Source organism: Pelophylax lessonae (assembly GCF_965119305.1).
Source record: "Pelophylax lessonae genome assembly, chromosome: 5".
NCBI classification, from domain to species: Eukaryota; Metazoa; Chordata; class Amphibia; order Anura; family Ranidae; genus Pelophylax; species Pelophylax lessonae.
In genome coordinates, this window is record NC_138772.1 from 253275604 (window position 1) to 253852319 (window position 576716).

Below are 576716 nucleotides of genomic sequence, written 5' to 3' on the forward strand. Positions count from 1 at the left end.
AAGCTGTCTCAGTCCTAACGAGAAAGACTATACATACTACTCTGCACCACATAAGTTGTACACAAGGATTGATATGTTTGTGACGGATTTACAATTGCTGACTAAGGTGTCGGAAACAAAGATTCACTCCATTCGATGGTCGGATCACGCTCCAACCACAATAACTATTGAGGAAAAATACCCATCAAGACCCACCTATATGTGGCGGAACAATGTTGCTCTCTTCTCAATGTTGCTCTCTTCTATGTGCCATTAAAGTCCATATTTACACAAAACTTCCCAGACTCTTCAAAACGGACGAGGCACGTTCTACTCAGTATTGATGTCCCTGGTACTGCTCCGTGTGACATTAGCATTTTTGCTTATACTAACACAACCTAATATATAATCCTAAAATGCATCCTTCTGCCATCCAACCATCTGAATCCTTAATTTCATCCTTCTTAAACAAAGTGTCTCTTCCTTTAGTCTTTCAGAGGAAACACTAAGAGCCGGTTCACACTATTACAACTTGCCAGACGACTTGGTCAGCCTGGCAAGTCGCGCACCGTCGGGTCCATTGAGTAGTACAGGACCCGTTCTAATAGGAGCGACACAAGTCGCTCCGACTTAGTAAAAGGGTCCTGTACTACTCCGGGGCGACCTGGAGACAACTTGCATTGACTTCAATTATATGAAGTCCGTGCAAGTCGCGCCAAAGTCGCGGTGCACGCGACTTCACAGGTCGCCCCCGAAGTTGGAGCGACCTAATGTGAACGGGGTATAAAGGAGCTTAACGCCCCTATAACACATGCTGAGATTGAAGCTGCTATCTAATCTATGCCTAACAATAAATCTCCTGGAGCTGATGGCTTTCCAGCCGAATACTATAAAACTCACACCACAACTGGCTATATTATTATTATTAATATTTATTATTTCAGGTACTTGTATAGCGCTGTCAATTTACGCAGCAGTTTACATATACATTACACATTCACATCAGTCCCTGCCCTCTAGGAGCCAAACACCTTTTGATGTGCCTGGCAGGGCCTCATCCACTTCTGGAGCTCTTCTTCGACTTCGCCAAGGAAACATGACTGTTGGTCAATAATATGCAGTTCAGTTTCGCACCTTGGCTTCAGAACTGGCATGGAACAATGAGGCTCTTACTGAAACCTTTTGGCAAGGTCTTGCAGATCATATAAAGGATGAACTTGCTGGCAGAACTATACCCACCACCTTGGATGTCCGCTTCCAGGAGCGATATGTAGAAAGGACTGCGCCACGTCACCCCCCAGTGGGTCGCTTCGCTCCTGTTGTCCAGAACATTCTTGAACAACCCATCTCTTCTCCTGTGTTGGCTTCCAAAGAACCCATGCAATTAGGCCAGAGACTCCTTACTCTACAGGAGAGGTCACGTCGCCTGAGAATCGGCCTGTGTCTTTACTCGATTTGTCATACCAGTCTCTATTTATATGAGGACTCTGGAGCAGCCGGGTATTTCATTGAGCAGTCCTTGGCCACTGAATTGGGCATTCCTCTAGTTCCCTTGGCTATGCCTCTATCTGTATCGGCAGTGGATGGCTCAACCTTGGCCTTCGGACCTCTACGGTTTAGAACAACCTTGCATGCATGTTGGTGTCCTTCATCATGAGGAAGTCTCCTTCTGATACTTCCCAAGTCTTCTAGTCCCATCATTCTTGGACTTCCATGGTTGAAGAAACACTCACCCTATCTGGATTGGAACTCTGGCCCAGTGTTATCTGGGGGGTCGCAATGCCATCAGACTTGTCTCCCTAAGGTATCTCCACCTCTCCATGTACCTGTGGCTGAGGTCACTACCTCTCCAATGCTCCCCCGACATTATCTGGCTTTCCAAGATGCTTTTATTGCAAAAAAGCTGCTGACAGTTTGCCTCCTCATTGACCCTACGACTGCGATTGACCTCCAACCCAAGACTTCACCACTCCCAGGTCAAGTTTACCCTCTCTCCATCCCTGAGACTCAAGCCATGTCCAAGTACATCCAGCTAAATCTGCAGAAAGGATTTATATGTAAATCCATTTCTCCTGCTAGGGCTGGTTTCTTCTTTGTGGAGAAAAACAATGGTACACTCCGGCCCTGCATTAATTATAGAGGTCTCAATGCCGTTACCATTAAGAATCAATACCCATTACCCTTGTTTTTGGAACTTTTTGTTAGACTACGAAATGCTCAAATTTTCACAAAGTTGGATCTCCGTGGAGCATACAATTTGATTAGGATTCGAGAGGGAGATGAATGGAAAACTGCTTTTAACACCAGAGACTGACACTATGAATATCTTGTAATGCCCTTTGGCTTGTGTAACGCCCCAGTTGTCTTCCAGAATTTTTTGTTAATGACATTTTCTCTGATCTCCTATATGTTTGTGTCATTGTGTATCTGGATGACCTACTCATCTTTTCTCCAGATTTGAACACTCATCGCCAGCATGTTTATACGGTTCTTCTATGTCTTCGGGACCACTGCTTTTATGCAAAGTTGGAGAAGTGCCTCTTCGAACAAACTCAAGTTCCTTTCCTAAGGTTACATAGTCACAGAAAAAGGGCTGCTTATGGATCCTGCCAAACTTCAGGCCATCACCAACTGGGCTCTTCCTTCTGGTCTAAAAGCTACACAACGGTCCTTGGGGTTCACCAATTTCTATCGCCAGATCCTCCCTGATTACTCCTCTCTGGTGGCGCCCATTACCTCTTTAATTTGGAAAGGCGCTAATGCCCGAACCTGGCCTCCTGAAGCTGTTGAGGCTTTCCACAAGCTCAAAACGGCCTTCCTGTCTGCATCTGTTCTCAAACGTCCTGACATTCTTCAGTCTTTCTTCTTGCTTCGTCTTTGGGAGTGGGGGCCACCCTTCTCCAAATGCATGACAGTAAGCTCCGCCCCTGTGCCTTCTTCTCTAAGAAGTTTTCTGATGCGGAAAAAAAAATTACACCATCGGGGATTGGGAGCTTCTGGCTATCAAACATGCACTACAAGAATGGCGACATCTCCTGGAGGGGTCTCCTCATCGTAGCCTGATCTATACCGATCATAAGAGCCTCCAGTATCTACAGTCCACTCGACGTTTGAATCCCAGGCAAACACGATGGGCTCTCTTCTTTGCCAGGTTCAATTTGACATCACCTTCCGGCCCGGTTCCAAGATTGCTCGAGCTGATGCCTTGTCCAGATCATTTGAAGTTTCTGACTCCCGAGTGTCATATTGAACCTGAACCTATAATTCTGCCAATTGTTTCTTGGCCTCCACTCATCTTCAGTCTCCTCGTATCCCTCCAGGTAAGACCTTTGTGGTGCCCTCCCTTTGCCCCAAGCTTCTCAATTGGGCACATGACTCTAAACTCTCTGGACATCCTGGTGAGCAACGCACCTGTGCCTTCCTGCAGCGTTACTACTGGCGGCCCTCACTCCAGATGGTTGTTGAAGAATATGTCCAGGCTTGCTCCATTTGTGTCCAGTCTAAGTCCTCTACGTCTGCTCCAGCAGGTCTCCTTTTACCTCTAAATGTTCCTCTGCATCTCTATGGATTTTATCTCTGAACTACCCCCCTCAGCAGGCTCCACCGTTATGTGGGTGGTGGTGGATAGGTTTTCTAAAATAATGTGATAAAATGACTCTATATCCAGAGTCCACCCTGCGCTAAGAAACAAATTAGTGAATTAATATAAATAAATAGTAATAATAGTAATACTGCCACTGCTGCTCATCACTTAGTGAAAAACATATGTGCAACAAAAACACAGCACTAAAGACAGTGTATAGCCTTAAACTAAGTGACAAATAATCCATACAACGTGTCTTAATTCACGTAAGTGAAAATTTTAAATCAAGCCCCAGTGGCAAAAAAATTAAAAAATTATTATGGAATTTTAAAATTGGTCATTTTGGCAATAAGATTACCCCTTTTTTGTGCATTCTCTGCATGGCTATATAAAGTTCATTTTTTAGCTACAATATATACATTAGATATATTTTATATTTGTCATTTAGGGCTGCGATAAACAATTTATGCACTTTATTATTTATTTTGTTATGTACTTTGAATATCGAAAGGTTAAGCTTGTTAAACAGGAAGTGAGAGGCTAGAGTGTACTTGAAAGGAATATAAACGTGCTGTGAAGCCAGTTTATGTCTGTGAAAACATTCACTGGGAGGGGCGAAACGCATTGACGTAATTCCGGTTCACACAGCAACGTACTACGTCACTTCCGGAAGCGGTGGAACGCGGAAGTGCGCTGGAACGCACGCCACTTGGTACTGCGGGGATAGAGTGACCAGCACGGTACAGTCGTTTCACTAATCTCTGGGAGCATAATTGATGTATTATAGATGAGCCCATGAACATTTGTTTTATTGTAAGTGTACATCTGGAAGTTTTATTTCTTTAATAAACTTGTCAAACATACTACACTATCTGGGATCTTTTCTGCTTATCTTCCTATATCGAGGAGAGGACATCCTAAAGGGGGCCCCATCCATACTTGCCAGAATCAAGCCATTTAGACCCCTATACCATATGGTCTAGGGGTCCACGCCTTCTGGTAAGTGGATTCACTTTGGGGGGGAGTGAACACAGGAATCACCGTTCACAAGAATCCACTTGGATGTTTATATTTTGTAACACCGGTCACGTTTATTCACTGGATTTTTTCACTGAACACTTGCTTATATAAATTGTATTTTTTATTTTATTATTTTTTTGCCACTGGGACTTGATTTAAAATTTTCCCTTACTCACGTGGCCTAAGACACGTTGTATGGACTATTTGTATATACATATGGACACAATTTCTTTTGTCACTTAAGTTAAGGGTATACACTGTCTTAAGCGCTGTGTTTTTGTTACACATAGGTTTTTTAAAATGTGTCACTTAACTCCACTTCCAGGACTACCCCCTGCTGTCACTTTGGCTTCCATCTTCATTAGGGAAATCTTTTGTCTCCATGGTATGTCCTCACACGTTGTCTCTGATTGAGGAGTTCAGTTTACGGCCCGCTTCTGGAGAGCCCTGGCCACATCATTTGGAATCAAGTTGGACTTCTCCTCAGCTTTTCATCCGCAGTAAAAATGGACTAATGGAAAGGGTTAACCAGAATGTGGAACAGTATCTTCGTGCCTTCATTTCTGCCCATCAGGATGATTGGGTAGACCTTTTACCCTGGGCAGAATTTGCCCTTGATATCCACGCTAATGCCAGCACTGGTAAATCTGCATTTTTCACGGTATTTGGCTGCCATCCTTCAGTACCATTTCCTGTTCCGATCTCTGCTGAGGTGCCAGCGGCTGCAGAGATGCAACAATCTCTCAATTCTATGTGGGCAGATGTTTCCAAGAATTTACATCTAGCAACTTCAAGGTACAAAGTAGCGGCAGATCGTCATCGCCGTGTGAGCCCCAAAATTCTTCCTGGTGATAAGGTTTGGCTCTCTACCAAGAATATCCGTCTCCGAGTACCTTCTATGAAATTTGCTCCCTGTTTCATTGGTCCCTTTATAATTCTTTGCCAGGTTAACCCTGTATCTTTTAAGCTCCGTTTCCTATCACATCTAAAAATCCCCAATGTTTTCTGTGTTTCTGTCCTTAGAGCATAAATCATCAATAAGTTTTCTTGTCCTATTCGTCATCCTTCTCCAACAGCCAGTACTTTGGAGCAGTATGAAATCAAGCAAATCTTGGATTTCAAATTCTCCAGGGGGAGGCTCTTGTATCTAGTTGACTGGAAGGGATATGGTCCTGAGAAGAGATGTTGGATTCCTACTACTGATGTTTCTGCCCCTCGTTTGGTGACACTTTTTCATCAGAAGTTTCCCCTCAAGCCTGGCCCCAAACGAGTGGGTAGACCCCATAAGAGGGGGGTACTGTCACAAGTTAGCCTGTAGTTTTGTTTGTATACTCTTATCTCCTTGCTGCAGTGCTTCAGTCTTGCTTCCTTTCACATTTGGTGTTTGGCTTCTCTGTTCACCTATGGGCGTCGCCTGCTCCACTGTGGGTTATATCCTTTTCCTGTCTATTACTTCCTGGGTCACCTTCCTGTTTGCTTCCCTATTTACACACATGCTCAGTGCACTTGCTTGAGCTCCCATCTGAATACCCCTAGAGTCTAGACCATGGGTGTCCAACCTTTCGGTTTCTCTGGGCCACATTGAGTGTAGAGAAATTTTCTCGGGCCGCATATAAAATATATTCTATAGTTAAGGTATACAAGTAATAAAATGCCGCCGCGCCCTTCCTGCGCGGCCGCGCCCCCTTCCTGCGCGGCCGCGCCCCCCGCACTAATTTAACACAACTAGAGGATGATCAAATGAAATGGAATCAGTATATGGAGGTTTACTTCTTCTGAGAGATATTAAAGGAACACTCTAACCACCATGGCCAGTTCAGTGATTTGAAGTGGTCATGGTGGTAGGAGTCAGAAACACTGCACATGCTCACATCCCCCCCCTCCCATTCGAGGCAACTTCTGCCTATGTTAGTTGGAAGCCGCTATGGCCATGCCCCCGACCCGACTTCGTTCCTCCCCAGCAAAAAAAAAAATTGTCAGGGGGCAGTGGGCCTCATTGCCTGGGGTTCCGGGCCGCATGTGGCCCCCGGGCCGCAGGTTGGACATGCCTGGTCTAGACTATTATATCTGATTTCCTGTGTACCGACCCGGCTTAGTTTCTCCGTCTATGTTCGTTTGCTGCCTGTCCTGACCTCGGCTTGTCTCTTGGATATCAGTAAAGTTTGCTGCTTACTCTGCACACGCCAGCGGTCTCCACATCTTCCGCTGGGCCTACCTGGGGGCCACGACCTGGTTCCAGGCTGGGGCTTAGACTCTGCTCCCTTGGGAATCCTGAGCTGGGGATTTTATAAGGGCTCACTACCACAGACCCGTTGACAATAAAGTTGGCTTGTTTGCGGATGATGTTGTCCTGACTCTTACCAATCCTGCGTCTTCCTTGCCTGCAATTCAGGAGATAATCAGATGCTTCGTAAATGCATCTTACTATAAACTGAATATATCTAAATCCTCTGCTCTTCCGGTGAACATTCCAAGGGCACTGTTAATGTTCCATAAGGAAAACTTTTCTTTTAAATGGGGAAAAAACCAAGGTAACTTATCTGGGTATAACTGGGTGCGTCCCCACCAAGGATATTTATGAGGTTAATCCCCCCCCCCCCCCCCAATAGCCACAATTAAACAAGAATTTGTTAATATTGCGAACGTTTGAACTCAACTGGATGGGACGCATTGCAGTATTTAAAATGCTGATTTTTCCAAAAATTCTTTATTACTTTAGAGCCATCCAGATCATGCTCCTACCTAAGTTTTTTCCACCTCAGGAACTCCCTGATAAGATGTTTTATCTGGCAGGGGAAAATGCCCAAAATACCCTTCTCTACTCTCCTCAAACCTAAAAACCAAGTAGGAGCTAACCTTCCCGTTCTGGAACTTTACCACAAGGCAGTTCTACTAGAAGATGCATGATTTGACACTTCCATAGAGCTCCTTTGGGTATCTATAGAAAGAGCTGCCATCAACAAAAGGGAACTAATATCAAGGTAAATAATAGAATAAAATCGGCGCTCAATCACCCCCAATATAGTAAAATAACAGGAATAAATAGTAATGACTCTAAAACCAAGCAAAGCAACTACAAAAAACAATGCACAATAGTAAAAATATATGTGATAGCAATAACTTGCAAAATATGCAATATATAGGTAAAATATATATATATATATATATATATATATATATATATATATATATATATATTGTGAGGGATTAGCTCGGTGGTAGGCGTGGATGACCCCTTTGGGGGTGCGTTTTCACAGAGAGATAGCCCAAAAGTGCTTGCAAACAACAGGTTTATTCTTCAAACAAGTGCATGCAGCAAAACATCCAAAATAAAATAAAACAAAATAAATCCTTGCCTCTGTGGGCGGCTACCTTCTCACAACTGGAACCTACCTAAGAAGTCTTTCCAACCTACTGTTGGGCCGACACTGCTGATCCTACAGCAGACACTCAAATGTCCATTTGTTTGCTTTTCACACAGCACAAACATTGTCCATTGAACATGTCCCTTTGTTTTCTTTCACACAGCACATGTCCATTTATAACAGGATCCTTTACTCTTCACACTCTTCACATGGAACACTTTGTCTTCTCACCTTTGAGACGTCTTCACTCGTGGTTACCCTCCTTAGCTTCACATCGCTGTAGGGGGTCTTCTCCCATGCTCACCAGCTTGTCGGGAGGCACACATCCGACTGTCCCCCTCTCCCAGCCTACACGGCGACAGGCGGCAGCAGTCCTTCTCCCATGCCCACCAGCTTCGGGAGGTACACGTATGTCTGTCCTCCTCTCCCAGCCTACACGGCGACAGGAGGCAGCACTCAATAGATTTTCTCTGGACAAATTATAGAGGCCTTGATCTCCTCATTCTGAACAGCTGAAGGCCTTTCAACTTCCTGCTGGCTAGCTCTGTAGCCAACACCCTAAATTAATTAATGGACTTTCTAAGTCAGCTGGAAATGTATCTCCTTCCTGTGACTACATTCCCAGATTTAGCTGACTTCCTGTTACATACCCCCCCCTCTTGTTTCAACCCTAGGGTTGGGACACAGATTTCCAGGCACGCATGTGTCAAGCACTGCTGACTCACTGATAAGCCTCCTATTATCCTCAAGCTTCCGGATGAAACTGTTTTGTCATCTTCATTGACGGATTTCTCATAAATGCCACACAGTTTGTCTCTCATCTCATATACACATTCTTCAACTGCATTTTTGGCATCATTTTGCTCCTTCTCGTTTCTGTCATCTTCATTGACAGCTTTCTCATAAATGTCAGACAGCTTGTCCCTCATAACCGTCTGTCCAATCCACCATGGAGGACCGTGATCCATAGGCAACTCAATTGGGCTAGTCTTAATGTCTTCAACATTCTTAAGACGCCTCTCTCTGCAATCCATAAATGTTTTCCACAAAACTTTGAGAACCTTTGCTTCACTAAGCTTTGTTCCAAGTAGGGACTCTTGACATCCCTCTGTGACTTGAGTTGCCTCTCCATACAGCTGTACACAATCATTGACTTTTTGTTGTAAAAGGGAATGATCTTCCTTCTTGAGCTTTGCTTGCTCTAAGATGCTGTGCAGAGGATTTTCCAATTGAGACAACAGGCTGTCACACATTTCTTCAAAGTGACCCCTGTTCCTTTTCCCAGAGATATCAATATCATTCACCAAACATTTCATATTCATAGGCAGATCTGAAGCATTTGCACTCATCAACTTCTTAAACTTTTCGCCCTCCTGAGCGAGTCGCAGTAAAGGCCTACTATTTGATTTGATATTCAGTTTATATTTCTTGCCAAACTCTTCACAGAAGAAGCCAACCAGAACATCATCAACTTTCCTTCCACCAACATAGGGGTCAAAGGCAACAACACAGTTGAACCCAGCGATCTGGGTGGTATCCATTATAGACCTCCTCTCTGCATCAGTGAAGAAGCATGGAACTGCAACACATTCTTTTACAGGTTTCTTCAATGCACTTTCTGCTGAACTATTTGACCGCTCAAGGTCACCTAGTTCTTTTTCTCTATCTGAATTCCACATGGAATGCATCTCAAGATCACGATCAAACTTCTGCCACCCGTCTTTTACCAGTTTCATTTTAGAAATATTCTCTGAAAGGCACTTGAAATTCATTTGCTTCACGTTTTCACCAACAGCCTTAGTTTTCTCCACTAGGTTTTCAGCCTGAACTGAGAAATCATCACATTTCTTACACAACTCCTTTATTTGCTGAAGTTCTAATGATACATTTTCCAATGCTTGAAGTTTTTGAAGGAACGGTTTATTCCAAAGGGGTGATTCAAGCCACGTGTCATCACATTTCTGAGGCTCACTCAGGACAGACCCCAAAACACTGATCCTTTTAAAAACTGCATCAGGCACACTATCCCCTCTTTGGGACAGATCCTCTGTTGCCTGGAATTCCTCTTCCAGTTCCTGCAACGGAATCTTCATCTCTTCTACTTGCTGTTCTAAGGCTCGTTTAGACTTTTCTAGCTCCTGAACGCTTTTCACAACATCATCCTTGGAGCTGACCAATTCTTCCATTTCTGTACGCAGCTGTTTGTTAACACTTTCTAGTTCAGCCTTACACTCTAGAACTTTCTCCAAAGAGCGAGCCAAGAACAGGGCTTTGCTCTCGTTATCACGCGCCTCCGTTTTTGCACGGTCGCGTTCTTCTGCATATTTTGCAGACACAGTCTTCTCTTCACCAAGCATCTGATCAAACTTCTTTTTCACATCTTCAACACACTGTAATGAACCAACGCTTTCTTCCATGCGTTTTTTCATATCCGCTATCTGAGCTTGCAATGTTGCGACTTGCTCTGATAGGTTTTTCTTTGCTTCCGCCTCCTCTTTTAATTGTTCCAGGAAGCCATTTTTCTCATCTTCCATTTGTTTGAGCTTTGTGCTAAAACTCAGCCTTTGACACCTCTCTTCCTGTAAGAGTTCCTGCGTGTCTTGCAGCTGCGATTCCAAGATAGAAAAATCTTCCGCAATTTCTCTAGATTTGCGGTCTGCTTGAGAAAGCCGATTTGTGACACTGTCCAACTCAACCTGCAATCGGTTTGCCTTCTCTGACAGCTTAGCACACAATCGGTCACCTTCTGACACCTTGACTTGCGATTCCAGAAGCCGTGCCTCTACTTTTTCCCTCTTATGTTCACAATCTCCTTTTCCCTGCATAAGAGCCTTCACCTCATTGGCTAGCATCTGGGAATAAGACTGTAATTCTGCCACACAGGCTTCTTTCTCCTTTAACTGCTGCTGGACACGTTGGGCTTCCCCTTTCCAACTTTCACAGTCCGCACGCCATTCATCTACCACATTGCTCAAAGTAGTGAGCTCATACACAGTACTCAGTAATTTAGCCTCTCTTTCACTTTTCTCTTTGTCGCTGAGAGACAATGTCGCTTTCAGAGCAACATTCTGTTCCTGCGACTCCTGCAGGTCTATTTTTGTAGCTCCCAAAGACTGAAGACTTTTTTCCAGCTGATTACGCAACTCCAACATATCAGCCATACTTTGCTTCTGCAAAGTCTGAATTTCAATTTCCTTTTCCATGAGGATGGTATCTTTCTCCTTTATAGTGTCTTGACATTTTTGCAACTCGACCAAAAGAAGAGCAGTGGATTCTTCCCACTGTAACACATGAGACTTGAGTAGTTCATTCATTTCCTGCAAGTTTCTATGCTCCATTTTAAGCAATTCCAAGGCTTGTTCCTTTTCTTCCATTTTCCGTTGCAAGGCATCCAACTTAGCCCTGCACACATACTCGGTTTCCTCCATACCGATGGCCTCCATTGGCTGCTGGCGTCTCTGTTTCCAGCCTGCCATGCTCTCTTGATGAGCCTTTTGTTGAGCTGCAAAGCTCTGCTGAAAATCCGCATTTGCCTGCTGTTGAGCTGTATTTGCTTGCTGTTGAGCTGCATTTGATATAATCAGATGTTTCAACATCTCCTCCATTTTGAGTTTACTTTTCATCTGAGCACACTGCGTCTCCATAGCGGTTTCATCAGTGTTGCTAGGGACAACAACCTTCCTCTTTAGTAGACTCTCTTTAGGCATGGATGGGGCTGGTTCAGACGGCAACATCCCCTCCATCCATAGAATCCGGTCTCTCATTTCATCTATCTTTGCATTCTTCAGGCGTTTGGACCGCCCCATCTTCAATAACTCCACAAACAAATTTTTCACAGTCCAGCAAACAATTTTCAGACCACTGTCTCTTCAACACATGTAGTTTTTCTCTCTCTTGCAGGATCTCTTTTCCTGCGCACACAGTTTGTGCAGTCACTTGCACCAGACACAACAAAGTTCATCAAAAAATTTTGAGACCCCTGTCTCTTTAAAACACTTTTTTTTTTTTTTTTTTTTCTGTCAGGATCTTCTCTCCTGCACACATAGATTGTGCAATCTCATGCACCAGACAAAGTTCATCAAACATTTGCACTTCCTTGCAGGGATCTTGCTGCTTCTGCCCACTGCATACCTCCACCATATGTGAGGGATTAGCTCGGTGGTAGGCGTGGATGACCCCTTTGGGGGTGCGTTTTCACAGAGAGATAGCCCAAAAGTGCTTGCAAACAACAGGTTTATTCTTCAAACAAGTGCATGCAGCAAAACATCCAAAATAAAATAAAACAAAATAAATCCTTGCCTCTGTGGGCGGCTACCTTCTCACAACTGGAACCTACCTAAGAAGTCTTTCCAACCTACTGTTGGGCCGACACTGCTGATCCTACAGCAGACACTCAAATGTCCATTTGTTTGCTTTTCACACAGCACAAACATTGTCCATTGAACATGTCCCTTTGTTTTCTTTCACACAGCACATGTCCATTTATAACAGGATCCTTTACTCTTCACACTCTTCACATGGAACACTTTGTCTTCTCACCTTTGAGACGTCTTCACTCGTGGTTACCCTCCTTAGCTTCACATCGCTGTAGGGGGTCTTCTCCCATGCTCACCAGCTTGTCGGGAGGCACACATCCGACTGTCCCCCTCTCCCAGCCTACACGGCGACAGGCGGCAGCAGTCCTTCTCCCATGCCCACCAGCTTCGGGAGGTACACGTATGTCTGTCCTCCTCTCCCAGCCTACACGGCGACAGGAGGCAGCACTCAATAGATTTTCTCTGGACAAATTATAGAGGCCTTGATCTCCTCATTCTGAACAGCTGAAGGCCTTTCAACTTCCTGCTGGCTAGCTCTGTAGCCAACACCCTAAATTAATTAATGGACTTTCTAAGTCAGCTGGAAATGTATCTCCTTCCTGTGACTACATTCCCAGATTTAGCTGACTTCCTGTTACAATATATATATATATATATATATATATGTATATATGTACATGTATATAGGAGTGCAATAATAACACAAAGTGATACAGTGCGTAGTGAAATATGTATAATTACACAAATTGGCGTGAAAGAAGGGTGAAAAGAGTTCACTGAAAAAACAGTGATGGAAATAAAAATATCAGTAAAAAAGTTGGCGAAGGCGCATAGCTCTTTCCAAAGATATTAAAACCTGCTGCCCCTTTAATTGTTTAAAACAATAAATAGGTATGAAAAATGGGTAAAAAGGCGCTGGTGATCTTTTGCTGGATGTAATTACTAGATTGTCATGTATTTAGTAAAAATTATATATAGAAAAATTACAAAATATAATATATATAAAACACGTGCATTAAGCCCCGGTTCACACTACTGCGTGTGCGGGGTTCGCATGTCATGTCGGAGCGCACTGCTCCGACATGACATGCGATCAGCTGTGCGGTGCGAGTTTAGCCATACAGTTTGTATGGCTAAATTCGCATCGCACCCGCAGCAAACACGCACAGGAGGCATTTTTGCTGCCGCATCAGGATCGGATCGCACAGCGGTTCACACTTGTGCGATCCGATCCTGTGCGAACTGCATGATCGCACTGCGATATGCAATCAAACTGGGGGTGTCGTTAAGATTACATTGACACCCCCAGCGGATCGCATATGGCAGTGTGAACTGCCGGGGGTGCGTGTGCGATGCGGGAACAGGCTGCGAATTCGCAGCCTTCCCGCATCGCATCAGTGTGAACCGAGCCTAAAAGATATGCTTATTAAGTATCAAGGTGCTTATATTTATGTCCCAAGTGTTATCGTTTACTAGTGTATAAATTATATAAATATAATATTATTACTTAGGTGTAACAGACAAAAAAGTGCTTATTGGTGCATATTGCCTAAATAGTGCATATAGTACATAAACTTAATTAAAGTGCAAATGCTGACCTTGATTTTCCCAAAAAAATTAATATGTATTATAGAGATGCTTAATAATATCTCCACCAATAAATTATATTCACATACAATATAATAAATAGAATAAAATAGTAGTGCTCAAAAAATGTGAAGAAAGTCTCTAAGATTCTGGGTAATTCATGCAGCCAAATTGTGCGTTTTGTGATCTTTGATTCTTTCTTTTAAAAGTGCTCCAAGTGCTGGGGTGTGTCACACGTGGCCTCTTACCAGCTTTCCACAGGTCACAAGGATCTCCAGCGCATGTGATCCCTTTAACTGGGTGGATCAGACCTGGGTGGATCAGGAAATAAAAATAAAAATATATATCAAGCACCGTGCTTCAAAGATCTGTCAAATCCAATATGGAGCAGAAAAAAATAATAATCAAACTACTCCCACTATAAAAGTGATATTGTGCACAATATAAAAGATCACAGTGGTGTAGAAGTGACAATAAATGGTCAAATTGTAAAAACAATCATAACACCCAAAAATGATAATTGGGTAAAAATGTGCAAAAATTAATAGGGGATGAAGTAGTGAGGAGACATGGCTGGGAGTGGCAGCAGAGGAGTGCCTCCTTTTTATCGTGGGTTTGAGCTCCAAACCTTACTTAGGATTTCACCCTTTGATGTTGATGCTGGCTTTCCAATAAGGACCAGAGGAGCCTGTTCTTAAAGGAACCATCATTGGACCCCTATTTCTACAGCGGATATCCTGTTACCTTTGGTACAAACGCTCATTTTGAGTGTTTTGGAGGTGAGCGGCCATTTCACTCATTTAAGGATTTTAGCTCACCACCACAGTGTAAATTGGTTTCCCGCACCATAAGGAGTTTCCCGCACTTCTGGATTTATTTCCTCACTAGCACTTTCTTTATGAACTTTGATTTTCTTTATGAACTGATGAACTTTTTTCTACAGTTTTTTACCTTTATTCATTTTAATAATTATATTAATATTAAATATTTAATAATATATTATAATTTATTTATTTATAATTTAATAATATATTTAATAATTTCATTATTATTCATTTCAATAGGGAGGCATGTTGGACAGTGGGAGGAAACCTGACAGTGTGTTTTCTAAAGTAAAATGCTGGAGAGTTGATGGAAAAAGAATGTGCTGTATTGTACAAAAGAACTGTGTCTGCTTCACAGTAATCGGTGCAAGTGTGCTTTCAAGTGTTGATGAAGGGAGCAGTGACCCGGAACGCAGGGATCAGTGCGTTAGGGATCATGTCTGTACATGTACTGTGAATAAAAGTGTTGGCCGTGCAGTTAATGACAGCGGGACATGTTTCACTGGCAGTACAGGAGATCGGTTGGCTTATAAAGGAAGAAGTGTGTGTTGGTGAACACAATCTGCAACGCAGTGCCATTCGTTCTGACTGGGCAGAGTTGTAGCAGCAACAAAGTGGTTACTGCACCACGCGGGAAAGTGCGCACTAAAGAGATCTGCCTTACAGGAGGAGCCACTGCCAGAGATTCAGCTAGTCTAAAGTCGTGGGCGGAGTCGCCACCCGCGAGCTGCCAAACCGAGTGGAGGAAGAGAACCAAGACATCACTTCCGCCATTAGGTGTAGCTGAGGAGACAGAGACTTCCCAGGTTCTCTCGATGCCAGCACCTGATCCAGAAGAAGGTGGCCCTGGAATATTGGTATGACTACCCCTACGCTCCTCTGGAGATTATGGAGGCGATAGAGGCCAAGAGAGAGGGATGGTGTGATGAAGCGGTTTGGGATTTCCTTTACATCCCCAAACCATATCGCAATTGGAAGAGGCCTGAGTTGTGGGACACCTTGTTATCTGTGAAGGCTAACTGGAACTTGGGGTGGTCCATTCACATTGACCATGTGGAAGTTCATCGCCCAAATGGAACAGGCTAATCTTGGACTGTTCGTGTTCAGGATTCTGCAGGCAAGACTGTTCGGATACCTCATCCTGACTATTACTGCTGAGGATGTAGAGTTCCCATCCCTGCTGGGGAGTTGTACCATTACGAGAATAAGTAGCTGGGATGTTCACCAAGTGATGTAAAGTTGCTAAAAAGAAAAGGGGCTAGAGAGCCCGAAGAGGTTTCATCAGTTGGAAAAAAAAAAAGAAAAGTTGTTGTTAGGGCCGGAAGCCCTATTTTCAAATTCCCTTTCCCTTCTATCCTTGCAAGAGGAATTGGGATCCAGCGAAACAACCACTACTGTGCAGTTTCATACGATAGAGGGCCAACCCTTTAGTCCACAACTTCCAGTTTAAAGAACTTTGGCTAGTACCGTAACTCTGTGCTACAGCTTGCTACAAGACGCTATGTCTACCGGACACCTTGCCAAGATCCCTTGGGCCAACGGGCCAGGATCACTAGCTGTTACTAGAGACAGTTTGCAAAGAGTTTGGGCCAACAGGCCAGGACGGTTGAAGTACAGAAGAAGAGGGCGCTTTACAAAGATCTTTTTGCTCAAAGGACACTTTGTGAAGATCCTGTAGGGCCAGTGGGCCAGTTAAGAGGAATTTGTGTGAGTTGATGCCTGGTAAAAAGGGGGTAGTGGCTCATTGATTCTTCAGAGAGGGAGGATGCCAGAGTGAAGGATCCCTCAAAGAGCTTTTCAGAGACTCACATGTTAGGCAAGTTTTCAGAGGCTCCAGCAAAATAGCTTGCCACCAGAAGAAGATGTGTTGCCTCGGTTTTACAGAAGGAAAGGACACTGTAAACACCAGTCGGGTGGACTCCACATTTCTTCATTCTGAACTTGTGGGTCTGACTATAATAGGAGAGCGAGTCAGTGCCCTGTTGTCTGAGAGGGACTCTGCCTATTATTTAGTCAAAAATATGATTTTCGGTAGGAATTAATGGTAAGGTGTTAGTTAGCTTGGCAGGATTTGTTTGTTGTCTATTAAACGTACACAACGGAATGTCGAGTCAAGCGTGCCCTTGGGGGGCCTGGAGTGATGAAGATCTCTGTGGGAATGTCACAGTTAGAGATAATGTTGGTGACAAGGTCATTTCTGAGGACAGGGCAGTCTCACTGAATAGGTAACAATGTACATTTTGTACTTAACTTTTGTTTCCTTTGTAGGCTTGCATGGGACCTCTGGGTCTAGATAGGCCCTCCACTGTAAAATGTAAATTTCTATACAATGTTGGTGTTGTGTCTAGTTATTTAGATAGGGTAATGCTTTTACCTGTCAAGCAGATTTTTGTTTGGCAGGGGTTGCATTGGTCTAAATGCACTTGGTAAGGGGAAAGGGAAGAGGAAAAGAAAGAAAAAGAAAAACAAGGGTCGCAGGGGGGTGCTCGGGAACAAAGGACAAGGACGAGAAATTGTCAATAGAAGAGCCTCAAATGAATAGTGACGAACTAAACCCCACCTCTAACACCTCGGCGCTACCCATTAGAACAGCGGAGATTGATGACCAAAAGGTTATCAACCTTTCTAAATTTCCCCTTGACGAAAATCATAATAAATTGCTCCAAAAGGGCCTCTCCTTCTCCCCTACGTCAGGTATGGACCATTTTGAGGTCTACAAGGACCTCTGCCTCTACTTAAGGAAGGTCTACTACAGACTTCTCCATGCTGAAGAGTCGGAACCATCCAATTCTGGCCATCTAACAGATGAAGACCAGGAAACCCTTGCCATCCTCCACTCCCTCCTGGAAGAAGCCGGTGAGATCTCAGAGGATGAGGAGCTCCCATATGGAACGGATGCCATTAGAAAAGGCACCATCAATATACGCTCTACGGCAATGCCGAAATTTCGTACAAACAAATGGCTCAATATGTTCCTCACTTTAGTTGAAAAAGACCCAAAACAAATTAACTGGAGCTCCCCATTCTCTGGAAATCTCTCACGAAAGGAAAGAAAAGCACTTTGAGAGTTACAAAAAGCTGAAGGCATAGTGATAAAGAAAAGCGACAAGGGGGGCAATGTAGTCTTAATGTCGGATGACAACTAAGAGAAAGAGGCCATTCGCCTCCTCTCCGACATGAAAACGTATAAAGAAAAAAGAAAACTTAATGAGAACCCCTTTCTGGGCCTTGTCGTCAAAATAAACGAAAAACTTAGTTTTGCCTGTGAAGCTTCTCTTATCTCGGCAAAAGAAAGGAAATATCTGCAGGTTAACGAGTACAACGTCCCCACATTCTACATTATTCCCAAGATCCATAAGAACCAGGTGGATCCCCCAGGGAGACCTATAGTCTCAGCAGTTGGTGGACCCCTGGAAAGGTTAGGAAAATACCTTTGATTCATTAAGAGCTTGTTTTAGACTTTCCCTCATATGTGAGAGATACGGGGGACGTCTTAAACAAAATCGAAGATTTGGAATTCTAACATAAAGTTTTACTTGTCGGTATAGACGTTGAGTCGCTCTATACCTCAATACCCCATGAATGGGGCATCCTGTCGGTGTACCACTTCCTGGATAAAAAATTCCCGCTGAAGGGAGCACAAAATGAGTTTCTTATTGAAATCCTTGAACTCGCACTCCACAATAATTTTTTCCAGTTTTTGGGAAACCATTATCAGCAGGTTAGGGGTACAGCGATGGGAGCCCCATGGGTACCCTCTTACGCGTGCCTACATTTGGGCCTCTGGGAGGAAGAGACGGTGTACACTTCATCTATGTACCTCAGCCACGCTCTGACCTGGCTGAGGTACATAGATGACATGCTCCTGGTTTGGGACGGTACACCACCTCAACTCGAAGAATTCATGATGGAGTTGAATCGAAATAGCAGGAATATACATCTCACTTTTACAATGGATGAAAAACAGATTTCCTTCTTGGACCTCAATATAGAATTAAAAGACGGTAAATTAATAACATCCACCTACAGGAAAAGCACGGCAGCCAACACGTTACTTAGAGCTGATAGCCATCATCCTAGTACCCTGAAAAAAGGTATTCCTGTAGGTCAATTTATCAGACTTAAACGTAATTGCACTAACTACAGAGATTACATAAAAGAGGCGAAAGATCTGTGTCAGAGGTTCAGAGAACGTGGATATTCTCACCGCACACTTAGGAGGGCGAAGCAGAGAGCAGGACGATTAAGTAGAGAAGATCCCCTGGTCACAAATAAAGCTAGTTGTCAAAGAGAATGTGTTGTCCCACCAAGACTGATCACAAAATTCGGGAGTCAGTGGCAAGAGGTTCAAAAAGTTTTAGAACAGCATTGGCATGTTTTTGTAAGATTCTGGTACCTCCGGTACCCTTAATCACCACTTTCTCTGTAATGCGTCCCACCTTTCTCTTCAGGTGGTACGCATATACCTTTAAGAACGATGATGTCACTGCTGAGCGCCACAGAGCGGCTATTTCAACCGCCGGCGGTCTCACTCACATTGTTCGTTCAACCTGCCTTGTTATCCACATGCTTTCAAGCCTGTCTCTCGATCGGAACCTCCAGCTATTCCCTTTACCTGGAGCAGACCGGAACCTCGCTACTGATCCCTGTATCTCGCTACCGGATCATTCCTTATCTACTGGACCTCTCTAAACTACTAACATTACAAGTGATAAGTACCCCGCAGGGGAACCCTCCATAACCTTATTGCACTATCTACCTATGCACATTAAGGACTGTTACTACCTATCCATACTATCCTATCATCTGCACTGTTACATAGATTGCTAGCTCTTCAGCCTACTACCATCTATCATCTGCACTGCTGCATAGATTGCTAGCTCTCCTGTCTACTACTATCTATCCTTGCACTGGGTTAGTCTATCCTGTATTTGTCATCTGCTGTCCTCACCACCTGTTAGCATACTCGATACTAACCTATCTGCATTCCTAAATACTATCTTGAACTCTCCTATACAAATCAAGTGATTACCATCCTTGTCACTGTTCACACCTGTCCCTTCAGCACATCACCTTCATACTATCATATACATCCTATCACTCCAGGAACATCTCATTGAGTGTGTATATATCTGTATGTTGAAGCTGACAGGCCCACGGTGATGAGTCCTGGAGAGTTGGATCTGGTATTCAACACATCTCTACATGACTACTGAGTGGAGATTTTGCAGCTGCAAATCCAGCCTATAATAAAAACGCAGGAGCGTTACAGTTTTACAAAAAACTGAGCCATTAAAAAAGATTGTAGACCCAAGACCTCTAATGGTGGCTAAGAGAGCAGCGAACCTAGGTGATCAACTAGTCCATTCAGAATTCACTAGGACCTCAAGGCGGAACTGGCTAACCGATCTCCCACGATTCAAGGGCATGTTCCCATGTGGGCATTGCAACATTTGTAACCTTGTGGAAAAAACGCAGGTATGCACAGACTCTAAAGGTGAAGCAGTCTATGGAATTAATTCCTTCATAAACTGCACCACCTCACGTCTTCTGTACCTGATCGAGTGTCCCTGTCATAAGTACTATGTGGGCAAGACAAAAAGGCAATTGAGGGTCAGAATCAACAAACACCTTAAAAACATACGCCTCAAAGAAGAAACCCCAATAGGCCTACATTTTGCCTAAAGACATAATGGTAACCCTAAGGGATTGAAAGTAAAGGGATTCTGGGCCTTAAATATTTCTGCCAGGAGAGGAGACTATGACAGGGTTCTGTTGAAGGAAGAAAAGGCTTGGATCTTCCGACTACAGACCCTAGTCCCTCAGGGACTAAACACGGAAATGAGTTTGAAGGTGTTCCTTGAACCCTGACCTACATATGATTGGCATTTACCACCTACTTCTAGTAAGATCTAATAGGATGAGACCTGTGACCATGCTGGGAACCCCTCCCAGCTCTCCCAACTCTACACGTCCCCCGTCTAGACTTTTGAGCGGGTGGTTCTTTATCTATGGGGGTCAGCTTCTTTTTGTGGGAGAATTCAAGGACAAAGGCCCACTGCTGAGTCTTTGTGATTGAATTGCAATACTGCACCTGTGTGACAGTGGCACTAACCACTGTTAGCATACTGGGAAATGCCTTATATCTCTAGAAATCACTGGACTAATGGACCTGATTCTTGTGACTACCCTCTTTCTACATATATAGTTGGTGTAAAGATCAATATCTGGTATATCCCCCACAAGTGAGTAGGTAGCGGTTCAGTATTATTAGGGTCCTCTGTACTCTCAGATCTTTACAGTACCGTCTAGTTCCGCCAATACAGTTAATTCCAGGGCGCGATCTTCTATCCACAGGACCCAACAGGTGTCTACTTTGGAGCAGCTAGGACTAGATCTAGTTTTCATTATTTACTTCATACATCTGTGGAAACTAAAATTCTTTCACCTGTCAGTATGCTGATACTTAGTCACTGTCCCCAATCTGGAAACCTTCTGATAATAGCCAGTATATGTGAGATCGGACCTGTGTAACTGTGCGTACTCCGCGTGGGACCAATAATTGAGCCCTGCTTTGCTTTTCTAATGATCCTCCTCTTTAGACCCAGCTATCTGTCGGTGTGTAGACTCCTCAGCATCATAATGTGTATGAATAGTTACTTCTTTCAAAAAATCCTTCCTTCATTATGCTTCCTTCATATGTACAGCGCCGATATATGTATGTCCAACTGTTATAGGAGGTAGAAAAAAAAAAAAAATTGTTATGAATTTACCTAAAGTACCTTATAAGTACTTATTTGTGGGTAAACCTTGTTTGCTTCTTTGCATTAGACATAACCAATATTATTCTGTTTTTAATATCATAAAAAATAACCACAAGATGGCGTGCCATTAGAAGTCCGCTGGGTTGTCTGTATTTCCTTCCCTCCTGTGAATGATTAGCAATCTTGACGCTCTATAAAAAGGGAACCCAGTGTACGCAATGACGTCCTGAAGGAGCGTGCGTCACGCACGCGAAACGCGTTGACGTCACGCGCCTCCACCCGCCCCTCACCAGGAGTGACTTCCATGCCAGGCTGCCGCAGCGACTGAGTGCCTCCAGCGGAAACGAGGAACCGGATTTCCGGTATTGACCGGGAGCTAGGTTGAGACGGTGGGAATGGATTAACCACTATTTGACATCGGATCAAGGAACCAAGGAACATAAAAGCTGCTGGGAGAAGAAGCCCTCGGTCCTGCAGGGGATGGAGAGCAAGCTACTGATCAAGGTATCCCGGTGCGGTTGAACTTACTAGAACTCATCAGAATGCGGTAAGAGTGTTCCTTACTTACCTGTTAGGATTTACTCACCATCATTGCCTGAATGTGTTTGGACACTTACTATAGAGGTCCACTTCTGTGAGCTCCCGCCAAGAAGCCATACATCTCTCCCCATTAGCAGTGTACTGGACCCCTAGGCGCAGCTTATTTCAAAGGTTCCTTCACCGCTGGGTCTCCCCTCACCCACCGCTCACTGTGGACAATCGAGCACCTTGCCTGACCCCATAGGAGAAATATCACTTCCACCTTGATCGGCTACTTTTGCCTTTAGGATCAGCAGGTAGCCCCACTACATCCTGCCACCATCCTACTGTATAGAAACCATACTGCCAAGTCTACGGTGTTATGCCTAAGTGACAAGCGGACGTTACACCTACGTATTACAGTGACCAGCTGAGTCCCATCATCCATCTATAGACTTCCTTCATGTACCTTATAAAGGGGAAGAAAGCTGCGCACAAAAAAGGTGAAGCTAAAGGCTGCTAGTACAAAGTATATCAAACCCAGAAAAATGTAAAGATGGTACAGCGCCACTAAATAGATAACTAGCTAATATGAAGGTGAACCAAAGTCCATAAGTCCATAGGAGGGAGATTTCAGATGTTGGGAATATGACCGTGAATCCCACATCAATCTTGCAAGTAGAGTTTCAGGCAGAGATCACATAAACAATAAGGATGTAACCTTACCGGACAGTTGGACCCCCTGTTACGGAAGGTCAAACAGGCATGCGATATTCACCACCAGGGACAAAACTGCAACAGAACTCCTCTCCTATCGACCACAGACACTCCGGGTAACCATAGACCATGGATCCAGCGAACCTCACTGGACCCCAGGTGCACACAGGGGATGACCTCCAATGAGACAAATGGGGGAGTTCTGTTGCAGTTGTGTCCCTGGTGGTGGATATCGCATGCCTGTTTGACCTTCTGCAGCATCCCACTCATGACACGTGGGAACTGCAAATGTATTATTTCTTTGTCATCGCTGTATTGCATGTCATTTTGCATTTGACATTTGTTAATCCCTGTTCATAGGCTGGTCAAGTGTGCTTCATACTTCCCACCACAAGATGGGGATAGCACCACTTTGGGATATCTATCCCAGCTCAGGTTTATCTGTGGTCAGTGTTCAGTTCAGGAAGTGAGTGTACAGAGAGAAGCTCCATGTAGAGGTTAGTGAAGGTCAGTCCAGAGAAGGGACAAATTGGAACTGCTCAAATCAAAGGGTAAAAGCCACCAAATGGCAGCAAGACCTTTGAGAATAAAGGTGAAGGATTTCCTTAGCCACTGGCAATCTCACCAAATTTCACTGGATTCTAAAGGGACCAGGAACAAGTAAGCATTATACTGAACCACAGCCTGAGACAAGACCTACCAAAACCTATTAACAGTGGATCAGCAAAATTCCTCTATTTACCCAGAGACTGTATTCTATCTGGATGTTTATGCTGCAATCAAAACCAGTCACAGTAAAAGTTGTGAGTTGTATCCTACCACTGTCTACCTCATTCTTCACTATTGCTATTACAACTGGTTGTACCACCATTAACGGTACTGGCGTCACGACAAATACCATCAAGGGACCCAGCCACCACATGCACTCTAAACACCCCTGTCATCACGGGCACCTCAACCACCATCTTGGCTGGCGTTTCCCTATCACAGAGCGTGCCCCGGAGGATTTCGTGCTGTCTTCCTCTTCACTGTGCGACCAGCCCAGGGAGGCTTTCTGCTAACCGTGAGTAAACCGATGAACTGTATTATTGCTGTCTCTCATCGGCCCACCGTGCATCTCACGTGTCGCCCCTGCGGTTCTGGCTCGTCGCATAAAAATTTGGCGTCACGAACAGGAAAAGCAAATGAAAATGCGGATGCATTATCCCGTCTGCCTACCCAAGAAGACCCTACTACACAGGAAGATGTTTGGGAAGAGGTAGAAATGCCAGCTTTTTACAAAAATTTTGCCCAACAAGACATTATCACCATCAAAGGAAGAAAAGTTCTTAACCTTCAACAACAAGTGGATCCAAGATCCCAAGTGGACAAAGAAAGGTGGATCAAGCTGCAAAATGAAAGCAGAGTGTTGGGAGAACTGCAAGATTTCTTCACCAGCGGAAGAACCCCTGAAAGAATTCGCAGAAGAAATGCTGATCCAGAATTGTCAAAACTTTGGAGACACAGAAAACATCTCTTCCTACAGAAGGGCCTACTATTAAGAAGAACTTTAGACCCAATTACCTGGGATCGTCTATACCAAATCTTAATACCACGCCGAGATGCAAGAATCATTCTTGAGATGTATCATGATCAATCGGGACACTTTGGTGTGCAGAAGACAGAAGCTACCATCCGTAGAAGATTCTACTGGATTGGGATGAGAGGAGACATTGAAAAGTGGTGTCGAGAATGTTCCACCTGTGCTGTTGGAAGAAATGAAAAACATGACCAAAAAGCACCCTTACATCCCATTGTAAGCAGAACACCGCTAGAAATAGTTGCAATTGACCATGTGAAGCTGGAACCAAGTCGCTCAGGTTACACATACGCCATGACCATCATTGATCACTATACCAAATTTGTTGTAGCCGTACCTGTCAAGGACTTGACCGCTAAGACAACTGCAGATGCTTTCTGGAAACATTTCCTATTGCCATATGGATGCCCAGAAAAAATCCTTACAGATCAGGGATCTGCCTTTGAGTCGCAACTCTTCAAAGAACTGTGTACACTTCACAATTGCCAGAAAATCAGGACCACAGCCTACCACCCCCAAGGGAATGGACTTTGTGAGAAAATGAACCAAACTTTAATTGAGATGTTAAGAGCAGTACCACCTGCTACAAGAAGTGATTGGCCTACTCTATTGCCTCAATTGATGTACACCTACAATAACACCATTCACTGTTCTACTGGGTATACACCTTACTATCTCATGTTTGGCCGACAAGGTAAACTACCTGCTGACCATACTTTGGGCGTACAAGTGCCTGATGCAATCAACCCTCTACCAAAGACTGATTGGGTGAGTGAACACCAAAGACGTTTAATTGATGCACAAGAAATTGTTCAACATCGCATGGAACATGCTCATGAAAAGCAACAAAAAGATTATAACCAATCTGCCAAAGCAGAACCTCTCAAAATAGATGACCATGTATGGTTAAAAAATGACCATCGCACCAGCAAGTTAGATAGCAAATGGGAGAGAGAACCCTACACCATTACAGCTATTCTCAATCCAGAGACTCATACTTATGAGATCACCAAAGAAAACAAATCACGTGTAGTACATCGCAATCGCCTTAAGTTATGTCTCAAGGAAAGTACTCAAGAAGAAACTCTTCAAGAAGAAACTGTCCAAGAGGAAACTCAATCCATGGAACCAGAGCCTACAAAATCATCTGATTCAGAGAATCCACTACAGTCTTTTGGAAAAGCATTATTAGACTCTGATCCTTTACAATGGTTCCTTACACCATGGCTCAATATCTTAGTGCCTGCCAAGACCAATACAACCGCACTTCAACCAGAGGAGCTATCTCAAGAAGTGTCTACTACAGCTCTAGAGACACCAAGTTCCCTTGAAACAAGGCCTGTAGAAACTCAGCCGCTACGAAGATCTGACAGGACTACAAGAGGACAACCACCTGTTCGTTATAAGGATTTCCTACACCAGCAGCGGAGAAGACAACTACCAGCCCTGCCATCTCATCGTTAAATGCATCCTTACATCGTTTGAAGTTCCAGAGTGAGAAGAAGACTTACTTGTGATATGTTCATTTCCTTTAAAGGACTTTTTAAAAGGACTACTTACCTACTGTTTTGCAACGTTCAAGCTTGCACCCGGAGATAGACTTTCACGTACCTGAGCCTCCGTGATATTCGTCTGTTGACATTTTCCTGTGCCCAGGGAACGGACTCATACCCTGTGAACCTCCTGAGATGTTATTTTTGTTTTGTTTTTCTTTTTCCATCTCATCGTGGACTATTCTGGTTTTGCCATACATCACCAGTCTTCAGAGGAAAAACTACACCCCTTTTTGTCACCTTTTTGACACATTTCGTTGTTGCCGGAGATATGTTTGCCTAACCCATTTTACTTTCAGATACAAGAAGTACAAGAATGGGGTTATGTTGTCATTTCCTATGCATGCATGCTTTTCCCTTTCTCTTATATCTTACAGGAAGACACAACATCGAGTCAAAAATGTGTCGAGGTCGACACACGTTTTACCATGGGGGTATGCAGCGTCCCACTCATGACACGTGGGAACTGCAAATGTATTATTTCTTTGTCATCGCTGTATTGCATGTCATTTTGCATTTGACATTTGTTAATCCCTGTTCATAGGCTGGTCAAGTGTGCTTCATACTTCCCACCACAAGATGGGGATAGCACCACTTTGGGATATCTATCCCAGCTCAGGTTTATCTGTGGTCAGTGTTCAGTTCAGGAAGTGAGTGTACAGAGAGAAGCTCCATGTAGAGGTTAGTGAAGGTCAGTCCAGAGAAGGGACAAATTGGAACTGCTCAAATCAAAGGGTAAAAGCCACCAAATGGCAGCAAGACCTTTGAGAATAAAGGTGAAGGATTTCCTTAGCCACTGGCAATCTCACCAAATTTCACTGGATTCTAAAGGGACCAGGAACAAGTAAGCATTATACTGAACCACAGCCTGAGACAAGACCTACCAAAACCTATTAACAGTGGATCAGCAAAATTCCTCTATTTACCCAGAGACTGTATTCTATCTGGATGTTTATGCTGCAATCAAAACCAGTCACAGTAAAAGTTGTGAGTTGTATCCTACCACTGTCTACCTCATTCTTCACTATTGCTATTACAACTGGTTGTACCACCATTAACGGTACTGGCGTCACGACAAATACCATCAAGGGACCCAGCCACCACATGCACTCTAAACACCCCTGTCATCACGGGCACCTCAACCACCATCTTGGCTGGCGTTTCCCTATCACAGAGCGTGCCCCGGAGGATTTCGTGCTGTCTTCCTCTTCACTGTGCGACCAGCCCAGGGAGGCTTTCTGCTAACCGTGAGTAAACCGATGAACTGTATTATTGCTGTCTCTCATCGGCCCACCGTGCATCTCACGTGTCGCCCCTGCGGTTCTGGCTCGTCGCACTTCCGTAACAGGGGGTCCAACTGTCCGGTAAGGTTACATCCTTATTGTTTATGTGATCTCTGCCTGAAACTCTACTTGCAAGATTGATGTGGGATTCACGGTCATATTCCCAACATCTGAAATCTCCCTCCTATGGACTTATGGACTTTGGTTTACATCCTTCATGTACCTGCCTATCACTTATAGGAACCATGCACCCAGCAATAACTAATACCAACACCTTGGCACCACTGCAATTGAAAGTATAATCACGACTACCTCAACATTACAGCATACTGTATTCCATTATCATTAGCATGGTACCTATGGTCATTTCCATACATCACGGCATGCCAACATGTACTCAGTGAGATTAGTAGTGTAAATGGTCTGCATGGGCTGAACACTGCTTCACACTGAGTTACATGTCAACTTGGTCCCTGTTTGACTAGTGGGACATGAGGCGCGTGTGTCTTTGTTTGTGCTTTGGTTTTATGCTGTCCTTGTCCCCAGTCTTCTATGTTTGGCTTCTCAGTGGTATCAATGCCCACAACTAGTGGTGGACAGTGTACTAGATGTTACTTTGTTACACTTTTTAAATAAAGCTTTTTTTATCTTCAAACAAATCAGATTTGAGCATCCCTCTTTTTTGCAACCCTGCTTGTTTTCTTGCTACAGGAAATTTTCGGTAGGAATTAATGGTAAGGTGTTAGTCAGCTTGGCAGGATCCGTTTGTTGTCTATTAAACGTACACAACAGAATGTCAAGCGTGCCCTTGGGGGGCCTAGAGTGATGAAGATCTCTGTGGGAATGTCACAGTTAGAGATAATGTTGGTGAGAAGGTCATCTCTGAGGAGAGGGCAGTCTCACTGTGAACAGGTAACAATGTACATTTTGTGCTTAACTCTTGTTTCCTTTGTAGGCTTGCATGGGTTTCCTGGGCCTAGATAGACCCTCCACTGTTCAATGTAAATTTCTATACAATGTTGGTGTTGTGTCTAGTTATTTAGACCTGTCAAGCAGATTTGTTTGGCAGGGGCTGCATTGGTCTAAATGCCCTTGGTATGTGTATATGTACATGTGTGAATATTTGTACAGCAGAGTCATATATTGTTCCACGTAACTTATTGTATTCACTGGCCACAAATGGGGTATGCCCCATGACCCTGTACATATTTTAATTCCCTTTCCCCTTTTCCAAGTTTGTGGGATACTCCGTAAAATTTTTGTACCAATAATTTTTGTAGGGGCGGCTGCCCAGAGCCAGTGAGGACATGCCTCATTTTGGCAGGGAGTGAGTGTAGCACCCTCTTAGGTAGGTGCTAGTGAGAGAGTATAGTTTTGAGCTCTGTCTGCTTACCAGAGGGGCTGCAGGTAAATCTATATTGTTCTCTGCTTACTAGAGAGCAGGATCTGTTAGTGAGGTCTGCTCATTGTGCTCAGTATGCCATTCATTCAGTCTAGAGAGTGTTTCACACTGGTCCAATAGGGAGGCCTGTTTCTGCAGTAGCTTTCCCATTGGCCCCAATGGAGGTCCTGTTTCTGAAGTAGCGTGAGGACAGGAACTTGTGTCATGGGGCCTGACCTGAGGGGAGCCACCCCTGCGCCTAAGATAGTCACTGGGCGGGTGTCAGCTGAAAGGGGATGCTAGTGAGAGTGTCCTGAAGATATGATAAGGTCCACCAAGTCGGCTTGTTAGAGAGCAAGAGACTTAACCCCATTCACGATTGTGGCAGTGTGGATTAACAGCCTGGCTGTTTCTGATCACTAAGGAAGTTCCAAAGATAGAAGTCCTCATCTATGTGAATAGTTCAATTAGAGTATCCCGCTATTCCCTTCTCCTATCCCAATTATCAATAAACAACAAAAAAACAACACCCCTAGTTTATTTCTGGGAAGAGTCAACAGGAGCAAGGAGGTATCCAGGATCTGTATCTGCTTTTATCCGTGAGTTGGTAACCAGGGGAGCCCGCAGAGGTATTATCGAGCATTTCCTGCGGGGGCAGTGCTACGTATATATTCCCTATTTAGTCTGTATTCATATCGATTGGTGTATGCTGTTAAAAAGAAATTAATTGATGAAAAGAACTTGTTCTAATTATAGTTCGGGAAATCATTCTCAAATGTATAACGCACAACAATGCACACGGTCCAGGCGGTGCTGTGCTCTGTAACCTGGACACCGTGAAGCAGAGGAGGGGCGGAGAGATGTGAGAACACGTCACAGTTACCACGACAACGTGTTTAGAGACGTGGCCTTCTTTTTCAAGTCATGCCCACACAGCGGCCACACACAGTCTGACCAACTCCACCCTCAGCCAAAACCTTACAGCGGTCATGCTCGGGTGTGGTGGTATGTGTATTACGGCAGTAACCCTCTCAGAACTTTATATGATATAAAAAATATAATATAAATTAAAATTAATAATGTTTCTAAGTACATGGTTATTGTTGCTAGCCCACTCCGCTATGCATGAATGGTCAAAATAGAGGTAAAATGGTGTTAATATCAAACAGGTTGACATTTAAAATGAATAAAAACAAAAAATTTAAATTAAACTAAAAATTGGTTCGACATTTTCTTCTTTTCACACTGATCGACCATATATACTGAATGGGTAAGTTCACCCTAGAATGATCCACACAACTGATCCATGAATCCATATGATTATTGCAATCCATAAATTAATAGAATATATATGCAGCTACATAAATAGATACACCCACACATTAATAGGTGCGCATGAGTGCATGCACCCACCCAGCCACAGACCTCAGCTACGACAAGGAAATAGTGAACAGTAGAAAAAACAACAGACCAAACAACAAACAAAATAAACCAAAACAATATACAGTGCCTTGCGAAAGTATTCGGCCCCCTTGAACTTTGCGACCTTTTGCCACATTTCAGGCTTCAAACATAAAGATATAAAATTGTAATTTGTTTTGAAGAAACAACAAGTGGGACAAAATCATGAAGTGGAAAAAAATTTATTGGATATTTCAAACTTTGTTAACAAATAAAAAACTGAAAAATTGGGCGTGCAAAATTATTCAGCCCCTTTACTTTCAGTGCAGCAAACTCTCTCCAGAAGTTCAATGAGGATCTCTGAATGATCCAATGTTGACCTAAATGACTAATGATGATAAATAGAATCCACCTGTGTGTAATCAAGTCTCCGTATAAATGCACCTGCACTGTGATAGTCTCAGAGGTCCGTTTAAAGCGCAGAGAGCATCATGAAGAATAAGGAACACACCAGGCAGGTCCGAGATACTGTTGTGGAGAAGTTTAAAGCCGGATTTGGATACAAAAAGATTTCCCAAGCTTTAAACATCCCAAGGAGCACTGTGCAAGCGATAATATTGAAATGGAAGGAGTATCAGACCACTGCAAATCTATGAAGACCTGGCCGTCCCTCTAAACTTTCAGCTCATACAAGGAGAAGACTGATCAGAGATGCAGCCAAGAGGCCCATGATCACTCTGGATGAACTGCAGAGATCTACAGCTGAGGTGGGAGACTCTGTCCATAGGACAACAATCAGTCGTATACTGCACATATCTGGCCTTTATGGAAGAGTGGCAAGAAGAAAGCCATTTCTTAAAGATATCCATAAAAAGTGTAGTTTAAAGTTTGGCACAAGCCACCTGGGAGACACACCAAACATGTGGAAGAAGGTGCTCTGGTCAGATGAAACCAAAATCAAACTTTTTGGCAACAATGCAAAACGTTATGTTTGGCGTAAATACAGCTCACCTGATGGAGTCTGCAAAAGACCTGAGACTGGGACGGAGATTTGTCTTCCAACAAGACAATGATCCAAAACATAAAGCAAAATCTACAATGGAATGGTTCACAAATAAACATATCCAGGTGTTAGAATGGCCAAGTCAAAGTCCAGACCTGAATCCAGTTGAGAATCTGTGGAAAGAACTGAAAACTGCTGTTCACAAATGCACTCCATCCAACCTCACTGAGCTCGAGCTGTTTTGCAAAGAGGAATGGGCAAAAATTTCAGTCTCTCGATGTGCAAAACTGATAGAGACATACCCCAAGCGACTTACAGCTGTAATCGCAGCAAAAGGTGGCGCTACAAAGTATTAACTTAAGGGGGCTGAATAATTTTTTCACACCCAATTTTTCCGTTTTTTATTTGTTAAAAAAGTTTGAAATATCCAATAAATTTCGTTTCACTTCATGATTGTGTCCCACCTGTTGTTAATTCTTCACAAAAAAATTACAGTTTTATATCTTTATGTTTGAAGCCTGAAATGTGGCAAAAGGTCAAAAAGTTCAAGGGGGGCCGAATACTTTCGCAACGCACTGTATATGCATACACTCACATATATACATAAAACCACCAATCTTTGCACCTGGCTGACCCAAGTGTCTTACATTACTTTTTTTCATAATAAAGGTTTAAATCCCAAGTCCAGGAGATAGAAAAAAATGTACCCTTGCAGTAGGGCCTCCCGTAGTGCATGGGTTAAATACTCATTAATGCCTAGTACACATGATGAGAATTGGAGGAAAACAAACACATCTGGAGCGATCCTCATACTCTGATCATTAGCGGACATTAAAGAATACATTATAATACAAAACAATATGCTTTCCTTAAGGGTGAATACTGCCGCACAAAATGTACCCAGGTTGCTTCCCTATAAGCCCTATGTCCTAAATCTAGGGAAGCAGCTGGCAACAATGCGTAGCATTGCCAACCTAAAAGCGAGTTTGGACCGTACCCATCAGGTGCTGGCCCTGAGGTTGTACAGATACGGGTGGAGATACAGGGGTGCAGGCACAAGAGCAGAGAAAATGGGTGACAAATAGGCAGGTTAGAGGGAAAAGCATTAGGGAGGCCAGTCTTGAGCAGGCATATCCCAATAAGTTCACCCTGTTGCATGGTGTTGGGGAAACCAGTCAAGGAGTGGCCGTGCTGGAGCAGAGCGACTCCCCTAGCTGCCAGGGTAACAACTCCTCCACTGAGGATGAGAGCAAGGGTAAGGATAGACAGATTCTGGTTGTATGGGATTCAGTTATTAGAAGGACAGATAGGGCAATCTGTCACAAAGACGGTGATCACTGAACGGTATGTTGTTTACCGGATGCTCAGGTGGGGGGGTTGGGTGGGGCTGGGGAGGACCCAGCTGCCATTGTACTCTTTAGTACCAATGATAAAGCTAGAGGAAGGTGGGGTGTCTTAAAAAATTAATTTTGGGACTTAGGAGCTATATTGAAGGGAAGGACCTCCAAGGTAGTATTCTCAGAAATACTGCCAGTATCTCGAGCCACACGAGAGAGGCAAAAGGATATTAGGGAAATTAACAAGTGGCTAGGGAACTGGTGTAGGAAGGAGGGGTTTGGTTTCCTGGAGACAGTGGCGGTTTCGGGCACGGGCAAACGGGGCAGCCGCCCGGGGCGGCATCACGTGGGGGGCGGCCCTCGCGGTGGTGGAGAAAAAGAAAATCATCTGATCTTTGCTGCGGGCGCCGGCGCCGCTGCCGCCCCTGCTGCTGAAGGAGCCGGGCCAGCGGCTGGAGTTTGCCTGGAGCCGCTCCAGTGGAGCGGGGATTGTGCAGCAGCGTAATGCAGCAGCAGCCGTGCTCAGAACTAGCGGCGCGGGGGGGGGGGAGGAGGAGCGGAGGAGCCGACTCAGCCGAGAGTACACTACACAGAGTGACACACACATCACAGCAGCGGCGGCAAGGCGAGGTCGGAGGAGGAGCCGAGGACTCGGAGTACGTACTGTACACACTACAGTACACACACAGGCACAGCAGCGGCGGCGCGGAAGGCGAGGAGGGTAGTGTACACACTGACTGTACTGAGTCTGTAGTAGTCGTCACTATCACTACACATACTTGCAGTTGCAGGTAAGTTGCTCTCCGCTGTGGGCGGCGCTCTGCATTGAAAGGGGGCAATGCTGCTGTGGCATCTCTACATTGAAAGGGGGCATTGCTGTGGCATCTCTACATTGAAAGGGGGCAATGCTGTGGCATGTATAAAATTAAATAAGTGCGCAGGATCAATAGTGTGAATAGCTGCAACCTTCGAACCAAATGGTGATAAAATTGTGTAGAAAAGAAATCAGGTGCGCTAAAATTCACTAGTGTCACAAATCAGGAAAAGGTGTGACACTATAATGAGTGTCCCCCATATACCTGTGATGTGTTTCCAAAATTGATGTGCACTTGAACGGGTGTACAGTAAATACTATGCACCCTGGTGCATATACTTGGGTGTGTTATGGTGAATAGGTGATGATAAATGGATAATGTGATACCAACATAAGCCAACAAAGTGCACAAGTAATTCAAAGAAAAAGTGTCCAATATTTCAATGGTTGCCACCTCAGTGTATAGTCCATATACATATAAAAGTGCATAAAGTCCCAATCGTCCCCTCACAGGCTAAAGTAAAATCCACTCTGTGGGTTCCTCTAGATCCGTGGGGTGCAGATGGGTTCCACCACCTTTGTGGGGATTAGCCCCTTACCATAGAGAAAAGAGGTTAAGGACGGATAATCAGCCCAGTAGTGTCTTGGGAATTCAGGGAGGTCACCGTGAAATAATCAGATAGTAAGTGTGGCCTCTTACCGGATCGCTCAAACCAAAAGGCGACTGTCTCACTGATCTTTCGGTGTCTCAACCCAATCCCGGTCCACTCTTGTTCTGGGTGTTACTCTCCGCACAGGTGAGGGCTTCCACGTGTATCTCACAGAAACAGAATCAGACCATAGCGCAGTACCTTTGACAATTTATTAAAACAAAAGTATCCAGTGCACTTACAGTTAGATGTTAACTAATGGACACAGGAAACCGATACCAATATTGGAGAGGCCGTGGCCGCCTGCAGTGCGGTCCTCGGCAACTTGCAATGACGATGCGGCGCTCCTCTGTGACGCGTTTCCACTAAACAGTCGTCTACGGAAATAGGAATGCTGTGGCATCTCTACATTGAAAGGGGGCATTGCTGTGGCGCTCTGCATTAAAGGGGGCATTGCTGTGGCGCTCTGCATTAAAGGGGGCATTGCTGTGGCGCTCTGAATTGAAAAGGGGCAATGCATTTATTGGGGGCAACAATGCTGTGGCACTCTGCATTTATTGGGGGCATTAAAGGGGGCATTGCTGTGGCGTTTTGCATTGAAAGGGGGCATTGCTGTGGCGCTCTGCATTAAAGGGGGCAATGCTGTGGCATCTCTACATTGAAAGGGGGCATTTCTGTGGCGCTCTGCATTGAAAGGGGGCATTGCTGTGGCGCTCTGCATTGAAAGGGGGCATTGCTGTGGCGCTCTGCATTAAAGGGGGCAATGCTGTGGCATGTCTACATTGAAAGGGGGCATTTCTGTGGCGCTCTGCATTGAAAGGGGGCATTGCTGTGGCGCTCTGCATTGAAAGGGGGCATTGCTGTGGCGCTCTGCATTAAAGGGGGCATTGCTGTGGCGCTCTGCATTAAAGGGGGCATTGCTGTGGCGCTCTGAATTGAAAAGGGGCAATGCGTTTATTGGGGGCAACAAAGCTGTGGCACTCTGCATTTATTGGGGGCAACAATGCTGTGGCACTCTGCATTTATTGGGGGCATTGCTGTGGCACTCTGCATTTATTGGGGTCATTGCTGTGGCACTCTGCATTTATTGGGGGCAATGCTGTGGCACTCTGCATTTATTGGGGACATTGCTGTGGCACTCTGCATTTATTGGGGGCATTGCTGTGGCACTCTGCTTTTATTGGGGGCAACAATGCTGTGGCACTCTGCATTTATTGGGGGCAACAATGCTGTGGCACTCTGCATTTATTGGGGGCATTGCTGTGGCACTCTGCATTTATTGGGGGCATTGCTGTGACACTCTGCATTTATTGGGAGCAATGCTGTGGCACTCTGCATTTATTGTTATGCTGTCATGTTATTTTTTTTTTGGGGGGGGGGGGGCGCCGGGAGGGAGTCTTGCCCGGGGAGCAATTTAATGTAGAATCGCCACTGCCTGGAGAACTGGACTGACTTCCCTCTTAGTAGGGATGGACTGCATCTTAACGGGGAGGGTGAAGCTCTGTTGGGGGACAAGAGGGCCAGAAAGTTAGAGGAGTTGGGTTGGGAACAAATGTACTGATAACCAGCAATGAGCAAGTTTCAGCGGGTAATATTGGGGGCAATAGTGGTAGGGTTACAAGAATACCTAAACACAAGGTAAGTAAGTTAGCAGATCCCAGTTGCAGCCTCATAACAACTAACAAGGAAATAGTATGTGGCCGGACAAATTTAAGAGGCATCTACACAAATGCTATAAGTCTAGCTAATAAAATGGGAGACCTGGAGCTGCTAATTTATGAAAGGGATTTAGATTTTGTGTGAATATCAGAAACTTGGTTTGATAGATCACATGACAATATTTCCTATATTGTAGTGACAGGGAGGGTAGTAAAGTAGGCCTGAAGAACAAGAATGATTTTCAAGTTAATGTTAGGGATGACATTACTTATGGAGCAAGGGAGAAGGCGGGAATCCTTGTGGTTGGAGCTCCTAAGGGAGGAAACGAATGGGAAAGAAATTGTGTCTGTATACTACAGACCCCGTAACCTGAAGGATGAGGTTACGAGGTCTGTCTGACCTCCTATCACAGTTAGGAATGGCGTCAAGGCAGGGCAATGCTATTATAATGGGGACTGCAATTATCCAGGTATCGACTGGACGGAAGGAACTGCTATTTCCTCTAAGACTCGCCATTTTCTAAATGTCTTGCAGGACAATTTCATGGGTCAGTTAGTGAATGCAACAACGAGAGATAATGCATTACTAGACCTACTGATGTGGAAATACGTGGCAGCTTAGGAAACAGTGATCACAAGGTAATTACATTCATTATAAAATTACAGGAAAAGAAAGCACAAGGGTAATACAAGTACATTAAATTTCAAAAGAGCCAACTTCCCTAAACTGTGCTGTTTGCTAGCTACATGCAATGGTGGAACTACCAGAGTCGCAAACATTGCATTGGCGACCAGGCCCATGCGTTCCACAACTGTAGGGGGGCTGCCCGCCGCTGCCTGTTCTAGGCAATGATCGGAACATTATGTCCCAATCATTGCCTAGAACCAGCGACCGGTGGTGGTGGGCGGCACCCCCTCAGTGTACTACTATATCCCAGACATATCAGTACACTGTGGGGGGCGGGGATCGCTGACACCTGACGCTCGCTAGTTCTAGTGAGAGGCAACGATCATGGGAGTCAGGACATAGTAGTACACTGTTACTGGCACAATGGTCCACCCATTTCTTCAAGCAGATCCATGTTGAGAGGAGGAATCTGGAGTGGAGGAGAAAGTCAGCTGATTAGCTGATGGGCCAGTAGAGTGAAAAGGGAGGAACTCTACCCTTTGTGGGGAGATGTGGAGACAGAGTCCCCATGTCGGGAAAGTAACACTACTGGAGGCACTGTGAAGCCAGACTGAGGGAGCACTGTCCAAGGAGGGGGAATCGACTGAACTAAGAGCAAGTAAGTGCTAGTGTCACCATCCAATCCCCCCCACCACCATTCCTCTGTCATTGACCCCACTACCACCCCTCTGCCACTGATCCTATTCACCGCCACTGATCCCACCCACCCCACCTCTACTGATCCGACCACCGCCACTTATCCCCCTACCCCCACCACTGCCACTGATCCCATCCCCTCACCACCATCCATCTGCCACTGATCCCATCCCCCGCCACCTCTACTGATTCCACCACTGCCACTGATCCCACTATTGCCACTGATCCTACCACCTCCACTGATCCAATTCCCCCACCACCACTGATCCCACCACTGCCACAGATCCCATCCCCCCACCAATACTACTGATCACATCCCTCCCACCACCACCACTGCTGCCACTGATCCCATCCCCCTCCCACCTCCACTGCCACTGATCTCACCCCCCCACCACCATTACTGCCACTGATCCCAAGGGGGCACTATGGAGGCATTAAGGGGGCACTCTGGAAGAAGATGTAAGGGGGCACTCTGGAGGTACTGTTTTAGTACCTCCAGAGTGCCCCCTTATATCTTCCAGAGTGCTCCTTCACATCATCCAAAATGCCCCCTAGTAATAGTAACTGCACGATATTAAATGAGATAAAATCCAAGGAACACTGAGGAAAATTCTAACACTACAAAGAATGCAATATAAAGTGTAAGAACGCAATCAGGGCGGATAAAATAGACCACAAAAGGAATGTAGCATAGAGGAGAAAAAAAATCCCAAGAAATGTTTTAAATATATTAACAGTAAGAAAGCGAGGTCAGAACATATTGGCCCCATAAGAGATGATGAAGGAAATTTGGTTACTAAAGACAAGGAGAAGGCAATGGTTTTAAATGCATTCTTCTCCTCCGTTTTTACAAAGAAAAAGGAGGGATATAGTAACCAAGACTGTAATGTTAATACCACATCACAGAATGTACAGAATACAGTTTCAAAAATAGACTGGAAAAACATAACATAAATAAATCATCAGGATCAGATGGCTTACACCCGAGAATCCTTAAGGAACTCAGTCAGGTTATGACTAGATCATTGTTCTTACTCTGCTGTTTATTAAAAAGGTGATACCATGCTTGAGATTTGAACCCATGTACTGAGTCTTTCAAGGTAAGAGTGCTACCCACTAAGCCATTGAAATTAGCACTATTATGCTTAAAATATACAGTAGTACCATGATTAATGAATGAACATAGATCAAGAAAATCTATATTCTCCTGTCTTGGGCCAGCCCTGGGTACACATATTACATTTTTTGTGGTAAAATTATGATCATTTGGAAATTCCAAACAACACACAAAATTGTTACTAATTAAAATTTGCATAAGCAACTGTATTGAGTGTGTGTGTGTATGTGTGTGTGTAGGTGTGTGTGGTTTGTGAAGACAGCTGTTGGAATGTTTAATTTAGATTTTTTTTTTTAATTCCAACATTTTTATTGTTTTTTCCACAAAATACAATTACAAACAAAACATACACTACATTCATGATATTCACAAAACTTATATCATCAGTGTCCTTTCTGTACAACATATAAATCCCTAATGGAGATTCTCCCCAGTTTTGAGGTCCCGAGAAAAAAAAAAAAAAAAAGGGGGAAAGGATTCTTCTATTTCCCTTTATCTTGGACGAGTCCCACCTCATAATTCCACATCCCCCCTCAACACTCGTGATTAACAGTTCTTTAACAGATTTAAATCACATTCCTATACCTCTCTTCCATGTGATTTAAATATTAACCCAAAATACTCGAGAAAAGGAAAAAAAAAAAAATCCTTTCTTTTTTTTTTTTTAATTTTAAGCCAAACCCCCCCCCCCCCCACAACTCCCCAAAACACTTCAATAATTAACAGTGTGCTCCATCCATATATCGACCCTCCTTGGAGGGATATAAAATCATGAAATTACGTGATTGTGTTATACATATTCAAAAAGTGATTCAAAAAACAAAAAAAAAAGTGTAAAAAAGAAACCTCTGTTCCTCTGGGGCCTTGTACTTTTGAATCTCCATAACCACCATATCTACTATTTCCCGGCTTGACATATCCCCTCCTGTCTGAGCGGCAAAAAAAAAAAAAAAAAAAAAATTTATCCCCCCCTCCTAAACCCCATCTCTTCCTTATTCTCCCTCCCCCTGCGTCCGCAGGTACTCTTCCGAAGATACATAAGTGGTCCAGGGCTGCCAGCAGACACTCTCTATCACTGCGTGCTGCTGTCAGTGTCTCCATCCGATATATTTCATTTACCTTAGAGATCCATGTTTGTAAGGATGGAGATATGGTTTGTCTCCATACCCCAGGAATACATGCTTTGGCCGCATTAAGCAGGTGAATCAAGAGGGAGTTCCTATATTTCTTAATTGATAACTTTGTCGAATGCAAAAGACATAAGGCCGGATCTTCTCCCACCTCAATTGCAGTGAGGTTTTTAATCACTTTCGCTATCTCTGACCAATAGCCTTTAATCCGGGGACAGGACCAGAAAATGTGAAACATCGATCCGCCCACTTCTCCACATCTCCAGCAAATATCAGGATTTTTTTTTTTGTCCATCTTATGTAATATTGCTGGGACTCTGTACCACCTCACCAAGATTTTGTAACTGATCTCCTGATATTTATTGGCTATTGAAGCCCTATGTGCCAGTGTTAGTATTTTTTTTGTTTGCTGTGAGTTAAAATTAATTCCTAATTCCCGTTCCCACTTACACAAAAAGGTCAATATTTGTTCATCCTGTTCTTTAGATAAGAGAGAGTAAAAGAACGACAGGGCGTGTGGAATTGTATTTCCACCTCTACATAGAGTTTCAAATGATGTCAAAGGCCGGGGGGCATATCCCTGTTTCTGTAAGTCTACCAAATAATGTCTAATTTGAAACACAGAGAATATGTCCAAGGTTTCCTCTGACCAGGCCATAATCTCTCTCACAGAGGGAGGGTTCCCTTGAGTCCATATATCTACCAAGCGTATTTTCCCTCCCTGTGCGAGGTTTCTTATGTTCCCCTTATTGTATCCCGGTAGAAACTCCATATTTCCCACTAATGGTAGCATAGGAGAGATTGGAGGTGAGATCTGTGTTTTTTTTTGTATACATCTACATACCTTCATTGTAGTTCCTATTGTCGGGTACAAATATATAGGGTCATCAAGAGGCAACGGCACCCAAGGGGCCACGGGGACTGGACCTTCTGTCAATGCGTTTTCCATATTCACCCACTGTTTAGCTTTCGCGTTACAATGCCAATCCAGTACCCGTGTAAGGTGTATTGCCCTATGATAATGCTTCAGATCTGGCAATCCAATCCCCCCTTGGCATTTGGACCGAGTAAGAATATTTATTCCTATTCATGGGGCTTTATTGGCCCACACGAATGTTCTCAACAAAGTTTTCATTTGCGTAAAAAAATATTCTGGTATTTCTATTGGCAGGGCTTGTAATAAATATAGCACTCGTGGGAGTATATTCATCTTCCAGGAGCTACTTCTTCCAAACCATGTCAGGGCCAGGGTCTGCCACCTCACAATATCTTTCTTAAGCGTTCTCAAAAAAGGGGGAAAGTTAGCCTCAAACAGATCTTCTAATCGGGGTGTAATATGCACTCCTAAGTATGTAAGTGACTTTATTGTCCATTGAAAGGAGAAGAGAGGTTGTAATACCCTCCAGTCTACAGCTGGTATTGTAATGTTCATTGCCACTGATTTTGCTAAATTTATTTTGAAGTTAGAGAGGTTCCCATAATTCTGAATTGCCCCTAAAATCAAAGGCAACTCTTGTGCCGGTTGTGTTATAAAAAAAAATTAGATCATCAGCGTAGGCTGCTAGTTTATGATGCGCTCCCCCCATATATAACCCTTTAATCTCTATATCTTTCAGAATTGTACATAAAAGAGGCTCTAATGTCAGAATGAAAATTAATGGGGACAGGGGGCATCCCTGACGTGTACCGTTTTTGATTTTGAAAAAGTCTGATCTCCATCCGTTTACATTTACTGCTGCTGTAGGTCCCGAATATAATGCCATAATGCTCGTTCTCATCCATTCCCCCAGCCCAATATGTGACAGGGTGGCCTCGATAAAACCCCAGGCCACCCTGTCAAAAGCCTTCTCTGCGTCTACAGAGAGAAGCATCAAGGGCCTTTGTAAACGCTGGGCGTGAGATATAAGATCAATTACTCTGGTTGTATTGTCCCTTGCTTCTCGAGAGGGAATAAATCCCACCTGGTCAAATTGTATCAGTTGCGGGATATATGTTATGATTCTATTTGCAATGATTTTAGCAAATAGTTTTGCGTCCAAGTTCAATAACGCAATAGGGCGACAAAGAAGACAAAGAAGGATCCTTACCTTCCTTATGTATTAGTGAGATATAAGCCCGTAGGCTGTCTATGGGTACCGAACTTCCTTTAGCGATATCATTAAAATGGGCTAATAATGGGACTTTTAACTGTGACCAAAGTTGTTTGTAATATGGCAAAGTTAGGCCGTCAGGGCCCGGGGCCTTATGAGGTTTATTTTGGTTCATGGCATATTCTAATTCTTCCTCCAAAATATTTCCTTCCATTGCCTCTATTTGTTCTTTCTTCAAAGAGGGCATCCCAGACGTTTTCACATATTTCCGTGCTTTTAAGACCAACCCTCTATCCTCATTATCTACTTCTCCCCCTGTATTTATGTTATAGAGGGATTGGTAAAAATTACTAAATTCCTTTACAATTTCCTCTGTCTCTACAACCTTCTCGCTCTTCTTTGATTGTATCTGAGCAATTACTGTCTTTTTCTGGGGTCCCCGTAACGCCCTGGCCAACATGGCCCCTGGTTTATTGGAAAATTCATATATTTGCCTCCTCATAAATGTTAAATTTTTAATTGTTTTTTGATATAGAAGTGTATTCAATTCTTCTCTAGTCTTAATAAGGACATGTAAATGTTCCTGCGCTAGTGATTTTTTATGTGTAGCACTCAGCTTTCCTACTTGTGTCGTCAATTCTTTTACTCTCTTTTCGTATTCTTTTTTATGACGAGATCCCAACATCATTAATGTCCCCCTTATAACACATTTGTGTGCTTCCCACACCATAGACGGTGAGGTCTGTGGTCCATTATTTTCTTTAAAATAATTCATCAAGGCTAGTTCTATTTCTGCTCTCAGTTCTGGAGACTGTAATAGGGCTTCATTCAATCTCCAAGTAGGAGGTTTTGGTGGTCCAGGTCCATCACAATATGAACTGGGGCATGATCTGACATAATGGGTGTTCCAATCGTGGTGGCTTTGACCCTTCCCAGTTCAACCTGGGGGATCAAAAATCTATCCAACCTTGAATACGTGTTATGGGATGCGGGGAAGTATGAAAAATCCTTCTCCCCTGCATGCATGATCCTCCACGGATCAATCAAGTCAAGAAGGGAAAGTTCCTTTCTAAGGCCATTAAGTTTTGCATAAGACAGATGGGAGGAGCCTCGTGATGTATCTAACAAGGGTTCTGCCACGTAATTCCAGTCACCTCCCATTATCAATGTTCCCTCCCGAAAATCCAAAATCAGCGGCACCAGCTGCTGTAAAAATGTTAAGTGATTCACATTTGGGAAATATACATTGACCATCGTTATTGTCTTTTGTCTTATTAAGCTCTTGATCATGAGGTATCTTCCTAGTGGGTCTATCTTTGATTCCCGATGCATCCAATCTACTTCTTTCGCTATGACCATACTGACCCCTTTTGATTTCGGGATTGGTGAGGGGGCATGATATGCCCATGGGTAGTTTCGATTATACAATTTGGGTATGCTATCAGGTTTAAAATACGTTTCCTGAAAGAAAGCCACCTGTGTGTGGCCCTTTCTTATATCATTCAATACCCGCATGCGTTTTTCGGGGGTAGTTAGTCCCCTTACATTTAACGAGGTCAACTTCAAACCTATTCTAACCGCCCTGGCCATATTACCCTACTTTCCTCAATCCCCTCTATGTACTATTCCTACTCCCTCAATATGGGGGGATGGGGGAGGCAGGGAGACGGAGAAGAGGAAGAGACAAAAAAAAAAAAAAACAGGGAAACTTTTCCCCCTTTTTATGTCGCTCTCTAGGGGGGGATATGTCACCGCCTGATCCTCTCTGTTGATCCCCTCTATTCCCTATTCGTCAAACCTTGACCAAAGTGCAGCTACGCACTTATCTTTTTCAGGGGCGTGTGGGAAGGTCGCTCCATAAGACATTTATTAATTATGCAAAGAAAGAGAGAAGGAGAAAAGAAAAAAAAGAAAGACAAAGCAATAATTTTCTCCCTTCAAAACTTCAAGCATTGCTCCTTGGGGGCTGGCGAGGCACCGCTCTGACTTTATTTTTTATGAGGAGCGGGGCAGCACTATAGGTTCTTATATTAATTAGGGGAAAAATTTTAAGCCCATTACATCTAATCCTTTCTGCGGAAACGTTTTACTTTTATATCCCATAATTTAGTCTAACTAACCACAATCTGTCCACCCCTTTTTTAATCATTGTAGATTTACATCTTGTGGCCTCTTCGTGCTATCCCCGGTCCCCATACCATATTAACAATTCCCTCTTGAGAAAAAGGAATAAAAGACAAAAAGAAAAAAGAAGAGGAAAAACAGCATTATCATTTAGGGCCCCCAATTTGGGAGGTGTCCCCCCCCCCAGGTGTGTACCACACTTCCACAACCTGAGGTGGGACACCTCCCCCTTCGGGGGACATCCCCTCTCTATGGGCCCCTCCCGGCCATGTGGGGCCCCAGGGAATCCCTATACCCCTGCAACCCCAACCAGTCTGGAACCATCACAGGGGGGGCTTTAAGAAATATAAAAAGTCCTGGCAACTGCTCCGGCCACCTCAAGGTATATGAACCATCTTTTTTAACCACAATTAAATGAAAGGGTGCCCCCAATAATAATTGGCCCCAACATTCTGTATGACTTCAATACTGGTTTTAAGACTGCTCTCATCCTGAGTGTCTGTCTTGATAGATCTGGCAGTAACCGGATGGTTGAGCCTTCAAAATCAAATGGGCCTTTTTTCCATGCATTTTTCATTATTCTCTCCTTAATTGAAAAGAAATAGATCCTTATTAAGACATCCTGGGGGAAGTCTGTTCCCATGCTCCTGGGGGCTTTTAACCGATGTACACGGTCTATTTCTATCGCATCATTTTGAGAAGTTTCTAAAAGAGCATTTAGAATAGCCGTTACTTTAGATTTTAAGTCTGGGCCTTGAATTGCGTCTGTTAACCCCCGAAGGCGTATATTGTTCCTTCTACTTCGGTTCTCTCCATCATCTTGTTGGAGTTTCAAAGTTACTAATTGCTTGATAAACATCTTATGAGTGTCCTCCATATGATCCATTCTAGTACTCAAAGCATCTGTCTCTACTTCCACCGTTTCTATTTTTTTAGACATTGCATCCATCTGTCCTTTAAGAGAATTAATTTCTTGTGTCAAAGCCATAACAATTGAGGATGCCAGCTCTGACATATCCTGTTTTGTAGGGATAACCGCCAACATGTCCTTCAAGTCCGAATTAAAATTGAATTGTGTTTGGGAGCTTTGGGAAGGGAGCGAGTCTGATCTCTGTATATTTTTTTCTGTCCCTTGCTGGTATTGGGTCACTACAGGGATTTCAACGGTATCTCGTTGATTGCATCCAACTTTCTTTGAAGCATTTGTATTAGCCGACCCTGAGCGTGTCTGCGCCATTTTGGAATGAAACACACTTTCCTCTTGTGAGGGGGGAGTTCGGATGAAGTATTGTGTAATGTCTGAGTGTCTCACCGGCGTAATGACAGCCGCTCTCGCCCCCTCAGCACTCATAGACCAGAAATATACCAAAATAAAGCTTTTGTATTGGCTGTATACAACTTTGGATATATTTCCAGAAATCAGTTCCCCACTCTTAGCGGGGATTTGTTTAAGTGTCTCACCGGCGTGATGGCAGCCGCTCTCATCCCCTCAGCACTCCAAGACAAAAATTTACCAGAATATAGCTTTTGGCTGTATATAGTTTTGGCTATATTTTAAAAATCGGCTCCCCACTCTTAGCGGGGTATCTTTTTAAATCTTGCGGATATTGACTGACGGTTCCGAAGCTGCATCTGGGTACATTGATTACCGGTTCTCCTCCACCAATCCTCAGCTCCTTAGAGCCTCCAGGGATCGGTTTACCTCCGTGATTAAGATCCGAACAGTACGGTTCCCGGTCCACAGTGCGGTTCTCGGCGGTCTGCTCCCCGGTCTCCGGCCGGTCACCAAGCTCCAGCTCTCTCCCCTTACTCCTCTAGGACAAGCATTCGCCGTGTCTCGCAGGGAACGCCAACTTCCTCAAAGCGGTGACTCACCAGCGCCTCGATGTGAGCGGTCTCACGACGCCATGTCCACAACCACGCCCCCTACAGGGAGGATCGAGTGTAATGTCGAGCACCAGCACAGTTTAATTTAGATTTATGTGAGATGGAGAGCAACAAGTGCATTATCTACCATTTACAAACAGCTAAGTCTCTGAGCGTGCTCAGTGTGACCAGAGATATGGCTCAAATGGTAAAGTGGCTGAGCATGCTCAGTGTAACAAAATATATTTGACAAATGGCAAATTCCCTGGGCATACACAATGTACATAGCAGTATACACACTAATATATAATGCACATAGCAGTATACACACTAATATATATATAATGCACATAGCAGTATACACACTAATATATATACTGCATAGAATACATATAGAATTTCTGTCTATCTACCTATAGAGATAGAGAAGAATATACAGTAATCCCCCGCTACATCGCGGTTCAGTTTTTGCGGTCCCGGTAATTCGCGTTTTTTTTTGTAATGTTATTTTACTATATAAATCATTAAAAATGAAAGATTTTTGTGTTTTTCATAGCTCTTGCTCTGTCTCTAAGTATCTTTTATGTGTTTAAATGAGTTTCTATTGTTTTAAAAGCGTGTTTAAAGACCTTAAAATGCTTCTACACGTACAGTGACAGTAAAAAAATCATGCCTACAATGCATTTTAATAGGGTTTTTCTATTTCGCGGAATTTCACTTTTCGCGGCTGGGTCCGGAACGTAACCCCTGCAATGGAGGGGGGTTTACTGTATGTTCCAAAAACAGGAAAACATTACACATTACTAGCATTGTTTTAAAAAACAAAAAGGAATAAGAAGCAACATAAAAACCCAGCAAGGACAATTTATTTTAGAAATTAAAGAGTTCATCTCAAAATTGAAATGTGTGTTTTTGTGGAAGTAACAGTTATACAATGAGAATCAATGGTTGACACATGCATTTATAAATATATATATATATATATACACACCGTCAGGTCCATAAATATTGGAACATCGACACAATTCTAATGTTTTTGACTCTACGCACCACAATGGATTTGAAATGAAACAGACAAGATGTGCTTTAACCGCAGACTTTCAGCTTTAATTTGAGGAAATTTACATCCAAATCAGGTGAACGGTATAGGAATTACAACAGTTTGTATATGTGCCTCACACTTTTTAAGGGACCAAAAGTAATGGGACAGATTAACAATCATAAATAAAACTTTCACTTTTTAATACTTGGTTGCAAATCCTTTGCAGTCAATTACAGCCTGACGTCTAGAATGCATAGACATCACCAGACACTGGGTTTCATCCCTGGTGATGCTCCTTGTTCTTGGGGCATTTTCCATTCAGTTTTGTCTTCAGCAAGTGAAATGCATGCTCAATTGCATTCAGGTCAGGTGATTGACTTGGCCATTGCATAACATTCCACTTCTTTCCCTTAAAAAACTCTTTGGTTGCTTTTGCAGTATGCTTCGGGTCATTGTCCATCTGCACTGTGAAGCGCGTCCAATGAGTTCTGAAGCATTTGGCTGAATATGAGCAGATAATATTGCCCGAAACACTTCAGAATTCATCCTGTTGCTTTTGTCAGCAGTCACATCATCAATAAATACAAGAAAACCAGTTCCATTGGCAGCCATACATGCTCAAGCCATGACACTACCACCACCATGCTTCACTGATGAGGTGGTATGCTTTGGATCATGAGCAGTTCCCTTCCTTCTCCATACTCTTCTCTTCCCATCACTCTGGTACAAGTTGATCTTGGTCTCATCTGTCCATAGGATGTTGTTCCAGGAACTGTGAAGGCTTTTTTCGATGTTGTTTGGCAAACTCTAATCTGGCTTTCCTGTTTTTGAGGCTCACCAATGGTTTACATCTTGTGGTGAACCCTCTGTATTCATTCTGGTGAAGTCTTCTCTTGATTGTTGATTTTGACACACATACACCTACCTCCTGGAGAATGTTCTTGATCTGGCCAACTGTTGTGAAGGGTGTTTTCTTCACCAGGGAAAGAATTCTTCGGTCATCCACCACAGTTGTTTTCCGTGGTCTTCCAGGTCTTTTGGTGTTGCTGAACTCACCGGTGCGTTCTTTCTTTTTAAGGATGTTCCAAACAGTTGATTTGACCACACCTAATATTTTTCTCTGATGGGTTTGGTTTTTTTTTTCAGCCTAATGATGGCTTGCTTCACTGATTGTGACAGCTCTTTGGATCTCATATTGAGATTCCAAATGCAAATAGCACACTTGAAATTAACTCTGGACCTTTTATCTGCTCCTTGTAAATGGGATAATGAGGGAATAACACACATCTGACCATGGAATAGCTGAGCAGCCAATTGTCCCTATACTTTTGGTCCCTTAAAAAGTGGGAGGCACATATACAAACTTGTGTGAGAGGAAATGTGAGGTTGGCGCTACTCTATGAATGCTTAAATCTATTCCCTTTTCATCGAGTGTGCATGAAGTGCTAGGAGAAAAAGGAGTGTATTCCTGGTGTATAAGCTCAATATCAACCTAGTAAACAGTAGATGAATACTTGTGGTATGACCAATAAAAACGCCGCTCCTGATGACGTACTGACGAAACACGTAGGGTGGGACTCTCCAGCGTCATTGCATCACTTCCGCTATAGGTGGTTAAGGGCCGTGGAGTGCACGGACCCGGACATCCGCCGTTAAACTGCACTGCTACTGCTTAACTGTGAGTGGATATTTTACTTCAATGATAATAAATCTCTAAAATACTACACTATGGGCATATTTCACTACTTTTTCCATGTGTGAGCTGGGATAACATAGGAAGACATTAGGAAAGCTGGGAAGACCAGAGAGACCTCCTTACTGCAACTAAGGCTTCATACCCCTGCAGGGGTAAGGAATTGCGGTGAGTATATAACCATAAGGGGAACAGCACCTGCACGAGCCTTGATGCACTAAGGAAGAAGCAAGCACTGTCACTTTAGCCATTTGGTGTATACCTGCAGCCATAACAGGATCACAGGGAAGGATCCCCATTGACTATCAAATCAAACACTGCACTTAAGGAAGAAGGAAGCACAGTCACTTCAGCTATTTGGTGTATACCTGCAACTGTCACAAAACCACCTGGGAGGGATCCCCAGTGATATAAACACTGTATCTATGGATTGTGGACTACTATAAGCACTGTTACGGATTTTGGAACTAACACTTTTATTTTTAACTTGACAGGATTGTCCCAATCATTGGTCTAAGGTTTTTGTCATAATTGACATACTTAAGTTTGGTGCACTAATTATTCACAGCAAGTTGGAAACAGGGCACTCATCCTAAGCACTTTAAGTCAAATATTTATTTATGTACATAATGCACTATTGGCACTTTAATAAGATCACGTGCTAATAAGTTACCATCACTTAGAGAGTATCATAAATCAATTTTTATATTGTTCATTATATTTCATTTTGTTTGCACACCGCTCCCTCTAGTGGTGGTTAAGGAAATTGGACACTTGGACACTTTTATTGGTCGTACCACAAGTATTCATCTACTGTTTACTAGGTTGATATTGAGCTTATACACCAGGAATACACTGCTTTACTCCTTTTTCTCCTAGCACTTCATGCACACTCTCTGATAACGGAATAGATTTAAGCATTCATAGAGTAGCGCCAACCTCACATTTCCTCTCACACACGTTCAGATTTCCCAATTGGGAAATTCAGAGGTGGCAGGCTTCTTCTTCTTCTTCTATATATTGGTGTTAAAATATATTTCATACAATTTCCAGTGTGCAGGATAATAATTTTTACATACAGTATCTGACAAAAGTGAGTACACCCCTCACATTTTTGTAAATATTTTATTATATCTTTTCATGTGACAACACTGAAGAAATGACACTTTGCTACAATGTAAAGTAGTGACTGTACAGCTTGTATAACAGTGTAAATTTGCTGTCCCCTCAAAATAACTCAACACACAGATATTAATGTCTAAACCTCTGACAGCATAAGTGAGTACACCCCTAAGTGACAATGTCCAAATTGGGCCCAAAGTGTCAATATTTTGTGTGGCCACCATTATTTTCCAGCACTGCCTTAACCCTCTTGGGAATGGAGTTCCCCAGAGCTTCACAGGTTGCCACTGGAGTTCTCTTCCACTCCTCCATGACGATATCACAGAGCTGGTGGATGTTAGAGGCCTTTGCGCTCCTTCACCTTCCGTTTGAGGATGCCCCACAAAAGCTCAATAGGAATTAGGTCTAGAGACATGCCTGGCAGTCCATTACCTTTACCCTCAGCTTCTTTAATTTTCAATCATTTTTATTGATTTTTAGAAAAAGTACAACAGAGTGTAACGAGCCAAAATGGCCCAACCATAGACATTGAAAACAACATGGAGCACATGGTGCAGAAAGCATTAAATGTGTACAAGTAAATATTGTGGATAGCAGGAGTCGAGAAAAAAAAACAAATAATAATAACAATGGCAGTCAAACCAGTGTGAAGCAGGTACTGATCGCTCTCTTCAGTGCTTAAAGGAGCGGGCCGTCCAGGCCCCCCCCCCCCCCCGGGCGCCCCTTACGGGAACACACTGCGCCCCCAGGGGGAAGCGGAACCCGACCCCCACCCGCAGTCTCATGGACCTGACTACAAAATACGACATCCCGCCATCAATACACAACAAAAGAAAAGAGAAAGCAGAGAAAGGGAAAAGGAAAGAAAGGAAGGGAAGTCAAGGAGAGCGGCAGCGGCTGGTTAAGAAGGAAAAAAGTCGACATCCAGGTTCAGCACCCTCCCAGGGAACGAGTCCCCGGAGCGTGCGGTCCGGCAATAGTAAAGAGCCGGAAAAAATCCCCCTAAGAGGGGCCTGCCAAATAGCGAATCCACGGTTCCCAGGTCTTGTCAAATATTTTCATCTTATCATTCAATATGGCTACCATCCGTTCATTTATCATAATCCAAGACAGCTTGGCTTTGAGCAGCTCGAGCGGCACTACTGAGGTGCGCCAGGATCGTGCGATTGCAATCTTGGCCGCTATAAACACGAAAGCTATAAGGCGTTTGTTATGCTTAGAAATCCCCGCTATCGGTTTGCCCAGGAGAGCTTGCAGGGGATCCTTGGTCAAGTTGACTTGCGTCAATGAGTAAATGAAATTGTAAACACGAATCCAGAATCGGCGCACCTTAGAACAGGTCCACCAAATGTGGAGCACCGTGCCTGCCAGACCACATCCCCGAAAACAGTTGGGAGACGCAGTGTGGACCGCTGCAGCCAGCCTGACCGGGACCATGTACCATCTCAAAAGTACCTTGTAATTAGCTTCAATTAGAGAGGTGTTAAGGATGGATTTAGAACTACATTGAGCTAGAGCATTCCAATCAGCCCGGTCCAGGTCCTCACCCAGGTCCTCCTCCCAACGCTGCATATAAGACAGTTTAGTGTCATCGCTCTGCAATATATTATAAATCGTGGATATGTAACTCTTTTGTTTATCTAGCGTTCGGCAGAGGTTCTCCATCTGAGAGGAGGTGGTGATATCACTGGTACGTTTAAGGGAGGCAGCAAAATGGGATATCTGGGCATAGCGATAGCTCTCACCCTCAGGGAGGGAATGGGTTTCTAGTAATTGGGCCCTGGTGAGGAGGCCCCGATGGTCGCATAGATCCGCCAGCCTGAGGAACCCCTTGTTTGTCCACCATTCAAACGCTGAAGGGGTCAGGCCCGGTGGGAACAAGGGGTTGCCCAGCAGGGGCGCCAATGGGGCATGGGGGGACCGGAAGGCATGCCTGCCCGACAACCTATCCCAAAGACCCAGGGAGAGAGACAGGGCGGGACAAAGTATGCCCGGTCTGTCTCTGGCCCGCAGCCACATCGCATGATGAATGGGGACCCGCAGATGGGCCGCCTCCATTTGCATCCAGATGGGGAGAGGGTCCCGGGAATGGAAGCGAATCAGATGAGCCAATTGGGCTGCGTAATAGTACTTGCCCAAGTCCGGGACCCCCAGACCCCCTCTCAGCTTTGGGGTGAAGAGAGTGCGCCTATTGACTCTGGGCCTCTTGTCCCCCCAAATAAACCGGAGAACTATCCCCTGAAAGTCCCTAAGATCAGGCATATTAAGCATCACAGGTAAGGTACGAAATAAATACAACAGTCGAGGCAGAATATTCATTTTGACCGAATTCAACCTTCCAAACCATGACGGGGGATTGGCTGTCCAAGCAGCCAAGTCCTCCCTCATTTTTTTGTACAATGGCGGATAATTGTGTGTGTAGAGGGTGGCTATAGACGTAGTGAGGTGTATCCCTAAGTAAGGCAACGATCGTTCTTGCCAAGCAAACGCAAAATTGGCTTTAAGAGTAGCTAAAGTGGCCCCATCTAACGTTAGGTTTAGAGCCTGCGACTTGGAGGGGTTAACCTTAAGTCCCGAGATGGACGCAAACTTCTCCAGGTCTCGGAGCAGGTTGGGGATCGAGACAAGGGGGGACGAGATATACAGTAGGATATCGTCTGCAAATAGAGCACACTTATGTTCAATGCCCCCACATTGTATACCCCGGACATCCGGGTTGAGGCGTAACTTAATGGCCAACGGTTCCAAGGCTAAAATAAATAACAACGGGGATAGGGGACACCCCTGACGGGTACCCCTACGGACGTCCAAAAAGGGGGACCCATAACCCTTGATCGATAGCCTCGCAATGGGGTCGTCGTATAGCGTGCGAATGAGGGTAAGAAAATTACTCCCGAAACCGAAGCGCTCCAATGTCTGCAGAAGGTAGTCCCAGGACAGGGAGTCGAACGCCTTATGAAGGTCTAGGGACAGTAGCATACCCCTCCGGCTACCCAAGCCATCCCAGTTGGATTAAAGGGCCGATATGACATCTATCGCGCGTCTCGTTTGGTCCGGTGCCTGCCTACCGGGTACAAAACCAGCTTGGTCCGGATGTATGTAATCCGCCAAAAATGTGTTGAGTCTGTTTGCCAACACTTTCGCCATGATTTTAAGATCGACGTTTATAAGCGAGATCGGTCTATAATTAAGGCAGTTCCCATGGTCCTTGCCAGGTTTCGGAAGGACATGGATGAAAGCATTGTTCTCGTATTTCGGGATCGGGGTCCCTGCCCGAACGGAGTTGAAAAAAGAACAGAGATGTGATGCCAATACTTCATGAAATTTCTTATAGTAGTGGCCAGAGAACCCGTCAGGGCCGGGCGCTTTGTTAGGATTAATAGTTTTGATAGCTGCCAGTACCTCAGAGTCCGAGAATTCTCGGTCCATGATAGACGCATGCTGGGAGGAGAGTCGAGGAAGGGGAATATCGCGAAAAAATTCCTCGAAAGAGGCCTGTCTAAGCGGTTGCGGCTGGGAGTAAAGCTGCGAATAAAAGTGGTAAAATTCGTTCACTATCAGCTGCGGGTCCTGGGTCCGGAGGCCAGTCCGGAGCCGCAGCTTCGGAAGGGCCGGAGAATGGAGCCTCGGGGCCAACCTGCGGGCCAGAAGGGTGTGGGGTTTATCACCCAAGGTGTAATATCTATTTCTCGACCAACGGATGGATTTCTCAGCTTTGGTGGTCAGGCTGAAGTTGAGGGCTACACGTGCCGCATCAATCTTATGCCTGATGTCCACCCCAGGGGCCCTCCTCTGTTCCCGCAAGAGGTCTCTCAGCTCAGCATCCTGTCGCTGTATCTCCCCGTCGCGTTCCCTCTTTTTCCGAGAAGCGATTTGGATTAGCTTACCTCTTATCGTCGCTTTGTGCGCCGCCCATATTATAGCCGGGGAAGTATCAGTTGCTGGGTTATCAAGAAAGTATTGTTTCAAGCTGTCCAACACTTCCTGGAAGATGATCGGGTCATTCAACAAGGAGGCGTTAAGCCTCCAGGAGGAGGGCTTAGGCTTAGTCCATAGGTCCGAGATGGTCATAACCACAGGGGAGTGGTCAGACCATGGGGTAGAAATAATCTGTGCTTTCAGCACAAAGGGGAGGAGGGCCGACAGGGCAAACAGATGGTCTATACGAGCGTAGCTCTTGTGGGCGTGGGAATAGTGGGTGAAATCACGCGTCGTGGGGTGGTCGTTCCTCCACACATCCACCAAGTCGGTGGAGTGCAGAAGACGAGCCAACTTAACCCCCAGTCGCGGGGCGTGCTTCAATGAGGCGTGCAGGGAATCAGATTTGTCCATAACCTGGTCCAAGGGGACATTACTGTCACCCCCAAATATCACATGGCCTGTCGCGCGTGGCATCACCACCTTCAGCATTTCCAGGAAGAAGGGGAGCTGTCCCACATTAGGGGCATAATAGGAAACAAAAGTTACATCATGTTCATTTATTCTGCCTTGGACCATAACATATCTCCCCTCCTTGTCTCGGATTACCTCCCTAGGTGTAAACGGGACCTTCTTGGCTATGCAGATCGCCACCCCTTTTTTCTTGTCTACGCTGTTGGACATGTAACAAGTGGGGAATTTAGCGCTAAGGCGTTTAGGAGCCGAAGTGCGAGAGAAGTGCGTCTCCTGTAGGAGAAGGACGTCAATGCCCTGCTTGTGGTAAAAGTGAAATGCTTTCGCCCTTTTTACAGGGGCATTGAGGCCCTGCACGTTGTGTGTGAGAATTTTAAAATCACAGGTAGTAGGACGTGTCATGTTGGTTCGGAAGGTTGTACTCGCCTGTATGTTGTAGAGGTCGGTAGATGTCGTTCACCCCGTACTGTAGGATTCCAAAGACCCAGAGCCAAGCCAAAGGGATCCGGATGTCGAGCAGCCGCCGCCAGGGAAGGGAAGAGGAGAGAGGGGTTAGAGAAAAGTAAGACAACAAAGAGCACAAAGGGGGAAACAGGGGATCCCCCGCCCCCCCCAACCCCCGTAGAGGGGGAGGGGGGGGGGCGGTGGACACGCCAGAAAATCAAGCACAAAAAACATAGTAGGCTGGTTGTGGGGTCCAGCACCCCGTAATTTTGTGCGAGGTTGCTCACAGCCCATCGCCGAGAGCAAGGCCGCAGGAAGTGGCATGCGGAAACAACCCGCGTCGCTTCACTATTAGCCTGTAGAGCAGTTTGCATTACCAGGAAAGGGGCACCAGCCCCCAAGCCGAGCCCCCCCCAGGTAGGGGACCCCGGCCAGGAGGGAAGCACCCCCCCCCCGCATACCAAAGGCACAGGTGAACTATCGCAAAGGCACAGTATTAAATAGCATTAGCAACAGCAACAAATCGTAAATAACAGTAAACAACAGTAACCTTTCTGAGAGCCGGAGCTCCCCATAAGGGCCCAGTATAGAATAAAAAGGAAGAACAGCCCGGGCGGGCAAGCCCAACAGGATCCCCCTCTCAAGAGAACCGTCCAGGATTCCAGCGATAAGGGAATCAGTCGAACAATCAGGCCCCTCAGCCATGGCAACCCGGGCCTGCAACCCAGGGGCGTCCCCGAGACAAATATACCAGAAGACGCCCCCAGATCACAGAGCACCAGGACCCCGGGTCCAGCTCCCCACCAAAAAAAAAAAAGGGGGGAGAATGGGGGGCAATAACGGGGCGAGAGAGGGGGACTAAAAATGTATCATAAAGGGAAGGTAGAAGCCCAGTTGGACTAGTAGACAGTCAGACTATCACGGTGGGGTGCGTGGTTTGGCGTTCCCTCTCTTCGCAGGTTGCGACCACAAAGGTGACAAGGGCCTGGGGTCCTCCTCCGGAGAGCCCCGCGGGGATCTGGCTGGGGGAGCTTCCCTGGAGATGATGCCCAAGTCCAGGAGGATATCCTCTCCCTCATGGAAACTGGAAAAGGAGTGGGATTTACCCTTAAAGGAGAAGGACAGCTTGAATGGGTATGACCACCGATATTTGATTTGGCGGTTGATCAGATGGGTCAGCAGCGGCTTCAGGGACCGTCGCTTATGTATGGTCGTCTGGGAAATGTCCGCAAACAGCTGCACCGGGTGGTCGAGCAGAGTGACATCATTGCGAAAGCGGGCAGCCGCCATGATTTTTTCCTTTATTCTGTAAAAGTGCGGTTTTACAATAACGTCTCTGGGCAAGCCATCCGAGCGCGGGGCCGTCAGGGCCCGGTGAAAGCGGTCCAGTTCCAGGTGATGCTGTGAGATGTCAGGGACAAGGTCAGTCATAAGCCTGTGTATGGCCGGCTCCAGGTCAGTTATCGATTCAGGGAGCCCCCTGAGTCTAAAATTATACCTGCGAGACCTATTCTCAAGGTCCTCAATTTTGTCCTTAGCTTGATCCAGCTGATCCTGGAGTGAGACAATTAGCCTGTGGTTTTGGTTGACCTTCTTAACGGTGCCATCAACTTTGGATTCTATGGAATCAAGTCTGCCTCCTATTTCCTGAAAGTCCCCTTTTAAGTCTGACTTGATGGTGGCAGTAATGGTGGCGCAGGCCTTAGAAAGTTCCTGCTGTAATAGGGCCGAAAATCTGGCAATAAGAACCGAATCGCCCGAGTAGGTGGCCTGGAGAGGAGGGGGGGGGGGCCGCGGGGCTGCCCTGGCTCAAGGCCATCTCCGCTATATCAGCCATTTGTCTGTCTAAGGAAGACGCTGGGGATGAGGCCCCCTCCATGTCCCCATGCAGTGAGGCCCGGTAAGGGGAGAAGCTGCAGGACGTGGCCCCCTGGGATTGTGAAGAAAATGGATCCCCTACCTCCTCCATCCGAGGTGTCGCCGGTGAGGGGTGTCCAGCGCTGTGCGAGGGTGATGTAGTCGTCCTCTGTAAGGGTGACGCCGGAGGCTGAGTGGCCGGAGCAGGGCCGCCCCGCGAGGCCGCGCCGCGGGTCGCGGCCATCTTGGGATGCTGTGTAGAGCCTGTGGGGGACTGGCGTGGCTTGTAAGGTGGATGGGCCGCTGTAGCGGATTTTTTCTTGCCTGTGCCCGTTGCCCCCCGGCGCATCCTTGCTCTGCCTGTGTCCTGCGCCTAGTTGGGAGATCGAGTCTCCGGTCTAGCAGCCAATTTTTGCTGTAAAGCCGGCGGGTTGTGCGGAGCGCGGTCAATCCATGTCCTGACCCGGCGCCGCGCGCATACCCTCAGCTTCTTTAGCACAAAAGCTCAATAGGGATTAGGTCTAGAGACATGCCTGGCAGTCCATTACCTTTAACCTCAGCTTCTTTAGCAAGGCAGTGGTCGTCTTGGAGGTGTGTCTGGGCTCGTCATCATGTAGGAATACTGCCCTGCGACCCAGTCTCCAGAGGGAGGGGATCAGGCTCTGCTTCAGTATGTCACAGTACATGTTGGCATTCATGGTTCCCTCAATGAACTGTAGCTCCTCAGTACCTGCAGCACTCATGCAGCTCCAGGCCACACACGCTTGGACCAAATAAGTTTATCTTGGTCTCTTCAGATCACAGGACACGGTTCCACTAACCCATGTCCTTAGTCTGCTTGTCCTCAGCAAACTGTTTGTGGGCCTTCTAGTGCATCATCTTTAGAAGAAGCTTCCTTCTGGGAGGATAGCAATGTAGACCAATTTGATAAAGTGTGTGGCGTATGGTCTGAGCACTGACAAGCTTACCCCCCACCCCTTCAACCTCTGCAGCAATGCTGGCAGCACTCATACATACGCTGAGCATGTGAACTCAACTTCTTTGGTTGACCATGGTGAGGCTTGTTCTGAGTGGAACCTGTCCTGTTAAACCGCTTTATGGTCTTGGCCACCGTGCTGCAGCTCAGTTTCAGGGTCTTGGCAATCTTCTTATAGACTAGTCCATATTTATGTAGAGCAACAATTCTTTTTTTCAGATCCTCAGAGAGTTCTTTGCCATGAGGTGCCATGTTGAACTTCCAGTGGCCAGTATGAGAGAGTGAGAGCGATAACACCAAATTTAACACACCTGCTCCCCATTCACACCTGAGACCTTGTAACACTAATGAGTCACATGACACTGGGGTGGGAAAATGGCTAATTGGGCCAATGTGGACATTATTACTTAGGGGTGTACTCACTTTTGTTGCCAGTGGTTTAGACATTAATGGTTGTGTTTTATTTTGAGGGGACAGCAAATTTACACTGTTATACAAGCTGTACACTCACTACTTTACATTGAAGCAAAGTGTCATTTCTTCAGTGTTGTCACATGAAAAGATATAATAAAATATTTACAAAAATGTGAGGGGTGTACTCAGTTTTGTGAGATACTGTATACCCACGTATATAATTTTACCTTCAAACATTTTATATATTAGTTCTAGTGTACGGGATATTTCCTAGATATTTCCTTTACATATACAAACTGTTGTAATTCCTACACCTATCACCTGATTTGGATGTAAATACCCTCAAATTAAAGCTGAAAGTCTGCAGTTAAAGCACATCTTGTTTGTTTCATTTCAAATCCATTGTGGTGGTGTACAGAGCCAAAAATATTAGAATTGTGTCGATGTCCCAATATTTATGGACCCGACTGTGTATATATATATATATATATATATATATATATATATATAATATGTATATAGTACATAGTTTGCTGGCACTCACAAATTCACGGTCGTGAACGCTTGTTTGGCATTCATACATTTCAGAATTCTCTATAGCACCGAACTAAAACGAAATGAGGGTAGGCTTGTGACTAGATTTCAGTCTGGGCATGCTCAGTTGTGTCAGTACAGAGTTTTAAAAACCAGGGGGGGGGGGGGGGGGGCTAATTTCTCTCTTCTCAGACTTTCAAGCATATTTCTGCTTTCACAACAATATTTCATAAAATTGTAAAAGCAGATCATCTCTAAACAATATACCACATGTTTAAGAACCATCTAATTTATGAGATTAACCTCTAAAATATATTTCCACGTGCAATTCAACTGCTTCTACCATGACTACTGATTTAGACGGTCACTGATTTGTGTGACTTATAGTGAATTTGATTTTTCCACTATGTATTCACTGCGTGCTATAGTGAATACCTTTTCTGACTAGATTTAGTTGTTTTCTATGGATTTTCGTCGCTTGTGACCATTTGTTTACCCAGCTGCAGACTAGGTGCTACAGTAAATAAACCCCTACCTGACAATTTTCATACTTTGTGGTAACCAGAGACACTAATACAGTGATCAGTGCTAAACATGTGCACTATCACTGTACTAATGACACTGGCTGGGAAGGGGTTAAACACCTAGTGCAATAAAAGTGTTACATGTGTGCCTAACTATTGTTTTTGTGTGCTATCTGTGCTGTTTATACTAAGGGATGTGATGGATTTTCTTTCCCTGCATTGCACGGTCATGCTACACTGTCCCATATGAAATTTTTATCATTTTTTTCACACAAATAGAGCTTTCTTTTGGTGGTATTTAATCACCACTGGGTTTTTATTTGTTACAAAAAGAAAAGAAAAAAAGACAGAAAATTTTGAAAAAAAAAAGTTTCTTTTCATACATCATGGGACACAGAGCCATAATCATAACATATGGGTTATATAGGCCACCTATAGGTGAAGGACACTGGAAACAAATCAGAATTGATGACCCCCTATACAACTCCTCCCACACAGGAAGTACCTAAGTTTTTTTGCCAGTGTCTATGAGGTGAAGGTCGCTGTGGAGAGGTGCTCCACATGTTTGTTATGTTTCAAAGAAGAAGAAAGAAGATTATGCTATCATACCCCAATCAAAGATCATTGAATCTAAGTGGTTAGCTATTGGATCCATCTAAAACAGTCAATGGACTAAAAAAAATGGTATCCGAGCCTCGGGAAGCAGATACAAGGTTTTGCCTGTAACTCTGTCCTTTTTAAGAGCTGGACCCTGGGATCCGGTCCCTTGGAATACCAAACCCCAAAGGAGCTCTGTGCAGGGTGCTCTACAGGTCCAAGGCCATGGCCCCTCTTATATAGGGGACTCTTTTATTAAAGGTCTTTAAGACCATGCTCCCCATGAGGAGTGAAGATTGGAATCTTGCTTACAGCAGTTTCCTGCGGCAGGTCTGGTGAGTCCATTTTAAATATTTACACAGCAAACAAAAAACCTTAAAAGGTTAAAAATTGCAAAATTGTAAATATTTAATGCACGGTTACCTTTATTAAGATTACAGAGACTTGTGCCAAGTGTATTACTGTTTGTATTCACATTGTAGCAGATTATGCAAAGTATGTTTAAAGCATATTGTTTCTCTGTTTTCTTACCCTGTGCTGATTATCTGAAAAGCTTCAGCTGTGGCAAACAAGATTCAGCCTAAACTGCTCTCTCCCTATGTGTCTGTGTTAGCTCTTGCGCATAAGGGTCGCCTCTGCTGGATCGCGTGCCGCATGTCTATGGCGTTTGCCCATTCGCGCAAGCGGGAAAATCCGCATTTAAAATATAGGCGTTCGCCGCGTGGTGGGCGTGGTCTAACATTGTTTGGCATGCACATGGTTGCTGTGTACCACGCCGCACATGCATAAGGGGGCACGTTCTGCAAGGAACTGTTTCCAACACACTAGCCTCTGCCAGGCTGATAGGGGACACAGAGCTGGGTTGCGTGAGTCACTGTGGGTGTATGTTACTGGCACTAATAGGTCCTGTATCTTTGGTAAATCAGTGTTGTGTGCATTAGGCTGTATAAGCTTAACACAGACCTTCAGTACACTAAAGGTAGTACCTCAAGTTTGTCTTGCTATAAAGCAATGTCTGCCCGAAAAAATTGGAAAAGGCACTGTGATGCCACCGTCAGGCCCTGAAGGCCCTAGTCGTGCTTCCACTGTGTCTACTCCTCCTGATAAGCCAGAGGCAAATAGCCAATCTGAGCCATTACGGTTGTCTGGCATAGTAGCTACTCCGTGTACTTCTGCCACAGCCTATGTTACCAAGGATGATTTGGCATCGGCATTAGCCAGCCTAGAGGGTAGGATTGCTGACATGATTGCAGCACCACATGGAGGAAAGTAGCGGGTTAGATCCCCCTCTCCTGAGCCACCCCCTGAATTAGTTCAGGATTGGGCAGAGGATGTGGAAGATGTAGCTGACGATGACCCTATAGAAGGTCAAGCTGAAACTTCCACTTCTGGGGAGTCGGATGAATCTCTATCAGACTCTCAATCCCAGAGATTGTTTATCCAGTCTCTTGCTGAGATGGTCTGGGCTTAGTTTAAACTCCCGCCCCTTGAGTCAACTGAAAACTCTTTTTCCTCCCTTGGCTCACTGCGCCCTCCTCAGAGTCCTCGGTCATTTCCTATGCATCCACTCTTGGAACAAGAAGTGTATAATGACTGGGATCATCCAGATAGGATGTTTGTTCCTTCTAAAAGGTTTTCACTGTTATATCCTATGGAGGATAAGTTTTCTAAGAAATTGAAAATTCCCACTATGGATGGTTAACAAGAATTGAACCTGTCCTGTGGATAATGCCCAGGTTTTTAAAGATGTGGATAAGAAGTGCATAAAAAGTTGTAATCTTTAATTAAAGCCTCCTTTGTGGTTGTAAGTTCTGCAGTACAACCAGCAGTAGCAGCCATAGGAGTGTGTCAGTCTTTGAAAGACCACATAAAGCGAGTGTCCAAGACAGTTCCTTCTCAAGGAGAGTCTGTGGAAGATCTGTCAGATCTACCTCGCACTTTGTGTTTCACAGTAGATGCTCTTACGGGCTCCATACAGACTCCATAATGGCAAATGCCATGATTTGCGCTGATGACAGTGCATATGCGCAGAATCCTGTGGTTAAAGAGCTGGCCTGCGGAATTACCATGTAAAAAATTACTGGCTAGCTTCCTCTTTAAGGGAGAACGCCTTTTTGGTGATGATCTGGATAAGTATATCCAAAAGATCTCAGGGGCGGAAGAGTACATTGCTACCTGTAAAGAGGAAGAGCAGGCATCCTTCCTTTAAGATACCCAGCACACATAATACCAGTGCTTCCAGTTCCAGGCAGTGGCGATGGCCTCAACCGTCTGCATCCAGACCTAAGCCCTCGTGGTCAAGGTCAGAAAAAGCCCTGGGCCCAAAGAACAGCCAAGTCTTCCTCTAAGCCCTCTTAGTGAAGGGGCGCCCCCACTCACCTGGGTGAAGGAAAGGCTCCTGCGGTTCTCAGGGGCATGGGTGGAGATGATTCAAGACAACTGGGTTGTCTCCACCATTTCACAGGGATACAAGCTGGAATTCTGGGTGTTCCGCATCCTCAGTTTGTGAGGTCATGCATACCAACAGATCCCCTAAAATAAAGCTCTCACTTTCAGGCATTGGACCAGCTGAGGGCTCAGAGGGTGATAACCAAGGTTCCAAGGGGTTTTACTCAAACATATTCGTAATCCCCAAACCAAACGGGGACGTGAGACCTATTTTGGATCTCAAGGCGCTGAATCAGTTTCTGAACGTTTGTTCTTTCCGCATGAAATCAATTCGTTCAGCCATAACCTCCTTGCAGGGAGAGGGGTTCCTAGCATCCATAGACATCAAGGATGCATATCTTCATGTGCCTATATTTCAGACCCATCAAAGGTTCCTGCGTTTTGCGATTGGAAACCATCACTTTCAATTTGTGGCCCTGCCCTTCGGGTTGGCCACAGCACCAAGAGTGTTCACAAAGATCCTAGCTCCAGTATTGGCTGTTCTAAGGTCCAGAGGAATATCAATTATATGATATCTGGATGATCTATTACTAATATAACAATCGGCGTCAACTGTAAGCCAAAATATCATTCAGACTGTACATTTTTTGAAACGTCTGGGTTGGATACTGAACTTAGCAAAGTCAGCATTACAGCCAGTCCAGCATCTGGAATACCTGGGGCTTCTTGTCGACACGGTGCAGGCAAAGATATTCTTGCCAGCAAGAAGGGTCTCAGACCTAAGGATCAGGTTCGGTCTCTAGTAAGACAGAAAAACACGTCTATGCGTCTTTGCATGATGTTTTTTTTTTTTTTTTTAAAAGGTGTTTATTTAAGTTTTTGCAAAACAGTAACAAAGAAACACAAGGGCAGACATTGCCCATAAAACAATTGTAAGGCAAGCATGTAAAGTACACCATGGTATCAGAAGACATCTTAACCTAACAATGAAGGGGGGGGGGGAATAGAGAGGGGCCGTAGCGGCCCAAATCAAGGGGGGGGAAGGGGGAAAAAGGGGATGCGTACCACAGAAGACCAGGAGAACCAAGCAACTGCGAGGCTACGCACCCAACCGGTCACCACAGTAGAAACACCCTCTAGGTTAAACATAGGTGGGGGGGGGGGGCAGAAAAAGACACACCAACAAGGAACTTAAACACACAACAAAAGACTACACCATACACACCAACACATACTCATGCACACATCTTCCCCTACCTCCAGGTACCCACCCCCCAAAGGGGGGGGGGGGTATATAACATACATCTTATTCAGTAAAAATAAGCCGCATAACATCCGGGGCCACTCAGATTCAGTCAACGGATAAGCTGGAGGGCAGAGGGGCATCTGCCCAATACGAGTCTTCCACATCAAGCCAAGGTTGACAGACATTAGTGAACTTTTTAGGACCCCCTCTACTCTTATAAATTAGCTTATAAAGCGGTACATCACTGCGCACCAAAGCATAGAACTCCTGCATGGTAGGCGGTTCAGCTCTCTTCCAATGTAATAAAATACGTTTCCTGGCATAGAACAATAGGATGCGGAGCAGGATCCTAGGGCGTACACGGTGTATAATGTCATTCAACACACCCAGCAGGCCTACCTCAGGAGCAAGAGGGACCGATAGATGTAGCTTATCAGTAAAAAAGGCAAAAATAGATGTCCAGTAACCGCTAACATGGGGACAGGACCAGAACATGTGAAGCAAGTCCGCTGCGAGACAGCCACACCTAGGGCAAGCGGCTCCCGGGGCTACCCCCATACGGACCAACTTCTGAGGTGTATAATGCAGATGATGGATGAATTTAAACTGTATTAACCTATGGTTTGAGCTAATAAGATCCTGGAAGCAAACCTCCGTGGCCTCCTCCCATGTCTCCTCTGTCAGGTCAGGCATGAGTGCGACCCACCGGCCCATGGCCGTTTTAAACGGGTCAGCACCCGCCGCCTGCAGCCTCATATAAAACGTAGTGACCATTTTATTTACCCCTTGAATAGACAATAGCAGCTCCACCGGGGATTCCCCGAGCTCCAGGGTCAGCCCAGCAAACTGCGCACGGGCGGCGTGGCGTAATAACAAGTATTTAAAGAAAAAATGGTTGCTCACACCATGGTGGGCCTTCAGGTCATCAAAGGAGACAAAATGAGTCGACCGAAAGACATGAGTCACCCCAAGTCCAGACCACCAGCCCGAATCCGGATGACCATAGAGCTCGGGGAAGTTGAGATTATCCCACAACGGGGCATTGGGAGACACGGCAGGCGTCTCCACTAGCATCTTGTTACCAGCATGCCAGGCCAACCATCCCACCTCCATAGGAGAGGTACGAGAGCAGCGTCTAGGGACAGATCTGTGTAGAGCATCTGTAGCCTGTGCTTGCGAGCCATGCATGGCCAATACGAGAATGGTGGAGGAGTTACCAGGAGATTCGCCAAGGCCATCATACAAGTACGTAAGCTGGGACGCAATGAAGTACTTATAAAGGTCTGGACACGCCAGGCCCCCCTGAAATTTGGAGGCCCGGAGAGAGGACCTAGCTATGCGAGGGCGGGAGCCCTGCCAAAAAAAGGAAGTAAGGGCAGAATCAATTTTGTTGAACAACCGCCTAGGTAGAAAAACCGGGGAAGCCCGAAAAACATAAAGGAATTTTGGTAAGTAAATCATCTTAAAAATGTTAATCCTGCCAATGAGATTCAGTGGCAGCGAAGACCAGGTACGCAGCCGAACCTCCATGTGCACGATAATAGGCTGTACATTCAAAGAGCTATAAGCCTGGAGATCCGTATTTACCTGTATCCCCAAGTACTTAAATGTAGGAGAGAGGGGAACGCCAAAACGCTTCAAAAAACTATAATCCGCGGGCGGGCCAAGCGGAAAAGCCACCGATTTATCCCATCCCACTCTAAGGCCAGACACCCCGCCAAACTCCTCCACCACTCCCATCAAGGCCTCAAAAGAGGACTCAGAGCCATCCAGATATATAAGGGCATCATCCGCGTACAGCGAAATTTTCTCCTCCAGGCCACCACAAATGATACCACCCACTGTCACCGTCTGTCGCACCGCCAGAGCCAGGGGCTCAATGGCAAGGGCAAACAGTAACGGCGACAGAGGGCAGCCCTGCCTAGTACCACGGTGGAGGGAAAAGGTCGCAGATACATCCTTATTCGTACAGATTCTGGCTAACGGCCGCGAATAGAGCAGACGCACCCATTTGATAAACGGGAGGCCGAACCCCATCTTCGACATGACCTGCCAAAGGAAGTCCCATCTCACAGTATCAAAGGCCTTCCTAATATCAAGGGACAACACCAGGCCACTCCTCGCCTCCTTAGTTGCAGTATATTGATGCAGATGGAGCCGGCAGATATTATCATACACGCTCTTCCCAGGCATGAACCCATTCTGATCAGGATGGATAAGGGTAGTTATAGCCTTGGCGAGGCGGGTAGCTAAAAGTTTTGCAAGAATCTTCACATCACTGTTAAGCAGCGAAATAGGTCGATATGAGTCACACAGTAAGCCGTCCTTGTCCGGTTTGGGCAGGACCACTATGAGAGCCTCCCGCATAGATGCCGGGAGTTCACCCTCATCCAGGGCCGCCGCATAGAGGTCCCGTAGTCTACTGGCTAGGTCCCCGGGGTACTCTTGGTACCATTCCGCGGGCAAGCCATCAAGCCCAGGGGTCTTATTAGATGGCAGGGAGCCTATGGCAGTCTCAATCTCCTTAGCTGTCAGAGGGGCGTCCAGCATCAGCCTGTGGGCCTCGGACAACACCGGAAAGACCAACGAGTCCAAAAACCCAACAAGCTCGGCCTCGTCAACCGTCCCCTGCTCCGAATACAAATCAGAGTAAAAGGAGCGGAACGTCTCATTAATACGCAGTGGGTCCGCCAACACCGAGCCATCAGTCATCCTAATCCGGGCAATCGATCAGTCCACGTAATCTGCCCTGGAGAGAAATGCTAAAAGTTTACCATTCTTCCCACTATGTTCATGCAGTCTAGCGGCGAGATATAGTTGCTGTTTACGGGTCATGTCAATCAAGTGTAGCTTAAGGGCTGTATGAGCCCCAACCAGGGCATCTCGAAGCACCGGAGTAGGGTCAGCAGCGTAACGAGCACGCGCAGCGGCCAAGGAGTCCTCTAGCTCACGCAAAGCAGCCCGGCTGGAACAGCGATGGGCCGCGATGCGCGAGATGTAGGCCCCCCCCGAGTAGAAGCCTTAAAGGCATCCCAGCGAGACCCCGCGGTAGAGGAGTGAGCATTAAATTCCCAGTAGGTATTCATATCCTGGAGGACCAAGTCCCGCAGTTCAGGCGCAGAGACCCATAAAGGGCTGAGCCTCCACGTCCGAAAAGCTACCCTGTGGCCCAACATCAAGTCAACCGTAAGCATAGAATGGTCCGAAAGCGTCTGAGCAACATAGTCCACAGAGTGGACCAAAGGCGCCATGTCGGGTGAAGTCAGGGCATAATCAAGCCTGGAAAGAGCATTGTATTTCTAGATTGGCAAGAATAAACCCTCGCCACCGTGTGGCGCAGGCGCCAGACATCAACATAATTATACAAGGCACACCACTGACTGAACAGCCTAGACTCATGCTGGAGGGGCCTCAAGCGGTCCAGGACTGGGTCCAGAACCGAGTTAAAGTCCCCCAACAGGAGAGTAGGAACACAGGGAAACTCAGCCAACCCCACACTCAGGTCTGAGAAAAAGGCAGCCGTAACAGGAGGAGACACGTATACCACCACCAGGAGGAACTGTACCGCATGAATGTGGCAATGTAAAAATATGTAGCGGCCAAACGGGTCCGTGAGCACCCTGGAACACACAAAGGGCAACCCCTTACGGATCAATATGGAGACCCCCTAGCGTAATTAGAGTAAGTGGAGTGATAGGAACTAGAGACCCAATGTTTGTGTAGCGCACGGATGCGAGAGCCAGTCAGGTGCGTCTCCTGCAAACACAGGACATGCGGTTTGTGGCTCTTCAGAAAATCAAATAACATGGCCCTCTTAAATTTCAAATTTAGACCCCTCACGTTCCAGGAGACACACGTGACCCGTGACATAGATAAAACATCAAAAAATCAAGGAAGGGCTGTGAAACCCAACACACAATATCCCCTGATACAGCAGCATGACCCCGGAGGCAGAGGAAGGCAACAGAAAGCCAGTCACACACATACACATCACACACACAGACACACACCCGACCAGACAAGAAAGACATGAGACAATGGGGGGACAGGGCTCACAAAAAGAAAAATAGCCCCAGCCCCCCAGTACACAAACAACCAGGGAGAAAAAGGAGGGGGGGGGAAACAAAATAACCCATCGGAATCCCCTGCCCGGACGCCCAAAAGAAAGGAATAAAAAAGACCAAACTAGGCGCGGGCTTTATCCCAAAACTTGTACTGGAGGGGAGAGAACGTGGCCAGCCAGGGTCAGTCGGCTAAGACCAACCTGGGCAGTGTCCCCAGCATGCAACAAAAAGGAAAGTACTCAACTGTAGCGTCCAATATCCAACAAGTCAAGGGGAAAAATGATTGAGAACAAGGGGGAATCAAAACAAGGCAGCCCCTAGCTCAAGGAGGGGGAGCTCCCCTCACTAGCAGGGCTGTAAGGCACCCTAACACTCCCAAAAAAAAAAAGAAAGAGTCCAAGTGGTCCTGGACGGGAGACGGCCATCATGAAACTGAACCAAAACTGCAGCCGAGAAGATAGATCAGAGATCAGGTATCAGGGGCACGGTGTCCAGACGCGCGGTCTTGGTGAGGCAGGGACTCCAACCAGGAAACAACAGCAGCAGGAGACTGAAAGAAATGTGCTTTATCTTGATAGGTGACTCGGAGGGTAGCAGGAAACAACATGGAGTATAGCATAGCCCTTTCCCGGAGCATCTGCTTGGCTTGTTGATACTGAGCCCGCAGAGTGCGGACCACAGGAGAGTAGTCCGGGTAAAGAGAGACCACCGCATTGTTAATCTTCAGGCACCCTTTAAGTCTGGCAGAATGAAGGATAGAGTCTCTGTCCCTATAGTTCAGGAAACGAATGATCACTGTGCGGGGGGGGGGGGGCTGCCCACAGGGAGAGGCCTACCCGGAACCCTGTGAGCCCGCTCGATAACGAAGCATGAGGACAGGGAATTATGGCCAAACTCCTCCTGGAACCAGCTTTCCAGGAAGGACACAGGGTCAGTCCCCTCAACCCGCTCTGGCAGCCCCACCAGCCGCACATTATTACGGCGTAGACGGTTCTCCAAGTCGTCCATCTTGTCTTCCACACTTTTAAGCCTCTTCCCGCACTGTCTCAAATCAGGGACCAGGGGGTGTACAGTGTCCTCCAAGTCACTAATGCAGCATTCAGTCTCAGTAACCCGGTCCCGGACTTTACACATGTCTTGGCGCATGATGGTAATGTCCAACTTAAGCTTTGCTACCTTCCCCATTAGGTCGGAGTGATTTACCTTAAGGGCCTGCAGAACGTCCTTCAGGGTGGGTTCCTGCACCGGATCGTCCTCCATCCCATCCACGCTGGGGGACGTCTGGGAGAGAAGCTCCGGAGGAGCGGAGGCACCCGGTGAAGGCGGTGGAGAGGCTCCGGATGCCTCCCCAAACAGATCCGGAGTGGAGGCCGGGGAAGGCAGAGGCACGGTGGAGCGGCGGCCATCTTGGCAGGACCGGGTGGTAACGCTCATCCTGGCCGGAGGCTGATTTTTCCTCTTGCCCATCCACCGAAATAGCAACCGGAGGCTCCCAGAGTACTGTACCAAACTCCCTCAGCCGAAAGAACCGAAAAAGGAGCGTAGAATCCCAAGGATGGAGCAGGATTATAGCAAGGGGAGCTCAGAGCCGCCGAAAGCTTGTCCGCTTACATGTCCCGCTAGCCACGCCCCAGTCTTTGCATGATGTTACCGGGGAAGATGGTGTCCACATTCGAGGCAATTCCCTATGCTCAATTCCATGCCAGACCCTTGCCGAACAACATTCTGTCTGCATGGAACGGAAAGATTGAGTCATTGGACCGGCTCATATCTCTACTACCAAGAGTATGACAAAGTCTGAATTGGTGGTTGTTGACCAGAAATCTGGAGAAGGGGAAATCCTTTCTTGCAGTGACCTGGAAGGTGGTGACTATGGATGCCAGTCTCTCTGGCTGCGGAGCAGTTCTAGAGGAAGCCTCTGTCCAGGGGAAATGGTCTTGGGTAGAGAGTCATCTCCCCATCAACATTTCGGAAATTCCTGCAGTCAGTCGGGCGCTGAAGTTCTGGATGCCCAGACTTCGGGTTCACCCTGTCAGGGTGCAATCCGACAATGCCATGGCCGTGGCTTATGTCAACCATCAAGGAGGCACAAGGAGTCTATCAGCCCAGAAAGAGGTGGATATCATCCTGTCCTTGGCAGAGAAGTTTATGCCATGCCTGACAGCAGTGTTCATTCCAGGAATAGAGAACTGGCAGGCAGATTACTTGAGCCATCAACAGATGTTTCCAGGGAATGGTCCTTACATCCCGAGATTTTTCAGTTGATCTGCCTACGCTGGGGGGTCCCAGACATACTGTAGATCTGTTGGCATCCAGGTTCAACAACAAATTGGAGAGATTTGTGTCCAGGACCAGGGATCCACTCACAGTAGGAGTGGATGCTTTGGTGGCTCCTTGGGAGGAGTATTCCCTGATCAATGCCTTTCCTCCGGTACAGCTGCTATCACATCTGTTGCGAAGGATCCAGCTGGAGGGAAAACCAGTAATTCTGGTAGCTCCGGCTTGACCGAGGAGGATTTGGTATGCACAAATCCAGAGGTTGGCAGTGACGAGGCCCTGGGTCCTTCCACTGCGTCCGGACTTGCTCTCTTAAGGTCCGATATTCCACTCACCCTATTGAAGCCTTAATCTTGGAAGAGCAGGGTGTGTCTGGCCCAGCAGTTCATACACTGATAAGCGCCAGGAAGCCAGTCTCTAGAAATATTTATTACAGGGTCTGGAACTCCTACATTGCCTGGTGTGAAGCCAGGAAATGGCATCCCCGCACATATATCATCGGGAGAATTCTATCCTTCCTGTAAGCAGGGGTAGATATGAAATTAGCCTGAGCACAATTGAAGGGCAGATTTCAGCTTTATTGTTTTTTTTTCCAGGAGCCAATCGCTTACCATTTGTTGGTTCAAACCTTCGTCCATGGAATATTGCGTTTGCTTCCTCCAGTGAAGCAGCCGTTGTGTCCTTGGGACTTAAATTTGGTGTTGGCAGTTTTGCAAAAACAGCCTTTTGAACCTCTGGGGCAGGTTCCACTGGTTCTTTTGACCAAGAAACTGGTCTTTTTGATTGCGATAACTTTGGCTCGAAGAGTATCCGAACTAGCAGCTCTTTCTTGTAAAGAGCCATTCTTGATATTTTATCAAGATAGGGTGATTTTACGTCCTCACCCAGATTTTTTGCCCAAGGTAGTGTGCGCCTTTCATTTGAATCAGGACATTATACTACCTTCTTTTTTTCCAGATCCGCACTCAGAGGAGGTTATTGCATTCCCTTGATGTAATGCGTGCACTTAAATTTTATTTACAGGAAACAGCTCAGATTTGTAATACCGAGAGCTTGTTTGTGCTGCCAGAAGGCCCTAGGAAGGGGTTGGCAGCATCTAAATCTAAGATTTCCTGTTGGATTTGCCAGGTTATTACCCAGGCGTATGGTTTAGTAGGAAAGGTTCCACCTTTTCCTGTAAAGGCACATTCTACCAGAGGAGTAGGTGCCTCTTGGGCACATCCCCATCAAGCCTCTATGGCTCAGATTTGCAAGGCCGCGACCTGGTCGTTGGTGCATATGTTCACTCCTCTCTATAGAGTGGATGTTGGGACCCAGGAGGAGTCTGCTTTTGGCCACAGTGTACTGCAGGCGGTGACGTAATCCTTCTGTTAAGGGTCAGATGGCGGTATTTTTGAAAATAAGTAATTTTTCTCCTTCACTGATGTGCACTGATAGGCTTCACTGATGGGCACTGATGAGGTGGCACTTATGAGCACTGATGAGGTGGTACTGATGAGAAGGTACTAATATGCCGCACTGATGAGCACTGATAGGCAGCACTGATGAGCACTGATAGGCGGCACTGAAAGGGCACTGAGAGGTGGCACTGATAGGCGGCACTGACAGGAAACACTGATGGGCAGCACAGATGAGCAGGCACTGACTGGCAACATTTTGGGCACTGATGGTGTGCACTGTGGGCACTGATGGTGGGCACTGATGGTGGGCACTGATGTTGGGCACTGTTTTTGAGCTTTTTTGTAATCAGGGCACTGATGAACAGTGCTTTGATTACCTTTTCTAGGTTCCCCTTTGAGGAGGAGCCGCTGATCGGCTCTCCTTACCACACACTCCTGACAGTGTGAGGCGAGGAGAGCCGATAAATGGCACTTCCTGATTTACATGTGACCGGCTGTGATTGGACACAGCCGATCACATGGGTAAAGAGCCAAGTCATTGGCTCTTTACCAAGATTGGGGTCGCGCTGTGTCCTAGCAACACGGCGCGGCCACAATCGCCACACTGCGCACCAGAGAGGCTGTTCTGGTGCCGCTGTCATATTACAGCGTCCCAGAACAATAGTCGCACGGCTCCTCCCTCATTTGACGGTGGGCAGGCGGGAAGCTGTTCAAGTGGGTCTAAGGCAGAAGGTTTTTTAACCACTTCAGCCCAGGAAGATTTTACCCCCTTCCTAAACAGGCCCTATTTTGCGATTCGGCACTACGTTACTTTAACGGAAAATCACACGGTCGTGCGACGCTGTGCGCAAATGAAATTACGTCCTTTTTTTCCCACAAATAGAGCTTTCTTTTGGTGGTATTTGATCACCTGTGCGATTTTTATTTTTAGCGCTATAAACAAAAAAAGAGAGACAATTTTGAAAAAAAAAAAAAACAATATTTTTCACATTCTGCTATATGACATTCCCAAAAAAAATGTAAAAATCTAAATTTTTTAACATTTCAGGCTAGTAATGGCGGCGATCTGCGATTTTTTGCGGGACTGCGACATTGCAGCAGACAGATCGGACCCCTGACTGAAATTTTCGACACTTTTGGGGGTACCAGTGATATTACTACAGTAATCAGTGCTAAAAATATGCACTGTTACTGTAATAATGACACTGGCAAGGAAGGGGTTAACCGTATAGGTGATCAAGGGGTTAAATGTGACCCTAGGGGAGTGATTCTAACTGTGGGGGGGGGGGGGGGAGCGAGCGCCGTACATGTATGGCGATTTGCCCAGGAGCCGCTGCCAGTACTTTTGCGGCAGGCGGTTGTAAAGGAGTTAACCTTAACGCACCCCCCCATACTTACCTGAGCCCCCATCTCTATCCAGTGATGTGCACGAGAGCTTCGTCTCGCCAGGACTCCCCTTCCTGATTGGCTGAGATGACAAGGGGCGCCATTGGCTCCTGCTGCTGTCAATCAAAGTCAGTGAGCCAATGAGGAGAGCGAGGATGGGGCGGAACCGCAGCTCTGTGTCAAAATGGATAGACAGAGCAGTGACTCGGGAGCGAGCCTGCTTAGGTGCCCCCATAGCAAACTGCTTGCACTGGGAGCACTCAGCAGGAGGGAAGGGCCAGGAGTGCCAGCGGGGGATCCAAGAAGAGGAGGATCTGGGCTGCTCTGTGCAAAACCACTGCACAGCAGGTAAGAATAACATGTTTCTTGATTTAATAAATAAATAAAAAACATAGCCTTTAACCACTAGCCGACCGCTCACGTTGCTGCTACTGCAGCAGAGCGGCTCGGCTGGGTCCAGTGACGTAGACCTGCGTCGCTGGATTCCTCCCAGGGCCGGACTGGGTATGAAAACCAGCCCTGGAAAAAATTACATACCAGCCCCGGAAAAAATTACATACCAGCCCCATAGCATTGCGTCGTCATACCAGCACAACGTTGAGTTCTTGTTCATAAAAAGGTAAAATCATGCATTTTAAAGCACATTTAATGAGAGCATTATTTATAGATAAGACCGATATAAAAGCACACAAGGACTTGTATATAAAGAGCACAAAAAGTTGTGTGCCCCCCTTTCAAGGCACAGTGACCAGCGTGCCACCCTTTCAATGCAGAGAGACCAGCGTGCCACCCTTTCAATGCACAGCGACCAGCGTGCCCCCCTTTCAATGCACAGTGACCAGCGTGCCACCCTTTCAATGCAGAGAGACCAGCGTGCCACCCTTTCAATGCACAGTGACCAGCATGCCCCCCTTTCAATGCACAGTGACCAGCGTGCCCCCCTTTCAATGCAGAGAGACCAGCGTGCCACCCTTTCAATGCACAGTGACCAGCATGCCCCCCTTTCAATGCACAGTGACCAGCGTGCCCCCCTTTCAATGCACAGTGACCAGCACTGTGTGCCCCCCTTTCAAGGCACAGTGACCAGCGTGCCCCCCTTTCAATGCACAGTGACCAGCATGCCCCCCTTTTAATGCACAGTGACCACAGCATTGCCCCCATTCATTGCAGAGTGCCCACAGCATTGCCCCCAATCATTGCAGAGTGCCACAGCATTGCCCCCAATCATTGCAGAGTGCCACAGCATTGCCCCCAATCATTGCAGAGTGCCACAGGCTTGCCCCCAATGATCATTGCAGAGCGCCACAGCATTGCCCCCATTCATTGCAGAGCGCCACAGCATTGACCCCATTCATTGCAGAGCGCCACAGGCTTGCCCCCAATGATCATTGCCGAGCGCCACAGGCTTGCCCCCATTCATTGCAGAGCGCCACAGCATTGCCCCCATTCATTGCAGAGCGCCACAGCATTGCCCCCATTTATTGCAGAGCGCACAGCATTGCCCCCATTCATTGCAGAGTGCCACAGCATCGCCCCCATTCATTGCAGAGCGCACAGCATTGCCCCCATTCATTGCAGAGTGCCACAGCATTGCCCCCATTCATTGCAGAGCGACACAGCATTGCCCCCATTCATTGCAGAGCGCACAGCATTGCCCCCATTCATTGCAGAGCGCCACAGCATTGCCCCCATTCATTGCAGAGCGCCACAGCATTGCCCCCATTCATTGGCAGCATGATGATATACTTACCAGGCACGCAGGACACTCCACACACCACACACACTCGACAGTCTGCCAGCATGAAAACGGCCAAACCGGACTGGAGCTGACCTCTGACCTGCGATCACATGCTGGCTGCTGGCGTGCGTGCAGTGTGGGAGACTGGGAGGGGGAGGGATCGTCGGAGCCAGACGATGCACCAGCCAGAGCCAGCACCGCCGTCCACCGCGCAGGCGCAGCCGGCCAGCCGCCCCGCCGTGACGTCATGCCACTCACAGCGGGAGCGCAGAGGGGGCCGGGGCAGTGCACGCAGCCTGCACAGTGTCAGCGGCCGCCGGCCAATCAGCGGCAAACGCGAGCGGCCAATCAGCGGCAAGCGGCCCCAATCAATATGCAATCCTTAAAGCGGCACTGCGGGCGGCCGCCGGCCGGCAATATTTAAAGCGGCGCTCTGCGGGCGGCCCTATTAAAGCGGCCCCAGGGCCGCCGGCCTCCGGGAGATATCCCGGTATCCCGATAGGCCAGTCCGGCCCTGATTCCTCCCTCTCTCTGCGGTGCGCTCCCGCTGTATTCAGACACAGCGGGAGTCGGGCCAGGGGAGGAGAGGCGGTTATCACCGCTGCTCTTCCCCGATCGTCGGGGAAAGAGTGTGGAAATCTACCTGCTTGTGTAAACAAAGCGGGCGGATCTCCTCTGTGACAGGCAGGGACAGATCACAGGATTCAGCTTAGCTGAACCTGCGATCTGTGTCTGTGTCACACAATCCCCTCCCCCCACACACCAACAGTGTTAACCCCTTCATTGCCAGTGTCATTATTACAGTAACAGTGCATATTTATAGCACTGATTACTGTAGTAATGTCCCTGGTCCCCCAAAAAGTGTCAAAAATGTCAGTTAGGGGTCCGATCTGTCCGCCGTAATGTTGCAGTCCCGCAAACAAATCGCAGATCGCCGACATTACTAGTAAAAAAAAATGAACAATGAAAATGACAAATCTTTCCCGTGGTTTGTAAACGTGATAACGTGATAACTTTTGCGCAAACCAATCAAAATACGCTTATTGTGATTTTTTTTTTACCAAAAATATGTAGCAGAATACAAATTGGCCTAAAATGTTAAAAAATTTTGATTTGTAAATTTTTTTGGGGGAATGTTATATATCAGAATGTGAAAAATATTGTTTTTTTTTCGATATTGTCGCTCTTTTTTTCAAAAATTAAAAATCCCACAGGTAATCAAACACCACCAAAAGAAAGCTCTATTTGTGGGGGGAAAAAAAAGGACATAAATTTAGTTTGGGTACAGAGTCGCACGACTGCGCAATTGTCCATTAAAGTAACGCAGTGCCGAATCGCAAAATATGGCCTGGTAAGGAAGGGGGTAAAATCTTCCGGTCTTAAAGTGGTTAAAAATACACTCATTGAGAATTTTTTTGTCAAAGACATGTAGCTAAATACATTTTGGCCAAAATATATGACAAAAATGTAATATATTGGATATTTTTTAACTGTCAAAGTGGAAAATGTCAATTTTTTCGCAATATTTTCGCTCTTTTTTTATTATCGCAAAAAATTAAAAGCGTGGAGGTGATAAAATACCACCAAACGAAAGCTCTGTTTGTGAGAAAAAAGGACATACATTTAGTTTTGGTACAGGGTTGCATGACCGCGCAATTGTCAGTTAAAGTCGCGCAGTGCCAAGTTGAAAAAAGTGGCCTGGACGTTAAGCAGGAAAATCCTCCGGGGCTAAAGTGGGTAATGTCACTTTAAGCCTCGTACACACTATGAGAATAATGATTACTGAGAATTACTGATTAAATGAAAATCGGGTGTTCTTGAACTGTACGAGAACATTTTTCATGTTTTTCCCTTGAACGCAGCATTTTTCATCCGATTTTCTTATCGTGTGTACGCCCCCCAAGCGATTAAAAGTCAGCAGCTACAAATACCGTAGCTGCTGAGTTTTAATATAAGGACACTTAATTGCCTCTGAATCCAGTACTGTCCTCACCCAAGCTAATTCTTCAATCGACTTCTGGTCCAGGCCCTGGCATCTTGACTTGGCAGCAGTGAAGACTTGTGGCTTCAAAGCCGGATTCCTATTTAGTGGAAACGTGTGACCTTCTAGTGACAATTAAAAGAGATGTGTGTGGTTTTAAAATAATAAAAATAAATAAACATCGATACCCACCTATATGCTGCAGCATCTTTATGATGCTACAGCTGTCAAACGTCGGCTCTATGACCGAGAACTGAGTGATCACATACAGTACCTGCTGAGGTTCTCAGTCTGATCACTGTCAGTCACCACACTCCACACTTATCTTCTAGTACTCACTGGAGCTTCAGACTGGAGAGGGGATGGGCGCAGCTGGCTCTGGTTATCAGCCGTGGATTGTCTCTGTGTCTTGTGATTGCCAATCACAGAGACCGCAGATAAAAACAATGTAGTACTGTCAGTGGCGTAGCGTGGGTTGTCAGCGCCCGGGGCAAGGCAAGTAATTTGCGCCCCCTAACCTGCAGACTTTTAGCACTCCCTGAGTCCCTTCCTACAATAGTACTGACCAGCCTGATTCCTCTAATGACCTACCAGTCCACTACACTAACATACCTGATTCCTGTACTGGCCACTACACTGACCTACCTGTCCACGACACTGACCCTTACACTGACCTACCTGATTCCTACCTGCCCACTACACTACACTGTCCACTACACTACACTGCCCACTACACTGACCATTAAACTACACTAAACTGTCTACTACACTACGATGTTCACTACAGTGTCTACTACACTACCCACTACACTGACCATTACACTACACTGTCCACTACATTACACTTTCCAATACACTACACTGTCCACTATACTACCCACTACACTACACTGACCACTACACTGACCACTGCGCTGTCCACTACACTATACTGACCGCTACACTACACTGACCACTACACTGACCATTACATTGTCCACTACACTACACTAAACTACACTGTCCACTACACTACACTGACCACTACACTACACTACACTACACTGACCACTACACTACACTGTACACTACACTACCCTACACTACACTGTCCACTACACCACGCTAACCACTATATTGTCGACTAAACTACACTACCCTACACTGTCCACTACACTATACTACCCACTACACTGCCCACTACACTACACTACACTACCCACTACACTTCACTGTCCACTACACTACCCACTACACTACACTGTCTACTACACTACCCCCTACACTGTCCACTACACTACCCTACTACACTGTCCACTACCCACTAAACTACACTACACTGTCCACTACAATACACTGTCCACTACACTACACTGTCCACTACACTACACTACCCACTACACTACACTACCCACTACACTGTCCACTACACTAAACTTTCCGATACACTACACTGACCACTACACTGACCACTACACTACACTGTCCACTACACTACCTTAACCACTATATTGTTCACTAAACTACACTACCCTACACTGTCCATTACACTACACCACACTTTCCAATACTCTACACTGTCCACTATACTACCCACTACACTACATTGTCCACTACACTACCCACTACACTACACTGACCACTACACTGACCACTGCGCTGTCCACTACACTATACTGACCGCTACACTACACTGACCACTACACTGACCATTACATTGTCCACTACACTACACTAAACTACACTGTCCACTACACTACACTGACCACTACACTACACTACACTGACCACTACACTACACTGTACACTACACTACCCTACACTACACTGTCCACTACACCACGCTAACCACTATATTGTCGACTAAACTACACTACCCTACACTGTCCACTACACTATACTACCCACTACACTGCCCACTACACTACACTACACTACCCACTACACTTCACTGTCCACTACACTACCCACTACACTACACTGTCTACTACACTACCCCCTACACTGTCCACTACACTACCCTACTACACTGTCCACTACCCACTAAACTACACTACACTGTCCACTACAATACACTGTCCACTACACTACACTGTCCACTACACTACACTACCCACTACACTACACTACCCACTACACTGTCCACTACACTAAACTTTCCGATACACTACACTGACCACTACACTGACCACTACACTACACTGTCCACTACACTACCTTAACCACTATATTGTTCACTAAACTACACTACCCTACACTGTCCATTACACTACACCACACTTTCCAATACTCTACACTGTCCACTATACTACCCACTACACTACATTGTCCACTACACTACCCACTACACTACACTGTCCACTACACTACCCACTACACTACACTGTCCACTACACTACCCACTACACTACTGTAATGTTCCGGTACCTTTGGTACCCTAAATTACTCTTTTCACAAGTGTATGCGCCCCACCATTCTCTTTTGGAAAGGTGCGCATACACCTTTAAGACTGAAGCTGTCATCACTCAGCGCCGGACTAGATGGCTATTTAAATCGCCGGTTCTCACTCACATGTGTTCGTTCAAACACCCTTACCTGGATGCTAACTTGGCTTGAAGCTTTCGTGCTTGCAAGCATACCTCGCTGACGGAACCTCGCGGCGCTGATCCCTGCATCCCGCTTCCGGATCATCCGCTCCTCCTGAACCAACCTTCGGCTGTATTGCTATTAGTGCTAAGTACCCCGCAGGGGAACCCTCTATAAACTTATACTAAGCTTACACTATCTAGCTCTGCATAGTAAAGACTATTTATCACATCTGCATATCTAGATTGCTAGCTCTTAAGACTACTGCTACTTATTCCTGCACTGGGTTGATCACTCTTGTATGTCCACCTGCTACTCTGTCATCTGCTACCATACATGATTGCTAAACCTACCTGCATCCATCTGCTACTGTCTTACTTTCAAGTGTCTGTCACCTACCACCTCCACTCAACCTGTCTCTTAAATCTTCATCACTGTGTTACTACATACATAAAGTCACTCTAGGAACCAGCTTGTTGAGTGTGTGTATTTACTAGCTGAATTAAGACCTTCCACACATGATGAGTCATTGAGGTTGGGAATGGTATCTCAGCATCTCTCTTACATGACTACTGAAGTGGAATATTTCTGCAGCTGAAAATCCACACCATACATGAAACGCAGGAGCGTTACAGATTGAACGAACCTACAAATGGATTCAGCAGAAATAACCACTCAAGTGACACAATTAAAACAGCAAGTAACTGCGTTAATACACGCACTTGCTGAATTAAAAGAAGACAATCAGGCTCTGTCGCAGCAGGTAATTAGACTGACACAACTTTCCTCTGCTCAGTCCCCTGAACCCAAGATAAATCCCCCTTTGGTATTTACAGGCGATCGCAAAAAATTTCGCGAATTTAAAAAACGCATGTGAGTTACTTTTTTTGCTAAAACCTTGTACCTACCTTACTGATCACATTAAGGTTTGTACTATTATTTCTTACCTAACAGGCGATCCTCGAGCCTGGGCAGACTCTCTTTTTGAGAAAAACGACCAGCTTCTCAACTCCTATGCCTTGTTCCTAGCAGAACTCACTAGCCTATATGATGACCCCAATAGGCAGAGTACTGCCGATCTTCAATTAAGATCCTTGAAACAAGGAAGGAGACCTGTAGAAGACTTTGTCGCGGAATTCAAGAGATGGACCCTTGATTCAGAATGGAATGATGCATCTCTGAAAACCCAATTTAGGCTTGGCCTATCAGAAGCCGTTAAGGACGAACTCGCCCGAGCGGATCTACCAAAAACCCTGGATGCATTAATACAACTCAGTATTACCATAGATAGAAGACTACGAGAAAGAAAGGCTGAGAAAATGGGAATGCCATTATCCGTTTCCTCTCGGATTCCGGCCGTTAACCCCGTTCCTATGGAGGTAGGAACCATACGCCCACCGCTATCAACTATGGAAAAAGCCAAAAGACGATATGAAAATCTCTGCTTGTACTGTGCATCCCCGGATCACAAGATAAATGTCTGTCCCCTAGTCAACAAAAAGAAGGGTGAGTGTTCACATGTCCTCCTAGGGGGATTGACAACTTCATTCACTAACCCTTACATTTTTGTTTGTTTGACATTACAGTGGGACCAGAACAGGATTACTACTAAGGCCATGATTGACACAGGATCTTGTGGAAATTATATTGATATATGTTTTGCTGCTTCAAATAAAATTCCTATTATTTCTAAACTTAAACCTGTCTCAGTAAGTCTTATTACCGGTGTTCCGTTATCCTCTGGTCCAATCACCGATCAGACACAAGCACTTCTAGTCACAATTAACGAGTCTCATAGGGAGACTACTACCTTCGATTTAATACCTTCACCCCACTTTTGACTTCCCTGGTTCCACACACACCAACCAACCATAGATTGGAAGGAATGGTCCTTGGCCTTCCTCTCTTGCTATTGCGAGGATACGTGTAACCTCCCGTCTTCCGGGAAGATTCTGTCTATGGTGACAGATGAGATTGCACCACTATGTTATCAGGATCTTTCTGAGGTTTTTCTTGAGAAAAATGCTCAAGCATTACCTCCTCATCGAGACTATGATTGTAGCATTGATCTACTCCCAAATAGCAAATTGCCGTTCGGTCATGTTTATCCTCTTTCACAGGATGAACTTTCCCATCTCAAAACCTATTTGGATGAGAATTTGGAAAAAGGTTTTATTAGACCTTCCACTTCTTCCACAGCAGCAGGACTCTTTTTTGTTCGCAATAAGGACTCAAGTCTCAGACCTATCATCGACTACAGGAAATTGAATGCTATCACAATAAAAGATCGCTATCCTCTACCGCTTATCCCTGAGCTCATTGAGCAGGTGCGTGGAGCTACCTATTTTTCAAAATTGGACCTGAAAGGAGCATACAATCTCATTCGAATCCGTGATGGAGACGAGTGGAAGACTGCATTCAGAACCAGATACGGATTGTTCGAATATCTTGTGATGCCATTCGGGCTATGCAACGCCCCTGCAGTTTTCCAACGATTTATAAATGATATTTTTAAAGACTTACTAGATGTCTGTGTTGCGGTATATCTGGACGATATACTTATATATTCACGATCCCTGTCTGAACACATAAGACATGTAAGACTTGTACTATCGAGATTGCTTGCACATAACCTTTATGTGAAACTGAAGAAATGCTTGTTTCATAAAGACGAGGTACTCTTTCTAGGCTACATCATATCCAAAACAGGAATCGAGATGGACATGAGTAAAATATCCTGCATTCAGGATTGGCCTACACCAACCACACGCAAGGCGCTACAGCGATTCCTGGGATTTTCAAATTTCTACAGGAAGTTCATTAAAAACTTTTCTGCTATTGTGAGACCCCTCACACAGCTCACTAGCATAAAAAAACCATTCAAATGGTCAGAAGAAGCCAATAAAGCTTTTCACTTGTTAAAGACAAGGTTTTCTTCCGCTCCCATATTACGCCATCCAGACCCATCCCTCCAATACATTCTGGAGGTAGATGCGTCAAACATGGCAGTAGGAGCAATACTCTCCCAACGACCAACCCACACTTCACCACTTCATCCAGTCGCCTTTTTTTCTAAATCCCTAAGCAGTCCCGAGATAAATAACCCCGTGGGTGAAAAGGAACTGCTTGCTATAAAATTGGCTCTGGAGAATTGGCGACATTTACTCGAAGGCACCCAATTACCAATAATAATATACACGGACCATAAAAACCTCCAATATCTTCAGACTAGCAAAACTCTCTCGCACCGACAGGTACGATGGTCACTATTCTTTCTAAGGTTTAACTTCCTAGTGACTTACACACCTGCAGATAAGAACAAAAAGGCGGATGCACTATCACGACTAACTGAAGAAAACTACTTTGAAATCCCTTCCGTTCCTATAATACCTCACAAACGCATTATTGGAGTTGTCCGTTCCTTGAAGGAAGAGGTTTTGCATGGTATAAGTTTGGATTCACCCCCACCACAACTAAATACTGATGCAGAAGGCTTCCTCTACTACAACGACAAACTTTACATACCACCTACCCTACGCACCAAGATCTTGGAATTATCTCATGATGTGCCTATGGCAGGACATATGGGTATGACAAAGACTCTTAATTTGATTTCCCGGCAATTCTGGTGGCCTGACATGAAAACATCTATACAAAAATTCGTCTCTTCATGCAATGTCTGTGCCAGGTCCAAAATTGACACTACGAGACCATCCGGTCTACTATGCAGTCTACCAATACCCCAAACTCCATGGGAAGTTTTGTCCTTGGACTTCATCGTAGAATTGCCTCTTTCCAAAGGATTTAATACCATCTTGGTGTCAGTGGACCATCTGACAAAGATGGCACATTTCATTGCTATTCGCAGACTACCTTCGTCCAAACAAACGGCAGAACTCCTGATGAAACATGTCTTTAGATTACATGGTATCCCAAAAACTCTTCTGTCTGACTGTGGATCCCAATTTATTTCTAAGTTCTGGCAAGAACTATGTCACATACTACGGATCGAGCGGAAGCTCACTTCTCCTTACCATCCGCAGACCAACGGACAGACTACGCTGTCCACTACCCACTAAACTACACTACACTGTCCACTACACTACCCACTACACTACACTGTCCACTACACTACACTATCCACTACACTGTCCACTACACTACATTGTCCACTACACTACCCACTACAGTACACTACGCTGTCCACTACACTACACTACGCTGTCCACTACCCACTAAACTACACGACACTGTCCACTACACTACCCACTACACTACACTGTCCACTACACTACCCACTACACTGCCCACTACACTACACTACGCCTCCTCCCCAGGCTGTGTCTAGTCCTGCAGCCAGCAAAATGACTTACCTGTTTTCATGATCCATCCGCTCTGCCACATGGTGAAGACGAGCCCTTACAGGGGGCGGGTCGGGAAAGATTGTGAGAGCTTAGAGGAGGCGGGACGGAGGCACATGCAGAGCTGACTTAGAAGACAGCGAGGCGGGCTCCAGAAGCGAGGCGGGGCTCTGCCACTGGCCAGCCCCGCTGCCGCACATGACAATGTTGGCCCAATCACAGGGCGCCGTCCGGCCATCGTCTAGCCTGAAGATGGCGGCGGCTGGAGTGACACGCTAGGAAGAATTTTTAAAGTTTGCTAGAGTGACACTGGACACTGGTGCGGTAAGTGCCCCCCCCCCCCAAATGTTGCTCCCGGTGCGGCTGGCCCCTCCTGCACCCCCCACGCTATTCCACTGAGTACTGTTTACATTTAAGGCTCCATGTACACGGGACGTTGTAAATGGCCGTTTAGGATCAGTTGGGCGTTTTTTTCAGAAGCCCCTGAACCCACCTGCATGTTATCTTATCTGTCCATGTACACAGGGTCGTTTACAGTCATTTACAGGTAGTTGAGTTCATGGACGTTTTTTGGAACGCAATTATTTGCATTCGAACGTGTGTTTCCCGGCGTTTCAAACGCAAAAACGGGACTGAACGCGACTGAACGTGATGAAGTACGTTCAGCCACGTTATACGTTTTTTTTTCTTCCATTCAAAATCAATGGTTCCCTATGGGAGCCTATTGATTTGAATGGAAGTCGCACCGCAAGTCGGATCAGGATGATCCGACTTACGGCGCGACTTGCGCTGTGAGAATCTTGAGGGGGAACTCCACGCCAAAAATGGGAAAAAAACTGTGTGGGGGTCCCCCCCCCCAGGCCCTTCGGGTCTGGTATGGAATTTGATGGTAGCCCCACGCCGAGAAAACGGTGTGGGGTCCCCCCCAAAATTCATACCAGACCTTTATCCGAGCACGCAGCCCGGTAGGGCAGGAAGGGGGAGGGGACGAGCGAGCGGCCCCACCCCCCCTGGACCATACCAGACCACATGCCCTCAACATGGGGGGGTGTTGGTGCTTTGGGGCAGGGGGGGCTCTGCACCCCCACCTCAAAGCACCTTGCCCCCATTTAGATGGGGACAAGGGCCTCATCCCCACAACCCTGGCCGGTGGTTGTGGGGGTCTGCGGGCAGGGGGCTCATCAGAATCTGTAAGCCCCCTTTAACAAGGGTGGCCCCCCAGATCCCGGACCCCCTCCCTATGTGAATGGGTATGGGGTACACTGTACCCCTACCCATTCACCCCATAAAAGGCAGTGTATGTAAATAACGACAGGAGACGTTTTGGAAAGTTTATTAAAAATCTTCATCCGGACTTCTCCGCTCTGGTCTTCTCCCTCTCCGCTCTTCTTGTCTTCTGCTATTCTAGTCTTCTGCTCTTCTTGTCTTCTGCTCTTTTGCTGTCCAATCTTCTGCTCTTTTGCCCTCTGCTCTTCTTCTTCCTCTGGTCCTCCTCCGACGCTGTCCCCGGTGATTATGCCGGTCTTCGGCACGTCATCGGGAGGCCCCACCGCCTCATGTCACAGATGACGTCATCTCATCTCAAGTGATCTCATTCCTTGAGACAAGCCAGGAAAGTACAAATACCCCCCAAATGACCCCTATTTGGTAGGTATTTGTAAGTTGCAATTTCTTTCCCCACATTCTTTGCAAAATGAAGATTTTTTTTTTTCTTTTGTCATATTACCAAATAATTTCTCACACATTGTATAGGCATACTTGCAACTACACCCCAAAATGCATTCTGATGATACTCCTAAGTATGGCAATACCACATGTGTGAGACTTTTACATAGCCTGGACACATACAGAGGCCCAACATGCAAGTAGCACCTCCAGGCATTTTAGGAACATAAATTACACATATAATTTCCTGACACCCTATCACATTTTTGTAGGCCCTGGAGCACCAGGACAATGAACATGCCCACAAAATAACCCCATTTTGGAAAGCAAACACCCCAACACAAAATCTAGAAGGCATTGTGAGTCTTTTGAACATGTCGTTTTTTTCCACAAGTTTTTGGAAAATGTGGAAAAATTAAAACACATTTTTTAAAACAAAGTTGTGCATTTATAAGATATTTCTAACACAAAGCATGTACATAGCAAAAATTTCACCCCAAAATAAATTCTGCTACTCCTCCTGAGTATGGCGATCCCACATGGGTGAGACTTTGACACAGCCTAGCCACATGCAGAGGCCCAACATTTATTGAGCTCTAGGGACATACAATTACAAATGTAATTTAATGACTACCCATTACTCTTTTGTGAGGCACTGTAGGGCACTGATAAGCACTGTAGTAGTACGGCTGAGCACTGATGTAGCACAGATGAGCATGGATGTGGCACTGATGTGGAATGGATGTGGTACAGATGAGCACTGATGTGGCATGGATGAGACACAGATGAGTACTGATGTGGCACAGAAGAGCACTGGTGTGGCACGGATGAGCACTGATGTGGCATGGATGAGCACTGATGTGGCATGGATGTGGCACAGATGAGCACTGATATGGCATGGATGTGGCACAGATAAGCACTGATGTGGCATGGATGTGGCACAGATGAGCACTGATGTGGCACAGATGAGCACTGATGTGGCATGGATGTGGCACAGATGAGGACTGATGTGGCATGGATGTGGCACAGATAAGCACTGATGTGGCATGGATGAGCACTGATGTGGCATGGATGAACACTGATGTGGCATGGATGTGGCTTGGATGGGGCACAGATGAGCATGAATGAGGCACATATGGGCATGAATGAGGCACAGATGGGCATGAATGAGGCACAGATGGGCATGGATGGGCAAGAATGAGGCACATATGGGCATGAATGAGGCACAGATAGGCATGAATAAAGCACAGATGGGCATGAATGAGGCATTAATGAGTCACGGATGAGGCATGGGTGGGCACTGCGGCAGTCTCCCTCCTCTTCTCGCAATCTGTATCGATCAGTGTGTACACTGATCGCACTACAGTACACTATAGCAAAAATTACATCCCAAAATAAATTCTGCTACTGAGTATGGCGATCCCATATGTGTGAGACTTTTACACAGCCTAGACACATGCAGAGGCCCAACATTCAGGGAGTACTGTTAGGTCTTCTAGGGACATAAAATTACAAATGTAATTTCCTGACTACCCATTAAACTGGCATGGATAAGCTCTGATGTGGCACAGATAAGCACTGATGTGGCATGGATGAGGCACAGATGAGCACTGATTTAGATCTTAAATTTATTACTTATTAGAGTGGTTGATATATATATATTTTTATTGGTCATCTTCTACCCTCCATTCTTTCTTACACTCTGTTACGCATACTCAATATGTAGTATGCGATTCATAGCGAATCAGAGTTTTTTCATCAGTTAACCACTTTACCAACGGAGGATTTTGCTGTCTTACGTCTGGGCCACTTTTTGCGATTCGGCACTGTGCGACTTTAACTGACAATTGCGCTGTCATGCAACGCTGTACCCAAACAAAATGTACGTCCTTTTTTTCCCCACAGACAGAGCTTTCTTTTGGTGGTATTTGATCACCTGTGCGATTTTTACTTTTTGCGCTATAAACAAAAACAATATTTTTCACATTTTTTTATATGAAATTCCCCCCCTTCCCCCCAAAAAAATGTAAAAATCTAAATTTTTTATCAGTTTAGGCCAATTTGTTTTCTGCTACATATTTTTGGTAAAAAAAATCGCAATAAGCGTATTTTGATTGGTTTGCGCAAAAGTTATTGCGTTTACTAACTAAGGGAAAGATTTCTTATGTTTTTGGTGTTTTTTTTTTAACGAGTAATGGCGGCGATCTGCGATTTTTTTTGCGGAACTGCGAAATTGCGGCGGACAGATCGGACCCTTGACTGACATTTTTGACACTTTTGGGGGTACCAGTGACATTACTACAGTAATCAGTGCTATAAATATGCACTGTTACTGTAAAAATGACACTGGCAGGGAAGGGGTTAATTTTTATTGGGTTCAAGGGGTTATTCAAGGGGTTAATGTATGCCTGGTGCTTACTGACGTGTGTGGGGGGAGGGGACTATGTGACACAAGGACAGATCGCAGGTTCAGCTATGCTGAATCCTGCAATCTGACCCTGCCTGTCACTTAGGAGATCCGCCCGCTTGTGTTTACACAAGCAGGCGGATCTCCACACTCGATTCCCTGACGATCGGGGAAGAGCAGCGGCGATCGCCGCTGCTCCTCCCCTGGCCCGACTCCTGCTGTGACTGAATACAGCGGGAGCGAGCTTCTGGCGGCGCGCGCGCGCCGCCGAGAGAGGGGAATGTCTGGCGACGTAGGTCTACGTCGCCAGACGTTATCGAGCCACTTTGCCGCAGTAGAGCTCTAGTGAGCAGCGGCAAAGTGGTCAATACACATATTGTTAGTGATTTCTTCCTACTGAGAAAAACAGCGCCAATTTACTTTTACATTTACATTTAGATCAGCAATTTTTAGTGGGATTGCAACATTGCGCCTGACAGATTTGACCCCTAACTGATATTTTTTATATTTTTGGGGGGGGGGACCAGTGACATTACTACAGTATCAGTGCTAAAAATATGCACTGTTACTGTAATAATGACACTGGCAGGGAAGGGGTTAACAGTATAGGTGATCAAGGGGTTAAATGTGACCCTAGGGGAGTGATTTTAACTGTGGGGGGGGGGGGGGCATGGCTTCTGAGATGACCATAGAGACATGTGATCCTATATAGCAGAATCACATGGGCTCTGTGATCATCCAAGGGAGAAGGACGGTCGGCTGTGTTTACAACAGCTGACTGTAGTCCTCCTCTCTCAGTGAGGAACGATCGCGTGTGTCAGGCGGCAGCAATCGGGGGCACCAGCCCCCTAGACTCCTGAGAGCGACCGCCGTACATGTATGGCGATTCGCCCAGGAGCGGCTGCCAGTACATCGCAAAGGAGTTAACCTTAATGCAACCCCCCAATACTTACCTGAGCCCCCATCTCTATCCAGTGATGTGCACGAGAGCTTTGTCTCTACACACAGCAGACTATCTTTCTCTCTCCACGGGGAGTGATCGTGGGTGCCCGGGTGTATGGCGGTTCATGCAGCTGAGCCAGACTGCCGCAGTATATCTGCGGAGGGCGGTCGGCAAGTAGTTAACCACTTTACCACCGGAGGATTTTGCTGTCTTACGTCCAGGCCACTTTTTGCGATTCGGCACTGTGCGACTTTAACTGACAATTGCGCGGTCGTGCGACGCCGTACCCAAACAAAATTTACGTCCTTTTTTTCCCACAGACAGAGCCTTCTTTTGGTGGTATTTGATCACCTGTGCGATTTTTACTTTTTGCGCTATAAACAAAAAAAGAGCGACAATTTTGAAAAAATAACAATATTTTTCACATTTTTTTATATGAAATCCCCCCCCCAAAAAATGTAAATTTTTGGCCAATTTGTTTTCTGATACGTATGTTTGGTAAATAAAATCACAATAAGCGTATTTTGATTGGTTTGCGCAAAAGTTATTGCGTTTACTAACTAAGGGAAAGATTTCTGTCATTTTTGGTGTTTTTTTTTTTAATGAGTAATGGCGGCGATCTGCGATTTTTTTTGCGGGACTGCGACATTGCGGCGGACAGATCGGACCCTTGACTGACATTTGTGACACTTTTGGGGGTACCAGTGACATTACTACAGTAATCAGTGCTATATATATGCACTGTTACTGTAAAAACTACACTGGCAGGGAAGGGGTTAATTTTATTGGAGAGGGAGGGGTTAATGTATGCCTGGTGCTTACTAACGTGTGTGGGGGGAGGTGACTGAGTGACACAGGGACAGATCGCAGGTTCAGCTATGCTGAACCCTGCAATCTGTCACTGTCTGTCACTTAGGAGATCCGCCCGCTCTGTTTACACAAGCGGGCGGATCTCCAGACTCGATTCCCCGACGATCGGGGAAGAGCAGCGGCGATTGCCGCTGCTCCTCCCCTGGCCCGACTCCGGCTATGAATGAATACAGCGGGAGCGAGCCTCCGGCAGCGCGCGAGCGTCCCCCACAAGGGGAGGAGTCCAGCGACGTAGGTCTACGTCGCTGGACGATAACGAGCCACATTGCTGCAGTAGAGGCTGGTCGTAAACCCACAAGTTTTATTGTTACCACTACTATTCCTTTATATTGGCTTTTGAAATTTACAAATGCAGCAAGTTAGGATTTGGATAAAAGGTTCAGCACTGGAAAACACTTTTTGAAAGATAAATAGTACATTTTATATACAACTATATAGATCAGACCAAAATGAGGAGGAAAGAGTGACTGTTCCAAATCAGGGACAGTTCCTCGAAATCACAGACAATTGGGAGCTATGCATGTGAAGCATGGTGCCCTGGCTTCACCAAAGTTTCTGTTTTAAGTATTATTTTCTATCTCTTATATAATGCATATATGGCCTTTGTTTTAGATATAAACATTTCTTAGATGAAAAGAACGCTAACACAAGACTGCACAGCAGTGTCTGCCCTGTGGCTCCTTTCAGTTGGCCTTCTCCAGATCCAGTCCAGCTTTTACACAGCACAGTCTGCTGGCAGCCTTAGGAGGAAGGCCTTTTGCATGCACCCAGGTTAGAGAGCCTGAAATAGCAGGAAAATGATCTGCATATGGAAGGAAGGGCTGAGGTTATCCTTTGTTTCCAGAATGTCCAAATGATAAAATAACATTTAAAAGAGAAGGGGGAGAATGAATTAAAAGAAAAACAAAACAGGAAGTAATCTTAGTGGATGGATTATCTCAATGCTGAGCGCAGCTAAGGCTCTTTGTCCAGGCAGCTTTAAATTGACTGCAGCAGACTAGGTGCAAGCAAGCTCTCCTGGGACACGAAGAAAGGTCTCTGGGCTGCCCTGATGCTTGGTAGGAAAATATGTTAATAATCATGTGTACAGTTTTCTACTGAAATGTTTTTAGCCCTGTCACCTCCCTCCACCTTCCCTTGGGCATTCTCCTCCCACTCTCACCTATTTACTATATTATTGCACCCCTGCTTCCTTGTCATTCCCATCCCTAGCTATCGATTCATATGTATGTAAGTAGCTTCAAATGCATCATTTCATTAGGACATGCATTTGCAAAAGTCTGCATATATGTAGAAGTTTTAGACATTGAACTGTAGATTTGAATGTATGATACACATAAAATGCTATTGTGTCCATTATTTTTGTTGAATATGGAGGAATCCTTGTGCGCCCTATGGTAACCTTATATATTCTGTATAAACCCTTGATATTTTTATTCCATTTGGCTGAACATTTTTTTTCAATTGGAAAAACTGTATTATTGATGATGTTGATTGTTTTCCACTTTTTTTTGCTTATGTCTGCTTCAGTATGTGTTCCTTTGTGGCTTTTTCCCTAATTCCTAACTTTCCCTGCATTTATTATCTACATTTTAAAAGCACGTTTAGGTCCTATTCCCCCGTTGACATTTTAAATATGTATGCATTTGTATTTTTATTTTTTTTTAGGCACTTTCTGTCCTTTTGTCACATTTTACTAGAAGGTAGGCACATTGGTGGGTTTTTCCTGTAAAATGTTGCAACTGCTCTAGATTAAAGGTATATTCACACTTGACCATTTTTCTCACAGTAAAACACATGGATTTTACTGGACGGAAATGCATTTTATGTAGAAGCCCTATTTGTTTCTATCTAACAGCTATGCTTTGCAGGTAAATCTATATTTTAAAGGGAAACTATATGACTCTGTTCACACCTACACATGTGATATCGTGCAAGCTGTAATGCATGCACATACAGTAGGTTTTTCTTTTTCCTGAAAGGGAATTGTGCAGTCTCTCATTGCTTACTTGGCAGAGAAAAAAATAAATTATCCCCTTTTTTATGGTTTTATAGAAATTTAAACATAATGGGTTAGAGAGAGAAGGAGGGAAAGGAAGTGAAAAGGCAGATAGATAAAAAGTGAGCGAGAAAGGGTCTTTTTTTTCCTCCCATGCAACAATATATACAGTGAATGACTTATCCCTCCCCTGGAACCTATATATACTGTATATTAATCCCTCACTATCATATAGACATCACTTCACTCTTTCTAGCAGCCATAAACTTATTATGCCCAACCTTTTCCCTTACCTACATTGCCATTTGTAAAAATGATGGACTTGCAATTAAAGGGTACTCAACAATAACTAATAAAATGTAATACATATTAAAACCGCTTGTATCTCAAGCCAAAATAGCAATTAAAAACAATATATACATGATTCTGTGATGGATTTAGCTGCTGACTCACTAGCCACATTATTCATATAAATATGAATGCAGTTAAATGGTTCATCAAAATATATAGTTGTATGGTGAAGTCGTAAAACCTAAAGGGCCATACACACTATAAGATTTTCTGAAGACATTTCCTTCAGATTTACCTTTTCTATGTAGTGCAAGGGCCTGCCAGATTGCACACAAATTGAAAGTGTTTAGGTTTGACCTCATATTATCTGGTTTTGGTAAGTCTAAAGGAAAAAATCTTCAGAAAATCTTATAGTGTGTATGGCCCATTATGAGTGAATGCATTTCTCTTTATTAGCTTTCTCAGAACGCATTAGAATTCAGCAACAAGCACTAAATGTACAAAAAAATTCTAAAAACAGCAAAAATCACATATAATATATAAATACAATACACATATGTGATTTTTGCTGTTACAAGATTCAAGCTGTTTTATTATTACATTTGAGTGCCGGTTCACACTCTTGCGGCGATCGCATATAATATCGGAGCGCACTGCCCCTTCATTACATGCGATCGGTTGTGCGGTGCGAATTCAGCCATACACTTTGTATGGCTAAATTCGCACTGCACCCGCACAAAAGTTGCACATGACCCTTTTTTTCAGCCGCATCAGGATCGGATCGCACAGTGGTTCACACTTGTGCGATCCGATCCTGTGCGAACTGTAAAGATCGCACTGCGATATGTAATCAAACTGGGGGTGTTAACACTTCATTGACACCCCCAGCGTATTGCATATGGCAGTGTGAACTGCCAAGGGTGCGTTTGCGATGCGGGAACAGGCTGCAAATTCGCAGCCTTCCCGCATCGCATAAGTGTGACCCGGCACTTACTATCGTTGGGTTCCCTTTCATTGCCGGTAAATTCGATCATGTTTTTGTTTTTTTTTCTATGAATATACACTTTATATGGATTTGGCAATTGAGCGCTATAATATATACAAGAAAGCTTCTATTGCTTGTCCCTTATTGTGAGCTCACCCCTTCAGAGATACATAGCCTAGGCCAGCCTTTCCAACACAGAGGAACCCTTAAAATAACTTTCCTGTCTCAGGGAACTCCTGCTAAAAATTACGATATCTACAGCTCAAGATACATTAGTGTGATGGTGTAACGCTCCTGCGTTTCATGTATGGTGTGGATTTTCAGCTGCAGAAATATTCCACTTCAGTAGTCATGTAAGAGAGATGCTGAGATACCATTCCCAACCTCAATGACTCATCATGTGTGGAAGGTCTTAATTCAGCTAGTAAATACATACACTCAACAAGCTGGTTCCTAGAGTGACTTTATGTATGTAGTAACACAGTGATGAAGATTTAAGAGACAGGTTGAGTGGAGGTGGTAGGTGACAGACACTTGAAGGTAAGACAGTAGCAGATGGATGCAGGTAGGTTTAGCAATCATGTATGGTAGCAGATGACAGAGTAGCAGGTGGACATACAAGAGAGATCAACCCAGTACAGGAATAAGTAGCAGTAGTCTTAAGAGCTAGCAATCTAGATATGCAGATGTGATAAATAGTCTTTACTATGCAGAGCTAGATAGTGTAAGCTTAGTATAAGTTTATAGAGGGTTCCCCTGCGGGGTACTTAGCACTAATAGCAATACAGCCGAAGGTTGGTTCAGGAGGAGCGGATGATCCGGAAGCGGGATGCAGGGATCAGCGCAGCGAGGTTCTGTCAGCGAGGTATGCTTGCAAGCACGAAAGCTTCAAGCCAAGTTAGCATCCAGGTAAGGGTGTTTGAACGAACACATGTGAGTGAGAACCGGCGATTTAAATAGCCATCTAGTCCGGCGCTGAGTGATGACAGCTTCAGTCTTAAAGGTGTATGCGCACCTTTCCAAAAGAGAATGGTGGGGCGCATACACTTGTGAAAAGAGTAATTTAGGGTACCAAAGGTACCGGAACATTACAATACCCCCCCTTAAGGCCGGCTCCTGAAGGCCTCTGGAGCTGGTTTGTCTGGGTATCTCGCATGAAAATTGCGGATTAATCTAGGGGCATGTATTTCAGAGGTGTTTAGCCAGGTGTCGTCTTGGGGCCCATAGTTCTTCCATCTAACCAAGTACTGAAGTCTTCTTCTGTAGATACGAGAATCCAGAATCTCTTTTATCTCGTATTCTTCTCCACCTTCAACTTGTACAGGAGGCGGAGGTGGAATATTAGGCCTTATTCCTTGGTCCGGAACATGGGGCTTCAGTAGCGACACATGGAAAATGGGATGGATTTTTAGGTCTATTGGCAATGTAAGCTGTACTGCAGCTTTTCCAATAAGTTTTTTGATTGGGAAAGGTCCCAAGAACAAAGGTCCAAGCTTTTTGCTAGGGATCTTCAGTCTTAAATTTTTTGTTGAGAGCCAAACGAGGTCCCCGATAGTGTACTGTGGAGAAGGTCTTCTGCGAAGATCATAGTACTTCTTTTGTTGACTGTGAGCGTGTGCAATGGTAGTATTTAATAAACCCAGAGAATCCTTTATTTGGGTAAGATAGTCTGAGGCTACTGGGTTGTTTGAAGGAAGGATGCATGGTGGAAGAATAGAGGGATGAAACCCATAGTTCAAGTAGAACGGACTCTGCTTGGTTGTACTGTGGGTTGCGTTGTTGTAGGCAAATTCTGCCAGAGGGAGAAGATCCACCCAATCATCCTGTTGGTAAGAAGTGTAACAACGTAAATACTGCTCGATGCATTGGTTGACTCTTTCAGTCTGTCCGTTGGTCTGCGGATGGTAAGGAGAAGTGAGCTTCCGCTCGATCCGTAGTATGTGACATAGTTCTTGCCAGAACTTAGAAATAAATTGGGATCCACGGTCAGACAGAAGAGTTTTTGGGATACCATGTAATCTAAAGACATGTTTCATCAGGAGTTCTGCCGTTTGTTTGGACGAAGGTAGTCTGCGAATAGCAATGAAATGTGCCATCTTTGTCAGATGGTCCACTGACACCAAGATGGTATTAAATCCTTTGGAAAGAGGCAATTCTACGATGAAGTCCAAGGACAAAACTTCCCATGGAGTTTGGGGTATTGGTAGACTGCATAGTAGACCGGATGGTCTCGTAGTGTCAATTTTGGACCTGGCACAGACATTGCATGAAGAGACGAATTTTTGTATAGATGTTTTCATGTCAGGCCACCAGAATTGCCGGGAAATCAAATTAAGAGTCTTTGTCATACCCATATGTCCTGCCATAGGCACATCATGAGATAATTCCAAGATCTTGGTGCGTAGGGTAGGTGGTATGTAAAGTTTGTCGTTGTAGTAGAGGAAGCCTTCTGCATCAGTATTTAGTTGTGGTGGGGGTGAATCCAAACTTATACCATGCAAAACCTCTTCCTTCAAGGAACGGACAACTCCAATAATGCGTTTGTGAGGTATTATAGGAACGGGAGGGATTTCAAAGTAGTTTTCTTCAGTTAGTCGTGATAGTGCATCCGCCTTTTTATTCTTATCTGCAGGTGTGTAAGTCACTAGGAAGTTAAACCTTAGAAAGAATAGTGACCATCGTACCTGTTGGTGCGAGAGAGTTTTGCTAGTCTGAAGATATTGGAGGTTTTTATGGTCCGTGTATATAATTATTGGTAATTTGGTGCATTCGAGTAAATGTCGCCAATTCTCCAGAGCCAATTTTATAGCAAGCAGTTCCTTTTCACCCACGGGGTAATTTATCTCGGGACTGCTTAGGGATTTAGAAAAAAAGGCGACTGGATGAAGTGGTGAAGTGTGGGTTGGTCGTTGGGAGAGTATTGCTCCTACTGCCATGTTTGACGCATCTACCTCCAGAATGTATTGGAGGGATGGGTCTGGATGGCGTAATATGGGAGCGGAAGAAAACCTTGTCTTTAACAAGTGAAAAGCTTTATTGGCTTCTTCTGACCATTTGAATGGTTTTTTTATGCTAGTGAGCTGTGTGAGGGGTCTCACAATAGCAGAAAAGTTTTTAATGAACTTCCTGTAGAAATTTGAAAATCCCAGGAATCGCTGTAGCGCCTTGCGTGTGGTTGGTGTAGGCCAATCCTGAATGCAGGATATTTTACTCATGTCCATCTCGATTCCTGTTTTGGATATGATGTAGCCTAGAAAGAGTACCTCGTCTTTATGAAACAAGCATTTCTTCAGTTTCACATAAAGGTTATGTGCAAGCAATCTCGATAGTACAAGTCTTACATGTCTTATGTGTTCAGACAGGGATCGTGAATATATAAGTATATCGTCCAGATATACCACAACACAGACATCTAGTAAGTCTTTAAAAATATCGTTTATAAATCGTTGGAAAACTGCAGGGGCGTTGCATAGCCCGAATGGCATCACAAGATATTCGAACAATCCGTATCTGGTTCTGAATGCAGTATTCCACTCGTGTCCATCACGGATTCGAATGAGATTGTATGCTCCTTTCAGGTCCAATTTTGAAAAATAGGTAGCTCCACGCACCTGCTCAATGAGCTCAGGGATAAGCGGTAGAGGATAGCGATCTTTTATTGTGATAGCATTCAATTTCCTGTAGTCGATGATAGGTCTGAGACTTGAGTCCTTATTGCGAACAAAAAAGAGTCCTGCTGCTGTGGAAGAAGTGGAAGGTCTAATAAAACCTTTTTCCAAATTCTCATCCAAATAGGTTTTGAGATGGGAAAGTTCATCCTGTGAAAGAGGATAAACATGACCGAACGGCAATTTGCTATTTGGGAGTAGATCAATGCTACAATCATAGTCTCGATGAGGAGGTAATGCTTGAGCATTTTTCTCAAGAAAAACCTCAGAAAGATCCTGATAACATAGTGGTGCAATCTCATCTGTCACCATAGACAGAATCTTCCCGGAAGACGGGAGGTTACACGTATCCTCGCAATAGCAAGAGAGGAAGGCCAAGGACCGTTCCTTCCAATCTATGGTTGGTTGGTGTGTGTGTGTGTGTAACCAGGGAAGTCCCAACACAATGGGAAAGTGGGGTGAAGGTATTAAATCGAAGGTAGTAGTCTCCCTATGAGACTCGTTAATAGTGACTAGAAGTGCTTGTGTCTGATCGGTGATCGGACCAGAGGATAACGGAACACCGGTAATAAGACTTACTGAGACAGGTTTAAGTTTAGAAATAATAGGAATTTTATTTGAAGCAGCAAAACATATATCAATATAATTTCCACAAGATCCTGTGTCAATCATGGCCTTAGTAGTAATCCTGTTCTGGTCCCACTGTAATGTCAAACAAACAAAAATGTAAGGGTTAGTGAATGAAGTTGTCAATCCCCCTAGGAGGACATGTGAACACTCACCCTTCTTTTTGTTGACTAGGGGACAGACATTTATCTTGTGATCCGGGGATGCACAGTACAAGCAGAGATTTTCATATCGTCTTTTGGCTTTTTCCATAGTTGATAGCGGTGGGCTTATGGTTCCTACCTCCATAGGAACGAGGTTAACGGCCGGAATCCGAGAGGATTCGGATAATGGCATTCCCATTTTCTCAGCCTTTCTTTCTCGTAATCTTCTATCTATGGTAATACTGAGTTGTATTAATGCATCCAGGGTTTTTTGTAGATCCGCTCGGGCGAGCTCGTCCTTAACGGCTTCTGATAGGCCAAGCCTAAATTGGGTTTTCAGAGATGCATCATTCCATTCTGAATCAAGGGTCCATCTCTTGAATTCCGCAACAAAGTCTTCTACAGGTCTCCTTCCTTGTTTCAAGGATCTTAATTGAAGATCGGCAGTACTCTGCCTATTGGGGTCATCATATAGGCTAGTGAGTTCTGCTAGGAACAAGGCATAGGAGTTGAGAAGCTGGTCGTTTTTCTCAAAAAGAGAGTCTGCCCAGGCTCGAGGATCGCCTGTTAGGTAAGAAATAATAGTACAAACCTTAATGTGATCAGTAAGGTAGGTACGAGGTTTTAGCAAAAAAAGTAACTCACATGCGTTTTTAAATTAGCGAAATTTTTTGCGATCGCCTGTAAATACCAAAGGGGGATTTATCTTGGGTTCAGGGGACTGAGCAGAGGTAAGTTGTGTCAGTCTAATTACCTGCTGCGACAGAGTCTGATTGTCTTCTTTTAATTCAGCAAGTGCGTGTATTAACGCAGTTACTTGCTGTTTTAATTGTGTCACCTGAGTGGTTATTTCTGCTGAATCCATTTGTGGGTTCGTTCAATCTGTAACGCTCCTGCGTTTCATGTATGGTGTGAATTTTCAGCTGCAGAAATATTCCACTTCAGTAGTCATGTAAGAGAGATGCTGAGATACCATTCCCAACCTCAATGACTCATCATGTGTGGTAGGTCTTAATTCAGCTAGTAAATACACACACTCAACAAGCTGGTTCCTAGAGTGACTTTATGTATGTAGTAACACAGTGATGAAGATTTAAGAGACAGGTTGAGTGGAGGTGGTAGGTGACAGACACTTGAAGGTAAGACAGTAGCAGATGGATGCAGGTAGGTTTAGCAATCAAGTATGGTAGCAGATGACAGAGTAGCAGGTGGACATACAAGAGAGATCAACCCAGTGCAGGAATAAGTAGCAGTAGTCTTAAGAGCTAGCAATCTAGATATGCAGATGTGATAAATAGTCTTTACTATGCAGAGCTAGATAGTGTAAGCTTAGTATAAGTTTATAGAGGGTTCCCCTGCGGGGTACTTAGCACTAATAGCAATACAGCCGAAGGTTGGTTCAGGAGGAGCGGATGATCCGGAAGCGGGATGCAGGGATCAGCGCAGCGAGGTTCCGTCAGCGAGGTATGCTTGCAAGCACGAAAGCTTCAAGCCAAGTTAGCATCCAGGTAAGGGTGTTTGAACGAACACATGTGAGTGAGAACCGGCGATTTAAATAGCCATCTAGTCCGGCGCTGAGTGATGACAGCTTTAGTCTTAAAGGTGTATGCGCACCTTTCCAAAAGAGAATGGTGGGGCGCATACACTTGTGAAAAGAGTAATTTAGGGTACCAAAGGTACCGGAACATTACAGATGGTCAGTGGGAAAAGTGTTCCTTTACACTTTTGATCATTGGGGAGAATTATACACACACACACACACACACACACACACACACACACACACACACACACACACCTTAAAAGATCAATGGTGTGAGCCCCTGGCTCAAGGAGCCCCTATCAACCTGTGGAGGAACCCTAGAGTTCCATGGAACCCTGGTTGAGAAACCCTGGCCTAGGCCATGTTCTTTAGCTGCCAGCATTACCTTGTCTTTATAAATGTGGCAGCCATAATAAAAATCTTGGCAGATGTTAAATCAGTGTAAGTAGGGGTAAGTGGCCTCCACATAGTTCTCCGGGTGTGAGACCCCCTCCCCCCCTCATGAATTTCAATCCTGCCCGTTTGTAAACCTGCTAATGCTATCCAATTAACCTATCCAATTAACCTAACAATAAACAGCCCAGGTAATCGCTTAACCACTTGCCTACAGTGCACTTTCACCCCCTTCCTGCCCAGACCGATTTTCAGCTTTCAGCGCTCTCACACTTTGAATGACAATTACTCAGTCATGCAACACTGTACCCATAAAAAAATTGTGTCCTTTTTTTCACACAAATAGAGCTTTCTTTTGATGGTATTTAATTACTACTGGGTTTTTTATTTTTTGTGCTATAAATAAAAAAAGACTGAAAATATTGTGAAAAAACGCTTTTTTCTTTGTTTCTGTCATAAAATTTTGCAAATTAGTCATTTTTCTTCACAAATTTTGGCCAAAATTTATACTGCTACTTATTTTTGGTAAAAATAACCCAAATAAGTGTATATTATTTGGTCTTTGTGAAAGTTATAGAGTCCACAAGTTATGGTGCTAATCATTGAAAATTTACCTTACTTGATCACACCTGATGTACTGAAGGCCTATCTCATTTCTTGAGACACTAAAAAGTCAGGAAAGTACAAATACCCCCCAAATGACCCCTTTTTGGAAAGTAGACATTCCAAGGTATTTAATAAGGGGCATGGTGAGTTTTTTGAAGTTGTAATTTTTTCCCACAATTCTTTGCAAAATGAAGATTTTTTTTTTTTTTTTTTACAAATTGACGTATTAACAGGTTATTTCTCTCACACAGCATATATATACTTGCAACTACACCCCAAAACACATTCTACTACTCCTCCTGAGTATGGCGATACCACATGTGTGAGACTTTTTCACAGCCTGGCCACATACAGAGGTCTAACATCCAAGTAGCACCGTCCGGCATTCTAGGAGCATAAATTACACATATAATTTCCTGACAACCTATTGCACTTTTGAAGGCCCTGGAGCACCAGGACAATGGAAACCCCCATAAAATGACCCCATTTTGGAAAGCAAACGCCCCACGTATAATTTTTGAGGCATAATGAGTCTTTTGAACGTGTCATTTTTTTTCCAAAAGTTTTTGGAAACTGTGGAAAGAAAATTAAAATGCATTTTTTTTTTTTTTTACATAAAGTTGTCCATTTATGAAATATTTCCAACACATAGCATGTACATAGCAAAAATTGCACCCCAAAATACATTCTGCTATTCCTCCTGAGTATGGCGATACCACATGTGTAACACTTTTACACAGCCTAGCCACATACAGAGGCCTAACATCCAAGTAGCACTTTACACAAAGTTGTCCATTTATCCACTTTAAGACTGGGCCTATTTGTGACACTTGGTGTTTACAAGCTAAAATAATTTTTTTTGCTAGAAAACTACTTAGAACCCCCAAACATTATATATATTTTTTTTAGCAGAGACCCTAGAGAATAAAATGGAGATCGTTGCAATATTTTTTATCACACCATATCTGCGCAGCAGTCTTCCAAATGCAATTTTTTTGAAAAAAAAATCACTTTTTTTAATTAAAAAATAAGAAAACAGTAAATTTAGCCCAATTTTTTTCCATAATGTGAAAGATAATGTTATGCTGAGTAATTAGATAACCAACATGTCATGCTTCAAAATTGCGCACGCTCACAGAATGGTGCCAAACATTGGTACTTAAAAATCCCCATAGGCAACATTTTAAAAATTTCTACAGGTTACCAGCTTAGAGTTACAGAGGAGGTCTAGGGCTCAAATTATTGCTCTCGCTCTAACGATCGCGGCGATACCTCACATGTGTGGTTTGAACACCGTTTACATATGTGGGCGGGACTTGCGTATGCGTTCACTTCTGCGCGCGAGCTAACGGGTACAGGGCGCTTTAATTTTTTTTTTCCCTATTTATTTTATTTTTTTTTTTTATTTTTACACAGTTTTTAAAAAAAAATGTTTTGATCATTTTTATTCCTATTACATGGAATGTAAACATCCCTTGTAATATAAATAGGCATGACAGGTCCTCTTTATTGTGAGATCTGGGGTCAAAAAGACCTCAGACCTCACAACTACACTAAAAAAGGAAAAAAAATAAAAAAATTGTTTAAAAAAGGAAAAAAAAAAGCGGCCCTTTAAACCGGTTGCTAGGCAACGACTTTTGACGTAGCTCTGGTCCTCCAAGACCATAGAGTCGAGTGAGGGCCATCTTGGTCTCTGAGGATCCCGGACCGGATAGTTTTCCCCGCTGCCGGCGGGTCCGGTAAGCTGGGAAAACGTCTGGGACGCAGCGGGAGGGGGGGGGGCACCTCTTCCCCTGCACCGTAAGGGTAATTCCGCGGCGAATCTGCCACTGGGACCACCCTTATCTGAAAGCCGACCGCTTGCCGTTTAAAAAATACTGGGGTTATGGCAGCTATCTGCTGCCATAACCCCAGTATTTAGCTTTTAATGGCCGACGTATATAGTAGTTAGGCGGTCAGTAAGTTGTTGCATGTATATAGCAAAAATTGCACCCCAAAATACATTGTATAAAGGAAAGTGTACAGGAATAGTCCGAGTCCATCTCCGATCCGCTACTATTAGCGATTTCAAATTCCGAATCGGGGATCGGAATTGGATTCGGATACTGATGAGAGCTCCCCGGTGCTCTCATCAGTCATGGAGAGGACCTGAAGGGCCTCCTCGCTGCTGTACATCCTTTTTGACGTGCTGGCTGTGATGGGCTGTGTGACAGGTGACGGTTGACTGCGGATGATCACTGATGGGTGGCAGGTGACTGATAGGTGGCAGGTGACGGTCACTGATGGGGTGACAGATGACGATGACTGGCTTGACAGATGTTGATGAGTGGTGGGGTGACAGGTGACGATGACTGATGAGGTGACGATGACTGATGGGTTGACAGGTGACGATGACTGATGGGGTGACAGGTGACGATGATTGATGGGGTGACAGATGACGATCACTGATGGGGTGACAGCCAGGTGACGATGATTGATGGGATGACAGATGACTATCACTGATGGGGTGACAGGTGACGGTGATTGAAGGGGTGACGGGCGATGGTGCACGGCGGTACTGATGGCAGTCTCTGGTGACAGGTGCACTTTAGGCTACGTTCACATGTGGGCGTAGCGGATCAGGGCAGAATCACTGTGATTCTGCCCGCATTCCGGAAATCATTGCAAATCGCGGGGCGCCTGTGCGTTGCCCGTGATTTGCAATAGCACCCCAAACGCTGTGCGATGTTTCCGCCTGCCAAATCGAGGTAACATCACGCAAACAACGCATGACGCTCCAAAGAAGCTCTTGTACCTTTTTTGGGCGTCATGCGTTGTTTGTGCGATGTTACCGCGATTCGGCAGGCGGAAATCGCAGCAACATCGCACAGCGTTTGGGGTGCTATTGCAAATCACGGGCAACGCACAGGCGTCCTGTGATTTGCAATGATTTCCGGATCGCGGGCAGAATCGCGGTGATTCTGCCTGCGATCGCTACGCTCACATGTGAACGTTATGGGTGTCAATTTCTGGGCACTGATGAGGTGACTGTTGGGTGACAGGTGCAATTGGGGGGGGGGGGGGGCTGAGGACTGTGTGGGGACCTTTATTTCTGTGATTTTACATTGTGACAGGTATACAGAGCAATAACTCACTGTTTCTGGCTCTGCTCTCCTCACACTGGAAACTGTGTGAGGGGAGAAGAGCTAGTAACAGTGAGTTACTGCTCTGTGTTTACATTTTGTGATCGGCTGTGAATGGATTCACAGCCGATCACATAGTAAACGGTCACTGTCAGTGACTGTTTACTACTGCCGGTGACTAGCTGTGTTCCTAGGAAACACCGAGCCACCGACATGACACGCGCATGCGCGGTCTTCTTTCGGGCTCCTCTATTGTGATCGGCTGTGTCATTGGAACACAGCCGATCACGTGGGAAACAGCCACGCCTATTGGCTGTTTCCCCCCTGCCGGTGACGGGCTGTGTCCCGGGGATACGCCGTCACCAGCAGTGCAGGGCGGCGCGCACACGATCGCGCGCCTGCCCTGCTTGAATGGGCGGACGTCATATGACGTCCGCCCAGAACAATGGCCGCACCGTCCCGCCGTCATTTGACGGTGGGCGGGCGGCAAGTGGTTAATCAGTAACAACCAATACAGAGAGAATGTGTCAAGTCAAGGAGTTGCCTGTACCACACGGGGGCTGTCCAGAGTCTTGCATTCCTCACAGGGATGTCAATATCCTGCTGCTATTTATGCTTGCTTCCTAAGTGAAAGCTCTGAGATGGCTCCTCACAGCCTACCTCCTGTTGTAGCCTTGGTTCTCAATACCTCCCTTCAAGACCCTTCAGCTAAAGATACTTCTATTCTAGCCCCCTACCCAGGGTGCCCCATTGCAGGCAGGGCTGGCGTTAACTTGTCCCTCCTACCTTTCAATTGCATCTTACCTATGGGGACTTCTGGTGTCTTCTAGGCCTAGGGCACCTACACTGCCTATTCATCTATGTTGTCCTGGACCTATCCAATTTTTTAAATTCTGGCACCATCTTGTGGCCAGAAAGGGGAATTACACCAGGCACATCTGTGCCCTTACCCTACAGTACACTACACTCTGGGAAGATACAGTATGTCCCCGTGCTATAGTAAACTGTAAAAAATTATATACAAAAATGACTTAACCACTTCAATACCGGGCACTTTTACCCCCTTCCTGCCTAGGCCAATTTTCCTTGCCTAGGCCAATTTAACCAGGACACAGGAACCTTAACCAGATCACAGGAGCCCCGTCTGAAAAAAAAAGGTTTAAAGAAAAATACCTCTTAAGAGGGAACAGCCCCTCTTAAACAGCAGCCTGCAAAAACTTTGCAGCCAAAAGAAGCATCTGCAGATGCCAATGTATTTACCTTTTATAGAATTTTGTGAAGGTATGCACCAACGACCAAGTGGCTGCCTTGAGAGCTTGCAATATTGATGCCTGATGACGGAAGGTCCTAGAAATACTCAGCGCCCAAGTAGAATGCCCCGTGACAGGGGAAGGTGGAACCTGACCATTAATGGAATAGGCCCGAGTCACCGTCTGCCTGATCCATCTGGAGATGGTAGCCGAAGAAGTGGCCAGCCCTTTCCTTGGTCCATCCGTAACCACAAAAAGCAAGTCTGACCTCCAAAAAGAACTCCGTAGCTGCCAGATACACCTGAATTGCATGAATCACATCCAAGGTATGCAAAGCAAATTCCCTGGGATAAGCCAGCTTGGGGCACAAGGAAGGCAACACAATGTCCTCATTTAAATGGAGGTCAGAGACAACTTTGGGCATGAATGATGGACAGGGACGAAGAACCACTTTATCCCTATAAACCACTAAATAGGGACTGCGACAGGATAATGCCGCCAATTCTGATACCCTGTGGGCCTGAGGTAATAGCCACCAAGATTGGGATAACGTAGGCAAGGAAATCCTCTGAATATTCTCAAATGAAGGTTTCTGGACAACCAAAAGTTCTAAATTTAAATCCCATGGCGGCAAAAGAGAGCCACATGTCGAGCCCCCTGAATGAAGGTACAAACTAAAGAGTGCGTGGCTAGGGTTTGCTGAAAGAAGATTGCCAGGGCAGACACCTTGCCCTTACTCAAGGCCAACTTCTGATCAACATCCTGTTGAAGAAAGGTTAAGATCTGAGCCACAGAAAAGGATCGAGGATGAGTGCCAATCGACTCACACCAAGAAATGTTCGCTTTCCATGTACAATGGTATATCTTGCTGGAAGATGTCTTCCTCACCTTCACCATAGTAGGGATCACTGATCCAGACAGACCTCTGTCCATCAGTACCTGGCTTTCAATAGCTAAACCATTAAAACCAGCGATTGTAAAGCAGGATGGTAGATCAGCCCTTGGGACAACTGGTCTTCTCTGAGAGTAAGCCCCCAAGAGACGTTTATTGCCACCAGAAATTCAATGCTCAACATAATCTATCAGTTTAAAGAATGTAACCAGTACTTATTGGAAGATATGAATAGTGGTAAAACTGTCCAAAGAGGAGAGACCTGATATTGTCATATACCCAGGACAGCCCTTGGCCACTCTGTTTTATTGGTCAGGGGCATCTGTGAACACCCCTTTGATCCCAGAGAAAAAGGGAGACCCCCTAACCAGTGCAGATTTCTCATGGTACCATTAAAGCAGGAACATCTATCAAGCTTGAGAACCGATACCACCTGGCTCATCGACTGAACTCTTACACCCAGGACATTGACTGCAAGTAATAGTTATCATGCTACTGTTCCAGTGAATGAGACTTTACCTGCAAAGGACAATAGCAGCAGTATTTCAATCATACGGATCAAGCATACATGGAAGCTGCCAGCCATTAACCCTGGTAAAAGGGCAGATATTATTAAAACAATAAAAATTCCACATCACAAACATATCTCCGTCAGTGAAAACCGGGGCCCCGGCTGGCTGATATACATTTGTGCAGTGGAGTTCGCCTTGCACTGCCATAGATCCTGACTGAAGCCGCCGATAGGAATGATCAGGCTACAAGTAGCGTGCAGTCTCCTTTTTAATGGAAGGTTTCCACAATTACAGGTCTTTCCTCAAGGCCAGTTAAAGCAATATTCGCTGCGCATAGCGATTGCCAGTAAACTGACACTGGGAGACATAATGGCAATTTAACTAAAAACACATTCTAAAGAAATGTCCACATAAATATTAATAAATTCCACAACACATGCCATTCTATATCAGAATATAGATGATGAGCAAAATTTACCTGACTGCTGAGTGCGCATTAAGAGGAATTGATGTCAGTGGCAAAAATCGGGAAGGCACGATTCATGCCCTACAAGAGTATGATATTCGGGCAGACCAGAACCTGGAGGAACCTGAACCTGAAAGGGTTCCCGCTACTTCAGAGCCCAGTGGTTCAGAAACGGCCTTGCAGGATTGGCAAGCAGAGACTGAAACTGGAGTATCGCTTAATGTCACCTCCAGGCCGCAGCATGAGAAGGCCAGCCCCAAATTGCCTGCAACCAGCATAGACTCTCCTCAAATGCAGGAAACACTAAAACGCATCAGGGAAATGGAACCTATGGTGTACCTGCAGTTTCGGGAATGCCAGGCTGCGGCTGAGAGAGAGGCTGCAGGACGCCAGGCTGATAGAGAGGAGCGCAGGGCTGTGGTTGAGAGAGAGGAATGCCAGGCTGTGAGAGAGTCTGCCCAGAGGGAGGCTGATCACAGGCATGATTTGGAGATGGTTAGGCTCCAGCAGCAGCGACTGTGCTCTAGGAATCTCAGGTTCTGAGCCTGAGACGCCTCTCTGCCTGTGAACCAGGCAGCCAAATTTCCAGTTATGGAAAAGGACAGTGACATTGACGTCTACTGTCGTTTGAAAAAACTTGCCATCAGTACCATCTGTCCCAAGCACAATGGGCCCGTTACCTGACGTCCGGGTAGCGAGGCAAGGCCCTGGATGCTTATGTCGAATTACCAGCAGAGCAGGACGACGATTATGAGGCCATAAAGGCTGCGATCATTCTAAAGTGTCAGTTGACCCCGGAAGTGTCCCGGAAGCGATTTAGGTCCTTGCAAAAGGGACCTGGGGACTCGTATATATGGATGTGGTCAGTCGCTTACGCACCACATTCCGTTAGTGGACTAGATGCTTGAAAGACGGTTCTTTTGAGGCCCTGGAAGATCTTATGATTGAAGGTCAACTTTTGCACATCTGTCCTACAGACGTCAGACAGTTTGTGTCTGAACGGAAGTCAGCCTCTGCCAAAGCAGCAGCAGAACTGGCAGATACCTATATCCACACTTGGGTATCTGACCACCGCAAGGCTCCTCTGAATGGCTGGAAAGGAGGGAAATCACCCATGGCAACCCTTCCTCTGTCTGCAAACCAAGTTCCTCAGTGGCCGGCGCCTGCAGTTCCTGGTGCCAAGCCATTCCTGACTGACAACCGCAGATGTTAAACCTGTGGAAAACTTTCAGGATGCAGTGCCCTGAGCAGAAGGAGGCAACATCATCTGACCAACCGGCCAGCAACCCTTCCGCTGTGCTGTTCGTCAGTGGGAAATCTCAGGGAACCAACGCCAACTTGCAGCCAGTCATCATAGGCAACCGGACTGTAACTGGGTTTCGTGACACCGGAGCTGAAGTCACATTGGTCAGACCACAGGTGATACGCAAAACAGACATCATCCCAAAGAAGTTTCTTACTCTCACCTGAGTTGGGGGGCACCTGTTCCCATATACCCTGTGCCTATGTGTTCATTGATTGGGGTGCAGGAAGTAGGATGAGAGAGGTGGGAGTCTCTGAAGAAATACCCACTGCTGTGTTGTTGGGTGCTGATTTAGGGACCCTTGTCTCATTCTATGTCCCTGCTGAGGACACCCCCATGGAACCCTCTGGACTCCCCTAGATACTGTGTACATATGTGGGTTTAATATCTGGGAAAACTGGGGAGGGGGATGGTGGTGTGGAAATAAAGTCCTCCTTTTTTCAAGGAAGGAGAGGAGACCCCCTTGCCTGTGAAGTTAGCAGATGTATGTTGCAATAATGCTTACCACTGTAAATGGTAACTGTGATGATGATGACGGTATTGGTGGTAAATTGCAGTGCTGCAAAGGCACCTGAGATGCAGGCCCTGGTCACAGAACAGCAGGAGGAGGTCTCTGGGCCCTCTCCTTGTCCTGACCCAATGGACTCCACCTCTGTTGAGCCTCAGCAGCTGTCTTTGTTTGCCACAGGAATGCTGGCTTGGACTTGTTCTTCCACCTTTGAGACAGCACTGCAGACAGACCAAACACTAGAGCAGCTCAGGAATGTAGCTGATCGCCCCCCTGCAGAGAATGACATACAAAAGGTCCACTGAGACAAAGGAAAACTGTACAGAGAGGGTCTGCCTGCAGAGGGGAATGAGATTGACATAGGTAGGAGGCAGCTTGTTGTACCCAGTCAATTCAGGGGACAGTTGCTAAAAGTGGCTCATGAGATTCCCCTAGCAGAACACTTGGGGATACAAAGACCTGGGGGCAGTTGACACATAACTTTTATTGGCCTACCATGCTTCCTGCATTGAGTTGGCAAGGTAGCAGATGTACACCAGGCTCCACTACAACCTTTGCCTGTGATTGACAAACCTTTTAAGAGGGTGGCAGTGGATATCGTTGGGCCTCTAGCCATCCCTAGCAGTTCATGCAAACATTATATACTGACAGTTGTTGACTGTCACGTGTTTTCCAGAGGTTGTGGTTCTCTCCTTCCTCCAAGCATGCAAGGTCGCTGATGCTCTGCTGGGGATCTTTACTAGAGTGAGATTTCCAAACCGAAATCATCAGCGATCAAGGCCCCCAGTTTGTGTTTGACTTAATGCAAGCTCTCTCTCAGAAAATACAGATGACGCATATCATGGCCAGTCCTTATCATCCACAAACAATCGGATTATGCAAGGGTTTCAATGGTACCCTAAAACAAAAGTTGCGCACCTTTGTGGAGTCCCAGGGAGAGGACTGTGAACGATACCTGCCTCATCTGCTGTTTGTTTACAGAGAGGTGCCCCAGGAGTCCACAGGCTTTGCCGTTTGAACTTCTGTACGAACGGAGGGTAAGAGGGCCCCTGGACTTAATCCGTGAGACCTGGGAGGGCAAAATTGCTGACCCAGTGGTCTCTGTTGTGGATTACGACCTAAAATTCTGACAAAATGGAGACTCTGGTGGAAATTGTACGGGAAAACATGACACAGGCCCAGACCAGGCAGAAACGTTGGTATGACCATAATGCTAGGGATCGGACATATAACGTTGGCCAGCAGGTATATGTTCTGCTTCCCTTGCTTCCCCTGAAGCAGAACAAACTCAAATCAGCATGGGAAGGCTTGTACACCATCTCCCAGCGTCTGAATGTTGTTCAGTCATTAAAGGTCAGCCATGACAGTCTTGCAGAACAGTTAAACACACAGAAAGATTATTCCCCTCCCTCCTCCTTTATTTCATGGAATGAAGACATCAAAACGCAGCACTTAGGTCTGTGCAGAGCTGTAAACCACTAATTGAGTCCTGACAGGATGTCTGTTTCTTCAGTCCAGGCCTATCGTAAAACTTTGACCAAATCCAATAAAGAAAACCAGAACTAATGGGGATCGTAAAAGGCAGTCATAGCGCCCTGCCCAAATTAAAATTTAGCAAATACACACACGATTCATAAACTCAGACAGGAACATGACCCAATAAATATACAGTAGGTATATATGGAATTAGAGTGTTTGATATACAAAAATTTATAGCAAGGTACCAACATCCCAATTGAATAAACAATTATGGGTAGGAAGAAGGACCTACCAAAGGAATGGGTGGGGGCTCGAGGTGTCCGGGCCACTATCCAGAAAAAATGAAACAAACCCAGAATGGGCGAAAGGGAAAGTAAGGAAAAAGGACAGAGAAAGAGCTAAAAAAAAGGGGTAGGAAAGAAATGGGGGAAGGGGGGAGGGACAAAAGAAGAAAAACAAGGGGGGAGAAAGTAAGGATGGGGGAGGGGAGAAGAAAAGATAAGGACAGAAAGGTAAAGAGTGAAAGGGAGGGCTGGTGGGATTTTAAGGGTACCGTAGAAAAAACAATAGCAAAAATAGTAAGGGGCAATTGGTCAGGGGCATCTGTCAACACCCCTTTTATCCCAGAGAAAAAGGGAGACCCCCTAACCAGTGGAAAGTTCTCATGGTACCCAGAGGTGTATTTTGGTTTTGTGCTGCCCCAGGCAAGACTAAAATTGGGCGCCCTGCCCCCCCCCCCTCCTATGTAAATTTGCCCCACTCCTTTTTTAACAGATGTGACTCCCTCCAAAATTGAAGGACAAGTCCCAGCATGAACCCCTGAGATCTCACAAGAGGGGTGGGAGGGGGTGGGAGAGAGAGAAGGGTGAGGGGGGGAGAGAGAGAGGGGGGATGAGAGAGAGAGAGAGGAGGGGATGAAAGAGAGGGGGGTGAGAGAGCAGCTGAGAGTGACATTGTTACATAAGTGACAACGAGGTGTGAGATTGGCTGGTCCTTGGTCCCGAGTTAGTGAGAAGGGCAGGAATCTGATACCTGCGTCCGTCACTACCTCTACTTTAAAACGCAGCTGGTTGTCCCTACTGGGGAGCTTTTGTTACTCCTTGCCTTACTTGGTAACGTTGGGTTTGTCTATCTTCCCATCATTGCACTACATAGGCACACTGCGGGTTTGGCTCCTCTGTGTTCTGCCACTTTCCCTCAATTGGTTTATCCCCAGGAGTCGGGGCAGGTCCTTCCATAGGGTTGAGTTTGCGATCAGCTGTGGGCCAGATTTGCTCACACTAGCGATAGGTTTTGTTTTTGGGCAACAACAAATTTTCAATGTCATAACATCTCTGAACCTCCCAATCCCCCCCTTTTTATTTTTTGTCCTTTTTCTCTCCCTCACTTCCTTTACCCCTTTTTAATCCTATTTTTATTCCCACTCTGGCCTGCTAACCTTCCACTCCTTGAGCTCCCAGTGTTCTCCGTCTGGGACTATCAGAGGAGACCTATATCAGGGAATTTATCAGAGGAGACCTATATCAGGGAATTTAACGCTTTGTGCCCCCTTGCATGTCCTGTTGGATGGTACATAAAAGATGAGAAGATATCCCACGGTGCAGGCGTCATGATGTCCCTGCAAGGATTAAGCACGCCAGAGAGAAGTTGAATGGTCCTAACTGACCTGAAGAAAAGTAAGATACAGATCATGTTTTTCAATACACCCACTTTTGTGTTTACCGCATCCTAAAGATGAATGATAAACCTTTTCCAGTAGCATGTCATGCTGCCTCCTCAAATAAAAAAAATCCAGAGGAGTAAGCATTTTTTTCCCATAACACCCCATGGACTAACCAGACAGAGCATAAGGACAAGAATGGGTGATATCTTTTTGTGAAGGGTCTGTTGGGCGAGCACAAGATGATATTTGCTTCTGTATATTTACCTAACCAATCACAAATTCCTTTTCTTTAACATGGTTCTGGATTCCTTGCTAAGTTTCATTGGAATCACTTCACTTCTTTCCCAAGCAGCACTGTGGCGCATAAAAAAAAAAAAAAAAAAAAAAAAAAAAAAAAACTCCCTTCATCCACTCCAGCTAGTTGATATCTCCCTACCCAGATACGAGGGACTATTCGTTCCATTCAAGGGTGCATAATTCTTACTTACGCTATGGCCTCGGATACTGGCAATATAACGTACTCACACCTTGCTCTAGTGTTCTTAACTCTTCCGCTGGGGCCTTCTACCCCTCCTACTTGGCCGTGGAGACTGATTGAGTTCCTTTTTAAAAGACCCACAACAGTAACCAATATGTTTTAGGAATTGGTAGATTACTTTGCCTCCAATTCCGTAGCGAACTCCCTAGCGCCTTGTGTGTGGGAAGCTCACAAGTGGTTATCCTTGGCACACTGATTAAACATAGCTTTAGAATTTAAGGAGGGAACAGGTAGATCGAGGGCCAGCTCACAGAGGTAGAGATACTGAAAAGGATACACGAGGATAAATGGACTTCGGCAGATATAGGGACGTTGACAGCTTTGAGACACAGCCTCAAATCCATTCTCCTGGACAGCGCAAAGGTGGTTTTGGTCAGATTCTGGTCCTCCATAAATCAATAGGCTCTACAGTCTGCTTATCTTCTGTAATCACATTACAGTTTTGCCCCTAGTATCCTGATCTCTATGAAATGTTGAAAGGCAGGAACCCCATTCACTTAGCTAACTATAGAGTGGATCAGGGAATACCTCCAGTAATTGGCGACTCCGTCCCTCAAACCTGATTTGATTAAGGGCCTAGAGAAGGCGATCACCCCGGACGACTTTTTCCAAGCAATCAAATGGACAAAACCAGTTGGGGCCCCAGGGCCGAAAGGTTTTACCCTGGTGTAGAACACCAGGGTAAAACCATCCGGCCCTGGGGTTTCAGGACTTGCTGGTGATACATTTTGCTTCGTCTTTCAGCACCCTACTACATCCCTATCAGATGCACTCAGAATCTTTGGTGGCTTACATCTCAGGGGAAAGATGCCATGCATTGTCTCAACTACTGACTTATTTCCCTACTTAATGTGGACCTTAAATTGTTTGTTAAGATCTTGGCGGACTGACTGATCCCACACCTCCAATGGATTATATATTTAGACCAAGTAGGCTTTATGCCCTGTAGGGGGGGGCAAGGCACTGGACAATTCGGGCTATCAACGTGATCCATTCTGCCCTGTCAATGGCTGCCCCAATCTTTATTCTTTCTACCGATTCAGAGAAGGCCTTTTATATAATTCACGTTGGAGGCAATTGGATTGGGTCTACATATGAGGGGAGCGATTAGGTCCCTCTGTTCCTTCCCATGGTGCAGGTATGGGTCAATGGGGTGCTGTCGCCATCATTCTACATCAGGTACAGGATGTGGCAGGGTTGCCCCTTGTTGCCTCTCATATTTATCGTGACGCTAGAGCCATTCCTCCGACAGCTATGTGAAATCCGAACATTCGGGGCATCCAGGTTGGTAACCACTTTTACAGACTACCGTCTCTCTTTTTTTTTTTTTTTTGTCGGTCAGAGGTTACTCCTCCAAATTTTACTTGCCAAATTATGCTGCCATGGCGAACTATTGACTTTTCACATAAATGTATTAAAAATCAGAAGCTTTAAGCCTCAACCTGCCAGGGTCTATATTGCAGAGGCTCAAAGCCAACTTTCCCTTTAAATTGGCGTCCTAGCACAACAGTTGCATAGGAGTACAAATGGCTAATAACCCTGCAAATCTTTTTGCCCCTAACTTCCCACCCCTGCTTTCTTCCTTTTTGAAGAGAGAAAACCAGGAGGGTATTTGGCGTAGCCAGGGGAGGCTGATGTAGGTTGTGTCGGAACACTGATATTAAATGATCAAAAAGGTAAAAACAACCATGAAGTCCAATTGACTATCCTTAATAATCAAGGGGTGCTTTGCATAGTGGCTGTCAGCTCATGAAGAGCTAGAAGGAACTCTGGAGAACATGCAAAGACAAAAGAGCAGCGTCATTCAAGTTTAGCAGCTATTAACCATTTACTGTGCATAAAAATGGAGCAACTCCGAAGAAAAGAATATAGCACTTTGAATAAACAAGGTCCTCTGCTGTACCCCGGGATCGATATCACAGTCTGCGTGTGTTCAGCTGGTATGCTCGGCGGTGCTGGTAGCTTCCAGGGCTTCCGGTCAACTTAGGTTTAGAAAATCGGTCTCGGCGTAATAATATCAATTTTTCGTGGCATACCAGAGACAATCTCTTCATCCCAACTCCATGACTACCTCCACCAACTCCTTCAAGAACTCTGGCATCTAACACCAACCTCTTTATCGATCGAGCCCACTGCGTTCCTAAACCATCCTTTTCTCCCAGATAGCGTACCCCGTGATGCAATGGCGGCCTCCAGGAGGAACCCCACCCTATCTGAAATATTTGCAGGAATTGCACTATAGACCTTTCTGCAGCGACCATACAAGCACACCGGCAACTTATTACGATTACTTACGCGATTGTAAGATTCCCTATCAGTGGGGTCGCCCCACTAAGTTGCTTGTTACTTATAAGAGCAAAAAACGTGCAATCTATTCCATGGAGAAAGGAATCAAAATGTTGCAGTCCTGAAACCTAATCCCACCTGATACCCCCCCCCAACTTGAGGAACCCAGACGCAACAGGATCCCCATGGTCCTGAACTGTTGCTCTGTTTCATTGAATCTCTTAGTTATCCACCTTTCTCTATGAGTCTGATCACTCTTCCACCCCAGTGTGATAATCATGACCGCTCTGTTCGGACCCCACAGTGAACTCTTCTGTTCATCTCCCCCATGTTTTTGCAATATACGCCTTATATTGCTCAATGTTCTCAATTATATCTCCGAGAACCTTTTTAGGCACTTTTATGCCTTGTCTTTTTTTTTTTTTTTAACTGTTCTTTGTAGCTGGTACATGATGGCACATACATGCTGTTTTTATAATAGTATACTTTGGTTATCAATAGAGTTACTTACTCCATTTAAAGCCTATTGTCACATTCCTGATGTCAACGTAGATCACTGTCAAAAGAGGGCAACTATAAATTTCACTACAAAGCTTTACCTTAGCTCTTACCTATCTCGCCATGTACTTAAATTGCCTTCCCTTAACGTTAAAGGTCTTCATAGCCCCTATAAGCGGCGAGCCTTGCAGAAAGAGGTTCTCTCCCTAAAAAGTGAGGTCCTTTTTCTTCAGGAGACCCACTTCCATAAAGGAGATCCAATTAGTTTATCCCCTAAACATTTCTCTCAGATTTTTACTGCTACCTCAGATAAGAAGAAGGCTGGTGTGCTAATTGTGATAAAGTATTCAATATCTTTTCAACTTCATTCTTCCATAATTAATGATCTATCATTCTAATCTGCACTTTGAACAACATCCCTTGTACTCTGGTGAACCTGTATGCTCCCAAAACCAAACAGATCTCATTTCTGAAACCTAGTTACATAGTAGGTGAGGTTGAATAAAGACAATAGTCCATCCAGTTCAACCTGTAGGTGTGTGTGGCTGTAATCATCTCACATAGCCCTGAATGTTCTGATCCTTGAGATGTATGTCCAAGAGTCTTTTGAAAGCCACCATACTACCCGCAGAAACCACCTCTTGTGGTAGAGAATTCCACAATCTTGTAGCCCTAACAGTAAAGAACCCCCCACGTTGCCTGAGGTTAAAACGCTTCTCCTCTAATTGCATTGTATGCCCTTGAGTCCTCATGCAATCCCTTCGACTGAACAGCTTTTTTTTCTAAGCAAAGATCCCCATTGAGATATTTAAAAATTGCTATCATGTCCCCCCTCAGGCGTCTTTTCTCCAGGGAGAATAAATCAAGCGATTGCAGGCGCTCTTCATAATTAAGGTCCTCCAATCCCCTAATTAGTTTAGTTGCCCTTCTCTGGACTCTCTCCAGCTCCAACACATCCCTTCTGAGGACTGGCGACCAGAACTGGACAGAATACTCCAGATGCGGTCGGACCAGAGTTTTATAAAGTGGAAGGATTATAGACTTATCTCTGGAATACATACCTTTCTTTATGCATGCTAATATTCTGCCGGCTTTGGCAGCTGCCGCTTCACATTGCATGCTATTGCCTAGTCTATCATCAACCAAGACTCCCAGATCTTTCTCCATTTTTGATTCCCCCAAGGGTTCCCCTCCTAAGGTGTATTGTGCTTTTATGTTTCCAGTCCCCAAGTGCAAAACCTTACACTTCTCCACATTAAACCTCATTTGCCAAGTCGTTGCCCATTCCGTTATTTTGTCCAGGTCATCCTATAGGATATCTGCTTCATGCTGTGCAGTTATTGCCCTGCCTAATTTTGTGTCATCTGCAAAAACTGATATCGAACTACTGATCCCATCCTCAATGCTGTTTATGAATAAATTGAACAAGGTTGGTCCCAGGACTGAGCCTTGGGGCACCCCGCTTGCCACCTCAGACCAGTCTGAGTATGCGCTGTTTACTACCACCCTTTTAGCCAGTTCCGTATCCAAGAGCAAACCCTGCTGTTGATACCTGCAGACCTTATTTTATAAATTAAGCGCTTATGGGGAACTGTATCAAACGCCTTAGCGAAATCTAAGTACACCACATCCACTGGTCTGCCCCTATCTAGCTCACAGCTCACCTCCTTGTAGAATGTTAGGAGCTTGGTTTGACAAGAACGCCCATTTGTAAACCCGTGCTGGTTACTGCTGATGATGTTGTTGTCTTTAGCAAACTCTACGATATAGTCCCTTATCATCCCCTCCAGAAGTTTACATATTATTGATGTCAAACTGACAGGCCTATAATTTCCCGGTATATGCCTCTGACCCTTTTTGAATATCGGAATCCCGTTTGCTTTCCTCCACTCCCCTGGTACATCTCCTGTCCTAATACTGTCAGCAAAGATCAGGAACAAGGGTCTAGATATAACCTTACTGAGTTCCTTGAGTACTCTCGGATGTACGCCATCCGGGCCGGGTGATTTGTTTGTGTTAAGTTTATCCAGCCTTTCCCTGATTTCACCCTCTGTAAGCCATAGTGGCAAGTCCTGTGTATTACTACTAACCATACAGTCATGGTCAGTGTACCCCTCCGTTTCCTGTGTAAATACTGAAGAGAAAAAAGCATTCAGCACGGTTGCTTTTTCAGTGTTCTCTGTAACCATCCTCCCATCATCGTTGATTATGTGTGCAATATGCTCTGCCCTAGTTTTTTTGCTGTTGATATATTTAAAGAATTTTTTGGGTTTTTTTTTTTACTATCCTCCGCTATTTGTCTCTCAAAGTTTATTTTAGCCATCTTGATTTCGTGTTTACTTTTCTTATTTGCCTCCTTGTATTGGTCGAAAGCCGATACTGTGCCCTCTGATTTATACTTCCTGAAGGCCAATTATTTTCCCCTAATAAGTTTTTTTAACGCTATGGTTTAGCCAGCCAGGTTTGGCTTTATCTCTTCTAAATTTATTTCCCATAGGAATGCACTGCAAGATGCATTTGCTTAATATGTTCCTAAAGCATTCCCATTTTTCCTCTGTGGTCAGGGATCCCAGGGTTTGGTCCCAGTTTACCCTTTCCATCAAGGAGTATAATTTTGGAAAGTTTGCCCTTCTGAAGTTTAGGGTTCTTATGTTCCCCACGTGCCGTGTTGTTATATTGTTATTTACACTAAATGTGATCATCCTGTGATTGCTAGAGCCCAGGTTGTCCTGGACTCCTACCTCCGAGATTAGGTCTGGGTCATTAGTGATCAATAGATCCAGGACTGCGTTTTCTCTAGTTGGGGAATCCACCAACTGTGACATGTAATTATCCTGTAAGGTTTCCGTGAATAGACGGACCTTCTGTGAGTGTGCAGTCCCCTCTACCCAGTCAATGTCGGGATAATTGAAGTCACCCAATATGATGACTGATCCTAGTTTTGCCACTTTACCCAATAGTGCTAAAAGTTCCAGCTCTACCTCCTCCCCTTGTCTCGGTGGCCTATAGCAAACCCCCACAATTACTTTTCCCTTTTCTCCTTCCCTATGGAGTTCTACCCACACGGATTCTAACTCCATACTCATCCCTTCTGTAATGTCACTCCTCTCTATCACCTTTACATTGTTCTTGACATAGAGACATACCCCTCCCCCTCTTTTTCCTACCCTGTCCTTCCGGTACACCGAATACCCTTGGATATTGGCCAGCCAGTCATGTGAGGGGTCGAACCAAGTCTCCGTTATTCCCACAAGGTCTATGTCCTCCTCATGTACTAACATTTCCAACTCATCCATTTTATTAGCTAGGCTCCTGGCATTAGCATATACCCCTCTTAGTTTTACGGAAGTTAAACGTGATTGGTGGTTATGTTTATTCCTGTTTGGTCTGCGCTTTTCCCGCACAGACCTACCAATTGGCGTTATTACCCTACTATCGCTGCTGACTCTAATACTGCCTTCTGTCCCTTGCTCCCTCCTAAATGACTCTACTTCTGAGCCCCCCCCCCCGTCTCCTCCTAGTTTAAAAGCCCCTCCAACTTGGTGGCCATCTTTCTCCCCAAAAGAGCTGTACCGTCCCCATTTAGGTGCAGCCCATCCTTACTAAAGACTCCAGGAACTCAAACCCCTTCTTCCTACACTAATTCCTCAGCCACTTGTTAAGTTCCCTAATCTCCTTCTGCCTCTCTTGTGTGGCTCGAGGTACAGGCAGTATTTCAGAGAAAACCACCTTGGAGGTCCTATTCTTCAATCTATTCCCGAAGTCCCTGAAATCGTTCTTTAGGATCCTCCACCTTCCTTTTACTTTGTCATTAGTGCCCACATGCACCATGACCGCTGGGTCATCCCCAGCCCCGCACAACAATCTGTCAGCCAGATCTGCGATGCGCCGAACGCGGGCGCCCGGTAAACAACAAACTGTTCGGCTACCGAGATCTTTTTTACAGATTGCCCTCTCTGTCCTCTTGATAATTGAGTCCCCAACTACCACAACCTGTCTAACCTTTCCTGAGTCAAGGCCCCCCTTCTTCCTGGAGCTGCCCCTCCCCTGGTAGCCGGGGGGGGGGGGGGACGCCTGCTCCAGCCCTGCCACCCCTGAGCTGATATCCCCCTCAACTTGCTTCTCGGCAAAGTTGTTAGGGTATACCAACTCAGTGCTGGCCTCCCTGACACTCTTCCCACTACCCTTCCTAACGGTCACCCAGCTGCGTACCTCTGCTGCTTGCGTCTCCTCTACTCCATCCTCCTCTATGCTGGCCCCTGCCAGCGCCTGATGGGTAATGTCCAAGCTCCTTTCCAGGTTGTTGATGCTACGCAGTCTTGCCACTGTGTTCTCTAGATCCAGGATCTGGTCTTCCAGAGCAACAAGTCGCTCACATCTTGCACAGCAGTATTCGCCCTCGATTTGTTCATCAAGGAACGCATACATGCAGCAAGAAGTGCACTGAGTGGCATCCGCAATCCTGTCGGACATTATTACCCACTACTCTATGGGGATACTGTTAAACGACCTGCTCTTCCTTACCTACACTACCTCTAACTCCCCTGGTACTAAACCTGGGGTACTCACCAGTCGCTAATATACTTACCAGTCGCTAAGATACTTACCAGTCGCAAATATACTAACAGTCGCAAAGATCCTCACCAGTCGCGAAGATCCTCACCAGTCACAAGATACTCTCCAGTCGTAAAGATGCTCACTCACCAGTCGCAAAGATGCTCACTCACCAGTCGCAAAGATACTCACCAGTCGCAAGATACCCACCAGTCGCAAGATACACAGCCCGTCGGTCAGTCGCAGGGCACCGCTCAGTCAATAGTAGCCCCTTAGTAACCTGTATTGCTTGTAGTTTTTGTACTAGTAGGTCCCCCCTACCAGCAGATCAGTTGCTTCCTACTTACGTCCCTCAGTCACAAAAGATACTCACCAGTCGCAAAGATACTCACCAGTCGCAGATACTCACCAGTCGCAAAGATACTCACCAGTCGCAAGATACTCACCAGTTGCAAGATACTCAGCACCGTCGGTCAGTCGCAGAGCACCTCTCAGTCTATAGTCTTCCTACTTGCGTCCCTCGATCTCGGTCAGGTCCTGGTCCTGTCAGGTCCTTGTCTCCGCCGCTGCTGCTCTGTCCCCGCACTCTCTCTCCCTGGTCCGCTCTGTCCCCGCCGCTGCTCTGTCCCCGCACTATCTCCCTGGTCCGAGGCTCCTGCACCCGGCCCCCAGCTTCCTAGTGCAGCTTCCCCCGCACGTGCGGCACGTGGCTCCTCCTCCGCTCCTCCTCCCCACACACACACACACACTCACAGCTCCCCTCGCTGTGTGTGTGCTGTGCTAAGGATCACTCGCAGCTTCCGGCTTCCCGTTACAGTATGATGCCTGCGTACCGCCTATTTAAAAAAGGTAGACACATGGCGCAAAGGCCTACTGATTGTCTAGACACCTCCTCCTCTTACAGGAGGACTTCAACTTGTCTACAATCCTTTCTCTACATAAGAGATCTGTAGATCTCTTCTGATCTACAGATCATCAAGATGCTTTAATGCAGCAGAGCGAGATTATACATATTATTCCTGCTCACACCAATCATATTCCAGGATAGATTTGTTCATTTTAGACAAAAACTCCCTACCATATGCCTCGTCTATCTCCATAAGTACGATTACATGGTCAGACTATGCCGCTATCCCCCTTATGATTAACACACGACCCTTGCCTACATACTCACTGCTATGGAGACTGAATACATCCCTGCTATCAGACCCCAACCATGCCCACACTATGAAATATTGACATTAGGGAGGATAGTGGAGTTTAAAATGATTATACTGCCCGGAATATTATATGTATTCCGCACCATGCCCATAATTATACCCAAGCGTTCTTTCGATAAACTGCAATCTCTGCTAACTCAATATATCTGGAAAGGGAAAAAGCCTAGATGTGCCTTCTCCATATTGGAAAAGCATACTACAGTGGGAGGAACATCAGTCCCCAAGCTATATCATTGCTACATAGCATCACTATTAGATCAAGCTAAATTGTGATGGACCAATCGCCCCCCCCCCATAAGCATAAACAATGGTAACTAGAAGCGCTCACCCTACCAGGATATGATGCTAAAACCTTGCTCCTGGCCTCTGTCCTTGATCATCTCCCCACAAAACTCACCCACCCTATCCTACGCCAAACTAAGTAGTGCATCCCCCACCACCAAAATTCCTTTGCCACTCTACTACTTCCAAACTGCCATCCCCTCGATTAACCTTACTTGCTGGCACCAAACTGGAATCCAAACCATAGATGACATCTTTGAGAATAATACACTGGCCCCCTTTCCAAAAATCCATCTTAAATTCAACATCCCCTTGTCGGAATATTTCTGATATATTCAAATGTATCATCTCTGTAATAAAAGAAAAATACCATCCAATCTCCAACTCGACACTCCTTTTATACCAACATCTCATTTCTATCGCAACTCCAAAGAGAGGCATCTCTCTTTCATAAAAACTCAGCTCATCTGCATCATTCACTAAAGCAACAACCATGCTCCGCTGAGAGAAAGACCTATGTACTGGAATTCCTGAGACCTCCTGGAAACTAGCAGTAAAAACAACCTCTAGAGCAACTAGATGCGCACACCACTGGGAACTTTTCTAAAAGATACTACACAGATGGTATCTCACCCCTAACCGATTGTCTAGAATGCACCCATCTACCCCTCCTAACTGCTGGCGCTCTTGCGGCTCTATAGGTTCGCTAATACATATCCTCTGGTACTGTCCTTCATTGACATAATACTGGAACCAAATATTTAAACTTCTCTCAGTGCTCACACCAAACCCTATACCTCCCTTTGTGGAAATGGGCCTTCTCCATATCAATATGAACACTGTACCTATAGAATCCAGTACTTGCTCACTGGAACACACCTTAGCCAGCAAAAATGACACACTATCCCACTTTCATTCTAATTGGCAAGTATTGCTATCTCAGACTATACTCCAACTGTATACTGCATCTGTAAGTACCCCTTTGGGTGATACTATGACAATATGCTCTATATCCCTTGCAACATCCTGAATACTGGTTCCATACTGTATGTGCCACACCATGTGAACAGCTACCATTGGTTACTGTGTTGTTGTTAAGCAATATTAAATAGCAGCTGAATTTGTTGTCACCCTCCCCATGGCACAGTTTGTTCCCAGATGGGGTGCCGGGGCAGGACAGGCAACACTCCTACTATTAACCTATACCTCATGACTGCTGCTTTAAATTTACTATGCTACTAACAGCTAATGTACTCAGATACAAAACCTAATGTTACTTGTTGTCCAGTTAAACAGAAGACACTGTTTGTATTTGTACTTGTGAAAAAAAAAACAATACAAATTATTGCAACTAAAAATCTCCATAGGCGAGGCTTTAAAAAATTCTACAGGTTACCAGTTTAGAGTTACATAGGAGATCTAGGGCTAGAATTTTTGCACTCGCTCTCACAATCGCGGAGATACCTCACATGTGTGGTTTGAACACCCTTTACATATGTGGGCGCGACTTGCGTATGTGTTCGCTTCTGTGTGCGAGCTTGGAGGGACAGGGCGCTTTCCATTTTTTTTTTTTTTTTTCTTATTTATTTTACCTTTTATTTATTTTTACACTGTCCCTTTTAAAAACAACTTTTTTTATCACTTTTATTTCTATTACAAGGAATGTAAACATCCCCTGTAATAGAAATAAGCAGGACAGGTCCTCTTTAATGTGAGATCTAGGGCCAAAAAGATCTCAGATCTCACATCTACCCTCCAAAAGCAAAAAAAAAAATAGGCCCTTTTAATAAAGGCCGTTGGGCGGAAGCGATAAACGACGTCACTCCGGTCCTCCAAGGCCATAGAGTTGAGTGGGGGCCATCTTGCCCTCACTCAGCTTCCTGCCTGGGACCCCGAAGGAGCGGATCATTTTCCCCGCTACCGACGGCTCCGGTAAGAATGGAAAATGACCGTGAAGCAGCGGGAGGGGGGTGGGCACCTCTCCCACCACCCATAAAAGTGATCCCACGTCTAATCCTCTGCTAGTACCACTTTTTTTTGAAAGAGGACCGCCAGCCTCGTATTGAAATACCGGGGTTATGTCCGCTATCTGCTGCCATAACACCGGTATTTAACGTCAAAGTAGCAACATAAATACACGGTGGGCGGTCCAGAAGTGGTTAAATTTAGCGATCCACAATAAAATATTTCCTAAATTGTTTGGAAAATAGGTATGACCAGGTTGGTAGACAAAAGACTACCATGACCTGGAAAGTGGGGATTTAATTGTGCCTATGTATGTTAACCGCTTGCCGACCGCCGCACGACTATTTACTGACAAAAATCTTTCCCTTAGTTTGTAAACGCAATAACTTTTGCGCAAACCAATCAAAATACGCTTTTTGCGATTTTAATTTTATTTTTACCAAACATAGGTAGCATAAAACAAATTGGCCTAAAATGTTAAAAAATTTTGATTTTTTTTTTTACATTTTTTGGGGGGGAATTTCATATAAAAATGTGAAAAATATTGTTAATTTTGCAAAATCGACGATTTTTTTGTTTATAGCGTATGATCAAAAAATTGCACAGGTGATCAAATACCACCAAAAGAAAGCTCTGTTTGTGGGAAAAAAAGGAAGTCAAATTAGTTTAGGTACAGCGTCGCACGACCGTGCAATTGTCCGTTTAAAGTCACGCAGTGCCGAATCGCAAAATAGGCCCTGGTCAGGAAGGGGGTAAAATCTTCCGGGGCTTAAGTGGTTAACCAAAAAGCCATAAATTGATAAAGAAATACCATTTATTATATTACAAACAAATACAGTAAACACGTTTTTTTATTATTATAAAAATATACCGGGAATATAACAGTATATCTAAAATCCATAAACAAAATCTGCTGGTGGACCGATGCGTTTCGCTGCATTAGCTTCCTCAGAATCCACGCTATATAATATAGCAGACAGATTTGCAAATCATAAAATCTAAAATGAACAACAATACAAATCAATATATAATGCATGTTACATTTGAAATAGACATAAATACTATCAAATATAAATATATCAATACATCGTAAATATTTTTTTCTTAAAGCGGAGTTCCACCTAAAAAAAAAAAATGCATAAAAATACCCCCGGGACAGTCAGGGCTAGTGCATTCCACAATGGATAGCCTCTGAACTGTCCCGGGTTGCACTTACCTGCAAGAAGAAATAGTTACCTTGAAAATGTCTTCTCCAGCTCTGCCATCTCAGGTGTGGGCAGCTTGAAGCCAGGGTATATTTGGAAAATAGGTATGACCAGGTTGGTAGACAAGACTACCATGACCTGGAAAGTGGGGATTTAATTGTGTCTATGTATGTTAACCAAAAAGCCATAAATTGATAAAGAAATAGCATTTATTATATTACAAAAAAATACAGTATACACGTTTTTTTATTATTATAAAAATATACCGGGAATATAACAGTATATCTAAAATCCATAAACAAAATCTGCTGGTGGACCAACGCATTTCGCTGCATTAGCTTCCTCAGCATCCACGCTATATATATATATATATATATATATATATATATATATATATATATATATATATATATATATCAGACAGATTTGCAAATCATAAAATCTAAAATGAACAACAATACAAATCAATATACAATAGACCTATTTCCTAAATTATTTTGTACATATATCGTACCATTCCTATTTCACTTCTAAACTTGTCTAAATTATAAAACACACATACCAATCTTATTTAATTTCTGAGTTTGTCCTAATAGTAAAAAAACACATTTCTTATGATCATGATTACAATCACATCAAAACATGGCAAAATGATCTTATGATCTGATTTGTTGTGTATTTTAGTATTTATTTTAAATACACTCATTGGCCACTTTATTATTTACACCTATTCAATTGCTTGACACCAATTCCTAATCAGCCTATTACATGGCAGCAACCTAATGTATTTAGGCATCTAGACGTGGTGAAGTCGAATTGCTGAAATTCAAGCCAAGCATCAGAATGGGGAAGCAAGGGGATTTAAGTGACTTTGAATGGGGCATGGTTGTTTGTGTCAGACAAGCTGATTTGAACATTTCAAAAACTGCTGATTTACTGTCATTTTCAAGCACAACAATCTCTATGGTTTTATAGGGAATGGTCCGAAAAAGAGAAAATATCCAGTGAGCCGCAGTTGTGTGGATAAAATTGTTTTGTTGATATCCAAATTCAGAGTACAATGTGCAGACTTGTTCGAGATGCTAGAAAGGCAACAGTAACTCAAATAACCACTTGTTACAACCAAGCTATCCAGAATATCATGTCTGAATGCACAACACATAAAACCTTAAATCAGATGAGCTACAGCAGCAGAAGACCACACCAGATGCCATTTCTGTCAGCTAACCACATTTTACAACCAAGCTATCCAGAATACTATGTCTGAATGCACAACACATAAAACCTTGAAGCGGATGAGCTACAGCAGCAGAAGACCACACCGAATGCCACTCCTGTCAGCTAAGAACAGGAAACTGAAGCCACAATTCACACAGGCTCACCAAAATTGGACAGTAGAAGACTGGAAAAACGTTGCCTGGTCTGATGAGTTCTCGATTTCAGCTGTGACATTCAGATGGTAGGGTCAGAATTTGGCGTAAACAACATAAAAGCATGGCTCCACCCTGCCTTGTATCAACGATTCAGGCTGGTGGTGTAATGGTGTGGGGGATATTTATTCGGCACACTTTGGGCCCCTTAGTACCAATCGAACATTTTTAAAATGCCATGGCCTACCTGAGTATTGTTGCTGACCATGTCCATTCCTTTATGACTACAGTGTACCCATCTTCTAATAGCTACTTCCTGCAGTATAATGCACCATGTAACAAAGCTCAAATCAGCTTAAACTTAAATCTTAAACAACATTTTTGACACTTTTGGGGTTACCAGTGACATTACTACAGTAATCGGTGCTATACATGTGCACTTTTACTGTAAAAATGACACTGGCAGTGAAGGAGTTAACTGTATTGGATAGGGAGGGGTTAAGTGTGTCCTAGGGGCGTGTTTCTAACTGTGACTGGCTGTGGCTTGATGTGTAAGAACAGTGATCAACGGTCCTACATAGTAGAACCGTTTGATCACCATTCTTACACAGGGAGAACTGACAGGCGGCTTTGTTTACACTAGTCGCCTGCCTTTCTCCCGCTGTCACATCGGGTCCACCGGGCACACGCGCGGGGGGGGTCCGTGACCGAGCGGGAGCGCGCATCCGGCGGCGCGCTCGCTCCCAAAACCCTTACAGGCTAGCGACGTAGCCCTACGTCTGCCTGTGAGGGGCTGACTGCCGACGTAAATAGTCTTGCGGCAGTCGGCAAGCGGTTAATTTTGTGCCGCCAGTACCCGGAAGTGATTTCATGACATCACTTCGGGCTATGCGCCGGCACCAAATTCAAAGAGATGGAGACGCGGGTCAGACGGCGGTGGTGAAGGTAGGATTCCGGGGCTCCCGGTGGGACAGGAGACCCGGGCAAGCCACGGAAGGCAGCGGGAGGGGGGGGGCGTCCCCTCCCGCTCCTTGGAATGACAGCCGAGTTGGCTTCTTAGCCGCATCGGTTGTCATTACAAGACAGCCAACCGTCGGCTATGGACCGGTACAAGCACTTTCCCTGAAATATCGGCAATATCGGTAAATAAAAAGCAGATTCCGATATATCGGGGAAAGTCCATATCGGCCCTCGATATATCGGTCTATCTCTAAAATATATATATATATATATATATATATATATATATATATATATATATATATATATATAGCAGACGTTGAAATTTGAATATAACAGACAGAAGTTTGAATAGGTAAAAAAAAAACTTTATTTTACAAAAATATAAAACATAAGTTAAAAAAATAAAATCATTTTTAAAAAAACTCAAAGAGCAAGGGCTGGTCAGCAGCAGGACCAACCCTAATTTGCTGCTCCAAAACTTGGATGCAGTGGACCCACCGCAGCAGCACTGGGGAGAAAAAAAGAGACCATTAATTACCTGGAGGCAAAATGCATAAACAAAGGATTCACAAAACCACTACATCAAAAACTAGGCACTGTAGCATATTTGCTCTGTTTTACATACATTCTTGCTCAAACATGATAGATTGCTGGTCTACATAGTCAGATTCAAATGCGTAATCCAAAAAAATGTTTAGAGCATGTGTAAGGTGAATTCCTTGGTCAATAAAATGAAATTTTTACGTTCAACCTCTATGGATATATCTATGTTGGGAATGCTGTCCAATTCGATCCACACAGAGTCAGAGTTTGCTTTTGACCTAATGGTTTTATTAATTAGGTGTGGTGGAAGATAGGAGGTCCAGCTCCTAGGAATTTGAGGTGTGGTCTTTCATCTCTTAGCATTGAAGCCTGAAGATGGTAGAGATCCCAGTGGAGGAAGCACTTTGTTTGGCCTAACAGGTACTCACTAGATTCTCCAGTTTTTTGTACTATTCTCCCAAATGGGGATCAACTTTAATGGGCTATAAGCATAGACAATAGGCTGTCCAGAGAAAGTGTTCTACAGGTTCAACAAGATGACTGCAAAAACAGAAAAAGTTACCAGTCCATGCGCAGTCCCTGAACTTGAGTTTCCAGGCTGGGGATTCCTTTATGTAAAACTAACGGTGGTAGGTAAAATGGTGGGGCATGGCAGCTCTCCTGACTCTCAACTGGGTAATGGACAAAAACTGTATAGAAAAAAAACAAAGGCCTACCCAGCAGCAAACACAGTGGCACATACCCACCCCAGACGGGGGTCTGGGTGACAAGAGAACGATCATTGGACTTCCCCCAGATAAATAGCCTCCCCCAGCATGCTCCAGCTGCTATATAATTGGCTAGGAGATACATACATAACCTATTTGACTGTATTTATCACTCTAATGTCAAAGCCAACAGTGCCACCTACAGACAGAAGGTAGAACTACATCCAAACCCGGATTAGGAGGAAATCCAATTTACCACATACTATAATCAACCAGGCTAGCTATCACCCAGCAAACTAAATTTACCAGCAACCCTGCTTATGACAAGGGTGCTACACTCTCCCCCTGCCAAGAAGACGATGTCCTCGGAGTCTGCAAAAAAACATATGCTCTCAAGCCTGAGAGTGGATGTCCTGGCAAAATGTGGATGGGGAAGGGTAAGAGGAAAGAATAAACTTAAAAGTACAAATACGTGTGGCATTTCACACGAAAGCAAATAGAAAAGCAATACACAAGTTACATTATGTCCTAACTTTCTAACTAACTGATAACATATTCTATAATATTATAAGGCAATACCATTATACTCACCTAAGGCACTGTCTCTCCTCATCCGAGGAAGACACGGTGTGTATAGAGGATTAGCAACATACTATGGTAAAAACTACTATAACTATACTATATAGGTATATACATCTAAAATGTTGTCCATCCTCAGTCGAGGAAAGACAAGAGTATAATGGGCAAACACATATTATCACATCTTAATATACTTTACTCATTTACTCATGACTGTACACAAAAATATCAAATGTTATGAAAAAGGCCCCACTCCCTAGAGAGTGACATTTTTCTCAAAGCATTTCAACACATTTAACCACTTAAGCCCCGGAAGATTTTACCCCCTTCCTGACCAGGGCCTATTTTGCGATTCAGCACTGCGTGACTTTAACGGACAATTGCGCGGTCATGCGACACTGTACCCAAATGAAATTGACGTCCTTTTTTTTTTCCCACGGACAGAGCTTTTTTTGGTGGTCTTTGATCACCTGTGCGATTTTTTTGATCATAGTGTTGTGTGAAAAGTGCGCTGGATACAATGTGGTAAAGCTGCAACCTGAAAAAATAAATAGTGACAATGGGGGAAAAGAGGTGCGCTAAACTCTTATGGGGTATTCCCTAAAGGGATAAACCAAAATGTGATTTGCAATCATACAAGTGATAACGTATATTGAATAGTTAGATGTAACCAAACATAACGTGTCACAGTAAGGAAATTAGATAAACAAATGGTGCAACAAAGTGCAGTTCTGAAGACAAGTATAAAGTGAGGTAAATAAAGTCCAATCCAAACAAAAGTCCTTGTGTGTAGTGAATAAAATGAACTTCTGAGGTGACAAATCCACAGCAATTAGAGTGCAAGTGATCCCACCACTGTATCCGGATTGGCTCCTTACCAAAAGCAATAGGGTGTAAGGGCGTAAAGGTAACCCAAATCCAGATAAGAGATGACCACGATGGATTCCAGTAATAACCACACTCAAGGAGAGGATGTGCCTCTTACCGGAAAAATCCTGTATTGGGGCTAATCACACACTCTCCCGGAACTAGGTTGGTATCCTTCCCTTGGTCCCTAGGTCTGGGTGTATCTCCTCTGGTGCTACGGTTTGTCTCGCAGTATCCTAAATGCAGAGAAAAAAGCGTACAATAGTGCAGTACCTTCTATACCATTTATTGGCACAATAAAAGATACACTTACATATGACGACTTGTTCTCGGGCACAGCAATGGTACAAACAGCACGACAGCACGACACTGCGTGACTTTAACGGACAATTTGCGCGGTCATGCGACACTGTACCCAAATGAAATTGACGTCCTTTTTTTCCCACGAACATAGCTTTTTTTGGTGGTCTTTGATCACCTGTGCGATTTTTTTTTTTTTTTGATCATGCGCTATAAACAAAAAAAGAGCGACAATTTTGCAAAAATAACAATATTTTTCAAATTTTTTCACATTAAATTCCCCAAAAAAAATGTAAAATTTAAATTTTTTTAACATTTTAGGCCAATTTTTTTCTGCTACAAAGTTTTCTCCAGCGGAGAGGAATTATGATGTTGGGAATCAAGAACTACTTGCTATAAAACTTGCATAAACCGAATGGCGACATCTTCTGGAAGGGGCTTTAAAGCGTTTTTTCTATCCTGACCGACCATAAAAACCTGGTGGCAAGAGAACGATCATTGGACTTCCCCCAGATAAATAGCCTCTCCCAGCATGCTTCAGCTGAAATGTAATTCGCTAGGAGACACATACATATTCGTAACCTATTTGACTGTATTTATCACTCTAATGTCAAAGGCAACAGTGTCACCTACTGACAGAAGGGAGAACTACAGCCAAACCCGGATTAGGAGGAAATCCAGTCATGTGTCTGGGGGCCAGGAGAAGATGGATGGGCTCTCCTGCCATGAACCTTATAAAAAAAAAAAATTGAACTCAAATTTGTTTTATTCCAGGGGTTAAGCATTTAGAAGCTTAAAAAGAACACACACAATGTTAAAGCCAAGCCACCCCCATTTTTTAATTTTAAACACCAGGACAAGATGAGGTTAACAGGGCCAAAAATAAACTAGAGTTACAAAATACTCCATGTATACTTCAGGGAACCCAACCATAAATTATAAGAGGGTGGCCTCATGAAACCGACTAAAGCCTAAAATGTCCAGCAATGCTCCCCACAGCCCCACTGCCAGATTCAAATAGGGCAAAGTTAACCACTACCCTCTCCACACTGACTGTGTTAAAAAAAATAATCTTGCAATTAGTGGCCATTGGTAGGACATAAAAAAAATATCCTTACATTGGCCCTGATGGGATATTCTCTGTCCTTGAACTTCCCAATCATCCATGTCCAACACTTCAACCTTCCTGTCACATGTAGCTAAAATACAATGGATCTTCACCAAACTTACATTTGCACATATAAAACATCCCCTTAGTACACACATGAAATGTGTGAATCCCATTGAAATTACTTACAGTGAGCTTGAGGGAAGGCTGCCTCCTTTGGGGCCTGGCCATTGTCCTCCTCCTCCTACAGGGTGGAAAAATAGGATGATACTACAAACCCAAAGAAAAAAAAAAAACATTTAATTCCAGCAATTTGGAAAAGGGACACAAAGTATGCAAACCCATTGAAGGTACTTACAGTGGTCTCCAGCCAGAGGGGCATCCTCTGGGGAGGGCTGGCCTGCCTCCTTCTCCCTTCTGTTCACCGTGGCTGATGATTCATAAACAACAAAATATATGAAAACACCCAAAAAATTGCAATCCTCCAAGTTTGAACAAAGACACAGAACACAGACATTCACAGTCAAAGCACTTACAGTGTGCCCAAGGGGGAGTGGCCTCCTGCTGCCCTGGCTTATCATCCTCACTCGTTTCTACAGAAAAGGACAGCACAAATTACATTTTTAGTACACAAACATCCAGCTACTTATCCACATGCTAGCAATATTCTCAATGCCCCAACAATTTGGGTTCCAAAGATGGTAACGCATTAGAGAATGTCCAATTGGACATTTCCTTGGGGCAGGCAGTACACGCAGGAACAATGAGATTCATTGTGCATGTTTTGAACCAGGAGGTCACTGTACATCCACTATGGCGCACCCCCATCACCGTCCCCCACACTAAAGTATCTAGTGGCTCACACTTTCAGGTCACTTGAAGCAGCCTGAAGATCACGTGTTCACTATGCAGTCACATTAGTCCAAGCTGCACAAAGCTGTTCTGAAAGCAGGTTATTCAGAACAGTTTTTCCTAATTTCCCAGTGAGCTGTGTTTTGCGCCCAGCAAATGCTACCTGGCCCAATCACACCTCTTTTTACCATGCGATTTTAGGTTTAGGCAAGCCAAGATCACTGTCAAACACAGTTGCCAGGAATGTAGACCCATTCAGGGTAGTTTAAAACTTTGCGGGTACAATCATCCTCATTTTAAGAGCAATTCTGTTTTTTTTATAAGGGGAAATATCAGTTGCCCCCCCTCAAGAGTAGTCGACTTTTACGATGTTGCTCCCAAACTGTTCAGACAGAAGTGTTTTGAACCAAAAATAGCCAAATTTAAAAAAAAACATTATTTAGGCTCAACACTCACCCCAAAGGGCTTAAAATTTAGCGAGCACAAAATTCCCATGCTTCTGCTTGCCATCAACTTCTTGGACCTGCTGCAATGGCTCACTCCCTGGGGCCACAAACGTTAACAGCACAGTCCTCCTCCTCCTCCCCTTCTTCTTTACCAAGCAGACCACTGCTTGGCGGCCATCAGCTGTGTCTAGAACAAGACAAAGAGGATATAATTTCTCTATCATTCATAGACAGACGCAGCTCCTTATCTTCATTACTCATAGGGTTATGCTCCTTCTACGAATAGGCACTAGGCAGGAAAAAAACTTAACCACGCCTATGGGGGCTGTCCCTGCAAGCATAACCCCTCAGATTCAATCATCAAACAGTTTTGTTCTGCCTAGTGTTAGGAATAGGACCCAGCTCCCTGCTGGGACTTCGGTCTTAGCTGTATTAGGGAAAGTTTGTGATTTATTATTTTTTAACTAGTTAGTTCCTGAGGACCAAGATCCAGAGGAACTACAAGCAATAGCTGGCTACGGTTTGGCACTGGATAATCTAGATCCTTAAGGTCTCCCAGCCTGGCCAGCGAGCGTGAGCAGGTTATAGTCTAGAACTAGGCCTCGCCACGACAGTGCCCCGATTTATGGGGACGAGTCTGGGAGTGGACAGTCTCGCTAGGACTCATCGACCTGGAACGCCGAGTCGCAGCTTCCCCTTGGCTGACAGCACCCCCATCCTGGGTGGGAGGTGATTTGTTTCGGAGTGGCGCCCACCTGGTACCGTGGTATGGTGAGTAAAATTGTCCCCCCAAACATCCTTGGCAGTCGCGGGGGGGTGTGGGCCCCTCCCTGGAATGGTCGGACTTTAGGGGCTCCCTAAGTTATCTGGCATCCCGGAGGACTTATCTGGTGTACCCCTTGGCATTCCCCTACCCCTAGCAAGTTTTACCTGGGGGGGTTGGTAATAATGTGGCCGCTATGGCGCTTCTATGAGGGGGTTGGATTGTCCTGGGTGGGTCCCTGGCTAGGAACCTTTAGATGCCAATTGTTCTGGGACACCTTTGGGGGGTCCTGGAGACCGCATGGCACGCCGTGGGGGCAGCCGTTTTGCTGTGGTTCAGGATCTCTGTGTTCCCATTAGTTTGAATGTGCAGACAGTGTTAGTTTTGTTTTTTACACTGATCAGGCTGGATGCTTTTCTGTGGTCTGGGAACATTCCTGGGTTTCCCTGTAGGTTTTTTCCTCTTCTGCTCTGCTATTACATAATAATCAGGGATTGTGAATCCGCAGTTATAGCGGTGGGACCGCGTTTTTCGCGGTCTAAAAAGGACATTACACAAAAAAATATTTTTATTTGAGGAATGGAGTCCCAGGTTAAAAATTCACCTGCAGACCCCTTGGAAGCGACTGCGTGACCCTCTGGTTCACATTTGCAGCCAGACATTGCAGTTTTTTTGCAAAGCCTGATGTCAAAAGTGGATTTTGTCATTTCTGGTGCTGCCAGCTGCAAACGCCCTCCACCCTCACCTCCATCGGCATGGTCTCAGGATTCTGAGACAGATATGGTTGCCACGGACGCAGACCCCCTTCAGGGGTCGGTGTCTTCACATTATTATGGTGAAGAGGACCTGTCCTCCTAAGCCGCCGCACGGGAACGCGCATTGGTGGAAGCCCGGATAGTTTCTGTGCGGGGAAACCCTGAAATTGGCTGATGAACCTACCGTCAGATACGCAGGTGTCTTTTTGCCAGCGCAAATCCCACAAATCGGGCAATGTATTCCCTTGTCCAGATTTGTTTCATACTATTGTGGATGAACAATAGCGATGCATTAGGCACATGTTGGTGGTGCCTAAGCGTTTTTCACGCCGTTTTCCTTTTGCAGAGGCGGTGTCCAATAGGTGGACTGTACCACCAAAAGTGGATTCTCTGGTGGCCAGGTTAAATAACTAAGTGAAAGATTTTTGTCATTTTTATTTATTTTTTTTAACGAGTAATGGCAGCGATCTGCAATTTTTTTTGTGGGACTGCGACATTGGGGCGGACAGATCGGACTCTAGACTGACATTTTTGACACTTTTCGGGGTACCAGTGACATTACTACAGTAATCAGTGCTATACATATGCACTGTTACTGTAAAAATGACACTGGCAGGGAAGGGGTTAACTTTATTGGCGAAGGAGGGGTTAAGTGTGTCCCTAGGGGCGTGCTTCTAACTGTGCAGGGATGTGGCTGCTTGTGTAACTACAGAGATATACGATCCTGCATAGCAGGACCGTATGATCTCTGCACTTACACAGGGGAGAAGGACAGGCAGCTTTGTTTACATTAGCCGTCTGCCTTTCTCCTGCTGTAACCGACGATCGCGAGTGACCGGCGGACATCGGGTCCGCCGGTCACACGCACGGGGATCCCAGTGAGCGAGCGGGGGCGGGAGCGCGCCTCTGGCGGCGCGCGCTCGCCCCTGTTGGCTCGCAGGCAAGTGACGTACCCATACGTCACTTTGCCTGCACGGGGTTGACCGCTGCAGTATATGTACTTGCGGCGGTCGGCAAGTGGTTAAAGGTTAGATTTACTTGGCAAACCATAAGTGAAGTATAAAAGTTACTGCAACTCAGATTGGTACTCTCACGCCATCTAGTGGTAGAAAACAGAAACACATTGCATCAAACCTTTTGCAGTCCATAGATTTCAAAAATGCAGGTTAAAGACTTGCCTGTTTCCTACAGCACAGCCTACCCGACTAACTAACTAAATAGCGCATCGGCTCTGTAACCCAGAGTCCAGGGGACCCCGATTAAGTGAGAACATTCTTGTTGGCTCTGTCCCACCAAAGTCCAACAGGCACTTTTCCTTGAACTTGAAAAACACAAAACTCAAATGTGATAGGAACTAACATTTGAGCCGTATGTGTGGCTACTTTCATCAAGCAACACAGCCACACAAACATGCAAAGGACTGTAATGATGAACTCTTCTAATCCATCTTTCAGAGCAACAAAAGTCCCACTGCATGCGTAATCGCCTCTCAGCCTTTATGGCAGGACACACTGACAGTTAAAAGCAATGGGTCAGCACAGCATATCACTTTGCAGAGCACGTCCTGTAGCTGCTGGTATCAGGAGTACACTCCAGCAGTAGACAGCAAAACAGGAGTGTCCCCACAGCAAACTTTCTCAGATGAGGAACAACTTTCGGTGAGACTGATACAGCTTCAAAAACTGAACAACATAGCTGTATTCCATGCTGACTTAAGCATGGAACTTCAAAGACTTGATACATCACCAGTAATATCATGGATCAGGTAGTTGAATAGGCTTCCCAGAAGATCCAATAGTGGTGATGTAATGTCTCACATCAGCTTGATTGACCTTCTTATAATGACACAGTCGTGGTATATGTGGTGTCCATAGTCCCAGTTTTTCAGCAAGTTGGTGTACTTTTCTGCCTGTCTAGGCGACAACTTATTTATCTTACAGTCAATAGGAATTCTTAAGTATTCTCCTATAGCGGTATCAATCCATTGTGCCTGTCTGTCTTGGATTTCAGCCACCAGAGCCTCTGGCACATAGGGGTACAATTAGCCATACTCAGCCACCTTCTTCATCACAATTCTCTGTAATCTAGACAATTTCGACAGAATTTTAGGGTCTCCACAACCAGGCAGCACTGGCGTGTCTGGAGCACACTTGACAAGGTATCCTGCAACCTTATCTGGTTTTTAAGAAACACTTTCAGAACCAGACATATGGGGTGCAGGTATAGGCAGCTCAGGCCTAATACTGGAGGTAATGGTGGGTGAGAGGACATCCTCCTTTGTAGGCTCAACTTGCGGTTCAATATCACTATCAGACCATCTTTCACAAAAAGACACTGTGTCAGAAAACATCTCAGAAATTCTGTCAGACAGGATATCTGAGTCGGATTCTGTAGAAAATTCTTCAGCCAGGAGCAGGTTAGGCTGTGAAATTGCAGCAACAGTCTCTCCTGCCTCTGCTTCCAAGTAGCTACTGGTTTCACAGTCCCAGCAGGCACACCACCCTCACTCACATCAGGCTTACCCGATTCAGGTGGCTTTTCTTCAGATGATCCCATCAGTAAAGCAAGCAGACGACCTCGGCCGCGGCTGCGGGAGGTCACTGAGATGTCCGGCTTTGGAGTGGTCACTGTGTTTGAAGAAACAGCAGCAGCTTCAGCAGGTAGAGCAATGGTAGTAGTGACAACTGGAGCCGGACCGGAATCAGCGGTTGCAACACATTTGAGCCAGTCCACTTGCAGCACCCGGGGTGATAGGGCCAGCGAGACTACCTCCAGCAGCGATTCCCCGCAGCTTCCGCAGGTGATCCAAGGCCGAATATTAGTAGCCAGTCCTGAACACCTCACACATCAGCCCGATCGCTTCGTAGCCTCCTGCCGTGTACAGCACCAGGTTCATAGTTACATAGTTAGTCAGGTTGAAAAAAAGACACAAGTCCATCCGGTTCAACCCAAAAAAAAAAAAAACAGTATTGAAAACCAACCATACAATCTCATATACACAATCCTATACTCGCTGTTGATCCAGAGGAAGGCGAAACTAAACCCCAGCAAAGCATGATCCAATTTGCTACGGCAGGGGAAAAAAAATCCTTCCTGATCCCCCGAGAGGCAATTGGATATTCCCTGGATCAACTTTACCAAAAAAAAAATCTTAGTACCCATTTATATTATGTATACCTAGGAAATAATCCAGGCCTTTTTTAAAGCAATCTAGTGAGCTAGCCAGAACCACCTCTGGAGGGAGTCTATTCCACATTTTCACAGCTCTTACGGTGAAGAAACCTTTCCGTATTTGGAGACTAAATCTGTTTTCCTCTAGACGTAAAGAGTGCCCCCTTGTCCTCTGTGTTGACCTTATGTATTTATACATGTTGATCATATCCCCCCTTAATCTCCTCTTCTCAAGAGAGAATAAATTCAGTTCATCTAATCTTTTCTCATAGCGGAGGTCCTCCATGCCTCTTATCAGTTTGGTTGCCCTTCTCTGCACTTTCTCCAGTTCCCCGATATGCTTTTTTTTTAAGAACTGGTGCCAAAAACTGAACTGCATATTCCAGATGAGGTCTTACAAATGATTTGTACAGGGGCAAAATTATATGTCTCGCTCTGGAGTCAATGCCTCTGTTAATACAAGAAAGGACTTTATTTGCTTTGGAAACAGCAGCTTGGCATTGCATGCTACTATTAAGCTTATGATCTACCAGAACACCCAGATCCTTCTCCGCTATGGATTCCCCCAGTTCTACTCCATCTAGTATGTATGATGCATGCATATTCTTAGCCCCCAAGTGCATAACTTTACATTTATCAACATTAAACCTCATTTGCCACATAGTTGCCCAATGAAACAGTGCATTCAGGTCAGCTTGTAAGTTGGAGACATCCTGTAAGGAAGTTATTTCACTGCAAAGCTTGGTGTCATCTGCAAAGACTGAAATGCTACTTTTAATCCTAGACCCTATATCATTTATAAAGATATAAAAAAGTAAGGGTCCCAAAACTGAACCTTGGGGTGCACCACTGATAACTTTAGACCATTCAGAGTAAGAATCATTAACCACTACTCTCTGAATTCTATCTTTTAGCCAATTTTCTATCCAATTACAAACCGATCTTTCCAAGCCAGTAGACTTTACCTTACACATTAGCCATGTGTGAGGAACTGTGTCAAACGCTTTTAGTGTACCGCACCACGGTGTCAGTGATGACTTCTTTCAGCCCAGCTGGGCTGGAACCGATACCGGTACAAAAATTCTTAAGTCAGAAGTAGGAACTCCAAAATGCGCCATCTTCTCACTCTCTCAGCACATGTAGCAAGGATGACCGCGCACACAGCCGCGGTTTAATCTTCTCCGCGTAGGAGCAGTAACCCCTCCCCCTGCCAAGGGATTGGTCCGTCTGCTTGGCGGGAACTTCAGCGCCCGCCTCTTTCCTCTCGCAGCACGCCAAAAACTCTTCTGGAGTCTGCCTTAACCCCTTCAGATAAATAAAAGAGAGAACAGAGCAGCGCCACCTGAGTGTAGTATTAAAACAATCCTTTATTGGCATAAATGGTAATGCACTCACATGAGTGATAGGAAAGCAGGTTTTACTGCAAGTCATCCGATCCACTGCAGGGGAGGCAGGAGAGGTGTAGACAGCCCTGGGTCCTGAATATGTAAGTGGGGAGGGGGGGGGGGTGACCAGCGCTATGGAGTAATGAAAGCAAAGATGCAGGTATAGAAGCTGCCACCAACCAACTCCTAAAAATTAGGAGCCACGAATGTATAAGATGAAATAAAAAATTTTGGAAACGGCGCTACCTGGCATATAGATGTTCCAAAAAACTACAAAGGTGGTCTTAGTATATAAACCATATAGATGTAAAACAATATATAATAAATGATAAATAAATTAGTGCAAAAATAAAGTGCAGGTGCAAAGTGCAAACTGACAGAGACAATGTTTGGGCTAAATCGTATAAGCCCTGAAAAACGCAGTGCAGTGAAAGATAATAACATGGAGTGCAAAGAATTTATTTATTATTATAAAGTGCAACAATATATAAATCAATACAAAATAACCTGAGTGGTAATAAGATAAGAAATCAGTGACACTATATAATGTGGGGTGTGGTGGTGAAAAAAAAAGGGGGGAAGAAAAGAGACCCCTTATATACACCTGTGCTTAGGACTACTGTCCGTGATAGGTGAAGTACGAAAGGAGAGTATAGCAGAACACAGGTTCCTGTACCTGTAATGTCCACTAGATGGAGCACTCGCCATTTCTTTTCACCTGTGTAATAACAATAAATGCTATGAAAGTAGATGGGATTTCAAAGGGGTAAAATGGTATCCAAACTGTGCCTGTTGAGTCGGGTTCCAGAGAATCCTCACGGATAAGCAGGTCCCATCTAGGTGCTCAAACACAGAAAGAACCCCATGGTGCAGTATAGATGTAAAACAATATATAATAGAATAATAGAATAGACGTAGAATACCGCCCTACGTACGTTTCGTCATTCGACTGCTCCGGTAGAAGTCCAATGACGAAAAGTACGTAGGGCGGTATTCTACGTAACTTCCGGTCTGCAGTTTGCCAGCCATTGGAACGCGGAAGCATCCCGGCGCTGCAACACTGAATACTGAAGCAATCAGCGTGAATCAGGAGTCAATATTACTTGCCTTATATGTTTGACAGTATACACTGCACCATGGGGATCTTTGTGTTTGAGCACCTAGATGGGACCTGCTTATCCGTGAGGATTCTCTGGAACCCGACTCAACAGGCACAGTTTGGATACCATTTTACCCCTTTGGAATCCCATCTACTTTCATAGCATTTATTGTGATTACACAGGTGAAAAGAAAGGGTGAGTGCTCCATCTAGTGGACATTACAGGTACAGGAACCTGTGTTCTGCTATACTCTCCTTTCGCACATCACCTATCACGGACAGTAGTCCTAAGCACAGTTGTATATAAGGGGTCTCTTTTCTTCCCCCCTTTTTTTTTTACCACCACACTATTATAGTGTCACTGATCTCTTATCTTATTACCACTCAGGTTATTTTGTATTGATTTATATATTGTTGCACTTTATAATAAATTAATTCTTTGCACTCCGTGTTATTATCTTTCACTGCACTTTAAGCGTTTTTCAGGGCTTACACGATTTAGCCCAAACATTGTCTCGGTCAGTTTGCACTTTGCACCTGCACTTTATTTTTACACTAATTTATTTATCATTTATTATATATTGTTTTACATCTATATGGTTTATATACTAAGACCACCTTTGTAGTTTTTTGGAACATCTACAGTATATACCAGGTCGCGCCGTTTCCAACCTTTTTTATTTCCTCAGGCCTGACGAAGGGGCACGCATGCCTCGAACGCTAGCACCACCCTGCTTCCACTGGATGTGATAAGGGAGAAGCTGTGACGCTGACAGGACACCAGGAAGTGCCAGAAGCCACTGACACAGCCAGGACCCAGGGCTGTCTACACCTCTCCTGCCTCCCCTGCAGTGGATCGGATGACATGCAGTAAAACCTGCTTTCCTATCACTCATGTGAGTGCATTACCTTTTATGCCAAAAAAGGATTGTTTTAATACTACACTCAGGTGGCGCTGCTCTGTTCTCTCTCTTTTATTTATCTACCATGCACAGAGTCCCCTCCTAACTCTGATAGAGTCGGCGGCCACCCAGCCATCTATCTCTACATAGACTCTACTCCATGGACTTTGTATCTATATACACCTGAATCATTTATCATTATTGTGTTTTTTATCAATATTTTTTGATTCTCTATATCTGCTTTTATATCTATTGTTTACATACCTTTTTATAAATTTCCCCTAACACTGTGGGTTTAATAGCGCTGGTCCAGCATCTGTTCTACTTAACCCCTTCAGCACTGGCGTAAAGTGACAAAAGACCAGGCTGACACTCTCCCAAGAGCAAAAAGACAATTGGGTTCTTCCCCATGTGGTTGAAAAGGACAATAGCACAGTCTCTAAGGCACAAAAGATTTTACCCGCCGCTTCCCACGGAGCCAAACAAAATTTCTGTGTGGTTTCAGTCCGTTGCTAGGGGCGACCACCACAAAAATACCGTCGAGCCCCACGTTGGGCGCCAAAATGTAGCACACCCCACCACCATCCTAGGGTCTGATTGTGACCCCCAGAGGCAGAGAGGGCTGACATTCCTCCTCAGGGTGTAGATTGCTAGGCATGGTGGGTGATGAAAGAAGTAAAAATGATGGGCGCCAGTCACTTTTATGCTTAAAGAGGAAAATAATTTATTTCTTCTGAACCGCAACAAAAATATGGGAGAGAGGGGTAGGGCACAGGACACCCTTAGTGAACAATCAAATTGGCAGACTCCGTATACAAAAATGACATGCAATCAGACAGCGATACAGAAAACAGATCTTGAGGCTCAGACTGAACTGGGAGGCAACTCCTCTCCCCTGGATCCAATCTCTTTCAGCAATCTGTACTGGCTGGACAGCTGTCTTCTATATCAAAAAGGCAGGTCACTCACAAAAGGATGTAGGAGCTCTGTGGATACTCACTTTCAGGCAGTACCCAGGCTCTCCTCAGCAGAGTCTCAGGCATGTGGCAAGGCCCAAGGCTTAAGGCCCTGCTGTATCTTCAGACTGCTAAATGTTTGAATTCACGTCAAGCTCGATGGGCTCTGTTCTTTTCCTGTTTTAATTTTGTCCTTTCCTATGTCCCTGGTCATAAGAACAGGAAGGCCGATGCTCTTTCCAGACAGTTTGTTACTTCTGAAGAAGATCAACCTACCGAACAATATATTATTCCACCTCACAAGATTGTTGCACAGATCTCTGCAGTTCTTTCCCAACATTTACAGGAAACCCAGAATCATGTTCCTCAAGGGCTGAAGGTACCACCAGGTCACCTGTTTGTAGCCCCCAGCCTCAGGAGACCTGTACTCCTCTGGGCACATGATGGAGTGTTCTCTGGTCATCCAGGTATCCCAATCACTCTTAAGACCTTGCAGCGTCACGTTTGGTGGCCTGATATGAAAAGAGATGTTACAGACTATGTGGCTGCCTGTCCAACCTGTGCTGCTAATAAAGTACCTCGCACATTGCCTGCTGGGCTATTACAACCGCTTCCTGCACCTCGCCAGCCTTGGACCCATTTAACTATGGACTTCATTACAGAATTACCCAAATCTGATGGCATGACTACTATATGGGTTATAGTGGATCGCTTTTCAAAGATGTCTCATTTTGTACCACTCTCTGGATTACCTACAGCGGAAGCTCTGTCTACCTTTCTCATGTTGTGAAACATCATGGTATACCTACCAATATCATCTCAGACCGCGGATCTCAGTTCATTTCCCGATTCTGGAGAGCGTTTTGTAAGAAACTGGGAGTAACGCGCTCACTCTCTACCTCACATCACCCGCAAACAGATGGTCAAACCGAACGCATGAACCAGACCCTTGAAACCTATCTTCAGCATTACATCAACTCGCTACACTCCAATTGGTCTAAGTATTTGCCCTTGGCTGAATTCGCCATTAACTCTCGCTGGCACAGAGCCCTGCATACCACGCCATTCTACGCAGCATTGAGCTATCACCCTCAGACCTTTCAACTACTTCAGCCTTCATCTGGTGTACCAGCAGCAGATCAAAGGGTGAAGAATATCTTGCTACACTGGAAAAAGATTTGCTTATTGCTACGGAAGTCAGCAGACAGATATGAACGTTTCCCCAACAGACGATGACGCCATATACCTCCATATGCGGTGGGGGACAGAGTTTGGTTGTCTACCAAATCCATAAGACTGAAGCAACCCTCTACCAAATTGGGCCCTCGATTCATTGGTCCTTTTAGAGTAATTGCTAGAGTCGGACCAGTCTCCTATCGGTTGAAATTTCCCTCCTCACTCCGGATACACCCTGTGTTCCATGTTTCCCTCCTTAAAAGGGCAATCTTCAATCGTTACTCCAGAACTCAATAACTACCTCCTCTTGTTCTTGTTGATGGACAACATGAGTTTGAAGTCTCTAAGATTCTGGATTCTAGAAGGCGGGGTTGTGGCCTACAATATCTGGTTCATTGGAAAGGATACCCCATCACAGACCGTTCCTGGGTTCCAGCTAAAGATTTGCATGCCTCTGCTCTCGTCCGAGACTTTCATGCCTCTTTTCCTGCTAAGCCTCGCTAGGCCCCCGGAGGGGTCCATTGGAGAGGGGTCCTGTCATGTACCTGGGTGTCCTTGAACCAGGAGGTTCCCTGTTCCATAGCTTGCAGCCTTATCTGTTGTGCCACAAAGAAGCTCTGGAGTTTTTGCAGTGATTTTCCAGCCTGAGGCTTTATTATTAGACTCACTAGCTCCACCTGCTGCCAGCTGCAAACAATGTACAATTTAACCAGCTGTGAACAATGTACAATTTACTCAGCCTTCAAAAAGCAGCACTTCCTTTTCCTCAATGCCCGTTTGTTTGGAATATCTTCCTGGGTGTGTTGTTTGCTCTTTTACTGACTATCGTGCATGAACTTTTGCCTGTGTTCTTGACCCCTCTTCAGCCTGCCGAATCTGTACTTCACCGCCAGCTTGTGTATGACTTCTGCCTGCCTGACCATTCTTAGGATTACGTTTGGATACCGCTTTGCCCGATCTGTTGCCGGCCTGATCTCTGACTACGTTTTCGCCTGAATCCTCAGCACTCAAGCTCGGACTTTAGCTAACAGGCACCTAACAGTCAAATCATGGCTCATTGCTCATAGACCCACCCCAAACTATAAAAGGTTCCCTCCCAGAGCAGCCATTTTCAGTGTGATATTTGAGTGGAGATAGAACAGGGCTGTTTATTGCTATTAACGAATTAGTGTGCTATAGTTTGATATTGTGATTCTATTGAGAGTTTAGAGTGTCATTGTAGTATGAATATAGTCATAGAACAGCGTGAGTTTAGTGCAACCTTCCTTTTTTATTTTGGAACAGTGTAGTGTCAGGGCACTTTACAGCAGTATATTGAAATGCTTTAGTGAAATTTTACTGCAGTGTATTGTGTGCGTTAGTGCGTCAGGGTACTTTTACTGCAATATATTGAAGTGTGTTAGTGCACTTTTACTGCAGTATATTAAGGTGCGTCAGTGGAGTGTCTGTGTAGGAAGTCCTTAAGTTAAATTGCACTAAACAGCACTGTCTATTGATTAAAGTGCAAAGGTGACCGTGGGTGGTCCGTCCTCAGGCTGGGCACCATTTCCTCTGTTTAGTAATGTTGCCTGTGCTATCCAGCCACAGCATGCAGAGGAGGTGGTGGACTGGCTTACTAAACCATCCTCATCCTCTATCACTCAAGCAGAGACTAGTGCGCAGATCACAGCAGCTGTCAGAGTGGGTTTTTCTGCCTCCTTGTCCTCAGCTACTCCTGCCATAGCCCCAGCATCATGCATGGAGGAGTCAGCTGAATTATTTGAACACAGCATCAGCCACTTGCTTCTTGATGCACAGGCATTACTTGATTCTGATGTTGGTTCTGAGGTTGAGGAAGGTAGTAACATGAGTCTACAGAGAGGGGAGAACACTGATAAACAAATTGGCTGTGCTGTTACACTTGTATAAAATGTAATGCTATGCATAGTTATTGTAATGTTTATATTACTAGTTAATATACTGCCATCTTGTGGTTATTTTGGTTGTTGCACCTACCTTTCTGCCTTTCTCTTCTATAGTCTCTTTGCTCCACCCATTTTATGATGTATTTCCTGTTCCTGCTTCACTGTCTTGATAGGATAAGAGATCTGCAAAGGCCTTTCATGCAATCTGGTCGCATCTGGGAATATATTACCATGTTTTGACCTTCAAATATGGTCTTTCAATCACCTCCCACATTTTGTTTTCTGCTATACCTCCTGCTTGCAATAAAAACCTACGCTGATGGAAAAGACATGCTTGGTGAGTTCAGCTATCTGATAAAGATGGTCCATGGTGATTATATCTGCTTGTACAGGCCAGGCATAGAGGTCTCAGCAAGGGCTAAGTCACTTAAACAACAGTTGGTGTCCGAGTCTTGGCAGTCATGTTCCTCCATGAACTTGGGCCTGAGTGTACTAAAATTTCTTCTTCACATAAGGCACTGTGGTGCAAAAATTTATTTCCATTCAAAGTCTGCTAAAGAGACACTCTCTAATCTTGTTCTGAGTGCACTAAACTGTGGCCTCGCACAGACTGGCTCCCTAAGCCGTTGTTTACAAAATAACGAAAACTTGCATCGAAAAACAATTTATGTATTTTTTTTAATATATGTCAGTTTTGCTGCAGTGGGTTTAATACATTGTACAGATTCGCCACTTTACAGACAGGCTAAGGGGACCCTTAAAGCGGAGTTCCACCCAAAAGTGGAACTTCCGCTTTAGGGAGTCCTGACCCCCGGACATGCCACATTTGGCATGTCATTTTTTGGGGGGGGGAGCGGGTACCTAGTTTGGACAGGTACCCGCTCCCACTTCCGCTCGGAGCGCCGCGGCGCCCTGAGCGGAAGTTCTCCTCTCTCCCTCCCTCCCTGCAATCTTCTGGGACACGTCAGAGGTCCCAGAAGATTGCCGGCCAATCACGGCGCGCAGCGCGACTCGCGCATGCGCAGTGGGTACCCGGCTGTGAAGCCGCAAACTGTAACAGCCGGGTGCCCACAGCAGTGATGCCGGCGCCGAGGGAGAGGATCGAGGCTTCCGGCGGCCGCATCGCTGGACCGTTGGACAGGTGAGTAAATGGCTGGAACTCCGCTTTAAGGTACTATATTTAAAGGAATTTTTCATTTTTATTTTTTCACCATAAGCATCAGTAAATCACTGCTCATTTAAAAATAATCTTTGTTACAAACTTTGTTTCCAATGATACATGTCCCCCAGGGCAGTACCCGGACCCCCATGCCCTTTGTATGCCCAATAACCTGCATATAAGCCTTCAAAATGGGCACTTTTGATTTTTCCAGTTAGATCTCAATGGGGGTCGTTGTTCGGCTCCGAATTTTCACAATGTTCAAAAGTTCTTGCGCAAACCGAACAGAGGGTCGTTCGGCCCATCTCTAGTATCCAGAAACATTCAGGATAGAGCTTAAGGTTTGCCATTAACCATATAGGTTTGCCTCACGAACCTGACACCGTTCTACCTGCTAAGGACTTCATGTTACTGCAGGCTGAACTTCTTTCCCAGATTAAGATAGCAGTCACTATTTGTCCTCTATCCCAGGAACTTTGTCTACAATTTAAAGAGGGCCTCTACTTTCATAGTAAACAGAACTTTCTTCCTGAGCATTTTTGGAAAACAATTCTCTTCATGTGCCACGATCATCCTCTTGCAGACCACTATGGAGTCCATAAAATGTCAGACTTAATTCTCCGCTTAGTCTGTTGGCCACACCTGGTGCAAGATTGCAAGGACTATGTGAAACCATGTGCTGTATGTTCACGAAACAAGTCTGATAGTGCTAAGAATCAGGTTTTTTTAAAACCACTTCCTGCTCCTAGTTATAAAATGGAGCATGATCCCCATGGACTTTTTTTGGAGTTACCACTGTCAGATGGGTTTTATACTATCTTTTGTTTAAAATAGCCCCTAAATTTGTGTCCCTAAATGGAACTTCTTCAGCTGCTGAGATCACATTTGCCTTCATCAAAGAAGTGGTATGACTACATGGCATTCCAGTAACATTTCTGACAGTGGTGTCCAATTTACTTCCAGGTTTTGGAAAGCCTTGTGTGAGGCTTTAGGCATTAAAAATAATTTATCTTCTGCATAACATCTTGAAATTGAATGGCCAGACAGAGGACAAATCCGACCCTGGAACAGTTTCTGTGCTGTTTTTCTTCCTTTGCACAAGATCATTGGGCATCTCTTCTTCTTTAGCGGAGTTTGTCTATAATAACTCTGTGCACTGCCACAAAATAGTCACCCTTTTTTGCAAACTATGGATTCCATCCTTTGTTCCTGCTGGATGTCCCTCAGGAATATTTAGTACTAGCTGTACAGCATTGCCTGGAATTCTGGAGGTCCAATAACCAGCTCCTATGAGAAACTATTACAAAATCTGAAGCAAGCAACACTAGGTTTTTTGATTAGAAGAAGAGGGGTAACCTGGATCTTAAACCTGGGCATAAGGTATGGTTAGCAAGTCCTAATTTAAAGTTGGCCTATTCATAGAAGAAACTGGGGCCAAGGTACATCAGGCCTTTTCCTGTAAGGAGAACAATGAATGCAGCAGCCTACGAGGTGACTTTGCCTGGGAACTTAAGGATTCTCTTTTTAATGTGTCCTTACTAAAACAGACCATTTCCAACCCGTTTCCTGATGAGGAACCACAGGCTTCAGCTCCTTTGCTCATTGAATGTAATAAAGAAAATGAGATTGAGACCAGCTTCTACTGCAGGAAGAGGGAGGGGGGGGGGGGCAGACCTAGTTCTTCATTAAGTGGAAGGGCTATGGTCCAGAGTATAATTCCAAGGAACCTGCCTCTAATGTCCATGCAACATGGCTAGTGCAAACCTTCCTCTGTCTTCACCCTGAGAAGTGGATCTTGGTGGGCATTGGGAGGCTGTTCTTAAGAGGGGGCAATGTCAGAGAATGCCTATCAGGCATTTGACTCACAGGAATGCGCATAGAACTATTAGCAGAATAGAGACCATGCACACAAGCGTGTGTGCACAATCACAGGCATGTTGGCACCAGACAAGCTATTGAAGGATGCTTCTGCTCATGTTTAAGTGCTGCCTGGTCTTTTAGCTGTTCCCTGCATTATACGTTCTTCCTGTGCGTTTCCTTGGTTGCTGACCTGGCTTGCCTTTGACCTGATCTTGGATCCTGCTTCTGACTTGTCTATTTATTACTTACCCCGTCTCTGTTCCTGACTTTGGCTCTGCTTATGACTTGGTACCTCACTGCCCACCTGTTGATGACCCTGGCTATTCCTGTGACCACACTGCTACCTCCGATCCTGCCTGTCCTTCCTGCTCGAATGCTTGCCTGGCTGTCCACTGTCTGCACCTGCTCTGCACTTCGCTGAGAATTCTTAAAAGCCATGGATCCTGAACCTGCAGCATAAGTGGAGTGTCCCTTTAATCTCAACTGGTTTCCTGAACTCAGCTACTGTTCATGCCCTGATGGTCCATCTGCTTCCCAGGATCTCCTACTCCAGCTGCAATTTCTCCTATCAACACCTGCTGGCACTCATGTTCCTTTTGTCCCTCGGTACCCTCTGTTCCACTCTCGGTGGGGCAAGGGCTGGAGAGGAGATATAAGAAAGGCCAAACTTGTCATATCAGTCTCCTATCAGGTATGTAACATTACCAGATATATTTGCACAATTCCACCAGGATTCCTATCAAGCCATTTGCTGAAAATATTGGTTTGTATATTGGATATGTGTTGTTAATCTCTTCTTATATAAAGCTTGGATGATTACTATACTGGTGTGTATCTATATACTTATGATTGTTATATGCTGGCTGCAGTAGTTTTATCTGCTCCATTTTTCTTTGTTTATATAACTGATTCATTTCCCAGGAAGGGAATCCCCTCTGTTCACAGTGGCACTGTCCATTTGGAACACACTGCACAAGATACAGAATGCAAAGAAAAAGAAGAAATAAAAATGTTAGTTTTGTCAGTCATTGGGAGGAAAAAAACACACAATCCATGGAAAAAGAACAGTGCAGAGTAAAACATAAGAAGGTGAGAAATAGGGAACACACAGAGTATAAAATAAGGCTGTGTGAAATAAGGTACGTACAATGCAAAGTATAGAATGAGGGGGGGGGGGTGGAATATGAAATGCACAGCACAGAGTACAAAACAAGGAGGCGTGGAGTGTGGAATGCACAGTGCAGAAAACAGAAATAAGAGGTGGTGTAGAATTGGGATTGCACAGCGCAGAGTACAGAATGAGGAGGTGTGGAATAGGGAACACAGAGTGATACTAAGAAGGTTTGGAATATGGAACACACAGTGCAGAGTACAGAATTAGGAGCTGAGGGATAGAGAATGCACAGTGCGGTGTACAGAATGAGATGGTGTGAAATTAAGAACGCACAGTGCAGGGTACAGAATGAGGAGATGTGGAATAAGAAACACACAGCGCAGAGTACAGAATGAGGAGGTTTGGAATAGGGAACACACAGCGCAGAGTACAGAATGAGGAGGTTTGGAATATGGAACACACACAGCGCAGAGTACAGAATGAGGAGTTTTGGAATATGGAACACACACAGCGCAGAGTACAGAATGAGGAGCTTTGGAATAGGGAACACACAGCGCAGAGTACAGAATGAGGAGGTTTGGAATATGGAACACACAGCACAGAGTACAGAATGAGGAGCTTTGGAATAGGGAACACACAGCGCAGAGTACAGAATGAGGAGGTTTGGAATAGGGAACACACAGCGCAGAGTACAGAATGAGGAGGTTTGGAATATGGAACACACACAGCGCAGAGTACAGAATGAGGAGGTTTGGAATAGGGAACACACACAGCGCAGAGTACAGAATGAGGAGGTTTGGAATAGGGAACACACAGCGCAGAGTACAGAATGAGGAGGTTTGGAATAGGGAACACATACAGCGCAGAGTACAGAATGAGGAGGTTTGGAATATGGAACACACACAGCGCAGAGTACAGAATGAGGAGTTTTGGAATATGGAACACACACAGCGCAGAGTACAGAATGAGGAGCTTTGGAATAGGGAACACACACAGCGCAGAGTACAGAATGAGGAGCTTTGGAATAGGGAACACACAGCGCAGAGTACAGAATGAGGAGCTTTGGAATAGGGAACACACACAGCGCAGAGTACAGAATGAGGAGCTTTGGAATAGGGAACACACAGCGCAGAGTACAGAATGAGGAGTTTTGGAATATGGAACACACACAGCGCAGAGTACAGAATGAGGAGCTTTGGAATAGGGAACACACAGCGCAGAGTACAGAATGAGGAGCTTTGGAATAGGGAACACACAGCGCAGAGTACAGAATGAGGAGGTTTGGAATAGGGAACACACAGCCCAGAGTACAGAATGAGGAGGTTTGGAATAGGGAACACACACAGCGCAGAGTACAGAATGAGGAGGTTTGGAATAGGGAACACACAGCGCAGAGTACAGAATGAGGAGGTTTGGAATAGGGAACACATACAGCGCAGAGTACAGAATGAGGAGGTTTGGAATATGGAACACACACAGCGCAGAGTACAGAATGAGGAGGTTTGGAATAGGGAACACACAGCGCAGAGTACAGAATAAGGAGGTTTGGAATAGGGAACACACAGCGCAGAGTACAGAATGAGGAGGTTTGGAATATGGAACACACACACAGCGCAGAGTACAGAATGAGGAGGTTTGGAATAGGGAACACACAGCGCAGAGTACAGAATGAGGAGGTTTGGAATATGGAACACACACAGCGCAGAGTACAGAATGAGGAGGTTTGGAATATGGAACACACACAGCGCAGAGTACAGAATGAGGAGGTTTGGAATATGGAACACACACAGCGCAGAGTACAGAATGAGGAGGTTTGGAATAGGGAACACACAGCGCAGAGTACAGAATGAGGAGGTTTGGAATAGGGAACACACAGCGCAGAGTACAGAATGATGAGATGAACAAGAAACATACAGTGCAGTGTACAGAATGAGAGGAGTGCAGCCCTGATTCAAAAAACAAATAACCATGTGGCCGTATTAAGTCAATAATATCCTGAACATACCCACCCGTGCATCTCCACGAAGGGTAATGCCCCAGGTGCAGCTGATTGGGCGGGCACTGACAACTTCCTTTTGGGTCCAGCCAGACATGTGTTTGGGCTAAACACAAGCTCATTTCTAGCTCATTGGTCTGCCTCAAATAACCTGGGTCTTAATATGAATCCTAAACATGTTGCAGATTTTTAGGAGAAACAGACAGCATCCAACTCTTGCTTGTTGCTTGTAATTAATGGAGACCCTGTGAAAAGAGTTTCTTCCTTGAAAGATCGAGGCTTTAATATTTGGATGATGCCATATAATAGATGAACAAAGTGAATTTTAAAAAAACACAGAGATAACAAAGAAGTTATTAGTATCCTTTAATCGCTGTGCTCATTTATGCCATCACGGTGTGCTACAGCAGTATTACAGCTAAGGACAAAAATTATCTACAAAATATTTTTACAGTGGATTAATGCCAGCTTCTTACTCTGGAGGACATTTATCATACTTGTGTCAAAAGAGCATGTAATATAGCAAAAATATTCCATTCCTCCCCATCAACGTTTACCCTCCTGCCAGGTGTTATAGGACAATGAACGGCGCTGATCAGAGGTTTGTAACTAATTAATCTACAGTGAGACTTGCAGAGGGGAGGGCAATCTTACATTTAACATAGTGATTTGGGGGGGGGGGGGGGGCATTTTAGGATTGTAGAGGAATGTGCTACAAGGAGGTTGGATATGAAATCCTTCGCCCTCCACTCCCCCCCACCCCCCCACAAGTCTTCACCCCTACCAAGGCACATATCCCCCTCCCCCCAAAATCACAAGAAATGTCTGCCACAGAGGGGTGGCCCTAGGACACCCCAAATGAGATGTGGTACAATTTCTCAAACCAGTGCCCCCCTTCCAGGCAAGTTAGCCAAGTGTTGTTCCAGGACACAGGGCTGATTCACACCATGAATAGCACAGGAACGCACTGTGCGATTCACATGTGACCCAGGTGTAGTGCGATATCAGCTCATTCATTTGAATGGGCTGAAATCTCGCCAGACCACACCAAAAATAGTGCATTCACTACTTTACAAAATGCATAGCAACCAGATCACATGGTATTACTGTACTATGCGAGTAAACACATTGCATTTTCCATCAGCATTTGGGGGTCTTTAAGTTAACTGGTATCTGTACTAAAAGAAGGATTTGGGGGGGGGGGCGGATTTGTGTTTAAAGCGTGAGAGGAAATATGTGGGGACTCGTTGTGCTAGGAAAGGGGATTGGGGGGAAAAGAATTGTGCTGTGAGGAAACTGAGGGCAGTGGGGATAAGTTTAAGGATAGGGAAGAAGGGGGAATTGTGCTAGGACTGGGGATTTGGGGAGGGTGGAGTAGAACTTGTGCTGAGTAAGGGAGGAGAATGTTTGCGTGGGAGGATTTGTACTGGGGGGTTAGTGTGCAAATTAGTGTGTTTTTTTTGTTTTTGTTTTTGGAGGGGAGGAAGTATGATCTTTTGCTTAAAGGGTAACGTGGGGAAGAGTATCGTTTGTCGGGGTAATTTTTCCCTTTCCTTACCCCTACACTGTGTGTTACGCACCCCTAATTCCTGCATTTTTTTTTTTTTTTTGCACTCCTGACTTTTACTATGCATTACACACACCTATCCCCTGCATTTTTACATACTCCTGATTCTTGAACACATTGCATTACACACCCTGGCCCCCTGCACTCTGTGTTATGTATCCTAAACCTGCCACTGACTGCAGCACTTAGTGCATTGGACACCCCCAACCCTGTGCTCTGCTTTACACACTCCTGCACTATATACACAATACTGTCGCCAAAGTGTTCATGGTCTCAACAGTTGCTGGTTGCTATGCAGTCCCTGACTATTTTAATGAAGTTCTTTAACCTGTTACCGACCGCCCTACGTCGGTCGCGCGTGGGGCTCGGGGGTGCGCAAGAGCGCGCCCTCCATCCTTGCGATGGTCGGAGTCAGTTCAGAACCCGAATCAGTCATCAGGTCCATTCCAATTATTTTTGGCCTGGACCTGGTGATCGGTCCTGACAAATGGCAGACCATCCTGTACTTGTGTTTTGTAAACACAGGCACAGGAAATTATGCTCTCTTCCCTCGTGGAGCCCTTTTTTGTTCCAGCTTGAGAGAAGAAAGCCTCCAACAGTGAGTACACAATCACTACACTGACATCAGTGCACATAGGCACACATTTAATCCCTTGATCACCTCCCAATTAACCCTTTCACTCCTTGTCACAGTGCACACTAGATACGGTATATAGCTTTTTTACTGATTACTGTAATAGTGTCACTTGTGACTTTAGTGTGAGAGACCGTTAGTTTCTGTCCCAAATAGGTTTAGGGTACCCGCTATCCCCCCTAACAAACATTTACCCCCTGATCACCCCCAGTTAACTCCTTCATTGCCCTCTCACAGTGTCACTTTTATAGTGTACAGATCTTTTTTCTGATCACTATATTAGTGTCACAGGTGACATTAGTTAGCATTAACGCTAGTTAGCGTCAATCTAGGATAGCGTCAGATCCCCTCCACATGTTTAGTAATATAATTTAGTATGTGTGTGTGTGTGTCACTGGCAATCAAAGAGTTAAACACCTCCATTACTATAGTATAGTGCACGAATCAATATCTTTGATGTGATCCGAACTATTCTAGCGTCTCCCATAGTTTAGTGTTCCTAAAATGCCGAGTTAGCAGGATTGGCCACGACACCTGCCAGCACCTGCGTTTAGCCCATCTGCTCATACCAGAAGTGCAGTAATCAACAGATTACTGTCACTTCCAATACACAACACAGTTTTTTTTTTTCATAGCGATTCAAACAGTCCTCGATAACCAGGTCCTTTTTTACCTATGAGTCACACTAGGTACCTGTAAATTCATTGCCCAAAATGTCAAACGAAAGGTACGCTAGTGAAGAGGCCTACAGGATACTGAGCATGAAAGAAGAAAATGGTCGCACACCACCACGGAATCCAATGAAGAAAAGCTCCTTTATTCACATAAGTGGTACAAGGTACAGCAGGGTAGCCTTGTACCACTTGGTGAATAAAGAAACTTTTCATTGGATTCCGTGGTGGTGTGCGACCATTTTCTTCTTTCATGCTTCTCCTGGTGGTGAGCCGAGGTTCAGCACCCACCCTGAATTGTGGAATTTGACTAGCCTGAGCGGTGTCATCTCTCTTCTTTGTTCAGGATACTGAGCATGACAGATGAGAGCGATGGGGGAAGCCTCACTGTCAGAATCAGGTTCAGTATACGAACCTGTAGATAGCAGCGGCTCCCTGATAAATAGCTCTGACGACGGAGTAGTGGTCCCTGCTAAGGTTAGGCGTACTTGACCCCGTTTTTCTGGTGCTGGGGTGCAGCAACCGCAGGGTTCTCCTATGCAGCAGAGTGCGGGTTCTTTTTTTTTTTTTTTTTTTTATATTTCTTTATTGAAAATTGTTAACATACAAAATTTAATACATACCATATCCTCATAGGCACAGAAAGGAATGGAAGGGAAAAACAAAGAAAAAGAACTCTTTATCCAGTATCCACTCAATCCCTTCTTCCCTCCCATCCCCCCTATACCCCCCTCATCCCCCCTCCCCTGGATCCTTAGGTATTCACTTGTTTCCTTAAAATCTTGCCATTTCTCCCATATCTCAATCCTATTCTCGTATTCCTCTTCTCCCCACATTCTTAAATGTTCTAGCTTTCTTGTTTTTTCTACCCGTGATAGCCATTCTTTTAGTGATGGGGGTTCTGTTTTTTTCCGATTTAAGGGGATTAAACTTTTTGCTGAGTTTAGAAGATGGGGGATCAATGTTTTTTTATATTGTTTTATCAACATTTTTGTTCCGTGGAATAAACCTAACCATGGGTCTTCATTAATATCTATGTTAGTAATCTTTTTAATTAAGGATAGGACTTCCTTCCAATATTTTTTGATTTTAGGGCAGTCCCACCAGATATGTGCTAGTGCCCTTAACCTGACACCCCCTCCAGCAATAAACCGAACTTCCCGGGAGGTATCTCCCCATTTTGTCTGGCGTATTATACCATCTAGAGATGAGTTTATAGTTTATTTCTGCCGTACTCGTATCTATCGCTGAGTTATGTACTAAATTTATACTTTTTCCCCATTGAAATCCCTCAGTTCGGGCACCCAGTTCATTTTCCCATTTTTCTAAGAGTGGGGGACTGTCAACTTCTTCCCTATATTCAATATTTTGTAAATACTTGAGGTATTATTTTTTATTTTCTCAGATACACACATCTGCTCATATGGAGATAAATCGTTCGCCTCTCTTATTGGCTGGGGCAGCGAAGCAACAAAATGTCTCAGCTGACAGTACCTCCACTCAGTTAGGTCCCAATTTACCCTCCTTTCTTTTAGATCTAGTAACTTAATAATTTTTCCCTTCTCATTATATCTTTTAATCTAACATCCTCTTCTCACATCCATTTACCATATTCCCTCCCCTCCCCTGGTGCAAAAAATTTTGTATCCTGTAGTGGTATGAGTGGTGAATTGTATTCCCATTTTTCTCTGGTGTATACCATGTCCCAGGTTTTTAGTGCTTGTCGTGTGATTATATGTGTATTACTATTCAATTTCTTTGGTGAAATCCAAATAATTTTACCTAAATCTGTGTCGCTCATTGCCTTTTTCTATTTTAACCCAATTTTTTCCGCTCACTTTTTTCCCCCATTCCATCACCCGTGTAAGAATTGAAGCTTGATAATATTTCCTAAACTCTGGTAGTGCTAACCCCCCGTCACTTTTACTTTTACATAGTGTTGTGTATTTTATCCGTGGTTTTTTATTTTTCCATACAAACTTAGTTACCAGTGTTCTTAATGTCTTAAAGAAGGCATACGGGATCTGTACTGGAACCATTTGAAATTTGTACGATATCTTTGGAAGGACTGCCATCTTTATAATGTTGATTCTTCCCGACCATGATATAGGCCTTGCTATTAATCTATTAATCTCCATTTTTATTTTGTTTAATAGTGGAAGGAAGTTAGCTTTATATATTCTTTCTGGGGTTGATGTTAGACTGATTCCTAGGTATTTTAACTCATCTCTCCTCCATACAAAAGGGAATTCACTTTTTAGACTATTACTCTCTTGTATGCTCATTTTAATGCTTAGTATTTCAGATTTAGTTTGGTTAATTTTTAGATTTGAGAGTTCTCCATATTGCTTTAGGACTTTAATTATGTTAGGTAGGGAAATCCTTGGGTTGGAGACGTAGAGCAGCACGTCGTCGGCAAATGCCACGACTTAATGCTCTACCTCCCCAACTTCCACTCCCTTGATATCTGGGCATTCTCTTATTGTAGCTAGCAAGGGTTCCAAAGAGGTGACAAACAACATTGGGGACAAGGGACATCCCTGTCTTGTTCCATTGAACATATCAAATGGTTCAGACAATGTCCCATTAATTTTTATTCTTGCTGATCCCCCAAGGCTCAGTCCTGGGACCAACCTTGTTCAATTTATTCATAAACAACATTGAGGTCGGGATCAGTAGTTCGATATCAGTTTTTGCAGATGACACAAAATTGGGCAGGGCAATAACTTCACAACATGAAGCAGATATCCTGCAGAATGACCTGGACAAAATAACAGAGTGGGCAACGACATGGCAAATGAGGTTTAACGTGGAGAAGTGTAAGGTTTTGCACTTGGGGACTAAAAACATAAAATCACAATACACGTTAGGAGGGGAGCCCTTGGGGGAATCAAAAATGGAGAAGGATCTGGGAGTATTGGTTGATGATAGATTAGGAAACAGCATGCAATGTCAAGCGGCAGCTTCCAAAGCCAACAGAATATTAGCATGCATAAAGAAAGGGATGCATTCCAGAGATAAGACTATAATCCTTCCACTTTATAAAACTCTGGTCCGACCGCATCTGGAGTATTCCGTCCAGTTCTGGTCGCCAGTCCTCAGGAGGGATGTGTTGGAGCTGGAGAGAGTCCAGAGAAGGGCAACTAAACTAATTAGGGGATTGGAGGACCTTGACTATGAAGAGCGTCTACAATCGCTCGATTTATTCTCCCTGGAGAAGAGACGTCTGAGGGGGGACATGATAGCAATTTATAAATATCTTAATGGGGATCCCAGCTTAGAAAAAAAGCTGTTCATTCGAAGGGATTGCATGAGGACTCGAGGGCATACAATGCGATTAGAGGAGAAGCGTTTTAACCTCAGGCAACGCGGGGGGTTCTTTACTGTTAGGGCAACAAGATTGTGGAATTCTCTACCACAAGAGGTGGTTTCTGCGGGTAGTATGGTGGCTTTCAAAAGACTCTTAGACTTACATCTCAAGGATCAGAACATTCAGGGGTATGGGAGATGATTACAGCCACACATGCCTACACAGGTTGAACTGGATGGACTATTGTCTTTATTCAACCTCACCTACTATGTAACTATGTAACTATGTAACTATGATGGTCGACTATACAATGTGCTGATCCAGGCCATCATTCTGGGTCCTATACCTAATTCCTCCAGAGTTCTTATCATAAACTCCCAGTTGACTCTGTCAAATGCTTTCTCGGCATCAATTGACAGTATCACACTTGGTGTTTTGTTTTTAAGCATTTGTTTCATCAGGAGTATCGTTCTAATCCCATTATCTCTCCCTTGCTTTCCTGGTATGAACCCTACTTGATCGTTATGGATCCACTCCTCCATCAGCCCTTTCATTCTTGTTGCTAAGATTTTTGTGAACAACTTAGTGTCTGCATTTAAGAGAGAAATAGGTCTGTAGCTGGAGCACAGCGTTGGATCCTTCTCTTCCTTTAAGATGACTGTAATCGAGGCTAAGAGGGCTTCTTTACTCATGTTAAACTGGGTGCCTAGGCCATTCATGTATCCTTTCAGCCTCGGAACAAGTAAATCCTTATATTGTTTATAATAACTAATAGTAAACCCGTCCGGGCCTGGGCTTTTTCCTACAGTGGCGTCCTTTATTGCTCTTATTATCTCCTGTTCTGTTATTGGCGTCTCTAAAAGTATTAGGTTTTCCTTTCCACCTCTCTCAGATTTGTTTTCTTGTTTGCCATCTCCTCTTACAGCATAAAGATCCCCGTAGTAATTTTGGAATTCTCTTGCTATTTCAGTGGTCGAATGTACTAATTCCCCCCTTTTATTTTTAATCTTATCGATAAAGTTCATTGCTTTTTTTTTTTAAAGGGATCCTTGCTAAATTTTTCCCAATTTTGTTCCCCTCCACATATTTCTCTCTGGCCACCCTATTGAATTCCCGTATTATATTTTTAGGTGTCTCCTCAATGTCATTATTTTGAAAATAGAGTTCCAGCTCTTTCTCTATTTCCCTTCCCCATTTTTTATCCTTAATCAACTCCTCATTGATTTTCCACGTAGCCATTTTAGGTTGCTCTCGGCCCATCTTCATTTTCACTGTAATGGGGGAGTGATCTGACAGGGTCCTAATCCTAACCCTCGCCTCAAGTACTTTCTCGATCCAGCAATGTTCTACCAAGAGGTAGTCCATTCCTGAATATGTCCCATGTACATTTGAGTAATAGGTATAGTCCCTTTCTTTTGGATGGAGTATTCTCCATATATCCACTAATTGATTTTGATATAACTTTCTTTTAACCCCCTTAATCAGGTGGGTCGAGAACCTTTGGTTTTGTGTTGTACTATCCATCTTTGGATCGAGGCTCAAGTTGAGGTCCCCTGCCAAGATCACTCCTCCTTTTTTTAAATGTATTAATTTCCCCAGAATCTTCCCCATGAAAGCTACCTGTCCTTCATTCGGACTATAAATATTTACTAATGTGACTTCCTCCTCGTTTAACTTCCCCTTCAAAAAGAGGAATCTACCCTCTAGGTCCACCAGCCTATCCTCCAGAACGAATCTCATGCCTCTAGCGAATCCTATTGCTACCCCACTTGATTTTTTCTTAAGTGTATCTGCATAGTACCATAAAGGATGGTTTCGGGAGTATAGTCTGATGTTAGAGACATGTGTGATGTGGGTCTCCTGAAGGAAAACTACATCAGCGTCCAGAAACTTTATTTCCCCCATGATTTTTTGTCCCTTAACTGGCGAGTTCAAACCTCGCACATTATAAGACATGTAGTTTACCGCTTCCATCTCTTTGTTTTAATTTTTTCCCTAGCTTTACTCATTGTTTTATCCCCTTTGGCACATAAAGGATTAGTAGGCTGGCGTCCCCCGAGGACTGGTTCCTGATTGAAGGATAGAGATTTATATTCGATTTGAAAACTGCATATTCTTTTACTATCCGTTTCCCCTATCCCTCCCCCCCTTAGCCCCCCCCCCCTCCCCACATAGCCTCTCCTCTTTTTAAAACTCTTTATCTAACCCGAAGCAAAGGAGAGGTAGTAGTGAGATGTAAAAAAAGGAGAAAAAGTGATTATCCAAGTGGCTCCCTATGGGATGTGAATAGGAGGGTCAGGAGGATTTCCTTCAGACACTGTCCAATATCTATTTGCTTATAGCAGTCCTATTGGTTAATCAATGATGCAGAGGCACTGTCTGCTCCTGAGAATTTTTTCAAAAAACTATCTGTAAGTATAGTATCTTGACTGGGAGGTGGTCTTTGCCATATTACAGTCTCTCATACAGAAACAGCGCTTTAAAGATACAGTTAATGGGAGTAAGCCTGGTAATCTACACCTTCGGTATATGACTGTATTAGTAGGGGGGCTTTTTTTTTTTTTCCCCTCTACCCGCTTCTGCTGATCAGCCTGCTAGTCCTTTGTCTTCCATTGGTGTACCTGTTATTTATTGTACTTTTGACTGCCGCCAGCACTATTAATATGTTGTTGTCTGTCTGTTTACAGAGGTAGGGTGTAAACTTTTTCATAGGGATGTGACTGATGCTGTGTATCTTTCAAATACAGTATAATAGAGGGGGGGGGGGGCTTTCGCCCTCTCACCAGTCCGTTGCAGTCACCGATCCATGTATCCTCCACCTCTGAATTTGTGTTTCTGCTCTCTGCTTGTCGGCTCCTTCCGCTCTCACAGGACGTCCAGGCAGGCACAGTCTCAGGCGTGCGTTATAATCATCTAGCCACTTGGGAGCGTCTCACCCTCCGGGGATATCCAGCTCCCGCCTCTCTTCCTCCGCCCGCGGCCGCCAACGGCTCCGGCGGCACAGCCTCGGGGCTCACCCTCTCTGCTGTCTTCCCGCAGCGAGCCCTGGCCGCATCGGCGGTATCCGGCGTGTCTCCAATGTCTCCTCAGGTGGGTCTCATGGAGGGGGGGGGGGGGTTCGGGAGGGCGGTCAGGGCTGGTGGAGGATCGAGTGTTCCTCAGGGTCATCTCACTGGACGTTGCTCCGCCGGGTCTCAGCGTGCACTGGAAGTTGGCGCCATTGACAGGCTCCTCCCCCGTTTGAGATCAGAGTGCGGGTTCTAGTGCCGCTCAACCCTTTGGTGAACTGGCAAGCACCAGCCTGGTCATAGACAAATCAGCACTGCAGTAACACTTGGGTGACATGGCGAGTCCCATAAGTGCAGTTCAAGCTGGTATGGTGGCTAGCAGGTATGGTGGCTAGCACAAGTAGTGTCCCGTAGCCACCAAAAATTCAAAGACAGGCCCGTAGAGCCCATACTGTCCTTCCTGATGCGCTGGCAAATCCTATTTCGGAGCCCACCACTTCTGCAGCGCCCGTACTTCCCCTATTCACTGGCCAACCCGGAATTCAGGTGGAAACGGCCAATTTTACTTCCCTTGACTTTTACGAGCTGTTTTTCACAGAAGATCTGTACAGATCTATTGTGGACCAAAGCCAATTATATGCTGATCGAGTATTCCCCGCAAATCCAAATTTGACCCTTGCCATAGAATTTGCATTGAAACGTACCACTGTTTCTGAATGTAAAACATTTCTGGGCCTATCCCTCCTCATGGGCATTACTAAAAAATGAGTTGCGGTCATATTGGTCCACTGACCCAATTCACCATATGCCTGTGTTCTCTGCTGCCATGGCTAGGACGAGATGCAAGCAAATCCTGCGGTTCATGCACTTTAGTGACAATGAACTCTGTCGTCTTCTGGGTGACCCTGGATATGACCTGCTCCATAAGATTTGGCCTCTCATGAATTGCTTCAACCAGAAGTTTGCAGCCTTGTATACGCCCTAACAAGCTGTCTGCGTTGATGAGTCCCTGATTAAGTTTTCTGGCCGCCTTGCTTTTAAACAGTTTCTCCCCAGCAAGCGTGCCAGATACGGGGTCAAGATGTATAAGCTCTGTGACAGGGCAACAGGCTATTCGTGTAGTTTCCAGATTTACGAGGGCAAAGATAGCAATGTGGAGCCCCCCCCCCCCCCCAACTGCCCAGACTACATAGGGAGCAGTGGCAAGGTTGTTTAGGACTTGGTGTCACCCTTATTCGGAAAGGGGTACCATTTATACATGGACAACTACTATACAAGCGTGCCACTTTTTAGTCACCTTTCTGAATTTGCAATTGGCGCATGCAGCACCTTGCGACCTAATTGCCGGGGCTTACCCCAACGGCTTGTAGATTCCCGACTTAGACAGGGGGAGAGAGCCTGCTTGAAGTCTAACAGATTGCTTGCAGTGAAGTGGAGGGACACGGAATGTTTTCATTCTGTCCTCCATTCACGCAGATACGACAGTCCAAATTGCAATGACAATTATTATTGTTGAGAAGCCCCTTTGTGTCCATGAATACAAACTTAACATGGGAAGGGTGGACTTCAACGACCAGATGATGGCGCCGTACTTAATTGCCCGTAAGGCCAGACGCTGGTACAAAAAAAGTGTCTGTATACTTATTTCGTTTGGCTCTGCTGAACGCTTATATGCTATACAAAGCCATACTTCCCAACAGTCCCGGATTCTGCGTGACCGTCCCGGGGTCCCGCGGATCTGGGAAGGAGTCCTGAAACAAGTTCCAACACTGGGTTCTACTCAGTAGTAGTATACTCAGTGGTTGTGTGTGCTCTCACACACAGCACCAAGCGAGGATTACTACCTGCAAAGCTTTCTCTCTGCCCCCTGCCCCCCTCCTCAGTGCAGACATTAGTTGCTAGGACCGCCGGCGTCCTAGCAACTGATGACAGAATGTTCAGGGCGTCCAAGCTCCGCCCCCCGCCTTCCTCTTCCGCTCGGCTCCCGCTTTGTGCCCATCAACCGGTCCGCGGCTCTGCCTCTGGTAAGAATTTCTTTAGCTCTGAGTCCCTGTAGCTTCTGTCTGTGTATTATGGGAGTGCCAGGCATGATTTTCCCCACGTTTGCTGGTGGGTGCCCTGGGTCCTGGCACCACAACCGACCGCATTGTTTTTTTTTTTCGTTCCGTAGGCTTCTTTCCCTGCCTGTCAGGGCTGTAGCAGGGAGCCGAGTGAAGTGCTGTTAAACTCCTCCTCGGCTCCCTGCTACAGCCCTGACAATATGAGTTAAGTGGCACTGCACTGTTACTCCTCTATTCACTGATCGCCAGTCTGATTTTCCTCTCATTCTCTATATACAATAACCTGAAGCCAGGCTGTATCCCTTCTCTTCTATTTACACTGATGATCAGCATACCTCCCAATTTGTGAACTTCAGAATGAGGAACGATTGAGGGAGTAAGTGAGCTGTGGCGCGCGTAACAGCAAAATGTGGGTGTGGCTAAAGTATTTTTTTTTTTTTTTTCAAATATGACATTTTATTGAAGTAGCAAAGGTTTGTAACAACAGGTCACTTAGAAAAACAACCACTGTACACAATATTCCAGTGAAGGCAAAGCAAAATGCAAGAAAGACAAAGCCATCATAGCAAGCAGAGTACAATTGAGTCAGTTGGATTCAAAGGGGAATACATTGAATACAGACCCCACCGAAGTGGGGAGGCATCATAAAACCCTGAGTTAGAAAGTACATCCAGGTAAATCTTACTTGAGCAAAAGACAAGATATAAACAAGTGGTATAATCTGTGAACAATAATCCCCACAGTCGTGGCTTGTGTAGTGTCACTTGGTACCAGGAAAACATAGAAGGACAGAAAGATAAAATGGAATCTGAGCTAGATATAGAAAAAGAAAAGAAAGAAGGAAAGGAAGAGGGGGAAAAGAGGGCAAAGTTGGGAAGGAGGGGGGGGGGGACCAGGGGCAGCGGAATGCAGCACCAGACCAGCACACCCAACCAAGCCACCCACACCAGTGGAGTTCAGGGGCACATCGGGTTTTCCCCTTATCAGAGACAAGAAACATATTCCAATATCCCCATATCTTTTCGTATCTGTCATGTTTATGAGGGTCAGGTCCTCCATCTTGTTGATGTCCTCCAACCTGCGCATACACTCCCCGATGGTGGGTGCCTGAGTAGTCTTCCAATGTACTGGGATGAAAGATTTTGCTGCAGACAAGACATGGGGCACAATCGATTTTTTGTATTTCCTCAGTGGTATGCTCGACAATTGCAAAAGAAAAAAGGCTGGGGTGTCTGGGATGTTGTAGTCCGTAGGGTCTCACAAAAGGGAGCCCACCGCCACCCAGAAATCCCGGAGTTTAGGGCAGGACCAGAAAATATGGAGGAGAGTGCCCCGCTCCCTCTGACACATCCAGCATAGGTCAGACGTCCCTGGGAACATCTTACTCAGAAGGGATGGCACCCTATACCACCTAGTCAGCACCTTATAGTTAGATTCCTGCAACTTCGTACAGGTTGGCGTTTTCAATGCAATAGTGCAGATGTTCAGTCGTTGAGTCGGCGAGAACGTCAACTGTAAATCCCGCTCCCATTTGGAAATGAAGGCAGGGGTAAAGTCCTCCGCAGGAGACACCAATAGGTTATATGTCTGCGAAAGGGTGTGTGGCAGAATTCCGTCTCCGGAACATAGAACTTCGTAGGGAGTAAGTTTCCTGCTAAAAAGATCCGGAGCAGGTAATGAAAGGAGAAAGTGGTGGAGTTGGGCTGCCTGCCAAAAATTGAACGCGAAGCGGCCGGTGGGTGCGATCAGCGTGTCGATCGAAGACCAGCCATCCGGGCACAAGAAGGGCGTGACCGTGCCCCGGTTCAAGGTCAGCAGGGATTGAAATGTTCGGTCCGATAACCCGGGCCGAAAAGCCGGATTACCCAACACCGGGAACAATGGAGAGGTGGGAGTGGAGACAGCTGGGTGGGAGTGGAGACAGCTGGGTGGGAGAGGAGGGAGGTCACTACTGCAAGGGTGACTCTGATCGTGGGATGTGATTTAAGCGACGGAGGGCAATGAACCCGACACCACGGTGCACCACCCAGCAGAAACGTTGATTGGGCCTGTTCCAAACGGACCCACAGTTTGTTCGCCCCATGTCGACGCCAATCCAGCAGGCGTCCGAGATGGACCGCCTGATAGTACTTGGTTACATTGGGGAGGGCCAACCCGCCGTGTTTCTTAGGGAGAGAAAAGAGGGAGCGAGCTATGCGCGGCGAGCCAGAGCACCAAATGTAGCGCACAAATAAGGAGTGTAGCTGGTGGCTAAAGTCTTGATGGTAGGGGCTTAAAGGGTGTGCTAAAAAAAAAAAAAACAGCTCTCTTACCAATGCTCCTAGCTCTCACTAATGCCCCCAGCTTTCTCACCTCTCACCAATGCCCCTCACCCTATATTTCTCAGCAATGCCCCCCCTCCAGCTCTCTCACCAATGCCCCCCTCCTCTCTTACTAATGCCCCCCAACTCTCTCACCAATTCCCCCCTCCTCTCTTACTAATGCCCCCCCCCACTCTCTCACCAATCCTCCTCCTCTCCTACTAATGCCCACCCAGCTCTTTCCCCATTTCCCCCTCCTCTCCTACTAATGCCCCTCCCAACTCTCCCACCAATTTCCCCCCCTCCTCTCTTACTAATGCCCCCCAGCTCTCTCACCAATTCCCCCCTCCTCTCTTACTAGTGCCCCCCCAGCTCTCACACCAATTCCCCCTCCTCTCTTACTAATGCCCCCCAGCTCTCTCACCAATGCCCCTCACCCTATATTTCTCAGCAATGCCCCCCTCCAGCTCTCTCACCAATGCCCCCCTCCTCTCTTACTAATGCCCCCTAACTCTCTCACCAATTCCCCCCTCCTCTCTTACTAATGCCCCCCCACTCTCTCACCAATCCTCCTCCTCTCCTACTAATGCCCACCCAGCTCTTTCCCCATTTCCCCCTCCTCTCCTACTAATGCCCCTCCCAACTCTCCCACCTATTCCCCCCCCTCCTCTCTTACTAATGCCCCCCCAGCTCTCTCACCAATTCCCCCTCCTCTTACTAATGCCCCCACAGCTCTCTCACCAATTCCCCCTCCTCTCTTACTAATGCCCCCAACTCTCTCACCAATTCCCCCCTCCTCTCTTACTAATGCCCCCCCAACTCTCACCAATTCCCCCCTCCTCTCTTACTAATGCCCCCCCCAACTCTCTCACCAATTCCCCCTCCTCTCTTACTTATGCTCCCCCCAACTCTCCCACCAATCCCCCCTCTCCTCTCTTACTAATGCCCCCCCCCAGCTCTCTCACCAATTCCCCCCTGGGTGCCTGGCATGATTCCTCTTACCTTTCACAAGTCTCTGAGAGCCTACATCGGGGCCAGTGGTGGCTAGTGCTCAAAATTTGGGGGGGGGGGGGCGCAAACAGAAAAATGTGATGGGCATTGCTTTGCGACAAAAAACGATGTAAAAAATTGCGTGACTTTGAGGTCACAAAAGTGTGAAAGGGGCCTTCAGTAATCAAGGTATAGTGTGCCCCCTTCAATGCAGAATGACCAGCGTGCCCCCTTTTCAATGCATAGAGACCAGCGTGCCCCCTTTCAATGCAGAATGACCAGCGTGCCCCCTTTCAATGCAGAATGACCAGCGTGCCCCCTTTCAATGCAGAATGACCAGCGTGCCCCCTTTCAATGCAGAGAGACAAGCGTACCGTACCCCCCCACCCCCCGAGACCAGTGCACTTACCTGCAGCAATGGCGGCTTCTCCTCAGTCCCCCGGCGTCTCCTCGAGTTCTCCCGCCTCCTCCTCGGCCAATGGCATGGTGTTGCCTTTCGGCCAATTAGGAAGCGGGTCTCGGACCCGCTTTCTAAATTGGCCAGGAGGAGGATCCGTGTGACAATAGCGAATTTTCATTCGCTATTGTCACACAATGGGTGGGCTTGGGGCGCAGAGCAGTCCACCCTTTTCTGATCGGGAGCCGAAGACGGGGGCAGAGCTGGGAGGAGGAGGGTCAGCAGAGATGGCCGGCCAGATTTTCCGGGACTTCAGCCCAGCTCCGCGGGACCCACTTCAAATTGCGGGACAGTCCCGCAGATTCCGGGACGGTTGGGAGGTATGGATCAGTGAACATAGAAGAGAAGGGATACAGCCTGGCTTCAGGTTATTGTATATAGAGAAGGAAAGGAAAATCAGACTGGCGATCAGTGACTAGAGAAGTGAGAGATACAGGCTCTTTGTCAGTGTATAGGGAGAAGAAGAGATTCAGACTGCTGTGGTGAAAAGATAAGAGAGGGGTGCACTGCAGGCTTCTGACCAGTGAATGATGGAAAGGAAAGGAGATTCAGACTGCTGACTAGTGAATATAGAAAAGAGGAGATACAGGCTTTTGGTCAGTGTATGGAGTGAAGAAGAGGAGATTCAGACTACAGATCCATGATCTGTAGTCGGAGTGACGGTTCACACATATGCGATGTCAGACATCGCATGTGATTCGCACTGCACAGCTGTGCAAATCACATGCAATGTCTGTGTGATGAGAAGTCAGCCATACAGATTGTTTGACTGAATTTGGATCGCATTCAGACCAAAGCCGCACAGAACCCTTTGTTTGGTCTGCACCAGAATTGGATCGCATGGTTGTTCAAACCTATGCGATCCAATTCCTATCCGAACATACGATATGCAAACTAATCTGGGATCGTCGTTAACTTTGTATTGACACTCCCAGCAGTTTGCATATGGCAGTGTGAACTGCCTGTGAGTCCCTGCATCCCGCCAATGTGAACTGGCACTTAATCTCTTCTTCAGTCCATACACTAACCAAAAGCCTGTATCCCCTCTTTTCTATGCTCACTGGTCAGCAATCTGAATTTAAGCAAAATATGAAATGACATATATGCTGCAGTATGTCACTTGCCTTGGTTTTCCAGTGTATTTTTTAGTGTTTTGCACATATATGAGCATTTTACATGTATTCAAGCATTTAAGTGTATTCAATATTCACACAGGCAATTTTTTGTAAAATTCTCCTTTAAGTGACCGTGGCAGGGGTGTGTGTCCTATGCCTACATAATTTTGCTAATAGGTGTCCCTCATTCCCATATCAAAAAGTTGGGAGGTATGCAAAGCATCAGGACAAAGTGGATCCTTCCTGAAAATTCCAGGAAGAGATCATCACAGCCTTTATGTATCCAGAATGTGCTGTGGTCCAAATTCACAATCAAAATGCAGTGGGCCTGGCTGCATGAGAGGCATTTTCCAGATGTCCTCCCCAGTACCTCTACCCAAAGACACCCCCAAAGAAGATGTCCTGTCTGTTAAAAACGCGGATATAGGCGTGACATATATTTTTGTCCCCCCTGTCCTAGCCAACCTAGTCTTTGCATCTGGGACTGTTTTCTGTCGCTACCACACACTAGTAGATTATTAGTATAGGGTACAGCACGGCACAGTCTAGGGCACACTTATACGGGGTCTCGAAAGATGTTAGATGGCGATTGCATTTTGAAAGACCCTAATCTGGAACGTTTTAAAGTTACAAAAAAAAAAAAATAGTTGTCGTTTTATTGAATTAATTTACTGTTCTTACTTTTCTACTTTTACTGTACTTTATAATATAGTGTTTTACTGTAATTTTTTTTTTTGTAACTGTTTTTCATTGTTAACCATTTTTTGCTTTTAAGATACCACCATTCTAATCTATTATAATGTAATGTTTTATTGTTAACCATTGTTTGCCTTGCAGGTACGCCCATCAGTTGCTGCACTGATTCATATATTCTGACAGCAACAGCGTTTGCTCTCAGCATATATGGAAATCTATGATGGCAGCGCTGTAGGAGGTGATTTCACCACTGCAGTTAAAAAAAAAAAGAGCATATATGGCGAAGCATAGAGGATGGACACAGAGGGAGGATCTCCCCTAGACTTCGCCATATATTTGTTAACACTTTTCTTGGCAGAGATTTCTTCATCCATGTCAATTGATGTGAATAGAGGAATCTGCTATGTTCATTTTTTTTTTTTCCTTCAGCCCATGGGCTGCATGAAAAAAAAAAGTACATTGTATGTATGCCCATCATTAAAAGTGGGTGGATGTTGGGAGGTCTAATGGTGGGCATACTACACATTTTCTGGCAGAGATTTCTTCATCCACATCGATTGATGTGAATGGAGGAATCTGTTAGGTTCTCTCGTTCAGCCCACAGGCTGCATGAGAAAAAGGAACCCTACAATATATGCCTGACAAGGACCAGCAACGTACTGGTACGTCGCTGGACTTTGGTCATACCAGGATGATGCCTGCAGATTTAGGCATCATCTTGGTATCATTTTTACAGCCAGCGGTTAGCTTACATGTAAAAGCCATCCTAGTGGATAATTAGCCCCTAGACTGCTTTTACAAAAGTGGGAAGGGAACTCCCCCTCCCGCCACCTTCCACTGTTTTCTCATGCTCTCCTGTCCCACCGGGTAACCCGAGACTGCAGCCAGTGGTTCCATCAGCTGACCATAGAGCTGATTGGAGATGAGACTGGCTCCAATCATCTCTATGGCCTCAGATACCGGAAGCTACAAGCATTTCCTGACTTCAGTTTCGCCAGATATAAACCGCGCCATTGAGAAAGCATCTTGGTGTGGACAGATGCTTTAAGCGCAGAGGAGAGATCTAAAGTCTAATAGACCCCAATTTAATTAAAAAAAAAAGGAATACCTGTCACTAAAGATTGCTATCATGGGGGGTATTTAAATTCCTTATGATAACAAAAAAAAAATGATAAAAATAAATGAAAAAAATAAAAAAAGGGAAGGTGTCAAAATAACATAAAGAAGCAAAATAAATACAAAAAAAAAAAATTCAAGCACCCCTGTCCCCCCGTGTTAAACAGCAATTGTAGCATGCATTTTAGGTATTGCAGTGAATGTCAGGTCAAGGGCAATAATTCTTGCAGTAGACCTCCCTGTAAGTCTAAAGTAGTAACCTGTAAAGGCTTTTAAAAATGTACGTAGTTTGTTGCCGCTGCACGGGTGTGCGCAATTTTAAAGCATGTCATGTTTGGTATCTATGTACTCGGCATAAGATCATCTTTTACATTTTACCAAACAAACAATTAAGAAATATATAGTGTATTTGTGCATTAAATTAAAAAAAATAGTTTTGTTTCCGCAAAAAAAGCATTTGGAAAATCTCTGCGCAAATATTGTGTGCCAAAAATACCACCATTTTTTTCTGTAGGGCCTCTGCTTTAAAAAAATATATATAATTTTTTGGGGTTCAAAGTAATTTTCTAGTAAAAATAAAAAACAAATTATATACACAGTGCCTTGCAAAAGTATTCAGCCCCCTTGAACTTTGCGACCTTTTGCCACATTTCAGGCTTCAAACATAAAGATATAAAACTGTAATTTTTTGTGAAGAATCATGAAGTGGAACGAAATTTATTGGATATTTCAAAGTTTTTTAACAAATAAACTGAAAAACTGGACATGCAAAATTATTCAGCCCCTTTACTTTCAGTGCAGCAAACTCTCTCCAGAAGTTCAGTGAGGATCTCTGAATGATCCAATGTTGACCTAAATGACTAATGATGATAAATAGAATCCACCTGTGTGTAATCAAGTCTCCGTATAAATGCACCTGCACTGTGATCGTCTCAGAGGTCCGTTTAAAGCGAAGAGAGCATCATGAAGAACAAGGATCACACCAGGCAGGTCCGAGATACTGTTGTGGAGAAGTTTACAGCCGGATTTGGATATAACACGATTTCCCAAGCTTTAAACATCCCAAGGAGCACGGTGCAAGCGATTAATATTGAAATGGAAGGAGTATCAGACCACTGCAAATCTACGAAGACCTGGCCGTCCCTCTAAACTTTCAGCTCATACAAGGAGAAGACTGATCAAAGATGCAGCCAAGAGGCCCATGATCACTCTGGATTAACTGCAGAGATCTACAGCTGAGGTGGGAGACTCTATCCATAGGACAACAATCAGTCGTATACTGCACAAATCTGGCCTTTATGGAAGAGTGGCAAGAAGAAAGCCATTTCTTAAAGATATCCATAAAAAGTGTTGTTTAAAGTTTGCCACAAGCCACCTGGGAGACACACCAAACATGTGGAAGAAGGTTCTCTGGTCAGATGAAACCAAAATCGAACTTATTGGCAACAATGCAAAACGTTATGTTTGGCGTAAAAGCAACCCAGCTCATCACCCTGAACACACCATCCCCACTGTCAAACATGGTGGTGGCAGCATCATGGTTTGGGCCTGCTTTTCTTCAGCAGGGACAGGGAAGATGGTTAAAATTGAAGGGAAGATGGATGGAGACAAATACAGGACCATTCTGGAAGAAAACCTGGTGGAGTCTGCAAAAGACCTGAGACTGGGACGGAGATTTGTCTTCCAACAAGACAATGATCCAAAACATAAAGCAAAATCTACAATGGAATGGTTCACAAATAAACATATCCAGGTGTTAGAATGGCCAAGTCAAAGTCCAGACCTGAATCCAATCGAGAATCTGTGGAAAGAACTGAAAACTGCTGTTCACAAACGCTCTCCATCCAACCTCACTGAGCTTGAGCTGTTTTGCAAGGAGGAATGGGCAAAAATTTCAGTCTCTCGATGTGCAAAACTGCTAGAGACATACCCCAAGCGACTTACAGCTGTAATCGCAGCAAAAGGTGGCGCTACAAATTATTAACTTAAGGGGGCTGAATAATTTTGCATGCCCAACTTTTCAGTTTTTTATTTGTTAAAAAAGTTTGAAATAATTACAAAAATTATAATCACAAAAAATTACAGTTTTATATCTTTAGGTTTGAAGCCTGAAATGTGGCAAAAGGTCGCAAAGTTCAAGGGGGCCGAATACTTTCGCAAGACACTATATATATACAGTGGGTACGGAAAGTATTCAGACCCCCTTACATTTTTCACTCTTTGTTATATTGCAGCCATTTGCTAAAATCATTTAGGTTCATTCTTCTTCCTCATGAATGTACACATAGCACCCCATACTGACAGAAAAACACAGAATTGTTGACATTGTTGCAGATTTATTAAAAAAGAAAAACTGAAATATCACATGGTCCTAAGTATTCAGACCCTTTGCTGTGACACTCGTATATTTAACTCAGGTGCTTTCCATTTCTTCTGATCATCCTTGAGATGGTTCTACACCTTCATTTGAGTCCAGCTGTGTTTGATTATACTGATTGGACTTGATTAGGAAAGCCACACACCTGTCTATATAAGACCTTCCAGATCACAATGCATGTCAGAGCAAATGAGAATCATGAGGTCAAAGGAACTGCCTGAAGAGCTCAGAGACAGAATTGTGGCAAGGCACAGATCTGGCCAAGGTTACAAAAAGATTTCTGCTGCACTTAAGGTTCCTAAGAGCACAGTGGCCTCCATAATCCTCAAATGGAAGACGTTTGGGACGACCAGAACCCTTCCTAGAGCTGGCCGTCCGGCCAAACTGAGCTATCGGGGGAGAAGAGCCTTGGTGAGAGAGGTAAAGAAGAACCCAAAGATCACTGTGGCTGAGCTCCAGAGATGCAGTCAGGAGATGGGAGAAAGTTGTAGAAAGTCAACCATCACTGCAGCCCTCCACCAGTCGGGGCTTTATGGCAGAGTGGCCCGACGGAAGCCTCTCCTCAGTGTAAGACACATGAAAGCCTGCATGGAGTTTGCTAAAAAACACCTGAAGGACTCCAAGATGGTGAGAAATAAGATTCTCTGGTCTGATGAGACCAAAATAGAACTTTTTGGCCTTAATTCTAAGCGGTATGTGTGGAGAAAACCAGGCACTGCTCATCACCTGTCCAATACAGTCCCAACAGTGAAGCATGGTGGTGGCAGCATCATGCTGTGGGGGTGTTTTTCAGCTGCAGGGACAGGACGACTGGTTGCAATCGAGGGAAAGATGAATGCGGCCAAGTACAGGGATATCCTGGACAAAAACCTTCTCCAGAGTGCTCTGGACCTCAGACTGGGCCGAAGGTTTACCTTCCAACAAGACAATGACCCTAAGCACACAGCTAAAATAACGAAGGAGTGGCTTCACAACAACTCCGTGACTGTTCTTGAATGGCCCAGCCAGAGCCCTGACTTAAACCCAATTGAGCATCTCTGGAGAGACCTAAAAATGGCTGTGCACCAACGTTTACCATCCAACCTGACAGAACTGGAGAGGATCTGCAAGGAGGAATGGCAGAGGATCCCCATATCCAGGTGTGAAAGACTTGTTGCATCTTTCCCAAAAAGACTCCTGGCTGTATTAGATCAAAAGGGGGCTTCTACTAAATACTGAGCAAAGGGTCTGAATACTTAGGACCATGTGATATTTCAGTTTTTCTTTTTTAATAAATCTGCAGCAATGTCAACAATTCTGTGTTTTTCTGTCAGTATGGGGTGCTATGTGTACATTCATGAGGAAGAAGAATGAACTTAAATGATTTTAGCAAATGGCTGCAATATAACAAAGAGTGAAAAATTTAAGGGGGTCTGAATACTTTCCGTACCCACTGTATATATATATATATATATATATATATATATATAAAATTGTTTTTTTTTCATGTAAACAAAAAGTCACAGAAAAGGCTTGGTCTTCAAGTGGTTAGAAGAGTGGGTGATGTGTGGCATAAGCTTCTAAGATTGAGCATAAAATGCCAGGACAGTTCAAACACTCCCCATTTTTGGAAAGTGGACACCCCAAACTATTTGCTGAGAGGCATGTTGAGTCCATGGAATATTTTATATTTTGTCACAGGTTTCAGGAAAATTACAATTAGTTTTTTTCTTTTCTTTTTACACAAAGTTGTCACTAAATGATATATTGCTCACACATGCCATGGGTATTTGTGAAATGACACCCCAAAATACATTCTGCTGCTTCTCTGGAGTACAGGGATACCACTTGTGTGAGACTTTTTGGGAGCCTAGCTGTGTACCGGACCCCGAAACCAATCACCACCTTCAGTTTTTCTAAGGGTGTAAATTGCTTTTTTACTTCCTCACTACCGATCACAGTTTCAGAGGCCCTGAAATCTCAAGATAGAATAAAACCCCCCTAAATGACCCTATTTTGAAAAGTAGACAATCCAAGCTATTTGCTGAGTGGCATGGGGAGTCCATGGAATATTTATATTTTGCCGTGGCGTAAATTGTTGATTTCACTCCTCACTACCTACAGTTTCGGAGGCCATGAAATGCCAAGGTAGCACAAAATCCCCTCTCCCCAATTGACCCCTTTTCGGAAGGTAGACACTCCAAGGTATTTGCTAAGATGCATGGTGTAATGGAACCGACACTCACACTGTGCTTATGGGGTTCCGTCAGTATACGGCTTTCTTCGGTCTTGAACATAGATTTCCAGCCGCCTCCATACAAAGCTAGCCGACAACTTAGCTTGTACTGGAACCTTCTTTATTGAACAATGCACACAGTTTATATACAGCATGGACATCCCCCTCCTGATCAGATTACCACACACAGGTCAGTGGTTGTCTGATTACATTATCATATGCAAATGAAATTGTATACAGAAATATAATTACCCTTAACTAATTATCCAGCCATCTGCACAGAAACAAAATGTGAGTTCATTAACAATGGGACAGGCAGGCTTAACAGAATACACATCACACCTCAATACACAGACAATAGGAAAATTCGACCAGTGACAGACTGTCTGTCTCTGACATTGAAGTACAATACACATTATCATAAGTGTAAACACAGAACCTATTTAAAGCTATCCAAACCATATTCTCAGTGTCCATTAAGTATCTGTCTTTCACTCCCAGTGATGATGAGTACCATCACAAATGGCGAGTATTTTGCAGCTCTCTTTTATTTTGGAAAATGAAGGGAGAAAAAAAAAAAAAAAAGGAAAATGCATTTTTTTTCATTATTAAATTTTCAAAACTTTGTGACAAAAAGTGAGATCTGCAAAGCACTCAACATGCCTCTCAGAAAAACGCTTCGGGTGTCTACTTTCCAAAAAGGGGTAATTTCCAGGGGACTATTTTTGCACAGCTAGTAAGTATTTTGTGGCTGCAAATATGACCTGAAGGTTTTTAAAAATCGCCTGCCATTAAAGTCAATGGGGCCCGCCGTGAACTTGCGGTTCGCGAACATTTAAAACATAAAAAATAAAAATGCGCTTATGGAGATTTTTTTTTTTTTTTTTTTTTTATCAAAGACATGTAGCTGAATACATTTTGGCCTAAATGTATGACAAAATTTGAGTTCATTGAATATTTGTTATAAGAAAAAGTAGAAACATTTTTTTCTTAGTTTTTATACTGCAAAAAAAAAAAAAAAAAAACGCAGAGGTGATCAAATATCACCAAAGAAAGCTCTATTTGTGCGAATAACGTTCGCGAACTGCCCCGGCCGATGTTCGTCCATCACTAGTCCCTGGTAACTCGGGATTGCGCCCACACACCAGGGGACTCCCCCCCCCCCCCCCCCCAGAGGTACGCCCGCCTGTGCCTGTTCAACCTGCACCCAGAGTTTGCCCAAGAGATGTCTACACCAGTCCAGGAGACGGCTAAGGTGTACTGCTTGATGATATTTTGCCACGTCTGGAAGAGCCAAACCCCCGTATTGTTTGGGGAGGACCAGATGAGCCCATATGAAATATGGAATGTATAAAGAGGGAATGAAGTTGTGCGAAGGAAATCAACAATTTACACCCTTAGAAAGCCTGAAGGCAGTGATTGGTCTTGGGGTACGTGGCTAGACTGCCAAAAAGTCTCACATGGGTTATCCCTATACTCAGGAGAAGCAGCAGAATGTATTTTGGGGTGTTTCTTTTTTTTAGTCATTTTTAAAACACCTGTGTAAAAAAAAATTAAATATTCAATGGGCTCAACATGCCTCTCAGGAAATTCTTTGGGGTGTCTACTTTCCAAAAAGGGGTAATTTGGGGAGGGGGGGGGGTTGTACTGCCCTGCCATTTTAGCACTTCAAGAAATGAGATAAATGAGATAGGCAGTCATAAAGTAAAAGCTGTGTAAATTCCAGTTTTCCAGTCCATAGTTTGTAGACACATAAATAAAAATGCGCTTATGGAGATTTTTTTTTTTTTTATCAGACATGTAGCTAAATACATTTTGGCCTAAATGTATGACAAAATTTGAGTTTATTGAATATTTGTTATAAGAAAAAAAATTTTCTTTGTTTTATACTGCAAAAAAAAAAAAAAAAAAAAACGCAGAGGTGATCAAATATCACCAAAGAAAGCTCTATTTGTGGGGAAAAAAGGACATAAATTTAATTTGGGTACAGCATTGCATTGCATTGCGTGTAATGGTCAGTTAAAGTCACGCAGTGCCAAATTGCAAAAAATGGCCTGGTCGTTAAGGGGACAAATCCTTCCGGTCCAGAAGTGGTTAAGGTAGGCTCAGACAAACAAATCTAATAGGTACAAGGAAGCACGGGTTTTGTTTAACCACCTTAAGACCCCCCCCTCCACTACTAAGTGCTTGACCATGCCCACATTTTATCTACGGATGCCGCAGGTCTTGTCACTCCTCCAGTGTCCCTCATTCTGAAGTTCAAAAGTTGGGAGGTATAAGTAATGCACACAGTGCCCTGGACGGTCACAGGAGGAGGCCTGTAATGCATTGCACACAGTGCTGTGGACAGTCTCAGGAGGCTTATAATGCACACAGTGCTCTGGATGGTGGTCTGAGGAGGCCTGTAATGCACACCGTGATCTGGACAATAGGGAGGCATGTAAATGCTGCACAGTCCACTGGATGGTCTTTGGGTGGGACCTCATGCCATTTAAAAATAAAAAAATTGATGTAGGGTTCCCCCTAAAATCTATACCAGACTTGAAGGGCCTGGAATGGATAGGGTATTTAGGGGGAATTCGTTAGAAAATGAATAAACAAAATTATAATCAAATTCTGAATCTATTTAATGAAACCTAATGAATCCAAAATAAAACAAATGTTTCCTTTGTGGTATTTGTGGTGCCTCAAGTCAAAGTGGGATTTTAAGGGCAGGAGTAAAGGGGATAATCGGTAGTAGTGTAGTAGGTAAAATTTATTTACAAGGTATAAATGATATAAATTATGTACAAACATTCAGGGTGAAAAAATGGGTAAAGGCCCATTGTGCCAGTGAGAGAGGAAAGGTTCAGGTGTGATAACAAGTGACAATAAAGTGACTTGAATTGATTTTGGTGATCCTGCTCTGCTGATTCTCATGTCAAACGACCGGAATAGACGCAGAGGAGGTAACCAATCGGTTAATCCGACATGTTTCGGCCAACTGCGGCCTTTTATCAAGGATCTGTCACCGATTCTAAAGTAATCAATGAGATATATGGTATCAAGTAATGGCAATTAAAGAGAACCATAATTGTAAAGCAAAAGCGCACAATATGTGAGTACATACATTTTTGATATATGTCCACTTCCTAGGATTGAGCCTTCCCGGAATTTCTCCAGGAGCTACGGGAACAATATGCTGTGAGGGTGAGATAAGTAGTTGGCTGAGTATACAAGCAAGGGGAACCAATGGTTAACTAATGAATAAAGTAATAATGATTACTTGCTGGGCAGAAAATTCTGATCCAGGAATCCAAAGTAGGATTAGATATATGTCAAAAACTTCCACATGATTGGTTCTGAGATCTAGTGAAAATATAATAAAGTAGCCAAGGGTATGTAAATTTATTAGAGTATGGGTGCATTTAACCATAATAATAATTTGGACTCATTTCCAGAGAAGTTTACAGAGTGGTCCTAGGGGACTTGGTAGGAGAGATCTAAGAAAGCTCTCCTCCAAGTCTAACTTACATTTTGATGTGAAAAATAGCAGGGTCACAGCGTGAGGGCTCCGGGTCCGCCTTCTCCCTCGGTCAGAGAGAGACTGGCAGGCTCAGAGTGTTCCCCGGCCTATAAAGGCAGTCGCGCATGCGCAGTGGTGCGCTGCGTGACGCCGTATGGTGTTGTCCATAGCACGGTGTGGAGAGCGCTTGCGTGCAGCAAAGGCGCATCCCCAGAGACCGTGCGGACGTGCCAGTGAAGGCCGCCGACACAGTGCGAGAAGCCGGATCATCCCAGAGGGGATGAAAGGAAGGTGCAAGACCGACCATACGGATTCAAGTGCCCCGATCCACAGGGATTCGGGGCTTCCTGTGCCGGGAGTTCATGGAGTCTGGGGTTAAGGCTTAAGAAGTGGATGTAATATTGATAATCATGAAATAACAACCAAAGAAAATAATCCCTAATGAGTAAACAACAATTATTGAATTTAGCAGCATTATATTTGCAGAGGAATTCCTGTGGGAGAAGGAGGAATGGGGGCAAGGGGGAGATACAGTCAGGCACCAGTGATTGATCACTTGAATGGTCAGTGAAGGGAGGTCCGTACCCTATGAATAAATCACAGTCAATTCAGATTTTGTAGGATTTATACAATCTGATTGGGTCAAGATTGTACAATCAAAGTTGGACACAAAAGGGGGGATTAAAAAAAAAAAAAAAATTAAAAATAAAAAGTAAAAGTGAAAAGTTTTTTAGTCAGTTTTGCCGGAGGAGAAACCTGGGAGGAATGGGCGGAAGCTTTGCGCTTCGTTTAATCCTGGTGGTGTAGTAGCTTTGAGTCTAGTAATCCAGCGCATTTCCAACTGTAAGAGGGTCTTGTTCCAGTCACCGCCACGAAGTGGCACATGGATTCTATCCAAGGCCATAAAATTTATTTTGGGCATTTTGTAGTTGTGATGGTACGCTCTATGTCTACCCAGAGGGACATAATAATTGCCAACATGCATGGCTTGCAGATGCTGGTTGACACGTTTTCCGAATTCTTGTTGGGTCTTCCCTATATAGAAAGACCCACATTCACATGTCATCATATAAATCACGCCCTTAGTTTTGCAATTGCAAAAATGTTTAGATTGGAAGGGTTCCCCAATAGGTAAGATAGTATTTATCGTTTGGCGGATCACATAGCACTGGGCACAGTTCCCACAAGGGAAGGTCCCTTTAGTTCTGCAAGGATCTTTCTTGGATCCTTCTTTGAATTCACTGGATACTAATTTTTGTTGTAGGGAGCCTGCCTTCCTAAAGGTAATGGGTGGGTATTGAGGTAGAAGTTTTGATGTGCTGGGCTCTTCCATAAGAATTGACCAATTTTTTGTAAGGATGTTCCTGATTTGTTGATGTTCGTTCGTGAATCTGATGATGATTCGGGTGTCAGGTTCCGTTTTGTTTCTTTGTTTTTAAAGAGAAGTGTTTCTCTGTCCCTCTGGTGTGCACGGTTGAAGGCCTTACGTAGTGAAGTTTTGGTATAGCCTCTTTGTAATAGTCTGGTGGTTAAAGCGTTGGCCTCGAGTTGGAAGTTGGCGGGGTCTGTGCAATTCCTTTTTAACCTTAGATATTGGCTGTACGGTATGGAATTAATAAGCGGTTGGGGGTGGAAGCTGGAGGCGTGGAGAATAGAGTCTTTGTAAATGAGGGTATCAAGGAAGGATACTTGTTGTTTATTGTAAGTCATGGTGAAAAACATGTTATATTTGTTTTGATTCATCCTGATTAGTAATTCTGTGATCATAGTCTCAGGGCCGTTCCACACGATAAGTATATCGTCAATATACCTTTGCCATATGAGTATCTTGTCAGCGTAGATTGTATTCTCTTCATCAAAGAGGAATTCCTGCTCCCAAGCGCCCAAATAAATATTGGCATACGATGGGGCACAACTTGTCCCCATCGCAACCCCACAAGTTTGAAGGTAGTAGTTGCCCCCAAATGTGAAGACATTGTGATTGAGTATGAATTGTAGCATCTCAGTAACGAAGTTGTTAAATTTGAAATCATGTTCACTCTGGTATCGTAGTATCCTCTCCACTGTCTCTACTCCTTTCTTATGGGGAATGTTGTTATACAATGATTCAACGTCAATGGTGACTAGATAAGCTTCTTCTGGTATACTGATGTCGTTGAGTATCCTGAGGAGATGGAGAGTATCTTGAGTGTAAGAGGGTAGTTCTTTTACATGAGGATGTATCTATCTATCACTTTGCTCATAGACTCTGAAATGCAGCCGTTACCCAAGATGATTGGTCGCCCAGGTGGGTCATCCATATTTTTGTGTAGTTTGGGTAATGCGTACATTGTAGGTGTTCTTGGATGTGGTGTCCTGATATATTCCCATAAAGTCTGAGATATGGTATCGTCTCTGAAGGCATTATCTACTTTCGAGTAGAATAGTTGATGGTATGTTTGAGTCATTATAGGAGGGATCTTTTTGTAGCATTGATGGTTAGACAGTATATTAAGACACATGTTTTTGTATTTTTCTTTGCTCATGACTACTACATTCCCTCCCTTGTCGGAGGGTTTAATGATGATGTCATCGTTGTCCCTGAGTTCCTTGAGGGCTCGATTTTGTTTGTTGGTTAGGTTTGATTGATGTCTTTTTTCTTTAATTGATTCGATGTCTTTGGTAGTTTGTCGCACAAACAGTGCGATAGCAGGGTTGATATTTAGAGATGGAAATTTGTTAGATCTTTTTTTAAAAGTCGGTTGATCAGGGGTTGTTTCTTGATCATCACTATCAGGTTCTTTACCAGATTCTATTGGATCGTCCCAATCTTCTAGATCGCTTTCTTGAAGTAATAGGTTAAGATCACGAATGGCTCTAAATTCACCTGCCGTTAGTGTAGGTGTTGCTTGAGTTGCTTGAGATTGTTTTTGGTAGAAAGTTTTTAACAGTAGATTTCTAGCAAAAAGGTTAACGTCCTTGATGGTTTCAAACCTATCGATGCTGGTATTGGGACAAAAAGAGAGTCCCAAGGATAGGACTTCCTTTTGATCGTCAGTAAGTGTGTGTGATGATAGATTTATGACCGTTTTTCTTCCTCCGGTTTCTTCTCCGGTGGGTTCTGTTTTTTTGGAGGTTTGGTATTCGTTTTCCCTAAAAAAAAAAACCCCTGTTGTTTGGGGTCGGTTTGTGATCTTGTAAAAATATGATGTGGCCTAAGGGGTAAACTTTATTCCCCTGATTGTGTGTCCTGTGTATGCGACGTCTGATTGGTATCTTGAGATTGTATATCTTTGGTGTTCCCCTCATCTGTTGTGGGTTGAGGGTCCTGTTGTTTAGAGGTACCTCTTCTTCTGCTCTTATGCTGTGCCCGAAGTGTGTGAGGAGGAGTCTGAAGAATAATAGGGTTGTCCTGTTCTGTCATTGGGTCTTCCATATTGGTTTCGGCGATTGGGGCGTTGATTGGACCATTTGTAGGCCCTGCCTTGTGCGAAGGCGTTTTTGTCACGCCAGTATTTCCTTTCTTTTTTTCTGAGAATGTCTTTGCCATATTCCTCCAAATGGGATTTAAGTTTGTTCTCTTGCTCGCTATACAGTTGTGCTTTTTTTAGGGGAGCCAGTTGTTCATAGGTTTTTTTGATGTCTAAATCGAGAGATTTAATTTGTCTCAGATATTCCTCTTGCAATAGAATCATAAGATTCCGTGAACATTCATTTAATTGATCTTCCCATTCTTTCTTGAGTTGGGCTGTAATGTTTTCCATGGTGGGAAAAATTTGAATTCTTAGTCCCACGGGGTTAATTTTCTCACTGATATATCGTTCGAATGTCTTAATAGGCCAGTGTAGTGCTGACTTCCTCTCCAGGTGTTTTTGGAGTGAGAATTCGGAAAACGTGTCAACCAGCATCTGCAAGCCATGCATGTTGGCAATTATTATGTCCCTCTGGGTAGACATAGAGCGTACCATCACAACTACAAAATGCCCAAAATACATTTTATGGCCTTGGATAGAATCCATGTGCCACTTCGTGGCGGTGACTGGAACAAGACCCTCTTACAGTTGGAAATGCGCTGGATTACTAGACTCAAAGCTACTACACCACCAGGATTAAACGAAGCGCAAAGCTTCCGCCCATTCCTCCCAGGTTTCTCCTCCGGCAAAACTGACTAAAAAACTTTTCACTTTTACTTTTTATTTTTAATTTTTTTTTTTTTTTTAATCCCCCCTTTTGTGTCCAACTTTGATTGTACAATCTTGACCCAATCAGATTGTATAAATCCTACAAAATCTGAATTGACTGTGATTTATTCATAGGGTACGGACCTCCCTTCACTGACCATTCAAGTGATCAATCACTGGTGCCTGACTGTATCTCCCCCTTGCCCCCATTCCTCCTTCTCCCACAGGAATTCCTCTGCAAATATAATGCTGCTAAATTCAATAATTGTTGTTTACTCATTAGGGATTATTTTCTTTGGTTGTTATTTCATGATTATCAATATTACATCCACTTCTTAAGCCTTAACCCCAGACTCCATGAACTCCCGGCACAGGAAGCCCCGAATCCCTGTGGATCGGGGCACTTGAATCCGTATGGTCGGTCTTGCACCTTCCTTTCATCCCCTCGGGGATGATCCGGCTTCTCGCACTGTGTCGGCGGGCCTTCACTGGCACGTCCACACGGTCTCTGGGGATGCGCCTTTGCTGCGCGCAAGCGCTCTCCACACCGTGCTATGGACAACACCAGACGGCGTCACGCAGCGCACCACTGCGCATGCGCGACTGCCTTTATAGGCCGGGGAACACTCTGAGCCTGCCAGTCTCTCTCTGACCGAGGGAGAAGGCGGACCCGGAGCCCTCACGCTGTGACCCTGCTATTTTTCACATCAAAATGTAAGTTAGACTTGGAGGAGAGCTTTCTTAGATCTCTCCTACCAAGTCCCCTAGGACCACTCTGGAAACTTCTCTGGAAATGAGTCCAAATTATTATTATGGTTAAATGCACCCATACTCTAATAAATTTACATACCCTTGGCTACTTTATTATATTTTCACTAGATCTCAGAACCAATCATGTGGAAGTTTTTGACATATATCTAATCCTACTTTGGATCCCTGGATCAGAATTTTCTGCCCAGCAAGTAATCATTATTACTTTATTCATTAGTTAACCATTGGTTCCCCTTGCTTGTATACTACTTATCTCACCCTCACAGCATATTGTTCCCGTAGCTCCTGGAGAAATTCCGGGAAGGCTCAATCCTAGGAAGTGGACTTATATCAAAAATGTATGTACTCACATATTGTGCGCTTTTGCTTTACAATTATGGTTCTCTTTAATTGCCATTACTTGATACCATATATCTCCTTGATTACTTTAGAATCGGCAGTTGGCCGAAACATGTCGGATTAACCGATTGGTTACCTCCTCTGCGTCTATTCCGGTCGTTTGACATGAGAATCAGCAGAGCAGGATCACCTAAATCAATTCAAGTCACTTTATTGTCACTTGTTATCACACCTGAACCTTTCCTCTCTCACTGGCACAATGGGCCTTTACCCATTTTTTCACCCTGAATGTTTGTACATAATTTATATCATTTATACCTTGTAAATAAATTTTACCTACTACACTACTACCGATTATCCCCTTTACTCCTGCCCTTAAAATCCCACTTTGACTTGAGGCACCACAAATACCACAAATAATTTTTGGGATGGTGGCAGACACGACTATTTAACCTCCAATGTAGATCCAAACCCAATTTTTAAACAAATGTTTCCTTTCTGCACGTCTAGTCACTATCCAAAATATCCAGTGCTTTGTAGTCATAAATGGTTACACTGTGTTTTTTGAAAAGGCTTTGTGTTCCCTGGAAACTGTAGCTTATGTGGGACCATTGTTTTGGTTACTTGACACGGATATTGAGCCACATAACATGCTATGACTTTACTCATGAAATGGTATCGTGCCAGCATTAAAGCATTCATATTTGCCAGTGTTGCTGACCTAAGGTACAAATACTGTGCTACTGAGTTTCTCAAGTTAAAATTCTTGAAAAAAGTCCCTTTAAGGCTCTATTCACAATTGTGCAACTCCAAAGTCATGTGATTTTTCATGGCGATTTTTCATTGCGACTTTGATGCAACTTCGGATGGGTGTGACTTGGATGCAAATTTGGCTGTTGACTTTGGATTTGATTATTGCACAATTGTCACATTGATAACATTAAATTGGACTAGTAAGCTCTGCCCCTGGTGTGCTCCTTCTCAATGCTAGCAGTATGATAAAACGTAAATTACATTCTGCCCAATTATTGACCCGTTTGCATGTTCCCTACTATTATTCTGTGTGTTTATTTTCTTTCTTCCTGGCCGAAGCAGGCACCATGTTGGGTACTGTCTTCTGAGTCAGCAGCGGCGTGGGCTTTTGCCCTGTTTCTCCCTACTGTAATCTTGCACATTCCCAGTAATTGTTTCTGTTTTCCAAGCCTTGTTTTTTTTTCAGATTACTATGGCAACCCTGTCCTATGAAATTAAAATAAAAGGTGCATCGCTGAATAGTCTCTCCCAAAAGCCTCACCATGTCCTGTGCCTATGCACCAATGTTTTCACCCTCCTGTTGCGTTGCAAGTCACGTGGGGTACAAACAAGAAATTCTGAAGTGGCCTGTACTCTCGCAGGATTGCAGAGCAATGCCGCAGAGAGGACATGAGAGAGCCACAGCATATTACTGAATAGACTAACAGAACAATAAGAGTGCCGTGAAAAGAGGAGATTATGTGCATGCGCCAGTGATGTCATAGAAGTGAACAGTGACGGATTGCAAGAAAACTATGCATGTTAGAAGAGATCTAGAGACAGCAAGTTGTAGAGTATGTTTTGATTATTTTATTTGGGGAAATTGAACAGGGAGAGTTTATTAACAGTTATGACTATGCTGTTTCTGTGTCTTCTTTTTACTTAGTATTGACCAAAAAAAATATTTCACACTTATCCCCATGTAAATGAATATTTCTAGCAAAAAATTGTGATATCATTTTCTATAAATTGTTTTTTCATGTCTGCATGATTTTTCTTTTCTTAGGTGCTCACCTTGTCAAGGAAAATGCAAAGTAACGAAGTGTTGAAACCAGCGAAGTACTTTTCTGAGTTGGAGAAGAATGTTTTGTTGGCTCTGGTAGAAAAGTACAAATATGTACTGGAATGTAAAAAAAGTGATGCTCGTACTATTGCTCTAAAGCAGCGCACCTGGCAAGCTCTAGCACATGAGTACAATTCGCAACCTAGTGTGTCTTTGAGGGATTTCAAACAACTAAAAAAATGCTGGGAGAATATAAAGGCAAGGACCAGAAAGATAATGGCCCATGAAAGAAGAGAAAAGGTTATGCGCTGTGGACTTGGATCCAGCAGTATAAAAGAGAAGGTTGCAAGTATGATTCCAGATCAGATCTACTATGTACAGACACCGTCAGAGGAGGAAAGCGCATATAATCATGAAACCTCCACTACAGGTAACACATACTGTCATTCTATTATCAGGCAAACATGGGTTTTCATTATGTGTTTTGTACATGGGACCTATACAAAATGCATATGGCTCTTCTGTGTTTGTTCCACTGCATCTATCTATCTATCTATCTATCTATCTATCTATCTATCTATCTATCTATCTATCTATCTATCTATCTATCTATCTATCTATCTATCTATCTATCTATCTATCTATCTATCTATCTATCTTTTCACCAAGGAAAGATTTCTCTATGTATTAAGTACAATTACCGAGACTTGAGGCGATAGTCTCCTTCCCAAGCAAAATGTAAATTCTATTTTTTTTGGTAGAATCTAGACCAGAGGTGTCCAAACTTTTTTCAAACAGGGCCGACCATTTTACCTGACATTCTTTGGACCATTAAAATTAAATGCAAATTAACTATTTTATGCAAAGTTTACACTTCGTCACATGGATGACAAATCTAAACAGGTGTTAAATCACTCTGCCTTTCATATCTGAAGGCCAGATGGAAAAAAAAAAAAATCCAGGAAGCTGAAATCTAGGTCAGGGACATTGTAAAGTACATTACATATTATTGGTAATAAAAGTTGTCTGTCATAAAAAAAATATTAACAGGAACATAACACCAAGTATACAAGTTGTGTCCAAATGTATTTAAAACTGATTTGATACAGATGTTTGGTAAAAATGGTGGAATAAAGAGTGGGGTACCTCGAGGGGCACATAGGTGCCGTAGTCCAACTGAGGGGAGGACACTGTGCGCGGCCGCCGCACAGTCCTACGATAACTGCAGCTTGCCTGTGTCGGATCTCCGGGTTGTCCGCTACTTCCGCGATCACCGGAAGTGACGTAGGGATCGCGTCACCGGAAGTGACGATTCGGAGGTCGGGCTGGTCACGTGTATCAACAATCTTGCTTTCTGGTTGCCGCAACTACATGTTTCGCGCGCATGCGCTTTGTCAAGAGTAAAGCCAGTTGGAAAAGGAGTAAATTTCCACTGTAGTTCCACCCTGTGAGATGACCTAAATTAGCCTCTTACCAAATGGCGTATAAATCAAGGGCACTGGAAAATCTCCTGAATGGATCTCTCTTCTGTAGAACGGATATCAGTTGTCCCCTCCGCTAAACATGTACGTCCGTTTCCTAATTGTACTCCCCAGGATGTCATGTGAGGAAAGGAATAGGCAGACGATAGGGTAATACCCCCGAGATATTTAATAAAAAAGTAATGCACTTACATCGATATGCGGGGAAACAAACAGAGTATCCAATGAGTACGCCTATGCCTGGATGCAGATCGGGCAATGCGTGACGTCTGTGGCGGCGCGACACGCCTCCTCTCTGACGCGTTTCCTCTGACAAGGCTCCTGCTGAGATAGGAGCCTCCTATCTGGTAAGGAGGAAAGCCTGTCGTGGTGGGAATCACTGTTTTATAGCACGGGAGACATCACTTGAAGTTGATTTCTTACATTTCACGATACACCTTGGTGAAAACCTCTTAATTGGATTTTATGGACTCTTATTAATTTTTGCACTCGTTTGGGTTTTCAAATTTTCAAGATTTCAAGTTTTCACTTTATCACGGTTATCATGATTTATTAATTGTGTGTTTGCATATAATTGTGTGTTTATTTATGTGTACATACGGCATTCACCCACTATATTTGTTTAGCGCACCTATTTTTTCAACATCATTTTCACTTGGTATAGTTCAGGTAGCAGCTTTACTCACACCTAGCGCACCCACTTTTGTATTCACAATGTAGTAAATAGAACATTGAAAAGTTTTATTCAAAATCAGTTCTATGTATGTATAAAACTGCAGTACACTTTGTACAAAGACCCCCACTGGATCTGCAATGGTGAAACCAAAATAAGGAGTTAAAAACTCACAGCTTCATGACCATCCAGTGTGTGTGAAGGTATAAAACCAGCCAGAAACAATGCAGCAGTGTGGACAGCTGTGCCTTGCTCGGGCTGTGAGGAGATAACGGAATGCCTCAATACTGGACAGGGAAGGGTAGAAAGGGGGGGTCACACAATGCCCGGTATAGGTGGATCGCCGGCTGTGGTCGCTCCGATCACCCACGAGTGCCGACTGGGAAGGGGACCTGGACATGATATCAGACTCTGAGGGAAGGAGGACCAAAAACGAGGCTTGAACCGCTATAGGACCGCTGGTGGTGAGCGGCACGTGCGGTGACCCAAAGCCGGGGAGCGTGAGGGAGTGCCTGCTTCTTGTATGGTTGTCCTGACAACTTTTCAATGTTCTATTTACATTGACCTGATTCATGACTATTATTGATGCCATCAATAATAATCATCGGTGGGTTCATATAGCGCTTATATGTGGTTAACCCTTGTGTGACTGATCCTTTTGAACATCCCTCCTGGTGTGTTTTGTTCCCACACAGCTGCTACTTGACCCCCAGGTGTAATGCCAATTATCATGGAGAGGGCGCTGGTCCTGTAATACTAGCACCGGATTTATTTGTGTTTTTTAGTGTTCCCTAATCAGGCTAAGTCCGAGGCCATATTGAGCAAGGGATATAAAGCTGGCGGGGGTGGGCGGTGGGTGGTGGGTGTTAACATTAATGTATTCACAAGTAACAGGAAAAAACAGAATTAGATGCAGCAGGCTGGGATGAACCATCATTTTGAGTATAAGTCATTCAAAACAGTAGCATATATAAGAGGATGTATAAAATGAATGGTAAAAGAACTAATATGGCATACGTGCAGTCCCGCGGCGTTGAAAGATCCAGAGATCCCAGGGGTCCTGGGCAGTGCTCGGGGATTCACAGGGGCCACAACAATAGATTTTTCCAAATTACCCCTGGGGCCATATTAGAGTGGCCCCCGTGCCGCAATTGGCCCGAGGGCCGGCCTTTCTACATGCCTGCTTTAGACACTGTGGGTGAGATTTACTAAAACTGGTGCACACCAAATCTGATGCAGCTGTGCATAATGACCAGTCAGCTTCTAGGTTTATTGTCAAAGCTTCAAGCCCCTTTCACACAGGCTTTCCGATCAGGTCCGCCTGTCAGTTTTTTCAGGCGGACCTGATTGGATGCTCCATGCAACCCTAATGGAGCGGAGGATGTCAGGGGGGACATCTCTGCTGACACCGGCCGCTATCCGATCCGACCCGTGAAATACAGATGGATGGAAAACCTATTTTCTATCCGTCTGGAGGATCGGATCGGATAGGATCAGATAACAACAAACAGGTGGATATAGAGGAGAGCGAGGATCTGACAGGTCTGTCTCTGCAAAGTAAGCGGAGATGGATCTGTCATCCGCCTGCTCAGCGGGGTTCGGCAGGTTGATCCCCTCTGAGCAAAACAGAGTCTGCCGGACGGAAAGCCCGTGTGAAAGGACCTTAATTATACAAGCTGAAGTTGGAAGCTGGTTACAATGCAAAGCTGTAACAGATTCTGTGTGCACCAGTTTTAGTAAATCTTGCCATGTTTCATAACACAAGCTTGTGGGTGTGTCTCTGAATTTTTAAGTGTATATAAGGGCAGAAAAAAGTTCAATACATTTCTGCAAAACATGTGCATTTTCCCATGCTTTGTCTCTCTGAAAGTATATTTTGATCCTGCCAGGATTCCAGTGGGTTCCTAACTTCTGTAGTGAGCTGACCACACTGAAGTCCCAGGCAGTGTACTCTTCTAAAAGACTAAAGATCACCTTTACCTTATTTTATGGAGAGAAGGAGAGGCGGAAGTGTTTTTTAGTCCAGCAGGGGAGAATTCAGGCAGGAACGACGGGAATTTCAGGACAGCAAAGGCAGCATTGTCAGTTTATTGCAAGAAATTAGGAGCTCACTGGATTTTGACTGTATTAACAAGTTTTCTGTACTTACAAAAGTTGTTGAAATGTGCATGTATTGCAGAAATGTATTCCATAGGTTTTTTTTTTTTTTAAACCAAAACATATACAAATTATACAAAAAAAAGTGCAGCGCTAAATTACCTTATACAGTCCAGTCATAGTGTATCAAAGATAATAGAAAAGTGAAAAATAGTTGATATATAATAGTGAGTCCCAGGTATTTGGAGGTTAAACCATAACTGTGGAACCACCAAGACATGTATAGGTGATCAAATAGGAAAGAGTCCCCACACCAATGAAGTGGATAATGAATGCGCTCACCAGAGGTTAAGGACCCAAGTACAGTATAGCAAATGGGTCAATCAAGCTTGATGTTATCCATGGGTCTCCCAAGGGATGGCTGTTTTAGAGGATGTTTCAAACGGTGGTGACACACTCTTGAACAGAGATGGCTGTGCCAGTCCCAAAGTGGGTTAGAAGGAGTCAGGGTGGTGTGTCTGTGCCTGACACCGGTATCCTGTCACATGGACCGGCGGCCCCAGCAATGTGCTGCCACTGTTTACGTTTTGCGCAGCCCTGCTTCCCATTGCCATACACTTTAAAAACCTAATTGCTGGGACTATTTTTTTGTAATAGGCTTAATGATATCCAACTTCCAGTAAGAATTAGTCTTACTGCTGCAGTGAAGTAAATTCCAAGGTGGTTTAAATGATGTTCACAACGAACTAACTATCGTCGGAAGGTGACATGACAATGTGAAAGAGTTTGTCGGTTACATTTTCTTAGAAATTTTAGAGCAGGCAGGCAAATATTTATGAGGACTTTAACTCCCCCAGTCTAGACCCAGGACACAACCGAAAACAAACCTAAATACTGCAAGGTGGTGCAAATCAAACATTAAAAAAAAAAACAGTGGTGTAGCAATAGCCAGAGCTGCACCCACAACTGCTAATAGATCTGGGGGTGGGAGGCAGCCCTATTAAGAGTAATGTTCAGGCAATATAAACAAAACTTGTGTGCATGTAAAAATAATGCAAATCCAGTACTGTATCACTAAGGATTGAGGAAGCTGCTGTTGAAACTGAGTCTGACCCTGTACATTTTGAGTCAAGAAGAGTTTAAAGTGATAAAGTCTCGTTTTATTTTTTTCTAAAAATAACAAACATGTTCTACACACCTGCTCTGTGCAGTGGTTTTGCACAGAGCAGCCCGGATCCTCCTCTTCTTGGGTCCCACGCCGACGTTCCTGGCTCCTCCCTCCTGCCGTGTGCCCCCACAGCAAGCAGCTTGCTGTGGGAACACACAAGCAGACACGCTCCCAACAGGCGGCTCTGTGTGTCCATTCACCCACGGAGCTGTAACTCGGCCCCGCCCCTCCATCTCCTAAATGGCTCACTAGCTGTGTTTAGCCGCCAAAAGCCAATCAGGAGCACGAGTCCCCTAAGAGGCAAGCTTCTCGTGGACATTGCTGGATCAAGAGGGGGCTCAGGTAGGGAGGGAGGACAGGAGGGAGGATGGGGGGGGCGGTTACTTTTATGCATATGTAGCACCGTCCTAGTTAGGTAGGTGCTAGGTAAAACATTTTTCTCTATCGCTCATTGACAGACGTAGTCCTCGGTGATACAGCACCTTCGGGTTATGTTGCCTCCACAGGAGCAGGACTAGACAGGAAATAAAAATGCTCTGGCCACACCCCAGGGGCAGTCCCCGAGGGTATATCCTCTCTCTCTCCGCCACAGCAAATCAGTTTTTTTTCTGTCTAGTCAGGAGTAAGGACCTAGATACCTTGCTGGGATCTTCGGTCCTGGCAAGATTTTTTTCTTAAAAAGATTTTTTAGACAGCTTTTTTCTCCAGTGTTCCTGTGAGATCTTCAAGCAAGAAAGCTGAACTGGGCGACGGGCTGGATGTTGAGATCCGGTGGTCACCCCAGTTCAGCCTACGAGCGCGTGCAGGCCATAGCTCCGCGCTGGGTCGGCCGCGACATAGTCCCACTGGGGGACTGACCCCGCGAGTTAAACGTCTCGCTGAAACGCCAAGGACCATGAGTCACGGCGTCCGTATTGGTCGACAGCCCTCCCGCCCCGGTGGAGAGGGGTACTGTCAGGAGTTGGTGCCCGCCTGGTTCCGGTATGGTGAGTAGTATGTTCCCCCTTTTCCCCTGACGTGTCTTGTGGTGAACGCGGGCCCCTCTCTGTATGGTAAGATAGAGTCCCCCTCTATCCTATAAACATGGCACAGATCCCCCTACTTTGAGTGTAATTTTATGTGCAAAAAGCCAGGAGGCTTGGTTTGGGAGCTAACAATCTAATTGTATACATGTTAAAAAGATTGTAATCAGTGGCAGTCTGGGAATCTTACTGTGATAATAATAAAGTACCTACCAGTCAGAAGCCACGGACATGTAGACTGCCTTCCTAGTCAAATCTCCAGCTATAGCAGGCCTTCCGAACGGCCATGCGGTCCGCCAGGGCCGGTACCGCCAACCACGCCAAATCCCCATGCAGAGAAGGTGTTGTGTGCTCTGCAGCACACCGCTATTCGGTACAGGCCGCCGCCATTTTTTTTTTTGCTGGATCGCACGAGCCGCCATTTTGGCGTAGCCTCGTGTCTCCAGCATGGGGGCGGCCATGTTTGAGGTGATCCAAACACCTCGTGGAGCTAGGGGAGGCGCCGGAAGGCGTGCAGAGGGGCGGAGCCGCCTCCTTTCTTCCTGGGCAGCCAGCCAAAAGACTTCCTGTTTGTGAAGACAGCGCTGTAACCTGTTGCAGTTAAACTCTGAGCATCAAGTGGTGAGCCTGGGGGTCTATCTCTCTCTCTCTCGATCGATAGGGATCCCTAGCAGGTAACACTAAGGGGCTTTTGTGGCGCTGGGGGTCTGAAAAAAAAAAAAAGTTTTTTTATTTAATTGAATTGGATTATCCGGGAAGTTACTGGAATAATCATGGACCCTGCCACACAAATTCCCCCACCTGTTTCCCTCGAGGGGGCCACGGGACCCGCCGGTGCACAGAGTATGGATGCATTTACAGCAGTTTTGGAGTCTTTGGTGGCTCGGGTGGAGGCAGCCTGTCAGGGACGGGGGTCAAGGAAGCGACCCCCGCCTACCCCTATATTATCTGACACCTCTGACTCAGATTCAGAGATGGTCACTGCAGCTGCAGGTCCCTCTGCAAGGGCTGTTACCTCAGGTAAAGCTCCCTCAGACAGTGAGGAGGACGTTCCTTCTCCCGCTATAATTCAGGAAGAAGCATTGGTGGACGCACTAGTTGTGGCAGTGCGGGAAACCTTAAGACTTGAGGTTTTACCGGCAGAGGCAACTGAAACAGAGATTCCCTTTGGTACTAACAAGCCCATCAAAACGGTGAAGGTTTTTCCTGTACCCAAGTGTTTTGGTAATAAAATTAAAGGAGAATGGGAGCATTCTAAGCGTACCTTTACGATTTCCAAGCGTATTGCTAGACGCTATCCATTTGAGGAATCCTTCATTAAGAAATGGACGGTACCACCAGTGGTGGATCCACCTATTTCCAGGCTGAATAAAGCCACGGTTATCCCAGTGGAGGACACTTCGTCCTTTAAGGATCCGGTGGATCGGAAGATGGAAGCAGAGTCCCGCACTATCTTCTCTCTGATAGGGTCAGCATTTAGACCAGTAATTGTTATTGGTCTAGTTTCCCAGACACTTACGGAATGGGCGAGATTGGTACGCCAAGACCTTAGGGGAAAAGATATTCCCCAGGAAACATCTGATTTGATGGAACAGATTATACAAGGGCTACAGTTTCTGTGACGCAGCCTTGGACACTACTCCCCTATTAGGGCATGCATCTATGTCAGCGGTAATCCTCAGACGTGTGCTGTGGTTAAAATGCTGGTCAGCTGACCTAGGTTCCAAAAAGACCTTGACGAATCTCCCCTTTCAGGGGAATCGTCTATTTGGGGCCACCCTAGATGAAATTATTAAGGATGCCACTGGGGGCAAGAGCACTTTCTTGCCACAGGCTGCTAAAGCTAAGGGACCTCGCAACAAGCGAGGACCTTTTATTTACCGCCCATAAAGGGTTCGTACGCCCGGCTGGAACAAGCGGGAAAGGCAAGACTCCTCCAGGAGGGTTCAAGAAAGGCTGGTCGGACAAACAGAGGACCGACTCAGCCAAACCCTAAGCAAAGGATTACACAGCCTGAAGGTGCGCCCCCACCCGGGTTGAGGGTGGGGGGACGTTTTCACCGGTATTCAGGACATTAGATCGAGCATCGACTACTACTACCGGTGCGATTCTTCCCTTTCAACATTTAAGTACTACAGGGAGCGGTAGTCACCGTTCCCTGAATAGATCTTTTCCTTTACCTTTTCCTAAGATTAGTCTCTATTCCCCACAGGAATCGGATCTGGTTGACCAGACAGACCAAGAAGCCTCTAGCCGGGTGACTTCGGTCCCTGAGGTTCAACCAGAAAAGATCACCCTTCCTGATAGGAATCAGGTATCTGATAAATGTGTGGGAACAGAAGACGACCAGACTTTCTCGGATGGTCGGGGCCAGATAGCTCTAGGGACGCCTGGTTCAGATCCAGTCAGCGCCAGTGGTCCTAGGAATTCTAGGCTGGCCTCGTCAAGCCGGCCTGGCCGACTTGGACATGCTAGTCGCAGACGTTCCGTGGGAACTTCGTCTCAGGGAATGTCTGTGGTCTCAAGGACCAATTTACCATCGTGCTTTACAGTCGCTGGTTTTAATGGCCTGGCCATTGAGACCCAAGTACTGAAGGACAGAGGGTTGTCAGCTTCAGTCATTCCTACCCTTATTAAAGCAAGGAAAGCGACTTCCAGCAAGGTCTATTATCACACATGGAAGACTTATATTGCGTGGTGCGAATCTTTAGGATTTCCTCCACGTACCTATTCGGTGACTCGAATATTGGCTTTTTTGCAAAAAGGGGTTGAGCAGAAACTAGCCTTGAGCACCATCAAGGGTCAAGTTTCAGCATTAGCAATCTTCTTTCAGAAACCTTTAGCTACCAAGTCCTTGGTGCGGAATTTCATCCAGGGGGTGCGGCACCTGGCTCCACCAGTCCGCGCGCCCTTACCGCCCTGGGATCTTAATTTAGTTTTGTCGGTTCTACAGAAACCTCCCTTTGAAAACATCAGGGAGATTCCCTTGCTTACTTTATCCCAGAAGGTGGCCTTCTTGGTGGCTATCACTTCTGCTCGCAGGGTGTCAGAACTGGCTGCATTATCATGCCAGTCCCCATACCTAGTGATTCATAGGGATAAGGTAGTACTTCATCCTAAGCCATCCTTTCTTCCTAAGGTGGTTTCAGATTTTCATCTGAATGAAGATATTGTACTACCTTCCTTGTGTCCTCAGCCCAATCATCATCGGGAACATGCGTTGCATTCCTTGGATGTGGTTCGGGCAATCAGGGTATACCTGAAAGCTACGGAATCATTCCGTAAGACGGATTCACTTTTTGTGATCACGGATGGCCCCAGAAAGGGGTTGCCTGCATCTGCCGCGATCATTGCCAAATGGAGACAGACGGTGGTACAGGCTTATTCTATTAAGGGTCAGAGTCCTCCGTTCCCTGTTAGGGCGCACTCCACTCGAGCGCTCAGTACTTCCTGGGCTTTTCGCCATCAGGCGTCAGTGGTCCAGGTATGTAAGGCGGCCACCTGGTCGTCGGTACATACCTTTACAAAATTCTATAAAATTGATGTGATGGCATCGGCGGATGCCTTATTTGGCCGCAAGGTTTTGCAGGCCGCAATTTGAGGAGACCGGTGGTCTACCTCGAGGGTTTTTTTCTGTTTGAAAAATTTCTTTTTGTTGAGTCTCATCATTAAGGATGAGCATTGTAAACTTCTAGTTGGCACCGGTTGGGCCTTCTAGATTGGGATTTGATTTCCATTTTCCCACCCCTCATTTGTGATACTGCTCTGGGACTTCCCGAAGGTGCTGTATCACAGAGGACTACGTCTGTCAATGAGCGATAGAGAAAAATGGATTTTTGTAAAATCTTACCGTAAAATCCTTTTCTCTTAGCTCATTGACAGACGTAGTCCCCGCCCCTCTGTTTTTGAGTTGGGTTGGGTTAAATTCTCTAAGCACTGCTTTTGTGACATAACTGATTTGCTGTGGCGGAGAGAGAGAGGATATACCCTCGGGAACTGCCCCTGGGGTGTTGCCAGAGCATTTTTATTTCCTGTCTAGTCCTGCTCCTGTGGAGGCAACATAACCCGAAGGTGCTGTATCACCGAGGACTACGTCTGTCAATGAGCTAAGAGAAAAGGATTTTACGGTAAGATTTTACAAAAATCCATTTATTGCTCCTGCTGCTTTTCAGGGGAGCCTGATCTATTAGGTTGCCTGTCACATGTTTCCAGGTGTGATTCACTGGGTCTGAGGGAGTGTCCCCACTGCATCCAATCAGGGAGCTTGTTGGACAGTGGAGGAAACCTAGCCAGTGACACGTCACGTTTTATGGCAGTCCCAGTTGGAGGGCATTCTCGCAATGAATCCTGGGATTAACCATAAATACTGAGGGGACATGTGACAGGGCGCCATTGGCAGGAAGCAGGAGGAGATGGACGGCTGTGGCTCTTCCTGCAGTGTGTAAGGAAGGTGGTTGGCCTAGTGAACCAGAGAGGATCCAGTGTAACTGACGGTGGAGCAGCTGGCAGAGTCTTTTGGGAAAAACAGTGTCCGTGAGTACTGAGGGACCTGCCAACGGATCTGGCCCAGAAAGGGGGACCACTCCAGTGAAGTCAGGGGATCAAGGAGCTAGCTCACACGGAGAATATTACAGTAAAGGGGGTGCCCTGAAAAATAGGAACAAAAGGGGGTGCCAGGAAGGACTCTGAAGAGTGTTCTGCAGTAAATCTTATCTAAAGCGGTTCATTTATTACTACTTCATCGCTATTGACAAGCTGAAGCAGCGGCCTTGCCACACTCAAGTACAGTTAAACGTCCCAGCAAATTGTGCATAGTTTATTCAGGCTGGAGTATCCCACTCATTCCCTTCTCCTATCCAAGTTCTCAATAAAACCACAAAAACCAAAACCCCTAGACTATTTCTTGACTGAGCCAGGTGCTTTGAAGTCGCTGAACTATTGTACTGTTGCTATGGTTAACCCAGGGGAACCCGTCGCCAGCAGCTCCCCAGGGAGTAGTGCTACACATAGAATACATAAAAGTAAAAAACCTTGTGCATTTACAACCACTTTAATATCAGATTCTATAGGCTTTTTTCTAAATTCCAGCACCCCTATGTACCAATATAGCATTTCTCTTACGTCCTCCGACAGTCGCCGCCTCTTCATATTCGTCACAATGGGGTATTAGACTTTGCTCCGAAGGAGTAGCTAGGCAACAGAATATTTTAACATTAAAGCTTTTAACATATCCCACCCACAAGGGGTGGTCCCCTCAGTCAATACCCTCCTACTTCCTGCAACCATATCTCAGTTTCAATGTCTAGCTTGTCAGGAGTAGCTGGATCTCTCTATGCTGGGGCATTTTGCCTCAGCCTTTCTCTTCTTTTTAATTTTTGGTTGAGGTTTTTTCTCTCTCTTTACTTAGCTGTTCTTTTTGTCAGCATTAGTTAGTTCTTCTGATGAAGAGGATTCGTGCGGGCTGGGTCTCGGGCTGATCCCCCTGGTCGCAGGTCGTGGGTCAGTGGCTTCCCAGCCTGCCTTCGAGCGTTCAGCAAGGTAACGCTCCTGCCACAGTGAACGACCCATCCCTGTTCGGTGCAGGGATGATTGGTGAGGTGGCTACCTCACTGGACGCTGTGCGGTTTCTTAACCCCGATTTTGTGCGTCCTGGATGCGACTCTCCCTGCCTCATGTGCAGCGGCTTGTTCGCCTGTGCGGGTTCCCCAAGCCATTAAGAGGTAAGTGTATCTATGTGGGGACCTGTCTGTCGGGGGGGTTGTCAGTCTGGGACTGTGTAACCTGCCTCTGTTCACACTGTTTGGCTCCCTATCGCTCTGGCTGAACGCTGTGGGCTGCAGGGGGGGGGGGGGGGGCTGTGTGGCACTGTCTGTGTCAGCCTGTGTAAGGTGTGAAGGGCTGTGTGCTGTGGGGCATGTTTTTGCATGTTTGGGGCACAATACAGCGATCGCTGCGGCGATCCACCATGTTTTTTTACATGGGTGGTGTTATACTGCATCACAGTAGTAGGGGAGCGGCGGTTTCGGCGCCAAATGGCGCCATTTTGCCTGCGCTCGCTCCAGCCGCATGTTTTCACTGCGTGCGGCCATTTTCTTGTAGCCTTCCATAGGCTTTAATAGAGCGCCCTGATTTCATCACTTCCTCTTTCCTGGGTGCACCGATCGAGGCGGCATCAGCAGCAGGGGTCTCCTCAGGTTTTATCCTTCTGTTCTTCCTTTATCCATTGCCTGTGTTCAGTTTTATCCCTGTGGGGGTCTCATTGTGCTTGTGTGTGTGTGTGCGGTGGGCTGCGCTCGCCGCGCTTGTTAAAGGGGCAGTTAACCCTTTATTCTCCGGCATATTTTTTTGGGGCAATGGATTCTCAGGAGGGCAAATTTCCTGCCACCTTGGTGGGAAGCCAGGGGACTGCTGTTTCCCCCCCAGGGGGGGATTTAGCCGAAGTGGTGGCTAACCTTGCTGCTCAGGTGCAGATGCTGGTGGCTGCTCAATCCACTAAAAGACCCAGAGTTTGTATTTCCTCTGATTCTGAGGGTGAGGGTGATGGGGCGGCTATGGCTGGGGTCTCCTTATCAGGGTCCCGTTCCTCCCTGGATCTCGTGGGGTCCGAGTTGGAGGCTGAGGTTGAAGGGGTTGATAATTCTCCCCCTGGCTCGCCTGAAGAGCTTGCAATCATGGATGAATTGGTTGCTTCTATCAAACAAACACTGCGTTTGCAGGATGAACTGTGTCCTCCCGCTGCCCTGGCGGCTTATGGGACGCAGAAAAGACGCAAGACATCGCAGGTCTTTCCCTGCACTGATGATTTTCAGCGCGCTGTTAAGGAACAATGGCGCAATTTACGCAAACCTTTTGCTGTGCCAAGTAGGTTCAGGCTGCGTTATCCTTTCACGCCTGCCACTGATGAACGGTGGTGTGTGCCACCCCCGGTGGATCACGCAATTGCGGTTTTAAACAAATCCACTGCGATTCCTGCAGAGGATACCCCGGTGTTCCGAGATGCCACGGATAGGAGAATGGAGTCTCTTGCCAGTCATACTTATTCTGTTACGGGTTCGATGCTTAAAGCTCTGTTTGCCTCTCTTATGGCAGCCCAGGCTCTCGCTAGTTGGACGCAGGTGCTTAGGCGCGTCCTAGTGGCTGATTCGGCCTCGCCGGCGACATTAGATATGGTGGATCAAATCCATCAGGGTGTCATGTACCTGTGTGATGCGGACTTGGACTTGGTGCCGTTGGCTGCACGTGTACAAAACGTGGCGGTGTTGTCTCGCCGCCTGGTTTGGTTGAAGTGTTGGTCGGTGGACCAATCTTCGCGCAAGACCTTAGCCAATCTGCCTTATGATGGATCTCGCCTTTTTGGGAGTCCTTGGATACGTTGATAAAGGGGATCACGGGCGGTAAGAGCACTCTCTTGCCCCACTTCCCCAAGGCTAAGGGGGCTCCTGGTAAGAAGCATACTAATTTTCGGCCTCCTCAGGGGTCCTTTCGTGCCTTTCGGTCGCACTACAAGGGCAAACCGTTCAAGGGTCAAGGCTCCCAAAAGAAGCCGTGGTCTGGTAAACAGAAGTCCGGTCAGTCCGGACCCGCTGCCCATAACAGTGCGGCCTGAAGGGGCGCCCTCACCCAGTTCTGGGGTGGGGGGACGCTTGCTCGGTTTTCTTCAACCCTGGCTGGCCCGCGTGCGGGACCGGTGGGTTCAGGAAATCGTTCGATCTGGCTACAAGATCGAGTTTCTCTCTCGGCCGGAGAGCAGATTCTTTCCCTCAAATCTTCAACTGTCTCCGGAGCGTTTGCGGGATCTGCACTTGGCGGTGCGGGACCTGAGGGCTCAGGGAGTGGTGGTTCCGGTGCCTCATTGGGACATATTTCAGGGGTTTTATTCCAATCTGTTCACCGTGCCCAGGAAGGAGGGCAAGGTTTGTCCAATTCTGGACTTGAAGGCTTTGAACCGCTTTGTGCGGGTTCGCAAGTTCCGCATGGAATCCCTGCGGTCGGTGGTGGCTGCCCTGGTTCCGGGGGAATTCATGGCCTCCATCGATCTGAAGGATGCGTACCTTCACATCCCGATTTTCGAGGGTCACCAGAGGTACCTTCGATTCGCCATTGCGGAGGATCATTACCAATTCGTGGCGTTGCCTTTTGGTCTCGCCTCGGCTCCACGGGTTTTCACCAAGGTGCTTGCACCCGTTCTGGCTTTGTTGAGAGCTCAGGGCATCTCTGTCCTGGGGTATCTGGACGACATTCTGGTTCGGTCTGCGTCCAGCCAGGGTCTGGAGAAGGACCTGTCCGTCACGATGCAAACTCTACAGGAGTTCGGTTGGACGATAAATTTTCCAAAGTCCGTCGGTTCGTCTTCCCTACCTGGGAATGATCCTGGACTCGGTCCAGGCGAAGGTCTTCCTGCCGTAAGACAAGCTCAGGACTCTTCAGGAGGAAGTCAGGTCCCTCAGGGACTGTCCGTGCTCGTCCCTCCGGACGTGCATGTGGTGTCTGGGTTTGATGGTCTCGGCTTTCGAGGCGATTCCCTTCGCCCAGTTTCACACGCGGGGTCTCCAAGCGGAGATCCTGTCCAGGTGGGACGGGCGACCCCAATCTCTGGATCTTCTAATTTCGTTGAGCCTTCGCACCAGAAGGGATCTTCTGTGGTGGCTCCAGTCCCCGATGGTGTCGGGGGGCAAGTCCTTTCGTCCTATCTCATGGACAGTGATAACCACGGATGCCAGCCTGTCGGGCTGGGATGGTGTTCTGGGCGTTCTGTCCGCCCAGGGAACTTGGTCGGAGGGGGAGTCCTCCCTTCCGATCAACATTCTGGAATTGCGTGCGATAAATCTTTGCCTTTGCCGCTGGACGGACCGGCTGCAGGGCTGTCCGGTTCGGGTGCAGACGGACAATGCCACGGCGGTGGCCTACATCAACCACCAAGGGGGCACCAGGAGTGCCCGAGCGGCTCGGGAAGTAGCCGACATTCTGTCTTGGGCCGAGACTCATGTCCCGGCGATAACGGCAGTTCACATTCCGGGGGTGGAGAACTGGCAGGCGGACTATCTGAGTCGCCAGACCCTGGATCAGGGGGAATGGTCTCTCCACCCGGCTGTCTTCCAGATGTTGTGCGCGAAGTGGGGTCTGCCAGATGTGGACCTGTTCGCGTCTCGTCTGAACAACAAGGTGAGAAGGTTCGTGGCAGGACGCGCGACCCTCGGGCAGACGCGTCGGACGCGTTAGTGGTCCCGTGGCATCAGTACAAGCTGATGTATGCGTTTCCACCGATTCAATTGCTGTCCAGGTTCCTTCGCAGGTTGCACTCGGAACGCAGCACGGTGATTCTTGTGGCACCGGACTGGCCTCGCCGGTCCTGGTCCTGGTACGCAGACCTCGTGAATCTGGCGGTCGACGCCCCATGGCGTCTACCTCTTTGAGACGATCTCCTGTCTCAAGGGCCGATATTCCATCCTGCTTTACAGTCGCTGGCTTTGACGGTCTGGCTGTTGAGACCGAGGTCCTGAAGGATAGGGGTCTCTCCCCTGAGGTCATTCACACGTTGATCAACGCGAGGAAACCTTCCTCAGGGAAGGTCTATTACCGTACTTGGAAGGCCTATTTTGCCTGGTGTGAGTCCAGGGGGTTTTCACCTCGCACGTACTCGGTTTCTCGGGTGTTGTCCTTCCTTCAAACGGGTGTCGACCAGCGTTTGGCGCTGGCTACGATCAAGGGTCAGGTGTCTGCGCTGGCAGTTCTTTTTCAACGTCCTGTGGCTGCTACCTCCTTGGTTGGAACTTTTGTTCAAGGAGTGCGGCATCTGGTCCCTCCTAGGAGGGAACCTCTGCCTCCTTGGTACTTGAATCTCGTTTTATCTGTGTTACAACGTGCTCCTTTTGAACAGATCAGGGAGATCTCGTTGTCTATGTTGTCCAAGAAGGTCGCCTTTTTGGTGGCGATCACTTCGGCTCGCAGAGTGTCGGAGCTGGCAGCTTTGTCCTGCAAGTCTCCGTATCTGGTCATTCACTTGGATAAGGTGGTCTTGGGACCTAATCCTTTTCTTCCGAAGCGAGTTTCGGAATTCCATCTCAATGAGGATATTGTCTTACCTTCGCTGTGCGCGAAGCCTACACATCAGAAGGAGGTGAGGTTGCACTCTTTGGATGTTGTTCGGGCGATAAGGGTTTACCTTAAATCGACTGAGTCTTTTCGCAAGACGGATTCTTTGTTTGTTCTTCCGGAAGGTCCTCGGAAGGGCATGGCGGCGTCGGCTTCTACCATCGCCAAATGGATCAGACAGACCATTGAACAGGCATGTGCTTTGCAGGGAAAAGTTCCTCCTGTGCCTGTGAAGGCGCACTCTACTAGATCTCTGAGTACGTCTTGGGCCTGTCGTCATGGGGCTTCTGTGGCCCAGGTGTGTAAGGCGGCGACCTGGTCGACCGTACACACTTTCACAAGATTCTACAGAGTAGATGTTCAGGCATCGGCAGATGCTTCCTTTGGCCGCAAGGTTCTTAGTGCGGCAGTCCCTTAGGGTCCCTTATTTTGGTCCCCTGGCTGTTTGGGATACGTTTTTATCCCTGGGTTATTTGTTTTTCCTGGGTTGTTGCTCCTGTTGAGCAAGTTTTTTTCATGTTGCCCAGCTGGTGTCCTTCCTTTGGTAAGGTTCCTTTCTTTGATGTGGAGACTGCGTTGCCTTACGGCGCGGCTGCGTTTCCCACCCCTCATGTTTGCACTGCTTTGGGACGTCCCCATTGTGACAAATATGAAGAGGCGGCGACTGTCGGAGGACGTAAGAGAAAACGGAATTTTTGTAAAATCTTACCTGTAAAATTCCTTTCTCTGAGTCCTCCGACAGTCGCCGCCCCCGCCCCTCTTTTGGGGTTTGGTTGTATACTCTACTGCTATTCCACTGAAACTGAGATATGGTTGCAGGAAGTAGGAGGGTATTGACTGAGGGGACCACCCCCTGTGGGTGGGATATGTTAAAAGCTTTAATGTTAACATATTCTGTTGCCTAGCTACTCCTTCGGAGCAAAGTCTAATACCCCATTGTGACGAATATGAAGAGGCGGCGACTGTCGGAGGACTCAGAGAAAGGAATTTTACAGGTAAGATTTTACAAAAATTCCGTTATTCTGAACACTCACCTCACTGTCTTCATAGCAGATTTAAAAAAAACGTATACATTACTTCTGCCTTCCTGGAATGACTATAGGTCATGACAAAGAAAGAAGTTGAGCAGCTGACCTCATTAGCACACATCCTGCATAATCTACCCTACTATCCACCACCCATTTCCAGGTGCATGTTTTTTAAATGAAATGCAATCAATCATTATTCAGTGTTTTCAAATACACAAGCACAGGGGCAGACTGAGCGGTCGTGCACTTCGGACGTGGTCCAAGGGCCCGGCCGGGAAGGGGGGCCCAGCTGGGAAGGGTGCACGCCGCCTAGTACAGAATAAATGCACCCGACCGACCCGATGTTGTCTCAGAAACATCAGGCTATCGGGGCCCGGCGCTACGTAGGTGGGAGGAGGGGAGGGGCCCAGTGGCCGATGCTGCTTCTGTGGAAGGAGGGGCCAAGCACTGGGTTTCCATGGTGCGTGTCCTCCTGTGAGTGGAGGTGCATCGCGTACTGACGTTGCGTACGTGACATCGATGTGCGCCGCCTCCACAGGCTGCAGAGGCCGGTTGGATTTCATTAAACAATCCAAGCAAGCGGCAAGCCACACAGACACAAACAGACCTACTTACTATTCTACAGCCAGCCAGCAAACCTGCCAGTGCCAGCCACAGGCCCACAGCCAGCAAGCCACAGCCTGTCAGCCAGCCAGCAAGCCTGCCAGTGCCAGCCACAGGCCAAAAGCCAGCAAGCCACAGGCCCACCGCCTGCAAGCCACAGCCTGCCAGCCAGCCAGCAAGCCTGCCAGTGCCAGCCACAGGCCCACAGCCAGCAAGCCACAGCCTGCCAGCCACAGCCTGTCAGCCAGCCAGAAAGCCTGCCAGTGCCAGCCACAGGCCCACAGCGAGCAAGCCACAGGCCCACAGTCAGCCAGCAAGCCACAGCCTGCCAGCCAGCCAGCAAGCCTGCCAGTGCTAGCCACAGGCCCACAGCCGGCAAGCCACAGGCTCACAGCCGGAAAGCCACAGCCTGCCAGCCAGCCACAGGCCCACAGCCAGCAAACCACTGCCTGTCAGCCAGCTAGCAAGCCACAGCCTGCCAGCCAGCTAGCAAGCCACAGCATGCCAGCAAGCCTGCCAGTGCAAGTCACAGGCCCACAGTGAGGAAGCCACAGGCCCACAGCCAGCAAGCCACAGGCCCACAGCCAGCAAGTCACAGGCTGACAGCCAGCCAGCAAGCCACCAGCCAGCCAGCCAGCCACCAGACAGCCAGCAAGCCACCAAGCCACAGCCTGCCAGCCACAGCCTGCCAGTGCCAGCCACAGGCCCACAGCAAGTAAGCCACAGTCTGCAAGCCACAGCCAGCCTGCCAGTGCCAGCCACAGACTCACAGCCAGCAGGCCACAGCCTGCCATCCAGCCAGCCAGCCAGAAAGCCTGCCGGTGCCAGCCACAGGCCCACAACCAGCAAGCCACAGCCTGCCAGCAAGCCTGCCAGTGCCAGCTACAGACCCACAGCCAGCAAGCCACAGCCTGTCAGCCAGCCAGCAAGCAACAGCCTGCCAGTCAGCAAGCCTGCCAGTGCCAGGCCACAGGCCCACAGCCAGCATGCCACAGCCTGCCAGCCAGCAAGCCTGCCAGTGCCAGCCACAGGCCCACAGCCAGCAAGCCACAGCCTGGTAATAGATTGGCGCTGGTTCATGGGCAATGAATAGTAAAGAAGTCCTTAGTAAACTTACAGTGTCCAGAAATTTTGGGCCACCATTAATGAATAAGTCCACAAGTTCTTAGGCAGCCATCAGCAAAGGGGGAATGACAGAAGCAATTTTCCCAAATATGAAAAAGAAACAAATACAGAGGCGCCTCTAAATGCAGACTGTAAAATATATTTTAATAGAAAATGACAAGCTAATAGAAAACTCACATTTCCCATGTGTGTGTAAAAATCCTTTAAAATTGGGGGTAAATGGTCCCTCTATGACATCCTGGACAATGGGACTTGAAAGCCTCCAGCTGGTATAGCAAGCGGTCTCCCCTCTGTCACCTCTGTTGGTATCCTGCTGGCATCCGAGGAGGAAAGGTGGAGACTAACAGAAGTGAGGGCTGGAACGCAGCATTGACCGCAAGTCCTGCACCAGTGACGTCATCAACTTGCGATGCGTTTCGGAGCATGCGCCATAACGGCAACAGCCCAAGAGCTTGACAAAGGAGCGTGTTATTGACCTATTGCCATTATGCCGCATGCTCTGAAACGCATTGCAAGTTGATAATGTCACTGGCTCAGGATTTGCGCTCCATGCTGCATTCCAGCCCTCACTTACATTAGTCTCCACCTTTCCTCCTAGGACTCCGGCAAGATACCAACAGAGGGGACAGAGGGGAGACCGCTTGCTATACCAACTGGAGGCTTTCAAGTCCCATCGTCCAGGATGAAATAGAGGGACCATTTACACCCAATTTTATAGGCTTTTTACACACATGGGAAATGTGAGTTTTCTATTAGCTTGTCATTTACTATTAAAATATATTTTACAGTCTGCATTTAGAGGCGCCTCTGTATTTGTTTCTTTAGCAAGCCACAGCCAGCCAGCAAGCCTGCCAGTGCCAGCCACAGGCCCACAGCCAGCAAGCCACAGGCCCACATCCAGTAAGCCACAGCAAGCCACAGCCAGCCAGCCTGCAAGACCACAGCCTGCCAGTGGTAGCCAGCCAGCAAGACCACAGCCTGCCAGCGGTAGCCAGCAAGACCACAGCCTGCCAGCGGTAGCCAGCAAGACCACAGCCTGCCAGCGGTAGCCAGCAAGACCACAGCCTGCCAGCCATAGCCAGCAAGACCACAGCCTGCCAGCCATAGCCAGCAAGACCACAGCCTGCCAGTCATAGCCAGCAAGACCACAGCCTGCCAGCCAGCAACTGTAATTAAGGTAAGAGGAGCCAACATGGCCTAGGTATCAGAGAGCTATGTTGTGTTTTTTTATTGTGGGTTTGGCTGGAGGCAGGGTGTGGATGGAGGCATGGCAAGGGTGTGGCTGGAGGCAGAACATGGGTGGGGCCTGGAAGGGGGCCCTTGATTTATTTTGCCTGAGGGTTCTCAGTCCGCCCCTGCACAGGCATTTTGTTTTCTACCTTAACTTGAATAGATTGTTTATTTGGCAGAGTGTGCTGAGTATCCACATAACATCCTATGATGTAGAGCTGTAGTATTGAAAACAGGAGAAGTATGTCCTGGGTTCTGTAAAGCTCACTATACAATCTGATTGTAAAATCTCCTATGGATCTACCATCAACTATAGTTTAAGGACCTGCCTGATTAAATACAGATGGATTGAATAGATGGTGTGTCCTCCTAATATATAGTTTTGATAAATCTAAAGGAGATTGTACAATCAGATTGTATAGTGTATTTCCATCCTTATATACCTAAAATTAACTAGTTATGCTTTAACTGCCATTCATTGTTAACGGCACATTAAATGCAGAAGCAAACCCATTTTGCCATGTGAAAAAAAATGGCAAACATTGCATAATGCGCAGTAAAAAACGTGCAACCCACAACACACCAAAATGTCCCAGGAAAAACAAGCCAAAAATTGTGCACTCCCATTATGCTAGGTGTGAATGGGGCCTGAAAGTGAAATTGGTTTGTTTACTCAAAAACAACGAGGCTCCATTCACATCTGTGTTTCCAAACGTATGGCAAACTGCATAGAAGATGCACGCTTTGTCTTGCATTTCCAAAGTGCGCTGCAGCAAAAATCATGGTTAAAAAAAACACACCAAACTCCACTCTAAAAAAAAAAAAAAAAAAATATCGAGCTTCTTTGGGGCAATTGTTGCTTGTAGGGAAGCCCATTAAAGTGGATGATCCAAAAAAAGAAAAAGAAACAAGCTGCTTAATGCCAGTTAAAGTGGATGGGCTGCTCTATGCTTAACAAGTGCTCCAAAACACCCCTCAAAAAAAAAAATACATGTGGGGATGTGAGTTCCTGGTATTCAGAGATGTGAATGGGGATTGGCAACTGACAGTGTTTCTGTCAACTCCCTTCTATGTACTTGTAATATTGTATACATGTGTTATTGGTTTGATTATGAAAATATAGTACGATTATCACATGGGTACCATGAATCCACCCTGCTAGGGGTTAAATGGCAGTGTCACAAGAGGGAGAGGTGTAGTATTACTGCCACACCCCTAGAGGGAGGGGCTCCCAAGACCTTAGGGAGGAGGTTTGAACAATGTACTGCTATTTAAACTTGTGAGTAGGTCATGACACAGTGACTCTGAGGAAGAGGCTAAGCCTCGAAACGCGTCAGCCGTCATCTCAACAGGACTATGGACATAGACTATTCCTGACACTCAAGCGATTGAGTCTGATATGATAATTTTTAACTTCTGTTTGTGAGTAGCCATTTTTATGATTTATTAATAAAGCCATACTATTGAGGATAATGCGCTAGGTCGGTGCGCCCTTCTTTGTTTTCTTGTGTTTGTAGTACTGTTGGACTACCCAGTCCTTTTGGGCAGCAAGACTCTAGCCATCCGAGACACCATATGTGAGTCCCGTGGGAAGTGTGGTCAGGGAGCTTGGATTCTTAGTGCAGGAGAAAGGTGGCATCACCATATTGTTTTGGAATATGGACAGCCAGACCTGCTTTAAATTCAATATAGGAATTGGGGTAGTGGAAACGTCACCTCCTTCCTTCTGCTCTCTCAGATAAGGGGTGCCATGTATAAGATTAAACACAAAATCCTAGTGCTCTCCATTTCCAAAATGTTAAATAACAGTAATAGTAATGAACTCACATCTCACAGCACTAAGCCAGTGCGGGCATGACAGGCAGGAAGTTTCCCAGCGTGTGTGAACAGGCTCCTCCCTCGTACGCGTTACGTCGACCAATCAACTTCCTCAGCGGGGTGGAGCCGACACGCTATGTATCTGGTATATATTAGCCTTAGAGCCATCTTCAGCACAGCCGACCAATCACCTTGCCACCGCCCACTTCCCGAGCAGACCAACCAGGGAGCGGGACGGCGCACTGACAGACAGAGGCCAGCAATAGAGCCGCCCTCCTCCAGACAGTCCAATTATCTAAGCATGATCTCCCCTACATCACACGGATCCAGGAAATGAAACAGTTTGTAGGCAGAGGAGTCACAGCGGCGGAACAACACAGCGCACAATGATTGTACTGCACTACTACTACTGATTTATTGTCCTACTTATTTATTGTCTAAACAGTGAAATAGCCACTACTATAAAAGTGCAAAGATAACATATCAGATGCTGAAAAAAACAAAATTGATTAATCCAGCAATAGCAGCGCTTAGCGTTAAAAAGTTAGAGAATGTCAAACTTTCCACCAAGTGATTAGCGATAGTATAGCCACTGTGTTGTCTGGAGGTAGTCGGGGTGATCACATCTAATGTCCCAGTCACCACACCTCGTGAAAACTTCCCCTTCAGATAACAAACTTAATAGATTTAATAGGTTAAACGCCTTGTAATGAAACTTGGATGATAACCCGATGTTCCATTCACAGTCCGTGAATTGAAGCTCATAAATGAAAAATATTAGGGCACATAGCATAATACTGTAAGGGTATTTTATTGCCCAAAAATAACACCCTTTAAAATTACACTCACATTCAGTAAATTAATTAAAACATTGAACATCGCTTGAGTGATCAGCACATTCGGTATCTCTCCTCTTTCCCTGCACAAGCTAGATTCGGGTGATTCCCGGGTAGATCCTATCGTGTGTCTTTACACTTTAGACGCAAACACAACAGGGATCCCTCAGGACTGAAGTTCTGGGGGATCCATAAATTGTATCCTAACTGGAGAGGCTCGAATTTGGTAAGGGAATTATCAAAATCTGAAACACAATAGATTTAATTTTTTGAACTTGTGTTTATGACTGACACTTTATGTATTGAACTTGTATTTTAAAGTTTTTTTATCCCAATTATATGTAGATGTAACATGTATCCCTGTACTATGTAGGACATACTAATGTTGGCTATATGGTGAAATATTATTGTGGGCAGCCTATGGACACTTAGACTATGGGGTGTCCCGTCCTCTGGGTGTCCTATGGGTCAGTCCAGTAGCGTAGGCCATTAAGTGATTGAAACAGATCTGGATGGCCAAGCGTTGCTCACAATGTAGTGGGGTGAATCGGCTGCCCGGACTGTGTTTTGTTCTTCTGTGTTTTGCTTCTTGCAGTGTTAAGCCTACTAAGTGTGGATATTGTCCTCTGGTGGTGTTGACTAAAGCACAATTTTTATATCGGCAGTCAGAAGTGGTTAACACTTCAGCCGACTAGATTATATATAGGAGAGGTCTGGTTGAATGGCCATGCCGGCTGACGAAGAAGTGATGATGAAACGCGTTTGGGGTGTGACCACGTGACCTCTGAGTGACAGCAACTATCGGATCTACCCGGGGATCACCCACCTTGAGCTTGTGCAGGGAACGGTGAGAGATACCGAATGGGTTGATCACTCAAGCAATGTTCAATGTTTTGAATAATTTACTGAATGTGAGTGTAATTTTAAAGGGTGTTATTTTTGGGTATTTAAATACCTTTACAGTTTTACGCTATGTGCCCTATTATTTTTTATTTATGAGCTTCAATTCACTGACTGTGGATGGAACATCGGGTTATCATCTAAGTGTCATTACAAGACATTTAATCTATTAAATCTGGTGAGTTTGTTATTTGAAGGGGAGGTTTTCACGAGGTGTGGTGACTGGGACATTAGATGTAATCACCCCGACTATCTCCAGACAATACAGTGGCTATAATATCGCTAATCACTTGGTGGAAAGTTTTGGACTGTGGGGACATTCTCTAACATTTTAACGCTAAGCGCTGCTATTGCTGGATTAATAAATTTTGTTTTTTTCAGCAACTGATATGTTATAAATTCTTTTAAGGTTGTCGGTATTCTCAAAATTATTTAATTGTTGTTCCTTTCCTGGGAATTCCGTAGGAATATAACAATTTAAAATGTTGAATTTATACATCAGGCAACTTACACAACCCTGAGTTCTATTCCAGAGCTGTTTAACCTTTCTGCAGTTAAATAACATTTGATTTTGATTTGGAATAGGGGCTCCATGCTTTAGGCAACAACTGTTACTATCACTCTTCTATTTATAATATCTTGAAAATGGAAAAAATGTAGTGCTCAACAGATAAATAAATCACAATAATATAGTAAACCACAAAAGTGCTATTGACATGTGCATCAAAATAGTGCAAAATAAAGTCTCTGGTGCTCCAAACATCAAAAAGTTAAACAAATAACAGCAGCTAATGAAAAACACAGACTTGATAGGAGTGTAAAGCCTCGTACACACGCGTCGAAATTCGGCCGGGAATTTTCGTCCGACGACCGATTCGCCGATTTTCGGCTTGTTAGTATGATGCTTCCGACAACCGACTCCGGCTTTCCGGCCGAAAAAATTCTGGTGTGCAGGCTATAAAATTTTTGTCGACCTTCAACCCAACGTCCGATTTTCCTTTAGTCAGTACAGATTTCGTCAGACAAAAATCTACAAATCGGAACACGCATGATCGCAAATAACGACCCGGAAGAATTTTCTCAAGAAAACAAGCCATTGTATCAAGAAAGAACTTTCGTCTCGCGGCAGTCAAAAAAATATATTAAATGCAGTGCACATGCTTATCTTGGTTAATGTGAGAAGAAGGAAGCTGCTGCTCATAATTCTATACTTTACAATTAAAGAGGCATGTGTTCTGTTATGATGATAATGATTTGGCTATTCTATATGTTGCATTTTTTTACTTTTATAAATAATTGTTAAAACTCTTCACCATTCTCTTTGGTTTATGACTGGAAAATATCTAACTATTGATGTCTCCCTTTATTAATTTTTTCATTAATGTATAAAACATATATTGCTGCTTACTCCCAATATGCTCAATAGTAAAAAATAAAGATAGGCAAGTAGTGAAACAGATCTGGATGGCCATATAGTGGGGCATATGGTGGGAAGGGGTTATATAGGGTGGAGGAGTTATTATTTTAGAAATAAAGAAATTCCAACATAAATATAGAGATACTCTCCGTATTCAAAATATAACATAAAAAAAGGGCATTCCCTCCTCATATAACGTATAAATAAAGAAAAAGGGGTAACAGAAAAAAAATAATATAAAAATAATTATAAATTCTTTTCATTTATAATTGGGAATAACTGTAGTCGTGTGACCATTGGGATAGGTGGGGATCAGGGGCATATTGCCACTGACTGCCATGTGGCTGTTGTGGCTGTGGTGGAGGTGGTGGCTGTGGTTGCTGTGGTGGAGGGGGTGGTTGATAATCGGAGAGGTGGGTGTGCGCATGAATTTCTTCACAGACCCCTCTATTGAGCACCTGGAGGACGAGGAGCTCTGCCCTTTGCCGCTGCTGCTCAGTCATTTTGCGCAATTTGTTGGCTGTGAGAGAGCCAAATGAGTCAGCCTCATCTGGCTTTCTCTGTAGGGCTATACAGGCCTGGCTGAGGAATGAAGTAGTGGCGTCCTCCAAATTTTTGGTTTTCATTCTCCGTTTTTTTGGGTGGTTACCGACTGCTCCACACACTCCTGGCTTCCACTAGCCTCCTCCACATTGACACTTTCCTGTTGATGAAATTAACAAATTATTATAATGTTATAGTGTATATAAAAAGTCATGTTTGTTTGATTATTTTAACCAAATAGCAGACTTTACATTGAGGGTGAATTATTGGCTTGATAATATATTTATTGCATCATTATCTTTATTGCAGACAATATATTGTTAAATGCTATACCTGTGTCAAGCTTGGCTCCAGGAATTCTTCCTCCTGGCTTGCACCACATGAGCCCTCTGCCGAAGTGGAAGGGAGCGTCGACAGGGATGGCCTGGATTCGGATTGTTCCGTCAGGAACCGCAGGCTCTCGAAATACCAGAGCCTTGGTATATATATTTCGTCGGTCCCAGCTCCTGACTTCTGCGACTTTTTTATCTTGTTGAGCTCCCTTTTGTATGTGCTGCGGAGGTTTCAGATTTTTCCCTTGACATAACTGATGTCAGCATTATGGCAAATAGGTTTGCATAAATCGGCCAATTTTTGGTAGGCCTCACTTTTTAATTGCTTGTTTGAATATTCACGACTCTTTACCTTCCACAAACAAGGCAATTTGCGGTATTCATCAATGAATTGAGGCAAAAAGTCCGGAGAGGTAAATTTGTCTACCATTATGTATATGCCTGCAAGACACAACACAACACAAAGCATAGTCAAAGATCATGTATTTTGTCACATAATAAAGATAGGCCCAATATAAGCTGTATAGGGCCCAAAACACCCGCTTTTGAATCAAAAGTCGTACCTTTGTTTGTTCGGAACAATCGTGGTTCGCCGATCGATCATGCTCCTGGAAAAGATCAGTCCGATGGCGAATCAGCAAGCTAACGATCTGGCGTCCTTTAAATACAGCGCATGAATCAACTCCGCCTCCAGTGGCGCGCTGACGCAGGGGGCGTGTACGTGCTGAATATTAAGCTGCATGCGACACACACACACACACGTGAGTCGGCGGAAGATTAGTGGAGGAGATGGCGGAATCGCAGAGTTCCAGTGAAGGCCGCAGTGGTTGGGCTCAGAAAAAAACAAAAGCCACACCTATGAGCAAGGGTGAGATGGTGACCATACTAGAAAAAAACTATTATGATGGCAAGCTGGAGAATTATGAAAGGCCCAACTCCAGAAAAGACAGAATTCTGGATAAGGTGATATCATCTTTAAAGAAGATTTATGGGGGTGGATCGATCAAAGGACCAAATAAGAAAAAAATGGTCAGATCTGAAACATCGGGAGCAAGAACAGCTAGATCACATCCATCATATCCTTTAAAAAAGTAAGCAAAAGTTGTTTTTCAAGCAATATGTATTGGGTATATTTGGTGTATGTTGTATAGAAATGTATGGATACTAATGTATATGAAAACTTGACTTTTTATATTTTTTTTGGTCATGTATTGATTTTATTGATATATTGATGATTTATTTGTATATTACATTAAAATACAGGAATCCACAGTAAACTATATATGCATTTTATTGCAAAGAATTTTCTTTATTGCAAAGAATTTTCTTTACAAACTCATATTTGTTCCAAATTCTTTTTTTCACCTTTATCCACTTACCGCATATCGACGTATATTTACATCGGCAGACTTTGCGGGGGTGTACCGGGATGATGCCTCTAGCTAGAGGCATCATCCCGGTACCGTGGTTTACAGCCAACGGTCGGCTGTCCGTCTGTAACAACCGATGCGGCTCGGGAGCCGCTCGATCGTTACCCGGGTGAGCGGGAGGGGACATCCCCCCCCTCCCGCTGCCTTACGTGACTTTGATCGGGGGGCTCCCGTTCCACCGGGAGCCCCGAGCACCCATCTGGCACGTCCGCCAGCTGGATGGAGTCCCGATCAATGCCGGAAACGGCTTTGATCGGGTCTCCGATGACGTAACACGGAGGCGGCGTCCATGACGTCACTTCCAGGTTACTGTGCTGCAAAAAGCGGCAAATTTAAAAAACGGCTGTATGCAAAAACCCTGTTTTCGGCGTTTTACATACATGGAAGTGTAGTGGAGGGGTTTAGGGTCTTTTAGACCCTCGATCCCTCCATAAAGAGTACCTGTCACTACATATTGGTGTCACAAGGGATGTTTACATTGCTTGTGACAGCAATAAAAGTGATCAGATTTTTTTCTTTAAAAAACCTGTAATAAAGTTAAAAAAAAATAAATAAATAGGAAAAAAATAAATAAAAAATTTTAGCCGCCCCCGTCACCGTTAGCTCGCGCACAAAAAAAACCGTATACGGAAGTCGAGCCGTGAATGAAATTGATGTTCAAACCACACATGTGAGGTATCGCCGCAATTGCCAGAGGGTGGGCAATAATGTAAAAGAAAGAGCTACACTCTAACTCTAAAATAGTAACCGTTAAATAAATTTAAAGCGTCGCCTATTGAGATCTCTATTGACCGCAGTTTGTCGCCATCCCACGGGGGGTCGCAATTTTAAACCGTTACATATTGGGTATCTATTTACTCGTTGTGACATCATCTTTCACAATATACAAAAAAAAATGGGCTAACTTTACTGTTTAGTATTTTTTAAATGCAGTGAAATGTGATTTTTCAAAATTTTTCCAAAAAAATGGCGTTTTAAAGACCGCTGCGCAAATACCACGTGACAAAAAATATTGCAATGACAGACATTTTATTCTCCAGAGTCTTTGCTAAAAATATATATATAATGTTTTGGGGTTCTAAGTAGTTATCTAGGAAAAAATACTGGAAAAAATACTGGTTTTAACTTGTAAACAAAAAGTGTCCGAAATAGGGCTGGGGCTTAAGTGGTTAAATAGGGCAAAAACGAAAAATGAAATTAAAAGAAAGACAAAAGATGAGGAGAAAGGAATCTACAGTGGCTGCTCCATCCACATTGTATTAGGGATGTAACGATATCAAAATCTCACGGTACGATACAATTTCGATATTGACCTCACGGTACGATATTTATTGCGATATTGTGGAAAAGCTCACGGTATTGTTAAATAGCTCATGATAGTGTTTGTGATGATAATAGCGAAAAAATACCGACATTTATTCTGCTTTTGCCAGTCAACAGGCAATTTATTGTTGTATTTATGGATCCATGACAACATAAAACACTGATCACATAGTGCTTTTAAAGTGCAAGTTGTAGTCGGGAACATCAAAATTCTGTATAGTAATATTTGGTTCCATAACTGATTCTTCTGTGCAATGTTAAAGTTAAGAAGCAGCTAGAACAATTGTAAACAAACAATAGGCAATTCCCTTTAAGTGCAAACAAAGATCAAGTTAAGTCAGGTTTAAATGTACAAGGCAAATAAAGGCAGCCTTTTAAAACTGGTATTTAGGAACATAACTTAAACTTAAATAAAATAGTCAGTCAAAAAGCCTTTAAAAAAAACACTGACTTATCATTTAGCTTATGTTCACGTTTTTCATCAGAAAGATCAAAATATCTACATTGCAAGAAAAAAAAAAAAAAACGTAAAAAAAATCCTTAAACTCTGGTCTATGTAGTTAACAATGATTTGTTCCGCGGGACTGTGTTTATTCCTCTTGCTTTTTGACGGACACCTGTCCTTTTAATATTATAACCCAACCACGACGATATCGAGACACGACCACGACGATATCGAGACGACCACGACGATACGATATCGCGATATCTTCAATATCGTTACATCCCTACATTGTATGAAGAAACAGAAGAAATGGGCCCTGATGCTGTGACACATTCCCAAAAAGGTAATTGTTTCCTATGCCGAGTCAATCATTAATGTCCCTACTTTTTAGGAGGTAACCATGTACATGTCTGAATCTTTTATGTGAAAATAGCTGTCAAGCAGTGCACCATGCCATAGCAAATTTCCCTCCTGTGAATTTTCTGACATGCAAAATTTTTATTCTGTAGAAAAAGAACCAAGAAAACCCACTGTGACCACTAGGGAGGAAATGGAAAGTAGTCCAGAGTGCAGCATGGTGGAGTCAAGTGTGCAGCAAATAAGCATACCACCACAGCAACATCAAGGTTGGTAGGCACATAATGTTTATAAATGGGAGACGAAAAATATGTGATTTTGGGATGATTGTTTAACCTTGTATTGTTGTATTTCAAACAAAATGGACATTCCAGAGGTTCCCTCATTTGAGCCATGGGATCTGTCACCTCCAGCCGGATCAGATGTTGAAATATTTGATCCAAGATCCCCTGCCATCATTCCGAGTGCGTCTCCGAAAAATCTGGAAAAAGAACCAAGTGTTGGGGAGCCAGTTTTGTGCCCAAGTAAGTATTATTCTAATGTTGTTTCTAGTGTATTTCTCGTTTGGTGTATTTGATGTAATGCTTCAAAGGAACTACCTGTTTGCTACATTATGTGAATCAGGTGCGCAAAACTTATAAATAATGTGTCAAATACATAATCATATAGTGACAAATCAACAAAAATTTTCACCATTTTTGTTGATTTGTCACTATATGATTATATATTTGACACATTATTTATAAGTTTAGCGCACCTGATTCACATTTTCTACATAACATATATTTTCCAAGGTTGCAGCTTTTCTTATTGTTCCTGCGCACTTTTTTCACACAACATCACTGTTTGCTACATTAGCAAGGTGTGAAACCATACAGTGCTAATGTACATATTATAAAGTGCATTACCATGTGGGAGGAAGAGGTGTAGGTAGTGAGCTGTTTGTGTCAACAGGTGGAATCGTTTATGAGCCACAGACACCAGTGTAAAGAGAACATGTTTGCACTGTGTACTTTCATAGTAGTATAGGTGTCATAAGGGCAAACTGGTTACACACAACAATGCACAGGGTAGGTACTAACTCTTAATTAGTTTATGATGAACTTGACCCCAAATGTTTAGATATTATGACCTCATCTAGTTGCTTGGCATGTACTTAATATATTATTTTTTATTAACAGGTCATGTTATTCCTAGTTGCACAATAGCCAGGATGACAGTTGAGGCTTTGCAATGTTGCTCTGAACTGGAAAAAATTAAGGAGGCTGCTACAGCATTACAAACAAAAATGCGCGACTTTGTTGACCTGCTAACTAAATTTTAATATTTATTTTTATTGTTTTTTGGTTTTAATTTGGATATTTTTGTTTTCCTGATGTTATTTCAAAATGTGATGGCCTATTTTTTGGCCAATACCTCATCATCTGCAAAAGGTGTCCCAAAGTTTCTAAAAAAATTTTAATGTTTTATACAGGCCTCCTATGCATATGAAGCACTTTACAACACCCTAACTCTAACCCGAACCCTGTGAATGTGTTTTATTAAAAAATGTTTACACTCAACAATGTGTGTTAGAATATTTATTTGACTTTCCGTGGGGGGGCGGGGGGCAGGTCTAAGGCTGGATAAGGTGGCACAAAATGTATGATGGCTGTCCTGTTCACATATTTGAATGTTAATTAAATAATTTTAGTTTGTGTGTATAATTATCAGCCTGCCAGAATGATTGTTCCTTCTGGACCAGTGGCCATCTAACAAGTGATATTCACTAGTACACTGAGTGCACAATGATATCTGTGGACGGAGTGGCAATCAGTCTACACATATACAGGTTCTATTTAAAGGACTAGCACTGCTAGGATTCTATATGGCATTGAGATGGGTACTAGCACTCAGTGTAGGGAGATCAGTGTAATATATAGTGTATCGCAGCTTCGTTTGTCCATTTCACTTTACATTACCTATATATAACACTTATATCTCTACACTGAGCAAGTTTCACATAACACTGACATCTCCTTACATTGGTGGGCATTGAGAAGGATGTCATAAATTAACACAACATAACAGGTGGAGGTAAGTTTTTATTACACTAATGTATTAATAAAAATAAATAGTATGGGGATCTTCTGGCCAATGACCACCAATGTAAGGTGACATTGGGTGGACCTTGGGTGTGACCTACTTTACAATGTGAGAGTGCTTTTAGAAATTAACAGGGGTGCTGAAGGCCCTGGTATTTTGGCCACTGGTAAACAAAACACACATGTCCAAAATCGCATTTGAACAGTTGGGGAGAGACAACAGTAGATAAACATATGAACAAAAAACATGTTGATTTGGATATGTACCCAAAATATTAAAATACACACTCCAGAATAATTGCAATATTTTTTTATTGCACAAAGAAGATTATATAGATCCAAATTATACTGTATCGGGCAGGAATTGCTGCCAAGATACGGCCCCTCTCCCCACAAAATATTCCACATATTGTTGCCTGATATCACGGGCACTTCTGGATGGCAAGCCAGAATGGGCTACTTCCATTGATGTCATGGGATCCACTGGCACACGTGGTTCAGCCTCTCCACTCGGCCCTGGCATGGCAGGGTCACTCTCCACTGGCTGCAAACTCACATATGTCTCTGCATGCCTGCGCAAATAGTTATGCAAAATGCAGCAACACAGGACCACATTATCTATTTTGTATAGTGCCAGATGGATGAAAGTCAGGAAAATACGAAACCTATTGGACATTATCCCGAAGGCATTCTCCACCACTCTTCCAGCACGGCATATGCGGTAGTTGAAGATCCTTTGCTCGGGGGTGAGGTTCCTCTGAGGGAAGGGCTTCATAAGATGCTCCCCAAGCTCAAACGCATCATCAGCCAAAAAACAAAACTGAGCCCCTCAATTGTTTGCTCCCTGGATGGCAAGTTGAGAGTGCCATTTTGAAGCTGCCGAAAAAACTGTCCGGTCAATCACTCCCCCATCAGAATTGCGGCCATTCTTCCCAATGTCCAAAAACAAAAACTCATAATTAGCATTGACAATTTCTAGCATGACAATGCTAAAAAAGCCTTTGTAATTGTAGAAATATGACCCTGAATTCGGTAGAACAATGCGGACATGCTTCCCATCAATAGCACCCCCACAATTGGGAAAATTCCACTGCTCCTGGAACTGACCAGCAATTTCCTGCCACTGCTCTGCGTTGGACGGAAACTGTGGGGAAAAAATGAAAATTCAATTAGTGCTTGAGCACATCACATTATTACACACACATTTGTCAGTAAAATGCTTATGCAACTTTAAGATAAGAACAACATGAAGGGAATCTTAAGCATTTTGGGGTATGACATCTACATACATTTATTTTTCACCTCCTAATGTCATAATATTGTAATTGACCAGCCACAGCTTTGGTATATGCTGACTTTTACATTTAGCATGGGTGGATGGGTGGGTAAAACTATGCTTTTAAACATCATTAAGGGCTTGTGCCCACTGAACGTTTTTACATCAGAAATTAAACATACACAATCATAGGTTTGAATGGATGGACTGATGTCTTTATTAAACCTCATAAACTACAGTGCCTTGCGAAAGTATTTGGCCCCCTTGAACTTTTCGACCTTTTGCCACATTTCAGGCTTCAAACATAAATATATAAAACTGTAATTTTTTGTGAAGAATCAACAACAAGTGGGACACAATCATGAAGTGGAAAGAAATTTATTGGATATTTCAGACTTTTTTAACAAATAAAAAACTGAAAAATTGGGCGTGCAAAATTATTCAGCCCCCTTAAGTTAATACTTTGTAGCGCCACCTTTTGCTGTGATTACAGCTCTAAGTCGCTTGGAGTATGTCTCTATCAGTTTTGCACATCGAGACATTTTTGCCCATTCCTCCTTGCAAAACAGCTCGAGCTCAGTGAGGTTGGATGGAGAGCGTTTGTGAACAGCAGTTTTCAGTTCTTTCCACAGATTCTCAACTGGATTCAAGTCTGGACTTTGACTTGGCCATTCTAACACCTGGATATGTTTATTTGTGAACCATTCCATTGTAGACTTTGTTTTGGATCATTTTCTTGTTGGAAGACAAATCTCCGTCCCAGTCTCAGGTCTTTTGCAGACTCCATCAGGTTTTCTTCCAGAATGGTCCTGTATTTGGCTCCATCCATCCTCCCATCAATTTTAACCATCTTCCCTGTCCCTGCTGAAGAAAAGCGGGCCCAAACCATTATGCTGCCAGCACCATGTTTGAGAGTGGGGATGGTGTGTTCAGGGTGATGAGCTGTGTTGCTTTTCTTAAAGCCACTTCTTAAAGATATCCATAAAAAGTGTTGTTTAAAGTTTGCCACAAGCCACCTGGGATACACACCAAACATGTGGAAGAAGGTGCTCTGGTCAGATGAAACCAAAATCAAACTTTTTGGCAACAATGCAAAACGTTATGTTTGGCGTAAAAGCAACACAGCTCATCACCCTGAACACACCATCCCCACTGTCAAACATGGTGGTGGCAGCATCATGGTTTGGGCCTGCTTTTCTTCAGCAGGGACAGGGAAGATGGTTAAAATTGATGGGAAGATGGATGGAGCCAAATACAGGACCATTCTGGAAGAAAATCTTTGTTTGAAAATCTTTGTTTGAAGCCTGAAATGTGGCAAAAGGTCGAAAAGTTCAAGGGGGCCGAATACTTTCGCAAAGCATTGTAGCAGATCTGTTAGCTGAATTGGCTAGGGATTTGGGATTTAAAATCTGTTAACAGCCAAGCTCAGGCTATCCCAGCTCTTGTTAGTCTGCCCATGGATGTTTCAGCTACTGAGGTTTAGGCACCATCTAGTGGCGTTTCTGCTTATGGCACTCAGTTTTCTCAAATTAATTTGGAACCTGCTTTGTCTGTTTCTTCAAGTTTTCAGTTAGCCAAGTATCAGAATATTTCTGAGACTTGTCTAAAAGAATCATTACCTTGTGTACTCTCACCGTTGGGATATAATTTATGCTTATCGGTTAAAGAAAAAATTTGGCATGTTGAGATTGCGGATATTCTATCCTTACTCCCGTCAGCCAAAGAATTAATTTATAAATCAGAAAAAAAAGGATAAGGCAGACGATGATAGAAGACCTGTGTCTAGGTCATTTAGCAATGGGCTACAGGCCTTTTGTATTTTCTCTGGCGTATTATGTGAGAAATTGCCAGAACAAAAGTGCTGTGCAGATCACATGTGATGTCTGTGCGAAGCAAATTCAGCCATACAGATTGAATGGCTGAATTTGCATCACATTTGCACCAAAATGGTGCCGGACCCTTTTTTGGTCCTCACTGGAATTGTATTGCATGGGTGTTCACACTCATTCTATCCAATTCCTGCACCATTTGGCAGTTCGCACTGCGATCTGCAAACCACTCTGGGGGTGTCATTACCTTTGCATTGATACCGCCAGCGGTTTGCAGATGTCATTGTGAACCGCCGGCAGGTGACATGCGATGCGGGAACCCGCACTGGATTCACGCTGGTTCCCGCATCACATATATGTGAACTGGGACTTAGACATCATTCTCGAGACATATAAGAATTTCGGTGGTATTGCTTGGTTTAATTACGACTAAGCTTTCATCAAAAATTGTCTGTACATTCTACTTTGAAATAGGGATTAAAGGATGTTGGCCTCTGGCTAAACCTTTTTCTCCCTCAAAGGTCCATTTACTCCAAGCAAAATCCCAGTCCTCAGCCCTCAACCAATTCAGTTTACATAAAAGGAGTTTGTTTCAACTTTAATGATGGCCAGTGTAAATGGCCAAACCCCTGCGAGTATAGGTATGAATGTGCAGGAGCTCATCCAATATCAAAGTGCTTCAAGAAAATGTCCACAGCTAATCAACAGCAAGGAAACGTTTCAAAAAGCATAAACCCCAGTGAGATGGTGAGATATGCTGCCGTGGTTATGGGTTTTTCCAGACAAGGTGAGGGCTCAGCTACTAATTGATGCTTTTAGGGAGTGTTTTTTGTTACCTATATTCTCTGGTAAGGGATGTAAAATTGTGAACAACCTTAAATCGCTGGAGAATTTTTCAGATGTTGTTCTAGTAAAAACTAATTGTTAAAGGAAGGTTTGCGGGTACTTTTACTTCGCCGCCATTTTATTACAATAGGATTTCCCCCCTGGGCATCGTCCTAAAGAAAGAACAAATTTCTTATAGACTAATCCACCATCTGTTCTTTCCAAAAGGAGAATCCCTTAATGAACAAATTGAAGATTCAGTAATTTGGCATAGGTTACTTACGCCTCTTTTGAGGACACACTTGTCCAACTGAGGCAGGTAGGTAGAGGAGCTCTAATGGCAAAAGCAGATATTAAATTAGCCTTTTGTCTTCTGCAAATTCATCTGATGTGTTTTAATTCATTAGGTTTTTTCTATAGGGGACATTTTTATTTTGATAAACGCCTGCCGATGTGGTGTTTAATGTCTTTTGTTTTTTTATTTTTGAGTAATTTTCTTCTTTCTTGGAATGGGTTATTGTTGTAGAATCCGGTTCCAGTTTTATCATTCACAATCTGGATGATTTTTTGTTTATGCTGATTTTATGCTGGTTTTTGTTAAGCTGATTCTTTTGATTGTTTTTCCCTATTAAAAACCTTTTTTTTATTTTTAGTTTGTTACCAGTTTGGAATTTCTTTGGCCATTGAAAAAACAACTTGGCCCTCAGCTTGTCTGGAATTTTTAGGCATCACCATTAATACAATTCAGATGGAGTTTAGGTTGCCTGAAGAGAAGATTAAAAAGGATTAGATCAATGTTGCTGATCATTCCCCCCCAAAAAAGTATGCAGATTGGCAAGTTTTTTTTTATCTAGGAGGCTATATTTAGCAATTTCTGGGCTGAAATCCCCCCTTTCTCATGTCAGAGTTACCCATGATATAAGGGAGGATTTATTAGTATGGTTGCAATTTATTACCTATTTTAATCGTAAAGCTATGTGGCAAGAGAAGTTTATTTTAGACAGGAAATTTCTCCCATTCACTGATTCAGCTGGTTCTTGTGGTTTAGCTGCAGTTTGGCAGACACATTGGTGCAGAGACCGTTGAAGTCCCAGCTGGCAGGCGAAAGGATATTTAACAACTTAAGGACCTGCGCGAACCAACGTAGCTGTACGTCGGTCACGCACCGACAGCGGGGACTCCAACGCATGGGGCGGGCGGCTCCGATTGTTCCCCGCTGAGAGAGAAGGGCAGTGAGCTGTTGTAAACACAGCTGACCGTTCTTCTCTTTGGAATGATCAGAGCGCCTGTGATCCTTCTATGTAGGATCACAGGTCTCTGTGATCATTTTACAAGCCCAACCCCCATACAGTTAGAAACCCTCCCCTAGGCCTACATTTAACCCCTTGATCACCCACTGTTTTAACCCCTTCCCTGCCAGTGTCATTATTACAGTAACAGTGCATATTTTTAGTACTGGTTACTGTAGTAATGTCACTGGTCCCCCCAAAAGTGTCAAAAATGTCAGTTAGGGGTCTGATCTGTCCGCCACAATGTCGCAGTCCCGCTAAAAATCACTGATCGCCGCCATTACTAGTGAAAAAAACCCAATAAAAATGACAAATCTTTCCTGTAGTTAGTAGACGCGATAACTTTTGCGCAAACCAATCAAAACACACTTATTGCGATTTTTTTTTTTTTTTTTTTTTTTTTTTTTAAATATGTAGCAGAATACAAATTGGACTAAAATGTTAAAAAAAAAAAATAATTTTTAAATTTTCTTTTTGAGGAATGTTGTATAGCAGAATGTGTAAAATATTGTTTTTTTTTTTTTTTTAGAATTGTCATAGTTTCATAGTTACATAGTTACATATTGTCACCCTTTTTTTGTTTATAGCGCAAAAAAATAAGTGATCAAATACCACCAAAAGAAAGCTCTATTTGTGGCAAAAAAGGACATCAATTTGTTTTAGGTACAGCGTCGCATGATTGCGTAATTGTCCATTAAAGTAACACAGTGCCGAATCGCAAAAAATGGCCTGGTCATTAAGGTGGCAAATCCTTCCGGTCCAGAGCGGTTTCCCATTATTGTGGCTATAGAAATTTGAGGCCATCACTTTAAAAGAGAAGTATGGGTTTACATTTTTTTTCCAGTATTAAACTGAGAACCGAGCGATCTCACAGCTCTGTGAGCAAAAAGCTAACGACTGTCAATCATCATTTCTCTGCTCTGCCCCCTCCTCGCTCAATGGAGCCCTGAGCTGTTGAGGGGTGGAGCGGCCAGGTCAGGCTCTCAGCGGCTCGCTGAGAGGCTGAGCCAGGTGTCTGTCCAGGCACCTGGCGGATCCCGACTTCCATTGACGCAGTGCCTTGACTGACTTCTGTGACATCAGCCCGCTCTCTGCTGAAAACCGGTCACAGGAGTGCAGAACAAACTGCACCCCTGTGATCCATAGGAGATGTACAGCCAAATGAGCTTTGGCTGTGCATCGCCTTTAAGAAAAAGTGGATACTTGTTAGAACAGATAACAAGGGTGTGCTTTATGCTATTAATTGCTCAACATCTAAGTCTCCACCGGTGATTGTTATATTGCGCCATATGATTTTTAAATGTCTGAGTCTGAACATTTGGTTAAAGGCTACTCATGTGGCAGGTAAAGACCATGAATTGGCGGATTTATTATCTCCCCTGCAGATTAATCATTTCTGCCAGCTGTTTCTGGATGGAAACCAGGTGGGATACCCAGTCCACCCAGTTTATGGGACCTTCTTTAGGGCTAATAATTGACTCTATTAAAAGTTTGGTAGCACCTTCAACCTGGGCTAGAAACCAATCAACTTGGTTGTTATGCCTTTCCATTTTAATCCTCTTCAGGAACTCAGCGGTTCTTTTTCTGAAGGGTTGGTTCTGTTACTTTTGAATTTCCTATTTAGTAAACAATATTCCTGGGTGCATGTGCAGAAGATCTTGTCAGGTGTTTTGTTTTTTCTCAAATGACATAATTTGCCATCTTGTTTACAATTTTACTCGGTTAAACAAGCTTTGAGCCCCCGTTCACAATAAGGCGACCTGGTCGCCTCACAGGTCGCCGTAGGTCGCCTCCCATAGGGAAGCTGCGGACCCGTTCTAATAGGAGCGACACAAGTCGCTCCGACTTAGAAAAAGGGTCCGGAGCTTCTTTGGGGCGACCAGGAGGCGACCGCCATAGACTTCAATGTTATGAAGTCCGTAGCGTCGCCCCTATGTGAACGGGGGCTGAAGGAATACAAAAAAAACTATTTTTCAAATGGAAAAGCACAAGCCTATACTGTATCTACTGATATTCTAATTAAACTCTGTTCTGCAACAAGTCGGATATGTTTTTCCTCCTTTGAGTCGGTCTTATTTAAGGCTGTTTTTTCTATCACATTTTTTGTTGCCCTTAGAGTTTTAGAGCTGGTGCCAGATAGTAATTCAGGTAAATCTGGTCTCCAAGTTTCTGATGTTATAGCTTCTAATAACATGGTGAGGATTTTTATTGGTCGATCTAAGACAGACCAATTGGGGAAAGGAAAATGGATCCATCTTCATGCTTGTAGTGGCTCACCCATTTGCCCAGTATGTTTATTTATTGGATTATTTACAAAACAGACCCTTTTGCCGGTTACTGGGGCTTTTTTTTTTTTTTGTTCAGGAATTGGTACCCCCCCTTACCAAATACCAGTTTGTTTGTGTTTTTAAGAAATGTTTAAAAATGTAGGATTTACATCATGGGATTGTAGGCTGCATTCAAAACAATAAGTGCTTATTTCTAAATAAAGAGACCAGACAAAATTCATGTGGTATTGAAATGGCCGCGGCACCTTTTATTGGTAAATAAATAAATAAATATTTTATTGACATAAATTCATAAATAAATATATATATATATAAATATAAAACTCAAACTTTATAAAAAAACTCCAAACTTAAAAAATTGTGCTCAGTCATAAAAAACTTGAGCACTCATCAAAGAAATACAACGAATCCCCCCTTGATACAAGGGTGACAAACCACATAAAGGTGCCGACGACAGGGAGGGGGGGGGAGCTCGCCGCACTGCTCAGGACACACTGAGGCAATACGAGCCGCACAGCTTCTTTTATAGCCCTAGCCATGTGAAGCTTGTCACGCGTCACACGTTACTCCCGCCCTGACTACACGTGACTTTCCCGCCTAAACTTTTCAAATTCCTGCCCAATCTCTGACTAACTTCCAGTTTAAACTACTGACTAACTTCCCGCCTAATTTTAAAATAGCTATAACTAAGCGCCTATTGCAGTAAAAGGCGGCAAACTTAAATAAATCATTTTTTTCCATTTCTTACAGCCACAAGCCCATGTTGTGGGCATCATTCTAATGTGCCCACACTAAATGGGATTGTAGGCTGCATTCAAAACAATAAGTGCTTATTTATAAATAAAGAGACCAGACAAAATTCATGTGGTATTGAAATGGCCGTGGCACCTTTATTGGTAAATAAATAAATAAATATTTTATTGACATAAATTCATAAATAAATATATATATATATATATATATATATATAAAACTAATTGAACTTTATAAAAAACTCCAAACTTAAAAATTTGTGCTCAGTCATAAAAAATTAGAGCGCTCATCAAATAAATACAACAAATCCCCACAAGCCAATTGCATAGCAAATGGCCTACCCAGAAACCGAGGCCATTTCAATCATTGTCTGTAAATCAAGATTAAAAATATCCAGACCTATATCAGATAGGTGTACTCCATCCGGGCGATACAAGCCTGGATAACCTCCCTCCAGTTCTATATGACGAAATGAAAAACCGCCAAGTGAAGGCATGACTTAAGACGCCTCCTAATCCTGTCCAAAAACTTACCCCCCGGAGCAGATATCCATACCAAGCGATAAATAATTTCAGAAAATATTAAACGAACATTAGGCAAAGCCAGACTAAGTTGTTGAAGATCGTACTTAAACCTTAAAAGTAGATCTAATGTTTTAAAAACACCAACATCATTACCACCAAGAAGAATAATTACTATCGAGGGATATGGCCAGACCTGTAACAAAGAAGAAACGTGAATAAACAGGTTAGTCCAACGGAGCCCCCTTACTCCTTTCCAAAGAACTTGAAATTCTTCTGGGGGTAGAGATAAATTAGCTGAATAAACCGACGGCAGCTCTCTTATGCGCCCAATAAATAAAAGAATGTCCTATAATCCACACATATATGATGCCTAAAATTAGAGAGACAAATTAGGACGTATGTAAAGTTGAAATCTCTGAGATTCCCATCTACCTAACTTCTTTATAATAGCTTCGTCAAGGCCCAGCTTTGCAGCCTCAGTGGCAGCTCCAATTTGAAAATAATGTGATGAGATCTTTTGATCAGAAAGGCCAATACAAACTAAGCAACGTTTTAGAACTGCTGAGAATTGAAATTTAGTAACTGGAGAGCCGTTGCTATGTATTAAGAAATTACCCTGCAATAAAGGTCTGGCCTCCAGATATCTTTTGAAGACTATAAGAGGACAAATAATAGAGTCGCCACAAGCATTCAAACTGAGCCAAGAACCTTTCCCTAACTGATCGGTTTTAGAACTTTTAATAAAAACTAAAACTTTATTACTTAAAACTAAAACATTATCCCTCATTAAACCTGATAAACCCAAGTTGTTGCTTGGTAGCATTTCAGATATACGGAGCGCAGCAAAAAATGCCATAACAAATGCTGACTGAAAAAGCAGTGCCTCATATTCAGAAGAGCACACTGACATGGATGCTTTGCATAGATTAGATAAAATTTCAATTGAAATAGGCCTCCGGTCATCTGGATAAAAACTTACCTTCTTAAGACCCTTCAAGGCTTGTTTAACTGAAAAGAAGCTATTGCAAGGAGGTAAATTATTTAATTTAAAAAAAGAAAGATACCCCTGCCAGAGTTTTATTAATTTGATTAAAATAGTAATGCATATGCATGAGAGAACATAGGAATGATAAAATTTAACTTTCTGTTGGATTAAAGATTTCTAATCCAAGATTATCATTAAAAGATCACCACCTACCCGCGTTCTTTCTTCCGCCGCGTTCATGGCCTGATAGGTTCCTTTATTTGGGGTACCTCTCCTCCTAGAATTGGTCTGCAGGTGTTGCATGAGCCCTGGGGTCAGGGGGGATTGGCTTTACCTGATCTTTATAAATATTTCCTGGCTGGGCAGGGGGTGGTGGCGAGACGCTGGCTTGCAGGGGACGATGGGGACTCCGCCACGGTGCTGGAGGCGGCTGTTTTGGGCTCCTACGAGAGTCTTCGCCTTTTACTGCATCGAGGGTCCAGGGCTACATTTCAGCTGACAGGAACGATGCGTTCTACCATCAAAGCCTGGGAACAGATGCAGGTGCTGGTGGAGCCAGGAGCCACTGGTGTTTCCCCGGCCTCCCCATTGTGGTGGAACCCCAAGTTTCCTCATTTTGCCTCGATTCCTGATCCTACCATCTGGGCCGTTAAGGGGGTGAAGTTGCTGGGGGATATTGTCTCTGGTGAGGAGCTGTGCTCCTTTGATGCCCTGAAGGCGTGTTATGATCTTCCAAATGGGTATTTTTTTCGCTATCTCCAACTTCGCCATGCGTTTGTGGCACAATTCGGTTCCTCTCGGGTTGTGATTAAAGCTTCAGCTCTTGAAACAGCGATACAAGCGGCGGGTATGCGGAAGCCTCTCTCAGAATTGTACAGGGAATTGTTCGCTGTCACTCCGCCTGCTGTACGTAGATGTCGGGAACGCTGGGTGGAGGAGGTGCCTGACCTGGATGGTGATGACTGGGATGATATGTGGAGTTCACCCTTCGCCTACCTGGTCTCTGCGAGGGACCGTCTGATTCACTTTAAATTTCTGCATCGGATTTATTACACGCCGGCGAGGCTGGCACGTATTTATCAGACGGCCTCGGCGGAGTGCTGGCGTTGTTCCCATTCACCGGCGGACTTCAGTCACATCTTCTGGGGGTGCCCGGTGGTCAAGGACTATTGGGCATCCGTCTTAGCTTGTATTGTGGAGGTGGTTAAGATTCCGGTCCCCAGCTCCGTGGAGGTTTGCCTCTTGGGGTTGGTGGATGGCTTAGCTCCTGCGAGGGCCATTCGTACTCTGGTCAGCTTGCTGCTTTTCTATGCGCGCAAGGCTCTGCTCTTACACTGGAAGAGTCCCTTGGCTCCCACGATCCTTTTCTGGAAAGGCTTGGTTAATAAAGTGACTCCGCTCTATAAGGCCACGTATCTCAGTAGGGGGTGCCCCCGCAAGTTTGATAAAGTATGGAAAACATGGATAGACTCTCCGGCCTCGACCTCCGTAGATCAGCTTTAGTGTTTTATGTGCTACTGTTCGGGACTGTCTGGGGGGGGGGGGGGGATGGCCATGCCGGTCGGTGATATATTCCTGTTCATTGTGCTCTAACTGCATGTATAGAAGTCTCTCTATTTTTTTTTTTTTTTTTTTATTGACTAAGCCATGGGGTTGCTGCTAGTGGGCTCTGTGCTGGACTAATCTATAATGTTCTATGACCTTGTTACTGGATAATTGGAGCAGTCTTGAGGGGTATCTTTATTACTGATGGATGCTTTGTTCTTCCACTGGACGTGCTGGATGGAGCCTGGGGTGGGGGGGGAGTGGGTGGGGGGTGGTGTGGGAGGGGTTTGACCTGTTGTCACTGAGGGTGGTTGTTGCCCTGCGTGGCATTGTCTTGTCTGTTTTTTGTGTGCAAAAGTTCAATAAAAACAAATTTTCAAAAAAAAGATCACCACCTATTCCATGCAACTGAATAATCAGCCCATGTTTTAGGCACCACTGAATTCTTAATTGCAAGCATAACTGGCTTCAGATTAGGTCCCATAAATGAGTTGGACAAGAAAAACCAATCTGATCTGCTTCCGGAAGGAGGTCCCTGAAACGCTCCATCTGGAACCAAGAAAGTGCATCAGCTATTATATTTAATTTACCTGGAATAAACTTTGCCTTAATCCAGATGTTCAGTCTTAAGCATAGCAAAACTAGATGACGCAATAGTTTAATCACAAAAATAGAACGGGAGGAAAGACAATTGATAGCAAATATGACTCTATTATCTGAATTAATGATAATTCTCTTGTTAGCAAGGCGATCGCCCCAAATCTCAAGGGCTACTACTACCTGAAATAATTCCAACAAAACAATGTTCTTCGTCGCCCCCTTTAACTTCCAAGAGGTCGACCAAGAACTACAGCACCAATGGGTACCCAGTATAGCAGCAAAACCCTGGGAACCTGCTGCATCCATATGCAGATCCAAGTCAGAAGAAAATTGAAAACCTCCTTGAAAAAAGTACCTACCGTTATACTCTTCTAAGAAAAAAGACCACACTAATAAATCATCCTTTAACTCAGAAGTCAATCTAATGTGAGAAAAAGGAGATTTAAACCAGACATGGCAAGCGCTAAACGCCTGGAAAAAACTCTTCCCATCGGCATAATCCTTGTAGCAAATGCCAATAGACCTAAAAAAGGATTGCAATTCCTTCAGAAACACCTTCTTACGTCTCAAAAAGAAAGCAATAAAGGATTGCAGTTTCACTATTTTGGAAAGCGACAATTGATACTGACACAACACAGAGTCAATGCCAATTCTTAAAAATTCAATAAATGTAGAAGGATAAACCGTTTTTTCTCTTGCCAGAGGAATACCAAAAAATTCCGAAATAAGAAAAAATAAACGCAGCAACAAAAAACAAACTGTAGAATCAGGGGGAATAGTGAATAAAACCGTCCGACCCTGACTCTTTCTGCAAAACCCAATGAATAAAAGTTGCAAAAATTTCAAAATATCTGCAGGACAGAGAACACCCCATTGGGAGACACATATCGAAAACAAAAAAACCGTTGAAGCAAAAACCCAAGAAATTAAAAGAATCAGCTGAAATGGGCAATAAACGAAAGGCTGACTGTATGTCAGCCTTTGCTAATAATGCACTGTGCCCGTATTTCTTAATGTGCTGAACCGCATCATCAAAGGTAGCATACTTTACCGACGACAAAGAATCTTCAATTTCATCATTTAAAGAACTGCCTGAAGGGAATGAAAGATGGTGAATTAACCTAAATTCATTAGTATCCTTTTTGGGAACTAATTCTAACGGGGAGATTCTAAAATCACTAAAAGGAAGAACTATAAAAAGGACCTGCTACGCTACCAGCTACTATCTCTTTTAACAACTTCTCTTTAACTATATCTGGATGCAACAAAACTGACTTCAAATTATTAACAGGAGTGCAACCAGGGCCTGAAAAAAACGGTAATCGAAAACCCGACGAAAAACCATCTATGAGAAACTGTGCTGTCTCCTTGTCTGGGTACTGAAGCAGCCAAGGAAGCATGCTTTCCTGGCTCACTAAGGTGTGAGCTTTTGGAGGGCTCCCTGGGATTATGAAACAAAATCCTTTTAAAACACTTTATGACTGCATGTGGTCCTGCGCAAAAAGCACACTCATGCTTATAGCGACAAAAAGTAGCCCATTTGCACTGTGATTTGTTAAAGACGAAACACACACCTTTTTCATAACAGTACAACACCACCTGCCACTACTGCCTGTTGCTTAGGAAAAACATGTCTCTGGGGGGTTATCCGGTTCAACCATAAACCAACATCTTTCATTCCCCATTTCAAAGATGGATAAACTGAAATCTTTTGGCGGAAAGATTCATCATAGTTGAGCCATCCAAACCCCCAAAATTCCTGTATGCTTCTAAAATATTTTCTAGATGTTGAAACAATCCGCTACACTTAAAAGGATGCTTTTCTCCCATAACAGATGCAAAGATGCAAAAAGCTTGCAGCCAATTGTTGAAGGACCTGGTAACAGGTCTCCTATCATCACCATAATCATCAGGTTTCTTATCAAATTTATTGGAAAATTCTTTAGCATTAGGGAGTAATGATAAAATGTCAATATAATCTCCTTTCCAAATTTTCTCTTTGACTGAGGATGATAAATGGAAGCCTAAGGGAGAAATCTCACAAGGTAGTACTTCTTTAAAACAGGTTTCTGGGACTGTGGAACTGGGTATCCCAGAAACGAGTTCAATTAATTGCACAGAACTAGCATGGACAGTAGGAATATTAGGGATAGACTGTCTGTCTTTCATTCCAAACACTTGCTGGAGTTTGCCTAACCTGAGACTGCTGTGCAGATAAAGACTCAGAAAACCTGTTCAAGGAAGAAATTAATTGAAGGATAGTGTCATTGTTAAACTCACAAGCCCTTAGAGGCTCGGTAGTGGGCGGTCCTCTGCCAACTTCTTGGTGGAAAGGCCCCTCCTCCTGTTCCTCAATCTGTGGCTGCAGGATGGCTCCAACATCCAGCCTGCTTGGCCTGGACAAAGCCGCCTCCCCCGCTGCGCCCTCTATCGGTGACCTTTCTGCCCCATGTCCTGTGGGAGGAAAAGAGTACCTACTCGAGGAAGGAGGGCGGATCCTCCGCCCTCGCCTCTCCGGACTGGAGACTGTACATACTAGAGAGCGGATGGAGTGGGATAAATGGAAATTCGTCATGTCCAAATATAGACCAAGAACACAAAAAAATCAGGCCTGAGGCCTGTAACTCCCCTCATGGACTGAATTGACAAATACCATGTGTAAAAAAAAAAGTATAAATTTATTTAAAAAAAAAGTATATAAAATCATGAAACATACAAAATACAGATTATGTCACACATAGGAGATCATAAACATGCATAGATGATCGGTTAAAACATGAAATGCATGTTGAACATAGATGCTAGACAATACAATAGGCCTGACATGTTTCGGACTACTTAGGGGTCACGTCCTTCTTCATAGGCTGTATTCGTATTTACATACATATATCTAAATGAAAACGGATATAAGTACAACATATTGCAATATAAGCAAAGTATCATTGTAAAAAAAACGTTTTTATAAAGCAGTACTTACAAAACCGTGAGGGATTGATGTGCATATCTATCCGTCAATAACAACACTGGAGATTAGCTGATCATGAGATGCTGCTAATGAACAGGTGCTTAAACTGGCAAATATGCTGCAGAATGTTGCATGGGATAGGCTTTAGGCTCCTCAATAAACTGTGTCACGAGGACCCACGACTGGTATATAACCAGACACCATCTCACTGTGCCAAAAAGAAAGAACAAGGTGGAAATGATCAGTATGTAACTTCAGAAATGCAAGCAGTGACTAAATGCAGTCAAAGATAGCATAACAGAAGAGCAGATATGTATGCCAATAGCTAATTGAGATTGTCATAGAAAGACGGCCAGAGATGTCCAGAAATGTGACTGATGTCAGATCGTACGACATAGTGAACTTGAGATTGTATGAATTGTTTTCATTGATATAGTTAAAAAATTCCGTCAATAAGGCGGGGGAGCCATCCCACAACATAAAAATGTCATTGATTTATCTATGCCACGCTAAGGCGTGGCATGTATACATCGAGACATTGTCATCAGAAAATAAATGTTGCTCCCACTCCCCCAGGTACAGGTTTGCATATGAGGGGGCACAACAGCTCCCCATAGCAACTCCCTGCACCTGGAGGTAGTGGGAGCCTAAAAAAGAAAAAAAGTTGCGACGGAGAACAAAATCCAAAGAATCCACTATAAAGCCGTTGAAACATCGATCATAACGGCTTCTCTGGGACAGCACATGCTGTACAGCAGACAAGCCCTTGTCATGAGGAATAGAACTGTATAGGGCCTCCACGTCGATGGTCACCAAAATGGTCTGACCATCGACGTGGAGGCCCTCAAAAATGCGCAAGAAGTGCAGAGTGTCCTGTACATGTCCTGTACATGAGAGGGTAAACATTTGACGAAGGGCTTGAGTTGCCCGTCAATGAACCGGCTGAGACTATCTCGACCTGAAACAATTGGTCGCCCAGGGGGCTTTTTGGCATTTTAATGTCGTTTTGGAAGTGCATAAAAGGTAGCTTCTATGGGATATGTGGTTCTAATGAATTCCCAAGTATATGTTTGGGAATAACTTTGGCATAATATGCCTGATCAACTAATAGGTAGAACTCAGTTGTAAATTTGTCAATTAGTGCTTTTGGTATGTTACGGTACCAGTCCGCATTGTTACCGTATATACTCGAGTATAAGCCGACCCGAATATAAGCCGAGACCCCTACTTTTGCCACAAAAAACTAGGAAAACGTATTGACTCGAGTATAAGCCTAGGGTGGGAAATGCTGCAGCTACTGGACCCAACTGGACCACCACGAGACACAAAACAGGGGCTGCGTGCATGGTACAGGAGATGGCGCAGGTCATAGTACAGGCATTGCACAGGTCATGGTAAGGGCATGGCACAGGTCAGGGCACAGGTGATGGTACAGGCATGGCACAGGTGAAGGTATAGGCATGGCACAGGTCATGGTACATGCATGTTACAGGTCATTGTACAGGCATGGCACAGGTCACAGTACAGGCATGGCACAGGTCATGGTACAGGCATGGCACAGGTGATGGTATAGGCATAGCACAGGTGATGGTATAGGCATGGCACAGTAAGTACAGGCATGGCACAGTATGTACAGGCATGGCACAGTATGTACAGGCATGGCACAGTAGGTATAGGCATGGCACAGTATGTACAGGCATGGCACAGTATGTATAGGCATGGCACAGTAGGTATAGGCATGGCACAGTAGGTATAGGCATGGCACAGTAATTACAGGCATGGCACAGGAGATGCAGTGCTGCGGGCATGGTACAGGAGAATTTCCTGTACCATGCCCGCAGCACTGCATGAGGAAATACAGGGGCTGCGGAGGCATCTCACTTACCTGTCGGTGAGGCGCCGTCTTCGATTTAAAAATCGCGCCACCCGGCGCCGCCATACGTCACCGCAAATGCGCCACCGATGCTCGGGAAAAGCCGAACGCGTTCGGCTATTTCCGGGCATGCGGCACATGCGCAGTGACACGTCGGCGCCGAGCGGCGCCATTTTTAAAAAGACACTCCAGTCAGTGACTCGAGTATAAGCCGAGGGGTGCATTTTCAGCATGAAAAAACATGCTGAAAAACTCGGCTTATACTCGAGTATATACGGTAAGTATTTTTTCACACATTCCTGTGTATTGGGTATTACCCATAATAACTACATTGCCGCCTTTATCGGACGGTTTAATAGATTTGGAATGGTTATTCATAAGGGATTGCAAAGCCGACTTTTCAGTCAGTGTTAGATTGGAGTTCTGTCTATTAGGGATATTAGTCATTTTTTGGATATCTTGAGATACTAACTTCAAAAAAGTGCAGACATTTGTGTTGGATCTAGGAGGGGGATACATGGTTGACTTTTTCCTAAATTCAACCGGGGTTGTTTGTATTGTAGTATTGGGTGCCATTAGCCCATCTACCTCTGCCGGAATGGTATCTAGATCTATTGAATCTATTAGATCTTTAGGTTCATTTTCCTCTAGCAAGGCCTTTAGTTGGTCTATCGCCTTTAAATCCTTTTGAGTGTAGGTTGAATTATCAGTGTGTTGTTTTTTGGTGAACAAACTTTTAAGTAAAATATTTCTGACAAAAAGATGTGTATCTTTAATAAGTTGAAATTTGTTTGTTGGTGCTGTGGGACAAAAAGTCAGTCCCTTGGAAAGAATGAGTAATTCAGCCTGGGTAAATTCTTGTGAAGATAAGTTCACAACATTCATAGGGTTTTGGTTGTTTATGAGGGTGCATTGTGTGTCTTTTTTGTGAAAAGTTTGATGCTCTTTTAAATTGAAACCCTGTCGGTGTTGCGATTTTTGTCTAAAAAATCTTTCTGTGTATTGGATCCAGGGACTGGAGGAGACAGGGACTCCTGTCTTCTTCTTTGGCGCGCTCCTGCCCGCCCGCCGAATTTTCGAGGGGGCACTCCGGACCGGCGACGTGGCTTCCTGCCTTCTCCGTGGCCTGGCTCCCGGACTCTTAACTTCTTGCTGGCCGTGACCGGTCTTCGCTGAAGAAGTTGCCTGTCTTCCTCGCTTCTTGGACACTTCTTCTTCAGCCTAACGATTCCTCTCCACCGGGCGGCTACGTTGAGGCCTCCGCACTGCTTGCCTCTTTGGCGACTATAAAGGGTCTTCAGCCTTCAGCCTCTCAAATTCTTCCGCCACAGATGTCGCGTCTTCTGCGTCGACCGCTGACTGGACCGGCTCCATCCATGGTGACCAGCGTCCTTCCAGAACCTCTCCGGCTTTGGCCAGACCCAGGCACTTCATCCAATCTTCACCCCCATTGGCCGCCGCCTTCTCCAATATCTGCCAAACCAGCATCCTTATTGCAGTAGGCGAGCTCCTGTATTATAGCTCTGGAGCTCGCCGCACTGCTAAGGACACACTCAGGCAAGATGAGCCGCGCAGCTTATTTTATAGCCCTAGCCATGTGACGCTTGTCACGCGTCACACGTTACTCCCGCCCGAACTACACGTGACTTTCCCGTCTAAACTTTTCAAATTCCTACCCAATCTCTGACTAACTTCCAGTTTAAACTACTGACTAACTTCCAGCCTAATTTTAAAATGGCTATAACTAAGCGCCTATTGCAGTAAAAGGCGGCAAACTTAAATAAATCATTTTTTTCCGTTTCTTACAGCCACAAGCCTATGTTGTGGGCATCATTATAATGTTCCCTCACTACATTCTCATCTCAGATCTTATTCTTTTCGAATTTGGGCAGCCACAGAAGCTTTAAGGTTGGGTTTGGATGCTAACATCATAAAAAATGGGAAGGTGGAAGTCTGAAGTCAGAGTTATCTTTTATACATTCATCCTAATTCTTCTATTTAACCACTTGCCGACTGCCGCACGACTATTTACGTCGGCAGTCAGCCCCTCACAGGCAAAGCGACGTAGGGCTACGTCACTAGCCTGTAAGGGTTTTGGGAGCAAGCGCGCGCCACCGGATGCGCGGTCCCGCTCGGTCATGGACCCCCCCGCGCGTGTGCCCGGCGGACCCGATGTCCGCGGGGCACTCGCGATCGTTTGTGACAGCGAGAGAAAGGCAGGCGGCTAGTGTAAACAAAGCCGCCTGTCAGTCTCCCCTGTGTAAGAATGGTGATCAAACAGTTCTACTATATAGGACCGTTGATCACTGTTCTTACACATCAAGCCACAGCCAATCAGTTAGAAACATGCCCCTATGGACACACTTACCCCCTCCTTCTCAAAAAAAAAGTTAACCCCTTCACTGCCAGTGTCATTTTTACAGTAACAGTGCATATGTATAGCACTGATTACTGTAGTAATGTCACTGGTAACCCCAAAAGTGTCAAAAATGTCAGTCAAGGGTCCGATCTGTCCGCCCCAATGTGGCAGTCCCGCAAAAAAATCACAGATCGCCGCCATTACGCGTTAAAAAAAAACAACAAAAATTACAAAAATCTTTCCCTTTGTTAGTAAACGCAATAACTTTTGCGCAAACTAATCAAAATACGCTTTTAGCAATTTTTTTTTTTTTTTTTACTAAACATATGGTAAAAAAAAAAAATTGGCCTAAAATGTAAAAAAAATTAGATTTTTAATTTTTTTTGGGGGAATTTCATATAAAAAAATGTGAAAAATATTGTTATTTTTGCAAAATTGACGCTATTTTTATGTTTATAGCGCATGATCAAAAAATCGAACAGGTGATCAAATACCACCAAAAGAAAGCTCTGTTTGTGGGAAAAAAAGGATGCCAAATTAGTTTAGGTACAGCATCGCACGACCGCGCAATTGTCCGTTAAAATCACGCAGTGCCGAATCGCAAAATAGGCCCTGGTCAGGAAGGGGGTAAAATCTTCCGGGGCTTAAGTGGTTAATTTATTTCAGGTAATACCTGTGTAATATGAATTATCAGCCATTCTTGCATCTTTTGGGCCCAACAAAGAGCAGGGAGAAGAGTATATTCTGAAAATCTAGGTGTGGATCCACAAAAGTTTAACGTTTTTTGGAGCTGCAGGAGAGGTATGGTGTGGATCAACCTATTTTTTTTATAGGTAGGCTTCACCAGCGCCCCCCCGCCAGATATTTTGATTGTACACCTGTGGGGCAATAATATTTGGCAGATTAAGAGTTTGGATCTTATTTTTAGGATTGGGAATGATTTACACAATTTTCAGCCATCTTTTCCCCACATTGTGATAGTTTTTTCTGAGGTAGTTTGAAGGTTAAGGTGGCTTGAGGCCCCTTCATTGCGTCCCTTGGAAGAAATTAGAAAAAGGGTGAACAGGGTGGTTGAGAAGTTATTAAAGGTTTTAGGGATATTATCCTTTAGACATGTGGAGTTGGAAGGAGGGGGGTTGTATAGAGACAACGGAATTCATTTTTTGGAAATTGGGTTAGATATTTATAACAGACTTAAGCTCTAGTGTTGAGATGGCCGAGGTGCAGGGTTTTGGTGACAGGTGGGTTTAGTCCCACCTGTCTTTTGGGAAGTTAACCGTTTGCCGACCGCCGCACGACTATTTACGTTGGCAGTCAGCCCCTCACAGGCAAAGCGACGTAGGGCTACGTCGCTAGCCTGTGAGGCTCTAGGGAGCAAGCACGCTGCCGGAGGCGCGCTCCCGCGCGGTCACGGACTCCCCCGCGCGTGTGCCCGGCGGACCTGATGTCCGCCGGGCACGCACGATCGTCCGTTAGAGCGGGAGAAAGGCAGGTGGCTAATGTAAACACAGCCGCCTGTCAGTCTCCCCTGTGTAAGAATGGAGATCAGACGGTTCTACTATGTAGGACCGTTGATCTCTGTTCTTACACTAGTAGCTACAGCCAATCACAGTTAGAAACACACCCCTAGGACACACTTAACCCCTCCCTCTCCAATACAGTTAACTCCTTCACTGCCAGTGTAATTTTTACAGTAACAGTGCTTATGTATAGAACTGATTACTGCAGTAATGTCACTGGTAACCCCAAAAGTGTCAAAAATGTCAGTCAAGGGTCCGATCTATCTGCCGCAATGTCACAGTCCCGCAAAAAAAAAAAAACGCAGATCGCCGCCATTACTCGTAAAAAAAAAAAAAAAAATGACAAAAATCTTTCCCGTTGTTAGTAAACGCGATAACTTTTGCGCAAACCAAACCAAATGCTTTTTTCGATTTTTTTTTTTTACCAAACATATGTAGCATAAAACAAATTGGCTGAAAATGTTAAAAAAAAATGATTTTTACATATTTTTTTGGGGAATTTCATATAAAAAAATGTGAAAAATATTGTTATTTTTGCAAAATTGACGCTATTTTTGTTTATAGCGCATGATCAAAAAATCACACAGGTGATCAAATACCAACAAAAAAAAAACTCTGTTTGCATGACCGTGCAATTGTCCGTTAAAGTCACGCAGTGGCGAATCTCAAAATAGGCCCTGGTCAGGAAGGGGGTAAAATCTACCGGGGCTTAAGTGGTTAATAAATTCTCAAAATATGTTTTTTACAGCCTGAGTTTTGCTGGCTAGGCTATTTTCAATTTAGTTTATTTTATATTTGTTATGAAGATTTATTCTATTGTATTTGAAACCAATAATAAATATCCGTGGCCTTATTTATTCCAACACTATGTCCTGCGTGTTATTTATTTGTTACATTTTTCTATATAAGGGTTCCTGCTTCTGTCCCATGATAGGAAAGGGGGGGGGACCATTTATTTTTCCCCTTTTTACCTGTGAGGCAGTGGCAGCAAGGGCAGTTCAAAGTCTCCCCTGAGAGCTCGTGGCTCTCAGTGGAGGTTTCTGGAAGATTTTGTGGCCTGGCAGGGGCCATGTGACTTTAAGGTAGAACATTCTAGAATCCCAGAAGGGTGCTATATAAAGGGGTTTATGTGAAAGTGGGCCTAGTTGCCTCAGCAGACAGAGCTGTGGTGCTTCCCTCCCTCCCGCCTTTTTTTTGTTTTTTCTCGCTGTTATGTGGTGGTGTCAAATTTGTGAATTTAAATATATATGAATATTGATTGTCTTAGGTGATGGATTTGTTTTATGGGAATTTATTCAATTCATAGTCAGTCAGGCTGAAAAAAGTCCAACCATACAATCCCATATACACAATCCTATACCTGCAGTTGATCCAGAGGAAGACAAAAAAAACCCAGCAAAGCATGATCCAATTTGCTACAGCAGGGGAAAAAATTCCTTCCTGATTCCCCGAGAGGCAATCGGATATTCCCTGGATCAACTTTACCTATCAATATTAGTACCCATTTATGTTATGTACACCCAGCAAAGAATCCATGCCTTTTTTCAAGCAATCAAGGGAGCTAGCCAGAACCACCTCTTGAGGGAGTCTATTCTACATTTTCACAGCTCTTACGGTGAAGAAACCTTTCCGTATTTGGAGACAAAATCTCTTTTCCTCTAGACGTAAAGAGTGCCCCCTTGTCCTCTGTGTTGACCTTAAAGTGAATAACAACACCAAGTTCACTATATGAACCCCTTATTTATTTACACATGCTGATCATATCCCCCCACCCCCTTAATCTCCTCATTTCAAGAGAGAATACATTCAGTTCCTCTAATCTTTTCTCATAGCTGAGCTCCTCCATCCCTCTTATCAGTTTAGTTGCCCTTCTCTGCACTTTCTCCAGTTCCCCGATATCCTTTTTGAGAACTGGTGCCCAAAACTGAACTGCATATTCCAGATGAGGTCTTACTAATGATTTGTAAAGGGGCAAAATGATATCTCTCTCTCTGGAGTCCATGCCTCTGGTAATACAAGAAAGGACTTTGTTTGCTTTGGAAACCGCAGCTTGGCATTGCATGCTATTATTAAGCTTAGGATCTACCAGAACACCGAGATCCTTCTCCGCTCTGGATTCCCCCAGTTCTACTCCCCCTAGTATGTACGATGCATGTATATTCTTAGCCCCCACACGTGCATAACTTTACATTTATCAACCTTAAACCTCATTTCCCACATGGTTCCCCAATGAAACCGTGCACTGAGGTCAGCTTGTAAGTTAGAGATATCCTGCAAGGAAGTTATTCCACTGCAAAGCTTGGTGTCATCTGCAAAGACTGAAATGGTACTTTAAATCCCAGACCCTATATCATTTATAAAGATATTAAAAAGTAAGGGTCCCAACACTGAGCCTTGGGGTACACCACTGATAACCATTCAGAGTAAGAATCATTAACCACTACTCTCTGAATTCTATTTTTTAGCCAATTTTCTATCCATTTACAAACTGATCTTTCCAAGCCTGTAGACTTTACCTTAAACATTAACCGTGTGTGGAGAACTGTGTCAAACGCTTTTGCAAAACCCAAGTATACTATATCCACAGCCACCCCTCTGTCCAAGGTTTACTTACCTCCTCAAAAAAAGAAATATGGTTTGTTTGACAACTTCTGTCTTTCATGAATCCATGCTGTCTGTTGCTTAAAAATGTTTCTTTTCCAGCAAGAACTCATGTGGTCTTTTATTAAACTCTTCAGTATCTTCCCGACTATAGAAGTTAAGCTAACAGGTCTATAGTATTCTTGAAAGATATTTTGTACAGCCTGAGTTGTGGTGGCTACGTTTATTTTATTGATTTATATTTGTTATGAAGATTTATTCTATTGTATTTAAAACTAATATTAAACGGCAGTGGCCTTATTGATTCCAACAATATGTCTGTGTGTTATTTATTTAATTTGTTACATTTTTGTATTTAAGGATTCCTGCCTGATGTCCCATGCATTTTCCTGAATCTATAATTAACTGGCAAGTTTTCAAGAGCAAAACGTATCTTTCCCAGGCTGTTTAAACATACCGCTTTGATGGTACCTATATCAGTTCTCTATATGGGAAGTGCAGACTATTACGAATGCCAAGGTTTCTCGAAGTACCTCAACTAAAATAAAATCTCCTTTTTGTCCAGGAATTTTAGCAATAAGAAAAAAACCCCATTCATCAAATATTCTGTAGATATTTCCTGGTATAAACATTAGGTTCCCTGTAATAGTAAAGTAATATGAGTTTTAAAGTTATGTACTGTAACTAATATTTCAAAAGGAAATTCCAGGCCTTTAGGATATCACTAAAGAAGGATGATTTACTTATTTTATGCATCAGTCTGCAGCAGATGTAGTTGACTTTCACAGTTATCAATCCGACACCTTTATCCAGATATAATCAGACTTAAAGGCAAAAGATGGAAACTATATCAATTACCACTGCAGCACTATAAATACAACTAATGATGTCAAACTCAATCATATATGGTCATACAGTGATTATCTGTGCATATATACAACACAAAATGCCTAAATTTGAAACTTTGAATTGAGCTAATCATCGTATTGGTGGAAGCTGGAACAAATTCATTGATGACCACCTTAATACAAATCTTGAGCTTTATATGCCGATCTAAATATAGAGACGCTATGTGCTTTGGCAAGTTTGCCTGCTGAAGGGAGTAGGTCACAGAACACCTTTTTAAGCACAGATTTAAAGTGTGAAAAAGAATCACACAGCGCTAAATGAAGAATAAATGTTAATTGATTCAATGCAGTGCACTTCTTTTTATCCTATGTTGGAGAATACTTGACATTATATTTTGAATATATGCACAGATAATCACTGTCTTACCATGTATGATTTTGTTTGATGTCATTAGTTGTATTTATAGTGCCGTATGGCGATTGATATTGGTATTCATCATATAGTGACATTTTGGGTGGGGTAATACTGCAGCTGCATTCATTTGGGTTTATGTAATTGTTTAAAAATTTGGGTTTGTGCATTTTTTTTGTGTGCATTTTTTATTATTTAAAGTGCGCAATAGGGATATATTCTGTGAGATTGAAACACTCTTGATTTTCCAGTCTTAACTGAGATGGAGTGCACTTGGGAATACAGTGCTACTGTCTGTATACTGGGGCATATAGCCCACCTCTCCAAAAGTCCTTCTGTGCACACAGTTTAACATAACATGAATAGTAACTGTATAGTGGTTTTAACATAAAACATTAAATTAAGTTACAGAAACATGAATAAACAAACACAGTTAGGCTTGGTTCACACATCTGCGATGACAGACATCGCATGTGATTCGGAGCGCACTGCTCTGAAAATCACATGCGATGTCTGTGCGATGCAAATATAGCCATACAGACAGTATGGCTGAATTCGCATCTGATTCAGCACAAACAGGCACAGGACCCTTTTTTGGGTCCGCAGCAGAATCGGATCGCATGGTGGTTCACACCTATGCAATCCAATTCATGTCCGAATGTCAGATCGCACTGCGATATGTGAACTGATCTGAGGGTGGTGTTAAAGAGATAAAAGATCCTGAAGGTCGTTACCTGATCTTAACTGGGCACCTTCTAGACACTGCTGTCACCATTGTCTCCTATTATGCTCCCAATAAGAACCCTTTACCCTTTCTATCACACCTTTTACAAATAATAGACTCCCATAAAATAGGTACACTTCTGTTGGCTGGCGACTCTAACCAGGTCATTTCACCTTTTCTAGATAAGGCACCACCTGCTCCTTCATCCCCTTCGAGAAGACTATCTTTGTCCAGTTTAATTTCTCAATATAGCCTTGCTGACTCTTGGAGAGAATTCAATCCAACTAAAAATAATTTCACACATTTTTCTTATCCCCACAACTCCGTTTCGCGTATTGATCATATTTTCCTTTCCATTGGTATGCTCCCAGAGCTCCTCCCTTCTAACATTATCCCCATCCCTTGGTCTGATCATAGTGCGGCTTGCACCACTCTTCCTTCTGCCATCCCTAAAGCTCATGACCCTACTTGGTATTTGAATAACATATTACTTAAGAATGCGACTCACCGCTCCAAAATAGCTAATGCCTTGTCAGACTATTTAACTCATAATTCCTTGCCTGAAACCCCACCCTTGACCCTATGGGAAGCACATAAACCAGTACTAAGAGGTATTTTGTATGCGACAGATGATAAAAGAACGTAAAACCCTTAGCGATAAATTGGAATCTACTTTTACCAAATGCTATCTTGCGTTCCAATGTGACCCCACACATGCCCGGAAACATGATCTGGATAACGCTAGGCTTGAATTTGATTTATTTCTTACTGAAATGGCTGACAAAACAATTTGTAGAGCTAGACACCACTTCTATCTTAAATATAATAAGCCGATACCCTTTTGGGACGCATGCTAAATAAAGCTCACAATCCCTCCTAACATATCAAATTTAAGATTGCGGACGATTCCTATTCACTCCTGTCTCAGTAGAAGTCCTATCGGAAGAAACCGGTCAGATTAGGAGGAGCACACGTCACATAAAACTTGCGGTCCGTGCTGCAGCCGGACGCAAGCCTCTTCAGGAATTCTAATGCTAATATTTTATGCTGATCTCAAGACATCACAACTGTAAGTGCAATACCGTTTGTTTCAATAAAACCTAAAGGGTAATACACTATCAGTCCTCCTTTTTCCTTTATTATATGGTGGAGCTGGAATCTGTGAACCTTAAAGAAAGGGGAAAACAGTGTTTCTTGCTGACACAAGCGCTACTGATTGCCATCTGGTGGAGCTGGAATCGTCAGCGTGGCTGCTGTGATAGACTCTAGGAAATCTTAAAGAGGAGGAGAGGCTGTGCTTTCGCTGATATAAGTGTATACTTATTGCCATCTGGTAAGAGGCCAATCCTAGGTGTTTTGCACGAGGTGATCGTTTGCTCACTAAGGAGATTGGATTTTGTTCAGCACAAGAATATAAATATTTGCACCTTATCTTTTTTTTTTCGTTTGGTAAGGAAGAATTTCACTTGGTGGTGGATACACTTTGGAGTTGGAATAGATTCAAGTTTTTTACCTACCTGTCATCATTTATTTATGGACACTTATGAACTTTTGTGTTTTTTCACATATTGATTATTTACGAATATCTTTGTATATTCAAGTTTTTGTATATGTATAATTTTTTATTCACATACATATTGTTGTTTAGCGCCCCCCACACATCCCAATTCCTATTCTAGCAATCCTGTTAAAATTCTAGCTAACTTTAGATCTCCTCTTGCTGCCCTTTATAACTCCAGAGGTTCTATCGACCTTGACCGAGCAAATTCCTTTTTATCTGACCTAAATCTTCCTACCATCCCTTCTCCACAACTAGATTTTTTAGATTCTCCCATTTCACAAGATGAAATATTAGCAGCTCGTTGAAACCTAATAAAAGACCGGGTCCAGATGGGTTTTCTACATTTATATTACCTAACGGTTTCCTCTACTTTGACTCCTCTTTTGGCTAATGCTTTTAATTCCCTTCTATATGGGGCATCCTTTAGAGGGGAATCTCTAACAGCCTCCATATGCATGATACCTAAACCTCATACTAATGACACTACTTGGTCTAACTACCGTCCTATATCCCTCTTAACCACTTTACCACCGGAGGATTTTCCTGCTGTACGTCCAGGCCACTTTTTGCGATTCGGCACTGTGCGACTTTAACTGACAATTGCGCGGTCATGCAATGCCGTACCCAAACAAAATTTACGTCCTTTTTTCCCACAAACAGAGCTTTCTTTTGGTGGTATTTGATCACCTCTGCGCTTTTCATTTTTTGCGATATTAATAAAAAAAATGCGACAATTTTGAAAAAATAACAATATTTTTCTACTTTGACAGTTAAAAAATATCCAATATATTCAATTTTTGTCATATATTTAGGCCAAAATGTATTTAGCTACATGTCTTTGACAAAAAAATTCTCAATGACCGCATTTTTAACCGCTTTAAGACCGGAAGATTTTACCCCATTCCTGACCAGGCCATATTTTGCGATTCGGCTCTGTGTTAATTTAACGGACAATCGCGCGGTCGTGCGATGCTGTACCCAAATTAAATTTATGTCCTTTTTTTCCCCACAAATAGAGCTTTCTTTTGGTGGTATTTGATCACCTGTGCGATTTTTACTTTTTGCGCTATATACAAAAAAAGAGCGACAATTTTGAAAAAATAACAATATTTTTCACATTTTTTAATATGAAATTCCCCCCCAAAAATGTAAAAATCTAAATTTTTTAACACTTTAGGCCAATTTGTTTTCTGCTACATATTTTTGGTAAAAAAAAAATTGCAATAAGCTTATTTTGATTGGTTTGCGCAAAAGTTATCGCAGCTACTAACGGGAAATTTATGTCTTTTTTTTTTAACTAGTAATGGCGGCGATCTGCGATTTTTTTATTTTTTTATTTTTTTTTTTTTGCGGGACTGCGACATTGCGGCGGACAGATCGGACCCTTGACTGACATTTTTTACACTTTTGGGGGTACCAGTGACATTACTGCAGTAAGCAGTGCTATAATTATGCACTGTTACTGTAAAAATGACACTGGCAGGGAAGGGGTTAACTTTTATTGGTGATCAAGGGGTTAATGTTTGCCTGGTGCTTACTAACGTGTGTGGGGGGAGGGGACTGTGTGACACAGGCACAGATCGCAGGTTCAGCTATGCTGAATCCTGCAATCTGTCACTGTTTGTCACTTAGGAGATCCGCCCGCTTTGTTTACACAAGCGGGCGGATCTCCACACTCAATCCCCGACGATCGGGGAAGAGCGGCGGTGATCACCGCCGCTCCTCCCCTGGCCCGACTCCCGCTGTGATTGAATACAGCGGGAGCGAGACTCCGGTGGCACGCACGCGCCGCCCACAGGGGGAGGAGTCCAGCGACGTAGGTCTACGTCGCTGAATGATATCGAGCCACTTTGCCGCAGTACCAGCTCAGTGAGCGGTCAGCAAGTGGTTAAATTTGGATATTAAAATCTTGACAAAAATTCTAGCCTTAAGATTAAATAGTATTATCGGAAAACTTATTCACAGAGACCAAGTAGGTTTTATTCCTGGCCGTCAAGCAGGTGATAATATTAGTCGGGCGTTACTACTTTCCCACATTGCTAGAAAGAGACACATCCCCACTTGTTTCCTATCTTAAGACATTAAAAAAGCTTTTGACTGGGTCTCCTGGTCTTACATGGATTTTGCCCTACCTAAATGGGGTTTTGGCCCTAATTTTTTAACATGGGTGGCTGCCTTATACAATGAACCTTGAGCATACATAAAATACGCTGGCTACAAATCTGAACTTTTTCCTGTGAAAAGGGGTACACTACAAGATTGTATCCTTTTTACACTTCTGTTGTATCTATTGTATTTACATTACTCTAATAAAATACTGTGAATAAGAAAATGCAAAACAAAATAAGCAAAGGTAGAATTTTGTCAATAACCGCACTGCAGTATGGTGATTAAATCACAGATTACAGTGTTTCTGTTCACACAGGCTTATTCTTTTACAGCAGCCATTTTGGAGTCTACATGAGCTACTCAGCTTGTCTTCAATACAACATTTTTTTTAAAGTGGTTCCATTGATGGGGGAATTGAGCAGTTTTTTTTTTACCATCAACCTCTGATTAAAGAAAAGAAAATTGTATGGCCAGTCTCAACCAGTTAACCACTAGCGGACGGCCTGCAGTACATTTAATGCAGACGGACATCATGGCTGGGCTGGATCACGTACTGTACATGTACATGATTCAGTTCTTAAGGGTATAGGGTGTGCACCCTGCCCCATCTGGGCTGTGATTCGCTACAGTATGTTTGGCAGCAGGTCCTGACCAATGATTTTTGGCCTGGACCTGCTGATTGGCTATAGCGAATCACAATAGCCTATGTTCATGTTAGTAAACACACACAGGTTCTGACCCTTTTTATCCAGAGAAAAAACAAAGCCAGACCTGTTTGAGTAGAAACTGCACATCTACACTTGCACATCGAACCCTTTGATTGCTCTCTAGTTAGCCTTTTCACTGCCCTGTCACCAGTGTCATTAGTATAGTGTACAGAATTGTTTTACTGATCGCTGTATTAGTGTCACTAGTGACGTCAGATAGCATGCCTCCCAAATAACGTTATATTGTCCGCCACACTATCACAATCCATATTTAACCCTTTGATTGCCCTCAACACTATCACAGACATACTATAACTGCCATTACTAGTATAGTGTAACAGACCAGTATCTTTGATCAGGATCAGAACTATTTTAGTGTCCCCAAAAAGTCAGTGTTAGCAGGATCAGCCGCATTTAGCCACCTGCCCCCCCAACCAGTGTCCGTATAATTTTTCATCACTGCCACCTCTGATACATCATACACAAAACAGACAGGCCGGATCTTTGCTTTCACTAGTAGGTAAATGTTATTTCTAGTGGTTCACGCAGTCCCTTACAGCCAGGAGCTCTTTTTCCCATAGTTGTGCTAGGCACCTGTACATTTTGTGCCCAAAATGTCCCAAAAAGGTACTCTAGTGAAGAAGCCTGCAGGTTTCTGAGCATGTCAGATGAGAGAGAAGGGGGAGACTCACAGACACAATCCACCTCAGAATTCAAACCTGTAGCAGCAGCACCTGCATAGCTCAGACAATGTAGAAGAGGTCCCTGCTGAGATCAGGCATGCCCCACCCCAGGTTGCTGAGGTGCTACAAACACATGAATATTCTCATATGCAGCAGAGTGCCAGTACAAGTCCTAGTACTACTTTTTGGAGATCTGGAAAATGCCCACAAGCTAGTACATCCTGGTTTTTTAGACACCAGCACTTCAGTATCTCCTAGTGACATTGTGACCACCAGTAGTGCAGTCCAAGCTGGTATAATGGTAGTATTAGTATGCATCCACAAATTAGAACACAGGCCCTTAGAGCCCATAATACCCTTCTAGATGTGCTTGCAAATCCTGATTGGCAGCCCCCAGAGTAAGCAGCACCTGTTATACCTTAATTTAAATCCCAGCCCTTTTATGTGAGCGTGACACTTTATACACTTATTTAATCTTGGAATTGGCTGTTGTGGTACCCTGGAACCTAATCGCCAGGGCTTCCCCCCAACTGCACATTAACATCCGACTTAGATAGGGGGGAGATTGCCTGCTTGCACATTAAAGAACTACTTGCTGTGAATAGTGATGGACGAATATCGGCCGCGGCGGTTCGCGAACGCCAGCCGCAAATTTTCTCAAAAGTCCGCGAACCGTGAGTTTGCGGCGGGCCCCATTGACTTTAATGGGAGGCGAACTTTAAAAACCTTTAGGTCATATTTGCAGCCACAAAAGACGTACTAGCTGTGCACAAATAGTCCCAGCACATGGACAATGTCATAACAGAAGTATTTCAATTGGAAAAGTTGCGCTAAATTGTTTTATTTTTATTTACAGCAAAAAATATATATATTTTTTTCATAAATCAGCAGGAACTGACAGCAGCCGGTAAATATATTGTCTAATACATAATATAGGGTCCATTCACACATCTGTAAATGGGTCAGCATCCATTCCTCAATTTGGCGGAGCCTTTACAGACCCATTGTTTTTAATTTCCAGTCTGAAAAATTAGGCATTCACAGGATAAAGAAGTAAGTGTCGGCCATAAAAGGCGCCAAAAAATAGCCCACATGGGTTTACCTGACAGCTAAGAATGTAGTATTCTGTGGCTGAAGGTACATTAGGCATTCACAGGATACAGAAGTAAGTGTCGCCCATTCCAGGCCCCAAACATTAGCCCACATGGGTTTACCTGACAGCTAAGTACGTAGTATTCTGTGGCGGAAGGTACATTAGGCATTCACACAGTATACAGAAGTAAGTCTCGGCCTGTATAGCCTGCAAAAATTAGCTCACATGGCTTGAACTGACAGCAAAAAACGTAGTTTTTGATGGCTAGAGGTATGGTAGGTGTTCACAGTACACAGAACCGTAAGTGTCGGCCTGTAAAGGCTCCAAAAATGAGCACACATGGGTTGAACTGACAGCAAAAAACTTAGTTTTTGATGGCTAGAGGTACGTTAGGCGTTCACAGTACACAGAACCATAAGTGTCGGCCTGTATAGGCTCCAAAAATTAGCTCACATTGTTTGAACCGACAGCAAAAAACGTAGTTTTTGATGGCTACAGGTACGGTAGGCATTCGCAGTACCCAGAACCGTAAGTGTCGGCCTGTATAGGCTCCAAGAATTAGCTCACATGGTTTGCACAGACAGCAAAAAACTTAGTATTTGGTGGCTGGAGGTACATTAGGCATTCACAGAAAAAATAATTGTCGGCCCTGAAAGTCCCCTAAAATTTGCCATTCAATGGACATGAAATGCCTTTTATGCCGCTGTATGTAGCGAAGCCAAGGACCAGGAATTGTTGTGGATGGAGGAATTTAGATGAAACCTGGTCTACTGGTCGCATGTGTTGAATTCCTCAGAGATCCATGCTTCATTCATTTTTATAAATGTGAGGTAGTCTACACTGTCATGAGCTAATCGAGTGCGCTTCTCGGTCACGATCCCTCCTGCTGCACTGAACGTCCTTTCGTACAGGACACTGGACAGGGGGACAAGCCAACATTTCCATTGCAAATTGTGCAAGATCTGGCCAGAGGTCAAGCCTGCCCACCCAGTAGTCCACGGGTTCATCACTCCTCAGATCGTCCACATTGGCCGTTAACCCGATGTAGTCAGACACCTGTCGGTCTAGGCGTTCCCTCATGCTGGATCCGGAGTACAGCTGTTGATGGTTCGGCTGAAAGAAGGATCTCATACCTGAAGTGACCAAGACATCTTCCAACCGCCCCCTTCTTGCAGGCGCTGTTGGATTGCTACCCGCAACTGTCTCTCTTAGACTGGACATTCCTCTGGCAGCGCACGGAAAAGCACAATGCAGCATTTCCCTCAGCAAGGCCTGGAAGTGCTGCATTCTGACCGCCCTCTGTGATTGTGGTAACATTTCCGCCATTTTGTGTTTGTACTGGGGGTCTAAGTACGTTGCCACCCAGTACTGGTCCTTGGCCTCTATGCGTTTTATACGGGGGTCCCCCTTAAAACACTGCAGCATGTAGGCCCCCATTCCCACTAAACTGGAAGCGGTATAGCGGCCTGCTTCCTGCTCATCATCTAGGATAATGTCGTCCTCGTTCTCCTCCCCCTCCCCCCATCCATGGATAACACCAGGGATCCCAGAAAGGTTTAAAGCATGCTCTTCTTGCTCCTCCTCATCCCCTCCAGCACCATCCTCCTCCTCTGACTCCTCTTCAGACTCCTGCTGTTTATTTTTCTCAGATGGAGTAGCACCCCCTGGGAATTCATCCAACATTGCGACTTCCTGATCTTCGTGCTTCTGCTCCTCGGCGGCTTGATCAATGACAAGACGCAATGCACGCTCCAGAAAGAAGGCGTAAGGTATGATGTCACTTATGGCGCCCTAGCCGTGACTGACCAGTTTGGTGATCTCATCGAATGGCTGCAGAAGTCTGCATGCGTTCCGCATGAGCAGCCACTGGCGAGGTGAAAAAAACCCAAGCTCCCCAGAACCTGTCCTGTCGCCGAGTTCGAACAGGTAGTCATTAACTGCACGTTTCTGCTGGAGCAGCCTATCGAGCATATGCAACGTTGAGTTCCATCGCGTCGGGCAGTCACAAATAAGACGCCTGAGGGGCAGGTTGTGTCACCGCTGAATCTCAGCAAGGCAAGCCATGGCTGTGTAAGATCTTCGGAAATGGCCCGAGATTTTCCTGGCCTGCCACAAGACGTCCTGGAGCCCAGGGTATTTGGCAACGAATCGCTGCACCACCAAGTTCAGGACGTGTGCCATGCATGGCACGTGTGTTATTTTGCCCTGTTTCAGTGCGCTCAGCAGATTGGCACCGTTGTCGCACACCACCTTACCAACTGACAAATTCAGCGGTGTCAGCCACTGATCTGCCTGTGAACGCAAAGCTGAAAGGAGTGCATGACCAGTGTGGCTCTTGGCTTCCAGGCACAACAGACACAGCACAGCATGGCAACGTCTCACCTGGCATGTGGAATAGGTTCTGGGGATCTTGGGCGACGCAAGAGAAGAGACGGTAGCAGCGGAAGAGGAGGAGTCAGTCGAGGAGGAGAAGAAGAGGCAGGCCTGCTTGCAATCAGTAGCGGTACAACTAAATCTACACGGGTGCCACGGGTTGCATGCTTAACGGCCTTCAGAAGGTTCACCCAGTGGGCAGTAAAAGTGATATACCTTCCCTGCCCATTATTGCTAGACCATGTGTCTGTGTAGATAACACCCCATGTCAATCTGTGGTATTGGGGGGCCACAGGTTTATCACACCAGTTCTACAAATAATTGGCCGGTATCTGTTGTCAATGAGTATAGCACAGTTAACACAGCAAAAGAGGCCAAATTTTTGCAGGACTAAAATACAATCTTAGAAAAGTATACTGTTAAATAACACCCCGCTTCAATATGTGCTATTGGGGGGCCACTGGTCTATCACACCAGTTGTTCAAAAAATTGGCCAGTGAGTTCGGCACTGTGTATATCAGACTTCACTCAGCAAAAGAGGCAATATTGTTGCAGGACACAAATACAATTATGAAAGTATACTCAGATTACACCCCACGTCAATATGTGGTATTGGGGGGCCACTGGTTTATCACACCAGTTGTTCAAAAAATTGGCCAGTGAGTTTGGCACTGTGTATATCAGACTTCACTCAGCAAAAGAGGCAATATTGTTGCAGGACACAAATACACTTGTAAAAGTATACTCAGATAGGCTCCAAAAATTAGCTCACATGGTTTGAACTGACAGCAAAGAACGTAGTATATGATTGCTAGAGGTACAATAGGCGTTCACTGTATACACAAGTTGGTGGCGGGCTGTTTAGGCCGCAAACATGAGCTCACATGGGTTGAACTGACAGTAAAGAACGTAGTATATGATGGCTAGAGGTACAGTAGGCGTTCACAGTATACACATGTTGGTGGCGGGCTGTTTAGGCCGCAAACATGAGCTCACATGGTTTGAACTGACAGTAAAGAACGTAGTATATGAGGGCTAGAGGTACAGTAGGCGTTCACAGTATACACAAGTTGGTGGCGGGCTGTTTAGGCCGCAAACATGAGCTCACATGGGTTGAACTGACAGCATAGAATGTAGTAAATGATAGCTAGAGGTAGAGTAGGTGTCAGGTAACCACCAACAGTTCGGCTAATCAGCACATTATGTGCAGAATGTGCGTGCGCCAATGCGCACGCGCGCACGCAGGACGTAACAGCGCTTGGCGCCAAACGGCCTATTTAAGCTCAGCAATTACAGTCACTAGCTGCTGGATGATCTTCAGCTTCCCGTGTTTCCTTGTGCCTTGCTTTGCCTGCTAATCTCGGATTTCCTGTTGCCGACCCGGACTGCTTGACCTCGACTCCTCTTGAAACCTCTGGCTCTTGACCTTTTGGCTTGTCCCTGGACTCTCCTCTGCCTTCTCTTGTGTCTGATCCGGCTTGGCTCCTGACTCCGCATTATCAGTATCCTGTGGGCTACCCAGCTTACCTCTGTTCCTGCAGCACACCTGCCTGGCTTGCCAAGTGTTCCAGATCCGCCTAGGACTTTACCACTCATTGGCTCCAGCCTCTATCTGGCCGTCCCAGCCGGCAACCCGTGCTACTTCAGGCACAGCACTCCCTGTCTCACCTCCAGGGGTGCTCTGCACCTAGCCGCAAGGGGAGCCCTCTCTACATTCCGGCTTCGGATCAGGTACATGACAGTATCATCCAGCCATGACAGAAGCCAAGAGAGGCGCCTCCCCGCTGGAAGCCTTGTGCCAGCAAGTCGCAGCGTTAACCCAGGCTGTGAAGAATCTTCAGGAAGGTTACTTCCAACTGGAAGGTCGCCTACAGTAACTGTCTACGCCATCTCTGGCGAACCCTTCAGATCCATCCGCTCCCTCAGTTTCGGGACAGTCAGCTTCCACTCCTACTGTGATGGCTCCTCCTCCTGAACCCAGAGTACCCATACCTGAACGCTTCTCTGGTGACCGCAGGAAGTTCAAATCATTTAAAAACATCTGCCTATTATACTTGGCTCTGCAACCCAGAACTTTTTCCTTGGAGACAGTTAAAGTGGGGTTTATTATCTCCCTGTTGTCTGATGAACCCCAGTCCTGGGCCCACCATTTACTTGAACAGAAGGATCCTGCTCTTGACTCTGTTGATGTTTTCTTTGAAGCGATGGCCCAGCTGTACGATGATCCACAACGTATGGCCACTGCCGAGGCTACTCTCCATAAACTACAGCAAGGCCGACGCCCCATGGAAGATTACACCGTGGACTTTCGTAGGTGGTTTGCAGACACAGGTTGGAATGAGGCCGCCCTCAAACATCAGTATCGGTTAGTCCTGTCGGAAACTCTTAAGGATGAGTTGGCATGAGTAGAGACCCCCACCACTTTAGAGGGGCTCATTCAATTGGCCATCCAGTTGGACAGACGTTTGCGGGAACGTCGGTCCGAACGTGCTCAGTCCTTTCAGCCTACCTGGATGTTACTCAAGGTGCCACCATCTCCTGCACCTCTACCCACTGCTGCTAACCCGATGTCACCTGAAGAGCCTATGCAGATCGGGGTGGTCCGTACAGCCTTAACCCCTGCTGAAAGACTTTGTCGCAGGCAACTGAACTTATGTCTGTACTGCGGGGGCGATGGACACTTCCTCCGCAACTGCCCAGTGAGACCAAGTAAGCCCCTTATTTCCAATCATATGCATCTCCAGATTCCGGGACCTTCCCCCACTCATCTGGTCCTCCTTGTTTCATTGCAGGTGGCAGGAGGGGAGATCAAGCTGCCAGCAATTATTGACTCCGGAGCCTGCAGCTGTTTCCTGGATATCTCGTTGGCAAGAAACCTCCACATTCCACTCCAGACCAAGAACCGTAAATTAGAAATCCACCTTGCAGATGGCACCACTCCCAGATCCGGGCCCATCACCCAGGAAACCTTACCTGTACTTGCCACAACCGGCCCTGACCATCAGGAACTTCTTCACATTGACTTTCTTCCTTCACCCATGTTTCCTGTAATTCTGGGAATTCCCTGGCTACGGGCACACATCCCGCTAATAGACTGGTCAAAAGGGGAAGTATTTTTCAAATCAGTATACTGCCTTCAACATTGTGTGGCTCCTGAGACCCCACCTCCTGCTAGCTGTCTTTCCATTCAGCCTCTCTCCAATGCCGGCCAAGATGTTCCCTCCATTTACCTTAACTTTCTTGATGTTTTTGATAAGAAGAAAGCGGACTCATTACCACCTCACCGTCCCTACGATTGCCCGATAAAGTTGTTGCCTGGTGCCGAAATTCCTTTCGGTCGTATTTTCCCGCTTTCAGAGACTGAGCTTAAAGCCCTACGGCAATACATTGACGAGAACCTCAAGAAAGGGTTCATTCGTCCTTCCTCCTCTCCGGCTGGAGCCGGCATCTTTTTCGTGGAAAAGAAAGACCATACCCTAAGGCCTTGCGTGGATTAAATAAAATCACTATAAAGAACCGGTACCCGCTTCCTCTCGTTCCTGAGCTCTTCCGGAAATTCCGCTCCGCCCAAGTCTTCACTAAATTAGACATACGAGGTGCTTCTAATTTGGTACGAATCCGTGAAGGCGACGAGTGGAAGACTGCTTTTCGAACCCGCTTCGGGCACTTTGAATACTTGGTTATTCCTTTCGGGCTGTGCAATGCCCCCGCCACTTTCCAGCACCAGGTAAACAATATTTTCAGAGAATTCCTGGACAATTTCCTCATCGTTTACTTAGATGACATTCTTATTTTTTCTGCCACCCTGGAGTCACATAGAATACACGTGCAAAAAGTATTGGCCACTTTAAGAAAACACTGGCTTTATGCAAAAGCAGAAAAATGTGAATTTGAGAAATCATCAATACAGTTTCTAGGTTTGATTATCTCCACGGATGGAATAGCAATGGACCCTCAAAGTGTCTGCCATCCTGGAGTGGCCTGCCCCCACGGACAAAAAAGGCATCCAGAGGTTTGTGGGTTTCGCAAATTTTTATCGCAGGTTCATTAAAGACTTTTCCCGCATCATTGCCTCAATTACTCAAAAAACTCGGCAACACACTCGCTTCCAATGGTCTCCAGAGGCTCAAATGGCATTCGACAAACTCAAGGCTGTGTTCACCAGCGCCCCCGTGCTACAGCATCTGGACCCGGCTTTGCCTTATGTCCTTGAGGTCGATGCCTCAGAAGTGGCCACAGGAGCAATCCTCTCTCAACGCCAGGGACCCAAGGCTTTGCTCCACCCGGTAGCTTTTTTTTCTCGAAAGCTCACTCAGCCCGAGAAAAACTATGATGTAGGAGACCGAGAACTGCTGGCCATCAAGGCGGCATTTGAGGAATGTTGGTATTTGCTGGAGGGCGCAGCCCACCCAATAATGATATTTACAGACCACAAGAATCTCGAGTATCTCAGATCAGCCAGACGCTTAAGACCTCGACAAGCCAGATGGGCCCTATTCTTTTCAAGGTTTAATTTCCGTCTCACGTACCGGCCAGGATTCAAGTATGGGAAAGCAGATGCCCTCTCGCGAATGTTTCCTGAAACTCCTGTGGATGTAACCCCTAGCACAATTCTGTCAGCTCAAAATTTTCTGTTAATTCAGCCTGATCTTAGGACCACCCTTGAACTGGCCTCTGCTCAATGCACTGCTCCTGAGACTTCTACACTCCAGAAACGGGGAAAATTTTTTTTGCATAAAGATAAAATCTTTGTACCCCAGGAAGCCAGACTCACGGTCCTTAAAGCTTTCCATGACCACCAATTAGCCGGTCACTTCCGTAAAACTCTGGAACTCATCCAACGATCCTATTGGTGGCCGAGCGTAAGACAGTACTGTAAGGACTATGTGAGTTCCTGTACGACCTGCCTTTGGAGTAAGGGCAGCCACGTCCAGGCCTGGGGTCTGTTGAGACCACTTCCTGTTCCGAAACAACCATGGTAAAAGTTGTCCATGGACTTTATAGTGGACCTACCTTCTCCAGAGGGATTCTCCACAATCATGGTGGTAGTGGATCGCCTATCTAACATGGCTCACTTTGTGCCCATGGTAGGCACTCCTTTGGCCGTGGACACGCCACACACTTTTATCAAAGAGATCGTGAGGCTACATGGTCTGCCCGGCAGCATCGTGTCCGACCGGGGAGTACAATTTACTTCCAGATTCTGGAAGGCCCTTTGCAAAATCTTTAACATCGAGGTCTGCTTATCATCAGCATATCACCCTCAAAGTAATGGCCAAACAGAAAGGACAAACCAGACCCTTGAGCAATATCTCCGCTGCTTCTCCACATTTTCGCAGGACAATTGGGTAGCCTTGCTCCCGTGTGCCGAGTTCGCATACAACAACTCAATTCACGCTTCCACACATCAGTCTCCATTTTTTGCGAACTATTGTTTCCCCCCATCTTTCCTGTCTAACTCGATGCCTGAAACTACGGTACCTGCTGTGCAAGATAGGATAACCTTCCTCCAAGAAAACTTTCTGCTCCTGCAAAGGACCATGCAAAAAGCACAAGAAAATTGCAAGCAATTTTACGACAAGAGGAAGAAAGACAGTCCTGCCTTGAAGGTGGGAGACAAGGTGTGGCTGTCCACTCTTAACCTCAAGTTGTCCTGCCCATCCAAAAAGCTGGGGCCGAGGTTCATTGGTCCCTTCCCGATCAAAAGAGTAATCAACCCTCTGGCTTTTGAATTGTGTCTTCCTAACACATACAGGATTCATCCAGTGTTCCATGTGTCCTTGCTTAAACCGGCCAATCCTGGTCCCTTTTCCTAGTAGAGATGATTTGCCTCCATCTCCGGTTTTGGTAAATGGAGAGACGGAATATGAAGTGGAATCCATTCTGGATTGCCGCAGAAGAGGAAAGCAAGCCCAGTATCTGATAAAATGGAAAGGCTATTCTCCGGAGGAAAGTTCTTGGGAACCTGCGCAAAATATACATGATCCCAGACTGCTACGGGACTTTTTCAAGAAATTTCCTGAAAAACAGGCCCTTTTAGGCATCTGGAGGCTGCCCCTCAGGGGGGGGGGGCACTGTCAGGTAACCACCAACAGTTTGGCTAATCAGCGCATTCGCGCATTGGCGCGAATACGCATGGGCGGCCAACTCCGGGCAAATGCAATCAAGAATGCGCACGCAGGACATAACGGCGCTTGGCGCCAAAACGGCCTAAGCTCAGCAATTACAGTCACTAGCTGCTGGATGATCTTCAGCTTCCCGTGTTTCCTTGTGCCTTGTTTTGCCTGCTAATCTTGGATTTCCTGTTGCCGACCCGGACTGCTTGACCTCGACTCCTCTTGAAACCTCTGGCTCTTGACCTTTTGGCTTGTCCCTGGACTCTCCTCTGCCTTCTCCAGTGTCTGACCCGGCTTGGCTCCTGACTCCGCATTATCAGTATCCTGTGGGCTACCCAGCTTACCTCTGTTCCTGCAGCACACCTTCCTGGCTTGCCAAGTGTTCCAGATCCGCCTAGGACTTTACCACTCATTGGCTCCAGCCTCTATCTGGCCGTCCCAGCCGGCAACCCGTGCTACTTCGGGCACAGCACTCTCTGTCTCACCTCCAGGGATGCTCTGCACCTAGCCGCAAGGGGAGCCCTTTCTACACTCCGGCTTCGGATCATGTACGTGACAGTAGGCGTTCACTGTATACACAAGTTTGTGGCGGGCTGTTTAGGCCGCAAACATGAGCTCACATGGGTTGAACTGACAGTAAAGTACGTAGTATATGATGGCTAGAGGTACAGTAGGCGTTCCTAGAAAACTAGGTAATATTGTTGCATGACACAAATACACTTGAAAAAGCTTACTCAGAGAACACCCCACTTCAAAATGTGGCATGGGGGGAAGCATTGGTGTAGCACACCAGTTCAAAAAATTGGCCAGTGAGTTAGGCGCTGTGTGTACCAGACTTCACTCATCAAACTAGGCAATATTGTTGCATGACACAAATACACTTGAAAAAGTTTACTCAGATAACACCCCACTTCAATATGTGGCATGGGGGGGGGGCACAGGTTTATTAAACCAGTTCTACAAATAATTGGCCAGTATCTGTTGTCACTGTGTGTAGCACTGATTACAAAGCAAAAGGCCAAATTTTTGCAGGATTAAAATACACTCTTAGAAAATTATACTGTTAAATAACACCCCACTTCTATATGTGGCATCGAGGGGGGGGCACAGGTTTATTACACCAGTTCTACAAATAATTGGCCAGTAACTGTTGTCACTGTGTGTAGCACTGTCTACACAGCGAGAGGCCAAATTTTTGCAGGACTAAAATACACTCCTAGAAAATTATACTGTTAACCACTTAAGCCCCGGAGGATTTGGCTGCTAAAAGACCAGGGGGTATTTTGCGATTCGGCACTGCTTGACTTTAATGGACAATTGCGCGGTCGTGCGACGCTGTACCTAAACGTATTTGACGTCCTTTTTTTCCCACAAACAGAGCTTTCTTTTGGTGGTATTTGATCACCTGTGCGATTTATTGATCACGCGCTATAAACAAAAAAAGAGCGTCAATTTTGCAAAAATAACAATATTTTTCACATTTTTTTATATGAAATTCCCCAATTTGTTTTATGCTACATATGTTTGGTAAAAAAAATCGCAAAAAGCGTATTTTGATTGGTTTGCGCAAAAGTTATCGCGTTTACTAACAAAGGGAAAGATTTTTGTCATTTTTGTTGTTTTTTTTAACGCGTAATGGCGGCGATCTGCGATTTTTTTTTTTTTTTTTTTGCGGTACTGCGACATTGGGGCGGACAGATCGGACCCTTGACTGACATTTTTGACACTTTTGGGGTTACCAGTGACATTTCTACAGTAATCAGTGCTATATATATGCACTGTTACTGTAAAAATACACTGGCAGTGAAGGGGTTAACTTTATTTAAGAGGGAGGGGCTGTGTGTGTCCCTAGGGGCGTGATTCTAACTGTGATTGGCTGTGGCTTGAGCTGTAGGAACACTGATCAACGGTCCTACATAGTAGAACCGTATGATCAGGGTTTGTACACAGGAGAGAATGACAGGCAGCTTGTTTACACAAGCTGCCTGCCTTTCTCCCTCTCCCCCGACGATCGCAGAGTGAGCGGCAGACATCGGGTCCACCGGTCACACGCGCGGGGGGGTCCGTGACCACGCGGGAGCGCGCCGGCGGCGGCGCACGCTTGCTCCCCAGAGCCTCACAGGCTAGTGACACATATATACGTCACTTTGCCTGTGAGGGGCTGACCGCCGCAGTATATCTACTTGCGGCGGTCGGCAAGCGGTTAAATAACACCCCACTTCAATATGTGGCATGGGGGGCGGGCACAGGTTTATTACACCAGTTCTACAAATAATTGGCCAGTAACTGTTGTCACTGTGTGTAGCACTGTTTACACAGCGAGAGGCCAAATTTTTGCAGGACTAAAATACACTCTTAGAAAATTATACTGTTAAATAACACCCCACTTCAATATGTGGCATTGGTGTAGCACACCAGTTCAAAAAATTGGTCAGTGAGTTTGGCGCTGTGTGTACCAGACTTCACTCAGCAAACTAGGCAATATTGTTGCATGACACAAATACACTTGAAAAGTTTACTCAGATAACACCCCACTTCAATATGTGGCATGGGGGGGGGGGGGGGCAATTGGTCTATCACACCAGTTATAATACATTATAAGTGCTTTTGTCACTGTGTGTAGTGTTGCTGCAGAAACGCTCAGTCTCAACTCCACACCTTTCACAATGCTGCACAGTGCACAATAATAGTACTAATCCACAATAATATGCTTTCTACAAAGTATATTATACTGTGGATTACCCCCCTCCCCTCCCCCCTTTTTAGTGCACTTTACAGCAATACCAAAAAATTTTACAGCCCTTTACATGACTTTTGTGGACATTAACAGAGCAATTTGTGTGTGACTGCAGCCGATCTCTAACTGCCCCTAAAGCAACCACAGAATACCTGGCCCTATAGTAAAGAGACTGTAATAGACCCTAAAACGACATTGGAGCATTTTAAATTACTTTTGTGGATATTGACAAAGCGATTTGTGTGTGACTGCAGCCGATCTCTAACTGCCCCTAAAGCAACCACAGGATACCTCTCCCTAAGCTCAAAAGATACTCGACCTATACCGAAATACCAGCCCTGGAAAGGACTTTTGTGGACATTGACAGAGCGATTTGTGACTGCAGCCGATCTCTAACTGCCCCTAAAGCAACCACTGGATACCTGTCCCTAAGCTCAAAGATACTAGTAGACCTATACCAAAAAATACCAGCCCTGGAAAGGACTTTTGTGGATCTTCACAACGCTATATGTGTCTAGCAAACTCTCCCTGACGAGCACAGCAGACCTCTCCCTACACTGGCAGAAAGCGGAATGTGAAATGGCCGCCAGATCGGGTCTATTTATAGGGTAGGGGGACTGTCCATTTGCTGGAATGTTTCAATTGGCTGTCCCGTTTCACCACGGGTCAAAGTTCTCCCCAATGTAAACAAATATGGCCGCCTCTAACGACGCCATGTGTTCGCAAATTTGGAGGGTAGCGAACAAGCAAAATTCACCGCGAACCGACCGCTGGGCGAACCGCAAGGCCATCTCTAGCTGTGAAGTGGAAGGACAAATGGGAAGTATTCATCCTGTCTTCCATTCACGCAGACATGATCCAAATTTGCACGCCATCTGGTATAGTTGAAAAGCCTCCCTGTTTCCATGACTAATCTAAATATGGGAGGCGTAGACTTCAATGACGAAATGATGAAGCCGTATTTAGCTACAGAGCTAGACACAGGTACAAAAAAGTGCCTATATACTGAATTTATTTCAATGTATATACTGAGTTTGTGATTCGCAAAGTAACTGGAAGATCTGGTTCCTTCCTGAAATTTCAGGAAGAGATTATTACAGCCCCTTTGTATCCAGAAGGTGCTGTGGCTCAAACTCCAAATCCAAATGCAGTTACCTTGCTGCATGATAGGCATTTTGCTAATGTCTTCCTTGGTACCCTGACCCAAAAGCCATCCCAAAAAAGAGGCCGTGTCTGTAGCAGATGCAAAAAAAGGAATTACATTCGTTTTTTTCTGTCCCTCCTGTCCTTGCCAACCTGGTCTTTGCATCAAGGACTTTTTCCATCACTACCACACACTAGTTAAGTATTAGTCTAGGATACAGCACAACATAGTCTAGGGCACACAGTTCTGCACAAGAAAGGATAGGTAGTCAGGGAAAAGGCTATAGCATTTTGAGAGGCTGGAATCATTGTTCTGAAAAGTTACAAAAATGTTAAAACAAAATAAATAAAATGAAAAAAAAGTTGAATTACTGTTATATCATTACTGTGTGTTAACCATTGTTGTTTGCTTTGTGGGAATATCAATCCACTGCAGCACTGACCTGTTTATTCTGACAGCTGCATGGTGCTGCTGTCAGAATTCATACATCAGTGCCTGCAGCTCCACAGGAGATTTCTCAGACACCATTTAAAAAAAGCATGTGTATGCCCAAGCATGAGGGGCCTGGGGGTGGCCAGTGGGCGGATCACTCCTATGTTTTGACATATAATTTTTTCATTATTTTATGGCAGAGATTTCTTCAACCATGTCGATTGATGTTAATGGAGGAATCTGTTACATGTATGCCTGACATTAAAAGAATAGGTGAATGTGTGGCAGAAACTTCCAATTTTGGGAAGAAGGACACTGCAACCCCCCCCCCCCCCCCCTCAAATTACACCTTTCTGGACATCCCCAAGGTATTTGCTGAGAGGCAAGTTGAGTCCATTGAAGTTTTTATTTTCTCATATTACCTTCCAGGATGGAACACCTGAGAGATGAGAAGCTTCTTCCTGCCAGAAACACAAACAATTGACAGCTGTTCCCACCCTTCCCCTTAGTATTGATTGATCTCCATTTAGCAAAAGTTTTGTTATTTTATTGTTATTCTCTTGGTATTTAATTTTGTGTGGCAGGCTTTATGGCAGGCTTTACACACAGCGTGTGTCTTGTCCAACTCGCGCTTCCCTGTTTGTTCGTAAAATCCAAAATGTGCCCAGATGATTGCTTTGAAAACGCTAGGTGAATTTTTTTTTTTTCAAATTCTTTATTAAGTCAAGCATAGTACAAACAAGTGTCACACTCATCAAAACTTAGAAAGATAGATCAATATAAACATACCTTTCTTAAATATGGAGAGAAAATAGAGGAAAACAGGAAATGCATTAAATTCAATGATATTGAGAAAGTAATGTACAATACCAACATGGGTCCATAATCAGAGAACACTTCCAGCTATAGGCAACTTTATAGCTAAGATTTGTAAGAGTCACATATTAGATAGCATGGGAAACCTAATGCTGAAATACACTAGAGTGTGAAGGTGATATACAGTAGGTCTATTTCTCCCCACCTAAGTAAGCATAATAAAAAATAGCTTAAAAAAGGGGACATCCTAAAGTGAGAAAGAGGTTATAATGATGGGGATTCAAGGGGAAGGGGGTACGGGGGGGAAGGAGGGGTATCAGACTAAGAGGGAGGGAGGGTATGGAGAGGAGGGAAAGAAAAAAGAGAGATCGGGACCACCTCTGCAACCCCCGAGAATAGGAAGGCCGCAGGATGGCATAGAGGAGGGGAGCGACAAGATGGGATGGGGTGGGATGGACCCCGTGCGGGCATCCAGTCCCAAAGCCTGGTCATTTCAAGTAACATTGTGCAGTGCTCTTCCTTCATTTGAGAAAACAAACATGTTCCAGCAATTCCAAGTCCTAGAGTAGTGCTCCCTTCTGCCCTGGGAAGTCAGCACCAGGTCCTCAAAGTCATTGATAAGTTTAACCCTGGATAGCCAGAGTGGGATCGAAGGAGGGGTTGTAGATTTCCAGCAAAGGCCGATACATATCTTGGCTGCATTTAGAAAGTGGCGCAGGATAGATTTCTTGTATCGAGCAAGAGGGATAGTCGTGTTGTGTAAGAGAAAGAATGTGGGATCGTCCGGGATAACATTGTCCGTACTTTTTTGGGAGATTCTCCTCACTTCCTTCCAAAAGTCCCGTAGTCTCGGGCAACTCCAGAACACATGGAGCATAGTACCTTGATCCCTCAGACACCTCCAACATCTATCAGACGTCCCAGGGAAGAATCTAGCAATCCGCGCCGGGACGTAGTACCAGTGTGTTAGCAACTTATAATTAGTTTCCTGGAGACGAGTACAAATCGAGGAGCGTAGGGAAAATCTAATTTTGTTTCTGCGCCGAGTCACAGTGTAGGTCTTTTGCAACTCCTCTTCCCATTTCAGGATCCCCAGAAGAACAAAATCCTGCGGGGGCTCCAAAAGTACAGAGTAGAGCTGTAATAAGGCGTGTGGCAACGGGGCATGACCCGAAAGAAGGATTTTGAGGGGTGACAGCGGTCTCTCAAAAAGTGAGCGGGGTCCCAATTCTCTGAAGAAATTACTCAGTTGCAGAGCTTGCCATTGTGACAATGCAAATGGGCCGTTCGTCGCTGTCAACTGTAAAAGGGAAGGCCATTCCGCAGTCACTCCAAAATGGGATACTCGAAAACGGCCCCCTGAGGGCCCCCCTCGAGTAAGCATCTACGCAGCCTGGGCCGTTGTCCAGCCCATATAAAGCTGGTGAAGGTAGCGTCCACTTGCCGAAAAAAGAGAGCAGGGATAGACACTGGTAGGGTCTGAAATAGAAAGAGAAACTTCGGGAGTATAGACATCTTGAGTATGTTGCAGTGGCCAAACCATGAATGAAGACCCGGCGACCACTTATCCAGCAGAAAAGTTACAAAAATGTTAAAACAAAATAAATAAAATGAAAAAAAGTTGGATTACTGTTATATCATTACTGTGTGTTAACCATTGTTGTTTGCTTTGCGGGAATATCAATCCACTGCAGCACTGACCTGTTTATTCTGACAGCTGCATGGTGCTGCTGTCAGAATTCATACATCAGTGCCTGCAGCTCCACAGGAGATTTCTCAAACACCATTAAAAAAAAAATGTGTATGTGTATGCCCAAGCATGAGGGGCCTGGGGGTGGCCAGTGGGCGGATCACTCCTATGCTTCGACATATAATTTTTTCATTTTTTTATGGCAGAGATTTCTTCAACCATGTCGATTGATGTTAATGGAGGAATTTGTTACATGTATGCCTGACATTAAAAGAATAGGTGAATGTGTGGCAGAAGCTTCCAATTTGGGGAATAAGGACACTGCAAGCCCCCCCCCCTCAAATTACACCTTTCTGGAAAGTTGACACCCCGAAGGTATTTGCTGAGAGGCAAGTTGAGTCCATTGAAGTTTTTATTTTCTCATATTACCTTCCAGCATGGCACACCTGAGAGATGAGAAGCTTCTTCTTGCCAGAAACACAAACAATTGACAGCTGTTCCCACCCTTCCCCTTAGTATTGATTGATCTCCATTTAGCAAAAGTTTTGTTATTTTTTCTTTACGAGAAGACCGAGGAGGGTCAGATAATTCCCCTGTGAGGCAAGCATAGGGAGGCTGGAGAGGGCTGAAGTAGCCCTCAGACTTGTCCTTTTCACAAGTCTCCTGAAGATTGCACCAGCGCTCTGGTAACAGGACTGTGAACCGCTGCTGCCACGCTACACTACAGGGAGTGTGAACCGCCGCTTGATTGGTCTCTTTCTCTCCCTTCCCCCCTGAGACAGCCATCCTGTGGTCAGCATTTGGAGAAGCTGGGGGAGGAAGAGGCGTGTGCTCTAAGCCTTGTTCTGTTAACCAAGGTCCCGGCTGCATGCCTGGGAATTGGTGGGGCCAAAGGAGCAGCACGGCCTTGAAGCAGGGAAGTACCAGCAATACTGGTGGTGACAGCAGCAAGAGGCCGTGCTGAACCACGTCATGAAGAAAGAGGAATGAATGGCAACACTGGTGACTGTGGGCAAGTCAAAGTTGGGGCTCAGGGAGTACCTCCTTTGGAGGTGGGGGGGGGGAGTGGCCCAAGTTATCCAGAAGGGTCATAGGACTGGGCAAGTATCCCTTTTGTACCAAAACCACCCCCTCAGCTATGTGTTAAGCCCACAGTCAGGGAACAGGAAGAGTGACTGTTTGGTTGGTCCCCCTCTTCTCTTTCAGAATCCCCTAGCGGAACCCAGCTGGAGCTGCGTTATAAGCTCTTGAGTTGTCACGACACTCAGTCAGTCACGTTACAGAAAGAAAATGTTACCTGCACTCTACCACGTGGATTACACCTGTAACTGAAGCCAAGCCAAGCCACCATTAGAGGAAGGAAAATCCTTGACAGAATAAATCATCAACTGAAGCTTAACCTTGAGGAAATCCTTATGGGGTCACATTCACAAACTCACAAATATAGTAATTTTACACATACAAGTAACATCCGATACCAAAAAATTGGTGTATTATTTGTGATCCAATAAGATACTGTAAGATTTACTCAAGGTTTTAAGCTTCAATTTACGATTTAATTCTCTCAATGATTTTCCTTCCTATAATGGTGGCACCGTGGCTTGGTGTCTGTCGAGAAGGAAATACACTTTAATATTTATTTGGTTGAGGGTTAAATGAACCCCTAGACACTTTTAGTGTGAAACAACGGAATACGGATTGGACATAGGACAATCTTCAAAAACAAACCATCTCAGTGCTATAAAGCTATAAAACAACACTGGTGTGACTGGCAGACTGAATTAGTAATTACGAATTCATTAAAAACATGAATTAGTAATTACTGTAGTGCTTAGCATTTGGGAACATGTAGGTTTTTCTGTAAGAACACTAGTTGATCCACATGCTCTGGTTTGAGGGTGCTTCTTTTTGCAGTTATCACATCTCCTGCAGTAGAGAAAACCCGCTCTGCAGATGCACTTGTACCTGGGATACACAAGTATTGCTTTGACAGCTGAGAGAGGAGGGGAAATATGACCTCATGCTCATGCCACCATTTCAAAGGGTCCTCAGTGAGAGTCAGAGGTGGGGCTTTACAATATTTTTCCATTTCCTCTTCTGCCTTGGCATATGGGGTCTTGGGTTCTATTGCACCATCAATGAAAGACTTTCCCAAGCAAAGTCATGTGGCCTTTCTTTTGGGAGGAGATAGGCTGTCCTCACTAGGTGTTTCTTCTTCCAGAGTTACTTTTTCCCTAGGCACTTCATCCACATTTGTCCTTCTATTAGTTGTAATTTGTGTTTGAACAAAAGATAATCGTATAAGAAGAGCACACACTGAACTGTCACGTCACTGTCACTGTCACTGAGAGGTCATTGGCAGTGTTGGGGTAGTTACTCAAAAAATGTTACTAGTTACTTCTGTAAATTGTAACGAGATGACTTTACTAGTTACTGCATTTGAAAAGTAACTTCACTACGTATTACTTTACTTTCCTCTTTCTTAATTGACCGTGTAGAAGAAGATACATGACACTCTTTCTGCATAGAGTTTATTGTATAAACACAGGCTATGAGAACAAAACCTGAAAAAACAGAATAAAACATAAAGTGCAACAAAAAGTCATAAACTTCATCCCTCTCTATTCTTCAAAATAATGATTGTATCGCACGGCTTGGGTAATGCAGGAAAGCGCGTTCCTATAGCCTAGTAAAGTAGTGTAGTTACCTCCTATAGCCTAGTAAAGTAATGTAGTTACCAATATTGTAACTAGTTACGTTACTTCGTTACAAAAAAAAGTAATGTAGTTACTGTAATCCGTTACTTTGTAACTCGTTACCCCCAACACTGGTCATTGGCAGCATTCAAGCATTACAAAGAGTGTAATAAGAAATGTAAAGACGAAATCAAGCCAGCTAAAATAGAACACGAGAGACATATAGCGGAAGAGAGTAAAAAGAACCCCAATAAATTCTTTAAGTATATAAACAGTAAGAAAGCGAGGCCAGAACACATTGGCCCCATAAAAGACGACAAAGGAAATATGGCCACAGAGGACAGAGAAAAGGCGGAAGTGTTAAATAATTTCTTCTCTTCAGTCTTCACAAAAGAATCGGGGGGCTACACTAACCCAGCTTGTAAGGCTAAACTAAATAATATACCTCAGGAAGTACCGCCATGGCTAACAGAAGATAGACTTAGAACTAAATTAGAGAAACTTAACATAAATAAATCACCGGGACCGGATGGCTTGCACCCGAAGGTTCTTAAAGGGCTCAGCCAGGTGATTGCCAGACCATTATTCTTGATCTTTAAGGATAGTCTACAGACCGGTATGGTGCCAGTTGATTATTGGAAAAAAGCCAACGTGGTACCAATATTTAAAAAAGGGCCGAGATATATCCCGGGTAACTATAGGCCGGTCAGCCTAACATCAGTAGTCTTCAAAATTTTGGAGGGGATGTTAAGGGACCACATACAAGACTTAAGTAATGAAAACGGTATTATTTGTAGTAATCAGCATGGATTCATGAAAAATCGTTCTTGCCAAACCAATCTATTAACCTTCTACGATGAAGTGAGCTGCCACCTAGATAAAGGTAAGTCTGTGGATGTGGTGTATCTGGACTTTGCAAGGGCCTTTGACACCGTTCCCCACAAACGCTTACTGTACAAACTAAGGAAGGTAGGTATGGACCATAGTGTGAGTACCTGGATAGAGAACTGGCTCCAGGGGAGAGTCCAGAGGGTGGTGATTAATGGGGAGTACTCGGATTGGGCGGGTGTGGAAAGTGGGGTCCCCCAAGGTTCTGTCCTGGGGCCAATCCTGTTTAATTTATTCATAAATGATCTAGAGGAGGGGGTATCAAGTACAATCTCAGTATTTGTGGATGATACTAAACTAAGCATGCCAATATCTTCTATGCAAGATGTGGAAATCTTACAAGCGGATCTGAACAAAATAATGGGGTGGGCAACTACATGGCAGATGAGGTTTAATGTTGAAAAATGTAAAGTAATGAACTTGGGCGTCAGAAACACAAAAGCAGTCTACTCACTAGGGAAACATCTGGGTGAGTCTAGGATAGAAAAGGACCTGGGGGTACTAGTAGACAACAAGCAAAGCCAACAGAATACTGGCATGTATAAAAAAGGGGATTCACTCCAGAAATAAAGAGATTATTCTCCCACTCTACAAGACTCTAGTCTGGCCACATCTGGAGTATGCTGTCCAGTTCTGGGCACCGGTCTTCAGGAAGGATGTGCTGGAACTGGAGAGAGTCCAGAGAAAGGCAACAAAAATAATTAGGGGTATGGAGGGCATCGGCTATGAGGAAAGACTACAAGCACTGAACATATTCTCTCTGGAGAAGAGACGATTAAGGGGGGATATTAAATCAATGTACAAATACTGTACTGGCGACCCTAGCATAAGGAACAAACTTTTCAGAGAAAGGGAATACAATAAGACACGTGGCCACTCACTAAAGCTAGAGGAAAAACGGTTTAACCTTAAAATACGTAAGGGGTTCTTCACTGTCAGAGCAGTAAGGATGTGGAATTCTCTTCCACAAGCAGTCGTATCAGCAGGGAGCATCAATAGTTTCAAAAAACTATTAGATGGGCACCTTAACCACTTAAGCCCCGGAAGATTTTACCCCCATTCCGACCAGGGGGTATTTTGCGATTCGGCACTGCGTGACTTTAACGGACAATTGCGCGGTCGTGCGACGCTGTACCTAAACGAATTTGGCGTCCTTTTTTTCCCACAAACAGAGCTTTCTTTTGGTGGTATTTGATCACCTGTGCGATTTTTTGATCACGCGCTATAAACAAAAAAAGAGCGTCAATTTTGCAAAAATAGCAATATTTTTCACATTTTTTTTATATGAAATTCCCCAAAAAAAAATTTAAAAATCAAAATTTTTTTACTTTTTCGGCCAATTTGTTTTATGCTACCTATGTTTGGTAAAAAAAAATCGCAAAAAGCGTATTTTGATTGGTTTGCGCAAAAGTTATCGCGTTTACTAACAAAGGGAAAGATTTCTGTCATTTTTGTTGTTTTTTTTTTAACGTGTAATGGCGGCGATCTGCGATTTTTTTTGTGGTACTGCGACATTGGGGCGGACAGATCGGACCCTTGACTGACATTTTTGACACTTTTGGGGTTACCAGTGACATTTCTACAGTAATCAGTGCTATATATATGCACTGTTACTGTAAAAATACACTGGTAGTGAAGGGGTTAACTTTATTTGGGAGGGAGGGGCTGTGTGTATCCCTAGGGGCGTGCTTTCTACTGTGATTGGCTGGGGCTTGAGCTGTATGGACACTGATCAACGGATCTACATACTAGATCCGAGTGATCAGTATCCTAACAGCAAGGAGAATGACAGGTGGCTTGTTTACACAAGCTGCCTGACATTCTCCCTCTCCCCCGCCGATCGCCGAGTGACCGGCGGACATCGGGTCCGCCGGTCACACGCGCGGGGGGGTCCGTGACCACGCGGGAGAGGGAGCGCACCTCCGGGGGCGCGCGCTCGCTCCCTAGACCCTCACAAGCTAGTGACGTAGCCCTACGTCACTTTGCCTGTGAGGGGCTGACTGCCGACGTAGATCGGCGTTAGGCAGTCGGCAAGTGGTTAAAGACCACAACATACAAGGGTATACAATGTACGGTTAACAGCAAACACACACACGCATCATAGGTTGAACTGGATGGACTGGTGTCTTTTTTCGACCTCACAAACTATGTAACTGCCTAAGAGTGTGATTCATTCTGATGGGGTGTGGAAACCGCACAGTAATCAATACAGTTCCCACACTGCATCAGTGATGCGGGGCTTACACAACACAATGTAGCTGAGCTACTAGCTGTCAGGGAGGAAACCTGATGAAATTCAAATTACCTCCAAATATGCAGCCTCTTCAGTCACTCCTCTGTATATCTCCAATCTCTCCTCCTCTGTGAGAATAAAAGGCAGTCCCTTAAAGAGAGGATCCAGTGCAGAGGAAGTATAAAGGATCTTCTTCTCTGCCTCAGTGCTGTACCTCTTCCGTAGATCTGTTTTGATGGTATTCTTGATCTCATGGGTCATGGGTATGTCTCCTATGTTGTCTGTCATGCTCTGGAGCAGTTGTGCATTTAGAGGGGCAATGAGAGACACTGTTGGGCTGCGCTCTTCTGACATCAGCAAGGTTGCATCCTTCACTGGCTTTAATGCACTCACAGCGTCCTCTGCATTTGACACATCTGTTTCATGGAGCGTGCAGAAATCAGGCTCTCCTTTTCTGACTTCTGGAGACAGCAAGGTGGCACAAACTGCAGGTTGTTGTTCTAAGAACCTCTCGACCATGTCATATGCGCTGTTCCATCTTGTTGGCACATCAGCTTATTATTCTTCAGGCCCAGACATTTCTGTTTCTCTTTTAGACAGTGGCTTGCTCTAGTGCTGCAGTGAAACAATGTGGATATTTGTCGCACTCTGCCAAGAAGCCAGGAGAGCGTGGCCCCTTTCAGTGCCCGCTGACATGCAAGATTGAGTGTATGGGAGAAATATTTAACAAGAGGAAATTTACCAACTTGAGCTGCAACTATGTTTGCTGCGTTGTCGGTCACAAGCACTACAGATTTATTGGACAGCTGCCATTCTTCCACGACATGAGACAGTAGCTCAGCCAGATGAGCACCTGTGTGAGACTCATAAATGGCTCTCGTTTGCAACACATGTGACAAGACCTGCCAGTCCTTAGTAATGTAATGTGCTGTTATTGTAACATAGGACTCCATTGTGACTGAAGTCCATGAATCACATGTTATTGCGACTCGACTGGCTTTGTTCATTGATGCAATTACCTAAACCTTGGTTTTGTGGTAGAATGCAGGTATAACATTTTCTGTAAAGTGACTGCGTGATGGGACCCTTATAACGTGGCTCTAGCGTCTTCAAAAGGTAGCGAAACCCGGGGTTGTCTACAACAGAGTAAGGCCATAGGTCCTTGGCGATGAAAGCTGCCACAGCTTTGGTTAGTTTCTTCCCTTTTTCAGAGTTGGGCGGAAGAGTTGACAGTATGGCATCAATTCTTGGCTGACCTGGGTCTATTTCCTTGGCAGTGGCACTGGTGGTGGTGGCGACAGGTGTTAGCCGTTTTCACTCTGAGATGCTAACATGGTTTCTCAAGTTCGTAACATTCTCTAGGTATTTAATTTTTGTGTGACAGGCTTTACAAACAGCGTGTCTTGTCCAACTCGCGCTTCCCTGTTTGTTCGTAAAATCCAAAATGTGCCCAGATGTTTGCTTTGAAAACACTAGGTGAATTTTTTTTTTTTCAAATTCTTTATTAAGTCAAGCATAGCACAAACAAGTGTCACACTCATCAAAACTTAGAAAGATAGATCAATATAAACATACCTTTCTTAAATATGGAGACAAAATAGAGGAAAACAGGAAATGCATTAAATTCAATGATATTGAGAAAGTAATGTACAATACCAACATGGGTCCATAATCAGAGAACACTTCCAGCTATAGGCAACTTTATAGCTAAGATTTGTAAGAGTCACATATTAGATAGCATGGGAAACATAATGCTGAAATACACTAGAGTGTGAAGGTGATATACAGTAGGTCTATTTCTCCACACCTTAGTAAGCATAATAAAAATTAGCTTAAAAAAGGGGACATCCTAAAGTGAGAAAGAGGATATAATGATGGGGATTCAAGGGGGAGGGGGTACGGGGGGAAGGAGGGGTATCAGACTAAGAGGGAGGGAGGGTATGGAGAGGAGGGAAAGAAAAAAGAGAGATCGGGACCACCTCTGCAACCCCCGAGAATAGGAAAGCCGCAGGATGGCATAGAGGAGGGGAGCGACAAGATGGGATGGGGGTGGGATGGACCTCGTGCGGGCATCCAGTCCCAAAGCCTGGTCGTTTCAAGTAACATTGTGCAGTGCTCTTCCTTCATTTGAGAAAACAAACATGCTCCAGCAATTCCAAGTCCTAGAGTAGTGCTCCCTTCTGCCCTGGGAAGTCAGCACCAGGTCCTCAAAGTCATTGATAGTTTAACCCTGGATAGTCAGAGTGGGATCGAAGGAGGGGTTGTAGATTTCCAGCAAAGGCCGATACATATCTTGGCTGCATTTAGAAAGTGGCGCAGGATAGATTTCTTGTATCGAGCAGGAGGGATAGTCGTGTTGTGTAAGAGAGAGAATGTGGGATCGTCCGGGATAACATTGTCCGTCATTTTTTGGGGGGATTCTCCTCACTTCCTTCCAAACGTCCCGTAGTTTCGGGCAACTCCAGAACACATGGAGCATAGTACCTTGATCCCTCAGACACCTCCAACATCTATCAGACGTCCCAGGGAAGAATCTAGCAATCCGCGCCGGGACGTAGTACCAGTGTGTTAGCAACTTATAATTCGTTTCCTGGAGACGAGTACAAATCGAGGAGCGTAGGGAAAATCGAATGATGTTTCTGCGTCGAGTCACAGTGTAGGTCTTTTGCAACTCCTCTTCCCATTTCAGGATCCCCGGAAGAACAAAATCCTGCAGGGGCTCCGAAAGTACAGAGTAGAGCTGTAATAAGGCGTGTGGCAACGGGGCATGACCCGAAAGAAGGGTTTTGAGGGGTGACAGCGGTCTCTCAAAAAGTGAGCGGGTCCCAATTCTCTGAAGAAATTACTCAGTTGCAGAGCTTGCCATCGTGACAATGCAAATATGCTGTTCGTCGCTGTCAACTGTAAAAGGGAAGGTCATTCCGCAGTCACTCCAAAATGGGATACTCGAAAACGGCCCCCTTTCAGGAGGTCTCGAAAACCTACCCCTGTCACACCCTGCCGGAAAAGCCGGGTTCCCTAATATCGGGAACATTGTTGATTGCGATACCGGGGTGTCTGTGGTAGCCAGGATCGAAGAGCAAATTCTAAGTGTCGGGCCAATAAGGGGGTGTCGCCTAACTACCTCTGGCACCTACTCAGCACACCACGGGGCTCCCGGGAGGTGAAGTGGATATAGGGACATTTCCAAGGTTGTCCACAGCTTCAGTCTCGAGTGTCTACACCAGTCCGCCAGTCGATTCAAGTGAGCTGCCTGATGGTAACGCTTAACGTCTGGCACTGCCACTCCGCCGTAGGCTTTAGGTAGCATGAGTAAGCGTCTACGTAGCCTGGGCCGCTGTCCAGCCCATATAAAGCTGGTGAAGGTAGCGTCCACTTGCCAAAAAAAGAGAGCAGGGATAGACACCGGTAGGGTCTGAAATAGAAAGAGAAACTTCGGGAGTATAGACATCTTGAGTATGTTGCAGCGGCCAAACCATGAATGAAGACCCGGCGACAACTTATCCAGCAGAAAGGATTAGGCGGCAGTAGTGTCCCCAGATACTTCAAGGCCACCGGAGCCCACTTAACCACTTTACCACCGGAGGATTTTCCTGCTTTACGACCAGGCCACTTTTTGCAACTTGGCACTGCGCGACTTTGACAATTGCGCTGTCATGCAACCCTGTACCCAAACGAAATTTACGTCCTTTTTTTCCCACAAACAATGCTTCCTTTTGGTGGTATTTGATCACCTCTGCGCTTTTCATTTTTTGCGATAATAATAAAAAAAGAGAGAAAATTTTGCCAAAAAATTGACATTTTCTACTTTGACAGTTAAAAAATATCCAATATATTCAATTTTCTTTCATATATTTAGGCCAAAATGTATTTCTTTTGGTGGTATTTGATCACCTGTGCGATTTTTCATTTTTGAAAAAAAGAGCAACAATTTTGAAAAAAAAAATATATTTTTTACATTCTGATATATAACATTCCCAAAAAAATATTTAAAAATCAAAATTTTTTAACATTTTAGGCCAATTTGTTTTCTGCTACATATTTTTGGTAAAAAAAAATCACAATAAGCGTATTTTGATTGGTTTGCGCAAAAGTTATCGCGTTTACTAACTACGGTTAAGATTTGTCATTTTTATTGATTATTTTTTTCACTAGTAATGGCGGCGATCTACAAATTTTTTTGTGGGACTGGGACATTGCAGCGGACAGATTGGACCCCTAACTGACATTTTTTACACTTTTGGGGGTACCAGTGACATTACTACAGTAATCAGTGCTATAAATATGCACTGTTACTGTAATAATGACACTGGCAGGGAAGGGGTTAACTTTATTGGTGATCAAGGGGTTAAATGTATGCCTCATGCTTACTGACATGTGTGGGGGGAGGGGATTGTGTGACACAGACACAGATCACAGGTTCAGCTATGCTGAATCCTGTAATCTGTTACTGTCTGTCACATAGTGGGCGGATTTCCTCACTCGATCCCCGACGATCGGGGAAGAGCAGCGGTGATCACCGCCTCTCCTCCCCTGGCCCAACTCCCGCTGTGTCTGAATACAGCAGGAGCGAGCCTCCGGTGGTGTGCGCGCGCCGCCAAGAGGGGGCGGGATCCAGCGACGTAGGTCTACATCGCTGGACGATAACGAGCCACTTTGCCGCAGTACCAGCTCAGTGAGCGGTCGGCAAGTGGTTAAAGGGAAAGTTGTGGCGCAGGGAGTCTTGTAGTTGATCCGAGAGAGACACCCCCATGGCTTCTGACTTATTGTAATTTATTTTTAGGTGGGAAACCGCTCCATAAAGTTCAAATTTGCGAAGGAGGTTCGGTATGGACACCAAAGGATTGGTGAGGGAGAAGAGGAGGTCGTCCGCGTACGCCGAGATTTTGTAAGAAGCAGGGCTCATCTGCAATCCAGATACATCAGGGTTGAGGCGGACCTTAGTTAGGAAGGGTTCTAAGGATAGGGCAAAGAGAAGGGGCAAAAGGGGGCATCCCTGCTTTGTGCCATTAACGATCTGGAAAGGTTTGGAGAGAACTCCATTGGCCTTCACCGCTGCACGGGGGCATGAATAGATATTGGTTATCCAGCTAAGCATTCGCGGGCCAAGTCCGAAACGTCTTAGGACCTCAAACATGTATGCCCAACTGACCCTATCGAAAGCCTTCTCGGCATCTGTGCTTAACCACTTGCTGACCGCTGCAAGTACATTTACTGCGGCGGTCAGCCCCGTGCAGGCAAAGTGATGTAGTACTATGTCACTATATCCTGCCGCTCTAGAGCGCGTTTCCGCTCGCCCCAGCTACCACTGATGACCTGATTGGGTTCGGAACCGATCAGTCATCAGGTCCAGGCCAATGATTTTTGGCCTGGACCTGTTGATCGGTCCTGCCCAATCAGATTCTATTCTGAGCCTGTGTAATGTAAACACAGGCTCAGAAAAGACCCGCTCTCTCCTCCCATGATCCTTTGTGGATTCATTGAGAGGAGAGAGCACATCTAACTGTGAGTATTGCACCAAGCACACATACACACACTTAGATAGGCACACTTAAACCCCGATGCCCCCCCCACCAGTTACCCCCTACACCCCCTGTCACAACACAGACTGTATACAGTATGTAGCATTTTCCTATATACCCGTATAAGTGTGATTTGTGACCAGGTGTAGCGCTTGCGGCCCTCCCTTTTACACTTAAAATACCCCCACCCCCCCCCCCCCAATAAAGATTTAACTCCCTGATCCCCCCCTGATCACCCCCAGTTAATCCCTTCCCCCCTGTCACATTGCACACTAATACACATGTAATATACTGTTTTACTGTATTTTGTATTAGTGTGATTGCTAGCGCTAGCGAGTTAGTTTCTGTTCCAAGAGGTTTAGGGTCCCCCCCAAATAAAGATTTAACCCCCTGAACACCCCTACACCCCCTGTCACAACACACACTGTATATAGCATTTTCCTATATACCCGTATAAGTGTGACTTGTGACCAGGTTTAGCGCTTGCGGTCGTTCCTTTTATCCTTAGGATACCCGCCACCCCCTCCCAATAAAGATTTAACCCCCTGATCCCTCCTGATCCCCCCCTGATCCCCCCAGTTAACCCCTTCCCCCCTGTCACATTGCACACTAATAAGCAAGTAATATACTGTTTTACTGTATTTTCTATTAGTGGGATTGTGACTTGAGTTAGCGCTAGCGAGTTCGTTTTTGTCCCAAGGAGGTTTAGGGTCCCCACCACCCCCCCAATAAAGATTTAACCCCCTGATCCCCCCCTGATCACATCCAGTTAACCCCTTCCCCCCTGTCACATTGCACACTAATACCCTTGTAATGTAATATACTGTTTTACTGTATTTTGTATTAGTGTGATTGTGACTTAAGTTAGCGCTAGCGAGTTAGTTTCTGTCCCAAGGAGGTTTAGGGTCACTGCCACCCCCCCAATAAAGATTTAACCCCCTGATCCCCCCTGATCCCCCCCAGTTGCCCTGTCACAGTGTCACTTTTAAAGTGTACAGTTTTTTTTCTGATCACTATTATTCGTGACACAGTTGACATTAGCTAGTGTTAGCGTCAGTCTAAAATAGCGCAGAGCATAGTTAGAAATAACCCCTTGATTACCACACACACACACACTTCCATTACTAGTATAGTGTTTGAACAGATCAATATCTGATCTGATCAGAACTATACTAGCGTCCCCATAGTTTAGGGTTCCCAAAACGCAGAGTTTGCACGATCAGCACTGATTCCTGCCAGCACCTGCGTTTAACCCCTCCGCCCAGACCACCCCACCCCACCCAGGCAAGTGTAGTAATCAATAGATTTCTGTCACTTACGAAAAACACAACACACAAAACCGCTGTGTTAGCAGAGTCAAGCCTGATCCCTGCTAGCACTAGCAGTTTTTTTTGGTAGCGGTTGAAATAGTCCTTGACAACCAGGTGCTTTTATTACCTGTGAGTCACACTACTGTACAGGTAAATTTAGTTAACTAAAATGACCAAACGTTGGTACAGTAGTGCAGAGGCTTACAGTATACTGACCATGTCAGATGAGAGCGATGGGAAAGCCTCACTGGCAGAATCAAGGTCAGTATACGAACCTGATGACAGCAGCGGCTCCCTGACAGATAGCTCCGACAACAGATGGGTCCCTGTTAGACCCAGGCGTACCCGACCCCATTCTGGAGTTGTTGAAATGCAGGAATCGCAGGGTGCTCATATGAAGCATAGTGTCGGTACTAGTGCTGCTCATACTTCTGGTGGCCTGGCAAGCGCCAGCGGCCTAGTACACCCTGGACCTAGTACAACCAGCACTGCAGTAACACTTGCTGACGTGGCGAGTCCCATAAGTGCAGTTGAAGCTGGTGCGGTGGCTAGCACGAGTAGTGGCCCGCAGCCACCGCATATTCGAAAACAGGCCCCTAGAGCCCATAGTGCCCCCCCTGATGTGCTGGCATATCCCAATTGGCAACCCACTGATTCTACAGCGCCAGTACTTCCCCCATTCACTGCCCAACCGGGAATCCACGTGGAGACAGCTGGTTTTACGCCCCTGAATTTTTTTGAGCTGTTCTTCATGGAAGATCTTTACAGATCTATTGTGGATCAATCAAATTTATATGCACAACAATTCATCGCCGCCAACCCAAATTCGCCCCTTGCCAGACCATTCGGCTGGAAACCTTTAACGGTTCCCGATTTTAAAATCTTTCTTGGCCTTTCCCTCAACATGGGCATAACCAAAAAGAGTGAATTGCGGCTATATTGGTCCACTAGCCCACTTCACCATATGCGCATGTACTCTGCCTCCATGTCCAGGGTGAGATACAAGCAAATTCTGCGATTTATGCATTTTAACGACAATGAAATCTGTCGTTCCTCGAGGAGACCCTGATATGAATCGGCCCCTCATAGAGCACTTCAATCAGCGGTCTGCAGCCTTGTTTACGTCCGAACAAGTTGTCTGCGTTGACGGGTCCCTGATTAAGTTTACTGGCCACCTTGCTATGAAACAGTACCTCCCCAGCAAGCGTGCCAGATTCGGGATCAAGCTGTACAAGCTCTGTGACAGGGCCACAGGCTATACAGTTAGTTTCCGGGTCAATGAGGGAAAAGATAGCACTGTGGAGCCCCCCAACTGCCCAGACTACATAGGGAGCAGCGGCAAGATAGTCTGGGACTTTGTGTCACCCTTATCTTATATGATAACCTGTAAAGACTTTTAAAGGCTTTTAAAAATGTACGTAGTTTGTTGCTGCTGCACAGCAATTTTTAAAGCATGTCATGTTTGGTATCTATATACTCGGCATAAGATCATCTTTTAAATTTTACCAAACAATTTGGAATTATATAGTGTATTTGTGCATTCAATTTTAAAAAAATGTATTTTTTTTGCAAAAATTGCATTTGGAAAACCTGTGCGCAAATACCGTATGACAAAAAAAATTGCAACATCCACCATTTTGTTCTATAGGGCCTCTGCTTTAAAGAAATATATAATGTTTGGGGGTTCAAAGTAATTTTCTACTAAAAAAAAAAAAAAAAAATTTCATGTAAACAAAAAGACACAGAAAAGGCTTGGTTTTCAAGTGGTTAGAAGAGTGGGTGATGTGTGGCTAAGATTGAGCATAAAATGCCGGGACAGTTCAAACACCCCCAAGTTACCCCTTTTTGAAAAGTAGACACCCAAAGCTATTTTCTGAGAGGCATATTGAGTCAATGGAGTATTTTATATTTTGCCCTAAGTTTGGGATGGTGACAATTTGTTTTTTTTTTTGTTTTTTTTTTACACAAAGCCATGGGTATATGTGAAATGACACCCCAAAATACATTCTGCTACTTATCCTGAGTACAGGGATACCACGTGTGTGAGACTTTTTGGGAGCCTAACTGTGTACGGGACCCCCAAAAACAATCCCCACCTTCAGGTTTTCTAATGTCGTAAATTGCTTATTTTACCTCCGCACTACCCTTCACAGTTTCAGAGGCCCTGAAATTTCAAGATAGCACAAAACCCCCCCAAATGACCCCATTTTGCAAAGTAGACACACCAAGCTATTAGCTGAGAGGCATGGTGAGTCCATGGAATAGTTTATATTTTGCCACAAGTTTCGGGAAAATTATTATTTCTTTTTTTGTTTTTGTTTTTTTTTTACACAAAGTTGTCACTAAATGATATTTCTCTAGCGCTCATCGACAGACGTAGTCCTCGGTGATACACCACCTTCGGTTATGTTACCTCCGCAGGAGCAGGACTAGACAGGAAATTAAAAAGCTCTGGCCACACCCTAGGGGCAGTCCCAGAGGGTATATCCTCTCTCTCTCTGCCTCAGCAAATCAGTTATTTTCTGTCTAGTTAGGAGTAAGGACCTAGATACCTTGCTGGGATCTTAGGTCCTGGCAAGAATTTTTTTCTAAAAGGATTTTTGGACAGCTTTTTTTCTCCAGTGTTCCTGTGAGATCTTCAAGCAAGAAAGCTGAACTGGGCGACGGGCTGGATGTTGAGATCCGGTGGTCACCCCAGTTCAGCCTACGAGCGCGTGCAGGCCATAGCTCCGCGCTGGGTCGGCCGCGACAAAAGTCCCATTAAAAGGACTGAACCCGCGAGTTAAACGTCTCGCTGAAACGCCAAAGACCATGAGTCACGGCGTTCGTATCGGTCGACAGCCCTCCCGCCCCGGTGGAGAGGGGTACTGTCAGGAGTTGGTGCCCGCCTGGTTCCGGTATGGTGAGTAGTATGTTCCCCCTTTTTCCCTGACGGGTTTTGTGGTGAACGCGGGCCCCTCTCTGTATGGTAAGAAAGAGTCCTTTCTATCCTATAACATGTCACAAATCCTCCTACTTTGAGTGTGATTTTATGTGTGCAAAAAGCCAGGAGGCTTGGTTTGGGAGCTAACAATCTATTGTATACATGTTTTAAAGATGTAATCTGTGGCATTCTGGGAATCTTATGGGTTAAGTATAAGCTACCTACTAGTCAGAAGCCATGGACATGTAGACTGCCTTCCAAGTCAGATCTCCAGCTAATAGCAGGCCTCCCGAACGGCCATGCGGTCCGCCAGGGCCGGTACCGCCAACCACGCCATATCCCCATGCAGAGAGAGTGTTGTGTGCCTGCAGCACACCGCTAGTCAGCACAGGCCGCCGCCATTTTTTTTGCTGGATCGCACGAGCCGCCATTTTGGCGTAGCCTCGTGTCTCCAGCATGGGGGCGGCCATGTTTGAGGTGATCCTACACCTCGTGGAGCTTGGGGGAGGCGCCGGAAGGCGTGCAGAGGGGCGGAGCCGCCTCCTTTCTTCCTGGGCAGCCAGCCAAAAGACTTCCTGTTTGTCTAAGACAGCGCTGTAAGCTGTTGCAGTTCAACTCTGAACATCAAGTGGTGAGCCTGGGGGTCTATCTCTCTCTCTCTCGATCGATAGGGATCCCTAGCAGGTAACACTAAGGGGTTTTTTTTTGTGGCGCTGAGGGTCAAAAAAAAAAAAAAAAAAAAAAAGTTTTTTCTTTACTTTGAATTATATCATCCAGGAAGTAACTGGAGTTATTATGGACCCTGCCACACATATTCCCCCACCTGTTTCCCTCGAGGGGGCCTCGGGACCCGCCGGTGCACAGAGTATAGAGTCATTTACAGCAATTTTGGAGTCTATGGTGGCTCGGGTGGAGGCGGCCTGTCAGGGACGGGGGTCAAGGAAGCGACCCCCGCCTACCCCTATACTATCTGACACCTCTGACTCTGATTCAGAGATGGTCACTGCAGTTGCAGGTCCCTCTGCAAGGGCTGTTATCCCAGGTAAAGCCCCCTCAGACAGTGAGGAGGACGCTTCTTCTCCTGCTATTATTCAGGAAGAAGCATTGGTGGACGCACTAGTTGTGGCAGTGCAAGAAACCTTAAAACTTGAGGCTTTACCGGCAGAGGCAACTGAAACAGAAAGGCCTTTTGGGACTAATAAGCCCATCAAGACGGCAAAGGCTTTTCCTGTACCTAAATGTTTTGGTAATCAGATTAAAGGAGAATGGGAGCATTCTAAACGTACCTTTACTATTTCCAAGCGTATTGCTAGACGCTATCCGTTTGAGGAATCCATCATTAAGAAATGGACGGTACCACCAGTCGTGGATCCGCCTATTTCCAGGCTGAATAAAGCCACGGTGATTCCAGTGGAGGACACTTCGTCCTTTAAGGATCCGGTGGATCGAAAGATAGAAGCGGAGTCCCGCACTATCTTTTCTCTGATAGGGTCAGCATTTAGACCAGTAATTGTTATTGGGCTAGTTTCCCAGACACTTACGGAATGGGCGAAAATGGTACGCCAAGATCTTAGGGGAAAAGATATTCCCCAGGAGACATCTGATTTGATAGAACAGATCATACTAGGGCTACGGTTTATCTGTGACGCAGCCTTGGACACTACTCCCTTGTTAGGGCATGCATCTAAGTTAGCAGTGATCCTCAGACGTGTGCTGTGGTTAAAATGCTGGTCAGCTGACCTAGGTTCCAAAAAGACTTTGACCAATCTCCCTTTTCAGGGGAATCGTCTATTTGGAGCCAACCTAGATGAAATCATTAAGGATGCCACCGGGGGCAAGAGTACTTTTTTGCCACAGGCTGCAAAAGTTAAGGGACCTCGCAGCAAGCGAGGACCTTTCTTTACCGCCCATAAAGGGCGCCCGGCTGGTACTCCCGGGAAAGGCAAGACTCCTCCAGGAGGGTTCAAGAAGGGATGGTCGGACAAGCAGAGGACCAACCCAGCCAAACCCGAAGCAAAGGAGTACACAGCCTGAAGGTGCGCCCCCACCCGATTTCAGGGTGGGGGGACGTTTTCACCGGTATTCAGGACATTAGATCGAGCATCTACCACTACTACCGGTGCGATTCTTCCCTTCCAACATTTAAGTACAGGAAGCGGTAGTTACCGTTCCCTGTATAGATCTTTTCCTTTACCTTTTCCTAAGATTAGTCCCGATACCTCACAGGAATCGGATCTGATTGACCGGATAGGCCAAGTAGCCTCTAGTCGGGTGACTTCGGTCCCTGAGGTTCAACCAGAAAAGATCACCTTTCCTGATAACTATCTGGTATCTGATAAATGTGTGGGAACAGAAAACGACCAGACTTTCTCGGATGGTCGGGGCCAGATAGCTCTAGGGACGCCTGGTTCAGATCCTATCAGCACCAGTGGTCCTAGAAATTCTAGGCTGGCCTCTTCAAGCCGGCCTGGCCGACTTGGACATGTTAGTCGCAGACGTTCCGTGGGAACTTCGTCTCAGGGAGTGTCTGGGGTCTCTAGGACCTATTTACCTTCGTGCTTTACAGTCGCTGGTTTTAATGGCCTGGCCATTGAGACCCAAGTACTGAAGGACAGAGGTTTGTCTACTTCAGTCATTCCTACCCTTATTAAAGCAAGGAAAGCGACTTCCAGCAAAGTCTATTATCACACATGGAAGACTTACATTGCGTGGTGCGAATCTTTAGGATTTCCTCCACGTACCTATTCGGTGTCTCGAATATTGGCCTTTTTGCAACAAGGGGTTGAGCAGAAGCTAGCCTTGAGCACCATCAAGGGTCAAGTTTCAGCATTAGCAATCTTCTTTCAGAAACCTTTAGCTACCAAATCCTTGGTGCGGAATTTCATCCAGGGGGTGCGGCACCTGGCTCCTCCAGTCCGCGCGCCCTTACCGCCCTGGGATCTTAATTTGGTTTTGTCGGTTCTACAGAAACCTCCCTTTGAAAACATCAGGGAGATTCCCTTGCTTACTTTATCCCAGAAGGTGGCCTTCTTGGTGGCTATTACTTCTGCTCGCAGGGTGTCAGAACTGGCTGCATTATCATGCCAGTCCCCATACCTAGTGATTCATAGGGATAAGGTAGTACTTCATCCTAAGCCATCTTTTCTTCCTAAGGTGGTTTCAGATTTTCATCTGAATGAAGATATTGTACTACCTTCCTTGTGTCCTCAGCCCAAGCATCATCGGGAACATGCGTTGCATTCCTTAGACGTGGTTCGGGCAATCAGGGTATACCTGAAAGCTACGGAATCATTCCGTAAGACGAATTCACTTTTTGTGATCACGGATGGCCCCAGAAAGGGTTTGCCTGCATCTGCCGCGACCATTGCCAAATGGATTAGACAAACGGTGGTACAGGCTTATTCTATTAAGGGTCAGAGTCCTCCGTTCCCTGTTAGGGCGCACTCCACTCGAGCGCTCAGTACTTCCTGGGCCTTTCGCCATCAGGCGTCAGTGGTCCAGGTATGTAAGGCGGCCACTTGGTCGTCGGTACATACCTTTACTAAATTCTATAAAATTGATGTGACGGCATCGGCGGATGCCTCATTTGGCCGCAAGGTTTTGCAGGCCGCAATTTGAGGAGACCGGTGGTCTACCTCGAGGGTTTTTTTCTGTTTGAAAATTTTTTTTTTTTTGTTGAGTCTCATCATTAAGGATGAGCATTGTAAACTTCTAGTTGGCACCGGTTGGGCCTTCTAGATTGGGATTTGATTTCCATTTTCCCACCCCTCAGTTGTGATACTGCTCTGGGACGTCCCGAAGGTGGTGTATCACCGAGGACTACGTCTGTCGATGAGCGCTAGAGAAAAATGGATTTTTGTAAAATCTTACCGTAAAATCCTTTTCTCTTAGCTCATCGACAGACGTAGTCCCCGCCCCTCTGTTTTGGAGTTGGGTTGGGTTAAATTCTCTAAGCACTGCTTTTTCACATAACTGATTTGCTGAGGCAGAGAGAGAGAGGATATACCCTCTGGGACTGCCCCTAGGGTGTGGCCAGAGCTTTTTAATTTCCTGTCTAGTCCTGCTCCTGCGGAGGTAACATAACCGAAGGTGGTGTATCACCGAGGACTACGTCTGTCGATGAGCTAAGAGAAAAGGATTTTACGGTAAGATTTTACAAAAATCCATTTATTGCTCACACATGCCACGGCTATATGTCAAATGCCAGCCCAAAATACATTCTGCTGCTTCTCCTGAGTACAGGGATACGCCATGTGTGAGACTTTATGGCAGTCTAGCCGCGTACACAACCCCCGAAAAGCCATGGGTATATGTGAAATGACACCCCAAAATACATTCTGCTACTCATCCTGAGTACAGGGATACCACATGTGTGAGACTTTTTGGGAGCCTAACTGTGTACGGGACCCCGAAAATCAATCCCCACCTTCAGGTTTTCTAATGGCGTAAATTGCTTATTTTACCTCCGCACTTCCCGTCACAGTTTCAGAGGCCCTGAGATTTCAAGATAGCACAAAACCCCCCCAAATGACCCCATTTTGCAAAGTAGACACACCAAGCTATTAGCTGAGAGGCATGGTGAGTCCATGGAATAGTTTATATTTTGCCACAAGTTTCGGGAAAATTATTATTTCTTTTTTTGTTTTTGTTTTTTTTTTTACACAAAGTTGTCACTAAATGATATATTGCTCACACATGCCATGGCTATATGTCAAATGCCGGCCCAAAATACATTCTGCTGCTTCTCCTGAGTACAGGGATACCCCATGTGTGAGACTTTATGGCAGTCTAGCCGCATACACAACCCCCGAAAACCAATCCCCACCTTCAGGCTTTCTAAGGGCGTAAATTGTTGATTTCACTCCTAACTACCTATCACACTTTTGAAGGCCATGAAATGCCAAGATGGCACAACCCCCCCCCCCCCCCCCAAATGACCCCATTTTGCAAAGTAGACACTCCAAGCTATTTGCTGAGAAGCATGGTGAGTATTTTGCAACTCTAATTTTTTTTGGAAAATGAAGAAAAAACAGGAAAATGATAAATTGTTATCAAATACTTACCGTAATTTTCCTTTCCTGGTGGACTCCATGGCAGCATACGTTTGGGTAGCCCCGCCTCCACTCCTACCCCATAGGACCCCACTCCCATAAATCCTTGCTCCCTTTCAGCATCGGTGTTCTGTAACTAGCCTACTCAGGAACTGCCATGGAGTCCATCAAGAAAGGAAAATTACGGTAAGTATTTGATAACAATTTTCCATTTTCCTGACAGACTCCATGGCAGCATACGTTTGGGAAATAACTTGCCAAAACACAATAGGGTGGGCAGATGCTGAAAAAATTAAATTAACACCTGCAACTGATCACACTTGAGTACAAAAACTAACAGAGGAAAGAGCCGCTGGCTCAACACAATAATGTGACATAAACGTGTCAATGGACGACCAAGACGCTGCTCTGCAGACCACATCCGGAGCGACATGTCTTGAAGCTGCCCATGAAGTAGCAACACCACGAGTTGAATGCGCAGTCACCGCTTTAGGAGGAACCAAGCCCTTCTCTCTATAAGCCCATTGAATAGCCTCTACTATGCAGGAGGCAATTGATCTCGAAGAGGCATGCATACCCTTGTTCTTCCCTGAAAAAAGGACAAAGAGATAATCCGTCTTCCGGAAAGGAGCTGTAACTTCGAGATACTGTTTGAGCGTGTTGCCCACATCCAGCGGATGGACTTCCAGAGATTCGGCAGACGAGTTGAAGGTAGGAAGAAAAATTTCCTGGTTCTCGTGAAAGACCGAGGTGACTTTAGGCCTTGACCCGAGCATCGGGATGAGGACAACCCTGTCTGGGAAAAAAGTCAGGAAAGGTTCCTTACTTCCAAGACTTTGAATCTCTGAGACTCTGTTTGCAGATGTAACAGCCACTAGGAAGACCACCTTGAGGGTGAGTTGTTTAACCAAGATAGGTTCCTAGGGATTTGTGCCAACTGAGGAAAGGAAGTCATGGACCAGAGGGAGGTCCCACTTGGGGAATCTCAACTTCTTCTGTGGCCTCAGCCTTACTGCCCCCTTAAAGAACTGCCGGACCAGAGGATGGACAGCCCATTAAATACCCGTGAAAGCGGAAATAGCTGAAACCTGCACTCGCAGGGCACTCACTGAAAGGGGTAATTCCAATCCTGACTGTAGGAAACACAGGATATCTCACAGAAGGTGATGACCAGGACTTTCCATTGGATTCCAGGAAAGAAGTAAACCTAGACCAAATTCTTTCGTAGGTCTTATTCGTGCTCTGTCTCTCAGCACTCAAGAGAGTTGGTATGGCTACCTCAGGACATTCCAACTCTTCCAACCTTACCCTCTCAAAAACCAGACCTGAAGGTGCAGACGGGCTGGGCACGGGTGAAGTATGGAGCCCTGAGACAACAGATCTGATCTGGGAGGGAGAGGTACTGGTTCGCGATACCAGAGCGGAAACAGCAGAGGAAACCACGGCCTGTTGGGCCAGAAGGGAATCACTGCAACCACCTTCACTGATTCCATCTTGACTCTCCGCAGGAATTGGAGGATGACTGGTACTGGGGGAAAGGCATAGGCCTTGCGGAATTTCCAGCGATCTGGAAGGGCATCCACCCCGAACGCTCTGGGATCCCTGTCCCTCGAATAGTACTTCTCCAATTTGTTGTTGTGGAAGGAGGCAAAGAAATTGGTAGGTGTTTTAGATTTCATCACAGCCTCTACTTTCTTCTTTTCAGGATTAAGGCCTTCGGAAGTGACCTCATGTCCCAAGAAGTTTACCTTGTTACGACACCACTGGGCTTTCTGTAACGATATTTTAACACCTGCCTCTCTCATCTGGTTAAGCGCATGCCTAATCTCTTGGATATGCTGTTCAAATAAAGTGCTTTTCAACAAAATATCATCCACATATGTCAAATTTCCCCTTTCGGTAGCATCAGGCATTGCCTTATGTAAGAACACAGCAAATTCATGACCTGCATTTATATAACCAAATGGCATACGATTCCAGGTGAACTGTTCCTTGCCAAATGTAAATGCTAGTTTGTATTGGTCTTCAGGACTTATCTTAATGGTCCAATAGCCTTGGGCACAATCCAGTGCGGTGGAAATTTTGGCTCCTTACATTTGTGCCAAGCATTGGTCAATATATGGCACGGGCCAGCCAGACATATACACACGTTTATTGAGCTGTCTGAGATCAGCACACAAATGCCATTGACCATTTGGTTAAAGCATACCAAGGATAGGATTATTATAAGAACTGTGCACCGATCTTATAATGCCTCTCTCCTTGATTCCTTATTTCCGCTAGCGAATCGTAACAAGCTAGTGGAAGACAATATTGCTTGACATAAACAGGAGGTGCCTCTGGATCAGTTTGAATCCTAGCAATGTGTATGTCTATTACATCACAATCATAGGAATCTTTAGCAAAGATGTCCTAACACTCCAGGAGAACTTCTTTTAATCTTTGGCGCTCTGAGTCATTAGAGCATCCATCAGCTAAGGAGATTTCCTGCTGGACCATTTCTAAACACCCTGGAAAAGCTTCAGGTTGACCTATTTCACAGACCTCTTCAAGTTTGTCACTGAGGTCATGACTTGGCTTATTAGTCTCACCGATAGACATACTATATTCCTTTGCTTCTTGCTCATTAAGTGGATGATCAAAGGTAAGGGAAGATTCCTCCAACTGGCAGGTACCTTTTTCAGGATCAAAAGGATAAATTGAATTAATGGTGAACAATCCCTCAGGAGAAGAATTAAATGTTTGTTCGACCATTTGCTCCTCAGTGAGATATTGTTCAGGAATTAGGCTGATGACTACGTTTTGAAATCCAAAAGTATAATAATCTGAATCTAAGGCCAGACCAATTACAGTGTTGTTTGACAAATGGATTTCATTGGGAGTACCATTACTAACAATTATTTGGGTTTTTGATTGGTGAATATTTACCATGGGGATATGACTTACTGAAATTCCCAGTTGTTGCAACCTATTTGGGATGCATATTAATGCATCAAGGTGCTTTAATTTTTGGCCTTTTGGTACCTGAATAGGTAAGAGGAAATTATTGGAACCTGGAGGAATGACAACATTTTGTGGTACTAATACCTTTACTGCATATGGCAGTATCTGGGATGATCTGAGGGCAAACCGATGTAATATATAGTTGCATGTACATTTGACACCGTGGCTCATTGAGTACCAGGAATAAATGAGTGGCTGTTTTACCCCCAATGGAAATAGTTAACAGGCATTTTGCAATGACATTGTGACTATCAGAGTTATCATCCAATTCTTGGACCCAGTTATCTTGAGGGTTAGGATACCTGTCAGGTCACCTGTGGCCAGGTGACAACTGCACCCTGTTGGAGGCAGGGGCGCAGCGCAAGGTAGTGAACCCAATAGCAGACTGCTGCGGATGGACCGGAACGTGAGCCCAAGATTCCCCAGGGCGTGGAGTCTAAGACCCAGCAGGTGTTCACCAGAGCCTCTAGTGGTGAGGATGGACTTAGCTGCAGCTGGGCCCAGGTCGCGGCCCCTGGGGTCCCCCAGGTCACGCTCCGTAGGGAGAGAAGGGAAGCAGCCACTCAGGACACACAGAATGGTGATGGGTAAGCCGAGGTCGGAGTAACAGGCAGACAAGGGTAGTCAAGGGACAGACCAAAGGTCAGGGTAACAGGCAAACAGGAATAGTCAGAGACAAGCCAAAGTCGTGTGCAAAGAGTAGTTCAAGCACACGGGAAACAGGAAACTAATACTGATGAACAGCAAAGCAGACCTGCAGTGCATTGGTTAATATAGACTTCCTGTGATGACCTGTGCGGGGCAGGAACAGGAAGTAGAGGTGATAAAGAGGATCCAGAAATGCAGTCTGACCTCTAATACAGACATGAAGGTACAGGTAAGCTCGCCAAGCTCTATTGCAAGTCCATGACAGTACCCCCCCCCCTCTTACGAGGCCTCCCCCCACCTCGCCTGGGCCCAGGTTTAGAGGGACACCTCGCATAAAGTGGTCACCGCCTCCATCTATAACTGGTTTTAATGGTAAGAAGCACTGGAAGGGCGGATGCATATCAAAAACGAAGAGATTTCCAGTCACAACTTACCAACCAGTCAGCGACCAACCGAATTGACCTGTCTAACAGTATGCGTTAAAAACAGGGGTTTGGTTGCACACATTTGCAAATACATACGTAAGCTGCAGGCCCCGACAAGGCACCCTGTGATCTGCAGTCCCTAACTCTACAATTTAAAGAGTCTCTACAGTGAGAGCACATCTATTTAATGGGATAGATGGAGGACAGGTGACTAGAGGGAGCCCACCCCTCCTTAAAGGCACAGGGTCACGCTGAACACCCAGCACATCGCACAATGGCGGCAAAGGTGTCAGTGCGTTGCCTGGCTCAATATAAATATCAATAATGCATAAAGTGGTCACCGCCTCCATCTATAACTGGTCTTAATGGTAAGAAGCACTGGAAGGGCGGATGCATATCAAAAACGAAGAGATTTCCAGTCACAACTTACCAACCAGTCAGCGACCAACCGAATTGACCTGTCTAACAGTATGCGTTAAAAACAGGGGTTTGGTTGCACACATTTGCAAATACATACGTAAGCTGCAGGCCCCGACAAGGCACCCTGTGATCTGCAGTCCCTAACTCTACAATTTAAAGAGTCTCTACAGTGAGAGCACATGTATTTAATGGGATAGATGGAGGACAGGTGACTAGAGGGAGCTCACCCCTCCTTAAAGGCACAGGGTCACGCTGAACACCCAGCACATCGCACAATGGCGGCAAAGGTGTCAGTGCGTTGCCTGGCTCAATATAAATATCAATAATGCATAAAGTGGTCACCGCCTCCATCTATAACTGGTCTTAGAGGGTCTTAGAGGGACACCTCAGATGAAACCTTCTTAACAGACGAGGTGCAAAGACCTCCGATGCAGGAACCCAAGACCTCTCCTCAGGACCAAAGGCTTTCCAATGAACAAGGTACTGAAGAACGCCTCTACAGAGTCGGGAATTCAGAACTTGACTGACCTCATATTCTTGATTATCCTCAGAGACCGGTGCCATGGTAGGGAAAGGACGAGAAAACTTATTGAGGACTAAAGGCTTCAGAAGGGAAACATGGAAGGAGTTAGCAATTCTGAGGCTTTTGGGGATCTGAAGTTTGAAAAAAACCGGATTCAGTTTAGAAATTATGGTATATGGACCAATGAATCTTGGAGCAAACTTCAGGGAAGGCACTCGAAGCTTGATGTTCCTGGTGGAGAGCCAAACTTTGTCCCCTGGCTGAAGAGAAGGTGGTTTACGCCTACGGCGGTCAGCAAAGCGTTTGAATTTGTCGGCAGCTGCCCGGAGGGAATCATGAACGTCACTCCAGATAGAATTGAAGGACTCCTGAGCTGAAGCCAACGCTGGGATATCCAGAGAACAGGCCATGCGAAGCGGAAGTTGAGGATGTCTTCCATAAACTGCGAAAAAGGGTGTTTTCTGCGAACTGGTATTTACATGATTGTTATGAAAAAATTCCCCCCAGTAGAGAGGACCAATCGTCATGAGCGGAGACTAAGGTGTGAAGAAAAACCTCTAACTCCTGATTAACCCTCTCCGTCTGCCCATTAGATGGAGGATGGTAAGAAGAGGAAAAATCTAAGGCAATATTGAGGGATTTGCAAAAGGCTCTCCAGAAACGAGACGTAAATTAAATGCCCCTGTCAGAAACAATGTGAGAAGGAACCCCATGGAGGCGGAAAATTTCTCGAATAAAAATGGGAACCAAGGCAGGAGCAGAAGGAAGACCAGGAAGGGGAACAAAATGAGGCATCTTGGAAAACCGATCGACTATCGCCCAAATGACTGTATTACCGTCCGACAGTGGGAGATCGGGGATAAAATCCATAGCAATATGAGCCCAGAGTTCCTTAGGAATGGGCAAAGGCATGAGGAGACCAGCAGGAGCTTGTGTGGAGGATTTAGACTGAGCACAGACATGACAAGCCTTGACATAGTCTTTGACCTCCGAGCGGAGATTAGGCCACCAGTAGTGACGGCTGATGAGCAAGAAGGAGCAGAGAAACCCTGCGTGGCCTGCCACCTTGGAATCATGCCCCCAACTAAGGATCTTAGTTCTTAGCTCAGTGGGGACAAAGGTCTTACCAGGAGGAATCTTCGAGTCCAGGGTGGTAGAATGGGCAATAATGCATGAAGTGGGGATGATCGGCTCAGGTTCAGCAGTGGACTCCTTGTCCAAAGTGTCAAAGGACCTAGAAAGTGCATCAGCCCGACCGTTACAGGAGCCAGGTTTGTACATAATCATGAAATTAAAACGGGAAAAGAAAAGACTCCACCTGGCCTGTCTGGGATTCAAACGTTTAGCATTCTGTAGGTACTGTAAATTCTTGTGATCGGTGAAGATCGTTATGGGGTGAGGAGAACCTTCCAAAAGTTGACGCCACTCTTCCAGCGCCAATTTGATTGCGAGAAGTTCCCAGTCGCCGATGGCATAATTTCTCTCTGCCTGAGAAAGTTTTTTGGAAAAGAACGCACATGGTTGACGTTTCTTCTCAAAGAGTTGAAGAAGAACAGCTCCCACTTCCACTGAAGAAGCGTCCACTTCAATAAAGAATGCATCCCCAGGATTAGGTCTCCTCAAGAGAAGCCCGGAGACAAAGGCCTGTTTCAGATCATAAAATGCAGCGACAGCTTCGGGGGGCCAGACTTTGGCATTAGCACCCTTCTTGGTCAAGGCGATTATAGGTGCAGCAATGGAAGAGTAATTCCTTATGAACTGCCTATAGTAATTTGTGAAGCCAAGAAAGCGCTGTGTGGCCTTAAGACTAGCAGGAAGGGGCCAGTTGGTAATGGCTAAGACCTTCCCAGGATCCATACGAAGGCCCAAACTTGAGACAAAACATCCTAGAAATAGGACCTCAGAACATTCAAAGGAACATTTCTCCAGCTTGGCATAGAGATTATTCTCTTGAAGGCGCTGGAGTACAGTGCGGACATGGTTTCTATGGACATGCAGATTTTCCGAAAAGATCAGAATGTCATCGATAGATGACAACAAACTGGTACAGCAGGTCCCTGAAGATCTCATTGAAAAAGTTTTGAAACACAGCTGGGGCATTACACAGCCCAAAAGGCATGACCAGGCATTCGTAGTGACCGTCCCGAGTGTTAAACGCAGTCTTCCATTCATCACTTTCTCGAATTCGAATGAGGTTGTACGCCCCTCTGAGATCCAACTTGGTGAAAATGGAGGCACCCTTCAACCTATCGAATAGTTCAGATATTAAGGGTAAGGGGTATCGGTTCTTAATAGTAACAGCGTTCAAGCCTCGATAATCAATGCAGGGTCTCAAGGTACCATCCTTCTTGGCGACAAAAAAGAACCCTGCTCCTGCAGGCGATGAGGATTTCCGGATGAAACCTTTCTCAAGATTCTCTTCGACATACTCAGACATGGCCTGGGTCTCAGGGATGGACAATGGGTAGGTACGACCCCTGGGCAGAGTTGCCCCGGGAACAAGGTCAATGGCGCAGTCAAAAGACCTGTGGGGAGGAAGCACTTCAGCTGATTTCTTACAGAACACATCCCGGTAATCGCTGTATGCAGCGGGAAGGTCAGAAGATACCGATGTGGTAGCAACCGGAAATCTCTCCTTAGAGGTCACCTTGGAAAGACATGACGAGCAACATGAAGGGCCCCAAGCCAGGATCTGCCCAGAGACCCAGTCCACATGGGGAGAGTGGAGCTGTAGCCAAGGAAGGCCCAAAACAATGGGAGTAGAGGCTTTGGGCAGGATGAGAAAGGATATCCACTCCTGGTGGAGAATCCCTACTGACATCCTAATGGGTAGTGTCTGGAAGCGAATAGGGCCCCCTGGAAGAACAGTGCCATCAAAAACCGAGACTACCAACGGCGTAGAAAGGGGTGAAAGGGTGAGCTTCATAGAAGAAGCAGTTCTCCAGTCCATAATGTTGCCGGCAGCCCCGGAATCCAGATATGCAAGGGTTGATTGGGGAGAAGTGCTTACATGAAGGGACACTGGAAGAAGAAGACGGGAAGGTGATGTTTCTGGGTCCAATACTCCACCTTCCAAATGTATTAGACCCAAGCGTTTCCCGGACTAAGCGAACAGGAGTCACGAAAATGGCCCTTGCCTCTACAATAGAGGCACAAGCCCAAAGTTCTGGGCCTAGCACGTTCCTCGGGGGTTAGTCTGGTCCGGCCCAGCTGCATGGGTTCCTCAGGCAGAGGATGCTCCACGGAACGAAGAGAGGGGAGCTCAGACTGGCTAGGTCCCAGGGAGTGTTGGCGTTTTCTTTCTATGGACCTCTCCTGAAAACGAATATCGATCTGGTTACATAAGGTGATGACCTCGTCCAGACCGACAGGGATGGTTCTTCCCGCTAATTCATCCTTCACTCGTTCAGATAGACCCTGCAAAAAGGTAGCGACCAGGGCCTCATTGTTCCAGCTCAACTCAGCTGAGAGGATACGGAACTGAAGAGCATATTGTCCCACTGAACGGGATTCTTGGCGGAGACGTAAAAGAGCACTAGCCGCTGAAGAAACTCGAGCCGGCTCCTCGAAGATATTACGAAAGAGCTTCAGGAAGTCAGACAGGTTGGAAACTACCGGATCATTTCTCTCCCATAGGGGGGCAGCCCAGGCAAGAGCCTCACCGGAAAGGAGGGAAATAATATAGGCTACCTTTGCCCGATCAGAGCGGAAGTTTTGCGGCTGAAGCTCAAAATGGATGGTGCATTGGCTAAGAAACCACCTGCAGGCCTTGGAGTCTCCAGAAAAACGGATTGGAGGAGGTAGATTCAGTGAATGCGAATCTGTGACTGGCGCGACAGGCCCAGCCACTGGTTGCTCTTGGTGTTGCGGATTCGAGGTTCCCAACGAGGTCTGAAGCTGTTCAAAGCGGGAAGACAGCTCCTGCAGGAATCGCATCACCTGAGTCTGATTAGCTTCTTGCGTCTCGAGTCTGCGAACTAAGCCCTGTAATGGATCATCTGGAGGGTGCGGCACGTCGGCCGGGTTCATGGCTGTTCAAACTTTCAGGTCACCTGTGGCCAGGTGACAACTGCACCCTGTTGGAGGCAGGGGCGCAGCGCAAGGTAGTGAACCCAAAAGCAGACTGCTGCGGATGGACCAGAACGTGAGCCAAAGATTCCCCAGGGTGCGGAGTCTAAGACCCAGCAGGTGTTCACCAGAGCCTCTAGTGGTGAGGATGGACTTGGCTGCAGCTGGGCCCAGGTCGCGGCCCCTGGGGTCCCCCAGGTCACGCTCCATAGGGAGAGAAGGGAAGCAGCCACTCAGGACACACAGAATGGTGATGGGTAAGCCGAGGTCGGGGTAACAAGCAGACAAGGGTAGTCAAGGGACAGACCAAAGGTCAGGGTAACAGGCAAACAGGAATAGTCAGAGACAAGCCAAAGTCGGTACACAGAAAAGGAGTTCAAGCACACGGCAAACAGGAAACGGGAAACTAATACTGATGAACAGCAAAGCAGACCTGCAGTGCATTGGTTAATATAGACTTCCTGTGATGACCTGTGCGGGGCAGGAAAAGGAAGTAGAGGTGATAAAGAGGATCCAGAAATGCAGTCTGACCTCTAATACAGACATGAAGGTACAGGTAAGCTCGCCAAGCTCTATTGCAAGTCCATGACAATACCTAATTACTTTAGCATTGGCCACTTGTTTTAGCAGATCCCTACTAATGTAACTGTGTTCCTGGTGCAGATCCAGTTTAGCCCTTTTAGTTCTTCCAGGTCATTAACCTGTAGAGGAAAGAACATGTCATCATTCACCTTTTCAATTCCTGATAAGAATTGTGTATGATCACTAAACCCAGTAGGGTCAGGATTTCCAGGATGAAGGTAAATGGTCAGAACATCACTTTCCTAGCAAACATTTTTATCTCTTTCAGGGGACACACATATGGTGTTATCCTCCTGTCCACCTACTGTAGATGTGGGTGTGGCTTGTAGAAATGAGATGTCTGGAACTTGGTCTTTCCTCAATCACATGGCAGTTACGTTTACTGTGATAGGACTGGGAGTGCTCATAATTAATGGGCATTTTTGCTTGGGACCAAATAACCTTATTTCTGAAATCCACAATGGGATTCAATCTCTTAAGGAGATTTATGCCAATATTCAAACGATCATAGGGCAAATCAACTATCAATGTGGGATGGCAAATTATTTTATTTTCCAAGTTGATGTTCAACCAAGCTTCTCCTCTGACCTTTAAAGCAGTGCCTGAAACATTTATGAGGTTAGCTTTAAAACTTTTCAGCTTGTATTTCTCGGAAGATAAATCCTGAATTTGTTGAAAATATTTCTGAGATAATATGGTTGCATGACTACCTTTGTCCAATAAAGCCATTATTTGTGGTAAATAAAAAGGGGAGATAGCCGCGCTAATTGCACAAAGGCTGCCGGTACATAGGTAATATCAGACCAAAAAATATTGTAAAAAAGGTGTACAGCGCCAAATACTTCATAAACAAATTGCTGTAGCAGAAGTATGAAAAGACTGAACAAAGTCCAAAAAAGAAGAGTCCGTGAGGCCAGAAGCTTGAGGTCAGAAATGAAAAAAAGGAAAGTTCCAACGCCATAAAGCTGAAATCCCCAATTCTGGAGGAACCTTGTGCTCACATAAAGTATTCCCCTTAAACGGAACAATAGACCCCCGGTCAAGGAAGGTCAAATGGGCAGGGTTCACAAGATCCACAAATACAGCGGTATCCCCTCAGATAACTGGCACCAGGTTCATCACGGTCCCTTCATCAATGGAAATTGATCGTAGTACATTCACATGTCATAAGCTCCTTGTCACAATTTTGGTAAAGATGCCCTTTTTTCCTTCATGAGCAACTTTCTCCTCCCAGCAAACTTCCCGGCTCAGATGATGGTAAAGGGTGCACAAATCAGCTCAATCTCTATTGGATCCAAGATGACAGGCTAGTCAGATGTAACCATGGATCAGCACTGAGAGGAAGTGTAGCCTTAAACGTACTCAAACAGCAAGGAGCAGGAGCAGCATCCACCGAGGATTCAACATATATAAAATATAAGAACCTCCTCTGCTTCATTATTTGTGGTAAATCATTATGCAATAATTTAACCTCAATGTAATACCTTTGATCAATTTCCTGCAATGCACATAAATATTTGACCAGTGAAACGACTTTCATGAGTGCGTGCCTGTCAGCTTCACAGCAGAAGTCTCGGAAGGCTGCAAGATAAAATCACAAACAAGTCGCCCCTCCTCCTTGCCATCTGGCATTGGAAGGGTTTAATTCTTTTCAGGCATACAAACAGGTTTAATGATTTCACTTTTTGGTATTGGTAAGGAACAGGTATTTGCATGACTGGAAACCTCTGTTATTGTGGGTTGCTTTCAACAGCATTGGGTCCTAAAAAAGGATTGTTAGATTTACTACTGAGAAGCTGGGATATTTTTTCCATCTGTTCTGCTAAAACCCCAACCTGGTTCTGCATCTGATCCATTCGATCATGGAGGTTATTCCTATTTTTCCAGTGACCCCTGGTGACTGGATTTTTGGGATTAGAAGTCTGAGACTTGTCATAACCTTCTGACCCAGAGCAATTATTTTGATCTTCTTCAGGACCATCTTGATAATTCCTATACTTTCCTCTCGGTATCTTTTAAATGGAGGATTGCATCTTTTTACCCACTGATGCTTTTTATCTGATGTACTATCAACTACCGGACCCTTTTTACCATCTGGATGGGGTTTAGCCTTATTTAATTTGGGAGTGTTGGGGTTTTTAACCACATCAGCATAACTCCTTTTTGGGGCTTCAAAGTGTCCCTCATCTCTTTTATTATGAACCTCAGCGATTTTCATTATTTGGCTTTTTAAACCTCTTATCCTTTTTTTTTTTTTATCCAATAAAGTGCTTTATTGAAGTCAAATGAAAAAGTACAAAAATAACAGTAAAATAACATATCAAGTAAAGCGCCATAAACATTAGTGAAATGATATACATCTAATGAACGTGGTACAGGAGTGTACATAAAAGTGCAACTTGTATAAACCTAGATGTACATCAAAGCAATCTTAAAATACATTTGGGGTGTAGACCCAGGGGCCCACACCAAGGGGCCTAAGCCCAAGATAAAGAGAGATAGAATAGAAAAGAGAGAAAGGAGAAGGAGAAGAAAGGAGAGAGTAAGAAAGAAGGGGGGGGAGAGTAAGGGGGGAATTGGGGGGGAGTACACAAAGGAAATGAGTGAGCTCAAATCTTGTCATTGGGTGGGTTATAACCTCAAATCAATCGACTAATGAGTAGTAATCTTTGTATAGTCGGCGGATAGCGTAAATACTATCCATGGTCTCCAAATTTCATGAAAAGCTGTGCAGTTTTCCTTTTTGATAGCAACTATTTCTTCCATTTCAAGTATCAGTTTAACTTTGTCTACCCATTCCTTAATTGAAGGAATGGATTGAGAGTTCCAGTAAAGAGGAATAATGGCCTTAGCAGCATTCAGCAGGTGTCTGACCAGAGAATGTTTGTACATCTTGTATGAAAGGGTGTTCACATGTAATAAACAAGTCGCTGCATCCAGCAGCATAGAAGTGTTTGTTATAGTTTTAATCAGGTGAATGATCTGTTTCCAATATATTTGGATTTTAGTGCATGACCACCAGATATGGGCAAAGGTCCCTTTTTCCTTTAGGCACCTCCAACACCTATCAGAGCTCTGCGGGGACCACGCGTTTAATTTCACAGGTGTCAAATACCATTGAGTCATTATTTTGAACGAAGTTTCTTGAGTCTTGGTGCTAAGGGAACACCTATGCGTAAATACACATGCTTTCTCCCAAATCTTTTCAGTGAAAGAGCAGTTTAAGTCTCTCTCCCAGAGTTTCTTATAGCCCTCCAGATCTGAGTCAGGGGCATGAGCGATCCATTTATAAGCTTGAGATGTGGTTTTAAAGCAAAGTCTTTTTTCCCCGCAGATTTTCTCAAAAGCAGTTGCCGGTTTTGAAAAAAGGGACCTGCGCCTGTTATTCTGAATAAAATTGTGTAGTTGTATGTAGTTCCAGTGTGAAATTGTGTAACCCTTAGGTTTGATCTCATTGAACTCCTGCAGGGATAGCAATCTCGAGTTCGTCATGCAATCTTTCACCCTCAACGTGGTGCTGATCTGTTGTGTATTTGTTAAATGTGCTTTAAACTCCATACCAGGGGGAAAATCTGGGTTTCCGGTGATTGGGGTCATAGGGCCAGGGCTGGTAACCAATTGGTGTCCCGGAGCTATTTTATTGAAAATTGACAAGGTGGTAGAGACTAGGGGATGTTTCTTGACATCAGCTGGATAGTTCGAGGGATCTGTCCATATTAATTGGTGGGCTGGGTACCTCGCTAAGCCTATCTCTAGATCTACCCAATCTTTGTGATGGGAATGGCAGTGCCAATCAACCACCCTAGTTATGTGGGATGCTTGGTGATATTTGATGAAGTCGGGTAGGCCTATTCCACCCTTGATCTTAGGTAGCTGTAAGAATTTCAGCTTGATTCTGGGTTTTCTAAGGGCCCAGATAAATTGTCTCTGTATGGAGAGAAGGTTGCGGAAGAAAGCGTTCGGAATTTTAATCGGAAGAGCGTGAAACAAATAAAGTAACCTTGGTAAAATAACCATTTTCAAGATGGCCGCTCTTCCGAACCAGGAGAAATTCTTAGTGTTCCAGCTACGTAGATCTTTCTTTATGTTTCTTAAGAGTGGAATAAAATTTGCTTCAAAGAGAGATTCTATTTTAGGGGTGAGCTGGATGCCTAGGTAAGTGAGGGACTTAGTTTCCCATTTATAGGGGCAATTGCGTTGGGTTAGTGACTTCAGATCTGTGGGCAATGATACATCTAGGGCCTCTGATTTAGAGTGATTTATTTTAAAATTAGATAAAAATCTGAATGTTTGAAATTTCAAATTAAGGTTTGGTATCGAAATGTGTGGCTGTGTAATATAGAAAAGTAAGTCGTCTGCGTATGCAGAAACTTTATAATCTCTGGACCCAATCCGGAAGCCATGAATTGCCGGTTCTGCGTTGACATGTCTTATTAGCGGTTCTAAGGCCAAAATAAAGAGTATTGGTGATAGGGGGCACCCTTGCCTTGTTCCATTTTTCAAATGTAAGGGCGTGGAGAAAGTGTTATTAACCTTCACTTTGGCAATGGGGTCTGCATATAGTGCTCCTATCCAGCCCATCATGTTGGAGCCAAGGCCTAAATGGCGACATGTGGCCTGGAGATAATCCCAGGCCACTCTGTCAAAAGCCTTTTCGGCATCCGTTGACAGAAGTAGCCCTTCTAAATTGTTTTTGCGTGCTTCATGTATCAGATTCAGTGTTTTTATGATGTTGTCTCTGGCTTCCCGGCCCGGCATAAAGCCCACCTGTTCTGGCCCAATGATGAGGTGTAACAGGGGTCTAAGTCTATTTGCTAATATTTTTGCCAGCAGCTTGACATCCAGATTGAGAAGAGAGATGGGCCTGTAGTTGGCACATAAAGTTGGGTCTTTATCCTTTTTGGGGATCACTGTTATGTGTGCAGTTAGAAATTCAGGGGATGGTTTACCGTTTTTGGCGAGGACGTTCAAAGCTTTTGTTAAGGGGGTAGTTAAGGCAGATTCAAACGTTTTAAAGTATTGGGAGGTCAGTCCATCAGGCCCAGGGCTTTTGCCACTTTTCATGGAACTGATAGCTTGATGTACCTCGTCAGTAGAGATGTTTTTTTCAAGATTAGCAATATCCGACTCGGGTAAATTAGGGAGACCGCTTTGTTGGATATATTGGTAAATGAGAGAGGATCTCGAACCTTTAAGATCTGCAGGGCGTGTTTGCTGTGGCAAATTATATAAATTCTCGTAAAATGAGCGGAAGGATTCTGCAATGAACCTGGAATCATGTATCTTATTATTTTGTTTGTCTCTCAGGCAGGAGATGGTAGAGGCAGATTGGAGATCCTTGAGGGCTCTAGCAAGATATTTGCCACCCTTATCCCCATGCTCATAGTAAATCGCCCTATTGAAGTAGAGGGCTCTTTTAGTTTTATTGTTGAGAATATTTGCCAACTCTTTTCTAGCATCCGTCAGCTCCCGCCTGAGAGATTCAGCAAGTGAGAGTTTGTGTTGGGTCTCTAGCCGTGTGATTTTGGCAATAAGGTCATTTATTTGTTTTTCCTTCTCTCTTTTTTTCCTTGCTCCATACTTGATAAACTCACCCCTTATTACGGTTTTATGGGCTTCCCAGGTAATTATTGGGGAAATGTCCGCCGTGGAGTTTTCATTGAAATAATTTATTATGGAATCTGAGATTTTCTCTTTGACTGTAGGATCAGTTAGCAGGGAGGGATTTAATCTCCAGTTAAATATTGGTTTACTGACTTTATCTGTAGCAATTGTTATTGAAACAGGAGCATGATCAGACAACGCCGCTACCCCAATCTCGGCTTCTGTTAGTTCTGGTATATCTCTCTGAGAAATAAAAAGAAGATCAATCCTGGCGTATTTGTTGTGTGGTGCGGAGAAGTGTGTAAAATCCCTGTCTGTAGGATGTAGCGAGCGCCAAGTGTCTACTAGGGTCAATGATCTCAGTAAGGTCCTAATTTTTTTGATCTTTTTGAATGTCACACTGGATTTACCAGTAGAAGAGTCCTGAAGCGGGTCCAATGGTATATTGAAATCTCCCCCCAGCACTATGCATCCCACTGCAAAACTCTTCAGATCCTCAATGAGCTTAGTGCAAAAGGACACATGGGCCTTATTTGGGAAATAGGCGTTAGCTAAAGTTATCGGACGTCCTTTTAGGGTCCCTGCCAAGAAGATATATCTACCCTCAGGATCCGCGTAATGCTTATCTATAGTAAAGGGGGCAGTTTTACTAATTAAAATGGCGACTCCTTTTGTTTTTGCAAGTGGATTTGACGCGGTGTAAATCGTGGGGAAATGTTTGTCCGTTAATTTTGGTGTTTTGTTCCCATGAAAGTGGGTTTCCTGCACGAAAACAAATTGAGCTCTACTTTTTCTAAGTTCGTTTAGTAACTTCCTCCTTTTTTCGGGGATGTTGAGTCCGTTTGCGTTAAATGAGATTACCGTGGGTTGTTTCCCAAGGTGTGAGAAAGCCATTTTCACCAGAGTATTTCGTGTACAACAATGGGGAGAGGGGTGGGAGGGAAGAGGTAAGACAGAAAGCAGAAAGGTAAGGTAAAGAGAATGGGAAAGAAGTAAGACACAAGTCAAGACCTGTTGACTAGAGAAACTCCCTGTCAACTATAACAATAGGCTCTATAATCAGATAAGATATTATAAATATCAACTGTGACTATAGCCTTTCGGGTAGTGTGGAAGGAGCGAAGGTGAATGTCACCGACAGTATCCGAGATCTTATGAATCACGATACATGTCCCGAACCGTGGGGAAGACGGCTCCTTATATAATAGCTGAATCAACTCTATTAATTGTGTTCTGCGGCAGTGGAAAATAGAAAATAAAAAAAAAAGAAAAAATATAAACCAAAGCAATTATAGTCCGTGTTCACCACAAAATTAAAACCTTGAAGGGGAGGTCCCAGGCACACAAAAAGGGGAAGGAAAACATAGGCAGCAGTCTTTGAACGTCATGTACAATCAGTAATAGACCATGTTATTGACATATGAGCTTATGCTTTAGTGATACTCGTGGTGGAAGATCATAATAAAGTGTCTTGCACGTAGATCTGCCAGAGTCTCTACAACATGGGCAGGGTAGACTAACATGTCTACTCTAGCAACTGTAGAATAATAGACAATACCTTGAGGTGGTCATTGCTGATGAGGTAACTGAGATCTTCCTATAACGACACGTCCATATCCTGCTTACCTCTCCTGGATTGTCCAAACACAATATGTTTCTGAGGGAGGGCTCTGCAAGTGTACCTCTTGAGTATCAGAAACAACAAAACAAAAAGAGGAGAGAAAGAGAAAAAAAAAAAAAAAACGACAAAAGCTTGTTAGAGATGTAAGAGAATATGATAACTTCACAAATCGCCTCTCCAAGGTTGTGGAAGTGCATGGAGACAAGGAGTTAGCAGGCAGCAGGATTCCGTCCCTCAGGTGACCGTGTCTATGCACCAAAGGAACAAGCATGTGTTCTAATACCCAACCATAGCCAATCTGCAAGTTTCAGTCACATCAGTGGCCCTCAGGGAAGTTCCAATATCATGGGCAGTGAGGGTGGTGATAGACATTGTTAGTAAATCTGGGTCAAATCGTGAGCCATCAGATTTGTGTAGGTATTTGCCATAGGTGATCCGGCAGCAGTTTCCCTGTGATAATTTATCAGCCAAGGATCTATTAAACAAGAAAGCTATAGGTAAACATAAACGTCCTCTGATCATTGACTAGAGAATATGCTGAATAACTGGAAGTTGCTGCAGGAAAGCATCTTCAGTAAGATACATGTATTAAAGAGATCCAAGACTGCCATCTACTGGGGAAAGTCAAAAGGTGTCCTGAGAAAAAAGTCCCACAATCAAAGTTAAAATTCAAATGGTGACAATATTCCTGATCAAAGCACATCTACGCTTTATTTGTAGTTCCTGGATCTCGGGGTTTTAGGAGGCGATGAAGACTGAATGTGAGGACTTTTGGTTTTGGTCTTTCTCCCTTCTTTAGTGGAGGGTGATCTGTAACTAGAGGACGGTCCCTCTCGAGCCAAGAGGTTGTTTGGTGAGGCTGGCAACAAGAATTCTGCATACCAGTCTGGGAGGTCAATGGGACCCAGCTGAAGATTGGTACAAAAAGAGGGAAGGTCCTCTGGGGTACGCAGATAAAATTGTTTGCCGCGGAAAGTAGCTTGAACAGCGAAGGGGTATTTCCACCTATATGGAATATTTTTATCTTTCAGTGCTTCAAGAATTGGTCTCACTGCCCTCCTGTTCTTCAAAGTGATTGGTGACAAATCTTGAAATAATAAAACTTGTGCCTCATTGAACAGGATTTGATCACTTTGTCTAGATTTTGTGAGTATTTCTTCCTTCAACATGTGACTTGTTAGGCAGCAGATCACATCCCTGGGTGGCATAGAATCGGCAGGTTTCTGTCTTAAGGCTCTGTGGGCTCTGTCCATCTCTATTGGGGATTCCTGCGGTCTCTCCAATAAATTATTGAATATTGAGGTTAGGGCAGAACGAATATTATTTCCATCTACAGACTCTGGAAGACCTCTCACCCTGATGTTATTCCTTCTACCACGATTATCAAGGTCTTCCAGATGTCTATTCATTTCAATCAAATGGTTTGAATGGGTGCTCGTGATGGCCTCTAGTCTGTCTATAGCCTTGTCTCTTTGTCTGCCCGCCTTCTCCACCCCTGCCATCTGTTCTTTGAGACTGACTATATCTGCCTTAAGATCGGTGATCGCAGCAGCAAACGATCCCTTTATGTCAGCGGCTATAGCAGTCATATCATTAAATGTCAATTGTCTATCAGCAGAAGGTGTCTCACTTACTGTGTCCTCCGAAGCTGCCAGTGATTCAGTTTCAAAGTCCTCCTCCATCTCTTGTGACAGTCTCCTCGCCATCTTGGATCCTGTAATGTGCTTTTTCAGCTGTGCCTGTGTCCTGAAGATTTCGGCAATCACCTTGCCGTTTGAGGTCCTGGAGTTCCTCAAAATCTTGCCTTGGGAGTTTGGTTTATTGATTCTGCCCATATTCGGCAAGAATCGATGCTCGTGAGGCCGCAGAATGTGCAGAAGGAGCCGCTTCAGGTCCGGAGCTCCGCTCTCAGGCAGCCATCCACGTTGCGCGCCAAGCCACGCCCCCCCCTCTTATCCTGAGTCTCTTCGCTATTTTGCAAAACAGCAAAAAGGGTAGTACTTTCTGACGATAACCAATCCAGACCCCATTTGGGATCATACTCCCGGGCCAGAATAATTCTTATTTTATTTGGCAAAGCATCGTAGAACAATTGGATAAATTCATGGCTCTCAAACTGGGGATTTTCCTTAGCCAGGCTATAGGCATTTTTGAGAATGGACAAAAACTCCCTAGGGCTTTGATTTGGCTGACATTTCAAAGTAAACATGGCCTTCCTTGCAGTTGTGGCTGTCTGATAGGGACCAAATTCAGTTTTTATTTCTGAAACAACTGCATACCAGGTATTTTTGCCCACATCTCGTAGGGAATTAAAGAAAAACCTGTATTTTGACTCAAACACCCATGAAATTAATTGGATTTTCTGCCTGTCATGGTCTAAATTTAGAGTCAACATGGCCTCCTCGTAGGCTTCTATATGATTAATTATAGAAGGAGAACCTTTCTTGGTAAACAGACCCACTGTTTCTTTTAAGAATTTTTTCACCTTTGGGCTATCACACACAAGGTGAGAAGTCTTTCTTTCACTTCTATGAGATTGTTTCTGAGGTGAGATTGAACTCGCTTTGGTAAGAGAATGTATTTTGGGTCTAAATATCTCTTCCTCTAATGGGTTATTGGAATCACTTTCAGAATCTGACATTTGAGTTTTTATGGGACGTTTAAAAACATTATCTTCAGCAGATGTTCGACTCAAAAATTCAGGGACATTTTCTCCCTTCCAAATAGAAGGTTTAACCTTTTCACTGCTAGCATGTTTTCCCAGCACTGAGTTTAGATAGGCGGAATCATCTAACTCCTGTTGAATTAATTGTTTAGTAAATTGCAATCTTTTACATTCCGTTTTTAAAGCAGCCCTCTGTCTGTCACATGTTACTAATTAATTTCTTTGGTCTGATTACTTTACTCCTGGTGACCTGATATGTGATCGGCCAATTTCTTATTTTCATCAAACAAATTTTTCGCTTGATTTTTACACTCATGAATTGTTTGTTGTAACTGTTCAACAAGCTTAGCCTGAGATCTCATTTCATTTTGAAACCGGTCCGATTTATCGGCTAATGCAACAATTGTGAAAAGAAATTCTGGCCATGATCTATATATCAGTGCATCTTTTATCTTTCTTATTTTTAGCATCAGCAATTTGACAAAGAAATACTGCCACCCATGAGTCTTCGCCCCCAGATATCATTTACATATCCTGCAATTCTTTGTTTCATCATAACTACCCAACTATTGAGCTCGTCTTTAACATCCAATCTATCTTTGACATAAGACATCACATTAAATTTGACCTTTTCTCTAATCTGTTCATTGCGCATACCCATTTCTGGTTCTGCATCAATGTGACCAAATTCATCCGACACACCTTCGGATTCAGCCATGTTCAATATTGTAACCAACAATAGCAACAATTAATTAATGCAAATGGCAACAAAATATATATTTTGCACAATGGTAACCCTTATTTCACTAGGTACTTGTCTCCAATTATGTCAGAATGTTTATACTGCCCTGATATAACAGTGTCTATTTATGTAAACAAGCAAAGATCTGTAAGTTAGGAGATTCTCAACTTATTTCCATAAATCAATAAAAATGCAAGATCGTTTTAAGTGACGCTAAACTGAAGATAAGGATAATACAATTCTGTGCAAAAATATATATATTTATTTAATACTTCAGTGCAAAATAAATTGTCAAAAATATAATTGGTGATAAACACAAGGTTTATAATAAAATGCAATAAAATATATCACACAGGTAATATGAGAATAAAATCAAATAATATTATCTCAGAATAATAAGAGGATCATAACCAAAGACTTTTAGAAGATGATTAACCACTTAAGCCCCAGCCCTATTTCGGACACTTTTTGTTTACAAGTTAAAATCAGTATTTTTCCCTAGAAAACTACTTGGAACCCCCAAACATTATATATATTTTTTTAGCAAAGACTCTGGAGAATAAAATTTTGGTCATTGCAATATTTTTTGTCACGCGGTATTTGCGCAGCGGTCTTTAAAACGCAATTTTTTTGGAAACATTTTGAAAAATCACATTTCACTGCATTTAAAAAACACTAAACAGTAAAGTTAGCCCATTTTTTTTGTATATTGTGAAAGATGATGTCACGCTGAGTAAATAGATACCCAACATGTTATGGTTTAAAATTGCGCACACCCGTGGGATGGCGACAAACTACGGTAAATAGAGATCTCAATAGGCGACGCTTTACATTTTTTTAGCGGTTACCAGTTTAGAGTTAGAGTGTAGCTCTTTTTTTGAATTATTGCTCACGCTCTGGCGATCTCGGCAATACCTCACATGTGCGGTTTGAACAGCGATTTCATTCGCAGCTCGACTTCCGTATACGTTTTTTTTTGTGCTCGAGCTAACGGTGACGGGGGCGGCTAAAAAAATTTTTTTTCCTATTTATTTTATTTTTTTTTTAACTTTATTACAGGTTTTCTAAAAAAAAAAATCTGATCACTTTTATTGCTGTCACAAGCAATGTAAACATCCCTTGTGACACCAATATACAGTGACAGGTACTCTTTATGGAGGGATCGAGGGTCTAATAGACCCTAGACCCCTCCACTACACTTTCATGTATGCAAAACGCCGAAAACGGCATTTTTGCATACAGCCGGTTTTTTAAATCTGCCGCCTTTTGCAGCAGAGCAACCGGAAGTGACGTCATGGACGCCGCCTCCGGGTTACGTCATCGGAGACCCGATCGAAGCCGTTTCCGGCTTTGATCGGGACTCCATCCAGCCGGTGGATGCGCGGGAGGGGGGGGCGTCCCCTCCCGCTCACCCGGGTAACGATCGAGTGGTTTCCGAGCCGCATAGGCTGTTACTGACGGAAAGCCGACCATCGGCTTTAAACCACGGTACTGGGGTGGTGTCTCTAGCTAGAGGCATCATCCCGGTATAACACCGCTAAGTTTGCCGACGTAGCCCTACTTCACTTTGCAGTAAGTGGTTTATAGTCTACCAGAAAGACATAAAAGATGGCAACCAATATGACAGATTTGGCACGTGACTTCTCTCAACCAACAGATATTCATAATTTCAATATTTTAAATAAAGTTACATGGATATAAATTATTATACCATGTACTGGAACTTTCTAAAAAGTCCAAAGATTTTTGGTAAAGTAAAATTCTATTTAGTCAATCTATTACCAAGAATATCATCATAATTGAACGATTTACTAAAGCCAAAATTAGCTTCAAATCCCAAGATAAGAAGAATTAAACCAATCATACTGCAGTTAGAATGATTTAAATTCAAGTCTTGATGCTAACAGATTAGGTGTGAGAATGGATCAATTAGGACCATATGTATAAGGCAATACAGAATGTATACTGTACCAAACTCTGAAGAGTCTGTTGAATGGGATGTCACGCAGCCCTGGCTTTCAGGATCAGATGTCTACCCTCAGTGTCTCCGAGCTTCTTTCAAAAGCGTCTTACTCCTCTTATGATTTCTTCAATTCCCCCCCTCTCTCTAGCTGACTAAAACTTTAAGCCCCCTGAAGTGTGGGCGGGGATCTTATTATCATATAATTTCTACGTCACTTACAGGATCTAATTTCTAATAATTAATACCTGAATCCAAAATTAAGCAATCACCAGAGGGCAGTGTTGTATTACTATTAGATTCGGTATATAGAATATAATTGCATTATATTCCCACAGATAACCCTTTGACCTTAGGCTGGTTAAGAGCTTTAAATTCTCAAAACTCTGTCAGTTGCTTCAGACTTCGTGGCGAGAATTCAAAATTTATGGGGACTATAAAAACTTACAAGATCTTACATAAATATACCTTAAAAATTAAGTAATTAGTTCCACCTAAGTAAAATTAGTACTTAGCAAGGATATGAAACAAAATATAGTATAGAAAGCATTCCTAAATATATATGTATGTATGTTATACACACGCATAATTATTGCTAATATTTTCTCACATATGATTATAATGTATCTTTAAAACTTATTTTAAATGAGCCTTAACAGAATATACTAAACTATTGTTCATTCTTACACACAGATAAGATTATAACTCTTACAGTCATCAGTATCTGGTACAGAGTCTTATCTAAACGAACGTCAATATTCTACTATTTATTACTAAAAGAAAAACAGAATTCTCTGTTGAAACCATAAGACCCTCTGTAAGAGACATTTTGTTTAAAAGAACATATGAACTTTCATTGACCTCCAATAAAATGGATGCCAAGCTGCTTAAAACCACTTTACCCCTGCCCACAGTAATATTACTGCGGCAGAGTGGCTCGTTATCGTCTGACGACGTAGTACTACGTCGTCAGACACTCCCCTTTCTCGGCGGCGCGTGCGCGAGCCACCGGTGGCTCGCTCCCGCTGTTTTCAGTCACAGCGGGAGTCGGGCCAGGGGAGGAGCAGCGGCGATCGCCGTCGCTCTTCCCCGATCGTCGGGGATCTAGTGTGGAGATCCGCCTGCTTGTGTAAACACAAGCGGGCGGATCTCCTAAGTGACAGGCAGGGTCAGATTGCAGGGTTGTGCATAGCTGAACCCTGGATCTGTCCTTGTGTCACATAGTCACCTCCCCCCACACACGTCAGGAGGCACCAGGCATACATTGACCCCTCCCTCTCCAATAAAATTAACCCCTTCCCTGCCAGTGTCATTTTTACAGTAACAGTGCATATATATAGCACTGATTACTGCAGTAATGTCACTGGTACCCCCAAAAGTGTCAAAGTCAGTCAAGGGTCCGATCTGTCCGCCGCAATGTCGCAGTCCCGCAAAAAAAATCGCAGATCGCCGCCATTACGCGTTAAAAAAAAAACACCAAAAATGACAGAAATCTTTCCCTTTGTTAGTAAACGCAATAACTTTTGCGCAAACCAATCAAAATACGCTTATTGTGATTTTTTTTTACCAAACATGGGTAGCAGAAAACAAATTGGCCAAAAATTAAAAAAAAAATTGGTTTTTACATCTTTTTTTGAGGGGAATTTCATATAAAAAAATGTTAAAAATATTGTTATTTTTTCAAAATAAACGCTCTTTTTTGGTTTATAGCGCAAAAAGTAAAAATCGCACAGGTGATCAAATACCAATTGTCAGTTAAAGTCGCACAGCGCAGAATCACAAAAAGTGGCCTGGACGTAAGACAGCAAAATCCTCCGGTGGTAAAGTGGTTAATCTCCCCAATAATCCTGACAAGCAGATGGCTTCCTCGCCGCTTGCTAGTAGCCACTGGAACATGAACTTAATGTGGATCTGGCTTCGGATGCAAGGGAGACTTGCATGTCTAAATCTACCCTTAGGCCCCTTCCACACGCTTGCTCAGTGGGGAATCTGTCTGCCGATCCCTGCTAAGCAGGTGGATGGCTGGTCCATGTCCACTCAGCTTATGCTATATGGATCCCCATCCGTCTGTTTTTAGCTGGTTGGAAGGATGTAGGCGGTGTAAACAGACATAAGTCAGTTTACATCCGCCGCTCCATACAGCATAATGGAGGGTCCGACTGGGTACATCTGAAAAACTGACAGGTGGACTCAATTGATCTGCCCATCTAAAAGGGGCCTAAGGGCTCTTTCACACGGGCGTTCCGCATGTCCGTATATCGTCCTATTTTTTTGCGGATCATATATGGACATAATGTATGTCAATGGCATTGCGGATGTCAGCGGATGACCATGCGCTGACATCCGATTTTCGTCCTTCCAGTTCTGTTCCATTTTTTGGAACGGAACAGAACCCTATTTTTGTTCCGTTTAAAAAATGGAACGGATGCAAAATTGGATGTCAGCAGTGTCATCCGCTGAGATCCGCAATGCCCATAGACATATATTATGTCTGTATATCATCCGCAAACGAATGGGATGATATGCGGACACACGGAGCGGATGACACAAGTGTCATCCGCTCCGTGAAAAAAAAAAAAAGTGCCGGAGCGGATCGCAGAAGCCGACATTGCCATCCAGCCACAGGGATCAGTGCTGGTGGAGGGGGGAATCAGTTGGTGTTGGGGGTTACAGATGTGCTGGGGAGGGGATGTCAGTTGCAGAGGAAGGGGGGAGGCATTTTAGCGGCCAGGTCAGCAGGTTGGGGGGAAGGACAGAGAGCAGTAGGAGATAGGCAGGCAGCGGGTGTGTGGGGGGGGGGGCATTTGAGGTGAATAACTCTGATCAGCGGATTGTAATCCTCTGATCAGAGCTATAGGATTGTTCAGCAGAGTCTGCTGAACAATTTGTTCAGAGTCTGCTGAACAATTCTGTTATACGTTTATGGTCACAAGTGACCATGAGCTTATAGCAGAAGGAGAAATTAGGTCCGTACGACCAACAGGCCTGGCCAGCTGCAAGCAGTACTGTTAGTCTGTACACTGTACAAACCTGACAATGAAAGGGTTAAAGCCCTCAAGTTTATATTTGCACACAAGTGAATGACTCAGAGTTATGACTTATCCCTTTCATTCTACTTTTGTTACCACGTTTTAATCACAGAAAGAAATTCCAAAAAGAAAATGAATGCTCTCTCTTTAGAAAACTCAAAATGCTCTATGAATCCAATGTCCCTACACACATTTATTTGCAAAAATTGAATTTACACTGTAAAAAGGTTTCAAAAACATACAATGAAAAATAATAAAATTATATAAAATTGAAGCAAAACTTTTGTAGTTTTCCTGCTGCTTCTTTGTGAAGCAAAGAAATGGTTTCCCATCTCTATCTTTTGGTGTTGCTTCCCAGTTGTGCTTACTAACAGACCCTAAAACTGATCCTTGTTAATATTTGATATCTATTTATAACATAATTTGCCATGCGAAATGGTATGGAAGGCATCACCTGCAGAGCATCAACAGAATTAGATGCTGCAAAACCTTTTTAGTTAGAACTGGTAAGCGATTGCAAATATCAACCAACATTAAAATGGCTCAGTCTGGGTAGAACCTCCAACCTAAAAAGTTAATTGGTTCCTCTGTGTTACTATTTAAATAATGTTAAATGGTAAAGCGATTTTAGCTGAATCTAAGTTTTTTTCGTCTCCAATCTGAATATCTGTGCCTTCGTATTCTTCACTGGTAACTGTAGATGTCTATTTATTTTTTTCCTTAAGGTTTAGAAATGGACAGCAAGAAAGTTAACCTTTTAGATCTTGAACTTCTTATTGATGAACAAGGCAAGATCCAGACTAAACAGTACAACAAAGCACCGGAAACAGAATCACTGTGTGGTGAAGGCTCACCTTCCAGTTCTGTAGATAAAGGTACTTTATCTTGTGTTGTTTAACAAAAGAATTCCAAAGCATTACATGTATTATATTCTGACTCCAACTGTTGTAATAGTGACTTATCCCTTGCGGAATCCTCTATGCCTGTCCTGTATAAGCAGATATAGTCACCATGGGCAATCTTTATCATATAGCTGAACCAAACACGTTTTTCCATCTTTGATATTTTTATTGACTACAGCAAAAAGAAAAAAAGGGGAATGTTAGTTGAGATACAACCAAACATGCCCCAAAAGGGGGAATGGACTTTCAGAGGCATATAATGAGATACATAACTCAAAATCTATAAAAAAGTATATAACCTTTAGTGTTATAAAAATTAAAATTTAGTAAGGGGTAACACAAACCACCCCTACTAAACGGACAGTACAGAACAACAACAAAAGAAAGTTGACTAAAAACAAAGCCATAAGCATATAATATTCATATATCCAACTTTGTATATATTGGAGGCTGGTTAAATTGTAGATCAGAAAATATACTTGACTGTTGAAGAGTACACTCGATTAACAGGTCTATGCGTTCCGCGATGTGCTTCGGCAGGACCTTTATTAATCAGAGTAATTCTTAAGGTAGAAGAACAAGAATTAGCAACCAGCATAGTATTTATTATAAGAAAAAATTAATTAACCAGATAATCGTGATGTCATTACTTACCAATATGCACAGGCACTTGAAAAAATGGACCAACCTTCTCTATTATATGTGTGGCGAACAATGGCTCCCGGGCGAGCACAGGAAATCAATAGGAGGAAGGGTTCCTTGAATGGGCGGAAGAGGCTTGTAAGGAGTATCCTGTATTTCAAATATATATAAATATAAAAACTAGGAACATTTCTGCGCTAAAACAAGTGAGTAAAAAATTAGACCATCCAAGTGATACAGTGTAAAAAGCAGCTGGCATAAGATCCACAGACAATGATCCACAAACAATAAATCAAAAAAGTGCAGCGCTAAAATATCAATGACATAAGGTGATGACTTAAAGTTCATTCAAAGGAAAAAAATGGGAGTGACTAGAGAGCCCAAAAGAAAAGTCCAGTGTTGAAACAAATCCAGGAGTGTAGATAAATAGCAATCCTTCCTCTTTGTGACACCCAGGGATTGTGTGAAAAGGGGACACCTCAGTGCACTAGTGTGAAAAGCAGCTTAACAAACAGCCATGGCTACTCAAATGAATGAGACCGCCTCGCCAGATACAGCCTAAATCTCAAAGACTCCAAGAGATCATAGGTAGCGCCGAGAGATGGTAGATGGTAGATTCCTCAAGGTAGCTCCATAGAAGTCAGATGGGAGTATGGAAAAAAATTGGTACAAAAGACCATAGCGTAATCCCGTAAGGCTTTTGGATCCCCAGCCACCATTTTCTATATGCCTGTTTTTACATCTTATATGTGAGCAGTTCTTTTAATAAATGTACTATTATCACCTTACGAGATTACGCTATGGTCTTTTGTACCAATTTTTTTTGCCTATATAGAAGGCGCAGCAATCACAATACATGATATAAACAATGCCAATAGTCTGCCAATTGACGTGGTGTGCAATGGAATGTAGTCAGCCATTAGGCAAATGGAGTGGCTGGTTTTCGAAAATCCAGTCACAAAATTTGCATGTGCCGCATTTCCAGGTGCATCTAATGTCAGTCATTTAATGTCAGAAATGAATGTGTCTCACAATACTCAATAACCAGGATTGGTACAAAAAAATTTCTAAGGAAGTCGCTACCAGATTTCAGAACAATTTTACACAATTGCTGGTAGATGCATACCAAGAGGGATTTATTGATAAATCTACTTATGATGCAATCTTGGTAAAAAATCCTCACATACCTACGTTTTATGCGTTACCTAAGAAGCATAAAAATCTCACCACCCCCCCTGGGAGACCTATTGTTTCATGGCATCAAGTTACCACCCAAAATTTGCTGAAATTTTATTGAATCAATTTTTCCTTCTATTCGTGAGATGTTCCTTGTGCCACTGTCTGCAATACAACCCCAAAGCATGATTGATCCACCCCCATGCTTAACAGTTGGACAGAGGTTCTTTTCATTAAATTCTGTGCCCCTTCTTCTCCAAACGTACCTTTGCTCATTCCAGCCAAAAAGTTCAATTTTAACCTTATCGGTCCACAGAACTTGTTTCCAAAATGCATCAGGCTTGTCTATATGTTAATTTGCCATGTTCAAACGCTGATTTTTGTGGTGAGGAAGTAGAAGAGGTTTTCTTCTGATGACTCTTCCATGAAGACCATATTTGTACAAGTATCTCTTTATAGTGGAATAGTGTACCACAACTCCAGTGTCTGCCAGATCTTTCTGGAGGGATCGTGCAGTCAAACATGGGTTTTGAATTGTTTTTCTCACAATCCTGCGAGCTGTTCTGTCTGATATTTTTCTTGGTCTTCCAGATCTTGCTTTAACTTCCACTGTTCCTGATGACTGCCATTTCTTAATTACATTCCGAACAGAGGATATTGACATCTGAAAACGCTTTGCTATCTTCTTATAGCCTTCTCGAGCTTTGTGAGCGTCAACTATTTTCAGTTTCAGTTTTTTAGACAACTGCTTAGAAGATCCCTTGGTGCTGATTGTTGGGGCAAGGTCAGATGAGTCTGGGCATTTAAAACCTTTGAGATTGACATCACATTTTTGGGGGAAAAAATACACACATTATATATATATATATATATATATATATATATATATATATATATATATATATATATATATATATATATATATAATCTTTTTTTAAATACATATATATATATATATATATTTTTTTTTAAAAATACATATATATATTTTTGAAATATATATAGAAGCAAGAGGTTCCAAATCAGTGGTCCTAGAACCCACTGAATCAAAGGAGGGGGTGGGACTATAGTGGATCTATTGTCAAAAGTATATTGGTATGCAAAAAGAACAAGATATAAAATCCAGCAATATTTATTTGTTATTCATATAAAAACATCAACACATATAACATAACGAGAAAAAGTACAACAGTATTCAAATGTCGTGGTTGTAGTAATCAAATGGGTGATTGCTCTGTTCTATGCATTTCGCGGGAATACTCCAGCTTAGTCAGGAACTATAGCATTTTTAATTCACCCTCTTATAGAGCCATGATTACATTCACGCCTTAAAGTGTTCATAGAAAAAAGGGAACAATCAATACATGATAAAAGGATAAGACAAAACAATTGTCACATAACATGTATTATACAACATTATGTACAAACAATAAAAGAACATAAAGTATGAAATTTATATCCACTGCTTACCAGACTTTACAAACATTTTGGCTTGTCTATCATTAATTTGAACCTCAGATCGCGTCTCCCACCAGCATGCCACATAGCTCCAAGCCAAATGATCCCGATAGGGCCAGAGGGTCCCGCCAGGGAATGGCTGTAATGTATAGGTTGGACTAGTCTTCCGTAGGTGCCATCAAAGCGAGCAGTAGGTGGAGCTACAGGTCTGCAAAGATTATATATATATTCAACTAGTATCTTCAAAGCTTAAAACACAACAGCTATGGCATATCATACTCCCCATTGGGGGCTAGAACCTTTAAACCTGTCTAGCCATGTGTGGCCACCCGTCCTAGCCCCAGTCCCAAGGACCCCTGTGATAACCAGGGGAAAAAAGACCAATAAGATTGGGCCAAAGGGAGAAAAAAAAAATGGAAGAAAATATATAGGAGGGAAAAGGCTTCCCCTCCCAGTAATTACATGGCACTTTTATTTAATAAGGTTAGAGGAGTAGCCTGGCAACAGGGAAAGGGCAGGAGGCTCCCAGTACAATGGTATGTCAGCAAAGCCCGTATGATGGATGAGGGAAATAATGCTCTGAATATGAATCAATCCCATAGGTTGAACAGCCATATATTCCGGAGAGAGGGTACTTACTTTTAGAAGACCGAAACCGCAAGTCGGGAGAAGCCGCTAGTTGCAGCCTCCCGCACTCGCGGCTTAAGACTAGTCCCGCTGGAAGTGACGTATGCCCGCTCCCGCCACTTCCGGCGCGGGCGCCATTTTGCCGAGTGTCCGCCGCTAGAGGTCAAACAGACCTCCGCAACTACAATCGGTACCGGCTATGAGCCGGAGGGGGCCGATGTCCGAAGACACCACCCCCTGCTTGGCGCCCGAACCTACACAGAGGAGGGGCAAAAGAAAGTGGGAGCGCGAGCCAGGTCCTTACATTCGATATATAAACATACATTGAAACATACAATTTGCATATTACATCTTCCCAATATGATCAATCCACATTGATAGGATTGACACAACAAAACCATGCAATGTATATTGCGAATCCCAATCAAATAACCATTTAGACAATATATACCTGAAATCAAAAGAAAAGTAAAGAGAGGAAAAAAGGGGGGGGGCGGGACCCAGATGGTGGGAAAACCCACAAGCTACCTGGGAATCTGTCAAATACACATAACAAGGGACAACAAGCATGGGGCAACAATCAACAATACAAAGGACAACAACAACACAAAACGTATGATGATAAACAGAGTGTATCCACTGTGTCCCAGAATATAAAACTTAAAGGGACAGGATACCCTTAAGGTTACTGAGGTGGATCATGGGATCATACATAAATGTATAATGCAAGAACACGGAATATTAAAGGTCCCAATGCCTTATCAGTGTGATACTGCACAAATGATCACATACAGTAAGGGATCTAACACAAAATTAAATCAGGGCAGTTCATAAGATCTTATAAGAAGGGTTTATAGGAGACAGCGGTGTTCAGTGTTTCAGTGGCCAGGACTGAACACCGCTGTCTCCTATAAACCCTTCTTATAAGATCTTATGAACTGCCCTGATTTAATTTTGTGTTCGATCCCTTACTGTATGTGATCATTTGTGCAGTATCACACTAATAAAGCATTGGGACCTTTAATATTCCGGGTTCTTGCATTATACATTTATATATGATCCCATGATCCACCTCAGTAACCTTAAGGGTATCCTGTCCCTTTAAGTTTTATATTCTGGGACACAGTGGATACACTCTGTTTATCATCATATGTTTTGTGTTGTTGTCCTTTGTATTGTTGATTGTTGCCCCATGCTTGTTGTCCCTTGTTATGTGTATTTGACAGATTCCCAGGTAGCTTGTGGGTTTTCCCACCATCTGGGTCCGGCCCCCCCCCCTTTTTTCCTTCCTCTCTTTACTTTTCTTTTGATTTCGGTATATATTGTCTAAATGGTTATTTGATGGGATTCCCAAAATACCTTGCATGGTTTTGTTGTGTTTATCCTATCAATGTGGATTGATCACATTGGGAAGATGTAATATGCAAATTGTATGTTTCAATGTATGTTTATATATCGAATGTAAGGACCCGGCTCGCGCTCCCACTTTCTTTTGCCCCTCCTCTGTGTAGGTTCGGGCGCCAAGCAGGGGGTGGTGTCTTCGGACATCGGCCCCCTCCGGCTCATAGCCGGTACCGATTGTAGTTGCGGAGGTCTGTTTGACCTCTAGCGACGGACACCTGGCAAAATGGCGCCCGCGCCGGAAGTGACGGGAGCGGGCATACGTCACTTCCGGCGGGACTAGTCTTAAACCGCGAGTGCGGGAGGCTGCAACTAGCAGCTTCTCCCGACTCGCGGTTTCGGTCTTCTAAAAGTAAGTACCCTCTCTCCGAAATATTTGGCTATTCAACCTATGGGATTGATTCATATTCAGAGCATTATTTCCCTCATGCATCATACGGGCTTTGCTGACATACCATTGTACTGGGAGCCTCCTGCCCTTTCCCTGTTGCCAGGCTACTCCTCTAACCTTATTGAACACATGAATAAAGGTGCCATGTAATTACTGGAAGGGGAGGCCTTTTCCCTCCTATATATTTTCTTCCCTTTTTTTTTTCTCCCTCTGGCCCAATCTTATTGGTCTTTTTTCCCCTGGTTATCACAGGGGTCCTTGGGACTGGGGCTAGGACGGGTGGCCACACATGGCTAGACAGGTTTAAAGGTTCTCGCCCCCAATGGGGAGTATGATATGCCATAGCTGTTGTGTTTAAAGCTTTGAAGATACTAGTTGAATATATATAATCTTTGCAGACCTGTAGCTCCACCTACTGCTCGCTTTGGAGGCACCTACGGAAGCCTAGTCCAACCTATACATTACAGCCATTCCCTGGCGGGACCCTCTGGCCCTATCGGGATCATTTGGCTTGGAGCTATGTGGCATGCTGGTGGGAGACGCGATCTGAGGTTCAAATTAATGATAGACAAGCCAAAATGTTTGTAAAGTCTGGTAAGCAGTGGATATAAATTTCATACTTTATGTTCTTTTATTGTTTGTACATAATGTTGTATAATACATGTTATGTGACAATTGTTTTGTCTTATCCTTTTATCATGTATTGATTGTTCCCTTTTTTCTATGAACACTTTAAGGCGTGAATGTAATCATGGCTCTATAAGAGGGTGAATTAAAAATGCTATAGTTCCTGACGAAGCTGGAGTATTCATGCGAAATGCATAGAACAGAGCAATCACCCATTTGATTACTACAACCACGACATTTGAATACTGTTGTACTTTTTCTCGTTCTGTTATATGTGTTGATGTTTTTATATGAATAACAAATAAATATTGCTGGATTTTATATCTTGTTCTTTTTTGCTTACCAATATACTTTTGACAATAGATCCACTATAGTCCCACCCCCCTCCTTTGATTCAGTGGGTTCTAGGACCACTGATTTGGAACCTCTTCCTTCTATTTTGATTTAGGGATGAGGATTTTTTGTCAGGGCACGGGTTATATCCATTTTTTCATTTTTGAAATATATATATATATATATATATATATATATATATATATATATATATATATATATATATATATATATATATATTTTTTTTTTTTTTTAATATATATATTTTTTTAATATATATAAATATATATATATTTTTAAATATATATACACACACACATTTTTTTTTTCTATATATCTAAAAATGTTTTAAATAGATATATATATATTTTTAAATATAGATATATATATTTTTTTAATATAGATATTTTTTATAAATATCTATATTTCTTAACTCTCTATATATTTATATATATTTTCCTAAATATGTGTATATGTATATATATATATATATATATATATATATATATATATATATATATATATATATATTAATTTTTCGGAAAATATATATATATTTTTTTTGGTAAAAACATATTTATTTTTTTGGTGGGAAAACATATCTATATTTTGGGCAAACAATATAGAATATATATACAGTGCCTTGCGAAAGTATTCAGCTCCCTTGAACTTTGCGACCTTTTGCCACATTTCAGGCTTCAAACATAAAGATATAAAACTGTAATATTTTGTGAAGAATCAACAAGTGGGACACAATCATGAAGTGGAACGAAATTTATTGGATATTTCAAACTTTGTTAACAAATAAAAAACTGAAAAATTGGGCGTGCAAAATTATTCAGCCCCTTTACTTTCAGTGCAGCAAACTCTCTCCAGAAGTTCAGTGAGGATCTCTGAATGATCCAATGTTGACCTAAATGACTAATGATGATAAATAGAATCCACCTGTGTGTAATCAAGTCTCTGTATAAATGCACCTGCACTGTGATAGTCTCAGAGGTCCGTTTAAAGTGCAGAGCGCATTTGGATACAAAAAGATTTCCCAAGCTTTAAACATCCCAAGGAGCACTGTGCAAGCGATAATATTGAAATGGAAGGAGTATCAGACCACTGCAAATCTACGAAGACCTGGCCGTCCCTCTAAACTTTCAGCTCATACAAGGAGAAGACGGATCAGAGATGCAGCTAAGAGTCCCATGATAACTCTGGATGAACTGCAGAGCTGAGGTGGTAAACTCTGTCCATAGGACAACAATCAGTCGTATACTGCACAAATCTGGCCTTTATGGAAGAGTGGCAAGAAGAAAGCCATTTCTTAAAGATATCCATAAAAAGTGTTGTTTAAAGTTTGCCACAAGCCACCTGGGAGACACACCAAACATGTGGAAGAAGGTGCTCTGGTCAGATGAAAACAAATTCAAACTTTTTGGCAACAATGCAAAATGTTATGTTTGGCGTAAAAGCAACACAGCTCATCACCCTGAACACACCATCCCCACTGTCAAACATGGTGGTGGCAGCATCATGGTTTGGGCTTGCTTTTCTTCAGCAGGGACAGGGAAGATGGTTAAAATTAATGGGAAGATGGATGGAGCCAAATACAGGACCATTCTGGAAGAAAACCTGATGGAGTCTGCAAAAGACCTGAGACTGGGACGGAGATTTGTCTTCCAACAAGACAATGATCCAAAACCTAAAGCAAAATCTACAATGGAATGGTTCACAAATAAACATATCCAGGTGTTAGAATGGCCAAGTCAAAGTCCAGACCTGAATCAATCGAGAATCTGTGGAAAGAACTGAAAACTGCTGTTCACAAACGCTCTCCATCCAACCTCACTGAGCTCAAGCTGTTTTGCAGGGAAGAATGGGCAAAAATTTCAGTCTCTGAAAAACTGATAGAGACATACCCCAAGGGACTAACAGCTGTAATTGCAGCAAAAGGTGGAGCTACGCACAATTTTTCAGTTTTTTATTTGTTAAAAAAGTTTGAAATATCCAATAAATTTCGTTCCACTTCATGATTGTGTCCCACTTGTTGTTGATTCTTCACAAAAAATGAAGGTTTTATATCTTTATGATTGAAGCCTGAAATGTGGCAAAAGGTCAAAGTTCAAGGGGGCTGAATACTTTTGTAAGGCACTGTGTGTGTATATATATATATATATATATATATATATATATATATATATATATATAGATATAGAGAGAGAGAGAGAGAGAGAGAGAGATACAGGAACAGGTTCACATGCAGGAAGTTTCTACAATTGTGAACTGACATATATTAGCCAGGAAGTGCACGTGTGTGAACCTACACTGTATAACCCTTAAGTTCTACCCCCCCCCCCCCCCCCCCACTAGCTAACTGAGAGATATAACACATTCTAATGTGTACATTTTCTCACACACATCTTACCTTGCAGATAAACACCACCACCTCGGGAGTATACAGGGAGGGAGCCATGTTTGTCCGAATTGCGAGAGGAACTATACAAATTCCTGAAACGTGTGCACCTTCTAACAATGTCGTTTCCGGTTTATTTTGCAAACGTGAGCACGCATGGAAAAAGCGAGCGAATTCGCGAGCAAGTGTAAACTTTTTATAAACCCAATCTGCTAAACACACAATGCATGTCCAAGATACAGATATACATTACAACAAACATTGAATAAATATAACAAACATTTGGGTAGACCAGAAAACATTTTTATTTAACACATAAGCAAGTATTTTTGAAGCCATTTTAAACACGCCCACCACCATCAATGTTTATTTAAAGCACAATACACAGCTCAAAAAATTCACATATTACATTTTTGGTGAACAGTATCCAAGCCTCAAGCCACACTAGCTTGAGAGCTTTTCAAAAATAAACTACTTACAAGTACAGAAATAGTAAATACATACAACATACATGAACAAAGAGCCAATAAGATTAATATACATTTGCAGATTGACAAACCAAAACACAATTGGCAACAAATAACATAAAACTTACAGAGGGTCAAGTATTTATTCCCCAAAATACAGCCCTGCGCTATGTGTCATTAGACATGACAGGCAACGCAGCCAAAACACCCCCCCCCCCCCCGCCTAAAAAAAACAAAGCCCAAAAAATGAAACACAAAGCAAATCACCACTAAAAACTATCCCCACCACAATATATTGGACTGTTTGGCAGCCCAAATCTTCCCTGATGTCTGACTGTTTTTTATAAGATACGTCAGACAACACACACCCAGTAATGGGAACGCCCAGCAGACCAATAAACTGAGTGTGTCCTGGAAGCAAAGCAACATAAGTGCAACTGCAATTTTGAGGGATGTAACAGGGATGAATTACAAAGTTTTGTAGCATGCGTGGTTTATCTAGAAACTCAAGAAAATGTCTAAGTCTGTGAGCATGCCCAGTAGAATAGAAATGGCAAATTTCAAGAGAGAGAGAGAGAGCTAAACAGCCTGAACTTATTGTGGTTGGCCAAACAGTTGCATATATAGCTTTCTAAAAATACATATATAGATATTCAACACTCTCTCTCTCTCTCTCTCTAGATATATATATATATATATATATATATATATATATATATATATATATATATATATATATATATATATATATACATACATTCATACATACATACATACATACATACATACATACATACATAGAGAGACAGATAGATAGATATCATATATATGTTGTAAGTGTATATATATGTAGATATATTTATATGTATACTGTACATATTTATATCTCCATACTTTTAATGTTTATATAGAGGTAAATAGAAAAAAATATATATAAACAAATACATTATATGTATTTTTGATTTTCAGAGGGGGGACATTTCTTTGGGGGTTCAGGTTGAGGTTTCAATGAAGATTGAACATATAGCTAAGCCCAAAATCAGGCCCGTCACTCATAAACATCCTTAATACATTTGGTGGACTGACAAATAGCACAATAATTAGGGAGTCTGCCTTCCTGCCCTTTGTTTGTGGGTTCGAATCCTGAAACAGCTCTCTCTGTGGGCAACAATTCGATGTCTCCAACCCTCAAAATGTTACCATCAATACTTTTAAATTGTTTAGGACATAGGCATTTGTATCACCAAACTCTTCATAGAAATAAATTCCCACAAATAAACAAACCACCAAAAAAATCTATACATATATTTATGTTTTTACCAAATTTGCCAAAATATCCAGGTAGGGGATGCAGCTGCAGTAAAATCTGTTTCCAAATGCAAAGGCTTGGCCATACGTATTTACTCAATAAATATTTTGTGGGAAACCCTATATAATGTTGGGATACTATATACAAGCTATATATAACATTGTTCAAGGGAAAAGTGATTGAGCAGGAAACCCCTAAAAAACGTTGGAATGTGATGGTGTTTACTAATGAATCACTTGCTAGAAGTATGAACTGTGTGCAGTGACAACCTGAATGTTTTCCACGTTCGCCAGTTCGTTACAGTTTACATGGGCGAAAAGGTGGACTTTACCTTCAAATTCATTATACCGCATGCTTACATTTTGAAAAATTGAATTTTTTCAGCCTAATTGGCATTGCGCATGCGCACATGTGCCTGCTTGCAGCTCGAGGACTTCAGAAGCTATTTTTACTTTTTACACTTTTGACGAAATCTCTCTTTATATGTCACTTTTTGACACAGTTTAAAAACCATTCATCTCCAAATGATATCCCACATCTACTACAGTCATTTGGGCTTTTTTTGGGGTGCTCAACAATGTTTTAGAAAAAAGTAGTCAAGCTTTTAGCTGAACTGTTTTTAAGTCTCGCCCTGACGTTGTTGCGTCTTAGTGAATCTAACACTAGGCGTTATTGTCCGCCGGCGGTACAGTGAATTCCAATTTCATACGTTAAATTTCTTCGCCATATCGCAAAAAGCCCGCTGAAGGCGAAATGGCGGTACAGTGAATTAGGCCCAAAATAACTAGAAGTCACTTTCAAGACAATAGAGGTGATCGGTTGACTGACATTAGAGGCACCTGGAAATGCAGCACATGCAAATTTTGTGACTGGAGTTTCCAAAACCAGTGACTCTATTTGCCTAATGGCCGACTACATTCCATTGCACACCACGTCAATTGCCAGACTATTGGCATTGTTTATATCATGTATTGTGATTGCGGCGCCTTCTATATAGGCAAAACAAAATGCCAATTCTGGCGTAGAATCAAGGACCATATTGGATATGGGAAAAATAATCTACTACTTACACCCATAGGCAGACATCTTGGCCTATATCACAAAAATGATACTAGAGTGATTAAGTTTGTGGCTTTGAAAAGAATTCTGGGAAATCCCAGAGGAGGGGAATTTGATAAAATTGTCCTCCAACGAGAGACCCGTTGAATATTAATTCTGCAGGTCACAAAAAGTGCAGGACTTAATGAAGCTCTCAGCTTCAAGCCTTTTCTATAACTCAGTGGTTCTTAACCTGGGTTCGATCGAACCCCAGGGGTTCGGTGGGTCAGTCTCGAGGGTTCGGCACACCCTCCGCTAGTACCACTTCGCTGTCAGAGACTATTTCTCCAGTTTCCGATCCAGCCGGAGCAGGCGTCGCCCACTGTGGAGTGGTGGGGGGAGGGACTGTCTGGGGGAGGGACTAACCTGTGCAGCGGCCGCCCAGCGCAGCGCGGGAGAGAACCACCAGGCCAGGCAGCCGCAGCAGCAGAAGAAGCCGGCAGGGCCAGAGAGACAGTGGTGACAGTGGTGCGGCAGCCTGCAGGAGGAAAACCTAGCCTGTGATCGGGAGTCGGGGCACAGGTGAAAAAAAGGTAGGACTGGGATCTATATGGGGGACCTCACCCTGGCCTGCTGTAAGGGGGGATCTATATGGGGGACCAGGTCCCCCATATAGATCCCCCCTTACAGCAGGCCAGGGTGAGGTGAGGTCCCGTCCCCCATATAGATCTCCCCCCTTACAGCAGGCCAGGGTGAGGTGAGGTCCCGTCCCCCATATAGATCCCCCTTTACAGCAGGCCAGGGTGAGGTGACATGAGACATGATAATGACATGAGAGTGGCACTTGCCAAGATAAAGCCGCGCATTTCTGAACTGGTCTCTGAAAGACAACAGCAGAAGTCACACTAATTTGCAGTAAATATTCATTATTATGTTTTTGTGTGAAAATCATGTTTTAATGTTTTTTTTCTTAATGGTTTTGTTCATTTTGTGCACCTATGTATAAATATATACCTAAAATAATATATACCTATGTTTTGAATTTGAAAAAAATCATGTTTTATTTTTACAATTAAGAAGGGTTCGGTGAATGCGCATATGAAACTGGTGGGGTTCAGTACCTCCAACAAGGTTAAGAACCACTGGTCTATTGTTCAGTTCGCTTTTGTCATTTAACCTGCTACACCCCTTGGTTTATTTTAGTAAATGTATGTATGTCCTTGTTGTGACTTATTGCCGATAGATGTGTTACATTTTGTATATATTTTTTCAATAAAGATATTCATTTTTTAGCCTATACCACTTGGGTTTCCTTCCCAATCTTTTTCTAGCTTTCTTGCTACCATTCCTTTTGTTACAGGTAACTATTTATTGGGAACCCCACACCCCCTCCCCTTTTTTTGAAGCTGTGAGACGGTGAGGCCATTATCTCCCTGTGGCACCCCAGCTCAGTCTGATTTTTGCTGTTGTTCAACTATACATATTCCCTCTGACCATTCTGACTATTAACCTGTACAAGACTAATATTACCTCTTTCCATCCACTCCAGGAGGGAAGCTTTATTGTCCTTATTCAGAGAAGTACACTCTCCAGCGTCCATTAAGTAGTTGCCCTTGATTAGAGAATGATTTGCTCTCTCCATGGGCCATAATCAGTAGGTAAGAAGCTTTCCCCTAGTCCTCTCCAAAAGCCCCTGTCCTGGCTGGAACTGTCACACAGCCTGCAAGCAAGCCTACCCTTCCACCTGAAAGTCCTCCTCTCAGCACTTCTGTAGTTCAGAAGGCAGGCTCTGTGAAATGTGTGACACACTATTGCCTCTAAATAGGGCCCACTCACCCACCTTATAAGTCTTCCAACCTCTCTATATAACACGCAAAGTTTCATGTATTTGTATTATGTCATGTATGTGTGCAACTAGAGGATATCACTTTGTGCATATTGGTCTGAGGTTGGAGGACTTCTAAGGTCAGCAAGCTTAGGCAATTGGTCACACAGTTTCTATAGGAGCAAATTGGCCAATTTGTCCGTTATCTCCTTCAGTGCCGGTTCACACTTGTGCGATGCGGGAACGCTGCGAATATGCAGCGTGTTCCTGCATCGCATCCGCACATCTGGCAGTTCAAACTGCCATATGCGATACGCAGGGGTTGTCAATTAAAAGTTAACGACACCCCCAGTTGCGATCGCATATCGCAGTGCGATCTGCAAGTTCGCACAGAATCGGATCGCACAAGTGTGAACCACTGTGCGATCCGAATCTGCTGCGGCTCAAAAAATGCCTCATGTGCGAATTTGCTGCGGATGCTCTGCGAATTCAGCTATACAAAGTGTATGGCTGAACTCGCATCCGCACATGAGATCGCATGTAATGAAGGAGCAGTGCACTCCGAATTACATGCGATCTCGCAAACCGCACAAGTGTGAACCGGCATTCAAAGAATATGTAACCGAGTGTGTACACATGTGTAACTGGTACTGGAGAAAGCCTGAAATTCTTTTATACAGGAAAGGCACATATTTCAGTGCTTCTACCATTCTTGCATGCATCCTAGTGTATCACTACCCCCGTAAGAGCCGCTGGTGAATAGGGATCCCCCCCACCCTGCACAACCAGGCATACCGAATTTCCACAGCACACTAGTAGTCAGGAAACAGTCCTTGCAGCTTTGTTTTTGTATTCTTATTAGGGGTATTGAATTTGAATGGGGATAGGGGTGCCAACTTGACTTTTTCAGCAAAAGAACTCTTCTGGGACACAACTATATACATTCCATATATACACTCCTTTTCTGCCTCCTGCACAAATCTTGCTTGCAGAAACAGGCCCAGTTGGAACACTGTTTGGGGGATCTGATAAGGCATTCAGCCAAATCCAGTAAAAGCCCTTTACAGGCAGGGACCTGGGCCCCTTTGGGCTGTAGAAAAAATCCCAGTGTCCAGCTACCTTTCTGTGGCTACTGATCCTAGCACCACCATCTCCAGGCATTTCCAGCCCAACTGGCTGCAGCTGCTACTTTTATTAGGCCTCCTGGCTATTCTTCCACAGTCGTCCCAGACTGACTCTACAGCCATCGCAGACTGTCTCACACATGCTCCCATGCCACTGGACAGCACTCCTCCTTGGATTGATAGAGGATCCCGAAAAAACTCAAAAAGTGCTCACACTAATAACAGATCTTTAAACAATAATAAGAAAAACTGCTCCCTAGTCACCCCTGCAGTAGGTAAAAAACCAACCGCTGACCGTTGATTGGCATACTTAATTGCAAAAAAGGGGGGAGGAGAGAAAAAGGAACTCTCCTCAAAATAAGTCAACTGAGGACATCAGGTATACTGGTGCAGTAGAAAAACTTTATTGGTAATTGAAAAAATCATTGATTCCAGATGGAACAAGTATACACTCCTTGTATAAAAACATACACAATTAAAATCAAACACATAAATCACAGGTGGATCAGCATAAAACAAACTCTACACTTAAGAAACTATACTGTGCTTATTGGGTATCATCACCTATGGAAACAAAAAGCTTATTATCTAGGTATAGTCTTAAGTTGATAGAGGATCTCTTCTGCACCCGAGCTCCCAGGCCCAAGGTCACCCCCCCCCCCCCAGTCGAAGGACAGCCTCCTCAGAACTCCATCTCCAAACTTCCGCCTGAACTCTCCTGTCCCTACTAGGCTGACCCTGAGTATTTTTGGAGGTGCCTGCCCCTTCTTGTCCTTCTGGGGATTGTCTGGGGCCCTCAGACAGCTCCTCTTAGAACCCTCCCAGCTGCTTCTGGAATCTTCTCCAAGTTTCCTGCAAGCAGGGGGAGTCACCAGAGATTCTGCTGCTGAGTCACCCAGCCTCCCTGAGTCACTCATCCCTGACCTAGCATAAACCCAGGCTTGGCTACTGGCCATGCCAAACAATTTACCTACAATATCTCACAAAAGTGAGTACACCCCATCTGACAACACTGAAGAAATTACACTTTGCTACAATGTAAAGTAGACTCACTAGTGTACAGCGTGTATAACAGGGTAAATTTGCTGTCCCCTCAAAATAACTCAACACACAGCTATTAATGTCTAAATCACTGGCAACAAAAGTGAGTACATCCCTAAGTTAAAATGTCCAAATTGGGCCCAAAGTGTCAATGTTTTGTGTGGCCACTATTATTATCCAGCACTGCCTTAACCCTCTTGGGCTTGGAGTTTACCAGAGTTCCACAGGTTCTCCACTGGAGTCCTCTTCCACTCCTCCATGACGACTTCACAGAATTCGGAGGGGTAGACAAGCTCATGGGGGTAGCAAATACATAAAGGAGCACCACGTCCCTAACTGGATGTCAAAGAAAAAAGATGGTTTTGGGCGTATGGTGGGACTTTTAATGTAGGGGTGCTTAATATATATATAGTCAAAAGTAAAAAAGAAAATATGTAAAAGAGAAATTTTTATTTATTGAGCACACTTGAAAAAACATAAAATTGCATACTGTACTGACAGGATACAAAAGACAATATTTGAAATATTGCAGATTAAAAACATTTGCAGTAGACATATGTAATTGGCATATATGACAGGTTTGCAAAAGTTTTACAATTCCTACATGGGGTAGATGGCATATACCCAACACTCATCCAAAAGGAGGTGTACTATGCAGGATAGCGATGAGACCCACAGTGTCAACCCAACATGTTTCTCGGCCTTTAAGCCGCTTCCTCAGGGGTAATTTTTTGGGAGGTATCGCTTTGTAAATACAACACTAAGGGTAAGAAGAAAAAAAACAGATAATGAATGTCTATACTGAAAAAACATCATACATGACACATTATATAGAAATTTCCACAGCTTTATATGCATTATACAATATGCTTGATATTAGAATGTCTATAAATTCACACCTGTCTGGTACACCAACAATGGTCCAATTTCGGGAACACAAGGTAGGGGGAGAAACCCCCCTGGGGCGAACACGGGAGCTCAGACCAAAGAACCACAGGTTCTCCACTGGAGTCCTCTTCCACTCCTCCATGACGACTTCACAGAATTGGTGGATGTTAGAGACCTTGCACTCCTCCACCTTCTGTTTGAGGATGCCCTGCAGATGCTATATAGGGTTTAGGTCTGGAGACATGCTTGGCAGGTCCATCACCTTTACCCTCAGCTTTTTTAGCAAGGCAGTGGTCATCTTGGAGTTGTGTTTGGGGTCATTATCATATTGGAATACTGCCCAGCGGCCCAGTCTCTGAAGGGAGGGGATCATGCTCTGCTTCAGTATTTCACAGTACATGCTGGCATTCATGGTTTCCTCAATGAACTGTAGCTCCCCAGTGTCGGCAGCACTCATGCAGCCCCAGACCATGACACTCCCACCACCATGGTTGACTATAGGCAAGACACACTTGTCTTTGTACTCCTCACCTGGTTTGCCACCACATACGCTTGAAACCATCTGAACCAAATATGTTTATCTTGGTCTCATCAGACCACAGGCATGGTTCTAGTCTGCTTGTCTTCAGCAAACTGTTTGCTGGCTTTCTTGTGCATTATCTTTAGAAGGGGCTTCCTTCTGGGATGACAGCCATGCAGACCAATTTGATGCAGTGTGCGGTGTATGGTCTGAGAACTGACAGGCTACATCTATTTCCCAAAGACAACCTCTGGATATGACGCTAAGCACTTGCACTCTACTTCTTTGGTCGACCACGGTGAGGCCTGTTAAACCGCTGTATGGTCTTGGCCACCATGCTGCAGCTCAGTTTCAGGGTCTTGGCAATCTTCTTATAGCCTAGGGCATCTTTATGTAGAGCAACAATTCTTTTCAGATCCCCAGAGAGTTCTTTGCCATGAAGTGCCATGTTTAATGTCCAGTGACCAGTATGAGAGAGTGGGAGCGATAAAACCAAATTGAACCCACCTGCTCCCCATTCACACCTGAGACATTGTAACACTAATGAGTCACATAACACTGGGGAGGGAAAAAGGCTAATTGGGCCCAATTTGGACATTTTTACTTAGGGGTGTACTCACTTTTGTTGCCAGCAGTTAAGACATTAATGGCTGTGTGTTGAGTTATTTTGAGGGGACAGCAAATTGACACTGTTATACAAGCTGTACACTCACTACTGTACATTGTAGCAAAGTGTCATTTCTTCAGTGTTCTCACATGAAAAGATATAATAAAATATTTACAAAAATTTGAGGGGTGTACTCACTTCTGTGAGATACTGTATACTACAAAAACCTATCACACTAGCTCACTAAGCTAGAGGGTGCTACACTATCAAAATTAACAACATGGGAACCCTGACCGGTCTGTGGTTACGAAGACCCATATGCAGCAAACTTTGATGCAATGTGTGTTCTGACACCTTTCTATTGAAACTAGCATTAACAGCAATTTGAACTACAGTAGCTCTTCAATTGGATTGGACTACACAGGCCAGCCGTCACCCCCCATGTGCATTAATCAGCCTTAGCCTCCCATGACCCGGTCACCTGTTCACTAGTTTTCCAAGGAAGAACCACTTATGGTAGACCACTGCAGACTTGGAACATCCACAAAGAGCTGCAGTTGTGGAGAATGCACTGACCCAGTTACCTAGCCCTTACAATTTGGCCCTTGTCAAAGTCGCCCAAATCCTTATGGTTGCCCATTTTTTATGCTTTCAATACATCAACTTCATATACAACCTGTTTATTTGCTGCCTAATATGTCTCACATACTTTCAGATGCCTTTGTAAGAAAAAAAAATCTATGGTATTCACTTTTCCCTGTTCACAATGGTATGGCTGATCGGTGTATATGATAAGCTGTGTAGCCATCTTAAGAAGTGGAGTTAAAAGTCAGCTGTGTGTGCATTTATGAGCATATGATTTGTATCTTTACACTTTAGTACTGACATGGTTGTGTATTCTTTAAAGTGCCTTAACATATAAACATTCCATTGTGTTCTCAATAGTGTTTCACAAAGGAGACCTTGAAATTCTCATTGATGAACAAGGCAAAATCCAAACCGAACCAATACGAAACATGTCTGCCACAGAATCTGTTTGTGCAGAGGGATCATCTCCCAGCAGTGTTAAAAAAGGTATTTAGATGCTTTTTACAATAAATAAAATTGCTGTGTTGAAGTCAAATTAAACTATGACTAAAGAAATGTACTTATATGGTATTTGTTATAATATGTTTCTGTGTTTATAACAATTGTTTTACCTTTTAAAACTTTTATTGACAGCAACATAAAACCTATAGTGGTTTTATATCAATGGCATTCCCCCTTCTGCTATAAGCTCATATTCACTTCAATGACCATGAGCTTTTACCAGAAGTGTTTAGCAGACTCCACTGTACCAATCCTCCTGTCACTCCCCCTGCAGCACTGCTGGCTCCTCTCCATCCCCCCAGCTTCAGGTGCTGCAGAGGGAGGCACAGGGGGGATTCAAAATCTGCAAATAGTTTCCTGCTCTCCTTGTTTCCCCCCCCCCCCCGCTACACCGATTCCCCTGTGGTTCCCCCTACAGTGGCTTCTCCTGCTCTCCCACCTGCTGGCTTCAACTGCAGCAGGGGGAACCACAAGGGGGATCAAACTCCACAAATGCCACCCTCAGCTTCTGCCAAACAAGCTGCTAACAAGGGTTATGCTTGTAACAAACAGTGAAAAAAATACATTGTAGGTCCCATTTACTTCTGGATTGTTGATCACATTGTTGTCCATCCAACCCTGATGAAGGGGGCACTCCTGGATTCCCAAAATATGTTGGTTACTTTTTGGGTTATACCTCTGACTTTTTTAGAACAAAGTTGTATCTTTCCATCTTGGCAGAGGTGTGGCACTTCAATTTCAATTTTTGCTGCTCCCAATTTGATATCCATGTGGGTGCGTGTCCCTGAACTCACACTGCCTGTGTTCAGGGCCAAGCAATCGTAATTGCATGGGTATTAAATTAGGAGTGGTGGCTGTGTCTATGCAGCCGCTGTGTTCCAGTGGACATAAATAGGACTGCCTGCACCAGGGATGCATGGAACACCATCTCTGTGCCATTCGAGGCTGTGGGTAGACAGCTGTATGCTGTAGTATGCCTTATGTGAATGAGGCCTTTTTGGTTCATTCACACAGGTGCTCTGTCTCTTATAGCCTAAATGAGTGGTTTGTTTACATGGTTGGAGCAGCCTGAAGGTGTGTGCAGAAGTCCATGTTCCTCTATGGACACACAGCAGCTATATGAACACAGCCACAGGTCCTAATATGAAAGGTGTGTAGGTGAATGCCCCTGAATGCACTCTGTGTTCAAGGGCCGCACATCCACATGCTTGTCAAATTAGCAGCTGTACAATTTAGTTTTTTTTTTTCTTTTAATTTCTTTTAAATTATATTCACTCAACTCTGTGTGTCAGCGTGTTGCAACACATTGCCACACATTGTAACAAATTGCATTGCAATAACGTGTATGCCTGCGTCATTTTATCACAACATATACCAATGCAACACACACGGTACTATGATTGGCCATTAGTAAAATGCATAGCCAACCTGCAAATTGCTTCTTTACTATAGTTTTGCATACTTTCGAGTTTCACGATTTGGCAAAAAGGCAAAATTTAAAATTTAGGAAGATTTGTTATTTATTAACTCAATACAGTTTTAGCTTATAGATTTAGTAAGAATTTAGCAGGAAGTTTTATGCTGTGTTTGTGTCCACGTATAATGATTTTAGTGTATTATTAGTGAAAATAGTAATTTGATAAACATTTGCGCAACTAGCCCCTTTTTTCATTCTACTGGTCTTATGCTTTCAAAAAATGTATGGTTTGGGGGGTCCTAAAAAAACAAGTCTGAAAGCTGTAAATAAAAAATGATAACCTACAGATTTTTAGAGTAAGTTGCTTTTGCTTTTTTACAGTTTTGCGTACGTTTGATTTTAACCATTTTGCAAAAAAGCGCAATGTAAAATTTACCAATATTTATTATTTAGTAACTCAATACAGTTTTATCTTTTAGATTTAGGTCGGATTTTGGCAGGAATTTTTTAGTTTATATTTAGCAAAAATATTGTTTCAATAAACATTAGCACCATCTTTTTATTGTTCCAGTTCCATGCCTTCATGAAATATATGGTTTGGGGTCTTTAGCAAACTCTAAAACAATTAAAAATCATGTCCAAATATTGAAAGAGAAGGATATTTATTCCTGGAATACCTGAAAAGGAAGCCAGGGGGAAAACAAGGGACAATAAAGCAAACATTAAAGTGGTACTAAAGTCATACTTGCCTGCTCTATGCAGTGGTTTTGCACACAGCAGCTCAGATCCTGCTCTTCTCGTGTCCCTCGCCAGCGCTCCTGCCGAGTGCCCCCACAGTAAGCAGCTTGCTGTGGGGGCACCCAAACCAAGCCGCTGCTCTGTGTGTCCATTCAGCCCCGCCCCCTCTCTCTCCTCATTGACTCACTGACTTTTATTGACAGCAGCAGAAGCCAACTACTGTCTCAGCCAATGAGGAGGGAGAGTCCAGGACAGCCGAGTGTCTCGTGCAACATCACTGGATTGAGATGGGGCTCAGGTTTTAGGGGGGCTGCTGCACACAGAAATGTTTTTAATCTCAATGCATAGAATGCATTACGATAAAAAAGCCTCCTGTCTTTAGAACCACTTTAACATTCTATGAAACTTGTAAAGTCAATAATAGTGTCTGTAAGATGGCACAAAATAGAGTTTGAGTGTATCTTCAGAGGGAAGGTAGCAACATGCATTACCATGACCTTGAAGGTTGCAAAGGTACTCTTTCTTCCAACAACTCCAGAAGACAATGGAAAGGTGCTGAAACTGTTTCCACTGTTGTCTATTAACATAAGGGAAGGGTGGTCCTGCACTTAAATCTGTTGGCTGGGATCTCTGCAATTTGCTGTTGTTGGTGCCTTCCTCGAAATTTTTAACACTTGACACATTTTGTAAAGGATGAAGGATATGCAACATTTCATCCTGACAATCCGAAATCCTGCAGAGCAGTCCTTCAATAAAGTGCCATCCTTGGTGCTGAACTGTTGTGAGGTTGAACCAGCAAAGTAGTAATGTAATATCAACCTGGAACAATACAGTTCTCACTGAACAGTTTGGACCTCCCTATGCAACCTCCAACTGGAAGTAACTTGTCGTGACCAATCCCTCATTTCAATTTGTAGTGTGGGCTATCCTTAGAAAGTTTGGACCCCTTTTCCTGTGAGTACACTTCATGTTGAACACATCAAATGATGTCCTTTTCTGCTTGTTAGTTTTCCTTAAAGGTGGGAGGCATTTTACAGACCTGCCATCCACTACACTCTTCATGGTCCTCAGGATTGGTTGCTAATTGATATGCAAAATGTTTTAGTACAACAGAAGACCACTTAAAAAAAATATTGAAAATGGTGAGAACCCAGCCTCATCTTTGACTTCATAGAGGGGTTAACTGTAACGGTATTATCTTTGATTTCCTTATCAGATTTAGGATTAATCATGTTAAATTTGGAATCCATATGAATTGTTGTTGAGATACCATTAGAACCTAAGGATTTTCTGTAAAGTCACATGACAAGTCGTACCCTATGATTTCCAATGAGTACCAGTCATACCTGTGCGACTTCAAGTCGCAGCGGCTTCAAAGTAGTCCCTGCACTACTTTGGTCTGACTTTGATTCAACTTTAGGTCCATAGACCTCAAGATTACCCAGGCATTGCTTCAAGTCGCATCAAAGTCATGCAGCAAAGTCGCATGACTTTCAGGTTGTACAAGTGTTTTCATAAAGCAATACAAAACTCCTATAGATTCAGATGTTCAGATTAGGTCTAGTGAGAAAGACATAGTTGAGGGAAACACCTTATATCTACTTGAGTTGATGACCATCCTGATCAAATCTGGCTTTTTAGGATGACACACACCAACATTCCTTTCCTTCTCTAAGAGGTGGTGCAGGCTCAGACTGATCTCTCGCAAACATCTTCAGCATGTCAACAGAGAGTTTTTTCATCTCAAGTTTTCTGTTCTGGGTGTTTTATTATTATTTTATTTTAAGTAAATTATGCTGTTTGGTAGTTTCTTTCTTGAGGCGAGAAATGGTAGTGCTGCCACCTAGTTATTGGAATTGTCCTGCTAGAACTTCTTACCCATAGGTTTTAGGAACGACTTGTCTTCCATGGTGGCTGCTAGCATATTGTCTTCAGTTACATCCAACACTGTGGCTGAAATTATCATCCCAGAAAGCTCTGCCCCCAAGTGACATCAATTCCACACCGGAGATTGAACCTGGAAGTCTGTTATTTTAATGCTCGTAATAATCTGATGGCTCAAAATACTTTGTGAGTGTGTTATTGACCAATAAAAATTACTTCACTATTGGGGGCTTCCTCTCTTTTCTATATGAGCTATAGCTCATAAAGAGGTGATGCCGATCTTTTAAAGGGGCTCTGCTGAAGTTGAAAAGAGGGCCGATCCTAACCCTGTGCCCTCAGGAGCAATGGATGAAGGGTTGCTTCAGTATAAACAAGTGCTTTTGTAACCTGTATATCCATATAGGTCCATGGTCAAGGTGAGTGAGCATTTCTGTTGGTGGTGAAGCACTTTTAGTTCTAGTTGGTGCACAGATTTCATTAATTTGAAGATTTTTTGAAGAAATATTTCTTGTTAACTCACAGAGGACATTTATTTTGGAGTTATTTAAAACTTTTATGTCGGTGATGGACTTTTTTTTAACTTTAGGTGGTGTTTTTAAACATTTGGAGTACACTACTAGTAATGTGATAGCCTACTGTTATATAAGGATGCCTAATTATTGATTCTGTGTAGTAGTGGAATCTTTTAATTTGTTTAATATTTCTTGTAATCTTTCAGTTTTGGGTGAAGTACATATATTGTTTATGACCAATGCGAAAACGTGAGTACACCCCTCACATTTTTGTAAATATTTTATTATATCTTTTCATGTGACAACACTGAAGAAATTACACTTTGCTACAAGGTAAAGTAGTGAGTGTACAGCTTATATAACAGTGTACATTTGCTGTCCCATCAAAATAACACACAGCCAAAAATGTCTAAACCGCTGGCAACAAAAGTGAGTGCAGCCCTAAGTGAAAATGTCCAAAGAGGGCCCAAAGTGTCAATATTTTGTGTGGCCACCATTATTTTCCAGCATTGCCTTAACTCTCTTGGGCATCAGAGCTTCACAAGTTTCCACTGGAGTCCTCTTCCACTCCTCCATGACAACATCACAGAGCTGGTGGATGTTAGAGACTTTGCACTCCTCCACCTTCCATTTGAGGACGTCCCACAGATGCTCAAACCGATTTAGGTCTGGAGACATGCTTGGCCATTCAATCACCTTTACTCTAAGCTTCTTTAGCAAGGCAGTGGTCGTCTTGAAGGTGTGTTTAGGGTCGTTATCATGTTGGAATACTGTCCTGCAACTCAGTCTCCAAAGGGAGGGGATAACGCTCTGCTTCAGTATGTCACAGTACATGTTGGCATTCATGGTTCCCTCAATGAACTGTAGCTCCCCAGTCCTGGCAGCACTCATGCAGCCCCAGACCATGACACTCCCACCACCATGCTTCACTGTAGCCAAGACACACTTGTCTTTGTACTCCTCACCTGGTTCCTTCTGAGACAACAGCCATGCAGCCCAATTTGATGCCAGTGTGTGGCGTATGGTCTGAGCACTGACAGGCTGACCCCCACCCCTTCAACCTCTGCAGGAATGCTGGCAGCACTCATTCATCTACTTCCCAAAGACAACCTCTGGATATGACACTGAGCACGTGCACTCCATGTCTTTGGTCGACCTTGGCAAGCCCTGTTCTGAGTGGAACCTGTCCTGTTAAACCGCTGTATGGTCTTTGGCTACTGTGCTGCAGTGCAGTTTCAGGGTCTTGGTAATCTTCTTATAGCCTTTATGCAGAGCAACACTTTTTTTTTTTTCAGATCCTCAGAGAGTTCTTTGCCATGAGGTGCCAAGTTGAACTTCCAGTAACCAGTATGAGAGAGTGAGAACGATAACACCAAATTGAACACACCTGTTCCCCATTCACACCTAAGACATTGTATCACTAACGAGTCACATGACACGGGGGAGGGAAAATGGCTAATTGGGCCCAATTTGGACATTTTCACTTAGGGGTGTACTCACTTTTGTTGCCAGCGGTTTAGACATTAATGGCTGTGTGCTGAGTTATTTTGAGGGGGACAGCAAATTGACACTGTTATGCAAGCTGTACACTCACTACTTTACATTGTAGCAAATTATAATTTCTTCAGTGTTGTCACATGAAAAGATATAATAAATTATTTATGAAAATGTGAAGGGTGTACTCACTTTTGTGAGATACTGTATCTTATTAGTGATATTCGTTTCATTTTTTTCAGTTTTGGGTGGAGCGCTTACTTTATATATTTCATATTGTTAGTGAGATTTTCATTATTTATCACTTTATATGTTCATTGTTCAGTGATTATATATCTGCTATAGAATTAATAATTTTAAGTGTTGTATATGGTAACACAACTTTTGATATTTTGATCTATGTGATGTGGAAACACATTTTGTGTTTGCTGCAGCTCTATTGGGTATGTTGATTAATTTATTTTTTTCTTTAAAACTTGGCAGCACATAGGGACTTTTGTCTCCAATTAGCTTATTTGAATGTGTGTTGTCGCACTTAAAATCCATACCAGATCTAAGGGGCCTGGTGTAATTTTGCGGGGACCCCACATCTTTCCTTTTTTTTTTTTTTTTCACTACTTTTTTATTTTTACATTCACCTGTCAGTACAAAATCCCAGCTAATAGTTTAATGACTTACAGGCTGTTAGAACTGCCGAGGCTGTCACAGCAGATCACTCGGTAAAGGAAAAAGCTGAGCTGAGCAAAGAAAAATGCTAGTTCATGTACCTGATCAGCCCCTCCTACACAGGCACTCAAAGAATGCAATGGTTCATGGGACTTGAAGTTTCTTAATAGCCCAGTGAACTACAGTCCCGGTTGACATTGCCAGAAGGAAGCAGGAAGAGAAGCTTTGAGTGCATGTCTTAAAATGACTCAGAAAATGAGATATCCAGAACACAGGGGTATAAAAATAAAAAAAAAATGATAATGCACATTATGATTGTTATCTATGTTAAACATATTATCTGAAGGAATAAAGTTTTTGGTCTTTATGGTAAACTTACACTTAAAGAGGAGTTCCGCCTGGGGAAAATAAAATTAAAAGTCAGCAGCTACAAATACTGTAGCTGCTGACTTTTAATATATAGACACTTTCCTGTCCAGGGAGCCCGCAATGTCGGCACTCCAGTCGATTTTTGTTTCGGCTGTCAGGTGCTGACACCGCCATTTGTCATAAGAGAAACCGGCAGTAAAGCCTTTCGGCTTCACAGTGGGTTCCCTATTGTGCATGTGCAAAGTGCACTGCACTTTCCAATTGGCCTAGCGGCGAGGAAAGGAAGAGGGGGCCTGAACTTCTGAGGGACGGCGCTGCAGCGCTGTCTCCCGGAAGTGGGGAAAGGGTACCTGTCAAAAACAGGTACCCGTTCTCCCCTCCCCCCTAAAAGGTGCCAAATGTGTCACCAGAGGAGAGGGGGTAGTAGATCAGCGGAAGTTCCACATTTGGGTGTAACTCTGCTTTAATATGAATAAAGCACCTTATTTAATCATTATTGTTCAGCAGTCACATGACATTTCCCAAGTCTTTCCCATCCTCAGTGAAAGATCTGAGGGAGAATTTTCAAGTAATCCTCTGAGGAAATCTGGACTATGAATCTGTGTGTGCACAGTGCAGACATATAGTATCTCACAAAATTGAGTACACCCCTCACATTTTTGTAAATGTTTTATTATATCTTTTCATGTGACAACATTGAAGAAATTACACTTTGCTACAATGTAAAGTAGTGAATGTACAATTTGTATACCAGTGTAAATTTGATGTCCCCTCAAAATAACTCAACACACAGCCATTAATGTCTAAACCGCTGGCAACAAAATTGAGTACACCCCTAGGTGAAAACTCCACATTGGGCCCAAAGTGTCAATATTTTGTGTGGCCATCATTATTTTTCAGCACTGCATGGAGTTCACCAGAGCTTCACAGGTTGCCACTGGAATCCTCTTCCACTCCTCCATGAGGACATCACGGAGCTGGTGGATGTTAGAGACCTTGTGCTCCTCCACCTTCCATTTGAGCATGCCCCACAGATGCTTAATAGGGTTTAGGTCTTGAGACATGCTTAACCAGTCCATCACCTTTACCCTCAGCTTCTTTAGCATGGCAGTGGTAATCTTGGAGGTGTTTGGGGTCGTTATCATGTTGGAATACTGCCCTGCGGCCCAGTCTCCGAAGGGAGGGGATCATGCTCTGCTTCAGTATGTTACAGTTGCCATTCATGGTTCCAACTGTGACATACAGAAAACAAATGGCAAAGTCATTATAGAGACAATGTAATATACAGTAGCATGACACTTAAAAAAACAAAACAAAAAGGTAGCAGTTAAATAAATTATGCTTACCTCCAAATCTGTCTTTAGTGCATTTCCTTAGGTGCCAGGCACCGTTTAGCCTTTTCTGAGAATCCCAAATCTTATGACAATGCACTCCTCTGCTTACCATCTATTTTATTTTTTTTCCTTATTTTTTAGCTAGCTATTTTTACATGATGGGTTAAGGGCTAATAAATAGAGATCACATTTTGTGCAAGGTTCATTTTTAATTTTTTTTTGAATTTAATTGTATTTCCTGTGTTTTATAGTTTAGCGTCTTTGTTTTGCCAAAATTTTTACGTGTAATAATATTCCTAATATTTTTAATTCTCTAGAATCTTTTGTTATGCCTGAGAGAGAGATGTTCTCAGCAGAGAAGTCTATAGTCAACATGGTGAAATGTCAAGGCAACATGCCATCACCCACCTGCTCATCTGCCAGAATAACTGCTAACAGGACCTACAGGAGCAAACCTTCTCAGAATGGCCTTTTGACAAAGATGCATGAGGAAGAACACCATCAGCAGATGTCTATACTCCAGCTCCAGCTAATTCAGATGAATGAAGTACATGTAGCTAAAGTGCAGCAGATTGAAAGAGAATGTGAAATGGCTGAGGTTGAACACCGGATAAAGATGGAAATCCTAAATAAAAAAAAAATGTACTGGGAAAGGAAATTGCAGACAATCACAAAAGAATGGCCAGTGGCATCATTTAACAGACCTTTCCCAAACTCACCATAAACATTAACTTAAAACTAATGGAAGTGAAAACACAAACAGCTAATTCTTTAAAAAGGCTTTACCAACTTTATAAACATTATAACAACACTGATGACATTTTCTGTATAGGAAAAAGAGTTACAAAGAAATAAACTAAAAAAAAAAAAATTCAATATTGTTAAGGACTTGTCGAGGGAGCAATGTATTTTTTCTGTTTGCAGCATTAAAATTAAAACAGAATGCACCTGGCCTGTTTGTTTTGGTCACATTGCTTATGGTAGATTAATGGTAATGGTATGGTTTGGTCTTTCCTCAGAGCAACTTTTTTCTCAACAATAATATTACTAACAGATTCAGTTTTGTTATTCTATTATTTTATGTGTACGATCACTATTTTGCTTTAATAGTTTCGGTTAGTATACTGGTTGATAAATGTGGATATATACTCTGTATATGTGTCTTTGTGTGCGTATGTATATATGTTTGTGTGTGTATATATATATATATATATATATATATATATATATATATATATATATATATACAGTATCTCACAAAAGTGAGCGCACCCATCAAATTTTTGAAAATTTTTTATGATATCTTTTTATGTGACAACACATTACACTTTGCTACAATGTAAAGTAGTGAGTGTACAGCTTGTATAACAGTGTCAATTTGCTGTCCCCTCAAAATAACTCAACACACATCCATTAATGTCTAAACCGCTGGCAACAAAAGTGAGTACACCCCTGAGTAAAAATGTACAAATTGGGCCCAATTAGCCATTTTCCCTCCCCGGTGTCATGTGACTCGTTAGTGTTACAAGGTCTCAGGTGGGAATAGGGAGAAGGTGTGTTAAATTTGGTGTTATCGCCCTTACTCTCTCATACTGGAAGTACAACGGGCACCTCATGGCAAAGAACTCTATGAGCATCTGAAAAAAAGAATTGTTGCTCTACATAAAGATGGCCTAGGCTATAGTAAGATTGCCAAGACCCTGAAACTGAGCTGGTGGCCAGGAACATAAAGTGGTCACCATTATTATCCAGCACTACCTTGGGCATGGAGTTCACCAGAGCTTCTCAGGTTGCCACTGGCGTCCTCTTCCACTCCTTCATGATGATATCACGGAGATGGTGGATGTTAGAGACCTTCCGCTCCTCCACCTTCTGTTTGAGGATGCCCCACAGATGCTCTCAACAGGGTTTAGGTCTGGAAACATGCTTGGCCAGTTCATCACCTTTACCCTCAGCTTCTTTAGCAAGGCAGTGGTCTTCTTGGAGGTGTGTTTAGGGTCATTATCATGTTTGAATACTGCCCTGCAGTCCAGTCTCCGAAAGGAGGAGATCATACTCTGCTTCAGTATGTCACAGTACATGTTGGCATTCATGGTTTCCTCAATGAACTGTAGCTCCCCAGTGCCGGCAGCATTCATGCAGCCTCAGACCAAGACACTCCCACCACCATGCTTGACTGTGGGCAAGACACACTTTTCTTTGTACTCTTCACCTGGTTGCTGCCACACGTGCTTGACACCATCTGAACCAAATACTGTAATTATTTCTTGGTCTAATCATACCACAGTACATGGTTCCAGTAATCTATGTCCTTAGTCTGCTTGTCTTCAGCAAACTGTTTGTGAGCTTTCTTGTGCATCATCTTTAGAAGAGGCTTCCTTCTGGGACGACAGTCATGCAGACCAATTTGATGCAGTGTGCGGCATATGGTCTGAGCACTTACAGGCTGGCCTCCCACCCCTTCAACCTCTGTTTCCCAAAGACAAGCTCTGGATATGACGCTGAGCATGTGCACTCAACTTTTTTGTCGACCATGGCGAGGCCTGTTCTGAGTGGAACCTGTCCTGCTAAACTGCTGTATGGTCCTAGCCACCATAATGCAGCTCAGTTACAGGGTCTTGACAATCTTCTTATAGCCTAGGCCATCTTTATGTAGAGCAAAAATTCTTTTTTTCAGATCCTCAGAGAGTTCTTTGCCATGAGGTGCCATGTAGAACTTCCAGTGACCAGTATGAGGGAGTGAGAGTGATAACACACCTTCTCCCCATTCACACCTGAGACCTTGTAACACACCTGAGACCTTTTTGACATTTTCACTTAGGGGTTTACTCACTTTTGTTGCCTGTGGTTTAGACATTAGTGGCTGTGTGTTGAGTTATTTTGAGGGAACAGCAAATTTACACTGTTATACAAGCTGTACACTCACTACTTTACATTGTAGCAAAGTGTCATTTCTTCAGTGTTGTCACATGAAAAGATATAGTTAAATATTAACAAAAATGTGAGGGGTGTACTTACTTTTGTGAAATACTGTGTGTGTGTGTGTGTGTATATATATATATATATATATATATACAGTATATATACACATACAGTTGTGCTCATAAGTTTACATACCCTGACAGAATTTATGATTTCCTGGCCATTTTTCAGAGAATATGAATGATAACACAAAAAAATTTCTTTCACTCATGGTTAGTGTTTGGCTGAAGCCATTTATTATCAATCAACTGTGTTTACTCTTTTTAAATCATAATGACAACAGAAACTACCCAAATTACCCTGAAAAGTTTACATACCCTGGTGATATTGGCCTGATAACATGCACACAAGTTGACACAAAGGGGTTTTAATGGCTATTAAAGGTAACCATCCTCACCTGTGATCTGTTTGCAGTTTCTGGACTCCTGACAGACCCTTGCATCTTTCATCCAGTGCTGCACTGGCGTTTCTGGATTTTGAGTCATGGGGAAAGCAAAAGAACTGTCAAAGGATCTGCGGGAAAAGGTAGTTGAACTGTATAAAACAGGAAAGGTATATAAAAACATATCCAAGGAATTGAGAATGCCAATTAGCAGTGTTCAAACTCTAATCAAGAAGTGGAAAATGAGGGATTCTGTTGAAACCAAACCACGGTCAGGTAGACCAAATAGGGTTGAAGCCACAACTGCCAGGAAAATTGTTCGGGATGCAAAGAAAAACCCACAATCAACTTCAGGTAAAATACAGGACTCTATGAAAACATTGTGTGTGGCTGTTTCAAGATACACAATAAGGAAGCACTTGAAGAAAGATGGGCTACATGGACGAGTTGCCAGAATAAAGCCATTACTACCCAAATGCCACAAAGTTTCCCGTCTACAATACACCAAACAGCATATAGACGAGCCTCAAACCTTCTGGCACTAAGTCATTTGGAGTGATGAGACCAAAATTGAGCTTTTTGGCCACAACCATAAAGACTACATTTGGAGAGGAGTCAACAAGGCCTATGATAAAAGGTACACCATTACTACTGTGAAACACGGAGGAGGATCGCTGATGTTTTGGGGATGTGTGACCTACAAAGGCACAGGAAATTTGGTCAGAATTGATGGCAAGATGAATATGTTATCAAAAAATACTGGAGGAAAAATTGCATTCATCAGCCCGGAAGCTGCTCAAGGGACGTACTTAGACATTCCAACATGACAATGATCCTAAACATAAGGCCAAGTTGACCTGTCATTGGCTACAGCATAATAAAGTGAAGGTTCTGGCAATCTCAGTCTCCTGACCTAAATATCATTGAGCCACTCTGGGGAGATCTCAAACGTGCAGTTCATGCAAGACAGCCCAAGAATTTACAGGAACTGGAGGCTTTTTGCCAGGAAGAATGGGCAGCTTTACCATCTGAGAAGATAAAGAGCCTCATCCACAAATACCACAAAAGACTTCAAGCTGTCATTGATGTTAAAGGGGGCAATACACAGTATTAAGAACTTTTGATCAGGGTCATTTGGGTAGTTTCTGTTGTCATTATGATTTAAAAAGAGTAAACACAGTTGATTGATAATAAATGGCTTCAGCCAAACACTAACCATAAGTGAAAGAAAAGTTTGTGTTATTCGTTTTCTCTGAAAAATGGCCAGGAAATCATAAATTCTGTCCGGGTATGTAAACTTATGACCACAACTGTATATATATATATATATAGTGCATCTGGAAAGTACTTACAGCACTTCATTTTTTCCACATTTTGTTATGCTACAACCTTAAATCCAAAATGCATTAAATTAATTATTTTCCTCAAAATTCTACAAACAATACCCCATAATGACAAAGTGACAGAAGTTTGCTTGAAATCTTTTGTCTTTATTAAAAATACCAAACGAAAAAAATCCCATATACATAAGTATTCATAGCCTTTGCTCCATACTTTGGTAAAGCACCTTTGTCACAAATTACAGCCTCAAGTCTTTTTGAGTATTATGCTACAAGCTTGGCACACCTATTTCTGGGCAGTTTCTCCCATTCTTCTTTGCAGGGTCTTTCAAGCTCCATCAGGTTGGATGGGGAGCATCATTGCACAGCCATTTTCATATCTCTCCAAAGATGTTCAATCGAGTCTGGGCTCTGGCTAAACCACTCAAGGACATTCACAGAGTTGTCCTGTATGCTGTGTGCTTAGGGTCATGTCTTGTTGGAAGATGAGCCTTCATCCAAGTTAAAGGTCCAGAGTGCTCTTGAGCAGGATTCTATCAAGGATGTCTCTGTACATTGCTGCATTCATCTTTCCCTCAATCTTGACTAGTCTCCAAGTTCCTGCCGCTGAAAAACATCCCTACAGCATAATGCTGCCACCACCATGCTTCACTGTAGGGATGATATTGACCAGGTGATGAGCAGTGCCTGGTTTTCTGTAGACATGAAGCTTGCCATTTAGGCCAAAGAGTTTAATCTTTGTTTCATCAGACTAGAGAATTTTGTTTCCCATGGTCTGAGAGTCCTTCGGGTGCCTGTTGGCAACCTCCAGGCAGGCTGTCATGTGCCTTTTACTGAGGAGTGTCTCCTGTCTGGCCTGATTGGTGGAGTGCTGCAGAGATGGTTGTTCTTCTGGAAGGTTCTCCTTTCTCCACAGAGAAACACTGGAGCTTTGTCAGAGTGACCATAGGGTTCTTGGTCACCTCCCTGGCTAAGGCCCTTCTCCCCAGATCGCGCAAGTAGGTTGGCTGGGGCGGCACGCTCTAGGAAGAGTCCTGGTGGTTCCAAATGTCTTCCATTTACAGATGATGGAGGCCATTGTACTAATTGGGACCTTCAATGCTGCAGAAATGTCTCTGTACTCTTCCCTAGATCTATGCCTTGATACTATCCTGTTTTAGAGGTCTACAGGAAATTCCTTGGACTTCATGGCTTGGTTTGTGCTCTGACATGCACTGTTAACTGTGGGACCTTATATAGACCGGTGTGTGCCTTTCCAAATCATGTACAATCAACTGAATTTACCACAGGTGGACTCCAATCAAGTTGTAGAAACACCTAAGGGATGGTCAGTGGAAACAGGATGCACCTGAGCTCAGTTTTCAGTGTCATGGCAAAGGCTGTGAATACAGTACTTATATGTGATTATTTTGTTTTTTATTTTTAATACATTTGCAAAGAATTCAAACAAGCTTCTTTCACATTGTCATTATGGGGTATTGGTTGTAGAATTTTGAGGAAAATAATTACTTTAATCCATTTTGAAATAAGGCTGTAACATAACAAAATGTGGAAAAAACAAAGCGCCGTGAATACTTTCCGCATGCACTGTATATATAGACATACACTTTTATGAAAGATGAAAAAGATTACCCCTTATTGATAGTGTTATTGAAATTCAGATTAAAGCCCATCTCCTGACACAACTTTTATTCTGGGGAGTTTTAAAGCCTCTGTTAGTTTTTTTTTTTTTAGCCCAGAGTTTCCCCTGAATTACTGTAAGGACAAGAATTCATTTTTAATTTCTCAAAAGGGGACACATAAAACATTTATCAAAATCATTTTAGTATTTCTTGTTGTTAGGGTCACAGACAGCAATAGAAATGTGACAGATTTACTGTTTTTGTTTTTTTAACTAATCCACAATAATGTTTGCATAAAATTCCATATTTGTTCATAGGTTATCTTGATTATCTATGAATCAATATGGAAAGCTTTTCACGCATAACTTTACACTGGTTTTGAAGAGGCCAAAGGGACAAAACCATTGTGTCTTATGTCTTGTTAAATCAAGGTCCATGATGCTATTTTTCAAACATAATGGTGGAAGTGTGCTGTGCTCCCAAACAGGGCAGGGTTTGAGGGGTGGGCACCTTGCACTGGGTCCTTCAGCAAAGGGGGATGCAAACCTTTGATGCTGGGGTAGTTCACAGCTCATGTACTTTTTGACTTGCATACTAAAGACCCTGTACTGTTTCTAAATGTGGCTTTGCTATATGCATACATGTGTCTAAAAATATGTGCTATACCTCACTTTTTTATGTGTCTGCACCATGGAGAGTTAATATTGTGTAAATTGTTTGAGAGGAAAATTGGCCCAAATAATGGGAAAAAAGTGTAATTGACAGATTAGTTTGGGAAATCAGTACGAGACATAGATGTAGACAGTCACTTTCTGTGTTTGCTTTTAGCCAGTTATATTTCTTTTGTTTGATGTGCTGAATTTAAATTTTTAGTTTTTTTTTTTCATTTTTATGATACTATTTTGTATGTTAGTAATTAACGTGTAAGAGGAAGTCCTGGCTACAGAGAGAATTTTAAACTACATGCATTTATGAAATTCCTAGTTTGTGACATATACTCACTGCAGAGCAACCTTATGTGGAAAATTAATGCTGCTCATTAAATATGAACAATTTATAGTCCAAAATGGACCAACTGTCAATGTAAACTTTTCCAACTTTCCAGTTTTGTGTTTACTGTGTGATAAAGTCTATCAATCAATAGCTCTAAGTTGGGTCCTATGCAATCTTTTCTTTGTTAGTGCCTCCTGTTCACAGTCACAGTAATTATTGATTCAACCACCTGATTCTGTTGTGCAATCCAGACCCCAAATTATATTTCTAATAAAATACTGTATTTAAAGATGCATGTTTGCATCTGGTAAATGTGTAGGCATGTGTCTATAAAGAGGGCACGATAAGTACATCAAAATAAATTTAAATAATGTCGTGCAATATAAAGTGCTTCAAGAACATATATCTATGTATATGTGCAAAATATAATCAATAAGTGTAAAAAGTATTAAATTATATAAAGTGCATTCAATATTATATAAAACAATAAAATATTCAATAAAAAGGTGTCTTCAATAATTTCAGTGACAAGTAAAGTGCATTCAATCTTTCTATGGTGACAATAAAAAATAAAGTGCATTCAATGTTTGTAGTGATATTCAATCAAGAAATATAAAGTGCATAACGTGCCTATATAATCAACAGTGAGTGATTATATAAAATTAATATTCATGCGCTAATTTTCCTAGTGGAAACCGTATTGAAAAATAAATAGTGAAAAAAGTGCCTAATGCTATTTTTCAGTGCTCGATATTGCACTTCCCATAGGCTTCTTATGGGAATGCATGTTATGCACTTTATTTGTCACTGAAATTATTGAAGGCACCTTTTATTGCATATTTTATTGTTTTATATAATATTGAATGCACTTTATATAATTTAATACTTTTTACACTTATTGATCATATTTTGCACATATACATACATATATATTCTTGAAGCACTTTATATTGCATGGCATTATTTAAATTTATTGTGACTATATACACTTTAGAGAGAGTGCTGTGCTCGCTGCAATACCTAGAAGGAAGTGCTAGACCTATTTTAGCTTGCAGGAATACTTATCTGTACGATAAGTACATCCCCAGTTTTAAAAAGAACAGTAGTGATCTTGGAAAATCCAACCCAACAGTCCATTTTTTCCAAAAAAGCTTGGACGGGGCATATCTGCTATATTCAAGTAGGCATTAAGATATAATTGTTCTTCAATCTGATTGTAAAAGGATGGTAGGATAAATATTTTCTATATTTTTCTGTAGGCAGGTTGAATTCACTCAGCATTTGATGTCTTATGGAATGGCCTGGTTGAGCAACAATGGAGAAATTTGACATAGGGATTGATTTACTAAAGGCACATAGACCTTGCACTTTGCAAGTGCAGCTGCTCCAGAGTTTAGTAAATGAGGGAAAGCTCTACTGACTTCCACCATCCAATCATGTGCAAGCAAAAATGCTGTTTCCTTATTTCCCTAACATGTGATTGGATATTCTTTGTAAAGAGCAGCTTTACCTCATTTACTACGCTCTAGAGCAACTGCACTTGCAAAGTGCACAGTGCCTTTAGTAAATCAACCACAGTGGGTCCATATTTTTGTCAGTACTTCATACCTGGAAAATATGAGTCTGTGCCAGCGAAGATGTCTGGTGAATTTGTTGTCACATGTGTTTTGCACACAGGGCTCACAAAAAAAACCTTAAAGGATTAGGTCGCTTTTGGAATATGTTACATGTCCCACCCGTTCTTGGGGTGGAACATGTAACATGTTCTTACACAGGTTGAACTGGATGGACTATTGTCTTTATTCAACCTCACCTACTATGTAACTATGTTCCAGCATCTGCAGCTGTCCTCCTGTTAACCCCCCCCCCCATGACTTTGGGTGGGGGATCTTCTCCCTGCTACCACTGTCACTATTTGAAAACATGGCCATGCAGGGCTCCACCCATATGGCCGCATCATTCATTCGCAGTTTCCAGGTTTCTCAGCCATTGTGGCTGATTGCTTCTAGTTTTCAATGAGCTGTGAGGGTGCTGGTGAGAGTCCTCTTAGTCTATCGATCTTCCTTTTCTAAGGTAACTGCCTGTACGTTTGACGTATGAGCAGACAACTATGCTGAGAGTCTGCTGGATCTGCTGATCATTTGTGCAATGCTTTACAGCTTCTTAAACAAAATTTGCACATTTTTTTACCTGCAAAAAAATGTGTATTTATTTATTTTGGTGAAATTATCCTTTAAGTAATTATTTTATGAGACATTTTTTACATTAAGGGTGACCTGAGAACATTGAATATATTTTGCTTTAGTTCTCTTATAGAGTCTACTAAAGAGATGGCAAGATCTGTATGGAATTTTATTTTTATTACAAGGGATCCAAGATATATGTAAATATATACAGTGTATATATATATATATATATATATATATATATATATATATATATATATATAGTATAAAATTATAAACGCAACACTTTTGTTTTTGCCCCCATTTTTCATGAGCTGAACTCAAAGATCTAAGACTTTTTCTATGTACACAAAAGGCCTATGTTACGCTCAGCACTCCGGGCCCCCTGCTGGCCTTGGAGCGCTCACAGCGTGTGTCCCCAGGCGGCGCTCCTGCGTCTCAGCGTGTGCGTCCCCGCTCTCTAGAGCACGCACGCACCGGGACACTTAGAGCTAAAGGACCAGTGCACAGGTGATTGGTGCCTGGTCCAAACTGGTTATTAAGGGTTGTGAGAGGCAGTGCTGACTTAATTAGGTTTCACCTGTGCACTACCCATAAATACCTTCTCCTCCCACAACTTCCTGCCGGATCTTTGTGCCTTGTGCCTCTGAGAAAGCGTTCCCTACTGAGTTTGTTTGCTTTGCCTGTTGCCGAACCCGCTGCTACCGACTACTCGCCTTTGAACCTCTGCCGCCTGCCCTGACCTCTGCTACGTCCGACTACGCTCTTGCCTACTCCCTGTGTACCACACCATATCAGCTGCCAGAGAGATCGAGTTGTTACTAGGGGACACGACCTGGTAGTTACCGCCGCAGCAAATCCATCCCGCAATGCGGCGGGCTCTGGTGAAAACCAGTAACTGCTTAGAACCGGTCCTCTAGTACAACCCGCGCCATCGCCTCTCTGGTCCAGAGGATCCACTATCAGTCCTGCCGGTTCGTGACAGCCTATTTCTTTAAAATATTGTTCACAAATCTGTCTAAAACTGTGTTAGTGAGCACTTCTCCTTTGCTGAGATAATCCATCCACCTCACAGGTGTGGCATATCAAGATGCTAATTAGACAGCATGATTATTGCACAGGTGTGCCTTAGGCTGGCCACAATAAAAGGCCACTGTAAAATGTGCAGTTTTACTGAATTAGGGGGGGTCCAAAAAACAGTCAGTATCTGGTATCATTTGCCTCCCACAGTGCAACACATCCCCTTTGCATAGAGTTGATCAGGTTAATGACTGTGGCCTGTGGAATTTCGGTCCACTCCTCTTCAATGGCTGTGCAAAGTTGCTGGATATTGGCAGGACCTGGAACACGCTGTCGAACACGCATCCCAAAAATGCTCAATGGGTGACATGTCCAGTGAGTATGCTGGGCATGCAAGAACTGGGATGTTTTCAGCTTCCAGGAATTGTGTACAGATCCTTGCAACATGGGGTCGTGCATTATCATTCTGCAACATGAGGTGATAGTTGTGAATGAATGGCACAACAATGGGCCCCAGGATCTCATCATGGTATCTCTGTGCATTCAAAATGCCATCAATAAAATGCACCTGTGTTTGTTGTCCATAACATACGCCTGCCCATAACAATAACCCCACCGCCACCATGAGCCATTCGATCTACAACATTGACATCAGCAAACCGCTCACCCACACAACGCCATACACGCTGTCTGCCATCTGCCCTGTACAGTGAAAACTGGTTATTAAGGGTTGTGAGAGGCAGTGCTGACTTAATTAGGTTTCACCTGTGCACTACCCATAAATACCTTCTCCTCCCACAACTTCCTGCCGGATCTTTGTGCCTCTGAGAAAGCGTTCCCTACTGAGTTTGTTTGCTTTGCCTGTTGCCGAACCCGCTGCTACCGACTACTCGCCTTTGAACCTCTGCCGCCTGCCCTGACCTCTGCTACGTCCGACTACGCTCTTGCCTACTCCCTGTGTACCACGCCATATCAGCTGCCAGAGAGATCGAGTGGTTACTAGGGGACACGACCTGGTAGTTACCGCCGCAGCAAATCCATCCCGCCTTGCGGCGGGCTCTGGTGAAAACCAGTAACTGCTTAGAACCGGTCCTCTAGTACAACCCGCGCCATCGCCTCTCTGGTCCAGAGGATCCGCTATCAGTCCTGCCGGTTCGTGACAGTAAGATCCGGCCATGGATCCCGCTGATGTTCCGTTGCCAAGCCTAGCGGACCTCACCACCATTGTGGCCCAGCAAGGTCAACAGTTGGCCCAGCTGGCCGCTATGTTGCAGCAGCTCCTGCCAACTCAGCAACAGCCAGCTCCTCCGTCAGCATCTGCTGCACCTCCCACACCAGCAGTTGCCACCGGGTCCAGAATCCGCTTGTCTCTGCCGGACAAGTACGACGGAGATCCTAAATTGTGCCGAGGGTTCCTGTCTCAGTGCTCTCTTCACCTCGAGCTACTGTCTGACCAGTTTCCGTCTGAGCGAGCCAAGGTAGCCTTCATCCTCAGTCTGCTCTCCGGGAGGGCCCTGGCCTGGGCTACACCGTTTTGGGACCGCGCTGATCCAGCCACTGCATCTGTCCAGAATTTTTGTCAGGAGTTCCGTAATGTTTTCGAGGAACCTGCCCGGGTTACCTCCGCAGAGACTGCCTTGCTAAACTTGTCACAAGGAAGTTCTACCGTGGGTGATTATGCCATCCAGTTCCGTACCCTTGCCTCCGAGCTGAACTGGAAAAATTAAGCTCTTTGTGCCACTTTTAAGAAGGGACTCAATAGTGACATTAAGGACGTCCTTGCTGCACGTGACCTGCCTACTACCCTGAGTAACCTCATCTTGCTGGCCACCAGGATCGATAAACGTTTCTCCGAGAGACAAGAGGAACTCCATCTTGAAAAGGAAAGAGCTCGTCCTAAACGCTACCCTCGTCTGGCTCCTGTGTTCCAGCGTCCACCTCCACCTGTCTCTGGGTCTTCCACTGTGGAGGCCATGCAGGTGGAACGGTCTCGCCTGTCCCCGCAAGAACGAAGCTGTCGTAGAGACGAGAACCTGTGTTTGTACTGCGATAGTACCGAGCACTTCCTTAAGGACTGTCCTCTTTGTCCCCCACGTTCGGGAAACGCTCGCACCTAGTGAATGTGGGGGAGGCATTACTAGGTGTGGATTCTTCCTCTCCACGTCTCATCATACCCGTGCAGTTGTTCCTTTCGTCCAAGTCCTTCTTCTCTGCAGCAGCCTTCTTAGACTCCGGTTCAGCCGGCAACTTCATTCACGCCTCCTTGGTCGACAAGTACCGAATTCCTATAATCCGTCTTCCCAAGCTGATCCTCATTTCTACGGTCAACGGGGAGAGACTCTCTGCTACGGTACAATACCGTACCCAGCCTCTGCGGATGGACATTGGGGCATTACACACAGAGACTCTGGAATTTTTTGTCCTTCCCTTTTGCTCTTCCGAACTCCTGTTGGGTCTACCGCCATTGTCCTGTCCTGAATTGGTCCACCGGTGAGATTTTGCGTTGGGGTTCCTCCTGCTCTGACCGGTGTCTCAAGCCTGCTCCTATCAAACGAGACCCGCTAGTTCCTCCGCCACCAGGTCTCCCCAAGCCTTACCACCGTTTTGCGGAGGTCTTCTGTAAAAAGCAAGCTGAGACTCTTCCTCCTCACAGGCCTTATGATTGTCCTATTGACCTGTTACCTGGCTCTACTCCACCTCGGGGCAGAATTTATCCTCTCTCACCTCCAGAGACTCAGGCCATGTCAGACTATGTACGTGAGAACTTACAGAGAGGGTTTATTAGGAAGTCTTCTTCCCCTGCTGGAGCTGGTTTTTTCTTTGTGTCTAAAAAGGATGGTTCTCTCCACCCCTGCATTGACTATAGAGGACTCAATAAAATTACCATTAAAAACCGTTACCCTCTGCCTCTAATCTCTGAGCTGTTTGACCGTCTGAGGAGCCAAGATTTTCACCAAGCTGGATCTCCGCGGGGCCTACAACCTGATCCGCAATCGAAAGGGAGACGAGTGAAAGACCGCTTTTAACACCAGTGATGGCCATTTTGAATACTTAGTGATGCCCTTTGGGCTCTGTAAAGCTCCTGCAGTCTTCCAGGAGTTCGTTAACAATATCTTCCGGGACCTTCTTTACACTTGTGTAGTAGTATACCTGGATGATATCCTTATCTTTTCCTCTAATTTGGAGCAACACCGAGTCCATGTCCAACAAGTACTCACCCGTCTCAAGAGTAATCGCCTCTATGCCAAGATTGAGAAGTGTCTGTTTGAGCGTTCCTCCTTGCCCTTCCTGGGGTATATCATCTCTGCCCCAAGACTTCAAATGGATCCTGCCAAGCTCTCAGCGGTTCTGGACTGGCCACGCCCCTCTGGCCTCCGAGCCATACAGAGGTTCCTGGGTTTCGCCAACTACTACAGACAATTTATTCCTCATTATTCCACCCTGGTGGCTCCCATTGTGGCCTTGACTAGAAAAGGTGCTAATCCCAAAACCTGGCCTCACGCTGAAGAGGCCTTCCAGTCCCTGAAAGCCGCCTTTGCTTCTGCACCTGTTCTGTCCCGGCCAGATTCTTCCAAGCCATTCTATCTTGAAGTGGATGCATCCTCAGTGGGAGCCGGAGCTGTGCTAACTCAGAAGTCATCCAGAGGCAAGACCATAACTTGTGGCTTCTTCTCTAAAACCTTTTCCTCCGCCGAGAAGAATTACTCTATTGGGGACAGAGAACTGCTGGCAATTAAATTAGCCCTGGAGGAATGGGGCCATCTTCTCAAGGGTGCTCCTCACCCTGTGATCATCTTTACGGACCACAAGAACCTAGCCTACCTCCAGTCAGCTTCTTCGCCCGCTTCCCTTGGGCAGAGTTTTCTTATAATTTCAAGCAATCTTCTGCCTCCAATAAGTCCCCATTTTTTGTGGTCTATGGGTGTCATCCTCTGCCACCTCTGCCTCGGACCTCTACTCCCTCTTCTGTACCAGCTGTAGAGGACCTCCTTCAGGACTTCTCTTCTATTTGGCGAGAGACCCACTCAGCCCTCCTCAAGGCCTCGGCCCGTATGAAGTTCCAGGCCGATAAAAGTCGCAGAGCTCCTCCGGAATTCAGTCCCGGTGACAAAGTGTGGCTCTCCTCGAAGTTCATCAGATTTAAGGTCCCAAGTTACAAGTTGGGCCCTCGTTACTTGGGTCCCTTTAAAATCAAGAGCCGCATTAATCAGGTGTCCTACCAGCTCCATCTTCCTCCCTCTCTCCGAATACATAACTCTTTCCATGTCTCCCTTCTCAAACCTGCTATTTTTAACCGCTTCTCTCCTAAACTTCTTTCTCCCACCCCTGTCGCTGGTACCTCTGATATTTTTTCGGTCAAAGAAGTCCTAGCGACCAAGGTCATCCTGGGGAAAAGATTTTTTTTGGTCGACTGGGAGGGCTGCGGCCCTGAGGAGAGATCTTGGGAGCCAGAGGAGAACATCCTGGACCGCAGCCTCATCCGCGAGTTCCTGGGTACCAAAAAGAGAGGGAGACCAAAGGGGGGGTACTGTTACGCTCAGCACTCCGGGCCCCCTGCTGGCCTCGGAGCGCTCACAGCGTGTGTCCCCAGGCGGCGCTCCTGCGTCTCGGCGTGTGCGTCCCCGCTCTCTAGGGTATGCACGCACCGGGACTCTTAGATCTAAAGGACCAGTGCACAGGTGATTGGTGCCTGGTCCAAACTGGTTATTAAGGGTTTTGAGAGGCAGTGCTGACTTAATTAGGTTTCACCTGTGCACTAACCATAAATACCTTCTCCTCCCACAACTTAATGCCGGATCTTTGTGCCTTGCGCCTCTGAGAAAGCGTTCCCTACTGAGTTTGCTTTGTCTGTTGCCGAACCCGCTGCTACCGACTACTCGCCTTTGAACCTCTGCCGCCTGCCCTGACCTCTGCTACGTCCGACTACGCTCTTGCCTACTCCCTGTGTACCACACCATATCAGCTGCCAGAGAGATCGAGTTGTTACTAGGGGACACGACCTGGTAGTTACCGCCGCAGCAAATCCATCCCGCAATGCGGCGGGCTCTGGTGAAAACCAGTAACTGCTTAGAACCGGTCCTCTAGTACAACCCGCGCCATCGCCTCTCTGGTCCAGAGGATCCACTATCAGTCCTGCCGGTTCGTGACAGCCTATTTCTTTAAAATATTGTTCACAAATCTGTCTAAAACTGTGTTAGTGAGCACTTCTCCTTTGCTGAGATAATCCATCCACCTCACAGGTGTGGCATATCAAGATGCTAATTAGACAGCATGATTATTGCACAGGTGTGCCTTAGGCTGGCCACAATAAAAGGCCACTGTAAAATGTGCAGTTTTACTGAATTGGGGGGGTCCAAAAACCAGTCAGTATCTGGTATCATTTGCCTCCCACAGTGCAACACATCCCCTTTGCATAGAGTTGATCAGGTTAATGACTGTGGCCTGTGGAATTTCGGTCCACTCCTCTTCAATGGCTGTGCAAAGTTGCTGGATATTGGCAGGACCTGGAACACGCTGTCGAACACGCATCCCAAAAATGCTCAATGGGCGACATGTCCAGTGAGTATGCTGGGCATGCAAGAACTGGGATGTTTTCAGCTTCCAGGAATTGTGTACAGATCCTTGCAACATGGGGTCGTGCATTATCATTCTGCAACATGAGGTGATAGTTGTGAATGAATGGCACAACAATGGGCCCCAGGATCTTATCATGGTATCTCTGTGCATTCAAAATGCCATCAATAAAATGCACCTGTGTTTGTTGTCCACAACATACGCCTGCCCATAACAATAACCCCACCGCCACCATGAGCCATTCGATCTACAACATTGACATCAGCAAACCGCTCACCCACACAACGCCATACACGCTGTCTGCCATCTGCCCTGTACAGTGAAAACTGGGATTCATCCATGAAGTGAACACCTCTCCAAAGTGCCAGACGCTATTGAATGTGAGCATTTGCCCACTCAAGTCGGTTACAACGACGAACTGCAGTCAGTTTGAGACCCTGATGAGGATGGCGAGCATGCAGATGAGCTTTCCTGAGATGTTTTCTGACAGTTTGTGCTGAAATTCTTTGGTTATGCAAACCGATTGTTGCAGCAGCTGTCCAGGTGGCTGGTCTCAGACGATCTTGGAGGTGAAGATGCTGGATGTGGAGGTCCTGGGCTGGTGTGGTTACACGTGGTCTGCGGTTGTGATGTACTGCCATATTCTCTGAAACACCTTTGGAGATGGCTTATGGTAGAGAAATGAACATTCAATTCACGGGCAACAGCTCTGGTGAACATTCCTGCAGTCAGCATGCCAATTGCATGCTCCCTCAAAACTTGCAACATCTGTGGCATTGTGCTATGTGATAAAGCTGCACATTTTAGAGTGGCCTTTTATTGTGGCCAGCTTAAGGCACACCTGTGCAATAATCATGCTGTCTAATTAGCATCTTGATATGCCACACCTTTGAGGTGGAGGGATTATCTCAGCAAAGGAGAAGTGCTCACTAACACAGATTTAGACAGATTTGTGAACAATATTTGAGAGAAATAGGCCATTTGTGTACATGGAAAAAGTCTTAGACCTTTGAGTTCAGCTCATGAAAAACGGGGGGCAAAAACAAAAATGTTGCGTTTATAATTTTGTTCAGTGTATGTGTGTGTATATATATATATATATATATATATATATATAAAACAAGAATGGAATCTCTGTGTGATGCAATTACTTTACTTCAAAAGTCAATCTTCATACAAAATCAGGTTAATTCAAACAAGCAACTGTACAGTTTCAAGTATTACAATGCTCTTTATCAAGCTATCTGAATTTTTTCTAGTCTTAGGCATTTATATATATATATATATATATATATATATATATATATATATATATATATATATATATATATATATATATACATGTGAAAAGAAAAAAATAACTGCGCTAAACAACACTAAAGAAAATATATTGATGAATAGAAGCTGCAACTAAACAGTGAGATAACACCCAAACAAACAAAAATACCAAAAATAGTTGCGCTAAAAATGCAATGAAAAATTGTGTATAATGACAAACACAAAGCATGTAAAAAGGTAATATATAAACAGCGATGATAAACCACCCGTGATAGTCCAAAGATAGAAAAATATAGACACAGTATGATACTGTGTACTAGTATAAAGGTGAAAGTCTATAACATAACCAGTGAAACACCAAAAAGATGATTCTTCAATATGGAGACATAGTGTGAGACTGTGTATTATGGGATAACCACCCCCGAAAAAAGATATCCACCCCTGGAAAAAATGACTGCTTACCAGAGTCACTTGACCACAAGGGTCAAAGACACTTGCACCTCCACCAGATTGTTGAATCCAAATGGGGCATCACAGCCACTCATCCTTAACGGTCCCTCAAAGCTCACAGGGCAATAGGACGTACATACCCATAAAAGATGGGAAAGGTACCATAGTGTAAAACTGTCATTTATTGAAAAGGATCATAACATATTGCACTTACATGTGAATAGACGTTAAAAGCAATAAAGCTGTAAGTAAAGCCATCCGGCTGCAGCTGGATACCCGTCCTTCCCGGGATCGTATGAGCGCGGTGATGTTCTGATGTCGCTAACCGTCGCTGGGTTAGTGACGTGCTGACGTCACCGTGCTCATACGATCCTGGATCCCAGATATAACCCTTCTGAGCATCTGTGGGGCGTCCTCAAAGGAAAGGTGGAGGAGCGCAAGGTCTCTAACATCCACCAGCTCCGTGATGTTGTCATGGAGGAGTGGAACAGGACTCCAGTAAAAACCTGTGAAGCTCTGGTGAACTCCATGCCTAAGAGGGTTAAGGCGGTTAAATAATTGTGACCACACAAAATATTGACACTTTGGGCCCAATTTGGACATTTTAACTCAGGGGTGTACTCACTTTTGTTGCCAGCGGTTTAGACATTAATGTCTGTGTGTTGAGTTATTTTGAGGGGACAGCAAATTTACACGGTTATACAAGTTGTACACTCACTACTTTACATTTTTTGACAAAGTGTAATTTCTTCAGTGTTGTCACATGAAAAGATATAATAAAATATTTACAAAGATGTGAGGGGTGTACTCACTTTTGTATTAAAATGAAGAAACAAGTTCAACTAAGTAAAAAAAAAAAACAAAACTGCAGGATAGATGTTGACAGATTTTGCACAGTTATTCCACTTCAGGGTTCCAAAATTCCAAGTAGTAATTAACAGGTCACCCTTTTCTTCTTTCTTTGGTGAGTTTTTTAATAAAACAATGCACAGACGTTAATTAAGCTCGAAAGCTGGAGTTGGGAAACACTGCTAAATTGAATCAAAATGTAAGTACTTGATTTTAGGCGCTTTATAGACTGTCTTCTCCATCACAAATACTACTATGTAGTGTGATTATCTTCTTCATTGCATACAGGATCTCATTCACACTAGTAGGATGCAGTTGCATTTTTGTGCAATATACTAAAATAAGTAATTTTTTTAGTAAATGTCTTTTGCAATTTACAGCAGTTACATCTTTATGCATTCTGTTTTTAATTAAAACTTGTTAAAATGTAGAGCTACCCCACAAAGTGATGAAATACCCCTATACCTGGACCTGAGAACACTGACACACCTGGCCAGTTTCAACTGACTTTATAGAAGGCAAAGACACAAAAAAAGGAAAAGGATTGTTAGGTATTGAGCATTGGGCAATACAAGAACCTCAGTTTAAAATCATGCAAAACAATGCCTGTTAAGGCAGCGCATAGATGAGTCTTTTTTCTTTTTTTTTGTTAAATCCGCTGAAAAATGGATTTGATTTCCCTATACACACACTCAATTGCATTTAGAATACACTGATCAGCACTGCCAGCTATAGCCGGTGGCGCCAATCGAGCGGGGTAAATGGATCAATGTCTCTAACAAATTTGCGTCTAATATAAATACATTCTAACCTTATTTTCCTGGACTTTGGTGTTTATTGTGCATTTGTGGACTAATGCACACATTTGTTTTTTTTGTTTTACTATTCTTGTAAATTTCATGCTAAGTTGTTGTTCCAATGACGCCATAACGTTTGGCTAGTCTTAATGCTTTGAGATGAATAAACAGCATATCCCTGATATTTGGTGTAGAGTGTGACTAATGTTGGAGATACAACAACTTTAAAGCTTAGCCTATTATAGATTAACTGCAGTTCACAAATAGGACACTAGATGTCGCTAATGCTCAGTGATATGCTATGCATTTCTATGATGTGTTGTAATATCCTGTACACTGTACTGAACTTGTTGGTTATCTCTTCCTGTCTGTTCTTCTTATTACAATGAAGTGACCTCTTTGATATCTGTGTTATGTTCCAATAAAGAAGCCATTTCCTGTTACTCCACAATGTCTGATCTGAATGGACTCCGCTGCACCCAGTGATCGCACTCTGCAACAGGTTATGGGCCCAGGATCCAGATAAAGATCGACATAAGGAAGCTTTCCAGTGACATCTCCTATAGACAAGTAAGACTGTTTATATATAAAGGAGGGAAAAATGGCCGGAAACTCAGAACTTAAACTCTCAGTGGCCAAGCTGAACAATGACAATTATCAGCTATGGAAGTTTAAAGTGGAAATGCTATTATCTAGAGATGACTTGTGGGAGGTTACCACTACAGAGAGGCCACAAGACAATAATCAGGACTGGGACAAGAAAAACAGACAGGCACGGGCCACCATAAGCTTACTAGTGGAGGATGATCAGCTCATACATATATGCCATGAGGACACAGCGAAAGGCATTTGGGATGTACTGAAAAGACTGCATGAAAGATCCAGTTTAAACAGCAAGCTGTTTCTACTGCGGAAACTTTACAAAATGAGACTTAGCAGAGAACAGGACATGCAGGCGCATATAAATGCAATGCTGGAAGTGATCGCGCAACTCAGTTCAATCGGGGAGAATATAACAGACAGCCACGCTGCAGCCATGTTGTTATGCAGTTTGCCCGAAAAATATAATGCACTGGAGACACGACCTGAGACAGATCTGACGCTAGCATTTGTAAAAACCAGGCTCATAGATGAGTATCAGAGAAGAAAGGAATTAGTGCATGACTCCACAGAAACCGACACCAGAACCGTTCTTAAAGCTACAGACGCAAGGTTACACAGGAAAGAGACCAGAGTGTGTTTCAGATGTCACAAACAGGGACACATAAAGAAAGACTGTACGATATGGAAAGCAGAGCAAAGAAGACAGCGTCCATCTTATGCTAAACAAAAGGTCAAAGCCATAATGAATGATCCATGGGAAGGAAACTGGAATGCCACTTTTGAAAGCGACAGGCAACCATAAATGTCAAGGCTGGTGCATCGATTCGGGGGCAACCAGTCACATGACGAGTGATAGAAGTTTTTTCACAGAACTTGATCTGAACAACAAATAAACTATTTATCTTGCAGATGGAAGCAAAATACATGCAGAGGGATATGGGCATGGAACCCTTGTATGCCCTGATGATGTGGGACACAATCTAGCAATACCAGTGAAAGATGTGCTTTATGTTCCTAATCTAGAAGGAGGACTCTTATCTGTGAAGCGTCTAACAGCCAGAGGACTCACTGTAAAATTCCAAGGTGACAAGTGTTCAATCCTAAACGGCAACCAGACAGTAGCAAGTGCCAAGCTGGATGATCATCTATATCACCTCAACACAGTGAAGGAAAAGGTGAGACTATGTACACACAAGCACAATGACTGTATACATATATGGCACAGACGTCTAGGTCACAGACACCCAGAATGCATACAGGAACTACAGAGGAGAAATCTGACAAGGGATCTAACAATATCCCCTTGTCCAGTTACTGCTAAATGTGAATGTTGCATTAAATCCAAAGCTACAAGAGCAACACTTCCCAAAGTCAGTCAGAAGAGAGCTTCAAGACCACTTGACTTAGTTCACAGTGACGTGCGTGGTCCCCTAAACCCACCTACACCTGGAGGAAAAAGGTACATAGTGACTTTCATAGATGACTATTCAAGATACACAGTCACCTACTTAATGCAACACAAGAGTGAAGTTTTTGACAAATTACAAGACTATATAATAAAAACCAGTAACAAGTTTCAGAGGAAGCCTCTCATACTTCGGAGTGACAATGGAGGTGAATTCACAGGATATAAGATACAAGAGTACTTAAAACAGAATGGAATAGAACATCAAAAGACAGTCCCATATACACCAGAACAAAATGTAGTAGCTGAAAGAAAAAACAGAACTCTGACTGAAATGATCAGATGTATGCTGACAGACTCTGGACTACCACAAAAATACTGGGGTGAAGCAGCTATGACAGCTACATATTTGCAGAACAGACTTCTTTCCAGAATAGTAGAGAAAACTCCATATGAACTTTGGCACAATGAGAAGCCAAATGTAAAACACCTAAGAGTTTTTGGATGCAAAGCATTCATCTACATACCTGAAGAAAAACGCACCAAACTCCAAAACAGAGCATTTGAAGGTATCTTCGTTGGATACAGTGACAATGTCAAAGGTTACAGAATCCTAAATCCCAAAACAGACACGGTTACCATTAGCAACAGCATAACTTTTGTTGACTATTTCAGAGACAATGTAATGACAACAGTAGAAGCAAGAATAGAAGAGAAAACTGACATTGACCAGCCCATTTCTGTAACTTCTGAACAAACAGTTGAAGTGAGTGCAGACTCTACCAATACTGAAGAGCAGACACAAGAAGGCTCAGACACAAAACCGAGACGTTCAACAAGAGAAAACAAAGGTAAACCACCTGTACGTCTCTCATACAAAGCAAGTACTGCCAGTATCAATGAACCTGCAACCTGGGAAGAAATATCTCAGCTTTCAGAACAAGAAGCAAGTAAATGGATAAAGGCTGCTGATGAAGAGATAAAATCCATGCATGACACTAAAACATGGACACTTACAGAACTACCACCCGGAAGGAAAGCCATAGGCTGTAAATGGACTTTTAAAGTGAAATACAATGCAGATGGCACAATTGAGCGATACAAAGCAAGACTAGTAGCCAAGGGCTATTCTCAAAAATACGGAGAGGACTATGACGAGACATTCGCACCAGTAGTCAAGCACACTACAATAAGGACTTTACTGACAGTAGCCGTCACAAGGAAAATGCAAGTGAAACATTTTGATGTGAAAACCGCGTTTCTACATGGCAAGCTAACAGAAGAAATTTACATGGAACAGCCGCCAGGGTTCAAAGATGAACAAAGGCCAGACCTAGTATGCAAACTTCGCAGGAGTATATATGGTCTAAAGCAAGCAGCCAGAGCGTGGAATATAAAAATAAATGAAGTGCTTTCACATCAAAACTTTCTGAGGAGTAAAGCAGACCCCTGCTTATACAAAAAGAAATTGGTAGACAGCTGGGTCTATATGCTTATTTATGTGGATGATATCCTGATTTGCTTTGAGCAAGAAGGGGATGAAGCAGAAATACTAGAAAAATTAAATCAGAACTTCAACACCAAAGATCTTGGCAACATAAAGAATTACCTCGGCATCCAGATCGAGAGAGAGGAAGATGGCAGCTTTCTTCTGAACCAAAGACACAAAATACAAGAAATAATTGAAACATTTGGAATGGAAGACGCCAAACCAGTAAAGTCTCCTATGGAAACCAACTACCTAAAGGAAATGAATTGCCAAGATAACCCATTACCTACTAATACTCAATACAGGAAGGCAATAGGGAAATTGCTGTATCTTACCACTGCTACAAGGCCGGACATTGCAGCAACTGTAGGAATCCTAAGCAGAAAGGTTTTGATGCCAAGTCAAAAGGACTGGAATGCTGTAAAGCAAATCATTCGCTATCTTAAAGGGACTTCGCACTACAAGCTAAAGTTACCAGCAAGTGATGAAAGCACCTTAACAGGATATGTGGATGCTGACTGGGCAGGAGACACCAGCGACAGGAAATCTACCAGTGGATACTTATTTTTTCTGTCAGGAGGTGCCATCAGTTGGACTAGTAAAAAGCAACTCTCTGTTTCACTGTCGTCTACTGAAGCAGAATATGTTGCTGCAGCGCAAGCAAGCCAAGAATTTATATGGCTGAGACAGCTATTAACAGATTTGGGTCAACCACAGTTGGGACCAACAGAAATCTATGAGGACAATCAAGGATGCCTCGCACTTGCATGCATGGAAGGAGTTAATTCAAGAACCAAGCACATTGATGTTAAGTTCCACTTACTTAGGGATCTTCAAGAGCAAGGTCTTCTTGAGTTACTTTATTGCCCAACCGAGGATATGACAGCAGATATCCTTACAAAGCCTCTGACCACTGAAAGACACTCAAAGCTTACAAAGAAGATGGGTTTAATAGACTAAGCCTTAGCTGTTGAGAAGGGGTGTTGGAGATACAACAACTTTAAAGCTTAGCCTATTATAGATTAACTGCAGTTCACAAATAGGACACTAGATGTCACTAATGCCCAGTGATATGCTATGCATTTCTATGATGTGTTGTAATATCCTGTACACTGTACTGAACTTGTTGGTTATCTCTTCCTGTCTGTTCTTCTTATTACAATGAGGTGACATCTTTGATATCTGTGTTATGTTCCAATAAAGAAGCCAGTTCCTGTAAAGCCCCGTACACACACGCAGATCGTCGTCATACAAATGTTCGTCTTTTCTCCCCGGGATGTCGGTGTCTGTTGAAAAGTGCAAAGACAGCACAAGGACAGCACAAGAATTTTGTCCGCAGACTTCAGCTGACTGCAGAAGTGATGTCATGTAATGGTTAACTTTCCCTGTGTTTTTTATTTTCTGAGCATGCCCAGTCTTGCAAATCTGCGGTCTGTCGGCTGATTTCTGTACTGACAGGCGAACAATCGTCCGTTCTGGTGTCTGCAGACAAAATTTTCATGTTTGCAAGAAAGACTCTTGTCCGCAGATTGTGTGCAGACATCTGTCGGAGGCACCATACTAACACGCATACAATCGGCAGATCTTTCGTCCGCCGACGTTTGTATGAAGACGATCTGCGTGTGTGTACGGGGCTTTACTCCACAATGTCTGATCTGAATGGACTCCGCTGCACCCAGTGATCGCACTCTGCAACAACTAATTCCTTTTAAAACCTTTTTAGCTGCCTACTAGCACTCATACCTCTATTTCCCAAAGGCAACCTTTGGATATGATGCTGAGCACATGAACTCAGATTTTTTTGTTCGACCATAGTGAGGCCTGTTCTGAGTGGAACCTATCCTATTAAACCACTGTATGGTCTTGGCCACCATGCTGCAGCTCAGTTTCAGGGTCTTGGCAATCTTCTTATAGCCTAGGCCATCTTTATGAAGAGCAACATTTCTTTTTTTCAGATCCTCAGAGAGTTCTTTGCCATGAGGTGCCATGTTGAACTTCCAGTGACCAGTATGAGAGAGTGAGATTGATAACACCAAATTTAACACACCTGCTCCCCATTCACACTTGAGACCTTGTAGCACTAACGAGTCACATGACACTGGGGAGGCAAATTGGCTTACACTGTTATACAAGCTGTACACTCACTACTTTGCATTGTAGCAAAGTGTCATTTCTTCAGTGTTGTCACAGGAAAAGATTTAATAAAATATTTACAAAATTGTGAGGGGTTTACACACTTTTGTGAGATAAGGTATAATAATAAGGCAATTTTTTATTTATTTTTGGATAGAGTGGTAAAGAATATATTATGTCGGGTTTTTACCCCCATTAGGGAAATTAACTTTCTCTATTTGCCCTGTCTACTGTTATCAACAAGAAAGCACGTAGTGTTTTGCTCTGCAAAAACTTTAGTTTTGTTGAAAACTCCCCTTGGTGTCCTTTTCTTTCTATTTCTTCTTTCCTTCCTCTCTTGCTTCTTTTCCCTCCCTGCTCCCTAATCTTTTCCTTGATCCTTCTTCTGCACACTCCATTGTGGCCTATACGGTCAGTTCTCGCCTCAAGCTAAAATTGTGGTGTTATACAGTGGGTACGGAAAGTATTCAGACCCCCTTAAATTTTTCACTTTTTGTTATATTGCAGCCATTTGCTAAAATCATTTAAGTTCATTCTTCTTCCTCATGAATGTACACATAGAACCCCATACTGACAGAAAAACACAGAATTGTTGACATTGTTGCAGATTTATTAAAAAAGAAAAACCGAAATATCACATGGTCCGAAGTATTCAGACCCTTTGCTGTGACACTCATATATTTAACTCCATTTGCTTTCCATTTCTTCTGATCATCCTTGAGATGGTTCTACACCTTCATTTGAGTCCAGCTGTGTTTGATTATACTGATTGGACTTGATTAGGAAAGCCACACACCTGTCTATATAATACCTTCCAGATCACAATGCATGTCAGAGCAAATGAGAATCATGAGGTCAAAGGAACTGCCTGAAGAGCTCAGAGACAGAATTGTGGCAAGGCACAGATCTGGCCAAGGTTACAAAAAGATTTCTGCTGCACTTAAGGTTCCTAAGAGCACAGTGGCCTCCATAATCCTCAAATGGAAGACGTTTGAGACGACCAGAACCCTTCCTAGAGCTGGCCGTCCGGCCAAACTGAGCTATCGGGGGAGAAGAGCCTTGGTGAGAGAGGTAAAGAAGAACCCAAAGATCACTGTAGCTGAGCTCCAGAGATGCAGTCAGGAGATGGGAGAAAGTTGTAGAAAGTCAACCATCACTGCAGCCCTCCACCAGTCGGGGCTTTATGGCAGAGTGGCCCGACGGAAGCCTCTCCTCAGTGTAAGACACATGAAAGCCCACATGGAGTTTGCTAAAAAACACCTGAAGGACTAAAAGATGGTGAGAAATAAGATTCTCTGGTCTGATGAGACCAAAATAGAACTATTTGGCCTTAATTCTAAGCAGTATGTGTGGAGAAAACCAGGCACTGCTCATCACCTGTCCAATACAGTCCCAACAGTGAAGCATGATGGTGGCAGCATCATGCTGTGGGGGTGTTTTTCAGCTGCAGGGACAGGACGACTGTTTGCAACCGAGGGAAAGATGAATGCGGCCAAGTACAGGGATATCCTGGACAAAAACCTTCTCCAGAGTGCTCTGGACCTCAGACTGGGCCGAAGGTTTACCTTCCAACAAGACAATGACCCTAAGCACACAGCTAAAATAACGAAGGAGTGGCTTCACAACAACTCTGTGACTGTTCTTGAATGGCCCAGCCAGAGCCCTGACTTAAACCCAATTGAGCATCTCTGGAGGGACCTAAAAATGGCTGTCCACCAACGTTTACCATCCAACCTGACAGAACTGGAGAGGATCTGCAAGGAGGAATGGCAGAGGATCCCCAAATCCAGGTGTGAAAGACTTGTTGCATCTTTCCCAAAAAGACTCCTGGCTGTATTAGATCAAAAGGGGGCTTCTACTAAATACTGAGCAAAGGGTCTGAATACTTAGGACCATGTGATATTTCAGTTTTTCTTTTTTAATAAATCTGCAACAATGTCAACAATTCTGTGTTTTTCTGTCAGTATGGGGTGCTATGTGTACATTCATGAGGAAGAAGAATGAACTTAAATGATTTTAGCAAATGGCTGCAATATAACAAAGAGTGAAAAATTTAAGGGGGTCTGAATACTTTCCGTACCCACTGTAATACCGATGGTCTTAATGTAGCCTCTAAAAGGGACAAATCCTCTACCAGATGCACAAGAGCCAAGTGAATGTGCTCCTCCTCCAAGAAAAACACTTTTGTTCTAACTCTGCTCCTTCCTGCTCCAACAGATATTTCAACAGGTGGATCCACAGCACCAATCCGCTGCAGAAATCCAAGGGAGTCTCCATTGCTTTCCACAAAACACTTCCTATCGAAATGATAGACCATGTCTCGAACCCACAGGGAAGGTATGTATTTGTGAAGTTCTCTCTCTGGGGCACTAAGCTCACAGTTGCTAATATTTATCCACCAAGTGTCAACCAGGTCTCGATGGCCCTGCAGTTCCTAGAGCTCCTGTCAGGTTTTGCAGAGGGCTAGTTCCTCCTGGGAGGGAATTTTAATATCCCATTAGAACCTCTGTTAGATTCCTCATCTTCCCGTTCCTCAATACCTTTTACTAAGCTGAGGGCCCTGACGCATGCCCTATGCAATTTACACCTTGTTGACGTGTGGAGGATACTTCACCCTAAGTCCCGGAACTATACTAATTTCTCTCATGTCCATCAGTCCTTTAGCCACATTGGTTACCTTTTGGTAGATCATAGCTGTCTAGACTGGTCTCCGGAGTGCAACATAGACTCTACGACCTCTCTTCCCATTCAATGGGAGGCACTTAAAGCTGTCTTACGAGGCACCTTTATTCAAATAGGGACCTACAGTATTTGAAGAAAGAACGTTCCGCTGCCAAAGTGTCCACAATTCCCAAACTTGAATCCTTAGAAACGGATCACAAATGGGCTCCCACTGTGGACACGTTACCTGCTCTATCGTTGGCCCGGTTGCAACTCAGGGAGTTATATAAAGCGTCAGCGCGCACCTACGCTGACAAGTTAGCTCTCCAGCTGTATAAATATCAGGATAAATGTTGTAAGCCTCTGGTCCGCTCCCTCCATCCTAAGCCTCCTTCTACTTTTATTACCCACATTCGGGGCGAATCTGGTGAATCAGTTACCGCTCCCTCACAAATAGCTCAGACCTTTAAGTATTTTTACCAATTTTTGTACAATATACCTCCAGGACCTAATCTAGATTCCTTGCCTTCCCCGGAGGTGACTAAGGCATCCTATATTGCTAGGATCACTCTGCCAAGATTAGATGTAGATACTATAGATGAACTATTGCTGGTACTCCTACTGGCAAGAGCCCGGGCCCTGACAGCTTCACCCCAAAATTCTATAAAGTGTTTGCTTCCCTCCTTGTCCCTTTCTTGACCAATATATTTAACTCTTTATCAGCAGGCTCTATCTTCCCCCCACAGACGCTTGAAGCTCATATCTCCTTTATCCCAAAACCAGATAAAGACCCATCCCTGTGCAAATTACAGACCCATCTCATTAATTGGGGTGGATCTGAAAATATATGCCAAAGTGCTGGCGAATAGGCTGCAACCCTTGTTACCTCACCTGATATACATGGATCAGGTTGGCTATGTAAGTGGATGTGAAGAAAGAGACAACACTATCAAAGCTCTCCTTATCACTGATTACGCGCATGCTCAAGATCTTTCTCTTTGCTTGTTAACGGTTCGAAGCTGAAAAGACATTTGACTGAGTGGATTGGCAATTTCTTTGTTTATCTTTACAACAGATCGGACTTGGCCCACACATGCTTTCGAATATCATGGCCCTATATTCTGCCCCGTCGGCTAGAATTCGAATCAATGGCACGTTGTCCCCAGCGTTTTCTATTTGGAACGGGATGCGGCAGGGGTTCCCCCTTTCTCTCCGTCCTTACGATGGAACACTTAGCCATCGCCATACGGACCTTCACATCTGGTGGGCCCCATACACTCCAAACTTGCTCTTCATGGACGACATTCTATTGTTTGTTACCCAGCCACTCTCCTCATTGCCCTCAATTGTGCGAGAATTCCAAGACTTCAGGAAGGGGAGTAACTTCAAAGTTAACAAGTCGGAGATTCTCAATATATCACTGCCAGAGACGACTTTGTGCCAACTTTCATCTTTATTATCTTTTAAGACGGGATCTTCCTATATTCTCTACTTACTGATTAACATACCATCCAATGCATCTTGACTATTTGCTAAGAATTTTTGTGCCCCTACTTCTCAGAACCCAATCACACTTGATCACATATGTCACCAAGAGACTCTCATGGTTTGGGAGGATTAATACGTTGAAAATGGATGTACTTCCCCTCTTTCTGTATTTATTCCAAACGATACCCATGTTTATTCCTACATCCTACTTTAGGAAGCTCCGCCGGTTGTTCTCCTAATTTCTTTGGCAAGCAGCCCATCCTAGGATTATATATGCAACACTCTCCCTTTCCAAGGCCCGAGGGGGTGCTGGAGTCACTCATCTAAATTGTGGGTCCAGCTGGAATGCCACCTCTATTTAAAAGACCTCTGTGCCCTGCCATGGACACCTGTTGTTCCCCGCAAGGTTACACCTCCCTCTTGTACTCTTACTTGTCAGACTCTTCAGATTTGGGACCGACTGACCACATCAGGCAACCTATTTCAATTGCAGGGCCCCATGACCCCCTTTTTTGGAACCCCGGTCTTCCTGCCAGCTTCTAGTGGGAAGAGGTTTGGCCCATGGAGTAAAGATGATCACAGACACCTTGCCCAAGTCTTCCGTGCTGATTATCACCGATGGCTGCGGTCCTATCTCGGGAATCTTTTCAACTCACAATAGGATGGTTTCAGAGAAAACTGGTCCTTTCCTATCTCCGTACAGTGCATTCTCTATTGGATATCCTGGCAGACCCTTGGAGTTTTGAGGAACTGCTTTTGCAAGCCGGTCCTCCTGAGCGGGTCATCTCCAATCTGTACTCCCTGTTGCTTCTGGCTTTTTCCCCTGATCTGCCGCCCTACACGCAAGCATGGGAGAAGGAACTTCCCCAGGAGAAGGGCTTTGTTGACCAGATAGTACAGATGCCCCTCCACTGTAAAATACATAGACCCTTCCCTATCAGACATTTGTTGGAGGTGTTCATCTGCTACAGGGACACTATTCCATATTTGGTGAGATTGCCCCCCAGTTCGAAAACTGTGGGAGACGATTTTTACTCTGTACTGCAGGCTGATGTTGACCTCTCTTCAACCCACACACAAAATGGCCCTATTGTCAATCACACCGGAGTCTTTTCGACCCTTCAAAAAAGACAACTTGCGGCACTTCTTGTCCGCAACAAGGGTAGCAATACCTAAACAATGGAGAACATTGGATATGCCTTCACTGGGAGACTGGGCCATTGAGGTGGACAAGCTTGGAGACTTGGAACGTCTGTTGGCACAAGAGAATGGGAAACTGGATCAATACTCCACAACAGATACTGGTACCCCTGTGGTATGATGGAGTGTGTACAACCTTCACAACACTTTCCCCCTCTCCCTCTTTCCTTATTACTAGGGTTGAGCGAACCCAGACTGTATTGTGCGGGATCGTACCGGACTTTTGGGTATTCGGTACCTGGAAATGCACCCGAACATTTCACTGTATGTTCGTTTACTGTCCGTTGTTCGGTAATGTTATTTGATGTTTTGGTGCCGTTGTAATGGTGCGGTTTCAACAGGTGCAAGGCAGCCAACCAGCAAGTGTTTAACTAGTGTGCCCTTAGAAGCCATCACAGCCATGCCTACTAATGGCATGGCTGTGATTGGCCAGTGCAGCATGTGACCCAGAGTCTATATAAGCTGGAGTCACATAGCACCGCGCGTCACTCTGCTCAAACTATATTAGGGAGAGGTTCCTGATGCTGCTGAGGGAGAGATAGGGAGATTACTGTACGGTCAGGCTGGAGATTGCTTTGAGGGAAAGCATAGGAAGAATCTTCTTTAATCAGACAGCGATCTACATTGATTTGATTGTGTGGGGGTGCAGTGCATGATCTTTTTGCCCAGAGGGAGAGATAGGAGATAATTGTAGGGGCAGGCTGGAGATTGCTTTGAGGGAAAGAATAGGAAGAATCTTCTTTAATCAGACAGCGATCTACATTGATTGTATTGTGTGGGGGTGCAGTGCACAATCTTTATGCCCTGACCTGAGCCCAGTGAGGAGGAGAAAGGAGAAAAAAAAACTTTTCTCAGTCTGTTAGGTGGGCGGCGTGCGATGCTGCACATTTAATGCAAGCTCAGTGCATATGTGTCTGCTTAATCTGCATTTAAAAAAGAAAAAACTTTTTTCCTTCATATTTTACTTTGACATACATTGTTTAGACAGACACTGCTTTTCTAACCTGCTCTTCAAAAAGCACCAATGTAAGGGGAAAATAATTATTTATCAGTATTTAGGGAAAAAAAAATGTTTCAGTTTTTCATTCAAATGGGTTTTTTTTATTCAATAGTGGAATAGAACAACAACAGTATCCAACCTGTTAGGCGTGCGGTGTGTAGCGGCCATTTCATGCAAGCTGAGTGCATATGTGTCTGCTTAATCTGCATTTAAAAAAGAAAAAAACTTTTTCCCTTCATATTTTACTGTGACTTACAGCGTTTAGACACTGCATTTCAAATGTGCTATTCAACAAGCACCAATTAAGGGGACAATCATTTTTCAGATTTTCATTCATACGTTACAGTGCGATACACGAATTGCATACTGTTGTTGTATTCCGCTTTGCAATAAAAACCCATTTAGAGGAAAATAAATAAATTACAGCCTAGTCTGCATATGGTACAGTGAGATACACCCATTGCGTACTGTTGTATTCCACTTTGCAATAAAAACCCATTTAGGGGATAAAAAGTTAATTGCGGCCTAGTCTGCATATGTTACAGTGAGATACACCCATTGCATACTGTTGTATTCCGCTTTGCAATAAAAACCCATATAGGGGATACAAAGTTAATTGCGGCCTAATCTGCATATGTTACAGTGAGATACACCCATTGCATACTGTTGTATACCGCTTTGCAATAAAAACCCACTTAGGGAAAAAAAAGCTAATTGCGGCCTAGTCTGCATATGGTACAGTTAGATACACCCATTGCATACTGTTGTATTCCGCTTTGCAATAAAAACCCATTTAGGGGATAAAAAGTTCATTGCGGCCTAGTCTGCATATGTTACAGTGAGATACACCCATTGCATACTGTTGTATTCCGCTTTCCAATAAAAACCCATTTTGGGGCTAAAAAGTTAATTGCGGCCTAGTCTGCATATGTTACAGTGAGATACACCCATTGCATACTAAAAGAAGGACTGAGAACCAAGCTATGCTTAAAACTCAATCACCCAGCGCCCTGCACTACCAATAGGTTGGTGTGCACCGTCACACAAACAATTTGACTCAAACAGCTGCCGCCTGAATAAAACCAATAAATAAAAGGTGCATATCAATCATGAAGGATCTTAATCAATAAACACAAGCAGTGCTATGACCATAGTAAAACTCAGTCTATATGAATGTCTCTAAAATCACATGTATTAACATATAAAAAAAGAGAGAAAAGTCCAATAGTGGAAAATATAAATATCTCTAAAATCACATGTATTAACATATAAAAAAAAAGAGAGAAAAGTCCAATAGTGGAAAAGTCCGTCACAGACAGAGTTCTTGCGGGGTCCCAGTGAGGGATATATCTCCGGTGTGGAACGTAAGCTGACACTGTGTCCCTTCACCTCACCATGTGGGAATCACCCAAATTAAACACGCTTTCCAGATCCCACCGCAATATGAGCCTGCAAAGATATTCAAATCTCATCCGGACCATCCAGATGCTAGAGCTCTGAGAGCCCTACTCACGGCTGTGATAACCTCATAGACTGAGTGCATAGGAGGGAGTAAAAAAACGCACATAGAGAAGTACCGCCAGACATAAAATGCACGTCTTTATTCAATTCTCCCACCCTCACCGATTACACTCACATCAAACAGATCAAAAAACAGCATGTAATCAAAAGGTATCGGCACCACGGACTCTGCCGGCCGCTTACCGGTCCTCTGTCCGCTCGTCAGCGTTCCAGAAGTTCACGATCATTACCGAAGCTTCCGCACAGCGTACCGTTGCCTGGGTGACCCTGAAAGTCACCGCCCTAACGCATTTCATCAGAGGACTTCACTGGAGAGCATGATTGCGCGGTCACGTCACTCATATTTATCTTGTACCTCCGCCAGACCTTAACCCCTTCAGCAGTCCTTCAACCGCTGCAGACGGTTAGGATCCTTGGTAGTCATTGATTGCGGGACCGATAACCGGAGCCCCTCATTTAATACCAATACATATTAGTAGTACTGTGCATTCTTTTTAAAACCATATACATTCAGATGGCATTAAAACAACAATTCTATTAGCAATCCCGCGAGGTGCCCTACGGTGTTTAATACAGAACACCAGTTGTATCAGGGGGGTAGATAGCCTTTTCCCACCTCATATCAAGACACCACATCGGTGTAGCTATGTCTTATCACATACAATCACAATCACATATATAAAATTAATATGTAAAATGAACATGTTAATTTTATATATGTGATTGTGATTGTATGTGATAAGACATGGCTACACCGCGCGGGATTGCTAATAGAATTGTTGTTTTAATGGCATGTATTTACCCATTGCATACTGTTGTATTCTGCTTTGCAATAAAAACCCATTTAGGGGGAAAAAAGTTAATTGCAGCCTAGTCTGCATATGGTACAGTGAGATACACCCATTGCATACTGTTGTATTCCGCCTTGCAATAAAAACCCATTTAGGGGATAAAAAGTTAATTGCGGCCTAGTCTGCATATGTTACTGTGAGATACACCCGTTGGATGCTGTTGTTCTATTCCGCTATTCAATAAACACCCATTTAGGGAAAAAATATTAAATTGCGGCCTAGTCTCTATCTGTACGTGTGAGATACACCCTTTTAGATACTGTTGTTCTATTCTGCTATTCAATAAACACCCATGTAGGGGAAAGAAAGATATTAAATTGCGGCTTAGTCTGTATCTGTATGTGTGAGATAAACTCTTTGTATACTGTTGTTCTATTCCGCTATTCAATAAACACCCATATAGGGAAAAAATATTAAATTGCGGCCTAGTCTGTATATGTTACTGTGAGATACACCCTTTGGATACTGTTGTTCTATTCTGCTATTCAATAAATACCCATTTAGGGGACAGAAAGATAGTAAATTGTGGCTTAATCTGTATCTGTATGTGTGAGATACACCCTTTAGATACTGTTGTTCTATTCTGCTATTTAATAAACCCCCATTAAGGGGACAGAAAGATATTAAATTGCGGCTAAGGCTGGCCATACACTATACAATTTTCTTGTTCAACTTTCCTTTAGATTTACCAAAACCATGTAATATAGGGTCAAACCTAAACACTTTCAATTTGTATGCAATCAGGCAGGCCCTTGCACTACATAGTTAAAGGTAAATCTAAAGGAAATTGAATAAGAAAATTGTATAGTGTATGGCCAGCCTTAGTCTGTATCTGTACGTGTGAGATACACCCTTTGGATACTGGATTTTGCAGCATTTGCTGATTATGTTACTGTGAGATACACCCTTTAAATTTGTTTGGCGCATCTCCTTCCACCATCGAGGATTGCAGGGCACCTCAGTTTGCCTCCTGTTGCTAACTCCTCCTACTCCGCTTCCTCATCCTCTACCGCCTCTGCATCCGAAGCAGTGATCATTTCCAAGGCTTTCAATGCAGTCATTCACAAGTGGCTCCGAGGGTGGGTTCCTGCACCCACAAACGCCAGGTACACAATTATCCAGCAAGGGCACAGTTCTGGAGGATGACGAGGTGGAGGATGAGGAGGAGATGGAGGAGGAGGAGGAACCATGTTCACAGCAGGGTGGCACCCAGATAACTGATAACAAGAGATACTACACTTGATATTAGCCAAAAGGTCGAGAAGCAATGCTGGTGGCATTCCCACCTGACAGCGGGGGGCACAGTGGAAGCAAAGGGCGAAGGCAGAGGAGAAGTAGGTGGTCGCCAACGCAGCCAGGGCACTGCCAGCACCTCATAAAGCAGGGTTAGCATGTATGAAATGTGGAAAAGCTTTGTCGGCATGAAACAACAACCAGGACCACCAGCTTTTTTTTTTTTTAAGCCGTGGTGTGTGAACACACTCAGACTATCACCCAGTGGGTGATCACTCTCGTGGATCCACTCCCCCTTTCCTTTTTCACACACCTTTTTAACCCTAACTTAAATACTATGTTTCTGTCTCTCTTATGGACATTAGGGTCTTTGGTCCTGACATCGACCCAATTCGCTACCTCACCAGTCCCGGCCATTCCTGCTGCCATCCCCTAGCCCTGTCAAGTGATACTACAGGGGACTATATAAATATACTGATATTTTGGTAAGTCCTCCTTCATGTGTGGAGTTGGTATACACAATTATCTAACCAGAGTACCCATTTTTGACTATACACTTCTATTATCCAGAATACAGTTATCTCAACATCCTGGTTTGGCCCTCCCCCCCCCCCTGGTTTGGACTGCTCCCATGTCCGCCATGGGGGCATTTGTCCCGGTTGTGATCCCCTGGGTCTCCATTTGCTTTTAGAACCGGTTTTACACAGGTGGGTCATACGGTAGTTGGCGCTTACCTCTTTTTGACCTTATATGATTTGATGAAATGTATCTTGATACACCTGCTGTACAGATATGTATTGATTTTGTGTTTCTTCTTTTTCATTATTTGTAGTAGCTATTGTTGATATCCATATCCACATTATCTGCCCTTGAAGAAGCGGTTACCCGCGAAACATGTCGGGCTGGGTTTTGGTTTAGACACCTAGCTCCAATGTAATAGACCCACCAGTCTCACCATCTCTGGCATAGGTCATTATTGGATAGCGTGATCTACATCATCCCTCCGTGGATATTTGGCTCTTCGAGCTTCTTTGTTGTATGCCACTATATGAGTACTATCAATTGCTGTGTATGTCCACTATTATTATTAGTGTGTGCCAACACAATAATAATTTTTAAAAATTGTCCATTTTTTTTCTCTTTGTTTTTTGATATAATAAAATTTGTTCAATTTTATATACATGGTTGATTCTGGCTATTTGTCTTGATGACAGTGTCCCTTTAAAAGTCCCCCTGGCCCACCCCTTCTTTGTCTTTCATTCGAATTGGGACGTGGACACTTTTACCTCTTGTGATTTACTTCAAATTTGATAGCTGTCCCCTCTTTTCATACTACAAAGGAAAAAAGTGAAACACAAAAAGTACACAGGGTGTACACATGGTCCTTGACCCTGATCCCCCGGGGCGCAAGGCTCCTGACAGGGACTGGGGTACTTACACTGGCTAACCTGGCCGAAACCCTAAGTACCAATTGCTTAAAGACCTCTACATGCTGGTTTGAGGGCTGTGGGGGGTTGAATAGCGATCTATTTTTCAGCCCACTATCTTTGCCCACTTCCAGACTTTGGTTTCTACAATGTCCATTCCCAATACCTTTATTGGGGTTCAAATAATACCTTTTCAGGTTTATTTTACGTATGTATTTATGGACATCGATGTATGTCTCAAATTTGTTAATGGGTTTATGTGCAGAGCATTTCAGCCCTGCATTCAAAATATTCACCTCTTTTTTAGATAATGAAACATTGGCCAAATTATAGATACCATTCATTCCGTTTCCCTCCTTCTTTTTTTGTTGTTGAATTTTTCGGCCTGCCCTGCACCCCCTTGTTGTTGGTTGGTGCCTGGCTTCTGCCATTCCGGAGGGTGAGGGTCGTATGGTGCACGGTTTCTCCAGTGATCTTCCTGGAAGGCGGGTGGTCTCCCCCTCCAGGGTCGGCGACCTCTCCCTCCTCCTCTCCCCCTTCCGCCCCTCCAGAAAAAAGGATGACGGTAGGGGGTCGGAGCTCGTGGCTCTTCATAATAGGCCAATTCCTCAAACCTATTATTAGGTGAAATTGGGTCAGGATTTGGTGGGACAGGAGGGCCATAGTAACCTCTACCACTAGGGTGTGGTGATTCAAAATTTCTGCCCCCTCTCCACCTTGACCCTGTGGGGCATTCACTTTGCGTTGTTGCGGGTTTGAATTATTCCCTCCACGGTTATTTGGAACCTTTTTAGTTCCCTTACCCCCTCTAGGGGTCTGTACTTGTATTGCACCATTATTTGGTATAAAGTGTTGTACCACCTGTGCATTCGGCACACTAGTCGTAGGTGATTGCCAGAGGTAAGTTAAATTGTTCTTAAAATCCTCTGAATCTCTTTTCAATTTTTTCACTTTTTTACGGTGTGTATCGCGATCTATTTTCTCCAATTTCTTTTTAATATCCAGATTGAATTTCACTACCTGAGGTAAGTCTTTATGGGGTTCAAGACTAGTTTGCAGATCGGCGATCTTTTTCTCAAGACCAGCCATTTTGCTTCGCTTTCTTCTAAGGACCAACTCCTGCAATTTCTGACCCACCCCATTAAAAAAGTCTAGCCACTCCGTCATGGAGGCCTCGTCATCGAGACCATCCTGAGGGGTGACTTCCCATCTTAGCAGTGGCGGCCGGCCCATAGGGGGCGCAGGGGCGCCACCCCCCCCCCAAAAAAAAAGAAAAAAAAAAAAGATTAAAAAAAAAAAAATTTTGCCCACAAGGGGCGCCCGCCTCATTGGTGCCTATGGGGGGTGGGGTTTTCCACCCGCAGAGGCGCAGAGAGGCGGCCTTCTGGGGCGTAACTGTAGCGCAGAGCACTGCGCTACACCCACCCCCTTTTGGAGCCCGCTCCATTGGTGCCTATGGGGGGGTGGGGTTTTCCACCCGCAGAGGCGCCAAATGGCAGCCTTCTGGGGCGTAACTGTAGCGCAGAGCACGGCGCTACACCACCCCCCTTTTGTGATGTCTTGGATCATGATTGGTCCAGACTCCAGCCTGGACCAATCATGATTAAGGACATCCATGCTGACCTCGTTGGGGGCGGTGTCGGTGCGTGCATCAGTCACTCACCGTCACCGCCCGGTCAGCTTCCCGCCGCCGCAGAAGAGGAGTCGCGAGGAGGGGAGAAGCCGCCGCCGAGAGCCGAGCAGAAGAGGACGGACGTTGGAGTCGCGAGGAGGGGGAGAAGCCACCGCCGGGAGCCGAGCTGTCGCCAGGTAAGTGTCTCAGCCAGGGAAGTGCTGACTCGTCACCTGTGCCATGCCTATTCCGTCACCTGTGCCATGCCTGTACCATCTGTGCCATGCCTATTCCATCACCTGTGCCATGCATATACCATCATCTGTGCCATGCCTATTCTATCACCTGTGCCATGCCTATACCATCTGTGCCATGCCTATTCCATCACCTGTGCCATGCCTGTACCATCTGTGCCATGCCTATTCCATCACCTGTGCCATGCATATACCATCACCTGTGCCATGCCTGTACCATCTGTGCCATGCCTATTCCATCACCTGTGCCATGCATATACCATCACCTGTGCCATGCCTATTCTATCACCTGTGCCATGCCTGTACCATCTGTGCCATGCCTATTCCATCACCTGTGCCATGCATATACCATCACCTGTGCCATGCCTGTACCATCTGTGCCATGCCTATTCTATCACCTGTGCCATGCCTGTACCATCTGTGCCATGCCTATTCCATCACCTGTGCCATGACCTTACCATCACCTGTGCCATGCCTATTCCATCACCTGTGCCATGCCTGTACCATCTGTGCCATGCATATTCCATCACCTGTGCCATGCCTATACCACCTGTGCCATGCCTATTCCATCACCTGTGCCATGCCTGTACCGTCTGTGCACTGCCTATACCATCACCTGTGCCATGCCTGTATCATCTGTGCCATGCCTATTCCATCACCTGTGCCATGCCTATACCATCATCTGTGCCATGCCTATTCTATCACCTGTGCCATGCCTATACCATCTGTGCCATGCCTATTCCATCACCTGTGCCATGACCTTACCATCACCTGTGCCATGCCTATTCCATCACCTGTGCCATGCCTGTACCATCTGTGCCATGCATATTCCATCACCTGTGCCATGCCTATACCACCTGTGCCATGCCTATTCCATCACCTGTGCCATGCCTGTACCGTCTGTGCACTGCCTATACCATCACCTGTGCCATGCCTGTATCATCTGTGCCATGCCTATTCCATCACCTGTGCCATGCCTATACCATCATCTGTGCCATGCCTGTATCATCTGTGCCATGCCTATTCCATCACCTGTGCCATGCCTGTATCATCTGTGCCATGCCTATTCCATCACCTGTGCCATGCCTATTCCATCACCTGTGCCATGCCTATTCCATCACCTGTGCCATGCCTGTACCATCTGTGCCCTGCCTATACCATCACCTGTGCCATGCCTGTACCATCTGTGCCATGCCTATTCCATCACCTGTGCCATGCCTATACCATCTGTGCCATGCCTATTCCATCACCTGTGCCATGCCTGTACCATCACCTGTGCCATGCCTGTACCATCACCTGTGCCATGCCTATTCCATCACTTGTGCCATGCCTATTCCATCACTTGTGCCATGCCTATTCCATCACCTGTGCCATGCCTATACCATCACCTGTGCCATGCCTATTCCATCACCTGTGCCATGCCTATTCCATCACCTGTGCCATGCCTATACCATCATCTGTGCCATGCCTATACCATCTGTGCCATGCCTATACCATCACCTGTGCCATGCCTATACCATCACCTGTGCCATGCCTGTACCATCACCTGTGCCATGCCTATTCCATCACCTGTGCCATGCCTATACCATCACCTGTGCCATGCCTATACCATCATCTGTGCCATGCCTGTGCCATGCCTGTACCATCACCTGTGCCATGCCTATACCATTTGTGCCATGCCTGTACCATGACCTCAAAGTCACGCAATTTTTTACCGCGTTTTTTGCCGCAAAGCAATACCTATTACATTTTTCTTTTTGCGCCCCCCCCCCCCCCCCCCCAAAAAAAATTTTGAGTACCAGCCGCCACTGCATCTTAGACTCTTCATAATGATCTTTTCTTTGTTGTACTGCTCAAACGTGCAGATGACCCACCATGTGCGGACCTGCCGTTCGAGCAAATGGCCTAGAGCACTTAAATCAGTGCCTAGGTCATGAGAGGCATCCTCTGCTATCTCTTCTGTAAAGATATTTTTTACATTTAAAGTTCTATTTTTAAGAAACGAAATAGCATCCATTGCTGCCAAGTTAAAAAAACAAATACTGGAAAAAGGAGCAAGAACAGTGACACATACACCCCAAAGGGAATATCTGGGCTGGTCCAGAAAGATCATTACAAGAGTTTGCTGAATACCTGAATGGGAACTCTAATAACATAAAATTGGAGTTCAATTGGAGTAAAGAAATGATTCACTATCTCGATGTAGAGATAATGATTAAAGATACCACACTTGTCACACAAGCCTATTTTAAACCCACAGACAGGAACGCGTATTTACCTGTTCAAAGTGGCCACCATAATAAGTAGCTCACTAACATTCCAAAAGGACAGTTGCTTCGTATTCGAAGAAACTGTACTATGGATACAGATTTCTTCGAGCAAGCAGAGATCATCAAAAACCGGTTCGTGGAAAAGGGTTTTAGCAGTAGTGTTCTGGATGACACGATTAGACAGGTGGGACAAAACTCCCAGGTATCTTGTCTGGCGAATAATGAAAAAAGTACGGATAATCGCCATGAGTGGGGCTTTATTTCAACGTTCAATGCTCAGCATAAGGACGTTGAAAAAGTTTTTCGGAAACATTGGAATGTCCTATGTATGGATCAGTTTTTGGGGGAAGTTTTACCCGCAAACCCAGTTTTCATTTATAGGAAGGCACTCACTTTCGGCGATAAATTAGTGAAGAAGGTCTTGGACCCCCCCAAAGAAGCCAAGCTTTTTTTGGAACAGAGTTGGCTTTTATGCCTGCAAGAGATGTATATCCTGCAGGCAGGTCCGTACTCATCTTAGGGGGTATTCTTCTTTTGTGTCCCCAGCAAATGGGAAGACCTTTGATATTAAGGACTGCATTACTTGTATGTCCACACACGTGGTCTATGGTTTGTTGTGTCCATGCGATAGAATCTATATAGGTCAAACTAAAAGAACCCTAGGGAAATGTGTGTCAGAACACATCGCCAACATACGGAATGGATACAAAGACCATAGTGTGTCCGTACATTTTAAGGAAAAGCATAATCAGGATCCAAGCGGTTTGGTCTTCTGGGGCATAGAGAAAATCGACAAAGCATGGAGAGGTTCAAATATGGTGAGGGAAATATCCAAGAGAGAGACCTATTGGATTTACCTCACCAATGCACTCCAGCCCCAGAGTCTTAACGTAGAATTGGATCTCAATTGTTTCATAAGCGACTATTGAGATGCTAGTAGGCCGTACCTTTTTATTAATAATTTCTGGGCTTTTCTTCCCTGTTTCTTTTTGCCCTCGCTTATCCTTTTAAGCAATTACAGTTTCCTTTCCCGGTGCTGGGAGTGGGGCCCGGCTGGGAAATTTATTTTTATTTTTATCTCGTATTTTATCAAGTTTTTTACCTTTATACTATTTTAAATATTTATGATAATTATATATTTTATTACCCGATTGGATTTCGGTGTTTGTGATAAGCCCCTCCCCCCTCCAGGGTGGGTGAGGTGTGATATATACACATTATTAAATCATAGTGCATATGTGATTTATAATTTTAGATTATATTGTTATAGTTGGTGTGTAATTATGGGTTTCGCACATTTATCTTTGAGAAGAGTGCTGCAGAGCGGAGGTGGAAGTACAGAGTTGATATACGGGACATTTAGGTGTATATACAAATGTGAACTTGATGTCACTTTGGGAGCCAGGGGAGGTCTTGTATCGCCCTAATGACTGTTTTCAGCTGGTTTTCCCGTCATGGTTCTTAAGTGAACGTTTGTCGGGTTCAGGGCTGCGTTGAAGAGCGATAAGTTTCCCCCTGGTGTAATATTAGTAAGAGCAGTCATGGTATTCTCCGAATCACCTTCCCAGGAGTGTATAGTGACACTTCTGTTCCCTTAGACAGGGGGGTTGTCCATTGATGATTTTTGTACCCTCTTCAAATAACAGTCTGCGGTACATTATATTATCTCTGCTTAAATGTACTTTGCCGCTTTGCACTTACCATTGTATAAATGTGTGATACATTGCGTATTGATTTTAGGATTGTATTGTGCGCAGACTATATGTAAATATATGTAGTGTTGCGTGGTCACCATGGAGATATGTATTTGTAGCTACGGTTTTGTTGGCTGCTAGGTACAATCTCCATTTATTAATTTCCCTGGCGGTAGGTGGAGGGTTAATATGCTCTGCCTGTCAGTGGAATAAAGCAAGTGAAGCAATGGAGGCGCTCTTACTAAGGGGCGGGATGTGGTGAACGTCCTGTCTTGCCAGTAGTAATGGACCCTTCCGGAGTAGCGCTTCCGCCCTTACTCGCCTGATATATATAGGAGTGGTGTCGCCGTGTGTTCACACCCTCCGTTGAAGTCAGCCAATGACGAAACACGTTAGGGCGTGGACACGCGGTGACCATAGCAACCTACGATCCTTACGTCTGACGTCACACCGAACTCGGAAGTTCTACGGAGGTGGTAGCCGCGACTTCGCTTCCGCAACAGGACGGCGGCAGGCAGCCTGGATCGGTAGTATGAACTAATAGATGCCTAATTTTAAGCTTTGCTTGTGAGTGTTATTTGTTTGGATTTGCTTTACAATAAATGTGTGTTGGTGGAATTACGCTATGTGAGCATTGTTTCATTTGCATATGATCCAAACATCCATGGAGTGATCCAGCCATCTGCCTTGTGGAGATCTTTTGTGGTGTCAGAGAATTCATTTTCCTCGGCACATATCCTGTGTGGCATATCCCTCTTAATGAACCTTCTGCCCAGTGGAGACCTGGAGTGGTATTGGAGAGTTATCCCCCTGAGTATATAACTTGTGGCTTGATATCCCCCTCAGTGAGGTACGTGAGCACTGCTTGAGGGGCATGCCGATGTGGTGAAGGTGCACGATCATGTAATTAAGAGCACGGAAATATTGTATACAGGATATCTTCACGAAAGATTTTACTAGCAAGCTGGACTGTTCCTCTTCATTTACATTTATATATATATATATTTTTTTTATGACACAATATGGACTATGTGTTATAGTTGCAGAGCGCTGTTAGTGTTTATATGTGATTTTATTATATATACACACCATTTGTTTAATTGCTTTTTATATATAACAGCTGCTGAGATCCGAAAGGTTTTAGATAATTTTGTGATTTTATAGTACTTTTATCAGTTGTATTTAATTGATTTTGGTATTGATGGTTTTACCACTGTATTTATACATGCTATTTTATGTAGCATAAGCACCTTAGCGCCGAGTGGGTGAGATTGACTGATATTCCCTTTGGGGTGTATGTGTCACTGTTCTTGCTCCTTTTTCCAACTCTACTTATTACCTCTTCTGTCTCATTTATTTTCTTCCCCTTATATTTCTGCCTTGAACTTTTCTGAGCTACCTTTACACCAAATTATGGCAAAATTCCATGTATATAACATCTCTAATGACCTTAACAGATCATATCCTCCTGTGAGAAGGAGGTTATTGACGTAATTCACAATATCCTTTCCAATATAATGGGTCCATTTGCTTTTTGGTGGCCTATGAGATCTATTAAATGTATTTCAATGTGGAAACCTTTTGGAGGTCTTTATTATTCTTTTACGTCCGAAAATCAGATTGTGAAAATGCCATAATGTTGTAACTATGCTAATTTTCTTATAATCCTTATCTTTGTACCATAGTGTATAACTTGGTATATAACTTTTTTATATTTTTGTACATTCCTTTTCTATTCATCTTTTAATAAAATAAGATTGAAAAAAAAAAAAAGTGACAAGCCTTTGATTCATTCTGACTTCATTTGGAAAGTTGCCGAACATATCTTTGTGAACCACCAAACACCATCAATGGCTGTGAATATAGCTGGAGGTCGTGCTGTTGGTGTTGTCAACCCCTGAACGCTTGACTGGTCGTCACTTCATGGACTACATCCCACCAACTGAGAAAAAGTCAGCACCTACAAGGATGTGCGTGGTTTGTTGCTCAAAGTGAGGTGACAGTGGAAGGAAAATCTGAAAGGAAATAAGATTCAATTGTCCCGATTGTGACGTCAGACTTTGTGCAGTCCCATGTTTCAGAACGTTTCATAGCCGGGATGTTTACGAAAGCAATATGCAGTGTCTAGTATTACAGTGATAAGTAGTATTGCACCCTTGTTTGGACAAACTTCAGTGTTTTTGGTTTGATTACATTATTGAATAAAATGTATTGTTATATTATAATTTATGATTTTGAGTTTCAAACGTTATCATACCCGGGATGTCTAGTAGACTCTTGTTTGGACAGATTTACCCAGTTCTGGACCGGAGGGATTTGCCCCCTTAATGATCAGGCCATTTTTTGCGATTCGGCACTGCGTTACTTTAATGGAAAATTGCACGGATGTTCAACACTGTACCGAAATAAAATTGATGTCCTTTTTTCCCACAAAAGGCGGTTTCTTTTGGTGGTATTTGATCACCTGTGCAATTTTTATTTTTTGTGCTATAAACAAAAAAGGGCGACAATTCTGAAAAAAAAAGAAAAAACAATATTTTTCACATTCTGCTAAAGAAAATGTCAAAATCAAATTTTTTAATCCTTTTAGGCCAATTTGTATTCTGCTACAGATCTTTGGTAAAAAAAAATCACAATAAGCGTATTTTGATTGGTTTGCGTAAAAGTTATCGCGTCTACAAACAAGGGAAAAGATTGATGTCATTTTTATTTATTTATTTTTACTAGTAATGGCGGCGATCTGCGATTTTTAGCGGGACTGCGACATTGCGGCAACAGATCGGACCCCTAAATGACCTTTTTGACACTTTTGGGGGGACCAGTGACATTACTACAGTATCAGTGCTAAAAATATGCACTGTTACTGTAATAATGACACTGACAGGGAAGGGGCTAATCTAGTGCGTGGTCAAGGGGTTAAATGTGAGCCTAGGGGAGTGTTTACTAACTGTGGGGGGAGGGGCTTTGGATATGACCATATAGACCTGTGATCCTATATACAAGGATCACAGGCGCTCTGTGATCCTTTCAGAGAGAAGAACGGTCAGCTGTGTTTACAACAGCTGACTGTTCTTCTCTCTCAGCGGGGAACCATAGCGGGTAGCCGGCAGCAATCGCAGCCGCAGGCCCCGTGTATCGGCATCCCTGCTGCCTAGTGGGGGCAGGATCGCGCTGTTGGCGGCGCGCGCTCGCCCCCCTCCCAGCATTACATGCGCGACCGTCATTGTACAGGCAGCCAAGCCAGCCTGCCGCAGTAAAACTGGGGTGGACGGTCAGCAAGTGGTTAAGTGAGTTATTCCTAAGAATTACAGGCCTACAATATAAAACAGATTTCCATGCAAAACAATGTACCACTTTGACATTCAAAAATACTGACATAATCAGACCGCCAGGGAGGTTAAAGAACGTGATCTGGTTCTCCGGGTGGCCCGAGCCCAGGGTGATATGCGCTATTGCAAAACTAAGCTGATAAACTTCCTTAACTATTCAAGTTACTCCTCTGCAAATCGTTTGACAAGGTGCTCACCAAGATGTGAAAGAAGAGGGTGAAATACAGCATGCTCTTCCCTGCTTGTCTCTGGGTACAGGATGGGGACCTGGTCAAGTTTTTCCCATAACCTAAATATGCCATGTCCTGGCTGGAAACCTCACGCAAGTAGCCTGTTATGTCTTCTCCGTTTCTTGTTCGATGTTTACTTTGTTTTACATTGGGCAGGCTGAGGCAGCCCATTATGCCTCAACTCCCTAGATGTATCTTCCTCTTGCACCTGACTTTTGTTGCTGACCATCTACCTGTGTGGGTTCCTAGCTAGGTCAAATGTGGTTTCCATAATGAATCCCAAAGCTTTTTATGTGCACCACCTAAGGAACTTGATCTCCTGCAACGCCCGGTGGGCTTTCTACCTACCTTGGCTCAGTGCCCTGCCTGGGCTGTTTTACTGGATGTACTCACTGCCTTCCCTGCTACTTCTAATAGGTCTTTTAGGTTTACCAACTCTTTGCAGTAACCCTTGACAACCAAATCCAAGGAGATCAACCACTGTTTATCACACTCATTAACCAATAAATTATTCATCTCTATTTCATCAATGCTATCATTTAAAGTAACATTAAGTAATAAATCACCTTTTCCACAATTACCAATACCATCAGTTCTTGCTTTCTTTCCACACACAGGTGAGTAGCTATCCTTTATGGGACCTTCACATGGCTTCATTTTCACCCATTGTCCAAATCTCTGTGGGAAGTTTTCTTAACAACTGACATTGATTAAAGCATAACCTATGGCATAATACCTTACTTCCTGCAGGTTTATTCATTACAGCATTCCAGTCATGAAAACCATTGTTAGTAGTATCAATCCCTGACAGCTCACACTTTTCCATGTGACCATTTTTGATACCCTCAGTACTAGGGATCGACCGACTATCGGCAAAGCCGATTATCGGAGGGCCGATATTCACTTTTACTGATATATCGGTATCGGCCCCTGAACTTGCCGATATTAGTGTATGTAATACTAGTGTATGTAAAAGCCTAGCATCCCCTTTATTAGTGTTTTATATAATGCCCAGTGTGTGTTTTTGTAATCTAATAGTGTGAAATACCTTCATTACATCGCTGCTCCGGGCTCAGCTAATCTCCCGCTGTTTTCTCCTCTCATAGCTGTCGGAGGGGATCTCAGCCCCTCCCCTCTGCAGTGTACACAGAAGCATCGGCTATTAGATTAGGTTCGTTACATCACCGCTCGGCCCTTCCGTGACCCCCAGCTGTCTGTGGGGGAGAAGAGAAGGACAGCAGAGCGGGATGTAACGAATGGTATTTCACACTATTCTAATCTAATACCCGGCACTTCTGTGTACACTGCAAAGGAGAGGGGCTGAGATCCACCTCTGACAGCTATGAGAGGAGAAAACAGCAGAGTGGGAGATTAGCGAGGAGAGTACAGAGCAGCGATGTAATGAAGGTACAGTATTTCCCACAATTCTTTTACAAAAACACACACTGGACATTATATAAAACTAGGATTTTAATTACTCTAAACTAGGTTCACATGGAATTCCTGGCAGGCAGGGAGGGAAGGGAAGACCACGCATTACAGCTAAAAGACCTACCCCACATATTCAGAACCAGATTTGTGTCAAAAATTGTCTTTATTTTTCAAAACTTTAAATATACAAAATATCGGCCCATATCGGCCGATACCGATACTTTGTGACCAAAATATCGGTATCGGCCCTGAAAAAGCCATTTCGGTCTCTCCCTACTCAGTACTATTTTTTTAGAGCGTCTCCGGGTACCTCAACTTCCTCAACTCTTTGCAGGTAACAGAAGGAATCTCTGTCTCCATCACTGCAACAGTCAACGAGACCTCCAATATCTCTAACAGTTCTCCTGAGCGCGTGGCAGCACATTTTTAACCGCTTGCCAACCGCCCGCCACATATATATACTGCGGCAGGCTGGCTCGGCTCTGCAAATCGACATATGGGTACATTTTTTGGGGGGGAATGTTATATAGCAGAATGTGAAAATATATTTTTTTTTTTTTCAGAACTGTCGCTATTTTTTTTGGATATAGCGCAAAAACTAAAAGAGGAGGCAGCCATAACTAACAAAGAAATACCTTCAATTTGTGCTTTTAGACAGCATGCGTTACAAGCTATAAATTACATTGATATAACCAAAGTCTGTGCAGCTTATCATCTCCTGATTGCAAACCCAAGCCTTGGAAGAAATCATCCACTTTTCCCCTATTGGAAATCTATGCTGGTATTGACCAAGCTTAAGTGCGAGATCACATCCCATAAGGTGAGCATATACCCTAAGGGGAGTCACAAGAGGGGAGGTGTAACACCAGACAAACCGCTCTACAGCATTGAAGTTACATAGTTACATAGTTTGTGAGGTTGAAAAAAGACACCAGTCCATCCAGTTCAACCTATGATGTGTGTGTGTGTTTGCTGTTAACCGTACATTGTATACCCCTGTATGTTGTGGTCTTTAAGGTGCCCATCTAATAGTTTTTTGATCCCTGCTGATACCACTGCTTGTGGAAGAGAATTCCACATCCTTACTGCTCTGACATGGAAGAACCCCTTATGTATTTTAAGTTTAAACCGTTTTTCCTCAAGTTTTAGTGAGTGGCCACGTGTCTTATTGTATTCCCTTTCTCTAAAAAGTTTGTTCCTTATGCTAGGGTCGCCAGTACAGTATTTGTACATGGATATCATATCCCCCCTCAATCGTCTCTTCTCCAGAGAGAATAAGTTCAGTGCTTGTAGTCTTTCCTCATAGCCGATGCGCTCCATTCCCCTAATTATATATATGCTATCCAGTTCCAGCATGTCCTTCCTGAGGACTGGTGCCCAGAACTGGACAGCATACTCCAGATGTGGCCGGACCAGAGTCTTGTAGAGTGGTAGGATAATTTATTTTTTTCTGGAGTGAATCCCCTTTTGTATACATCCCAGTATTCTGTTGGCTTTGCTTGCAGCGGCTTGGGATTGCATGCCACTGCCAAGCCTGTTGTCCACCAGTACCCCCAGGTCCTTTTCCATCTTAGATTCACCCAGAGGTTTACCCCCGAGTGAGTAGCTTGCTTTTGTGTTTCTGACGCCCAAGTGCATTACTTTACATTTCTCAACATTAAACCTCATCTGCCATCTAGTTGCCCACCCCATTATTTTGTTCAGGTCCGCTTGTAAGGTTTCCACATCCTATATAGAAGATATTGGCATGCTTAGTTTAGTATCATCTGCAAATACTGAGATTGTACTAGATATCCCCGCCTCTGGATCATTTATGAATAAATTAAACAGGATTGGTCCCAGGACAGAACCTTAGAGGACCCTACTTTCCACACCCACCCAATCCGAGTACTCCCCATTAATCCCCACCCTCTGGACTCTCCCCTGGAGCCAGTTCTCTATCCAGGTACTCGCCCTATGGTCCATACCTACATTCCTTAGTTTGTACAATAAGCGTTTGTGGGGAACGGTGTCAAAGGCCTTTGCAAAGTCCAGATACACCACATCCACAGGCTTACCTTTATCTAGGTGGCAGCTCACTTCATCGTAGAAGGTTAATAGATTGGTTTGGCAAGAACGATTTTTCATGAATCCATGCTGATTACTACTAATAATACAGTTTTCATTACTAAAGTCTTGTATATAGTCTCTTAACATACCCTCCAAAATCTTGCAGACTACTGATGTTAGGCTGACCGGCCTATAGTTATAGATCTATCTCGGCCCTTTTTTAAATATTGGTACCACATTGGCTTTTTTCCAATAAGCTGGCACCATACCCGTCAGTAGACTATCCTTAAAGATCAAGAATAATGGTCTGGAAATCACCTGGCTGAGCTCTTTAAGAACCCTCGGGTGCAAGCCATCCGGTCCAGGTGATTTATTTATGTTAAGTTTCTAGTTTAGTTATAAGTCTATCTTCTGTTAGCCATGGGGGTACTTCCTGAGGTGTATTATTTAGTTTAGCATTACAGGCTGGGTTAGTGTAGCCCCCTGATTCTTTTGTGAAGACTGAAGAGAAGAAATTATTTAACACTTTTGCCTCTTCCCTGTCCTCTGTGGCCAAATTTCCTTTGTCGTCTTTTATGGGGCCAATTTCTTACTGTTTATATACTTAAAGAATTTTTTGGGGTTCTTTTTACTCTCTTCCGCTATATGTCTCTCGTGTTCTATTTTAGCCACCCTGATTTTGCCTTTACATTTCTTATTACACTCTTTGTAATGCTTGAATGCTGCCAATGACCCCTCAGCCTTGTATTTTTTGAAGGCCTTTTCTTTAGTATTAATATGCATTTTTATGTTGGAGTTTAGCCACCCAGGGTTTAGTTTTGCTCTTTTAAATGTATTTCCCTTTGGAATGCACTGGCCAATCCCTTTGTTTAGTATGCTCTTGAAGCACTCCCATTTTTCCTCAGTTTTCTTTGTTCCCAGGGTTCTATCCCATATGATATTTTCTAGCAGAGAGTGCAGTTTTGGGAAATTGGCCCTTTTGAAATTCAGTGTCCTTATATTACCCTTGTGTTTCCTATTACTATAATTAATACTGAAACTTATTGACCTATGGTCACTGTTTCCTAAGTTGCCCCATATTTCTATATCCGTAAGCAGGTCTGAATTGTTGGTAATCAGTAGGTCAAGTACCACATTGTTTCTTGTTGGTGCGTTCACCATCTGACCCATGAAATTATCCTGCAAAACATTTAGGAACTGCCGAGCCTTGGCTGAATGCGCGGTTCCTTCTTCCCAGCCTATATCTGGATAATTAAAGTCCCCCATTATAATGACATTTCCCATGCTTGCTGCAAATCCTATCTGTAAAAGGAGGTCCGCCTCCCCCTCCACCCTCTGGTTGGGGGGCCTATAACATACGCCCAATATTACCCTCCTTATAGTGCCTTCCCCTTTAAGTTCTACCCATAGGGATTCTGCCTTGTCCATAGCTCCATTATTAATATCATCCTTCATATTTACCTGTACACTGTTCTTAATATACAGACATACCCCTCCCCCTTTTTTACCTTCTCTATCTCTGCGATAAAGGGAGTACCCCTGAATGGTCGCCATCCAGTCATGAGAGTCTTGTTAGCCAGGCTTCTGGCATTGGTATACAAACCTCATAATTTTGACCGGTTGCATATATCTTCGTTTGATGTTGTTTTTAGGCTGCTCTTGTGATTTTTCCCCAAAAAGCTAAGGATTGTCTACTTAATTGTCAATAGAGCACTGGTGATTGGGATTAATCAATTTTACTCACAATGGGCCTGATTCATAGTACGGCGAATTGGCGTTTCGGCGGGATTTTACGAACCGGCGAATTTTTAAGTCTGAAATTGGTATTCAAAGAACGGCGGGCGGAAAATAGCGCCTAGTGTGAAATTCATTAAGATGCAATAAGGTCAGAGCGCGACTTAAAAACACGCCAGCTAAAAGCTCGACTAAAGTTTTGCCAAATTTTCCCCTGTACCCCCAAAAATCCCAAATCACTGTGGAAGGTGTGGAAGACAATTTGGAGATGACTTGCTTTTAAAAAATGTCAAAAACTGACTTAGAAAGAGAGATATCTGCGAAAGTGTAGAAAAGTTAAACAGCTCCTCCAGCCCCGAGCTGCGAACGCGCGAATGTGCGCATGCGCAACGCCAAATAAGCTCAAAAAATTCCGCCAGCGCGATTTTGGGCAAATTTTTTTTTGAATACCGATTGGAAATCCGCTGTCTCGCCCATAGAAAATGGCAAAAACCGGCGGAATTGGAAAAACATGCACACTTCCAACAAGGGATCCCTTAGTAAACACCATCACATTCCATACACCTTTCCTGCTAACTCAGAAATCATAACAGTGAAATCTACAGTGTTTATATAGAACCTCCACATTATCTGAAAAAACCCACAAAATATTACATTGGGGAACGGGTCGTCAGATAGAACAAAAATAGATGTAAAACATATTTCAAAGAAATATTATTAGCATTTCACACATATCAAGGAAATGTCACAATTTTGACAATATTTTGTGTTTCAAAAGAATTTTTTTCGAAATATATTGCAAATACTACCTTTTCTTCCATATGGGTATGGCCAAGTGTTACCATTTTACTACACATTTAACTGAAGGTATATATATATATATCCCTTATACTTGGCTAATTAGCAAAGTATGCCCAACAAACAAATATAGCTTTAGCTCACAATATTGCTACATATTGACTTTATGTGGCATCTTTTGTATTTTGTTCATGTCTTTAGATTAAAAGTTTGCTGATACACATGCCTTTTTCAAACATGAACAAAATTAATGATGTCAACATTTGGAGGATTGGAGATATCAAAGTGTTGCCCATACAGAGGGCTCCTTCTGGATTCGAACTTACAAACCTACAGCAGGAAGGCAGACTCCCTAATCATTGTGCTATTTCTCAGTGAGCGTTGGGTGTTTTCCTCATGCCGTCAAAATGCTCACATGGGAACAGGGGCCATTGAACTGAATAGGATTGGATTTTTTGGCTGTTTTGGGAGTTGATCCTTGAGCTGTACAAATCCCCCTCAAACGCCCCCAAACGGGCTACGTTCACATGTAGGTGTTTGTGGTCTGTTTTTGGGGCATTTTTAGGTGATTTCATAAAACAATGCCTGCCCAAAAAATGCATGTCAAAACGCCTGTGAAAACGCCAGCAAAAACGCCCATAAGAACGCCTGATATAATTGCCACGCCAAAATTAGGGATGTTCATGAGTGATGAGTCAGATTGTTGGCTTACATATCTGTTCAATCGTCACAATCTCACTTCACAAATCCCAAAAGGTGTGTTTCAATTGTTTACCTAAATATATATTTCCCTCTCTCTCGCTCTCTCATGTAATTGTATATATATGTATGTATTCCTGTATCTAAACATTCTAAATAATGACTAGCAAACTTGAAGAGAGAATTTTATCAATTCACATATATACACACCTACATACATACATACATGGATTTGGGCTGTTTAGGTCTCTCTCCTCCTCCTCATTTCTATTTTCCTTTTTTTGGCAACTGAGCATGCTCCAAAACACACAGGACACACACAGTTAAATTTTTGCCTGGGAGTTAACATTATGGGTGTGTGTTTGCTTTGATTATATATAGCTCACTCAGACATCAGGAAAGATTTGACCTACGAAGAGGTCCAATATATTGTGTGTCACATGCTTTATGGTTAACATTTGGGGGCCTTTGTTATTTATGGAGGTGCGATTTGGCTGTGTTGTGTGTTGACTCTCTGTAAGTATTTATTGCTGTTAACATAATTGTGTATTGTTCTGTCAATCTGCACATGCATCTGTTGATTATGGGCTCTTTGTTGATGTATATGGTCTAAATGTTGTACAAAGGTTGTTTTTGTTTTAAAAATACAAATCTGTGGCTTCAATGGGATACTGTGGAGACTGTGCCAAAAATATGTCATGTGAAATGTTTGAGCTGTGTATTTGTGTAATAAACAGCATGTTTCCAATCTTTTTTTCAAATGTCTTCATGTGTCTAAATAAAGTTTTCTGGTGTCCACAAATGTATGTATTTGTATTTCTTTTTGTAAGTTAAATATGCTTAATGGTTGTGTAAGGTGACTATTGTTCGCGAATTCGCTAATATACAAAACCGCGTTCTCACATTTATACATGCAACCGGAAACGAAACTTTTGGTGAGTGCACACGTTTCCGGAAATTGTCCAGGCCCTCCCGCAAGTTTGTGCATCATGGCTCCTGCACTCTTTACTGCCGAAATAGTGGCATTTGTGTGTAAGGTAAGGAGGGGGTGTGAATGTGCGAGATGGGGGATGGTGGCTGGGGGGCTGGGTGGGTCGCTTATCTAGCGGGTGTGCAATTAACTTTTGGTCTGCTGATCTGCGCATGCACTTTCTGCCTATTAGACGTGATCTAGAAGCTTCCTGTTATAGAAACTTCCTAGATGTGAACCTGTTCCCTACACATATATATATATATATATATATATATATATATATATATATATATATTTGGTATATATATATATATATATTTGATATATATATATATATATTTATTTGGTATATATATATATATATATATTTATTTGGTGTATATATATATATATATATATATATACACACACACACACACACACACACACACAATATATATTATAGAAAATATATATAATATATATATATTAGAGACAATATATATACTATGTATATATTATATACAATATATATACATTAGACAATATATATACATTATAGAATATGTTATATACCATATATTAGTGTATATAATAGGGAACAGGTTCACATCTCTGAACTTTCTATATAGATATAGATAGGCATACCCTGCTTTAAGTAGACTCACTTTATATACAATCGTGAGTAAGGACACAGCTTGTTCAGCTTGCCATGACACTGCTCACAAACCATAAGTGACAGGGATAACAAACTTAGGGAGCAACGAGAGGGTACCCAGGTACCCAGGACTACACCATATCCATTTTGTGGCTGGCCAGCTTGCCTAGGTAATCTATCATGTCATAGTCCTGGATCCCCTTAACATGCTCCCACATGGTTTGGGAGCAAGGCCATGTCAATGTGGCCAAAATTTACAATGGAGCTGGTGTATTTTCATGCATTGAGAAAAGAAAAAAGGGATTGCTTCACTTTAAGTACATTTTCGGTTTACATACATGCCCTGGTCCCATTGTGTACTTAAAGTGGGGTATGCCTGTATATAGATAGATTTGATTAGTTTCTACTTTTACACAAAATGAAACACAATTATCTGTGACAGATTGCTCTGACGCTTTGGAATCTGTCTAGATAAAGACAAATGTATTTACCCTTTTCATATATGCAAGATTAGAAACATTATATTCCCTAAATACATAATGCCAAAAATTATTGCCTTACATACATCCATACACACTGCAAGCTCTGCACCGTTTGTCTTGTCGGAGACTCGCCATCATAAGCTGGATCTGCACACAGCAGCTAATTTGTTCACCTGAGATGGAATCAGTGCTCACAAAAATATGGACTGGTCATGTCTTCAAAGGATTGCATTGAACAAATCACCTCTAAACGAAACACATGAGTGTATAATCACTTGTCTTAATGGATCACATTCCCAGCACACGCATCTCACACTTCCATATGTGTTTCAATGGGGGTGTCCATTGCAAGTTAAATACGCCCCCAGATCCCATTGCTTTGTTAATTTACAGATATAACTGGAATCTGATGGCACTGCTGTCCACCACTATGCCATCAAATTCTGCTGGGGAACTTTAAAAAGGATTATGTGTGATTGTGTGGATAATTCTGACACATTAAATTCACATCTCCCACATCCCATGTGCTCCTCTTGCAGGAATAGCGAATCCAGGGTAATTCAGCACAGCATAATGAACAGACACACCCAATCAGACAGCTCATGTTAAAAGGGACCTGAAAAGCAATCTGCATGGCTTGCTTTTCCAAGCATTGGCTAGTTTAGTGAGCCTGGACTAATAACAGTCACTGTAATGCTACCCATACTGCTGTCCTTTTAACCCCTTCCGTACCGCGTCATGTCAAATGACGTCGGCACAAATCCTTTCTCGATCAGGGCGGACGTCATATGACGGCGCCCGGATCTCCCCGCTACTGCGCGCCCCCGGGGGCGCGCAGCGCGGCGATCGGGGGTGAGGCTCGTCCCTCGGACTGAGCCCAACCCCGATCAAGGTAAACAGCCAATGAAATTGGCTGTTTACCACGTGATCGGCTGTGTCAATCACAGCCGATCACATGAGCGGCTCCAGCGCGAGCCGCTCGTTCCTTCCTTAATGCGCGCCCCCGGGGGCGCGCAGCGCGGCGATCGGGGACGAGGCTCGTCCCTCGGACAGAGTCGATCCCCGATCTAGGTAAAGAGCCAATGAAATTGGCTCTTTACCACGTGACCGGCTGTGTCCAATCACAGCCGGTCACAAATGTCATCAGAGAACACGGTAACTAGCTGTCACCGTGTTCTCCTCCTCACACACTGATCCTGTGTGAGGAAGAGATTGTGGTAACAGCTAGTTACCAAGTACAGTGCACCCCAACCACACTGATTGCCCCCCCCCCAATAAAGAGCACCTGTCACTAGCCCATCAAAGTACCCGAGTACCTGTCACCAGCCCATCAGGTACTCTGATGACAGGTACTCGGGTACTCTGATGGGCTGATGACAGGTACTCTGATGACAGGTACTCGGGTACTCTGATGACAGGTACTCGGGTACTCTGATGACAGGTACTCGGGTACTCTGATGACAGGTACTCTGATGGGCTGGTGACAGGTACTCGGGTACTCTGATGATGGGTACTCGGGTACTCTGATGACAGGTACTCGGGTACTCTGATGACAGGTACTCGGGTACTCTGATGACGGGTACTCGGATACTCTGATGACGGGTACTCGGGTACTCTGATGACAGGTACTCGGGTACTCTGATGACGGGTACTCGGATACTCTGATGACGGGTACTCGGGTACTATGATGACAGGTACTCGGGTACTCTGACGACAGGTACTCTGGTACTTTGAGTACCCGTCATCGGAGTACCCGAGTACCTGTCACCTACCCATCAGAGTACCCAAGTACCTGTCACCTACCCAACAGAGTACCCGAGTACCTTCCACCTGCTCATCAGAGTACCTGACACCTGAAGTACCCGAGTACTTGCCACCTGCTCATCATTACCCATCACTACTCATCAGTACTCATCAGTACCCATCAGTACCTATCACCTATTAGTATCAGTACTGATCATCCGTACCCACCATCAGTACAGTATCAGTATCACCTATCAGTATCAGTACTACTCATCAGTACCTATCACCTGCCCATAAGAGTACCCGAGTACCTGTCACCTGCCTATCGGAGTACTCGAGTACCTGCCACTTGCTCATCAGTACCAGAGTACCTGTCACCTGCCCAGCAAAGTACCCGAGTACCTGTCACCCTTCATACAGCCACCATGTCCAAGTCCAAAAAGGTTTATATACGTCGTCCGTTTAAACCTAAATACCGGTGTTATGGCAGCAGATAGCTGCCATAACCCTGGTATTTTTTTAAACGGTGGACGGTTGGCTTTCCGATAAGGGTGGTCCCAGCGGCGGATTCGCCGCGGGATCACCCTTCCGGGGTGGCGGAAGAGGTGCCCCCCCCCCCTCCCGCTGCATTCTGGTCCTTTTCCCCGTTTACCGGACCCGCCGGCAGCGGGGAAAACGATCCGGTCCCAGATCCTCACAGACAGGATGTCGAGTGAGGGCAAGCTTGCCCTCACTTGACTCTATGGTCTTGGAGGACCGGAGCTACGGCAAACGTCATTGCCTAGCAACCAGTTTAAAGGTTCCTTTTTTTTTTTCATTTTATTTAATTTTTTTTTAATTTTTTTTTTTTTATTTTTTCTATCTTTTAGTGTACTTGTGAGATCTGAGGACTTTTTGACCCCAGATCTCACAAAAAAGAGGTCCTGTCGTGCCTTTTTTTATTACAAGTAATGTTTACATTTCTTGTAATAGAAATAAAAATGATAAATTTTTTTTTTTTTTAAAAAAACAGTGTAAAAATAAAAAATAATAAATAAAATAAATAGTAAAAAAAAAAAAAAAAATTAAAGCGCACTGTCCCCGCGAGCTCGCGCGCAGAAGCGAACGCATACGGAAACCCCGCCCACATATGTAAACAGTGTTCAAACTACACATGTGAGGTATCGTCGCGATCGTTAGAGCAAGAGCAATAATTTGAGCCCTAGACCTCCTCTGTAACTCTAAGATAGCAACCTGTAGAAATTTTTAAAATGTCGCCTATGGGGATTTTTAAGTACCAAAGTTTGTCACCATTCTGTGAGCGTGTGCAATTTTGAAGCATGACATGTTGGGTATCTATTTACTCGGCGTAACATTATCTTTCACATTATGGAAAACAATTGGGCTAACTTTACTGTTTTCTTATTTTTTTATTAAAAAAAGTGATTTTTTTCCCAAAAAATTGTGTTTGGAAGACCGCTGCGCAAATACGGTGTGATAAAAAATATTGCAATAATCTCCATTTTATTCTCTAGGGTCTCTGCTAAAAAAAAATATATAATGTTTTGGGGTTCTAAGTAGTTTTCTAGCAAAAACAACTGATTTTAGCTTGTAAACACCAAATGTCAAAAATAGGCCTAGGCAAGTGGCTAGGATGCATGATGATGCTCCTTGGATGTTTAGGCCCCTCTATATGGCTAGGCTGTGAAAAAGTCTCACACATGTGGTATTGCCATACTCAGGAGGAGTGGCAGAATGTATTTTGGGGTGTCATTTTTGCTATGTACATGCTATGTGTTAGGAATATTCTATAAATTTACAACTTTGTGTAAAAAAAAAAGTTTTTATTTTTTCCCCACATTTTCCAAAAACTTGTGGAAAAAAATGACATGTTCAAAGGACCCATAATGCCTCATAGAATATACGTTGGAGTGTTTGCTTTCCAAAATGGGGTCATTTTGTGGACTTTTCCATTGTATTGGTGCTCTAGGGCCTTGAAAAGTGTGATAGGTAGTAAGAAAGTTTTATGTGTATTTATGCTCCTAAAACGCCTTATGGTGCTACTTGGACGTGGAGTCTCTTTTTGTGGCCAGGCTGTGTAAAAGTCTCACACATGTGGTATCGCCATACTCAGAAGGAGTAGCAGAATGTATTTTGGGGTGTCATTTTTGCTGTGTACATGCTATGTGTTAGAAATAGCTTATAAATTGACAACGTTTTGGGAAAAAAAAAGAAAAAAAAAATGTTTTCTTCATTTTCCCAAGAATTGTGGGAAAAAATTATAACTTCAAAAAACTCACCATGCCTCTTACTAAATACCTTGGACTGTCTACTTTACAAAAAAGGGTCATTTGGGGGGTATTTGTACTGTCCTGACATTTCAGGGCCTCAAGAAAGGAGATAGGCAGTCAGTACATCTGGTGTGATCAATTTTCAGTAATTGGTACCATAGCTTCTAGACTCAATAACTTTCACACAGACTAAATAATATACACTAATTTGGGTTAATTTTACCAGAGATATGTAGCAGTATAAATTTTGGCCCAAATGTATGAAGAAAAATTAATTTTTTGCAAAATTTTATAATAGAAACTAAAAAAAAGTGTTTTTTTTGCAAAATTTTTGCTCTTTTTTTGCTTATATCACGGAAAAAAAAAACCTCAGTTGTGATCAAATACCACCAAAAGAAAGCTCTATTTGTGTGAAAAAAATGATAAAAATTTTGTTTGGTTACAGTGTAGCATGACTGAGCAATTGTCATTCAAAGTGTGAGAGTGCTGAAAGCTGAAAATTGGTCTGGGCAGGAAGGGGGTCTAACTGCTCTGTATGGAAGCGGTTAACATGGTGACAAAAGTTGATACTTATGCTACATGTGTGTAAAGTTACTTGCACCCTGCTAAATGGACAGCAATAAGGTTGTAAATACAGTGACTGTAATTAACATGCCAAGGGCTATGAATTGTACATGTATTCTAGCTAAATATAGCAGCTTCATTAGGAAATATTTAATTTACATCTCTCTTATCTCCATCTCTGCTGCATGTTATTTTGGCAGAGGAATTCTATCCCATCAGCAGAGGAAGCACAAGGCTGTGCAGTGATGGACAGTGCACCCTGTGTACCCATTGGCTAAGGAGGCAGCAGGAAGTGGATCAGCCTGCCTCCTGTTACCTCCTCAGCCAATGAGTAGCTGAAAGGCGCTTAAGTCCCTTCCTCCTAACATCTCCTGAGTCCCAGGCCTTCCAGCTAGTTTAGTGTGCTTACTATGCATTTATCCTTTGGCGCTTCTCCTGCCTTATGTGTCAACTGGCTACTGTCTCCTGCACACTTCATGGATGGTGGGTCAGGGGCCCCTACAGGCACTCTGGCCCCCCTACATGTGTATTGGCTGTCCCCCCCCTGATGGCGGCCCTGGGTGTGTAATGAAAGGACAATTGTCAAAATGTATAGATCATGTAGAGGAAATCACCAGTTGGGGCAACCTATGTCATGGAGGTAGATTTTGACATCGATGTCTATGTATCACCAGAAATGGTATTCTTTGTTCTACAAAATCTCAAAGACGACCTAGCATGTTTTTGTAAGACTGTACTTTTTTGGACATACTTGGACTCAAACATACATTGCTCTTTCCACAGCTCCTCCTCCTCTGGGGGTATGATCAGGTGAACGTGCATCTTCACCAAAAGTACAAAATGATGTGTCGTCTCCGGATGAGGCTGCTGCGGAGATTCAACTTCCTGCCTCTTGTGGTGGATCTTCAGCGGGCCTGGAGTGATGCCAAAAGGCGCTCACCCAGGCTCCTGAAAAAGGCTGTGGAGCAAATCTCCGGTAAGTAAAAATATACATGACATGTGACCAGATAGGTTATAATTTTGTGGGTAGGTGGACATGTGTTTAGGTATGCAACAACACAAATACCAACAACCCCCCCCCCCTCCCCTCCCTCTCGCTCCTACCTTTCCTACCTCCATCAAGTGTCTCTTCACAACCTTTAATACTACTATGTACAGGATTTTTTTTAATGTTTATTTTTTCTCTTCTGCTTCTAGCAAAAGCGGACGGGCGACACCCTTTTGTACTTTTGGTGAAGAAGGGGAGGAGGAGGACTGCCACATTGAACTATGCCTTCAGACGCAGCGAGCCATTTGAGATGCTACAAATTGTGGATCGTAAGTAGAAAAATGTACATTTTAGAAATGTCTAATCTCTAATCACATTTCACAGAGCCCCCTTTACATCGGAGTCTCCAGACTTACTACACTGTAAGAGGGAAGTGTGAAGTCTCTGATGTAAGGAGAGTTCAGGGAACCATTATTTGAGTGGGAAAGCTGGGGACTCTGGTGTAAAAGGGAACTCTGTGGTCACCAAAGCTCCCCCATACATCTGAGCTTACACAGACCCCCTTACACTTCCCTTCCTCAGTCCACCACAGTCAAGGGCACAACAAGTCCCAACGCAGAAGACTACCTGCTTGGACTTGTACTGCTCACTGTAGGGGACTAAGGAACTACTGCCTGCTATGCTAAGACTTGTAGTGCCCCTTTGTTAGGGACTAAGGATTCCTCAGTCCTCCACATTCTAGGGCACTATAAGTCCCAGCATAGTGGGCTGTCATACCTCAGTCCCTCACAGCTCAGGGCAAAAACAACAGAGTTAAACATCTAAAGGACAACTCCAAACCAAACTAACAATAATGGACAGAGTCCATATGCTCTATAATGTCAAAGACCCGCTACCCCTCACCTTCCACCTCGGGTGCTGTCATTGTGTAGGGCAGAGTGCTCCATCTCCACCATGTTTGGCTTTTATGTCAGATATGCAGGACTTGCTCAGCTCCACACTCTTCCCTGGCAACTGACTCTGGCGTCATTGGGGGTCTTTCCTCCTCTAGAAAACACCCAGGGGCCCTCTCCTTGTCCCCCAGCCACCCAGGGCCTTCTTCTCCTCCTCCTCCACCAACCATTTTCGGACTCTTTCAAATTCCCTGGGGCTACTCACCCCTTTGCATAGTAGACACCACAAATCTATGAGCAGCCTGCAAAATATCAAGTCTGGGCCTGGTTACCTGTATGTTACAGGTCCAGGGCGGAACTCTCCTCCCAGAGCAACAACCGATGATAGCAGAGTGAGTTGACCAGGCAGTAACTTCCTACTGGTGCAGGTACACACCTACCGATTCCTCAACATCTTAGGATAACATGATCAGACGGCCAATCCCCAGTCAGAGAAGGAGGAGTAAGTGTCAGTGGACAACAGACACCTGGCAGACGCAGTGAAGGGACTGCAGCACACTGCTGCAACTTTTAGATCCGAGGATTGAAAGCAATCTTTGACTTGGGCAATTTCCCTGACTGTGCCCTTCGAAATGTTGGTGCTCCGCCACTGGCTGCAAGGCCCCTGTAGGTGTGAGCCCTTAGGCGACCGTTTAATTTGCATGGTGCCCTCCTGTTTTAAAACATGCTCAATGCATCTCATTGGTGTAAGTGCACTTCTATGTTCTGAATTGTAGGGGCATTGAGTATGGTGCTAGCATGATGAGAGGTTACTGCCTATTTGTGTCCATAAATAATATATAATGTATTATTTTTGTTGTTTAATTTTTGGTTTATTTTTGTAGAAACCAGTGATGAGGATCTTGAGCCTCAGAATTCTCAGGCCCAGTGTAAGTAATGTGGATGTGCTGTTGTGTTGTGTATTAGGTCGAACTTGGAGGAATGATTGTTTGTTTTGTTTTCTTTTGTGGTTGATGTAACTTCAGCAAGAGAGGAGCCTCAGGCAGGGCCAAGTCGCCTGGATCCGGGCCAGGAACAAACTGTTGGCCAAGAAGAGGCCAATTGGTCTGACTCGGATGAGGACCTGGGCTCTCCTCAAATGGGAAGTAAGTATTCTACATGTGTTTGTGTGTTCAATGTGTCCTGGGAAATATAAGGGCTGTAATATATATATTTTGACATTGGGGTTTTGTAGCAGCTGACATTGAGGATGTTTTTTGTTGAGGACTGGGGAAGAGGGGCCACTGCTTACCCAGTCCACTGTAACTACTACCTTCAATGTTTCCAGACTACTTTCTGTGTGCCTTTATCAAATAGCTTTTGTTCAAGGATTGTATCCGTGTCTTTGTGTTTCTAGGAGATACGACACCATCCCCCCATGAAGGGACACCATCCCCCCATGAAGGGTCTCCCCCATCCTCCCCCACTCCAGGTTCCCCTGAACTAGTCTGTAAGTACCTAAAATTAGATTCTCACATGAATTGTGTGTGCTAGGATGATGTGTATCTAGGATAATCTAAGTTGGAGTCAAAGCAAGTGTAGTTTTGCTATATGTGACAGGAAGGTTGGTCATGAAACACTCTTGCTTAACCTTCATGTTTGAAAGGTGGTTTTGGGGAGCATTACAGGACATGTTATATTTTGTAAGTTATCTCAAGCCACCCTATTCTATATTGGTGTTAGTTTCTCTACATTGGAAATGGTGTGCTTTGTACTTGTAAATTTTTTGGGGACATTGTAATTTAATCATGTCCTGATTTAGTCAACACTGAAAATGTGTGTTTATCAATCTTTCATAAATACTCTTCCTTGGTAATGTACCACATTCCAGTTCACAATTTGTGTTCTTTTTGTGCAGTTTCTCCTGAGCCAGCAAGCCCATCCTGTTCGGGGGCCCAAAAAAAACGTGATGATGGTAAGTTGTGTGCTTTTGCAGTAATGTGTCTACTTAGTAAGTGGAGAAATGCTAACTGTGTATGTCCCCGATCAGGCTTCAAGTTGTTCTAAAGGCAGCAGGTTCTTTATGTGAATGCATTCTATGCATTAGTATTCCAAGTGATAGGTGTGCATATTCCCCCTAAGACTTACTGGGACCATTTTCTTACTGTCTAAAATTTTGCACAAATACTTGTTTGGAACAGACTCCCCCTCCTCCTTAACTGAGGTTACAGCATGCCAATATTGCCTCCTGATGCTGTCACTCCTAATCATTGAGACCATCGGAAGGGAGGGGGGCAAGGCTGGCTCACAGCCTAGTGCCTGAACAGGCACAGGGTGCTTGGCTTCATCTCATGTGCCTCCATAGCAAGCTGCCTGCTGTGGGGTCAACCAACAGGAGGGAGGTGCCTAGAGGTGTGTACAGGGGCCATGTAAAAAGGAGGATTGTTATTTCTCTCGTCCCCAAAAACCTAGAGAGTGTAAGTCTAACCTGATTAGTTTTCCGCAGCCCTCCAAAAATGATATGTTTCCAACACTTAGAACAGGCAGGGCTGAGGCACCAAAAACATCAGAAAAACACAATCAGCACAAAAGCAGGGAGTACGTATCCTTAACGCTACAAGCTTCACCCAGAAGAATGACGCTTGCACTGTACAAATCTGCATCACCACCATATCAATGTCTAAATAAAACTTTCAGGGAAATGTGGAGGGGTAATGAGTGGGTGTTAGAGCGTTTTCATGACTGCGTAACCTACAGTTATCGTGAGTCCATTTGTTGATAAACTTTTTCTTCTCTCTTAACACAGCTGGGATGGCGGAAAGGAGATCAGGGGAGCAGACACATCTGCTCCGTCCAGAACTGGCCCTCAAAATTCCTAAGGGTGAGTCTCTACTATGTGTCAGGTTCAATCTATAGACAGTAAGAGGGAGAGAGAACGCTCCACAGATTCCAATGGTGATAGAGATAAATGTGTGCACATGTATCGTGTTGACCAATTGAACCCAAAACACCTTACATTCTTCAAAATGATTGCTTGTGTTTACATGCAGAAAAGCCTTTTACTTAGCTTTGGTGGAACTGCTACTAACATTCCAAGCCATCTTATGTAACCTTTTGAACAATTTGCTGTGAAAGTTTGAGTTTAAGGTTTACAACAGCAATTTAGCATATTTGCTTCAGAGTGTTGATAAAAGCCAACCAATAGACTCCTAAGCATATTTGTTGAGGCACATTAATTACAACCCTTGTTTGGATCATTTTGCATAAAACTAATTGTCATGTTTTTTTCTACCCAGGGCACACCCACCTCACCTACGAGGTCCTCCTGGATTATATGAGGTGGTGCGGAGACCAAATTCTATATTTAGAACACCTTTGTGGCGTGGATCCAGACCCTAAGGAGCCATTCGTTAGGAATGTGACACCTTTAAAAAGATCCTAGTATTTTTTTTTTATTTGTTTATTTACTTATGTTGCACGTTGCAACACAAAGAAATGTCACATTTGTAATTGTTGCCCATTATAAACAAAAATCTAACAAAAAAATCAAAAAAAGTTTAAAAAAAAACCCTTTTTTTTTGGGACCAAAAAAATCAAAAAAAGTTTAAAAAAATCCCTTTTTTTTGGGACCAAAAAAATCAAAAAAAGTTTTTAAAAAATCCCTTTTTTTTTGGGAACAAAAAAATCAAAAAAAGTTTAAAAAAAATCCCTTTTTTTGGGACCAAAAAAAATCAAAAAAAGTTTAAAAAAAATCCCTTTTTTTTGGGAACAAAAAAATCAAAAAAAGTTTAAAAAAAAACCTTTTTTTTGGGAACAAAAAAAACAAATAATGTTTACAAAAAACCCTTTTTTTGGGAACAAAAAAAAACAAATAATGTTTACAAAAAACCTTTTTTTGGGAACAAAAAAAACAAATAATGTTTACAAAAAACCCTTTTTTTGGGAACAAAAAAACAAATAATGTTTACAAAAAAACCCTTTTTTTGGGAACAAAAAACAAATAATGTTTACAAAAAAACCTTTTTTTGGGAACAAAAAACACAAATAATGTTTACAAAAAACCCTTTTTTTGGGAACAAAAAAAACAAATAATGTTTACAAAAAACCCTTTTTTTTGGGAACAAAAAAAACAAATAATGTTTACAAAAAACCCTTTTTTTGGAACAAAAAAAACAATAATATATATTTTTTGTACGCTACAGTTGGTAGACACCTACATGTGTTATTAAAAAGAGTTTCTTTTATTACCAAAGTTTTCTTTTTGGTGTACACATCGAATGTCTTTTGTGTTGTATTTGTTTAGTCGAGTGGTGTGGTCTGTAATTGTTAGTATGTTGGCTTTGGTTTATGTCAGCCTTGAGACTTGTTTTGAAGCTACATTTGAAGGGAGACCTTTTCTTGGGTCATTATGTGAACATTGAGTTTTCAAAATTAACATGAAATCATATGTTTGGAGATAGAGAAGCACGTGTGTATAAATGCCTACATTAACCAGGGCCATTACTTGGCCACCAACACTCCTAAAAAACCAAAGATCAAACACAAACTAATCATTTTGCATAAAATTTAATTTCATCACCAAAAAAAACACTATAATAAATCATATTGTGCCAACCTCAAATTAAACAAAAAAATGGCCCCACAAATTGGCCAATGTAACAATCATTAACAAAACTAACCCAAATAAATAAAAAAATAAAATTAAGTTGGTGGTGGTGGTGATGGTGGTGACTGAAGCAGTGTGGTGAACACTGGAAAGGTTCCTGCCATCAAATGGTGGGCCAATAGTCCCATCTGCTCTGGGGTTAGCCTTAGAGTTCTGGTAAAGTGGCCCATTAGGATCAGATCTTGTGTATGAGGCTGCTGCTGATGCAGGGTGTTGAACCCTGGAAATGTCCCAGACTGAAGATCTTGTGCCAATAGTCCCATCTGCTCTGTGCTCAGCCTAAGAATTTGGGGAACGTGTGCCATTACCATGTAATGTGATAGTTGCTGCCCCGAGGCTATTTGATGCTGCTGGTGGTGCAAGGGTTGTGAAGATGTGTGGGGAGTGGTGGTTGATTGGTTGTTGTGGTCCACGGTGCGGGGGGAAACGACATGTCGCATTGGTGACAAAAAAGGAGGATGGCCTGGGGAGGAGTGAAGTGATAAAGGTGTGGAGTGAATGTAGTCAGGTGGAAGGGGTATTGTGGAACCAGTGCGCATTGAGGTTGTGCAGGAGGATTGCTCATTGAGGGGTGTGGGAGTCCGAACGGAGTGTGAAGTGCTAGGAGTGGCTACAGGAGTAATTGTCCCATCCCCAGCTGCCTGACAAGTGGCCAACACTGGCATTACCCTCCCACTACCACAACCTGCAGTGGCAGGTGAGTGAGATGTTTGGGAGGGCTCTGCCAATGGGGCATCTTCAGATCCAAACAGGCATTGGCGTGTGGCCAGCACCTGAGTGTCAACACTTTGCCGATCCCGTTGATGCTGGTCTGCTAAACTTACCAAGCTGTTACGCATATCCTGTTGAACCTGTACCATTGTTGCTACAGATTCCTGTATGAGCCCGAGCAGACGTACTACCTCAGTAGATTGCTGAGTACGCCTCCTTAACTCATTTTGGATCCGATACTCATCAAGCAGCCTCTCGGCTACATCCAGCATAGATGGACGAGGTTGGGTAGGTGACAATCCCTCTGCATCTAAGGCAACCTGAAAGCAGAAGAAATAGACCAAATCATTATCAAACATCATGACTAAATATTTCAGATTAGTTTGACAACTTAACACCCCAAGCAGAACGTTGAAAAGTTTGATGTGCTTCTAATAAGTACTTGTTCATTGTAATATTATCCAAGCTAGCAACACTTCTGATAATGGGTACATATTATATTGGTAGGACTAATATGACAAAGGCAAAAAAGTTTCAACATGAAGGTGTTCCCAATTAACCCTGGTGTGGTAGGTTGTTTATGCTTTTGGTAAATCTGTTACTACACCAATGACTTTCTACATCTACGTATGTTGTCTAAAATCTTGCCATCAATCGGCTACAGGACAACCCAACCAAACGATACACATGAATTTGGACCTGGAAAATCAAAGACTGGCCGGACTTTAAAGGTCCTGGATGTTTTTGGAACATTAGTGGCACACCAAATTATAACATAATTCCCTGATGTTCAAGATAGAACTCTTGTTGTGCTGGTGCATCGTCAGAATGTCATAGCACTAATTTAACACACACAATGTAAGCCACATCTAGCCCAAAATCATTACTACCATTGAAATGTTACATGTGCACCTTGTTCCCTTATATCACATACCACAGCACTGGATGCAGAATCGTCGCCAGCTCCTAATCCAACTCCAGCTGCTACGTCAAGAGGGGCCTGATGTTCTTTGAAAAAAAAAACAAAAAAAAAAAACATGTTTAGTACATAACCTTAGGCAGTAATGATTATGGCCAGATTGCCCTCCTAGCTTCAGGAATGAAGCATTGAGGCCAAACATTCAAAAGTGCTTTCCTGGGCTCATAGGGCATTTGCTAAACCCTCCCAAAGGTTAAGAAGGCTTGGTCTGCCTACTAATGACGGCACCCATTAATGCTGTCAACTGGGTTTTGCAGGGTAAACATCTAAAAGGCAACACTCTTTCATAAGAAAAAACATGTGTGTTAATGGGGTTAATAAGATTCCAAAAAACATTATTTGGCTAGACATACCAACACCTTCCTCCAGGCCTTGCTGCACTGGGTGTGTTCCCTGCTGCGGATCTTCTGTAAAGGACATAGCAATATGAGCTATCTTGGAAAAAAAAATACATCTACATTGTTTGGCACAGTATGATATGGGACCTACCAGGAGGAGGGTCAGCACTGATGTCAACACCTGTGAGTCCGTCTGGGTCGCCAAGCTGCATGGGCTGTGGAGGGGCTGAGATCCGTGCTACAGATGAACAAATTGCAGGTTGGGGAAAACAAAAAAAGGACAATTGGAAGGGCAAGTATCAAATTCTATTCATGTCACACATAGGATAGTAGTTAATCTTTTCAAAACAACTCACACAATTGACATCCAAGATAATATCCTACCTCGGTGCAAAGCATCCGAATCTAAGTCCTCTCTGGGAAAGATGGTATCGGGTCCTATGATCTGCAAGAAAGGTAATTGATAATCCCAGAGAGAACTTTGTGCACGTTCATCCAGCCAACCTTGTCGGTCATAAAGACCCTCCGCAGCCCATGCAATTAGCTTCTTCCGAACGGACGCACAGATGTCGGTGACCTTCTTCCGCACACTGTCACGGTGGCGAGGTGTTTCACCCAGTGCATTTACAGCATCCCGGATTTCATCCCACAATCTGTTCTTCTCTGTTACTGAGTGAGCCGCGGCCCTGGTCCCATGTATCGCCTGATATCTGGCCATATAGGTGTGGACCAGGGCACAGCACTGATTGTGGGTGAAACGGGGAAGCCGGGATAATGTGGACAAGCTGACTCTGGTGGACGGACCCTCTCCAGGACTACTGTCAGAAGAGCCAGCTTGTCCACTTGGTGTGTTACCACCTCCACCGGCTTCCTCCTCCGGGATGGGGATGGTGGACTCCCTCATGGATACAGCTGGAGCCTCCCTCACACCAGAGCCAGACGATCTTCCCACCCTGCCCCCCCTGGCCACCATGGCCACCCTGGCCACCCTGCCCCCCCTGGCCACCCTGCCCCTTCTCCTCAGCCTTCCAGTGGGTGGGGCCATGGGAGCACGAGGTGGGCAGAGAATCTGGCTGTCCAGCAGCAGCAAAGAGCCCCAAACTCCTAAATCTGAAATGACAAAAGATAAAACAGAAAAAAACATGATTTGCAGATTGCTCTTCATATACAGTATAATTAGTGAACAGTTACAGAACAGACTTACCTAATGGCACAAACAGACTTGGTGGTGGTGGTGGTGGTAGTGGGCAAAGAGCAGAAGAGGCTGCAAAGAAATGGAAAAAAAAACATAAGAAAACGCATATGGGCAAACATCACACGAGGCCCTCCAAACACTTACCTAATGGCACAAACACGGCTGGTGGTGGTGGTAGTGGGCAAAGAGCAGAAGAGGCTGCAAAGAAATGGAAAAAAACACATAAGAAAACGCATATGGGCAAACATCACACGAGGCCCTCCAAACACTTACCTAATGGCACAAACACGGCTGGTGCTGGTGCTGGTGGTGGTGGTGGTGGTGGTGGGCAAAGAGCAGAAGAGGCTGCAAAGAAATGGAAAAAAACACATAAGAAAACGCATATGGGCACAAATCACACGAGGCCCTCCAAACACTTACCTAATGGCACATACACGGCTGGTGCTGGTGCTGGTGGTGGTAGTGGTCCAAGAGCAGAAGAGGCTGCAAAGAAATGGAAAAAAACACATAAGAAAACGCATATGGGCAAACATCACACGAGGCCCTCCAAACACTTACCTAATGGCACAAACACGGCTGGTGCTGGTGGTGGTGGTGGTGGTAGTGGGCAAAGAGCAGAAGAGGCTGCAAAGAAATGGAAAAAAACACATAAGAAAACGCATATGGGCACAAATCACACGAGGCATACCAAACACTTACCTAATGGCACATACACGGCTGGTGCTGGTGGTGGTAGTGGTCCAAGAGCAGAAGAGGCTGCAAAGAAATGGAAAAAAACACATAAGAAAACGCATATGGGCAAACATCACACGAGGCCCTCCAAACACTTACCTAATGGCACAAACACGGCTGGTGCTGGTGGTGGTGGTAGTGGGCAAAGAGCAGAAGAGGCTGCAAAGAAATGGAAAAAAACACATAAGAAAACGCATATGGGCACAAATCACACGAGGCCCTCCAAACACTTACCTAATGGCACAAACAGACTTGGTGGGGGTGGTGGTGTAATCTTTTATAGGCCAAAGGAGGCTGCAAACATTAGAGAAATCGCATGACCTACATACGTGCACATAATAAATTACAGTTATCAGGAAAGCAAAAATGGTGTCTTTGGAAGCTGGGAAGGTAAGGGGGCAGGTGTAGATGCCAAATCTAGACTGCACACCTTTAACAAACATGAGAAAACACATGTCAAAAACACATGCACATGGGGCCAACTGCCAATGATTAAAAGACACTTGAGGGGTTCCCAAGCTATTGTGGGTTGGAGGGGATTCACCATAGACAACTTAAGCACACCCAAGATAAGTACAAATTCTCTCCTTCAGTAAACAATAACGGTGAGCAAGAACACACAAACAGACAGATCTAGATATATATATATATATATATATATATATAGAGAGAGAGAGAGAAAGAGAGAGAGAGAGAATTTTTTTTTTTTTTTTGGGAGAGAGAGATACAATTGTCTTACCTCCAGATAATGTAGGTTGTGGGTCACAGGGTCTTGCTAGCACATAAGAAACATCGATCTATAACATCCAGCAGCCATATTGGCCATGTGCTCCTTTTATAGCTAGCTCACAGGTGTGATACTTAGCGGCCGTTTCTATATATATCTGCGCATTCGCGAATTTGCGCGTTCAAAATGGAGGACGATATCCCAGACGCATTAGATGGTGCAATGTTGGCATTCATCGGTGCCTTGTTTGAGGAGGCCCTAGCACAGGAGGCAGCAGAAGGTGGGGAAGCAGCAGCAGCAGCACCTCCAGCAGCACCACCTCCAGCAGCACCTCCAGTCCGTGTGCCCTTACCTCGCCAGCCACGCATTTTTGCTCCAAGGATCTATTTGGACAAGCTGCGGGATTCTGATGTCAGGAGGAAATTCCGGCTCGAGCGAGGAACTATTCTCCACCTCTACCAGCTCATAGCAGACAAAATTGACCCGGACACACAGCGCGGCCATGCGGTGCCCGGCATGGCCAGATTGCTGGCCACTTTGTATATTTTAGGGCGTGGCAGCTTCCAAGCCACTTCGGGAAGTATCATGGGCATTAGCCAGCCCACAGTTTCAAGGGTGTTCATGTTGGTCATTAATGCCCTAGTCGATATAGTGCCCAATTTTATCCACTGGCCACAGAATGAAAATGAGTGGAATGAAGTCAAGTTGGGTTTCTACCTGCGGGCACACATGCCGCAAATACTAGGGGCAATCGATGGCACCCACATAGCCATTAGGCCACCAAGGAGCCACGAAGTGGAGTACCGCAACCGCAAGCAGTACCACTCCGTGAACGTCCAATTAGTTTGTGACGCCAAACAGCGCATCATGAGTGTGAACACTGGTCGCCCAGGGTCGTGCCATGATTCCAGTATGTTAAGAACCAGTACTCTGTACGAGGTGTTTGAAAGTGGCCAAATGCCCCAAGGGTGGCTTATTGGTAAAGTATTTTGTCTTAACAACATAAACTGTAAGATTACATAGACATAGGAATAAGCTACATCGGTGTACACCCTGATTTAAGCAAAGCCTACCTAAAATGGATGTGTTAGGAGTTGGCAGGCTGTTCACACACAACCAGATCAGCAGCTTAGCAGCTCACAAAAGAAAGATTTCCAAAGTTGTCTTTGAGTCCAATGAAGGTGGTTAACCAATGTGTAAATGCCACCTCTAGCCACCCAAAGAAAACCTACAAATGATTCCAATGGTATTGCCATATCCCCAAAGTACTTTGCATAAGTGAGTCAATATTGGTTTCCTCACTCTAGTTGCAGATATATTCCAGAAGTAATACCTAGGCTAATGTAATAGGAACAAAATAGGGGCCAAGTTGGAACTTGCAAGAGAAACACACCACTTTGTGTGTCCTTTTTCCCATTTGTATTAGTGATTTAGGCAGTTAGACAGAGTTGAGATGTTTCATATGAGTTTTTGCAAACAGACAAGCAGGTTGTTTAGTAAAATGCATAATTGTCTCCCATTTTGAGGAGTCATCTAAAGTCACATGATATGAAGAACTAATGTATATTTTTCTTATTTTTCAGGGGATGCTGGTTACCCGCAGCTGACGTGGCTGATGGCTCCAATCAGGTACCCCCAGGGCCGAGCAGAAATGAATTACAACAGGGCCTTGCGGAGAAGCCGGAGTATCATCGAGTTGACCATAGGTCTTCTCAAATCCCGGTTTCTCTGCTTGGCCCGGCCTGGGGGTGAACTCCTGTACTCTCCTACAAAGGCTTCCAAGATCATCCTGGCGTGCTGCGTGTTGCACAACATGTGCGTTGCCCGGGATGAATCTTGGGAGCTGACGGAGGAGAGGGAGCCAGAGGTCCGTCAGCCGGCGGCCCCCAGGCGGCGGAGCACCGCTGCAGGTATGGCCACCCGGAATACCCTGGTTGCTAGCCACTTTACATGTAAGTACTGTAACCGGTCAAGATAGGGCATGTGTATTAATTTGCTAGTTAGCAGAGGTGCCACTCACAGGGAGACAGAGGGTCATTATCATCTGCCAATGACACTTGCCATTGTAGATAAAGTGTAGTCAACATTGGTAAAATTGTGTTACTTGAGCAAAAACATGCACCTCTAACCATAAACATGTTGGTATTGTGAATAGTGGAAAGGGCTGAGAAGAGCTGGCAGGTGTTTATTTGTGTCTATGCCACCTGTGTAGTTATTGATAACATAAACGGGTGCTTGGTATCTTATGGTGTTCTAATTTTCCAGAACGTGAACATCTTGGAATCATGGCATGTACCATGAGAAGCCTGTGGTGATGGGCTGTCTGGCGTCACAGGTGTGTATTCAAATGTTTACATTAATGATTTCTGGTTTGTGTAAGTTGGCAGAAAATGTGTTATTTCACTCGTGATGTCGAAATTAAATGAAGTTCAGAATGAAGCAAACAGGCATTAAGATGTGATTTTCATAATGAAATGTCTTATCCTTTGTTTTATTTTTCCAGGAGTGGTACTGCTTGCGGTTGTAGGTGGTAGAAACCCACCTTGATGGACTCCACTCATCTTCTTTTGTGGTCAGTGGATATTTGGTAAGGCACATGGCCAAAAGCAGCATCGATGACCAACATGAACACCCTGGAACTTCCAAAGTGGCTTGGAAGCTGACCAGCAACCTGGCCATGCCTGTCCCCTATGAGCTGGTAGAGGTGCAGAATGGATTCTGAACTCTGCATGAAGTTGTGGAAGACATCAATCCCGTAGCCATGGAGCAAAGATCGTGGGCTGGCGCTGTAAAGGCACACGGACTGGAGAGTGACAATATTATCTTGCTGCATCCCTCCTTATGCTGTCATTCTAGAATAAATAAAGACTTTAGAATTGAACATGTGTTTTTTGTTTTGTGTGGGTGCCTACTAGGCTTGTGACGGTATCAGATTTTCATGCTGCGATTAATTGATTAAGGTTTTGCCACGGTATACGGTATTATCCCGGTATTCTATTATTAAATTTAAATTATTAAATTTCCACCTCACTTCAATTTCATTGCTGAATTTAGGGGCTTTGGTTCACTTATGCACATTATTATATAGTCAGTCAGTACAGACTCTGTGAACCAGGCCTAAAATAGGTCATCAAGCAGTGTCTGGCCTAACTGGTGATAACTGGTCCTGGCGCTCGGCTCCGATCCGATGGCCTGGTCATTAAGAGGGCAAATCCTTGTGGTCAAGAAGTGGTTAAACCTGAAGGAGGTGTTGTTTATAAATTACTTTACTATTGCTTTAGGCCTGGTTCACATGTATGCGGGTTGGCGGTTCACATGTATGCGGGTTGGCGGTTCACATGTATGCGGGTTGGCGGCCCACATTTGCACAGGCATAGCAGCCCATTGATTTGAACGGGCTGCTATGCCCTCATTTTCCGCAGAAAAAAAGGTGCATGCAGCATTTTTTTAAAATTCAGTGGCCTTGAAATCCATCCTGCTTTTGCACCATGCGACTAACCTGCAGTTCCTGCTCTGGCAAGCTTTCTGCATTTTTTGTATACGTGGGCACGGCATTTAAAAACAGTTTGCGTGTGCAGCAACGGCAGGTAAGTCGCATGGTGCAAAAGAAGGATGGATTTCATGGCCACTGCATTTTTTTAAATTCTGCATGCACCTTTTTTCAGCTGAAAACGCAGGCATAGCAGCTCAAGCCCATTCACATCAATGGGCTGCTATGCCTGTGCAAATGTGGGCCCCCAACCCGCATACATGTGAATCAGGCCTAAAGCAATAGTAAAGTCATTAATTGGTTAAACCTGCAGAAGGACCGGTGTTTTTATCTATTAATGACTTTACTATTGCTTTAGGCCTGGTTCACATGTATGCGGGTTGGGGGCCCACATTTGCACAGGCATAGCAGCCCATTGATGTGAATGGGCTTGAGCTGCTATGCCTGCGTTTTCAGCTGAAAAAAGGTGCATGCAGAATTTAAAAAAATGCAGTTGCCATGAAATCCATCCTTCTTTTGCACCATGCGACTTACCTGCCGTTGCTGCACACGCAAACTGTTTTTAAATGCCGTGCCCACGTATACAAAAATGCAGAAAGCTTGCCAGAGCAGGAACTGCAGGTTAGTCGCATGGTGCAAAAGCAGGATGGATTTCAAGGCCACTGAATTTTAAAAAAATGCTGCATGCACCTTTTTTCTGCGGAAAATGAGGACATAGCAGCCCGTTCAAATCAATGGGCTGCTATGCCTGTGCAAATGTGGGCCGCCAACCCGCATACATGTGAACCACCAACCCGCATACATGTGAACCGCCAACCCGCATACATGTGAACCAGGCCTAAAGCAATAGTAAAGTCATTAATAGATAAAAACACCGGTCCTCCTGCAGGTTTAACCACTTCTGGATCGCAAGGATTTGCCCCTTTAAAGACCAGGCCATCGGATCAGAGCGCCAGGACCAGTCATCACCAGGTAGGCCAGACACTGCTTGATGGCTATATAATAATGTAATGTGGGCTGCTATGCGTGTGTGTGTGTGTGTGTATGTATATATATATATATATATATTAGAGCTGCATGATTCTGGCCAAAATGAGAATCACGATTTTTTAGCTTGGAATAAAGATCACGATTCTCTGTGTAACAAAAAAAAAAAAATTGGGATAACTTTACTGTTACGTTTTTTTTTTTTTTTATTCATTAAAGTCTATTAATTGCGTTTGAAAGACTGCTGCGCAAATACAGTGTGACATAAAATATTACAACAATCGCCATTTTTTTCTGTAGGGTCTCTGCTAAAAAAATATATAAAATGTTTGGGGGTTCTAAGTACTTTTCTAGCAAAAAAAAAACTGATTTTAACTTGCAAGCAACAAGTTTCAGAAAAAGGTCCAGTCTTTAAGAGGTTAAACTTCCTTTCTCCCTGGCAGAGGGAAGGAAAAGTTACAATGTAATAATTTTTGTTTATAGTTACTGGGAGACTTAATGCTGAAAGGCTTAGCTGTGTGAGTGAATGAGTCATCCAGCTCACTGAAATGTATCAATTCACAAGTCAGACCCAGGAGCAGAGAAACTCGGTATTTTAAAAATGCCACAATAACAATACCGTGGCTATGCAATACCGCGATATATTGAATTACCGAAAACCGGCATATGTCTAGTGCCTACAGACAAAAGGGCCATACACACTGTAAGATTTAGAGAAGACTTTATCCTTCAGATTGACATTTTCTATGTAGTGCAAGGGCCTGCCTGATTGCATCCAAATTGAAAGTGTTGAGGTTTGACCTCATATTATATGGTTTGGTTAAGTCTACAGGAAAAAGTCTTGAAAAATTCTTAGTGTATGGCCCATTAAGCTGCCAAGGCCGGAGCTTTGCACTTTGCATGCTGCTTGTACTGGTGATGTGAGGGGTTGTAATGTAGAGTAGGGATGTGACAGTGTTGTGTTGAGGTGTGAACGTAGGTGTGAATGTAGTGTTGGACTATGAGGGTCTGTGTTGTTGAAATATGGAGAGAGTCCAATATCAGACACCTATGTTTATTGGTCAAGAAATTGTAAGAACCATGGTAAATATGTAAAGAATTGCATCTCGAGAAAACTAGGACCACACTCATAAAATCAAAATTGTGTTGTTTCCATTAATGTGCTTGAAATTTGGGTAGGACACCCCCCCCCCCTCCACCCCCCCCCCCCCCCAAATTCAAGATAGTTTAAAAAAACTGTAAAAAAAATGAGAGTGAAAAGAGATCCCAAGTGTAGTGATTGTTGGGATTTGAACCCATGACGTTGTTAACTGCAGTGAAGTTGCAAAGCACTTAGCTATTGTGCAGAATAAAGCTGTATGGTGGAAAAAAAGGAGTGTGTTAAGGCTAAAAAGCACATATAGCTAAAGTACTAAACATTGTATGGAATCTGGGAAGAAGACCATGGTAAAATTGTGAGGTTTCATCTTGCCCTGAAGTAGTGTAGGGGTTTGGTCACTTGCCTTTGCTACTTTCAATCATAAGATCGATTCGACACACAGACAAGATCATAAAACCACTTAAAATGCTGTAAGTTTGCAAGCGCTTCTGAGTGTAACATTATTTAGCAATATATATGATGTAATCCGTTACATTTTAGAAATATAAACAAAAAAAAAAAAATAAAAAAGTTAGGTGGAGATGGTAAGCCTCGAACCTACAGCAGAGGGAGATGAATTACAGACGTGATATGTGCACTAATCCACTAGCCCACATCGCTATGTGAAACTGCTATAAGCACGAAGACATAAGTTTGCGAATTTGCGAAGCTGCGATCGTAAGTGAATACCGCTGACGGCGGAATTCATTATTGCTGTTTCACTAGCCAATTCGCCGCAGCGCCAGTTAATTGATTTGAAAGCGGCGAAACTGAAACACGTCACAGATGTTTGAAGCTGCAGTTTCTTTAAATCCGGCCCAATATCACAGACTTATATACACTTATATACACATTTTGAAGTCTTATGTTTATTTATTGATATCAGTGTATCACAAGCACTTTAACACATTTTATATGTCAAATTTAATTTATTTGATTTATTGGTTATAGTAACATTACATTTCATCTTGGATTCACACTACATTTTATATACGCACCAATATCTTTATATATACATTAATAATTAAAAATCACACAGGTGATAAAATACCACCAAAAGAAAGCTCTATTTGTGGGAAAAAAAGGACATTCATTTTAAATGGGTACAGTGTGGCACAACCTCGCAATTGTCCGTTAAAGTAAAGCAGTGCTGAATCACAAAAAATGGCCTGGTCATTAAGGGGCTAAATCCTTCCGTCCAGAAGTGATTAATAAAAGGAAAACAATGTCCATAACACATAAAGGTGCACACAGTCTGACTCCAAAGCACGGAAGGGACTCCGTGTTCCTCGTATTGTCCAATCTCCTTGTTGAATGGTCACGCTGAAGTTCTAGCTAAGATCCTTGCGACTCAATTCAATGTGGTTATCTCTGGTTGATGAGGACCAGTCTGGCTTCATACTGGGCAAGGTATGATATAAATGTTTGTGGTTTACACACCCACAATGCCCTTGCTACTCCATACAGCCAGGGGGTAGTGGCATCCCTTGATGCCAATAAGGCCTTTGATTCCGTGGAATGGACCTACCTCTGGGCTGTTCTGGAACAATTTGGGTTTGGACCCCTTTTCATCTCCTGGAAACGTATGCCCTTCTTTTCTCCAAAGGCTAGAATCCGCACTAATAATAATTTCTCTTCTCCCTTCTCCCTCCACTGTAGTACATGCCAGGGTTATCTCCTTTCCCTTGGGCTCTTTGCTCATGTAGCCACTGGAGGCTAATTTACATGTTGGCAGGGTTCGGGTTATAAGAGTGGGCTCAATTGTCAAGAAAGTAGCATTATATGTGGATGATGCACTTTTGTTCCTAAATTACACTCATTCCTCCCTTCAGGCTGCACTTGAGCCAGTGAACATGTTTGGCGCTTTCTCTGGGATACATATTAACTGGGACAAGTCCCTCTTGTAACCTCTTAATTGTTGGTTTGCTCCACCTGCCACCGACACTCCACTGCAGTGGATCACCAAATTTAAACACTTGGGGATCTCTGTCAACAATACTCTTCAAGAATATGGATCTTAATTTACTGCCCCTGCTTCGGTCCCTGTCCCAGAGATGCAATACATGGTGTGCCCTTCCACTGTCTCCTCTAGATAGGATTAACCTATTCAAAATAATCTATTTGCCTACGTTTTTGTATTTGTTTAGAAACACGCCTGGCTGCATACCCATATCGTTTCTTAGTAAATGCAGGACTGCATAGTGGTGGGAGCAGAGCAGAGCTGAGGAGCAGAGCAGACTCGCTGGGACTGGACTGGTGGTGGGGAGTGGACTGCAGAGAAAAATAATTATTATAAGGGTCAAGTAGGGAAACATGCCAGTGTGAAAGATAAAACACCAAAATAATGAAAAAATTGTTTTCTTTTTTTGTGGAAAGTGTGTAAACTGGTCTTTTTTTTCTGGACCCCTTATTGAAAATCTTGTCAAAGCACATTGCACTTTAAGCTGCGGACGGTCCTCTCTCTCGTGGTCTCTATCTCTAGTGGTCTCTCTCTATCTCACTCTAAAGTGGCCTCTCTTTCTAAAGTGGCCTTTCTCTCTCTCTCTCTCTCTAAAGTGGCCTCTCTCTCTCTCAAGTAGTCTCTCTCTCTCTCTCTCTCAAGTAGTCTCTCTATCTCTCTCATGCTTTCTCTCTCTCTCTAAAGTGGCCTATCTCTCTCTCCAAAGTGGCCTCTCGCTCTCTTTCTCTAAAGTGGCCCCTCTCTCTCTATCTCTCCAAAGTGGCCTCTTCTGGTAAGTGCATGTCAATTTGAAAGACTATTTTTTTTTGGTTTACACACTGATCAATTTGTGTTGATTTTTTTTGATTTTTTTTATTGTTCTCTAGAAATCAACATATTGAGAAGATAGCCAGCTGTATGGCTCTACAGCCAACACCACCACCAGATTAGAGAAAATGATCTACTAAACTGTAAGTGATTTTTATATTATACTAACACCACACACACTTTCCATAAGGTCCTGTGATCAGTTAGCATTAACAGCTTTAGTTGGTTTCCTCAGGCAGACATCTGCAGCACACAAGGTAGTTTTTATGTGCTAGCTCACCTTTTAATCAACACCTTTTAGGGCTTCTGATAGTCGTAAGTTGCACTGCCTGTACTCTGCAGTTCCACTTTAAACATGGAAGAGTCACCACCTCATGCAAAAAAACCTCACAAAGTTAAGGCCCGTACACACGTACCGATCGTCGGCATACAAACGTCGGCGGACGAAAGATCTGCCGATTGTACGCGTGCTAGTATGGTACCTCCGACAGATGTCTGCGCACAATCTGCGGACAAAAGTCTTTCTTGCAAACATGAAAATTTTTGTCTGCGGACACCAGAACGGACGATTGTTCGCCTGTCAGTACAGAATTCGGCCGACAGACCGCAGATTTGCAAGACTGGGCATGCTCAGAAAATTAAAAACACAGGGAAAGTTAACCATTACATGACATCACTTCTGCAGTCAGCTGAAGTCTGCAGACAAAATTCTTGTGCTGTCCTTGTGCTGTCTTTGCACTTTTCAACAGACACCGACATCCCGGGGAGAAAAGACGAACATTTGTATGCCGACGATCGGTACGTGTGTACGGGGCTTTAAGCTAGAGATACACTAACCAACTTTTGTTGTTAGATTTCCTTCAGATTTACCTTTTCTATGTAGTGCAAGGGCCTGCCAGATTGCATACAAATTGAAAGTGTTTAGGTTTGACCTCATATTATATGGTTTTGGTAAGTCTGAAGGAAAAAGTCTTTAGAAAATCTTATAGTGTGTATGGCCCATAAGGCTTTGTTCCTTCTTGGCTGACAGATGTTTAGTTCAAATACTGGCTAAGAGCAGATGCAAAACAAAACAAAAGGCAGTGTCTGTGGTGCAAAAAAGTGTTTAGCATTGGATATGGTGGTGTTTGTGATTTACGCAATCATTGCGCAAGTTCAAAACACAAGGCTATTGCTGCAGCTAGGCAAGCCAGCACTGGCATTGTTAGTTTTGCTAAACTATTGCCACCATCTCCAGCAGTGTTGGCTCAAAAGAAAAGGACTTCTTAATCAGAGCTAAAAATAGTAAATTTTCTTGCACAAAAAATGTTGCCATTAAGTTTATTAGATGATCTTACTGATAATGTCACTGACTGGTTTACAGACTCCAAAATGGCAAAATCCATCAACTGTAAGCGAACTAAAGGTTCCATGTTGGTTAAGAATGTCTTTGCTAAGTGTCTCAAAGAGGAGTTGTGCAAAAGGCTTACATATTGTCACTTTTCATTACTGATTGACGAAACTACTGACATATCAACAAGCAAAAAATTAGCTATGGTTGTCATTTATTTTGATGAAGAAGCTGGTAGAACCCAATACCAGTTCTGCCGCCTCCTTGATCTCACTGGAGCAACTGCTGATGCTATTTTTGAGCATATTAACCACTTCTGGACTGGAAGTATTTGCTCCCTTAATGACCGGGCTATTTTTTTCAATTTAGCACTGCATTTAACTGACAATTGCGCGGTCATGCACTGCTGTACCCAAACTAAATTTATGTCCTTTTTTTCCCACAGACGGAGCTTTCTTTTGGTGGTATTTGATCACCTGTGCGATTTTTATTTTTTGCGATATTAATAAAAAAAAGCGAAAATTTTAAGAAAAAAACTTAATTTTTGTAAAATCTTACCTGTAAAATTCCTTTCTCTGAGTCCTCCGACAGTCGCCGCCTCTTCATATTCGTCACTAATGGGGGTTATTGACCTTTGCTCCATAGGAGTGCTAGGCAACAGAATATATTAATATCAAAGCTTTTAGCATATCCCACCCCCAGGGGGTGGTCCCCTCAGTCAATACCTCCTTGCTTCCTGCATACCAACTCAGTTTCAGTAGAATAGCAGTAGAGTATACAAACAAACCCCAAAAGAGGGGCGGGGGAGGCGACTGTCGGAGGACTCAGAGAAAGGAATTTTACAGGTAAAATTTTACAAAAATTCCGTTTTCTCTTACGTCCTCCGACAGTCGCCGCCTCTTCATATTCGTCACTAATGGGGACGTCCCAAAGCAGTGTAGACATGAGGGGTGGGAAAAAAGCAGCCGCGCCTAAAGCAACGCAATACCCACATCAGAGAAAGGAACCTTACCAAAGTAAGAGAACCAACTGGGCAACAGGAAAAAACGTGCTCAACAGGAGCAACAACCCAGGAAAAAACAAGTAACCTAGGGGTAAAAACACCCCAACAGCCAAGGGCCCAAATAAGGGACCCTAAGACACCACCACACTAAGGACTTTACGGCCAAAAGAAGCATCTGCCGATGCCTGAACATCCACTTTGTAAAATTTGGAGAAGGTGTGAACGGACGACCAAGTCGCCGCCTTACACACCTGGGCCACAGAAGCCCGATGATGACAGGCCCAAGACGTACTCAGAGATCTGGTAGAGTGCGCCTTCACAGGCACGGGAGGAACCTTCCCCCTCAAAGCATAGGCCTGCTCAATGGTCTGTCTGATCCATTTGGCGATGGTAGAAGCCGACGCCGCCATGCCCTTCCGAGGTCCCTCAGGAAGGACAAAGAGAGAATCCGACTTGCGAAAGGAATTTGTCGATGACAGGTAAACCCTGATTGCCCTAACAACATCCAAGGAATGTAAAGCCACCTCCTTCGGATGCTTAGGCTTCACGCAAAGTGAAGGCAAGACAATGTCCTCATTGAGGTGAAAATCAGAAATTCTTTTCGGAAGAAAATATGGGTTAGGTCGCAAGACCACCTTATCCAAGTGAATCACCAAATACGGAGACTTACAGGACAAGGCCGCCAGCTCCGACACCCTGCGAGCCGAAGTAATCGCTACTAAGAAGGCAACCTTCTTGGACAACAAAGACAAAGAGATCTCCCTGATATTTTCAAAAGGAGCATGTTGCAACACGGACAGAACAAGGTTAAAATCCCATGGAGGCAAAGGCTCCCTCCTAGGAGGGTCCAAATGTCGCACCCCTTGAACAAAGGTGCTAACCAAAGAGTTAGACGCCACAGGACGTTGAAAAAGAACGGCCAGCGCAGAAATCTGACCCTTAATCGTGGCCAACGCCAAACGCTGGTCCACGCCCGTTTGAAGGAAAGCCAACACTCTCGATACCGAGTATGAGCGAGGGGAATACCCCCTGGACTCACACCAGGCAAAATACGCCTTCCAAGTACGGTAGTAAATCTTCCCTGAAGAGGCCTTCCTGGCCTTGATCAAAGTGGGAATGACCTCAGGGGAGAGACCCCTATCCTTCAGGACCTGGCTTTCAACAGCCAGGCCGTTAAAGCCAGCGACTGTAAAGCAGGATGGAATATGGGTCCTTGAGACAGGAGATCTTCTCGAAGTGGCAGACGCCACGGAGCATCGACCGCCAGATTCACGAGGTCTGCGTACCAAGACCGGCGAGGCCAGTCCGTTGCCACCAGAATCACCGTTTTCGGTTCCGAGGCCGACCTGCGAAGGAACCTGGACAGCAGCTGAATCGGTGGAAAGGCATACATCAGGCGATACTGATGCCAGGACGTCACTAACACGTCCGAGGCGTCTGCCCGAGGATCGCGCGTCCTTGCCACGAACCTTTCCACCTTGTGATTTAGACGAGACGCGAACAGGTCCACTTCTGGGGACCCCCACTTCGCGCACAACATCTTGGAGACATCCGGGTGAAGGGACCATTCCCCCTGGTCCAGGGTCTGGCGGCTCAGATAATCCGCCTGCCAGTTTTCCACCCCCGGAATGTGAACTGCAGAAATCGCCGGGACGTGCGTCTCGGCCCAAGACAGAATGTCGGCTACTTCCCGAGCCGCCCGGGCACTCCTGGTGCCCCCTTGGTGGTTGATGTAGGCCACCGCTGTGGCATTGTCCGTCTGCACCCGAACTGGACGGCCCTGAAGCCTGTCCGTCCAACGCAGAAGGCAGAGATTTATCGCTCGCAATTCCAGAATGTTGATCGGAAGGGAGGATTCCCCCTCCGACCAAGTTCCCTGGGCGGACAGAACGCCCAGAACACCACCCCAGCCCGACAGGCTGGCATCCGTGGTGATAACCGTCCATGACAAGGGACGAAAAGACTCGCCCCCCGACATCGCCGGGGACTGGAGCCACCACAAAAGACCCCTTCGGGTGTGGCGGTTCAACAAAATCCGCAGATCCAGAGATTGCGGACGCCCGTCCCACACGGCCAGAACCTCCGCCTGAAGCTCCCGTGTGTGAAACTGGGCGAAGGGAATCGCCTCGAAGGCCAAAACCATCAATCCCAGACACCTCATACACGTCCGGAGGGATGAGCACTGATTGTCCCTGAGGGACCCGACTTCGCACTGACGTGTCCGAAGCTTGTCTTCCGGCAGGAAGACCTTCGCCTGAACAGAGTCCAGAATCATCCCCAGGTAGGGAAGACGAACCGACGGACACAACGTCGATTTTGGAAAATTTATCGTCCAGCCGAATTCCTGCAGAGTCTGCATCGTGATGGACAGGTCGTTCACCAGACCCTGACTGGTCGCGGACCGAATCAGGATATCGTCCAGATACCCCAAGACAGAGATGCCCTGGGCTCTCAGAAAGGCCAGAACTGGCGCGAGCACCTTGGTGAAAACCCGCGGAGCCGAAGCGAGACCGAAGGGTAACGCCACAAATTGATAATGATCCTCCGCAATGGCAAATCGAAGGTACCTCTGGTGACCCTCGAAAATGGGGATGTGTAGGTACGCATCCTTCAAGTCGATGGAGGCCATGAATTCCCCCGGAACCAGGGCAGCCACCACCGAGCGTAGGGATTCCATGCGAAACTTGCGAACCCGCACAAAGCGGTTCAGAGCTTTCAAGTCCAGAATCGGACGTACTTTGCCCTCCTTTCTGGGCACAGTGAACAGATTGGAATAGAACCCCCGAAATCTGTCCCGATGAGGCACCGGAACCACCACTCCCTGGGCCTGCAGGTCCCGCACCGCCAGGTGCAGATCCTGCAAGCGCTCCGGAGTCAGCTGAAGGTTTGAGGGGAAAAATCTGCCCGCCGGCCGAGAGAGAAACTCGATCTTGTATCCAGATCGAACGATTTCCTGAACCCACCTGTCCCGAATGCGGTCCAGCCAGGGTTGAAGAAAACCGAGCAAACGTCCCCCCACCCCAGAAACGGTGAGGGTGCCCCTTCAGGCCGCATTGTTATGGGCAGCGGATCCGGACTGGCCGGACTTCTGCTTACCCGCCCACGGCTTCTTCTGGGAGCCTTGGCCTTTGAAGGGCTTGCCCTTATAGTGCGACCGAAAGGCACGAAAGGACCCCTGAGAGGGCCTAAACGAAGCATTCTTCTTACCACGAACAAACTTAGCCTTGTGAGATTGGGGCAAGAGAGTGCTCTTACCCCCAGAAATACCCTTTATCAGAGTATCCAAAGACTCGCCAAAAAGGCGGGATCCCACGTAGGGCAAATTTGCCAGAGTCTTGCGAGAAGATTGGTCAACCGACCAACATTTCAACCATATCAGGCGACGGTTCAAGACCGCCACACTAGAAAGGCGCGCCGCCAAAGGGACTAAATCCAAGTCCGCATCACACACATACATGACACCCTGATGAATCTGATCCACCATAGCCAAAGTTGTCGGCGGGGCAGAGTCAGCCACCAGAGTGCGCTTGAGCACCTGCGTCCAATCCGCAATAGCCTGGGCTGCCATTATGGAAGCAAAAATAGGCTTCAGCATAGAGCCAGCAACCGTATAAGCATGACGGGCCAGAGATTCCAATCTCCTGTCCGTCGGGTTCCGAAACACCGGGGCATCCTCAGCAGGGATCGCAGTTGATTTATTCAAAATCGCCACCGCGTGATCCACCTGAGGCGGTACACACCAACGCTCATCAGTAGCCGGTGTAAAGGGATAACGCAGCTTGAACCTACTCGGCACAGCAAAAGGCTTCTTTATATTGCGCTATTGCTCATCAAATTCCGTAGAGCAAGGAAAAACCTGCGAAGTTTTGCGTTTTCTCTGCGTCCCATAAGAGGACATCAAAGCAGGAGGACATGGTTCATCCTGCAAATGCAGCGTTTGCTCGATAGAAGCAACCAACTCATCCATGAGTGCAAGCTCTTCAGACGAGCCAGGGGGAGAATTATCAACCCCTTACACCTCAGCCTCCCCGTCAGACCCCACAAGGTCTAGGGATGAGTGAGACCCTGAGAAGGGCACTCCAGCCATAGCAGCCCCATCGCCCTCTGAATCAGAGGAAATAGACACCCTGGGCCGTTTTGTGGATCGATCAGCCACCAGCATCTGCATCTGAGCAGCTAAGTTTGCCACAATAGTGGCCAGATCAGCCCCCTCGGGGGAAGCAGCAGCCCCTTGGCCCCCCACCAAGGTGGGAGGAAACTTGCAATCCTGAGAATCCATGCCCCAGCACCCACTGAACACACTGACCCCCACAGGGATAAGAAACTGGGCAAGGAATACAGGAAAAAAGGGAGATATGTAACCTGGAGAGCTCACACAGGCTGCTGCACCGATCGCTGTCCCAGAGGAAAAGGAAGTGATGCAAGACTGACCGCCCCCATGAAGCCTCTGTAAGGCTACACAAACATGGCCGCTCGGCTGAGGACAAAACCCTGGGCAAAGAGAACATGGCGCTGACATGTGGGATCGATGGATCGATCGCTGCCCAAAATGGCGGCGTTTGGCGCCAAAAACGTGTGCAGTACCTCACAGGACCTGCCACCATAATTTTTGCCCCAGAAAAAATGGCGGATCGCCGCAGCGATCGCCGCACAGCATGTCTAAAATCCTGCTGCTTCATATGACACCCAGCAGAGCGGGAGAGCCCCCCCCCCCTCACAGCCCACACACACAGGCAGCAAGTGCACACAGGAGCTGACAGGGAGCACAGCAGCCACACAGACATGCAGGGTCACACAGTCCCAGACTGACACCCAAAAAAAACAGGTCCCCACATAGAGATACACTTACCAGTCCGGATGGCGTGGGGAGCCTGCTCCAGCAACCAAACCACAGTACTGAGGACAGGGAGTGTCGCAAGCATGACGCAGTGGAGTTGCGGTGCGAAACCGCAATGGCGCCCAGTGAGGTAGCCACCTCACCGATAGCATCCCTGCAGCGAACAGGGATGGGTCGTTCAATGTGCCAGGGCAAAACCTAAGCTGAACGCTCGATGGCAGGCTGGGAAGCCCCTGGCCCTGAGCCCTGAGATCCAGGGTGGCCAGACTGAGACCCAGTTCCGCACGATCATCTTCATCAGAAGAACTAACTAACGCTGAAAATAAACAGCTAAGTAAAAGAAAGAGAAAAAACTGCAAATAAAATCAAAAAAAGAGAAAAGTGGCTGAGACTAAGAGCCCCAGCACAGAAACAGCCTGCACTCCTGAGCTAGGCATATGAAACTGGGTTGGTATGCAGGAAGCAAGGAGGTATTGACTGAGGGGACCACCCCCTGGGGGTGGGATATGCTAAAAGCTTTGATATTAATATATTCTGTTGCCTAGCACTCCTACGGAGAAAAGGTCAATAACCCCCATTAGTGACGAATATGAAGAGGCGGCGACTGTCGGAGGACGTAAGAGAAATTACATTTTCTACTTTTTCTTATAAAAAATATCCAATATACTAAATTTTTGTCATATATTTTGGCCAAAATGTATTTAGCTACATGTCTTTGACAAAAAAAATTTCAATAAGCATATTTTTATTGGTTTTCTAAAAAGTTACAGCGTCTACAAACTATGGTGTATATACTGGAATTACGCAGCTTTTACTTTCTGACTGCCTATCTCATTTCTTGAAGTGCTAAAATGGCAGGGCAGTACAAACCCCCCCAAATTACCCCTTTTTGGAAAGTAGACATCCTAAGGAATTTCTTGAGAGGCATGGTGAGCCCATTGAAAATTTTATTTTTTTGTCACAGGTGTTTACACAAAGTTGTCATTGAAATTATATTATGCTCACGCATGACATGGGTATATGTGGAATGACACCCCAAAATACATTCTGCTGCTTCTCCTGAGTCAGCTCCAAAAGAAATTTATGATGCTTGGCACCTTACTCCTGTGCTCAGAAACAGGGCTCCCAGATTACTCCTGTCACCAGACTCATACTTGGCATCCCCAATGGCTAAACCTTGCTGCCCTCTACGACTGGGTTGGTCGACATAGCACTGCAAACAAAAACACAAAGAAAGGGCGCACCAGCCTAGCACATTATCCTCAATAAGGCCTTTATTTATAACAAATTAAAAGATGTCTACTCACAAACGGGTGATGTAAACCAGCATTTCGGATTCAAACAGCGAAGTCCATGATTATAGAGTCCACAGTTTCAGTATTTGATGTTGGGTAACGCGTTTGGAGGCTACGCCTCTTCCTCAGAGCCTAGGGACCATACCTGAACTATCGGTTTATATAGCAGAAGTGATTCCAAATAGACCAAAGAGGGCTCCTCCCATTAGGGTGTGGCCACAGAGGTGTTGTTAACTCTAGTCACAGCAACACTTCTATGTCAATACAGAAAAACCTTTGATAAATCTATATTCTACACATTCCTTATGCTGCTGATCACAACCATAAGACATAATATAATACACAGTATCTGATTTTATACAGCAAGTTTGATAGTTTTATTGTGTATTATATTATGTCTTATGGTTGTGATTAGTGATGGACGAACATCGGCCGGGGTGGTTCGCGAACGTCAGCTGCAAATTTTCTCAAATGTCTGCGAACCGCAAGTTGACTTGACTTTAATAGGAGGCGAACTTTAAAAAACTTTAGGTCATATTTGCAGCCACAAAAGACTTACTAGCTGTGCACAAATAGTCCCACCACATGGACAATGTCATAACACAAGTATTGCAATTGGAAAAGTTGCCCTAAAAATATATATTTATTTTTTACAGCAAAAAAATGTTTTTTTTTTCCCTAAATCAATCAGAACTGACAGCAGCTGGTAAATACATGTCAAATACATATAGGGTCCATTCACACATCTGTAAAATTGGTCCGCATCCATTCCACAATTTGGCGGAACGTTTACAGACCCATTGATTTTCAATTCCAGTCTGAAAAATTAGGCATTCACAGGATAAAGAAGTAAGCGTCGGCCATTCCAGGCCCCAAAAATTAGCCCACATGCGTTTACCTGACAGCTAAGAACGTTGTATTCTGTGGCTGAAGGTACATTAGGCATTCACAGGATAAATAAGTAAGTGTCGCCCATGAAAGGCCCCAAAAATGAGCCCACATGGGTTTACCTGACAGCTAAGAATGTAGTAGGGATGCACCGAAATTTCGGCCACCGAAATTTTCAGCCGAAAATGAGCCTATCCCATTTCGGCCGAAAATAGGTTAAAAGTGCCGAAATTATTGGCCGCCGTGAGGAAGGAGGAGGGCGCTGCGCAGGTTTGAAAAGTCCCTGATTCTCCCGTCTGTAGGATAGGAGAATCAGTCTGTTCAATTAGGGGCCGTGGCTGCAGCAGAGCGGAGCGTCTTTGACACCTCGTCTCTCACACAGCCCAGCAGCGAGCAGTACTCACCTCTCCCAGACACGGACAGGAAAGGAGAAAGGCATGCAGCTCATCCTCCTCCCCCTCCCACCCCAGTTTTTCTGTGTCTGCCCGGGGCCGCCCACTCTCCTATCTCGGCATATGTCTGTGCATGACAGAGAGAGGGATGTGGGTGGGAAATATGAAGAACAGCAAGCAGCTACACATTCCAAGCCTCATGAATGATACCTGAGCCATCCAGCCTCCTCCTCGCCCTCGGACCTTGAATGAGTGAGCACTGAGCACTGCATTTACACTTTCCATTACACATAACTTAACTGTCCCTATCTCCCTCCCTTGTCTCCCCTATCTGCCCCCCCCCTCTGTTCTTCCAAGTTCCATTGAGCACTTATGCAACCCATACATTGCTTTTTTTATTTGTTTGATCATTATGCTGAAGAAAAAAAAAAAGGAGCAGAGTGAGAGTAAGAAGATTGCATCCTTGGGACGTGGAGGGACGCTGAGGCAGTGGGGAGGGGGGGGGGGGGGATTAGCTGAGGCAGCTTACATATGGAATTAGTATTATGCAGCATGAGGGGGTTAATGTATTGTCACTGCTGGTCACTGATGCATTAGTGACCAACCAGTGGCAGTTAATTAACCCCTTTGTGCTGCATTATTGCAACCAGTATCAGTGCAACCAGTGGTAATTAACACTGATACTGGTTGCACTAATGCAGCACAAAGGGGTTAATTAACTGCCACTGGTTGGTCACTAATGCATCAGTGACCAGCAGTGGCAATATATTAACCCCCTCATGCTGCATAATACAAATACCATTGGTAATTAAATTAACCACTTGACAACCCGTCACAGTACATATACTGTGACAGGGTGGCAGCGACAGGTGTACGTCGCTGCCTGTTTTTGGTGTATGCCCCTCTTCTATCTGTTAAAATTATTTGGGGGGAAAAGTCGTTTTCGGCCAAAGGCATCCTGCATTTTCGGTTTCGGCCCAAAATTTTCATTTCGGTGCATCCCTCGAACGTAGTATTCTGTGGCTGTGTACATTAGGCATTGACAGAAAAAATAATTGTTGGCCATGAAAGGCCCCAAAAACTAGGCATTCAGTGGACATGAAATGCCTTTTATGCCGCTGTATTTAGCGAAGACAAAGACCAGGAAATGTTGTGGGTGGATGGCGGTCTGGTGGATATTTGTGGCCTGTCATGAGGAATTTAAATAAAACATGGTCTACTGGTCACATGTGTTGAATTCCTCAGAGATCCATGCCTCATTCATTTTTTATAAAAGTGAGGTAGTCTACACTGTCATGAGCTAGGCGAGTGCGCTTATCGGTCACGATCCGCCCTGCTGCACTGAATGTCCTTTCGGACAGGACACTGGATGGAGGGCAAGCCAACAGTTCCATTGCAAATTGTGCAAGCTCTGGCCAGAGGTCAAGCCTGTCCACCCAGTAGTCCAGGGGTTCATAACTCCTCAGAGCGTCCACATCGGCCGTTAACCCGATGTAGTCGGACACCTGTCGGTCTAGGCGTTCCCTGATGCTGGATCCAGAGTACAGCGGTCAATGGGTCGGCTGAAAGAAGGATCTCATATCTGAAGTCACCAACATATCTTCAAACCGCCCTCTTTTTGCAGGCACTGTTGGATTGCTACCCGCAACTCTCTCTCTGTGACTGGAAATTCCTCTGCCAGCGCACGCAAAGGCAGAATGCAGCATTTCTCGCAACAAGGCCTGGAAGTGCTGCATTCTGACCGCCCTCTGTGATGGTGGTAACATTTCCGCCATTTTTTGTTTGTACCGGGGGTCTAAGTACGTTGCCACCCAGTACTGGTCCTTGCCCTTTATGCTTTTTATACAGGGGTCCCCCTTAAAACACTGGAGTATGAAGGCCCCCATTCGCACTAAACTGGAAGCAGTGTAGTGGCCTGGCTCCAGCTCATCATCCAGGATAATGTCGTAGTCGTTCTCCTCCCCCCCATCCACGGATAACACCAGGGATCCCAGAAAGGTTTAAAGTATGCTCTTCTTCCTCCTCCTCATCCGCCCCAGCACCATCCTCCTCTGACTCCTGTTGTTGACTTGTCTCAGATGGAGTAGCACCCCCTGGGAATTCATCCAACATTGCGACTTCCTCATCTTCCTGCTCCTGGATGGCTTGATCAACGACACGACACAATGCACGCTCCAGAAAGAAGGTGTAAGGTACGATGTCACAGATGGCGCCCTTGCCGTGACTGACCAGTTTGGTGATCTCATCAAATGGCCGCAGAAGTCTGCATGCGTCGCGCATGAGCAGCCACTGGCGAGGTGAAAAAAACCCAAGCTCCCCAGAACCTGTCCTGACACAGAGTTCGTACAGGTAGTCGTTAACTGCACGTTTCTGCTGGAGCAGCCTATCAAGCATATGCAACGTTGAGTTCCATCGCGTCGGGCAGTCACAAATAAGACGCCTGACGGGCAGGTTGTGTCGCCGCTGAATAACAGCAAGGCGAGCCATGGCTGTGTAAGATCTTCTGAAATGGCCCGAGAGTTTCCTGGCCTGCCGCAAGGCGTCCTGGACCCCGGGGTATTTGGCAACGAATCCCTGCACGACCAAGTTCAGGATGTGTGCCATGCATGGCACGTGTGTTATTTTGCCCTGTTTCAGCACGCTCAGCAGATTGGCACCGTTGTCACACACCACTTTACCAATTGTCAAATTGAGCGGTGTCAGCCACTGATCTGCCTGTGAACGCAAAGCTGAAAGGAGTGCAGGACCAGTGTGGCTCTTGGCTTCCAGGCACAACAGATGCAGCACAGCATGGCAATGTCTCACCTGGCATGTGGAATAGGTTCGGGGGATGTTGGGTGGCACAGCGGAAGAGATGGTAGCAGCGGAAAAGGAGGAGTCAGCCGAGGAGGAGAGGGAGGATGGAGGAGGAGGAGAAGAAGAGGCAGGCCTGCATGCAATCCATGGCAGTACAACCAAATCTACACGGGTGCCACGGGTTCCATGCTTGACGGCCATCAGAAGGTTCACCCAGTGGGCAGTAAAAGTGATATACCTTCCCTGCCCATGTTTGCTAGACCATGTGTCTGTGGTCAGATGTATCTTGACACCAACACTGTGTGCCAGAGATATATATTTACTTGCCGCTGAACATGGCCATACAGCTCTGGAATGCCCTTCTGTGAGAAATATTTCCTGCCTGGGACCCTCCATTGTGGTGTTCCAATGGCCACAAATTTCCGAAAGGCCTCCAAGTCCACCAGTTGATATGGCAGTAGTTGGGGGCTATCAGTTCCAACAAGCCAGCATTCAAACGTTGGGCAAGAGGGTTATCCGGCGTCATAATTTTTTTATGCTCCAACATTCAGGCCATGGAAGCCTGCCTTTTTCCAGAACAACGTGACGACGGCATCATGGAAGGTGGAGCGGAGGACAATTGTGAGGAGAGAGGAGAAGGAGAAGAGGCTGGATGGTGAGAGCATTGTGGGTTCTGACGGTGTTGCTCCAACTGGGCTCGGTGATGGGAGTTCAGGTGCCTTCTTAAGGTGGTCGTCCCTAGGTGAGTGTTGGGATTACCGCGACTTATGCGTTGACTGCAAAGGCTGCGAATGGCAACACTGTTGTCAGCAGCGGACACATTAAAAAAAGCACACACTGCAGAGCCATGTGCCGGCATCCTGGCAGTGCCAGATGTGACTTTATATGGTTGATGGCTCGCTCCTGATACATTTCTAGTCTGCTCTGTACCTCTTGTGCAATGCAAGTTCCGCCTGCTTCTCCTCCCTATCTGCTGGTCCGTCTCTTCCTCTGAACTCCCCTCCTCTTCCTCTTTTGTGGCCACCCACGTGACGTCCATAGACACGTCATCATCCACGTCACCTTCCCCACTACTAACATTCGAGATCTCGGAGAATGCAGCAACAGCGGGGACCAACCTCCTTGGGCTGATCTGGGTACTGTCATCAGACTGCTGAGTGGCGGCTGTTGCTACCTCCTTTTCCTGATCCGATGCCAACAATGGCTGCGCATTGCAAATGTCTTGGATAGGAAAATAATTCCAGTGACTCAAGCGGAGGGTATATGGTGGTGGTGGAGGTGTTGGTGGTGTCTTTGGGGGTGCACACAGCAGAGAGTGAAGAGGGTGCAGATAGAGAGGATGAGGAGGGTGCAGAAGAGGAAGGCTGAGTGAGCCACTCAACCAAGTCTGGTGCGTCCTTTGATGTAATCGAACGCACCTTCTGAAACTTCACACTTTGGCTCCGGCCTACTGCTCCTGCCCTACCCCTACCACCCCTGCGAAAGGGCCTGCCTCTTCCTCTGCCTGTCATTTTTTAAATTACCCTGTGACAAAAGTCTCTAGAGAAGCACAGCATATGGGAAACAAGGTATATAACACCCCGCTTCAATCTGTGGTATTGGGGGGCCACAGGATTATCACACCAGTTCTACAAATAATTTGCCAGTAACTGTTGTCACTGTGTGTAGCACAGTTAACGCAGCAAAAGAGGCCAAATTTTTTCAGGACTAAAATACACTGTTATAAAAGTATACTGTTAAATAACACCCCACTTCAATATGTGGTATTGGGAGGCCACTGGTTTATCACACCAGTTGTACAAAAAATTGGCCAGTGGGTTTGGCACTGTGTGTAGCAGGGTTAACGCAGCAATAGAGGCAATATTGTTGCAGGACACAAATACACTTATACAAGTATACTCAGATAACACCCCACTTCAATATGTGGTATTGGGGGGCCACTGGTTTATCACACCAGTTGTACAAAAACTTGGCCAGTGAGTTTGGCACTGTGTGCAGCAGAGTAAATGCAGCAAAACAGGCAATATTGTTGCAGGACACAAATACACTTATAAAAGTATACTCAGATAACACCCCACTTCAATATGTGGTATTGGGGGGCCACCGGTTTATCACACCAGTTCTACAAATAATTGGCCAGTAACTGTTGTCACTGTGTGTAGCACAGTTAACGGAGCAAAAGAGGCCACATTTTTGCAGGACTAAAATACACTCTTAGAAAAGTATACTGTTAAATAACACCCGCTTCAATATGTGGTATTGGGGGGCCACTGGTCTATCACACCAGTTGTACAAAAAAATGGCCAGTGAGTTTGGCACTGTGTGTAGCAGAATAAATGCAGCAAAAGAGGCAATAATGTTGCAGGACACAAATACACATATAAAAGTACACCCAGATAACACCCCACTTCAATATGTGGTATTGGGGGGGCCACCGGTTTATCACACCAGTTCTACAAATAATTGGCCAGTAACTGTTGTCACTGTGTGTAGCACAGTTAACGGAGCAAAAGAGGCCACATTTTTGCAGGACTAAAATACACTCTTAGAAAAGTATACTGTTAAATAACACCCGCTTCAATATGTGGTATTGGGGGGCCACTGGTCTATCACACCAGTTGTACAAAAAAATGGCCAGTGAGTTTGGCACTGTGTGTAGCAGAATAAATGCAGCAAAAGAGGCAATAATGTTGCAGGACACAAATACACATATAAAAGTACACCCAGATAACACCCCACTTCAATATGTGGTATTGGGGGGCCACTGGTTTATCACACCAGTTCTACAAATAATTGGCCAGTAACTGTTGTCACTGTGTGTAGCACAGTTAACGCAGCAAAAGAGGCCAAATTTTTGCAGGACTAAAACACACTCTTAGAAAAGTATACTGTTCAATAACACCCCACTTTAATATGTGGTATTGGGGGCCACTGGTCTTTATTTGGTATTGGTGTGCAGTTTCTGTTCAGTTTAGGGACAGGTATCCAGTGTGCTCTAGGGACAGATCTGCAGTGACACAAATCGCTCTGTTAATGTCCACAAAAGTAATTTAAAGGGCTGCAATTTTTTTGGTATCGGTGTGCAGTGCACTATATAGGGGTGTAATCCATGGTATAATATACTTTGTGAATATAGAAAGCATATTATAGTGGATTTGTATTGTGCACTGTGCAGCATTGTGACTGGTGTGGTGACTGAGTGTTGCTGCAGCAAAACTACAAACAGTGACAAAAGCACTTTTAATGTATTATAACTAGTGTAATAGACCAGTGGCCCCCCAATACCACACTAAAAGTGTATTTTAGTCCTGCAAAAATGTGGCCTCTTGCTGTGTTAACTCTGCTACACACAGTGACAACAGTTACTGGCCAACTATTTGTAGAACTGGTGTAATAAACCTGTGGCCCCCCATTACCTCATATTGAAGTGGGGTGTTATCTGAGTATACTTTTACAAGTGTATTTGTGTCCTGCAACAATATTGCTTCTTTTGCTGTGTTAAGTCTGATACACACAGTGCCAAACTCCCTGGCCAATTTTTTGAACAACTGGTGTGATAGACCAGTGGTCCCCCAATACCACATATTAAAGTGGGGTGTTATTTAACAGTATACTTTTCTAAAAGTGTATTTTAGTCCTGCAAAAATGTGGCCTCTTTTGCTGTGTTAACTCTGCTACACACAGTGACAACAGTTACTGGCCAACTATTTGTAGAACTGGTGTAATAAACCTGTGGCCCCCCAATACCTCATATTGAAGTGGGGTGTTATCTGAGTATACTTTTACAAGTGTATTTGTGTCCTGCAACAATATTGCTTCTTTTGCTGTGTTAAGTCTGATACACACAGTGCCAAACTCCCTGGCCAATTTTTTGAACAACTAGTGTGATAGACCAGTGGCCCCCCCAATACCACATATTGAAGTAGGGTGTTATACGAGTATACTTGTATACGTGTATTTGTGTCCTGCAACAATTTTGCCTCTTTTGCTGTATTAACTCTGCTACACACAGTGCCAAACTCACTGGCCATTTTTTTGTACAACTGGTGTGATAGACCAGTGGCCCCCCAATACCACATATTGAAGTGGGGTGTTATATGAGTATACTTGTATACGTGTATTTTAGTCCTGCAAGAATTTGGCCTATTTTGCTGTGTTAACTGTGCTGCACACAGTGACAACAGTTGCTGGCCAATTATTTGTAGAACGGTGTAATAAACCTGTGGCCCCCCAATACCTCATATTGAAGTGGAGTGTCATCTGAGTATACTTTTATAAGTGTATTTGTGTCCTGCAACAATATTGCCTCTTTTGCTGTGTTAACTCTTATACACACAGTGCCACACTCACTACCCAATTTTTTGAACAACTGGTGTGATAAACCAGTGGCCCCCCAATACCACATATTGAAGTGGGGTGTTATCTGAGTATACTTTCATAAGTGTATTTGTGTCCTGCAACAATATTGCCTCTTTGTCTGTGTTAACTCTGATACACACAGTGCCAAACTCACTGGCCAATTTTTTGTACAACTGGTGTGATAAACCAGTGGCCCCCCAATACCACACATTGAAGTGGGGTGTTATCTGAGTATACTTTTACAAGTGTATTTGTGTCCTGCAACAATATTGCCTTTTTTGCTGCGTTAAGTCTGATACACACAGTGCCAAACTCCCTGGCCAATTTTTTGAACAACTGGTGTGATAATCCAGTGGCCCCCCAATACCACATATTGAAGTGGAGTGTTATCTGAGTATACTTGTATAAGTCTATTTGTGTCCTGCAACAATATTGGCTCTTTTGCTGCGTTAACTCTGATATACACAGTGCCAAACTCCCTGGCCAATTTTTTGAAAAACTGGTGTGATAAACCAGTGGCCCCCCAATACCTCATATTAAAGTGGGGTGTTATCTGAGTATACTTTTACAAGTGTATTTGTGTCCTGCAACAAAATTCCCTCTTTTGCTGTGTTAAGTCTGATACACACAGTGCCAAACTCCCTGGCCAATTTTTTGAACAACTGGTGTGATAGACCAGTGGCCCCCCAATACCACATATTGAAGTGGGGTGTTATCTAAGTATACTTTTACAAGTGTATTTGTGTCCTGCAACAATATTGCTTCTTTTGCTGTGTTAAGTCTGATACACACAGTGCCAAACTCCCTGGCCAATTTTTTGAACAACTGGTGTGTTATTTAACAGTATACTTTTCTAAGAGTGTATTTTAGTCCTGCAAAAATTTGGCCTCTTTTGCTGTGTTAACTGTGCTACACACAGTGACAGCAGTTACTGGCCAATTATTTGTAGAATTGTGTGATAAAACTGTGGCCCCCCAATATCACATATTGATGTGGGGTGTTATTTAACAGTATACTTTTCTAACATTGTATTTTAGTCCTCCAAAAATGTGGCCTCTTTTGCTGTGTTAACTGTGCTACACACAGTGACAACAGTTACTGGCCAATTATTTGTAGAACTGGTGTGATAAACCAGTGGCCCCCCAATACCACAGATTGAAGCGGGGTGTTATATACCCTTTTCCAGATGTACTGCGATTCTCTAGAGACTCTTGTCACAGGGTAATTTAAAAACATGACAGGCAGAGGAAGAGGCAGACACTTTCACAAGGGTGGTAGGGGTAGGGCAGGAGCAGTTGGCCGGAGCCAAAGTGTGAAGTTTCAGAAGGCGCGTTCGATTACGTCAAAGGACGCACCAGACTTGGTTGAGTGGCTCACTCAGCCTTCCTCTTCTGCACCCTCCTCATCCTCTCTATCTGCACCCTCTTCACTCTCTGCTGTGTGCACCCCCAAAGACACCACCACAAACACCACCACCACCACATTCCCTCCGCTTCAGTCACTGGAATTATTTTCCAAACCATCAGAAGACATTTGTGATGTTCAGCCATTGTTGGCATCGGATCAGGAAGAGGAGGTAGCAACAGCCGCCACTCAGCAGTCTGACGACAGTACCCAGATCAGCCCAAGGAGGTGGGTCACCGCTGTTGCTGCCTACCCCGAGATCTCGATTGTTAGTGGTGGGGAAGGTGACGTGGATGATGACATGTCTATGGATGTCACGTGGGTGCCCACAAGAGAGGAAGAGGAGGGGAGTTCAGAGGAAGAGACGGACCGGCAGATAGGGAGGAGAGGCAGGCAGAACTTGCATTGCACAAGAGGTACAAAGCAGACTGCAAATGTATCAGGAGCGAGCCATCAACCATGTACAGTCACATCTGGCACTCCCAGGACGCTGTCACATGGCTCCGCAGTGTAGGCTTTTTTTAATGTGTCTGTGTTGCCATCTGCAGCCTTTGCAGTCAACGCATAAGTCGCGGTAAGCCCAACACTTACCTAGGGACAACCGCCTTAAAAAGGCTCCTGAACTCCCATCACTGAGCCCAGTGGGAGCAACACCGTCAGAACCCACAAAGCCACACTCCAGGCTCTCACCGTCCAGCCTCTTCTCCTTCTCCTCTCTCCTCACATTTGTCCTCCACTCCACCTTTCATGATGCCATCGTCACGTTGTTCTGGAAAAAGGCGGGCTTCTGTGGACCAAATGTTGGAGCAAAAAAAAATGATGATGCCGGATAACCCTCTTGCCCAACGTTTGACTGCTGGCTTGTCGAAACTGATAGCCCGCCAACTACTGCCATATCAACTGGTGGACTCGGAGGCCTTTTGTGAATTTGTGGCCATTGGAACACCACAATGGAAGGTCCCAGGAAGGAAATATTTCTCGCAGAAGGGCATTCCAGAGCTGTATGGCCATGTTCAGCGGCAAGTTAATGTATCTCTGGCACACAGTGTTTGTGCCAAGATACATCTGACCACAGACACATGGTCTAGCAAACACGGGCAGGGAAGGTATATCACTTTTACTGCCCACTGGATGAACCTTCTGACGGCCGTCAAGCATGTAACCTGTGGCAACCATGTAGATTTGGTTGTACCGCCAAGGATTGCATGCAGGCCGGCCTCTTCTTCTCCTCCTCCTCCCTCTCCTCCTCGGCTGACTCCTTTTCCACTGCTACTGTCTCTTCCGCTGCGCCGCCCAAGATCCCCAGAACCTATTTCACATGCCAGGTGAGACGTTGCCATGCTGTACTGCGTCTGTTGTGCCTGGAAGCCAAGAGCCACACTGGTCCTGCACTCCTTTCAGCTTTGCGTTCACAACCAGATAAGTGGCTGACACCGCTGAATTTGACAGTTGGTAAAGTGGTGTGCGACAACGGTGCCAATCTGCTGAGCGTGCTGAAACAGGGCAAAATAACACACGTGCCATGCATGGCACACGTCCTGAACTTGGTGGTGCAGCGATTCGTTGCCAAATACCCTGGGGTCCAGGACGTCTTGCGGCAGGCCAGGAAACTCTCGGGCCATTTCAGAAGATCTTACACAGCCATGGCTCATCTTGCTGACATTCAGCGGCGACACAACCTGCCCGTCAGGCGTCTTATTTGTGACTGCCCGACGCGATGGAACTCAATGTTGCATATGCTTAATAGACTGTTCCAGCAGAAATGTGCAGTTAACGACTACCTGTACGAACTCTGTGGCAGGACAGGTTGTGGGGAGCTTGGGTTTTTTTCACCTCGCCAGTGGCTGCTCATGCGGGACGCATGCAGACTTCTGCGGCCATTCGATGAGATCACCAAACTGGTCAGTCACGGCCAGGTCGCTATCAGTGACATTGTACCTTATGCCTTCCTTCTGGATCGTGCATTGCGTGGTGTCATTGATCAAGCCGTCGAGGAGCAGGAGCAGGAAGATGAGGATGTCGCAATGTTGGATGAATTCCCAGTTGGTGCTACTCCATCTGAGACAAGTCAACAGTAGGAGTCTGAACAGGAGTCAGAGGAGGATGGTGCTGGGGGGGATGAGGAGGAGCAAGAAGAGCATGCTTTAAACCTTTCTGGGATCCATGGTGTTATCCGTGGATGGGGGGGAGAACGAGGACGACATTATCCTGGATGATGAGCTGGAAGCAGGCCACTAAACCGCTTCCAGTTTAGTGCGAATGGGTCCTTCATGCTCCAGTGTTTTAAGGGGGACCCCCGTATAAAAAGCATAAAGGCCAAGGACCAGTACTGGGTGGCAACGTACTTAGACCCCCGGTACAAACAAAAAATGGCGGAAATGTTACCACCATCACAGAGGGCGGTCAGAATGCAGCACTTCCAGGCCTTGTTGCGAGAAATGCTGCATTCTGCCTTTGCGTGCGCTGGCAGAGGAATTTCCAGTCACAGAGAGAGAGTTGCGGGTAGCAATCCAACAGTGCCTGCAAAAAGAGGGCGGTTTGAAGATATGTTGGTGACTTCAGATATGAGATCCTTCTTTCAACAGAACCATCGACAGCTGTACTCCGGATCCAGCATCAGGGAACGCCTAGACCGACAGGTGTCCGACATCGGGTTAACGGCCGATGTGAACGCTCTGAGGAGTGATGAACCCCTGGACTACTGGGTGGACAGGCTTGACCTCTGGCCAGAGCTTGCACAATTTGCAATGGAAATGTTGGCTCGCCCCCCGTCCAGTGTCCTGTCCGAAAGGACGTTCAGCGCAGCAGGGGGGATCATGACCGATAAGCGCACTCGCCTAGCTCATGACAGTGTAGACTACCTCACATTTATAAAAATGAATGAGGCACGGATTTCTAAAGTAATTCAACACATGTGACCAGTAGACCATGTTTCATTAAAATTCCTCATGCCAGGCCACAAATATCCGCCAGACCGCAACAATTCCTGGTCCTTGTCTTCGATAAATACAGCGGCATAAAAGGCATTTCATGTCCATTGAATGGCAAATGTTTGGGGCCTTTCAGGGCCGACAATTATTTTTTCTGTGAATACCTAATGTACCTTCAGCCACAGAATACAACTTTCTTTGCTGTCAGGTAAACCCATATGGGCTAATTTTTGGGGCCTATACTGGACGACACTTACTTCTGTATCCTGTGAATGCCTAATGTACCTTCAGCCACAGAATACTACGTTCTTAGCTGTCAGGTAAACCCATGTGGGCTAGTTTTTGGGTCCAATACTGGCTGACACTTACTTCTGTGTCCTGTGAATGCCTAATGTACCTTAAGCCACAGAATACAACATTCTTAGCTGTCAGGTAAACCCATGTGGGCTAATTTTTGGGGCCTATACTGGCCGACACTTACTTCTGTATCCTGTGAATGCCTAATGTACCTCCAGCCAACAAATACTACGTTCTTAGCTGTCAGGTAAACCCATGTGGGCTTATTTTTTGGGGCCTATACAGGCCGACACTTACTTCTGTATCCTGTGAATGCCTAATGTACCTTCAGCCACCAAATACTACGTTTTTAACTGTCAGGTAAACCCATGTGGGCTAATTGTTGGGGCCAATACTGGCCGTCACTTACTTCTGTATCCTGTGAATGCCTAATGTACCTCCAGCAACAGAATACTACATTCTTAGCTGTCAGGTAAACCCATGTGGGCTAATTTTTGGGGCCAATACTGGCAGACACTTACTTCTGTATCCTGTGAATGCCTAATGTACCTTCAGCCACAGAATACTACGTTCTTAGCTGTCAGGTAAACCCATGTGGGCTAATTTTTGGGGCCTGGAATGGCCAACACTTACTTCTGTATCCTGTGAATGCCTAATATACCTCCAGCCACCAAATACTACATTCTTAGCTGTCAGGTAAACCCATGTGGGCTAATTTTTGGGGCCAATACTGGCAGACACTTACTTCTGTATCCTGTGAATGCCTAATGTACCTTCAGCCACAGAATACTATGTTCTTAGCTGTCAGGTAAACCCATGTGGGCTAATTTTTGGGGCCAATACTGGCCGACACTTACTTCTGTATCCTGTGAATGCCTAATGTACCTCCAGCCACCAAATACTACGTTCTTAGCTGTCAGGTAAACCCATGTGGGCTTATTTTTTGGGGCCTATACAGGCCGACACTTACTTCTGTATCCTGTGAATGCCTAATGTACCTTCAGCCACAGAATACAACGTTCTTAGCTGTCAGGTAAACGCATGTGGGCTAATTTTTGGGGCCTGGAATGGCCAAAACTTACTTCTTTATCCTGTGAATGCCTAATTTTTCAGACTGAAATTGAAAATCAATGGGTCTGTAAAGGTTCCGCCAAATTGTGGAATGGATGCGGAAACATTTTACAGATATGTGACAGGACCCTATATGTATTTGACATGTATTTACCGGCTGCTGTCAGTTCTGGCTGATTTATTAAAAAAAATAATTTTGCTGCATAAAAAAATTAAAAAATTTTAGGGCAACTTTTCCAATTGCAAAACTTCTGTTATGACAATGCCCATGTGCTGGAACTATTTGTGCACAGCTAGTACGTATTTTCTGGCTGCAAACATGACCTAAAGGTTTTTAAATTTTAATTTGTATATTGTCGGAGAGTTAATTCAAAAAGCACCACATCCCTTAATAGTAGTCAAAAAAGGAAGGACACGTTTGTTTCGGGACTTTTAAGGTGCAGATATAAGTATAATTAATGGAGAAAATTTTTTGTAAAAACAAATTTTACACATTTTATTTATTCAAAAATGACAAACAACTATTCTTTAAAAGCACATAAAAGAAAGAAGAAAAAACTTGAAAGTGTCTGCTCAACATGTTTCGCCATCTTGTAATGGCTTCTTCAGGAGACTAACGAACATCTTTAATAAGTAATTTTTCTCAAGAAACCGAATTGTGCCCTCTATGGAAGAGATTGTAGATGACAATTGCCTCAAAACAGGGAAATCAAGGATGAGACCACCCACTTAGCATGCGACATACCATAGAGGAGGAAAAAGCCAAGCCTGAGTCTAGGAATCATTCAATCCAATTAAAAATTCAGTCCCCAAGAAATGCTGTATATCAGATTTTATGAAGATTTTAAACGGATTTTATATATATCTCAAAAGATTTTTGAGGAAAAGGAAGGATTTTTCAAATGTTTCTTTTCAGAGCTGAAAGCTTTAAATGGAGTAGCTTCACACATAGATGGAGCAGGTCAGCTTAGCACTGATTTGTGTGCAGAAAATTACTCCCGAACGATCAGGCTGAGAGATAAACATCCTGTATAGACCTCTTCCTATAGCCGAGCAGTCAAACAGCGTTTTAGGTAAAAAAAAAAAAAGACAGTTGAGCATCAGGCATTTCAATAATAATTTCCAATATATAGAAGTTCACTTTTGCATTTGTGAATTTTGGTGACAAAATCTGTGCTCTGGGTCCCCAAATCTGGTGCCCATACATAGTATAAATAAATACTGTTAATGTACAGCAGTTAAAAGCTGCATTTTGGGATGTTATTGAAAAAAGATGCGTTTTAGGCAGAAAAAACAGTTGTGCATCCGGCGTTTCAATAATTATTTCCAATATATAGCAGTTCACTACTGCATTTATGAATTTTGGTGACAAAATCTGTGCTCTGGGTCCCCAAATCTGGTGTCCATACATAGTATAAATATAAACTGTTAATGGACAGCAGTTAAAAGCTGCATTTTGGGGTGTTATTTGAAAAAAATACACGTTTTAGGCAGAAAAAACAGTTGTGCATCCGGCGTTTCAATAATTATTTCCAATATATAGCACTTCACTACTGCATTTGTGAATTTTGGTGACCAAATCTGTGCTCTGGGTCCCCAAATCTGGTGTCCATACATAGTATAAATATATATTGTTAATGTACAGCAGTTAAAAGCTGCATTTTGGGGTGTTATTGAAAAAACACGCGTTTTAGGCCGAAAAAACAGTTGAGCATCCGGCGTTTCAATAATTATTTCCAATATATAGCAGTTCATTACTGCATTTGTGAATTTTGGTGAGCAAATGTGTGCTCTGGGTCCCCAAATCTGGTGTCCATACATAGTATAAATACAGTGGGTACGGAAAGTATTCAGACCCCCTTAAATTTTTCACTCTTTGTTATATTGCAGCCATTTGCTAAAATCATTTAGGTTCATTCTTCTTCCTCATGAATGTACACATAGCACCCCATACTGACAGAAAAACACAGAATTGTTGACATTGTTGCAGATTTATTAAAAAAGAAAAACTGAAATATCACATGGTCCTAAGTATTCAGACCCTTTGCTCAGTATTTAGTAGAAGCCCCCTTTTGATCTAATACAGCCAGGAGTCTTTTTGGGAAAGATGCAACAAGTCTTTCACACCTGGATTTGGGGATCCTCTGCCATTCCTCCTTGCAGATCCTCTCCAGTTCTGTCAGGTTGGATGGTAAACGTTGGTGGACAGCCATTTTTAGGTCTCTCTAGAGATGCTCAATTGGGTTTAAGTCAGGGCTCTGGCTGGGCCATTCAAGAACAGTCACGGAGTTGTTGTGAAGCCACTCCTTCGTTATTTTAGCTGTGTGCTTAGGGTCATTGTCTTGTTGGAAGGTAAACCTTCGGCCCAGTCTGAGGTCCAGAGCACTCTGGAGAAGGTTTTTGTCCAGGATATCCCTGTACTTGGCCGCATTCATCTTTCCCTCGATTGCAACCAGTCGTCCTGTCCCTGCAGCTGAAAAACACCCCCACGGCATGATGCTGCCACCACCATGCTTCACTGTTGGGACTGTATTGGACAGGTGATGAGCAGTGCCTGGTTTTCTCCACACATACCGCTTAGAATTAAGGCCAAAAAGTTATATTTTGGTCTCATCAGACCAGAGAATCTTATTTCTCACCATCTTGGAGTCCTTCAGGTGTTTTTTTAGCAAACTCCATGCGGGCTTTCATGTGTCTTACACTGAGGAGAGGCTTCCGTCGGGCCACTCTGCCATAAAGCCCTGACTGGTGGAGGGCTGCAGTGATGGTTGACTTTCTACAACATTCTCCCATCTCCTGACTGCATCTCTGGAGCTCCCCCGATAGCTCAGTTTGGCCGGACGGCCAGCTCTAGGAAGGGTTCTGGTCATCCCAAACGTCTTCCATTTGAGGATTATGGAGGCCACTGTGCTCTTAGGAACCTTAAGTGCAGCAGAAATCTTTTTGTAACCTTGGCCAGATCTGTGCCTTGCCACAATTCTGTCTCTGAGCTCTTCAGGCAGTTCCTTTGACCTCATGATTCTCATTTGCTCTGACATGCATTGTGATCTGGAAGGTCTTATATAGACAGGTGTGTGGCTTTCCTAATCAAGTCCAATCAGTATAATCAAACACAGCTGGACTCAAATGATGGTGTAGAACCATCTCAAGGATGATCAGAAGAAATGGAAAGCACCTGAGTTAAATATATGAGTGTCACAGCAAAGGGTCTGAATACTTAGGACCATGTGATATTTCAGTTTTTCTTTTTTAATAAATCTGCAACAATGTCAACAATTCTGTGTTTTTCCGTCAATATGGGGAGCTGTGTGTACATTCATGAGGAAGAAGAATGAACTTAAATGATTTTAGCAAATGGCTGCAATATAACAAAGAGTGAAAAATTTAAGGGGGTCTGAATACTTTCCGTACCCACTGTATATACTGTTAATGTACAGCAGTTAAAAGCTACATTTTGGGGTGTTATTTGTTACCCAGAAGATATGAGATTTAATTTACCTCAGACAATATTCGGGTTAAATGAGAATTCTTTGACCATGAGTGAAAGTTTCAAAACAGCAATATTAGTTTTATTGGTATATAGCCTGAAAGCCTAAATTAATTTACAACAATCTATCTACAGTACATACAAAATGGAAAATATTCCTAGTTTAACTGAACAAATATACAGTAGAGTATGATACTCATATACAAACACAGCACTATCAACACAAAGAGGACAAGCAATGTATACCTTAAAAGTCCATAATGTTGCCTTATGAGTTTATGCGTAATCTCCATTACTGTGGCCTGAGGAGGAGTTATGTATAAATCCCCATTAGAGATTGTAAATATTAATGCAAATATATATATGTACAAGATATTGAGTTTTGATTTTACATTTAGTTGAGATATGATTATCAATTATATGAAGTTGTGTGACTTCAAGTCTGCAGTCAGTACTAGGAACTTGATTAACAAGTCCCTTCAAAATGCATGCCTGAGCTACCAGTAGGGATGATCGAACGGTTAGGGTCGACCATCGGTTCGACCCGAACATTGGATGTTCTATATTCGGCCGAATAATGAACTTTTTGCGGTAAAAGTTCGGTATTCGGCCACCAGAACCGCCCAAAATGCACTGGGACAGGAACTGGGCTTTAAAAGCCCGTGATTGGCCCAGAAACGTCAGCAAAAGCCAATGAGGGGGCAGGAGTCTCCTAGGAACGTGATTGGAGTCACTACGGGGACCAGAGGCCAATCAGGAGTGAATACGCCCCACAGTATATAAGATAGCCCCGCCTAAACCCTAGCACAGTGATACATAGCCTGTTGAAGAGAGTGGAAGCATTTCCCTGACTCCTGCTTTGCTACACTACATTTTCTGCATAAACGAGTGGTTCTAAAGCTCCATATAGCAGAATTGCATTCAGCTTACAGCCAGTGTAGTTAGATACAGCGATTGTGCTGGTTTTTTGAGTTACAAAAAAAAAAAAATTAAGGGACAGTGTCAGTCTTCTGCTGTATGGAGCTTTCTATTTAGTGCGAGGAAAGGGATATCTAGTGTAGTTAGGGAACTTTGTACTACATTAGTTATATTTAATAATTGAGTTTCTGTATGGAAAGTGAAAGTGTGAGGGTTCTGTGTAGTGAGCACGTTGCACAGTGCTGCTGAATTGATATATCTACAGCAGGTATACGTGCTTGCTAGGCAGCAAAATACAGTGACAACTTAACGCCTGTTCTTGAAAGCGTTAGGTCCACTGTGCAAAAGCCTTTGCAACTGTGCGTGACACGCATCTGCTGTGCTGTATCCAGCGACAACTGTGGGTCGCATAGCAGTGTGCATTTTTCACCGCACACAGTTGCCAACGCCTCAGTGACAACTTAACGCCTGTTGTTCAAAGCGTTAGGTCCACTGTGCAAAAGGCTTTGCAACTGTGCGTGACACGCATCTGCTGTGCTGTATCCAGCGACAACTGTGGGTCGCATAGCAGTGTGCGTTTTTCACCGCACACAGTTGCCAACGCCTCAGTGACAACTTGACGCCTGTTGTTCAAAGAGTTAGGTCCACTGTACAAAAGGCTTTGCAACTGTGCGTTACACGCATCTGCTGTGCTGTATCCAGCGACAACTGTGGGTAGCATAGCAGTGTGCGTTTTTCACCGCACACAGTTGCCAACCCCTCAGTGACAAATATGCCTGGTAGACCAAGAAAAGGCATACGTGGCCCTGCTGCGGAAAGGGGCACAGCTTCTAGGGTGTCTAGAGGCAGGGGTGGACGTGGTGGTCAGTCCTCAGCCAGGCCACCATGTGGATTGTTCTCCGGCAGTGGCCAAGCTATACGTCCACAGTATGTACAGGAGGTGGTGGACTATATGACCAAACCCTCATCATCGGCATCATCTGCAACTACAGTGACCCAGGCAGAGAAAAGTGGTCAGTGTTCTGCAGTAGTCAGAACAAATACAGACGAGTCCATGTCCACCTCACGTCCTCCCTTAGACCCAACTTCAGACATGACAGAGGAGTCAGCTGAGCTGTTTGACCACAGTGTCGGCCATCTACTCCAGCCTGATGCTCAGTCCTTTATGGAGTCTGATGTTGGGTCTGAGTCTGAGGAGGAGGCAGAGCAAGCAAGAGGGGAGAGCAGATGGCCCACTCCATCTAAGGCCACACCTGTTGTCTCCCGGGCCAGGCCTGATGCTCAGTCCTTGATGGAGTCAGATGTTGGGTCTGAGGTTGAGGAGGAGGCAGAGCAAGCAAGAGGGGAGAGCAGACGGCCCGCTCCATCTAAGGCCGCATCTGTTGTCTCCCGGGCCAGGCCTGATGCTCAGTCCCTGATGGAGTCAGATGTAGGGTCTGAGGTTGAGGAGGAGGCAGAGTAAGCAAGAGGGGAGAGCAGACGGCCCGCTCCATCTAAGGCCGCACCTGTTGTCTTCCGGGCCACTATACACACCTCTTCTTGCTGGGCCTTTTTTGAGACATCGCATGCAGACAAAACAGTTGCGATCTGCAAGATTTGTAAGAAGGGTATAAAACATGGCAAAAATGTCAACCACCTGGGTACAAGCTGCCTAAACAGGCATTTGACAACCCACCACTCGGCCCGTTGGCAGGAGCATTTGAAGAACCCACAAAAGGGCCAAAGATCGGTCAGTCGGCCTCCTAGTCCTCCTCGCGCTCCTCCTCGTGCTCCACCTGCACATCAGTCTGTTCCTGGCCCTGCTACAGTCACTCGTCACCTGTTGGCAGCCTCCACTGACAGGGATGATGATATAGCAAGCAGTGTCGCATCAACCTCCAGCACACCACCAGCTGTAACATCTAGACGCCAAATTTCGATTCCACACATGCTGGAACGAAAAAAAATGTATACTCCCCGCCACCCACATGCCCAGCGTCTAAACAGTAGTTTGGCAAAACTACTGGCTCTGCAACTATTACCATTTAACCTGGTAGAGTCTGCTCCCTTCCGTGACTTCGCAAAATGTGCAGTTCCACAGTGGCAGGTGCCAAGTCGGCATTACTTTGCCCGTAAGGCCCTGCCATCCCTATACCAACATGTGGAAGGCAATGTATTGTCGTCCCTGGCCAAGTCAGTCAGCCGTAAGATACACTTGACGGCTGACACTTGGTCAAGCAAACATGGGCAGGGGCGGTACATTTCTGTCACTGCACACTGGGTGACACTGCTTGCCAGCGGATGGGATTGTAGCCAGGGCTCTGTGCTGCAGCCAGTGTTGCCCCCACGTCTGCAAACAGCTGGTGGTGTCGCTGATCCGGGTAGATCGATCACTTCTACCCCCTCCTGCTCCTCTACCTCCTCCATGCCCTCCTCTGCAGAATGGTCCTTTGAATATGATGAGGTACCACGTAAGCGTTCAAAGGGCTATGTCTCAGGCCAAAAGGTGTCACGCAGTGCTGCAGCTTGTGTGTCTAGGGGACAGGCAGCACACTGCCCCTGAGATTCTTGGGGCTCTGCAGGCACAGAGGTGGTTGACACCACGCCAGCCAGGGATGGTGGTTACTGATAATGGGTCAAACCTCCTGGCCGCCCTTCGTCAGGGAAAGTTAACCCATGTGCCATGCCTGGCGCATGTCCTGAATCTCGTGGTACAGCGGTTTTCGAACTCGTACCCGGGAATGCAGGATTTGCTAAGGATGGCAAGAAGGGTGTGCAGTCACTTCAGGCAGTCGTACAGTGCCACTGCACGTTTGGCCGAAGTGCAGCGTGAGTTTCACCTGCCGGTACACCGCCTCGTCTGTGACATGCCCACCCGCTGGAACTCCACCTTGGCTATGCTGCAGCGCCTGTACACGCAGCAGAGGGCCCTCAATGAATATCTATGCGAGTACGGCACCAGCACTGGCTCTGCGCGCCTGGGCTTCTTTTCACCACGGCAGTGGCTTTTGATTAAGGATGCATGCGCTGTCCTCTCGCCATTTGAGGCCACAAGGATGGTCAGCCGGGACAGCGCATGCATCAGTGACACCCTACCGGTACTGTTTTTGTTGGAGCACACTCTGCGTGGCATTATGGACAGGGCACTAGAGGCAGAGCAGCAGGAGGAAGAGGAGGACTTCCTTGCCTCTCAAGGCCCCCTTTATCCTGAGAATCCTGACCCCATTATGCCTAGCTCCCAGAGGCCCGAGCAGGATCCAGGGGTGGAAGAGGAGGAGGAGGACGATTCTGCGGGAACTTTTGCAGGGTTTGAGGAGGAGGAGGAAGACATGCGGCAATCTGCAAGGCCTAGTTTGACTCCCTCGGGACACTTTGGAGTAGTGCGTGGCTGGGAGGAGGAGGAGCCCGTTAAAGATAATGTCGTTTTGAGTGACCCCGAGGAGTCAGCTTCTGAGGCCTTCGCTAATTTGCGATGCATGGGAAACATCATGCTTCAGAGCCTGCGAAAGGACCCCAGAATCAAGGCCATTAAACAGACTGACCACTATTGGTTAGCCACCCTACTGGACCACCGGTACAAGTCAAAAGTCTTGGAGCTTTTCCCATCCACCCAGAGAGTCCACAGGATAAAATCCCTTGAGGACAGTCTCAAGAGGATTCTGGTGAACACGTTCCCCGACTCCAGTAGGGTGCAGGGGCGGGGACAACCTACCATGGATTCTACTGCTGGTCACGAGAGTAGCGTTGGAGAAGGCGTGCGTTTGACGGATTCCTTTCGGTCTTTTTTTAGTCCTCACCGCCCAGGCCTCTCAGCTGCCACATCGCATCGACAGCGTCTGCATCACATGGTGGACGATTACGTCAGGGCACAAAGTGACACAGAGGGCTTTTCATGTGACGAAGCCGATCCACTGGCATACTGGGTCTTAAGATTAGACCACTGGCCAGAACTGGCCCAGTATGCCATGGAGTTGTTGGCCTGCCCTGCTTCCGGTGTCCTATCGGAACGGGCATTCAGCGCAGCAGGAGGTTTCGTCACAGACCATCGAACGAGACTCTCCACCGACTCAGTCGACCGTTTGACATTCATTAAAATGAATCAGTCGTGGATATCAAGCTTTGATGCACCTGATGCAGACCTTGTAGACTAGGCTATCATTGTGATGTGGCTGCTGAGCCTCAGTTTAAGCCTGGACCATGGTGCCACTCTCAAATCCTCCTCTCATTCTCTTTACGTTCACAGAACCTCATTTTGGTTATAACAAAAATACCATGTTTGCGCACCTGTTCCACAGGTGCACACCTTTACAATTTTTGGGCCTCCTTCAACACCAGCTCTTTGGGGTTACGGTGGGGAGGCTATGCTAAACAAAAACTACCATGTTTGCGAACCTGTTCCACAGGTGCACACGTTTACAATTTTTGGGCCTCCTTCAACACCAGCTCTTTGGGGTTAAGGTGGGGAGGCTATGCTAAACAAAAACTACCATGTTTGCGAACCTGTTACACAGGTGCACACCTTTACAATTTACAATTTTTGGGCCTCCTTCAACACCAGCTCTTTGGGGTTATGGTGGGGAGGCTATGCTAAACAAAAACTACCATGTTTGCGAACCTGTTCCACAGGTGCACACCTTTACAATTTTTGGGCCTCCTTCAACACCAGCTCTTTGGGGTTACGGTGGGGAGGCTATGCTAAACAAAAACTACCATGTTTGCGAACCTGTTCCACAGGTGCACACCTTTACAATTTTTGGGCCTCCTTCAACACCAGCTCTTTGGGGTTATGGTGGGGAGGCTATGCTAAACAAAAACTACCATGTTTGCGAACCTGTTCCACAGGTGCACACCTTTACAATTTTTGGGCCTCCTTCAACACCAGCTCTTTGGGGTTATGGTGGGGAGGCTATGCTAAACAAAAACTACCATGTTTGCGAACCTGTTCCACAGGTGCACACCTTTACAATTTTTGGGCCTCCTTCAACACCAGCTCTTTGGGGTTACGGTGGGGAGGCTATGCTAAACAAAAACTACCATGTTTGCGAAACTGTTCCACAGGTGCACACCTTTACAATTTTTGGGCCTCCTTCAACACCAGCTCTTTGGGGTTATGGTGGGGAGGCTATGCTAAACAAAAACTACCATGTTTGCGAACCTGTTCCACAGGTGCACACCTTTACAATTTTTGGGCCTCCTTCAACACCAGCTCTTTGGGGTTACAGTGGGGAGGCTATGCTAAACAAAAACTACCATGTTTGCGAACCTGTTCCACAGGTGCACACCTTTACAATTTTTGGGCCTCCTTCAACACCAGCTCTTTGGGGTTATGGTGGGGAGGCTATGCTAAACAAAAACTACCATGTTTGCGAACCTGTTCCACAGGTGCACACCTTTACAATTTTTGGGCCTCCTTCAACACCAGCTCTTTGGGGTTACAGTGGGGAGGCTATGCTAAACAAAAACTACCATGTTTGCGAACCTGTTCCACAGGTGCACACCTTTACAATTTTTGGGCCTCCTTCAACACCAGCTCTTTGGGGTTATGGTGGGGAGGCTATGCTAAACAAAAACTACCATGTTTGCGAACCTGTTCCACAGGTGCACACCTTTACAATTTTTGGGCCTCCTTCAACACCAGCTCTTTGGGGTTACGGTGGGGAGGCTATGCTAAACAAAAACTACCATGTTTGCGAACCTGTTCCACAGGTGCACACCTTTACAATTTTTGGGCCTCCTTCAAAACCAGCTCTTTGGGGTTATGGTGGGGAGGCTATGCTAAACAAAAACTACCATGTTTGCGAACCTGTTCCACAGGTGCACACCTTTACAATTTTTGTGCCTCCTTCAACACCAGCTCTTTGGGGTTACGGTGGGGAGGCTATGCTAAACAAAAACTACCATGTTTGCGAACCTGTTCCACAGGTACACACCTTTATAATTTTTGTGCCTCCTTCAACACCAGCTCTTTGTGGTTACGGTGGGGAGGCTATGCTAAACAAAAACTACCATGTTTGCGAACCTGTTCCACAGGTGCACACCTTTACAATTTTTGGGCCTCCTTCAACACCAGCTCTTTGGGGTTATGGTGGGAAGGCTCTGCTAAACAAAAACTACCATTTTTGCGAACCTGTTCCACAGGTGCACACCTTTACAATTTTTGGGCCTCCTTCAACACCAGGTCTTTGGGGTTATGGTGGGGAAGCTATGCTAAACAAAAACTACCATGTTTGCGAACCTGTTCCACAGGTGCACACCTTTATAATTGTTTGGCCTCTTTCAAAAGCAGCTCTTTGGGGTTATGGTGGGGAGGCTCCGCCCACATCAAAACTACCATGTTTGCGCACCTGTTCCACATGTGCACACCTTCATAATTTTTACGCCTTCTTCAACACCAGCTCTTTGGGCTTACAGTGGTATGACTCCGCCAACACCCAAACAACAATTTTTGCGCACCTGTCACACAGATGCATATCATTGTAATGTTTTCCTTACAAAGGCAATTATTGCCTTCATTACCAGCACTTTCATAGGGATATGGTGTCAAGGCATCCTCGGCACCACCAAAGGCCAAATTTTTAAGCATTCTTTACTTCTATTCAAAGTCAAGAGACAACAGTATTCATCCAAAACATCTCTAATCTTGTTCACTCTGCACTACATTGTGGCCCCTACCCCTAAGCCTCAATGTATCCGTGCATATATGTCTGTTTCTTGTGAGAATTCAAGTTAAAGTGCACCAAACACCATTTTACATGAAATAAAGTGCAACTACATACATCTTTGGACTTCTTGAAAACATTTGGTAATAATAGCCCCATTGTGGAAATACACCCGTTAATTATATGCACATTTAAAGAGACAGCACCTTTTTCCAAAAAAAACCTCTAATCTTGTTCCCAGTGCACTGCATTATGTCCCCATCATACACATTTGCTGTGCCGTTGATTAGGAGCAAAAGAAAGGTGCGTTTAAGCAAAAAAGTCATTTTTGAAGGTTTGGTATGCTATAATTCTGGTTCTGGACATGCTACAGAGCTGAAACTTCACAGGTACACCTTTTAAACCCCCCAGACACTAAATCCAAAGAAATCTCTTTTTGTTTTTTTTTTTATTTTTTCAATAATTGTCTCTCTATCAAAAACGACAATTTTTATGAACTTTTTTTGTGTGATTAATAGTCCCTGGGGCATGACCCAGAACCCTAGGCACTTTTTAGGGGCATTTATTGGGTTTTAGGGCTTCAAAATGGTGTTTTTTAATTACCGAAGTCCGGGTCCCATTGATTTCAATGGGGTTCTGAAATCCGAACGGAACTTTCGGGAAGTTCGGGTGTTCTGGTCGAACCGAACTTTTCAAAAGTTTGATCATCCCTAGCTACCAGGGGGCAACTGCTATCTACATTTAAACACATACTGATAGTATAACCCTGTAACTTAATTTACGGAGAGCCAGACATCCTGGGGCCTAGGCTATAGGATGAATAGATCATGTCATGTTAAGTCTCCATATCAAAGAACTCTCATTAAGATATGCAATGAAGATTGACTATCGGTTGAAGGGTTGGACAATAGGCCCGGGAGATGAACCCTGCATATTAATTCAAAGTAAATTAACAGGTTCTCCCTCCAACAGGGAGGAGGGCTTAGCAAGAGGGGGAAGTTGTCCTATCCTGAACGAGATACGCCCAGAGGAAGGAACAGGGCAAGATAGCTGAACCAATGAGAATAGCCCTATGCAAGGCTATGGGATATATATATTAGCAAAGGTGGAAATAAAGGGACTTCCTGTTTGGCATGGCAGAGCAGGAGGAAACACAAAGGGTAACTATGAAGGTTTAAGGTTTACATTGTTTGTCCTCTTTGTGTCGGTCGTAGTTACATAGTTAGTGAGGTTGAAAAAAGACATCAGTCCATCCAGTTCAACCTATGATGTGTGTGTTTGTTTGCTTTTAACCGTACATTGTATACCCCTGTATGTTGTGGTCTCTAAGGTGCCCATCTAATAGTTTTTTGAAACTATCAATGCTCCCTGCTGATACGACTGCTTGTGGAATAGAATTCCACATCCTTACCGCTCTTACAGTGAAGAACCCCTTGCGCACTTTAAGGTTAAACCACCTTTCCTCTAGTTTTAGTGAGTGGCCACGTGTCTTATTGTATCTCCTTTCTCTGAATAGTGTGTTCCTTATTATGCTAGGGTCGCCAGTACAGTATTTGTACATTGATATCATATCCCCCCTCAATCGTCTCTTCTCCAGAGAGTATAGGTTCAGTGCTTGTAGTCTTTCCTCATAGCTGATGTCCTCCATTCCCCTAATTTTTTTTGTTGCCCTTCTCTGGACTCTTTCCAGTTCCAGCACATCCTTCCTGAGGACCGGTGCCCAGAACTGGACAGCTTACTCCAGATGTGGCCGGACCAGAGTCTTGTAGAGCGGGAGAATAATCTCTTTATTTCTGGAGTGAATCCCCTTTTTTATACATCCCAGTATTCTGTTGGCTTTGCTTGCAGCGGCTTGGCATTGCATGCCACTGCCAAGCCTGTTGTCTACCAGTACCCCCAAGTCTTTTTCCATCCTAGACTCACCCAGAGGCTCCCCCCCTAGTGAGTAGCTTGCTTTCTGGTTTTTGGCCCCCAAGTGCATTACTTTACATTTTTCAACATTAAACCTCATCTGCCATGTAGTTGCCCACCCCGTTATTTTGTTCAGGTCCGCTTGTAAGGTTTCCACATCCTGCTTAGAAGATAATGGCATGCTTAGTTTAGTATCATCTGCAAATACTGAGATTGTACTAGATATCCCCTCCTCTAGATCATTTATGAATAAATTAAACAGGATTGGTCCCAGGACAGAACCCTGGGGGACCTTACTTTCCACACCCGCCCAATCCGAGTACTCCCCATTAATCATGACCCTCTGGACTCTCCCCTGGAGCCAGTTCTCTATCCAGGTACTCACCTTATGGTCCATACCTACCTTCCTTAGTTTGTACAGTAAGCGTTTGTGGGGAACGGTGTCAAAGGCCTTTGCAAAGTCCAGATACACCACATCCACAGGCTTTCCTTTATCTAGGTGGCAGCTCACTTCATCGTAGGTTAATAGATTGGTTTGGCAAGAACGCTTTTTCATGAATCCATGCTGATTACTACTAATAATACCATTTTCATTACTAAAGTCTTGTATGTGGTCCCTTAACATCCCCTCCAAAATCTTGCAGACTACAGATGTTAGGCTGACCGGCCTATAGTTACCCGGGATACATCTCGCCCCCTTTTTAAATATTGGTACCACGTTGGCTTTTTTCCAATCAGCTGGCACCATACCCGTATGTAAACTATCCTTAAAGATCAAGAATAATGGTCTGGCAATCACCTGGCTGAGCTCTTTAAGAACCCTCGGGTGCAAGCCATCCAGTCCCGGGGATTTATTTATGTTAAGTTTCTCTAATTTAGTTTTAAGTCTATCTTCTGTTAGCCATGGCGGCACTTCCTGAGGTGTGTTGTTTAGTTCGGCCTTACAAGCTAGGTTCGTGTAGCCCCCCGATCCTTTTGTGAAGACTGAAGAGAAGAAATTATTTAACACTTCCGCCTTTTCTCTGTCCTCAGTGGCCATATTTCCTTTGTCATCTTTTATGGGGCCAATGTGTTCTGGCCTCGCTTTCTTACTGTTTATATACTTAAAGAATTTCTTGGGGTTCTTTTTACTCTCCTCCGCTATATGTCTCTCGTGTTCTATTTTAGCCGCACTGATTTCATCTTTACATTTCTTATTACACTCTTTGTAATGCTTAAATGCTGCCAATGACCCCTCAGTCTTGTATTTTTTTAAGGCCTTTTCTTTAGCACTAATATGCATTTTTATGTTGGAGTTTAGCCACCCAGGGTTTAGTTTTGCTCTTTTAAATTTATTTCCCTTTAGAATGCACTGGCCAATCCCCTTGTTAAGTATGCTCTTGAAGGGGGCGTGGCTGAACTGCCTATGTGAGCGGACGTGTCCCGAGTCGGCTCTGCTATCCTGCTTGATAACATCCTGATTACTGGACCCTAACACCCGATACAACTATCAATCTGACCCGCACCTCCGTACATTGCACTCCGGTGATCGTTCTGTGCTCCTCGCTGCTTCGCTCCGCCATGACTAGGAGGAAGGATGACAGTGCCGCCTCGGCCAGGCAGATCCAAGATGGCGCCGGCCCGCTCCCACAGCGTGCGGTCCGTGACAAGCCGCCCACAGCCATCGCTAAGCTGGGGAAGTTTGCCCGGGACCCGGCCAAGCACAAGCCCGCTACCTCTCCTCCAGCTCCTTCACCGACCTCCAGGAATCCTCCCTCTCCACCTATGGCAGCGCTGTCTCCGCACGAGGCTATCCAGGCCGGATCTCCTCCAGGACCCACAGTGAGTACACAGCCGGAGGGTGCTGGGGACGCAGCTCCGATGGAGGATGTCTCCCAGGCCGTCCCCACTATTCAGGATGTCCTAACGGCGATCCATACCTATGGTGCTTCCCTCTCTGAGCTGTCAGGGGAAGTTAAGGGTATGAAGGAGGGTCTGCTTCATATCAGGCAAGACATGCAAAAGATGAGAGAGCGGACCACAGCTTTGGAGGGCCGGGTGAGTGCGGTTGAGGATGATTTACCCCCCCTGATCCAAGATGTGCGAATGAACTCCTCAGGGGTCTCTGAAGCGATGAACAGACTGGAGGATATGGAGAACCGGCTGCGCCGGAGTAATCTGCGCCTGGTGGGCATCCCAGAGAAAGCAGAGGGTAAATCTCCGGTGGAATTCATCGAACAATGGTTGCTAACTACCTTTGGGAAAGACAATCTCTCCCCATTTTTCTCTGTGGAGCGTGCACATAGGGTGCCTTTCAGGGCTCCTCCACCAGGGGGCCCTGATAGGCCATTTCTGCTGAAGCTGCTTCACTATAAAGATAGAGATATTATTCTGAGACTTGCCCGGCAACAGCCTCGCATGGAGATTCAAGGCACTAGAGTTTCCATATATCCTGATTTTTCGGCGGCTCTACAGAAACAGAGGGCGCGCTTTACTGAAATCAAAAAACGCCTGCGTGCCATTCCATTGGTGTATTCCATGATGTATCCGGCCAAACTTCGGGTAGTGGCGAACGGAACAGTGCACTTCTTTGAGAATCCCACTTCTGCCACTAACTGGCTGGATCGCCAGGAGCGGCAGCTCAGAGCTGCGGCGGAATGATCATCCCCACGTGGAGCAAGGGTTTACTTAAGCTGATTGGGTCCTTTAATATTCTGCTGTGAGCCACGGAGCAGTACATTGTTCGGGGATTATGGTACCACCGTTGTCTCACTTTCTGGAGCCCGTGGAAGGGAAGAACCGGGTCTATACAGTTATGGAAGTTCGGGCCCTCTTCTACTACCCCCTCGCCCTGCTAGGGCTGGATGACTGTTCCCTGCGGGGCACGGGTGAATGTAGCTCCCCCGGCTACATTTCGCCACGTTTTTTTGTCCCTGTTCTTCATTATGTGTTTTTGGTTTTTGTTTTTCTGTCTGTTTTTTTTTCCGGTGACATACACTATGGAACTTTTCCTGCACGCCCTACGCCCTATGCTACCTGTACTGAACTTTGTGCCCCTCGGCCTCCTCTACAGTTCCTGAATACCTGGTCCCCCTGCTGGGATCCTCTTCGCGGTCCCCCTGTTGGCTCCTCCTGCCACTTTCCTGCAATGTTTAGTTACCATGGCGACCATTAATGACTCTTTGTTATTCTGGAATGTCCGAGGACTGGGAGACCCTGGTAAACGCACTGCTGTTATGACCCTGTTGTCGCACCACGGTCCTGCGATGGTGTGCCTGCAGGAAACCCACCTTACTCCGGACTCGGCCGGCGGTTTCTGATCCAGTTTCACTCCTATCACAGTCAATATTCTAGGGGTGTCTCGATTTTACTTTCAGCAACTGTCAAATTTGAATTGCAGGACTCCTTGGTGGACTCTCAAGGCAGATTTATTTTCTTGGCTGGAGTATGGAATGCATTTGTGTGTATAATAGCGAATGTGTATATCCCTCCCCCCTTCTCCTTTGAGGTGCTAGAGTGCCTGTCTCGGTTTGTCGGGAAACATCCCCAAGTGCCAATATTAGTGATGGGTGATTTTAATAACGTGCTTGACCCGACCCTAGATGTCCATAGGAGATTCTGCCCCGGGGGTTCCAGGAGGCCCACTCCGTTTGCTCGCTTTATGGGGGAGCTGGGCCTGGTGGATCTCTGGCGCAGTTCGCATCCGCTTGCTGCCGGTTTCTCTTGTCATTCCCTGTCTCACTCCTCACTATCCCGCATTGACCTTGCCTTTGGTTCGGACCTTACCCACGCCCTTTCCCCGGTAGTTACCTATTTAGCTAGGGGGTTGTCGGATCACTCCCCACTCCAGCTACGGCTCCAGTTTCCGGGGGGTAGATTACCCATGCATTGGAAGCTGAACCCGTTTTGGCTTTCGCTGTTCCCGGATCATGCATCATTTGCCACCCAGTTGACGCACTTTTTTACTGAGAACAGGCACTCTGCAGCTCCGGGGATTGTGTGGGACACTATGAAAGCATATTTACGTGGGATGTGCATTAAGGAGGTTTCCTCTATTAAATCTAATAGCAGACGCTGGGCAAAGGAGGCTGGTGAGGCGGTGCTCCAGGCCGAGCGCGACTACTTAGCTTCCCCCACGGCGGCCTCGGAGGGCCGTTGGCTGGAAGCACAACGTTTCTATAGATCGGTACAACACCAGCAGGCGGACCATAAGCGCTTCTTCACCTCCCAGGCTTACTTTGAGGAGGGGAAGAAGACAGGTCACATGCTCGCTGTGATTTCTAGAGCTCAGCGCCCTCCATCCATAATACACAGGATGGTTCTTTCTGCTGATCGGGAGGTCACGGACACTGCGGATGTCTTACAGGGATTTAGGTCATTTTTTGAGGATCTGTACTCCTCCAAGGTGTCTTATGACCCGGTTGACCTACAGACCTTCCTTGGGGAACTCCAGCTGCCGAGGGTGTCTGCCCGAGATAGGGCGATGCTGGATTCCCCTATCCGGTTGGAGGAATTACAGGAGGCACTGGCTTCTTCCCCTAATTCTAAGGCCCCGGGGACGGATGGGATACCATTAGAGATGTATAAAACTTTTGGAGGGGTTTTGTTGCCTGAGTTACTTACTGTCCTACAGGCCTCTTATGAAACGGGGGAGCTACCACGCTCCATGTATGAGGCGGTGGTAGTTGTTCTCCTGAAGCCCGGGAAGGATCCGACTCGCCCAGAATCTTATAGACCGATTTCTCTATTACCCACTGATTTGAAATTACTGGCTAAAGTGCTGGCTACTCGTTTGTCGAACGTTATTGCCAAGCTGGTGCATGGTGACCAATCCGGTTTTATACCGGGCCGGTCCACGGCCACCAATATCCGTAGACTGTATTTGAATATGCAGGTCCCTCCGGATAATTGTGGTCGAAGAGCGATACTATCGCTTGACGCTGCTAAAGCATTCGATAGCGTGGAATGGCAGTACCTATGGGCGGCCCTTGAAGGCTTTGGCCTGGGACCCTCCTTTATTAAATGGATGAAGATCCTATATGCTGCACCTACGGCTTGTCTCCGCGTCAATAATTCGCTTTCACGATCATTTCCGCTGTGTAGGGGCACTAGGCAGGGGTGTCCGTTGTCCCCCCTGCTGTTTGCCCTAGCGGTGGAGCCCCTGGCGGCGGCGGTGAGGGCTGACCCAGCTATTGTGGGTTTCCGCCGGGGGGAACGGGAGGACAAGCTTGCATTGTATGCTGACGACGCGTTGTTGTTTTTGGGCGACGCGTCGGGCTCTCTGATTGCATTAATGCACCTGATTCATAGATTCGGATCCTTCTCGGGTTTCCAGATAAATTGGGATAAGTCTGTCTTGCTGCCGCTAGACCCCCTGGAGGTTGCTTTGCCCCCGGCTGCGTCGCAGATTGAGGTGGTGTTCCAATTCCGCTATTTGGGAGTGGTGGTCCACCCTGATCTGGGGCAATATATTAAGCTCAATATTCTCCCTTTGTTGCATAGGTTTCGAGAGAAGTTGACTAGCTGGGTCAGGTTGCCTCTGTCGGTGGTTGGCAGGTGCAACCTGATCAAGATGATCTGGAATCCACAGCTCTTATATGTTTTGCATAACTCGCCGGTATGGGTCCCCATACATGTGTTCAAGCGCTTCAACACTGTTTATCGTGCACTCATTTGGAGGAAACAGTCCGCCAGGATTCGTTTAGAAACTTTGCAGGAAGCCAAGGATAGTGGTGGTTTGGCCGTTCCGAACCCCTTCTATTACTTTTTGGCGTCCCAACTGCAGCACGTGACGGGATGGTTGCGAGATGACGCCACTGATCCTGTCAGGCGGATCCTTGAGACTCGTCTGGCTGGTGGGACGCTTGTCGAGGCGCTGGAGTCGGGCACCCTGCGAGGTTTGTCTGGCTGTCCCACTCTCGCGCTTCTTGACAGGGTTTGGCAGAGAGCTAAGAAACATTTTACTTATGTTGGATTCTCCAAATACTCCCGTATACTGAATAATGCTAACTATCCCGAACTGGATAAATTGCGGACCTCTCTGCGATGGGGGGACTATGGCATCCGCTTTATTTACCAATTGTATAGGGGGGATGTGCTTAAGGATTTCCAGTCTTTACGCACCGAATTTGGCCTGCCTAACTCCCTCTTCTTTCAGTATCTCCAGCTACGTCATGCCATTAATACTCAGTCTAGGGTCTCTCCGTGGGGTATGTGCCAGCCAGCTATCCTTCTGAGTTTAGTTAACACCACGAGTAAAAAGGGGCAGATCTCCTCGCTCTACATGGCACTCATGGGACAGGTTTCAAGAGCTATGACACTTAAATGCAGGGAATCCTGGGCTGAGGACCTGGGTCCCATTTCTGCTGAGGAGTGGACCGGTATCCTGGACAATGTTCCCAGGGTCTCTCTGTCCTCCTCACAGAGACTTACTCAATTATTTATTTTACACCGTACCTACCGGACCCCGCAGCGCTTGCATGGTTGGCGGCGGAGGGATACTCCCCTGTGCCCTCGATGCAAAGTTCACACGGGCGATTTATTACATATGCTGTGGCGCTGCCCGAAGTTACATCGCTACTGGCATGGGATTATACGCTCTATTAACGATGTCTGGAAACTGACATTGTCTGTGGAACCCAAACTGTGTATCCTGGGGTGGCTGGATGAGGAACTCTACCCCCCCGAGGTACACACTGCAATCCTCAGAGTACTCTTTATTGCTAGAAAACTGATAGCCCGGAAATGGATCTCTGCTCAGGCTCCTACGCGTGACGCCTGGGTGGAGGAGGTTAAGGTACTCTTGAACAGGGAGCATCTCACCTATAACCACAGAGGGAATGCCATGAAATTTGAGCGCATATGGGGCCCATGGTTAGATGTCCCGGGTCTAGCCCCACTTCATCTAGTGTCCAATAGGATTATGGGTGGGGTTCGACGATCTTAGGTCTACCGCAATTTCCTTATGGCTGATACGTAGACATCCCCTGTGGCCCACGTGTATGGAATTGCTCACCGGAATTTGTGTGTCTTGTTTTGTTTTGTTTCTGATGATGAAGGAGACATATCCTCCTGGAACTTTGTTCTGGAATTATGATGCTTAGAGTATTAGATTATTTCTACTGCACTGTATTTTCATGGATGACATATTGTAGCGATGTCGTGCACTCGGCGACGGTTTCTCGGCCGCCGCATTTGTTCTGCCCATGCCTCTCTAAGTAAGGTATTATCGAGTAATGGAGAACTCATCGTCTGTTCCCTTTTTTATGTTTGGTTTTGTTATGTATTGTATGTGAAAAAAGTTTTTGTGTGTTTTTTTTTTCTCAATAAAAATTATCTGATTTAAAAAAAAAAAAAGTATGCTCTTGAAGCACTCCCATTTTTCCTCCGTGTTCTTTGTTCCCAGGGTTCTATCCCATTTGATATTTTCTAGCAGCGAGCACAGTTTAGGGAAATTGGCTCTTTTGAAATTCAGTGTCCTTATATTACCCTTGTGCTTCCTATTACTGTAATTAATACTGAAGCGTATTGACCTATGGTCACTGTTTCCTAAGTTGTCCCGTATGTCTATATCCGTGAGCAGGTCTGTATTGTTGGTAATCAGTAAGTCAAGTACCGCATTGTTTCTTGTCGGTGCATTCACCATCTGACCCATGAAATTGTCCTGCAAAACATTTAGGAACTGCCTAGCCTTGGCTGAGTGTGCGGTTCCTTCTGCCCAGTCTATATCAGGATAATTAAAGTCCCCCATTATAATGACATTTCCCATCCTTGCTGTCAATCCTATCTGTAAAATGAGGTCCGCCTCCCCCTCCTCCCTCTGGTTGGGGGACCTATAGCATACGCCCAATATTACCTTCCCCACCGTGCCTTCGCTTTGAAGCTCTACCCATAGGGATTCTGCCTTGTCCATAGCTCCATTATTAATATCATCCCTCATATTTACCTGTATACTGTTCTTAATATACAGACATACCCCTCCCCCTTTTTTACCTTCTCTATCTCTGCGATAAAGGGAATACCCCTGAATGGTCGCCATCCAGTCATGCGAGCTGTCAAACCAAGTCTCAGTTATCCCCACAAAATCTAAATCCTCCTCAAACATCAGTAGTTCCAGCTCTCCCATCTTGTTGGCCAGGCTTCTGGCATTGGTATACAAACCTCTTAATTTTGACCGGTTACATATATCCTCATTTGATGTTTTTAGGCTGCTCTCTTGATTTTTCCCCATACCCACCCTGGGTTTAGGAGCTCCGAACACCCTACCGCTAATGCCCCCATTTGTGCCCTCTGAATCTTGCTTTCCACTGGCTAATTCTACATCTGTACCCCCCCGTCACCTAGTTTAAAAGCCCCTCTAACTTTGTGGCCATCCTCTCACCCAGTACGGCTGCACCTTCCCCATTTAGGTGCAATCCGTCCCTACCAGAGAGCCGGTGGCCGACTGAGAAGTCGGCCCAGTTCTCCAGGAACCCAAAACCCTCCTTACTACACCAGCTCCTCAGCCACTTGTTAACTTCCCTAATCTCCCACTGCCTCTCTGGTGTGGCTCGAGGTACAGGTAGTATTTCGGAAAATACTACCTTGGAGGTCCTACTCCTCAACTTAGCTCCTAAGTCCCTGAAATCGTTTAGGACTCTCTATCTTCCTCTGCCTATGTCATTGGTACCCACGTGTACCATGACAGCTGGGTCTTCCCCAGCCCCACCCAATAATCTGTCCACCCGATCCGCGATGTGCAGAACCCGAGCACCCGGCAAACAACAGACTGTTCGGCGCACACGGTCTTTGGGACAGATTACACTGTATGTCCTTCTAATAATTGAGTCCCCTACCACCAGCACCTGTCTTTCCTTTCCCTTTCTCCCGGCGTCACTAGAGGAGTTCTTCCCCTGGCAGCTAGGGGCATTGCTCTGCTCCAGCAATGCTGGTCCCTGACTGGTTTCCTCAACATCACACAACGGGGCGTATCTGTTGGGGTGCTCCAGCCCAGGATCAGCCTCCTTGCCTTGTCCCCTTCTACCCCTCCTAACTGTCATCCCTCTACTCTGCTCTGATGCCTGCACCTCCAATACTCCGCCCACCTCTGTGCAGACCCCTGCCTGCACCTGACTGGTACGATCCTGGCTCTCCTCCGGTATGGACATTCGTCTCAGTGTCGCCAGCTGCTTCCCTAGATTCAGGACCTGAGCTTCCAGGGAAGCAACTTGCTTACATTTTGCGCATTTGTATTCGCCCTCGATCGCATGACCGAGGAACGCACACATATCACAAGATGTACACCGAGTCGCATCTCCACACCCGCCGGGCATTGTACCTACTAATCTAATGGGGATTCAGTGATTTAATTCTATCCTATGTGGCTATTTCCTGGCTTCCTAACTCTACCTTCTCACCCTCTGGTACTCCGCTACCCTCACTTGACACTCAGTTGCACAACACTCACAATCTCACAGCCCGGTCAGTCGCACAACACTCCCAGTCGCACCACCCGGTCAGTCGCACAACACTCACAGTCACACAGCCCGGTCAGTCGCACCACACTGCCAGTCGCACCACACTCAGTCACACAGCACGGTCAGTCGCACAACACTCTCAGTTGCCCAACACTCTCAGTCGCACAGCCCGGTCAGTCGCACAACACTCTCAGTTGCCCAACACTCTCAGTCGCACAGCCCAGTCAGTCGCACAACACTCACAGTCGCACAATACTCACATGTGTTTGTATATGAGTATATACTCTATACACGGTATTTGTTCAGTTAAACTAGGAATATTTTACATTTTGTAGTATGTACAATAGTTAGATTGTTGTAAATTAAGTTAGGCTTTCAAACTATATACCAATAAATAATTGCTGTGTTAAAGCTTTCATTCATAGTCAAAGGACTCTCATTTTTAACCCAAATATTGTCTGAGGTAAATTAAATCTCATATCTTTCGGGTAACATAATTGGTGACCATGAAGCATTGACCAGTCTGAGAGTATTTAATACAGCAATAGGGATGATCGAACGGTTCGGGTCCACCATCGGTTCGGCCCGAACATTGGGTGTTCGAGGTTCGGCCGAATTTAGAACTTTTTGCCCAAAAAGTTCGGAATTTGGCAACCAGAACCGACCAAAATGCAATGCTTCAGGAAATGGGCTTTAAAATCCCGTGATTGGACCAGAACCATTAGCAAAAGCCAATTGAGGGGGCAGGAGAATGCTAGGAATGTGATTGGAGTGACTAGGGGGTCCCTAGACCAATCATTAGTGAATACGCCCCCCAGTATATAAGATCGCCCCCGCCATATTCCTAGCATTGTTATACTGGACATGGAAGAGAGTGGAAGCAGTTCTGTTAATTTTACTTTAAAAGTGTCATTTAGCTATTTTTAGTGTGAGGAAAGGGATATCTAGTGTAGTTAGAGTGCTCCTTTACAGTTAAGTTAGCTTCAAAAATTTAGTTTCTGTAGGGAAAGTGTTAAGTGTAAGGGGACCGTAGTGTAGTGTAGGGTTAACTGGCAGTGACTGCTATGGAAGGGTGACAAAACCCTTCCATAGCAGGGTGACCGCTATAGAGAAATGATCATTTCTCTGAATTGCTTCGGCACAGGCATATGGCTTCTCACCAGCCAAGCATTTTTTATGCTGCAGGGGCTGCCACTGCCAGTGCTTTTTTGAGGACATGTTTTATGTCAGACATGACATCTGAACATGTGTATAGGGGGTATATATACACATATATGTCTGTATATATACCCCTAGACATATATAGGTGTGATAGTAGCAGAAATAAATGCTTGCACTAATGAAATCATTTACAGTAATATATTTCTGCTACTATCACATCTATATATGGCTAGGTGTCTATATACATATAATTATGTGTGTATATATACCACTATACACAAGTTCAGATGTTTTGCCTGCCTCAAAAGAACCCAAAAAATGCCAAAAAAACGCTAGCGTCATAAAAAAAAAAAATACCCAGGTATGTTTTTGTAGGCATTTTTTGGGGGGTTTTGGAGGCAGGCAAAACATCTGAACTTGTGTATAGTGGTGTATATACACACATCCATATATTTATATCACACCTAGACATATATAGGTGTGATAGTAGCAGAAATATATGCTTGCGCTAATGAAATCATTTACAGTAATATATTTCTGCTACTATCACACCTATATATGGCTAGGTGTCTATATACATACAATTATATGTGTATATATACCACTATACACAAGTTCAGATGTTTTGCCTGCCTCAAAAGAACCCAAAAAAAAGCCAAAAAAACGCTAGCGTCAAAAAAAAAAAAATGCCCAGGTGTGTTTTTGCTGGCATTTTTTGGGGGGTTTTGGAGGCAGGCAAAACATCTGAACTTGTGCACAGTACCACTATACACAAGTTCAGATGTTTTTCCTGACTACAAAGAACCCAAAAAAATGCCTGCTTTGAAACCGGCAAGGTGTAAAAACCGAGGAGAGAAGCTAACCCCCTGAGCTGAAAGTTTTCTTATACATACAATCCTTTTTTTTCTGGTTCTGGACATGCTACAGAGCTGAAACTTCACAGGTACACCTTTTAGACCCCCCAGACACAAAATCACACAAAAAAAGTTCTTAAAAATTGTCATTTTTGATAAAAAAGACAATTATTGAAAAAAAAAAAAAAAGAGATTTTGGATTTCAGATCTGGAGGGTCTAAAAAGTGTACATGTGAAGTTTCAGCTCTGTAGCATGTCCAGAACCATAAAAAAAAAGATTGTTTGTATTAGAAAACTTTCAGCTCAGGGGGTTGGCTTCGCTGCTGTAACACCTTGCCGGTTTAATAGAAGGCATTTTTTTGGGTTCTTTGCAGTCAGGAAAAACATCTGAACTTGTGTATAGTGGTACTGTGCACAAGTTCTGATGTTTTGCCTACCTCCAAAAACCCCCAAAAAATGCCAGAAAAAACACACCTGGGCATTTTTTTTTACGCTAGCTTTTTTTTGGGGTTCTTTTGAGGCAGGCAAAACATCTGAACTTGTGTATAGTGGTGTATATACACACATACATATATTTATATACACACCTAGACATATATAGGTGTGATAGTAGCAGAAATATATGCTTGCGCTAATGAAATCATTTACAGTAATATATTTCTGCTACTATCACACCTATATATGGCTAGGTGTCTATATACATATAATTAATAACAATAACAATTAATAATTGATAACACACCCGAGGGTTCCTTTTTTTCGTTTTTTTCCGAGTGTTTGTTCTATGTAACATTTTATGTCATAAAATAAGTTTGTAAATGTTCGCTGGTAGCTACATTTAAGTCTCCATTGGAATTGCTCCAATGATACTTCTTTATAATTTTTAATTTTTTCTCCCTTTTTCCTTGACATTGACCTTTTCTGCACAAATCTTTATCGGTGGGTCTACGGCCATGGACCTACTTGGGAATGCCTGGACGGGCTTCATGACGGACATTCAGACAAATTGTGGTATACAAACAAAAGTCGAAGAAGACCTTCAGGTATATTTGGACAAAATGCAGGGCTTGCTAAAACGCAAGTCCCATCTGTACTGGCACACTGAATTCTTTTTAAAGTATATCAATGACAACATCAGTCCCCAGGGACTAAGGATACATACCTTACCCACTCTAAGAGATCCTCCGGAGAGCTTCAAGAAAGAGTGGGAGGGTATCCTCAATACATGCAGTACAGATTTGATGAAGACTTTAGTGACCCAGTACAAAAGGGACATGATTTCATTGGATAATGAAATAGAAGTGGTTAACACTCAATTTAAACACATTTTTGACACACCATCTTTTGCCACTAGTTGGCAAGAGGTTAAAAACAAGTTGGAGATCCTTAATAAGGAAATCATAACTAAAAAACAAATCAAATACAACAAGAATAAACAGGCCTTTGCAGAGGGATATGCTTATAAATGGACATCTAAAAACTTTCCATCACGTTCACGTAGATTTCCCACACGAAACACTCAGGACACTGTAGATGATCCTTTAGAGTCAGATTCATCACTTTCTAGCTCATTATCACAAATATCACATGGTTCAAGACAAAGTAATGCAATCACTCACAATCGCACAAAATCGCACAAACGAGGCAGGGGAAGTAGCGGTCCCTCGCCCACCCAACCCACCACTAAAAGTAAGAAAAAAACAGACACCCGTGAACAATTGAAAGCACAATCACAAATGGTGAACTTAACACCAATGGTCCAAAAAATACTTGCCAAAAGCCTTATTTCCAACACTCAAGCTGAAAGCACGTCGTCTTCCCTAAACGACGACGGTTTTTTAGTCTTACCCAACACTCCAACTCCCAGAAATTCCAAACAGGGTACTCTAGACACCCATGTAAAACCACTGACCAATTCGTCTCATGCCCTGAAGATACTAAAAACCTAAACATTATCAATTTGACAAACCTCGAACTCACTTCGGCGCAGAGGGGGGTGCTTGGTCTGGGACTTGGCTTTTGTCCCTCTAGATCTATCGATACTTCTGAAACGATAAAAGATTTGCACTCATTTGCGAGAAATCTCACGTTTAAATATATCTTCGATAAGGACAGAAAACAAAAACAACATGAGCGACAGATAGCTGAAAGTACCAAGCGCCTCACTATGGCCGAAAGTAGAGCACTGAGGGATTTAGTCCTCTTGTATGAGGAGGGCAACACTGAGGTGGTCTCGGCTATAGACGCTATAGACTCACTTCCGGAGGCCTCGTCTGCAGGGGAAACTATCATCCCCTTTAAAAGTTTTAAACCCAAATCTGAAAGGTTCCCCGACCTGACCACTAACCCTAACATCTGGATATTTGTCCAAAGAGTTTCACAGGATCTTAAAACAACATCCTGGCCCTCGCTACCAGGTAACCTAACACAGGAGCAGACACTAGCACTAAAACAACTCCAAGCCAATAAGAACATCATAATCAAACCCTCAGACAAGGGTGGTAATATTGTGATAATGTTGCCCACTCAATATGAAAACATGTGCCTTAGGGTTCTGGAAAATCATGATTGGTACTGCCCTATTTCTTCAATATGCATCCAAGGATTCATTGAAGAATATAAATCCTTATGCACCAATGCCTTCCTGGAAGGCCTTATCGATAAGGACATATACAACTTTTTGAATGTCAAATATCCAAAAATTCCCACCTTTTATACGTTACCTAAGGTGCATAAGGACATGGCTTCCCCTCCTGGCAGACCAATCATATCGGGCAACGAATCAGTGACTGAAAATGCCAGTAAGTTCGTTGACTCTTTTCTCATTCCCCACGTGCTAAGTTTGCCCTCATATATACGGGACACAACCGACCTCTTGAAACATCTTGAGGAGATTCAGGTCCCTCCGGATGCCCTGCTCGTTGCCATTGATATCGAGGCGTTGTACTCGAGTATCCCGCACGAGCAGGGCATCCGAATGGCTGAATCTTTCCTCAAAGAGCAAGATCGAAATACCTAGCCCCTTATGAATTTTGTTTTAAAATTACTAAAATTCATCCTCACACGAAATTATTTCACCTTTCTTGAGCAGATTTATCTGCAAATTCAGGGGGTTGCGATGGGCACTTGCTGCGCACCGTCCTACGCCAACCTATATCTTGGCGGTTGGGAACGTTTAGTGTTTTCCAGTGAGAGCATGGAAAGATGGTTGCCATATATTCTCATATGGTACAGATTTATTGATGATCTACTGGTTATCTGGACAGGCAGTGGAGACGACCTCCAGGAATTTTTGTTAGCTTTAAACGACAACAATTTGAATCTGAGATTTACACATACTATCAGTTCCTCACAAATTTCGTTCCTGGATCTCAGTATCCCCTTACTGCCTGATGGCCGTATTTCCACTGATCTTTACCAAAAACCAAGTGCTGGAAACACTATCCTGTGCGCAGCGAGTGCCTATCCCACCCCCCTGATAAAAAGCTTCCCATATGCTCAATATTTAAGACTCCGTAGAAACTGCTCCACTGATGCAACCTTTCATACCCAGGCTAACCGGCTGCAAGAGCGGTTGCTTGCTAGGGGATACTCTAGAAGTCTCCTTAGAAAAGCCTTTAACCGTGCTCAAGCACGTTCTAGATCTGAGCTCCTATATAAACATACCATTAAAGATGACCAACAAAATGTGAGGTTCATCACGAGGTTTTCGGCGCACGAAGGAATACTTCGTGATGTCCTCCACAAACATTGGCCTACTTTGACACAGGACTACACTTTGAGTAAATATTTGGGGCCCAAGCCAAATCTTGTCTTCAGGAGGGCTGTCTCACTTAGGGACAGCCTTATAAAAAGTCACTACACCACTGAAGTTCCCCACCATTACACCAAAAAGGGTACATATCCCTGTGGCTCCTGCAATAGGTGCCCCTGGATTCACACTGGCAAAGGCATCCGCTTACCCAATGGCCGTTGGCTAAAATCCAAAGTATACGCTGACTGTAATACACAAGGACTAGTCTACTTGATGACATGCCAATGTGGCTCGTACTATGTTGGCAAAACAATACGCACACTAGGACAAAGAATAGGGGATCATGTGTATTACTCTGAGGGAGGTACATATCAGACAAGTGTCACTCGACATATAAATTTATATCACAAATTTGATAATTCGGTTGTATCCTTTTTCGTCCTGGAGGTTGTGCCCCCAGACCCCCGGGGCGGAAATTGGGATAGACGCATACTCCAAAAGGAGTCATACTGGATTGAAGCACTAGATGCCACTAAACCCCCAGGAATCAACGAAATGGTCACCTACAAATCTTTCCTGGGATAATACAACTATTTCCTAATCTATAGCTTAGGTGCCCATTTAACACCAGTGGTTGCCTTTTAGCCAGTCCCCCCCCCCCATTCTATTATACACTGATGTTTAGCCCCTGTTGGTTTTTCTGTTCGGTCGTTTGTTCTTGTGGTTTTTTCCTGGACTTAGTAGTCTAGATATACATATGCTACCTAGTCAATGATTGCCTGGGTTTTTCCGGGTGGCTTCCAACTGGCCAATGACCGCGCTGATTTCTTTTTTGTGCAGAAAGGTGGTCTGGCGGGGCACCTATCCAGTGTCTTGCGCTTCCACAGGTCCTGTTAGGGGATTAGGGATAAAAGTCTTCTTTTTTAGTTTTTTTCTATTAAATTGGCTTTTTTCTCTGTTCCCATGAATGCTAATAAACATTTTTTGTTCATTACCAGTGACAAAAATGTTTCTATGATTAACTATGTAACTTGTGTGTTTCACACACAGGAAATAATTCAAATATTGTTGATGTCTACTGACAGCCACAGATGGACATTTGATGTCCGAGTGGCTGCAAGATGCATTTATATCATAAAAAATTATCATACATTAAAAGGGTGTTCCATACACTTTATGTACTGTTTATGTACTGTTTATTCACTGTTTAATATATTGCATGTTGGTTAATTGTTTGTTGATGTTCAATATGTCTTCAAATTCCTTTTGTAATGCGGTTTGGGTTTCAGTCATTGCACATGTACATTCTCGTGTCACTTCCCGTCTCCCCTGCAGAGGTCGCCATTGCCTGGCACCCCCAACGGATGTGTGGTCTCTGGGCTGGCCGAGACAGCGGGACAATGGTCCCGCCCATGTCCGGCTTTGTGGCTGTGCACAGCTGCGGTTGCTGGCTGATTGCTGCACAGCACGGCGCATGCTCTGCTCCTCGGACTGCTCCGTTAGGGACCTGGCTCGGCGTAATGACGTCACATCCGCACGGATGTGCGTCACCGCGCGGGGTTGAGGGGAGGCATTTATAGCAGCACACCGGCATCATCATTGCAGATGCCGCTGTTTTCGCCATCAGACCTACATAGAGGTAAGCAGTGTGGAGCTCTATCACCGAGACTCGAACACTGACCCTAGCTCCATTTTCTTGACCCTGTCTCTTTTCTATTGATTTAGACTGTGCAGTGCCGGTGACGATAGGGGAATATCCCCCCCCCCCCTTAGGAGAGTAACGTACCCCATCTCTCCAACGTTTAAACCCAAACAAAGGTTCTCGGCACCCCAAAATCGAGCTTCAGTCCTTATGTGTTCTTTCAGTCTGGTGTAACAGGATACACACCTCCTGTGGCTTGGTAAGCCCAGCCCCACAATTCCTGTATTTAACTATGAAGGTCTGTTTGCCTTTTATTATTACTAATCCAGAACCTCTCTGTTTCACAGAGAGTGATACATTTTATGTTACGCCTTGCCCAGAAAAAAAAAACAGTTGCACATCCGGCGTATAAATAAGTAATTTCAATTAATAGCAGCTCACTACTGCATTTGTGAATTTTGGTGACCAAATCTGTGCTCTGGGTCCCCAAATCTGGTGTCCATACATAGTATAAATAAATACTGTTAATGTACAGCAGTTAAAAGCTGCATTATGGGGTGTTATTGAAAAAAGCCAAGTTTTAGGCTGAAAAAACTGTTGTGCATCCGGCGTTTCAATAATTATTTCCAATATATAGCAGTTCATTACTGCATTTGTAAATTTTGGTGAGCAAATCTATGCTCTGGGTCCCCAAATCTGGTGTCCATACTTAGTATAAATATATACTGTTAATGTACAGCAGTTAAAAGCTGCATTTTGGGGTGTTATTGAAAAAAGCCAAGTTTTAGGCTGAAAAAACTGTTGTGCATCCGGCGTATAAATAAGTAATTTCAACTTATAGCAGTTCACTACTGCATTTGTGAATTTTGGTGACCAAATCTGTGCTCTGGGTCCCCAAAACTGGTGTCCATACATAGTATAAATATATACTGTTAATATACAGAAGTTAAAAGCTGCATTTTGGGGTGTTATTGAAAAAAGCCGCGTTTTAGGCCGATAAAACAGTTGTGCATCCGGCGTTTCCATAATTATTTCCAATATATAGCAGTTCACTACTGCATTTGTGAATTTTTGTGACCAAATCTGTGCTCTGGGTCCCCAAAGCTGGTGTCCATACATAGTATAAATATATACTGTTAATGTACAGCAGTTAAAAGCTGCATTTTGGGGTGTTATTGAAAAAAGATGTGTTTTAGGCAAAAAAAACAATTGTGCATCCGGTATATAAAAAAAGTAATCTCAAATTATAGCAGTTCACTACTGCATTTGTGAATTTTGGTGACCAAATCTGTGCTCTGGGTCCCCAAATCTGGTGTCCATACATCGTATAAATATATACTGTTAATGTACAGCAGTTAAAAGCTGCATTTTGGGGTGTTATTGAAAAAAGATGTGTTTTAGGCAAAAAAAACAATTGTGCATCCGGTATATAAAAAAAGTAATCTCAAATTATAGCAGTTCACTACTGCATTTGTGAATTTTGGTGACCAAATCTGTGCTCTGGGTCCCCAAATCTGGTGTCCATACATCATATAAATATATACTGTTAATGTACAGCAGTTAAAAGCTGCATTTTGGGGTGTTATTGAAAAAAGCCGCATTTTAGGCTGAAAAAACAGTTGTGCATCTGGCGTTTTAATAATTATTTCCAATATATAGCAAAAATTAGCCCATTGGATTTATTGTTAGGTCCTAGGGTACCTCATCCCTAATCAGGATAGAAAAAGTAGCAAAAAGTGGGGCAGAGGTTGGGATTTTAAAGGGTACCGTTCTATAACCAATAAGAGAGAATATATATACAAAGTATCTAAAAAGTTGTAATTTTATTACTCACATAGATTCCCAATGTAGGGGCAAACAATAAAGAACAATACTGTTACAAGACAATATGGAACATCATCGTAGTAACAACATAAATAGATAAAATGTCATATTAAGATCAAATCCTTGAAATTGTGGGCGGACTAATCAGAGGTCACAGTCAGTCTGGATGTGCCAGAGCCGGTGTGTATCTCTCTAATCGATCCGACTTCCACTACCCGACATGTTTCGCGGTGTGTATCGCTTCTTCAGGGGTACAAGGGATAGAGTTTAATAATAAGCCACTATAAAAGATGACAAAATAGATACAAGGTTATTGTACATTATTATAAACATACATTAGTTGATTTACATGTTGTTTTGCTGTTTCGAATATCCGTGTGTGTCAAGTATGGAGCATTGGGCCGCGGCCCCTCCAACTTCTGACACAAATACGTCATGTATTCGATCACATTAATAGACAGATTACTTACATGAATATACAAGAAAGATCATCTACAATGGCATATAGGCCGAGGCATATATAGATACTCCCAGTGGTGAGACTGATGGATCATAACAAACAGAGCATGGGCACCGGCCGCCAACTAACGTCCCCCGGGCGGGCAAGGACGACCCCAAGGCAGAGACGGTATAGCCTAGATAATGGAGGATATAAAGAAAACTCATAAATAGAAGATTCAATTCGTCAAAGGGGCTGTGGGATATGCCACAGACCATGCTATTCGCATTGTTGAATCTATTGAACATCCATATCAAATGTTGTTTAATTATATCTGTAGGTACTATTTGAAAACTTCAAAGCTTCAAACAAGTAGTTAGTAGCTGGAATAACATTCATGAAAAATATATAAGAATGATAACCTACCAAAATCTATGCCAAAACTTGTATGATGGTCAGACTATGGAAAAGGGGGGGACACATAGACCGTAGGAGCAGAGAAGTGGATACCAGAATCCAATCTCCAGATCTATTGGTACAGCTCTGTAATATATTCAAAGAAAGAATAGCGCCATAAACAAAAGGGATCTACAAAGCTATTCCTGTCAAGGATACTGAGCCCATATACAGTTATATAGAGTATACATATTGGGCTCGGTTCAATACCCCTGGCAGCAGTGCAAGTATCGCATTGCTGTCCATATGCTAGTTACTATAGGGAGAGTCCGTAGCTATGTTTGGAATGCAAGGGGTCAGAGACCCCAAATAGTAAAGGTCTATAGCATTGTTACCGTTACTGGTCCGTGTGTCGAAGCTCCATCGTCTGCACAAGAAATGGCGTTCCGTGCCTGTCTTATATGTATCATCAACTCCGCCGTCATGCGCAGGCGATGCGCGCCTTGGTGACGTCACGGAGTCAGATGTACAGCGTGCAGCTGTCAGAGACACAGAGGACCGCCCCTTCTTTGGTTGCTGCGCAACCTGAAACGCCGAGGACAACAACGCTAGGTTGCAGATGGAAAGGCGTTATAGAAGGGGGAACCTCCGTGTGGACAAAGGGACCCGGTGCAATGCATACACCAAGAGCCTCTGTACATCACTTGCCCGCCCGTAGGACCTCATAGGCAATCAATGCAGCAAGCTCCGAGTGGTCTACAACTTCCAATGGGAGACTAAATGCCTAAATTCGGGATACATGCCAATGTATACATTTTTGCAAACATAAAAAGTTATTTAGCATCAATACAATAATCATAATTTTACATTTATTGAAACACTGTGTAGCCACCCACAATGTAATCACAAAAAGAGCACATATAATAGTTAGAGACAGCCAAGAACCGCCCGTATATAGAGTGTGCTCGCAACGGGAACATCGGTCATGGCGGACGGGGTGAATTCCCTGAAAAAATCCATGTGTATAAAGGAAGATAGGAAGAAGAAATAAAAAAGGGGGGAAAAGGGGGGGGGAAGGGGGGGAAGGGGGTGGAGAGGGGTTGAAAAGGGGAGAATAAAGGGAGGGTTTTTGGGAAAGGAAAAAAGAGCATCAAAAAAGATCAGGAGTACCATATAAGTACTACCTAATAGGTGGAATAGCCAGTATTCGGATCCATCGAGTAGGAATCGCAAATTCAAGTCCTACAAAAATGTATTTTACAAAAAAGCTTTGAAAGTGTGCATCTCATTAAGTCCCGGGGGGGTCGAGAGCATTAAGTCTCTCGATCCAGAGGGTCTCAGCCTGTAAAATCTGTTTGTCCCAGTCACCCCCTCTTGGGTCAGGGTGTATAACTTCAAGGACTTGGAATGATACCACAGTGTTGTTGAATTTATGATGCAGGCCTATGTGTCTGGTCACTGGTGTTAGAATTTTGCCATTCCCTGAATAGTAAATGTGGTCTCGTATCCGGAGACCAAATTCACGGATAGTCTTGCCTACATAGAAGGCTTTACATTTGCACGTCATTAAATAAATGATACCTTGAGAAGTGCAATCAGCATGTGTCCGTAGTCTATATCTATCCCCATTGGGGAGAAAAGTTGTGGGGCCCTCCTGAACCCAGGGGCAACGGGCACAACTCCCACATCTATATGTACCTTTTGGGCCAATTGTGGTTGTTTGTCTCGTCTCTCTATAGTGGCTAGAAGTTAAGCGATCTCTTATTGAGGTTGCCCGTCTATATACTAACTCTGGTTGATCTTTGACATATTTGGATAGTATGGGATTGTCTGTTAATAAATGCCAATGTTTGTTGACAATGGTTCTGAGTTGTGTAGAGTTATCTGAGAATGTGGTTATTAGTCTTACCGTAGATGCGTTCTTTGTTTTATGTTTATATAGTAGGTCAGTTCTAGATTGACTTTTTACCCTGTTATACGCTTTTCTTAGTGTTGTTTTTGAATACCCACGTACTAAAAGGGGGCTCTGCAATTTGTCTGCTTCAGTTTTGAAGTCTGAGTCTTCAGTACAATTCCTGCGAACCCGCAGGTATTGTGCATAAGGGATAATTTTAATTAGTGTATTGGGGTGCGCACTTGTGGCGTGTAACAGGGTATTTCCTGCATTTGGTTTCCTGTATAAGCTTGTAGTTATTCTACCCGTATCGGATAGCCGAATTTCAATGTCTAGAAATGGAATCATCACTGGGCTGATGTTGTATGTAAATCTCAAATTGAATTGGTTGTTATTAAATTCTTCCAACATTGCTTTTAGCAATGTTTGGGGGCCAGTCCATATCAGGAATAAATCGTCGATGTATCTGAACCAGCAAGACACATGCGGAAGATAATCAACATACGTGTCGCTGGAGAAGATCCATCGTTCCCAGTGGCCTAAATAAAGATTTGCGTAGGAGGGGGCACAGCATGTGCCCATGGCTACTCCTTGTAGCTGTAAAAACGTGTCTTCCTTAAAAGGTAAAAAAGTTTCTTGTGAGAATAAATCTTAACAGAGCTAGGACAAAGTCATTGCGGGGCCATAAGGAATGGTCAAGTTCTTTTAGGAATAGTGCAGTAGACGCTATTCCTTGTTCATGGGGGATGCTAGAATAGAGTGCTTCTATATCTACAGAGACTAAAAGAGCCTCTGGTGGTACTTCAATGTCATCTATATGTCTCAGCAAGTCAGATGTATCTTGAATAAACGATGGTAAGGAGCGTACGTGTGGAGTTAGGATCGAATCCACATATCTGCTTGCTTGCTCAGTGAGGGACCCTATCCCTGACACGATCGGACGACCAGGGGGATGTATGGGGTTCTTGTGGATCTTAGGGAGGGTGTAGAATGTGGGGGTTCTGGGATGTTTGTTTTGCAGATACTCATAAATGTCTTTATCAATGATGCCGGATATAAACGCCTGTAAACAGAGATCCCTATATTCGCGAACATAGGTATCAATGTAAGTGGAATCAATTCGTTTATAACAACGTTTGTTATTTAAAATTTCCAAGCACATGTTCTGGTATTGGGAATGAGATAGAATCACAATATTCCCTCCTTTATCTGAGGGTTTGATAATTAACTGGGGGTTGTTTTGTAAATCATGTAATGCTTGTCGTTGCCTATCTGTGAGATTTTGATCTGTTGGAGACCAATGTGTCTGTTTCAATTCTCCAATCATTTGGTTTACAAAGGCCCAAACATTTGGACATGTCATAATGTCTGGAAATTTCTTAGATTTTGGTTTAAATTTCTTACTAGACTCAATATTCGGAATTGCTTCCATTTCCTGAGAAGTGCAAGTAGGGTCATTTGTAGGGTTACTCTCATCATAGAGAAGCATCAGGTCACGTAGCGCCCTGAACTCGTCCATTGTGTAATCCTTAATTTGTTAGGTCAGCTCTAATTCTAGTTGTTTTTGTTTCCGATCATTATCGAAAATAAATTTGAATGTCAAATTACGGGCGGATAAATAGATGTCTTTAATTGTCTGATAGATGTTTATATGCTGCGGTGGACAAAATCCCAGACCCAGCTGCAGTACTGCAATTTGATCATTGTCTAAAGTGGTGGGTGTAAGATTAATAATATTGAAAGTGTTAGTATCTTGTGTATTTAGTGCTGGGGTGTTTGTGTGACAAAACCCTTCAAGCTTGCTTGTTTTTTTCTGTTTGGTTGTTGGTGTAGTCGGTAAGGTGTAGGTGTAGTCCTTGTGCAGACGATGGAGCTTCGACACACGTACCAGTAACGGTAACAATGCTATAGACCTTTACTATTTGGGGTCTCTGACCCCTTGCATTCCAAACATAGCTACGGACTCTCCCTATAGTAACTAGCATATGGACAGCAATGCGATACTTGCACTGCTGCCAGGGGTATTGAACCGAGCCCAATATGTATACTCTATATAACTGTATATGGGCTCAGTATCCTTGACAGGAATAGCTTTGTAGATCCCTTTTGTTTATGGCGCTATTCTTTCTTTGAATATATTACAGAGCTGTACCAATAGATCTGGAGATTGGATTCTGGTATCCACTTCTCTGCTCCTACGGTCTATGTGTCCCCCCCTTTTCCATCGTCTGACCATCATACAAGTTTTGGCATAGATTTTGGTAGGTTATCATTCTTATATATTTTTCATGAATGTTATTCCAGCTACTAACTACTTGTTTGAAGCTTTGAAGATTTCAAATAGTACCTACAGATATAATTAAACAACATTTGATATGGATGTTCAATAGATTCAACAATGCGAATAGCATGGTCTGTGGCATATCCCACAGCCCCTTTGACAAATTGAATCTTCTATTTAGGAGTTTTCTTTATATCCTCCATTATCTAGGCTATACCGTCTCTGCCTTGTGGTCGTCCTTGCCCGCCCGGGGGACGTTAGTTGGCGGCCGGTGCCCATGCTCCGTTTGTTATGATCCATCAGTCTCACCACTGGGAGTATCTATATATGCCTCGGCCTATATGCCATTGTAGATGATCTTTCTTGTATATTCATGTAAGTAATCTGTCTATTAATGTGATCGAATACATGACGTATTTGTGTCAGAAGTTGGAGGGGCCGCGGCCCAATGCTCCATACTTGACACACACGGATATTCGAAACAGCAAAACAACATGTAAATCAACTAATGTATGTTTATAATAATGTACAATAACCTTGTGTTCCATATTGTCCAATATATAGCAGTTCACTACTGCATTTGTGAATTTTGGCGACCAAATATGTGCTCTGGGTCCCCAAATCTGGTGTCCATACATAGTATAAATATATACTGTTAATGTACAGCAGTTAAAAGCGGCACTATTGGGGTGTTATTGAAAAAAGACGCATTTTAGGCAGAAAAACAGTTGTGCATCCAGCGTATAAATAAGTAATTTCAATTTATAGCAGTTCACTACTGCATTTGTGAATTTTGGTGACCAAATCTGTGGTTTTGGTCCCCAAATCTGGAGTCCATACATAGTATAAATATATACTGTTAATGTACAGCAGTTAAAAGTTGCATTATGGGGTGTTATTGAAAAAAGCAGCGTTTTAGGCCAAAAAAACAGTTGTGCATCTGGCATTTCAATTATTATTTCCAATATATAGCAGTTCACTACTGCATTTGGGATTTTTGGTGACCAAATCTGTGCTCTGGGTCCCCAAATTTGATGTCCATACATAGTATAAATACATACTGTTAATGTACAGAAGTTAAAAGCTGCATTTTGGGGTGTTATTGAGAAAAGATGCGTTTTTGGCAGAAAAAACAGGTGTGCATCCGGCGTATAAATAAGTCATTTAAATTTATAGCAGTTCACTACTGCATTTGTGAATTTTGGTGACCAAATCTGTTCTCTGGGTCCCCAAATCTGGCGTCCATTCATAGTATAAATATATACTGTTAATGTACAGCAGTTAAAAGCTGCATTTTGGGGTGTTTTTGAAAAAAGACGCGTTTTAGGCAGAAAAAAAAGTTGTGCATCCGGCATTTCAATAATTATTTCCAATGTATAGCAGTTCACTACTGCATTTGTGAATTTTGGTGACCAAATCCATGCTCTGGGTCCCCAAAGCTGGTGTCCATACATAGTATAAATATATACTGTTAATGTACAGCAGTTAAAAGCTGCATTTTGGGGTGTTATTGAAAAAAGAAGTGTTTTAGGCAGAAAAAAAAGTTGTGCATCCGGCATTTCAATAATTATTTCCAATATATAGCAGTTGACTACTGCATTTGTGAATTCTGGTGACCAAACCTGTGCTCTGGGTCCCCAAATCTGGTGTCCATACATAGTATAAATATATACTGTTAATGTACAGCAGTTAAAAGCGGCACTATTGGGGTGTTATTGAAAAAAGCAGCGTTTTAGGCCAAAAAAACAGTTGTGCATCCGGCATTTCAATTATTATTTCCAATATATAGCAGTTCACTACTGCATTTGGGAATTTTGGTGACCAAATCTGTGCTCTGGGTCCCCAAATCTGGTGTCCATACATAGTATAAATATATACTGTTAATGTACAGCAGTTAAAAGCTGCATTTTGGGGTGTTATTGAGAAAAGATGCGTTTTTGGCAGAAAAAACAGGTGTGCATCCGGCGTTTCAATAATTATTTCCAATATATATAATAATTTCTCTGTTCTGGTTATCTTTATGCCGATAAGCTGATATTTGAGCTGACAACTGTTTCTTTTCATCAACAAACTTTTCAGAATGTTTGTTGTAAATTTTCAACATTATCAGCCTTTCCTTTAATTTCATGTTTATTCCAATCCAATTGTTCTGTTCATTCAACAATTGTATAAAGAAATTCTGGCCCTGAGCTAAGTATCGGTAAATCTTTATCTCTCTTTGTCTTAGCTTCAACAATTTGACAGAGATAACCAGCAACCCAGGACTCTTCAGACCATATCTCATTTACATATTTTGCAATTCTATTTTGCATTTTAGTTACCCAATGATTGAGCTCATCTTTAATAACCAATCTATCATTAACCACTTGCCGCCCGTCATATAGCAAAATGACGGCCGCAAAGTGGTTGCTCTATCCTGACTAGCCGTCATATGACGTCCAGCAGGATAGACCGATTTGAGTGCTCTGGGGGGGGTGCGAAGAGCAGCGATCAGTGGTGCAGTGTGTCACTCTGACACACCGGATCTCCGATCCCGGTAAAGAGCCCATGATGTAGGGTGTCCAATCACAGCTGGTCACACAGTAAATAAATGCCAATAATTGGCTTTCCTCAGCTCGCGCCTGACAGGCACGAGTAGAGGAGAGCCGATCGGTGGCTCTCCTGACGGGGAGGGGCCTGTGTTGGTAATCAGAGCATTGATTACCAGTGCAGACCCTTTGGGGATGCCACTAGAGCCATCAGGGATTGCCCACTCATGGCCACCAGGGATTGCTCACCCATCGCCACCAGGGATTGCCCATCCATGCCACCAGGGATGCCCACCCATGCCAATCAGTGCTCAGGGAGCCTGCCAGTGCCTTCCTCATCAGTGCTGCCCATCATTGCCATCAGTGCCGCCCACCAGTGCCCATCTATCAGTGCTGCCCACCTATGCACATCAGTGCCGCCTATCAGTGTCCATCAGTTCCGCCTATCAGTGCCCATCAATGCTGCCTATTAGTGCCCACCAATGCTGCATATCAGTGCTACCCATCAGTGCTGAATATCAGTGCCGCCTATCAGTGCTGCATATCACTGCCTCATCAACAGGGCCTGCCAGTGCGGCCTCATCAGTGCTCATTAGTGCAGGAAAAAACTGATTTATTTACAAAATTTTATAACAAACAAAAAAAGTTTTTTTTTTTTTTTCAAATTTTTTGTTGAGCAAAAAAGAAAAAACTTGCGGTGATCAAATACTACCATAAGAAAGCTCTATTTGTGGGAAAAAGATGACATAAATTTGGTTTAAGTACAGTGTTAAAATAAAGTAAATAACCGCGCTAAACACAAAAAATTCAATCTGTGAAGAAATGAATAAAACAAAGCTGCAGCTGCAGTGGGACACACCAAAAATAATATATAAACAAGAAAAGCTGCGCTAAGTGATAAATGTGATAAACACATATAGAAGAGGATATCCCTAAAGGTATCCAAATAAAAATATAAATAATGATACAAGGTGATATCAAATAATTATGTGCTTTGCAATGGAATAAAGTGACATCCAATAGAAACACAAACATAAATCACAGTGTCCAATGAATAAGAAAAAAGTCCAAAAATGAGTGTAATAGTGCTCAAAAGCAAGCCTGAGTCCCCAGGAAGACGTCATTTGTGATGAAACGCGTAGGGAGGGCGTGCTGACATCACCACGCAATACCCGGAAGTTGGGCGGCTGTGTGTTATCTTGAATCCTGCCGTTTAGCGCTGTTTTACTACCAAACACATGTGAGTTTTCTACCTTTAATAAATTGTATACCCTTACATACTTCACTATGGTGGTTATCCCTTCTTTATGACCACTGCTGGACCGTGGAATGTCCGGATTTTCAGGGTCCAATACCTGGCTGATCTGAGCAGAACCTCCTTGCCGGTCCTAGTGGAGCTGTCTGTGTCCTGTTTGAGCTGGTTGATATTCCCTCCGAATTCTATAAGCCCAAATTTATGGCTTTCTGGTAAGTGCATTAGCGTGATTCACTTCCAGCACGGTGATAGCATATTGAACGGTGGAGGCTTGCTTTTGAGCACTATTACACTCATTTAAGTACAGTGTTGCATGACTGCGCAATTGTCATTCAAATTTCAACAGCGCTGAAAGCTGAAAATTGACCTGGGAAGAGGGGGTGAAAGTGCCCAGTATTGAAGTGGGTAACAAAAGACATCACCTTAGATTTGACCATTTCTCTAGCCAGTTTGTCACACATACCAGGCCCTGGTTCTGCATCAATTTGACCAGATTCATCAAGAATACATTTGGCCATGTTCAATATTGTATCCAACAATAGCAATAATCAATTAATGAAAATGGCCACAAAATATATATTTTGCACAATTATATTCCCTTATTTCAAACTTGCACAATTATATTCCAAAATTTCAGCACCATCTCGCTGCTTGGGCCTCCAATAATGTCAGAATGTTTATACTGCTCTGATAAACAGTGTCTATTTATGCAAATAAGCAATGATCTATAATTAAGGAGATAAGAGGAATACAATTTTGTGTAAATATATATATAAATATTAAATAAAATCAGTGCAGAATAATGTCAAAAATATAACTGGTAATAAACACAAAATGTGGAACAAAATTCAATATGTATCACACAGGTAATGTGAGAAATGCAGTCAAGGAATATTATTACAGAATATAAAAGTAACCAAAACCCATAACTTCTGGAATGTAATTAATAGCTTCACAGAATATGGAAACAAAATTGGGACAGATTTGACACGTGACCTCTCGCAGCCAACAGATGTTAACAACTCAATGTTTAAAAAGTTCATGGACAAAAATTGTTACACCATGCACCAAGACTTGCTATAAGTCAAGGTAGTTTTTGGTAAAATAAACTTCTATTAAGTTAATTTAAGAATACATCACAACTGCACCATTTACTATGGACTGAAATCAGCCTCAAGGGGATATAATACATACGTGTATAAATTCCCAAGATTAAAAAAATAGACTAGTCATACTGCAGTTAGAATGATCTAAATTCAAATCTTAATGCTATAAGGATAAAAATGGTTCAGTCAGATGTATATGGCAAGCAAATTGCCTATAGAAAATAAATAAATGTATACTTACCGTAAAACTCTTTTCTCTGAGTCCTCTGACAGTAGCAGCCCAGTCCAATCAGCCTTCACTATTGGGTAATGGCAACCTAGGCAGTGAAAAAGTTAACACAACCAGACTTTTACACTTGACACACCCCTAGGGGCTGTCCCACATACATTACCCTGCTCACCTCATCTCATGCTCTTAGTTTGGTAGCAAGCAGTAGGCATCAACCCCAAGAAAAAATTCAGAGGGGCGGGGGGCTGTGACTGTCAGAGGACTCAGAGCAAAGATTTTTACGGTAAGTTCTTACAAAAACACTATTTTCTCTTACATCCTCTTACAGTCACAGCCCAGTCCAATCAGCCTTCACTATTGGGACGTCCCAAAGCAGTGCAGATTTAAAGGGGTGGGAAGACGCAACCTACTAGAAAAAAAGGCAACGTGTCAACCGGGCCTGAGGAAAAGACAAAAACTCCACTGAGCCTACAGGGCAACAAAAGCTCAACAGGAGCTAAACCCTGAACCAAAAAACCCCCAGTAAAAGAGATAAGAAAACACATCTCAAACAACTGCCGCACTTAAAACTTTGCGGCCAAAGGAAGCATCTGAAGATGCCATCACGTCAAGTTTATAAAATTTAGTGAAATTGTGCACCGACGACCAAGTCGCTGCTTTGCACACCTGAGCCACAGAAGCCTGATGGCGAAAAGCCCAAGAGGCACTGATAGCCCTCATAGAATGTGCCCTCACAGGGAAAGGAGGCACCTGACCCTTGAGCGAATAGGCCTGTCTGATCCATTTTGAAATGGTTGCAGCGGACGCAGCCAAACCCTTCCGAGGACCCTCGGGAAGGACAAACAGGGAATCCGACTTCCGAAAGGACTCCGTGGCAGCCAGGTAAACCCTGACCGCCTGGACCACATCCAAGGAATGCAAGGCAAATTCATTGGGATGTTTGGGCTTTGCACAAAGCGAAGGTAAAACAATATCTTAGTTAGGATGGAAGGCAGATACCACCTTGGGAAGAAAAGACTGATTTAGTCGCAGGACCACTTTATCTCTATGAGCAATCAGATAAGGCGAACGACAAGATAACGCCGCCAATTCAGACACTCTGCGGGCAGAAGTGACAGCTACCAGAAAGGCAACTTTCTGGGACAACACAGGCAAAGCTATCTCCCTGAAATTCTCAAAAGGAGGCTGTTGTAGAACGGACAAAACCAAATTCAAGTCCCACGGAGGCAATGGAGCCATCTGCGGGGGAGCTAGATGACAAACGCCTTTTATAAAAGTGCGAATCAAGTCGCCAAGGGACGCTGAAAGAAGATGGCTAAGGCAAACAATTGACCCTTTATAGTGGCCAACGCTAAACGCTGATCCACACCCACCTGCAGGAAAGCCAAAACCCTCACCACTGAAAAGGAGCGGGGATCATACCTCGGGACCCAGATCCCCGCGGACTTGTCGCAGATATACGAACTGAATTTCCCTCCCCTCCTGGCCCATATTCGAGGCCTGCTACAGAATTGGAATACCGGCCTACACTCCTGGTTCGGTCGGTGCAATTTGGTCAAGATGTCGATCCTCCCTAGGATCTTGTACCTGTTGCAGGCATTGCCTGTGAAGATCCCGACCTCCTTCTTTACTCAAACCCACAGCATCTTTTTGAAATTTATCTGGGCTCAAGGGAGGCCCAGGCTGTCTCGGGCCCAGCTGACTCTACCGAAACATTCGGGGGGCCTTGCTCTCCCTGATGTAGCCAAATACCATCAAGCGGTTCATCTGGGCCGACTGATTGACTGGAGGAGGCACAGTGCGGGAAAATTGTGGGTACAATTGGAGAGGGGACAGTCCGTTGCTTCATTGGAGGGGCTGCCGTGGGTTGCGGGGGACCTGCCGCGTGGCCTTCGGGAACACCCCACGATAGGGGTAACGATTGCGACAACTCGTCGCGCCCTGTCCCACCCCTCTATTTCCACGCAGACATCCCCGCTATACCCAGTTCTGGGTAATCCAGAGTTCACTCCGGGACTGAAGGAGGCAGCGTTCCGTGGACTAATGTCCCGGGGCGTCTCCCAAGCCACCCACTTCCTCAGGGGGTCTCGATGGCCGACGATAGAGGAATTGATGTCGGCTAGTGGCCCCTATATGTTGGGGTTCTGGCACGCTGCTCAGATACACCACTACCTTCACTCTTTGCCGGACCCTTCGTCTTTTTCCAGAGACCTTACCCCATTTGAGGATTATTGCGTGGGAGCTGGAAACCTGCCGGGCACACTGTCCAAGTCCTACAGTTTACTGATTACTCCGGGGGAGGACTATGTCCTGCCCGGGTTGGGTAAGTGGGAAAGAGACCTTCAGCTGCATCTCACACCGGCGCAGCGGACGAAAATATACACCCTGGCATTGAAGACTCCAACCTGCGCGAAATTGCAGGAGCTGAACTACAAAATCCTCACCCGATGGTATAGGGTTCCTTCTCTTTTAAGCAAGTTCTTCCCCGGTACGACGGACCGATGCTGGAGGTGTCAGGGTGACGTGGGTACGATACTCCATGTCTTCTGGTCCTGTCCTCGGATACGACCCTTCTGGCGTGACGTCCGGGCCCTTTTGGAGGAATTATCGGACCAGGAAATCCCGGATACCCCGGAGTTCTTTTTGCTCCAGGTTTCCTCAGTACCTGTCTCACGATGTAAAAAGTCAATTGTCCCTCACGTTTTGAGCGCTGCGAGGGCTTGCATCCCAGTGCTCTGGAAGACAACTAGAGTACCGTCTATTGGGGACTGTATGCGCAGGATGGAAGACATTAACAGAATGGAGAACCTCACCCTCACGAGGCAGCATCGCAAGGAACGATACGATAGGATTTGGGGTTACTGGAATGTCTTTGTATTATCCGATAAGGGCAAGTCTCTGATGTGTGGCTGATTACTACACCGGGTGTGCCCGTGGGTCTGTCCATGCCGGGATCTGCCCCATCTGGTTCTTTCCCCCCCCCCCTCCCCCATCCTGTCCCATCCTTTCCGTCATCCCTTCTTGTTGTTCTTGTTTGTCGCCCTGTCTAGGGCTCTGCTTTCAATTCCCTTTTCTCTTTCTGTGAAAAAATTTGGGAGCAACGGTCGGGAAAAATCTTTCCCTCCTATACGTTCCAGCTCCTCTACCTGTTTACATAGGGCCTGGTTATCCGTGACTTTGGGCAGAGGTGTTCGCACTTTACCCGACTCTGGGGCTGGATTCTTGGCCTAGGCCAGGTCCGTCTTTTTTGTTCAATGTGATGTTATGGTTTAAAGTTTCTCTATTATGTTGATCCTGCTTTGGATACGTGTGCATAATGTTTTACAGATTGTCTCTCAGCTGTTGTTCCTTTTCTAAAATAAAATATTTGGAAAAAAAAAAAGGAGCGGGGATAAAACCATTGCAACTCGCACCAAGCAATATACGCCCTCCAGGTACGATGGTAAATCTTCCTAGAGGTAGCTTTCCGAGCCTTCAACAATGTAGGAATGACAGCATCTGAGAGACCCTTGTCCCTCAGCACTTGGCTTTCAACAGCCACGCTGTTAAAGCCAGAGACCGTAATGCAAAGCAGGATGGAAGTTTGGCCTTTGAGACAGTAGATCGTCTCGCAGCGGAAGCTGCCAGGGAGGCTCGACGATCATCTGCACAAGATCTGCGTACCAAGACCGGCGAGGCCATACCGGAGACACCAGAATTACCTGTATCTGCTCCGACGCCAACCTGCATAGGAACCTGGACAACAGTTGGATCGGGGGAAAGGCATAGAGCAGCCGATACTGATGCCAAGGCACCACCAAAGGGCCCGTGGCAGCTGCCAGAGGATCGCGGGTTCTGGCCACGAACCTTTCTACCTTTCTGTTGAGATGGAAGGCGAACAGATCCACATCCGGAGTTCCCTATTGGGCACACAGGAGATGGAAGACCTCCTGGTGTAAGGACCATTCCCCTTGGTCCAAGGTCTGCTGGCTCAGATAATCCGCCTGCCAGTTATCCACTCCCAGAATGTGGATGGCCGAAATCGCTGGAACTTGTGTCTCGGCCCAAGACAGGATCTCGGCCACTTCCTTGGTCACCTAGGCACTCCTGCTGCCCCCTTGGTGATTGACATATGCCACCACAGTGGCGTTGTCCGTCTGAACCCGGACCAGATGACCCTGTAGCCAGGTCGTCCAATGAAAAAGGCAGAGCTTGATCGCCCTGAGCTCCAAGACATTTATAGGCAAGGATGATTCCTCCGCCGACCAAGTCTCCTGGGCACAAGGCGTGTCCAGGACACCCCCCAGCCCGACAGGCTGGCATCCGTAGTTAGTACCATCCACAATAGAGGCAGAAACGACTTGCCCTGTGTCAAGGTGGGAGACAGGAGCCACCACAACAGGACCTCCCTCGTGAGGTGGTTTAGGGATATCCTCTCGCCTCTCGTCTAGAGACAGAGGCCGCTTGTCCCATCTGTCAAGAATCTGTGCTTGCAGGGTTCTTGTGTGGAACAGGGCAAACGGCATGGCCTCAAAGGCCGAGACCATCAGACCCAGGGCCCGCATGCAGGTCCGCAGTGAGGAGAGATCCGCTTCCCTGAGGGACCTGATCTCGCTCCGTAGGGTCTAAAGCTTCTCTTCTGGGAGAAAAACCTTTGCTTGGACAGAGTCCAGGACCATCCCCAGATAAGTGAGATGAACTGTGTAGACTTCTGAAAGTTTATGGTCCAACCGAACTTCTGGAGCGTCTGAATGGTAACCGACAGATCGCTCGACAGAGATGCGCTGGATTGCGCCCTCAATAGGAGATGGTCAAGGTAGCCGATGACTGCAATCTCCTTCATGCGCAGCAGAGCCAACACCGGAGCCAAGACCTTGGTAAACACCCTGGGAGACGAAGCGGGACCGAAGGGTAAGGCCACAAACTGAAAGTGCTCCTCGGCCACTGCGAAGCGGAGATACCGCTGATGACCTTCGATACCGCTGTCAACGGAGGCCATGAAGGCTCCTGGACTCAAGGAAGCCACCACCGAATGGACGGACTCACTCCTGAACTTCTGCACCCGCACAAATCGGTTCAGGGACTTGAGGTCCAGAATCGGACGCACCTTGCCCTCTTTCTGGGGCACCGTAAATAGGTTGGAATAATACCCGTGGAACCTGTCCCACTGAGGAACTGGCACAATCACTGCCCCCTTGAGATCTTTTAATTGGTCAGGGGACAAACTGAGGTTTGAAGGAAAGAATCTGTCTGCGGGACGAGAGCGAAACTCTATCTTGTACCCTGAGCAAATCAGCTTGTGAATCCATCTGTCCCGAATCTCGGACAACCATGGTACCTGAAAGTAACGCAGACGTCCCCTCACCCCTACAATGGGCGAGGGCGTCCCTTCAGGTGGAGGAGGACTGGGCCCCCGGACCGGACTGACCCATCTTGGGATTACCAGACCAGGACTTCTTTGTCCCCTAGTGGACCTTGAAGGATTTTCCTTTGTCCTGTGACACTGAGGCACGAAAGGACCCCCGATAAGCTTTGAAGGAAGGACCCCTCCGAGGGCGGGGCTGCTTACCCCTAGAATTTTGGGGCAGTAAGGTACTCTTACCACCTGTAAGACCCTTGATCAATTCATCCAAAGTATCCCCAAAAAGTTGATTCCCCATAAATGGGACATCTGACACCGTTTTCTTGGAGGCGTGGTCAGCCGACCAACTTCTTAGCCACATAATGCGACGGATGGCGATCCCCACCGCAGACAGCCTTGCGACCAAAGGAGCCTCGTCCAAAGCCGCATCACTTAGATACAATACGGCGTGGGCTATTTGATCCACCAGATCGAGGGCCACAGGGGGAGCCGATTCCGCCACCAGGATGCTCTCCAGCTCCTTGAGCCATTCGGTGACCACCTGAGACACCATCACAGAAGCGAAAACCGGTTTGAGTAGGGAACCCGCCAACAAAAAGATATGGTGGGAAAGCGTTTCCGTGCGCCTGTCTGCCGGGCATTAACGTGGACTTGTTTAATCTAGAAACCGTATGGTCCACCTTAGGCACCACTGTCTAGCGGTTGTCAACTGCATCCGCAAAGGGATAACGGTACTGTCAGCATATGTTTTATGCAATGCCATAGTTCGTTCACTGTGTCGTGAAACTCCTCGGGAGAGGAAAAAACCTGACCCGACCTCTGGGCCTTGCAGGACCCGAAAGAAACCCGCTTCTACAATAGTGATGTCGCGAACCTAAAATTCGCCGTTCGCGAACGGCGAACGCGAACATCGACAAATGTTCGCGAACCGGCGAACCGGGCGAACCGCCATAGACTTCAATAGGCAGGCGAATTTTAAAACACACAGGGACTCTTTCTGGCCACAATAGTGATGGAAAAGTTGTTTCAAGGGGACTAACACCTGGACTGTGGCATGCCGGAGAGGGATCACGCAAAAAAAAGTTCTTAAAAATTATAATTTTTTGATAGAGAGCCAATTATTGGAAAAATTAAAAAAAAATAAAAATAAAAAATTTCTTTGGATTTAGCATCTGGGGGGTCTAAAAAGTGTACCTGTGAAGTTTCAGCTCTGTAGCATGTCCAGAACCCCTAAAAAACAGCATTTTTCTTATATTTTCAGGAATATGGCTTCTCTGCGGCTGGCTTTTTCTCTTGCAGGCATTTATCGGGCATTTTTTTAGGCAGGCATGTCATTTTTTGTATTTAGTGTCTGGGGGGTCTAAAAAGTGTACCTGTCAATTTTCAGCTCTGTAGCATGTCCAGAACCCCTAAAAAACAGCATTTTTCTTATATTTTCAGGAATATGGCTTCTCTGCGGCTGGCTTTTTCTCTTGCAGGCATTTAGCGGGCATTTTTTTAGGCAGGCATGTCATTTTTTGTATTTAGTGTCTGGGGGGTCTAAAAAGTGTACCTGTCAAGTTTCAGCTCTGTAGCATGTCCAGAACCCCTAAAAAACAGCATTTTTCTTATATTTTCAGGAATATGGCTTCTCTGCGGCTGGCTTTTTCTCTTGCAGGCATTTAGCGGGCATTTTTTTTAGGCAGGCATGTCATTTTTTGTATTTAGTGTCTGGGGGGTCTAAAAAGTGTACCTGTCAATTTTCAGCTCTGTAGCATGTCCAGAACCCCTAAAAAACAGCATTTTTCTTATATTTTCAGGAATACGGCTTCTCTGCGGCTGGCTTTTTCTCTTGCAGGCATTTAGCGGGCATTTTTTTAGGCAGGCATGTCATTTTTTGTATTTAGTGTCTGGGGGGTCTAAAAAGTGTACCTGTCAAGTTTCAGCTCTGTAGCATGTCCAGAACCCCTAAAAAACAGCATTTTTATTATATTTTCAGTAATACGGCTTCTCTGCGGCTGGCTTTTTCTCTTGCAGGCATTTTTTTAGGCAGGCATGTCATTTTTTGTATTTAGTGTCTGGGGGGTCTAAAAAGTGTACCTGTCAAGTTTCAGCTCTGTAGCATGTCCAGAACCCCTAAAAAACAGCATTTTTCTTATATTTTCAGTAATACGGCTTCTCTGCGGCTGTCTTTTTCTCTTGCAGGCATTTATCGGGCATTTTTTTAGGCAGGCATGTCATTTTTTGTATTTAGTGTCTGGGGGGTCTAAAAAGTGTACCTGTCAAGTTTCAGCTCTGTAGCATGTCCAGAACCCCTAAAAAACAGCATTTTTCTTATATTTTCAGTAATACGGCTTCTCTGCGGCTGTCTTTTACTCTTGCAGGCATTTATCGGGCATTTTTTTAGGCAGGCATGTCATTTTTTGTATTTAGTGTCTGGGGGGTCTAAAAAGTGTACCTGTCAAGTTTCAGCTCTGTAGCATGTCCAGAACCCCTAAAAAACAGCATTTTTCTTATATTTTCAGTAATACGGCTTCTCTGCGGCTGGCTTTTTCTCTTGCAGGCATTTATCGGGCATTTTTTTAGGCAGGCATGTCATTTTTTGTATTTAGTGTCTGGGGGGTCTAAAAAGTGTACCTGTCAAGTTTCAGCTCTGTAGCATGTCCAGAACCCCTAAAAAACAGCATTTTTCTTATATTTTCAGGAATACGGCTTCTCTGCGGCTGTCTTTTTCTCTTGCAGGCATTTATCGGGCATTTTTTTAGGCAGGCATGTCATTTTTTGTATTTAGTGTCTGGGGGGTCTAAAAAGTGTACCTGTCAAGTTTCAGCTCTGTAGCATGTCCAGAACCCCTAAAAAACAGCATTTTTCTTATATTTTCAGGAATACGGCTTCTCTGCGGCTGTCTTTTTCTCTTGCAGGCATTTATCGGGCATTTTTTTAGGCAGGCATGTCATTTTTTGTATTTAGTGTCTGGGGGGTCTAAAAAGTGTACCTGTCAAGTTTCAGCTCTGTAGCATGTCCAGAACCCCTAAAAAACAGCATTTTTCTTATATTTTCAGGAATACGGCTTCTCTGCGGCTGGCTTTTTCTCTTGCAGGCATTTATCGGGCATTTTTTTAGGCAGGCATGTCATTTTTTGTATTTAGTGTCTGGGGGGTCTAAAAAGTGTACCTGTCAAGTTTCAGCTCTGTAGTATGTCCACAACCCAAAAAAAACAGCATTTTTCTTATGATTTTTAGTAGAAAACTAATGCAGTGTCTTTCCAGCTGTCTTTTTTTCTTTCTGGCAAGCTGAAATATGATATGCCAAGGCAAACATGCCTATCAGTTGAGCTATGACACAGACAACACTGCACACATGGGGAAATATGTAAAACAAAAAACAGGAAAAGGAAATTAGGTGACGGTCACAAAACATGATATTGTGATTGGCCAAATAAAAAGTCACCTCGCGATGAGGTCGCGCCAAAGTCGCGCTAAGTCGCGCCAAAGTCGCACTGGAAGCGACGCTACTTTAGTGGTAGCGGCAGTGTAAACCAGCACTAAAACATCCAGTGTGTGAATACGATCAGGTATGATGTTTTATCGGTCAAGTAGTGTAAGGGTTACGCCCGTCGCCCGCTTCACAGTGACAGACCAAACTCTGACAGACCAAACTCCCCGTTTAACAGTCAGTCAGTCCATTTGCACAACCACAAACTCCCAATTTGCACAAGGTTGGATACCAAGCTAGCCATGTCCCGTTCCTTGTCCTCACTGACATCATTGAAGGTCTCTTCCTCCACCCAGCCACATACAACACCAAGGGTCCCCGAAAGGTGAGAACAAGCCCCCTGGGACGCCTGCTGTGGCTGGTATTCCACCTCCTCAAAGCCACCTTCCTCCTCTGACTTCTCTTCTTCAGACTCCTCTCTCTGCGTTGCCACAGGTCCAGCAATTGACAACGACAAGGCTGCTTCTGGTGGTGATGAGGACCACAACTCTTCCTCTTCATGCTCATCTACAGCCTGATCCAGTACTCTTCGCAGGGCACGCTCCAGAAAAAACGCATATGGGATGAGGTCGATGATGTTGCCTTGGGTTCGACTGACCACCAGGGTTGTCATCTCCGCAAAAGGACGCATGAGCCTACAGCCATTGTTCATGAGCATTCAGTAACACGGCCAAAAAATACCCAGCTCCGCAGAAAGAATGAAAGAAAATGAATGTTTTTTTTTATGAAAAATGATCCTGCGGATCGCTTTTGGTCTGTACACAATGAAGCAACGACCATATCATCTGGGGTGTGCCAACACAATCCTAGAGGTGATCGCTTCATTGTGATACGCAAGCCCCTTCACCACGACAAGGTAACGATCACGAAGGGGAATTGACACATGTATGTGCCTTTTTTTTTGTTTTTTTGCAGCCACAGTGTAGCACCAGAGGCCAGAAAAATTAGGCATGTACACATGCATGAAAAAGTAGGTATTGTTGCAGCCGCTGCTGTAGCAGCGGCCTGAAAAATTGAGGTTTTAAGGCAGAAAGTGCACTAAAACATTGCGGCTTGAACCGTAGTTGGTGGCGGAGACGTCACGTAAGTCATCCGGCATGCAGAGAATGATTATATACAGCAGCGTGTGGACCATTTTTAGGCCAAGGCATCTCAGTCATCACCAGGCCTTTTTTAGTCAAATGCATCCCCCACTGTCAGTCCCTTCGGGATCCATGCCTCATTCATCTTAATAAACGTGAGGTAATCAAGACTTTTTTGACCTAGGCGACTTCTCTTCTCAGTGACAATACCTCCTGCTGCGCTGAAGGTCCTTTCTGACAGCACACTTGAAGCGGGGCAGGCCAGAAGTTCAATGGCAAACTGGGATAGCTCAGGCCACAGGTCAAGCCTGCACACCCAGTAGTCAAGGGGTTCATCGCTCCTCAGAGTGTCGATATCTGCAGTTAAGGCAAGGTAGTCTGCTACCTGTCGGTCGAGTCGTTCTCTGAGGGTGGCGAAGGGCTGTGGCGATGCATAGGACTAAAAAAGCTCCGCATGTCCTCCATCAACAAGACGTCTGTAAAGCGTCCTGTCCTTGCCGGCGTGGTTGTGGTGGTAGGAGGAGGATTACTTTCACCTCTTCCCCTGTTGGATTCCCGTTGTGCTGTGACATCACCCTTATACGCTGTGTAAAGCATAGTTTTTAACTTATTTTGTAGCTGCTGCATCCTTTGCGACTGCCGGTAATTGGGTAACATATCACAGACTTTCTGCTTATACCGGGGGTCTAGTAGCGTGGCCACCCAGTACAGGTCGTTCTCCTTCAGCCTTTTTATACGAGGGTCTCTCAACAGGCATGACAGCATGAAAGACCCCATTTGCACAAGGTTGGATGCCGAGCTACTCATGTCCAATTCCTCGTCCTCACTGATGTCATTGAAGGTGTGTTCTTCCCCCCAGCCACGTACAACACCACGGGTACCAGATAGGTGACAACGAGCACCCTGGGATGCCTGCTGTGGTTGGTGTTCCTCCTCCTCAAAGCCATATTCCTCCTGTGACTCCTCTTCCTCACACTCCTCTTCCAGTGTTGCCGCAGGTCCAGCAATCGATGGTAAGGCTGTTTCTGGTGGTGGTGATGGTGACCACAACTCTTCCTCTTCCTCTTCACGCTCATCTACGGCCTGATCCAGCACTCTTCGCAGGGCACGCTCCAGGAAAAAAACATATGGGATGATGTCGCTGATGGTGCCTTCAGTGCGACTCACTAGGTTTGTCACCTCCTCAAAAGGACGCATGAGCCTACAGGCATTGCGCATGAGCGTCCAGTAGCGTGGCAAAAAAATACCCAGTTTCGCAGAGGCTGTCCTAGCACCCCGGTCATACAAATACTCGTTGACCGCTTTTTCTTGTTGGAGCAGGCGGTCGAACATTAGCAGTGTTGAATTCCAACGTGTCGGGCTGTCGCAAATCAAGCGCCTCACTGGCATGTTGTTTCGCCGCTGAATATCTGCAAAGTGCACCATGGCCGTGTAGGAACGCCTGAAATGGCCACACACCTTCCTGGCCTGCTTGAGGACGTCCTGTAAGCCTGGGTACTTCTGCACAAAACGTTGCACAATCAGATTCAACACATGTGCCATGCACGGCACATGTGTCAACTTGCCCAAATTCAATGCCGCCAACAAATTGCTCCCGTTGTCACACACCACTTTGCCGATCTCCAGTTGGTGCGGGGTCAGCCACTGATCCACCTGCATTCAGGGCGGACAGTAGTGCTGGTCCGGTGTGACTCTCTGCTTTCAGGCAAGTCAACCCCAAGACAGCGTGACACTGTCGTATCCGGCATGTGGAATAGCCCCTGGGGAGCTGGGGGGGTGCAGTTGGTGTGGAGCAAGACGCAACAGCAGAAGAGGACTCAGCCGAGGAGGTTAGCAAAGAGGATGGAGTAGGAGGAGTAGAGGAGGTGGCAGCAGGCCTGCCTGCAAGTCGTGGCGGTGTCACCAACTCCTCTGCAGCAGAGCCACGCATTCCATGCTTGGCAGCCGCCAGCAGGTTTACCCAATGCGCAGTGTACGTTATATACCTGCTCTGACCGTGCTTTGCAGACCAGCTATCAGTGGTCAGATGGACCCTTGCCCCAACACTGTGTGCCAGGCGTGACATGATTTCCTTTTCCACAATAGAGTACAGGTTGGGGATTGCCTTTTGTGAAAAATAATTTCGGCCGGGTACCTTCCACTGCGGTGTCCCAATAGCGACAAATTTTTTGAAGGCCTCAGACTCCACCAGCTTGTATGGTAAAAGCTGGCGGGCTAAGAGTTCCGACAAGCCAGCTGTCAGACGCCGGGCAAGGGGGTGACTCTGCGAGATTGGCTTTTTACGCTCAAACATTTCCTTCACAGACACCTGACTGTGGGCAGGTGACGAGCAGGAACTGCTGAAGGTGAGAGGCGGAGGGGCGGGTTGTTGATAGGGGGCATGGAGGACAGCAGTGGTTGACGTGGCTGAAGATGCTGGACCAGGAGGAGGATGGTGGCTTTCAGTTTGTGTGCTGCTTTTACTCATGTGTTGATCCCATAGGCGTTTGTGATGTGAGATCATGTGCCTTCGCAAAGCAGTTGTACCTAGGTGGGTGTTGGACTTCCCACGACTCAGTTTCTTTTGGCACAGGTTACAAATGGCATCGCTGATATCAGAGGCAGACACACAAAAAAAATGCCACACTGCTGAGCTTTGCAAGGACGGCATTCTGGTGGTGGCAACAGCTTGCGTTGATTGGCGTGCTGTCTGGCTGACCCCGGGTGCCGAATCTACATGCTGTCTGACTGCGCCACTAGCTCCTTGCGATGACCTCCTCCCCCTGCTTCCAACTCGTCTCCTCCTCCTCTCTGTCTCCCCATCTGAACTTTCCCCCTCTTCTTCTGCTCTTCGAGCAGGCACCCAGGTGACATCCACAGACACATCGTCATCATCAGCCGCTTCACTTGACAACTCAGCAAAGGCAGCAGCAGCAGGTACAACATCATCATCATCACAATGTACGTCCATGTGTATAATGCTGCCTGACTGAGACATATCCCCGTTATCTACATCCTCTGGCACTAATAGTTGCGCATCACTTATTTCTTCAAACTGATGTGAAAATAACTCCTCTGACGGATCAAGTGAAGCGGCTGTGGTGCTAGTGTTGGTGGTGGTGCCGGCGGGCTGGCGAGTGGTAAATTGAGAGGTGCCCGAAGCTGAGCTGGAGGAGGATGGTGCATCAAGGTTCCGAGCGGAAGCTGTAGACGATTGGGTGTCCTGTGTAAGCCAGTCAACTATGGCCTCAGAATTTTTTGAGTTCAGGGTCTGTGGTGGCCTCTGAACACTGGGCATTATTCTAGGGCCTAAGGAAATCACAGCACCACGACCACGACGGCCCTTGCGGGGTGGCCTGCCTCTGCCTGTCATTTTTTTTTTAATGTGTTGTTACTGTTGTACTATGAGTGCAAGCTGCTGTGCCACCTTATATATCAGTGGTGGGTGGGCAGTGGCACAGTACACTCTCTGTGGACCTGACAGCAGTCACTGGCACCCAGGCAACTGCAATTTAAAAAATATATATATTTTTTTTTACTTTGCAAGCTGCTGTGCCACCTTATATATCAGTGGTGGGTGGGCAGTGGCACAGTACACTCTCTGTGGACCTGACAGCAGTCACTGGCACCCAGACAACTGCAATTTAAAAAATATATATATATTTTTTTACTTTGCAAGCTGCTGTGCCACCTTATATATCAGTGGTGGGTGTGCAGTGGCACAGTACACTCTCTGTGGACCTGACAGCAGTCACTGGCACCCAGGCAACTGCAATTTAAAAAAATAAATATATTTTTTTTACTTTGCAAGCTGCTGTGCCACCTTATATATCAGTGGTGGGTGGGCAGTGGCACAGTACACTCTCTGTGGACCTGACAGCAGTCACTGGCACCCAGGCAACTGCAATTTAAAAAAATATATATATTTTTTTTACTTTGCAAGCTGCTGTGCCACCTTATATATCAGTGGTGGGTGGGCACACAGTGGCACTGCAGTGGGCACAGTACACTCTGTGGACCTGACAGTCACTGGCAGCCCAGGCAACTGCAATAATAAAAAATATTTTTTTTTTCAATTTATTGCAACAAGATGCTGTGCCAACGTATATATATCAGTGGTGGGCAGTGCACTGCAGTGGGTACAGTGCACTCTGTGGACCTGACACAGCACTCACTGCAATTATGACAGAGGAAAAAAAAATATTTTTTAAAATGCCAGGTACTGTGCCTGTGCCACCCGAAATGAGTGTGGTGTGCACACAGTACAGTCTGTGGTAGGTCTGTGGCCTCTCACACACAGCGGGCAGGCAACTGCAGTGTACAATAGATATATATAGATATATATATAAAGAAAAAAATCTATTACCTTACCAGCCCTTAAAAGGGCTTTTGGGGACACTATATATATATATATATGTATATATATAAATAAAAAAATCCTCAATTACCAGCCCTTAAAAGGGCTTTTGGGGACACTAGATAGATATAGATATATATATATATGAAGAAACAACTCAATTACCAGCCCTTAAAAGGGCTTTTGGGGACGCTAGGTATATATATATATATATATATATATATATATATATATATATATATATATATAAAAAAAAAAAAAAAACACAAATACCAGCCCTTAGAAGGGCTTTTTGGGGTGCTGATATTACAGCAGTAGTGGACCAAGAACACTGCAAGACCAGGAACACTGACTAACTGTCCCTAGCTTAACAGCAGCAGCAGCAGCAGCAGCTCTCCCTACTCTCACTACACACACTGCTTCAGAATGATCTAAGATGGATGCTGCCCTTGCTTATTTATAGGAGGTGGGAGGGTGTGGGAGGGAGGTACGCTGATTGGCTGGAAATGTGTCTGCTGACTGTAAAGTTCAGGGTCAAAGTTTGCCTCAATGATGTCTTATGGGGGGCGGACCGAACATCGCATATGTTCGCCGGCAGCGGCGAACGCGAACATGCTAAGTTCGCCGGGAACTGTTCGCCGGCGAACAGTTCTATACATCTCTATTCTACAATATTTAAGGTCTCTCTGACAGAAGAAATGAGTGCATCCATCATAGCGCGTTCCCCCGCCGCATTGGAGGGAGACTCCTCTTCCCCATCTGAGTGCGAGGACAGGGACCCCTCCAGGGGGATGTTGTCCGTGGCGACCAAGTCAGGCTCTGAGCCAGAAGACTGAGAGGGCATTGGCCGTTTTTGAGAAGTGTGTTCTGAAATCAGCAGATCCACCTTAGATGTTAATGTTGAAAGTGCAGCAGATAAGGAGGCCATGGAAGAAGATTCAGGTCACCCTGAAGCCCCAACCAGGTCTGGAGGGAATTTGCTGTCCTGTGAGTCCATGTGCACACAAAGATTTTTTTGGGACACTGGCCCTTTAAATTGGCGGTACCCACGGTTCCCACCGCAAATCCACACCGCTGATAGAGACTGCCTGTAAACTTAACTAGAGCAGAGAAAGGAAAGTATTGCAGGGAAAATGCCAGGGAAAACAGCAATAATCAGCCCCCAGTGTCACAGTGTACTGTACCAGACCTCCACGCGCTGTTGCAGTGAAGAAAGGGAAGTGATGTAATGCACTAAGGCTGCCTCAGCCCTGTCTGCCTATCAGTAAGGGAGAGGAGAGATTAAAAATGGCCGCTGCCCTCACACGGCAGCTGCCCAAATCCAAGATTGCTCCCGAACTGCGCCAAATGGCAGAAAAAAATGGCCGCTGCCCACACAGTGAGGCTAGAAGCCTGCCCTTACCCAAAATGGCGGCCGAAAGTTTAGTGCCAAGTTCTGACCGCACAAACACACTGACCACCACTGGGATAGCTGCCAGGGACCCCCCAGACATGAAGCAAGCCCCCACACTCCCCAACGCACTCTCTCATCAGCGTGCAGAGCACCCCCCGCGGGGGCCGGCTCAGAAAGCGGTCGGGCATGGGGATATTACAGAGACCTTAATGTCTGTCATCCCCTAGGAGTGGGCCCACATGACACCCCCGCAGACTGTCCCAGGACAAGGGTGTAGCATCACTCTCCATACCAGAGGGGCACAGTCGTGGCGAGGCCTGGGCGCATCGCAGACCTGTGGCGCTCAGTGGCAGGCTGGGACACCATAAGGGTCTATATTACCCAGTGCGAGGCACAGCTCTGCTGTCGCTTGTAGTCCTCCAGAAATCCCCCTGATTAACTGGCGATAGTGAGTGAATGAAAGAAAATAAAACACTTCTTATAAAAAAAAAAATGTAGAAAAACTGAGACGTAGCTCTCAGCTGGGTAACCTAGATCTACTCCTGAAGCTAGGCAGCAAAACACTGAGAGCATGAGATGAGGTGAGCAGGGTAATGTATGTGGGACAGCCCCTAGGGGTGTGTCAAGTGTAAAAGTCTGGTTGTATTAACTTTTTCACTGCCTAGCTACTCCTGCGGAGGTTGCCATTACCCAATAGTGAAGGCTGATTGGACTGGGCTGGGACTGTCACAGGACGTAAGAGAAACTTCTATGTCTGTTGCCTGGGATGTCATGTTTGAATAACCTCATCTGAGCATCCTACTTCCTTCCTGATCTCTCTCGTCTCTGACTTACATTAAACTTTTATCCTATGGGAATGTGGGCATGGATTTTGTTTTCCACATAAACATACGCCAAATAGGGCCTCATTCACTATGTGGCTCTATCTCACCATTATCAACAGGGGGCACTGTTTGTCTCTATAAAAGTTTTGGAAATTGAATTTAATTGAACTAATTTCTCAAAGATAACCTTCTGACCCAAGCCTTGGAGAAAAACTTAAATCCTAGTATGTTATCTATTATGCCAACTTCCTGTCAAGAATACCGTCTACTGTATGATATATATTGCATGGATAGGGTTTGAAACCACTGCAATTAACATTCCTTGTAAGTGAAGCAACTTTAAAAAAAAAAAAAATGGAATCCATATACCACTTACTTCTATATATTTAAAGCTTATACCTACTATATCAATAATAATAATACACATATAATTCAAGGAGTACCTCCCCCCAATATATAATGAATATTATAAAAGTAAATATATATAAAACGTTCCTAGAACCTTTTCAATTAAGTAGGCCTATGTATATGCTTCATATAATACGACGTAATAATATTGTTGCTAATACAATTACTAATGTTTCCTCAAGCAGATTTTTAAATGAAACCTTCTGATTTCTTGTATATTGTTAAAATCGAGACCTGAATGACATCACTCTCATTTTAACCCAGCCTGGCACCATGGCTATTCCTTATCTTGGTGTGTTGTCTCGGCCCCTTTAATTTATTGGCTTGTGAAGGTCTTTGCTAAGACTCTAAGATTTTCTGTAAGAATCTTTACCCAAAGACAATGAACTTCCATTCACCCCATGACAAAATGGCTGCCAGGATGCCCATACAACAAGATATACAAAGCCGATTCCAAAAAAGTTGGGACACTGTACAAATTGTGAACTAAAACAGAATGCAATGATGTGGAAGTTTCAAATTTCAATATTTTATTCAGAATACAACATAGATGACATATCAAATGTTTAAACTGAGAAAATGTATAATTTTAAGGGAAAAATAAATTGATTTAAAATTTTATGGCATCAACACATTTCAAAAAAGTTGGGACAAGGCCATGTTTACCACTGTGTGGCATCCCCTCTTCATTTTATAACAGTCTGAAAATGTCTGGGGACTGAGGAGATGAGTTGCCCAAGTTTAGGAATAGGAATGTTGTCCCATTCTTGTCTAATACAGGTTTTTAGTTGCTCAACTGTCTTAGGTCTTCTATGTTGCATCTTCCTCTTTATGATGCGCCAAATTTTTCTATGGGTGAAAAATCTGGACTGCAGGCTGGCCATTTCAGTACCCGGATCCTTCTACGCAGCCATGATGTTGTAATTGATGCAGTATGTGGTCTGGCATTGTCATGTTGGAAAATGCAAGGTCTTCCCTGCAAGAGACAACATCTGGATGGGAGTATATATTGTTATAGAACTTGGATATACCTTTCAGCATTGATGGTGCCTTTCCAGATGTGTAAGCTGCCCATGCCAAAGGCACTCATGCAACCCCATACCATCAGAGATGCAGGCTGCTGAACTGAGCGCTGAGAACAACTTGGGTTGTCCTTGTCCTCTTTAGTCCGGATGACATGGCGTCCCAGTTTTCCAAAAACAACTTCAAATTTTGATTTGTCTGACCACAGAACAGTTTTCCATTTTAAATGAGCCTTGGCCCAGAGAAAACGCCTACGCTTCTGGATCATGTTTAGATTTGGCTTCTTTTTTGGCCTATAGAGTTTTAGCTGGCAACGGCGAATGGCACGGTGAATTGTGTTCACCGACAATATTTTCTGAAAGTATTCCTAAGCCCATGTTGTGATTTTCATTACAGCAGCGTTCCTGTATGTAATGCAGTGCCGTCTAAGGGCCCGAAGATCACGGGCATCCAATATGGTTTTTTGGCCTTGACCCTTATGCACAGAGATTGTTCCAGATTCTCTGAAACTTTGAATGATATTATGCACTGTAGATGATGATAACTTCAATCTCTTTGCAATTTTTCTCTGAGAAACCCTTTTCTGATATTGCTCCACTATTTTTCGCCGCAGCATTGGGGGAATTGGTGATCCTCTGCACATCTTGACTTCTGAGGGACACTGCCACTTTGAGAGGCTCTTTTTATACCCAATCATGTTGCCAATTGACCGAATACGTTGCAAATTGGTCCTCCAGCTGTTCCTTATATGTACATTTAACTTTTCCGGCCTCTTATTCCAAAAAAGTTGGGACAGGTAGCAATGTGTAGCTCTCATGAAATCCAAAATGAGCCAATATTTGGCATGACATTTCAAAATGTCTCACTTTCAATATTTGATATGCTATCTACAGTATATTATATTGCGAATAAAATATAAGTTTATGAGATTTGTAAATTAGTCCATTCCTTTTTTACTCACAATTTGTACATTGTCCCAACTTTTTTGGAATTGGGTTTGTATATGGCACTTGCGTAGATATTAGGCCATCCAGTATCTATCAGTCATTTCAGTATAGACCATACATTGATCTATATATATATATATATATATATATATATATATATATATATATGGCACTTTCGTAGATATTAGGCCAATTAGTATCAGTCATTTCAGTATAGACCATACATTGATATCTCTATAGATATATAGGCCACTTGAGTATATATCAGGCCATTAAGTATCTATTGGTCGTTTCAGTATAGACCATACATTGATATCCCAATAGATATATAGGCCACGACAGTATATTATATATATATATATATATAGGCCACTTGAGTACGTATCAGGCTAATCAGTATCTATCGGTCAGTGCATTACATATCAGCAGTGCAGTATATATATATATATATATATATATATATATATATACAGTTGTGTTCAAAATTATTCAACCCCCAATGCTGTAAAGGGTTTTAGGGAATTTAGTGTACATTTGTAATTGTATTCAGAATGAAATCCTACAAGGACTTCTTAAAGAACCATATGCAACTAAAATGACATCAATTGGTTTTGTAATACAGTAGTAAATGTTTCTTTTGTGAATTCTTCATTGACACAATTATTCAACCCCTTAAAGACTACCACTCTGCAGAACAGAGGTTCATTGAAGTGTTTTCAATCAGGTATTGAAAACACCTGTGGATGTCAGGGAGCAGCAATAAAGCCTAATAAGCACCAATTAGGCAGCTTTAAAATGACTGTGATACTCAGCTCCTTCTAGACATTTACTGGTGTGGTTACAAACATGGTGAAGTCAAGAGAATGGTCCAGGAAGACAAGAGAAGAGGTGATTACTCTTCACAGGAAGGGCAATGGCTATAAGAAGATTGCAAAGATGTTAAACATACCAAGAGACACCATAGGAAGCATCATTCGCAAATTCAAGGCAAAGGGCACTGCTGAAATGCTACCTGGTCGTGGCAGAAAGAAGATGCTGACTTCGACTGCTGTGCGCTACCTGACACGTAGAGTGGAGAAAAGTCCCCGTGTGACTGCTGAGGAACTGAGAAAAGATTTGTCAGATGTGGGTACTGAAGTTTCTGTTAAGACAATAGGGCGCACACTGCGTAATGAAGGCCTCCATGCCAGAACTCCCAGGCGCACCCCCTTGCTGTCTCCAAAGAATAAGAAGAGTCGACTGCAGTATGCCAAAAGTCATGTGGACAAACCACAGAAGTTTTGGGATAGTGTTCTGTGGACTGATGAAACAAAATTAGAACTGTTTGGGCCCATGGATCAACGCTATGTTTGGAGGAGGAAGAACAAGGCCTATGAAGAAAAGAACACCTTGCCTACTGTGAAGCATGGCGGGGGGTCAATCATGCTTTGGGGCCGTTTTGCTTCTGCAGGTACAGGGAAGCTTCAGTGTGTGCAAGGTACCATGAATTGTCTTCAGTACCAGGAGATATTGGATGACAATGTGATGCAGTCCGTCACAAACCTGAGGCTTGGGAGACGTTGGACCTTTCAACAAGACAATGATCCCAAGCATACCTCCAAGTCCACTAGAGCATGGTTGCAGATTAAAGGCTGGAACATTTTGGAGTGGCCATCACAGTCATCAGACTTAAATCCGATTGAGAACCTCTGGTGGGACTTAAAGAAAGCAGTTGCAGTGCACAAGCCTAAGAATGTGACTGAACTGGAGGCTTTTGCCCATGACGAATGGGCAAAGATACCCGTAGATCGCTGCAAGACACTTGTGTCAAGCTATGCTTCACGTTTAAAAGCTGTTATAACTGTAAAAGGATGTTGTACTAAGTACTAAGATTGAATGTCACTTAGGGGTTGAATAAAACTGATAATGATGTGAGCACAGAAAAGACATTTGTGGTTATTTCATTATAAATGTTATGTATTATTTGTCTGACCTACACGTGCCTCTTTGATTTAATTGTAAGCAGGATGACTGAATGATCAAAATCAATGTCAAACTGGCCAAAACAATCAATTTCAGTGGGGGTTGAATAATTTTGAAAACCAGTACTAACCCCCCCCCCAAATCCACATCATGTCCGAAAGGCCGACAAGGAGAGGCAGACTCTCACAGGCCACGAAAAGAGGGCAAGCAGCCTCTGTGTCCACAGTTAAAAGGTGGTGGTCACAGACATGGTGCATGCTCTGCAGGCGCTGGCCGTGTTATTCAGCCACAACATGCAGAAGAGTTGGTGGAGTGAATGACAAAACCGTCCTCATCCTCCTCGTCCTCTGTCACCAAGGCTCATACTAGTTTGCCTTCTACCGCAGCTGCCAAAGCGGCCCGTTCCACAGGCTCCTTCTCCACAGCTACTCCTTCTGTCGCCCCCAACAACTATTCAATCATAGTGTCAGTGACATGCTGCTGGAGGATGCGCAGCAATTTGAAAGCTGTGATGTTGATGAAGGGAATAACGTGAGCCTAGAGAGAGGGGGGTGACAATAACGGGCAAGAAACTAGCAGTCATGTTGCCACAGCTGCAGCATACTGCCAAGTTTGCTCCAGTGATGAGCAGGGAGTGGATGATGAGGTCACTGACTGTACTTGGGTGCCTGAGAGGTGCCTGAGAGAATAGAGGAGGAAAGTGCTGGGGAGGAGGAGTTAGCACAACTCCAACGAGGCATGATGTGCTCCAGGGGCCGCCATAGGAGTAGCCAACCTATTGCATCACACCACAGAGCTCCACAGGTGCAAGGTGCTGAAAACTCCCTGCGGACTTCAAAAAGTTCATTAGTGTGGGCTTTTTTCAACACATGTGCAGTAGACCGCAGCGTTGCTGCTTGCAATATCTGTCTGAAGCGGATCAAGCGTGGCCAGAACACCAGCCGCTTGGGCATCACATGCTTGAAAAGACATATGACACCCTGCCATACAGGCCATTGGCAACAGCACCTGAAAGAGCCACAAGATAAAAACAAGCATACTTCACCTCGCTCCTCATCTGGGATCTCTAACCCTACTATACCTCGTGTCTTCTCAAAAACCTGCATTGAGAGGGATGATGGTATAGCAATGAGTGCCACAGATACTTGCACCCAATTTGCTAGCAGTACACCACCGCTTGATTTGACCAGCAGGCAAATTTCACTACCCCAGTTGCTGAACCATAGAAAAAAATACTGTCCCAGCCATCCACATGCTCAGCGTCTTAATGCTAGCTTGGCAAAATTGCTAGCACTACAAATGCTGCCTTTTCATCTGGTAGACTCTGCTCCCTTTCATAAATTTGTGGAATGTGTTGTGTACCACAGTGGCAGGTTCCAAAAAGACATTTATTTTCATTCCGGCTCTCTACCATCATGTGGAAGGTAGTGTTTTGGCCTCCTTGGACAGAGCAGTCAGCAGGAAAGTTCACATTACTGCTGACTCTTGGTCCAGCAGGCATGGACAGGGACGTTACATTTCCTTCACGGCGCACTGGGTAACTGCTGGCAGATGGGAAGGATGCAGGACAGGGTTCAGTGCTGCAGCTTGTTTTGCCACCACGCCTCCAAAAAGCTGGTGCTGGTTCTGCCACATCTAGCTACTCCACCTCTTCTTCTTCCTCTATGTCCTCTTCTGCTGAATTGTCCTCTGAAGCAGCAGTGCTCCCTAAGCATTCAAGGGGCTAAAAGATGCCATGCGGTGCTTCAGTTGGTCTGTCTAGGGGATAAGAGCTCTGCAGGGGCCGGCTCAGAGATAGTTGATGCCAAAAACAGCTTGAGTCAGGAATGGTTGTATGCGACAATGGCACCAACCTTCTCTCTGCCCTCCGACAGGGACACTGGACACATGTTCCATGCTTGGCACATGTCCTGAATTTGGTGGGGCAGAATTTTTTGAACAGATACCCGGGCTTACAAGATCTCCTGAGGCAGGCCAGAAAAGTCTGTGGCCATTTCCGGCATTCATACAAGGCCAGTGCTCGGCTATCTGACATTCAACAGGAATTCAACCTGCCCACCAACCGCCTCAATTGTGACATGACCACCAGGTGGAACTCAACATTGGCAATGCTGCAGCTGCTGCACATGCAGCAGAGGGCTATCAATGAGTACCAGTGTGAGTATGGCACAAGGACAGGGTCAGGGGAGCTTGGCTTTTTTTCGCCATGCCAGTGGCTTTTAACCACTTTAGCCCCTGAGGATTTGGCTGCTCAATGACCAGGCCCTATTTTGTGATTCGGCACTGCGTGACTTTAACGGACAATTGCGCGGTCGCATGACGCTGTACCCAAACAAAATTGACGTCCTTTTTTCCCCACAAACAAAGCTTTCTTTTGGTGGTGCTTATAAGGGGGTACGGCGCTCAACCAAATCACATACATAAATGAAATAAATATATACAGTATAAGTGCTAATTTGAATTAAATTTCAATTATATTTAAAATTGTGATTTATAAACCATACAAAGTGAAAATACGTGCAAGAGGTGAAATAGTGCATATAAGATAAACTATTAAAGTCTCTAGTGCAAAAGGGCCAGCAAGAGATATCTCAATCTCAAGGCAGCTGGTGAGTATCCTGAAGCTTGATAGTAGAGATACACTTCACCTTCACTCCTTCACCCAGTGAGTGCAAAAATGACTGCTTACCAGATATATCGGACCCCTTGATTATAGGGGGTCACATAAGCGGTGATCTCTCTCCACTGATCAAAAATGGGACGATAACCCATAAATATCCTTCCGTATTTGGGTATACACAGTAGATTTTTAAATGGGTTACTCTCCCTTTAAATATGAGGTATTATCACATTTTTTAATTCATTGGGACCGAAGATATGTAGAGAAAAGAAAGAAGGGGTCTTATGGCGTAGTATCAAACAGTGGACAATTTATTGAATTAAAATTGCACTTACTACAGTCATGTTTCAATAAGGCATTATCAAGGAGATTGCGGTTTTCAGGCGATGGAGACACCGCTTCCGCGTTCCATCTGCGTTGCACCTCAAACCAGAACTTCCGCTGTTATGATCTCACGTCCCGACCCGTTTCGTCAGCACGTCGCCAATGTCATCAGGGGTCATGTGATCGTAACCACCATATTGTGTTTATATAGAGGCAATTTCCGCCAGTAACCAATCCATTACCATCCTCGCCCGGAACCTCCCATCCAGGAAGTCTGTTCGGTTCCTAGTTTTCACTACGGGCGCTCCTATAGTCCAAACCTGTTATTAACTCAATAAGGGTCTGCTGGTGGAAACCACCGTTTTGGATGGAATAGAGGAAAATATTATGAATTAAATTATAGATTATGTCTTGGATTGGGGATTGGTCAGTGGTTGTATTATGCCAAAATGCAGCAAATACATTCTTTAAAATGCATAAGGTTTTTGTATTAATTAATAATTATAAACAGACCACATTACTAATAACATATCCTATCTCCATAAATACTCATAAATTTCATCAATTCTATCAAATAATTATATTATTTATATTAAATTAAATAAAATTAATTTATCGAAAATAAAATTAATTTATTGATCAATATAAAATTGATGTATGTTTTAAATGTGTAATTAAATTTTAAACAATTTTATTAAAAATATTAGATTTTAGTTAAAAAATGTAATTAGATTATATTGTTCATTGTAAACTTGTTTAAAAATTGTTATATGATTAAAATCAAATAAATATTCTCCCTGAAATATGGTGGCTATCTCAATAATTGGAAATATAGCAATTCAAATCTATGTCTATATTCATTCCTGAAGGATGTAGAGTATTAATCATCCGATATATCCATTCGGTCTCATTCATAGAGACCTTTTGTGTCATGTTATCTCCCCTCCAATGGTTGTCAACCTTATCTATTCCACAGAAAGACAAACCACTGGGGTCCCTATTATGATATAAACGGAAATGGTTTGAAAGACTGTGTTTTGGGAATCCTTTTTTTAATCCTATTGTTTATATGCTCATTTATTCTAGTACACAGCTTGCGGGTAGTTCTTCCAACATATTGTAACCCACAAGGACATGTGATCAAGTAGGTGACGTGGGTCGACAAGCAAGAAATACATTTCTTTATTTTGAAGGTTTGGCCTGTGTCGTTAGACTGGAAATCTGCGACTTTTCTGGGATTCTTCTTAGCTGTTCTACATGCTTTACATCTCCTACATGAAAAAAAAAAAAAAAACGTTCTGACCCAGAAATGTAACTTTCTTTTTGGGAGGATCTGGTATATTTGGTTGTTTTGGTGATTAACACCAATTTTTTCCACTTTCTTTTGGTGGTATTTGATCACCTATGCGATTTTTTTATTTTTTTGCGCTATAAACAAAAAAAGAGCACCAATTTTGAAAAAATAATATTTTTAAAAATTTTTATATGAAATTCTCAAAAAAAAAGTAAAAATCTAAATTTTTTAACATTTTAGGCCAATTTGTTTTCTGCTAAATATTTTTAGTAAAAAAAAATTGCAATAAGCGTATTTTGATTGGTTTGCACAAAAGTTATTGCGTTTACTAACTACGGGAAAGATTTATGTCATTTTTATTGTTTTTTCTTACTAGTAATGGCGGCGATCTGCGATTTTTAATTTTTTTTTGCAGGACTGGGACATTGTGGCGGACAGATCGGACCCCTAACTGACATTTTTTACACTTTTGGGGGTACCAGTGACATTACTACAGTAATCAGTGCTAAAAATATGCACTGTTACTGTAAAAATGACACTGGCAGGGAAGGGGTTAACTGTACTGGTGATTAGGGGTTAAATGTGTCCCTAGGGGCGTGATTCTAACTGTCAGGGGGCGTGGCTTGTGAAGTAATCAGAGACATGCGCTCCTATATAGCAGGATCACTTAGTCTCTGTAAATACTTCAGGGAGAATGACAGACAGCTGTGTTTACATCAGCCGTCTGTCCTTCTCTCTCTGCTGCGGGAGATCGCGAGTGGCTCCCCAGCTAACGAGCGGGGCGGGAGCGTGCCGGTGGCGGCGTGCACTCACCCCCTAGAGTCCCCTGAGTGAGTGATATAGTACTACGTCACTTTGCCCAGGAGCGCCTGCCTGCCGCAGTAAAACTGTAGTGGGCAGGGCTGAAGTGGTTAAAAAAAGGATGCATGCACCATCCTGTCACCATTTGAGGAGGCCACAAGGATGGTGAGCCAGGACGATGCATGCATCAGTGACACTATCCCTCTAGTCTACCTGCTGAAGCACACGCTTCATGGAATCATGAACAGGGCACTTGAGGTAGAACAGCGGGAGGAATAGGAGGACTTTCTTTCCTCACAAGGCACCCTTTATGCAGATATCATTACTGCGAGGACACAAAACACACAGAAGGAGGAGGACTGTGGCAGCATGGATGTAGAGGATAGCATATAGCAGTCTTCAAGGGATGGTTTTCATTCCCAAGAAATCCCAGGAGTTGTACGTGGTTGGGGAGAGGTTGCTCCTGACAATGTCATCCTTAGTGACCAAGAGGACTCAGAAGCTCATGCCAGTGACCAAGAGGACTCAGAAGCTCATGCCTCCTCAAACTTACGTTGCATGGGCTCCCTGATTCTGCAAAGCCTGCGAAAGGACCAGAAGATTTCTGCTATCAAGGAGAGGGATAACTACTGGTTGGCAACCCTTCTTGATCCACGTTACAAGGGTAAAGTTGCAGAGCTCATCGTGCCTTCGCAGAGGATGAAACAAAAATTTGTGTAACACCTTTCCAGACACTGGGAGGTTAACATTCTCTGGATGTGTTTCTGAGGCATCATTCAGCCACAGGAGGAGCGATTGAGAAGGCGGATGGCTGACCGATGCCATTAAACAATTCTTTAGTCCTCAGCACCCAGGGTGTTAGGTTTAAGTAATCATCGGCAGCGTCTCCATCATATGGTGCATGATTATCTAGGGGCAAGAACAGACTTGGAGACCTTTCCAACTGAGCATCCACTGGGTTACTGGGTCTTGAGGATAGACCACTGGCCAGAACTTGCTCAATATGCAATATAGCTACTGGCCTGTCCTGCTTCCAGAGTGCTTTCCGAACAGACATTCAGTGCTGCTGGAGGCTTCGTGATGGACAAAAGAGTGCATCTATCCACAGACTCTGTTGACCAGCTGATTTTTATCAAAATGAATCAGTCCTGGATCAACAGCAGCTATCATGCCCCTGTTGGTTATGTAACTGATTGAATTTGCTAGGGGTCTGCCATCCCTTGAAGACTGCATATGCTGCCTATTCTATTCCTCAACCTTGATTCTGCTAGCTAGTTCCAACAATGTTTTTGGTTTAGGTCACCACCAACACCTAAGGCCTAATTTTTCTGCACTTGTATGACAGGTGCAGACAATTTAAATTTCGTATGTAATTTTAACAGCAGGCCCTGTCCCTGTGCCCTGCACCCAGCAAAAGTGACTGTGAGGGGTAATGGTGTTCAGGCACTACCAACACCAAAGGCCCAATTTTTTGCACCTGTATGACAAGTTCATGCGATTTCAAATTTGTATGGAATTTTTACCAGCAGGGCCCGTTCCTGTGCCCAGCCAGAGTAACTGCGGGAGGTTACGGTGTTCAGGCACCACCAACACCAAAAGCCCAATTTTTCTGCACCTGTTTGACAAGTTCATGCGATTTAAATTCCATATCTAATTTCTAATGGCAGGGCCTGTCCCTGTGCCCAGCAAGAGTAACTGTGAGGGGTTGCGGTGTTCAGGCACCGCCAACAACCAAGGCCCAATTTTCCGGTACCTGTATGACAAATTCATGCAATTTTAATTTTGTGTCTAATTTTAATGGCAGGGCCTGTCCCTGCGCCCAGCAAGAGTAACTGTGAGGGGTTACGGTGTTCAGGCAACACCAAAGGCCCAATTTCAGTTTCATTTCCTGCCGATACTAACCTTCCAGGTCCCCATCACTCCAGCAGGTTTGTATAGCCGATACCCAACCTTGGCCAGGTCAGATGACAGCACAGCGCCCCCACTAGATCATTGATGCGAACAGATACTACACTTGATCTTAGTCAATTTCAAATTTGTATGGAATTTTTACCAACAGGGCCCGTTCCTGCACCCCGCAAGAGTAACTGCGAGGGGTTGCGGCCTTCAGACACCACCAACAACCAAGGCCTAATTTTTCTGCACCTGTATGACAAGTACATGCGATTTGAAATTTTGTATGTATATTTGTATATGACATTTTTTCCTTTAGAAATGTCAGTATTGGCATAAAATAGGACGTGAGTAGCTGGAGCTCCGCCGGATTCTTATCCTACAACACCCATCCTGTCTCCCCGCGACTTCTCACTGCGACCCGCTGCTCCCCAGGACACTCCGGAGCCTATCCTGCTATGTCCCCGCCGAAAAAAAACATCCGAGGCGGCTGCCAAACTAGATAAATTCCACTGTCAGGACAGAGAGGCCTCCTCCCAAGATGGCGCAGAGCAAACCTCCAGATGCCATATCGGCTGCGGGTGCAGACACTGCAGCGGTGCTGGAAGCTATATCAGCCGGCCAGGCAACCCTAACCACCAAAATTGATGAGGTGAAGGTCGACATCTCCTTGATCAGACAGGACATAAGGGGAATCAAAAATGGAGAAAGATCTGGGAGTCTTGGATGATGATAGATTAGGCAATAGCATGCAATGTCAAGCGGCAGCTGCCAAAGCCAGCAGAATATTAGCATGCATAAAGAAAGGGATGCATTCCAGAGATAAGACTATAATCCTTCCACTTTATAAAACTCTGGTCCGACTGCATCTGGAGTATTCCGTCCAGTTCTGGTCGCCAGTCCTCAGGAGGGATGTGTTGGAGCTGGAGAGAGTCCAGAGAAGGGCAACTAAACTAATTAGGGGATTGGAGGACCTTAATTATGAAGAGCGTCTGCAAACGCTTGGTTTATTCTCCCTGGAGAAGAGACGACTGAGGGGGGACATGATAGCAATTTTCAAATATCTGTGTGTGGGTGGTTCCTGCGCTATCTGAGGTAGTATGGGTCCCTTCTTATTGCTGCACCACGAGACTGGTACCAGGAACCAGTTGATACAGTAATTAAAATATGGGGGTTTGTCTTCAACTTAAATCACAAAGTGCTTCCGTGCAAACAAAGGTGCTGTGACTTGCTCCTCCACCAGGTGTCACTTCTAGGTGCTCTAAACTCTCACCTTAATGGAGTATATAAATCGTCTGTGTATATATATTTGACCCCCGGTTTGGTGATCAACGGCTTGCGTATCCTGTCTCCAGAATCTTATTCGTGGTCCCGGGAAACCTCTCAGGGTCCGTATTGGGGTGCTTTTGTCCTAAGGGGTCCTTAACTGCTAACACGACCTCGGGGCTCATCAAACACAAAGGGCCATCATGGTGCAGTATTTAAAACAAGTATTTTATTCCAGGAAAATGTGTTTCAATTAAATCCCATTCATTCATACGTGGCTAGTTCACATCTGCGCCCACAGCACGCCGAGTATCCCCTGTACAGGTCACATGGATGGTAAAGCCGTTTCCTCAGCCTGGCGTCCCCGTGCAGTAGTTCATATGTGTGAAGAAAGCACCGTGCTGCCTCTAGGTGAGTCCGCTCTACTACTAACTCCGCCACTCCTTTGTGATTTAAGTTGAAGACACACAGCTGAATATATATTTTTTCTGTGGTGGATGGAAACAAACGGACATTCGCTGATATCGCACTTTATTAATTTAAATGAGTTTTAAAGACTTTGTTGGCATGATATGTATCTATTGAAGATTGAAAGCACCCAGCACCTTATAGTTTGGAATACTTGGTTTAGCACTTTATAGATTATGTATTTATTTATTTAATCACGTTTGGATTGAAGTTCAACATATCCACAATTACAAGGATAAGGAATTGTGTAACAACAGCACTTTATTTTAGTATCACACTACACATCTATTTTAGCCACAATTAATAGTTTTAACCCTTTCCACTTCTGAAGCGCACCACACACCCCCATATTTTAATTTTCAAATATCTCAATGGGGATCTCAGCAAAGAAAAAAAGATGTTCAGTCGAAGGGATTGCATGAGGACTCGAGGGCATACAATGCGATTAGAGGAGAAGCGTTTTAACCTCAGGCAAGGGGAGGGGGGGGGGTTCTTTACTGTTAGGGCTACAAGATTGTGGAATTCTCTACCACAAGAGGTGGTTTCTGTGAGTAGTATGGTGGCTTTCAAAAGACTCTTAGATGTACATCTCAAGGATCAGAACATTCAGGGCTATGTGAGATGATTACAGCCACACACACCTACACAGGTTGAACTGGATGGACTATTGTCTTTATTCAACCTCACCTACTATGTAACTATATGTAGCTGCGTGGCAGAGTGTCCTAGGCTGAGAACAGGATCAGCAGCATGGAGGATTTCCTACCCCCACTCCAGCACTCTACTGATCATCTCCAGCAGCAAGTTCTACAAATCCTACAAAAGCAGGATGATCTAGAAAACAGGCTGCGTGGCTGTAACCTGCGGTTCATAGGGTTACCGGAAGGAGTGGAGGGTTTGGAACCCTCTAATTATCTGGGACAGCTCCTCATCCAGATTTATGGCAGGGAGTCGCTGTCGCCAACATTCGTAGTGGAAAGAGCACACCGACCGTCGGGTCGCCCGCCGCCTCAGGGAGCCCCGCCCCGCACGTTCATAGTGAAATTCCTCAATTATCGCGACAGAGACACCATCCTTGGCCTGGCTAGAGTGAAGGGGAATATCCCGCTTGGAAATGGGAGAGTGGCGGTGTTCGCGGACTTCTCGGCGGAGGTACAAAAACGGCGCAAGGGCTTCATGGAAGCTAAACGGAGGCTTCGGGTCAAGCACATCAAATACGCCATGATGTATCCTGCTCGTCTATGGGTGGAAGGTGAGGACCGTGTCCACTTTTTTGACGACCCTGAGGCAGTCATCTCCTGGTTGGAACACCTTGACACCCGTGGTTAGAGGTCGGTGGTCGCCTTTTTCCCCATTGCTGCTTTTGTTTACTCATCACACCCTTATTTGTCCTCCCTTTCACCACTGCCTTATGCTGCTGGCTGCCCTGTATCCGTGATTCTCCTTCCATCTCCCCCCCCCCCTGTGCACAGACATCCGGACAGTTGACCTATATGAGGGACTACCATTTGGGGTAAAGAGGAGGGCTGCTTCACTTCCTGGCCTGGGCAGCAGCACCTACCATGACACACTATCCGCATCAGTAAGGAGACTTAACCTGCTTCTAACCCGCCGGAGGGTACCGGATCCCCCGTTGCCCGCTCAACTACTGGGGCTGCGTTCACGGCCCAATCTGCCGCCCAGCGATTTTTCGCCCCCTGCACCCGCTCAGCTCGGGTGCCTGGTCCCCAAGGATTTATTTTTCTTCTTTTTTATATATATATATATATATATATATATATATATATCCTTTCTGCAAGAGGCTTGATGTTCGCCTCCGCGGATCTCACATCACTGTTGTGCTACTCAGGTTTTTGTAGGCTCAAGCCATCCATATTTCTATGCATCATTGTTTCCTGGGGACCCTTGTTTGTGTTTTTTTTGGGACTTCATGACCGCACATGTTGGGGTTGGTGCAGGGCGGGGTGGGGGATACTGTTTTTGCTCTTTATGCTATTTTTCATGACCAATTTTACTTTGTGTTTCTCTTTTCTATCTGTGCAGAGATGGTGCAGTATGATTACCTATGTTACTTCCACTGTGGTGGTGGAAGATGTACAGTTTGCAGGGCGGGTGTGCTATGTGGTGAAGTCTGGGAATCTGGAGCTGTTACAATCTGAACCCCTGTGTTCGGTTAGATGTCCACCTTGAAATTGATGACCTGGAATGTCAGGGGCCTTCGGGATAAACTCAAACACTCTGCAGCGTTTCCCTTTCTTAAAAAGCAGCGGGTAGATATACTGTACTAGTACTTCTGGAATCTCACCTGGATGGTCACATGCACCTCTCATTAAAAAGACCCTGGGTTGGATGGGCATACCACTCCATGTACACATCCCACTCCAGGGGGGTGGCGATCCTAGTGGCCAAGGCGGTACATTTCCAGCTCCGGATCCACAGGGCAGGTTCATATTCTTGCAGGTACTGATTTTCGGGGAACCATTTTGGCCTTTTCTGTAACCCCTCCTTTCTCCATGACGGTGATAGCAGCAGGCCTTTCCTATATGTCTCAATTCATAGTTACATAGTTAGTGAGGTTGAAAAAAAACATCAGTCCATCCAGTTCAACCTATGATGTGTGTGTGTGTTTGCTGTTAACCGTACATTGTATACCCCTGTATGTTGTGGTCTTTAAGGTGCCCATCTAATAGTTTTTTGAAACTATCGATGCTCCCTGCTGATAGGACTGTTTGCGGAAGAGAATTCCACATCCTTACTGCTCTGACAGTGAAGAACCCCCTACGTACTTTAAGGTTAAACCGCCTTTCCTCTAGTTTTAGTGATTGGCCACGTGTCTTATTGTATTCCCTTTCTCTGAATAGTTTGTTCCTTATGCTAAGGTCGCCAGTACAGTATTTGTACATTGATATCATATCCCCCCTCAATCGTCTCTTCTCCAGAGAGAATAAGTTCAGTGCTTGTAGTCTTTCCTCATAGCTGATGTCCTCCATTTCCCTAATTATTTTTGTTGCCCTTCTCTGGACTCTTTCCAGTTCCAGCACATCCTTCCTGAGGACCGGTGCCCAGAACTGGACAGCATACTCCAGATGTGGCCGGACCAGAGTCTTGTAGAGGGGGAGAATAATCTCTTTATTTCTGGAGTGAATCCCCTTTTTTATACATCCCAGTATTCTGTTGGCTTTGCTTGCAGTGGCTTGGCATTGCATGCCACTGCCAAGCCTGTGGTCTACCAGTACCCCCAGGTCCTTTTCCATCCTAGACCCACCCAGAGGTTCCCCCCCTAGTGAGTAGCTTGCTTTCTGGTTTCTGGCACCCAAGTGCATTACTTTACATTTTTCAACATTAAACCTCATCTGCCATGTGGTTGCCCACCCCATTATTTTGTTCAGGTCCGCTTGTAAGGTTTCCACATCCTGCATAGAAGATATTGGCATGCTTAGCTTAGCATCATCCGCAAATACTGAGATTGTACTAGATATCCCCTCCTCTAGATCATTTATGAATAAATTAAACAGGATTGGCCCCAGGACAGAACCCTGGGGGACCCCACTTTCCACACCCACCCAATCCGAGTACTCCCAATTAATCACCACCCTTTGCACTCTCCCCTGGAGCCAGTTCTCTATCCAGGTACTCACCGTATGGTCCATACCTACCTTCCTTAGTTTTTACAGTAAGCGTTTGTGGGGAACGGTGTCAAAGGCCTTTGCAAAGTCCAGATACACCACATCCACAGGCTTTCCTTTATCTAGGTGGCAGCTCACTTCATCATAGAAGGTTAATAGATTGGTTTGGCAAGAACGATTTTTCATGAATCCACGCTGATTACTACTAATAATACAGTTTTCATTACTAAAGTCTTGTATGTGGTCCCTTAACATACCCTCCAAAATCTTGCAGACTACAGATGTTAGGCTGACCGGCCTATAGTTACCCGGGATCTCTCTCCACCCCTTTTTAAATATTGGTACCACGTTGGCTTTTTTCCAATCAGCTGGCACCATACCCGTCTGTAAACTATCCTCAGTGGCCATATTTCCTTTGTCATCTTTTATGGGGCCAATGTGTTCTGGCCTCACTTTCTTACTGTTTATATACTTAAAGAATTTCTTGGGGTTCGTTTTACTCTCCTCCGCTATATGTCTCTCTTGTTCTATTTTAGCCGCCCTGATTTCATCTTTACATTTCTTATTAAAAAAGAAGAATAGCGCACACATGCAAAAGAAAAGGCTATCAAATATGGAGACAATCCATAAATAAAAATGGGGATTTGGTCCCACCATATGGCCATATCGTGCTCAAGCCCACCACTACGTCAAAGTACCCCATTATTTCTTATTACACTCTTTGTAATGCTTAAATGCTGCCAATGACCCCTCAGTCTTGTATTTTTTGAAGGTCTTTTCTTTAGCACTGATATGCATTTTTATGTTGGAGTTTAGCCACCCAGGGTTTAGTTTTGCTCTTTTAAATTTATTTCCCTTTGGAATGCACTGGCCAATCCCCTTGTTAAGTATGCTCTTGAAGCACTCCCATTTTTCCTCCGTGTTCTTTGTTCCCAGGGTTCTATCCCATTTGATATTTTCTAGCAGCGAGCGCAGTTTAGGGAAATTGGCTCTTTTGAAATTCAGTGTCCTTATATTACCCTTGTGTTTCCTATTACTGTAATAAATACTGAAACTTATTGACCTATGGCCACTGTTTCCCAAGTTGTCCCGTATTTCTATAACCGTGAGCAGGTCTGTATTGTTGGTAATCAGTAGGTCAAGGACCGCATTGTTTCTTGTCGGTGCATTCACCATCTGACCCATGAAATTGTCCTGCAAAACATTTAGGAACTGCCTAGCCTTGGCTGAGTGTGCGGTTCCTTCTGCCCAGTCTATATCAGGATAATTAAAGTCCCCCATTATAATGACATTTCTCATCCTTGCTGCCAATCCTATCTGTAAAATGAGGTCCGCCTCCCCCTCCTCCCTCTGGTTGGGGGCCTATAGCACACGCCCAATATTACCTTCCCCACCGTGCCTTCCCTTTGAAGCTCTACCCATAGGGATTCTGCCTCGTCCATAGCTCCATTATTAATATCATCCCTCATATTTACCTGTATACTGACCTTAATATACAGACATACCCCTCCCCCTTTTTTACCTTCTCTATCTCTGCGATAAAGGGAATACCCCTGACTGGTCGCCATCCAGTCATGAGAGCTGTCAAACCAAGTCTCCGTTATCCCCACAAAATCTAAGTCCTCCTCAAACATCAGTAGCTCCAGCTCTTCCATCTTGTTGGCCAGGCTTCTGGCATTGGTATACAAACCTCTTCATTTTGACCGGTTACATATATCCTCATTTGATGTTTTTAGGCTGCTCTCTTGATTTTTCCCCATACCCACCCTGGGTTTAGGAGCTCCGAACACCCTACCGCTAATGCCCCCATTTGTGCCCTCTGAATCTTGCTTCCCACTGGCTAATTCTACATCTGTACACTCCCCCCCCGTCACCTAGTTTAAAAGCCCCTCTAACTTTGTGGCCATCCTCTCACCCAGTACGGCTGCACCCTCCCCATTTAGGTGCAATCCGTCCCTACCAAAGAGCCGGTGGCCGACTGAGAAGTCGGCCCAGTTCTCCAGGAACCCGAAACCCTCCTTACTACATACAGCAGCTCCTCAGCCACTTGTTAACTTCCCTAATCTCCCGCTGCCTCTCTGGTGTGGCTTGAGGTACAGGTAGTATTTCGGAAAATACTACCTTGGAGGTCCTTCTCCTCAACTTAGCTCCTAAGTCCCTGAAATCGTTTAGGGCTCTCCATCTTCCTCTGCCTATGTCATTGGTACCCACGTGTACCATGACAGCTGGGTCTTCCCACGCCCCACCCAATAATCTGTCCACCCGATCCGCGATGTGCCAAACCCGAGCGCCCGGCAAACAACAGACTGTCCGGCAAACACGGTCTTTGGGACAGATTACACTGTCTGTCCTTCTAATAATTGAGTCCCCTACAACCAGCACCTGTCTTTCCTGATCTGTTTACCTGCTATCGGCTATTGGTCCTGGACCTGCTCCTGGCTCACCCAGGGAATCCGGGGGACCGCGACCTGGTGTTAGCAAGCAGCCAAGTCTATCCCCACCATCTGGGGCCCTGGTGAAAACCGGCTAACACTTAGACTCCGCGCCTCTGGTGAACCTGTGCCACGCCAGTTACCGGTAGGCCACTCCTCTTACGTCAGGCTCTGCCAAGTTACCCCGTGACAGTATCACACAGCCATGACTGAGCCTGCTAGAGGAACCTCTCCTATGGACGACATCTGCCAGCATCTTGCGGCCCTCACCTAAGTCTCTGCAGGAGGGCTTTTCCCAGTTGGAGGGGCGTGTTCAGTCCCTATCCTCCTCCATGGACCCTACCGTGTCTGCTGCTTCCATGGCTCCCTCCGGGAATCCCTCCGGACCGACGGTGGTGATGCTGCCTCCTGAGCCAAGGGTCCCTACACAGGAAAGGTTTTCTGGGGATCGGAGCAAGTTTAGAGCCTTCCGCAATGCCTGCGAGCTATACTTCTCCCTGCAACCCAGAACCTTCTCCTTGGAAGCAACCAAAGTGGGGTTCATCATATCCCTGCTCCAAGGTGAACCTCAGTCCTGGGCTCACTTCCTGCTTGAAGAGCGCAGTAACCAGCTGGACACCATGTCGGCTTTCTTTAACACAATGGCGCAGCTATACGAAGATCCACAGCGCACTGCTACCGTAGAAACCGCACTCACCGCACTTTAACAGGGCCATAGAGCCATGGAGGATTACGTCACTGACTTTAGGCGTTGGAGTACGGACACTCACTGGAACGATGCAGCCTTGCATCCTTGAAGGATGAGCAGGCCCGAGTGGGCATATCCGAGACCTTGGAGGTATTAATCGCCTTTGGCCATACAGATAGACCACCGGCTCCATGAACGCAGAGCAGAGAGGTCCACGCAGCAGACCCGCCCAGTCTGGATGTTGCCGCAGGTTCCTAATCCCATCCACACCTTCTCCTCTAGTGCCCGTCCCAGCAGCGCTGCTCCGGTTACCCCTGAATCGGATACGACAGAGCCGATGCAACTTGGCCTTATGCGTCCTTCCTTATCAACAGAAGAGCGTTTACGGCGACGTCAGAACAATCTGTGTCTGTATTGCGGAGAGGCCGGGCACTTTGTACGCTCATGCCCAGCAAAGATGCGCAAGTGTCTTTCTATATCCCCCCTTCAAGCTACCCGGTTTCTGTCAACAATACCACTCACCTGGCTCTCTCCATCTCATTCCAGATTCCAGAAGGCCCGAACCTCGTCACTGCTATAATTGATTCCGGGGCATGCAGCTGCTTCATTGACCTTACCTTTGCTGCTTATCAACGCATCCCACTTTGACCCAAGTCGCAAGGACTCTCCATCTTCCTAGCGGATGAGTCCCACATCAAGTCTGGGCCAGTAACCCAAGAAACCCCTCCATTGCCTGTGGCAACTATCGAAGGTCACAAGGAGTTTTTGTGCCTGGATGGCATCTCTTCTCCTTTATTCCCTGTTATTCTGGGGTTACCCTGGTTGCAAGCGCACAACCCACAAATTGGACTTCTGGAGACGTCAAGTTCCAATCCCCTTACTGCCAGAATCATTGCCTGCCAGTACGCCATAGTGCTCCTAGCACCCTACTCGGTATGGACGCTGATAAGGAGATACGTTCCTCTGTCCCAGTTATCACGAATACTTGGATGTCTTCAGTAAACAGGGGGCCGAGACCTTACCACCCCACCGCCCCTATGATTGTCCAATTGAGTTGCTTCCGGGGACCGAGATCCCTTTCGGACGTATAATTTCTTTGTCGGAACGAGAATTGGGTACCCTTAAGGACTATGTGACAGAGAATCTAGAGAAGGGATTCATCCGACCCTCTACCACTCCAGCAGGAGCTGGGATCTTTTTTGTAGAGAAAAAAGATCATTCACTTCCGCCATGTGTGGACTACCGTGAGTTAAATAAAATTACAGTCAAAAACCAGTACCCCTACCCTTGATTCTTGAACTCTTCCAGAGACTAAGAAGCGCCTCTGTATTCACCAAACTGGACCTGCGGGGAGCCTACAATTTGGTCTGTATTAGGGAGGGGGACGAACGGAAGACAGCATTCCGCACCAGATTCGGTCATTACGAATATTTGGTGATGTCTTTCGGGCTCTGCAATGCCCCGGCCACCTTCCAGCACTTCATCAACGATATCTTCAGAGACTATCTGGACATCTTTGTAATTGTCTACCTGGACGATATCCTGGTTTTCTCTTTCTCCCTGGCCCAGCACCGAGAACACGTTAAAAGGGTACTCCACCGACTCCGACTACACAGGCTCTACGCAAAACATGAGAAATGCAAATTTGAACAGCAGAGTTTCCAGTTCCTCGGTTTAGTAATCTCCTCTGAAGGGGTCAAAATGGACCCTCAGAAGGTCTCCGCCATCCTCGATTGGCCTGCAGCTGTGGATAAGAAGGGGATTCAGCGTTTCATAGGATTCGCAAATTTCTACAGGAAATTTATCAAGGGGTTCTCCTCCATCATCGCCCCTTTTACCCTGCTCACCAAACAAGGTACCCGCTTCCTCTGGTCTCCCGAGGCGCAAGTCGCATTTACAACCCTGAAGGAGCTGTTCACTTCTGCCCCTATCCTCAGCCACCCGGATCCTGCCCTGCCTTACATCCTCGAAGTTGATGCCTCGGAAATCGCAGTTGGAGCTGTCATCCCTCAACGTCAAGGCCTCAAGGACCTGATTTATCTGGTGGCTTTCTTCTCCCGTAAGCTTTTTCCTGCGAAGAGGAGCTATGATGTAGGGGATCGGGAACTCCTTGCCATGAAGACCGCCCTGGAGGAGTGGAGGTATCTGTTGGAAGGGGCTGCACATCCCATACTCATTTACACGGACCATAAGAACCTGGAGTATTTGAGGACGGCCAAACGCCTGAGACCTCGCCAAGCACGGTGGGCACTTTTTTTTTCCAGATTTGCGTTTCACATAACGTACTGACCCGGTTCCAAGAATACGAAACCCGATGCTCTCTACCGAATGTACGACAGTTCTAAAGAAACCCTGGTACCTGACACTATCTTGACCCAAGGTAACTTTCTGTTATTACAGTCTGACCTTCTTACCTCTCTGAGACAAGCCACAGTAAATGCTCCTGGAACTATACTGGTACCCAGAAATGGACTGCTATGGAGAGGAGATCAAATTTTCATTCCAGAAAGTGCCCGAGTGTCCATACTAGGACTTTGTCATGACCACCCGATGGCTGGCAATTTTGGGATCCATAAGACCCTGGATCTTGTTCAGCGCACGTTTTGGTGGCCTGACTTGGAGAAGTGTTGTAGAGAGTATGTTTCCTCCTGTACTATATGCACAGGAAGCAAGACAACCCGAAACAAGGCATGGGGCCTGCTCAGACCACTACCAGTCATTGACAGACCATGAAGATGATTGCCATGGATTTCATTGTGGAACTTCCTCCATCAGACGGTTACTCTGTAATCTTCGTGGTAGTGGACCGTCTGTCGAAAATGGCTCACTTCATACCACTAAAGAGCACACCCTCCGCGCTTGAGACGGCGCAGGTCTTCATCAGAGAAATTGTAAGACTCCACGGGGTTCCGATGAACATTGTGTCGGATAGAGGTGTCCAATTTACTTCTCGCTTCTGGAGAGCTTTATGTGATTCACTGAAAATTAAGTTATCAATGTCCTCCGCATACCATCCCCAGACTAACGGGCAGACTGAGAGGACTAACCAGACCCTCGAGCAATACATCCGATGCTTCACCACCTTTGTTCAAGATGACTGGGTCTCGCTTCTACCGTCAGCGGAGTTCGCATACAATAATGCCAAACACTCGGCTACAGGTCAGTCCCCATTCTACGCTAATTACGGGTTTCACCCATCTTTTTTGCCCTGCTTTATTCCTGAACCTACAGTGCCAGCAATCATGGAGTTCCTTAAACAGAACAACAAAATCTTACAGGATGCCATGACCAAGGCTCAGACCTCCAATAAAGAGATCTTCAACAAAAAGAGAAGAGGTGAGTTGATTCTTCAACCTGGCAACCTGGTATGGTTAGCCACTACCAACCTCCGATTGGCATGCCCTTCCAAAAAACTGGCACCCAAGTTTATTGGCCCGTTTCTGGTGGGAAGGAGATTAAATGAGGTATCATACGAACAGACACTCCCCGATTCCCTCAAGATCCATCCGGTCTTCCACGTTTCACTCTTGAAACCTGCAGTACCTGATTCCTTTCCAGGTAGAAGTTCGGAACCACCTGCCCGTCACCATAAACGGGGATGAAGAATTTGAGGTGGAGGCCATCCTGGATTGCAGAAAACTGAGGAATCAGCTACAATACCTAGTTAAGTGGAGGGGCTACAGCCCCGAAAAAAACTCCTGGGACCGGTACAGAACTTCCATGCTCAGGACTTAATCCAAATTTTTTTCCGCAACCATCCCCACAAAAGGAACCTTTTGGGCACCCGGAGGTTGCCCTTAAGGGGGGGGCAATGTCAGGGACTCAATATCCTGCGCAGGCGCACTGGCGTCGCTAACCGGCGAACACCTATGCGCATGCGCCTGCGCTGAGGCTACCTTGGGTAGTTTGCAGCTATCTTGCGTTGGCGCGAACGCGCATTCAATCCGCTTTTGGCGCCAAACGGCCTATTTAAAGCCAGTGATCACTCTGAGTCATTGCTGTGTGATCATCAGCTCTCCTGTATCCTGTGCCTGTTTATATCTGCTGTTCCTGTTTACCTGACCCGGCTTGTCTTTGGATTCTGATTACCTGCTGCCCGCCCTGCCTTGTCCTGACGATTCTCCTGCCTTGTCCTGATCTGTTTACATGCTACCGGCTATTGGTCCTGGACCTGCTCCTGGTTCGCCCAGGGAATCCGGGGGACCGCGACCTGGTTTTAGCAGGTAAGTCCATCCCCACCATCTGGGGCCTTGGTGAAAACCGGCTAACACTCCGCGCCTCTGGTGAACCTGTGCCACGTCAGTTACCCGGTAAGCCACTCCTCTTACAACAGGCCCTGCCACGTTAACCCGTGACACACGGTTTAACAGGACAGGTTCCACTCAGAACAGGCCTCTCTGCTCAAAAGGCTCTGCATGGCTGTCGTCCCAGAAGGAAGCCTCTTCTAAAGATGATGCACAAGAAAACCTGCAAACAGTTTGCTGAAGACAAGCAGACTAAGGACATAGTTACATAGTAGGTGAGGTTGAATAAAGACAATAGTCCATCTAGTTCAACCTGTGTAGGTGTGTGTGGCTGTAATCATCTCACATACCCCTGAATGTTCTGATCCTTGAGATGTAAGTCTAAGAGTCTTTTGAAAGCCACCATACTACCCGCAGAAACCACCTCTTGTGGTATAGAATTCCACAATCTTGTTGCCCTAACAGTAAAGAACCCCCCGCGTTGCCTGAGGTTAAAACGCTTCTCCTCTAATCGCATTGTATGCCCTCGAGTCCTCATGCAATCCCTTCAAATGAACAGCTTTTTTTCTAAGCTGGGATCCCCATTAAGATATTTATAAATTGCTATCATGTCCCCCCTCAGACGTCTCTTCTCCAGGGAGAATAAATCGAGCGATTGTAGACGCTCTTCATAGTCAAGGTCCTCCAATCCCCTAATTCGTTTAGTTGCCCTTCTCTGGACTCTCTCCAGCTCCAACACATCCCTCCTGAGGACTGGCGACCAGAACTGGACGGAATACTCCAGATGCAGTCGGACCAGAGTTTTATAAAGTGGAAGGATTATAGTCTTATCTCTGGAATGCATCCCTTTCTTTATGCATGCTAATGTTCTGCTGGCTTTGGCAGCTGCCGCTTGACATTGCATGCTGTTTCCTAATCTATCATCAACCAAGACTCCCAGATCCTTCTCCATTTTTGATTCCCCCAAGGGCTCCCCTCCTAACGTGTATTGTGTTTTTATGTTTTTAGTCCCCAAGTGCAAAACCTTACACTTCTCCACGTTAAACCTCATTTGCCATGTCGTTGCCCACTCCGTTATTTTGTCCAGGTCATTCTGTAGGATATCTGCTTCATGTTGTGAAGTTATTGCCCTGCCCAATTTTGTGTCATCTGCAAAAACTGATATCGAACTACTGATCCCGGCCTCAATGTTGTTTATGAATAAATTGAACAAGGTTGGTCCCAAGACTGAGCCTTGGGGGACCCCGCTTACCACCTCAGACCAGTCTGAGTATGCGCTGTTTATTACTACCCTTTGGACACGCCTTTTTAGCCAGTTCCGTATCCAAGAGCAAACCCTGCTATCGATACCTGCAGACCTTATTTTATAAATTAAGCGTTTGTGGGGAACTGTATCAAACGCCTTAGCGAAATCCAAGTACACTACATCCACTGGTCTCCCCCTATCTAGCTCACAGCTCACCTCCTCGTAGAATGTTAGGAGATTGGTTTGACAAGAATGCCCATTTGTAAACCCGTGCTGATTACTGCTGATGATGTTGTTGTCTTTAGCAAACTCTACGATATAGTCCCTTATCATCCCCTCCAGAAGTTTACATACTACTGATGTCAAACTGACAGGCCTATAATTTCCCGGGATATGCCTCTGGCCCTTTTTGAATATTGGAATCACGTTAGCTTTCTTCCAATCCCCTGGTACATCTCCTGTCCTAATACTGTCAGCAAAGATCAGGAACAGTGGTCTCGATATAACTTTACTGAGTTCCTTGAGTACTCTCGGATGTACGCCATCCGGTCCTGGTGATTTGTTTGTGTTAAGTTTATCCAGCCTTTCCCTGATTTCCCCCTCTGTTAGCCATAGTGGCAAGTCCTGTGTATTACTACTAACCATACAGTCATGGTCAGTGTACCCCTCCTTTTCCTGTTAAAGACTGACGAGAAAAAAGCATTTAGCATGGTTGCTTTTTCAGTGTCCCCTGTAACCATCCTCCCATCATTGTTAATTATGTGTGCAATATGCTCTGCCTTAGTTTTTTTGCTGTTGATATATTTAAAGAATTTCTTTGGGTTTTTTTTACTATCCTCTGCTATTTGTCTCTCAAAGTTGATTTTAGCCATCTTGATTTCTTGTTTACTTTTCTTATTTGCCTCCTTGTATTGCTCGAAAGCTGATACTGTGCCCTCTGATTTATACTTCTTGAAGGCCAATTTTTTCCCCCTAATAAGTTTTTTGACGCTACAGTTTAGCCAGCCAGGTTTGGCTTTGTCTCTTTTAAATTTATTTCCCATAGGAATGCACTGCAAGATGCCTTTGCCTAATATGTTCCTAAAGCATTCCCATTTTTCCTCTGTGGTCAGGGATCCCAGGGTTTGGTCCCAGTTTACCCTTTCCATCAATGAGTACAATTTTGGAAAGTTTGCCCTTCTGAAGTTTAGGGTTCTTATGTTCCCCACTTGCCTTGTTATATTGTTATTTACACTAAATGTGATCATCCTGTGATCGCTAGAGCCCAGGTTGTCCTGGACTCCTACCTCCGAGATTAGGTCTGGGTCATTAGTGAGCAATAGATCCAGGACTGCGTTTTCTCTGGTAGGGGAATCCACCAACTGTGACATGTAATTATCCAGTAAGGTTTCCGTGAATAGACGGGCCTTCTGTGAGTGTGCAGTCCCCTCTTCCCAGTCAATGTCGGGATAATTGAAGTCCCCCAATACGATGACTGATCCCAATTTTGCCACTTTACCCATTAGTGCTAAAAATTCCAGCTCTACCTCCTCCCCTTGGTTAGGTGGCCTATAGCAAACCCCCACAATTACTTTCCCCTTTTCTCCTTCCCTATGGAGTTCAACCCACACAGATTCTAAATCCATGCTCATCCCATCCGTAATGTCACTCCTTTCTATCACCTTTATATTGTTCTTGACATAGAGACATACCCCTCCCCCTCTTTTTCCTACCCTGTCCTTCCGGCACACCGAATACCCTTGGATATTGGCCAGCCAGTCATGTGAGGGGTCGAACCAAGTCTCCGTTATTCCCACAAGGTCTATGTCCTCCTCATGTACTAACATTTCCAACTCATCCATTTTATTAGCTAGGCTCCTGGCATTAGCATAAACCCCTCTTAGTTTTACGGAAGTTAAGCGCAATTGGCGGTTATGTTTATTCCTGTTTGGTCTGAGATTTTCCCGCACAGACCTACCAATTGACATTGTGGACCTACTGTCGCTGCTGACACTGGACATGGATTACTGGAACCATGTCCTGTGGTCTGATGAAACCAAGATAAACTTATTTGGTTCAGATGGTGTCAAGTGTGTGAGCGGAAACCAGGTGAGGAGTACAAAGACAAGTGTGTCTTTCCTACAGTCAAGCATGGTGGTGGGAGTGTCATGGTCTGGGGCTGCATGAGTAGTGCCAGCACTGGGGAGCTACAGTTCATTGAGGGAACCATGAATACCAACATGTTTTGTGACATACTGAAACACAGCATGATCCCCTTACTTCAGAGACTGGGCCGTAGGGCAGATTTCCAACATGATAATGACCCCAAACACACCTTCAAGATGACCACTGCCTTGCTAAAGAAGCTGATGGTAAAGGTAATGGACTGGCAAAGCATGTCTCCAGACCTAAACCCTATTGAGCATCTGTGGGGCCTCCTCAAACAGAGGAGCGCAAGGTCTCTAACATCCACCAGCTCCGTGATGTCGTCATGGAGGAGTGGAAAAGGACTCTAGTGGCAACCTGTGAAACTCTGGTGAACTCACTTTTGTGAGATACTGTATATTTAAAATGTGTGAGCGAACTCTGTTTCTATTAACCTAAATAATTTGTTATTATTGTTTAATTGTTTTAAGTATTCTCTTGTTTTGAAATGACACTGACTCTTTCTTTATACCCAGGGGCGCGCAATTTGCCATGCTTACAGAATGGAATTGACCTCTAACATTTTTTAGGTCAAATGTCCTTGTTAACTGCTGGATATTGGCAGCCATTTCATCTTCAAAGCAATACAGTGCAGTAACTTTCGCTCTGGAGCGGTCTCAAGCCACGCTCTCCCCTTCTGTCCCAACCAGGTAACAGCCCAGTATATGCAGGAAATAAAAATGCTCTATAGTGAATTACGGGAGTAATCTACATGGCTTTATTCAAAGTATTATACTTACAGCAGGAACAATAAGCATCAAACAGTACTGCATACAGTAAACCCCCGCTCTATCGCGGTTCAGTTTTTGCGGTCCCGGTATATCGCGCTATTTTAATTAGGACCCATTAATTTGGATATCGCAGTAATATTTCGCCATTTCGCGGTTATGTAGCGGTGAATCAGAGAATCAGAGCGAGGCTGTGGTGGAGCGCAGGCCTCGCTCGTGGACCGCACCGAGCGCGGTGGCGTTAGAGGGGGCGGTAACGCGATTTGGAGCATGTGCAGATATGCTCCTTTGCCAACCACAAGCAAGGATGCCCGCAAGAATGCCACCCAAATGCCCATCATCTAAGACTAAGGCTTCTTTCTGGTGAGCAAAAAAAGAAGAGGAAGTGCCTTACGATTCAGGAGAAGGTGAAACTTCTTGATATGATAAAGGAAGGACAGAGTTATGCTGCTGTAGCCCACCATTATGGTATGAATGAGCCCACGATTTGCTACATCAAAAAGGATGACAAGAATCAACCAAGCTGCAAAAAGAGTTGTTTCTTCCCACAGTAAAAACATTGTTAGGATGGAAACTGCATTGGCCATTTGGATCCAAGATTGCAGAAAAAAAAGCATCACATTGGATGGTAACACCATCAGGACTCACACCATCAGGACTCAGGCAAAAAAGCTGTACGACACTTTTGCCAATCAAGGAGGCTCTGAAGAAGTCGCTGCTGCAGCCGAACAGTCAGACAGCGACAATACTGATCAGCCTTCTACTTCTAGCACAGGTACATCTTCATCAGGAGACTTTTCTGCCAGCAAGGGATGGTTTGACCGCTTCCAGAAACGCTATCAGTTGAAGAGTGTTTCATTGCAAGGTGAAGCTGCATCTGCTGACAAAGAAGCTGCTGCAAGGAACACCAATGAGACCTTCAAGAGTTTAATCGAGGAGGGTGGGTACCAACCACTGCAAGACTTTAATATGGGTGAGATCGGCTTGTTTTGGAAGAGAATGCCCAAGTGGACCTATATCATGAAGGAGGAAGCCCGAGCCCCTGGATCCTGAAGGCTTATAAGGACAGAGCAACCTTGGTTATGTGTGGAAATGCTGCTGGGTTTATGATCAAGCCAGCCCTGATCTACAAGGCCAAGAACCCCAGAGCACTGAAGCATAATAACAAGAACCAGCTACCAGTCCATTGGATGCATAACCCTAAGGCTTGGATGACTAAACGCCTCACAACTGAGTGGTTCCACAATTGTTTCATCCCAGCCGTCAAGGTCTACCTTGCCGAACTTGGCCTTGATTTTAAGGTGCTTCTGCTGATAGATAATGCAGGAGGCCACGCCATGGATCTATCGTATGAAGGAGTGCAAGTTGCGTTCCTTCCACCCAACACAGCATCTTTAATTCAGCCCATGGACCAGGGTGTGATACGAGCATTCAAGGCGCTGTACAAATCCTTGAATCATCTTGTTGAATCCATGAACAATGATGAAAATTTCAATTTGAAGGACTACTGGCGTAATTACACCATTGCAACCTTTCTGGAGAACATACAAAAGGCCCTCAAGGAGATGAAGAAGGAGACCCTGCATGCCTGTTGGAAGAAGCTTTGGCCAGAAATTATTCACGATTATGAAGGGTTCTCTCCTGACTAAGTTCATCATTCAGCTGTGGACAAGTCAATTAGGCTGGCGAAGTTGCTAGGAGGTGAAGGTTTTCAGGATATGACCCATGACGACGTCAATGACCTAATTGAAACCCATTTAGCTCCACTAACCGATGAGGATCTGACAGAACTCACAAAGTCAGAGTGAGGAGGAAGTGGAGGAACATGAGGAAGAAGATGAAGGCTTGTCAATTGAGCGCCTTGGCAGGGTCATGCGTACGGCCAATGACCTGAAACAGATGTTAGCTGAGTGGGATCCTGACATGGTTCGTTCACTGCAGTTCCAAAACAGCACTGATGGAGCCATCCAGGTGTACAAGAACCTCCTCACCCAAAAGAAGAAACACGCCCAGCAACTGCCTATAACTATGTTCTTCACAAAACAGAAGAAGGCCGCATCCACCCCAAGTACCTCCACAGCCACCTCTGATGTAGAAGTGGAGGTCATGGAGCAGCAAGAAGATGACCCACCTACACCTAAAGAAGCGCCTGCTGAACCTGCACCTTCAGAAGGACAGTAGCTGCTCTTATTTGCTGCTTATCGTCATCTTCTTTTCTGCTGAGCACAGTACTGTATGTACAGTACATACAATACTGTACTCTATTTTTTACTGTACAGTATACTGTTAGCACAATATTTTTGTGTTTTTACAATGCTCTTGCGCTCTCTCTATCTTTTATGTGTTTTTATTGCTTAAAAGTTTGTTTAAAGACCTTTAAATGCTATAAAAAAGTTAACAAAACATGCCTAGGGTGTATTTAAATAGGGTCTTTCTATTTCGCGGATTTTCACTTTTCGCGGGTGGGTTCAGAACGTAATCCCCGCAGAGGGGGCTTTACTGTATTGTCAAATTCACATGCTGCCCAACATGTGGCCGTGTAGATCAGTGGTTCTCAATTCCGGTCCTCGGGACCCACTAACAGGCCAGATTTTAAGTATTACCTTGGGGGATGCAGACTAGAATACTGCAATCACTGAGCAGCAAATTAGATCACCTGTGATGTAATTTAGTTATCTTGCAAACCTGGCCTGTTGGTGGGTCCCGAGGACCGGAGTTGGGAACCACTGGTGTAGATGACGTCACTGCCAAAAGCTTCACCCCAAAATGCATGCATGTAAAAATCAGAAAGACTTCACCAATTTACCCTGCATGGGAAGCTTGCCAGGAAAATTCCTTTGCTGTCCAAAAGGAACATCACAGCAAGGACTACAACTTGCTATTGAACTATGTCTACTGTAAAATGTGTTAAGTTTATTTATTAAATAATGCTGAATGATACAGTTTACTAAATTAATAATAACATTTTTAGGTCATCTTGTTCATTTCATAAATTACTGTCTTTGTTAGAGAGCTTTGATACCTGGAATCAGGGAGCAGAGCTTTTTTTTTTACACTTGGTTTATGCTGCTGCGGGCCCACGGAGTGAGTTGCCAGCCGCATAAGCCGACACAGCTCCTATAGTGGCAGTTGCAACCTTAAGAAAGTAGAAGGCAGAGTGATATCAGCCGAGCTTGCATCGCATACTAGCACATTATTCGAGACTTACCTTAAAAGGAAGTCCTCCAGAGGCGCGCTGTTACCGCTGACAGGGCTTCCATCTTCATCTGATCTTCCTTCTGGGATCGCGGCCTCCGGCTACCTGAGTGGCCAAAGCCGAGGTAACTTAATTCCCGCACATGCTCGTGGGAGCCCTCTTTTACAGCACGAGCTCTGAAGGTCCAGCACATTATGTGAGAGCTTCACAGCGCATGCGTTGGTGACATCAGCGATTGCATGTAGTGTAAATATCTCCTAAACAGTGCAAGATTAAGAGATATTCACTGTACCTACAGGTAAGCGTTATTGTAGGCTTTCCTGTAGGTACGAGTCAAACAAGTGAATTTACTACCACTTTAGGCTAGACTTAATACTTCTTTCCCTCAGTACCAATGGCCTCATAAACGTATTGCAGTACACATAATACGTAAATTAAAACACATACTATGGATTTTATAAATTTTATTTGTGTTAATTTTTCCCACGTATATAGCATAATGTAAATTTCAACATTAGAGTAATTTCTTTATAACTAAGAATAATGCATAGTGCAGGATTTAAAAAGTGAAAGACCAGTAAAAAGATACTATTGACTTAACAATTTATAGTCAAGTGATATTGTATGTACTACACTTGTTGAACTGCATATCTATCAGCTTGTAGTTGTGTTTGTAACACTGGTATGAGTTTTTGGTTTGTGTTTGGTTTTGTTATGAACCCGTTGATGGGAGCCTTTTTTATCATAAAATCCTTTACCTAAAATTACCTTTTGCTCAATAAAGACTACCTGAATAAATAAAAATATACTTTTTTTAACTACTTCACACTACATATACTGTACAGACAGGCAAAATTCTGGAAGGACACGCCCGTACGTCCCGGTTTACTGCCACAAAAGTCCCAGTGTCCCTGAGTGCAGTGTTGCCTCTGCCTGCCACCTGTACTGAGCCTGGATTGTTTATTGACCACATTTCTACCTGAAGCCTAGACTGATCTTATGCGTGTTTGCTGACCAGGTCTATGCCTGTGGCTTGAACTGCTCCTCCAGATGTCTGACTGAATATGCTCCTGTGAGACACCAGTCCCAGCCATCACCTGTGGACTACTGCACTCCTGGAACCACAGGTAGTCTTTGTTCTCCCTTTCTTCAGCTGTACTTCCTGGCCAATGAACATGACATTTCTGGGAGCAGCCATGTGCCATTAGGCTAGGCTTGCTTGGCTTATAGGAACAGGGACTGCTATATGTGACGCTACACTAAGCTACATTGCCTGACCGTTTGATGACCATTACAGTAAATTGGTTTTGATACAATTGGTTGATTTGTGTGATACACAAGATACAATGCTTGTTATATATTTAGTCCAAAATGTGAGAAAGTCTCACAAATGTGGTATCATCATACACTGGTGGAGTAGCAGAATGTGTTTTGGGATGTATTTCTAAAAATGCCTATGATGTGTGTTTCAAATACCTCACAATTACATTTTCAAAATGCCTTGGAGTGTTTGCTTTCCAAAATGGGGTAATTTTGTAGGTGTTTTCACTATCCTGGTGCTCCAGGGTGTTAGCTAATCAAGAAATTTGATGCATAATTTATCCTCCTTGAAAGCCCAAAGGTGTTTCTTGGATTTTGGGCCCCGCTATTACACCCCAAAAATGTGTTTTGGGGTGTAATTATGCGTATGCCTTTGCTATGTGTTAGAAATAACTTGTTAAAATGTCTAAGACATTTATTCAATTTCTTCATTTTCAAAAAGGAATGTGACAGAAAAGTTACAACTTCAAAAAACTCACCATGCCTCTTACTAAATACCTTTAAACTGTCTACTTTCCAAAAAGGGGTAATTTGGAGGGTGTATTTGTACTGTCCAGGCATTTTGGAGCCTCATATAATGAGATAGGCAGTCAGTACATCATAACCAATGAATTCTAAAATATATATAGCTATATATATATATATATATATATATATATATATATATATATATACCGTATTTTCCGGCGTATAAGGCGACTGGGCGTATAAGACGACCCCCCTATTACATGATCTACCGGTAATACTTATACTTAGGTTACCTTGGAGATATTATACTCGGCGTATAAGACGACCTCCCATTTTTGGGGGATTTTTTTGAGGTTCAAAAGTAGTCTTATACGCCAGAAAATACAGTATATATATTCTCAAATATATATATATATATATATACACACACACACACACACACACACACCTCATAACCGCTTGGAGCAAATTGAAAACAGTATTTCAGGAGATGAACCTCATCCAATTGTGAAGCATGGAGGTGGAAAAGTTATGGTTTGGGGTTGCATTGCTACTTAGGCAGCTTGCAATCATCTATGAACTATGCAATATATCAGAGTGTTCATGATGAGAATGTTAGATCATCTGTCTAAAAGTTGAACAGGAACTATATCTTTAAGAGGGAAATGATCTGAAGAAAACAAATCCATTAAGAAAAAAAAAAAACCTTTCACAGGTCCACTAATGCCTAAATATGAGTTTTGACCAGCAGGCCTATAGACAGTACTCTACTCTGGGGTATTCTACAAATCATCCTGAAATCTTAAGGTAATTACATTACTTTTGTGAAAAGGGGGTTCTCAGAAATGGGACTTGCTTTTCAAATGGCAAAGTTTCATCTACAAGTGATCAAGACTGATATGTGTGCAACGATGGATAGATTTTCCAACTCTTTGTTCAAAGTGGAAAAAAACTTTAAAACAGATGTTGAAGTAAAAACATGTTACAGTATTTTTAACTCTTTAGCTGATTTACAATTATGTAGACGGATTTCTGAACTGTTTTTATACATCAGCCCTAAATTTTGTTTTATTTATTGCTACTAAGTCATATACCCAGACAGTGTCCACACCTTCTCCAAATACGTGATCTGGAACCCAATGTGGAAAAGGAAAACGACAGGCAACAACTCTGGCACTTTCAACTAACTCTCTTTGAAGTTTTTCTTCCAGCTGAGGCATCTGTAGACACATAAGAAGATTTAAATTTCAATCCGTCATGGAACAACTAGCAGAAAAAGTATCAAGCATAGATCAAAATAAAATGTATAACAGAAAAAGGTTATTTGACTTACCTGTAATTCCCTTATCTTAAAATACAATACAGAACATGTATTTTTAGACCGTATATGCAGCTATCTTCAAAGGACTGGAAACTTGCTAGGGCCACCCCCAAGTAACCTGACTGAGTGATCAAGACACAGAGGGGAGGGGCCTGTTACAGGTAAGTCAAAGTTCCTATCATCTTAACCCCTTCCCACCGACTGTAAATATATATGTGTCCTCAAAGAAGTGAGGCTTCTAATGATCAAGAATTGGGAGGCCCAGTTCCCAATCACCTGATTATTGTTATAGCCTCTGATTGGCTATCACAGGTATCAGTCACTGTATAGCTTGCCACTGTTTTTTTTTTCTCCTCTTGAAAGAAGAAGAAGAAAAATATTTAATATTTAAAAGAAAGAAAATAGCTGGATTGTGGTTTGATCTAGGTCAGGGTCAAAGCTCATGGTCAGGGCCAGTGTTTTTTTAGGTAGGATAAAAAAAAAAATGTTAAATTTGTATCTATGTCAGTTAGTGTCAGTGTGTTTTAGGTAGAAGAAAAAAGCAAAATGCACACCATTGTTTCTAGGCCCTACAGTGGGTACAAACAACAAATATTAACACACGCAAATGTGGTATCATTGTGATTGCCAGGAGCAGGAGAATTTATTTTAGGTTGCTCTTTAGTGGTAGGGTATCGTAATAGCAAAAAATATACAGCAAAATGTAAAAAAAATAAACAAAGAAAACCCAATTTGTCCTGGAAAAAAGAAAGGAATAATTCATCTGGATATGCTACAGGTAAGTAGTTGTGATGACATGTACAGGTTTACTAACACATGTCAAAGTTGCAAAACTGTGTTCAGGCATTAGGATTTGTTTTACCCTCTGTCAAGAAGGAGGGGTTATTAATACAGTAAAGGACTTGCATTTTTAGACCATGGGACGAACCCAACCAATAAACTGGGGGATGGGCAACATAGCAACTTACAACTGCCAACAGACACACATAAAACAAATACACTCACATGACAGCTTGAAGCCCCTTGCTAACTAATAGAACTTCAAAAATGAACAGAAGACCAATAGCCCTGGTGGAATGACCTATAATAAGCAAAGAAGGAATTCTGTCTCTAGGGGGTTATGCCCTTGAAATTACTTCCCTGATATACTAAAAATAGCAGAACAGGAAGAAGTATTCCCTTTGCAAGGGCCGCCCGGACAAAGAGGGACTTGGTCTTGTGAATAGAAGCTCCTGACTGCCAGGTAGACCCTGACAGCTCTGACCACATCCAGGCAATTATTTGTCACATTTTGGGGTGGGACAAAGGGAAGAAAGACCAATGCTCTTACTGAGGTGGAAATCAGAGGCAAAAAAACAAACAAAAAACAAAAATGGGCTCTTTACAGGAAAGAGCTGTAAATTCAGAAGCATGCTTAACAGATGTAAGAAGTGAAGTCTTCCAATAACTGAAGTAGATCGAGCACCAGGTTGAGATTCCAAGGGGACAAAGGAAGTAAAAAAAGGAGATATTATGTAAACAACTCCATGAAGAAAAGTCTTGAGGGATTGTGAGGCAGAAGGTTTCTTGAATAAATTGGATAAAGCAGAAACCTTCATAGTTACATAGTTAGTGAGGTTGAAAAAAAGACATCAGTCCACCCAGTTCAACCTATAATGTGTGTGTTTGCTGTTAAGCGTATATTGTATACCCCTGTATGTTGTGGTCTTTAAGGTGCCCATCTAATAGTTTTTTTAAACTATCGATGCTCCCTGCTGATATGACTGTTTGCGGAAGAGAATTCCACATCCTTACTGCTCCGACAGTGAAGAACCCCCTACGTACTTTAAGGTTAAACCACCTTTCCTCTAATTTTAGTGAGTGGCCACGTGTCTTATTGTATTCCCTTTCTCTGAATAGTTTGTTCCTTATGCTAAGGTCGCCAGTACAGTATTTCTACATTGATATCATATCCCCCCTTAATCGTCTCTTCTCCAGAGAGAATAAGTTCAGTGCTTGTAGTCTTTCCTCATAGCTGATGTCCTCCATTCCCCTAATTATTTTTGTTGCCCTTCTCTGGACTCTTTCCAGTTCCAGCACATCCTTCCTGAGGACGGGTGCCCAGAACTGGACAGCATACTCCAGATGTGGCCGGACCAGAGTCTTGTAGAGAGGGAGAATAATCTCTTCATTTCTGGAGTGAATCCCCTTTTTTATACATCCCAGTATTCTGTTGGCTTTGCTTGCAATGGCTTGGCATTGCATGCCACTGCTAAGCCTGTTGTCTACCAGTACCCCCAGGTCCTTTTCCATCCTAGACCCACCCAGAGGTTCCCCCCCTATCGAGTAGCTTGCTTTCTGGTTTCTGGCACCCAAGTGCATTACTTTACATTTTTCAACATTAAACCTCATCTGCCATGTAGTTGCCCACCCCATTATTTTGTTCAGGTCCGCTTGTAAGGTTTCCACATCCTGCATAGAAGATATTGGCATGCTTAGTTTAGTATCATCCGCAAATACTGAGATTGTACTAGATATCCCCTCCTCTAGATCATTTATGAATAAATTAAACAGGATTGGCCCCAGGACAGAACCCTGGGGGACCCCACTTTCCACACCGGCCCCATCCGAGTACACCCCATTAATCACCACCCTTTGCACTCTCCCCTGGAGCCAGTTCTCTATCCAGGTACTCACCTTATGGTCGATACCTACCTTCCTTAGTTTGAACAGTAAGCGTTTGTGGGGAACGGTGTTGAAGGCCTTTGCAAAGTCCAGATACACCACATCCATAGGCTTACCTTTATCTAGGTGGCAGCTCACTTCATCATAGAAGGTTAATAGATTGGTTTGGCAAGAACGATTTTTCTGGCAAGAACGATTTTTCATGAATCCATGCTGATTACTACTAATAATACCATTTTCATTACTAAAGTCATGTATGTGGTCCCATAACATCCCCTCCAAAATCTTGCAGACTACTGATGTTAGGCTGACCGGCCTATAGTTACCGGGGATATATCTCGGCCCTTTTTTAAATATTGGTACCACGTTGGCTTTTTTCCAATCAGCTGGCACCATACCCGTCTGTAAACTATCCTTAAAGATAAAGAATAATGGTCTGGCAATCACCTGGCTGAGCTCTTTAAGAACCCTCGGGTGCAAGCCATCCGGTCCTGGTGATTTATTTATGTTAAATTTCTCTAGTTTAGTTCTAAGTCTATCTTCTGTTAGCCATGGTGGTACTTCCTGTGGTGTGTTGTTTAGTTTGGCCTTACAAGCTGGGTTAGTGTAGCCCCCCCAATTCTTTTGTGAAGACTGAAGAGAAGAAATTATTTAACACTACTGCCTTTTCCCTGTCCTCTGTGGCCAAATCTCCCTTGTCATCCTTTATGGGGCCAATGTATTCTGTCCTCGCTTTCTTACTGTTTATATACTTAAAATAATTTTTTGGGGTTTTTTTTACTCTCTTCCGCTATATGTCTCATGTTCTATTTTAGCTGCCTTGATTTCGTCTTTACATTTCTTATTACACTCTTTGTAATGCTTGAATGCTGCCAATGAACCCTCAGTCTTGTATTTTCTGAAGGCCTTTTCTTTAGCATTATTATGCATTTTTATGTTGGAGTTTAGCCACCCAGGGTTTCGTTTTGCTCTTTTAAATTTATTTTCCTTTGGAATGCACTGATCAATCCCTTTGTTAAGTATGCTCTTGAAGCACTCCCATTTTCCTCGGTGTTCTTTGTTCCCAGGGTTCTATCCCATTTGATATTTTCTAGCAGAGAGCGCAGTTTTGGGAATTTGTCTCTTTTGAAATTCAGTGTCCTTATATTACCCTTGTGTTTCCTATTACTGTAATTAATACTAATTGACCTATGGTCACTGTTTCCTAAGTTGCCCTATATTTCTATATCCGGGAGCAGGTCTGTATTGTTGGTAATCAGTAGGTCAAGTACCGCATTGTTTCTTGTCGGTGCATTCACCATCTGACCCATGAAATTGTCCTGCAAAACATTTAGGAACTGCGGAAGCTTGGCTGAATGCGCGGTTCCTTCTGCCCAGTCTATATCTGGATAATTAAAGTCCCCCATTATAATGACATTTCCCATCCTTGCTGCAAATCCTATCTGTAAAAGGAGGTCCGCCTCCCCCTCCTCCCTCAGGTTGGGGGGCCTATAGCATACGCCCAATATTACCTTCCCCACAGTGCCTTCCGTTTGAAGTTCTACCCATAAGGATTCTGCCTCGTCCATAGCTCCATTATTAATATCATCCCTCATATTTACCTGTACACTGTTCTTAATATACAGACATACCCCTCCCCCTTTTTTACATTCTCTATCTCTGCGATAAAAGGAATACCCCTGAATGGTCACCATCCAGTCATGAGAGCTGTCGAACCAAGTCTCAGTTATTCCCACAAAATCTAAGTCCTCCTCAAACATCAGCATCTCCAGCTCTCCCATCTTGTTGGCCAGGCTTCTGGCATTGGTATACAAACCTCGTAATTTTGGCCGTTTACATATATCCTCATTTGATGTTTTTAGGCTGCTCTCTTGATTTTTCCCCATACCCACCCTGGGTTTAGGAGCTCCGAAACCTTACCACTAATGTCCCCATTTGTGCCCTCTGAATCTTGCTTTCCACTGGCTAATTCTACATGTGTACCCTCCCCCCCATCACCTAGTTTAAAAGCCCGTACCTCCCCCCATCACCTAGTTTAAAAGCCCCTCTAACTTTTCGGCCATCTTCTCACCCAGTACGGCTGCACCCTCCCCATTTAGGTGAAATCCGTCCCTACCATAGAGCCGGTGGCCGACTGAGAAGTCGGCCCAGTTCTCCAGGAACCCAAAACCCTTCTTACTACACCAGCTCCTTAGCCACTTGTTAACTTCCCTAATCTCCCGCTGCCTCTCTGGTGTGGCTCGAGGTACAGGTAGTATTTCTAAAAATACTAACTTGGAGGTCCTACTCCTCAACTTAGCGCCTAAGTCCCTGAAATCGTTTAGGACTCTCCATCTTCCTCTTCCTATGTCATTGGTACCCACGTGTACCATGATAGCTGGGTCTTCCCCAGCCCCACCCAATAATCTTTCCACCCGATCCGCGATGTGCCGAACCCGAGCGCCCGGTAAACAACAGACTGTTCGGTGCTCACTGTCTTTGTGACAGATTGCACTGTCTGTCCTTCTAATGATTGAGTCCCCTACCACCAGCACCCGTCTTTCCTTTCCCTTTCTCCCGGCCTCACTGGAGGAGTTCTTCCCCTGGCAGCTAGGGGCGTCGCTCTGCTCCAGCAATGCTGGTCCCTGACTGGTTTCCCCAACATCAGGCAACGGGGCGTATCAATCTATCTTAAAGGTACTCAGGGCCAGTGGCTGGTCAAGACCAAACTGAAGAAAGGCAAAAATACAAGCCTTCCATGTACAATGGTAAATTTTACAGGAGTTAGATTACTGTGCTCTGAGAAAGGTGGGAACAGAAACACCTATATCCTATAGGACTTGGGTTTTGACTGCCATGCTGTTAAAGCCAGTGACAGAGAAGCACGAATAGAAAAGGGGTCTTGGGCCAGTCGGTTTGGTCTGTTTGGAAGAGGTCAAAGCTTGTCTGCCAGGAGTCTTAGTATGTCTGTGTACCATTATGAGAATAACCAATACCTTTTCCTCATCTATCCAGAGCAGCAGGTGACGGAGGATCTTTGTTAGAGGGAAGGCAAGAACTAGCTTGAAATTTAGTCAATCACCATGGCATCCTGTAGCGAAGGCTACTGGATCCCTGGTCTTGGATACAAATTTGTTTAGCTTGATATTAAAACTTTAGGCCAGGATGACCACATTTGGTTTTCCCCACCTTTGACAAAGATTTTGAAAGATCTTTCACATTGTATGTGGAATTGAAGAGGCTTGAGGTGAAACCGGGGAAAGCAAATTGCCTCAAATGAGGCTACCATATAGCCAGAACCCTCATGCAGCAGGGAAATGAGGCGTGCAGTTTAAAACTCGTGTGGGACCTTAGGAAACAAACTTCTCTTGGGAAAGGCCAAAATTAGACCTAGATAAACCAGACAGTGCAAAGGCTATAAACCAGACTTATAATGTAATGTAAAGGGTTGCTACGAGCACCACATCCTGAAAACATGAATAGTAAACAGCCCCCTGCAACAGTATATCTGCAAGGGGTGGTCCTTAAGTGGGTAATACACTACCCTTGGATACAACAAACCCTCAGAAGAATTATACAAATGGGCAGGCGGAGCCTGCAGTTGTGGGAGGGGAAGAGCCGGCCTATTTATAGTAAGGCCGCCCTCCCCTCGGGGCTGACGTCGTAGGGTACAGACGTCATCGGTCACGCCCACTCCCACGATCAACCGCATCTTTGGACGCCCGGAAACGCCCGGGTGCACGCTCTGGACTCCCGGGTATTGTGAGTAGTAGGAGGAAGGGGGGGGAATGATCCGTCCTGGCCGCACGCAGGCAGTCGGTACTTAGGGGGATGCGCCACCGCCCAGCAGGGGGGGGAGCAGGGTACATGCCGTGCCGCTCACCATGCCATCACATCGCTGCCCCGCCGTCCCACCTTCACCCCGGTGATTTTCATGTGTCCCTGTCCACGTCCACCTCCAGTCCCTTCTCTGCTTTCTCCCCAGTCACCGTCCCGAGTGTCAGGCAGCTCAGGCGGTGCAGTGCACAGCCTGCTGGGGTTTTCCTTTCTCCTCTCCTCCCTCTTCACACTCTCCCCTCTCTTTGGCCAAACCCGTCCTTGGACATCCCAGGGAGAGAGGGGTGAGGAGGGCTCTGGGTACATCCTCCTCCTTCGGCCGGAGGCTGCTCGAGGAAAAAAAAACCCCCCACAAGCTGTCACTAACAGAGAGGGACATGAACAGGCAGCCGCACGCACTCAGGCACTGACAGGTCGCCCCCCTCACTCTTGCTGCCCGCCTGTCTGGGGGGGGGGTCCAAAAAAAAAGGCCAGTTGAGCTGACATACCAAGCTTGTGTCACTCAATGCCTGGTTCCGTTGGGGGGCTTAGGTCTCAGCCAGCTATTGGGAATAATTCAAACACATCAACTGGAGGGGGGGGGCTTGAAGGACACATGTACCTTCCCCCCAGGCCGCTTCTCCATCATGCACCCGCGCAGTTCACTCGCATGTTCCATAGACCACCCTGCGCCCCCCCATTGTTCCCTTCCTTCCTTCCTGTCTCCACGCCATGGGTTCTGCCCATTCATGAGACCCACCTTACATACGCATCCACGGTTACTTGACTGTCAAATCGCACGCACGACTAGCGCATGCTGCTGCCAAGGTCACGCCATCTCCGGTTCATATCTCAGTCCTGGCTTTTCATCCCCCTTAGCTGTAGGTCCAGGGGGGCACTCACGAAGTTCGCCCCCCCCCCCTCGCACGTAGGGTTGTCACTCCGTAGGGCTTATTACTTCATTGAGTCAGTTTCTCATGTCATCTCACGTCCATAGCGTCAACCACAGTTTTGCTTACCCACAGGTAGTTCGCTTGAACATTACCAGACGTTCAAACAAAGCCTACGACCCCTCAAGAGTTATTAAGGTATTCTGTTCCATGACGATAAGTACCCCTTCTTCGATAACAGGCGCGGGGGGGGGGGGGTCAGGAGCTTAGGCAGGTCCCCTCATAGTTACTGCGAGACCTACACCCATCCTCACACGGAGGTATTTTCGCCCATCAGCCCAAATCATAGCTAGCTTCTCGCTGTTTCGGCCAGGGTAGTCAGGGCATCACCTTCCCAGAGGCCTACACCCCGCCATCGTTCATAGCACAGCTTAGGTCCAAATCATAGATAGCACCCCTACCAGCTGCTGGGTTTTAGCAGGGCCTCACGTCCCCTGTTTTCTCCAAATTGTCTTCCGGGTTAAAAGAAAAAAAATGCGCCAGTTAACGATCTGTCGTATAAGTTTTTCATCCCCTTTTTCCTTAAATATGATCCCAGCATGTCTCACGCATCAGATCAAGGAGACGACTTCTCCCTGCCCAGCACACCAGCCAGGCCACCCACTCCGGTTTCTGTTCCTGCCGCAGGAGGTAGCCAAGTCCTGCCAAGTCCCGGTTCCATGAGGTCATGGACCATCCCCAAGATTGCCACCGAGTTAAGATGGAGGGGAATTCCATTTCTGGCCACAGCCAGGAAGGCGGAGTTGTACAGGATCATGGTGTCCAACACAGTCCACCCGCAACCGAGGTCTGACACACAGGACAGTGTCAGTGACGCTTTAGCCAGAATCCAGGCCACTATGGCGTCCATTCTGGCATGCATAAGTAGCTTGAGTCAGAGTTTGGAGAAGTTAGAATCCCCAGCACCGGTTTCTGCAGCTTCCCCAGTTTCCCTGCCCTCTCAGGTCGTCGGCCTGTCAGCCCCGCAGGGCGCAGGTATTCCAACTGTTTCAGGGTCCATATCACACATCATTACACCAGTGCACATGGTCCCTCCCAACATCAGTAAAGATATTCTGGAGGGAAAGGATGTGAATCTCATGTCACTGTTAACCACTTACCGCATACTGACGTACCCGTACGTCGGCAGACTTTGCGGGGTTATACCGGGATGATGCCTCTAGCTAGAGGCATCATCCCGGTACCATGGTTTGACGCCGACGGTCAGGTTTCCGTCGGTAACGACCGATGCAGCTCGGGAGCCGCTTGATCGTTACCCGGGTGAGCGGGAGGGGACGCCCCCCCCCTCCCGCCGCCTTCCGTGGCTTTGCTCGGGGCTTCTGTCCCACCGGGAGCCCCGAGCACCCAGCCGGCACGTCCGCTGGCTGGATGGAGTCCCAATGAATGCCGGAAACGGCATCGTTCGGGTCTCCGATGAAGTAACCCGGAGGCGGCGTCCATGACGTCACTTCCGGGTTACTGTGCTGCAAAAGGCGGCAAATTTAAAAAACGGCTGTATGCAAAAACGCAGTTTTCGGCGTTTTGCATACATGGAAGTGTAGTGGAGGGGTCTAGGGTCTTTTAGACCCTCGATCCCTCCATAAAGTGTACCTGTCACTACATATTGGTGTCACAAGGGATGTTTACATTGCTTGTGACAGCAATAAAAGTGATCAGATTTTTTTTTTTTTTTAAAAACCTGTAATAAAGTTAAGAAAAAATAAATAGGAAAAAAAAAAAAATGTCACCGTTAGCTCGCGCACAAAAAAAAACGTATACGCAAGTCGAGCCGCAAATGAAATCGCTGTTCAAACCACACATGTGAGGTATCGCCGCGATTGCCAGAGCATGTGCAATAATTTAAAATAAAGAGCTACACTCTAACTCTAAACTGGTAACCGTTAAATAAATTTAAAGCGTCGCTGATTGAGATCTCTATTGACCGTAGTTTGTCGCCATCCCACGAGGGGGCGCAATTTTAAACCGTAACATGTTGGGTATCTATTTACTCGGCGTGACATCATCTTTCACAATATACAAAAAAAATGGGCTAACTTTACTGTTTAGTATTTCTTAAATGCAGTGAAATGAGATTTTTCAAATATTTTCCCAAAAAATGGCGTTTTAAAGACCGCTGCGCAAATACCGCGTGACAAAAAATTTTGCAATGACCGACATTTTATTCTCCAGAGTCTTTGCTAAAAAATATATATATAATGTTTGGGGGTTATAAGTAGTTTTCTAGGAAAAAATAACGGAATTTTTGTAAAATCTTACCTGGAAAATTCCTCCGACAGTTGCCCGCCTCCTCTAAGTCATCACTGTTGGGTATTGTCTTCCCATCCGCAGGAATAGCTAGGCATATAGACTTAGTCCAAAGACAAAAGGCATTAGCATATACACACCCATGGGGGCTGTCTTATCTGGTCAATACCCCCCCTGCATCACCACTCCAAACTCAGTTTGGTAGCATAGCAGTAGGTAATAAGAACCCCAAAAGAGGGGCAGGGGTGGCGACTGTCGGAGGACTCAGAGAAAGGAATTTTACAGGTAAGATTTTACAAAAATTCAGTTTTTCAGTTTCACTGTTGGGATGTCCCAAAGCAGTATAGACATGAGGGGTGGGAGACGCAACCGAAGAAAAAGGCAACGCAGTACCCACATCAGAGAAAGGAATCTTACATGCACTGTAAGAGAACCAACTGGGCAACAGAAAAAGCAATGCTCAACAGGAGCAACAGCCCAAGAAAGCAAATGCCAACAGCCAGGGACCCCGAAAAAAATCAAGGGTCCATCATGGCACTGCCGCACTGAGAACTTTGCGGCCAAAAGAAGCATCAGCTGATGCCAGAACATCTACTTTGTAGAATTTGGAAAAGGTGTGCAGGGAAGGGCGGAACCCGTTCCTTCAAGGCATAAGCCTGCTCAATGGTCTGTCTGATCCATTTGGCAATAGTTGCTGCGGACGCAGCCATGCCCTTCCGAGGTCCCTCAGGAAGCACAAAGAGGGAATCCGTCTTCCGAAAAGACTCCGTAGACGACAGGTAAACCCTGATCGCCCTGACAACAGTCAGGCCAGTCGAGGCCAGTCCGGAGCCACCAGAATCACCAGGTGCGGTTCCGAGGCCAACCTGTGGAGGAACCTGGATAGCAACTGAAGCGGAGGAAAGGCGTACATCAGACGATACTGATGCCAAGGGGCTACCAACGCATCCGAGGCGTCCGCCAACGGATCGCGCGTTCTTGCCACGAACCTTTCCACCTTTTGATTTAGCCGGGACGTGAACAGATCCACGTCCGGGGATCCCCACCTCGCACACAGCATCTGAAAGACCTCCGGGTGTAGGGACCATTCCCCCTGGTCCAGGGCCTGGCGGGTCAGATAGTCGGCCTGCCAATTTTCCACACCCGGAATGTGAACAGCTGAGATCGCCGGGACATGAGTCTCGACCCAAGACAGAATGTCGGTCACCTCCCGGGCCGCTCAAGCACTCCTGGTGCCCCCCTGGTGGTTGATGTAAGCCACCGCGGTAGCATTGTCCGTCTGAACGCAGACAGGCAGGCCCCGGAGACGGTCCAACCACTGGAAGAGACAGAGTTTTATCACTCGCAATTCCAGCACATTTATTGGGAGGGAGGATTCCTCCTCCAACCAAGTGCCCTGGGCAGACAGGTTGCCCAGGACCCCACCCCAGCCTGGCGTCCGTGGTAACCACCGTCCACACTAACGGACGGAAGGACTTGCCTTCCGCCAACGGCGGGGACCGGAGCCACCACAGAAGAGCCAATCTGGTCCGATGACTCAAAGAGACATCCAGATCCAAGGACTGAGGTAGTATGTCCCACCTGGCCAGGATCTCCGTCTGGAGAGCCCTCGTGTGGAACTGGGCAAAGGGAATCGCCTCGAAGGCCGAAACCATCAACCCCAGGCCCCGCATACAGGTTCTGAGTGACGAGGACGGGTTGTCCCTGAGGGACCTGAGCTTGTCCTGCAAAGTCCGGAGCTTGTCCTCCGGCAAGAACACCTTTGCCTGAGCAGAGTCCAGAACCATTCCCAGGTAGGGAAGGCGAAGCGATGGAGACAACGCCGACGTTTGAACGTTGATGGTCCATCCGAACTCCTGGAGCGTCTGTACCGTGATGGACAGATAGCGCACTAGGTCCTGGCTGGCACGTGATCTCAGAGGCAGATCGTCCAGGTAACCAAGGACCGCAATGCTCTGGGCCCTCAGCAGGCCCAGAACCGGCGCCAACACTTTGGTAAACACCCTTGGTGCCGAAGCGAGCCTGAAAGGTAACGCCACAAACTGGTAGTGGTCCTCTGCGATAGCAAACCGAAGGTACCGCTGATGACCCTCGAAAATGGGGATGTGCAGGTACGCATCCTTCAGATCTATCGAAGCCAGGAATTCTCCTGGACTCAAGGAGGCTACTACCGAACGGAGAGACTCCATTCGCAACTTCCGAACACGCACAAAGCGGTTCAGCGCTTTCAGGTCCAGAATAGGACGCACTTTGCCCTCCATCCTGGGCACAGTGAACAGATTCGAATAAAACCCCCGAAACCTGTCCCGATGAGGCACCGGGATAATCACTCCCTGAGCAAGCAAGTCCTGCACCGCTTGATGCAAGTCCTGCAGACGCCCTGGAAGCAGATGAAGATTGGAGGGAAAGAATCTGTCCGCCGGCCGGGAAAGGAATTCGATCTTGTATCCCGATCGCACGATTTCCTGAACCCACTTGTCCGATATCCGGAGCAGCCAAGGTTGGAGGAAACCGCGCAAACGTCCCCCCACCCCTGAAACGGGTGAGGGCACCCCTTCAGGCAGAGGCGGATTGACCCACCGAGCCGGCATTGCCGGACTTCTGCTTACCCGCCCAGGGCTTCTTCTGGTTGCCCTGGGCCTTGAAGGGCTTGCCTTTGGATTGGTTCCGAAAGGCACGAAAGGACCCCTGAGTGGATCTAGGCGCAGAACCCCGCTTGCCCTGAAAAGACTTGTTCTTCGGGTTCTGGGGCAGCAGAGTGCTCTTGCCCCCCGTGACGCCTTTCACCAGGGTGTCCAATGCCTCGCCAAAAAGGCGAGAGCCAGCAAAGGGAAAATCAGTAACAGTTTTCCGTGAGGGCTGGTCGGCCGACCAGCTCTTCAGCCATATCAGTCGCCGGTTAAGTACCGCGACACTTGAGGCGAGCCACCAAGGGGGCCTCATTCAAGGCTGCATCACACAAGTACATGACTCCTTGGTGGATCGGATCCACCATTTCCAGCCGGGCAGGTGGTACATCATCAGACACGAGATTGTTCCTAAGCATCTTAGTCCAATCAGCCACCGCCTGAGCCACCATAACGGACGCGAAAATGGGTTTGAGCAACGAACCCGCCACCGTATAGGAATGGAGCGCTAGAGACTCTAACCGCCGGTCCGTGGGATCCCGGAAAACCAGGGTATCCTCGGTAGGAACCAAGGTAGCCTTGTTCAACACGGCCACAGTGTGATCTACCTGTGGAGGCACACACCATCGCGATTCCGTAGCCGGCGCAAAAGGATAAAGTAATTTGAACCGACTAGGAACCAGGAATGGACGTTTCAACGTGCGCCACATTTCATTAACAGTGTAATGGAATTCTGCTGGGCAGGGGAAAACCTGCGCAGACTTGCGGGTCCTGTGCGTCCCAAACAAGGACACAACGCCCAGAGGACTGGGCTCATCCTCTAAATGTAAGGTGTCCTTTACAGACACAATCAACTCATCCATGGTCATTCTTCAGGCGACCCCGGGGAGGAGGTTTCAACCCCCTCCATCTCAGCCTCCCCCTCAGACCCCGGGGGGGGGGGGTCCAAGGATGAGCGGGACCCTGAAAAGGGCACGCTCGCAGCAGCAGCAGCAGCAGCCATATCCCCATCTGAATCAGAAGAGAGAGACAACCTGGGTCTCTTTCTCGCAGCGCGTTCAGACATCCGCATTTCCATATTTGCCACCAAAGTCGCCACCACAGCAGCCAGATCGGGTCGCAGCGGGGCCACAGGAGAACTGGGGCCCCCCACTAAAGCTGGAGGAAACTTGCTTTCCTGAGAATCCATTGCTCAAGTTATCAGAACAAACTACAGTGCAATACAAAGTACTGTCCCCTTTAAGAAACGCTGCGGTGTGCGCAGCCCACCGCTACTGCAACAGTGATAAAAGACCCCCAAAGGAGAAAAGAAACTGAGCTAGAAGCGATAGCACAGAGGGAAATTGAGAGTGATAACCTGCAGAGCTCGCAGAGCGTTGCTACCGATGTCCTGCTGCTGATGGAAAGGAAGCGCTGCTGGAGTAGGCTGGACTATATGCCAGACCCTGGGAAAATGGCTGCCCCATAGGGATGCATTGGAGGCTACGCCAAAATGGCCGCCGACATGCGGTCGGACCGATCGTTCCACCGCCCACAAAATGGCGGCGAATGGCGCCAAAATAACATGCAGGATCGCCCCAGAGGAGCTACACATGTCAGCCCATAGTAAAGATGGCAGACCGCGCGAAAATTCGCTGTTGCGGTCGCCACACAATCAGAAACGTCTGCACCTCCAACAATGCACCTAAGTGACACAGGGACCCCCGGGCACACACAGTATCTGCACAAGCGATCCCCACAGGGATCACACAGGGAGTCACACAGGCACAGACATGGGGAACACACAGCAACACAGACTGCCACCCCAGACAGAGGCCCCACACAGAAGTACTTACCTGTACCAGATGGCGTGGGGAGCCTCTAAGCACGGAAAGCCTCTGTCCTCATCTGACAGGGAGTGCCGTGAGCCAGGGACATGACGCTGCAGCACCGCAGACGAGTCCTGTGAGGTAGCCACCTCACGGCTGCATCCCTGTAGCGAACAGGGATGGGTCGTTCGTAATGCCAGGGCGAACCATAGCTGAACGCTCGATGGCAGGCTGGGGGTCCATCTGACCCTTTTGCTCTGGAGAACCAGGGCGGTCAGTCCGAATCCCAGCACCGCATGATCCATCTTCATCTGAAGAGAAGACTAACACTAGAAGCTCACAAAATAAACAGCTAGTAAAGTAAGAGAAAAAAACTGACATTTTCAAAGAAAATCAAATAAAAGATTAGGAAGGCTGAGACTGAAGCCCCAGCACAAGGTAAGCCTGACTATTCCTGACGCTAGGCAGATTAAAACTGAGTTGGGAGTGGTGATGCAGGGGGGGTATTGACCAGATGGGACAGCCCCCATGGGTGTGTATATGCTAATACCTTTTGTCTTTGGACTAAGTCTATATGCCTAGCTATTCCTGCAGATGGGAAGACAATACCCAACAGTGATGACTTAGAGGAGGCGGCGACTGTCGGAGGACGTAAGAGAAACTGGTTTTAACTTGTAAACAAAAAGTGTCCGAAATAGGGCTGGGGCTTAAGTGGTTAATTGCGTCCCAAGACATAGTCGAGAGCAAGACCTACAACTATGGTGACCTATCGGTGGTACTGAAGGCCAAAGACCCAAGACTGAACAGGAAGTTGTCCATTTGTGAATTTGTCTTGGCCTTCGGTCTATTTAGGGACGTGGTCTGCTTTAACATCCCACATTGCAAAGAAGAACTGGACTTGTATTTGCACAATTTGGCCGACCTGGGGCACAAGTACAGTGGCACTAACTTTTACGATTATCACTGCTTGTTTTCGGCCAAGGCGGCTACTTTCGCTCAATTCAACATCAGGGTAGACTGGGGTCAGTTGGATACCAAGTTGCTTGTCACCACTTCGCCGGGCTCGTGCCACCGGCTTGCGCAAATTGCACTTCCAACTCCCACTCTGCCAACTTGTGCGTCATCGAACCCAGGTCTTCCGCCACCGGGGAGGTCACCCCGGGCACCAGCAGACCCGATCAGAGAGCCTCTAAAAACAAATTGGGGAGACCGATTGTGTTCCTGGGCAAGGCTCAGATATGCAACAATTGCAATGTAGAGGGTTGTAGTTTCAGCGCCTGCAGGTTGTTGCATATCTGCTCCATCTGTTTCTGGGCACACACTAAGTCCATGTGTAGAAGCATTGAACACGGAGGAAAATTGGAATGCTTTAGGAACATATTAAACAAAGGTCTCACAGTGCATTCCAATAGGCAATAAATATAGACGAGCGAAGGTTAAACCTGGGAGGCTAAACGGTAATGTAAAAATTCTTATTAGAGGGAAAAAAATGGCCTTTTAAAAAGAAAAAAGCGGAGAGGGCATTGTCAGCTTTTCAACACTACAAGGAATGCCATAAGAAGTATAAGAATGAAAAAAACACAACAAGAGACACAGAGGAGAGTAAAAAAAATCCCAAGGAATTCTTTAGATATATTAACAGTAAAAAAGGGAAATCAGAGCACATTGCCCACATAAAAGACGAAGGGAGGATGGTTACAGATAACACAGAGAAGTCAACTGTACTAAATGCTTTCTTCTCCTGAGCTTTTTCACAGGAAAAGGAGGGGTATACTGACAACGACAGTATTGTTAGTATAACGTCACGGGATGTACCCTTGTGGCTAACAGAGGCTGGAATCAAGGAAAGACCTAATAAGCCTAATGCAAATAAATCACCAGGACCAGATGGCTTACACCCGAGTGTCCTCAAAGAACTCAGTCGGGTTATAGCTAGACCATTGACCCTAATCTTTGCGGACAGCATACTGACAGGAATTGTACCAGCTGATTGGAGAAAAGCCAATGTGGTACTAATATTCAAAAAAGGGCAGAGACATACCCCTGGGAACTGCAGGCCAGTCAGCCTAACATCAATAGTAGGTAAAATATAGGAGGATAACCCCTGTGCTATCTTGAAAAAAGTGAAAAAATAATGAAAGGAATAAAGCTGCAACCACCAGTCAGCGCATCCTAGGCTGAGAAAAACAAGGTAAAAAAAAAAAAAAAAAATGATATGTGCTGCGCTAAATATTAAAATCTTAAAGGCAATAAACCCCAATGAATAACACAAACGTGAAATGTAATATAAATCAGGTAAATGTGTCTGAAGACTTCAGATGAAGAGTGATGATGATAAGTGACTCAATTAAATTGACACCAGGTGAAATTATGCATATACAATTTGTCAATTCAGAAAGTGAATCGGATCCAATAGAACCTGGAAAACAAACAATGGAACACCCAATGATCTTTAAAGGGGCGAAGTAAATGAATCCCAAGCCCAAGGCAACAAAAAAAGAGGGATGCAGGGCGAGGAGGTCTTCTCCGGGCGTGCTACACCCTTACCTTACTGCTGTAAGGCAACAGCATAAAGCAAATCCACTGGTAAAGATGGAATATTCCCTGGTAGGAAATGGGGGAGAAATCCTCTGTGAAGTCAAACTTCTTTGACGCATGCTAGATCGTCTCAAGCTCGGACAGGGTAACATGGAAGAATAAGGGCTCCATATAGTGTAGTAGGTAACAATTCATTTATTGAAATAAAATATACAACTCATATTTTGGCTTAAGTAAAACAAGCTTAAAATTGTATGTAAAGTCTGTCCGTCGGCTGCACTTAAGGGTTCGCCTATCCTGTACATCCCAATGCATATTGTCACGGTCACATGACTTCCTCAGGGGATCATCCCCTGAGGCCTAAGGCACACTTGTGCAATAATCATGCTGTCTAATCAGCATCTTGATATGCCACACCTGTGAGGTGGATGGATTATCTCGGCAAAGGAGAAGTGCTCACTAACACAGATTTAGACAGATTTGTGAATAATATTTGAGAGAAATAGGCCTTTTGCGTACATAGAAAAAGTCTTAGATCTTTGAGTTCAGCTCATGAAAAATGGGGGCAAAAACAAAAGTGTTGCGTTTATAATTTTGTTCAGTATAGAAATTTTACAGAAAGACCTAAACAAAAATAATGGAGTGAGCAGCTACATGGCAAATGAGGTTTAATGTGGAGAAATGTAAAGTAATGCACTTGGGGATATAAAACATAATATTGCTGCGCTAAAATATAATATAAAACATTCAATATGCGAAAAGCAGCCAACACAAATCTTTGGAAACAGAAAGATCAATAGTAATAGAAATACAAATGTGGCGCTAATCTTGTAAGATTAATCAAAGAAATCTTTGATATTAGTGGATAATAAGCAACAGTTCCAATTCTTTCCCATGGATAAATAAAAACTTCCAAAAGAAGGGGAGAGATGTGAAGATCCTCAGCGAGGGAAACCACCACCAGGCACCCGCACACACTGATCCTTACCAGATCCCAATGACCCTCATTACAAAGGTCAAAAGCGCTAATGGCACAAGCCCTGGAAAGCCGGGATCCTTCACTCCTCCTCATTAGATATTATCCATCAAGCGGGCAGTCGTTAAGTCCTTGCAGGGTCCCCATGTGAGGAAACAAAATACCAACACATAGTGTACACTGCTAAAAGGTTTTATTGTCCCCAAAGGATAAAATTGCACTTACTCGACAGCCGCAATTAGAGAGCGTTGCTTATTTCCTCCTCCGTACGGTCGGGTGCTCGCGCATCCCACCAGAAAAATGGCCGCCGTGTCTCTTCCTCGTGTGGCGTGCGTCGCCGTAGGCTCCACCCGACACGTTTCGTCAGAGCTGACGTCGTCTAGGGGTGTGGTCCTACGGCATCAACGCCATATATATAGGATTGAGACGGGCGGAAGTAGTCCAATTCACCACCACCCGGAAACGGCCAGCTTGTGCTCCACCGCCCGGATGTGGGAATGGTAAAGATAAACATAGAGGCATAATAGCCCCATCACTCCGATCGCCACATAATATGGGATCGAATTAGGCAAAAAAGAGGAAAAAAGCCTTTTAAATATTAGACTTTTATAACAGTAACCCCCATTACCAAAAGTCAACACACTGCTTGATCAGAGATCACAGCGCCCTCTGGTGGTCACACTATAGACCACAGAAGGGGGAAAAGAAACAACACTCTCTTCACATAACGGAACAAAGCAAAATATAAAAACATTATGACACATAATTAAGGATTAAAAAAGCTGAAAAGTTGGACAATGAATACAATTTTAAATGTTAACACTCTAAATCAGAATCTTATAGAACACAAAAAATCATATCCAAAACAAGTCAAAGCACAATATATAAAAACTGGGGAACATAGTAATGGGATAATATCAAGAGTTGTTAATGAACGCATTCAGATCCCATTCTATGTTCAGACCCAATGGGGTATAGGACTTAAGCCTATATATCCAGCTGGTTTCTAGCTTGGAAACCCCCCGGGTCATGTTACTACCTCTCCAGTTTTTGGTGAATCTGTCTATCCCAAGGAAAATGGTTCCCTTTGGGTCCCTCTGGTGGCACTGGTCATAGTGTCTCGAAACACTATGTTTCGGAAACCCCTTGACTATGTTGGCCACATGCTCCTTGAGTCTTACATGGAGCTCCCTTATGGTGCGGCCAACATAGTCAAGCCCGCAAGGACACCTCAACAAATATACTACATATCTCGTAGTACAGGATATAAAAGGCTTGATCTTAAAATCTTGGCCTGTAGAACTAGAGGTGAATGAACAGATTCGCCTACTCCTATTGTGATTCAGCTGACAAATGGCACATTTCCTGCAAGGGAAAAAACCACCCATGGTTTGAAAAAAGGACATAATTCTAGGGGGGTCCCTCACATTGGGAGCCACCTGGAGTTTCAATGGTGGAACCCCTCTAAAAACCAGCTGGGGTTGATCGGGAAGGAGAGGACCCAATACTCCATCACTCTTAAGAACGTGCCAATGTCGGCGAATGATCTTTTTAATAGAAAAGTGCTGTGTGGAGTAGGATGACAAAAATGCGAAACCAAAGGAATCGTTTTTCTCCCTCATCCTTGGTTGTAACAAATCATCCCTATTTCGCACATCAGCCTTTGCTATGGCTTCATCCAAGAGTTGTTCCTTGTAGCCCTTTTCAAGGAACCTCTCTTTCAGAATGGAGGCCTCTCTGAGAAAATCACTCCTCAGTGAGCAATTACGCTTAAGGCGCAGGAACTGACTGACAGGAACGGACTCTAACCACGCAGCATGATGACAGCTGGTGGTATCAATGAATCCGTTCCTGTCAGTCGCCTTGAAGAATGTAGATGTCAGAATATGGCCCTCTCGCACCATTATCTTCAAATCTAAGAAATGAATCTCAGAGGTGCTTAATTCATATTGTAATTGGATACCTTTATCATTCTGATTGAGAGTGACCATAAATTCTTTAAGGGAATCAGGAGAGCCATCCCATAGGAGGAGGATGTCATCGATGTACCTACGCCAGAGCACAAGCTCCGGCCTAGGCACACCTGTGACGACATCCTCCTCCCATTTGGCCATAAAGAGATTGGCCATACTGGGAGCAAATTTAGCTCCCATGGCCACACCCCTATTTTGAAGATAAAAATCCCCCTTGAACCAGAAATAGTTATGGCTCATAGCAAAGCTCAAAAGGGAGATCAGATAATCCTTTTGAAAGCTTAGAGGGATATCCTGTCCTAAATAATAGGAAACAGCCTCAAGGCCATGATTATGCGAAATGATTGTATATAGGGACGACACGTCCGCTGTTGCCAGGATGTATCCCTCTTTCCATTGAATCCCTTTTAGTTCATTCATGACTTGCATTGAATCACGCAGATAGGATGGCATTTTTGACACCAAGGGCTGCAAGAAGTGATCTATATATTTGCCCACCCGGGAGGTAACGGAATCAATACCGCTAATAATGGGCCTCCCGGGTGGGCAAACAGGATCCTTATGCACCTTGGGTAGGAAATAGATGACCGGAATTCTAGGGGTCTTAGGAACTAAGAAATCCTTCTCCTTTTTAGTGAGAAGTTTTCTATCGAATCCTTCTATCACCAACTCCTCCAATAGCCGTTTGTAGTTCTTAGTAGGGTCTCCCCTCAGAGGGATATAGGTCTCACGATCCGATAAGAGCCTCATCATCTCCTGATCATAGGCCTCAGTATCTAGGATCACGATCCCCCCTCCCTTATCAGCGGGTCTGACCACAATATCTTTACGCTCCTTGAGTGTCCTGAGGCCTCTATTGAACGCAAGATCAGTCCCGCATTTTTTAATCTGCAGCTGATCTAAATCTTTCGCCACAAGGTCTCTAAACACAGTCAACGACGGTGACTATGTTGGCCGCACCATAAGGGAGCTCCATGTAAGACTCAAGGAGCATGTGGCCAACATAGTCAAGGGGTTTCCGAAACATAGTGTTTCGAGACACTATGACCAGTGCCACCAGAGGGACCCGAAGGGAACCATTTTCCTTGGGATAGACAGATTCACCAAAAACTGGAGAGGTAGTAACATGACCCGGGGGGTTTCCAAGCTAGAAACCAGCTGGATATATAGGCTTAAGTCCTATACCCCATTGGGTCTGAACATAGAATGGGATCTGAATGCGTTCATTAACAACTCTTGATATTATCCCATTACTATGTTCCCCAGTTTTTATATATTGTGCTTTGACTTGTTTTGGATATGATTTTTTGTGTTCTATAAGATTCTGATTTAGAGTGTTAACATTTAAAATTGTATTCATTGTCCAACTTTTCAGCTTTTTTAATCCTTAATTATGTGTCATAATGTTTTTATATTTTGCTTTGTTCCGTTATTTGAAGAGAGTGTTGTTTCTTTTCCCCCTTCTGTGGTCTATAGTGTGACCACCAGAGGGCGCTGTGATCTCTGATCAAGCAGTGTGTTGACTTTTGGTAATGGGGGTTACTGTTATAAAAGTCTAATATTTAAAAGGCTTTTTTCCTCTTTTTTGCCTAATTCGATCCCATATTATGTGGCGATCGGAGTGATGGGGCTATTATGCCTCTATGTTTATCTTTACCATTCCCACATCCGGGCGGTGGAGCGCAAGCTGGCCGTTTCCGGGTGGTGGTGAATTGGACTACTTCCGCCCGTCTCAATCCTATATATATGGCGTTGATGCCGTAGGACCACACCCCTAGACGACGTCAGCTCTGACGAAACGCGTCGGGTGGAGCCTACGGCGACGCACGCCACACGAGGAAGAGACACGGCGGCCATTTTTCTGGTGGGATGCGCGAGCACCCGACCGTACGGAGGAGGAAATAAGCAACGCTCTCTAATTGCGGCTGTCGAGTAAGTGCAATTTTATCCTTTGGGGACAATAAAACCTTTTAGCAGTGTACACTATGTGTTGGTATTTTGTTTCCTCACATGGGGACCCTGCAAGGACTTAACGACTGCCCGCTTGATGGATAATATCTAATGAGGAGGAGTGAAGGATCCCGGCTTTCCAGGGCTTGTGCCATTAGCGCTTTTGACCTTTGTAATGAGGGTCATTGGGATCTGGTAAGGATCAGTGTGTGCGGGTGCCTGGTGGTGGTTTCCCTCGCTGAGGATCTTCACATCTCTCCCCTTCTTTTGGAAGTTTTTATTTATCCATGGGAAAGAATTGGAACTGTTGCTTATTATCCACTAATATCAAAGATTTCTTTGATTAATCTTACAAGATTAGCGCCACATTTGTATTTCTATTATTATTGATCTTTCTGTTTCCAAAGATTTGTGTTGGCTGCTTTTCGCATATTGAATGTTTTATATTATATTTTAGCGCAGCAATATTATGTTTTATAGTCTTGATTAAGGAATTTTTTATTGGTGCTGCAGCTTTTATATTTTCACTTTATTGTGAAGTTTTCTATCATACCAATATTATGGATATCTTCGAGTTTCGGTCAAAACATGTTATTAATGCTGAAGGGGTGTTTACCCCTACAGATGAAACCCTGGATGATATTGGGGGATTGTTTTTGCGACTGAAAAACCTCATGACTGCTGAGCTCCATGCAAATTGGGACATTGCCTTCTTCGAGAGGTATGTTGCTGATGGCATGGTTCCCAGGAGCCTGAGGTGGGAGGTATTTCCACAAAGTGACTGTACTAACACTAATGATTGGCTTTTATTTTTTAACAATGCTGGGATCAGCTTGTTGAATTTTATGGTGTCCAACAAAAGACAAAAGTTGAAAAAGTTGGATGAGGACATCAATTTAATTAAAGAAAAATTGGTGGCCTTCAAGGAGAAGGATGAATATAAAATTAAATCGGAAGCCCTTAAAAAACATCTTGAAAAAGAGGATAACGAACAGAGAATTAAGAAAAGGAAGAAATTTGCTAGGGACCTTGGTGACTACAAATCAGGGAATGTGTTTAAATGGCAGGCGACCAAGCAAAGGGAGCTAGCTAAAGAAGACTCCTCGGGACCTATGGAGGTTACTCCGGTGGAAATTCCAGATACCCCGGTACCTGGAGCCTCTAATGTTATGCAAACCTTCTCCCCCTACCCCCAACCTGCCCACGGGAATGGCCGGGGACGGGGAAGAGGACGTGGAAGAGGGAGAGGAAGAGGACGCCCAACTCAGGCGATTGCCCAAGGTAATGCATTGCCTGTTTCTAACAGGTTTGCTCCTCTGACCTATAATCCCCCTGAACCGGAAAGGTACATAACCAATCACCCCTATGAGAGGGAGATGGTTCAGTCGCGGCCTAATAACCAGATGACCAATTTTCATCAAAATGGTCAATTGACTCCCTTCCCCTATTTTGGGAAGAATACCCAGGCGAATGGATACCCCTCTGATCAATACAACGGGGGACCCCAGCAACGTTTTTTTCAGGGGGCTATACCGAAAAACAAAAGGCAAAAAAATGTAAAAGGGGGTCAAGAGGGGGGAGGAGGCTCCAATACAAAAAAAAGGCGGCTTTAAAAGATGATGGGCTCTTCAATTTGAGTTCTGCTGTCATCTCCTCCGATGAAAGACATGTGCTGAATCGGGGGTTGAAGTATGCCCCTCCTAAACCAATTGACAGATTCGATACGTTTATCGATCTTCAAAAATTTGTAAGAAAATTGAGTATCAAGAGGCATTTCACAAACAACCCTATCCCGCCCAAACAGGAATATGTTATGGGAGTAAGGAATACTCAATTTTCTAACGCTTCTACCTTTAATCCCCCTGGACCCCTGGCACCGTCGTTGACGGTGTTTAGAGACCTTGTAGCGAAAGATTTAGATCAGCTGCAGATTAAAAAATGCGGGACTGATCTTGCGTTCAATAGAGGCCTCAGGACACTCAAGGAGCGTAAAGATATTGTGGTCAGACCCGCTAATAAGGGAGGGGGGATCGTGATCCTAGATACTGAGGCCTATGATCAGGAGATGATGAGGCTCTTATCGGATCGTGAGACCTATATCCCTCTGAGGGGAGACCCTACTAAGAACTACAAACGGCTATTGGAGGAGTTGGTGATAGAAGGATTCGATAGAAAACTTCTCACTAAAAAGGAGAAGGATTTCTTAGTTCCTAAGACCCCTAGAATTCCGGTCATCTATTTCCTACCCAAGGTGCATATGGATCCTGTTTGCCCACCCGGGAGGCCCATTATTAGCGGTATTGATTCCGTTACCTCCCGGGTGGGCAAATATATAGATCACTTCTTGCAGCCCTTGGTGTCAAAAATGCCATCCTATCTGCGTGATTCAATGCACGTCATGAATGAACTAAAAGGGATTCAATGGAAAGAGGGATACATCCTGGCAACAGCGGACGTGTCGTCCCTATATACAATCATTTCGCATAATCATGGCCTTGAGGCTGTTTCCTATTATTTAGGACAGGATATCCCTCTAAGCTTTCAAAAGGATTATCTGATCTCCCTTTTGAGCTTTGCTATGAGCCATAACTATTTCTGGTTCAAGGGGGATTTTTATCTTCAAAATAGGGGTGTGGCCATGGGAGCTAAATTTGCTCCCAGTATGGCCAATCTCTTTATGGCCAAATGGGAGGAGGATGTCGTCACAGGTGTGCCTAGGCCGGAGCTTGTGCTCTGGCGTAGGTACATCGATGACATCCTCCTCCTATGGGATGGCTCTCCTGATTCCCTTAAAGAATTTATGGTCACTCTCAATCAGAATGATAAAGGTATCCAATTACAATATGAATTCAGCACCTCTGAGATTCATTTCTTAGATTTGAAGATAATGGTGCGAGAGGGCCATATTCTGACATCTACATTCTTCAAGGTGACTGACAGGAACGGATTCATTGATACCACCAGCTGTCATCATGCTGCGTGGTTAGAGTCCGTTCCTGTCAGTCAGTTCCTGCGCCTTAAGCGTAATTGCTCACTGAGGAGTGATTTTCTCAGAGAGGCCTCCATTCTGAAAGAGAGGTTCCTTGAAAAGGGCTACAAGGAACAACTCTTGGATGAAGCCATAGCAAAGGCTGATGTGCGAAATAGGGATGATTTGTTACAACCAAGGATGAGGGAGAAAAACGATTCCTTTGGTTTCGCATTTTTGTCATCCTACTCCACACAGCACTTTTCTATTAAAAAGATCATTCGCCGACATTGGCACGTTCTTAAGAGTGATGGAGTATTGGGTCCTCTCCTTCCCGATCAACCCCAGCTGGTTTTTAGAGGGGTTCCACCATTGAAACTCCAGGTGGCTCCCAATGTGAGGGACCCCCCTAGAATTATGTCCTTTTTTCAAACCATGGGTGGTTTTTTCCCTTGCAGGAAATGTGCCATTTGTCAGCTGAATCACAATAGGAGTAGGCGAATCTGTTCATTCACCTCTAGTTCTACAGGCCAAGATTTTAAGATCAAGCCTTTTATATCCTGTACTACGAGATATGTAGTATATTTGTTGAGGTGTCCTTGCGGGCTTGACTATGTTGGCCGCACCATAAGGGAGCTCCATGTAAGACTCAAGGAGCATGTGGCCAACATAGTCAAGGGGTTTCCGAAACATAGTGTTTCGAGACACTATGACCAGTGCCACCAGAGGGACCCGAAGGGAACCATTTTCCTTGGGATAGACAGATTCACCAAAAACTGGAGAGGTAGTAACATGACCCGGGGGGTTTCCAAGCTAGAAACCAGCTGGATATATAGGCTTAAGTCCTATACCCCATTGGGTCTGAACATAGAATGGGATCTGAATGCGTTCATTAACAACTCTTGATATTATCCCATTACTATGTTCCCCAGTTTTTATATATTGTGCTTTGACTTGTTTTGGATATGATTTTTTGTGTTCTATAAGATTCTGATTTAGAGTGTTAACATTTAAAATTGTATTCATTGTCCAACTTTTCAGCTTTTTTAATCCTTAATTATGTGTCATAATGTTTTTATATTTTGCTTTGTTCCGTTATGTGAAGAGAGTGTTGTTTCTTTTCCCCCTTCTGTGGTCTATAGTGTGACCACCAGAGGGCGCTGTGATCTCTGATCAAGCAGTGTGTTGACTTTTGGTAATGGGGGTTACTGTTATAAAAGTCTAATATTTAAAAGGCTTTTTTCCTCTTTTTTGCCTAATTCGATCCCATATTATGTGGCGATCGGAGTGATGGGGCTATTATGCCTCTATGTTTATCTTTACCATTCCCACATCCGGGCGGTGGAGCGCAAGCTGGCCGTTTCCGGGTGGTGGTGAATTGGACTACTTCCGCCCGTCTCAATCCTATATATATGGCGTTGATGCCGTAGGACCACACCCCTAGACGACGTCAGCTCTGACGAAACGCGTCGGGTGGAGCCTACGGCGACGCACGCCACACGAGGAAGAGACACGGCGGCCATTTTTCTGGTGGGATGCGCGAGCACCCGACCGTACGGAGGAGGAAATAAGCAACGCTCTCTAATTGCGGCTGTCGAGTAAGTGCAATTTTATCCTTTGGGGACAATAAAACCTTTTAGCAGTGTACACTATGTGTTGGTATTTTGTTTCCTCACATGGGGACCCTGCAAGGACTTAACGACTGCCCGCTTGATGGATAATATCTAATGAGGAGGAGTGAAGGATCCCGGCTTTCCAGGGCTTGTGCCATTAGCGCTTTTGACCTTTGTAATGAGGGTCATTGGGATCTGGTAAGGATCAGTGTGTGCGGGGGCCTGGTGGTGGTTTCCCTCGCTGAGGATCTTCACATCTCTCCCCTTCTTTTGGAAGTTTTTATTTATCCATGGGAAAGAATTGGAACTGTTGCTTATTATCCACTAATATCAAAGATTTCTTTGATTAATCTTACAAGATTAGCGCCACATTTGTATTTCTAATGCACTTGGGGGGCTAAAAATATAGATGCAAATTACTCACTAGGGGGGGGAACCTCTAGGGTAATCAAAGATGGAGAAAGATCTGGGGGTCCTAGTGGAAGACAGACTAAGCAATAGCATGCAATATCAAGCTGCAGCTACCAAAGCCGGCAGAATATTAGCATGCATAAAAAAGGGGATATACTAAAGAGAAAAAAAACTATAATCCTGCCACTTTATAAAACTCTGGTCCAGCCACATCTGGAGTATTCTGTCCAGTTCTGGTCACCAGTCCTCAAAAGGGATGTGCTGGACCTGGAGACAGTCCAAAGAAGGGCAACAAAACTAATAGGAGATTGGAGGACCTCAATTACGAGAAGCAACCACAAGCACTAAATGTATTCTCGCTGGAGAAAGGAAGGGACATGATAGCGATTTACAAATACCTCAATGGTGATCCCAGCATAGGAAAAAAATAGATTCAGTCTCAGGGAGTGCAAGAGGACACAAATGAGATTGAGGAATTGTTAGGGTAAGTTGGCGCTGCCAATACTAATAATACATTTACGGGAGATTAATCTATCTTGCGAGAACTGGGTAAGTGTGAATGGTAAAAAGTAGTGATAAATGTTAGCACTGCCAATGATATATGTAGAGAGAGAGATATGATAGCCCTTATAAACTCCCAATGGTTCTGGTATTATGCCACAGTTGTGTCTTAAACAATAGTTGGTAAACACTTGACACTTTAGGTATAATTGATATTCAATAAATAAGATAAGAATACATATAAAATGATATAATATAAATAGTGCTTTAAAACAATAAATATAGTGCAAACAATCACGGTGGTAAGTGGTGAGTGTTAAATAAATAAATAAGGTGACTGGTGTAATAAATAAAACACTAGGTGGCAGTGCTGGTGTAGAATGGCGAATATAGATATCCAAGTGAAACTGGTTGTTGATAATTATATGAATACGTGGTAGAAACTGTGCAAGTGATATATACTAAATCAATAAATTAATAAATAAATATCTCTAAAACATTCCACAGTGTAGTAAAAATATGGATATCTAAGTGCAAATTAATATATTATAAATGTACTGAATAGTGCCAAGTGAAGTGAGGCAATATTTGGGATCTCTAAAAAACACTCATAGGGATTCCCAGTGCTGATGTAAATATTGTCTGGTGACTATAAAAATAAATTGAATAGACCGAGAAATAAATAGTCCATAAAAAATATATGGTGAAAAAAGTCCACAGGAAATGATCAAATATTGATCTCCAGAAAACGTGCGGCAGTAAGGTGAAACTAAGTGCCGGAAGAAAATCCTTTAGATGGAGGGGGTGAGTCCCAGTGGTGGATACAAGATGTGGGTGCCAGGTGAGGGAATTCCGTGCTCCCCTTTCAATTATGCCCGCACTCACCAGAGAGCGGCACCCCTACAGGGGTAACCAGTGTTGTATTATTGGGGTGATCCTCGGTGAATCTCGGTAGAGCTCTCCAATCCTCCTGGGGTATATCTTACTTCCTCCCTCCAGTGATTGGTGGTAAGCAAGCGGTAGTATTGTGGGGTATCAAAAAGCAGATCTCCAGAGTGTTGCAAAGGGTATCCGAAAGTATATGAATAGAGAACACTAATATAGTGATGTACCGTTTAAATAATAATTTATTTTCCAAATAAACACAAACGGTACATCACTATATTAGTGTTCCCACCACTGGGACTCACCCCCTCCATCTAAAGGATTTTCTCCTGGCACTTAGTTTCACCTTACTGCCGCACGTTTTCTGAAGATCAATATTTGATCATTTCCTGTGGACTTTTTTCACCATATATTTTTTATGGACTATTTATTTCTCGGTCTATTCAATTTATTTTTATAGTCACCAGACAATATTTACATCAGCACTGGGAATCCCTATGAGTGGTTTTTAGAGATCCCAAATATTGCCTCACTTCACTTGGCACTATTCAGTACATTTATAATATATTAATTTGCACTTAGATATCCATATTTTTACTACACTGTGGAATGTTTTAGAGATATTTATTTATTAATTTATTGATTAGTATATATCACTTGCACAGTTTCTACCATGTATTCATATAATTATCAACAACCAGTTTCACTTGGATATCTATATTCGCCATTCTACACCAGCACTGCCACCTAGTGTTTAATTTATTTATTACACCAGTCACCTTATTTATTTATTTAACACTCACCACTTACCACTGTGATTGTTTGCACTATATTTATTGTTTTAAAGCACTATTTATATTATATCATTTTATATGTATTCTCATCTTATTTATTGAATATCAATTATACCTAAAGTGTCAAGTGTTTACCAACTATTGTTTAAGACACAACTGTGGCATAATACCAGAACCATTGGGAGTTTATAAGGGCTATCATATCTCTCTCTCTACATATATCATTGGCAGTGCTAACATTTATCACTACTTTTTACCATTCACACTTACCCAGTTCGTTCTCGCAAGATAGATTAATCTCCCGTAAATGTATTATTAGTATTGGCAGCGCCAACTTACCCAAACAATTCCTCAATATCTAGATATAGTTCATTCTATATTTTTGGGGTAGGCTGCAGCCAATCAATAACCTACATCCATTTGCGCGGAATTCATTCTATAACATAATGAGATTGGAAGAGTATCAGTTTACCCTAAGCTGCGCAGGGGGGTTTTCACTGTCAGGTCAGTACGAATGTGATATTTTTAAGACTCTTGGATGTGCATCTTAAAGAACACAACTGTCAGGGATACCACATGCAGGCATCCAGCAAGGGTGATCAGATCAGTTGGCTGCACCAAGGAATCAGGACCCAGATGGATAAAGATGTAAATAAGTTTATTAAGCAAACTGACATACTCCAATACCAACACCCGTAGACCATAAACAAGTAAACAAAATATAAATGATAACAGTACAAAACCCCAATAGAACCTAACAACCTATATACAAAAGGATGGAGCAAACAATAGCAGGACAGGACAGGGACAGGAGACAAGGAAGGCAGGGAGCCAGGTACAGGAAGCAGGGAACAGGACTCAGGATCAGAATACAGGTTTCAGGAAGCACGTTTCAGGATCAGGCTCAGACAGGGACATGGCTAGCAGAGAAAATACTGAAGCCCTGAGCCTCAGTAAAGGGCGGGCTTATATTCCCTGAGCAGTCCTCCTCAGGTGCAGCTTAATTAAAAGAACAGTCCAGCTGCTGGGAGACACCCGCTGGTGGGCCCTGGATCTGCGCCCCTCAGTTCCAGGAACAACGGTGCCACCAGCAGGTGACCCACGTAATGACACTGATCCTGACAGTTCATGTCTGTGGGTCTTCTAGCACTCTCTAGGCCAAAGTCCTTTAACTTGCTGGAAGGCGTGCCACCAGAGTCCAACAATTGATCATGCGCCCCACCACCAGGGTCTGTCTAGGCACCCCACAGGTCAAGTTCCTGAAGAGTCATAACATTAGGGATACACCTGCCCTCATTGCAACACATGTCCCGACACTGGGACTGAAGGCAAGCTGGACATCAAGCAGGGGAGCACCAGCGGCATGCAGGGTATCCGACAGTGGCACACCAGGCTGGGCAACAGACAGTGGCACATCAAACAGGGCAGCAGACCGAGGCTCAGCAGGCACCGGATCAGCAAGCACTGGGTCAGCAGGCACTGGTTCAGCAAGCACTGGGTCAGCAGGCTGGGTAGTGGTCATTGGAACAGCGGGCACTGGATCAGCTGGCACCAGATCAGCGGGCTGAGTAAGAGACACCAGATCAGCAAGCACCGGAGCTGCGGGCACCATAACAGCGGGCACTGGATCAGCAGGCTCAGTAGGGGGCACCGGATCAGCGGGCACCAGAACAGTGAGCACTGGAACAGCAGGCATCAGAACAGCGGCCACTGGAACAGCAGGCTCAGTAGAAGGCACCGGAACAGCGGGCACTGGATCAACAAGCTCAGTAGGAGACACCAGATCAGAGGGCACTGGAACAGCAGGCATCAGAACAGCGGGCATTAGATCAGCAGGCTCGGTAGGAGGCACCAGATCAACGGGCACTGGAACAGCGGGCATCAGAACAGCGGGCACCGGAACAGTGGGCACTGGAACAGCAGGCTGAGAAACAGGCACCGGATCAGCAGGCTGGGTAGGGAGCACCGGAACAACGGGCACTGGATCAGCAGGCTCAGTAGGAGGCACCAGATCAGGGGGCACCGGAATAGTGGGAACTGGATCAGCAGGCTCAGTAGGAGGCACCAGACCAGCGAGCACTGGAACAGCAGGCATCAGAACAGCAGGCACTGGATCAGCAGGCATCAGTAGGAGGCACCAGATCAGTGGGCACTGGATCAGCAGGCTCAGTAGGAGGCACCAGATCAGCAGGGACTGGAACAGCAGGCATCAGAACAGCGGACACCAGACAGCAGGCTGAAAAACAGGCACCGGGTCAGCAGGCTGGGTAGTGGTCCCCAGAAACAACGGGCACCAGTACAGCAGGCACTGGGTCAGCGGGCACCGGAACAGAAAGCACTGGGTCAGCAGGCTCAGTAAGAGGCACGGGATCAGCGAGCACCAGAACAGCGGGCACTGGATCAGCAGGCATCAGAACAGCAGGCACCGGAACCGTGTGCACTGGATCAGCAGGCATCAGAACAACGGGCACCGGGAACAGCGGGCACTGGGACAGCGGGCTGAGAAACAGGCACCGGATCAGCAGGCTGGGTAGTGGTCACCGGAACAACGGGCACCGGAACAGCAGGCACTGGATCAGCGGGCACCGGAACAGCAGGCACTGGGTCAGCAGGCTCAGTAGGAGGCACCGGATAAGCGGGCACAGGATCAGCAGGCATCAGAACAGCAGGCACCAGAACAGCGGGCACTGGGACAGCAGGCTGAGAAACAGGCACCGGATCAGAAGGCTGGGTAACAGGTATAATTGTATGTGTTGGGAAAAATCTCCTTTTCTTTTTAGGTTTAGATACAGGAATCTTGCTAGTAATTGCAGGGCTATGAATAGATTGTGAAGTAGATGGAAGCGAAATGGCAGTATTGGGAGATGGTGGAAAAGGAGAGATAGTTACAGAGGAGAATTTCTGAGAGGTTGCTAGGGGCAACAGAGTAGTAGAGGAAGTTTTCACAATGCAGGAAAAGTGCAACTCGTTAAGCCAGGATATGAACAAGCAGTAGAAAGCAAACCATACCTAACTGCAGCTGTGGTTGCTACAGGTAACGGAGAGGAGAAACTTTGAGAAAACTGGTGTCCAGAGGCAGCAGTGGATTGGTGTGAGTTAGCTGATGCTAAGTTGGAAAGATCTGACCATGTTTGCAGTAAGGGCTGAACAAAACTCAATTTACAACCCCCTTGTCTGATTAGAGAATATACAGCATTTATACAATCCAACAGGGCCTCTGGAGAATACACTGAATAATGTTCAATAAAATAGGGTTTATCATCTTCCAAGAGCCACACAAGAGATACCACCTGAGAGACACTAAAAGGAGGAGAATAATCATCACCACCCTTAGGGGTACTAGATAAAGCCAACTCTGCACAGAGCTGAATAAGTGCCTGAATCTCTTTGAACAAAACTCTGCCTTGGTCAACAAACGAGTGGGCCAGACAGGTGCATTCCAACAACTGCTCGCTAGTGTAAGTTTTCAGAATTTGGCGACAATATTCCCTGTCTTCTATTACAAGCAGAGAAAAATAAAAGACCTCCTCTGTCTGCATCTTGCAACAACCAGAAAATTCCTAATTCCCAGGTGCAACCGATCTGATCGTTAGTGGCTTCAGTATTCTGTCAGGGATACCACATGCAGGCATCCAGCAAGGGTGATCAGATCAGTTGGCTGCACCAAGGAATCAGGACCCAGATGGATAAAGATGTAAATAAGTTTATTAAGCAAACTGACATACTCCAATACCAATACCAACACCAACACCAGGGGAAAAAAATTGGCCTTCAGGAAATATAAATCAGAAGGCACAGTATTGGCTTTCGACCAATACAAGGAGGCAAATAAGAAGTGTAAACACGAAATCAAGATGGCTAAAATAGACTTTGAGAGACAAATAGCGGAGGATAGTAAAAAAACCCAAAGAAATTCTTTAAATATATCAACAGCAAAAAAACTAGGGCAGAGCATATTGCACACATAATTAACGATAATGGGAGGATGGTTACAGATGACACTGAAAAAGCAACCGTGCTGAATGCTTTTTTCTAGTCAGTATTTACACAGGAAACGGAGGGGTACACTGACCATGACTGTATGGTTAGTAGTAATACACAGGACTTGCCACTATGGCTAACAGAGGGTGAAATCAGGGAAAGGCTGGATAAACTTAACACAGACAAATCACCAGGCCCGGATGGCGTACATCCGAGAGTACTCAAGGAACTCAGTAAGGTTATATCCAGACTACTGTTCCTGATCTTTGCTGACAGTATTCGGACAGGAGATGTACCAGGGGAGTGGAGGAAAGCAAACGTGATTCCGATATTCAAAAAGGGTCAGAGGCATATACCGGGAAATTATAGGCCTGTCAGTCTGACATCAGTAGTATGTAAACCTCTGGAGGGGATGATAAGGGACTATATCGTAGAGTTTGCTAAAGACAACAGCATCATCAGCAGTAACCAGCACGGGTTTGCAAATGGGCGTTCTTGTCAAACCAATCTCTTAACATTCTACGAAGAGGTGAGCTGTGAGCTAGATAGGGGAAGACCAGTGGATGTGGTGTACCTAGATTTCGCTAAAGCGTTTGATACAGTTCCCCATAAGCGCTTAATTTATAAAATAAGGTCTGCAGGTATCGACAGCAGGGTTTGCTCTTGGATACGGAACTGGCTAAAAGGGCGTGTCCAAAAGGTGGTAATAAACAGCGCATACTCAGACTGGTCTGAGGTAGTAAGCGGGGTCCCCCAAGGCTCAGTCCTGGGACCAACCATGTTCAATTTATTCATAAACAGCATTGAGGACGGGGTCAGTAGTTTGATATCAGTTTTTGCAGATGACACAAAATTGGGCAGGGCAATAACTGCACAGCATGAAGCAGATATCCTACAGGATGACCTGGACAAAATAACGGAGTGGGCAACGACTTGGCAAATGAGGTTTAACGTGGAGAAGTGTAAGGTTTTGCACTTGGGGACTAGAAACATAAAAGCACAATATACATTAGGAGGGGAACCCTTGGGGGAATCAATAATGGAGAAAGATCTGGGAGTCTTGGTTGATGATAGACTAGATAACAGCATGCAATGTCAAGCGGCAGCTGCCAAGGCCAGCAGAATATTAGCATGCATAAAGAAAGGGATGTATTCCAGAGATAAGTCTATAATCCTTCCACTTTATAAAACTCTGGTTCGACCGCATCTGGAGTATTCTGTCCAGTTCTGGTCGCCAGTCCTGTTGATATATTTAAAGAATTTCTTTGGATTCTTTTTACTATCCTCCACTATTTGTCTCTCAAAGTTGATTTTAGCCATTTTGATTTCGTATTTACTTTTCTTATTTGCCTCCTTGTATTTCTCGAAAGCCGATACTGTGCCCTCTGATTTATATATTTCTTGAAGGCCATTTTTTTCTCCCTAATAAGTTTTTTAACATTATGGTTTAGCCAGCCAGGTTTGGCTTTGTCTCTTTTAAATTTATTTCCCATAGGAATGCACTGCAAGATGCATTTGTTTAATATGTTCCTAAAGCATTACCATTTTTCCTCCGTAGTCAGTGTTCCCAGGGTTTTGTCCCAGTTTACCCTTTCCATCAATGTGAACTTGCATTTAATTTTAACGGTCCAAAGAGTGTCAGGCAAAATGGTCGGCCCTCACACATGTTTAACTTCATCAAATCTGGCCCTCTTTAAAAAAAGTTTGGACACCCCTAATATAATGCATTTGTGATTTACAAAGAAAGAGGAAGAAGTGGATCCTTTCTAAAATTGCAGGACGTGATCATCAGGGCCCTTTTGTATCCAGAAAGTGCTGTGGCCCAAATCCAGATGCAGTGAGCTAGCATTTTCCTGATGTCCTCCCTTGTACCCCAACCCAAAAGTCACCCTGAAGAAAATGTCATATCTGTAGTAGATGTAGAATAAAAGGAGACACCTGTTTTTTCAGTTTCTCCTGTCCTTGCCAACCTGGTCTCTGCATCAAGGCTAAACTCAAAGACTGGAAAGCTTACAGTTACGATTCTGATGTTACATACAAAAGTAAAAATAAATAAATAAATAAAAAAAAAAAGAGTAAAAAATATAATATAAAGGTTAAAAAAAAATTGTTTTATTGGGTTAATGTTATATTGCTGCTCTGGGAATAGAAGTCAGTCCCTGCAGCGCTGCAGGAGGAGAATCATTATCTGAAGTTATATAAAATTGTGTATGGTCAAGCATGATCACTACTAATAATAACTGTATTACTAGTAGTAATCAGCATGGATTCATGAAAAATCGTTCTTGCCAAACCAATCTATTAACCTTCTACGATGAAGTGAGCTGCCACCTAGATAAAGGAAAGCCTGTGGATGTGGTGTATCTGGACTTTGCAAAGGTCTTTGACACCGTTCCCCACAAACGCTTACTGTACAAACTAAGGAAGGTAGGTATGGACCATAAGGTGAGTACCTGGATAGAGAACTGGCTCCAGGGGAGAGTCCAGAGGGTGATGATTAATGGGGAGTACTCGGATTGGGCGGGTGTGGAAAGTGGGGTCCCCCAGGGTTCTGTCCTGGGACCAATCCTGTTTAATTTATTCATAAATGATCTAGAGGAGGGGATATCTAGTACAATCTCAGTATTTGCGGATGATACTAAACTAAGCATGCCAATATCTTCTATCCAGGATGTGGAAACCTTACAAGCGGACCTGAACAAAATAATGGGGTGGGCAACTACATGGCAGATGAGGTTTAATGTTGAAAAATGTAAAGTAATGCACTTGGGGGCCAGAAACCAGAAAGCAAGCTACTCACTAGGGGGGGGGGGAACCTCTGGGTGAGTCTAGGATGGAAAAAGACTTGGGGGTACTGGTAGACAACAGGCTTGGCAGTGGCATGCAATGCCAAGCCGCTGCAAGCAAAGCCAACAGAATACTGGGATGTATAAAAAAGGGGATTCACTCCAGAAATAAAGAGATTATTCTCCCACTATAAAAGACTCTGGTCCGGCCGCATCTGGAGTATACTGTCCAGATCTGGGCACCGGTCCTCAAGAAGGATGTGCTGGAATTGGAAAGAGTCCAGAGAAGGGCAACAAAAATAATTAGGGGAATGGAGGACATCAGCTATGAGGAAAGACTACAAGCACTGAACTTATTCTCTCTGGAGAAGAGACGCTTGAGAGGGGATATGATATCAATGTACAAATTCTGTACTGGCGACCCTAGCATAAGGAACAAACTATTCAGAGAAAGGAGATACAATAAGACACGTGGCCACTCACTAAAACTAGAGGAAAGGCGGATTAACCTTAAAATGCGTAAGGGGTTCTTCACTGTAAGAGCGGTAAAGATGTGGAATTCTCTTCCACAAGCAGTCGTATCAGCAGGGAGCATTGATAGTTTCAAAAAACTATTAGATGGGCACCTTAGAGACCACAACATACAGGGGTATACAATGTACGGTTGAAGGCAAACACACACACACACACATCATAGGTTGAACTGGATGGACTGATGTCTTTTTTCAACCTCACTAACTATGTAACTATGAGAGGCCTGGGGTGGATCACTCCTATGCTTCAGCATATCTTTTTTTCACTCTTTTTATGGCAGAGATTTCTTCATCCACATTGATCAATGTGAATGCAGGAATCTGTTAGGCTGAACAAAAAAAGAAAGAACATTACATGTATGCCAATCGTTCAGCCCACAAGCTGCATAAAAAATAGAACATTACATATATGCCCAAGGACCTGCGATGTACCAGTATGCTGCTGGAATTTTGAGTGCTTATGCAGGCATCATCCAGGTATTAGTTTTTTTAAGCCAGCAGGCGGCTTTCCTGTAAAAGCAATCCCAGCAGCTAATTAGCCTCTGGATTGCTTTTACAAACAGCAAGAGGGAACGCTGGACTGTGGCAAAGTGGAAAACTGTTCTGTGGTCAGACAAATCAAAATTTGAAGTTCTTTGTGGATAACTGGGACACCATGTCATCCGGACTAAAGAGGACAAGGACAACCCAAGTTGTTATCAGCACTTAATTCAGAAGTCTGCATCTCTGATGGTATGGGGTTGCATGAGTGCCTGTGGCATGGGCAGCTTACACAAGAAGAGCCGAGAAGCCGGAAACCGGAAGCAGGAACTTGTGTGTGTGTGGGCAGACAGCGTGTGCTGTGTGCAGAGAGAGGAGGAGGAGAAGGTGCTGTGGGGGAGCCGGTGCGGGAGATCTCGGGGGAACCGAGGTGTCTGGTGACTGAAGGGGAGGATCATCTGAGCGGCGGCAGAGGAGGACCAAGAGGGACTGAGTATCCCCCACCCCTCAGAAGAGCGGCGGCGTCCGGGCTAGAACCCCCCCTCCCCCCCTGAAAGGAAGCGGGCGGCGAGCAGACCGATAACCCCCCCTCCCTTGTTGCGGCGGGCGGCGTCCGGTGCTAAGACCCCCCCACCCACCGAAGTAAGAGCGCCCCCCCCCCCTGTTGCGGGCGGCGTGCAGTAAACCGTCTCTTGCGGTGCGGGAACCCCCCCCCCCCCCTCCCCACAGAGAGGAGCAGAGGAGACTAGCTGACAGGGAAGTGACCGAGGGAGGCGGGGTGCTGAGAGCAGACTGACCGACTCACCGTCAGGAACTGCTAGTGACAGGCTTAAAGGGACACACACTAGGTAAGTAAGACTGGTGATTTAGATTGAACAGTGACTGAGGGTGTAGTGTAGTACCTGAGTATCTGTGAGTACCTATTGCTACCTGAGTATCTGTGAGTACCTATTGCTACCTGAGTGTCTGGGAGTACCTATTGCTACCTGAGTGTCTGGGAGTACCTATTGCTACCCGAGTGTCTGGGAGTACCTATTGCTACCCGAGTGTCTGGGAGTACCTATTGCTACCCGAGTGTCTGGGAGTACCTATTGCTACCTGAGTGTCTGGGAGTACCTACTGCTACCTGAGTGTCTGGGAGTACCTATTGCTACCTGAGTGTACTGTGAGTGTTGTGCGTCTGGCCGGGCTGTGCGAATGAGTGTTGTGCGGCTGACCGGGCTGTGCAACTGAGTGTTGTGCGTCTGACCGGGCTGTGCGACTGAGTGTTGTGCGTCTGACCGGGCTGTGCGACTGAGTGTTGTGCGTCTGACCGGGCTGTGCGACTGAGTGTTGTGCATCTGACCGGGCTGTGCGACTGTGAGTGTTGTGCAACTGAGTGTCAAGCGAGTGTAGCGGAGTACCAGAGGGTGAGAAGGTAGAGTTAGGAAGCCAGGAAATAGCCACATAGGATAGACTTAAATCGCTGAATCCCCATTAGATTAGATTAGTAGGTACAATGCCCGGCGGGTGTGGAGATGCGACTCAGTGTACATATTGTGATATGTATGCGTTCCTCAGACATGTGATCGAGGGCGAATACAAATGCGCAAAATGTAAGCACGTTGCTTCCCTGGAAGCTCAGGTCCTGAATCTAGGGAAGCAGCTGGCAACACTGAGACGAATGTCCATACCGGAGGAGAGCCAGGATCGTACCAGTCAGGTGCAGACAGGGGTCTCCACAGAGGTGGGCGGAGTATTGGAGGTGCAGGCATCAGAGCAGAGTAGAGGGGTGACAGTTAGGAGGGGTAGAAGGGGACAAGGCAAGGAGGCTGATCCTGGGCTGGAGCACCCCAATAGATACGCCCGTTGTGTGATGTTGGGGAAACCAGTCAGGGTCCAGCATTGCTGGAGCAGAGTGACGCCCCTAGCTGCCAGGGGAAGAACTCCTCCAGTGAGGCCGGGAGAAAGGGAAAGGAAAGACAGGTGCTGCTGGTAGGGGACTCAATTATTAGAAGGACAGACAGTGTAATCTGTGACAAAGACCGTGTGCGCCGAACAGTCTGCTGTTTGCCGGGCGCTCGGGTTCGGCACATCGCGGATCGGGTGAACAGATTATTGGGTGGGGCTGGGGAAGACCCAGCTGTCATGGTACACGTGGGTACCAATGACATAGGCAGAGGAAGATGGAACGATTTCAGGGACTTAGGCGCTAAGTTGAGGACTAGGACCTCTAAGGTAGTATTTTCCGAAATACTACCTGTACCTCGAGCAACACCAGAGAGGCAGCGGGAGATTAGGGAAGTTAACGAGTGGCTGAGGAGCTGGTGTAGTAAGGAGGGTTTCGGGTTCCTGGAGAACTGGGCCGACTTCTCAGTCGGCCACCAGCTCTTTGGTAGGGACGGATTGCACCTAAATGGAGAGGGTGCAGCCGTACTGGGTGAGAGGATGGCCACAAAGTTAGAGGGGCTTTTAAACTAGGTGATGGGGGGAAGGTACAGATGTAGAATTAGCCAGTGGAAAGCAAGATTCAGAGGGCAGAAATGGGGGCATTAGCGGTAGGGTGTTCGGAGCTCCTAAACCCAGGGTGGGTATGGGGAAAAATCAAGAGAGCAGCATAATAACAACAAATGAGGATATATGTAACCGATCAAAATTAAGAGGTTTGTATACCAATGCCAGAAGCCTGGCCAACAAGATGGGAGAGCTGGAGCTGCTGATGTTTGAAGAGGACTTAGATTTTGTGGGGATAACTGAGACTTGGTTTGACAGCTCGCATGACTGGATGGCGACCATTCAGGGGTATTCCCTTTATCGCAGGGATAGAGAAGGTAAAAAAAGGGGGAGGGGTATGTCTGTATATTAAGAACAGTATACAGGTAAATATGAGGGATGATATTAATAATGGAGCTAAGGACGAGGCAGAATCCCTATGGGTAGAGCTTCAAAGGGAAGGCACGGTGGGGAAGGTAATATTGGGCGTATGCTATAGGCCCCCCAACCAGAGGGAGGAGGGTGAGGCGGACCTCATGTTACAGATAGGATTGGCAGCAAGGATGGGAAATGTCATTATAATGGGGGACTTTAATTATCCAGATATAGACTGGGCAGAAGGAACCGCGCACTCAGCCAAGGCTAGGCAAATCCTAAATGTTTTGCAGGACAATTTCATGGGTCAGATGGTGAATGCACCGACAAGAAACAATGCGGTTCTTGACCTACTGATTACCAACAATACAGACCTGCTCATGGATATAGAAATACGGGACAACTTAGGAAACAGTGACCATAGGTCAATTGGTTTCAGTATTAATTACAGTAATAGGAAACACAAGGGTAATATAAGGACACTGAATTTCAAAAGAGACAATTTCCCTAAACTGCGCTCGCTGCTAGAAAATATCAAATGGGATAGAACCCTGGGAACAAAGCACATGGAGGAAAAATGGGAGTGCTTCAAGAGCATACTTAACAAGGGGATTGGCCAGTGCATTCCAAAGGGAAATACATTTAAAAGAGCAAAACTAAACCCTGGGTGGCTAAACTCCAACATAAAAATGTATATTAGTGCTAAAGAAAAGGCCTTCAAAAAATACAAGACTGAGGGATCATTGGCAGATTTTAAGCATTACAACAAAGAGTGTAATAAGAAATGTAAAGATGAAATCAGGGCGGCTAAAATAGAACACGAGAGACATATAGCGGAGGAGAGTAAAAAGAACCCCAAGAAGTTCTTTAAGTATATAAACAGTAGGAAAGCAAGGCCAGAACATGTTGGCCCCATAAAAGATGATAAAGGAAATATGGCCACTGAGGACAGAGGCCATATTTCCGGGGTTAACTATAGGCCGGTCAGCCCAACATCGGTAGTCTGCAAAATTTTGGAGGGGATGTTAAGGGACCACATACAAGACGTTAGTAATGAAAACGGTATTATAAGTAGTAATCAGCATGGATTAATGAAAAATCGTTTGTGCCAAACCAATCTATTAACCTTCTACGATGAAGTGAGCTGCCACCTAGATAATGGAAAGCCTGTGGATGTGGTGTATCTGGACTTTGCAAAGGTCTTTGACACCGTTCCCCACAAACGCTTACTGTACAAACTAAGGAAGGTAGGTATGGACCATACGGTGAGTACCTGGATAGAGAACTGGCTCCAGGGGAGAGTACAGAGGGTGGTGATTAATAGGGGGTACTCGGATTGGGCGGGTGTGGAAAGTGGGGTCCCCCAGGGTTCTGTCCTGGGACCAATCCTGTTTAATTTATTCATAAATGACTTAGAGGAGGGGATATCGAGTACAATCTCAGTATTTGCAGATGATACTAAACTAGGCTTGCCAATATCTTCTATGCAGGATGTGGAAACCTTGCAAGCGGACCTGAACAAAATAACGGGGTGGGCAACTACATGGCAGGTGAGATTTAATGTTGAAAAATGTAAAGTAATGCACTTGGGGGCCAGAAACCAGAAAGCAAGCTACTAACTAGGGGGAGAACCTCTGGGTGAGTCTAGGATGGAAAAGGACCTGGGGGTACTGGTAGACAACAAGCTTGGCAGTGGCATGCAATGCCAAGCCGCCGCAAAGCCAACAGAATACTGGGAATTTTTGTAAAATCTTACCGTAAAATTCCTTTCTCTGAGTCCTCCGACAGTCGCCGCCCCTTCCCAAGTCTTCACCAATGGGTATTGGCCTTTGCTCCGTAGGAGTAGCTAGGCAACAAGAATTGTTAATACAAAAGCTTTTAGCATAGACACACCCCTAGGGGCTGTCCCCTCAGTCAATACCTTCCTGCACCAGCATTCCCAACTCAGTTTGGTAGCATAGCAGTAAGAGTACACAAAAACCCCAAAAGAGGGGTGGGGGGCAGCGACTGTCGGAGGACTCAGAGAAAGGAATTTTACGGTAAGATTTTACAAAAATTCAGTTCTCTTACGTCCTCCGACAGTCGCCGCCCCTTCCCAAGTCTTCACCAATGGGACGTCCCAAAGCAGTGTAGACATGAGGGGTGGGAGACGCAGCCGCAGAAAAAGCAACGCAGTACCCACATCAGAGAAAGGAACCTTACCACAGTAAGAGAACCAACTGGGCAACAGGAAAACATGCTGAACAAGAGCAACAACCCAGGAAAAAAAAGTAACCCTGGGGTAAAACATCCCAATAACCAAGGGCCCACAAAAACAAGGGTCCCTAAGAAACTGCCGCACTGAGAACCTTACGGCCAAAGGAGGCATTAGCCGATGCCTGAACATCCACCTTATAGAATTTTGAGAAGGTGTGAACGGACGACCAAGTCGCTGCCTTACACACCTGGGCCACAGAAGCCTGATGACGGTAGGCCCAAGACGTACTCAAAGATCTGGTAGAGTGCGCCTTCACAGGGAAGGGGGGGAACCTTCCCCTTCAAGGCATAAACTTGCTCAATGATCTGTCTGATCCAGTCGGCGATGGCCGCAGCCGACGCCGCCATGCCCTTCCGAGGTCCCTCAGGAAGGACAAAGAGGAAATCCGACTTGCGAAAAGATTTAGTGGACGACAGGTAAACCCTGATCGCCCGGACAACATCCAAGGAATGTAAGGCAACCTCCTTCGGATGCTTTGGCTTCGCGCAGAGCGAAGGCAAGACAATGTCTTCATTTAGGTGAAATTCCTAGATCCTTATCGGAAGAAAAGATGGGTTAGGTCGCAGGACCACCTTATCCTTGTGGATCACCAGGTAGGGAGAGTTGCAGGACAAAGCCGCCAGCTCCGACACCCTGCGAGCCGAAGTGATCGCCACCAAGAAGGCAACCTTCTTGGATAACAGAGACAACGAGATCTCCCTGAGCTTTTCAAAGGGAGCCTGTTGTAACACGGACAGAACAAGGTTCAAGTCCCATGGAGGCAAAGGTACCCTCCTAGGAGGGGCCAAATGTCGCACCCCCTGAACAAAGGTGCTAACCAAGGAATTAGACGCCACAGGGCGTTGAAAGAGAATGGCCAGCGCAGAAATCTGACCCCTAAACGCTGGCCCACTCCCGTTTGAAGGAAAGCCAACACTCTCGACACCGAGTATGAGCGAGGGGAATACCCCCTGGACTCACACCAGGCAAAATACGCTTTCCAAGTACAGTAGTAAATTTACCCGAAGAGGCTTTTCTAGCCTTGATCAAAGTGGGAATGACCTCAGGGGAGAGACCCCTATCCTTCAGGACCTGGCTGTCAACAGCCAGGCCGTTAAAGCCAGCGACTGTAAAGCAGGATGGAATATCGGCCCTTAAGACAGAAGGTCTTCTCGAAGCGGCAGACGCCACGGAGCGTCGACTGCCAGATTTACGAGGTCTGCGTACCAAGACCGGCGAGGCCAGTCCGGTGCCACCAGAATCACTGTGTGCGGTTCCGAGGCTAACCTGCGAAGGAGCCTGGATAGTAGTTGAACCGGTGGAAAGGCAAACATCAGACGATACTGATGCCAGGGCGCCACTAACGCGTCTGAGGCGTCTGCCCGAGGATCGCGCGTCCTCGCCACGAACCTTTCCACCTTGTTGTTCAGATGAGACGCGAACAGGTCCACATCTGGGGAACCCCACTTCGCGCACAACATCTGGAAGACATCCGGGTGAAGGGACCATTCCCCAGGTCCAGGGTCTGGCGACTCAGATAATCCGCCTGCCAGTTCTCCACCCCCGGAATGTGAACTGCCGTTATCGCCGGGACGTGCTTCTCAGCCCAAGACAGAATGTCGGCTACTTCCCGAGCCGCTCGGGCACACCTGGTGCCCCCTTGGTGGTTGATGGAGGCCACCGCGGTGGCATTGTCCGTCTGAACCCGAACTGGACGGCCCCAAAGTTGGTCCGTCCATCTCAGAAGGCAAAGCTTTATCGCCCTCAATTCCAGAATGTTGATCGGAAGGGAGGACTCCTCCCCCGACCAAGTTCCCTGGGCGGACAGAACGCCCAGAACACCACCCCAGCCCGACAGACTGGCATCCATGGTGAGCACCGTCCACGATAATGGACGAAAAGACTTGCCCCCCGACACCGCCGGGGACTGGAGCCACCACAGAAGAGCCCTTCTGGTGTTGTGGCTCAACGAAATACGCAGATCCAGGGATTGCGGCCGCCCGTCCCACTCGGCAAGAATCTCCGCTTGGAGACTCCGCGTGTGAAACTGGGCAAAGGGGATTGCCTCGAAGGCCGAGACCATCAAACCTAGACATCTCATGCATGTCCGGAGAGACGATCGACGGTTGTCCCTGAGGGACCTGACCTCGTCCTGAAGAGTCCGAAGCTTGTCTTCCGGTAGGAAAACCTTCGCTTGGACAGAGTCCAGAACCGAAGGACACAGAGTCGACTTCGGAATGTTTATGGTCCAACCGAACTCCTACAGAGTCCGCATCGTGGAGGACAGGTCGGTCACCAGGCTCTGACTGGCGCTTGACCGTATCAGGATATCGTCCAGATACCCCAAGACAGCAATGCCCTGTGCTGTCAACAGGGCCAGAACCGGCACCAGCACCTTGGTAAAAACCCGCGGAGCCGAAGCGAGACCGAAAGGTAACGCCACGAATTGGAAGTGATCCTCCGCAATGGCGAATCGAAGGCATCTCTGGTGACCCTCGAAAATGGGGATGTGTAGGTACGCATCCTTCAGATCGATGGAGGCCATGAATTCCCCCGGACTCAGGGCAGCCACCACTGATCGCAGAGATTCCATGCGGAACTTGCGTACCCGCACAAAGCGGTTCAGAGCTTTCAGGTCCAGAATCGGACGCACCTAGCCCCCCTTTCTGGGCACAGTGAACAGATTGGAGTAAAACCCCCGAAATCTGTCCCGATGAGGCACCGGAACCACCACCCCCGGGCCCGCAGGTCCCGCGCCGCCAGGTGCAGACCCTGTAAGCGTTCCGGAGACAGCTGAAGATTTGAGGGAAAAAATCTGCCCGTCGGCCGAGAGAGAAATTCGATCTTGTAACCAGATCGAGCGATTTCCTGAACCCATCTGTCCCGAATGCGGGTCAGCCAAGGTTGTAGGAAACCGCGCAGACGTCCCCCCACCCCAGAAACGGGTGAGGGCGCCCCTTCAGGCGGAAGTGGTATGGGAAGTTGACCCAGACTGGCCGGACTCCTGCTTCCCTGTCCACGGCTTCTTCTGGGAGCCTTGGCCTTTGAAGGGCTTGCCCTTGGATTGTGAACGAAAGGCACAAAAGGACCCCTGAGAGGGCCTAGACGAGGAATTCCGTTTACCACGGAAAGACTTATGCTTGTGAGACTGGGGCAGGAGAGTACTCTTGCCCCCCGTAACCCCTTTTATCAGAGTATCCAAAGCCTCGCCAAAAAGGTGAGACCCAGCATAGGGAAAAACCGCCAGCGTCTTGCGAGAAGATTGGTCGACCGACCAACTCCTCAGCCAGATCAGTCGACGGATAGTCACCGCGACACTAGACAGGCGTGCAGCTAAATGATGAATTTGATCCACCATTTCCAGCGTAGCCAGTGGGGCAGAATCAGACACGAGGGTGCGACTGAGCACCTCAGTCCAGTCTGCCACCGCCTGAGTCACCATGACAGAAGCGAAAATAGGTTTGAGCATAGAGCCCGCCAGCATATACGCGTGAAGGACAAGAGACTCCAACCTCCTGTCCGTAGGATCCCGGAAAAAACCGGGGCATCATCAGTGGAAACCAGGGTAGCCTAGTGTAATACGGCCACAGCGTGAACCACCTGGGGCGCCACGCACCAATGCTCCTCAGTGGAGGGCGCAAAAAAGACAAGCAGTTTAAACCGACTGGGCACCGTAAAGGGCTTCCTTAAACTGCGCCATAGTTCATTCAACAGTGTGATGAAAATCAGCAGGGCAGGGGAAAACCTGCGCCGTTTCGTGGGTACTATGTGTCCCAAAGGAGGACACCATAGCCGGAGGAGTGAGCTCATCCTCCAGGTGCAGCGTGTCTTAGATAGAGGAGAGCAGCCCAGCCATGAGAGCAAGCTCTTCAGGCGAGCCCGGGGAAGTAGTATCAACCCCTTCAACCCCTGCCTCCCTTGCAGACCCCAAAAGGTCCCGAGACCCTCAGCCACAGCAGCCAGAACACCATCTGAATTAGAAGAAATAGATAACTTGGCCTCTCCATGTCGCAGAACGTTCAGCCATCAGCACCTGCATCTGCGACACCAAGGATGCCACTACAGCGGTCAAAGCAGACCCCGCGGGGGGTGCAGCAGACCCGGGGTTCCCCACCAGAGCTGGGGAGAACATGCTATCCTGTGAATCCATGCCAAACATGATTTGGGAAAAAAGGCACTGGCCCTTTAAAAGCCGCGGCGAGCGCAGCCCACCGCAATACACACAGTATGCACCGACCCCCACAGGGACAGAAAACCACTGAGATAGGAAGGATAGCATAAAAAAGCATGGAGGGAGCACCTGCAGAGCCTGCAGACTATTGCCACCGATCGCTGCGAGGCAAGGAAGGCTGAACTTCATATGCAATGGGCTCAGGGAAAATGGCTGCCCTGTAGAAGTGAATGGAGGCTACAATAAAATGGCCACCGACATGTGCTCGGATCGTGCGAGCAAGCCACACGCAAGATGGCGCCGAATGGCGCCAAAAGCACACCGCACTGCAAACCTGCACAAGGCTCAGGGAGAAGCCACATTAGCCCACAGTAACCAAAAATGGCGGACCGCGCGGCGCTCAGCCGTAGCGGTCGCCGCATACACATGTCTGCACTCACAGCACCTAAGGTGACACAGGAGAGAAAGAGAGAGGGGTCCCCACGACATAGTAGTGAATAAAAACTGTTACCCACACAGGGATCACATCAGGGAGCCCGCATACACAGACATGAGGGGAACACACAGCCATAGACTGACACCCCAGACAGAGGTCCCCACATAGAAAGGTGCTTACCGTACCAGAAGGCGTGGGGAGCCGTCTACAGCGACAAACCGCTATCAAGGCAGACAGAGAGTGCCGCAGCCAGGACGCCTGTGGGCTGCAGCCATAGACCGCAGCATGGCGTCCAGTGAGGTAGCCACCTCACAGGCAGCATCCCTGCAGCGAACAGGGATGGGTCGTTCAATGTGCCAGGGCAAACCTAAGCTGAACGCTCGATGGCAGGCTGGGGATCCATCTGGCTCTCAGCCCTGGGATCCAGGGCGGCCAGTCCGAGACCCAGCTCCGCATGATGATTCTTCATCCGAAGATCCCTAAACTAAAGCTGACAAAATAACAGCTAGTAAAGAAAGAAAAAAATACTTGAAATAAAATCAAATAAAGGGTAGAAGGCTGAGACTGAGCCCCAGCACAGGAAAAGCCAGCTACTCCTAAGCTAGGCAAGATCAAACTGAGTTGGGAATGCTGGTGCAGGGAGGTATTGACTGAGGGGACAGCCCCTAGGGGTGTGTCTATGCTAAATGCTTTTGTATTAACAATTCTTGTTGCCTAGCTACTCCTACGGAGCAAAGGTCAATACCCATTGGTGAAGACTTGGGAAGGGGCGGCGACTGTCGGAGGACGTAAGAGAAAAAGAGATTATTCTCCCACTCTACAAGACTCTGGTCCGGCCACATCTGGAGTATGCTGTTCAGTTCTGGGCACCGGTCCTTAGGAAGGATGTGCTGGAACTGGAGAAAGTCCAGAGAAGGGCAACAAAAATAATTAGGGGAATGGAGGACATCAGCTATGAAGAAAGACTACAAGCACTGAACTTATTCTCTTTGGAGAAGAGACGATTGAGGTGGGATATGATATCAATGTACAAATACTGTACTGGTGACCCGAGCATAAGGAACAAACTATTCAGAGAAAGGAGATACAATAAGACACGTGGCCACTCACTAAAACTAGAGGAAAGGCGGTTTAACCTTAAAGTGCGTAAGGGGTTCTTCACTGTAAGAGCGGTAAGGATGTGGAATTCTCTTCCACAAGCAGTCGTATCAGCAGGGAGCATTGATAGTTTCAAGAAACTATTAGATGGACACCTTAAAGACCACAACATACAGGGGTATACAATGTACGGTTAAAAGAAAACACACACACACACATCATAGGTTGAACTGGATGGACTGATGTCTTTTTTCAACCTCACTAACTATGTAACTATGAACTATGTAACTATGTGACATCTGGAAAGGCACCATCAATGCTGAATCCAAGTTCTAGAACAACATATGCTTCCATCCAGACGTCGTCTCTTTCAGGGAAGACCTTGCATTTTCCAACATGACAATGCCAGACCACATACTGCATCAATTACAACATCATGGCTGCGTAGAAGAATCCAGGTACTTAAGTGGCCAGTCTGCAGTCCAGATCTTTCACCCATAGAAAACATTTGGTGCATCATAAAGAGGAAGATGCGACAAAGAAGACCTAAGACAGTTGAGCAACTAGGAGTCTGTATTAGACAAGAATGGGACAAAAATTCCTATTCCTAAACTTGACCAATGTGTCTCCTCAGTCCCCAGATGTTTGCAGACTGTTAAAAAAGAAGAGGGGATGCCACACAGTGGTAAACATGGCCTTGTCCCAACTTTTTTGAGATGTGTTGATGCCATGAAATTTAAAATCAACTTATTTTTCCCTTAAAAGATACACATTTTCTCAGTTTAAACATTTAATATGTCATCTATGTTGTATTCTGAATAAAATAATGAAATTTGAACCTTCCACATCATTGCATTATGTTTTTATTTACAATTTGTACAGTGTCCCAACTTTTTTGGAATCAGGTTTGTATATTTTTATTTTATTTTTTAATTTTTCAAAACCTTGTGACAAAAAATGAGATCTGCAAAATACTTAACATGCCTCTTATAAAAATTCCTTGGAGTATCTACTTTCCAAAAAGGGGTCATTTGGGGGGTTTATGTACTATTCTGGCATTTCAGGGCCTTCAAAACTCTTATAGGTAGTCAGGAAATGAAGTAAGGGAATTACGCCCTTTGAAAGCCTGAAGGTGGTCATTGGTTGTCGGCCCCTTTGCTAGCCTGCAAAAAAAGTCTCAAAGCAACATGAGGAAATTTGCCCTTTGAAAACCTGGGGTGGTATTTGGATTTTGGGATACTGCATGTGTCTAGGTCCCCAAAAAGTCTCTCACATGTGGTATCCCCATACTCGGACTTGAGGATTCCCTTCCCCTATTACAGAACACCACAGACAGCCTGCGACTCCAAGTGAACCAGATCCTGCAAAAGCAGGATGATTTGGAGAATCGGCTCTGCCGCTGTAATCTGCGGTTCATTGGATTGCCTGAAGGATCAGAGGGTTCTGATCCCTCCAACTACCTGGAACAGTTGCTTATTAAGACCTATGGGAAAGAGGCCTTCTCTCCCACATTTGTGGTGGGGAGGGCGCAACGCATGTC

The 576716-nt window shown here is 44.7% G+C and overlaps 2 protein-coding genes across 5 annotated transcripts in view; one reads left to right on the plus strand and one right to left on the minus strand.

Annotated features, from left to right (window-relative positions):
* Positions 1–88622: 88622 nt before the first annotated feature.
* On the plus strand, positions 88623–334973 carry MSANTD3 (Myb/SANT DNA binding domain containing 3). 4 transcript variants are annotated; one of them, XM_082257437.1, is made up of 5 exons: positions 88623–88641; positions 180933–181359; positions 306249–306398; positions 325249–325377; positions 334124–334973. In XM_082257437.1, the coding sequence occupies exons 2-5, from the start codon at positions 180954–180956 to the stop codon at positions 334528–334530; spliced, it is 1092 nt and encodes a 363-aa protein (XP_082113563.1). In that variant the 5' UTR covers positions 88623–88641; positions 180933–180953; the 3' UTR covers positions 334531–334973. The 4 variants fall into 4 exon arrangements, with proteins under 4 accessions (XP_082113563.1, XP_082113562.1, XP_082113564.1 ...); XM_082257436.1 differs by lacking the exon at positions 88623–88641 and adding an exon at positions 89081–89100; XM_082257438.1 differs by lacking the exons at positions 88623–88641; positions 325249–325377 and adding an exon at positions 89081–89100.
* Positions 334974–527587: 192614 nt separating this feature from the next.
* The window catches only part of ATPSCKMT (ATP synthase c subunit lysine N-methyltransferase), a 163725-nt gene continuing 114596 nt past the window's right edge, over positions 527588–576716 (minus strand). Inside the window, exon 4 of the mRNA XM_082257993.1 lies at positions 527588–527810. Within this exon, the coding sequence (XP_082114119.1) occupies positions 527634–527810 (177 nt within the window). The 3' untranslated portion in view covers positions 527588–527633. The remainder of the gene's footprint in view (positions 527811–576716) is intronic.

Coding starts and splice junctions, on each gene's coding strand:
- MSANTD3 (XM_082257436.1), top strand. Junction 181,360..306,248: donor TCATGAAACCTCCACTACAG/GTAACACATACT, acceptor TTTTTCCTTAAG/GTTTAGAAATGGACAGCAAG. Junction 325,378..334,123: donor TCCCAGCAGTGTTAAAAAAG/GTATTTAGATGC, acceptor TTAATTCTCTAG/AATCTTTTGTTATGCCTGAG.